Source organism: Stenella coeruleoalba, assembly GCF_951394435.1.
Source record: "Stenella coeruleoalba genome assembly, chromosome: 4".
NCBI lineage: Eukaryota > Metazoa > Chordata > Mammalia > Artiodactyla > Delphinidae > Stenella > Stenella coeruleoalba.
Window position 1 is genome coordinate 77,783,622 of NC_137149.1, and position 576,716 is coordinate 78,360,337.

The 576,716-nt window shown below is 34.9% G+C and overlaps 1 protein-coding gene and 1 long non-coding RNA gene across 2 annotated transcripts; both read left to right on the forward strand.

Annotated features, from left to right (window-relative positions):
- Window positions 1-37,018: 37,018 nt before the first annotated feature.
- On the forward strand, window positions 37,019-339,679 carry LOC307185494 (uncharacterized protein; the record flags this gene model as incomplete). Its single annotated transcript, XM_079919811.1, has 5 exons — window positions 37,019-37,274; window positions 37,969-38,131; window positions 39,581-39,705; window positions 154,517-154,696; window positions 339,295-339,679. The coding sequence occupies 5 exons, from the start codon at window positions 37,019-37,021 to the stop codon at window positions 339,453-339,455; spliced, it is 885 nt and encodes a 294-aa protein (XP_079775937.1). The 3' UTR covers window positions 339,456-339,679.
- On the forward strand, window positions 100,847-126,050 carry LOC307185649. Its single transcript, XR_013828134.1, has 3 exons — window positions 100,847-101,258; window positions 118,033-118,124; window positions 125,939-126,050. It is a non-coding gene; the product is annotated as an uncharacterized lncRNA (long non-coding RNA).
- Window positions 339,680-576,716: the final 237,037 nt, after the last annotated feature.

Here is a 576,716-nt window from a genome sequence, read left to right on the forward strand (position 1 = left end):
GTGCCACATCTTCTTTATCCATTCAACCGATGATGGGCACTTAGGTTGTTTCCATCTCCGGGCTATTGTAAATAGAGCTGCAATGAATATTTTGGTACATGACTCTTTTTGAATTATGGTTTTCTCAGGGTATATGCCCAGTAGTGGGATTGCTGGGTCATATGGTAGTTCTATTTGTAGTTTTTTAAGGAACCTCCATACTGTTCTCCATAGTGGCTGTACCAATTCACATTCCCACCAGCAGTGCAAGAGTGTTCCCTTTTCTCCACACCCTGTCCAGCATTTATTGTTTCTAGATTTTTTGATGATGGCCATTCTGACTGGTGTGAGATGATATCTCATTGTAGTTTTGAGTTGCATTTCTCTAATGATTAATGATGTTGAGCATTCTTTCATGTGTTTGTTGGCAATCTGTAAATCTTCTTTGGAGAAATGTCTATTTAGGTCTTCTGCCCATTTTTGGATTGGGTTGTTTGTTTTTTTGTTATTGAGCTGCATGAGCTGCTTGTAAATTTTGGAAATTAATCCTTTGTCAGTTGCTTCATTTGCAAATATTTTCTCCCATTCTGAGGGTTGTCTTTTGGTCTTGTTTATGGTTTCCTTTGCTGTGCAAAAGCTTTGAAGTTTCATTAGGTCCCATTTGTTTATTTTTGTTTTTATTTCCATTTCTCTAGGAGGTGGGTCAAATGACATGTGGTTTTGAAGAAGGTGTAAAGAGATTTGGATTTGAGTATCCATCATTGTTCTATGGAAGGTGAGGACATTTTTCTTTTAAATTTTGATTTCTGTACCCTATACTATTTCAGTATACAAGAACACAAAATATATTCCAATATTCTGTTACTCTTAGTATCTAAGTTGGTTCAATTTATAGGGAATCATTTTTGAAAAATATAAAGAATATTAGACTTATAAGCTTTTATGGCCACATAGAAAAAATACTCAAGCTTAACTCTGCAGCAAAATCAGGTCCATATCCATAAAGTAAATCAACATATAGCAATTAGCACATGGTGTAATAAGGAAATCTTTTCAGAAAGTCGATTAGATTTCCAAAATATTTTAGCCATTTTCATATTCGTTGAAATAAGCAGAAGTAAGTCAATGTTTTGAAAGGGATATATTCTCCCTCAAAACAGATAGAGTGACTACAGAGATAATATTTTGAAAATAGAAAAATAAACTAATACACACCATAAAACATTTATGTGATTTAAACTATAGATGGCAAAGAGAAAAATCTACCATAGCAAAAATAAGCCGTCATCATTACTATGTTCTAGACAATGTGCTAAGAGAGTGCTTTTTTTGAATTATTACTCTAATTCTGTACAGCTACCATTTTTTGAGAATTGATGGTATGCAGTTAATTACGGCATAGCTTCAGTAGCAGCTCTTGGATTGTAGCTTATTTGTTGGATCACTTCTGTATTTCTAGAAGTAGTTTCGTATGACCCAGCCTAAAACCTACTCCCTAGAGCTCTTCTAACCATTTAAAGCATCTAATTTCTGTATTCAGTGTTTCTTGCTTTTACTACTACAGTTGTTTCTCTTTCCTGACTGAACTGGACCGGTAATTGCTAAGCTTTGCTTGGTCTTAGAAAGACCTAAGAGAAAGAAGGGACCAGTTATATGGTCTAACTGAGAGCCAGTAATGACATGGATGGTCCATCCTCTTAGTGATACTGAGAAATGGTTTGACTTAAGAGATGATGTATTTTGTTGTTGTGCTGAACTAGTTTGTCATGAGTTAAATATGTTGAAGTTGGAATAGGAAAAAAAAATAGAGCAAAAGGAACTAAAGTTAGCTGAGAATAACAATGTGTCTAACTCCATTTTTCATTTTTGACTACTGACAGATTTCAAGCTCAACCACTCCCCTTCTTTTTCCTGTCTCCCCCAAATCTGGCAAGCTGATAAGAAAGCCCAGGTTCTCCCTCCTTTGGTGCCAACAGAAGTTTAATCTGTGTAAGCTCCAGCCAGAGCAGGAACTCTCACTCCTGCCACATTCCCTAACCACCATTAAAAACCAAGCCATTCTCCTTTCCTAGCTGTCTCAAGCCTTTTCAGACCAGCTTGAGAGACAGCGCTATCCTCCCCAGAAAACCTCATTGTGTGAATAACAAAGTTTCTCATATTTTCTTGGTACAAATGTGGCATCATCAGTCTTGACATCCAAATCAAATTTAAGGTAGAGCTCATCTACAATATTGTGGTCACAACAATCAGCATAGTGAACATAGTAGCATCTAGATGATGGCCGCCACCACTGAGAGTCTTGCTGCTGCCTATTAATAACTTGCACTTTCAACTATGTTTCTCTGTGCTACAGTAGCTAAGTCCTACTGAGCCTCTGTTATAAATTTAACCTACTCAAGTCAGAAGTTTTGATAGTTGGTGAAGAGGGACAGGAGTATAAGAATGGAGCCCTGTAAAAAGTGGCTTTGATTGTGAGTCTTAACCCAGACATATATGTGCATCTCAGATTGAATTATATGTCTCAATTCTAGTGTAAATTGTGAAAAGCACTAATCTCAGGAAAAATACTCTTACCCTGTGTTGATTGGTAGTCTCAGACAGAAATTCATCCCCATTTTATAGAGTGCTCAGAGGAAAAGACCTATGCCCTGCAATATATATCCCCACCCTCCTAGATGATGTTTTTTTACCCCAGGCAGGGCATAAACTTTCTCTCCCCCTCTGTTCTACTGGACTGTCTTTCCTCCAAAGGGATTATAGTGAACAAAGTATTCTCTCTTGATAATGACCCAAAACAAATACGTATGGAGCTTGGCAAACATTCCTAATTTCTCATTTTACTTAATTTTCTCTAGCCTTCCCTCCCATCAGTATTCACCATGGTTGACAGTACAATCATACCAGTCAAGTTCTGGGAAAGGCTTTGGCTCTCCTATAATCCTTCAAGGCTAATAAACATTCCAATTCCAGCATTATAATCACAAAGATATTCCAATGAAAACCCTTTTTTCCATGGAGACTAAGAAGTTGGGTGGTTAATGGTAGTGTTCAGTGAGGGACTGTTCTTGACTACAACAGTGAGATAATTATAATCTGGTAGTTAGTAGTCACTGAGTATATAATTTATTCATTCGGCAAACATTTTTTTTTTTTGAGAAGTTACTATATGCAAGATACCCTTATAGTTGCTAAGGATGCAACAATGAGCAAAGCAGACAAAAATCCCTGACCACATAGACCTAGATAATGCTGCTCTATTAAATAACTCCCAGGTTGGCTGGGGGCTCTGCTCTATATGTCCTCACTCAGCAGCCAAGACTCATTATGTAGCTACTGTTATTTCTGCCAGTCACAGAGGGAAAAGGAAAGAGTACTATGAAGGGTCTCATACCAATGAGCAAATGCTCCAAAACAGAAATTATACATAGCAGTATTGCTAACACTTCATTAGACCTAGTCACAAGATCCCACTCAGAAACAAAAGGGCCAGAAAGTGTAATCCTCCCATGTACCCAGGAGTTGGAGAGCTGGATGTATTTTGTGAGCAGCACAAATTATTACTGCATGGACATTGGCATATGATAAGAAATCAAATAAATAAAATATAGATTATGTAGGTATTATAAAGTCAAATAAAACAGGAAAGTTAAATAGAAAGTTTAGGTTTGGGGGTACAATTTAAAATAGTAAATCAAGGAAGGTGTAACAGATGTCAACACTAAATGAAGACGTGAAGTAAGTAGAAGGTTGAGGCAGAGAGTCACCTGTGAGGAAGAGAATTCTAGAGAGGGAGTAGAGAAAACACAAAGGTCTGAAGGTAGAGATCTGTGTTGTGTGTTCCTGAAACAGCAAGGGAGCTAGTGTTACTGGAGGGAATTATGCTGGGGGAGTGTAGAAGGAATTAAATTGAAGATGTAACTATGCACCAGATCAGGTAAAGCCACTTCAGAGGTTTGAATAGAAAAGTAAAATGATCTTTCCTACAGAATAGCAGTATACTGCTTTTTCTGTGTTGACAGTAGACAATATAAGCGCAAGATACAAATGTGATGACCAGTGAGGATGCCTTCATCTGGGGCAAGAGACACTACAGGCTTGATCCATGTTGGTAACAATGAAGCAAGTGAGACACCTGGACTCTGATTGTATTTTAAAGATTGAACAAACGTAGTTTGCGGATGAATAGTTTGTGGGGAGAGTGAGAAAGGAAGAATTCAACGATTAGGGTGTTATCCCATGAAACTAAAGGGCTAGCATGTCCTATAAGCTCTTACCTTAAATATGTATATAATTACTTGCCCCTCTATTGCTGCCATGCCCACTGCTACCACCCTTATGCATGTAATCACCATCTTTCCAGAGCCATTGCAACAGTTTCAGACTGGTATAATTCTTTCCACTCTTTCACTGACAAGTCAAGTCTCCAGATACTAGCTCAAGTGATCTCTTTGAAAACAAAATATTGTCTATAACAGAGATCAAATTTCAAAGTCTTTGCTTTGAATTTCAAAGGTCCCACATGATGCAGCATTTGGCAACCCCCTGACCTCATAATCATTCTCCTTCTTTGCTCACTCAGCTCCAATCAGCCAGCATTTTTGAACTTTGAACACAGCAAATGCTTACCCTTTCAGGGTCTCTTCCTGCTATTTTCTGTGAGTGGAACAGTCTTTTCCCCAACTATTTGCTAAGATCCTCACTCACCTTATTCACGTTTCTCCTAGCAAGTCAGATCATCATAAAGGATGATTCTGGACACTCCCTCTATAATGCTTTCCCTCCCCCCACACATGCCTCTTTTCTGCTTTACTCCTCTTTATTTTCCTTGTAGCACTTGTGGCTGACATCATGAAATATATTTATTCAAGTATATATTCATTTTTGCATTGCTTCCTCCCACTAAATTTAAGAATTTATGAAGGCAGAGAATTATCTGACAGGTTAATACCTCTATCCCCAGTGCCTGAATTAGTGACTGGTACAGAGTGGACACTCAAGGTATATTGATGTTGAGCAAAAGAATAAGTAAGTAAATAAAATACAGGGGGGTCAAATTAGAGTCTTCTACAGGTACCTCACTTTTTGAAGTTTAAATAAGTTAAGCAGTAATATGGTGAACTGCCAGGAACTACAGATGTCATAATGTAGCCAGGACCATGAATGAAAGGGGAGATTCAATTATTGATACTGTTAATATCTTGACAAAAGCAATTCAGTTCCACTGACATTCTGAAACAATTTACCAAGTTCAAATATTGTCGTATCGAAAATAGAATAAGGGTAAAGATAAATCCACAGCATAAAGCTTGAAAATATTTATTTTCTGCATGGAAATATGTGCCTGGGCCATACTGTTAATTTCTAAAACAATGAATGTGGGAGTAAAATTTCTTCCAGAACATAATCCTAGGAGAAATTTTAATGAATAGTTCGGGAAGGAAAATTGAAACTTGTAGGCTCACTAATTGCAAACAGTATTTAAAACAGCATTTAAATTAAAAAATGGCACTTATAATTGAGTAGAATCCAAACCTGTACATGTAGTAGAATACTCAAAACTATGGCCTGGTATGCCAAAAATTCCCCCAAGGGCTCTGGTAGTTGTAGCCTTATCAGCTATGTACCTGTAGCCAGAAGGTTGAAAATATGGAACCTCGGTGACTTGATCCTTTGTCCTATGATAAGGAGAGAATTGAATTTTTAAGTGACTTTTTTTTGGTGTGGGGGCGGTACGCGGGCCTCTCAGTGTTGTGGCCTCTCCCGTTGCGGAGCACAGGCTCTGGACGCGCAGGCTCAGGGGCCATGGCTCACGGGCCCGGCCGCTCCGCGGCATGTGGGATCTTCCCAGACCGGGGCACGAACCCGTGTCCCCTGCATCGGCAGGCGGACTCTCAACCACTGTGCCACCAGGGAAGCCCCCACTAAGTGACTTTTTAAAAGTATATAAATTACTAAATAGTTTTTATCATATGCTGAAGAATGCTATAAGCTGTTAAATGTATTTATATTTTCATAAGTGCATTCCAAATTTTAATAAATTAGCTGAAATAAAAGTTGTAAACCTAGAGTAATCATTAGAACATTTTGGAAATGAGTATCTCGATAGTGATATGAGGAATAATTCCAGATGACAATTAAGAGTAAATAATATAGTTGACAAAAAGAGCAAATTTGACGTGATGTGCTTTAAAAAGTTCAGCATTGACCAGTGACTACCAAAATCAGAGCCATATGAGTAATCTTTAAGTTGGCTTCCTAATTTTATTACATCAAGTGTGATATTAAAATTCAACCTAGAAAATGGAACCTGATTTACCTTTGTTTTAGAGACAAGAGCACAAGAAGTCAAGGTAAGAACAAACAGTAGAACAAAGAATATATTTCTAGTTGGTGATTTAATACACTTTAAAGGGATACTTTCAAGGATGACAGGGCTCAAAATGAACCTACCCTGTAGGGCTTCCCTGGTGGCTCAGTGGTTGAGAGTCTGCCTGCCGAGGCGGAGGACGCGGGTTCATGCCCCGGTCCGGGAGGATCCCACGTGCCGCGGAGCGGCTGGGCCCGTGGGCCATGGCCGCTGAGCCTGTGCGTCCGGAGCCTGTGCGTCCGGAGCCTGTGCTCTGCAACGGGAGAGGCCACAACAGTGAGAGGCCCGCGTACCGAAAAAAAAAAAAGAACCTACCCTGTATATAAATGATTGTGTTTGGCTCCTTCAGTACTCAGGGCCCTAGGATTTGTAACTTAACAGACTCAGCTCAAAATATACTATCATTAGAGAGGCTTAGGTATCAAGCAGTTATGAGAAAAGTGTTTTTCCTGTGTTCAAGTAATGCATGTCTGTAATCGCTATGGAACTAAATGCACGGGGATGTTGAATGTCTGAGGAAGTTATGTGTTCTGTGTTCAAAGATGTTATAATCTAAAGTTATCTATATTCTATATCTGTATCTATGCCTGAGATATTTTATACTCTCAGTTTTCAATTTCAGAGCGGGATTAAATGTTTTGCTTGGGAACACCAATTTGGTCATTGGTTAATCTTGTTTGAACCCAAGCTTGTCTGATTCAAATGTCCATACTCTTTTCACTGTAAACACAGACTCTCAAAGCAGAGATTCAAATAACAAGCATTTTGGAGATAAGCTGACTAGGGAAACCATTTTCTTTTTTAACTGGTTGTCATTCACAATCCACCCATCCCAAACACACACACACACACACACACACACACACACACACACACACACACACACCCCACACCACAAAATACACATATGAAATATATAATTTCAAGGTTTTATTGAATGTTTCTATTTAGTGTTTTATTAAATGCTAAAAATTAAATGTTAAGAATGCTATAATACATGAGTTTTATAGGTATTTTGCAGATATACAATCATAAATTACTAGTATTATTAATTTAATTTGTATTCATAAATCCTAAGGACTTTCAAATATATACTTTATATGCAGTCTTTATATTTGTGCCCATGTTATTAATAAACAGTCCTATAGAAAATGTTAGTTCTAACATTTATATTAAGTTAAACCCATGATTGTTTGCATTTCATTCAATAAGAATAGACAAGAACTAAATACATTTGTGTTTCTTGTTTGTCCCTTGACATTGGAATTAGCTTGTATCATTTGGCATGTGTCTCCTTTCAAAATGAGGGCAGCATTTCAATTGCTATTTATATGTGCCAAATCCTGGCTAAACTGTTTAATTCACATGGACCTGAAGAGATTGTAGCTGTGGGCTTTGTTTGGGCTTTGTTCAGAGTCTAGACTACTTTGTTTGGTTTTTATTCCTGTAAATCACAGGACAAGACAGGTTTTAGGGCACTGTTTGAATCAGTCCCTCTGGTCTCCCTTAACAAATGGGTGTCACTCACAAATGCTGGTAATGATGACTTCCTGATTTCAGTTGCACTTTTAGAGGGCTGGTAAAGTGACCTATGGCCTTTTTACAGTCAGTCCCAGGAAGATGGGAAATAGTAATTATAGTGTAATAAAGCCCATGAGGACTCTGTTTAAATGGCAGAATTTGCATTTAAATGGAAAATTTTAAATGAAAACATGTAAAAGCTTGATAGGTGCAATATTTAGTATACAGCTCATGCCAGCAGTTAGAAGGACGCTTAATCACATGTCATGTGTGGATGTGCAGAGGTGGGCTTCTGTGCATGCCCGAAGGGCAGGGGTAGAGAATTTGAGTGAGATTGAAAAGGAAAAGGTAAAATTAGCCATAGATATGACACATTTCATCAAATTGAATTATAAGACTATTTTGATATTTTTAAAAGATTAAGGAATTAATTATTTGGGGACACTCCAATGTTATGACCTATAGCTAATGAAAATGCCTAATTGATTAACACTTAGGGACTGTAATGGAATTTAACTTTCTGACCTGCCCACAATAATTCTGCATTAATCCATTTACTGAAAGTGTTTATTTATATTCTGCATAGGAAATTAAGGTATACATAAGTTTGCATGCATTTGACAATTAGGAGGTATTTTGAAATTGACATGAAAATCTATCATGAAAGTGATTTCATTTTTTTAAATGACAGAGGTGCCCATGAAGATACCTTTCCAGGTTGTGAGAAGGCAAATAAAGTCACTTCAGTTAATGCAGCAAATAATGTGATGAGGAAAAACTAATGTTTGAAAACTGTATGTTAATTCAAATGTTTTCTCTTTTACTTAGGTAGTAATTTTATTGAATAATTCAACCAGTATAGCCTATCTGAAAGGAATGATAAAAAGATATGTTTTCAGAGATTCCCAATTTATAAAAAGTTCTGTCAGAATGATGGTTACTGCCCAACTATTCAATGAATAGCTATAGATTAATTAATTTTCTAATCACAAGATAAGGTAAAAATGTATACTCTAGTGTTTCAAATCTTGCCATATTAAAATCATATCTTTTGGCAGCTGAATGAGTAAAATATACCGGTAGCTTGTTTCTTAGGTTTTACGTATTTAAAGGCAGATATCAACTAGCAAAACAAAGTTTGAGTTCATCTATGTGAAAACAATTTCTAAAATGTAGAGTATTTTCTACTGAAGGCAGTTAAATCGGTATAGTAATCAATGCACACGAGTATTTCTTACCCTTTCATGTTTGCTCTCTGTATTTAACAGTGAAAGTGCAAGTGCCAATGTTATCACAGACTCACCTTATTATTTGTTTTTTTCTTTAGTATACCTATTTCCAGCATATAAAGCTGTTGGGAAGAAAAGAGATCAAACATACAGATACATTTCTGCTGTCTAAATGTGCTAGTGGACTCATACTTTTAATGCTTACATGTTATAAAACAGAAAAGGGCCATACCTGTGGTCCACTAGTCTCACCAGGTTTAGGATATACCTAATTATAGTGTAGGAGCTTTTGTAAATACAACAGTATCCATGTCAAAAAGTAACAAGGATTCTGATGAACTTTAGTTTGACACAAAATTTCAAGGATGAAGCTGTGTTTCTCTCAGAGTGATAAGCACATTTCTTCTTAGGATTTGAATCCCATTTATGAAAGAGCAGTAGGGGTTCTCAGATACCTGAAGATACTGCTCACACGCCTCAGTGACCTTTGGCATATTCCCTTCCATCTGCAATTATGTCTTTTAGTTTTAATTTCATTTTTAGTAACTCCCAAATTGGGCTTAGTATGTTTTTCTTGCCCTAATAGTGATGGAGGTTAATGAAAAATAGAGGAGGGCTCTGAAAACTTTCATTCATTCAACAATTATTTAGTGAACATTTACTATATTCCAGGTGCTTTTTGGTTAATGGACATAGAGCAGTATATAAAATAGTAAAATTCTTGCACTCAAATTATATTATATGATGCATATAACGTAATAGTAGGTAACAAAAGCATGTTAAACACATGTTAAGACACAAAAAGATGATGCAGTGTGAGAGAAGTGCTATTTTATATAAGGTTGTAGGGGACCCGAATAATTTTTAAAGAGTTAATTATGCTGGGGGCTTCCTGGGCAACATTTGTGTGGTTGGTACTAAGTGTTCAGAGTCTAGACTACTTAACTTGGTATTTTACGGAATATCACACCCAGGTCAAGCTTCAGGTTTTTTCTTAATATGTTTCTCACTTTCTTTTGAGTTCTTTTTCATCTCTCATGCATACTGTCCCTGGTTATTTTAGGTTCCTTGAGTCATACTGAAGTATCCTCATCTAACATATGCTGTAACATCCACCTGGCTTTTTGTTCAGTTGCCTGAAACCTCTGGTGGTGATAATGGACAATAATGAATTAGTTTTTGCCCAGATAAACTGAGCTTGTTAATATTACATTAGCTGGTAAATGTGTTATCACTCTCATGGAATGTAATTACATTAACCAATTAAAATGTCAGTCCTTGAAGAGCTAGCCTAAAACATATCTTTGGAGGGAGATATCTCTGTAATGTGTGCCAACTTTAATGAGCTATCTGTATTTAATTCTCTTTCATATTTCTGCCTTCTTACCTATACCTGAAACACTTGCTTTGATATACTCCCTATGACCTATAAGTATTGTAATTATTTTCCTAATTTTTTTTTTTTTTTTTTTTTGCGGTACGCGGGCCTCCCACTGTTGTGGCCTCTCCCGTTGCGGAGCAGAGTCTCCGGACGCACAGGCTCAGCGGCCATGGCTCACGGGCCCAGCCGCTTCACGGCATGTGGGATCTTCCCAGACCGGGGCACGAACCCGTGTCCCCTGCATCGGCAGGCGGACTCTCAACCACTACGCCACCAGGGAAGCCCTATTTTCCTAATTTTTAAGCCCTGTCACTGATCAAACTGTTGCTTCATCATCCTTATTCACCATATGTCTACCTGGTTGTCTGAAAATTTCTTGAGACTTATTTATTTAATAAATGTTGATAAGGTACAAACTGCATGCCACATTCCATTTCTATAAGGTCCTATGCTTGGCTCAATGATCTCTTATTCCATTTGCCTTCTGCAGTAATAATAATCCCGCTGTTGCTCTTCACTAAAGCAATCTGTTAAAAATACTACAAAGAAAATTCCTCATTCGTTAAATATCCAACCATTAAATATATGTAAACCATTAAATATATGGAACAGTCACTATTCCAAAATTTTCAAATATAAAAATGAATATGTTAATTTATTTTTTCATCCATTTACTTGTGATCCAGTTTTTGATGAGTCTTTTAGATCATCTTAGGAAGTTTGGCTTTTATTTTACAGATGATGAGGCCTCAGTGAGGGTTCTTTGGCAGTGAGGGTTATTTGGTTATTTTTGCTTTGCATTTCAGAAAAATATTACTCTACAGTGAAGTGCAGAATAAATTGAATTAGTGAAGAAATGGAGCCAGGGAACATAGTTAGCAAGCCATCCAATGATACAGGAAGAGATGAGGATGCTATGAACTAAGATGATGGCAGCTGGGCAACAGAGACGCGAAAGTATTTGAAATATATTAAAGAGATAAATAATAAATGTGGTCTTATTTCTTCCGCTTGATTTTCTAAATTAAAACACAATTCTTTCCATCCGTTTTTGTGCATATCTATATTAAGTGCAGAAATGAACTCCTCCAGTTGTTTGAGAATAATAATTGATTCTCTCATTGCTACAAGGAATCTAATAGAGTAAAGGGAAGTAGTTGTAGGAAAATATTGTCATCAAAATATTTATGGTGGTTGGGACTTCCCTGGTGGTGCAATGGTTAAGAATCCACCTGCCAATGCAGGAGACATGGGTTTGATCACTGCTCCGGAAAGATCCCACATGCTGCGGAGCAGCTAAACTCATATTCCACAACTACTGAGCCTGTGCTCTAGAGCCCATGCGCCACAACTACTGAAGCCTGCGCACCTAGAGCCCGTGCACCACAATGAAGCGTAGTCCCCGCTCGCCGCAAGTAGAGAAAGCCCACGCACAGCAACGAAGATTCAACACAGCCAAAAAATTAATTAATTAATTTTAAAAAAAGAAAAAAATAATAATTCCTTTAAAAATACTTGTGGTTATCTTAGGTACATAAAGTAATGTTTAAAATCTTATTAATAGCTTTTTCTATGGAATGAGGGAAAATGTTTTTTCTATTGTAGATAAAGACTATCACTTCTTCAACAAGGCCTTCACTAACTCCACCAGAGAAGGTTAGGCATCCTGATGTATATTCCAGTGGTATCTTGTATAATCCTAAATTAATGTTTTCATACTTCATTGAATAAGTTGTCTAATACCTTCTTTTTTTAAATTATTTTTTATTGGAGTGTAGTTGATTTACAATGTTGTGTTAGTTTCTGCTGTACAGCAAAGTGAATCATTATACATATATCCACTCTTTTTTAGATTCTTTTCCCACATAGGTCATTACAGAGAACAGATTAGAGTTCCCTGTGCTATTCAGCAAGTTCTTATTAGTTATCTACTTTATATACAGTAGTGTGTATATGTCAATCCTAATCTCCCAATTGATCCCTCCCCCCAGCCAATGACTTTCTTCTTCACTGGAAATAAGATCCGTGAATTCAAAAGCTGCTCAAAGACATTTTTGGGACTCTAGAACCTATGATATTCCTTGTAAAATAGATACTCAGAAGATATTTATGGAATAACTGAATGAATAAAAAGGAGGGAATATTATACATGTAATTTTCTCAAGACTGATAAAACATCTACCAAAATCAGAGGTACTTTTTGGATTAAATTTAATTATTTAAAGTCAAGTAATATGGTGCTATGAGTATGAGTGAGAGATATGTGGAGTGCTGATGGGATATCTGGTAAGTATTTAGTAATAAAAATCTATGGAGTTAGCAATTCTTAGGATCCTAATGTGGCTTAGCTTCATTCTTTTAGGACTCAGGACTGAAATCAGAGGTTGTGATGACAGCTTGGAGTAAATATTAGTAAAAATGAAATAAGATTGGATTTGACATAACAAATGAGTCTGAGCTCTTTTCCCAGTTTAATATTAAACCCTTTACTGTGGTCCTCATTTCACATTATTGGACATTATGCAAGTGGTATTGCTGGAAAGGTGTAGATTAGAAGAAAGACAAGTTAAGAAAGGAAATGCTGAAAATACTTTAATGGTTTAAACTCTATCACTTTTAGGGGAAAAAAAACTAAATAAATTCAAAGCATAAGTAACACTGGTAGTAAAGGTCTTCATACTTATAATTCTAAAATATCTTGATAAAAAAGGCATATGCATATTAAATCTAATTAGGCTTCCTCTTTTGCCTTTATATCAATAATGTGTAAAGTATATATAATAACATCTATCTTTTATAAAACCAGTCTCAGTTGTTAGTTGTTTAAAATTGATTGCATAAATATTCCTGATCTTAAATCACTTTAAAACAAGATTTCAATGAATTTTTTGACCATTTATGCAGAAATGGTAGTCCTATAGAGCTGTGCATCTTAATAAATAAACCATATTTTCACCTTTACCCTTTTGATTGTGTAAAGGCACAAAAAAGCCCAGAAATATCTCTTTCAGAATTACAAGAAAAGTATCTTCCATCCTAGCTCTGTTCTACTTTCCAGTGATTAATGGTTTTAGTTTCATAAACCATTGGTTTTGTTCAATCCGTAATTACACTTGTTTATTGACTAGTGTATTCTTTATTAAGGTACTATATTTGTTTTTATATGTATTATGCTTAAATTATATCTTAATTTCCTTGGCTTTTGATACCTTCTTCATATGTATGGGCTGATCAGTACTTACTTGAATGTTCTAGGAGTGTTAATATACTTTTAATGGAATGCATATGAATATCATATGTAAGTTTGCAAATAAAGTAGTATTTTTCACGGCTATACTAATAACACACTGTAAGCGCAAAATGGAATACCAGGGAATTCCATGTCCAATCAAGATGGAATAATTGACACTGGACTAATAGTCAGAAACAACTAAAAAACAGGGAAAAAAAAGCAAAAAAATAAAATAGTTCTCAAGACATTGGAATCAGGCAATGAAGGACAATGATACCTGGGATATGGGAAACATTAAATAAGGTGAACGTAATAATTGCTTCAGCCTACTTGCAGAGTGGAGATACCCAGTTGTAGCCCAAGAAGCTCTCTCACAGGAGGAGATGAATCTAGGAGTCTGGAGAGGTCGGTGAAGCTACAGTTAGCAGACCCAAGTATCAGAGAAGAGAGTTGCTCAGAGAAATAGCTCTGGAGATCTTCAGAGGATATTCTTTGAGTAATTGTCTGAGTACTAGTCATCCCATGGGTGTGAGGAAATGATCCAAGATTGAGTGAAAAATCATCCAAGAGGATAAACAGGAACAATATCTGAAGCTCCCATAGATTGAGCATATTTCCTTTTCCTACCAGACAGAGGCTAAACCCATATAATTTACAGAGCATCAGGTATCTTACTCAGAAGGGTCTTGCCTCAGTAGTAGAGGAGAATTAGACATAGAGTAAATCTTGCTCTTGTCTCAACTAACAAAGATATAAACAAAGTTAGAAAAGAATCAACTGTTTCTAAGTAACTTAAATGCATCCCAGAACAAAACTGAAGAATTTTTGTACAAATACAAAAATCCTGCAACCAACAAGGTAAATTTCACAATGCTTATCATCCAATCAAAAATGGCCAGGCATGGAAATAAGCAGAAAAATACAACCTATTATGAGGATAAAATCAATTAATCAAAACTGATGCAAATGACCAATATGGAAGAATTAGCATAAAAGAACATTAAAAAACAGTTACAGTTGTTTCCCATAGGTTCACAATGCTAGAGGGAAAATTAAGCACATAAATTAGACTTGGAAAATATAAAAAGGATCCAAGTCAACTTCTAAAGATGAAAACCACAATGACTGAGATGAAAACTACACTAGATAAGACTAATAATGGATGATTAGTTATTACAGCAGAAAATATTAGTGAACAGGAACACATGGTAATAAAAAGCATCCAAAAATGAAAGAGAGACAGAAAATAATGACTGGAAACAAACATACATGAAAAGTACAGAGTATAGCTGAGATGTAGGACATGTATATTAGCAACTATATATATATATATACATAAAGAAAAATGAAGTCCTTCAAGGAGAAGAAAAATAATACCAAATGGAAATCTGGATCTTTCCAAAGGAGTGAGGAGAAACAGAAAGAGTGATTACATGGGTGTATATATAAAAGACACACAAAAATTAAATCTCTTTAAAAGTTAATTTATTGTTTAAACATCACAACTATACACTGTGATGCTTCTGTAAAGGGGCAGAGAATAAATAGTTTAGTCTTTGAGGAATATATTTAGTCTTTATTGCATATTTTTTGTTTTGTTTTATTTGTAATTTTTTAAAAGGGCAAAAACAATTTTTTTATTGTTCTGAGGCTATACAAAAACAGTCTGTTGGTACATAGGATCTGGCAGAAAAAGAGGAAAATGTATGTGAAGAAGAGATGGGATGAATAGAAAACAAAGAGCAAGACTATTTATTTAAAATAAACTAATAATTTAACTGGTTTAAACATCCCAATTAAAAGATGGGAATTGTCAGGTGGGATAAAAATGCAAGACCCCTCTCACCATGTGTTGCCTGTAAGATACTCACTTTATATATACAGATACAAATAAATTAAAATAATGGAAATAAATATACCATGCTTATACTACTCAAAAGAAAACTGAATAGTTAATTGATTCTAGAGAAAAGAATATTACAAGAGGTAAAGAGGATCATTTCATAACAATATGGAGTCAAACCACCAAGAAGTCCTAATAATTTTGAACATGTATGCATCTAATATTAGAGCTTAAACATACATGTACCAAAATTTTGCTAAAACTACAAAGAAAAATAGAGAAAATTACAATTATAGTCAGTAATTTAGTGGAATGTACAGAATAAAATGTCAACTCAGAACTATTATGTGATTAATAAATGAGAAGGGCAACTATGTATTAGTTTCCTAGGGCTGCCGTAATAGAGTGCCACAAATGGATGGCTTAAAGTAAGAGAAATTTATTGCTTCAAGGTCTGGAGGCTAGAAGTGCAGATTTAAGGTACTGTCAGGGTCATGCTCTTTCTGAAGCCTCTAGGGGAGAATCCTTCTTTGTCTCTTCCTGGCTTCTGATGGTGGCCCTCAATCCCTGGTATTCCTGGTCTTGCAGCTTCATCATTTCAGTCTCTGCCTCTGTCATCACATGACATTATCCCTGTGTGTTTATCTTTCTTCTTCTTATAAGGACACTAGTCATAATGGAATAGGGCTCATCCTACTCAAGTATGACCTCATCTTAATTAACTATATCTACAGTGACTCACTTTCCAAAGAAGGTCACATTCTAATGTACTAGAGGTTAGGACCTTAACATATTTATGGGGACACAATTCAACCCATAATAGCAATAATTAAAATTTCTCTAATGGAGGCTATAAATTTAGAGTAAAATGAATTTCAGTTGCATAGATAATTGTTGACTATGACAGAAAAAGAGAAGACCTAAAAGTGACTGCAAGCTTAAAGATACAGAACCAATAGCAGGAGAGAATAAGGTAGATAACGTATTCTAATTTGAATTTGAATACAAATACAATAATAGGTCTTTTTTTTTTTTTTTTTTTTGCTGTACGCGGGCCTCTCACTGTTGTGGCCTCTCCCATTGCGGAGCACAGTCTCCGGACGCGCAGGCTCAGCGGCTATTGCTCACGGGCCCAGCCGCTCCGCGGCACGTGGGATCTTTCCAGACTGGGGCACGATGTGTCCCCTGCATCGGCAGGCGGACTCTCAACCACTATGCCACCAGGGAAGCCCAATAGGTCATTATTTACCATTTTTGTTGATTGATTTTCCTCCTGCAGGAAAAGAAAGAAGGGGGGGGGGGAAGAAGATGATATAGACAAAGACTTTGAAAGTCATTCACATCTGCAACTTACTTTCTTAAGGGCAGCAAAGCACCAGTCTTTTCTACACTAAATCACTCTATGACACTGTTTACTGGACTCTAATCCTTTGCATAGGTGTGACAGATGAAGTTATTGGATGCTATACAATACACAAGAGAAAGAACTTGTTAAACAAAATGTAGAGTACTATGTCTATACCTTGGTGGATGTTGCATAGACTTAGGGATGCAGAGGAGGAAAAAATAGTGATATAGTGAGAGATAAGGATAATCATAGCTACAGGGGGAGAGATAGACTTAAACAATCACATAGATACAATATTGGGAATACAGATTATCAAGATGAGCTGTTGCTTAGCACGATGACAAGAAAACACACACACAACTCAAAAATGTTTCATGTGATTTTGGGGACATAATTGATGATCTTGAAGAAAGTAGTTTTAATAAATTGTTAAGATTGAAACAAGGTTATTAGGAAGTAAAAAAGAAAATTAGATGTTGATCTTAATATTAAATCATTTTGTATTCAAAGCAAAGAGATGATGGTAACATGAAGACGTATAGGTAGTGGGAGGTTTTGTTTTGCTCTTAACAAGGCAAAAGTTCTTACAAAACATATCTTATGAGAAGATGGGGCTACATGAATAAAGAGGCTGACAGTACAAGAAAGAGAGAAGATCACATACTGGATTATAGGATATTTGCAAAAATCACATGCCCCTGGTCACTATATTGGCTTTTCCTTCTGTCATGAATCCATTCCACTCCCTCCATTGCAATTAATGCAGTCATTTATTAAATGAAAGATATGCAAATATCCTATAATACAGTATGTTTGGGTGTTCTATAATCTGTGTAGTAATACAATATTAACAGATTAAAATGTGTTAATATAATTTTAAGAAGTATATTTACTTTAGAATGGTCTCAAAAATCTTGTCTTTTGGTGTCTGTCCTTTTTACTTTTTAATCATTTTATATTTGATACTTATTATCCATTATTAACAAGTTACATTAATATTATCATTTACAAAAGTTTTGGTAATTCATGCTTAAATATAGTTACAGCAAATATCGACTCATTTAGTCATTATTATAATTATATTGGTCAGATTCATTCCCATTTATATTTGAGGAAACAGATGCATAGAAAAGCTAAGTTATATTCCCAAGGCCACATGTTTTATAAAAAGTGAAGTTGGAATGGGAGCTAAGCAATCTGGTGTCTAGAGTCCTTATTCATATTTGCTATAGTATGCAGCCTAATATTAGAGCTTGTTCAGTTTACACATCTTCTTGTGATTTCCAAGGAATAATTTTGTAGTAGTATTTCCTTCCTCTTTATTTTCTTTCTATGAACTTTAAGCATAGACAATATAACAAGAACATAACATAAGGGAACTAAATATATCGTGTGTGTGAGAGAGAGGGTTTGCTTGTGCTCTTCTTTGCCCCTCCAATGAACCTCAATTTCAGGCATTAATTCCAGAAATAAAAATTGTCTTGCACTTTAACGTTCTCAGTTAACTGAACTGTGAACTCTCTGAAATAATCGAGATATTACAAGAGAGACATAAAAGGACATGCCAGCCAATTCTTGACATATATAATGTTAGAGACCTTAGTACAACCGTGTCTCAGTAGTAGCTGAAAGGTTAATGGAATTGGAATTTGAGTAGACATGACTGATTTTCCTCCTGCAGAAAGGAAAGGAGGGGGAGGAAAGAAGCTGATTTGGACAAAGACCTTTAAGGTCATTCACATCTGCATCTTCCTTTCTTAAGGGTAGCAAAGCACCAGTCTCTTCTACACTACATCACTCTAATCTCTTAGAAGAACCGAAAGCTTGTCAGAGAAAACATTGTTCATCTAAGAATAAGCTGAGAGACTAGACAAAATAGTCAGTGTGCGAAGAGCAAAAACCAACACTGTGAATCAAGCAAGTCTGAGTAGCATTTCCATTGTTAAGTCAGTGTCTTCCTGGTGGAAAACTTAATATTTGAGGGTATGGCTTCTGACTTTTGAATATTACATTAGGATGATGTTTAGAGTATGCCTCTGCCATCATTTCCCTCTAAAATGCAGTTAAAACTTTGTTTTAAAATAGTATCAAGATGACACCCTAAGTCATCTTGAAGGACGTTACTTCAACGTCCACCCTGAAGGACGTTACTTCTTTTGCCCTTATACACTCAAGAAAGAATATAATTTTTTTTAAATTTTGCTTTAAGAAAACTTTGTTTTGCCTTTTGGCTCTTTGTTGGGGTGTAGCTGTTACCTCATGGTATGACATCCTGACAGGGCAATGTGACCTCAGCTGTCAGATCTAATCAAGGATTTCAGACCATTCATTCAGCACAACACTTTTTTAAAAACAGTTTTAGGATCATATATATAATGTAAAGTTTGGGGAAATTATATTAATATGTTCCCCTACATAATTTAAGATGTTACCAGAGATTAGGTTCTCGTCTCGTCACAGAAAGAATTCAGAAGGAGACAGGGAGGTCAAGAAAGCAAAGCAAGGATTTATTAAGCGATAGTACACTCTCAAGGGGAAAGTGGGCAGGCAGACTCAGGTGAATAGCTGCCCTGAGTTTCTTTGGCAGGCTGGTTATATTTGGCATGAAAATGAATGGGTGGAATATTCTTCGAGGTGCCTTTTCCCACCTTTATTTGTCTGCCTCCAGGACCTTTGTCACCCCAAAACTGTGTGGTTTTCTGTCAGTCTGGAGGTTCCTGCTTTTCTTTATCTGCCCAAGGACCCCTGTTGTTTACACCAGGTTTCCTGCCATTTAGCCTGTTCCCCCATTTCTCTGCTCATATCTAGCTATCTGCCTGCTCAAACAAGTTTATGAGTGATTTTATTGCCTTTTGAAGTTGAAAGCCAGATGTGCAAAGGAGGGAAAAGGTTGAAAAACAAGTTTGGTTCCATATTTTCATTCTCATGAACTTCAAGATTCCTTTATTTACCAATATTTTATGTAGAATTCTTCTAAGTGTTCCTTCGATTTTTCACTGGTCAACTTCATTAGTTGGTATTTAGTGTATACAACACCTCACTTCTTAGAAACAGGCTTGCCAAAAATAATTTATAAAATATTATAATTTCTTAAAAAGCTAAAATATATTACATATGATGAACAAGGATAATTTCTGTAAAGATTGAAATAAAATAAGCAGATATTGAGTTCCATCTTAATTGCAGTATGTTTTGCCAAAGATGTTTAAATAAATAAACAAACAAAAAAAACGAAAACCAAAACAAACAAAAAACCTGTAGTTCTGCTAATATGTCCCACATTTTGACTTCTTATCATCACCTGAGAGCTCTTCCTTACCTTTCTATGAAGAATGAAAACTAAAACTAGAGACAGAAAATATTGATTCTTCATTCTGTTGCAATTAATAATTGCCTCTTGAGGTTACCATATTTATTTAATGTGTTCATACTAGAAGAGAGAAAAGCAGAAAAATAAATTTATACTATCGACATGAATGCTAATGCAGTCTGGATCTATAGAGTCAGACGCAGCTAAACTAATGAACATAAGATAAAGAAACATGAGACGGCAGAGACTTTAGAGTTCACATAGTCCAACCCGTTCAGGTACTCATAAGAGAGGGGCCTGGGCCAGTGTCTTAAATCAGGGATCAGCAAAGATTTTCTGCAAAGGGCCAGATAGTATTTTGATGATACAATTTCTGTTGCAACTACTCAGCTCTGCTGTTGTAGCTCAGAAACAGTCATAGAGAATATGAAAACAAATAAAGGTGGATTTTTTTTCTAATAAAACTTTATTTATGGGCAGTGAACCAAATTTGACCCATCGGCCATAGTTTTCTTCTGCCCCAAACTATTAAAGTATTAAGCTATTAAAGCAAGGGACAAGTACTCAGAAGTTGGCTCCAAGAGTTGTACATTGTCTATTCTGAGACATTACTCTTTTAAATTGAATTTGCAGTAGACATTGAATACATGGGAAAGCAATCCTTTCAGAGAATGATCCTAAAGATGATGAAATGTTTATTGATGTGTAGAAAAGAATGAAACTCCTTAGGTATGCAGAGACTGGATATCAGGATTATTAGAGAATCTTGGAAGATTATTAGATTTGCTGACCAATAAGCAATCTGTAGGTTGCATTCCAACTTGATGGGTGTGATTCAAGCTGATGCCTCAAAACAAATGTAAATGTTCTTTACATTTTCAGAGTCATTAATGAATGATGACAATTGCGAGAGTTAAATCTATGAAATTCACTGGAGTTTTCTTGGAGAAAGGAAACAATGACGACTTGTTGCCTCTGGAGATACAATGCAATGACATAATACACTTGAGTATGCTAGGCTAATTTTTCTGAGATATTTGTTTGTTTGTTTTCCTTTCTAGACACAAAATATACAATTAAAAATTTGTCCTTAAGTACTGTTGGTGTCCAGTTATGGCTACTTGAACGAATAAAAAGTTTAAAACAAGCACAGAATACTGAAAGCTCAATAATACATAACATGCAATATCATAAAAAAATTATGGCTTTCCTCTATTAAACACTATTTAGTAAGGAGTAGTATTATGAATAAATAATTATTACAATCACATGAATCTACTTTTTAATGACTAGAATACAAAATATGATATTATGAAATGTCACATCCATTTATGATAAAACAGTGCTATTATTCATTAAATTGACTAATATTTTATGAGAACATACTATGAGTTAGGCAGTAGGCTAATTGCTGAAAAATCAGTGAGATATTAGGCAGACAATGTTTCTTCACCCATAAACCTTTAACTGGAAAAAAACTCCTTTAATTGTCATATTTATAGAAGATTATAAATTGTGATAAATGCTATGAAGGTTAAAAACAAATAGTGTTTGAGAATAATTTTTCTGATTAAGAGAACTTAATATTGAAAGATATAATGATTATAGCCATTCCAAGAGTTGAGGCAAAAATAATTAGAGACAAAGAAAGTAGAATATACAGAATCCCTGAGAAAACATTTGTCACATTTAAGAGACAAAATGAAGAGAGCTCTGCCTGAAGAATTGTGGAAAGAAAATGAATTTGGAGAGCTAGCTAGTGATTAGATAAATCATTCTGAGTCTTATAAGTCATGTTAAGGGACACTTTAGGTTCATATGTGCTATGATAGAAGAAATGAACTGTGGGTATGGGGGCAAGAAGGAATCATAAGAAATATTTAATAGCAGCTTGCAAGAGATGCATAGACAGGAGTTATGTATTTGGAGACAGAATCAACAGGACTTGCTGATGAATTGAATGTGAGAGTTAATGTAGAGAGGAATCAGGATTGTCAGGTTTTAGATTTGAGAGGTGAACCCCATTGACTGGGTTAAAGGTAAATGGAAGATAAAAGAGTCTTGTCAAGCACTTCAAGAGATGTAATTTGGAGATATCAAGCAAGTTCAGAGCTCAGAAAAGAGGTATGATGCTGGAGATTTGAGAATCATCAGTGTTGTGCTTGATGTGAATTGATGTGAAAGAAGAGAATAGGGAGTAGAGTACTTCTTAAAGAACATTTAGACATTATTTAGAGTACAAGGAGTCAGCAAGGAAATTGAAAACTAGTCACGTAAGTCAAGTATATATTTTAAGAGAGAAAAAGTAGTCAGTTGTGCTAAATATTGCCAGAAGTTTGAGGAAACTGGGTTTAAAGAAGTGTCCAGTGGATTTGGCAACAAATAGTTTATTGGTGATCAAAAAAATCATTGTTAGTAGTGTTAACAAAAACCAGAATAAAGTAAACAGAAGAGAAATTGGACATTCTATGTTAAACATAACAAATTGAATACACACATTATTTTGACCCTTCCTGGAAACATCACTCTATGGGAGTAATGGATTTAAAAAGCCATCAACCTCAAATGACAAAATGAATAAGAGATTAAAAAGCAATAGAATAAAATGTTATAAATAAAAACAGATAAACAAGTGATAATTGTGTTAAAATACTGGATACTACTGAAACTTATTAGATGAAAACTTTAGATTCTTTTTTAAAAATATGTTTCTTTTACTCTTTAGTACTTGATTAAGCTTCATTTCCATAATTTAAATTCCCAGATTTCAAGATTAATACAGCACATATGAATTCCCATGAAAATGTCTAATTGTCAGATTATGAATGAGAACATTTTATTAGCTGATTTGTCTTCTGAGTTTAGGCCATGTAAACTATAGAATTTGGGGTAAGTATGTAGGATCCAAGCAGGTCATAGGATTTTGGTGAATTGGGTCACCCTCCTCTTCTATTTAGAGCTGCCAGGCACATTTGTATGCCCAATGTTGCCAAGTCTTCCTACTTTTAGGAGAAACATGTTTATTTAGCACATGTTATTGATGAATGAGTCAAGTTCCCAATATATGTCTTTGCTATTTTACTTTTACTTATTAAAGTAAATGAATATATCAAACAATATTCATATCAGAACAATTTTTTGTGAATCACAACCATAAGTTTGATACAGAAAAAAGAATTTTGCAAAAATCAATTGAATACTCCAAAAAAGATGTTAAAAAAAATCAATTGAAAGCATCCTATGAGAATCAATTGCTATGTAGGATTCAAAATTAAGAATATTTTATATTTTATTATTTGTAAGTTTCATACTACACATCCTCTATATCAGTAAAAGTTATATCAAACATGCATACTCATCTACATGCATACATTTTGCCACAGAGCTAGTTATTGAATATTTACCAGCATGAAACTATTTGTAATGAAAAGATTTCTTAAAAACTCTACAAAACAGAGAGTAAGGGGAAGGTGGAAGAAAAAGATATGAAAATGTCTCAGAAAATATAAGAAAAATCAGTGCTCAGTCCTGGAGTTCAAATATCTATTCGTGGGACTTCTGGAAAGAGAGAAAGGCAAAGAGCAGATTATTAAAAACTAACAGAAAACTATTTCTCAGAATTGAATGGACCTACTTAGAACCCAATAAAATGAAATTTAAAAGATACATACCAAAGTGCATAACTAAGAAACATCACAGCACCAGGATAAAAAGTAATTTCTGAGAACTTCCATAGAGAGTAAAGAATAACTAAAAGATCACAATATGAAGGAATAAAGATCAAAATCATATTAACTTCTTAAGAGAAATACTGGAAATGAGAATTAAAATATAATGCCTTTAAAATTCTGATGAAATTTAGAATTGTACACTAGCTAAATTACCTATTAAATGTAAAGAAAAAGTAAAGATATACTAGATGTATATAGCATTTTAAAAGCTTCCTCCTATGTACCCTTTCCCCAGAAGTTCCCAGAAGTATGTTCCATGAAACTGAAGCACAATTGAGAAATAGGAAGGTGATACATACAGGAGACAGTGAATCCAATAGAAAAGAGGGCAAAGGGATTTGCTTGAATAACAGAAAAACAAAACCCCAGACAGACATCTGTGGCACAGACCTGCAGCCCACTAATATTGTTTAGAGCAGGAGGATGGATAACTTTAGAATGCCTATTACTGGGAAAAAACCAAACAACCAAAAAAAAAAAAAAGAATCAGACGGATGTGTTTGACTGTGTTGAGAAAAATTTTATGACTGTTGGAGAGGAGGGTGGGAAAAAACCTACTTGGCACACATACAACACTAACTGAAAATAAATTATGTCTTTATGAATACTAGAAAAAAATACAAAGGAATACAAGAAAGGAAATGTAATCAAAATATACTGTGTGGTTGAGGTTAAAATTAAAATTTATAGTAATGATATGATTTAACCAAAGCAGGATATATCCATGCCCACACTGAAGAGTACAGTGTGGACATGTACTATTTTCCTCTGACATTTTCCCATTTTAATTTTAGAGCCTCACTTTTCATTGTGTCTCATCTATAATCACATTTCTTTTTATTAATTAATCCCTTCCTCTGTTTTTCAATTCAAACTCTTAATCACATTTCTTTTTATTAATCAATCTCTTCCTCTGTTTTTCAATTCAGGCAAGAGTGTGTGCAAGCATGCACAAATGAAACACTTTAGCATGAATGTGTTTAAATTTTTCAGAGACAAATTATCCTTGCTGGCCCTTCTAGAAACTGCTTACAATGTAGTATAATTGTTCTTGATTACCTTAGCAAGTTTCCAAAATCACTGTAAGCTAGCCTTTGCTACAGGTCATATTTTTAAATTTAATGTGACCAGCCTATCATTTCTCTAAATAGTTTGAGCAGAACAATTTTAAATATCTAATGTACAGAGTTTATCTGCAAGAATCATCCTGCCTATTACTTATTGAAATGTATGTAGAAATGAAAAATAAACGTTGGCATTGTGGTTCACTGTGACCTAACATGAAGATAGTAGACACAGCTATTTTTGTTTCAGGATGATTTATTCAAAAGCTATATTGTCAAATATAAATCTGTATAACTACTTAAGAAAAAAGTGTCTATTATGCTCACAAAAACATGCCTGCATAACTTTTGGCTAATATATTTCTAAAATACTCAGTCTCAGGTTGCTAATTTACATGCATTTGTTACATTATTTCATTTGTCCTCCATTTATCTACATGAAATAATCAAATTGTTTCCCTCCTATACACAGAAAGAAAAAATGGAAACCAAAACACTTGTCATTTTGTTCCAGTTTGTTAGGTTTTCCTTCAAATGTAAATTCCTGAAAGTGTTTGTGAAGCATAAAGCCTTTAAATACAGATTCCAAAAGGAAATCTTTTTTGTTTTTAAAATCAGAACAAGGAGTCCTTGGTGTATCTTTTGCTTATCAGTACATGGTAACTTATTTGTTTCTAAATTATCTAATAAAAAACCATTTTCCCAATCAGAATTAGTCATAATTAGTTCAGCTGCTTTGATGCTTGTTTCATTACGCCTTTTGATTACTAATGATGTTGCATTTGGAAAAAAATAATCTCTTCACATGCGTTCATGCTTTAAATTGTTCACTTTTGTTAAAAGCAGCTATCAATCTCTGGTAGTGTTTCCTATTGACTTTGATTGTTTTTTATTGAAAGGTTCTTCTTTTCCTTCAATACTTAGAATGCTTTTTTATATCTCTCCCATTGTTTTCTTTTCCCCAGACCCATTATTTTCTCAGTCTTATTCCTCTGATCACTTAATTAATTTGAGGTTTTACATGGCAAATCTCTTTCCCAGAACCTTTTAAAATGTTGATCTTTGATATATAAGGATTTTACTTCCTTTTTTCATAATTTAACACAGAAACACTGTTAAAAAGAGTTGAAATTGTTTGGAAAACGTGTTTGGGATAGTGGTAATACTCAAATTTAGAATCTATACAAGAGTGGAAGTGACTTTCTTACACTGCATACTAAAAAGAGAGCCCAGATGGTGGGTCTAGATCAAGGGTCTTATCAGTGAAGTGGACCTGATTGATTACCAAGAATCTGGCTAAGAGTTATACAGTTTCCATGAGGCCTAGTAATTTGCAAGAAAATGTCCTGGTATATCAGTCAGGATATATCAGTATGGCCAGAAACAGATGGTACATCAAAGATGGGTAATTTGAAGATATATTTTTTAAGGGGCTGTGTACAAAAGCTGTGGACAAATTGTGAGAAAACCTCAAAGGATAGTGCAGTGATATTGGGCCTGGAACAGCAGCTCAAGATTAAAACTCTTCAGCCTCAAGGTAAGAAGAGGAAGAGGGAGATGTGTGGAGAAGGCTGTTTGGAGAGGAGCTGTGGCTTTTCAACCAGGGATGCAGCCTGCAGAGGAAACACTGAAGGGTACCTTCAACTCCATTCTCCTCCTTTTACTGATCTCCACTGGGTTGTTCCCATTGGACAGACATGTCAGCATCTCAGAACGCAGGACAGGGTGGATCTAGATCTGAAGGGCAAGGAAGGTACTCAGCACACCAGGCATAATTATTATTAATCTGTTCTACTCTGTCCTCCTTTGTTACAAGTTGCATTAAGCAAATTATTATACTTTAATAACGGACATACCGTTTAATAAATATTCCTTAAGAAATAGGGTTGGTGAAATTTACAAAGTAAACAATTTATGAAAAGTTTAAAAATAAAAAACCTTTGTACAAATGATAAAAGCACATATCAATATGTTAAAATAATTAAAAATTGATGGAAATCAAGGAGAAGGTGAAAAAGGAACAGTAGAGGTGAGATTCAGTATTCAAAATTTCAATAATAAAATGAGTGAAGGCAATTATAAAGCAGCAATAACAATAATAATACATCATTTAAAATTCATACTTTATGTAGTATGCAGCTTGCTCTAGAACTTTTATAAAAAGGTATCACATACGTGGTTATGAAACAGTTCAATATATTATAAAAAGTAGAAATCATACAACATAATTTCTAAATTGCAGTAAAACTTTAATCACAGAGTTAATAAAATATTCATTTGGAAAAATTTTGAAACAATAATAGTGAACCTGAAGGAAAAAGAAAAATCAAAATTATAATTATATTTCTTAGAGAATAATGATCATTGCATCAAAATAACATCTTTTTCTTCACTTACTAACAGGAGTGTATTAAGGTGAAAAATTATATGTTTCCCTCAAGAGATTAAAATGTGAACATTAAAGCAAACTTGAGCTATATGGGAAAAGGTAATAATGAAATGAAGGTAAAAATAATGAATTTGAAAAGAAAAAATTGGTAGAATTATTGTTTTCCAAGAGATAATGCGAAAAAATGTAATAGCTAGAATCAATCGAACTAGAATATATGTATGATTATATAAATATCTGTATATAAATATGTATATCTGTATATGTATATACAGATATTTATGTATCATATAGCTTTGCTATAAGAAAAATATGTTATGCAGTTGTCCCTTGGTATCCACAGGAGATTGGTTCCAGGATCCCCCACAGATACCAAAATGAACAGATGCTCAAGTCCCTATATAAAATGGCATACTACAATACATACAGTAGGTTCTCTGTATCCCTAGGTGTGAAATCCATGGATACGGAGGGCCAACTGTAGGCACATACAATGATTAAAATCCTGAAAGAATGTATGTACTACTTTTTGTTAGTAGTTTTAAAATCTTGACAAAAATGTAATTATGATCAAAAAATATAAAGCATAGAAAATAATTGCATAAGTAGAAAACCTCATAAAGGGCCCTTACCAAAAAAAAAAATAAATAACAGAAAAAAAAAGTTGAGAAAGGGCATCTCAAAAAAATACATCAATTCCATCTAGATTAATGTATAATTTAAAGTAAATGTTACCAAAATGGATATCTCTCATGATAAGTAAATTTTGTATGTATGCAAGGATGGCAATTTAAATTTTGGATCAACTATGCTAAATATGATTTCAAACTTCCAAAATTTTTTAGGATATGATCAATACTTATCATTAATGTATATAGCATTAGTGTTTGAAAACATTGTTTAAACTTGAATAACCTTCTGTTTTTTCTATCAATTACTAAGAGATGTGTGTAAATATTTGGCTCTATTGTTATGTATTTATCTGTTTCTTTTTGTATTATTAATTTTTGCCTTATGTATTGTATGTCCTCCCAAAATTCAAATCTACCTGCAACTTCAGAATATGATTTTATTTGGAAATAGTCTTTGCAGATGTAGTTAGTTAAATTAAGATGAGGTCATAATGGATTAGGGTAGGTCCTAACGCAATGACCAGTGTCTTTATAAACAGAGAAAACAGAGATAGAAACACATACAAAGGGATGATAGCAACCACAATAAGCTTGGAGAGAGGTATGGGATGGGTTGTCCTTCAGAACCTCCAGAAGAAACCAACCTTGCCAACACCTTAATTTTGGACCTCAGGCCTCCAGAAATTTTAGAACTTAAAACTTGTATTAAGCCACACAGTTTGTGGTACTTTGTTATAGCATCCCTGGGAAACTAATATGTGTATATTGAGGCTATGCCTGTAGACATATACAAATTTAAAATTATTATATCTGCTTGATGTATGGAATGCTTATCATTATGAATTGATATCTTTATTGCTAATAATGCAATCTGACTTAAATTTCTTTTTTTTCCTGCTATTAATATGGTAATATCAATTTTTTTCTTCTCTTAGTTTTTCAATGGCTTGTATTTTTTCTGCATTTTACTTTCAGCCTTTCATTATCCTTGTGTTTTACATATTTCTCATTTCTACAACATATTGATAGATTTTTCCCAAGTAGCTACTCTTTATATTTTCACTAACATTTAGTCGACTTCATTTTTATTATTATCGATATGCTTGTTTAAATGGAAAATTTCATTTTATGCTTTCTCTTTGTCCCACTTATCTATAGTTTGCTTCTTTTTCCCTACCTTCTTACCTTACCTTTCAATCTTATTATTTTTTTGTGATTCCATTGCTTTCTCTTTACTTGTTCTGAAGTTATGAAAGCTATTTCTATTATTTTAATAATTACTCTAGAAATCACAGCATGCTTTTTAAATGATCAAAGTTGTAGTTAAACGGCACTTTTATCTTCCACCTGAACAAGAAAAGATATTAAGGAATTTAATTCCTATTGCTTTCCTCTCAATTTGTACATAAGTTCTCTAATGCATTTTAACATACAACACTATTTTAAACTCCAAACATATATCTCCATTGATAAATTTACTTTCATGTTTACCAGATTTTTGTTCTTCATTCCTTTTCGCATCCCATGACTTCCATCTGAGACCACTTTAATTCTTTCCTAAGTTTCATCACTCTGTGATTATCTTCCTTCTATCTAAATATTCACTATAAGTTTTCATAGTAATTATTTGTTCATAATAAGCTCAGTTTCTGGTCTGAAAATATCATCATTTATTTTTATTGTATCCTCAAACATTTCCTCTGTCCTATTCTCTCTCTCTCAACATTTACAATATTAAAAATAAAAACATATATAGATTTTATGTTCCATATTTGTTAACATTTTTTTCCATGTTTTACTTCTAATTATCTCTCTCTGATATCTGGATAATTGCTTCTGACGTGTCTTCCACTTTTCCAATTTTTTCCTTAGCTAAGTCTATACTGTTATTAAAACCTGGACATTTTGTTTTAACTTCCATTAGTCTTTTAAATGTCCTAAAAAATCAGTTTGATTCTTTTCCTCATTTATGAGCTAATCTTTAATAATATCCAATTTCTTGAAAGTCTACTTTTGTTTAAGTACAGTGTTCAATTTTTAAAAATTAATCTGTGACTAATAATCCACATCTCTGAATAATATATCACACTGCTTCTGTTACCTGTGGTTACTGCTGATCTTTGTTATGGTGTCATGTTTACATACATTCATGGATTTTTTTTTTTTTATCATAGGCTGCTAAAAATATTTGTAGGGATTTCAGGGGGTCCAGAATAAAGGTGTTTGTTTTTCCAGAGAGAATGCACTCTCTGTGCCAAGTAAATAGGGGCACCATCCAGTCCCATATCAATTTAACTTCAGCATATGACTTGAAGGTTTAATTGGAGGCTCTAAGTATAATACATTGGGACTGCAAAGGCCAGGTTTTGGTTCCAGTTTCTCTGGAACATATTTTCCTTGGCTCTGTTCAACAATAAAAAATTGTCTTTCCAGTCTCTTGGGGTGTATATTTTGAAAGAATAGTGGATAGTCAAGAGTTCAAGGCTGTTTCTTCTGTACCGCACAAGATTTATCAAAACTGATATTGTTGTCTTATCTTTAATCTCACTTTATCTTAGTTTATATCATTATAATTATTTCCTACATTTGCACCTGTTCTATGCATTTAAGAATTTTTTTTTAATCCTGCATTTTAAGTTGCTATCAGCAGGAGGATTGGTTCCAATAGCCTGCTATATTTCCTGAACTATATATTACACCTTCCACAATATTTATCTGGATTGGAAATTTCCTAGAATTTCTTCTACCTCCAGTCTTGTTTTCATCTCTATTTATTGGGCTATAAGTTGCTGAGACTTTGTTTCTCAACTGCTGTATAATTTATAAATATAATTATTCATAGTACCTTTTAATACTATATTGTTGTCCTCTGCATGCTTTAGTACACATTTCCCTGATTCTGCTTCCCTCCAAACCAAACCAAATAAAGTCATACTTTCAATTTTATTCTTAACCTCATATATGTAAAGATTTCACTCAATATTCACAATCACTTTCACTTCACTCTGCATAGCCTTGAAAGAAAATCACATAAACTTTTATAAATAGGAGCATTCCCAGTAAAGAACACTGAGACCTACTTTCCAACTTCAGCCTTCTTATATCCAAAGATCTCATATTGTTTGATAATATTTTGTCACCCAATGTTGAAAATATTATGAATTTTTGCATTAATAATTTTTGAGTATTTTTAAATAGGATTATAGAGAAGCAACAGCTGAAGAGACATTGATTCTATGTGGTATCATCTAATACCTTGAATTATTATTTATGAATGTATAAATATATCAGAATTTTAAATTATCAAGGCACGCATTATTTAATAGATAATGATTCTCTTTCAAAAAAAGTTGTTTTACTAAATAAATTATATTTACTTGGTGCTCATTAGAAATAAGAGTGCATACTACAGGTTGTAGAATACTGTCATTTTGTGAACACGTTTTTAATAACATGGTCAAGTATGGATACATATTCTTCTGTCCTGGAAATGTTAGATTGTATGGGTGAATTTTGGTGCTCTGTTACTTACTTTTGGACACTGAACAGCTAAAATTGAATGCTTTATTTTGGTCATGATGATTATTATTAAAGGGTGTGACATGGTTTGAATATATCTAACAACTAAGTCATTTAGTTAGATGTTTTTGGAAATTAAAATTAATATATAATGATTCTCAGTTCTAAATGACAGTACAAATCATACACATTTACCTTGCTTCTCTCCTAGATTGTCAGTGAACTGAGAAAAATCCCCCATTAGCCAAATGTTGGACAACAGGAATATCAGAAAAGTTAAGCACAAAAATGAATCATAAACAACAGTAAAGAAAAAATAAATCAATGCAACTATACAAATACTAATATACATTAATTAATAATAAAAAAATTAAAGATGAGAGCAAAATAGGTAGACAGATGGTGGAGAAGGAAGGGCTCTAGCTGGGGAAATATTTCAGCAAAGACTGTGTATTTGCTTGGTTTTATAAACTAAGTATAAGCAAATATCTAGTGAAGAAATCACATGAGACTGTGCCTATATGAACAGAATCAATACCACCAATTAGGGGTAAATGAATATCATGTGTGAAAGATGACATCCTGAGAACACAATATCACTTATGTAGAATTTTGCCCAGGAATATGTAACCTGAATCTAATAATAGAAAACATCAAACAAACCCCAAATAATGAAATTTCTATTTAAAAAAAAAAAAAAGGTTTTCCTTAAAACTGCCATTGGAAAAATACAAAAAGCTCTTGCTATGTTCCAGTTTAAATGATGCTGAAGAGCGTGGCAACTGCTGGAAAATCAGATCCCCTGCACCAGAATAAAAGAAATGAGACTAAGCACATGATTGGTTCAATTGGGAAAAAATCAGAATATGGACACTAGATTAGATAAAAGTATAATATCAAAATCTTCTTTGATAACTGTATCTTGATTATGTAATAATCTATCCCTATTCTTAGGAAATGCATGGTGATCTATCATTTAGGGTTAAAGTACCATGATATATGAAACTCAATCTTAAATTATTAAAAAGAAAATTAAATGCATGTGTGCATACACACACACACACAAAGTAAAAAAGCAAATGTAGTAAAATAAGGTAAAATATTGACTATAGGTAAATCTGTGTAAATGATATATGGGAGTTCTTTAATATATCCTTTTTCATGCTATCTTTTCTATAAATTTGATTCTTTTTTTTCCCAAAAACATATGTATGCATAGATACATCATTTTAATAGATATAAAATTATGTATCAGAAAAGAGAAGAAGTGTATTTTGGTCAGAAGTCCTTTGTATATTTGCAAAGCTTGGCCTTTCATTAACATATGTATACATATCTTTATGCAAATTAAGTAACTAAACGATAAATATCATATATATATATGGAAGAATTGAAAAAAAACCCAGATACATATACACACATATACACATAAATTTTCCCCAAATCAAAACAAAATAATATTAGAGCAATGGAGGAATTAAATTATAAAAATAGCATGAATACAAATTATAAAACAATATAATATAGAAGTGTTTTAATCTGAATCTAAATAAAATGAATGATTTTCTATAAAAAAAATTTCAAGTATAATCTCAGAAAAATTAGGGGTTGAATATAGCAATGATGTAAAAGTAAATTTAAATATAGTCACAGGAAGGAGCTTGAAGATGGTGGAAGAGTAAGAAGTGGAGATCACATTTCTCCCCAAAATACATCAGAAATACATCTACATGTGGAACAACTGCTACAGAATACCTACTGAATGCTGGCTGAAGACCTCAGAGCTCCCAAAGGGCAAGAAACTCCCCAAGTACCTGGGTAGGGCTAAAGAAAAAAGAAAAAACAGACAAAAGAATAGGGATGGGACCTGCACCAGTGAGAGGGAACTGTGAAGGAGGAAACGTTTCCACACACTAGGAAGCCCCTTAGTGTGTGGAGACTGCGGGTGGCAGAGGGAGGAAGCTTCAGAGCCATGGAGGAGAGCACAGCAACAGGGGTGCGGAGGGCAAAGTGGAGAAATTCCTGCACAGAGGATCGGTGCCGACCGGCACTCACCAGCCCGAGAGGCTTGTCTGCTTACGCGCCGGGACAGGCGAGGGCTGGGAGCTGAGGCTACAGCTTCGGAGGTCGGATCCCAGGGAGGGACTGGGGTTGGCTGCGTGAACACGGCCTGAAGGGGACTAGTGCACCACAGCTAGCAGGGAAGAAGTCTGGGAAAAGTCTGGAACTGCAGAAGAGGTAAGAGACTTTTCCTTGCCTCTTTGTTTCGCAGTGCAGGGGATTCAGAGAGCCACCTAAAAGAGCTCCAGAGACAGGCATGAGCCATGGCTATCAACACAGACTCCAGAGATGGGCATGAGACGCTAAGGCTGCTGCTGCAGCCACCAAGAAGCCTGAGTGCAAGCACTGGTCACTATCCACACCTCCCCTCCCAGGGACCTGTGCAGCCCGCCACTGCCAGTGTCCCGTGATCCAGGGACAACTTCCCTGGGAGAACACACGGCGCGCCTCAGGCTGGTGCACCATCACGCCGGCCTCTGCCACCTCAGGCTCACCCCGCATTCCGTACCCTTCCCTCCCCCTGACCTGAGTGAGCCAGATCCCCCAAATCAGCTGCTCCTTTAACCTTGTCCTGTCTGAGCGAAGAACAGATGCCCTTAGGTGACATACACATACAGTAGTTTCATAGCGTTGTGGTCGGAAAAGATACTTGATACAATTTCAATTTTCTTAAATTTACCAAGGCTTGATTTATGACTCAAGATATGATCTATCCTGGAGAATGTTCCATGAGCACTTGAGAAAAATGTGTATTCTGTTGTTTTTGGATGGAATGTCCTATAAATATCAATTAAGTCCATCTTGTTTAATGTATCATTTAAAGCTTGTGTTTCCTTATTTATTTTCATTTTGTATGATCTGTCCATGGGTGAAAGTGGGGTGTTAAAGTCCCCTACTATGAATGTGTTACTGTCGATTTCCCCTTTTATGGCTGTTAGTATTTGCCTTATGTATTGAGGTGCTCCTATGTTGGGTGCATAAATATTTACAATTGTTATATCTTCTTGGATCGATCCCTTGATCATTATGTAGTGTCCTTCTTTGTCTCTTCTAATAGCCTTTATTTTAAAGTCTATTTTGTCTGATGTGAGAATTGCTACTCCAGCTTTCTTTTGGTTTCCATTTGCATGGAATATTTTTTGCATCCCCTTACTTTCAGTCTGTATGTGTCTCTAGGTCTGAAGTGGGTCTCCTGTAGACAGCATATATATGGGTCTTGTTTTTGTATCCATTCAGCCAATCTGTGTCTTTTGGTGGGAGCATTTAGTCCATTTACATTTAAGGTAATCATCGATATGTATGTTCCTATTCCCATTTTCTTAATTGTTTTGGGTTCGTTATTGTAGGTCTTTTCCTTCTTTTGTGTTTCTTGCCTAGAGAAGTTCCTTTAGCGTTTCTTGTAAAGCTGGTTTGGTCGTGGTGAACTCTCTCAGCTTTTGCTTGTCTGTAAAGGTTTTAATTTCTCCATCACAGCTGAATGAGATCCTTGCTGGGTAGAGCAATCTTGGTTGCAGGTTTTTCTCCTTCATCACTTTAAATATGTCCTGCCAGTCCCTTCTAGCTTGCAGAGGTTCTGCTGAAAGATTAGCTGTTAACCTTATGGGGATTCCCTTGTGTGTTATTTTTCCCTTGCTGCTTTTAATATGTTTTCTTTGTATTTAATTTTTGACAGTTTGATTAATATGTGTCTTGGTGTCTTTCTCCTTGGATTTATCCTGTATGGGACTCTCTGTTCTTCTTGGACTTGATTAACTATTTCCTTTCCCATATTATGGAAGTTTACAACTATAATCTCTTCAAATATTTTCTCAGTCCCTTTCTTGTTCTCTTCTTCTTCTGGAACCCCTATAATTCGAATGTTGGTGCATTTAATGTTGTCCCAGAGGTCTCTGAGACTGTCCTCAGTTCTTTCCATTCTTTTTTCTTTATTCTGCTCTGCAGTAGTTATTTCCACTATTTTATCTTCCAGGTCACTTATCCGTTCTTCTGCCTCAGTTATTCTGCTATTGATCCCATCTAGAGTATTTTTTCATTTCATTTATTGTGTTGTTCATCGTTGTTTGTTTCATCTTTAGCTCTTCTGGTCCTTGTTAAATGTTTCTTGCATTTTGTCTATTCTATTTCCACGATTTTGGATCATCTTCACTATCATTCTGAATTCTTTTTCAGGTAGACTGCCTATTTCCTCTTCATTTGTTAGGTCTGGCGGGTTTTTATCTTGCTCCTTCATCTGCTGTGTTTTTCTGTCTTCTCATTTTGCTTATCTTACTGTGTTTGGGGTCTTCTTTTTGCAGGTTGCAGGTTCGTAGTTCCCTTTGTTTTTGGTGTCTGTCCGCAGTGGCTAAGGTCGGTTCAGTGGGTTGTGTAGGCTTCCTGGTGGAGGGGACTAGTGCCTGTGTTCTGGTGGATGAGGCTGGATCTTGTCTTTCTGGTGGGCAGGTCCACGTCTGATGGTGTGTTTTGGGGTGTCTGTGGACTTATTATGATCTTAGGCAGCCTCTCTGCTAATGGGTGGGGTTGTGTTCATGTCTTGCTAGTTGTTTGGCATAGGTTGTCCAGCACTGTAGCTTGCTGGTCGTTGAGTGAAGCTGGGTGCTGGTGTTGAGATGGAGATCTCTGGGAGATTTTTGCCATTTGATATTACATGGAGCTGGGAGTTCTCTTGTGGACCAGTGTCCTGAAGTTGGCTCTCCCACCTCAGAGGCACAGCAGTGACTCCTGGCTGCCGCACCAAGAGCCTTTCATCCACACAGCTCAGAATAAACAGGAGAAAAAGTAGAAAGCAAGAATTAGTACAAGTAGAAAGAAAGAAAGAAAGGAGGGAGGGAGGAAGGAAGGAAGGAGGGAAGGAAGGAAAAAAGAAAGAAGATAAAGTAAAATAAAATAAAGTATGATAAAATATAGTAAAGTTATTAAAATAATTAAGAAAAATTTTTTTAAAAAAAACGAACAGATAGAACCCTAGGACAAATGGTGGAAGCAAAGCTATACAGACAAAATCTCACACAGAAGCATACACATACACACTCACAAAAAGAGGAAAAGGGGAAAAAATAAGAAATCTTGGTCTCAAAGTCCACCTCCTCAATTTGGGATGATTCGTTTTCTATTCATACATTCCACAGATGTAGGGTACATCAAGTTGATTGTGGAACTTTAATCCGCTGCTTCTGAGGCACCTGGGAGAGATTTCCCTTTCTCTTCTTTGTTCTCACAGCTCCCAGGGGCTCAGCTTTGGATTTGGCCCCGCCTCTGCGTGTAGGTCGCTGGAGGGCGTCTGTTCTTCGCTCAGACAGGACGGGGTTAAAGGAGCCCCTGATACGGAGGCTCTGGCTCACTCAGGCCGGGGGGGGGGGGGGGGGGGGGGGGGGGGGAGGGAGGGGCACGGAGTGCGGGGCGGGCCTGCGCCGCCATGACGTTCCACCAGCCTGAGGCGCAGCGTGTGTTCTCCCGGGGGAGTTGTCCCTGTGTCACGGGACCCTGTCAGTGGCGGGCTGCACAGGCTCCCCGGAATGGGGGTGTGGATAGTGACCTGTGCTCACACACAGGCTTTTTGGTTGCGGCAGCAGCAGCCTTAGCGTCTCCTGCCCGTCTCGCGTGCGCGCTTTTAGCCGCGGCTCGCACCCGTCTCTGGAGCTCCTTTAAGCAGTGCTCTGAATCCCCTCCAGGTACGTGGGGGTTTTCTTGCCTTTGGGGAGGTCTGAGGTCTTCTGCCAGCGTTCAGTAGGTGTTCTGTAGGAGTTGTTCCGCGTGTAGATGTATTTCTGGTGTATCTGTGGGGAGGAAGGGTATCTCCGCGTCTTACTCTTCCGCCATCTTACCCTCGTCCCCCTCAGGTGAGCCTTTTTACCAACCTTCAAGAAATACATTGTTTGTTTGCTGTTATAAGTGTTGTAAAGAATAAAACAGGTAGAACTTCCAGTAAAAATGCTACGATGAGTTCGTACTTCTATAATCCTCTCTAAACACATAACCATGGCAGGCAAAATATAAAATGGAGAAAAACAAAACAGACAAGGTAAAATAGTTAATATTTCTTCGTGTAAAAACTGGAACAGGAAGTCAATATGGTAAGCTCTGTGTGTGGAATTATGCTTGGGAGGCAAGCAACTCTATTTTTTAGAAAATGGAAAAGGTTAAAAATTGCCAAACAAGAAACAAAGAGCTGGATCCGTCTTTCCTATTTAAAGACAGAGCTTGTGTACCCCTGTCCCCCACCTTTCTGACCTCTGTGTACCCCCATGCTACCTGATAATGTGGTGTCAAGTCACAGTACTTAATACAGACAGTAACATTATTGTGATAACCCCAAATCACCTCAAAGCAGTAATTCTAAAAAGCTTTTTTTTTTTTTTTCTCTAGTACGCGGGCCTCTCACTGTTGCAGCGCACAGGCCGGACGCGCAGGCTCAGCGGCCATGGCTCACGGGCCCAGCCGCTCCGCGGCATGTGGGATCTTCCTGGACTGGGGCACAAACCCGTGTTCCCTGCATCGGCAGGCGGACTCTCAACCACTGCACCACCAGGTATGCCCCTCTAGTGTTGTTTTGAAACCTTTACAAGAATGGTACATATTGTTTTCTTGTCATGGTTGTAGAGCCTCTCTAAGCGGTTGTGTAATTTTGTTAGAAGATTTGTTTCTTTCTACTTATTAAGGATACTTCTATAATATCAAATTTTGATTTTATCTATTATGCTAAAAATGGTTGGGGATAGAAAACCCAGTCCAGCAACATATAAAACAATAATATGTGGGGTGGTTCAAATAATTGAGAGGTAGACAACCTACAATGCCTCATCTACCCAAAAGTCAAATATTGGGTTTCCACAACAAAGTTAGCTCAATGATTACATAAAACCACTTTTAAAACACTACGTTACATACTTTAAATATATTCCAATAGTTGTTTTTCTTTTCTTTTTTGATAGTAGATGTTACTGTACACACCTTTTCATTAGCTTGATATTCTTCATTAAATAAATCCATCTAACTTGCATTGCATAATTCCCTTTAGACTAGCTATAACTAATATTCAATGATATTATTTTAGAGAGTATTAGTTCATTGTTCTATGACAGTGATTGTCTTATAGTATGTTGAGACTCTTCTAGTCACAATTGGCTTTGGAACCTTGAAGAATTGTGTTTTTCAGTTGAGGTTTTCATGCTCTCTTGACTAAATTCTTTGTCCTGTGATTAGCATGCCTAACACAACTCTTTTCTCCATTCAGAACTGAGCTAGGCTCATAATCCACATGATAGAGTTTTAGGATTCTAAAGAAAATAAACTATAAAAAATGAAGGCGAATGCAATGTAAAAGAGGTTTAGAATTCTGTGCAAAATAGACTTAAAGGGAAAAGTATTTGAAACAGCAAGAGCAAGATATCAAAAGCAAAAAAGAGGTAAAAGACAGAGGGGAGGGAGAGGGAGAGGGAGAGAGAGAGAGAGATTAGGACCAGATACCTCTGGTAGGGGGGTGAAGATTTGGTTTCTGTGTTAGTAACACCCTAGTGCTACTTTAAGAGAGTTAGTTGTTTGTACCGGTAAATATGACTTACAACCGAATAGTTTTTTTTTTTTTCCTTTACCTGTTCTTGCCTCATTTCTGCAGAAAGCCTGATCTTTTTCTTGTCATTTTTACCTCAAGTTCTTCAGGCAGTCTCAAGTAATGCTTATATGTTCTACCATTATCTATCTTGCACTACTCTATTTACTCTGGATACTATAAATATTGTTTATTCAAGAATTTTATAGATTCGTCTTTACGATCTCATATCTTCAAGTTGATTACTAGCTTAGTATCATTTTTCTTTAAGCACAAATGCAGTTGATCCTTAACTGTCCAAAATTCCTCAGAAACTAAGCTAGTGCTTCATAAAGTTAAGATACTTTAGAAATATAGCATGGAAAGGAAATTAGAGAATCATTTCCAGTGATTATGTTTGTATTCATAAATTTTAAAATCTATCTCCAGGGTGCCTTACTTTCCTAATGAAGAACTTCCAGAGCCTTCATATTGCACTAAAGAGCCTTTCAGTACCAGAAAGCAGGTCCTTCCTATCATTCACCTAAATCCAAGACCCAACGATATGGAGAAAGGTAATTTTTTTTAAGATAAATACTCCAGCAACAAGGGGAAAACTCCACCTTCCTTGTCACACAGGGAGATTTTTTTATGTTTGGGTTATTTATTCTTAAATAACACTTTGGATAACAGTGTTTTTAACATTCTTCATTAGCACAAACTGATATGTGTCTGTCTATCTTGCTATAATTTATACTTATAAGTAATAAGCCAATATCCAACATTTAGATTCAGAGCTGCATTTACTTAACCAGGAACAAAAGAAAGCATTTGCTTTATTTTTGTAAAACTGAAGTGCCCTTTCTGGCAAATTTCTTAAATAAAGTCTTTTTTTTTTTTTTTTTGTAATGGTTATGGACTCTCTAATTCCAGAAACTAAACTTCCAAGACTCTCAAAAAAATAGTTACCTAGCTATTGTCTCTTGTATTAGTTAGAATACAGGTTTCATTGTTGCAACAAAGACCCAACAGAAACAATGGTAGACAAGATAGAAGATTATTTCTCTCTTCTATAACGAAGTGTGAACAGTTCAGGGTAGACATGGCATCTCCAGGGTGTTAGGGAAAGGTGCTGTCTTGTTTTTTTTTTTGCTTGCGGAATCTTAACACCTGGCATGCCTCTTTCTTTTTGAAAGTATAACCTGAAAATTGCACGCATCATTTTATATCATTGATCAGAACTATATCACATGGCTAAATCTTGCTGCAAAAAAGGCGAGCAGTGTAGATTTTACTAAAAATAAAAAATGTACAGTGTATGTTGGGAGTAATCAGAATCTCTGCTATCCTAGACAGAGCTTATATTGTATTAATGTCTGGACATCAGGTTACTGAGAAAGGACAAATACTAGTTTCAGAGGTGCTTTGAAATAAGTGATTTGGTAAAATAACAAATTTAAAATTATTTCTGTCTGTATTGAAAATTTTTATAATCCTCAAGTTGTCGTGCAAAAATATGTTCCTATATTTTTGTTGTTCATACATTTTGAGTTAATTTTTGCATATGGAGTGAGGTAAGGGTCCAGCTTCATTCTTTTGTATGTGGTTATCCAGTTGTCTCAGTACCATTTGTTGAAGATTTGTAATTTTTGACTGAATAGACTTTTTTCCAATTTATGGTTATTATTTAGATTTATAATGAAGTAGGGATTTAAAATGAATAAGAATACTTTGATTTAGGAGGTTTCACAGCTTCTAGCATAATACAAAACCTGTTTATAAAGATAGCTATGACAAGAATATAAGTAAAATTATTTCATCAGTGAATTGATAATCAATTAATAAAAAGACTAAAAATAGCCACTGGGACCAAAATCAAGACTGCAATTACTGGCAAGTCAATTTAATCAAATGAGATGCTAGCCACTTACTATGAATGTTCTTATTCTCATTAACTACTATTTCTAACATATACTAGTAGGCAGGTGTCTGAAAAGATGATTGAATAAATATGTAAAACTTTGAAACAGCCAGAACTCAGATGACAAGCCTTCTAATCCAAATTTATGCTTATTGTTTCGCTTCCCAGTCTTATTATTTTAAACATTTTATATTTAATATTTTTACATTACAATATTTAAAAATATGTATGTGTGTGTGTTTAGAAAGTAAAGGACATGATTTCAGACAAGATTTCTTTAAAAAAAATTTTAGAGTGACCCAAAGGATTTTACTATTATTTTAAAATTCAAGTGTCAAAATATTTTAATAAGACAGTTCAATCTCAACTCCCAAATAAAAATATAATACCTAAAAAAATGATTTGATGTATATATTCTATTAAAGACTGAACTGAATAAAACGGAAAGCAATGGTGTGAAAAAAATGATCACTTTCTTTAAGTTCATAACTTTATGAGGAGTCACCATTTTCATTATGCCACTTTATTAATAATGAACAGTTCAAATGCATAAAACTCCAGAAACTCTCTCCTCCAGGCCTTAGCTCTTGCTGTTCTATGTGCCTGGATGGCAGATAGCTGAATATAGGTGGATTGTTCTTTCTCTTCTTTTGTCATCGTCATCATTGTCAACTTCTTGCGGAGGGCTTTTGTGGCTAAGCATTCCATTCCCTGGCACTCTCTTTAGTTTTACTTAACTCTACAACAATTGCTGTATATATATGGCATATATATGTATATGTATATATATATATATATATATATATATATATATATACACACACATATATATGAATCATACATAATCCACTTAAACTTATTTTGGAATAATATGTACAGAAAAGTTGCAAAAATAGTAGAAATTTTACCCAGCTTCCTCTAATGCTAGCATCATTCATAACAAAGTTTCATTTGTCAAAATTACAAGTCTAACTTTGGTACAATACTATTAACTAAACAACAGATTTATTCATATTTCTCTAGTTTTTCCACTAATATCTTTCTTTCTGTTCCAGGATCCAATCCAGGATCCCATGACCCTTTTAAATACCATGTCTCCTTAGTCCTTCTCATCTCTAATTGTTATCTTAGTCTTCCCTTGTTTTTCATGACCTTCACTCTTTGGAAGAGATTTGGTCAGGTATTTTTTAGAATGCCCTTCAGTTTGAGTTTGTATGATGCTTTCTCATAATCAGACTAGGGTTATGGATTTGGGGGAAGAATACGACAGAGTGACAGGCATCATATCAGAGATACATGGTATCAGTGTGACTCACCACTGATGATGTTAACCTTGAACACTTGGTTTCTCACATATGTCTTCATTGTAATGGCACTACTTTTCCCTTTTTATACTCTATCCAAGTTTCTACATTCTGCTCAAACTCAAGGGGAGGGAAATTAAACTCCAGCTCCTGAAAGGGAGATTATCTATATGTAGATTTTCAAATTATTTTGAAAGGAAAATGTGTCTTTTCTCCTCCATTTATTTATTTATTCAGTCATTTATTTACATTGTTAAGGCCTATTTATTTTATTCTTTGGGTAAGATACTATCATTATTTATCTTATTGCTCAAATTTTTCCACCTTTGGAGCTGACCCCTGTGTCCTTTTGACATACACACTCCTATCAATCTGTGGGTTTATTTTTGTTTGTTTCTTTGCCTGTTGGTTTGTTTAGCACTTGCTTACATTCTGATAATATAAGACACTACAAGCTCATCTTGAAATTTCCCTGCCCCAGGTCTGGAATCAACTGTTTATCTAAAGACCCTAGCTCCTTATGTATCTGTTTTACTTGTTCTTTACATTGAAGTGTAGATTCAGTATGAGTAAAATTTTTGTTTGTTTTGTTACCTGCTATATCCTCAGTGCTGAATATAATACCTGGTGCGCAGTTAGCATTCAGTCATAATGTAAAATAAGTGAATAAACAAAAAGAAAATTAAGTTCACCTATACTTACTTATCATAATCACAATTTTAAAATGCTTTTTATCATTTACCCACAGAAAATTCCCTCACAAAATTCTGAACATAATGAAAATTACCTTCCTTACAGGATTTTTATTAAAACTATTTTTAAAAAATGTGGGTAATGCTGCTAGGGTGACCCCTGGCATTTGTGGAATGTGGGATCTTCGCGGACCGGGGCACGAACCCATGTCCCACTGCGCCACCAGGGAAGCCCAACCTCTGGCATTTTTAAAAATAGGTGTTCTTCCTCTTCCTCCTCCTCCTCCTTCTCCCCATCATCATCATCTAATTGAGCTTTGAGCATGGCCACAGCAACAGAGGAATTCTACTCTACTATTTTTTATGAAATAAACAGACTTTTTTTTTTTTTTAAAGGGCTTCAAATGCTTGGCTTTTTAAATTATTTATTTATTTATTTATTTATTTATTTTTGGCTGTGTTGGGTCTTCGTTTCTGTATGAGGGCTTTCTCTAGTTGTGGCAAGTGGGGGCCACTCTTCATCGCGGTGCGTGGGCCTCTCACCATCGTGGCCTCTCTTGTGGCGGAGCACAGGCTCCAGACACACAGGCTCAGTAGTTGTGGCTCACGGGCCTAGTTGTTCCACGGCATGTGGGATCCTCCCAGACCAGGGCTCGAACCTGTGTCCCCTGAATTACCAGGCAGATCTCAACCACTGGGCCACCAGGGAAGCCCTAAACAGACTTTTTTAATATTTCTCTATGACTGATATGATATTTTCTTGATCTATCATAATTTTTATTGCTTTGATGAAACAAAAGAGAGCATAATGGAATGCATTACTGCATAGCTGTTTAAGTCAAATGTCTGAACTCATTTTTCAACATCAAAAGAAATCAGGAAGAAAACAAAAGGAGAGAAAGAAAGAGGAAAAGGGAGGCAGGCAAAACCACTTGACCTTAAATCCAGTGAAAGTTTACTTTGTAACTTGCCAGTGTTGACAATGGTTCTAGGCTATTAACCTTGAACATTCTGACCGTTTTTCTTCAAATGTTTGGGAACCACACACATTGAAAAATATGTCACAGTATCACAGTTCTTTTCTTTCCTCGGAAACGCTAAAGTTCTAATTCAATGTCTTTCAAAGTCATATCAGCCAATGCAGTTTAATCTTTCTAGATTATGCAACAGTAAGTTTACCGTCAGAAACAGAGATAAAAAATAACTGTAAAAATGGAGAAGTCACTAAAATGGAAAACTTATTTATCAATGCAATTTTGTTATTCCAGCACAAATTTCTTGATTGTATCAGGTACTGTCATGCCTCAGAGGGGTTTGTTTTCAATGGTGGAGATGATATATATGGCAGAAATTGATACAAAGAAATGTACTACCATACCAGAGTATGCTGATTCCGAAACTGCTTTTCAATCACAATTTTCACCCTCTATACATAATCTCAGTATGTAATAGTGCCTTAGTCATTTGTGGTTTGATTTCTGCTGGTAAATGCTTGCATTGCTCATAAAGCACAAGAATTTTGTCAATATTTTAGACTCAGGTTATGATGTATGGGGATACATAATTGACTAACATTAAGAGAATTGTAATCAACTCTAAAGGGTAATCTGAATTTTTAAAATTTCAAAATTTACCCTAAAAAAGGATTTATTTTTCATATCCTGACTTACAAATGGCATAACCTCTGGTTAGAAAATGCACTAGAAGAATCAGAACTGAAAAGAGACTCATTAAATGTATAAAGCTTCTCTCTTCTAAGTAAAGTATTGATGTTGTTTGCTAAGAAAACTGCTTTTTCTCCTTCTTCCTGTATTAACTTTAACAAGATATGGGATTAATTGATTCCAAATCACAAATGCAAAGTCAGTCACTGATAGAGTTTGTGAGAAGAATTCACCAGTGTTGTGTATCAAATGAATCACTCATTGTGTGTAGTGGACAGTTTATCTATATAAGACTTAAATTATTACATATGTAAATAGACATTCTTTCTTTTTTTCTTTCTGAAAATGTGGATATTCTTGTTTGTGCCCCTGCCACACTCTACACAGAGTATAGCTGTATTTCTTGTCTACTTTCGTGAAGGGTGCTACACTGAAAATATCTGTATAACCCAAATTAAAATTCTTGAAGTAAAGGTAAATATTCATTTGTATTTGAAATAATAAGCTGGTTTTACTTTGGTTTCTGATTCATTCCTGAACAGTAGAGTGACATTTATATTTGCTATGAGATTTGTTGCCATTATTTCTTCAGTATAGTCTTTGCTCAGTATAATTTTGGTTGTTTTTGTTGATGTATCTATGTGTGGGAGTGTTTATAAGAGTGTTTAATGAGATTCATTTTCTTACCCCATATGATTTTTTGGTAACATCATTGCTGATTTTGGAAAAAAAAGATAAGGATTTCTTAGCTGTAAATATTTAGAACTCATTAAATACTTGTCATGTAATGTTATTAAAGCTAAATTAGATTACGAGAAGTTTTAAGTTTTATCTAAAAAGAAAGATTATAACATATGAAGCCTCTTAAACATAACTATGCAATAAAATGGAAGAAAAAGTCACAAAGAATCTTATATATAATATTCTTATTGTATTAAGAAAATCTTAAAATGTTAATTTTATAGCCAAGATTTTAAAATTTTAAAGTTAAAAGGAAATTTACTGTACAATGTAAAACAAGATGATATGAAAGGGAAGTGTCAGTATTATTATTGATACATATCTGAAAATTTAACACAAATATGGAAAACAAATTTTTGCATTTAAATACAGTAATAACATAGCCTAGAGAGTCTAAATATTATGAAGTAGTTAGAAGAAACTAAAAATATTTAAAAGAAGAAAAGTCTTTCTATATATTTTTCCATACAGAGTAAAGATACTTTTGAGGGATACATTTAAAGATTAATAACTTTCTCTATCACACGTACTGCCCTTCTTCTCTATAAAGCGAAAAGGCCAAGGTAGTGACTATATACCAATAATATAGTGAGTGAATACTTGCCTAAACACAAATGTTAATAGATTGGCTTCTTCGTACATTATTTTCTCACCAATTGATTCATGTCAGTCTTTTATAATTCTTTCAGAATTCAATGTAATGTTATTGATTCATATCTTGGTATAGTTTGCTCTATATGTCTCTCTACTATATTCTAAACTTGTGAAAGAAGGAAAAAAGATTATATTTACATTAAATAGAGGCTACCTACTGTCTTACTTGGTATAGAGAAGTTCTCAAATATTTGTTCAGTATTTCCATTCATGGTGATACTTTTGATAAAGGCACAGGACTTTAAAAATAAGTTAAAATTAATCAAAGGAAAATAACATAAAGAGATAGAAGTAGGGAAGTAGGAAAAGGAGGAGGAAGAAATGTAGGAAGAGGATTCTTGCAGAGAGGAGTCAATATAATTTTTCAACACCTTCTTAGTGTGATTTTATTTTTTTTCAGATTTTAAATTTAACTAGTAGATACTGTATGACTAATTTTTTACCAAGGTGAAGTAGGTAGGTATTTTTGTTGATATATCTGGAAAAGTCCTTTAAAAGAAAGAAAGTCACCAAGTAAGGGTCCTTTTGCACTTTCCCATTCTTCTTGCTTGTCTGACTTGATCTCATCCTATAATTATTTTCTAAGTGTGAGATATGAGCTGTTAAATGTTCTAAGTCTAAATTCCTTTGACTATTCAAAATTTGTTTTTGTTTCTGCCAATCACATAAATTTTTTAAGACTCAGTTTCCACATATAAAAAATGAGAGGGTTCAAACATAATTTTTAGGATGTATTTTTGTATTTTAGTTGTAACTAAGGGATGTTATCAATGCAAGGAAACTTTCTTTTTAGCAGAGTCCTTCAGATGAAGTCTAGCTTGCGTGTACTATTATATTCAAACAACGTTGCAATGATATCAGATCATTTCAGTCAATAAGTAGTAATTCTTACGGATGACCATATCAGTTAGTGTTCAGTTACAGATAACGGAAACCATTCTATGTATTTAAATCAGAGTGGATTTTACCATTTCAAATGAGATGCTTTACAAAATTGTTTAAAAGGTTGGAAGAACAAATTCTGTGTGGGCTTTCTGTCATATCATGACAGAACTGGCCAAATGAGAGAACTGTAATGAGGAAGCTCTTCCAACCACAGCTGTCCAAGCACAACTGTTGGCTCTACAAATACATCTTAGGTAAAATGTGAAGATCAGGAATTAGTCCTCAGAACTGTGAGTCCTAGAGTCATTCCTTGTCTGCTAGAGTCACAAAAGTAAAATGGATGCCCCTTTGGTGCTATCCTCCCCAGTGAATTCTGGTCTGAATTCAAGTCTTAGGTAAATATCTTCTAAATGAATTCCAGAGATTTAGCTGAAAAAAAGACAAGGAAGTGCAATTTTTGGTTCTCTTAGGACTGCAGTCCAACAAGGTACTAGAAGAAGTTTCAACAAATATTAAGCAAGCTAATTTACCATATCTACCACAGCCAATTAAGTCTTTGACTTAATAGAGCATTTAATAAAATAATGTTAATGATATTCATTTTAAAATAAAGAGATCTGATTTTATCTTCTGTCCGCACCAAAACTAAAAATCCCATCTATCAAAAATAATTCTCTCTCTGTTTGCCCCAATTTTCTATGCTAAAATATTGTACTTTTGCATGATATAAATATATATGAATATTATTTATCTCCCAGCCATGACTAGAAGTCTCTCTGGGCGATCTTTTGTAAAAATAAAAAAAAGTTTCTAAAAAACTACACACCAGTTAGAACAGGTTTTCATGTCAGTCTACTCTTTTTAAGGCATTTAGGGTACGCTCGAACCCTGTTAGGTAAAAGAAAAACAGAAGAATCAATAAAATAAAGACATTAAAATCATAATAAAATAAAATACAAGAAATTATAATTCATAAATAGAATTTTTTAAAAAAATAAGAGGAAATTATTAACCCAAGATGAAAGAAAAAACTAGCTGAATGATGAAGTCAAAAAGAATTTTAAAAAGATTAGATGGCCATATTCAAGTATAAGAAAGTAATAAATTAGGAGAGAATCTGTAGTGATGTAAGAAAGTCATTTTCCTGATCACTGGTATGAAAAATGAAGGACAAAGCTATCCACAATATCCAATGTATTCTGGACAAACATGCATTTTTTTTTTTTTTTTTTTTTTTGCGGTACGCGGGCCTTTCACTCTTGTGGCCTCTCCCATTGCGGAGCACAGGCTCCGGACGCGCAGGCTCAGCGGCCATGGCTCACAGGCCCAGCCGCTCCGAGGCATGTGGGATCTTCCCGGACCGGGGCACGAAACAGTGTCCCCTGCATCGGCAGGCGGACTCTCAACCACTGCACCACCAGGGAAACCCAAACATGCATTTTTAACAGTATGACAGTCTACAGAAGGAAGGTCTCTGCTGTGATTTATGCATTTGAAAAAAATGTGCTTTTAAGTTCTTATTGAAATACTTAAGCTAAACAGGTGACAGAGTACCCTGTTGACAGCATTCCTACAATATTGCTTTTATTCTCATGCACCTCAGCATGAAATGTTTAAATCAAAGAATGTGATTCACTTACTTAAAATAGAGATGTGTAGTAAGCTTTTGTGAGGGATGAGGTAGGCAAGAATTGTATTCAGTTTGGCTTTGCTTAGTGAGGAAACTGTTGCCTTCTATATTAACATGAAATAATGAATGGAAAACTGTAAGGAACCAGGACTTCTATTAGAAAGGAGTCTTAAAATAATAGTCCCAGGCCTCAAAGCTTAGTATCTTTTGCCCCTTGATGTACAGAGACAACCGAACCCACAAAACGTTTTTCAGTAGAATTTTATCTCCACTTGTGTAACAAAACCCTTTCTCACATATTAGGGAGAACATATTTAAAACACGTGAAAGAAAGGAGAAGCTTGTGGACCATTTATTTATGTATTTAACCACAAAAAATGTTTATAAGTTAGAATTGGAAGACAGACTTATGTGGGAGAGTGAAAAGCCTCCTGACAAACCTAGGGTTGATTAACCTGTTTGTTTGTTCCCTTCTATGGGGGGTATATACTCTTTGAAATCAGGAAAGAGGATAAACGTGCTAAAGGGAATAGGAAGAGCCTTCAGATACTCAAAAATTCTTCTTTTATATGAAATAATTTAAAATATACAAACTAAGTTATTTGAAGTCTTTTTTTGGCCTATCAGACAGTAATACTTTATATATTAAAATAGGCAGCATAACTTATGCTTACATTATGCCAGGCACATCACACTTACAAATTCATTTAATGCTTCTGAGAACCCTATGAGAAAATTGGATGAGTTTTCTCCAGTCTACGGATGCAAAGTTGAGGGAAATGGAGGTCAAATGCTCAGGGAAGCATCCATAGTAAGTGACAGAGCCAGGATTTGGGATCCTTGCCTTCTGATCACTTGGGCAGTGCTCTTAGCCTTTGTACCATATTGCTTCTGGAATATTGATCTCTAGTGATCTTTCGTGTTACTACCCACAGCGGGTAGAAAAGACTGAAATTGAAATTTATTTTTGACTTCTTGGGAACATATGTATCACTGGCTTTAAATTATGCCTAAACCATTCTTTTGAACTTCTATTCTAACTTAATTCTCTTAATTTGCAATATGATTCTTTACAGAGATGTGGAGGTCTTTTCTTTCCCTTCATACATTTTGCCATCTTCAAAGAGGCAAAATGTTAAAAGATATTAGGAATTAAAATAAATGATTTGGAGAGGTCTCAAAACTGTTATTTGAGAGTGATAAACATGAGATAAAATTTGCAAGGACATTACTAATGAACCATAAACAAACAACAATAATATATATATATTTGTATATATATATGGTAATATTTAAGATTCTCTTCATTGAAAACATAAAGAGTTTTTTTTCTTTAATTATAGAATTAGAATCTCTGAAAGGGAAGTAGATAATCTTCATTTTTAAAAATGAGTACCTGGGCTTCCCTGGTGAGTGGTTGAGAGTCCACCTGCCGATGCAGGGGACGTGGGTTCGTGCCCCAGTCTGGGAAGATCCCACATGCCGCGGAGCGGCTGGGCCCGTGAGCCATGGCCGCTGAGCCTGTGCATCCAGAGCCTGTGCTCCACAACGGGAGAGGCCACAACAGTGAGAGGCCCTAGTACTGCAAAAAAAAAAAAAAAAAATATATATATATATATATCTTCTCCTTATTGAAACATACTGTACTGATATTTAAGAGTGTAGCTATGAATAAAGTAGACAGGTCCCTACTCTCTTGGAGTTTACAAAGTAGCAGATAAGACATGCTTAAAAATAGCAAATAATTAATGTAAAAGTTATGAGTAACAATTGGCATAAAGGAGAAATTGATGGTGCTATGAGATTATATTATGAGGCCATCCAACATAATCTGGTAGGGAGGGTCAGGAGTAATGTCCTTTATAACTGAAATTTCAGCTGATGTTTAAATGGTGAAGAGGTAAAGAGCAGAATCCCCAGTGTGGGATTCTACCAGTTGCTGAGTATGTCTATTCCAGTTATGCATTCTATAACTGGGAAAATAATTGTGTGACGGGTTCAGGGAACCACTGTACCCACTGTGAGATGGATCTGAGCGAAAACTCCATTGATCACCTGACTTTCATATGACTTTGACTGGTGGACCACAGTGATGTTTTGGGTCTCCTGGAATTAGTGCTAGTTCAGAGCCGATGTTCAGCAATAATAAAAAGGTCTGATTATTTTCTTTTCCCCATTGTACAGTCACTCCAGTTAAAGGTCTTAAGTCCCTCTGGGGAAGGCTGGGAGAAAGTTTAACAATGTACATCTTTGGCAGTATAGTGGGGTCCTTCCTCAAGGGAGCTCCATTCCCTCTTCTTTCAAGGGATTCTGAGTCTGTTACCTGGTTCAAGTTTGGGAACTGTTTGAGGGGTTGTGAAAGTCAGTTTTTTTTTTGTTTTTTTTTGCGGTACGCGGGCGTCTCACTGCTGTGGCCTCTCCCCGCTGCGGAGCACAGGCTCCGGAAGCGCAGGCTCAGCGGCCATGACTCACGGGCCCAGCCGCAACGCGGCATGTGGGATCCTCCCGGACCGGGGCATGAACCCACGTCCCCTGCATTGGCAGGCGGACTCTCAACCACTGCGCCACCAGGGAAGCCCCTAAAAGTCAGTTTTTATGGTTCAAGTTAGACTTTTGTTCCGTTTTTCTTTGCCTCTTGTTTCCTTCTTATCTGACTTGACGTTATTTCCTATTTCCACAACTCTTTTCAAAGTTCCAAACTCTTTTCAAATGACCTCTGTTAGATTTAATTTTAGTCATCTTACCTGATCCCTTAGCAGCGCCCTACACAGTGGACCTCACTTTGCTTCTTAAAACATCCCACTGTATTTCACTGAAAACAAAGTGGGTTTTAATAAAGTGTACATTTGATTGTGAAATTCCATTATTGAAGACCCTTTGATAGCTTCCTATACCCTTAGGATAATATTCTAAATTCTTAGAAGTATCTTTACATGGTCATCTTTTATCATTCTAATTATATTTTCTTTAGCTGTTGAAAAAAGTATGTGCATAAAATATGACCTATTTCAATATAACAAGCTATAAAAATAGCAAAGTTTTAATCTCCAAAATAAAGTTGAAATATATGAAATTTTATTTTACATTAAAGTGAAAATGTAGAAACATTAATCAAAATCTGACATGGCTCATTGACAGTACTTAATGAATAAGAAAAACAGTTTAGAATAAAACAAGGGCAGCAAAACCAGAAGATAATTGATGAATGGAGGAGATTATAAAGCCATAGATTCTTAAAGAGAAGGCTTTAGATTTCTGAATTAGAGTCAGAAACCCCCAGATCTATGGGAAAGGGGAAAATAATGACTGGAGGGAAAAAATATTGGGAATCAATTCTGTCACAAGATTATGCTGAATCAGTCCCACTTGAGGCTTCACTAAGAAATAAAGTCTTCTCCCCATTAAAACCATCACTACCCCTCAATTAAGAATTCCTATGAAAAATTTTAAATATCCAGCAACAGTATTCAGATACCACAACCACAGTCAAGAAATAGTTCATTAGTGGCTCCTTATTGTGAAAAAGAAAATATCAAAGGAAGGAAGGAAATTAACAGTGTTGGGGGAGAAGGATTATTTTTTATGTTATGGAAATTAATGCATAATTGAATGAAGAAGATATGGATCCAGTAGACAATAGATATTGATGATGATAGAAATAGAAAAAAATAAAGGTGAAAACAAGAGACAGGAAAGCTTTACTAACATCACCTGGCCAAGTCATTTTGTCCATGTGGTTTTTCAGTGCCTCATTATGGTGTATGCTTTCTAATAGGCTTTAACATGTACTCAAAAATCTTCCTACTATGCACCCACTCTTAAATATATATCTACATACTTGTAGCTATACATCTTGCCTCTAGTTGTATTGATTTTCTATTGCTGCTATAACAAATTACTATAAACTCAGTGGTGTAAAACAACACAAATTTATTTTCCTATAGTTTTGTAGGTTGGAAGCCCAACACTGGTCTCACTGGGCTAAAATCAAGGTCTTGGAAAGGCTGCATTCCTCTCTGGAAGCTCTAGGGAAGTGTCTGTTTCCTTGTCTTTTCCAGTTTCTAGAGGTCTCCACATTCCCTGACCTGTAACCCTCTTCTTCCATCTTCAAAGCCAGCAAAGTTACATCCCTCTAACTAGTAATCCCTTGTAACTAGTCTTCCTTCATTACAACTCCCGCTCAACACACCCAGGGAAGGTTCTTTCCTTTTAAGAATTTATGTGCTTAGATAGGGCCCACCCAAATAATACAGGGTAATCTTCCCATCTCAAGGTCCTTAACCTTAATCACATCTGCAATGTCCTTTTTGACATGTATGGTAACATATTTTCAGGTTCCAGGAATTAGGACAAGGACATCTTTGAGGGAAAGGAGGTATTATTCTTCAGATCACAGTTAGAAAGGAATAGATATCAGGGTTCAGGAAAAAGGACAAAATATCACTCACTTAACACAAAGTAGTATTTTACCTTTATGAAAATAAATTGCGAGGGATGAATTTTAGTTTTTTCTATTGTCAATCAGTGGGGAAAAGGCATTCCTGTGATTTCTTTGTAAGTATGATGTCTTTGTAATACTGAAATTATGTAGTCTTACTATTGTAGTAGTAGCTGTTATATAAAATAGCTGGTGTGTTTATATGTGTATAAGCAGAATGGTGCCCTGCTCAGGAGGAAGTTTTCTCCTCTTGACATCTTCAGTCCATTTCATCTAACACCTGCCAGCACCACTATTGGCAGTCACATTGTCACTTGCTTTCTCTAGGCATTTAGGGATGTCATTAGGCCTTAGGCTTTTTGTAGCAAGAAAGGATATATGCTTTGTACTTTTTCTCTTGTCATATTTGGCAGCCTTTCTTTGAAATTACTGCAGTGTTCCATCTGCCAGATGTCAATAAAATTTGAAGGAAAGGGACAAGCGCTATAGATACTTCAGTGGAATATGGTTTTAAGGCTGATGAAGGAGATACAAACCTACAGATGTAACAATTGCTTTTAAAGTGCTTTCCTTGCCATTAAAATATAGAAATATGGAAAGGGAAAAGCTAGTATCAAAGATAAGTTCATATATATATATATATATATACACATATATATATGCATATGGACAGAAGTAAAATGAAGTAAAAGAAGAATGCACAATACAAATAAAACTTTGCAGAAGGAGAAAACAAACAAATCTGTAAAAAGGAAGGAGAAAAAGTAGTGAATCATGAGTAAACAGGAAAGGTATATCACGCAGTCTTGAGGGCCTCTTGATTTTCTACCTGAGAAAAATTAATCCACCTATTTAATCATTTTATTTTGATTTTATTTTAATATATATGTATCTATATAAAATTAGTTCAGGCAATATCAGAATTTTTAGAAATGAATTATTAACTAATTAATATATTAGAACTAATTTTTGATGGTACAACAAAAGAGAGCCCTGAAGTAATAAAATTAATTCCCTTGATTTATAAAGTTATTTATAAATTGTATTAGCATACATCATTTTATCTAATTATACTGTCAATCCTGGAAAATACAGAGGGCAAGTGCCGTATATTACAGATGAGAGAACTGAGACCTAAGACAAAGCACATATAAGCAATGGAAATGGGACTAGAAAACTGGTTTTCTTCCTCCCATCTAACTCTTTTACTGTTTTCTCAATACAACTCCAACTACATTAGGAAAGGCAGATTTGGGTGTGAGGAAGAATGGAATAAACAAACAAAGAAGCAAACAAAACTAAAGTATGAGATTAAAAACATATGGATATAATCCAGAACCATCACAGTGACACTTCTGAATATTTAAAACAAAGAAGATGTAAACAATAGAAAGGGTATGTAAAACATGAAAAAGGGAGAGTGGGCAATAGGTGTGATACTACAGCTCAATTATACATCACAATTCGGCTTGGTAAGGTAAGCTATAGAATATTCCTTTACAAAGTCTATTTTAAGGGTGTGTAACTCAGAGTTCTCCAGAGAAACAGAAATATATATATTTAGTTAGTTATTTATATTTGAGAGGTTGATTTATTATATTATCATAAAGAATTGGCTCACATGATTATGGAGACTGGCTAGTCTAAAATCTGCAGTGTGAGCTGTCAGGCCAGAGACTCAGGAGAGCCAATGGCCAAAGTCCTAACCCAAAGTCTGCCATATTAGAGACCCAGGATAGAAGATGGAGTATGATAGTATAGAAGATGAAGTCTGAAGGCAGTTTGCTGGAGAATTCTCTCTTGCTTAGGGGAGGCCTGTCTTTCCATTCTAATCAGGCTTTCAACTGATTGGGTAAGGCCCGCCCACATTATGGTGGGCATTCTGCTTTATCCCAAGTTCATCATTTAAATGTTAATCTCATCCAAAATTACCCTCCAAGTTGACACATAAAATCAGCCATCACAAAAAATATATCCTCAATAGGAAGCTAAACATCCAGAGTTAAAAATTATAACTTACTCTATAATTTTCACCTTGCTTTTAAAAAAATAATAATTTAATAAATATTTACTAAATATCTACTGAGTGTTATGCTATATTCTAGGCTAATGATGAAGTGGTGATACTTATAGACAAGCCCCTGACCCTCATGCTTTTTATATGACCATTATCACCAATAATTTAATTCTGTGGAAGTGACATTGGAATCACTTAGGTAGTTAAAGCAAAAGGCCTCTTTCTCCAATGTACACATAAGACCTTCTTCCTCATGGGCAGATTCTTCCTTTGACATCCTAAGTAATATAAATTCATTGGCTATTAGGGGCAGATAGAAGCATTTAACAATGGTTAGTGAAACATATATCTCTAACCACCTACTCTGGGAGAAAACAGAATTAAATATTTTAAAGAGCTTTCTATACTTTCTGTTAAGTTGTATTAAGATCATGTTTACCAAAGGACCTTACAGGGAGCTATAATTTCTTTAAAGTGTTACCTATAGTATATTAAGCCTGCCAGTATTGGAAACAGCTTAAAGAGAGAATATTACATGTATATGTACGTTGTACTTTGTAACATATGTTTGCTCCAAAAGTAAACAAAACGCTTACTATAAACCAAAAATTTCAGTTTGATTGTTTTGTGGGGTTTTGTACCTATTAAATTATTTAGTATTAATAATTTTTTTTTTTTTTTTTTGCGGTATGCGGGCCTCTCACTGTTGTGGCATCTCCCGTCGCGGAGCACAGGCTCTGGACGCGCAGGCTCAGCGGCCATGGCTCATGGGCCCAGCCGCTCCGCGGCACGTAGGATCCTCCCGGACTGGGGCACAATCCCGTGTCCCCTGCACCAGCAGGCAGACTCTCAACCACTGTGCCACCACGGAAGCCCTAGTATTAATAAATTTTAAATGAGGTTGATGATACTCCTGAAGAATTATATATATACACACACACACACATACACACATACATATATATTTATATACAGGAATGCTTACTTATTGAAATATATACCCTCTGCATTAATTTCCTTAAGCTGCTGTAACAAATTATCACAAACTTGATGGCTTTAAACAACAGAAATAATTCTTCCACATTTCTGGAGGCCAGAAATCTTAACTCAGTAGCACTGGGCTAAAATCAAAGTGTCAGCAGAGTCATATTCACAGAAGTTCTAGGGGAGAATCCATTCTTTGCCTTTTTCTGGTTTCTGTTGGTTGCTGGGATTCCTTGGATTGTGGTCACATTATTCCAATTGTTCAGGCCTTCAAATCTTTCTTTGTTCCACTTTCATATTGATTTCTTCTCTGTGTGTCTGTGTAAAATCACCTTCTGCCTTTATCTTATAAAACTTCTTCTGATTGTATTTAGAGCCCACCTGGATAATCAAGGGTAGTCTTATCTCTCAATAACCTTAATTTAATCACATTAGAAAAGATGTTTTTCACTCATGAGATAACACTTTTAGGTTCTGGGTCTTAGGACCTGAAATATTTGGGAGTCCATTAGCCAGGGTACAACACCCTCCTTGCATCACATGATTCATTTTCATTTTCACTGGATCTGCCAAGATACATTCAGTTATGGTACTGTAAAAAACAACCCCAATTGGGCTTCCCTGGTGGCAGTGGTTGAGAGTATGCCTGCCACTGCAGGGGACACGGGTTCGTGCCCCTGGTCCGGGAAGATCCCACATGCCGTGGAGCTGCTAGGCCCGTGAGCCATGGCCGCTGAGCCTACGCATCTGGAGCCTGTGCTCCGCAACGGGAGAGGCCACAACAGTGAGAGGCCCACGTACCGCAAAAAGAAAAAAAAAAAAAACCCAAATATTGGTGTCTTAAAACAACAGATGTTTATCTGTCTCTCATGTTACATATCCATCACAGTGTCCTTAAACAGGGACTACGCTGAATGAGCCTTTACTCTTGAGAATATGGCCTATCACAAAAGGAAGGGACTGTGTGAATTGTGCATCACCAACTTTTTTAAAAATTCCAATATGACATAGAGAAAATTGATTTTGGGTAAAAGTTAAGTATAAACTGAACTTATTTAGAATGACATGGTTTACCACCAGCATCAAGATTTTAACTGGAGATTCTGCTTTAAGATTTTAAATAGAAATTTAGAAAATGCCATATTATTTTAATATATTATCTATTAAATAATAGGCTACCTTAAAATATATTGGTTACTACTCAGAACACTGGGACTATTTTCTCTCAGTGGTATTGATTCAGATTTTGAAGAATAACTGAACTAGATACTGCTATGTGGATGGGCCTAAACATATTTCCTTGGGGTGATAGGGGAAGAGGTGATATTGTCTCATACAACAGTATGAATAACAGGAGCTTTGGAAAGACTTTGATGTTTGTCTTTTGAGTTGCTTTTTCAGCAGAAAGTGGATAGAGAATATAGTTTATTTTTTTATGTAGGGTCAAACAAAGGGCAGTGGCCAATGAAAGTGAAGATGAATTATTGAAGTGTTCTGAAGCTAAGAAGAACTTGAAATCAGTTTTAGATATTTGCAGCAAGGCCAAGTTCCTAAGGGAAAGCTTGCAAAGCTGCTTTTGGTTGGATAGCATTTGCTGAAAATGTATCCTCAGCATTAGGCGAAGACACTTATTTGATCATCTTGACAGAGTGGCTGTAGGAAATGAATCTTTGTGATATAAAGGAAAATGGTGACATGATTTACATGAAAGCATGTTATAAACTGGAAAAGATGACACAAACATAGATTTCTTTATCCCTGAATTTTCATGTGTTAATTCATTGGAATGTCTCAGAATTTACAGCTCAAATACATACAAAGGATATACGTTTTACGGGTGATTTGATATTACCTTAAAATTTCCCAACATTAGAACCCTGAATTACAATGTAGGACAGCAAATTGCAGAGAAATGAAATTAAGAGGCTCTCTCTAAATCATCAGCCAGGACAAACATGTTTAGAGCAGGTAGAATGAAATAAGCAAAAGAAGTGGTGACCTCTGGAGAGCTTGGAAGTGAAGAGGAAACCAGGAAGTGAAGAGGAAGCCAATAAGTGAATAGATGCAGGTAATGGAGAAGGATAAACATCGTCATAAAATTTTAGGGAATTTGTTTTGTGATCTACCATGTGACGTATTCTAAACAGCATTCCATGTGCACTTGAAAAAATGTGTATTCTGTATTTTTTAATCGATGTCTGTGGATATCTATTAAGTCCAACTGATCTACTGTGTCTTTTAATACCACTGTTTCCTTATTAATTTTTTGTCTGGATAATCTGTCCATTGATGTAAGTGGGGTGTTAAAATCCCCTACTATTATTGTATTATTGTCATTTTCTCCATTTATGTCTGTTTCTATTTGCTTTATATATTTATGTGCACCCATATTGGGTGTGTATATGTTAATAAGTGTAATATCCACTTCTTTTATTGATCAATTTTCATTATATAATGCCCTGAATTGTCTTTTGTTACTGACTTTGCTTTAAAGTCTACTTTATCTGATATGAGTAATGCTATCCCAGCTTTCTTGTAGTTTCCATTTGCATACAATATCTTTTTCTATCCCCTCACTTTTACTCTGTTTGACTCAGCTCTAAGGTGAATCTATGGAAGTAGCATATATATGGATCTTGTTTTCTTATCCAATCAATCACCCTATGTCTTTCAATTGGAACATTTAATCCATTGACATTTAAAGTGCGTATTGATAAGTATGTACTTATTACCATCTTGTTACTTATTTTCTGGTTGTTTTTGTAGTTCTCTGTTCTTTTCTTCTTTTAGTTTCTTTTTTCATTTTCTTCCCTGTAATTTGATGATTTTCTTTAGTAGTAAGCTTGTGTTCCTTCCTTTCTAGTTTTTGTGTATGCTGATGGCTTTATAGGGGTTCCCTTTTATGTGACTTTCTGTTGACTATATCTTTAATTTTGCCATTTTAATTGTGATATGTCTACGTGTGGGTTTCTTTGGGTTCATCTTTTTTGGACCTTTCTGTGATTCCTGTAACTAGATATCTGTTTCCTTCTTCAGGTTCAGAAAGTTTTTCCTTTTTTTTTTTTTCTTTTGCGGTACGCGGCCCTCTCACTGTTGTGGCCTCTCCCGTTGCGGAGCACAGGCCCCGGACGCACAGGCTCAGCGGCCATGGCTCATGGGCCCAGCCAGTCCGCAGCATGTGGGATCTTCCCAGACTGGGACATGAACCCGTGTCCCCTGCATCGGGGGCAGACCGTCAACCACTGCGTCACTAGGGAAGCCCAGAAAGTTTTCAGCCATAATTTCATCAAATGCTTTTCAACCGCCCTTTCTCCTTCTTCTCTCTCTGGGATCCCTATAACACAAATGTTAGTACACTTGATATTATTCCAGAGGTCCCTTAAACTGTCCTGTTTTTTGAAAATTTGTTTTTCTTTTTTGCTGTTCTGATTTCTATTATTCTGTCTTCCAGATCACTTATTCATCCTTCTGTATCACCTAGTTTGCTGTTAATTCCTTAATTGTGTTTTTCATTTTAGTTATTTTATTCTTCAACTCTAAGTGATTCTTTTCTATATTTTCTAGTTCCTTGTTATAATTCTCACTGTGTTTGTGTATTCTTTGCTCAAGTTCAGTTAGTATTCTTATTACTAATGCTCTGAAGTCTTTATCTGTTAAATCTATTTCTATTTCATTAGTTATTTTTCAGGGTTTTTTTCTTGTTCTTGGGTTTGAAACAAATTCCTCTGTTTTCTCATTTAATTTCTCTGGCTCTACAAAATTAGGTGAAGCAGTTACCTATCCCAGTCTTGAATTGGTGTCCTTGTATAGGAGCATCCCTTTGTAGTCTGAGTGTGCCGATTGACATTCGTGGGGGAGCTGGATCTGAAATGAGCATGGTTTACATCTTTCCCCATGTGTGTTGGCAGCTATCACCTTGGTAGGAAGCGTGGCTGAATATAGAGGGGTTAGAGTCAGAGCTGGTTGTGATCCAGGGCTGCTTCTATGTTCAGTGGCTGTCACTACCCTAGTAGGGGCAGGGTCTGGTCCCAACATGTTTGAGCAGAAGTCCTGAATGTCAGAGCTGAGCTGGTTCTGAGCCCTCTAAGTGTGTACTCACCCTCTCCCAGCAACAGCAACTTTGCCCCAGAGGGGAGCAGTGCTGGAACAAGAGGGGCCCTAGCAGGCACTCAGTACAAGCCAGGACACATGCTGGGATAGTTTTGGCACAGGAGTCCAAGCTCCAGGCACCTCCTTATTTGAAGGAAGCAATGACTTCCCTCACACCCTTCAGATGCGCTGCTGGGTGTGAGGTGATTGTGTCCCCCTAAAGTGTGAAGTCCCCTCAGCAATGGCAACTTTCACTGTATTGTGGAGCTACACTGGAGCTAGAGGAAATGGAGCCAGGTGCTCATTGTGAGTCGTAACACATGCTAGGGCAGTCACATGAAAGTAATCAGTACCCTGGGCAGTTTCAGTCTACTTCCTCTGCCTTGTTCCTGGGAGTAAGCAAGCATACATGCACATTCTTCACGAGCAGAGTGTCAGTTTCTTACAGCCCTCCTGTGAGTCCCACTGGTTTGCAAACCAGCTAAACGAAGTCATCTTCCTAATGTCAGACCCTTGGGCTGGCCTGCCCAATATGTAGTTTGAACTGTTCACTCCTCAGGGAAGATCTCCAAGCCTGTGACCCAACCCTCTCCCCTTCTGTGTCTCCTTACAGGGGTACGAGTTCTGAACTGATCACTTCTCTTCCCTTCATATCCAACTCTGTGGATCTTCCTTTATAGCCTCGGTTGTAGAGGAGTCTTTCTGCCAATCTCCAGTTTGTTTTCAGTGAGAATTTCTCCACATGTAGATGTATTTTTGATGTATTCGTGGAGGGAGGTGAGCTCAGCATTCTCCTACTCTGCTATCTTGATCTCCTCCCCAAAAGATCTATTTTATATGCAAGTTTGGGAATAGCTCCTCCATAGCTCTTGGGTCTTTCTTTGTGAAGGAAAACATAGAAGACCAGTGTTAGTGGTCATTCTATAGCTCTGGTCATTGCATTTGGTTTTATGGTTGCAACTGTACTCATCCTTTCTCTACTATTTCATCGATGCTAAATTTCACTTATCATCAACTGTCACCTCAGAATGTCCTGACGGCTTATCAAGTAATGTGACCCAAATTTTCATTCTCAAGGGGTCATTGTGTTTTCAGGATGCATTTGCTGCTGCAGCAACTAACATTGTCAATTCATCATTATGATAGGGCAAGAGAATATCAGAAGGCATCCGTGTTTATCAGCTTGGCTACACACATCCTCATTCTCCATTGCAAAAAAGCAGCCCTACATCCTTCTGTTGATCAGGGTCAGTTACCCCTGCCAGTATAGTGATTCCTCCTTCTCTCCTGTTGGCCCCTGAACATAAATATTCCTAAAAACCCTGGTGTAACCTCTAGTTTGTAGTCCAATGGAACACTTCCTGTGTCTCCTTACCCGAGGGTGACCCCTTTGTGAACTAAGATCTCCAATCTTGAAGAGCCCAGGGATGTAGGGAGAGGAAGCAGGCATTTGCTAATGGGTCATTAGAAATAATAATTAGTGTAGCCCTACCTACTTCTCCACATTGGTTCTGGGACCTATGTAATCTTTCTACTGGGGACACAACACCATATATATCCTCAGAATTAATATATTTACTTTATTCTGAAGTATGGCGTCCCATTATTTCATATTGTTGTCTTTGAGATAGTAATTCAGCTCTGCATTTAAAAAGCTATTACAGATTGTTATGGGACCAACTGCTTCTAGATGGTGCACTGTGTGACATAATCCTTCAGTGTGAAGTGAGTACCATGGTCATTTCCCATGGTCATTTCCTATGTCAGATTCCATGCCTGTATATCAGGTATTCTATAAGATACTGTATAGTGGTTTTGGCTTACTCTTTGAAAGGAGAAAAGGTAAATGCATAGTCAGAAATGTATCTCTTTCTGAGAAGATGGATTTCTGAGTCCAAACTAGATTGAGCCCAATATTTTCTAGTTGCCATCAAGTCGCTGGTTGATTCCACTGAGAAATATTGCCATATTGTGTATTCAGCTTTGGTGTTTTACTGAACTTTTGGACTTTCAGACATAGCAATAGCTAGTAAGGATCTATGCTGCTGGGTTCCTAGATAGCCTCTGTCTCTGCCATGTTCACACTTTTCATGCCTAGATAGTAAATTCTAGAATGGTCAGTGAAAAATGTTGGCTAACATCAACTGGCCAAGTCATTTTGTCTATGTGATTGGTCAGTACCTTATTGTGGTATGTGTTTTTTAATAGACTTTAACATGTACTGTGAGAATCTTCCTACTATGCACCCACTCATCTACCTATCTATCTATCTATCTGTCTGTCTACCTACCTACCTACCTGTGTCTCCATATGCTTGTATCACACATATTCTTGTCTCTAGTTACATTAATTTTCTATTGATTCTATAACAAATTACCACAAATTCAATAGTGTAAAGCAATTTTATTTTTATTTAGTTCTGTAGGTTAGAAGTTCAACACTAGTCTCACTAGGTTAAAATCAAGGTCTTGGCAAGCTGCATTCTTCTCTGGAAGCACTAGGGGAGTGTCTGTTTTCTTGCCTTTTCCAATTTCTAGAGGTTTCCACATTCCTTGACTTGTGGCCTTCTTCCTTCATCTTCAAAGCCAGCAAGTTTACATCTCTTTTACTATTCTTCCATAGTCAGAACTCCTCAATATAGCCAGGCCCCGCCCAAATAATACAAAGTAATCTTTCCATCTTAAGGACCTTAACCCTAATCACATCTGCAAAGCTCCTTTGGACATGTAAGGTAACATATTCTCATTTTCTAGGAATTAGGACATAGACACCTTTGGGGGACAGGGGGATTATTCTTCTTACCATACCAGTTTTCTAGTTCTTTTCATTCCAGACCACTGACTGCATAAACAGACCATTCTTGGTCACTGTCTAGGACTGTATTCTTTATCTCTTTAGGACACCTTTTCTGCACCCAATATGGATGACTAGGTACACTACTGTAGTTAAGTTCACTGGGAAGATTTTTCATCTCCACTCTCTTCTAAGACCACCCTTGGATGTGGCTGTAAGTCAGCTGCCATTCATTTTTTGTTTCCACCCTAAGAATCTATCTGTAAACCAGCCTCAGATTATTTTTTTCCCTCCTTCAGCTGGTAATAAGGGCTCATCCTTACAATATGACCACAAGCTCACTGTAGGTACCTGATCATGTAGTTTATTCATACATTCTCATCCTGTTTAGGGTCAAAGCAGGACAAAATATTTTTATCTTAAAATGACCTGCAGCTACACTCATCTGAATTTTTACATATAGTGCTTACAACATAACACAGCTCTAATAGTCCAGACTTCTTTGAACTATATTGTGACGGAGAGTGGGAGAGTTAATATAAATCTGAAGCAAAACTGTACGTGAATATTATCGTTCATCTCACGTGAATGCAAACTATTTATCATCATCTTATCTAATGGGATTTGAAAAAAATAGTATTTGCCAAGTCAATGATCACATTAAATCCACACGAGACTTTAATAATGTGCTCTATCAGAAATACAATGACCAGCAAAGCAGCTGTGATTGGGACTACTTGGCTAAGCCTGCCGTATTCCACAGATATCTCTAGTAATCATCTGATTTCTGCAGGAATCAGACTGGCAAATGAGGTAGAGATATGATAGAGACAACCAGTCATGCATCTTTTAGTTCTTTATTGATGGCACTAATCTATTTTTATCTTATCTTGTAGTCTGAGGACTCAGTGTGGGAGTTACTCTAATGCTAAATATATCCATTCCAATTACATGCTTGAAGTTTGGGAAAATGATTACTTGGTGGGGTCATGGGCCTTGTGGGGCCCACCAGGAGCCAGCATCTTAGCTAGAACTTCATTTATTACTTGGTCCCTGTAAGTTCCCACTTATTACAGGGGAGCCATCATAGCTTTTTCGGTCTCTTAATTCCAGTGTCAATTCAGATATTGAGTGCAATAGTCCTGAAACTCAGTATTCCCCTTTCTCCAAGACTGGGACAATCACCACAGTATATACTTTTTTTGGTGTTGAAAAGTCTCTCCTCATCATGGCATAGCCACTTCTTAAGCTGACTCTGGATCTACATTCTGGCTGACATTTGGGACTGAACAGGGCATTTTGCCTTTGGGCTGCTGTGAATGCCTTCAACCTCCTGCAGGTTTGTATACAAATGGCTACACCCTAAAGTTAATAAAGTTATTTTCCATGGACCAACACTGAGAATCTGTGGCAGAGTCACAGACTGTATTACTTAACTACAGGTTGGGTAGAGAAATATATAAAATGTATACAGTGATTTACTTCTCACTGGGGTAGGAGCCAACCATTTTCTTTTAATGGAATCCAACCAGCTCAATTTGTCTATGTAATTGTTTCTATGGTAACCATTAGACTGTAAAGTGCAGACTTTTTTGTGCAAATATAGTATGGGGGGTGAACAGTGTGGTGTGAAAGGAAGGTTACAGATAGGTCAATGTTTCTGTAGCGTACATTAACAGGAAGGAAATAGAAATTGTAGATGTCAGAGCATGTCTTTAGGAAAGTGACCAGAGCCTAAAGACCTGAAATCTAGGGCACATTAAGCACTGATGGAAGGGCATTAAGCACTTTGCATGAAAAAGAGAAGATTTAGAAAGTACATGACAGTTGTCTTCCATTGTCTACAAGTTTGCTGTGTGTGATGTTTGCACAGGGATTTTCAGCTTACTTCAAAGTGATCCACAAGAATTTGCAGGTTACTATATACCTTTATTGTAGTAGAATTATATCAAAAAAAAGCCTTTCAGGTGCTTCTATAACTCTTCAGTTGTGAAAAGTAACATCTATGAAATTAAATTCAAATTTATGAAAAGCCTTGGGATTTTTAGAGAAAAGCCATGGCATAAATGCCAGGAAATTAATATGTACATATATGTATATATTTTGGTAAAATCTGAAACTATTATAAAACTTGTTTTCATATTCAGTTTCATCCAAGAATCACAAAATACTTTATGAATTAATTAGCTCAATTGCTTTCAGTATATGAATAAATGTAAGTCCCAGAGAGTCAAATAATTCACTTTCAGTACTATAGGGAAAAGATTGCCATGTTGATTCAAAGTGTATCTGAACTTCCAAATTTGTCTCATGTTACATTAAGTCCATTTGTAGAATTATGTTAATAACTAAATAATTTTTATTAGTAGTAAAATCATTTACATTTACCTTTTATCCTGCAAAATATATTACAATGTAAAAGAATATCTGTAAAAATAAAAGGGCATGTGTTATTATACATAGTTTATACTGAGGAAACAGAGGCAGAGAAATGGTAGGTGAATTCCTTAAAGTTTCCTGGCTAGTAAGTAATGGGGCCAAGCATAGAAAGATCATCTACCTTGTAGTGGAGATCTCTTTATACAATTTTAGCATTTGCATAACTCAATTCATGTGGTATTTCGAAGATTAAAGATAGCTTTTGGTCATTATATCTCCCATAGCAGTCTATAAGTAGTTAGAAATCAATTAATGTTTGTTGAATTGAAATAATGTGATAATAAGATATAAAATTAGAAACATGTCTTTTTTTAATGAAGTTATATAAAATGGCTCTGAAGTCAGATTGTTCCTCCCTTTATTAATTGTGTGAACTCAGGCATGTTTCCTAAACTCTCTAGATATCAATTTTCTCATCTGTAAACTGGAAGTAATAATAACACCTACTTCATAGAGTTGCCATGTGAATTAATCAAATTAATATATGTAGAGTACCTAAAACATTGCCTGGCACAAATAAGATCTCAGTAAATATTATTATTATTCTGGGATATTTCCACTACAGAAATACAGCTTTTGTCTTCTTTCAAGAAAATGAAACTTCCCAAAACTTCTCTGGAGGTCATTTAAATCACATATAATTTTAGAGACACAAAAATTACTTATGGAAGCCATTGTAATTTACATATGAAGAAAATAAGACCCAGGAAAATTACAGGCCTTTCCAAAGATAGCTCTTGGTGATGGCATGTGGTCCAATAATCTTGTATTCTTATAAAGTGTTATTTGGAATTAATTGTACTTGGATTAAGACAATATAGAAGTTTTTGCATTTATACATTTTTTATGAAAGTATTTAACTTAAAAAATTTTGCTGCTTAAAATTGTAAGATTTTACTTCTTTAAAATTTTTTCCAGGTGATTTTGTATAAATGAGGTGCAATTGTACTTTTCAGTTTCAAACATAATCATAGGTAATTATCTTAATTCAGTAAGCACCAATAGTATAATTCATGGGAAAGTGTGTATAATGTTGAATACAGATCTTCTGATCCTTTTAGTGACTCCCTATTAATATATTAAGCACTCTTGAAAAGATGTATACTCTCTAAAGTATAAGAAAACTTAGAATTAGGCATGATTTAAGGAACCATAGGAGACAAAGAACCATTATTATATTTATTATCGATTTAATAATAATTGAAGATAGTTTCAGAGATTTAAGTGTGTCTTTTTTTAACTGACTCCTTGATTTACAATGAAATTTGATTTGGTTAATAAGGGTTTAAAAATGATTTTATTACCCAATACTGGTAATGTGAATAATGGTGAATTGAATATGTGAATTTAGTTTTAAATCTATATTATCTGCACATTATGTGAATATAGAAAACTATTAGATTTATCTTTTAAATGAAATGGGTGTAGAATTATGGAATTACACAAATGAATGTACATATTATCCATTTAAAAATTTAATTACTCTTTATAATATGCTTAAATGGCTAAATATATATCTTTTCTTCAGGCTTCCATACATTTATACAGTTTAAAATATTTTTTCGATTCTTTAAAAATGAACCATGAAAATTAATTATGTCAATTTACAGTATATACAAAAGTTTACTTCTATCACATATAGAATCATTTGATTTGTGCATTCTTAAAAATACACAATATGCAAGAATTCATCCTAACAGGGCTAAAAGAGTGAACGCTTAAATCACAACTTCATGTTATTCAACAATGGGAAATTTCAATTCAAATATAAGAACAATCACCTTGACTTATATTTCAGATATCAATGCCTGCTTGCCAATGAAAATAATTGCATGTACTTAGATTTGCTTATCTTTTAAGTTCTTCTCTTTAGATGGTCACAGCCGTTTGGTTGAATGCAAATTAGGCTTTCAGGATCAGAAAACTTATAAGTAAACAGCATATTTCATGATAAATTTAAACAGTTTCCACATTCTTTCACAGTACTGGACAAAGGAAATTGCCATAAATAAGCAAGCTTTTATATGAAAGGGCACACCTACTGCAGCTCTGCTATATCAGAAACAGTTCTTTCAACTTCCTTGAATTACAGATATTAGAATATCTTATATGTAAAGCTTGATGTTGTGATTGCCAGTAAAGATTTTAAAATGTGCAGTTCCTGTGGGTCAAGAGATATAACCTCTGAAAGTTAGAGGAAAAGACTTGCTCTTGATTTTCCTGTTTTTTGTCCATCGTAAGTGAGCTGGATGCTGGTTTGATATAATTCTGACAGGTGCTCTAGCCTGTGAACTGTTCTCAGTTGTAACTAGATTGTTATTTGGACTAGTGGGAAAATGTTTTGTTAGCAGGACATTGCAAGTAAAAAGAAAGTGTGGAGGTTGTCAAATATTTTTGCTTAAATTGAAAATGGAAACAAAGCTCCAAAATACATTATAGAAAGCTAGAACTTACCAGCTTCTCATACAACAGATGTAATAGTGTTGTTCTGTATCTACAGTACCTGGCACTATTAAATGGAATTGGTTTTCTTTTAAACAATAAACCTAATGAGTTTTTAAGCAATCCCTGTTTACAGATTCTACCCTTAACTCTCAATAGAAATTTTTTAACAGATTACAATGTATATGAATTTTGCACACTATCTTTCCCCAACCAGTTCACTTCCCCCAAAAGAAATACATGAAAACTAGACTCTGGTACTGGGACTATAATTGTTTATATTTATCTGGTACAGTTGCTACGGAAACCCACAGCATTTTCGGGGGGCTTCCCTTAGCATATATTTCATTCTGACTTTTACCATTACATATTCCTAATAATAGATATTTCCTCAACTAGATTTTAAGTCTTTCACCTACTCCTACCTTCACTTCCATTGAAACAAAAGAAAATGTTTTTTCCCCCAAAGTACACACTTAGTAATTACCAAAGTTTGTTTATTTTCCTAATTTTTGTATTGTAATTTCATGCTAATTTAAATACACACATGAACACATATACATCACATATTGGGATGTGTGTGTGTGTGTGTGTGTGTGTGTGTGTGTGTGTGTGTGTGTGTGTGTTAGATTCTCTGCATCAGCATTTTATAGTCAATTAAAATCATGCTATTGTAGTATCTTCTTTGCCTTTTATTTATAGTTACCTTGGCTATGATGATAGTTTAACTCCAAAAGTTATTGTCAAAATAAGAGACAGACTCAATATTTTATGACTCAATATTTTGTGTCAACTAAAGGTCATATGATGCCATGACTACAGTGACAAGTGCACTCCAGTAGTCTGGGTTAGGAAATGAAAGATGTGAGTTATTTTGAGGCACGTAGTTCTAGAGATGTGCTGAATTTTTAAAAATGCTATGGCATACCATATAATATTTATTTCATAAGTGATTCCATTCATGAGCATCATATCTTAATTTAAATATTATTGTTTAAGTGCTTTTTCATGTTTCATTATAAAAATTAGTACTTATTTTTTATCTCTACATGAGCTATGGATTGATACCTAATTTTGTTATTTTACACATTTAATTAGAATTATATTAAAAGTAATCTAAGCAGTCAGGAATTCATGAAAATCATTTTCCCCATTCAAATGAGGTTTTTCTATTATTCAAGTTTGAACAATATTTTTCTGTGGATTAGTATGTTTACTGGGAAAGTAAAGATATTGTAACTTCCCCTGAACAATAAGATTTCTCATTGTCATTTGAGATAATCTCTCTGTTCAACTCACTTTTAAAATATTTCTTTGCTTCTGAGCAGCTAAATTGTACTTTTCGTACAACAACTTCAGTTTTGTGGAAGTAACAGGAAGAAAACATATTTCAGTGTGAGTTGCCCAGGTTTCCTTTGCCTAATACTGAATATTCATACTATTCACATAAGCCTCTGGCATAGGTGACAGAATGGTTAATGTTATCAGAAGACTTTGTGTTTCTTTAAGTCAGTTGGATAACCTCTTTGGGAGGTTTATATTTCTCATATGAAGTAAGTTGTTTTGGTGTGCTCGTTACTGGCATAATAAATTCAGTAGTAAAGGCAGTATCCCCAGATAGTCTTCTTTATTGTCTGTCCCAGTTTTCATTTTAGCACATGGAGAACATCGTCATCCTGTACATTCTGAATCCTCAATGCTACTTAAAGCATAGGAGCTTCCTATTACTTTATATGCTTTGGTATTGCTTGTTCAAATGTTTCTGTGCCTTGCTTGATGCCAAGGCAACAAACCAAGTGGTTTGTGATTTCTCTTTAGCCAGTTTGTTAAGGGGAAACATCTATATATTGCTCTATGCCACAAACTATATAATGCAAATTTCTCCTAGTATTTACTTTGGTATACATGTAGTAACCAGCCTCTGAGTAAGCCAACCATGTTCCTTTCTTCTTGGTATTCATATGCTCATGTAGTTCCCTCTCACAATGAATTGGGCTGATTTAGATGACTGTCTTAGTCAGTTTAGGATGTTATAATAAAATAGCATAGACTGAGTAGCTTAGACAACAAACATTTATTTTCTCACAATTTTGGAGGCTTGAACAGTCCAAGATAAAAGTGCTGACAGAGTTCTGGTGAGAGTTTCTTCTCCTGCTTTGCAGATTGCCAGCTTCTTGCTGTATATTCACATGTCAGAGAGAAAAGGGTCTTGTCTTTTCCTTTTCTCATAAGAGCACTAATCTTATCATGAGGACTCCATCCTCATGATTTCAGCTGAACCTAATTACCTCCCAAAGGTCCCACCTTCAAATACCATCACATTGGGATCAGAACTTCAGCGTATGAAGTTTCGAGAGACATAAACATTTAGTCCATAGCAATAACCAATAAGACATTTCAGAAATTACGTGCATGACTTCTGAAGGTAGGTCATAAAAGATATGGCAACTTCCATCTTGTACTTTGAGACCATTTTCTCTGGGAAAAGCAAACTGCCATGTTATGGGATACCCGAGCAGTCTTCTGGCAGGCCCATATGGTGAGAAACTGAGACAGTCTGTCAACAGCAGGTATGTGAGTCATTTTGGAAGCAGATCTTCTAACCCTAGTCAAGCCTTCCCATTACTGTGGCCTCAACCCACATCTTGACTGCAATGTCATAAAAGACCCCGAGCCTTAATCACCTACCTATCACATTTCTAAATTCCCAACCCACAGAAACCGAGATAAAGAATGTTTGTTGTTTTAAGATGCTAAATTCCAGGGTTTCTTGTTACACAGCAATAGGTAACTAACATACGTGGACCACTGAGATATATTCTGTTATTTTTTTGTTTGGGTTTGAGAAAGAAACGAGGCTTCCTCTGATACCAGGAAAATGGTGTGACATAAATATCTAGGCCTTGGTTTTGTTAGAAGTTTACCTGGCACCCACAGCTAGGCTGTAGTGTTCTCCGTTTGAACATGAGCAAGTTCATAGAGCAAGAAAATAAAAAAAGGCACTGTGTCTTTTTTGAAAAGTGATGAAATCAATGAGAAAACAAGGCCACTCTGTAGTCTTGTCTTAGCACAAACAAAAACAAGTTCACCATATAAAGTGCAAAATTAGGAAACTTTCCCTCTTCTTGGTTAGTAGGAGTGACTGCTGCTTCTTTACTAATTGTAGACTTAGCTTTATAAAATTTCTCCTGTCTTATAGAAGATATATATTAAGATATCAAATCATGGAATTTCCTCTACTTCCTGACAGCATCTCGTTCAGAGTAAGGCCACATACCCAAATGGCCTATCAGAATCACCTGTCATAGTGCTAAAACCTGTAACAGTCTTCCTAATGCCCTCAAATTGAGATGATCCATGGTCCACATAATTTATGGTCTCCCTCACTGAAGCAAGTAATAAACCCAACTTTGTTTGATTACAGGTGTATACCTAGTGATCTTTTTCCTGGAGACCATTGACAAGATCTTAAAAACAGCCATATATTCAATAATAATTAGCATTTGTCTTTACTAATTACATTGATGGATAATATGGACTCTTAAGTCCAGAAGTGAATATTCTGTTAATAAATCATTAGTGATACTTTTTTGAACAATGTGTATAGGGTTTTCCTTTTCCTTTTTTAAAATACGTTTTTTTGAGAACCAGGGAAAAAACATCTTGGTATAAAAAGTACAACAAAATTTATATAAAGAACTATTAAATATCCAAGTTAGAAAGGAGATTGAGAGACCTACTTTCCTGCTCTCAATTAAATACTTTATTACTTCTAACTCTCTTCAAAAATATTTTCTTATAAAGAAATCTTCAACAAAATATTGTCATTTTAGCCTTTTAAAAATCCTTAGCCATTGACTAATCCATCCTTTTCACTACTATTTAGTATTCAACATTAATCTTCTCTCCTTTTTTGTTAATAAAACTACTTTGCTAATAATTATTTTTAATAATATTCATTGATCATGACTGTGTGCTATGCACCATTTTAAATGCTAACTTAATCATCTCAGAGATCTTATGAAGTATTATTATTTCTGTTTCACAGTTGATTAAACTGAGGCATAGAATATTTGAGCACATTGTCCAAGTACATGCAGGTATAAGAGTCAGAGTTTAAACCCATGCAAGCTGATGTTAGGGTGCACACTTTAATCATTGTACCCTACACAGCTTCTTTCTGGCTCTTAGGTTTCCTAAGAATTAAGCATTGCACCTCTGCCTTGTAATTCATTTTGATTTGTTGACTATTCTTTCTTTAGATAGCTCTAAACTACTTTTATTTTAAACTTTTTATTTTAAATTGGAATATAGCTGATTAACAATTAAGCTACTTTTTAAAGATTTACATATAATGTGTTTTTATCTATCTACAATTATTCAAACATTCAATGTCTGGCTAAAGGATTAGTAAATTTTACAACCTTCTATCAACGGAAAAGTAATTCATCACTTATTTCTGATGTTTTAAATGTATCAAGTAGACCAAAATAGAGGTTATGAAAGTTAAAAGATTGTCTTATATAGGTAATACTTTAAAATTTTAAAAATTATAACCTGTTCAAAAGTCACCCATTTAGTTTATAAATTAGAAAGGATATCTCTACCTCTAAAAAATGTGTTTTTGGCATATTTTTGTTTTATTATTTTTACTATGGAAAGTCTGCCTGAAACATGTTTACCTTGGGTAGATTAGTAATTTAGTACTCTTTCAAACTATTAAACTTGTAAATATTTTTAGAGGATGTGTAAGTGTGTGTGTTTGAGATACTGATATTGAAAACAGGAAGTGACCTCAGAAAACTGTTGGTGTCATCATCCAGAAACATTTCAATACTTTGAATATTTCAGGAATGGCCTCAAAATTTTGTAGTCCATTCAACACAGATGTTTTGCATTTAACTACAATTTAATTTAGATACTAGTGAGGGGAGAGTCTACCCCTTGTTACCAAAATTTACTAGAGAGCTCCACAGAATACAGTATCAAATCACTATTTGGGAGAAAAAAACAAACAAAATTAGAAACTTTCTTTCACTCATTCTTACCTTTCTTATCCAAGAACCTATAGTAGCTGAAGGTTTAGCATTTGTAAGAATGGACATGGATTTCTTTTTTATAGATTTTTTCTTCCCTAACCTTCCTGTTCATTTTTTTGCTTGTTTGTTTTTCTCACTGTCTTTCAACCACTTGACTGCAGAAGTTAAAAGGATCGGTTTGGGGGCTTCCCTGGTGGCGCGGTGGTTGGGAGTCTGCCTGCCGATGCAGGGGGCGCGGGTTCATGCCCCAGTCTGGGAGGATCCCGCGTGCCGCGGAGCGGCTAGGCCCGTGGGCCTTGGCTGCTGGGCCTGCACGTCCGGAGCCTGTGCTCCGCGGCGGGAGAGGCCACGGCAGTGAGAGGCCAGTGTACCGCCAAAAAAAAAAAAAAAAAGAAAAGATGGGTTTGGGAGTTAGACACACCTTCCTTGACTCCTGCTTATACTCCACCAACTAGTTTGTGGCCTTGGGCCAATTATTTTACCTCTCCACGTCTCTGATTCCTCATTTTTAAAATTGTGACAGAGTAAGTCTTTACTTAAATAATTACTATGTGCATTAAACATAATAATTCATATGAAACCCTTATCATAAGAATTTGGTAAATACTTAATGAAAACTCTTACATAATTTGTCGTCTTTCCCATTTTATTGTGATGGCCTAAAGAATGAACCTCACAGCCCTCCAACTATAGGAAAGATTATGGACCAAGGGCCCCAGCTGCTGTGTTCTGAAATCCACAGCCATGCTAGCAATGAAGGCATGTGTCCCCCTAGGCTGCACCCAGCCAAGGACTGAGTGTAGGCAATTTACTAAGGTAAACTCCTATGGGAGACATAGGACTCTCTTGAAAGCTGACCTTGGTTTGAAGGCTTCTGAAGGCCTTACCAGACCTTCCTTAGGCTGCATGGCAGTCTAGCATATACTTCTACCAGCTTTACCTCCCTCTCTTCTTCCCTCAGAGTCAGACTTGCAGTGTGGTCTGGTTTCTCTCTCAGATTCCCCATATTTTTCACACAGTTACCCAATTAAAATCTTTGCAGCTCTTGTCTCAACTTGGTGTCTGATTCTCAGAGAACCCAGACTTTACCCAACAATTATATTTATTTATATTTATTTATTTATTTAGAGTTAGTGTTGGCTGTGTTGCGTCTTCATTGCTGTGCGCAGGCTTTCTCTTGTTGTGACGAGTGGGGGTTGCTCTTCATTGCAGTGTGCGAGCTTCTCATTGTGGTGGCTTCTCTTGCTGTGGAGCATGGGCTCTAGGAGCACGGGCTCTAGGCGCATGAGTTTCAGTAGTTGTGGCGCACATGCTTAGTTGCTCCGCAGCATGTGGGATCTTCCTGGACCAGGGATCGAACCTGTGTCCCCTGCATTGGTAGGGGGATTCCTAACCACTGCACCACCAGGGAAGTCCTGCCAACAGTTATCTTTAGAAGACTGAGCTCTTTGCATCAACTTTCCTTGGACTGCCAGCATATATGCAACCTATACTTAACCCTACTTAGATTTTGCTGCCTCATTTCCATCACCTGCTGTATCTTGCGAGTAAAGCCTTGGAATCAATAAATAGGATGGACCAAGGGCAAATCTATGCAATTTAAGGTATGCATTTCAAGAACTAAATCAGACTGCCCAACTTTGCCCTTAGGGGTACATCCTGAAAATATCAAACTCATAATAAATGGATAACTTAGCCTAGTTTAATCTTTATTAGAGAATGAATAAAATTCCTCTTGATCATTTTTGCAGAGAAATGGAATGAAATATGTGCCAAATCCACTGGTTGTCAATCAGTTAAGAAGCTGTAAGTGCATTTCACCAAAATGTAATTCAGATTATAGCAATTATCACAAATTTCCTTGTACTGTCTTTACACGTCTATGGGTGTAAGAATATTTGCCTCAGTTTTTGTAACAAGACTTAGCATTTTGTGCCTTAAACATAGAGGATGAATCTCTAGGTGGGAAGGAACATATCATTAATTAATCTAGTACTTCTCAGAGTGAATCATCTCTCTTTGGAGTTCTCGTACTTCGATACCGTGTACTCCAACATTAAGGTACCCCACTTTCACTCAATAGTTTTTACTTTATAAATTTGTACCCTAATTCTACTCTTAGTTCAACTTTAGCTCAGCAAGAGTAACCTATAAATGTAAATAAACAAACAAACAAATACATACTTCAATAAATATTAAGAAAGCGGGAAAGGAATCAAAGGGGGTGCAAGAATATAAATATAGACTGACTTTAAAAACACAAAGTGTACTGTATCACCACAGAAAGATTCTTCTCAAGGCTGAAAGGCTCTGCTCCATTTCTTATTGAGACACAGTAAGTTTGTTGGTGCTTCAAAGAGCTGACACAAACTTGTAGGTGTCTTTTAAGATTTCTTTTGCCTCGATTCTGTCCCATCTCTTTACCGTCTTCTTCCTTGATGCTTTTGTGATAGAAATCCAAAGAGTGAGATTACCTGAATGCAGCCCAACTAGACACTCCCACTAAAAGACACTCAGTTTCTTTTCCAGGTAACTGATACACAGTGAATGTTCTCACCACTTCAGGTGCGACCCTGTTGTTACACCAAGTGGTATAACTTGAACTCCATTTTAAGTCAGAACTTTCATCTCTAATATAATACATCAATGCATTCATTTAATGGATATCAAGAAATAAAGAAACACTAGATTGTGAATCCCTGAAGAAAGCAGAGCATTACACCCCTCACAGTGCCTTCAATTTATTTGAAGCTCAATGTAATATTGAGAATGAAATGTTTAAACTGTTTCTAACTTTCCGGACACTGGATGCCCGAAAGTTTCAATAGTGCCCTGTGTCTTCTCTGAACTGCTGGCCCTGGTGTTAATTGGCAAAGTTACTCAGTACCAGCCTCAGTTCTGTATCTAAACATGCAGTGCAGGGACCTTTTCAAGTCTTCATCTCTGCATGCCCTAATATGAAAGAACCATGCAGTAAGAGAAACCAGTAAATCAAATTAGAAATACAAAAGACATACAGTGGTCTCAGCTCTCAGTCTGAAACCAGCTTCTCAATGTGACTCCAGCTCAAATGTAAAAGTAGTAAGAACTAAGACAAACATTGCAAGAAATAAATCATCTAAGAAAAACACACAAAAAGGAAATTCACAAATGAGTAAACTTACAAGATGTATTCCATTAAAGTAGTAAGCAAAACATAAAAATAAAATGAAATGCCCATTTCCTCCTAAACAAATGACACTTTTTGAAGACTGAAACTATCTACTGTAGTCCAAGGATTAGGAAACGAGGAATTCTCATCTGTAGCCAATGGGGTTATAAATAGGTGTATATTTTTCTGGAGGCAACTTACTAATATAAAAGCCCTATCCCTGAGCCCTTTCTTCTGTCTTCCCATATCCCTTAGATGATGCCAGTGGAGGTGGCAGCTAGCTGTTATCTAGCCTCATCTTGTCCTCAGACACCTCATAAAGTCTCAAATCATAAATAGAACTAAAAAGTCTGTTCACCATAAATCACAATGATATGAGAAAACAAACAAAACTAACCAGAAAAAAATTTTGTGCAGGTAATATGTAGAGGAGATTTAAGAGATTACACAACCCAATCAAATAATATGACGAGTCAAATCTTATTGTAGAGAAATTGCACAGATATTTCTCCTAAAAACCAAAAAGTAGTCATAAAAAGACCAACCCATCTCTCTCTTAAGATTTGATTATGGCCTCCTGCCATCTCACTGGGATTCTTCTTTATGTCTTTGGATGTAGAATATCTTTTTTGGTAAGTTCCAGTCTTTTTTATCGATGGTGGTTCAGCAGTTAGTTGTGATTTTGGTGTTCTTGTGAGAGGAGGTGAACTCCAAGGCCCTTCTACTCTACCATCTTGTCTCCTTTCTCCCCACCCCTCTCTCAGGATCACCAATTCAAATACCAGTCTGCAGAGACAAGAAAATAAATAGATAACTCCCTTGTGCTTCTAAATTGTTAAAAAAAGAAAAACTAGAAAAATTCAAAAGCCATTCATTCTGTTCAATGAATAAGTCATAGTCATCACATATGAGTTTTTAATATTATGAAATTGAAAACAGCCAAAATCTCCAAATATAAAAACTTGGTTGAATTTATTCATTCATACCACAGTTATTAATTAAGTGCCTCTAATGTTGCAGGGACTTTTGATATTCACATCAGGGAACATGACAAACAAAAATTCCTTAATTTGTGTTAAATTTTATTGGGGATAGTCCATAGGGAATACTGGACATGGAGATATTAAATTGTATTTTAAAAGAAAATGTTAATGAAATAGAATTCACAATTTAAAAAATAATATGTTTATACATGTATAAAATAAAAATTACGCCATTACATTTATGATTGATTCACAGGTGATATTTTAAAATTGACTATTTTCTGTCTTGCTCAGGGTAAGTTCTATTACTTTAAATGAGATTTTGCTTTCTCCCTATACATTGAATTTCTCACAATAAATAAATTATCTTTTTTTTTTTTTTTTTTTTTGCGGTACGCGAGCCTCTCACTGTTGTGGCCTCTCCCGTTGCAGAGCACAGGTTCCGGACGCGCAGGCTCAGTGGCCATGGCTCACGGGCCCAGCCGCTCTGCGGCATGTGGGATCTTCCCAGACCGGGGCACGAACCCGTGTCCCCTGCATCGGCAGGTGGACTCTCAACCACTGCGCCACCAGGGAAGCCCTAAATTATCTATTTTTAATATTTTCAACAGTGTAGGATAGAAAGGAAACACTGTGTTTGAATAAAAGAAACATGCAAACACACACACAAACAATTATACCATCACATTTAACTATAGATTTAAATGTGATTTTTTTTTTTCTTTTTGCTTTCGCTTTACACCAAAAAATGTGGAGCAATCCAAAAAGGAACAATAAAATATCCACGGTACTCCTGTGTTTAAAGTTTATAAAATGTTCAAGTGTGAGAAATTGACATAGCTGAAATAGGAATCAGAATGCATGGTTAATTGATTGATTGCAAGGAATTTGTCAGTCGCATGTCTTTGTATCCTGATTCTACCATTTCTTGGTTGTGAAACATTGCAGTCTTAATCATTCTATGCTCACCTGTGTCCCATAGATGCAGGGATCATAAGACAGGCCACTGAAATATTTTTAGGTACTAAATAAGATATTTTAATGTTTATCAATGTATTTGGCACATATTGTGTTCAATAAGTGATAGCTATTATTATTACTAAATTAGAGGTATATAACATTACAAAAAGAGTGAATTGAATTTTTATTAGAACAAGAATAAAAGGTAATCTAAAGCGTTGCATAATAAGTTGAGCAGAAATTGCAATAATGTATATGAATTAGAACTTCAGTAACTTAATGCACCAGTCAATTACTTATATCAGACTCTGTGTAGAGTGTTGAAGAATGTTATTTATGGGGAAATACTGGTATATATTTGCTTTCCATCTATTCAGCTTCACAATTAAGTTGGACAGGGAAAAAGTGATATGTTTTTTTCCTACTCTTTTCAAGTCTTTCTTGTTCTAATGACATAAGAAAAATTAAAACTTAGTTCAGTAAACACACATATGTATGAATAATTTGTAATTCTTAAATTAAACATTAGTGTTAAATCAGTACAAAAATTGTACTCTTGTGGCCCTTATGATTTTTCATGTTACCTCCTCTTATTAGAATTCTCACATTTTATTTAAATAGTTTTATTCTAGTGGATTTTACACTTATATGTAATGTTCATGAAAGTCCGATAAATTGTTTGTGAGGGCCAACAATTTATTTGAATACATGCCTAAAGACCAAACCTCCAACTACCTTTGTATCTCTGCCTTGCACATTACCTTTCTCTTGCTGTTATGGTAAAAACAAATAGGGAGGATAATATTATATGCTAATCATTTTGTGGTTTCTCAGGAGACAAAGCAGCAGCAATAGAATTCAAATTTTTAGAGAAATATTTTGTTGATCATGCCAGCCCCCCTCCCAATAAATCTCATATCTAGAAGGATCAATTGGATCTGCAGTAATAAGGTTAATACAAGAAGGGTATTTAATTCACGTTCTCAAATTGTTCTTAGTGCTACAATGTATTCCTGCCACGTCTTAAACTCTCTGTTGTGAGTCTTTCACAGTGAATGACTATCAGTGTGTGAGAATAGAGAACATCTCAGTTTTCCAGACAAGGCTGACTTGGGTTCAAGTGACTTGAATTCTGGAGGCTAGTTAGTGTTCCAAGCCTAGCTGCAGGTGTGAGTGGCTTCATGGATAGTAGAGAAAAAGGAAACCAGAGTCACAGTAGAATGTGTTTCCCCTAACAGTGTTCCAGCCTACGTTATGTAGAGCTCAAACAGTTCAAATGCTCAGATTCGTGGATTCAAAATGAATTTTTGAGCTTGGGAATGGAGGAAGGCAAGAACCATTCAATATCATATATTTCCTTCTCCAAATTCAGTTTATTTATTTATTTTTTTATAAGGATTGGGGAATGTTGAAAATTTGAATGCTGGGTATGTTTTGATTGGAATATTTGAAGTAAAAAAATTACATTTTAAGGATTTTGCTAATTAATGACAGGACAATGGGAATTGATAAAAGTTTAGTGATTTAGCTCATGTTTTTTGCTGTTAATAATGTTACAGAAGGTAATTGAGCAATGGGTCCTAAATCTAACTAATTATATGAATTACCTGGAGATCTTTTTTTTTACAAGATTTACCAAACCCACTCCTGGCCTGTATCAGGATCCCCGATGTCTCTTTTAACAATAGTCCATGGGGGATTCTAATTAACAGTCAGGAAATCACTGCTCTAGAAGAAGACTTTATTGTGCTGTCCATTGATTTCTAAGGATATGTAGTATAATGTTGAAGCTATGAATTCTGATTGCTTTTGATAATTCTGTTTTTAACTAATCAATTTTATCCTTCATTAACTTAGTTTTTAAAAAAATTACCTCTATACATTTATTTATTTTTATTTATCTATTTATTTATTTATTTAATTTTTGGCTGCATTGGGTCTTTGCTGCTGTGCGCAGGCTTTTCTCTAGCTGCAGCGAGTGGAGGCTACTCTTTGTTATGGTGCACAAGCTTCTCATTGCAGTGGCTTCTCTTGTTGCAGAGCATGGGCTCTAGGCATGTGGGCTTCAGTAGCTGTGGCACGCAGGCTCAGTAGTTGTGGCTCGCAGGCTCTAGAACATAGGCTCAGTAGTTGTAGTACACGGGCTTAGTTGCTCTGTGGCATGTGGAATCTTCCTGGACCAAGGCTCGAACCCATGTCCCCTGCATTGGCAGGTGGATTCTTAACCACTGCACCAGGGATGTCCAACCTCAATACATTTAAATGTGTTAAATCATGGCCTTAAGAGTTTAGAATCTATATGGTATACCTCACCAGAAATAGGGGTCTCTTTTAAAGAAAACTTGTCTAGTGATTTATGTATTACAGACACCTTACTCATTTATTTTTATTGGAATCAATTTCTAAGGAAATTTAAAGTTGTATATTACTTAGATCCATTTGGACTAACACTGGCTCCTTTCTGTAAACTCCTTGTTCCTCAAGGAATGTTAGGAAATCCTAAACATAAACAAGCCCTCTATAAATTTATTGAGTGAACAAATGCAAAAGTCTATTAACTTCCCACAGTTAATGATGGAAAATGTACTGAATCCTAACTGATGTGCCTAGCACTGCTAATAACTCTTATAATGTAGGCCAAAAGAAAGATACATCACATTTGTTTTAGGAGGTTAACAGATGGAATGGACAGGTTTTTTGTTTGCTTTATTTTTGTTTATTTTTTTAGATTTCTTTCTTTTCTTACTTCTTTCTCACCTTCATTCCTTTCTTCCTTCCTTCCTCTTCTTTTGCTTTGTTCATTTTGTTTGTTCCCTTGTAATTTCTTATTTGGCCCTCATAAATTTATAACCCCTATTCCAGACTTGGAAGTATTGAGGTATGATAACCTAGTAGGGGATTACAATTTAATCATATTCCAGAACTTCTATTTATTACTCATGTTTTTGCATGCCTGGGCATATTTGGTCTATAACTGACTAAATGTTATCTTTTGGAGGACTCAGGAGACCTAAGAGGAAAAAAAAACCTCAAGCACACAAACACACACAAATAAGTGAATGAAGACATTCAATTTTTTTACATTGCTAGAGTTCAGACATATCTTGAAATCTAGATAACTGTTGGGGTAAAAGGACAAATATCTGTTTTCCAAGGGGATTGGTCTCCTGAGAAATAACTCATTATAAGAGACATAATGAGCCTGACTTAGTAACAAAGCCTTGTTTATTGATGAGGAATCAAGATTTTGAATACAAGGATTGACTGCTATTCAAATCTTAATCTTACCTCTTGGCCTTAGCTCTGGGATGAAATGAGAGAGGGGACTAAAATTAAAAAAAAAAAGGGCAATAACTAATAAGAATGAATGAAAAATGTTAGCATATTCGGACTGACATGAAAATAGCTCAATGACAATGATTGTCATGATGATGCTGATAAACATTGTTTTTATATAGTTACTTAATTTTATAGAATGCCCAAAGTTAGGTGATATGCCCTGCTATTTCACTGTAATGAACTGTGATTGAAGTATTCTCTCCAGATTTGGTCATTCACGTATTCAACAGATATTTTCAGAGTTATGCAATGCACCAGGCTCTGAGATGTTACGGTACTAAAGTTACAACAATATAAAGGATGTAATGAAGAGTTAAACAATCAACAGAATTTCCATTCAACACAGCAAACACTGAGATACCCAAGATACAATTATGGGGCCAGAAGAGGCCCTTCTCACAACAATGAAATTACTTCTATGTCAGACCCTGAGGTCAAATTAATATCCAGTTGTGAAAAAGAATGTGGAGGAACAGAGTGGGTACTGAAGAGGTATATTTCTGGCAAAAATTATATAAATATCTACTAAGACCCTAAAGAAGAGAAAGAATGTGACCAAGAACAAAATTTGAAGATGTAATTGTGATTGCAAAGGGTTGAGGGTCACACACACACACACAACCGTGTTACACGTTTATGAATGTATGAGCTAAACATTGATGTAACTGCACATGAAGCAGAACTTGATGTAACTAAGTGAGCAATAGATTTTCAGGAGTTCAGTTTTCTATTTACTGCTGTTAAATTTAGTGATAGATCTTTGTGCTCAATATTATGGATATACTTTACCTAAGAAGAGACTTCTTAGATTTATAAAACTAGTGGAAAGAAGGAAGTGAGGGAGGGAAGGAGGGAGGAAGAAAAGAAGGGAGGGAGAGAGGAAGGAAGGAAGGAAGGAAGGGAGGGAGGGAGGGAGGGAGGAACCTACTGCATTTTTCCTTTTTCTTCCCATTGAATATTTTCTACTTTAGCATGGCTCGTGGGTACTGATGGAGTATATAGACAGAAGGTCTCAAACATTCTACAGTAAACATCTCTTTAAGTTTCAGCTCAGAGCAGATCCATTTCTCATTGCTTTGTATGCCTATGTATATACTTCTTGATTCTGCCCCCTAAGCACAGTATATTTAACCAGGTGTGGACACGGGACTCATTCTAGGCCAGTCAGATTCTTTATCCTGAGAATTTGGATTCAGAGATATCAATCAGGTTACTATCTTTTCATCTCTCAAAATGAAACTTGCGGGCTTCCCTGGTGACGCAGTGGTTGAGAGTCCGCCTGCCAATGCAGGGGACACGGGTTCGTGCCCAGGTCTGGGAGGATCCCGCAAAAAAAAAAAAAAAGAAAAGAAACTTGTATTTTGTGAATCCTTATGCACTAAAGAAAAAGAGTTATATTTAAGAAATATTTATTTTTATTTTAGCAAACACTTATATTGTGCTTATTATATGCCAGTCAGTATTCTAAATAAGCATGTGGAGAATGAAGAGATAGGAAACCATACCAGTTCAGAGAAAAAGAGATAAATGACATGGATTGCTGTTCGGGTTCATAAAATGTTTCAATTTCAGCGTCTAATTTCTCCTGGGCCCTGAATTCACCAAATACATTTTCTGCCATTGTTTTCAGTGAGATATCCTTTATGATTATAATAAACCTCCCTGATACACATCTTATTTAATTATTTATTTACTTTACTTTAGCAGGTTTACTTTACAATGTCTAAAATTGACCCTAAATGTCTAAAATTGACCCTAAAATGGGGTGGGCAGATGGTACAGCTCTCTCCTTAGAAGCTGTTCATTATTTTTTGGAATTAAAAAATATGTGAACAGTTACTATATAAGTAGTGAGATGTACTTCTTTAATAACTCAATTGTTTCACAAAATTATTAAAGCAGAATTTGCACATAATTCAATATTTACTTAGCAAGCTGAATTTCCTCAACCTAATTAAAAAAAAATAATTTTAAGAAAGTGCTACTTTAAGAAAGCGCTAGTGAACTAGCATTTAGGAATTGTAAGTATTATTGTTAATAACATTTCAGGTGACCTTCCTTATGCCTCGACATCCGTAAAAGTGCCACTTTTCTGTCTAGGAAAAGTAATTTATAATTACTACTTTACCACATGGTCATTTTATAATAACAAAAAGTTGAATTTAAATGAATTTATATTTTGGAAATTGCTCTTCTTTAGGAAAGTTGGTGAAAGATGTAATGACTAAATGACTAAATGTCATACTTCGGTATGGGGACTTTTTAAATTTAGTTTCCACTTGACAATTTTTCTCTTATATACTGGAAGTTTTTCACATATTGTTTGAAATCTTCAAAATTTTCTTCACTGTACAGGAGAGGAAACTAAAGTTAACAAAGACTCAGTAATTTACTCAAATCCATATAGAACCAAATTCAAGTCATTCTGATTTCATAGTACAAAATTTCTTCATGATGTCTTCCTGGCTTATATGGAATCATAGCTGTATTCCAGAGAAAAAAATATTTAATAAGAAAAAGCCCTTTAATTTATATAACTATTTATAGTTTAAAGAAATATCATTACAACATTTTCTTGTTTAAAATAATTTCAATAAACTTGTTGCTTGAATATGAGTTTTTCTGCTCTGCTGGAACGTGTAATTTCTAAAGATAAGTAGGATTTAAGCACATATATTACTTCCTAACCACAGCCCCAGATCCCGAAAACCTAGCAAGCAAACCTACTATAGGCAAGCAAAATCTTCTGAAAGGCAGACCTTGAAGAAAGGGCCATGAAAACTAAGTTGACCATTTGACAGATACTGGTTTGCTATTAAGAAAGGAGGTAGAAGGAAGCTCTTGTGAATATGTTGTTTGTTTTTTTACAGATTGGAAATATTTTGGAGGTAGTGGAAGAAAAACACTCAATGTAAGATTACAGAGACTTAATATAGCATTATTAATTTTTAGTAGCCAAACACCAAGAAAACCATGACAACAACACAGATAAGTATTTTAAGTTGTACTGACTTTAGCTGGAAATATGCCTTCAACAATTAAAAATCGTAGACTGAAAAGTTACATTTCATACTTCCATATGAAGTCCTCTTTGGCATTCTCTTTGGCAGTCTACATACACTCTGATACTCTCATTACATAGGCACAGCTTCTATGTCACAAACCACAGAGAAAGTTGGAAGTCCTGAATATTGTGATCAACACACATGATTGAACTCATCCTAAACTGTTTGATCAGATTCATTATTCCCATATGCTGTTTGATGGATTTATCTTTATCCCATCTGGTTAGAATCTACCAGTACCTCCCTTTAAAACACTCTTAAGTGTTTTAAGGTTTTACTTTATTACAGGCTTTTCTATTTTTAATCATTACATGTTTTCAACATTTCACTTTTCTGCTCCATTGTATTCCATTTATATTTCATTATGATTCCCATCTGTCTACCATATCTAAGTCATGTATACTGTTTTCTATAATAGTTTCCTTCTGCCCTTTATTGAAGTGTCAATAAATGGCCTTGGTATATAAAAATTTTGTCATTTATTACAACAAACTCTGATTGCACATAACTATTTTTCTAGATGTCAGCCCTCTATCAATGTTCCAGAATGCATCTTATTTTACATCTGTTCAGACAATTTTAAATGTAATAATATGTCTGTCTTCCTACAAAATACCAACAATCAGCATATTTTAAATGTTTTTTCCCCAAAATTAAAAAGTTTGAATAAATTTCTGAAGTATCTCTAGAGTAGAAAATGCATGTTACAAAATAATCTGGTTTAAGAAAGTATTTTCAAGGAAATATATTTCTTTATGAAAAAAATATTACATTGAGTCAAATAATGCAATCATTTATAGCACTTGGGGGAATTACTGTATTAGTAATGAGTTAAAATATTAGCTATACATTAATTATATAGAGTCTATTTTATTCCTTGTCTGAAACATTTTAAAGTGTTTGGATGAATTCAATATTTTCTAATGCTATAATTGATTATGTTTTTATGGAGTTCAGTACAAAAGTGGCAATCAAAAATTTTAAACTATGTGTCATTCTCTTCTTTCATTTTCTTTCTTATTACTATCCCTTTCAATGTTAAACTGTATCTACCATTAGTTATTCATAAAATATAATACCTAAATAAACTACATAAGCTAAAATGGATCCCTTGAGGTCTACCATGTCACTCTTTGAGAATTCATGATATTGACATTGATAACCTTCACAACGCTGACAAAAATCTATAATCCTTCCAAATAAAGGTTTTTCTCCCCTCAATTTCTGATAAAACTAATACTCATACATGGAATCTGGGAATAATAGAGAGTATGGTCACTTAGTACCAGAGGGACCTGAATATGAAGTATGGAACATTCTCAACTAGCCATGTGACCTGGGTCATGTTACATGATTTTTATGAACATCCGTTTTTTCATCTACAAACTAGTTTTATCTATAAACTAATATCCTGCCTCACAGGGTATTTGTGAATTAATTTCACACATAATTCACAAATAATGGAGATAACATTTGCACATGCTTAACATAGAACTTAGCACATGATAAGCTCTCATTAAATCATTCTTGCTTTTGTTGTTCTTACAATTAACAAAATGGAAGGAGATCCAGGGTGGTAGTGGGGAGAACAGAGCAATGAAATGCTTTCCTTCCAAAGCCCAGCTTCGTCACCAGCTGGAAAAGTCACAGAAAGAATAGAAAAGAATCTTGAATGCTGCTCCAGTTACTAGCGGGCGTTAAAAGGAAAGAAGATGAATTTTAGTCATTCTCTCCTCTATTCAAGTGCACATAGAGTGACTTTAATAATAGAAACATGAGGTGATGATGTAGGATATTTTTGATGTTTCCATGAGGTGATAATGTAGGATAGTTTTGATGCTCCCATGTTCAACTGATTATGAAATTTTAAATTATCTCTAAAAATTCTGTAGACAACTAAAAATGAAATAATGTTAAAAATGACATTGTATTTTGTTGAAATGTAGGATCTCTCTCATAATCAAATCAAACTTGAATCAAAATGTAATTTTTTGAGAATAAATTTGAGACAATAGCCTAGTTAGGTACAGATAGGTTAAGTGTTGAATCTACATTACTCAAATGTTGATCAATGCTCCATACTACTCAAATAAAACTAAGTCAAGGGTACACAACTCTCTGTTTTTATAGTTCAGTTGTCTGGATTGCTCTACATGGATTCAGCACATTTGGGAAAACTGAAGGCTTTATGATTTAAGGTATTTTGGAGTATTTATACAATCCACTTTTATTCATGCAAAAAAATTAGATTTAAAAAGTTTAGATTTAACGGAAAGGAGGAAAGAAAATATTTTCATCTGAATTTTGTTGCTCTTTTTCAATGTGGATAGCAATTTGGATAAAGATTAAACTTTAGTTTAAAAACAAATTATTGTTACAATGGCATTAAATTTTTGAAAATTTGGAAAACACTTATTGAAACAAAATTATGAATTAGATGTCAAGTATATCTCAGTAAAGCTAAACTTTTAAAATTATGAATTAGATAATACTTAAAAGATAATCACAATATTGTGGAGAAATATTAAAACTTTTTACCACCTAATTTTTCAAGTCAGAAACTTTGGAAGGCCCTTAACTGTCCTCTTCCTATATCTGATAAATCACCAAGTCCTAGATTCTACTTCAAAATATCTTCTCAATCCAGTTTTCCATTAAGCTGACGCTCGTGTTTGCAGCTTCCAGGTAAATATTTATTGTGGGGTCCCTATTTATACAAGCAATTTGATTTAAAAATTATTCATCAGGTGATGACCAGTATATTGATTTATCAGTGAAGATATAGAATAATTGGTAGAGAAGATGTATTTACATATTTACTAATTTTCTTATCAGCTCATGGAAACATTTTTCATAGTAAGGGACTATATCTTCCTGTTCTGGTTCAGGAACCATCTCTTCATTTCTTTCTCTATTGGCAAATGTGTCATTCCTGGCTAATGTCTTATCTCTCCCTGTGAAGAATAACTAGCAAGCCCATGGCTACAATGGCTCTTTAGAGGATGTTTGTACTAAAACGAGATGGATCTTCTTGTCTTTCCAGTTTCCTCATACCAATTACAGTTGACCCTTTAATAACAGAGGCTTGAACTGCATGGATCCACTTGTAGGTGTTTTTTTTTTTTTCAATCAATATACAGTTGGTCCTCTGTATTCAGGAATTTCACATCTGTGGATATGGAGGGCTGACTCTATTCATTGTACTATCCCTTTTTGCATAAGGGACTTGACTACTGTATTTGATGCTAGTTACATTATTACTCATGATGCTGCATGATCCATTGAACCCTGCCCCCCTCCCAATCCTGGCTTTCAGTGATTTTCTTAAAGGTTAGTACTCTTTTGGTGATGACCATGAACGCAAACCTTACCCAGAGTATACAGGAGAATGTGAGCTCTTATTCATTTTCTGGATATGTTAATTTACCACTTAACATTTTAAGATAAATATAAAACAATGTATCTTTCAACTATGTCTTTTCTTCAGTGCGTTAGGCTGTAATCGTTGCATTCCTAGAAGGTGATGTCTTTCAATATTAATTGTACCACTCTTCACACACAGTAGGCAAGAGGTCTGTAGGAAGAAGGAGAATAGTAGTCCCATTTGCACAGGAACATCTGCCCTTTATCTGACATGGCTTAAGACTGACAATGTCACCACGTTGACTGGAAGAATCCATTAGCATTGCAGAGCAATGGTACTGAAAGCTCTCAGATGAGATAAATGTAGCTATAACCAAGTACCGACTGGCATGGTGCATGGAACCTGTAGAGCACGTAGGGTAACTGGGTGCCATGGGCGAGTGCCAGGGTAAAGGATTCTTGTCACTATCTCAGCTGAGATGCTGTAGTATAGTGGTTCCCAACTAGGGTTGATTTTCTTGGCCAAGTGATACTTGTAATGTCTGAACACATCATTTAAGGTTATCACAACCGGGGTAAAGGAGCCAGATTAATGCTGGTGCCTAGTGGGAAGAGGCCATGATGCTACTTAACATCCCACAATGCACAGACTGTCCTGCTGCCTCCCCCAAACAAGGAATTATTCAGCTTGAAACGTCAATCGTGCCAAGGTTAAGAGACTGCTGTAGACCCATGGCTGCATTGAGGTAGAAACTTAGATGGGCGAAGACTGAGGAAATTGTTCACATACACTTATTAAACATAAAATCAGTGGTCTGTTAGTGTCTGAGACTCCTGAACTTTCTCTGTGTCCCATGTGAGTGTCATCCCAAATCAGTATGTCTGTATCATACTTGGGCCCAATCTAATATGATCCTGAAGGAAAAATTGGTCAGTGTTAGCAATCCACTCACCAGACTGTTCCCCTTAAACAGGAGACTAGCCTCTGGACCCTTGGACACCATCGTAGTACAAGTTCTAGAGCTTCTTGAAAAATCTGGTCCACCCTATTCATGTAGAGAATCAAGAATTGAAGGAAGGGACTTCCCTGGTGGCGCAGTGGTTAAGAATCCACCTGCCAATGGAGAGGACATAGGTTCAATCCCTGGTCCAAAAGATCCCACATGCTGCGAAGCAGCTAAGCCCATGCACAACAACTCCTGAGCCTGTGCTCTATAGTGCACAAGCCACAACTACTGAGCCTGCGTGCCACAACTACTGAAGCCACACGCCCTAGAGTCCGTGCTCCACAACAAGAGAAGCAACCGCAAAGAGAAGCCCATGCACCACAATGAAGAGTAGTCCCTGCTCACCGCAACTAGAGAAAGCCTGCACGCGGCAACGAAGACCCAGCACAGCCAAAAATAAATAAAAAATTAAAGGGCTTCCCTGGTGGCGTAGTGGTTGAGAGTCCACCTGCCGATGCAGGGGACACAGGTTCGTGCCCCAGTCCGGGAAGATCCCACATGCCGCGGAGCGGCTGGGCCAGTGAGCCATGGCCGCTGAGCCTGCGCTCTGCAATGGGAGAGACCACAACAGTGAGAGGCCTGCATGCCGGAAAAAATAAGCAAAAAAACCAAAATAAAACAACGTATTTAAAAATAGGAAATGAAAATCAAACCACTATGAAATATTACCTTGACACCCACTTAGAAAGCTGTGATCAAAAAGACAGACAATAGCAAGTGTTGGTGAGGATGTGGGAAATTGAAACCCTCATTCATTGTTGGTTGGAATGTAAAATGGTGCAGCCACTTGGAAAAAAGTTTGACAGTTCCTAAAAATGTTAAACATACAGTTAGCAAGTAACCCAGGAATTCTACACCTTGGTGTATACCCAAGAAAAATGAAAACATATATCTGTACAAAAGCTTGTAGATGAGTTTTCCTGGCAGCATTTTTCATAATAGCCCAAATGTAGAACTACCCAAGGGTCCATCACTGGATGAATGGCTAAACAAAAGTGCTATAACCATGCAATGAAATATTATTCAGCCATGAAAAGTAATGAAGTGCTGATACATTCTACAATATGGATGGACCTTGAAAACATTATTCTATGTGAAAGAAACCAATCACAAAAGATCACATATTATATGATTTCATTTATGTGAAGCATCCAGAAAAGGCAGATCTACAGAGACAAAAGGAAGTTAGTATTGTTTGGGAGAGCGGTAATAGGGAGTAACCAGTAATGATTATCAGGGTTACTTGTGGGGGTGAAAAAATTGTTCTAAAATTAAATAGCAGTGATGATTGCCAGGTTTTGTGAATATACTAAAAATATTATTTAATTGTACATTTTAAATAGGTGAATTTTCTGACATCTGAATTATATCTTAATAAAGCTGTTTAAAAAAGGAAAAATGTAAGGATGGGAGGAGGAAGAAAAGAAAGTAAGAAAAGAAAATTGTTTCTTGAGCACATGCTGTGGACCAGATACTATGCTGGACTTTTCACACTCATTGATTTTTGTAATGCTCATGACGAACAAGATAGGTTTTGCTATCTTTCAGTTTGTACAAAAGTAAATTGAATCTTAGAGAACTTAAATAACTTTCTAAAGGCTATCAGATAGAATATGATAAAACTGTGATTCACACCAAAGTCCAATTGACAACAAAACCCATGATCTTTCAACACACGGCTGCATGAATTATGCTACCAAGATAAACAGAATATAAAGAAACTCATTTTTCTTCCCAATCATTAGAATTATTATTTTTTTATCTCTTACATGTTAGAACGTGTTTGATTCACTGAAGTTGTAATAAGATAAAAATTTGGGGAGATGAGAGAACTATTGGATCAGCCCATTAAGGTAGACATATATTTTTAAGCAGTACTTTGATTTTCAGAATGCACAATGATCATTTTGTCTGGGTTATCATGAATGAAAAACAGCCAAATGGTTTTCTGGGATTGCTTGAACTCTTGTTGATTCTAAGAACTATAGTTATCAAGAAACATCCATTTCAAGTTCAGAAACATGCTGATGGTGAACAGACAACCTTGCTTGAACCAGGCAAGCTTTTGAAAATATTATTCTAATTTTATTTTTGTAAGAAGATTAAAAATACAGAATATTGGTCATTTAAAATTTTCTGTCTCAAAATTAATTCCTAATTTATTCTGTGAAAATTAATATACTGTTTTTTAAAAAGCTTAGTAAGGCTTACAAAACATATGAATGAAAATTGATACTATCATTAACATACCAGGTGTTAAATAATTATACACTGAATTCAATTTATGTTATCTTAAGATAAATTTTGAGTATATCTTTCATTGACTCTGTCTTCAAAATTACTTTTCTTAATTCACTTTTTATGCTACTATATCCTCTATTACTTATTGAAGATATAGTTAAAAAGAAATATTTAAATCACTTTGTCAGCATAATTTATAACTTAACTGTAGTATTTTTCCTTTACTAAAACATAGAAATCTTTGAAATACAGGTGCTATGACTTGACTAGATTAACAAGGAGTTAATTTAAGGGAACATCTGGTCGTAACTGCCTAGGGTGGGAAAAAAGGGATCCAGATGCTTATATAATTGATCCCTCCATTTCTCCCTAGTTTAAAATAGAAAATATCTTTGCAGTTGATATAGTAAGCAAAAATTCAGTGCTGTTTGGGTTCACATATGCCTAACAGAAATGTATGTATACATGTTTTTCTAAATTTCTCAAATTGGGGGTGTGCACAAACTTACTCTATATGTGTATATATATATGAATTCTTATTACAACTCTGAAAAATATTTATTACAGCTACTTTGACCACTACAGGAGAGATACATGTGGTAGGCAGAATTCCAAGATGGGACCCAAGGTCTCCACACTCTGGTGTGGCTTCTCCAGTTGATCCTCTGACAACACTGGGTTTGAACTGTGTGGGTCCACCTATATACAGATGTTTTTCAATAAATATGTAGCTGGCTCTCCATATCTGCAAGTTCTGCATCTGAGGATTTAAGCAACCACAGATGGCAAACTTAATACATGATCCAGGGTTGGTTGAATTGGACAATGTGGAATTTGAGGATAGGGAAGGCCAACTATGGGACTTGAACATCTATGGAGATTGACATCCTTGGTGAGTCCTGGAACCAATTCCCCACGGGTACCAAGGGATGATTGTAATCCCCTCCCCTTGAGTGTGGATGTGAACTGTGAATATGATAGATGCCACTCCTATGATAAGTTACGTTATATGGCAGATGTGAAGGAATTTGGTAGATATATGGTTAATCGGCTAACTTTAATTTAATCAAAGGAAATTATCCCTAGTGGGCCTGACCTAATCAGCTGAGCCCTTTATAAAAACTCAAAGCAGGAGAGGAAGCTATCCTACTAGCCTTAAAGAAGAAAGGTGTCAGAAGGTATACAGCTCCAAGAAAATTGATTCTGCTTATAATGATGAAAGCTGGGTAAAGGACCCTGGGCAGCAGATGAGACCTGGTGACACCTTGGTTGCAGCCAGTTAGATCCTAAGCAGAAGACACAACTAAGCTGTGCTCTGACTCCTGTTCCATGGTAACTGCAGAATAATACATTTGTGCTGTTTCAAGCTGCTAAGTCTGTGGAAGTTTGTTGCTTAGCAGTGGAAAAATAATCCAGTACATATATCACAAAGCCTTGAATTTGGTAGTGCATTCATTAATGCTCCTATCATGAATTTTAGCATTAAAAAAATAGAGCTAATTTCAAAAAAACCTTCCATAATATCAAGAATTATCTTCTGTCCTGACATTAGCAAGAAGTTCATTAGTAGAAAATTTTTTTTTTTTTTCCCGGTACGCAGGCCTCTCACTGTTGTGGCCTCTCCAGTTGCGGAGCACAGGCTCAGTGGCCATGGCTCACGGGCCCAGCTGCTCTGCGGCATGTGGGATCTTCCCGGACCGGGTCACGAATCCGTGTCCCCTGCATCGGCAGGAGGACTCTCAACCACTGCGCCACCAGGGAAGGCCCGTAGAAAATTTTTTTAAGTGTGGCAGCACAGGTAAATCTCAAGCATACATGTTCCCAGCTAAAATTGATTAAAGGTATATCCTTGAATATAAAAGATGCTCTTCTATAAACAGACTAAGAAAGAGGATTGTAATACATTGAAAAATAAAAGAGATTTACGGCATAACCAATTGAAGTTTAACTGTTAATTCTAGGAATATTTTCCAAGTTGACTGGGTTTGTGAGGCTGGGGTGAGAAGTGACTTACAAAATAAAAAGGATTTCCTTTTCAGGACACAAAATTGCAGAGGGAAATCTAGCAGGAGGCACTGTGAAAGGATGTATTCTTTCATAAGCATTATCTAGTTTTGCAATAATACTTGAGAAATTCAGAAACTGTTTTCTAAAGGAAGAATAGAAGAAGCAAAAGAAGCTTTATTTCAATTTTTTCCTTGCTTTTTCTTCTTAGAAATAGAATAGTGAGCAAGAATTCTTTTTGATCATTAATAGAAAACTTGCCATAGTGCATTTAATCAAGTTAGAAACATAGGAATGTATCTAACAACATTTAGCATCTTTGCACAAAAAGAATCATGGTCACAGAAATGTCAAGTACTCAGAAGACCAATTACAGAAGAAATGAGGTACAGAATATGTTATCTGAGAGCAGCTTAGAAGCATCCATGCCCCGTGGTGAAATAAAGGGCAAGATATAGGCAAGGCAGTCATCACTTTTATATAATTTGGAAACAAATAGAGGAGTCATGTTATTGTGAATACCCATTAGCTATTACAAATTGTATCAGAACATTTAAGAAGTGCAGTGAATAACCAATGAGTTTATTATATTCATCATTGCCAGAGTGAGTTCTTTAATAATACAAATTTTATGAAATAGAGTTTGCATTTTATTTACCAAAGTCTCAATATTTGTGATTTTGTCTGAACCTTGATGAAGAGTTGGACTTTATCTATGCCCTTGCTTGTAATTACCAACATTTCATTTTTTCTATCCCTCTTCCTCATTAATATATTTTCTAGTATCCAAAGTGATGAACCTCAAATGTTATATTATTAATTTACTTAATCAAAATCACTGATTAGACAAAAGATAAGATAAACTCACACAGGAAACTATAAAATTTAACATCACAGTCTGTTAATTTGTTTGTTAGATTTTCTTACTAGGAGTTAACAATGTAAAATCCTGTGCTTTGTAACATTTTTTTGTTAGGAATTTCAAGTCAGCCTTAAGACTCTAAGTGCAGAAATTATACATTTTCAGAAAAGCCCTTCTTGGTTCGCTGCTAATGTTTCTTTATTCTTATGCCCTCCCTTAGTCTTAGTTCTACAAATTTTGTGTGCGATTCCCTGAGGATAAAGGCAATACTTACATACTACCCTTCAATAATATTCCTCCTTGAACCTCACCCAGTTACTCTTTGACTATTTTACATCAATCTTTCTGAATTGTTCTTCTCAAATATGTCCAACTTTTGGGACTATTTCTTCTATCTGTCTTGATTCCTAAGGGTTAGTTCGCACCTGTTACAACCTGGACACCTGATCTGCCGTTTGAAGAAAACACTGCTTCCTCCCACCAAGATACTGGTTCCCTTTGATGTTAGTTTATAAGCCAGCTCTCTGACATCTTAGTCATATTTTATTAGGTGTTTTGCATTCTGTTTTCCCGTTCTGTTCCAGTAACAACAAAAATATCTCTCCTTTCCTAATAGGTTAAGATCAGTTAGAAACCAGAGACTTTACTGATTTATTGCATTTTAGTTCCATTTTATCTTAAAGAAATAGTTCTTTCCCTCATGTTTTATCAGCGTACATTTCTTCAGTTTCTTTTAATTCTTCTAGTGTTTCTGTGCTTGAAATAATTTTGAAGTGTTTATGTTTTTAAAGTATTTTTAAAATAAGGCATACAGACCAAATGTTTTGCCCAAGGCCCTGAAAATTTTCTTCAACTTTAGTTGTGCTCATTTTATTTGCTAGTTTTTCTACATCCACCTATGTTTATGATTTATTCCCTTTAAAACAATGGCCCCATTTCTCTTTATTTGTTTGTTTGTTTCTGATAAAATATATCACACTCTTTGTGTAAAGCCACAACTTGAGTTTCTGATATCAGAAATAGTAATCAGAACTCATGTGATTAATGAAGCCAGGTCCTGACATCGTTCAGTGAAAGGAATGAGAGTTGGGAATTTGAATATGGTGTAGCCCATCTAGTCTGCCTACTTTACCATTGGAAGACTATCTCTGTAGTCTCAAGTCCTGGTCCATAATCTAAGTAGATAAACATACCAAAGATGACCAAAAAAGGAAAAAAATGTTTTTCTTCACCTAGTGCAAACAATGGTTTTTCTCTGTTCAAGTTTTTACCTTAGTTGGCCTAACAACCCATATAGCATGGTGGCCTGCATGTCTTTGTTAAAGCCTAGCATGGTTCGCCCATTATTTGTACAGCATGGCCTGCCTCTTGTTTGCGAAGACCCAGTCCTATAGTCTGCCTATGTAAGTTGCAAAAGCCTCCACACACAGAAGTTTCCGGTGCTTAGTATAATTCTCTTCTGTCACTATCTAGAAAGTTTTAATACTTTTTAACAAAGGGCTCATATTTTAATTTTGTACTGGGTACCACAATTCATGTAGTTGGTTTGGGTGGCCAAGGATGCCTTTTGCTACAGTTAACTTCCAAGGTCACAATTCCATGTGACTGATTTTAAAGTCATCCAGAACACATCACTTAAAAATAAATGTTTAACTATAAAAATAAACAAATGAAAACAGCAAAAAGAAGTTATTATAATCTGATAAGCTGACATGTTCAAGAAATCCTAATACTCATGTTTACTATAGTACCATGAAATCTTACAGCCACTACTTCTGGATGCTCTAGGTGTATCTGTCACTCCTTGTATATTGCCTCATTTAATATTAACCCCTGTCTGTTCTCCATGTTCTAAGCCAAATGGACTTGGAGATTAGAGGGACACAATAAGCTGGACTCTTCTATTTTATTGAGATTCAGAAACCCTTAAAAGATAGACAAGAATCAAATTTTCAGAGATCAAAGTATCAGTTGTTTTTTTTTTAACATTTTATTTATTTATTTAGTTTTTGGCTGCGCTGTGTGTTAGTTGCGGCACGTGGGATCTTCGCTGAGGCATGCAGGATCTTTCACTGCAGCTTGCAGTCTCTTTGTTGCAGTGTGTGGGCTTCTCTCTAGTTGTGGAGTGTGAGTCTTCTCCCTCTAGTTGTGGCGTGGGGGCTCCAGAGCACGTGGCTCTGTAGTTTGCAGCATGTGTGCTCTCTAGTTGAAGCACGCAAGCTCAGTAGTTGTGGCCCAAGGGCTTAGTTGCCCCGAGGCATGTGGGATCTTAGTTCCCCGACCAGGGATTGAACCCATGTCCCCTGCATTGGAAGGCAGATTCTTTATCATTGGACCACCAGGGAAGTCCCAAATTATCAGTTTTATTTCTGATAAAGTGACATGGGAAAGTTTGGCCAATTTTGTTCAAATGTCCTGTTAACGCTCTCCTAGCTGAAATATTCCCGCAAGCTACAGGCTTCCCACATAGATCTTGCCCCACTAAGCCTAGTACAAAACTGAAAAAAGGTAGGATTGCCAAACTAAGAGTTGATAGGATTGCCAGCTGCTTCCCCTTTTCCCCACTAAAAAGAGGAGAGCAGAGCTACACATGCCCCATTACTTCTCCCAAATTTATCAATCAAATAACTCAACTCTCCTCCCTTAAGGAAGAGTGAATGAGGAGATGTGTCTATAAATCTTGAACTGAATTCACACAGATTACTGAAAGCAGGGAAAAAGGAGGTTCTTTTAATGGGGGGGGGGTGTTTTAAGGCAAGGTAATATAACTTACTAAGATATACCTCTGGTCCATCTAAGGGAAGGATTTAGGGTTGAAAATTGTTGAAGAAATCCAAAGGCCCTTCTCTACAAGAACTTATCCAAAGGATAAATAAGCAACACAAATTTTAGAGTAAAACCTAAATATTTTAACGTACATGCAAGAAAATTGAGAATAAAAGTAAACCAGTGATTCTATTTGTGAAGTAATAGGAATTTAAGGCTAAACACCCTTTTTTCAGATTCACCATTTTTAAAGATGATGACTTTTAATTTGCTACTATAGTTTAATTTATACTATGGACTATAAATTCAAGTTTCTTCCTGATATTTCATTTGATTTTGAACAGTGACATCCAGATGCACAGTGTAATGTCCACTATGGCACACTGTACACAGTTATATTCTCATATTCCCCATTTCCTCTATTAAGAAAATAGAAATATATTCTAGTGGGTACCTAGGAGTATTCCTCTTTCCTCCATAATATCCCAAGACTACACTGGGATGACTGAAGAGGAGTCATTAAGCTCACCTGGTGTCTGATGCCACAAAAACAATCCAAGGACCAATTATGTACGGATTTAATTTAAGGATGTTACAGTGTTCCATTTTGCCTGCGTTTGTTACCATATGTTCCAGATATTTTCCATATCCACTCTCCACTCTGCTCTCTGCCCTGGGACAATGACCCACAAGGATTACATAAACAAGTACCATGCCTTCTGGCTTCAGGTTAGGGTAAGCCAATGGTGAGCCCAGGCAGAACTGCAAGGAGAGAGAATGGTAAGATCAGGTAATTAATTGTTGCCCGAGTTCCCACACTGAGGCGATGTCTGGGTATCTCTCCTCTGAAAGTCACTGCTCCTCTCAAGTCTCTTTTCTCCACAGGACCCTCTCCTTCCAGTTTCTAGGAACCACCCGTCTGGTGTTCCCTGCCTCAGATTGCTGTACTATTTCTTGTGGTTCCCTCATACCCAACCATACTTTCCTAAATAGTTCCTTTTTAAACATGCCAAGGATTATCCTAATTTTAATGTGCCGTCTATTTTATACAGACACCCAGAAATACCCTACAGTGGGAAGGTCTATCTAAAAACATGTAAATCACTTGGTGTATACTAAAACAAGAGTATTTTCTGGTTTTAGGAAATGAAACAAAATTAGTGGCATGTTGGTAGGGAAAAGTCCTTAGCTATTTTGTTTAGATCAATTGCATTTATATAAAAGTGGCTTTTAGCATGTGCATACAATCTTACTGGTCCCTGAGTTACTGAAGCTCTCCTCATGGATAAATATTTAACAAACTCCAAGAGGGGATGTTTCCTTATCCATCTCCATACCTCCCAAGGAAAGGCCTGTTCCTGAGAGCATTATGATTACCTACGAGATGTTGTCTGATCAATATATTTCTACTTAAGGATGCCAGATACTTAGAGTGATGATCTTCCAGACTATACAATATTAGAATCCATTCCAGAGTCCTTGTGCCATTTAAATAAAGAAAATCATTTACAAAACAACTTAAAGTGTAGGTTTAAAAAAAAGAAGAAATAAAAAGATGCTGAATTAGTCAACCAGTATATGGCAGTCACACTGCTCTCCTGAAAAGTAAAATCTAATTGTACTTCTCAACCCTGATACTCACCCAGTACTCATAGACTATGCCATTTTAAAATTTTGTAGCTTCCCACAGATGAATACCAAATCACATACCAGGAAAACATTGAAAAAAATAATGTCTTAAAAGTGAAATAACTAAATTCAACATAAATTTTTTTAATATCTACTGGCAGTTTCCCCCCCCCTTTTTTTTTTCTTCCTTTTTTTTAAAACCAAATAAATTCTCTTCAGGGAGCATTTGTAGAAGCCATGCATTTTGAAATACAAGTGAAATAATATGCCCTTTATACAAAGATCTCCCCATAATGTGCACATGCATGCAACCTGTTTGTCTTCTTGCTCTCCTTAATTTGTTCTGTCCTCCTTAAGAAACTTCTGATAATAACCATTGGAGGCAGTCATACTACTCTCTTAAATCTCACTATCTCTAGATTACTAAAAATAGATTAAGCTGTGAACAATCATAGTATTTCCTGAGCTTCTCTTCAGAGCAAAATATTGCTCTAGATTACTAAGAAAATAAAAAGGAATGCTGGTATGTTTTTGTCCCTCTAGGAATCTGGTTTCAACCCATAGCCCTTGATTAATAAGCCACTAGGAAAAACCATCCTAAGAAAAGAAACTTACAAGCTTAGGTTTAAAGACACAATCTTTGGCCTCATGTTTTTTCCTTGTTGGGCAACAAAACTTATCAAAGGACATAAAGAAGCCTTTTTGTGAAAGTCGGTTTGAAAATAACTGATAGATTCTTTATCCTCCTGAAAATTCATTAAATAAATACGTGTCTAATTATAAAAATAACTAGAATAAAAATGGGAAATGTCACGTACATGAGTCAACAGTTTGAAATGGATTATTAATTAAATAAATTTCAAACCATCTGGTTTTCCAGTCTTGATTAAATTGGAGTGTAATCCATATGAATGGATCAGCTGTGGAACACACAGCACTGTTCCATATAAATGAGTCATGTATAATAATTTTCTGTATATTTAAAATGAGAACTTTATGTACTGAACCACTAGAAAATATACAGATAATCAGATCTCTTTTCCCTCAGTTCTTCAATGCAAGTTATCATTAGGAATATCTCATCACTTTACATTTGTAGGAATCTGTTTGCTTTTATTTTTTCGTGATCAAATACTTGTTAATGCATTTTTAATTTCTACTCTTTACTCAGTGAGAGACAAAGACAAAAGAATGAGTTAGAGACCTAGCTGTCAAATAACTTGTAAACCTACTGGGGAAGAATATAGCTGGACATGGAACACCAATGAACACTGCAAAGCAATTCCAAACACATACTAGGAATTTGGTAATGATTAATGCCCTATCTAATTTACAGAGTTAAATGACCATTCATGCACAACATTTGTAAAAGGTGTGTGCAGAATTGCCATTTTCTGTGAATCCTTGAAGCTACACAGGTATGGCTCTAGACAAAAGTCAGGTTTACTTATTTTTAATCTTAATGTCAGCATCTAGAAAGTGTGTGGCAAGTTATAGGTGTTCAATCAATATTTATTAAATGAAAAAATAAGGGAGTGTGAATCCCTCCTAACTAAGAAGACATTCTCCCATCCATCAAAGCTCTCCGAGTTCTGTAGGCATCTGGAGTTACGTTTCCTAGTTGCCATGGTTGCTTATCGCTTAAACTGCAGTATTGTTAACACTTTAAGCATTAATAGCAATAGTGTTTTTTTTACAGTTGCTGTCGATCTCCCTTGTCAGAAGCCACGAACATCTCACTGGTAGAGTGGCAATGAGAGGGCTACCCAGAGAAACAGTCCGGGAAATGGTGTTCTACCCAACATTCTGCTTCTGTCTGTGCTCCAGGAAATGTGTTTCTGCCTTATCTTTCCTGGAGCACCTCTCCATCTACTCTGCCTCTTGTTTAGCTTGTTTTCCTTACTGGACCAGTGCCTAGGGTTGCTCTGGCTATCTGAACCCTGTTCAGGTCCTGGAATCCTACCTTTGGAATACTCTCTCTTGTCCTCTGCTTGGTGCCGTGCATTGAACCATTTTTTGACTCTTTCTTCTTTTTCTTTACTTAACCTTAATAATTGGCTGTGTTTTTTTTTGTTTTTTTGGGTTTTTTTTGCGGTACGCGGGCCTCTCACCGCTGTGGCCTCTCCCGCTGCCGAGCACAGGCTCCGGACGCGCAGGCCCAGCGGCCATGGCTCACGGGCCCAGCCGCTCCGCGGCATGTGGGATCTTCCCGGACCGGGGCACGAACCCGTGTCCCCTGCATCGGCAGGCGGACTCTCAACCACTGCGCCATCAGGGAAGCCCTTGGCTGTGTTTTTAACTGACTTTACATGAACTGTTTTTAATCTGGGCCGCCTCCTCAATATATATTTGTGGACTCCAAACATGCCTCAAGCAAGTCCTTAGCTGGACTAAAACTCCCTATAATCATAACAAACAGATGGGTATGAAGGCAAAGAAACAGACAGAAGATCTCTAACTTAATTTAAATGTAGGAACCTAGGTGTTCTTCATGGAGCGGAGCATTCCTTAAGGAATGACAAGTCACAAGGATTAAGATTAAAGGAGTTCTGTGCAATTAATACAAGAAGTTAGCAGATAATAACCCAGTTTCCTAGGATCATACTGGGACCAGGAAAATGCAAACCTCATTTTTTTCTCTTGCCATCACTATCATCTATTCAATAGCAAAGTGATTCCCTATACTCATGACATAAAAATATAGGTATAAATATGTACCTGCTAATGACCTACAATATAAATGTTTTACTTTCTTTTTAAAATTTTAGGACTTTCATATGCCACCTACTTTCACTAAACATCTCTTTCCTCAGATGTGAAATGGGCTGTAGATGGAAAAACACCAGCATCAAAACCTGCATCATGAGTGTCAGTGGCTTATAAAGGAATCCCAGAGAGAGCAGCGGGACACTCTTTGAGAAATGCTAGGCTGGTGATAGAATGGAATTAAATACTATGCAAGAAAACATGAGCAATGATGACTGTACCAAACATTGAATCAGAAGTCAGATGAAAATAGATTTTAGGTATGGCTTAATCAATTACACATTTATTTCCTTTTAAATGTATATTCAATAATGATATCTGATTAAAATATAGATCTAAATAAGTCTAAAAGAGTTCATAAAAATAAAGTGAAAATTAGGTAATTACCATTGATTGATTTATAATATATATGTGTATATATGTAACAAATAATATATATTTATATGGGATATAATACATATACTACTATACATATTATAATTAATTTATAAATACATATATAACTTATAAATACAAAGATTTATAAAAATGTATGAATGTCTCTTCCCCCCTTGGAGGATAGCTTATCAGCTTTGCAGAATATCATTTAAACTGGAGCTTTGGTTGCACCTTAACGAGGCCATCCCACATCCCATCACTCTATAAGGCCTGAAGCTTCTGAAGGATAAGTTATACAGTAGGATCGTTGGATCTCATGCCATACCTCTGTGTCTTTTAGGTGGGTTCCTTAGTTCAATCAGATGTTATGCAAGATCCCATGTTGGTGCATCATACACCAACATGGATAGTGGTTCTGACTGAGGCTCAAAGATAGATATAAACCTACTTTCAAAATACATGTCAATCCTATTTATGATAAATTGCTTTCCTTTCAAGGATGGAAGGTGTCCAATTTAATCTACTTGCCACCCAGTGGCTTACTGATCTCCTTGAGGTTTAGTGTCATATGAAGTTCTCAGCTTCTGTATCTGTTGGTGGCAAGTTAGACAGTATACACTTGCTGTAAAGATACAGGGTCCCTCCTCCTGAGAATCTAGGCTCTTCTTGCTTTAGTGGGTCTCAAGTCGAAAAACTGGCTTAAATCCAGAATTTGGATTAGGGATTGTGACTTTTTACTGGGGTCATTTTATCAGTTTTCTGATTATACAGTCCTTGTTATTTTGATTTTATGGATTGAATAATATCCTTATTTTCTGCTCATTTCTCTTGCCCCTATTGATGATTATTCTCTTTATCATTCTCACCATTATCTCCAGATCAAGCTCTCCTAGCTGCCAGGCCATCTTTCTTACCCTTTATAACCATTCCTGCCTTTTTCTGACACTTAGGCTCTGCTATTTGACTTCTATTATATCAGGATTCTGTTATCGCCCCTTTAGCCTGACCTACAAGAGTGCAACCATCATTGAGCTTCACAAAGATACCCACAATGTAACTTTCACCAACATGTGCTTTATAAACACTTTATGAAATGGGATGTCTTCTGGGCTCCTCTGTGGAGCATAATCAGTTGATGCGTTTTCTAGTCTCACATAGTATAGCTACTCTAACATGCCTGCCTCTCTAAGCCTTCTGGCCCCCTTTTCTCCACTGTCTGTCAAAGTAATCAGTGGCATATCTGCTGCACTTACTATGGTACATTGCTTTCTTCAAGATTCCAACAGGTCTTTTGGCAGTGTTAGCATCAGTAGGTCTTTTCCAGTGTGTTAAATCCTGTATACTGGAAGAACACTCCCAAATCAATCAGCTTTCCCTTTTCCATCCTTATTTTCCACCTCCCTTACTATAGCTTTTTGGAATCTGGTATTATATATACTTTTAGAGCTTCTTCCAAAATATGTGGACTAGTTCCTGCAGCTTCTTTGGAATATAGATCCTTTCCTCCCTCAGGAGGCCCAGCACTTCCCCTATCTTAACTGCATTGTAATGTGACCATAGTGATGAATCTGGTGATCAGAAAAGAAAATGGGGTTAGATCCTGAAGTCTTTGCATCATCTCCAAGCAAAGGAGGAATGCTAGTCTCTAAAAGAAAAGAGGGAACTACCTCTGCATGTTTAGTAGGTTAAGGGAGATATGGAGTTTCAAGGTTTCCAAGAAGACTAAGTCAGATGTCCATATCTCAGTCCAAGTATCAGTGTCCCACTTCTCAACCTGACCTTGGCAGAGCAGACTGGCCGGGGTGGAGAACTCATCTTTCTCTGGAGCTCTGCTACCCCTATGATCTTCCTCTGACTGTGGGAGATAAGTCTCTCTTTGCATGCTGCCAAGGAGTCACTTTGATTCTAGCCAGTATAGCTAAAGCAGTTATAATTGATGATTAATCACCCACAGCCTTTCATTTTCTTCCTCCAAGGCATGAGTGGCACTCAACATAGCTGTCTGATTCCATTATTCTTATAATTAGAATATCCTAAACCTCTTAAAGTCTTGAGATATTGCAACAACCAGTACAATATATTTCGCTTGTGTCCTATATCCATTTTCCATGTTTATTAATGTTGTAATAATCTTACTGCTACGGCATGCCAGGGGTTACTAGGGCTCCACCTACTACCAGTGATGAAGCCCTGATTGCCAGCCAGTCTTGAAAATATTCTGAGACTGATTCATCAGACAATTCTTGGCACCAAATATATTATATTATATTTTCCAAGTTCCTTGGAAAACAGATGGAGATATGCATGCAGGACTATTATAGGGAGAAGTAGTGTTGGGGATTGCCCTTAGCCTCAATCCTTAGTAGATGAGTAAAGAAATAGATTTGGGCGGAGGGAGGAGTTGAACTGTGATACAGTCACAAAGGCCTTAGCCAACCCCATGGGGAGTTGAGATGTCCTTTTAGATTGACCTACCTTGAGGCAAGGTTGTCACTGTCTTCTCACTGGCATTTTGCTTCCAAGAACCATCCTACTTTCCTAGCAGTCTTAAGATGTGGGTTCCCCTTGAGGAGGGGGCATGATCTGAATGACTGGATCCTCTTAGCCTGAGAGTTATGCCTCTAGAGGCGCTCAGCTGAGGGCCATCAGCCACTAAACATGGGGCAGGTAGGTGATGCAGGGCTCAATCCACTAAACTCCCTAAGACTTTTTATTTCCATTTTCCTTTTCCTTGGTGTTTGCCTGGTTTGGTATCGCAATGCTGTCCTTAGTGCTACTCTCTTTCTCCCAAGTGACTTTCCATTTTGCCCGCAGCAATAATCACCACTCACATACCCACCCCCTCTCGTCTTGCTCGTGGATGGCAGAGTACTGTTGCAGCAGATGTAAAACTATGCAGACCTGTCCCAGTACAAATTCATGCTGTGCAGCTGCAGTTACATTTTCACAATTATAAGCACAAACATATGAAATCACCTCAGGCAATGCTTTGACAGCTCCCTAGGGTATTGCTCAATTCTGAAGAACACTATGAAATAGCTTAAAAAAATATGCTTGACTACCCAGTAGCAGAATACACAGACAGAAATAAGCCAGGCCTCAAGCAAAGTAAATTCCTTCTCCAACCACTTGACAATGTTATGAAATGATAATGAAAGTTATGCATAACGAACAAGTTAAAATTCATACCTATTGAAATTTCCCAGTGTAAAAACTAGTGTTAAATTCATCGTGTAAAACTATAATACATGAACAAAGAAAAGCCATCCTTTATATTTCTGTCTCGCTTTAGCTTTGCAAATACTTCAGAAGAGAAGAATATGAGAAGATATTTTAGTCACGAAATACTATTAAACAACTACTCTGTGCCAGGCACTATTATAGGAATTGGAAGCATAGGAGTGAAAAGTAGTAACAGTAAGAAAACTCCTGAATCTTGTTGAAGTTGCAGCATTTTCCAATTACTGCTCCTCTGTTGTTCCCTTTTCTCTTCCATCTCTTCGCCCCTGCACATGCCACTCTGTCATTGCCGCATTGTCCTCCTTCTATAGAAATTACACCTTTTTCATATTTCTTCTTTTTCTTCTCCTCTGGCTTTTTCTCCACCTCTACTTTAGACTGGTTTTTGAGTTCCTCAATGACGGGAACAACCATATTATTCTTTGTATCTCAACAGTGTGACACAGTACATTTTGACATATATATCTTGAATATGTGAAAGAATTCATACATGTTGATAGCCTATAAGGAGGAGAATATAATATGCTAATAATTATAGTTGTGTATCAGTTTTTGTTTGATAATTTCTCAAGAGGAAAGAAAATTGATCCATCTACAATAAGAATATAAAATACATTTTATCGCACTTGCCTTTCAATAAATTCGTAATGATTTTCTGGAGTACTGACTTGAGAAAATATCAGAGCTGTGCTCAGGCCCAGAGGCAAGTGTTATCATGACCCATTATCTAAGCCTGCTATGAGCTCTTGAGAAGGGAGGTTGCCATTTCTACTCTCTCTCTCTCTGTCTCTCTCTTTCTCTTCCTTTATCTCTTTCATGCTCATTTACTTTCCAGCATTTTTCTGTGGATTACAGTAGTAAAAGAGAAAAAAGAACACAACGTTTTTATGATGTAGTTTTCCTTCATTCAACTGAGACAAAAGGAAAAAGAACATTGTGGTACAAAGTTTTAAAAGAAATTTATCTTGCACAACTTTATATAATGGACATAAAGTCATGCAGTCACAATTAACCATGATTTTGTAGAAGGCATAGGCATTTTCGTCAGTTGACTCTCCTTGGTCTTCTTTTCTATGACATATTTCCCCTTCACTTTATTTCAGAATCCCCTACACACAGCCATGCTCTATCACTAAGAAGAGCTTTATCCACCAATTCATAACTTGGATGACCTCAGGCCACAGCCTCCTATCCATCCAATGTGCTCACTCTTAGATTCTTTCTAAAACTGCTGGTTTTAGTTCTGTTCTACTTCAAAAGTCTGCTACCCTTTTCTGACTTTATTTTCCTTCTTATTCCACATGGAAACCATAACTTCATAGACACACTGGTCCCTGTCCTACATTTAATAAAGTCACATAACTTTGCAAATCCTCTACGTTAGAAATGTATGGACACCCAAGAAATATGGTCCAGTTGGTTGAAAGCAATTTAATTCATAGCCTTTCTTTCTCATTTCACATGTAACGTGATAGTAAATAAACAATCTATGGCAGGAGAAAAGTATATAGAAAATTTTTGTGGAATAAAGAAAGAAAAATCTTGTAGAGTTTTCATCAAGTATCACATGGCATTAATTAACATGACTCACAGTATATTTTTATTTTAATATTTCAGGTCTTCTTAAATATGGAGTGTTTTTCATACTCAACAATATGCCATATTTAGCTTTTTTATCTTAATATTTAACCACCAATACCCCTCACTCTGTTTTCAACAAGGTGAAAGATGTAGCATAGATGAGTGACTCAGTGCAGCTGATAACTTCCATTTTAACTGTAAAAATGATAGTTTAGGAGCAGACATGATATTCATTCTACAAATTCAGGTAATAAAAATTTAACCTAGTTTTTCTAAAATTGAACTTAATCTCACTATCAAACCCTCATTTTGTCATAAAAACTTGAGTTTGGGCAAGAATTTCTCCCAACCCTCACCTTTTATTTTAGGCCACATCTAAAAATGAGGGCCTAACATCATGCAGCAGTCAGTGGTAGAGGGGGTCTGAGAATCCTATTGTTGGACCTTCTGTGCTGTCAGTTGTTGAGCAGCATTTCACCTGATTCTCAAGTGCTGTTTTTTACAACAGGGTGTCACATTCTCCCTTGTTCAAAAACACGTCTTTCCAGGCTTGTATCTTACTCAGTGTTTTCTTACCTTCTTAGATACAAAAGAGAACCTATATTACTCCTAATCTACTTGGGAACTGAAGGAAAGAGTGAAGTTATATAAAGCTCTTCATTAACTTTATGTTCATCTTACCAGCAATGCTATACATTTCACTGGTATTTATTAATGCATCACACAGGGATATGAATGAGCTCTATGACAAGATTTTTTAACCCTGGCACTATTGACACTCTGGGCTAGCTAATTCTTTGTGGTCCCATGCACTATAGGGAGATTAGCAGTATCCCTGGCCTGTACCCACTAGAGTCCATCCTCTCCCCTACACAGGTCTTTACAATTAAAAAGTCTCCAGATATTGGTAGTCATACCCAGTTGAGAACCACTGCACTCTGAGGATGCATTTGACTCTCCTGCCTCCATTAATTCTCTATGGCTCCCCACCGGTTCAGTGACAGAATTCTCTGGAACCTTGTCAACAACCTGAAGTCTTCTCTGGGAATTGGGAGTATAAATCTTCTCTCATCATTGACCCTCAGATCTCTCCTTTACCCGACTCTGTATTTGGCTTGGTGTAGGGCCTGAGGTTCACAGAAATTAGTCCCTAAGGCCCAGTAGATATGCCAGGATCTAACTTTTCAATTCAACTCCCTCTTTTTCCTCCCTTTCCCTTTTCTTTCTTTCTTTCTTTCTTTCTTTCTTTCTTTCTTTCTTTCTTTCTTTCTTCCTTTTCTTTCCTTCTTTCCTTCTTTCCTCTCTTCTATTCTTATATATCATATATTCTCAATTATTTACCTTATGTGTATAACTTGGGGTTTGAATACTAGAGATCAAGAATTTGACTCTTCTGTTTCCCAAGAAAAATGAATACTGTGGCTCAAACTGCCCAGTGATGGAAAGAGTTAAAGAAACACAGAATACCAGTGAAGGAAGTATCCATTATTATCTCATAATGTAATACCACTGCTGCCTCTGCAGCTTAATCACCAGCAGGTCTGACATATATTTTCAGTTCTGATTTTATTTAAAAACTAAAAAACATGTGAGTGCACAGAGATCAATTTCAGCACATGCATATAGTGTGGTATTAACTGCCAATTGAAAGGGGAGATATTGGCCTGAAAATCACTTTTTATCATGCTGAGAGTAATCATACTGCCTTCACATGGGCTCTTGTCAGTATTCCTTAGTTATGTTGCCAGCAAGAGACCCAAAATGAACATTAAAAAAACATTAATCCAAAATTGGTATATGTGTGTACATACATATAATGGTATTAATCCTTTATTTCTCTATTTTGAGAAACACAAATACATATATTAATTTGGTTATCTATTGCTGAATAACAAACTACCCCAAAACTTTATAGCTTAGACTCACAGATATAGAGAATAAACTAGTGGTTGCCAGTAGTGTGAGGAAGGCAATGTAGGGGTGGGGAAGTAAGAGGTACAAATATTGGGGTGTAAGATAGGCTCAAGGCTGTATTGTACAACATGGGGAATATAGCCAATATTTTGTGGAATAACGATAAATGGAAAGTAACCTTTAAATTGTATATATGTATGTGTGTGTGTGTGTGTGTGTGTATATATATATATATAAAAATATATAAAACTACAGTTAAAAAAAAAGTAATAGCTTAAAGCAAGAATCAGTTCTTATCCTCCATGATTCTGTAGGCCTGCTGGCTTTGGCTCAGTGATTTTTATGACGTAAGTGAAGTCAGCCGAGCTTCACTTACCTGGGTGCTCAACTGGACTAGGCAGTCCAAAGTGGCTCATTCATATGGCTCATATGGCTGTTGGCTGGGAGCTCACCTAGAGCTGTTGAATATAGTGCTTTGGTTATACTCCATGTGGCCTCTTCATTTGGCTTGGCTTCTCAGAGCATGCAGGCTGGATCTGAAGAGACAAGAGGCAGAAGTTGCTAGTCCTCTTAAGGCCTGGGCTTGGGAGTTCCAAAATGTTACTTTCACTGCATCCTATTAATCGAATCCATTTGCAGATTCTAAAAGAGTTATGAATTTCCGGGGCCATCTTTGGAGAATTAACAACCACATATTTTAATAACACATGCATTGAAGAGTGGTTGTATTCATAAAAATTAAGCTCTATAACATTTTATTTTTAAAATAATTTTTTATTTTCCCAAAAGTCATATAATATTGCTTGAATGCATCATTTTAATGCATTTATGCCTATTCTATAATGGTGTAAATGTTTGAAGTTAGATATGAAGACATGATTTCTGATTACAAGTTAAGATTTGTAATGTTTCGTACACTCTGGGAGATGTTGATTCATTTATAATGGAAATATGGCCTCCCTCTGCTTCCCTCCAATTCAAAAGATATTTCAATTGTTTCCAGTTTTAAGGTATCATACATAAATTCTCATACATTGCTATTGGGTGTGTGATTTTATAAAACCATCCAGGAAAAATGGTTGGCAATATCTATCATAGCTAAACATAAGTCTGTCCTATGACCCAGAATTCCACTCCTGGATATACTCAACAGAAGTAGGATGATTTTTTTTCTTTTTCTTCAAATTTTAAACAGTGAAAAACAAGTCAAAGTATCATCTTTGGCCTATGAGCTATCAATTTAAGGAAATCTTAGTAAAATACTAAAAAGGCTTTTATAAAGGGCACATTAAATGCTTCCATCATTTTACATTCTGTTCTTCTCTTTGGGAGATTAATACCTTTTTTGTCACAAACATAGTATATCTCTGCTTTATATTAAAGGAAAGAATAGAGATTTAGTCATGACAATGTCAATAACTATGACGTTAATTGTACCTGTACACTACTTGCAAGGTCACAATTTAGCCTTCTACAGTTTCATGGATGCTGGCAGAGGTCAAAGACTCCTGGGTCAAAGACAAAAAGAGTTGATTACTAGTGGCGCATTGAGCATTCTGAACTTTATGATTGCATTTGTCCCCCTTGACCTCCAAGTCTAGTGGACTGAGATGAAGAGGCCCAGGTGGGTGCATACAGTAGATTTGTATCATAGCTGAAGAGCCCTGAACTGAGGAAACCCAAATCTTTTATAATGGACTTAAAGAAAAACTGCCCAATCTTTGTTCCAGGGGAGACATCATCTTTAGTATACAGGATAATCAATAAACTTGTCATCTGCTCCAGTCTGAGACTATGCAAATAACCCTAAAAGAAAAGCCCCAAGACCATCAGTGCTTTTGCTTGCAAAGTATTCAGAAAGAAAGGGATTCATGGAAAATTATGTACCAACAGATAGATCATTATTTTCCTTCTCCCATTGTTCTATAGTTATTGAATTTTTGATTAATAACTGTCTTTATTTAGTTATAGGTCCAAATAGTTTATAAGAGCCTTTGGAAGAATTTGTTGTCAATTCTTTTTTTACTAAGTTTAATGGGATTATTTTATTTACTGAATAAGCTCATTGATTAATACCCTCTAGAGTCATATGCAGAATTGACAAGGTATTCTTGCAGTGTATGGCAAGTAGTACCCTGACAAAAGAACTGTGTTAGTCACAGCAAAAATATTGAATATACTTTCAGGCTTATAAACAAGAGCATAAATATTTTTATTAGTTTGACTTAGAGTGTTCTAGAAAGTATTTAAAACAAAGGTAGATAGCTGCTAAATAAGAAGTCAGACAATATGTTTTTGGAAAAATGTTTCTACCACTAAAAAAGTGATTTTGCCTTAGGTATATGACTATTCTTATCCTTATACTTATTTTGCAAAATAGAGGGGGCGTAACAGTAAGAACCCCATGTGTAGGCTCTGGAGTAGAATTTGATTCAGTCACAACTGTTAATGATTTGGCTTAGATAAGATTCTTAGTCTCATTTTTGTATTATTTTTCACCTTGTTAAAATGGCACAATGTCTGTTAAAAAATACACCCTTAATAAGTGTCAGTTTACTGATATTTGAAATGATAATTACAGACCTACAAGACTTATTTTAAATGAATTAAATTAGGGGAAAGGTGGAGAATATTTTGTTTTGCTTTTAAATTTATTGAAGTATAGTTGATTTTCAATGTGTTAATTTCTTCTGTACGGCTAAGTGATTCAGTTATAAATATGTTTTTCATATTTTTTCATTATGGTTTATCACAGGATATTGAATAAGTTCCATGTGCTATACAATAGGACCTTGTTGTTTATCCATCCTATATATAATATATATATAATTGCATCCGCTAATCCCAAACTCCCAATCCTTCCTTCCCCTATCCCACCTCCCCCTTGGCAGCCGCAAGTCTGTTCTCTATGCCTGTGAATCTGTTTCTGTTTCATACATATGTTCTCCTGTGTCGTATTTTAGATTCCACATATAAGTGATATCATATGATATTTGTCTTTCTCTCTCTGACTTACTTTGCTCAGTATGAAAACCTCTAGGTCCACCCATGTTGCTGCAAATGGCATTATATCATTCTTTTTTTTTTTTTTAACATCATTAGTGGAGTATAATTGCTTTACAATGTTGTGTAGTTTCTGCTGTATAACAAAGTGAATCGGCTATATGTATACATATATCCCCATATCCCCTCCCTCTTTTGTCTCCCTCACACCCTCCCAGTCCCACACCTCTAGGTGGTCACAGAGCACTGGGCTGATCTCCCCATGTGATGCAGCTGCTTCCCGCTAGCTAGCTGTTTTACATTTAGTAGTGTATATATGTCAATGCTACTCTCTCACTTCGTCCAGACTTACAATTCCCCCCTCCCCTTGTCCTCAACTCCATTCTCTATGTCTGTGCCTTATTCCTGTCCTGCCCCTAGGATCACCAGAACCATTTTTTCTTTTCTCTTTTTTTTATATTTCATATATATGTGTTAGCATACGGTATCTCTTTTTTCTCCTTCTGACTTACTTCACTCTATATGGCAGACTCTAGGTCCATCCACCTCATTACAAGTAACTCAATTTCGTTTCTTTTTGTGGCTAAGTAATATTCCATTGTATATATGTGCCACATCTTCTTTATCCATTCATCTGTTGATGGACGCTTAGGTTGCTTCCATGGCCTGGTGACTGTAAATAGTGCTGCAAAGAACATTGTGGTATATGACTCTTTTTGAATTATGGTTTTCTCATGGTACATGCCCAGTAGTGGGATTGCTGGGTCAGATGGTAGTTCCATTTTTAGTTTTTTAAGGAACTCCATACTGTTCTCCATAGTGGCTATATCGATTTAAATTCCCACCAACAGTGCAAGAGGGTTCCCTTTTCTCCACACCCTCTCCAGCATTTATTGTTTGTAGATTTTCTGATGATGCCCATTCTTACCAGTGTGAGGTGATACCACATTGTGGTTTTGATTTGCATTTCTCTAATGATGAGTGATGTTGGGCATCCTTTCATGTGTTTGTTGGCAATCTGTATATCATATTTGGAGAAATGTCTATTTAGGTCTTACGCCCATTTTTGGATAGGGTTGTTTGTTTTTTTTGATATTGAGCTGCATGAGCTGCTTGTATATTTTGGAGATTAATCCTTTATCAGTTCCTTCGTTTGCAAATATTTTCTCCCATTCTGAGGGTTGACTTTCGTCTTGTTTATGGTGTCCTTTGCTGTGCAAAAGCTTTTAAATTTCATTAGGTCCCATTTGTTTATTTTTGTTTTTATTTCCATTTCTCTAAGAGGTGGGTCAAAAAGGATCTTGCTGTGATTTATGTCAAAGAGTGTTCTTCCTGTTTTCCTCTAAGAGTTTTATAGTGTCTGCCCTTACATTTAGGTCATTAATCCATTTTGAATTTATTTTTGTGTATGGTGTTAGGGAGTGTCCTAATTTCATTCTTTTACATGTAGCTGTCCAGTTTTCCCAGCACCACTTATTGAAGAGGCTGTCTTTTCTCCATTGTGTATTCTTGCCTCCTTTATCAAAAATAAGGTGGCCATATGTGCATGGGTTTATCCCTGGTCTTTCTATCCTGTTCCATTGATCTATCTTTCTGTTTTTGTGCCAATACCATATTGTCTTGATTACTGTAGCTTTGTAGTATACTCTGAAGTCAGGGAGCCTGATTCCTCCAGCTCCATTTTTCTTTTCTTTTCTTTTATTTTTTTTTTTGCTGTACACGGGCCTCTCACTGTTGTGACCTCTCCCGTTGCGGAGCACAGGCTCCGGATGTGCAGGTTCAGCAGCCATGGCTCACAGGCGCAGCTGTTCCACGGCATGTGGGATCCTCCCGGACCGTGGCACAAACCTGTGTCCCCTGTCATTGGCAGGTGGACTCTCAACCACTGCGCCACCAGGGAAGCCCCAGCTTCATTTTTCTTACTCAAGATTGCTTTGGCTATTCGGGATCTCTTGTGTTTCTATACAAATTGTGAAATTCTTTTGTTCTAGTTCTGTGAAAAATGCCATTGGTAGTTTGATATGGATTGCATTGCATCTATAGATAGCTTTGGGTACTATAGCCATTTTCATAATATTGATTCTTCCAATCCAAGAATATGGTATATCGCTCCATCTGTTTTGTATCCTCTTTAATTTCTTTCATCCTTGTCTTACAGTTTTGTGCATACAGGTCTTTTGTCTAGTTAAGTAGGTTTATTCCTAGGCATTTTATTCTTTTTGTTGCAATGATAAATGGCAGTGTTTTTTTAATTTCTCTTCCAGATTTTTCATCATTAGAGTATAGGAATGCAAGAGATTTCTGTGCATTAATTTTGTATCCTGCTACTTTACCAACATTCATTGATTAACTCTAGTAGCTTTCTGGTAGCATCTTTAGGATTCTCTATGTATAGTATCATGTCATCTGAAAACAGTGACAGCTTTACTTCTTCTTTTCTGATTGGATTCACTTTATTTCTTTTTCTTTTCTGACTGCTGTGGCTAAAACTTCCAAAACTATGTTGAATAACAGTGGTGAGAGTGGGCAACCTTGTCTTGTTCCTGATCTTAATGGAAATGATTTCAGTTTTTCACTATTGAGAATGATGTTGGCTCTGGGTTTGTCATATATGGCCTTTATTATGTTAAGTTCCCTCTACGCCTACTTTCTGGAGAGTTTTTATCATAAATGGGTGTTGAATTTTGTCAAAAGCTTTTTCTGCATCTGTTGAGATTATTATATGTTTTGTATCCTTCAGTTTGTTAATATGGTGTATCACGTTGATTGATTTGCATATACGGAAGAATCATCGCATTCCTGCGATAAACCCCACTTGATCATAGTTTATGATCCTTTTAATGTGCTGTGGATTCTGTTTGCTATTATTTTGTTGAGGAATTTTGCATTTATGTTCATCAGTGATATTGGTCTATAGTTTCCTTTTTTTGTGACATCTTTTTCTGGTTTTGGTACCAGGGTGATGGTGGCTTCGTAGAATGAGTTTGGGAGTGTTCCTCCCTCTGCTATATTTTGGAAGAACTTGTCAAGGATGGGTGTTATCTCTTCTCTAAATGTTGAATAGAATTCATCTGTGAAGCCATCTGGTCCTGGGCTTTTGTGTGTTGGAAGATTTTTTATCACAGCCTGAATTTCAGTGCTTGTGATTGGTCTGTTTATATTTTCTATTTCTTCCTGGTTCAGTCGTGGAAGGGTGTGCTTTTCTTAAGAAATTGTCCATTTCTTCCAGGGTGTCCATTTTATTGGCATATAGTTGCTTGGAGTAATCCCTCATGAGTCTTTGTATTTCTGCAATGTCAGTTGCTACTTTTCCTTTTTCATTTCTAATTCTGTCGATTTGAGTATTCTCACTTTTTTTCTTGATGAGTCTGGCTAGTAGTTTATCAATTTTGTTTATCTTCTCAAAGAACCCGCTTTTAGTTTTATTGATCTTTGCTATTGTTTCCTTCATTTCTTTCTCATTTATTTCTGTTCTGATCTTTATGATTTCTTTCCTTCTGCTAAATTTGGGGGGTTTTTGTCCTTCTTTCTCTAATTGATTTTGGTTTAAAGTTTGGTTGTTTATTTGAGATGTTTCTTGTTTCTTGAGGTAGGCTTCTATTGCTATAAACTTCTCTCTTAGAACTGCTTTCTGCATCCCATAGGTTTTGGGTTGTTGTGTTTTCATTGCCATTTGTGTCTAGGTAATTTCTGACTTCCTCTTTGATTTCCTCTGTGATCTCTTGTTTATTTAGTAGTGTATTGTTTAGCCTGCATGTGTTTGTATTTTTTACAGTTTTTCTCCTGTAATCGATATTTAGTCTCCTAGAGTTGTGGTCAGAAAAGATACTTGATATGATTTCAATTTTCTTAAATTTACCAAGGCTTGATTTGTGACCCAAGATATGATCTCTCCTGCAGAATGTGCCATAAGCCCTTGAGATTAAGTGTATTCTGTTGTTTTTGGATGGAATGTCCTATAAATATCAATTAAGTCCATCTTGTTTAATGTGTTATTTAAAGCTTGTGTTTCCTTATTTATTTTCATTTTGAATGATCTGTCCATTGGTGAAAATGAGGTGTTAACGTCCCCTAGTATTATTGTGTTACCATCGATTTCCACTTTTATGGTTGTTAGCATTATTGAGGTGCTCCTATATTGGGTGCATAAATATTTACAATTGTTATACCTTCTTCTTGGATTGATCCCTTGATCATTATGTAGTGTCCTTCTTTGTCTCTTGTAATAGTCTTTATTTTAAAGTCCATTTTGTCTGATATGAGAATTGCTACTCCAGCTTTCCTTTGATTTTCATTTGCGTGCATATCTTTTTCCATCCCCTCACTTTCAGTCTGTATGTGTCCCTAGTTCTGAAGTGGGTCTCTTGTAGACAGCATATATATGGGTCCTATTTTTGTGTCCATTTAGCCAGTCTTTGTCTTTAGGTTGGAGCATTTAATCCATTTACATTTAAGTTTATTATCAATATGTATGTCCCTATTACCATTTTCTTAATTGTTTGTGTTTGTTATTGTAGGTCTTTTCCTTCTCTTGTGTGCCTGCCTAGAGAAGTTCCTTTAGCATTTGTTGTAAAGCTGGTTTGATGTGATAAATGCTCTTAACTTTTGCTTGTCTGTAATTGTTTTAATATCTCTGTCAAGTCCTTATGAGATCCTTGCTGGGTAGAGCAATCTTGGCTGTAGGTTTTTCCCTTCCATCACTTTAAATATGTCCTGCCACTCCCTTCTGTCTTGCAGAGTTTCTCCTGAAAGATCAGCTGTTAACCTTTTGGGGATTCCCTTGTATGTTATTTGCTGTTTTTCCCTTACTGCTTTTAATATTTTTTCTTTGTATTGAATTTTTGATAGTTTGATTAATATGTGTCTTGGTATGTTTCTCCTTGGATTTATCCTGTGTGGGACTCTCTGCACTTCCTGGATTTGATTGACTACATCCTCTCCCATATTAGGGAAGTTTTCAAGTATAATCTCTTCAAATATTTTCTCAGTCCCTTTCTTTCTCTCTTCTTTTTCTGGGACCCCCTATAATTCGAATATTGGTGCATTTAATGTTGTCCCAGAGGTTTCTGTGACTGTCCTCGATTCTTTTCATTCTTTTCTCTTTATTTTGCTCTGCAGTAGTTATTTTCACTATTTTGTCTTCCAGGTTACTTATCCATTCTTCTGCATCAGTTATTCTGCTATTGATTCCTTGTAGAGAAATTTTAATTTCATTTATTGTGTTCTTCACCATTGTTTGTTTGCTCTTTAGTTCTTCTAGGTCCTTGTTAAATGTTTCTTGTATTTTCTCCATTCTATTTCCAAGATTTTGGATCATCTTTACTGTCATTATTCTGAATTCTTTTTCAGGTAGACTGCCTATTTCCTCTTCATTTTTTTGGTCAGGTTGGTTTTTACCTTGCTCCTTCATCTGCTGCATATATCTCTGTCTTCTCATTTTACCTAATTTACTGTGTTTGGCGTACTCTTTTCACGGGCTGCAGGTTTGTATTTCCCGTTGTTTTTGGTTTCTGTTCCCAGTGGGTAAGGTTGGTTCAGTAGCTTGTGTAGGCTTCCTGGTGGCGGGGACCGGTGCCTGTGTTCTGGTGGGTGGGGCTGGATCTTGTCCTTCTGGTGTGCAGGGCTGCATCTGGTGGTGTGTTTTGGGCTGTCTGTGAACTTACTATGATTTTAGGCAGCCTCTCTGCTAATGGATGGGGTTGTGTTCCTGTCTTGCTAGTTGTTTGGCATGTGGCGTCCAGCAGTGGAGCTTGCTGGCTGTTGGGTGGAGCTGGATCTTAGCATTGAGATGGAGATCTTGGGAGAGCTCTTGCCAATTGATATTACATGGGGCTGGGAGGTCTCTGTTGGTCCAGTGTCCTGAACTCGGCTCTCCCACCTCAGAGGCTCAGGCCTGACACCAGGCCAGAGCACCAAGACCCTGTTAACCATACGGCTGCCTTGAATCACATGTACTGTGTTCGGATGGTCTCAACACCACAGTGCTCTTTAAGTACTGCCTCCTTGGAGTAGCTCCCACTGTGTAAACTCTATCTCATTTTTTTTGTGGCTGAGTAATATTCCATTGTATATCTGTATCACATCTGTTTCTATCCATCTGTTGATGGACAATTAGGTTTTTTCCATGTCTTGGCTATTGTAAATAGTGCTTCTATGAACATAGGGTTTCATGTATCTTTTTGGATTATAATTTTGTCTGGGTATATGCCCAGGAATGGCATAGCTCGATCATATGGCAACTTTATTTTCAGTTTTTTAAGGAACTTGTATACTGTTCTCCATAGTGGCTGCACAAATTTTCATTCCCACCAACAGTGTAGAGGGTTTCCTCTTCTCCACATCCACTCCAGCATTTATTATTTGTAGAATTTTTAGTGATGGCCATTCTGACAGGTGTGAGGTGGTAACTCATTGTAGTTTTGATTCACATTTTTCTAATAATAGCAATGATGAGCATCTTTTCATGTGCCTGTTGGCCATCTGTATGTCTTCTTTGGAGAAATGTCTATTTAGGTCTTCTGTCCATTTTTCAATTGGGTTTTTTTTTGTTGTTGTTTTGTTATTGACTTGTATGAGCTGTTTGTATATTTTTTAAATTAATCCCTTGTTGGCCGCATCATTTGCAAACATTTTTTCACCATCCTTAGGTTATCTTTTCATTTTGTTTATGGCTTCATTTGCTGTGCCAAAATTTATAAGTTTGGTTAGATCCCGTTTGTTTATTTTTGCTTTTATTTCTATTGCCTTGGGAGACTGACCTAAGAAAATATTGGTACAATTTATGTCTGATCATGTGTTGCCTGTGTTCTTCTAGGAACTTTATGTTGTCATGTCTTATATTTAAGTGTTTAAGCCATTTTGAGTTTATTTTTGTGTATGGTGTTAAGGAGTGTTCTAACTTCATTGATTTACATGCAGCTGTCCAGTTTTCCCAACACCACTTGCTGAAGAGACTGTGTTTTCTCCATTGTATATTCTTGCCTCCTTTCTTGAAGGTTAGTCAACCATAGGTATGTGGATTTGTTTCTGGGCTCTCTATTCTGTTCCATTGATCCATATGTCTGTTTTTGAGAATATTTTAGATTACACAGCAAGTACATAATAAAATTTGATCAATTCATCTTTCTGGATTAACAGCCTCTCAGAATTATATATATAATGAAATAAAAGTATATAATCAAGTATAATCTGTTTTGGTAATCTTCTTATGCTGTCTTTTATATTTGTGCAATCTTAAAACTAGAAGAGCAAGTTTTATGAATTTACACTATCACTCTCCATTCTAAAATATCTGAACCCATTCATAAAGCTATTTGAGATGTTTTCAAGAAACTGTCATACATCATTAATGTATTATATTATGCATTTAAAACTGAAAGTGACATGTGTAATGACAGTGCTATGTTGCCTTAATTTACTTTGAAATGTTTCAGTATACAGAATTCAACATAAATTTGTACGTGCTGACTTTAATCTACACTTCTCAGAGAGCTTTTTTAATACATGCAGAAATGCATACTCCAAAAATGGTTACTTGTTATTTGAGCAGTTCTTATTTGGACTCCATGCTTTTACTTAGTCTCATTTATTCAATGCTGGAAGGTTGGTGAGAAGTAAGAGGGAGTGAAGGAAGAGTAGTGGAGGCTGGGGCTGCAGAGAGGACCACCTTTACCTTTTCTCTTTTGCTTTGTTTTAACACTCTTAGAGGCTAGGAATTGTGGTAATAGCAATAGCCCAGAACAAAGAAGCAGAATGGAATGGGGAGTAAAATTAGAGAGGAAGAATCACAATGACAGCCAAAAAGATTTTAAGAGAGGGAAACTGAAGTTTCTGCTGCACAGTGTCCAAGGTCCAAGTGCCTAAGTTTGAAGATCCTAGTTTATCAATAACAGTTGAAGCACTTCCCACAAGTTTGGGAGAGTGATTTGCAGAGAAGGAAATTTGCCTTTTTCCCACCCATCCTTACTTTTATAAACTACATTTTTCTGCTGATGAAGTAAAAAAACAAAACGGAAAGAATGAAAAACTGTAAAGATGTCGTCACAGTATCTGTCAGTGAAATTGAAGATGATGATGGCACGGACCTTTGGTGAGACCCTCCTTCTTCACCAGTCTGGGACAAGAGCAAGAGAAGGGGAAACCTTAGCAAGAAACCCCTTTAGTCACCTAGGATTGGTTGCAGGAGCACTAATAAAGAGTTTATCCCTAAAAGCAAGAAAAAATTTACTGTATCAGCACATCTACCTATGTTAGAGGGTGGTAATTGGTTTATCAATGGTTCATTGTGTTCTACTCTGACATGCTAAATAAGGAGAGCAAAGATCCAAATCAGTTCACAGTCTTCTGCCTAGGAGCTGACAATGATGAAACTAGCCCTGTGGACTTAGCAATGGTATCAACAACTTCATGCTTGCTCTAGATCATTGCATTCTTACCCAGCTTGACACAGCTGCCACTATCTCCTAAACTGTTTGCCTTTGGGCTCATCCATCAGTGATCTGCCACCTCTTTGTGACTGGTGAAAGTGACTGCCTTGTGAGATGTGCCTTTCCCACTTTGTCAGTCCACTGATGTGAAACAAAACACAGAAATGCAATGGATACAGGCTATCAACATTGCAGTCACTTCCCTCTCATGTCCCCAGAGGTCACATGTGAATTTGGACAGAGTGTTAATACACTGAGTGGGCTTTTAAGACTGTACCCTCCCACATTGAATCTCAACCATGATTTTATTGGATTTCAGCGTCTTAATGGACGTTGTATACAAAAAGGCTACAAATGATTTAGGCAAAACTTAACCTTTTCTCAAGCAAAATGATTATCAATAATATTGTCATGATTGCTGGGTTAATGGCAAGAGACTAATTGTAGCAGCATAAAAAATGTTGGAAATATTTTGCTTTTTCTTTTCTAGATATGTGATTTGGCTCTAAATATTGTTCAAAAACATTTGCCCTTGTATGAACAAAAATGTAGCAATCTTGCGTTGGTGCTCTATGCATAGGACATTCATCTGATTCTTTTTTTTTTGCCACATAATGGTGACTTCTGTAATAAGATTCTAACTGAAGGTTAGCTGGCTTCTGCTGCTAAAATATCATTGCATGAGCCTTGAATCAATCATACAAAGTGCTTAGGAGTGTCTGCAACTTTGCTGAGCCCACAAGAATAAGTTGTGTGCCTTAATTTTTGCCTGCTTGTTGGTACAGAATTCATTCACAGACTTGCTCTCATCTGGTAACAAGATTGTAAGAGAGTTGACTTAGAGCCCTCATGTCTGATTTCTGAAGCCTATGAATAGGTACCAAAATAGCCTAATATAGTAAATGGCCAAATTGACTTAGTGTAGTTCACAAAAGCTTAGTGTCATGAAGGAATATGACTGACTGAGAGACTTAATAGATTGTCAGTCTCGCAGTGCACCTATCAACATGGATAATTTCTTATGAAATTAACCATGTTCCAGGAATTTGACTTGAACCTTCTAAGCACAAAAATATTATTTTTTCCTCTCTTTCTTTCCAAAAATTAAAATTGTAAAATATTCTCAGGGGGAGAAATCATATTACCCAGTTTCACATAGAATGATATTATAATCCAGACTGAATTATAATCCAATAAGTTGCAATGAGAATTGGGCATCAACTGCCCAGGACACTAAAAATATTTGAATAATGAGATCAGTACATTGTCTACCCAAAGGAAATCTTCATGATAAGACACAATATAATCAGAAGTTGAAAATAGAAATAGAGCAACAGAAGTTAATAGGCTAAGCCTATGTAGACACTACTAATACCATAACCCACATAAGGACCAACGCATTCATATTTTCAGTCTAGGTCACTTGTCTTTTGAAAATACATGAATGAGCACAAGGAAATCTCTGGGTGGTTGGATTATCCTTTTCTATGAGACCATGTAACCAACTCCTGGCATAGTATTTCCCTAAACAGGGTCAATATTAATGATTAAATTTTTGATAATTATAATCACTCTGAAGTACAATAATTACTTTAAATTATAATTCCAGGTAATAGTTCCATATAGCCTGGCTCTTGTGCCTGGTATTTATTTATAAATGTCTCAGGGAGACACTTAGGCTAAATTGTTTTATTCCCACTGGTTGCTTGTAACTGAATGAATAAATAAATTCGACCAGATTCAGTCTTAAAAACTACTTTAGTTCCTGCATTTTTCACATTCTTAGGGTACTCCACACTATCCTATACAGCTAATGACACTGGTTTATTGTGCACAAGTAGATGATCAATTTTATATTCTGATTCAGTTCTTCTCTAGGGCTCAGTTTCTTCATTCTCATGTTTGAATCTTCTTCTATCCATTTTCTTTTCTTCTTCTTATGGTTTCTCCAGAAAGCTTTTGAAGGTAAGACAGGAATGTACTAAGTGGCATAAAAAATCATATAATTTATAGAATACAAAAAGAAGAAGAAAAACAGATTGTCATTATTTCCCTTTCTGTGATTCTTCTGGAAAGAATAACAGTAGACTCAGTTTTTATCTATGACTAATTTTAAATACATTACCCATTTTGGTCATTATATATTTTCACAAATCATTTATACAATGATATGACCATATCTGGAGCTACGAAATCAGTGGACGGTTCTCATCTTGATCCTCTCGGAATGCCACAGACAGCTCAGAGTTTACCACAGTATTGCTTTCAGTCCTCATGCTGCCAAGAATGTTTTTAATGTTTTATTAAAATGTAGGAGCCTTCTGATTAATCAATCTGCATTAGGGTAGAGTCTGATAGCACTATGGAGTATGTCACAAATGATGGCAGACCCAGTAATATTCACAGCAATATGGCAGCTGCCAGAGGGAAGCAAATAATAAGCTCTAAAAATGCCAATTTTATCTTAGTAATTCTCACAAGGTAAGAACCCTGTCTCACCACAGAATTTTCCTAACAAAATGCTGAGGAGTATGGATTCCTATGCCCGTGAAACTGACTCTGAATAAGTCTGTTTTAGAAACAAAGATTATTTAAAACCCTCTTTTGTTTTGGCCTCTAAGCTCTAATCAGACAGAAAGCGACACATTTTGAAGAAGTGGTTTGCTTTTGAACCAATTACCAATATCAAGCCTTTAGGGAACTGACCTTTGCAAAGAAATTTTCAAACAACACATAAAGGTGTCTCGTGGTAATCCCTTGCCAGACAGAACCTTAGTACAGTACAGGATGTTTAGAATTTTCATGTCTCACATAAAAGAATATCATAATGCTATGGATGACTCTGCAAACTGGAGCTTATTAATTCTGATCATAAATATATTTCAAAATCCTTAAAGCTCAAAGTGACTACAAAAAATGTAACCAGTTTCATAGACAAATCTCCCATGTTGCACAGAGTATTAACTATTTTGCCAAATGTTTCAAATCGTATATGTTTTCTATGCGCCTATCATTTTAATAAATGTTTCATTTTTATTCAGTTTTTCAAAGAGACTATACAAATCCATTTTTAAAGTATATGTATGGGCATTTCCTTTAGACAGTGTTCCTAGTTGTAATTAGATTTGCTAATGAATCTGTAACAGTCAATGTTAACAAACACTGCAGCAAAATATTCCTTTTATACTTAGATACTGTTGTTATTTCTGCTGTTCCTCTTCAGTAAGATCTCTTCTTCTTCCCGGTTTCATTTTTAGATAATAGTACAATGCAACTGTGCTTAAGAATATAGTCCCTGGAGTCCAGTTGTCTGGCTTTGAACCCTGTTTCATCACTTACATTTTAGGCAACTTTGAGAAAGTTACATATTCAGATCCACAGTTTTCTCAGCTGTAAGCTGAAGGTAATAACGATTTTCATCTTCATGTGCTAATTATGAAAATTAAATGAGGTTGTATGTAAAGCATCCAGGTGAATGTCTGGCATATAGTAGAAGTTCATTATTTTCAGGGTCTGGAAATTAAATTTTTGGCAATACTGAAATATATTTTGTAACTTTAATGTGAAAAAAATTTAGATTTATCGTATCTCTATTTAGTCATTTTTTTCCTTAGCATTAATCTCTGTAAGTTTAGAGTGAGCTTTACTACTAATGTATATTGACCACCCATGCTCACAACACCATAGACATTGCCAACACCAAGAATTGCACTGTTTCATAATAATAAATTCAGCCACTCCACTGTCTGACTTCAACTTAAGTTCTTTCCAGCCACTTCCTCCTTAATTCCACTGAAATTGCTCCTCAGACTCATAGGAGAAACAGTCCCTTGACTTCTTCTGTCAGGTCTTGAGTCTTGGTTTCCTCTTTTTTTGGCATTCTGGCTGCCAGCTTTATTACTCTTCTGTTATACATGTGTGCATAAACCATAAGCAGCTTTCATTGGACTTTGTACATACTACTATAGGAAAAAAAAAGAATACAAATACAAAAAAAAAGGATATAAGATTAACATACAGAAATCTGTTGCATTTCTTTACACTAATAATGAAATATCTGAAAGAGAAAGTAAAAAAAAAAATCCCTTTTAAAATTGCGTCAAAAAGAATAAATAATAAAATACCTAGGAATAAATCTGACAAAGGAGGTGAAAGACTTATATCCTGAGAACTATAAAACATTGATAAAGGAAACTGAAGTTGATTCAAAGAAATGGAAAGATATCCCATGCTCTTGGAGGAAGAATTAATATTGTTAAAATGGACATACTACCCAAAGCAATCTACAGGTTTAATCTACATATCAAATTACCCATGACATTTTTCACAGAACTAGAAAATATCCTAAAATTTATATGGAAACACACAAAAGACCCAGAATTTCCAAGACAATTCTGAGGAAAAAGAACAAAGCTGGAGGCATAACCCTCCCAAACTTCAGAGAATACTACAAAGCTACAGTAATCAAAACAATGTGGTATTGGCACAAAAACAGACATATGGCTCAATGGAACAGAATAGAGAGTTCAGAAATAAACTGACACACCTATGGTTAATTAATCTTTGACAAAGGAGGGAAGCTTATACAATGAAGAAAAGACTTCAGCAAGTGGTATTGGGAAAGCTGGGCAGCCACATGTAAACCAAAGAAGTTAGAACACTCCCTCACTCACCACACATAAAAATAAACTCAAAATGACTTAAAGACTTAAATATAAGATATGACACCATAAAACTCCTAGAAGAGAACATAGGCAAAACATTGGCTGAATAAATTATAGCAAAGTTTTCTTAGATCAGTCTCTCAAGTCAAAAGAAATAAAAGCAAAAATAAATGGGACGGAATCAAACTTATAAACTGTTGCACAGCAAAGGAAACTATACACAAAATGAAAAGACAACCTACAGAATGGGAGAAAATCTTTGCAAGTGATGTGACCGACAAGGGATTAATTTCAAAAATATACAAACAGCTCATACAACTCAATAACAAAAAAAACCAAACAACCCAATCGAAAAATGGGCAGAAGGCCTAAATAGACATTTTTCCAAAGAAGACGTACAGATGGCCAACAGGCACATGAAAAGATGCTCAACACCCCTAATTATTAGAGAAATGCAAATCAAAACTACAATGAGGTATCACCTCACACCAGTCAGAATGGCCATCATTAAACAGTCTACAAATAATAAATGCTGGACAGGGTGTGGAGAAAAAGGAACCCTCCTACATTGTTGGTGTGAATATAAATTGGTGCAGCCACTATGGAGAACAGTATGGAGGTTCCTTAAAAAACTGAAAATAGGGCTTACCTGGTGGCGCAGTGGTTGAGAGTCTGCCTGCTGATGCAGGGGACACGGGTTCGTGCCCCGGTCTGGGAAGATCCCACATGCCGCGGAGCGGCTGGGCCCGTGAGCCATGGCCGCTGAGCCTGCACGTCCAGAGCCTGTGCTCTGCAACGGGAGAGGCCACAACAGTGAGAGGCCCGCATACCGCAAAAAAAAAAAAAAAAACCTGAAAATAGAGTTACCATGTGATCCTGCAATCCTTGCAATCCCACTCCTGGGCATATATCTGGAAAAGATGAAAACTCTAATTCGAAAAGATACATGCACCCCAATATTTATAGCCACACTATTTACAATAGCCAAGACATGGAAGCACCCTAAATGTCCATCAATAGATAAATGGATAAAGATGATGTGGTATATATATATACAATGGAATATTACTGAGCCATAAAAAGAATGAAATAATGCCATTTGCAGCAACATGGATGGACCTAGAGATTATTACACTAAGGGAAGTAAGACAGAGAAAGACAAATATCATGATATCACTTATATTGGAATCTAAAAAAAATGATACAAATGAATTTATTTACAAAACAGAAACAGACTCACAGACATAGGAAACAAACTTATGGTTACCAAAGGGGAAGGCGGAGGCGGGATAAATTAGGAGTTTGGGATTAATAGATACAAACTACTGTATATAAAATAGATAAACAACAAGGACCTACTGTATAGCACAGCATACTACATTCAGTATCTTCTAATAATATATAATGGAAAAGAATCAGTTATATATAAGTATAACTGAATCACTTTGCTGTATACCTGAAACTAACACAACATTGCAAATGAACTATACTTTAATAAAAAATAATAAAAATATATATACCATTGAAAATAAATATATATATATATTTTTATATATACCAGTTTGTAAATGGGCCAACAAAGTTAATAAAAGCTGCCAAAAAGAACATCTTACTTAAACACTGTTTAAAATCTTTTTAATATTAGAAAGCTCTCACAACTTCATTTATTTCTTTTTTTGTTGTTATTTAAATAAGACATTGTATTTTAACTTATTCTTTTTTTCTTTGGTCCAGTTTCATTTTAAAATGATTATTGGCTGAATGGAATAATTAATGCAGGCATGAATGCATTTTGGGTCAAGTCATAGTCATCTGGGCCACTTGAAAGATGATCTAGTTCCATAGAAACCAGGTAATTTTCATTTTATGTCACGTTCAAGAAAATATTCTAGTATATCGGAGCTTTAATATTTAAAACAAAGATAACTTGGATGAAGATAGATATAGATAGATTTTCTGTTTTGGAGTATATTTAACAGTGTTCTCATAAAGTAGTCTAGGATTGACTCAGTATATGATTTTGATGTAGGTAAAATTAAATTCTTTTAAACAACTTCTTTATTATAGGAAAAGATCTAAATTCAGTAATTCTGTGAATTTGAGTCTGTATGTTATCTCTATTTAATAATTTTTTGCACTGATTATCTCATAACAATTTGTCTGCTTCATCTTAAAAAAAAATTCAAGCATTAACAGGGAAAATAATTCTCCAAAACCCTTACACTCTTCTAGTATAGTGTGTTAAGGGAAAATGGACTGTGGAATCAATACAACTGAACAGTAAGCATGTTAGATAACCATTTTGATAATTTGTACATCTGATACATACCTAACATGTAAGTTGTTGAGAGGTATACTTGGTGGCACTGTATTCTGATTTTTTTGGCATTGGTAAGATGAAGGGTGCTTATTTACATTAGATTCCAAATACCTTTTGTTTCGTCTTTCCATTCCTGGAAACATTTCTTCTCTGTGTCTAAACTGCTTTATTTCTATAAGTATTTCTCACTTCTTAATTATTAATTACTAATTGCTACTTATTAACTACTGACTGCAAACTTATTTCTTCAATGTTGGAGATTTTCAGAATTATTAAATTTTTTATATTAACTGTGGAAAACTATGAAGACATGTGCCTTAGTGAGAATTAATGATTTTTTGAACAATTCATGTAGAAGCAAGATCTTCAGTATTCTGTTTTTAAAATAATTCTACTTGACATTCATTGTTCAAGACAAAATAGATAAATAATAACAGTTTTCCATCAGTCAGATAACTATGGAATAAAACTGAGAGGATGGATATTGGCATGTTGGTACTGTGCTCAATTTGAGTTTGAATTCAACTCAAAATTTTACTATACTACTCATTTAAGATGTCTCATGACTCCTTTGTGTACTGGTTTAAAACAAAAAGCAACACAAAAAATGTGTTGGATTTTTGCTCTTATAAGATTGATCCTTAATTTTTTAAGTTCTACAAGTTACAGTTTTAAAAATTAATATTAGCACTTCATATAGACTCATGTAAATAAAATGTGTTTCTTCATTCCAACCCACCACACCCACCTGTAGACTGATCTCTAAATAATTGGTTTCTCTTCTTGCCAGTATTTTCTTTTCAATCAATGTCTTAAAATTGTCATGTAGAGTGTGCTTTTGCTTTTCTTGTTGGAATTCAACATTTTTCCTTTTCTTTCTCCAGAAATCAATTGAATGTTAAGCCTTTTCCTTTGGAATTGGTAATTTTTGGAAAATGTGTCTGAGATGAGTAAAAAGAAAAGCAGAAAAGAGTTTTGATACAGCAAAATTTTGAAGGAATAACAAAGCATATAGTCAAAGCTAGACAGCAACCATAATTTAGTGCTGCTATTTATAAAATTTTCCTATCATGATCATTAAAGCGTAGACACATGACATCTCTTTTTTTTTTTTTTTTTTTTTTTGCCATATGCGGGCCTCTCACTGGTGTGGCCTCTCCCGTTGTGGAGCACAGGCTCCGGACGTGCAGGCTCAGCGGCCATGGCTCACGGGCCCAGCCGCTCCGCAGCATGTGGGATCTTCCTGGACTGGGGCGCGAACCCGTGTCCCCTGCATCGGCAGGTGGACTCTCAACCACTGAGCCACCAGGGAAGCCTGACATCTCTTATTTTTAATCCTCCATTACTTTCCTTGTTCTGACTAATCTTAGAATCTCTAGTATAAGCATATTGATATTATACTTCCTGAACAAATAAAACATGCGAGGGTCTTTGCTCATTTTACCTTCTCTACCTGGAATCCTCTTTCATCTTTTTATTAATCTTGAAGTGCTTTGGTTTTAAGCAACAAAATTCTAATTAGAACCAGCCAAGAAAAATGTAAATTCAAAAAATTAAACCAGTGAAAGTTCAGGAATTAAACTAGATTTTAGGGATGAACAGAATCTTGTAAAAATATCATTTTGTCTCTCTCTGCTGAATATCTGTTTCTCTCTTCATGTCCCTTTTATTTTTTCAGAATGGCTTCCTGCCTGCATTTGTAAATAAATCTCTCAACTTTTGATGAATTCCTGTCAGCCTTGTAATTAAAGGAAACTCAGTATTGTTATCATTAATTCCAAATTTAGGGTTCCTATGAAAGAGGTTCAAATTTGGTTAGGTGTCCAGCCTAAAACTAATCCATTGTGACAAAAGGGTATGGTATATAAGCCAATCTGCAGGCCTTACAGTGAGGCTAGGAAAGCATAGTTTAAAAAAAAAATTGGAAAAAGCTTTGAGGTTGTCATAAGCATTAAGTTGTTGGAATGAGAGCATGCCCATTAACTGGAAAGGAGAGAAGAGTGTTGAGCATTAAATTCTTTAAGGTCTAGCATGTAAACCATTTTGTTCATCAGACTTTTCAAACCTCCACTAATTACTACTTGCTTCATGTTCCAAATAGAACTTCATTCATACTCATTTTATGCCATTATCGAAATTGCCATATAGCATTATACGATCTTGCATACCTGTCTTCTCACAACATGAGCTATGAGAGTTTTTGCCATGTTTTATTCATCCAGTGTATCTACTCAGTACACATTTTTGAATAAGTAAATTAGCTATTATACACATTGTTTGATATAAGTACAATTTATGCATCCTTCCTTTCTTCTTTTTTTCTCCCCTTCTTCTTTCCTTCTATCATATTATCGTGTTAAGCCAACTTTTTCCATAACAAATCCCTACACATACTCTCTATTAATCTGCATTATTTTCTTCAGAATGCTGCTCACTCTCCTAAATTATCTTATTTTTATTCACATCATTTTCACAATATTTTTATTCACATTCTTGTTTAATATCTCCTCCTATTAAAGGATGAAGACTTTATGATATCAGGGGTCTTGTCGTATTTATCTCTTTATTTATTTATTCATTTTGTGCGGTACGCAGGCCTCTCACTGTTGTGGCCTCTCCCGTTGCGGAGCACAGGCTCCGGACGCGCAGGCTCAGCGGCCATGGCTCACAGGCCCAGCCGCTCCACGGCATGTGGGATCCTCCCAGACAGGGGCACGAACCCGTGTCCCCTGCATCGGCAGGCGGACTCTCAACCACTGCATCACCAGGGAAGCCCATCTCTTTATTCTTAATACCAAGAAGAGTATCAGATATTTAGCAGGGTTTTTGTATATAAATAAATAATACATGGAAAATCCAGTATAAATCCTGGTCTTCAGAGATTATTTTTTTACACTGGGTAATAGGATAGGCACGCAAAATTACTGTGAGAACTAAAATGTGCATAAAAATATTTCTTGGTGGTGAACTTGAAAAATTTTGTTGCAGTTAACATCAGAATGCATCTGGGAAGATATAATGAATTTGTCTAGGCGGAGCTAAGGGTGAAAGAGAATACCAAACAGAAATATCAACATGAATATGTGGTCGAAGTGTGTCAGGCAGGCATAAGTATTTAAAGCATTTACAGCAAAACAGGATGCTGGCAGGTGAGCAATGAATGAGACTGGGTATAAGTTGAGGCAAGGCCTTGGAGAATTTGAATTGCAACCAAGGAAACAGTACTTATTCTTTAAATGCTGAAGAAGTGTTGGTAATTTTTGATCAGATGATAATGAAGTCATTGGAGACTTGGTAGAAGGCAACTGTTAAAATCAAAATGAAAAGTAATGTAGTGTGAACTATGAGAGAGGGAATGGGAATAATATGAGGGAGTGTGTGAAGATATTGTTGAGGAAAGATAAAATATAATTGGCAACACACTGTAGTGTCAAACAAGGAAGACACTGAGGTTTTGAGTCTTTGTGACTGGGCAAATGCTGAAATAGGCAAATATGAAACTAAGGAAGTTTGAGATGAAAAAAGCTTCATATTTTATAAAATCATAGGATATCTGAAGCTATCTAGAAGCAGGGACTGAAAATTTAGGACTGGAAAATGGATAAAGGAAGGCTAAGAACAAAGATTTGGCAGTCATGCACACAGAGGTAAAAATTAAATTCAGATCTGTTGTGATGGTTCAGATTAAACCTATAGAGAGAGAAAAGAAAGAGGGTCTAGAAAAGAACAATGAGGAATTTCTATTTACTACTGTTCTTTGTAGAATAATATCTAGTAAGTTAAGGCAAATATATTTGAAGAAAATAAATGTTTTTAATTGAGATATAATTGACATAAAATATTATGTTAGTTTTAGGTTTACTGCATAATGATTAGATATTTGCATACATTATGAAATGATCACAATAAGTTTATTAAAATGTATCCCATACAAGATTATTATAATATTATTGATAATTTTCCTCATACTGTATATTATATCCATGTGACTTATTATTTATGTAAATGGAGGTTTGTACCTATTAATCCTCTTTACCTATTTGCCCATCTCTCCAACACCCCCTTTTAGTAATCATCTGCTTGTTCTCTGTATCTATGAATCTGTTTATGTTTTATTTGTTTTGTTTTTTAGATTGCACATATAAGCGAAATCATGTGGTATTTGTCTTTCTCTGTCTGACTTAGTTAGCATAATACCATCTAGATCTACCCGTGTTGTCACAAAATGGCAAGATGTGTGTGTGTGTGTGTGTGTGGCTGAGTAATATTCCATTGTATATAACTATGCCACATCTTTATATATTTTTCTATCGATGGATACTTAGGTTGTTTCCATATCTCTGCTATTGTAAATAATACTGCAATTAACATTAGAGTACATATATCTTTTAGAATTAATATTTTTATTTCCTTCAAGTAAATACCCAGAAGTAAAATTGCTGGATCATACAGCAATTCTATTTTTAATTTTTTGAGGGACTTCCATACTGTTTTCCAGAGTAGCTGTCCCAATTAGAATCCTACCAGCAGTGTACAAGGGTTCCTTTTGCAATACATCTTATCTAACACTTGCTATTTATTGTCTTTTTGATGATAGCCATTCTGACAAGTATGAGGTGGTATCTGATTGTGGTTTTGATTTGCATTTGGTTTTGATTTGCATTTCCCTGATGATTAGCGATGTCGCGCTTTTCTTTCACATTCTGTTGGCCATAGGTATGTCTTCTTTGGGAAAATGTCTGTTCAGGTCATCTGCCCATTTTTTCAATCAGATTGTTCATTATTTTGATGTTGAGTTGTATGAGTTCTTTATATATTTTGGATATTAACCCCTTATAGGATGTATCATTTGCAAATATCTTCTCCCACTTAGTAAGCTGCCTTTTCATTTCACTGATAGTAATCTGCCTTTTCATTTCATTGATAGTGTCCTTTGCTGTGCAGAAGCTTTTTAGTTGGATATAGTCCCATTTGTTTATTTTTGTTTTTGTTTTCCTTGCCTGAGGAGAGAGCCCAAAATAATATTGCTAAGAATGATGTCAAAGAGCATACTGTTTATGTATTCTAGAGTTTTTATGGGTTCAAGTCTTGCATTTAAGTCTTTAATCTATTTTGGATTAATTTTTGTTTTTTTGTTAATTTTTGGTTTTTTGTTAATTTTGTTTAATTTTTTGTTTAAATTTTGGTTTTTTGTTACAATATTGCTTCCGTTTTCTGTTTTGGTTTTTTGGCTGCAAGTCATGTGGGATCTTAGCTCCCCAACCAGGGATCAAACCCACACCCCCTACATTGGAAGGTGAAGTCTTAACCACTGGACCCCCAGGGAAGTCCTTGGGTTAATTTTTGTATGTAGTGTGAGAAACTAGTCTGGTTTGATTCTTTTGAATGCAACTGTCACGGTTTCCTGACACCATTTTTGGAAAAGGCTGCCTCTTCTCCATTATCATAATTAATTGACCATATAAGTGTGCGTTTATTCTGGGCTGCCTATTCTATTCCACTGATCTAAATGTCTGTTTTCATGCCAGTACCATACTGTTTTTTTTTTGTTTTTTTTGTTTTAATTTTTTTTTATTTTATTTTTTTTTGGTATGCGGGCCTCTCACTGTTGTGGCCTCTCCCGTTGCGGAGCACAGGCTCTGGACGCGCAGGCCCAGTGGCCATGGCTCATGGGCCCAGCCACTCCGCGGCATGTGGGATCTTCCCGGACCGGGGCACGAACCCACGTCCCCTGCATCGACAGGCAGACTCTCAACCACTGCGCCACCAGGGAAGCCCTACCATACTGTTTTGATTACTACTGCTTTGTAGTATAGTTCAAAATCAGGAAACATGAAAACTCCAGCTTTATTCTTTCTCAAGATTATTTGGCTATTCAGGGTTTTGCATTTCTATGCAAATTTTAGAATTATTTGCTCTATTCTGTGAAAATGCCTTTGGTATTTTGATAAGGATTGCATTGAATCTGTAGATTGCCTTGGATTGTATGGTCATTTTGATAATATTAATTCTTCCAATCTGTGAGCATTGTGTATCCTCCCATCTGTTTGTGTCATGTTCAGTTTCTTTCAATGGTGTCATAGTTTTCCAAGTGCAGGTCTTTTATTTCCTCAATTAGATTTGTTCCTAGGTATTTTATTCTTTTTGATGCAATCATTAATAGGATTGTTTTTTAAATTTCTCTTTCTGATAATTTGTTGTTATTATATAGAAATGCAATAGATTTTTCTATATTAATGTTGTATCTTGAAACTTTTCTGAACTCAATGATGAGTTCTAATAGATTTTTGGATCATCTTTAGGATTTCCTGTATAAAATATCACGTCATCTTCAAAGAATGATGTGGGCATTCTTGTCTAATTGTTAACCTTAGGGGGAATGCTTTCAGCTTTTCACTGTTGAGTATGATATTGGCTATGGGCTTGGCATGTATGGCCTTTATTATGTTGAGTTATGTTCCCTCTAGACTCACTTTGTTGAGCGTATTTATCATATCATAAATGGATTTTGACTTTTGTCAAACGATTTTTTTTCTGCATCTTTTGAGATGATAATATGATTTCTATTTTTCAATTTCTTAATGTGGTGTATCACATTGATTGCTTTGCAGATATTGAAACTTCCTTGCATCCCTAAGATAAATCCCACTTGATCATGGTGTATGATCTTGTTAATATATTGCTGAATTTTGTTTGCTAATACTCTGTTGAGGATTTTCACATCTATGCTTACCAGGGATATTGGCTTGTTATTTTAATTTTTAGTGGTATCTTTGTGTAGTTTTGGTATCAGGATGATGCTAGCCTTGTAGAATGTATTTAGAAGGGATTACTTTCTCAAATTTTTGGAATAGTTTGAAAAGTTTAAATGTTTGGTAGAATTCCCATTTGAATCTATCTTGTCTTGGACTTCTGTTTGTTGAGGGTTTTTTTAAATTACTGATCCAGTTTTATTACTGATAATTGGTCTGTTCATATTCTCTATTTCTTCCTGACTCAATCTTAGGAGATTTTACATTGCTAGGAATTTATCCATGTCTTCTAGGTTACCCATTTTATTGGCATATAACTGTCTGTAGTAATCTCTTATGATCCTTTGTATCTCTGTAGTATCAGTTGCTCATCTGTAAAAATTTTTATCTCTTTCAAATCTGAATGATAGCGTTGCCAATGAGTATTCCTTTTTTTCTTAATGTTTATTTATTTTCTTATTAGTCATCCATTTTATACACATCAGTGTATACATGTCAATCCCAATGTCCCAATTCATCACACCCCCACCCCCTGCTGCTTTCCCCCCTTGATGTCCATACATTTGTTCTGTACCTCTGTGTCTCAATCTCTGCTCTGCAAACCAGTTCATCTCTACCATTTTCTAGGTTCCACATATATATGTTATAATATGATATTTGTTTTTCCCGTTCTGACTTCACTCTGTATGACAGTCACTAGATGCATCCACCTCTCTACAAATAACCCAATTTCGTTCTTTTTTATGTCTGAGTAATATTCGATTGTATATATGTACCACATCTTCTTTATCCATTCATCTGTCAATGGACATTTAGGTTGCTTCCATGACCTGGCTATTGTAAATAGTGCTGCAGTGAACATTGGGGTGCATGTGTCCTTTTGAATTATGGTTTTCTCTGCATATATACCCAGTAGTGGGATTGCTGGGTCATATGGTAATTCTGTTTTTAGTTCTTAAAGGAACTTCCGTACTGTTCTCCTTAGTAGCTGTATCAATTTACATTCCCACCAACAGAGCAAGAGGGTTCCCTTTTCTCCACATCCTCTCCAGCATTTGTTGTTTGTAGATTTTCTGATGATGCCCATTCTAACTGGTGAGAGGTGATACCTCATTGTAGTTTTGATTTGCATTTCTCTAATAATTAGTGATGTTGAGCAGCTTTTCATGTGCTTCTTGGCCATCTGTATGTCTCCTTTGAAGAAATGTCTATTTAGGTCTTCTGCCCATTTTTGGATTGGGTTGTTTGTTTTTTAATATTGAGCTGCATGAGCTGTTTATATATTTTGGAGATTAATCCTTTGTCTGAAGATTCCTTTACAAATATGTTCTCCCATTCTGATGGTTATCTTTCCGTCTTCTTTATGGTTTCCTTTGCTGTGCAAAAGCTTTTAAGTTTCATTAGGCCCCATTTGTTTATTTTTGTTTTTATTTCCATTACTCTAGGAGATGGCTCAAAAAAGATACTGCTGTGATTTATGTCAAAGAGTTTTATAGTGCCAGGTCTTACATTGAGGTGTCTAATCCATTTTGAGTTTATTTTTGTGTATGGTGTTAGGGAGTGTTCTAATTTCATTCTTTTACATGTAGCTGTCCAGTTTTCCCAAAACCACTTATTGAAGAGACTGTCTTTTCTCCATTGTATATCCTTACCTCCTTTGTCATAGATTACTTGACCATAGGTGCGTCGGTTTATCTCTGGGCTTTCTATCCTGTTTCATCGATCTATATTTCTGTTTCTGTGCCAGTACCATATTGTCTTGATTACTGTAGCTCTGTAGTGTAGTCTGAAGTCAGGGAGTATGATTCCTCCAACTCTGTTTGTTTTCCCTCAAGACTGCTTTGGCTATTCGGGGTATTTTTTGTATCCAAACAAATTTTAAGATTTTTTGTTCTAGTTCTGTAAAAAATGCCATTGGTAATTTGATAGGGATGGCATTGTATCTGTAGATTGCTTTGGGTAGTATAGTCATTTTCACAATATTGATTCTTCCAATCCAAGAACATGGTATATCTCTCCATCTGTTGGTATCATCTCTAATTTCTTTCATCAGTGTCTTATAGTTTTCTGCATACAAGTCTTTTGTCTCCCTAGGTCGGTTTATTCCTAGGTACTTTATTCTTTTTGTTGCAGTGGTAAATGGGAGCATTTCCTTAATTTCTCTTTCAGATTTTTCATCATTAGTGTATAGGAATGCAAGAGATTTCTGTGCATTTCTGTGCATTTATGAAATTCATTGATTAGCTCTAGTAGTTTCTGGTGGCATCTTTAGGATTCTCTATGTATAGTATTATGTCATCTGCAAACAGTGACAGCTTTACTTCCTCTTTTCCGATTTGTATTCTTTTACTTCTTTTTCTTCTCTAATTGCTGTGGCTAGGACTTCCAAAACTATGTTGAATAATAGTGGTGAGAGTGAACATCCATGTCTTGTTCCTGATCTTACAGGAAATGCTTTCAGTTTTTCATCATTGAAAATGATGTTGGCTCTGGGTTTGTCATATATGGCCTTTATTATGTTGAGGTAGGTTCCCTCTATGCCCACTTTCTGGAGAGTTTTTATCATAAATGGGTGTTGAATTTTGTCACGCTTTTTCTGTATCTGTTGAGATGATCATATGATTTTTATTCTTCAGTTTGTTAATACGGTGTATCACATTGATTGATTTGCGTATATTGGAAAATCCTTGCATCTCTGGGATGAAACCCACTTGATCATGGTGTATGATCCTTTTAATGTGTTGTTGGATTCTGCTTGCTAGTATTTTGTTGAGGATTTTTGCATCTATATTCATCAGTGATATTGGTCTGTAATTTTCTTTTTTTGTAGTATCTTTGTATGGTTTTGGTATCAGGTTGATGGTGGCCTCATAGAATGAGTTTGGAAGTTTTCCTTCCTCTGCAATTTTTTGGAACAGTTTGAGAAGGATGGGTGTTAGCTCTTCTCTAAATGTTTGATATAATTCACTTGTGAAGCCTTCTGGTCCTGGACTTTTGTTTGTTGGAAGATTTTTAATTTCAATTTCATTTTCATTCACAGTTTCAATTTCATTACTTGTGATTGGTCTGTTCATATTTTCTATTTCTTCCTGGTTCAGTCTTGGAAGATTATACCTTTCTAATAATTTGTCCATTTCTTCCAGGTTGTCCCTATTATTGGCATAGTGTTTCTTGTAGTAGTCTCTTAGGATGCTTTGTATTTCTGTGGTGTCTGCTGTAACTTCTCCCTTTTCATTTCTAATATTATTGATTTGAGTCCTCTCCCACTTTTTCTTGATGAGTCTGGCTAATGGTTTATCAATTTTTTTTTATCTTTTCAAAGAACCAGCTTTTAGTTTTATTGATCTTTGCTATTGTTTTCTTTGTTTCTATTTCATTTTTTTCTGCTTTGTTCTTTATGATTTCTTTCTTCTAACTTTGGGTTTCGTTTGTTCTTCTTTTTCTAGTTCTTTCAGGTGTAACGTTACATTCTTTATTTGAGAATTTTCTTGTTTCTTGAGGTAGGCTTGTATAGCTATAAACTTCCCTCTTAGAACTGCTTTTGCTGCATCCCATTGATTTTGGACCGTTGTGTTTTCATTGTCATTTGTCTGTAGGTATTTTTTTGATTTTCTTTTTGATTTCTTTAGTGATCTCTTGGTTTTTTAGTAACATATTGTTTAGCTTCCATGTGTTTGTGTTTTTTACATTTTTTTCCCTGTAACTGATTTCTAATCTCATAGCGTTGTGGTCAGAAAAGATGCTTGATGTGATTTCAATTTTCTTATATTTACTGAGGCTTGATTTGTGACCCAAGTTGTGATCTATCCTGAAGAATGTTCTGTGCACACTTGAGAAGTAAGTGTAATCTGCTGGTTTTGGATGGAATCTCTTACAAATATCAATTAAATCTATCTTGTCTATTTTGTCATTTTAAATCTTCTGTTTCCTTATTTATTTTCATTTTGGATGATCTGTCCATTGGTGTAAGTGAGGTGTTACAGTCTCCCACTATTATTCTGTTACTGTCAGTTTCCTCTTTTATAGCTGTTAGCAGTTGCCTTATATATTGAGGTGCTCCTACGTTGGGTGCATATATATTTATAATTGTTATATCTCCTTCTTGGATTGATCCCTTGATGATTACGTAGTGTCTTCCTTGTCTCTTGTAACATTCTTTATTTTAAAATTTATTTTGTCTGAAGTGAGAATTGCTACTCCAGGTTTCTTATGATTTCCATTTGCACGGAATATTGCATGGAATCTTTTTCCATCCCCTCACTTTCAGTCTGTATGTGTCCCTAGGTCTCAAGTGGGTCTCTTGTAGGCAGCATATATATGGGTCTTGTTTTTGTATCCATTCAGCAAGCCTGTGTCTTTTGGTTGGAGCATTTAATCCATTCACATTTAAGGTATTTATCAATATGTATGTTCCTATTACCATTTTCTTAATTTTGGGGGGTTTGTTTTTGTAGGTCCTTTTCTTCTCTTGTGTTTCCCACTTAGAGAATTTTCTTTAGCATTTGTTGTAGAGCTGGTTTGGTGGTGCTGAATTCTCTTGGCTTTTGCTTGTCTGTAAAGCTTTTGATTTCTCCATCGAATCGGAATGAGATCCTTGCTGGGTAGAGTTATCTTGGTTGTAGGTTCTTCCCTTTCATCACTTTAAGTATATCATGCCACTCCGTTCTGGCTTGTAGAGTTTCTGTTGAGAAATCAGCTGTTAACCTTATGGGAGTTCCCTTGTATGTTATTTGTCGTTTTTCCCTTGCTGCTTTCAATAATTTTTCTTTCAATTAATTTCTTTCAATTAATTTGTCTTTAATTTTTGCCAATTTGATTACTATGTGTCTTGGCTTGTTTCTCCTTGTGTTTATCCTGTATGGGACACTCTGTGCTTCCTGGACTTGAGTGGCTATTTCCTTTCCCATGTTAGGGAAGGTTTCGACTATAATCTCTTGAAATATTTTCTCAGGTCCTTTCTCTCTCTCTTCTCCTTCTGGGACCCCTATAATGCGAATGTTGTTGCGTTTAATGTTGTCCCAGAAGTCTCTTAGGCTGTCTTCATTTCTTTTCATTCTTTTTTCTTTATTCTGATCCACAGCAGTGAATTCTACCATTCTGTCTTCCAGGTAACTTATCCTTTCTTGTGCCTCAGTTATTCTGCTATTGATTCCTTCTAGTGTATTTTTCATTTCATTTATTGTATTGTTCATCTCTGTTTGTTTGTTCTTTAATTCTTCTAGATCTTTGTTAAACATTTCTTGCATGGTATTGATCTTTGCCTCCATTCTTTTTGCAAGGTCCTGGACCATCTTCACTATCATTATTCTGAATTCTTTTTCTGGAAGATTCCCTATCTCCATTTCATTTAGTTGTTTTTCTGAGGTTTTATCTTGTTCCTTCATCTCGTACATAGCCCTCTGCCTTTTCATCTTGCCTATCTTTCTGTGAAATCAATTAGAGTAGTCTTTTTTTTTTTTTTTTTTGCAGTACATGGGCCTCTCACTTTTGTGGCCTCTCCCGTTGTGGAGCACAGGCTCTGTACGCGCAGGCTCAGCAGCCATGGCTCACAGGCCCCAGCCACTCTGCAGCATGTGGGATCTTCCCGGACCGGGGCACGAACCCGTGTCCCCTGCATCAGCAGGCAGACTCTCAACCACTGAGCCATCAGGGAAGCCCTCAATTAGAGTATTCTTGTTTGTAGTTTTACTTTTATCCTTTCATCACTTTGACTATATCTTGGCACTGCTTTCTAGCCTACAAAGTTTCTGCTGAAAGGTCAGCTCAGAATCTTATAGATATTCCCTTGTATGTAACTGTTTGCTTTTCTCTTGTTGCTTTTAAGATTTTTTATCTTTTTTTTTTTGCCATTTTAATTATAGTGTGTCTTGGTGTGAACCCCTTTGTGTTCATCTTATTTGGAATTCTCTGTAGTCATGAATCTGAATTTCTGTTTTCTTTCCTGGGTTAGGGAAGTTTGTAGTTATTATATTTCCAAATAAATTATCTGCCCCATTTTTCTCTCTCTTCCCCTTCTGGGACCTCTATAATGCAAATGTTAGTATACTTGATGTTGTCCCAGAGGTGTCTTATACTCTCATTTCTTTAAATCTTTTTTTGTTTTGTTTTGTTTAGCTTGGGTGATTTCCGGTACTATGTCTTCCAGTTTGCTGTTCGATTCCTCCATATCATCTAATCTACGGTTTATTACTTGTAGGTTTTTTTTCATTTTCTTTGTTTTGTTTTGTTTTTTAATTTCAGTTAATGTGTTCCTCTGCTCTGTTTGGTTCTTCTTTATGTTTTTTCTTTATTAAATTTCTCACAGTGTTGATCCATCCTTCTCCTGAGTCCATTAAGTATCTTTGTAAACATTACCTTGAACTCTTTATTAGGTAGATTGCCTCTCTCCATTTTGCTTAGTTCTTCTTTTGGAGTTTTGTCTTGTTTCTTCATTTAGAACGTATTCAACTGTATCCTTGTTTTGCCTAGTTCTCTGACTTTTGTTTTGCTTTGGTTTAATTTTATTTTGGTTTTCCTCTATGCATTAGGTAGGTCAGATACATTTCTGGGAGAAGTGGCTTTATGGAGGGATCCAGCACACTCCCCTCTGGCCACCAGAGCTATATGCTGTATAGTAGCCCCCTAAATGGGCTGCATGGGCCCTCTGTTATGGCAGGGCCGACTACTGTGGGCACGCTTGTAGGCGAGGCTGGTTCCAACGTAGTTGGTTGCCAGCCCCTGCCTTGTGTAGTGGCTGCAGCCTGCTCTTGATTTGATTTTCAACCTGCGGTGACTGGCTGTGTGGTTCTGGGGATCCTGGGGCTTGTGCCTGTCCCTGGTGAGCACATCAGCCCCTGATGCTGATATGCTAAAGGAGGACTCCAAAATTGTATTTGTTACCATCATTTTCCTCATGGTGAAATGAACTCCCTAAAACAGCTGCTACCAGTGTCTATAACCCTAGGGGGAGTCCCAGTTGTCCTATCTCCCCAAGATGCTCTCCAAGATGAGCAAGTCCATCTGACCCAGGTTCCTTTCAAATTATTGCCACTCTGCTGGGATTTGGAACATGTAAATTTTGTGTCCTGCCCTGTAAGAGCAGCATCTCTGTTTCCTACAGCTCTCCAGCTCTCCCATGTGCAAGTCCTGCTGCCCTTCAAAGCTAGATGTTCTGGGGCTCATCTTTCTGGCACAGGATCCCTATATTGGAGAGTCTCATGTGAGGCTCAGACCTCTCACTTGTGGAGAACTTCTGAATTACGATTATCCTCTTATTTTCAGATCACTGACCTGGGAGTATGTCTTGACTGCATAGCATCCCCCCCACCCCCCCACATCCATCTCATTGTGGTTTCCTCCTTATATCTTTAGTTGTGGGAAGTCTTTTCTGCTAGTCTTCAGGTCATTCTCATCAATAATTGCTCTGTAATAGTTGTAATTTTGGTGTACCCCTGGGTGGAGATGAGCTCAGGGTCATTCTACTCTGCCATCTTTGTCACACGATAAAAAAGGTAATATAATCAGAAAATGATTGTATTATTTAATAACCCAATATAACATAGTGGTAGATAAAAGATTTGATTTTATATTCTTTCTTCCAAAGTAACTTGCCTTCTGAAAAGTTGGCAAAAATTTCTTTGTTATCATAAATTCTTTATTCAGCCAGAGAAAGCCAGATGGCCCCCTTCTGGGTGCACTGTACTAGGTTTGGCAATTATCTCCCCCCACAACCATGCTCCATGATTAAGATAACTTGCTGAACTGATTACCAGGCTTCCAAAGGAAGATGCTGGAATTGGATCTTAGAATGCAATGCAATTCACACTTTGAGCTTTCCTTAATTTGCTATGGAAAATGCATTTATTTGTTCATTTAGCAAACAAGTAATGATTACTTATTGTGTGCTTTACTCATTGATTGTAGTTTATTTGCTTACTAGACTAGACTCTTGCCAATTAGATGACACATACACAGTTTATTCTAAGGCACTAAGATTTTTTCAAGGTTAATAAAGTAATTCTTAAAGAAAACTAGCCACTGTAATTTGTGGGAAATTGTAAAAGTTGTTTAGAAGGTACTAATGCTGAGTAATTTAGCATAAGATTGTGACACTAATATGAAAAATTTGTAAAGAAGCTTTAGAGGAAGAAATTTCTATTTTCTACTTACTCAAAATATTGCTACCAAAAAATGTGAAGGCTTACAGAAATATAAATTGAAATGTTTGGCAGGGTGTAAAGATAATACTCAGCTTCGTTCATATGCAATCATTTTTATATTTAAAAACATTTTATGCCTGTCTTTCCCCACTTTCCTCCCTTCTGTCTTCTGACAATCAAAAGCCTTTGACTTCTGGTTTCAAAGTTTTCATTTAAAATATTCATTTTATTTCAGTGAGCTGCTTTCAGGATAATACAGTTCATTGTTTTATTATACATAGCCCTTTAAGTCGTATTGTGTTAAAGAAATGCAAGCATTGGTAAAAAAAATTAAAAACTATTTATGAGGTACAACAAAGTCTACAGTGAAACTAGCAGTACTTTGCATTACCCTTCTCCAACCCCTACTCCCACAAACCAGAGCTAACCATTTTCAAATATTAACATTATTCATGGTATTTACTTTCATATTTATCAACAGTACCCTATATTAGTAATTTGATGTAACAACATTTTATACTAGTTATCAACTTCCTGTTAAGGAAGGTGCATTTTTATTACACCACTACTCCCTCAACTTCTAGTCCCTATATATTACAATGTACAGTTATATAAGTATTTTTGTTTAAATATACAGCTATGTTTTTTATTATATTGACCATATATTTAACTTTTTATCTCTGCACCAATATTAAAGCATATTTGGGTTTCTTTGATATAAAACTTACTGTTTTTTCTGGAATTAGTGACTAGCTTGTGTTTGACTTGTTCTTTTCTTTGTACTTTAATCTCATTGCTTCTACATGCTCCGTCAGATATGATAGATACTTACCAATGTCATTTTAAAGATGTCTAAACATGTGAGATAATGAATCAGACGTTTTTTGTTTTTTCCTTCTGGAAACTCCCTTATTCCTGCTACAATAAGTTCTGGCTGTTCTTATAGCTGATAGCACAGCTATTATGTTAATATTTTCCTTACCTAATTCTAGATCATCCTTTGCTTCTTTTTGGCATTGAATTTCCTATTTTCTGGACTTTACATTTTAGAGTAGCTCCATATCAAAGAAAGTATGGAAAGTAAATATATATCAGGAATATTACTTTAGAGAAAATGTCTTCTTTTCTACCCTTACTCTTGACTGATAATTGGTTTGGCATATAGTTTTGAGCTAAAAATTATTTTTCCTCAGAAATTTTAGCCATGTTGCTAATGAGAAACCTGATGTAATTTGAATTTCTCTTTATTTGCAATATGACTTTTCTCTCTGGTGGTTTCTTTATTCCTTGTATTGCTACACTTCATGGTCAGGTTCCTTAGGTAGAGTATGTCCCATGTATCATTTTATGCATTGTGTTGGGCAGTTAGGTACACAGTAGAATATATCTTTGTATATGGGGATTTCTTTGACTGGCAAATTGAAAATATTATCTCTTATAACAATTTATCTGTTTGTTATTTGTTCTTACTTTGTTAAACTTCTCTGTCATGAATTAAAACTTCTAAGTTGATTCTTTAAATTTCTTAGTTTGTCTTTTATTTCATTTTGTTTGATTTTAGTTTATATTCTCTCAGATTCTTTATACATTATTTTCTGATTCTATTGTTGAATAGTTTTTATGCTATTAAAATTTTAATCCCCAAGTTCTCATTATTCTTTAGTGATTGGTCATTTTCATGTATTCCTAATATTGCTTTATAAATATGATATTTTGTTTCACTTTTCCCTAGATATAATTTGTAGATTTTTCCTTTATACATTACCTTTATTTCATTTGGGGTAGAGCCCATCCCCTATGTTTGATCACTGTGTTTTGAGTTGGAGACTTTACTTTTATGACTGGCATTTATTGATGGTCCATTCATCACTAAGAGTGAGATACTAATGATGGATTGACAGCTCTTCATGTCTAAGTAGAGAAAATTGACATTATAGTGGACTACACTATAATATGAGAAAATGGTAATCCACCTTTTTATTATGGACTCTAAATGTCAGTGTTCTAAAGATTTTACTCTGAGACTTAATTTCTTTCAACAAAGAGTTCTCCAGTCCTGCCTAGGAGACATAGCCCTGGCTGCAGGCATTTCTGAGACAAGACAAGGAAATAGGGTTAAAGTTGGTCTAGTCTTAAAACTGTGGGCTTCTACCTATTCCTCTGGTTGTCAGTGTGCTCATCACTTCCTCTCTTATGGGCAGTATTAGTTATTTGGAGTCCCTCATAGTCCTGTTTGATTATGAAGTAGGGAGCTGAGGGCAGTCATCTGACTGAGAATAGGAAATAGAATTTGGGGACTCCCACTGATTTATATATAAAGCTTATTCTCACCTCAGTACCTTTACAAGTTCTAGTCCCACTATATGGGAAGCTCCTCCTTCAAATATGTATACTGTTTTCTCCTTTCCCTTTTTCATCTCCCTGTTCAAATATCACCCTCTCGATGAGAACTTCACTTCACCACCACATTTAGAATTGCCTCTGCCCTCCAATTATCTGCCTATGCATATTCTCCAACTTATTTTCCTTAAAAAATACTTATATTCTTGATATTTGTTTTTGTCCTTTCCTTTTGGATACAATTTCCATGGGCATGGGGATTAATTGCTAAAACTCCGGGTGAACAGGGTGTTAAACATAGAAGCTAGTCCACAAATAATTGTTGAATAAAAATGTTTTTATTTTAATAATCTTTGAGGTTTCTATATGGACAATCACATTGTTTGTGATTAAAGACACTTTTATTTCCTCCTTTCCAAACTGTATGCCTTTTATTTATTTATTTCCTTGCCTTATTGCACTGCCTAGAACTTCCAGTACTATGCTGATGAAGAGTGGTTAGAGTGGATACTGTTATTCTTGCAATTAGGGGGAAACCATTCAATCTTTAGCATAAAAGTGTCATGTTAGCTGTAGACTGTTTTTTTCAGAAGTTCTGTTTTTTTGTTTGTTTATTTGTTTTGTTTTGTCTTTTTCTAGAAGCTCAACCTGAGGAAACTCTTACTCATTTCTGATTTACTTAGGCTTTTGGTTATACATGGATAAATATTAACAAAATATATGGCTTTATGTAGTGAAATTATTCTAAGATTATTTTCTTTATCTGTTGATATTTTGATTGATTTTTTTGTATTGATCAAGACTTTATTCTTTAGATAAACACCACTTTCCAATGTTGAATTATCTTTTTATATATTGCTGGATTGTATTTGCTCATATTTTCTTGAGAATTTTGTTCATTATAGATAACTGTTTATACATCTCTTTAAAAAAGTGTCTTTTTTAAAATAAATTTATTTGTTTATTTATTTTTGGATGCATTGGGTCTTCATTGCTGCGTACAGGTTTTCTCTAGTTGCGGTGAGCGGGGGCTACTCTTTGTTGCAGTGCACGGGCATCTCATTGTGGTGGCTTCTCTTGTTGCAGAGCACGGGTTCTAGGCATGTGGGCTTCGGTAGTTGTAGCACGTGGGATCAGTAGTTGTGGCTCATGGGCTCTAGAGTGCAGACTCAGTAGCTGTGGTACACGGGCTTAGTTGCTCCGCTGCATATGGGATCTTCCTGGGCCAGAGATTGAACCCGTGTCCCCTGCATTGGCAGGCAGTTTCTTAACCACTGCACTACCAGGGAAGTCCCTAAAAAATAGTCTTTGTTTGGTTTTAGAATCAAGATAATGAGGCCTTATAAAATGAATCAATGATTACTTCCTTCTCCGATATTTCCTGGAAGAGTGTGTAATGAATTGGTATTACTTCTTTCCTAAAGTGATTGAATTTACCAGTGAAGCCATCTTGGCTCAAATAAATGCACTAAACTTACATCTTTAAAGCAAACAAACAAACAACAACAAAAAACTAGAGAAAAGAGCAAGTTAAAACCAAAACAAATAGAAAAAAAAATGCTTAAGAACAAAAATCAATGGCATTATAAACAGAAAATAAAAGATGAATAAAATGAATAAACTCCTAGCAATACTTATCAAGAAAAGAAGACATACATTACCAATATAAGAAATGTAAGGGAGGACATTACAATAGACCCTACAGACATTAAAATGATAATTATATATTAAAAACTTATATCCACAAATTCAATAAAATAAATTAAATGGGACAATTACTTGAAAAACTCAAACCAAGTTTACCCAGTAAGACATAGATAACCAGAATAGTCTTACATTTCTTAAATAAATTGAATTTGTAATTAAAACCATTCCAAAAGAATTTCACTCTGAATACATAATATCTACACTGTATCTTTAAAGACACTAAAAAAAAGAAAGAAAAGAAATGATATGCCAGGTAGAGGGAACAGAAAGTTGGTATGATCCTTAAGACAGACAAGAGCATTGTGCTTTTGAGGATACAGGAAAAGGTCACTGTAGCTGAAAACGAGGGAGCAATGAAGGTAGAGTCAGATGTTGAGGTTGCAAAGACAGGCAGGCCAGGCCATATCCTTGGGGTTTTGGAGGCCATGGTGAAAATGTAGCCTTTATTCCACCTGCAATGTGAAGCTGTCTTCTCACTTCAGTAAATGGATGTTCTGTTTTCCAGTTGTAGGGATCTTTTTTGTGTTTTGTTCACTTGTGTATCCTGAGTGCCAAAAATAGTACACAGGGTGTTTAATAAAAATTTGTAGCTAAATAAATGAATTTGAAATTTTGCTTTGTGCAGGAACTACTGTCCAAATCCATTCATATTTATCTTTCTTTTGAATTAGCATTGTATTCCTTTATCTGTACTTTACTTAATGCAATCTGACAGTTGTCCAGTTGTTGCTTTGTTTTACCATTTTATTCAGATTTTATTTTAAAGACTGCATAGAGCTCTTTGGTTGAGGGGATTAAATTTTGAGATGTACGTAGGTTTGAGTTGCAAACTTATCATGTAACTTTGGTCAATTTGCTTAACATTTCTGAGTCTTAGTTTTTATTTTAGCTATAAAATAGGAAATTATTTTTATCAGATAATTTTGTGATGAATTAATAAGAAAATATGTGCCAAGTTACTAATATCAAGTATATTCAATAAATTGAATGTATTATTATAATTAACAGTAGAATTATTATACTTTTTATTGAAATATAGTTGATGTACAATACTATATGTTACAGGTATACAGTATAGTGGTTCACAATTTTTAAAGTTTATACTTCATTTATAGCTATTATAAAATATTGGCCATATTCCCTATATTATACAATATATCCTTGTAGCTTATTTTATATATAATAGTTTGTACCTCTGAATCCTATATCCCTATATTGTCCCTCCTCCCTTTTCTCTCCCCATTAGTTTGTTATCTATATCTGTGTGTTTCTTTTTTGTTATATTCACTAGTTTGTTGTATTTTTTAAGGTCCATGTATAAGTGATATCACACGGTATTTGTCTTTCTCTGTCTGACTTATTTCACTTAGCATAATACTCTCCAAGTTTATCCATGTCATCAAATTCACCTCTTTAATAAAAAACATAATATTGATACTTTAGAAATCTCATCAAAATCTTAAGAGTGTTGCATAAATTATGTAGAATACATCTGGAATTATTTAGGAGTGCTCTTAAAGACCAGGGGTTGTGACTGCAAAATTAAGAAAAAAACATCTAATATAATATGTTAACAGCATTTTGATATTATTCATTCTGCTGAAAAATTTCAGGGAATTTACTATTAAAATTTTTCATTGTTGATATTTGATTCTTTTGCTTTACACTACAGGGGTATTTTCTTAATTAAAATAATGTAATCCAAATTACTGTAGAAATTACATCATAGCTCATTTATATCCTTTTGCCAAATCCGTCCCTGTCACTTAGTTGTCTTTCACATCACATGACTTTATAACTATTATCTAACCACAATTCAAATGGGGAAATTTTAAAAGTTGCTCTGTTGGATCTCAGTTTTAATTGTCAATTGTGAATTATTGTCTCAGAGCATTTTTTTTTTTTTTTTTTTACTTTCAGCTGATTGAGCTCACTTACTGTTGACAAAAGACTGGCAGTCTTGATACTTGATTGTTTGTGAAATCTCAGAAACTCCTCTAGCCTGAAAGTACTTTTTTCGTTGATAAGCTGTTTTCATTCAAAGAGGCCATTCTGATTAAATATAACCTGTCTGCAGGGAAGAATTCATTCACTATCTATCCCACTGGCAGAAGAGTTTTGCTGTCAGTATGAAAAAATGAGTTGCAGAAATGTGGATAGAAGGTTAAAAACTTTTGAAGGAGACAGAGGTGAATTAATAAATTGAGGGAATTACACCTTAAAGAAAAACACTTAAATCAAGGTACCATCATTGCATCCCTAACTAGATAGACCAACCATCAAATTCTTCTCTATTAGGAATAAGAAATCTGAGCTTCTTGACCTTTACTAGCTAAGGGAACTTAAGTTGCAGTTTTCCAAGTTTAATTTTCTTATTTATGCTATACTCTCTTCAACTCATAGAGCTAATTGTAAGTTATGATTATTAATCACTTAGTTAAGGACTTTTTGTTATTCCAGTATTCCATTACTCTGTTCTACTTTAAAGGGCTAAAATATCACTGTTTGTTGTTGTTGTAACATCAATTTAGGTACCGCAGAGATTTCTTCAATCTCCCTTGCTCTCTCACCAGTCCTTCCCCTCTTCCAATTCTGTCCTTCCTCTGCCCATCATTGAGACTCTCATGACTAACCTCTCATTTGCATATTACTACTAAACTTTACCAATTTTCCTGCCCCATTTTAAGGTCCTTCCTTCACTGAAGAGGAGGATTTTTGCTGTTCTTTTTTTAGAAGGGGAATCTTTGAGTAGATCTGCTGGTCAGAGCAGAGAAACACCGCTGAAAAGATCATCCTAAAATCACCATACAGCAGAGCTAAATTTGGCAGAATAAGTGCTTAAGCCAAATGGGTCCAGTTGTTCAGAGGACCAAAGGGCAAAGTGGCTTGAAGCCAAAAGAAGTAGCAGAGTCATCAGTGGTTAATCATTTACATTAAAATTTTACAGTATACTAAATATATATCATAAATCAATTTTAAGTTCTGCATAATGTAATTAATGAGTTTATATTTTTGTTTCAAATATATTAAACATTAACTTCATTGTTTTCCTATTAATTGTGAACTCTTTTAAAATGAAATATTGGCATTTATAATAATGTTTAATATTACATGTGATATTGATATATACCAAAGCATCCACATTGTCATTTGATCACACAGTAGTTTTTTGATTAGATATGTGTAAATTTGTCTTATTACTTTTTAAATTATAACATCTTATATAGATGCAATATTTACTTTCTACTCAGTTGTCTGATTTCAGATATGTTTTATGAATACAAATATTTAGATTAATTCAGACTGAAGTGCAAAAGTTTGCTTCTTTTATGAATATTTGAACTTTAAATAAGGTTATTTCCAAACGTCAAGGTTAATTGTCTATACTAATGACATCTTACAAATTGTATTATATGTGATTGGTCAAGCATTTTTAATGAATGAAAAACTCCTCATTTTTCATTAAGTTAAATTTTGTAGGAAATAGCTGCTGATGTGTTTGTACTTAAAGATGATCTTACATTTTGTTCAATAAATGAAATAATATTTTATCAAAGATCATTTTTGATACTCAGTAAATTAGGATTAATTTTACTTCATTAGACACATCCTGATTACTTCTGAGGAGCCCCCTTCACATTATACCCCTAAAGTGAGAAGCACAAGGTCTTAGGATTCTTTTCATGATAATCAAATACTATGCATTCTATAAGTATAATTTTCAAATAAGGAGAATTTATTCTTTGTTTTAGTTTTCAAGTAGCTATAATGCTACCTCCTCCACCCTTTCTAATCCCTCTTATCATCCAGATAGACAATTGCCTCAAATTCATGAAAAGCTATTTCCCATTAAAGAGACTAATGGAAAGATCTACATGTACTTTACAAACATACAACTTCTGTTGGCTGATACTATAGAAAGAAAGTGTACACCTGCGTTTAAAAAATGAACTTGAAACCTGCAGAAGTTTATAAACAGATAGCTGGTGAATTGGCCTCAGGATAAAGGACTCTGAAATTGTTTTTAGGGAATTCTTTCCCAGAATAGTTAGACTTTTACTTTCATCTGAGATGCAGTTGGTCATAACAAAGGTAATTGCAGCCAAGCCTCTGGGGTTCCCTTTTTCTGTCGTCACAATTGGCACCCTGCTGAATGAAATATCAAGGCACTGAACCATGTCAGGGCAATGAGCATAATGATAGTGACTCAGTGGTATAAATGAGGTTAATAACTTGTGAGAAAGCAGAACTTTGTTCCCAGATCCTTTGCATTTTTTTCTCTGTGCACTGTAGCTTTTTAGAAATATTGCCTATCAGTGGAGAGCTAATGGCTATCGTCATAAAGCTAATCCACTGTGCTTCAGTAGTCTTGGAACTCATTTCTGAAGTCACACTAATCTGCCTTTCTTCTGCTATGGTTTGCTTTTGCTCCTGAAAGGTTTTCTTATTCCCCAAGACTTCAAGCTGAGCATAAAGCTTTTCTGTTGCTTCTTATGTCATTGCTAATCAGGGGTGACACTTTTGTTTTCAGACTTTTTTTTTGTAATTTCAATTTTTTAATACACAAGGAAGCATTTTGTGAAGGAAATAAAGAGAATTTTGAAAATGTCACGGCCCCCCTTTAACACCGCCTCTGTGTCATCCACATGCACCCTTCCTTCTCTTCTTTTCTCTCCCCATTTCCCTGTATTCCACATCTCAGAGGGAAGCTTGCCACTGCTCTTGCTTACTCCCTGCATTCTGTCTATCTCACAAGCTATTTTGGGGATACTGAGTATCATAATAGACTAAGAAAACCATATAAATTCACACATTTCTTTTTAGTTGCCAGGGACTACCTAAGGGAATTGGATCCATTTGATTGTTTTCTGTACCAGTATGTCCCCTGTAATAGGATTTGATTATTATTTTTTGTTTGTGCCCATTCTTTGGCTTTCCTCCCCTACTCTTACATGCTGCCGCAAGCATTTACATAATGAAACTAAGGAATTGTGAAGGGAAATCAAATCACAGAAGATGAGAAAAAAATGTACTTCTAACATTCATTACGTTGACTGAAACAGGATCAGCCATGTGTTTGTACTCTTCCCTTTTGGTAGCCTTTTCCTTTTCAGTACTTTTGCTTCTTAAAATACTTGTAGTAATACTAAAGTAATAGTTTAAAAGGTTATATAGTGCTACCTATGTGTCAGGCACTGCTGTTACATATAATATTAACTCCTGAAAAGTATATAGTACTGTTAGCCTCTGTCTACAAAAGAGAGCAGTCAGATAATCTGCTCTGTGTAAATTGTTGAAGTGGTTCAACAATTTACACAGAGAGATCAAGTAATTTGCTCAAGGTTGCACAGCTAACAAGTGGCAGACCTGGGGTTGTTCACCAAGAGAATCTAGCTCTAGAGATCACCTTCCCAGGCACCACACCATCTACAGTGAAACGTTCTTATGTAGAATTTGGGAACAGAAGTAAGAGCGTCAATTATGGTCAGTTAAATCTGATTGGAAGCACAGTTCTCCTACTTAATAGAATTTAAGATGGTGGGCATAGTAATTCCCTTTTTGAATCTCAGCTTAATTCTTGGTAAAATGAAACTAGTAACCTTATTCTTTTTTTTTTTTTTTTTTTTTTTTTTTTTTGCGGTACGCGGTCCTCTCACTGTTGTGGCCTCTCCGGACGCACAGGTTCAGCGGCCGTGGCTCACGGGCTCAGCTGCTTCGCGGCATGCGGGATCTTCCCGGACCAGGGCACGAACCCGTGTCCCCTGCATCGGCAGGCGGACTCTCAACCACTGCGCCACCAGGGAAGCCCCCTAATCTTATTCTTATTGTGATTTGTTGACGATTAAATACAAAAATATATAGATACCATCCCTAATTTTCTGATGAGAAAAACAGTACACGCAGAGATAAAACGGCACGTATGGATATAGAGTATGGAAAGAGTGAAGCTAGTGCTTGAATGGTATTTTTCCTATGTCCATGCCTTCCATGCCTTTGACCAATAAAGTTATCCTCTCTAGGTATCCTCATTCCTTGCCCCTCCACCTAGTGTCTGCTCTGCTCTTGGGATCCATTGATTTGAGATCCAATGATTCTATCATTCCCATCAGTATTGAAACTTGCTACTGTATTCCATAGGGACTGCACCATTTTATATTCCCATCGATGGTTTATACGTGTTCCCAAACTACACTGGTATTACTCTGTATCCTTGCCAACCCCATGTTATCTTTATTTTTTCTTGATAAGAGCCACCCTAAGAAGTATGAAGTGATATGTCATTGTGGTTTTGAATTTCCCAATTAGTGATATTGAGCATCTTTTCATATACCTGTTGATCATTTATGTATCTTTGTTGGAGAAATGTCTATGTCCTTAGACCATTTATAGTCAAGTTATTTAGTTGTTTCTTTGCCATTGAGTTGTAGGAGTTACTTTTATATATTAAATATTAATCCCCTATCAGATATATGGTTTGCAAATATTTCCTCCCATTCCATAGATTGCATTTTTACTCTGTTGATTGTTTGCTGTGCAGAAGCTTTTTAGTTTGATGTAGTCCCACCTGTCTGTTTTTGCTTTTGTTGCATGTGACTTTTGAGTCACTATCCAAGAAAATATTGCCAAGACCAACGTCATGCAGTTTTTCCTCTGTTTTATTCTGAGTTTTATAGTTTCAGTTCTTATTTTTAACTTTTAGACCATTTTGAGGTTTTTCTTGGTGTGCTGTAAGAGTCCAGTCTCATTCTTTTGCATGTGTATATCCAGTTTTCCCAACGCCATTTATTGAAGAGACTATCCTTTCCCCATAGTGTATTCTTGGCATCCTTGTCAAAAATCAGCTGGCCATATATGTGTTGATTTGTTTCTGGCCTCTCTAAGCTGTTCATTGATTTATATGACTGTTTTTATGCCAGTACCATACTGTTTTGATCACTATAGCTTTGTAATATAGCTTGAAATCAGGAAGTGTGATGCCTCCCACTTTGTTCTTTCTCAAGATTGCTTTGGCTATGTGAGGTCTATTGTAGTTCCATATGAGTTTTAGGATTTTTGTTTCTTTTCAGTAAAAATGCTATTGGGATTTTGATAGGGGGTTTAATTGAACTTGTAATTGCTTTAGATAGTGGAGACATTTTAACAATATCAATTATTCCAGCCTGTTAATATTGGAGGCTTTATTTTTTGTGTGTCTTTAATTTATTTCATTGGTGTTTTGCAGATTTCGGTTTACAAGTTTTTCTTCTTCTTGGTTAAGATTTTTTGAGTATTTTATTATTTTTGATGCTATTATAAATGAGACTTTTATTAATTTTATTTTCAGATAGTTCATTATTAATATATGGAAACTCAGCTGAATTGAATGCTGATTTGGTTCTATTAAAAATAGAACTACCATATTATCCAGAAATCCTACTTCTGGGTATATAGGTAAAAGAATTGAAGTTAGGATCTCAAATATCTGTACTTCCATGTTCATTGAAGCACTGTTTATTAACCCAATATGTGGAAACAACAAACATGTCCATCAATGAATGATGGATAAAGAAAATGTGGTATATACATACAATGGAATTATTATTATTCGGTCTTAAAAAGGAAGGAAATCCTGTCATATGAGATAACATTTATCAACCTGGATGACATTATGCTTAGTGAAATAAGCCAGCCACAAAAGGACAAATACTGCATGATTCAACCTATGTGAGGTATCTAAAATAGTCAAATTCATAGATATAGAGAGTAGAATGATGGTTACCAGGGGCTGGAGGAAGGTGACAATCGGGAGGTGCTGTTCAATGGGTACATACTTTGAGTTATGCAAGAAGAATAATTTCTATGGATCTGCTGTACAACAGTAAGTTTATAGTTAACAGTAAGTTTATAGTTAACAATATTATATTGTGTTCTTAAAAATTTGTTGAGGATAGATCTCATGTAAAGTTTTTTCATCACAATAAAAAAGAATAAAGAAACTTGCTACTGTATATCTAGCACCCTAAGGATCAGCTTGCTTGTTTTCATACCCAAGTTAATCTAAGCATTAAAGATTTGCTGAAAGTGAGGAATGTAAAGGACTACAGGACTTCCTAGATAATTATGAATTTTAATAGCATTTAATGACAATGTCATTGATATCTGGTCCCATGATGTAGAAGTAATAAGAACCTTGACCTGGCAAGGACAACACGGTGTGCCAGAAAAAACTTACTACACTTGTCACTGCACAGTGTATTAATTGCCTCTTGCCTTGCCTACGTGAAGTGCCCAGTACTGACCTCCAACAATAGTTTGAAAATGAGCATTAAAGAAATAAATTGGTCAGCCTGTTATGTTCCTTTCTCAAAGAACTTTTAGAGATTTGGCTCAATTTATAAACCTGATGACCAGACATTCAGGAAATAACTACTTTCTTAAGTTCTCCTGATACAGGGCCACTTTCATGTTCTCTTTAAGTTTTATAATTCAGAATCATCAACATGTTTGTCATTCCTCTTTATTGTTTCCCATTCATGTCCCACATAGAGCTTTAAAAATGCAAAAAAAAAAAAAAAAAAAGAAAAAGAAAGAAAAAAACCAACAACAAAGAATGTTCTGGATCTACTTGCTAGTTACCAGACCAACTGCACATTTTCCTGGTTCTTTCTAATCTGTAGAGTATCACTGTGTAAATTCAGTATATCCCTGGTTATACTTTGAGATTCACTTTCAAGCAAGAAGTCCCGTAAATAGATTTATTTCATCCTTGTCTTTGTTCCACTTGCACTTTTTAAGTCCCTGAATTACACAGTTTTTTATGTCATATTGTGACTTTGTTTTTAATTAATCTATTTGAGATTATATGACAATACAATATTTAATAAGAACTTACTTGGCCCCCACACACAATATTCAGTTTGGTGGGCAATATGCAGTCTGAAATAGCCCAAATCCCAAACGTGGGGCAAGAGGTTATCATAAGATAGTATACTAAACTAAATATAACTGACTAGTACAAGCTACCAAACCCAACATGCTGTCAGTAATTTCTTTGGGAACTTCTCTGTCATTTCAGAAATGATGAAGATCAGGAAAATATATGAGTTTCTAAAATATTGGGAGATTTTTTTAAATTTTCTTCATAAGATGCCACGCCAGGCATGGATTATCTGGAGAGAAGTCAAGATTCCTGGTTTGATGGAGTTTACTGTGAAGCAAGGATGGCAGACTGACAAACAGAAAGCACTTTCTCATGGTAAGTGCAATAGTAAATATATACAAAGTAGTCTGGGAGCAGAAAGGAAGGAAATCTGGTCTTCCTGGGGTTAGTAGTTCAGAAAGAACATCCTCACAAAGATAATTGCATGGTAGACAGAGACAGCAGCTTGAGCAAAGGCACATAGGTGAAATATCATGAAGTTTCCTTTGAGCTGCGAGAAAATTCCCATAACTGGAGTATAAAGGGCATATATAAAGTATATATAAAGTATAAAGACTAGCATGACAAGAGATAAAGCTGGGAATGTATAATGGGAGAAATTTCTGCACAGAATAAATATGGTAGTCCTGCATTCTGTCAAACTGGACCTTGCATATAAGGGCAGGTCAAGTAGGAGACTCTCTAAATCACGGACACTCACAGAAAGAAATATTGTTGGTAATTTTGTGATCACTTATAAGCTATGGAAATAACCCATATATTTACCCAATATGATCTATCATAAAGCCCTGTGTCTTTTCCTCCTAAGTACATTAAAATCTTCACTTTCCTACCTACTTCCCCTGATTAATGTGGGAAGAAGAATGGCAGAAGAAGGAAATGGAAGCACCCTTAAAATCTGGACATTTTCCTTTGTACTTTCATCAGCATGATTTTTCCTTGAGTGTTGAGACTAACTTTTGGTGAATAATGAACTTTTAGGAGAAATCTCTTACATTAGAGCTGCAAATTAGGAGAATGCTATGGCTTCAGCTGATGGTCAAATATTTATTAATTGCTAAATAACTGTGGATAGAATATCAGAAAATTTATTTTTCATATTCTGGGTTACTACATAAATTGCCTTTTTGCTATAAACCAAAATATTTCATTTTGCAGTTTTTCATAATTCTTATTTCTCAGTTTTGGTTATATTTGTAAATTAATATCTTTATATCCATGACTTGTTACTAAATACAAGTTTCATAATACACATTACAAAGTTTACAGTGTTATTGGTTACACATTTAAAGAAACAATAGCAAAACTCATATCAACTTTATTTAGTCAGCAGATGGCAGTGTTTCTGAGTTGGTGAGTACAGCTTCCTGTTATCTATCAAATTTGAAGTTTTGGCTTTGAAATATAGGTTTCTTATATTCAGAATTTGAATACTGTAGAGTTGTATTGAGAAATGTATTAATATTTTTGGAAAGATTAGAAGCAATGAATCTGGGAAACATTTTCCTCTTGATTCTGATCTATACTTGTTCCTTCCAGTTTTCTTTCCCTTCCTCTTCCTTCCCTTCCTTTATTCTTCTTTCCCTACCTCCCTCCTTCCTTCCTTTCTTCCTGTTTTCCTTTATCCCTTCTTCACTTTCTCATTCCCTGACTCTTCCTATATTTTTCCCACCATCTTTCATTATTTCTCCTTTCCTGTTTTAAACCATTTTTATTTTTAAAAAAAATCTTATTTGCCAAGTTAAAAATGGATATAAGTAAAAAGCATTTAATTTAAAAATCAGTCTTGCAAAAGAGAGAAGTTTTAGTAGAAGCCACAGGCTGGGAGTGTGTATGGAAAAATATTTTTACACTGAGAAAAATGCTTTTAAATGTCAGACTGATAAGTTGTTTGCTGACTTATTTAAACAGACCAAATTATCTCATTTTTAGTGTGTGAAAAATAGACTATTTTTGAAATTCACATGACAATTTTAACTATTTTAATGCATAAAGTGTTAAAGCTTTGAAGATGCTTGGAATTATCTGTATTTTTGGGAGTTGGTGAGTGGACTTAAAGAGGATGAGAAGTAATTTTGAGTTGTTTGGAAGGTATTTGTTTTTTCTGATGTCAGACTATTTTATTTGCATGTCTAAAAGAAAATCGATTTAAAAGATTTTTTTTTTTACTTTAGATTCTGCAGGACTTGCTTTTAAAGCAAAATCCTCTTGTACTATTGAGCAGTTGAAGTTTGTCATGGGTATTTTAGAGCTAATGATTGAATGATGGATCATGTTTGAAGCAAGAAAAAATGTGAATTATATGATGAATAAATGCTCTATTTTCATTCTGAAAGCTTACTGCTTTATGTGAGGAAAGGGGCATCTCTTAATTAAGGCCATCAATAGCTATCGAACAATGAACTTTTAGCATGTGTGTGCATCTTTTTAGGAACCTAAACTCAATGAACATGTTTCCTTATACAGATGTAGCAGGTTATAAATCCTCAGTCTATTGTTCATACAAAAGTTGATGCTAGGAGTGGGGATTTTCTATCACCTGCAAACAAGGCATCCATCCATGAAAGCTTCGGTTATGTTTGAGGGAAAGTAACATCCTGTCTGGGTCAAGTCTTTGCCTACTGTATGTTCAACATTTTTCTGAGTAATACCTCTTCTCTGAAGTGCCCAAGGAGGCCCCTGAAAATATGTCTGGATGTGTTCCAAGGTTGTAGGGAATTCTAATTCTAGTACTTTAGAGAGAGCCTGAGCAAACCACAAATACCTGGGCAGAAAAATATAGAGGAGCCCAACAAAATTTACAATTTAAGACAAAGCTCATTATCATTGTTCTTGTCCAAATTTAAACTCTAACATAAAATATATGTTGCTATTTTAAATGTACATAATTACCATACCTCACCCTTGTTGAATACTTACTATAGCTCAGGAACTCTAAGCACTAAATGTTCTGATGCTCTCATTATTATTATGACATAGCTGAGGAAATTGAGACTTAGAAAGCGCACTCAGCCAGATATTTGTTTACTCTCTAGGGAACAGGGACACATTGAAAGTCTTTAAAAAGCAACCAACCAACAAAAACACGGACACACAAGGGATAGTATGATTAAAGATGGATTGTAGATAAGTACCTCTGAGGGCATTGTAGATGAATCTTGGTGGAAAGAAAGCACAGTCTCTTGGGTTTGCCAAACAAGAGGAGGTAATTAAGATCAGAACAGTGGTAGTAGTATGGAAAATTGAGAAAAAAGTGCAAATACTAAATCTAAGCTTGACATAATTCATTTTTGTTTTGAGAGCAAAAGAAAATGGAGTCCACTTACCTCTATAATAAACTCTCTGAAGTTCTTTTCTGTTTACTCTGACTTCTACTCAAAGGGTCAGGGAACTCAATACATAAATATATTGACATGCAGGTGCTTTTTACATTTTGAAATTTTAATGGATTTTTTTCCCCTAAGATAGAGCTAAAATTAACAAATGTGGGTTGATTTAATTTGAAATGGATAACATTATTTGCCTCCTTCATACCTCCCTAGAGGAACAAAATCAAAATTCATGAAAGCAGGCATTGGAGGAATGAAGTAAGCGCTATTTTTCTTCTTTGGCTCTGAGGCAAAAAATTGAGAAGGGTAATGTTAGTGGTTTGGTAATAAAAGGTAACTCACATTGGAGTAATCAAAAATTAATATGATTTTTAAAAATAAGAATGCTCTGAATAAAATAAGGAAAAAAAGTGAAAAAGTATACCATGGACACAAACCATTTATCAACCTCAAAGTAAACCAAAAAAAATTGTATGATTTTCTTTTTTTTAATAATGAAAAGACTTGAATTGAAAACTTTCTTAGTATGGTCTACTACCTATAAAAGCTCTTTCTTCTCTTCAGCTTGGTGTGCACTTTTGGACAGCTTCAGTCATGTCAGAGAGTTCACTCAAATGGCAAATTTTGGACAAGAGACCTGGGGAGAGAAAAAATATTTCTTTCTGTGTCAAATAAGAAATCTTTTCTAAGAAAATTAGGCCTTATTAGAAGATGGAAAGTTAGTCCTATTGGAATATATATTTTCCATAGTTTACTAGAATTTTGTACATTAAAAAAAGAGAAACACAGGCAGGTGAAACAAAAGATGATACACTAAATTCTTACTGTGTACCACATACTTTATATTTTCTCCTCTCTGTGGCCTTATTATTATCCTCATGTTACAGATGAGAAAATTGAGAATGAAAGAAGTTAAATAACATGCACAAGAACAAACTCCAAACACTCTGCCTTCATACCCTACATTTATAATTACTTTACTGTCACCTTGGATATTTCCTAATAAATGCTAAATTAAAATACTAATATTTCATTTTTAATGTTTAGCGTATATTCTCTGAGGGCAATATTTTTCTTGATTAAAAAACTGTTATGACATTATTAAAATATCTAAAAGTATGTTCGTACACTTCAGAGTGATTACAAAGGGGAAAAATTGAAACATTAGCATTATAGAAGACAGATTATTCTCTACCTGCATCTGTGTTTTGCTGTGTATAGTGTTTTAAATAGTGTTGCTTGTTAATGAAAAAATTAAAATGCAAATAAATTCCCAGAACATCATTGATATTTACAAGTCTCTAGACATTCATTATACTTTAAATGGTAGTAAGATAATTAGTTTTGAAAATATAAATGGCAGGCTGAAAATTAGTGTAATATATATATTATAGGCCAAGTGAGAATACCTGCCCTACTGCTTTATGACTGATCTGGCTCTATTTTGGTGGATAGATAAAGCCTCATATATGCAGGTTAAATAATTTAAGATTTAAATAAAATTTCAGACTTTTCTGTTGTTAAAAAATACATAAATTTTATTTTACTTTAAAAATTCATATAAATTTTTATATAATTTATATTTTGGAATATTTTGGAATAATTTTAAAATGGCATCAAGATTGCAGAAAATTTGTAACTATAAAAATGTTGCAATGGAACTTTCACATAGCCTTTACCCAGATTCCCCAGTTGGTGATATCTTACTACGTTTGCTCAATCACCACTTTTTTACTAACTGCATATAAATGTCAAGAATTATGAAGGGCCTGAGATTTTATCCTGCTTGTAAGCTAACAAGTTACCTTGACAAAGTACCATAGATGCTGGCAGAAGTCAAGAGACTTTTGGGTCAGAGACTTTATTATTCCTCATTAAGACTTTATTACTCTAGACACAGCAGGGAGCATTAGCTCCATTTTCCCATTGGTTCCTTTTGCCCAATACTATGGGGATGAAGGTACGGATAATGAAAAGGCAGATGGATGATGCACACACAGTGGGTCTTTATTACAACTGAGTAATTGTAAACTTAAAAAAGCCTTCATCTTATATGGGGGCTGCTCTATACCTGTCCAACCTTTACCTCAGAGGGAAACATTAAGTTTATTATCCTGATCATAAAATAAACCTTCTCTCTGCCTAGTGAAAAGAGATATTACCTCTGTCTTTCACAGCTATATAAGCATCCTGACAAAGATGGTAGAGGATAAAACCTTTCTCAAGATATGTAGAAAGGCAAAGAGCCATGGAGAATTAGCCCCTACAAGGAATACCTATTATATCATTTTTCCCATTTGAACTGTTAAAAATAGTATCAAACATGATGCCCCACCAGTCTTTATACTACAGTGCATATTCTACAAAAACAAGACATTCTCCTAAAAAACATAGCACAACCATGCAAATCTGAAAATCAATATTAATACAATATTACCAAGCAATCCACAAATTCTATTCAAACTTTGCTAACAGTCCAACAATGTCTCTTTTCTTTTTCCTTTTTTGTCAAATATCTAAACTAGGGTCATGTAATTCATTTTCATGTCTCTATTTTTCTTCAATCTGGAACATTTCCCCAGTCTTACACTATGTTTCATGACCTAGACGTTTTTAAGGAATGTAAGGTTTTCTATCCAGAGGATTTCCCTCAATTTATTTCTGTTGAATGTTTCCTTATATATAGAATCAGCTTGTGACTTTCCAAGAACCATACCACAAAATGATGCTATGGCTTTTGGTGCATCACATCGTGAGAACAGGACATTTTCCCACCCCTAATAGAAGCTTTAACTTTGATCAGCTGGCTGAGTTGCAAAATTGTCTGCATATTTTCTTTACTGAAAAGTCTTGATTTTTCCTTGTGTAACTTTTAAACATTTGGGAGAAATTACTGTAAATCTACCTTAATATTCTGTCATCAAACTTCCACATGCCAATTTTACAATTGATGTTCCCTGCCTAAATCAACATCAACTATAATGGTTTATTTTCTATTCCTCTTATTCTTCCTATATGTATTGTACTTCTAACATAAGAATGAGATTTCCCTTTAGCACCATACAATTATCCATTGGCTTATTTATTTATATCTGTGTGGAGTCATTAATTATGATATTATCTAATGTAATATAAGCCATTACTATTGGTAGTTTTGATGCATAAATTTTCCTAAATTTAATAAGTAGGAGCCCCTTCAAACTTTTGTCTGCTTTTGACATGTCTCTATACTTCTATGAGAACTTTAATTTCTGTCACAAAAGATGTGCACCTGTTTTATCTGGTACTTTCCTTGTTTGAAATCAGGCATTAAGTCATTTCTTGAAGGACACTTTATTTCTTTTAGTAGAGGATGGTATTTACATATCAAGATCTATGCACTTGCTGCTCTCATTACTACAGAGGTATCATAGAATCCAGGCCCTCTAAATGAAAAAACTAAAAATATGACTAATATTATATATACCTACATACATTTATTTCTATATGTGAATTGTGGAGATCTATTCACAATAATGATACCACATCCAATTTAACACCTTCTCCCTTTTCATATTTGTAAATCCCTTCTCTGATAGTGAGAATCCTAGTTCCTAATATCTCAATATATTTACTTAGTTTCTCAGTCTCCCTAGATACACATCCACTCTCCTGACTGCCAGTCACTTCCTCAACTGATGGCCTCACTGCAATCTCCCTGGCTTTGCTGCCAGTCCCAACGTCAACCTCTTGGCACTCCACTTTTTCAGCCTCTCTATTTCCTTGGCTTTATTGCAATCTACTCTTCCATACTGACTGCTTGGCCCCTTCAAGGGAATAGAAGTAGAAGAAAAGGAGTAAATTACTTTCAATTGTTATTTTTAAAATAATGTTTAATTTTTACATTTCACTGGGTACATTTTTTGTAGTTAGAAAATTTGGCACTTATAACATAGGCTAGAATCAATAAAATTTGGGGGATATATCATGCCACCCTACCTTGCCTAAAATTGTCTTAATGTGATTGTATGAAGATTTTACTATTAAGATATCATTTTTTGAACTGTGGCTAATGCCCAACTATTTTAGTCTTCTAGTTTTGTTACATTATAATGACATTCTACTAAATCAATGAAGTGTTTTTCAATATACTCCCAGTGGTATGGAGTTTCTGAGAAAAGGCAGAAAGCAGTGACTTATCAGAAATAGTGTCTTTGAAACATGACAGGCCATCATATACCTTCAGCAGAACTGGGACAGTTGGGTCCCAAGAGTTGTAGATAAAACTCTGAGTAACTTAGATGCTATAAAAAGGAAGTGTTGGAAGTGTCTTGCTATCTCATCAGGATTCCAATATAATTTTCTAAAGATCTGTGCACTAAAAAGGAAGGCTGTGTCACTTCTGAAATAAATGTGAAACTTTTATCAAACCTAATGCAATGTGAATTGAAGCCTTAAAAAAAGAGGGTATTCATAGAACACTGTGTTATTTAAAAGTATTAATAGAGTACTAGTGAAATGCTTTGTGATTCAAATAACCTTTCAAGGAATGAGCCATGTTCATGCTATATTTTGAGTAAAAGTATGTCAAAGTAAAATTTAAACTCAATGAAAAAAATCAGAGGCAATTTGTAAATTGTTTGAACTATCACCCTAAGGCTTCTGGGATGAGTGTGGCTAGTTAGTACAGCTGGAGTGAAGTTCTAAACCTCTGTAGGTGGAGAATGTTTCTGAACCAACAAATGTTTAGGGACATATACCAATCTTATACTAAAATGACACTGATAAATATCAGGCGCTCCAAAAATGTTAGCTATTATCAGTTCATGATATGGACATTGAAAAATGTGTTTTTGAGAGAAGAGGTGTTCATTTTCTCTACTACAGTACATAGTAGATCTAGATTATGCACTAATCTGACAAGGTGACCAACATGAAACTTCCTTTAATCAGTCAAAGCCATATTAGAAACCAAGATTCTGGCATATACGTCAAGGTTAACGTTCAAATAAGAAGTTCGTGTAGGAGGAGGATTTAGGATGTCAGTGTAGGAAGACCCTGAACTCACTTCCTCCTTGGGACAAAACAAATATAAAACTATATATGGAATAATTCCCTCTGAAAGGGACCTGAACACTAGATGAACAGAGTTTCCACAACAAAGGATAAAAGAACAGCACTGAGATGGGTAGGAGGAACAGAGATACAGTCACACTAAAGTAAAAAACCACACCCCAGCTGTGGCAATCCGCAGTATAATTACTTTCCCTGAGGAGCAAGGGACTTGAGCTCCATGTCAGGCACTCCAACCCTTAAACCCTGCAAGGGAGAGAGGAGCCTACAAAACACGTGTCTTTGAAAACCAATGGGGAATATTTCCAGGAAAGCTATAGAGTTACAGGGAATGGAAAAGCCTCTCTTAAAATGCTCACATGCAGACTCGCTCAACTAGCTCAAAAACATCAGGTTGAAAAGCACAGGGACCATAGGTGAAGTGGACTGATTTATCAAACTTGGAGCATCTGCCAGAGAGTCAAAAACCATTTGGGATCCTCTTCAGGGACTGAGACACTTGTGTGAGTCATTTTTGCAATCTCAGTCTATCTTACTAATATCAACACTGGTGGGAACCATTTGGGAAATCTCCATTTATCCTGATAGTCCCAGTGGATGTGCCCTGCCTAGAGCCTCACCAATCCCTGAGCATCAGCCAGGTCTCACAATAGGCCAAGTGATAATCCCTCCCATCAGTGCCCAGCAGTTGATATGGCCAGGCTCTGCAGCCATATCAGGGGGAGCCCAACATGCAAGAGACCAGGACCCACTGCAGGTGGGCTCAACAACCATTCCAGAGGCCAGCCCCACCCTCCAGCATGCCACAACTGCTGCGCCTAGCCCTGAAGCCATTCCAGGAGCCATCCCTCCCCACCAGTGTGCTGCAGCAAAGGCTGCAGCCCTGCTACAACAGGAGAGCGTATTCAGCCCACATAGAAGACACCCCTTGAGCACCTGGTTCTGGTGGCCAAGTGGAATTGCACTTATGAGCCCCAGGAAATCTTCCACACAAGGCCACTCCCTCAAGGATGGGAGAAGTATCTGATTTACATAACACATAGAGACAAACACAGAGAATTAGGCAAAATGAGGAAACAAGAGTATGTTCCAATTGAGAGAATAAGACAAAACCTCAGAGAGAAGCAATCTACCTGATAAAGGGTTCAAAATAACGGTTATGAAGATGCTCACTGAACTCTGGAGAAGAATGGACAAACACAATGATAACTTAAACAAAGACATAAAATATAAGAAATTACCAAACAGAAATTATAACTGAACTGAAAAATACATTGAAGGGGTCCAACAGCAGATAGGATGAGGCAGAAGAACAAATCAGCAAGTTAAAAGACAAAGCAATGGAACTCGCCCAGACAGAGCAATAAAATGAAAAACGAATTTTAAAAAGTGAAGATAACTTAAGGGACCTTTGGGACCACATCAGGTGGAATAACATTCACATTATGTGGGTCCCAGAAGAAGATTGAGAGAGACACGGCCAGAAAACTTACTTGAAGAAATAGTGGCTGAAATCTTACTTATTCTGAGGAAGAAAACAGACATCCAAGTCCAGGAAGCCTAGAGATTTCCAAATAAGATGAACCCAAAGAAAGACACACCAAGACACATCAAACTGATATACCTGACAGATATCGTTGGTTCCATTCCAGACCACCACAATAAAGCAAATATTGCAGTGAAGTGAGTCACGGATTTTTTTTTTTGGTTTCCCAGTACATATAAAAGTTATGTTTACACCATACTGTAGTCTATTAAGTGTAAAATAGCATTATGTCTAAAAAAGCAATGTATATAACTTAATTAAAAAATACTCCATTGATAAAAAATGCTAACCATCATCTGAGTTTTCACAAATCATAATCTTTTTGTTGGTGAAGTGTCTTGCCTCAGTGTTAATGGTTGCTGACTGATTAAGATGGTGGTTCCTGAATGTTTGGGTGGCTTCCCTAAAGTAAGACAATAATAAGGTTTGCCATATTGATTGACTCTTCCTTTCAATTGAAATCTTAGAGGCCATTGTAGGTTTCTTAAATGGACTAATTTCACTATTGTTGTGTCTTTACATAGGCTTGAGGAGAGAGAAATATGGGGAAACAGCCAGTCCATGGAGCATCCAAAACACATACAACATTTATTCATTAAGTTTGCTGTCATATATGGGTGCAATTCATGGTGCCCCCCCAAATTACAATAGTAACATCAAAGATCACTGATCATAGATCACTAAAACAAATATAACAATGAAAAAGTTTCAAATATTTCAGCAATTACCAATATGTGAGAGACATGAAAAGAGCAAATGCTGTTAAAAAATGGCCCTGGATAGCCTTGCCCAAGGCAGGGTTGCCACAAACCTTCAATTTTTAAAAACACAATGTCTGCAAAGCACAATATAGTGAAGCACAATAAACCAAGGTATGCCTGTAATTTAAATGGTAGAAGTAAAGGATAAAGAGAGAATCCTAAAAGCAGCAAGAGAAAAACAGCTTGTTATGTACAAGGAAAATCCCATAAAGCTATGAGCAGATTTTTCAGCAGAAACGTTATAAGTCAGAATGGAGTGGCATGACATATTCAAAGTGCTGGAAGAAAAATAAGTTCCAACCAAGAGTTTTCTAACTGACCATTTCCTTCAAATTTGAAGGGGAGATTAAAAGTTTCCCAGATAAGAAAAAGCTGACAAAGTTCATCACCATTAAACCAACCCTACTAGAAATAATAAAAGGGGCCTCTTTAAGCTGAAAAGAAAGGCAGTAATGAATAATAAGAAAACATACAAAAGTAAAAAATCTCCCTGGAAAAGGTAAATATATAGTAAAGGTAGTAGATCAATCACTTATAAAGCAAGCATGAAATTAAAAGACAAAAGTAATAAAATAACTAAAATTATAATAATTAGTTAAGGGAATAAAATAAAAGATGTAAAATATGTCATCAAAATAAAAGTATACAATGGTGGGGGAGGGGAAGATAAAGCTTTGGAATGTGTTCAAATTTTAAGTTGCTACCAACTTAAAATAAGCTACTACTTACATAAGATGTCATATGTGAATCTCATAGTAACCACAAAGGAAAAACTTATAGTAAATACAGAAAAGAAAGTGAGAAAAGAATCTAACATAATGCTAAAGAAAACCACCAAAACACAAGGGGAGAGAGAAACAGAAGAAGAAAGGCACACAGAGGAACTACAAAAACAGGCAGAAAACAATTAACAAAATGGAATAAATACATAATAATAATTAATTTAAATATAAACACTCTGAATTCACCTATTGAAAGACATAGAGTAGCTCAATGGATTAAAAAAAAGAGACAACCATATGCTGCCTAGAAGAGACTTTAAAAGAAAGGACACACAGAGACTGAAAGTGAGGGGATAGAAAAAGATATTCCATGGAAATGGAAATGAGGAGAAAGATGGAATAGCTATAATCATATCAGACAAAATAGACTTTGAAACAAAGACTGTAATAAAAGACAAAGGAGGGCATTATATAATGATAAAGGGGTCAGTCCAGCAAGAAGATATATTTATAAATGTATATGCACCCAACATAGGAGCATCAACATATATAAAGCAAATATTATTGGGCATAAAGGGAGAAACTGAAAGCAATACAAAAATAGTAGGGGAAACTAATACCCCACTTACATCAATGAATAGAGCATCCAGACAAAAAATTAATAAGAGGAAATACTGGCCTTAAATGACACATTAGGCAGATTGACTTAATAGATATGTACAGAACACTGCACCCAAAAGTAGCAGAATACACATTCTTCTCGAGCACTTGGAATATTCTCCAGGATATATCACATGTTAGGTTATAAAGCAAGATTCAATAAATTCAAGGAGATTGAAATCATATCAAGCATCTTCTCCACCACAATTGTATGAAACTAGAAATCAGTCACAGGAATAAAATGGAAAAAAACCCATAGAGTAAACAACACAGTACTGAATAACCAATGGGTCATCAAAAACATCAAAGGATAAATTAAAAACTACCTAGAGACATATGAGAACAGAATTACAACATACCAAAATCAATGGGATGCAGCAAAAATGGTTCTGAGAGGAAAGTTTATAGGACTGCAGGCTTAACTCAAGAAATAAGAAAAATCCCAAATAAACAATTTAACTTTACATCTAAAAGAACTACAAAAAGAACAAATGAGGCCCAAAATTAATAAAAGGAAGGAAACAATAAAGATCAGAACAGAAATAAATGAGAATAAAAAAATAATAGGAAAGAACAATGATCTTTTGATTTCTAAGATCTGGTTCTTTGAAAAGATAAACAAAATTGACAAGCCAATAGCTAGAATAACCAAGAACAAAAGAGAGAGGGTCCAAATCAATAAAATCAGAAATGGAAGAAGAGAAGTTACAACTGGTACCACAGAAATACAAAAGATAATAAAAGACTACTCTAAACAACAAATTAGACAACCTAGAAGAAATAAATTTCTAGAAAAATACAATCTTCCAAGACTAAATAGTGAAAACAAGGAAAATCTGAATAAACCAATTACTAATAAGGAGATTTAAACAGTAATCATAAAGCTCCCAAACACCAAAAGCCCAGGATTAGACAGCTTCAAAAGTGAATTCTACAAAACATTCAAAGAAGATTTAAAACCTATATTTCTCAAACTCTTCCAAAAAATTAAAGAGGAGGGAAACCTTCCAAACACATTTTACAAAACCAGTATTACCCTATACCAAAACCATACAAGGATACCACATAGAAAGAAAACTCTAAAGACTCCATCAAAAAAATTGTTAGAGCTAATAAATTAATTTAGTAAAGTGTCAGGATACAAAATTGATATACAGAAATCTGTGACATTTCTATACACTAATAACAAACTAGCAGAAAGAGAAATAAAGCAAACAGTCCGTTTTATAATTGCATCAAAAATAACAAAATACTTAGGAATAAATTCTACCAAGGAGGTGAAAGATTTGTACACTGAGGAAAGAAACTGAAGAGGATACCAAAAAATGGAAAAATATTCCATGTTCATGGATTGGAAGAATTAATATTGTTAAAATGTCCATACTACCCAAAGCAGTCTACATGTTCAATGCAACCACTATCAAAATTCCAATAGCATTTTTTTACAGAAATAGAACAAGTAATTCTAAAATTTGTACTGAGCCACAAAAGACCCCAAATAGCCAAAACAATCTTGAGAGAGAGCAAAGCTGGAGGTATCATGCTCCCTGATTTCAAACTATCCTACAAAGCTACACTAATTAAAGCAGCATAATAGTGGCAAAAAGCAGCACACAGATCAGGATTGAGATCCCAGAAACAAACCCACACATATATGGACAATTAATAACAAGGGAGCAAATAACAAACAATAGAGAAAGGACAGTCTCTTAATAAATGGTGTTGGGAAAACTGGACAGTCACATGAAAAAGAATAAAACTAGACCACTGTCTTACACTAAATACAAATTAACTCAAAATGGATTAAGGACTTGAATTTAAGACCTGAAACCATAAAATTTTTAGAGCAAAATTTAAGTGGTAACATTATTGATATTGGTCGTAGTGATGTATTTGTGGATCTGACTCCAAAGGCAAGGGAAGCAAAAGCAAAAATAAACAAATGGGACTGCATCAATCTAAAAAGCTCCACACAGTAAAGGAAGCCATCATCAAAGCAAAAAGACAAACTACTGAATGGGATAAGATATTTGTAAATCATACATTGGACAAGGGGTTAATATCCAAGACATATAAAGAACTCATAAAACTCAACAACAACAAAAACAAGAACCAACCCAACTAAAAATGGGCAGAGGACCTAAATAGATGTTTTTCCAAAGAAAACATACAGATGGCCAACAGGTACATCAAAAGATGTTCAACATCTTTTGGGAAATTACAGGGAAATGCAAATCAAAACCACAGTGAGGGCTTCCCTGGTGGCGCAGTGGTTGAGAGTCCACCTGCTGATGCAGGGGACACGGGTTCATGCCCCGGTCCAGGAGGATCCCACATGCCACGGAGCAGCTGCGCCTGTGAGCCATGGCCGCTGAGTCTGCGTGTCCAGAGCCTGTGCTCCGCAACAGGAGAGGCCACAACAGTGAGAGGCCTGCGTACCACAAAAAAAAAAAAAAAAAAACCACGATGAGATATTATCTCACACCTGTTAGAATGGCTATTATCAAAAAGACAACAAATAAGTGTTGGAGAAGATGTACAGAAAATGGAACTCTTGAATAGTGTTGGTGGGAATGTAATTTGCTGTAGCGACTACAGAAAACAGTACAGAGATTCCTAAAAAAATGAAGAATAGAACTATTGTATGACCCACCTACTCCATTTCTGGGTATTTATCTGAAGAAAATGAAAACTCTAATTTAAAAAGATATATGCATCCATATATTTATTGCAGCATTATGTAAAATAGCCAAGATAGAGAAGCAACCTGAGTGTCCATCCATGGATGAATGTATGAAGACTATTTGAGATATATATCCATACATATACACACAGAATAGGATTCTACTCAACCACAAAACAAAATTTGTGACAACATGAATGGACCTGGAAGGTATTATGCTAAGTGGGATAAGTCAGACAGAGAAAGACAAATACTGTGATTTCAATCATATGTAGAATCTAAACCAAACAAACCCCAAACCAACACACAAACAAAATAAAACAAAAACAAATTCATGGCTACAGGGACCAGATTAATGGTTACCAGAAGGGAAGCAGTTTAGGGGGTTAAAATATGTGAAGTGGGTCAACTATGTTGATGGATGGTAACTAGACTTGCAGTGGTGATCACTCTGTAGTTTATACAGATGTCGAACTATAATGCTGTAGGCCTGAAACATATAATAAAAAAAAAATCTTCAAAAATGTATAGCAGTTCCCTTTTATATAATTAGGTAAATATTTTAACTTCTTTATTCCTTTAGGGAGCTGTCATTTAAATTAAAATGATAATATAAATAAGTCAACATTTTAGATTTTAATCCTGGGACTTCTGCTAGCTCATGTCATAACTCTCTTCTAAACTCGCTGGTTGTCATTTTCCTTTATCTCTTTTTCACTGAATATTTTGGCCATGTGACTCATTCCACCTTCATCTTCACTTTTTTTCCCCCAACATAACCTGCTTTGCCATTGTCTCTTGTTCATTTATTTTTTTCTCATATACCTAAGGAACTTGTCATTTTTTCAAATGATTTACATGAGGAAATGTTTCATTGATTTATACTCATCTGATTTAGTTCTCTTGTATCCACGTTCTTGTCCTGTATGTGTGGTTTTTGATCAGAGGGACTCAATCCTCACAGGAAGGAATCCCTGGTTGATATATTGGAATAAAGTAAGACCAAGAAATGAATGGTAAACAACAATAGTTAGTTGACATAATTTTATTACACAGAATGAATCAAGACTTGGTAGATGAAGAAAATTCTCTTAAAATATTGTCATTTATGCAGAATAATAGTTAGCTTGTATCTTTGACTCTTGATTTTGTGTTAATATATAGACACGTACTAGAGAACATAAAGTAGACTATGCAAGAATGGCATTAAATATAGGAAATGTATTCTGAGAAATTATGAAATTAAGTACAAGGCAAACATTCTTCTGAATGGAAAATTGAGAACTGGCTAAGGAATAAACGGGAAAGTTAGGGGTCTGGTCCATCTCTAGATTATGCAGTAGTATAAAATAGTTGCTGGTAAAGTTGGCCTAGCATGCCAAAACTTTCCTTCAAACATGCAGCCACCATCAGTATAGAATTGAAGTGGGTTATTGCAGTCAAATTGACCTTGTAGCAGTATGTCCTGGGTGGAAACAAACTGTACTGAACACGATTTCTTGGTACATACTATAATTTAGATTTTCTTCATCATTATCTCTGGCACTTTTTATTGCTCTCCCTGAGAAAAACAGTTTTTACTTTGTGTGTGGTTTAGAAAGATTGGTCTACTATCAACACAGAATGAGAGATAAAACAAGACAATAGTGGCTTACTAATAATAAAAAACTTCATATCATATTAATTAATCATATGTGATTATTATTAGAACTCAGGCTTAAGTGACAGATTATAATGGACTTAAGAAATTGTTCTTTGTTTACTGAGGAATTTAGACATATAAAAATAAAAAATTAGAAATTCTCTGAGATGAAGAAATGCCTAAATAATAAGCTCCTCTTCTTTTTGCTTTTATCTAGTTGTTCAAAAAACTATCCAGGTTAAAGCAGTATTCAAGAACTCTTTGGATGTTATTTCTAGTAAATTAATATTTTCAAATGTACTTAAGTTTAGTTATACAGTGATTCTTATTCCTCTGATCCATTAGTATTCCCATACACTAGTTTGTCTCTAAATTCTGAAAGGTATTAAGTTGGTTTTGTTCATAGCACTCCAAATGTTTAAAAATGGCATCTCTGAAGTCATACAGAGTAGGTTTGTATTCTCTCTCTCACTTACTAGACATTGAAAGTAAGTAAACTTTTGTCCAAATAACTGCATGTTTTTGAGCCCCAATTTTGCTCTCTGTTAAAATTTATAAGATTAAATGAGCTAAGTTCTGCAATATATTAAGCTAATATAAAATGATCAATAATTGGGAGTTCTTTTAAATGTCATCATCATATATAAATATCCTTCATAAGTATTCATTGAGAGGCACATGACATCTTGCTTAAAAAAATCTTTACAAACCTGTTTCTACCAGAATTAGATTCTAATGTTAGGATTTTGTTTTTGTTTCTGTTTTTGGCGGTAATGTTAGGATTTTATATTAATCTAAATTCATTCTGTATTGTCAAATATGTGTGCAATTGACCTTCATTTCCTGACCTAAGATGCTCTGAGTAACCACGTTCATCAATAAAAAGTCATTATACAGGACAAGAATGGTGGGTGGAAAGTCTCAAAATAGTTTGTATATTATGTTTTCATCCATCAAGATGAAAATGGAAAACTGAAAAACACATTTTATTACCTGACAAGCACCATGAAGTGTTTACCTTTACTGTATATAAAAATCACATTTTATTAACACAGGTTAACAGAAGGGAGTAATATTTGCAGTATGGTTTGAATTTGTAAGTGTGTAGTCTCTCTTTGTGCATATATCCATAATCTCAATTTAAAACTCTTAGAGAGACTATGGAAAAATCTATTGTATTTACTTATAAATGGTTTATACATATCCATTAGTGCAGAAAATGCTTATTGAGAATCAATTATATATCAAGCAAGTAATTAGATCCTGGGTATCCACAAGAAAGTATACATTTGATTGATCTCCAAAAGCCCACAAGCTAAGGAGAAAGATCATTATAAAAATAACTATATCAGCTCTAGCTAGATCACATTCATAGCCTGTTTAATGCAATTATACTCATGGGCCAAAAACCCCCTGTGCCTTTGTTTATGTGTCTGTGTGTCTGTTGGGGGATGGTGTGGTGGTGGTAGCAGGGTTTAGGAGAAGGAAATACAGAAAACTTCAATGAAGTATATGTCATAGTGAAAAATATATTCACAAATACATTAATAGGTGTGTTTTATAAAGGACTTTTATATTTCATTATTCTGCAGAGATTTAATATGAAGAAATAACCAGCAAGGAATGTGGAAAATTCTTTAATTTCAACCTCAGCTGTTTGAACTTTATTTTTCAGTTGTGTAAAGTGATAGAAGGATTTCTGAATATTCATTCATTCATTCACTCATTTATCCATAGTTATTCATTAAAAAGGTACTTCCTGTATACCTAATAAGTTCCAAGCACTCTCTAAATGCTGGGAATACAGTGTTAAACAAACATACACACATTTGTTGTACTTGCAGAGTTTATAATCTAACAGAGGAATTAGATATGAATTAAATATTCATGTTGATGTATACATGTATATATATATATATATACATATATATATATACATAAATATATAATTTAAAAAGAAGTTAGTACTCTGAAGGAAAGGAATAAAGTTCTGTGACAACATATATCAGAACAAATAAATGGTAGAAGAAATCAGGGAAGGTTTCTTGAAGAAGTGAGTATTAAACTTAGATTTTAAGATAATTAAAATTTACCTAGAGAAAGGGGGTGAGGGTGAGTAGAAACATTGTTTCAGGCAGAATAATGTGTTTATGTAGTCAGATTGTGCATAACAGGTTTGAGAAATTATAGAAGGCCCAGTATGGCTGGAGCAAAGGCCAAGAGGAACAGAGGCAGTTTGGCGCACAAATGTTAAGGCTGCATAACTAATATCAAGTGTATGTTTTTCTCTTAAGACAAATTAATATCAAATAACCTGATAAAGATTTACATAGGTAGTGAGGGAAAGAACAATGCCCAGGTTTACTTTGTAGTTTCTGGCTAATGGCAAAGACTTCATGGTGTCATCATTCCCTGAGAAACACACTAGAAAATGACCAAATTTGGAAGGAAATGGAATGATATTTTAGAATAATAATTCTGATAATAGTGTAGACAATGATCAGATATGGGAAAACAGGGGTTTGGGAAAGGATGATATATCCAATAATAAGATTGTTTAAATTTTCTTTACTATGTAACAAATTCTATCCTCATTTAGTGACTTAAAATTGAAGTTCTTCAGGAAGAAGTAATATGTTATAGGTCAAAACTTGTATCTAAAAAAGAAATGAAGAGTGTTGAAAATGGGATAAATGAAGGTACAGTATAATTTGTTGTATTTAATTGCTTTAAAAATTGCTGATGGCTTAAAGCAATAAAAGTAAAATCATATTGTGTGTTTATAGTGTATGTCAAAGTGAAATATTTAACAATACTGGTAAAATGGATGGAGGGTGGGATTAGAAATATACTGTTCTAAGATTCTACAACTATTTGAGACACAATGTAGTTTTTAAAGACAGACTCAAGCTATTTTTTTTATTTTTATTTTTATTTTTTTAACATCTTTATTGGGGTATAATTGCTTTACAATGGTATGTTAGTTTCTGCTTTATAACAAAGTGAATCAGTCATACATAAACATATGTTCCCATATGTCTTCCCTCTTGCATCTCCCTCCCTCCCACCCTCCCTATCCCACCCCTCCAGGCTGTCACAAAGCACCGAGCCAATATCCCTGTGCCATGCGGCTGCTTCCCACTAACTATCTACCTTACTACGTTTGTTAGTGTGTATATGCCCATGACTCTCTCTCGCCCTGTCACAGCTCACCCTTCCCCCTCCCCATAACCTCAAGTCCGTTCTCTAGAAGGTCTGCGTCTTTATTCCTGCCTTACCCCTACGTTCTTCATGACATTTTTTTTTCTTAAATTCCATATATATGTGTTAGCATACGGTATTTGTCTTTCTCTTTCTGACTTACTTCACTCTGCATGACAGACTCTAGGTCTATCCACCTCATTACAAATAGCTCAATTTCGTTTCTTTTTATGGCTGAGTAATATTCCATTGTATATATGTGCCACATCTTCTTTATCCATTCATCCGATGATGGGCACTTAGGTTGTTTCCATCTCCGGGCTATTATAAATAGAGCTGCAATGAATATTTTGGTACATGACTCTTTTTGAATTTTGGTTTTCTCAGGGTATATGCCCAGTAGTGGGATTGCTGGGTCATATGGTAGTTCTATTTGTAGTTTTTTAAGGAACCTCCATACTGTTCTCCATAGTGGCTGTACCAATTCACATTCCCACCAGCAGTGCAAGAGGGTTCCCTTTTCTCCACACCCTCTCCAGCATTTATTGTTTCTAGATTTTTTGATGATGGCCATTCTGACTGGTGTGAGATGTATCTCATTGTAGTTTTGATTTGCATTTCTCTAATGATTAATGATGTTGAGCATTTCTTTGTTGGCAGTCTGTATATCTTCTTTGGAGAAATGTCTATTTAGGTCTTCTGCCCATTTTTGGATTGGGTTGTTTATTTTTTTGTTATTGAGCTGCATGAGCTGCTTGTAAATTTTGGAGATTAATCCTTTGTCGGTTGCTTCATTTGCAAATATTTTCTCCCATTCTGAGGGTTGTCTTTTGGTCTTGTTTATGGTTTCCTTTGCTGTGCAAAAGCTTTGAAGTTTCATTAGGTCCCATTTGTTTATTTTTGTTTTTATTTCCATTACTCTAGGAGGTGGGTCAGAAAGGATCTTGCTGTGATTTATGTCATAGAGTGTTCTGCCTATGTTTTCCTCTAAGAGTTTGATAGGTTCTGGCCTTACATTTAGGTCTTTAATCCATTTTGAGCTTATTTTTGTGTATGGTGTTAGGGAGTGATCTAATCTCATACTTTTACATGTACCTGTCCAGTTTTCCCAGCACCACTTATTGAAGAGGCTGTCCTTTCTCCACTGTACATTACTGCCACCTTTATCAAAGATAAGGTGTCCATATGTGCATGGGTTTATCTCTGGGCTTTCTATCCTGTTCCATTGATCTATCTTTCTGTTTTTGTGCCAGTACCATACCGTCTTGATAACTGTAGCTTGTAGTAGAGTCTGAAGTCAGGGAGCCTGATTCCTCCAGTTCCTTCTTTCGTTCTCAAGATTGCTTTGGCTATTCGGGGTCTTTTGTGTTTCCATACAAATTGCAAAATTTTTTGTTCTAGTTCTGTGAAAAATGCCAGTGGTAGTTTGATAGGGATTGCATTGAATCTATAGATTGCTTTGAGTAGTAGAGTCATTTTCACAATGTTGATTCTTCCAATCCAAGAACATGGTATATCTCTCCATCTATTTGTATCATCTGCAATTTCTTTCATCAGTGTCTTATAATTTTCTGCATACAGGTCTTTTGTCTCCTTAGGTAGGTTTATTCCTAGATATTTTATTCTTTTGTTGCAATGGTAAATGGGAGTGTTTTCTTGATTTCACTTTCAGATTTTTCATCATTAGTATATAGGAATGTCAGAGATTTCTGTGCATTAATTTTGTATCCTGCCACTTTACCAAATTCATTGTTAACTTTAGTAGTTTTCTGGTAGCATCTTTAGGATTCTCTATGTATAGGATCATGTCATCTGCAAACAGTGACAGCTTTACTTCTTTTCCGATTTGGATTCCTTTTATTTCCTTTTCTTCTCTGATTGCTGTGGCTAAAACTTCCAAAACTATGTTGAATAAGAGTGGTGAGGGTGGGCAACCTTGTCTTGTTCCTGATCTTAGTGGAAGTGCTTTCAGTTTTTCACCATTGAGGATGATGTTGGCTGTGGGCTTGTCATATATGGCCTTTATTATGTTGAGGAAAGTTTCCTCTATGCCTACTTTCTGCAGGGTTTTTATCATAAATGGGTGTTGAATTTTGTCAGAAGCTTTTTGTGCATCTATTGAGATGATCATATGGTTTTTCTCCTTCAATTTGTTAATATGGTTTATCACATTGATAGATTTGCGTCTTTTGAAGAATCCTTGCATTCCTGGAATAAACCCCACTTGATCATGGTGTATGATCCTTTTAATGTGCTGTTGGATTCTGTTTGCTAGTATTTTGTTGAGGATTTTTGCATCTATGTTCATCAGAGATATTGGCCTGTAGTTTTCTTTCTTTGTGACATCCTACTGGTTTTGGTATCAAGGTGATGGTGGCCTCGTAGAAGGAGTTTGGGAGTGTTCCTCCCTCTGCTATATTTTGGAAGAATTTGAGAAGGATAGGTGTTAGCTCTTCTCTAAATGATTGATAGAATTCGCCTGTGAAGCCATCTGGTCCTGGGCTTTTCTTTGTTGGAAGATTTTTAATCACAGTTTCAATTTCAGTGCTTGTGATTGGTCTGTTCATATTTTCTATTTCTTCCTGATTCAGTCTTGGCAGGTTGTGCATTTCTAAGAATTTGTCCATTTCTTCCAGATTGTCCATTTTATTGGCATAGAGTTGCTTGTAGTAATCTCTCATGATCTCTTTTATCTCTGCAGTGTCAGTTGTTACCTCTCCTTTTTCATTTCTAATTCTATTGATTTGAGTCTTCTCCCTTTTTTTCTTGATGACTCTGGCTAGTGGTTTATCTATTTTGTTTATCTTCTCAAAGAACCAGCTTTTAGTTTTATTGATCTTTGCTATTGTTTCCTTCATTTCTTTTTCATTTATTTCTGATCTGATTTTTATGATTTCTTTCCTTCTACTAGCTTTGGGGTTTTTTTGTTCTTCTTTCTCTAATTGCTTGAGGTGCAAGATTAGGTTGTTTATTCAAGATGTTTCCTGTTTCTTAAGGTGGGCTTGTATTGCTATAAACTTCCCCCTTAGAACTGCTTTTGCTGCATCCCACATGTTTTGGGTCGTTGTGTCTCCATTGTCATTTGTTTCTAGGTATTTTTTGATTTCCTCTTTGATTTCTTCAGTGATCACTTCGTTATTAAGTAGTGTATTGTTTAGCCTCCATGTGTTTGTATTTTTTACAGATCTTTTCCTGTCATTGATATCTAGTCTCATGGCATTGTGGTCAGAAAAGATACTTGATACAATTTCAATTTTCTTAAATTTACCAAGGCTTGATTTGTGACCTAAGATATGATCTATCCTGGAGAATGTTCCATGAGCACTTGAGAAAAATGTGTATTCTGTTGTTTTTGGATGGAGTGTCCTATAAATATCAATTAAGTCCATCTTGTTTAATGTATCATTTAAAGCTTGTGTTTCCTTATTTATTTTCATTTTGGATGATCTGTCCTTTGGTGAAAGTCTGGTGTTTAAGTCCCCTACTATGAATGTGTTACTGTCGCTTTCCCCTTTTATGGCTGTTAGTATTTGCCTTATGTATTGAGGTGCTCCTATGTTGGGTGCATAAATATTTACAATTGTTATATCTTCTTCTTGGATCGATCCCTTGATCATTATGTAGTGTCCTTCTTTGTCTCTTTTAATAGTCCTTATTTTAAAGTCTATTTTGTCTGATATGAGAATTGCTACTCCAGCTTTCTTTTGATTTCCATTTGCGTGGAATATCTTTTTCCATCCCCTTACTTTCAGTCTGTATGTGTCTCTAGGTCTGAAGTGGGTCTCTTGTAGAGAGCATATATAAGGGTCTTGTTTTTGTATCCATTCAGCTAATCCGTGTCTTTTGGTGGGAGCATTTAGTCCATTTACATTTAAGGTAATTATCGATATGTATGTTCCTATTCCCATTTTCTAAATTGTTTTGGGTTCGTTATTATAGGTCTTTTCCTTCTCTTGTGTTTCTTGCCTAGAGAAGATCCTTTAGCATTTGTTGTAAAGCTGGTTTGGTGGTGCTGAACTCTCTCAGCTTTTGCTTGTCTGTAAAGGTTTTAATTTCTCCATCAAATCTGAATGAGATCCTTGCTGGGTAGAGTAGTCTTGGCTGCAGGTTTTTCTCCTTCATCACTTTCAGTATGTCCTGCCACTCCCTTCTGGCTTGTAGGGTTTCTGCTGAGAGATCAGCTGTTAACCTTATGGGGATTCCCTTGTGTGTTATTTGTTGTTTTTCCCTTGCTGCTTTTAATATGTTTTCTTTGTATTTAATTTTTGACAGTTTGATTAATATGTGTCTTGGTGTCTTTCTCCTCGGATTTATCCTGTATGGGACTCTCTGTGCTTCCTGGACTTGATTAACTATTTCCTTTCCCATATTAGGGAAGTTTTCAACTATAATCTCTTCAAATATTTTCTCAGTCCCTTTCTTTTTCTCTTCTTCTTCTGGAACCCCTATAATTCGAATGTTGGTGCGTTTAATGTTGTCCCAGAGGTCTCTGAGACTGTCCTCAGTTCTTTTCGTTCTTTTTTCTTTATTCTGCTCTGCAGTAGTTATTTCCACTATTTTATCTTCCAGGTCACTTATCCGTTCTTCTGCCTCAGTTATTCTGCTATTGATCCCATCTAGAGTACTTTTAATTTCATTTATTGTGTTGTTCATCATTGCTTGTTTCATCTTTATTTCTTCTAGGTCCTTGTTAACTGTTTCTTGCATTTTGTCCATTCTATTTCCAAGATTTTGGATCATCCTTACTATCATTATTCTGAATTCTTTTTAAGGTAGACTGGCTATTTCCTCTTCATTTGTTAGGTCTGGTGCATTTTTATCTTGCTCCTTTATCTGCTGTGTGTTTTTCTGTCTTCTCATTTTGCTTATCTTACTGTGTTTGGGGTCTCCTTTTTGCAGACTGCAGGTTCGTAGTTCCCGCTGTTTTTGATGTCTGACTCCAGTGGCTAAGGTTGGTTCAGTGGGTTGTGTAGGCTTCCTGGTGGAGGGGACTAGTGCCTGTGTTGTGGTGGATGAGGCTGGATCTTTTCTCTCTAGTGGGCAGGTTCATGTCTGGTGGTGTGTTTTGGGGTGTCTGTGGCCTTATTATGATTTTAGGCAGCCTCTCTGCTAATGGGTGGGGTTGTGTTCCTGTTTTGCTAGTTGTTTGGCATAGGTTGTCCAGCACTGTGGCTTGCTGGTCGTTGAGTGAAGCTGGGTGCTGGTGTTAAGATGGAGGTCTCTGGGAGATTTTCGTCGTTTGATATTATGTGGAGCTGGGAGGTCTCTTGTGGACCAGTGTCCTGAAGTTGGCTCTCCTACCTCAGAGGCAGAGCCCTGACTCCTGGCTGGAGCACCAAGAGCCTTTCATCCACACGGCTCAGAATAAAAGGGAGAAAAAGTAGAGGGAATTAGTAGAAGTATGAGGAAAGAAAGAAGGAAAGGAGGGAAGGAAGGAAGAAAGAAAGAAAGAGGCAAAGAAGGCAAGAAGGAAAGAAAGGAGGGAGGGAGGGAGGAAGGAAGGAAGGAGGGAAAGAAGGAAAAAGACAGAAAGAAAGAAGATACAGTAAAAATAAAATAAAGTATAATAAAGTTATTGAATTAAAAAATTCTTATTTAGAAAAAAAAAAAGGGACGGATAGAACCTTAGGACAAATGTTGGAAGCAAAGCTATACAGACAAAATCTTACACAGAAGCATACACATACACCCTCACTAAAAGAGGTAAAGGGGGAAAAATCATAAATCTTGCTATCAGAGACCACCTCCTCAATTTGGTATGATTCTTTGTCTAAAGGAGGGAAGGAAGGAAGGAAGGAAAGAAAGAAAGAACGAAGGTAAAGTATAATAACGTTATTAAAATTAAAATTGATTATTAAGAAATTTTAAGAAAAAACCATGGACGGATAGAACCCTAGGACAAATGGTGGAAGCAAGACTATACAGACAAGATCTCACACAGAAGCATACACATACACACTCACAAAAAGAGGAATAGGGAAAAAAATCATAGATCTTGCTCCTAAAGTCCACTTCCTTAATTTGGGATGATTGGTTGTCTATTCAGGTATTCCACAGATGCAGGATACATCAAGTTGATTGTGGAGCTTTAATCCGCTGCTTCTGAGGCTGCTGGGAGAGATCTCCCTTTCTCTTCTTTGTTCACACAGCTAGCTCACAGGGGCTCAGCTTTGGATTTGGCCCTGCCTCTGCGTGTAGGTCACTGGAGGGCGTCTGTTTTTTGCTCAGACAGGACGGGGTTAAAGGAGCCGCTGATTCAGGAGCTCTGGCGCACTCAGGCCGGCGGGGAGGGAGGGGCACGGAGTGCGGGGCGGGCCTTTGGCGGCAAAGTCCGGCTTGACTTTGCACCAGCCTGAGGCCCGCCGTGCGCGTTCTCTCGGGGAAGTTGTTCCTGGATCCCGGGAACCTGGCAGTGGTGGGCTGCACAGGCTCCGCGGAAGAGGGCTGTGGAGAGTGACCTGTGCTCGCACACAGGCCCCTTGGTGGCGGCAGCAGCAGCCTTAACGTCTCCCGCCCGCCTCTGGGATCCGCGCTTTCAGCCGCGGGCTCGCGCCCGTGTCTGGGGTCCGCGCTTTCAGCCGAGGCTCGCGCCCGTCTCTGGGGTCCGCGCTTTCAGCCGCGGCTCGCGCCCGTCTCTGGAGTTCCTTTAAGCAGTGTTCTTAAACCCCTCCCCTCACGCACCAGGAAACAAAAAGGGAAGAAAAAGTCTCTTGCCTCTTCGGCAGGTGCAGACTTTACCCGGACTCCCTCCCGGCTAGCCGTGGTTCACTAACCCCTTCAGGCTATGTTCAAGCCGCCAACCCCAGTCCTCTCCCTGCGCTCCGTCCGAAACCGAAACCTCAAGCTATTTTAAACGTGTATTATAATCAGCTCCAGGGTACCACCAAGAAAGAACACCTATATAATAAAGCTAAAATTGCTGTTCTCACTGTAATAAGAGTTCTGTACATTTTGGATTAGTAATCTAATTTAGTAAATGATTGTATCTTTCTCTTCCTTTTCTCTTTTCAACTTAAACATGAGGGAGCTTTTTTTTTTTAAAGTCTTTCGAGTAGGAACTGATCAGAGAATCTGTTGTTTCCCTGGTAACCTTCTATGTAGAGTCCTGGGCTTGGAGAGCCTTTATTTTCTGCTAAGACCACAGATTTTTGGAGAAACAATCTGAGGGACACATGCGAAAGCAGATTGTTTAGGTATTTCTTTTATTTAATCAAAAATAAAATGCTTAGGGCTTCCCTGGTGGCGCAGTGGTTGAGAGTCCGCCTGCCGATGCAGGGGACGCGGGTTCGTGCCCCAGTCCGGGGGGATCCCGCATGCCCGGCTGGGCCCGTGAGCCATGGCCGCTGAGCCTGCGCGTCCGGAGCCTGTGCTCCGCAGCGGGAGAGGCCACAACAGTAAGAGGCCCGTGTACCGCAAAAAAAAAAAAACAAAAACAAAAAAGTGCTCAAATCACCTGCTATTAAAGACAATAGAACACAAAATGCAATAAGCACAATAAACTCTAATTAATATATATATAAAATAAAGGTATATTGTAAACTCCATGGAAGTAATTTTAAATGTTAATAACATAGAAGAGTAAGTAATAAGTCAAAAGAAAACATAAAATGGAAACATAAAAATGCTCAATTAACCCTCAGAAGGCAGAAAAATGTTTAAAAAGAAACAACTAATTGTTGATATCAACCTAGTTATGTTAACAATACATTAAAAGTAAAGCAGCCATATGGAAAAAATTTTGGTGGAACTTCAAAAAATTAAACATACAATTACCATATGACCCAGCAATTCCACTTGAAGGCATATATTCCCAATTTTTGAAAATAGGAATTGAAACAGATATTTGTCGCCAATGTAAGCATTATTTCCCTTAACCCAACGGTGGAAACAACCCAAGGGTTCATCGACAGATTAATGAATAAAGAAAATGTGATATATTCATACAATGGAATATTATTAAGTTATAAAAAGAATGAAGTTTTGATAGATGCTACAACATGGATAAGCATTGAAAATGTTAAACTAAATAAGCCATACACAAGAAGATGAATATTGTGTGATTCCACTTGTGCAAAATATCTAGAATTGGCAAATTTATAGGGACAGAAAGTAGATTAGAGGTTACAAAGGACAGGGAAGGCAAGCAATGGGAAGCTATTACTTAATGAACAGGTACAGAGTTTCTATTTGTGTGATGAAAAAGCTTTGGAAATAGTGATAATGGTTGTACAATGTAATTATGGTTTTGACACCAATTACAATGTGTGGGGTTTTTCACCACAGCAAGCAATTCTCTTATACCAGCTGGGTGTCTTTTGATTCAACTCAGTTCTGACACTATCTACCTAGATAGTGTCAGATCTCTTAGTTTAAAGGCTTAGTCCTACAAGGTTACACCTTCCCCCACTTCCACCAATTGCAGGTTCAGGCGGTTGCTTGTGTTTTTAGCCAACTAGTTGTAGATCAGGGGTTCCAATGACCCCCTTCTTGGGTTCAATTTATTTGCTAGAGAGGCTCACAAAACTCAGAGAAACGTTTTATTTACTAGATTACCATTTTATTATAAAAGGTTTATATAAATCAGGAACAACCAGATGGAAGAGAAGCATAGAGTAAGGTAGAGAGAAAGGGCAAGGAGCTTTCATGCCCTCTCCACATGTGCCACTCTCCCAGCACCTCCACATATTCACCAACTTGGAAGCCTCTCTGAACGCCGTCTTCCTGGGGTTTCATGGAGGCTTCATTACATAGGCATGATTGATTAAAATCATTGGCCATTGGTGATTGAACTCAATCTCTAGTCCCTCTTCTGGCCCTGGAGGTTAGGGGGTAGGAATGAAAATTCCAAACCTCTAACAAAAATTGGTTCCCCTGGCAACAGCCAGGTAACCTAGGAGCTTTCCTAAAGTCACCTTATTAACATGATAAAAGACACTCTTATTGCTCTCACCAGGAAAGAAATACAAGGGTTTTAGGAGCTCTGTGCCAGAGAAAGGACAAAGACCAAATATATGTTTCTTATTATAAATCACAACATTGTAGTTATTAATGCAACTGAATTATATACTTAAAATGGTTAAAATGTTATATTTTATATTTCATATATTTTCTGACAAAATGAGTCTGGAGCATCTTACAGTGCCTGAAACTAAAGATGCTAAAGAACAAGGGCGTGTCAAAGGGACACAGGAGCCAAGTTAAAGGAATTCCCAATAGTCAAATCTAGAATAATCTGAGGAAATAATAATGATGATGATGATAAAGATATTAGTAATAGTTTATAACCCAAGTATTAAAATAACTATCCATGCATCCATACTGACACATAAATTATTTAAAAAATTGAAAATGAGGAAAAAGGGATAAATCGTTCCTATCAAGTATTTCAAATAATAGGTAGGTAAATAGATAAATAACCCCTCTTCTAGGTAGAGCTTAATTCTCATCCCCTTGAGTGTAGGCTGAACTTAGTGACTCTCTTCCCAGAAATAGAATGTGGACTGATAGAAAATGGTAACTTTAAAGTGGAGAAAATTGTCAGACACCACCTTAGCCAAGTAATTGACATTAATATCACCAGTAATAAACAATGTTGATATATATCCTTTATAATAGTCTTTCCCCAAATTCATAACCCCAGTATGATCATGAATGACTTTCTAAAAAAATACCTGACCAAATCTCTTCTAAAATGTCAAGACCATGAAAAACAAGGAAAGACTAAGAAACTGTCACAGACAGGAGTAGACTAATTGGAGATAATTATTGAATACCATGTTGTATCCTGGATTGTATCTCTAAAAAGAAAAAAAAATGACCATAATAGAAAAACTGCTGAAATAAGAAAAATCCGTAGCTTTATTACCAGTATAATACTAATATTAATTTATACTTTTGATTAAATATACCATGATTATACAAGATGTTAATATTAGTGTAATCAAGTTGAAGCTTATGTGATAGCTCTCTGTTATGTCTTTGCAACTTTTCTACAAATCTAAATTTCTCCAAAATAAAAGTGCGGTAAAAAAAACTTAGCATGCTTATGGTATAATAAGTTTACCTTATATTCCTCCTGTTGACTTAAAAAAATTGCACAATGTGAGAGTTGTGAGTTAAGTTTTATTTGGAGCAAAATGAGGACTGTAGCCCGGGAGACAGCATTTCAGATTGCTCTGAAAAACTGCTCCAAAGAGGTAGTGGGGAAGGTCAGTATATATGTGATTTTGGTGGAGGGGGAGTACATGCAATCGAGCACATATTTGCAGAAGATTTCTGCTGGTCTTGTGAAGGTTACTGCTAGTCACAAGGAGCAGACGTCACCATGATGGATTTTAGTGCTTTTCTAGATATGAGGAGATACAAGAATTGGGTTCATAAAATAGGCCCCTGAAAATATCTTATCTGAAGACCCTTTCTGCCAGTTTTTTCCCAGAGCACAGAGTGCTTCATCTCTGCTCTCCACCCTGAACTCCTTTCAGGGGGTGTTGAAAATCAACAGCTGCAGCAGCACATGATTTAATCCTTGCAGAGATAGATGGTAAGTGCCAATGGCAAGTGCCAATTTGTAGTTGACACTCTTGTTGTGATGAAATAAAACACAGCATAATCTGTACAATATTCTTACCAAATAGTCTCATCTCAATTATAAGAGAATAACAGTAATCACCTCAAATCATGAGAAAACAATAGAGTAAAAGTAGACTTGACACATTCTACTAGACAACAGTTATGGGTTTGAAAAAAAAGTCAATACCATGCAGTATGTCATAAAAATTTTAAAAGATTGGGGAGTATGTTAGTGTCCCAGGGCTGCCCCAACAAATTACCATAAATTTGGTGGTTTAAAACGTCATAATTTTTTCTTTCACAGTTCTGTAAGCCAGAAGTCAAAAATGAAAGTGTTATCGGAGCCATGCTGCCTTTGTAAGCCCTGGGGAGAATCCTTCCTTGCTGCCTCCAGCATCTGGTGTCTCCAACTATTCTTTTGCTTGTGGCTGCATCACTCACATCTTTTGACTCTTCCTTCACAGAGCCTTTCCCTTCACATGTCTTCTCCTCTACTTGTGTCTTCTAGGGACACTTGTTACTGGATTTATGACACACTGGAATAATTCAAAATAATCTCTAAATCCTCAATTTAATTACATCTGAAAACACCTTTTTTTTTTTCCAAGTAAGGTCACATTTACATTTACATGATTTATGTGTTCTGGGACACCAACATATCTTTTAGGAGTCAACATTTATCCCACTATAGGTGGAAACTAAGGACAATGGGTATTCAGTAGATATGAGAATTACATGCAGTGAGTTATACTTGTTTTGATTATGGAACATTATGGACATTAATGGAACAGTTGGGACATTTTTATATGGACTGTACCTTTTTGATATTATTTATTATATTATTATGTTTATTAACTATGATGATGACACTTTTGTTATACAGATGAATCTATGGGTTCTTAGTGGTTACATGCACATATATATGAAATTGAATTGTTTGCAACTTACGTTCAAATAGCAAAGAAATATTGTAGGAGTGTCTGTGTATAAAATAGAGATGTAAGTAATGAGAGAGAATAATGAGAGAATATGTTAAAATGTTAACGATTTAGGAAATCTAATTAAAGAACACACTGGTTTTCATTATATTCCTCTTACAATATTTTGTAGGTTGAAATTATTTTTAAAGAAACACTAAAAAAAACAAAACTATGATGCATTGGTGATTTTCTGTTGCTTTAGGTCTTAGGGAATAGAACTGTGTGACTCAAGATTTAGAGGTCAAATACTTCATCCTCTACTACTAAAACTTATGGCTCTAACAATCTTAGGAATTAAGACTACCTGTAAAAGCTGACTTTTACCCACTAAACTAGATATTGTTAAAATTTATGTAAAACATAACATATTCCTTTATCAAGCAAATCACATTTTGATGGTGACTGAATAATTATGTGGGAAGATTTACATATCTAAGCAAATAACAATTTTAAATGCAAAATACTTAGGATTAGGTATTAACAGATAATCATACACAAGATATTGAATTTATCAATAAATGTTCATCTCCTTTTGCCTTTGCTAATAATGTATCAGACTTATTTATAATAATAATTGAGAATCTAGAAAATTATAAAATAAGGCTGATTTTTCAAAATAGAAAAATAAAAGGCTGCAGGGAACCCCTGGATAGGTAGATCAATGTTTTTCACACCCTGGATGTTTATAACTGTCTCCTCTCTTGGATACTAGGCTGCCTATCCAGTGAACAGTTAGAGGATTGTTATTATATCACTTGACTGTGTCATTTTTTCATATTCAAGGAATTTGCTGAATATTATTTCAGTGCATGTCTGCAGGTAATTACCTGACATGGGACTGTAAGGCAATGATAGATGAAGTGTTGTATGTAGGGTTTGCAGGTGTGTGTGTGTGTGTGTGTGTGTATGTGTGTAAAGTATAGTTAGAATTTCTGGAACAGTTTGTTTTTCATTTATGAAGGTCACTAGTGAGTATATAGATCAAAATTTGACTTGTTTTCGATAAGGGTCTCGATTAGTCAGTCAATAGCATAGTGCTTTTCAGAGTGCAATTCTAAAGGTCCTTCTAGACACTCTCTTTGGTGGTATGAGTCAGAAACATACTACCCTAACCACAGAACAATTTTTGTAAAGAACGCCAAGGTCTGCTTTCTAAAAGAGTACAGAGAATAATGAATTTTTTTTCCAAAAAGTGCCTGAATTATTAAATGAAAGTAATATTTACTTCTGTCAAAAGAGCTTACTATTATTGTCTTTGGTATTCTATACCTTTTTATTCGGTCTAATAAAAAAATTGGAATTATTTGATTTTATTCTACTTAACAAATATACTAGAGCATATATACCCAAATTAATGTTATCTAAGATACTAGGAAATTTATACATGTCACTCATTCATTTATTCCTCTATTGTTTAAATCACTGTGATGGAACACGGTGATCCAGAGCACAGATCCCCTTTCAGGGAAGGACTTTTTGCCCCTACTTCTGGGAGGGTCATCTGTAGACTTTCTTCAGCTATTTCCCAAATAGAAATTGCCTCTGTCATTTCACCACAAAGCAGAACAACTGTAATGGACTGCTTAGCTCTTTTTTTTTTTTTTAACATCTTTATTGGGGTATAATTGCTTTACAATGGTGTGTTAGTTTCTGCTTTATAACAAAGTGAATCAGTTATACATATACATATGTTCCCATATCTCTTCCCTCTTGCGTCTCCCTCCCTCCCACCCTCCCTATCCCACCCCTCCAGGCAGTCACAAAGCACCGAGCTGATATCCCTGTGCCATGCGGCCACTTCCCACCAGCTATCTACTGAACGTTTGTTAGTGTATATATGCCCATGCCTCTCTCTCGCCCTGTCACAGCTCACCCCTCCCTCTCCCCATATCCTCAAGTCCGTTCTCCAGTAGGTCTGTGTCTTTATTCCTGTCTTACCCCTTGGTTCTTCGTGACATTTTTTCCCCTTAAATTCCATATATATGTGTTAGCATACGGTATTTATCTTTCTCTTTCTGACTTACTTCACTCTGTATGACAGACTCTAGGTCTATCCACCTCATTACAAATAGCTCAATTTTGTTTCTTTTTATGGCTGAATAGTATTCCATTGTATATATGAGCCACATCTTCTTTATCCATTCATCCGATGATGGGCACTTAGGTTGTTTCCATCTCCAGGCTATTGTAAATAGAGCTGCAATGAACATTTTGGTACATGACTCTTTTTGAATTATGGTTTTCTCAGGGTATATGCCCAGTAGTGGGATTGCTGGGTCATATGGTAGTTCTATTTGTAGTTTTTTATGGAACCTCCATACTGTTCTCCATAGTGGCTGTACCAATTCACATTCCCACCAGCAGTGCAAGAGGGTTCCCTTTTCTCCACACCCTCTCCAGCATTTATTGTTTCTAGATTTTTTGATGATGGCCATTCTGACTGGTGTGAGATGATATCTTATTGTAGTTTTGATTTGCATTTCTCTAATGATTAATGATGTTGAGCATTCTTTCATGTGTTTGTTGGCAGTCTGTATATCTTCTTTGGAGAAATGTCTATTTAGGTCTTTGCCCATTTTTGGATTGGGTTGTTTATTTTTTTGTTATTGAGCTGCATGAGCTGTTTGTAAATTTTGGAGATTAATCTTTTGTCAGTTGCTTCATGTGTAAGTATTTTCTCCCATTCTGAGGGTTGTCTGTTGGTCTTGTTTATGGTTTCCTTTGCTGTGCAAAAGCTTTGAAGTTTCATTAGGTCCCATTTGTTTATTTTCGTTTTTATTTCCATTTCTCTAGGAGGTGGGTCAAAAAGGATCTTGCTGTGATTTATGTCCTAGTGTGTTCTGCCTATGTTTTCCTCTAAGAGTTTGATAGGTTCTGGCCTTACATTTAGGTCTTTAATCCATTTTGAGCTTATTTTTGTGTATGGTGTTAGGGAGTGATCTAATCTCATACTTTACATGTACCTGTCCAGTTTTCCCAGCACCACTTATTGAAAAGACTGTCCTTTCTCCACTGTACATTCCTGCCTCCTTTATCAAAGATAAGGTGACCATATGTGCATGGGTTTATCTCTGGGCTTTCTATCCTGTTCCATTCTATCTTTCTGTTTTTGTGCCAGTACCATACTATCTTGATTACTGTAGCTTTGTAGTAGAGTCTGAAGTCAGGGAGCCTGATTCCTCCAGCTCCATTTTTTATTCTCAAGATTGCTTTGGCTATTCGGGGTCTTTTGTGTTTCCATACAAATTGCAAAATTTTTTGTTCTAGTTCTGTGAAAAATGCCAGTGGTAGTTTGATAGGGATTGCATTGAATCTATAGATTGCTTTGGATAGTAGAGTCATTTTCACAATGTTGATTCTTCCAATCCAAGAACATGGTATATCTCTCCATCTATTTGTATCATCTGTAATTTCTTTCATCAGTGTCTTATAATTTTCTGCATACAGGTCTTTTGTCTCCTTAGGTAGGTTTATTCCTAGATATTTTATTCTTTTTGTTACAATGGTAAATGGGAGTGTTTTCTTGATTTCACTTTCAGATTTTTCATCATTAGTGTATAGGAATGCCAGAGATTTCTGTGCATTAATTTTGTATCCTGCTACTTTACCAAATTCTTTGATTAGCTCTAGTAGTTTTCTGGCAGCATCTTTAGGATTCTCTATGTATAGTATCAGGTCATCTGCAAACAGTGACAGCTTTACTTCTTTTCCGATTTGGATTCGTTATATTTCCTTTTCTTCTCTGATTGCTGTGGCTAAAACGTCCAAAACTATGTTGAATAAGAGTGGTGAGAGTAGGCAACCTTGTCTTGTTCCTGATCTTAGTGGAAATGCTTTCAGTTTTTCACCATTGAGGATGATGTTGGCTGTGGGCTTGTCATATATGGCCTTTATTATGTTGAGGAAAGTTCCCTCTATGCCTACTTTCTGCAGGGTTTTTATCATAAATGGGTGTTGAATTTTGTCAAAAGCTTTCTCTGGATTTATTGAGATGATCATATGGTTTTTCTCCTTCAATTTGTTAATATGATTTTTCACATTGATAGATTTGCATATATTGAAGAATTCTTGCATTCCTGGAATAAACCCCACTTGATCATGGAGTATGATCCTTTTAATGTGCTGTTGGATTCTGTTTGCTAGTATTTTGTTGAGGATTTTTACATCTATGTTCATCAGTGATATTGGCCTGTAGTCTTCTTTCTTTGTGACATCCTTGTCTGGTTTTGGTAAAAGGTGGTGGTGCCCTCGTAGAAGGAATTTGGGAGTGTTCCTCCCTCTGCTATATTTTGGAAAAGTTTGAGAAGGATAGGTGTTAGCTCTTCTCTAAATGTTTTATAGAATTCGCCTGTGAAGCCCTCTGGTCCTGGGGTTTTGTTTGTTGGAAGATTTTTAATCACAGTTTCAATTTCAGTGCTTGTGATTGGTCTGCTCATATTTTCTCTTTATCCCTGATTCAGTCTTGGCAGGTTGTGCATTTCTAAGAATTTGTCCATTTCTTCCAGGTTGTCCATTTTATTGGCATAGAGTTGCTTGTAGTAATCTCTCATGATCTTTTGTATTTCTGCAGTGTCAGTTGTTACTTCTCCTTTTTCATTTCTAATTCTATTGATTTGAGTCTTCTCCCTTTTATTCATGATGAGTCTGGCTAATGGTTTATCTATTTTGTTTATCTTCTCAAAGAACCAGCTTTTAGTTTTATTAATCTTTGCTATTGTTTCCTTCATTTCTTTTTCATTTATTTCTCATCTGATCTTTATGATTTCTTTCCTTCTGCTAACTTTCGGGTTTTTTTGTTCTTCTTTCTCTAATTGCTTGAGGTGAAAGATGAGGTTGTTTATGCAAGATGTTTCCTGTTTCTTAAGGTGGGCTTGTATTGCTATAAACTTCCCTCTTAGAACTGCTTTTGCTGCATCCCATAGGTTTTGGGTCGTCGTGTCTCCATTGTCATTTGTTTCTAGGTATTTTTTGATTTCCTCTTTGATTTCTTCAGTGATCACTTCGTTATTAAGTAGTGTATTGTTTAGCCTCCATGTGTTTGTATTTTTTACAGATCTTTTCCTGTCATTGATATCTAGTCTCATGGCATTGTGGTCAGAAAAGATACTTGATACAATTTCAATTTTCTTAAATTTACCAAGGCTTGATTTGTGACCCAAGATATGATCTATCCTGGAGTATGTTCCATGAGCACTTGAGAAAAATGTGTATTCTGTTGTTTTTGGATGGAATGTCCTATAAATATCAATTAAGTCCATCTTGTTTAATGTATCATTTAAAGCTTGTGTTTCCTTATTGATTTTCATTTTGGATGATCTGTCCATGGGTGAAAGTGGGGTGTTAAAGTCCCCTACTATGAATGTGTTACTGTCGATTTCCCCTTTTATGGCTGTTATTATTTGCCTTATGTATTGAGGTGCTCCTATGTTGGGTGCATAAATATTTACAATTGTTATATCTTCTTCTTGGATCGATCCCTTGACCATTATGTAGTGTCCTTCTTTGTCTCTTCTAATAGTCTTTATTTTTAAGTCTATTTTGTCTGATATGAGAATTGCTACTCCAGCTTTCTTTTGGTTTCCATTTGCATGGAATATCTTTTTCCATCCCTTTACTTTCAGTCTGTATGTGTCTCTAGGTCTGAAGTGGGTCTCTTGTAGAGAGCATATTTATGGGTCTTGGTTTTGTATCCATTCAGCCAATCTGTGTGTTTTGGTGGGAGCATTTAGTCCATTTACATTTAAGGTAATTATCGATATGCATGTTCCTATTCCCATTTTCTAAATTGTTTTGTGTTTGTTATTATAGGTCTTTTCCTCCTCTTGTGTTTCTTGCCTAGAGAAGTTCCTTTAGCATTTGTTGTAAAGCTGTTTTGGTGGTGCTGAACTCTCTCAGCTTTTGCTTGACTGTAAAGGTTTTAATTTCTCCATCAAATCTGAATGAGATCCTTGCTGGGTAGAGTAATCTTGGTTGCAGGTTTTTCTCCTTCATCACTTTCAGTATGTCCTGCCACTCCCTTCTGGCTTGCAGAGTTTCTGGTGAGAGATCAGCTGTTAACCTTATGGGGATTCCTTTGTGTGTTATTAGTTGTTTTTCCCTTGCTGCTTTTAATATGTTTTCTTTGTATTTAATTTTTGACAGTTTGATTAATATGTGTCTTGGCGTATTTCTCCTTGGATTTTTCCTGTATGGGACTCTCTGTGCTTCCTGGACTTGATTAACTATTTCCTTTCCCATATTAGGGAAGTTTTCAACTATAATCTCTTCACATTTTTCTCAGTCCCTTTCTTTTTCTCTTCTTCTTCTGGAACCCCTATAATTCGAATGTTGGTGCGTTTAATGTTGTCCCAGAGGTCTCTGAGACTGTCCTCAGTTCTTTTCGTTCTTTTTTCTTTATTCTGCTCTGCAGTAGTTATTTCCACTATTTTATCTTCCAGGTCACTTATCCGTTCTTCTGCCTCAGTTATTCTGCTATTGATCCCATCTAGAGTACTTTTAATTTCATTTATTGTGTTGTTCATCATTGTTTGTTTCATCTTTAGTTCTTCTAGGTCCTTGTTAAATGTTACTTGCATTTTGTCCATTCTATTTCCAAGATTTTGTATCATCTTTGCTATCATTATTCTGAATTCTTTTTCAGGTAGACTGCCTATTTCCTCTTCATTTGTTAGGTCTGGTGGGTTTTTATCTTGCTCCTTCATCTGCTGTGTGTTTTTCTGTCTTCTCATTTTGCTTATCTTACTGTGTTTGGGGTCTCCTTTTTGCAGGCTGCAGGTTCGTAGTTCCCGTTGTTTTTGATGTCTGTCCCCAGTGGCTAAGGTTCGTTCAGTGGGTTGTGTAGGCTTCCTGCTGGAGGAGACTAGTGCCTGTGTTCTGGTGGATGGGGCTGGATCTTGTCTCTCTAGTAAGCAGGTCCACTTCTGGTGGTGTGTTTTGCAGTGTCTGTGGACTTATTATGATTTTAGGCAGCCTCTCTGCTAATGGGTGGTGTTGTGTTCCTGTTTTTCTAGTTGTTTGGCATAGGTTGTCCAGCACTGTAGCTTGCTGGTCGTTGAGTGAAGCTGGGTGCTGGTGTTGAGATGGAGATCTCTGGTAGATTTTCGCCATTTGATATTATGTGGAGCTTGGAGGTCTCTTGTTGACCAGTGTCCTGAAGTTGGCTCTCCCACCTCAGAGGCACAGCAGTGACTCCTGGCTGCAGCACCACGAGCCTTTCATCCACACGGCTCAGAGTAAAAGGGAGAAAAAGTAGAGAGAAATAATTAGTAGAAGTAGGAAGAAAGAAAGAAAGAAGGGAAGGAAGGAAGGAAGAAAGAAAGCAAGAAGAAAAGAAGGAAAGAAGGAAGGAAGGAGGGAGGGAGGGAGGAAGGAAGGAAGGAGTGAAGGAAGGAAAAAAGAAAGAAGATACAGTAGAATAAAAGTATAAGAAAGTTATTAAATTAAAAAATAATTATTTAGAAAAAAAAAGGGACGGATAGAACCTTAGGACAAATGGTGGAAGCAAAGCTATACAGACAAAATCTTACACAGAAGTATACACATACACCCTCACAAAAAGAAGTAAAGGGGAAAATAATCATAAATCTTGCTCTCAAAGTCGACCTCCTCAATTTGGGATGATTCGTGTCTAAAGGAGGGAGGGAGGGAGGAAGGAAGGAAGGTAAGAAAGAAAGAAGGAAGGAAGGGAAGAAAGAAAGAAGGTAAAGTGTAATAAAATTATTAAAATTAAAATTAATTATTAAGAAAAAAATTAAAAAACAAAAAAACGGACAGATAGAACCCTAGGACAAATGGTGGAAGCAAAGCTATACAGACAAAATTTCACACAGAAGCATACACATACACTCTCACAAAAAGAGGAAAAGGGGAAAAAATCATAGATCTTGCTCTTGAAGCCCCACCTCCTCAATTTGGGATGATTCGTTGTCTATTCATGTATTCCACGGATGCAGCGTACAACAAGTTGATTGTGGAGCTTTAATCCGCTGCTTCTGAGGCTGCTGGGAGAGATCTCCCTTTCTCTTCTTTGTTCTCACAGCTCACAGGGTCTCAGCTTTGGATTTGGCCCCGCCTCTGCGTGTAGGTCGCTGGAGGGCATCTGTTTTTTGCTCAGACAGGACGGGGTTAAAGGAGCCGCTGATTGGGGGCTCTGGTGCACTCAGGCCGGGGGCGGGGGGAGGGAGGGGCACGGCGTGCGGGGCGGGCCTGCAGCGGTAGAGGCCGGTGTGACATTGCACCAGCCTGAGGCCTGCCGTGCGTTCTGCCGCGGAAGTTGTCCCTGGATCCCGGGAACCTGGCAGTGGCGGGCTGCACAGGCTTCCCGGAAGAGGGGTGTGGAGAGTGACCTGTGGTAGCACACAGGCCTCTTGGTGGCGGCAGCAGCAGCCTTAGCGTCTCCCGCCCGTCTCTGGGGTCCGTGCTTTTAGCCGCGGCTCGCGCCTGTCTCTGGGGTCCGCGCTTTTAGCCGCGGCTCGCGCCCATGTCTGGGGTCCGTGTTTTTAGCTGCGGCTCACGCCCGTCTCTGGAGTTCCTTCAGGCAGCGCTCTTAAACCCCTCTCCTCGCGTGGACTGGTTAGCTCTTGAGTTCTCCGTAGAGCTAGCCAAGGATTTAATGGGGCTTCTTTTGCCTCTCAACTTTTCCCTCTGCTCAACCCTGCTCCCCAACATCTCCAAACATACAGGTATTGATTGCATGGGCACTCTTAATAAACATCTTATGTGCTGAACTGTGTTCCTGAGTCTACTTGTTGGAGAACTCAATGTGCGACAGTCAGACATGTTTAAAACATGTTTAAAAATTTTGAAATGACTGAGTCTCAATACTCAAGAAAAGTTATTCTGGTGTTTTATAATACACTTGAGTTTTAATTTTAAAATTGCCTTTAACCCTAAATCATATTATTTTAAACTATTTCACGTGTGGTAATTTTTAATCCTCTCAGGATATGAGCTCTTATTGCTGAATCAGGCTTTGCAATGCCAGATCTGGTATAACTTCATAGTGTTATCTCAACACATCTATGGACTTCTACATACCACCAAAATGGGATAACAAGACCTGGACTTAACTTCCTGACTAAAACAACCATAAAACAAAAGAAAACAAAACAAACATATAAAATTGAAGTCAGTGGTTCTTGAGACATTGGACATCAGGCATTGAAGGAAAATGATTCCTGAAAAATGGGAAACAACAGAGCTATCCTTACCATTGCTTAAATTTACTGCCTTGAGGGAGTTCCCAGGCTATAGTGCAAGAAGGAAGAATCCAGGTTAACCAAACAGACACTTAAAAGAAAGAAAACAGACAAAAAGAAACTCCATATGCACATCTCAGTAGACTTAAAGTCATTGTTTGACAAAATCCAACATCATTTTCTGTAAAAATTTTCAGCCAACTAGGGATAGAGGGGAAATTCCTCAGCCTGGTAAGTGCATGGAGGAAAAATGTATGGCTCACATTACACCTAATGATGTAATTCTGAACCATACCCCCCAAGATCAGGAATAATACAAGAATGTCTATTTACCACTTCTGTTTGACATTGTACTGGAGGTTCTATTCAGTGAAATAAAAAAAGAAATAAAATTCATCCATATTGGAAAGGAAGAAGTAAAACTATCATTATTTGCAGACCACATGGTCACTACATAGAAAATCAAATGGGGTCTACAAAAGCTACTAGAATTAATTAATGAGTAAATTTAGGAAGCTTCCTGGGTGCAAAACTAATCTTTTAAAAATTGTGTTTCTGTATACCAGCAGTGAACAATCAGAAACTAAAAGGTTAAAAAATTCCTTTTACAATATCATCAAGAAACATGGAGCACTTAGGAATAAATTGGATAAAACATATGAAAGACCTTTACACTGACAAATTACTAAATTATTCTGTAAAAAAGTATCAAACTGATTCTAAAATTTATATGGCCATTCAAAGGAGCTAGAATATCCAAAACAGCTTTGAAAAAGGAGTAAGTTTAGAGGATTTATACTCTCTGATTTCTAAACTTACTCTAAGCCTACTCTAATCAAGACAATATGGAAGTGGTATAAAAATAGGCAAATAGATCAATGGAATTGAATTGCAAGCCAAAATATACCCATATAGATCTGCATAGCTTATTTTTATCCAAAGTACAAAGGTAATTTCAACAAATGGTGCTAAAACAATTGGATACTCATATGAAAAAAACAAAGAAACCCCAAACCATACCTCACATTTAATACTGAAATTAACTAAAAATGGGTTGTCACCTAAAGGTAAGAGCTATACTATAAAATTTCTAGAAGAAAATATTGGAGAAAACCTTTATTACCTTTGTGTAGGCAAATATTTCTCAGACACAACACTAGAAGTATCATCCATAAAAGAACACATTGATAAATTGAACTTTATCAAAACTAAAACTTTCTGCTTTTCCAAAAACTCTGGTAAGAGTTTGAAAACACAAGTCATAGACTGGGAGGAAATATGGAAACTAAATATTTGATAAAGAACATTCAGAACATTCAAAGAACAATAGACACTCAATAATAAGAAAATAAAACAACCCAATAAGAAATAGTCAATAAATTTGAAAAGATTCATTTATTGTGAAGTGAGAGTTACTTGATTCCACATAATGCTGTATGGAATACCATGACAGTGGATAAGGCATTTTGAAAGTCCACAGATGGTAGTTTTGGCAGAGGCATTGTGTGCAGAGGTGGGAAATGCATATCCAGAGTGAATGTTTTAGTAAGGACGAAATGCTGACCTTTTCATGATGGAAGCTATCCAATGTTATCAACTCACCACCAGATTTGTGGCTGATAACTTTAGAGTATAGGGCCATATCAGGGTGTCAGGGGTGGTTAGGCACTTGTCAGCAACCATGGTAAGGTCAGTCTTGCTGAGTAGAGGTCCATGTTGCGGAGACCGTGTAAAACCTCCGTTTGTACCACCATGGCCACTTTGTTCATGAGCCTTTTGGGCAATGACAGACATGGCTGGGGAGAGAGGCTGACTGGTATTTAGAGAATGCATCATGCTACCCACTTGATTATAAAAATCTTCTTCAGCTGAGGACACCCTTTGGTGAGCATTCACATGGGACACAAATATCTTTATGTTTTCTGCCCATTCAGAGAGGTCTATCCACATACTTTTCCACATTTCTGAGTCACCAGATTTCCAGTTATGTTCCATCCATGCACCTGATCATCCAACCAAACCATGGGCCATAGCCCTTGAAGCAGTATGTAATTGAACATCTAGCCAATTATGTTTGAAGGAAAGTGCACAATCAGGTGAACTGTTCAAAATATTCCCACTGGGAATATTTTCCTTCACCACTATCCTTCAAGAATGTCCCAGAAAAGGAGTTGTAGTATTACAGGCATTCACTTTTGGGTGGTGCATGCATATTGTGCAGGAGCTACTGTAAAGCAGGCCCAAGTCTCATATTCCTCTGACAAATGATCACAGGGAATTCTTCATGAGACCATAGGTGCAGGCTTGGAGAGAGAAGGTAATGGAGCAGGCACGGGGACTTTGTTCATTTGGGCAACTTCTTCACATAACTTACTTGTGCCTTCAGTCTGCTTGGGCCTGATCATGTATTTACCACTTCCATTTGATGATGGAGTGCTACTGTGCATGACCAAGTTTATGGATTGATGAGACAGATAACACAGAGCTTATGATGGACAGGTTCAGGTCCTGTAATAACTTCGTGGCCCATGGTTATGTACTAGTCTCTACTAAAGTCCAGTAGAAGGTCAAGGGCTGTTTCTCAAAAGGAGGTTAGTAATCTGCAGAGGATGGAAGGACTCTGGCCAAAATCCTAAGGGTCTGTGCTGCAAGTAACCTATACAGGCCTGTCGTAGGCTCTTTAGGCTGCTCTAAAGCTTGAGAATTAAAAACAGTAGAACAAAGAAAGAAAGGGAAAAAAACTAAACACAAGTCAATGTTTCTATGTCTCTTCTAGCTTTTTAGTCTTTCATACTTTGATCTGTTTTCATTGTTACTCCTATTTTCAGCTTTATTGAGATATAATTAACAAATTAAATTGTACATATATGTGTGTGTGTATATATATATATATACACACACACAACATGATGATGATTTGATCTACGTATACTGTGTGAAAGTATTACCAGTCAGGTTAATTTATGTATTTATCACTGTGACTTCAGATAGTCACATTGTGTGTGTGTGTGTATGGTGAAAATCCTTAGGGTTTACTCTTAAAAAAGTTCAAGTACACAGCAAGTTATTATTAACTACAGTCACCATGCTGTTCGTTATTAGATCCCAAGAACTTATTCATCTTATAACTAGAGGCTTTTAACTAGCATCTCCCAATCTCCCCCAGCCCCTCATAACCACTATTTGTCTGTTTCTATGAGTTCAAGATATTTTTAGAGTCTACATGTAAGTAATATTATACAGCATCTGTCTCTGTCTGGCTAATTTAAATTAGCATAATGTCTTTTAGATTTATCCATGTTATTGTAAATAACAGGATTTCCTTTTTTCTAATGGCTGAATAATATTCCATTGGGGGGATATATCAATATAAATAAATCACATCTTTATCCTGTCATCCATTAACAAACACTTAAGTTGTTCTATATCTTGGCTATTGTGAATATTACTGCAATGAATATTGGAGTGCAGATATCTCTTAGATACTGATTGTGTTTCCTTCAGGTATATAGCCAGAAGTGGGATTACAGGTTCATATGGTAGTTCAATTTTTAATTCCTTGAAGAACCTTCATATTGTCTTCCTAATGGCTGTTTCAACTTAGATTCCCACCAGCCTTGAGCAAGGGTTTCTTTTCTCCACATCCTTGGCACTACTTGTTATTAGTTGTTTTTTTGGTAAGAATAATACTAACAGGTGTGAGGTGATATCTCACTGTGGTTTTGATTTGCATTTCTCTGATGATTAGCGATCTTGAGTACATTTTCATGTACCTGTTGACCATTTGAACGTCTTCTTTGGAAAAATGCCTGTTCAGGTCCTCTGCTCCCTTTTTAATTTGATTATTTAGATTTTTGCTATTGAGTTGTATAATTATTTCTTTTGGATATTAACACCTTATCTGATAAATGCTTTGCAAATATTTTCTGTTCCACAGGTTGCCTTTCATCATATTGATTACTCTCTTTGCTGTGCATATGTTTTTACTTTGATGTAGTTCTATTTGTTAATTTTTAAAATTTTCTTGCCTTTGCTTTGGGTGTCATACCCAAAAAATCATTGTCAAGATCAATGTCAAGGAGCTTTATCTCTATGTTTTCTTCTAGGAGTTTTATGGTTACAGGGTTTACATTTAAGACTTTAGTCCATTTTGAATTAAATTTTAGAATGATGTAAGATAGAGGTCCACTTTCAGTCTTTTACATGTGAATATCCAGTTTTCCCAACTCCATTTATTGAAGAGACTATCCTTTCCCCCCGTGTGTTCTTTGCTCCCCTGTCAAATATTAGTTGCATGAGTTTATATCTGGGCTCTCTGTTCTGTTCCATTGAACTATATGTCTTTTTTTATGCCAGTACTACATTGTTATGATTACTGTATCTTTGTAATATAGTTTGAAATCAGGAAGTGTAATGCCTACAGCTTTGTTTTTCTTTCTTGAGATTGCTTCACCTATTCGAGGTTGTTTGTGGTGCCATGAATTTTAGGATTGTATTTTCTATTTTATATTTCTGTGAAAATACCAATGAAATTTTGATAGGAATTGCATTGAATCTGTAGACCTCTTTAGGTAGTATTCACATTTAAAAATATTAATTTTCCAATCCATTAACACAAGATCTTTTTCATTTATTTGTTTCTTCCTTAATTTCTTTTATTAATGTCTTATAGTTTCCAATGAACAGGTCACTCACTTCCCTGGTTAAATTTGCTATTGTAAATAAATGGGATTGTTATCTTTATTTCTCTTTCAGATTGTTCATTGTTGGTGTATAGAGATTCAATTGATTTTTGTTTATTGATTTTGTATCCTGTGACTTTACTGAATTTATTTATTAATTCTAACAGATTTTTGATGGCATCTTTAAGGGTTTTTTTTTTTGTGGTACGCGGGCCTCTCACTGCTGTGGCCTCTCCCATTGCGGAGCACAGGCTCTGGACGCACAGCCTCAGCAGCCATGGCTCATGGGCCCAGCCGCTCCGCGGCATGTGGGATCTTCCCGGACCGAGGCACGAACCCATGTCCCCTGCATTGGCAGGCAGACTCTCAACCACTGCGCCACCAGGGAAGCCCTAAGGTTTTTTTTTATGTATAGTATCATGTCATCTGCAAACAGTAACAGGTTTACTCTTTCCTTTCTCATTTGTATGACTTTTATTTCTTTTTCTTGCCTAATTGCTCTGAGACTTCCAGTACTATGCTGAACAGAAATAGCAAGAGTGGGCAACCTTGTCTTGTTCCTGATCTTCCTGAGAGACCTTTCAAATTTTCATCATTGATTATGATGCTAGCTGTGGGCTTGTTATATATGGCCTTATATTATTTTGAAGTATGTTCCCTCTATATCCACTTTGTTGAGAGTTTGTATCATAAATTAATGTTGAATTTGTGAAATGCTTTTTCTGCATCTATTGAGCTGATTATATGATTTTTATCCTTTGTTTTGTTAATGTGTATCACATTGCTTGATTTGCAAATGTTGAACCATCCTTGCATCCCCAGAATAAAACCCACTTGATCATGATGTATGATCCTTTATTTTTGTTGAATTTGGTTTGCTAATATTTTGTTGAGGGTTTTTTGCATCTGTGCTCATCAGGGATATTGGCCTGTTATTTTATTTTTTGTAGTGTCTCTTGTTTTGGTATCAAGGTAATGCTGGCCTCATAAGCCTAGTTTGGAATTTTCCCTTCCCCTCTATTTTCTGTAAGAATTTGAGAAGGGCTGGTATAGATTCTTCTTTCTCGTTTATTTCTGAGGGACTGTTTTGCCAGGTAAAGTATTTTGGGGGGAAATTCTCTCAATTCTGCCAGAGCCCCACCAGTTACTGACAGCCTCCTCTTTGCTTTCCATAGGGTAGTGCCGAATGCTCAAGTTTGTGTGCTTTTTCCCAGTTCCACACAGTCAGGCCAGCTTTCTGTTCATGCTCGTTAGCCATCTGCAAAGGCTCACACCTACTGCCCTTAGGAGTGCACACAGGGAGACAGGCATATTGTGGGAGTGTGTGTGGGTAAGATGCAAAAAGCATTAGGGGTGCCCATGCTACAGTTGAGGGGCCACCAGCAGGTGTCCCAGTGTGCTTTCTAATGGAGTCCATCAAACAATTAGTATGAACTGAGTCCATTTGATGCCCTTAGAGAGTCATGGCTGCTGTTCTGTCAGCTCCTCCACACCACCAGTTACACAGCACACTTTAGTATTCTGGATGGGGTGTAAAAGAATTGGATCTCTTAGACAGCATGCCACATGTGTAGCTTGGGAATCTCGGGCTCTTACTCTCAACTGTGGGAGAAATTGCCAGCTGAAAAGGTTTTTCTTGGCACTGAGCCGTGCTGCCTTGAGGGAGGGGTGACAGAGGTACAGTGAAACAATTTCTTTTACCCAGTGTGTCCATCTCAGATTTTTCTTTGCTCAAGGGTGTGTTAGAACTTCTCCACCAGACTCCTGGCCTTCCCCAAAGGGATTCTTATCCATTGGTGGTTGTCAAAATCGATGTTCTTTGTGGGGAAGATAATGGAAAACTCCTATTTCACTACTTTTCTGACGTCACTCTTGTTTACATATTTAAATCTTGGTATTTATGAGTTATTGCAAATTCCTTTTCATTTAGTTTTAAATTATTTCAATTTTTAATAAATATTTTAATAGTAGCATATTTTTCTTCTGTAAATTAATCTATATATCCTTAGATATTCACTCATTTTTGCCATCTAGATTGTTGCTATTTATTGTTCTCTAAATTGCATCCCTATAAAAGATGCTTTAAAGGACAATATTAGCATATTAGCAACAGTTGATCAGAAAATATACTCTGTCTTGTCATATGAGTGCTATGAAATTAAAAACAAACAAAAGTCATGAATTTGAAATGATTAGGAGCAGATTATGTCCTCCTCAGAAGAGAAACACTTAGATGAAGAAATAATAACTAATAGGTCCACTAGTACAATCTGAAAGAAAAACTGGTAACTCACCTTAAATTATTTATATAGATATATTTTTTTCTCATGTCTAAGTCAATATGCACTAAATCTTAGCAGTGTTTTCCAGTATGTGTTTCCCCCCATTACATTATTAAGTTGAGAGAAAAATTGCAATTAATCGATTACATGAATGATTCAAAGTATAAGAAATGATAGGTGAATCAAACAATAAGATTTCTAATAGATTTGACATTTCACTTATCCATAACAGTTCTTTCAGGGATATACAACCATCATTCTAATGGAATAGAATGGAATGGAACACTTCTCACTTAGAATCCACTGTATAGTAAGCCAGGAGCCAATTCCACTTCCCTAGAAGCATCACAGGACCTTCTCTGAGTCAACAATGTACTTCTTTAGAAAATCCTCCTCTACAGTCATAACCAACAAATTTTCTTTCAAATTATTATGCTTCCCTTCTCAGTGAACAAGTAGTTGCTGATAAACTTTAAGCATGTTCTCTTGTAAACTTTTCTGAGAGTATTGGTTATTTGGCAACATACTCAGAATAATCACAATAAAGGTCGTCCTAGGTTAATAAATATGACTTGTGTTTCCATTGGTATTCATTTAAATGATTTTTGAAGCTTTAGCCTATCACCTTAATTCTAGCCTCACTGTGATATTGTGCTTGGGACCTGAGACAGCATACATAGTGATATGATAACTACTGTCAAAATCATACAGGCATTAAAAAATGCTGAGTAGGAGATCTTATAATTCAAACATTTAGGGCCGTATAAACATATATTTTAAACTAATCACCCACTGAATAAAAGACTTAATTTTGCATTTCTAATGAAAGTGATATAAATTGATATACTATTTGATGTGACATTATTTAGCTTTACTGCCTTTTTCTAAAAAAACTTGCATTTCAGTCAGTTGCTTAAAAGGTCATGTTTAATGTCACATTAGCACTTTCCCAGAAAGATTTATTTTTGTTTAGATTTAGTATGATAAGATAAAAATTTTCTGAGTGTTTATTCCAAATGGAACTTTCCAAAAGTTCCATTCAGGATTTTAGCATAGCTTCATTAAGGTGTCCATATTTAGTCCATGATATCCAACTGCTATAAAACTTTGTAACATAAATAGTGCACAGTGATATTTATTCAATGAGTCTTTCTCTTTTTGCTCTTTACATTTAATACCTAAATAGAAAAATAGATAATAGTATAGATATCTATATCATAATTATGCAATGATTCTAAGTGCAAATCATTTTTCATAATTTTTTCCTAAATAAGATTAAAATTAAGAAAACCACATGAATCAATGAATCTTTAAAAAATTTTTGACCATCTATGTAACTCATCCCTTGACCCACTTTCTCCTTACACTGGCCAATAACATCTTCAAGCATAACAGAAAGCATTATTACCCAACAGCTTGAGTCTTATTGAGCATACCTGTATATAATAACCACTTCTCTTGTGTGCTGTGCCATCCAGGACTTTGGTGAATCAGACAAACATGTATCATTGCAATGTTCCCTGCTGTTTTTGACAGTCTGGTGTCATTTCTTCTTTATTATTGTTCAGAAAATTTCAATTTGGCACTGGTGAATGGCTTATCATTTACTAAGCAATTCATGTAATTCAAGCCCAGTAGAAATTAAAACTTGGTGTGTGAAAATCTGTACTTCCTATCTCCTTGACCACGCTAATTAGTTCAGGGTGCAAGAGACCTAAGGAGCATTTTCTGATGGTTTCAGCGGGAAAAATATTCCCTGATCTTTTAAGATGGGAGAAATAGTTCCTCTTACTGGTTGACATAAAAAATGGAAACACATGGATTCCAAAGCTACCGGAGTACTTTTGGAGGTGTTAGCTTTAAGTTGAAGTAAATACAATGGAAGACATAGAGGAGGGAAGGAATAAAACTTCTCTTTTTATTGAGTTTCTGTATGCTACTAGATGCATTTTCAGTTATAGGTGCAAAAAACATCTCTTTTTTTTTTTTTTTTTTTTTTTTTGCGGTACACAGGCCTCTCACTGTTGTGGCCTCTCCCGTTGCGGAGCACAGGCTCCGGACGCGCAGGCTCAGCGGCCATGGCTCACGGGCCTAGCCGCTCCGCGGCATGTGGGATCTTCCCGGACCGGGGCACGAACCCGTGTCCCCTGCATCGGCAGGCGGACTCTCAACCACTGCATCACCAGGGAAGCCCCATCTCTTTATTTTTTAGGCCAAATATTCCTTGCCTATAAATCACCGACCTCATAACCAATAAAGCCTCCGTTCTCAAAATCAAAATACAAGTACAATTATGAAATTCTGCATTTGTCCCTACATTTTTACAGATCTTTTAGCTCTGCATCCATGATGTATAATTTGGTGATGGAATATAAATAACTGTTTTCTGAACTGATAATACTTTGTAAATGATTTCATATCTAATAGTAAACTACATAATATTGGTACTTAATATTTTTACATAAATCTATAAGATATGAAGAATGGATGTTTCTTATCTTTTATATCCTCCACAGTACATGGAAAAGCACTATACATCTTGATAGGAAAAGAGGAAGAATTATTGAATGCTTTAGTTGATGACTGTCACTATATTTTTTCATGTATAAAGTTAAGAGCATATTAATTAGATTATATTATACATGCTGCTTTATAATAAAAATGATGGAACTGTTAAAATAGTGTGCTTTAATTTGTTATTTAATATAGGAGAAGAAAACTGGTGAGATGAAAGGAATTGCTATACTTTATATGCATATTTCACCACCCAAGAGATATTAATTCCTATAATTTCAAAGGTTAAAAAATCCATTTTTAAAACATTAAGAATTTAGAGACTGCATTTTAAAAATATTTTAGACAGTTACAATTTTTTTCTACGCTATGAATACAAGTTATTAGCATCCACAAATCACAAACTGCCATCTATCTCTTTTTTTTCCGTAATGTTAAGCAAAATATTATTACTACCTAGCACTAGTAACCTTTTCTGAAACCATGGTCTTGTATCAGTATTTTTACTGCAAGCTCTCTACCATATGTTTATATTTTTATCTATCTTTAACCAATCAAATTGTTCTGTTTGTTTTCCAAAGGAAGGGTCATAGATCAAAATGTGTGTTAGCTTTTCATTAAAATGACATAATGGCTGGATATAACTAACAGTCAAAGGTAACACTCCATTATTTCCTGATTGACTATTACCATGTTGAATTCTGAGGCTGTATGATTTTTTTCCTCATGTTTGTAATTTTTTTTCTATTTATATCCCTGGGAAACTGGGAGACTCAGTGACTAAGCAAGATATGTCTTTATCACTATCATTATGTTTCAAAGTTCCTTATCATAACATATGTCTCTTCCACTTGTAGATCTTGTCCATTCATCTTTATCTGAGCCACTGTCCTCCAACTTCTCTTTTCATATGCTTATCTAGCTCAGTTTTTCACTTCTTATCCTCTCCACATCTTTTTAATATGGCCTCTAAAAACTGTTAGTTCCAATATCCACAAATTTATCTCTTAAAATTTCCTTTTCTCTCTCCCCCTTACTCTTTTTTTTAAACTAAACTTAAACCTGCCTATCCACTTAGGATAGTATCTGTCTCAAAGTTTTCTGAAGTGGTGAATCTTTCCCCCTCAAATCCTGGGCTCTTCTTGGCTTGGAAGAGAGCTAAGTGTTCTACTTGTTTGTAATTGTAATTTTCAGTTTTTTCCTCCTTTTTCCTTCAAAACATCCACATCCTTGAAGTTTGTGTCATTAGACACAAAATCCTCAAAACTGAAAAGTGAAGAGAACAAAGACTAAAAAACAAAATATCCAAGTGCTGTGGCACAACTACAAAAGGTATAACGTGTGTAATGGAATACCAAAGGAGAAGAAAGAAAGGAACAGAAGAAATATTTAAAACAGTAATGACTGAGGATCTCTACAAGTAAAAAAAAAAAAAATGGAGAAATGTTCCATGCTCATGAATGTGGATATAAAGACTCAGTATTGTCAAGATGTCAGTTATTCCCAACTTGATCTTTAGATTCAATGAAAACCCAATAAAAATCACAAAAAGTTATTTTATGGATATTGACAAACTGATTCTAAAGTGTTAGAGAGAGGCAAAAGATCCAGTATAGCCAAAACAATGTTGAAGGAGAAGAAAACTCAACAATAAGAAAACAAACAACCCAATTAAAAAATGAGCAAAGACCTTAACAGATCTCACCAAAGAAGATACACAGATGGCAAATGAGCATATGAAAAGGTGGTCCATATCATATGTCATCAGGGAAATGCAAACTAAATAAAAATGCGATACTTCTACATGCCTATCAGAATAGCCAAAATCCAAAACACCGACAACACAAAATGCTGCTGAGATGTGGAGCATAAGGAATTCTCATTCATGGCTGGTGGGAATTCAAAACGCTACAGCCATTTTGGTGGCTACAGTCAATTTTGTGGTCTCTTATAAAACTAAACACATCATCACCATATGATCCAGCATTTGCATTCCTTGATGTTTACCCAAAGGAGCTGAAAACGTATGTCCACACAGAAAACAGCACATGGATGTTTACAGCAGCTTTATTTATAATTGCCAAAACTTGGAAGCCACCAAAATGTCTATCAGTAGGTGAATAGATAAATAAACTGTGGTACTTCCAAACAATGGAATATTATTCAGTGCTGAAAAGAAATGAGCTATCAAAATATAAAAGACACAGAGGAATCTTAAATGCATATTACTAAGCGAAAGAAACCAATCTGAAAAGGCTACATATCGTATGATTCTAACTATATGGCATTCTGGGAAGGACAAGACTATGGAAACTAATATAAAAAATCAGTGAATTCCCAGGGTGTGGGAGATGGGAGAGATGAATAGACAGAGCACAGAGGATTTTTAGTAATGAAAATACTCTGTATGATACTGTGATGATATATGCATGTCATTATACCTTTTTCCAAACTCATAGAATGTACAACACCAAGAGTGAATCATGATGTAAACTATTAACTTTGGGTGATTATGATGGGTCACTGTAGGTTCATCAGTTGTTACAAATGCACCATTCTGGCGGAAGATGTTGATAAGAGGAGATGTTAGGCATGTGTGGGGGTGGGGGTATATGGGAAATCTCTGTACCTTCTTCTCAATTTTACTATTAACCTTAGACTGCTCTAAAAATGTCTTAATAAAAAAAAATACCATAGCTTATTAATTTCTGAGCTTGCTTGCAAACCCAGGTCTATACCTCTTAAAAGCCATTCTCTTTTTATCACCACATGATATTTTCAGTTTAAAAAGTGTCATTTGTTCATGTTTTTAAGAAAATGAAGTGAAAGAAAAAAATTTTTTTCCTCATTCATTTTTTACTATTTCATCTATTTTTATTATTTCTTAGGTTTAACCTCCCAGTTTATTTTTATTTACTTCCACCTTTTGAAAATTATTAATATATTATTCTCCTAGTTATTTCCCCTAACATTTGTATTTCTTTTGTAACTTAGCTAATATTTCCTTTCTCTGTGCATTAGACTACATACAGTCTACTATCTTAACCCTTAAAATGCAAGTTACAGTTTGCTACATAGATTTCACTCACATTTTAGTATTCCTGTTCTAAATACACATTCAGTTTATGTATTTTATTCTTAGAGTGCCTATTTATAAGTTAAAGTGCCATCTCTTTGAAGATAGCATGCCAACAGTTCAGCTCATTCATGAGAAAATAATTAGCTAATTTCAGGGTAATTATTTTTAATATAATTTCTCTTTAATATTCAAATGCAATTATTCTAGATGTCATAGATTGAGTTATCCAAACTCATAAAATATTAGAAAAAATAGAACATATTACAGAAAAGATATATTGCTATAAGTATCAGAGCCTGCCTCAAATTGATGCTGCATTTCTGTATTTATAACATTGTCTAATACTAAAAAGAATTTTTAAAGTATAATCAATAAGCATTTATTGAGGAGTAAAATACCAAAAAAAGTAAGACTGTGTTGGAAATGATATCATGCAGACAGTGTTAATTTTTGAGATTTATTTTTCAGGAAATTCTTGAATATCTTGTAACAATAACTATTTCTTATACAGATCTATGACATTTCAAATTAAAGATAGAAGTTAAACTTATTCATTCTTTCAGATATATCCAGAACTTAAATGAAATCCCCAGATGACTGACTAATTTTTTGGTTTTTCAACCAGATGGTTTATGTCATGAGGATACAAGCATAGAGATGAAATGCCTTATAAAGCCCATCAAATTTATTGAAATATTACGCAATGGTTATTAGATTTTGGCACCATTTTCTGTCTGAATATTTTGAGATGACACTTTTAAAACAATGTTTAAATTCTATATTGTGCTTAAATTGGGGAACCAAGGAATTGAATTTTCATGTGAAACTACAACATTTGTATAAACGTACACAAAAAATGATTGTTAAAACATGAGCTCAGTAAGGCATCAAGAAGACGTCTGATTATACTTCAATATAGACAATTTAAAAATAACTAAATAGTAAAATGTCTCTGAAAACACAGCTCACTTCCTGACATATATGCTGTGTAAAAATATAAATTTATAGTTAATTTATAAAAATAGAATTTCTAAATTTTCTCTCCATTTTTAGACTGGGAATACTCTTAAGAGAAAAACTGTCACAGAGTACTGAGGAAAATAGTTTTCAAAAGCTATTGGTTAAGATTATGGCCTGATTTTGGCACATACATATTAAGTGTACAATTTATCTTATTTATAAGATATTATTTGAAAATGCACCATTGATTTAATATCTGGAGATAGGATTAACCATAATATTCTTCATGACAGTATCATTTTGTTCTAGGAATCCTACCCACATAATATGTTAATATTTTATTTTTTAAATTGTGCCTTGCCTTTAAAATATTATTACATTTATAATGTATATAATGCATTTATGTAATTACTTAATCTTGCTGTTGGAATTAATGAGGGAAGTAACCCATATTGTAGGGATATCTCACCGGATGCTTCTATTTTTCCTTGCTTATTTAAAACAAAATTTCCCTGTATGTTCACAAATAATCAGGGTTTTCAACTTACATATTTTGACTGAAAAACCTATTATAAATAAAAGATAACTGTGGTAGTTGAAATGTTTCAGAGAGAAACAAGGAACAAGGCAGAGAAAGTTTAGTATTAGGTACATGTCTCAAAGAAAAATAAACTAATTGAACTAATAATAGTTGGACAATCTGCCCTTCCCTGCTCCATCTTCCAGTCTTAGAATGAAATGCAACAATGAGAAATAAGATGTGATTGAAAAGGAGTGGAGACACAAAAATCTGGGTTTCTATTATAAGGTTTTCTTGCTGTGATTGCCCTATAATCATTCTGTTTTGAAAACACCCTGATACCATAATCTATTCTTTCATTTCCTTTTGGGGCAATAACTTTCAGAGGAGATCCCTTGTCTAGGAACAGTCATTAACATGGAAAGCCAGATATACTCAAAGAGAAGTAATGGTTGATCCCATGATAACCTTCTATCTTGGGACAAGAGACATAAAATCATCAAGAGGTGATGGGAAAATTTACGGTTTTTTCTAGCTTTTTTGTTAATACACTGAATACATACAGGGTTCTTTTCATTTTGTTTTTAAAAATATATTGCTGATACAGTGCTTAATTTAAAATATTGAGGAGTAACATCGGCAAAAAGGCAGACTACAAATCTCCAAGCTCTCATTTTCCCACAGAAACATAAAAAAGTCAGCCATAACCTATAGGAGCTCTAGAAAGCAATCAAAGGTGGTAGCAATGAAGCAAGGATCAATCAAGAGAAAGGTATCTTCAAAATGGTAGGATGTTTTTGGTGTTTTTACTCACCTTTGCACCCTGCCTGCTGCAGTGATGGTCTTTATTCTTAAATGGTGGCAACCTGGTTCCACTTCCCCTCTTCAAACTAGAGGAAGCAGAGCAGACCTTATTTGCAAGTTATCATGTATATCTCTTCCAACCTGTTTGGAGGGTATCTGAAAGACTCACTTGCTCATCTATTTCTCACATAACTAGAAGCACACTTGTAAAAAGCAACAGGCACTGTCACAAATTACCCAAAAGTCATCAACAGATGAATGGATAAACAATGTGTGTGTGTGTGTGTGTGTGTGTGTGTGTGTATGAAATTCTGACACATGCTGCAACATGGATAAACCATGGAAACATTATGCTAAGTTAAATAAGCCAGACCCAAAAGGACAAATATTATATGATTCCTCTTATATGCGGTACCGTGAATAAGCAAATTCATAGATACAGAAAGTCTAGAGGAAGATAACAGGAACTAGGAGAGTTAATTTTTAACTAAGAATTAAAAGCATCAGGTGCTTTTTTGAAGATTACATTTTTGTTTTAAAGAAATAACTCTCAGTTGAAGGATTCACTGTCCACACGTCTACATGAAGAACTCCACAGATCTCTTCCCTAGTGAAATGATAAAAATTACTTTTTAAAAAACTTTATAAAATCTCTGAAAATGTTTCTAAGGACATACAATAAAAGAAGAAATATTTACTAAACAAAATCTACTAAAACTTGGTTAGAATAGTAAAAGTCTGTGGCATCTGAACCACAACCCAGTTCTTCCTACATCAACATGACAGAAACTCTATTCCAGATGTGTGCAGCCAAGAACCCCAAATTGTGCTCCAATTATCAATCAACTGTTTTAAAATTTTCTTTTTGAGCTCTTTCTAAGCCAAACCAACTGAAGTCCAGAGAGGTACTCAATTTAATCAGCCTATATACCTATATGTAATGTTTTATTTATTGGCTCTGTCTATTCAACCAGCTCCAGGTTATAATTTGGGCCACTTAACTTCCAAATCTGGTATGCAAGTAAAACATGATTTACCTCCCTATGGTCTCATACTTAAGTTTCCTAAATGCCTAAATAATAACTTATCAAGGTATGAGGCTCTTCTTAACTTATCAGCTTATCATCTTATCATTATCATCTCGTTTTTCACTTCGATTTTCTCAAATCATTGTATTTATGGTTCTCTATTCAATGCTTTCATTTTTGTAAATATTTTTCCTAAATACAAATTATTTGAGAAGTTCATATAGTTGGCACTCTTCTTAGAGGCTCATGTTATACTATTATGTTGCCTTTTCTGTGTATGACTTTCCTTCAAATTATTAATGTACATTTAAAATATAAGAAAATATTACTGGAGAGCTTCATGAATAGACACATTGCTTTTTTTAGACACATACATTCCATTGTAGCTGAGGATAATTCGTAATAATTTCATTTGATAATTTATATTGTAATAACAAACCCAGAGTTTTATATCATTTCTACAAAGTCTTTAAAAATCTTCCTTACTGAATTTATGGTGCCCAACATATGATACTCATCTTCCTCCTCCATAGCCAGTGTTAGATACAGAAGTAATGGTTATTTGTTTCTCATGATTCCATCACTACCTCCTTTTCTGTGCAGTACAGCTTAGGACATTTAAGGAGCTCTGCTTAGGCCCATAGGATGTATTTGATAATCAAGCTGCGTAACAAGTACACTCTTCCAAATTAACTGTGAATTTTCTTAATCCATTCCGACTTTACTTCCTCAGTCTTTTTTGTTTTGAGTCTACTGGTTTCACATCCTCTCAGTTTTTCTTCTATGTCCATTCTTCCATCATTTAGTCCATTCCTAAGCAATATCCAGTTTTCTTAACTGATCATTATTCAATTAGTAATAATAATAATAACAAAAGTTACTGGCTTATATTGTGTCAGATCTTGTGAGAAAAAATTTATATACATTATCACTCTTTTTACAACATGATTATTAAATACATTGGTTAATATACTCCTGGGTTTCTCAGATTCTGAGGGCCTTCCACCATTAAAATGCCTGTGCAATTCTGTCTCACTCGAAAATAAACATTTATGTAATCAGGGCCATGACATCATCAATTAAGAAATTCTTGGTATTAAGAATCAGATCCAGAAAAGGGAACAGCTGTCTTCATCATTTTTTATTCCCTAAGATACAAGATTAGTCTTTTAGAATTCATTTTTCACATGCCCACATCAAATTTCTACCAAATATTCTGAAACAGTCTTTTATTCATGGGAAAAAATGAGTTTGTTTAAAACGTAATGATAGTTGTTATATTTTAGTTACTTTAGTCCCTCAAATGAACCCAGTGAAGAAAGTTTAGGTGTAATATTATAAAAATAGATTTTCAGTTGGCTTTTCAGGATTAAAAACAGATGCAGTGAAGCAATTGGTTCTTCCGCTGGAGGTTTCTGAATTAGATGCCAGTGCAGAAATTAACATTTTACCTGCTTCTGTCTCCTGTTCACAAAGTTTTTATACCCTTCCAGATAGTGATGCACATACTCTACTATGTTGCTGAAATTTCTTTTGTCCCAAAGGTGAATGAACAGAAGTGATTTTGCATGTGGTATCATTAACCTTGCTCAAAATTGTTTTGTTTCTCACATCTTCTAAAAGAATCAAAAAAAAACTTTAAAAGTATTTTTATGAACCCAGGCAATGTTAAATCATTTCACTGTTCTTCTATTTATCCTTATCAGAATTGGGTAATACTCATGTTCCCTAGTTGTTTTGGTTGTGAAAAATTTATTTAACCACCCTAAGACTTAGTTTCCTTGTCTTTAAAATGGGAATAATGATAATAGTCTTATTGGGCAGCTATGAGGATAAAATTAGGTAAATGCAAACTATTTGACAAGTCTCATGTTCTAGTATAAGGTAATTACTCAACCTAGGCCCTGATAATTATTAATTGATGTCGTTATTGTTCAAAACTATATATCAATTAGCTATTTCCAATAACATATCCTTTATAGTTATAAGTAAAAACATTAGAGAAGAAGCTCAAATCTATTTAAATCTTCATGTCACACTAGGAGCATAGCAAAATAGCATATTGCAAGGAAGCCCTAATATTTTTCTTTTTTTTTAGTTCCCCATTGAACCGATAATAAATGTTTGAATTGCTCACCTAGAAAGATTTTCTTTGAGGAGAAAGTGCTGGGGTCATTTGAAAAGTTACTTGGTACTATGCTAGAAAGAGAATAGCTTTACTCTTGGGTTGGCTCTCAATAGATGAAATAGCGTTTTCTCTCTCCTTAGCTCATCCCCACCCCCATCAGTCATGCCCTTTATAATATTTGACAAAAGCATTGCTCAACTGCATCTTGTCTGACAGTGAAGGTACATGAAATGCCCATTTTGTTTAAATGGCAGTAACCTTTTTGCTACACTACCACTGCATCAGAGGAAACAGCATGGGCTCTGCTTGCATCACTTTTCTTCAGCTCATGGTGTCTTACAGGTGATATAAATCACAATCCCCTTTCATCTGCTAATCATTTAACATGAGACCCCTGTGCTGTATTCAAGTAGGTTCTTTACTTGTTTGATATACCTGTTTCAAAAGTTGTACACTCACTAACATTGATAAAAACACATTTTCTTAAACAAAAATGGCCAATAGCATAGTCTCAAATCCTGCAATGCTCTCCCTGTCTTTAGAAACAGTCTCAATGACTATTTATTCTTTTACCTTATGGCATTCATTTATAAAATATTTATTAATTTTTATTAAGTACTAGTCTCATGTTAAGAGCTGGGGATTGAACAGTGAGCAAAAAATTATCACCTGCATTAGCTGACCTATCACTTTTGTTCTTCATTTCCTCTAGGTTATAAATAACTCATATCTATGTAGGTATTTTATATAATATACAGTAAAATATATTTTACTATTTTTGAACTAGTAGAAAAATTAATCAACAAATCATATAAATGCTTCTTCCTAGAAAATTCACTATTTCATTGCTAAATGACATACACACTCAATACGTACAAAGTGGCCAGGGGCAATATTTAAATATCAAAACTAACAGTACAAGAAAATGTGAGATGATTTAGACAAATTAACCAATTCATGACATGAAGGATCATACCGAAAATGATCAAATCTCATGAAATCATACAATCACCGGTTTAAAGCCTATTTTATTTTGGATTTACCCAGAAGCATATCCTGAGACAAGTATTACAGTGCAAAGAGTTTATTTGGGAGGGTCCCAGGAAATACATGTAGGGGGATGTGGAGATGAGACAGGAAGGAGCAGACAGACAATAAAGTGTTAATTAACAGTTAAGCAAATGGCTACTTGGATTAAAAAAAAAAAAAAAGCTCAGTCTGATGGGGAACTCAACTCTCCATCTACATCTAATGTAGAACATCTGACTCAGAATTATCTCACCTGAGGGGCGAGGGAGCCGAGGGTATAAAAACTTCTACTTGTTAGTTGTTGAGAGCTGCTTCACAGGGATGTTAACTCCTTGGTACTTCCAGCTTACTGTCATGGTGGGAAAGATGCCTCCAAAATCCAGAGGAACTCTTCACCCAGAGAAATGTAGCTACTGGCAATTGGAGGTCTGCCCAGCATGTACCGAGAAGGTAAGGTGGAAGAGACATAGGTAAGGTACCTAAAATCTCTGATACCAAATCATTATTCAGTAATCAGTTAAATAGATAAAATAGTGTGGAACAGCAGCAACAAATATTAAAGAAAGCAATTTACGTGAGTGACACATTACTGAATTACTGTCCCACAAATACTGAGAGGTTATCGTTATTCCTACCCTCCCTTAATCCCCAGATTAATTTGGTGCTCATTCTGTGAACTCCCATAGCACTTTATACTTTCTCAATCATAATTTATTAACCTTTATTTTTATTATCTTTACGTACCTAATTGTCTACATCCTTTTGCAAAAAATAACTCTATGGACATAGGGATGATATGCATCTTTCTTAAGGTCATATCCTAGTAATTAACAGAATACCTACCTCATAGGAGGTTCTTTGTAAATACCTGATGAATAATGGGTCAGTAATACTAAATATATTTTGCAATGCCATTCTAAAAAAGAAGAAACTATATTTTTTAATAATGAAATATAAATGAAGGAACTGCATTTAAAATGATTTAAATAATATTCATATCTTGTAATGAACCAACAGAATGGTATGTTGTACTTTTTTCGCATATGTAGCCCATTAGTCACTTGGTGGAAATAATTGTAGGGCTTTATAATTTGTTAAATTATTTTCAGTTTAATCAATTCACTGGTAGTTTCAGAAAGTTACTAATAGTTTATCAGGGTGAGTTTGGTATTTAATTGGTATTATGGTGTGATAACATTTTCTTTTGATCTAAATTTCTTTTCAAACTCGGATAACAATGTTTCTGAACTGGCAATAACAAAAGTATTGTACTAAATAGCAAAGGTATTATGATGTTCAGGTGATGCTACTTTGAAGAAAGAAACCCTCAGGAAAAATAAAGGGAATCAGCAGAGCACTTAATTAACACTTAGCCAAACCTTTCTAAAAGAACATTCAATAGCTCATATAATATGTAACCGATTCTTTTCTAACATTTTTGAAAATGATTTGATTTGGTAAAATATCTAAATAAATGCTTTCAGGTTTAGGAAGAAAAGAATTGTCCTCTCTGGGTGATTCTGTATACAGAAATTTTTTACATGCTAGCATTTTGGAGTTGTGAAAAGCAGTGAATTCATTTTCTTAGTTGTAAGAGGGAATATATATATGGAAGGGAGAAGAAAATTCAGGGATAGATTGATAGATAGATACAGAACATTTCTATTGAAAAGCTTTACAATTTACCTTCTTGGAGAAAGTGAAGTTTCATAGAGGTTTCTTAACTAAATTTGACCAACAGATAGCTATTGAAAGTGATAGGAAGGAAGTTTCTTATCGTATACTCTAAAAAGCTGACATTTTAGAAAGCATTTTTGTTTTTCCATAGTTCTAGAGATTTTTATCTGTTTATTAAATGGAGAATTATGATGTAAGGTAATGTTTAATGTCATAAGACAATATAGTTAATGGCAGGGCAGTTTCAAAACGTGTTTACCACTCTTTCCTATGGCCTTGTAATATGAATAATTTGTGCCTTTACATGAGCTAAAATCTATACTAAACTTTGCTGAAATTTAAACTTGGAAGATCTATTACATGAATTTGAAAAATTTACCCTATACTTGTTTGTTCAACGTTTTCATTTTAATGTCTCAGTGGCAGCTGAACATATCCAATAATGAACTCACGATTCCTGTTAAAACCTAATTTTCTTGTTATGTTCACTGTCTTACTTAAAGGTACCACCATCTAGACAGTTGTGCCAAAACTAAGCTGAGGGGATACAATGACATTTCTCTCCTCATCCCATGTTCAATCCGGTACTCATTTCTATTGCTTGTCTGTCTTATATTTCTCCTGAATATGACCACTTTCTCCATCCTAATGGCTATCCACCAAAATAAGCCAAATAACTTAGAGAACTGTGCCTCAGGAAGAGCCGCATATGAAGGAAAACTGGATATTTTGTGAATTTTGGTGATTTTCCCATATTGTCCCACAATCATTTTTATTATCACCAAATCATCTTAAAAATCTAACATTATAGTTTTATAAAAGCTATATATATAGTATATTTAGATACATTTCTATTTTTATATATATATAGTTTTACATACATATATATTTACAAATAAGTATAGTGTTATTCAACTCTACTTTTTTAATGAAAATGCACTACTCCAATAATAATTCAGAATTGAGAAATTATACAATTTATGGAATTCCCATAGCACCCCAAATAAAACTTGTCAGTATTATGAGATCATTGTGTAAAATGTACCTTTGGATGGACAGCAAATAAACGACAGGTTAAACCCCTTTGGCTCCCTCATTGGCCATTTAATTGCTTACCTCTGTAGCTGCCGTACAGCATTGATTAGGAAGGAATAAACTCATTGCTAACTCTGGAATATCAAACTCTACAAACACACAAAGATTGTCAGAAGACCAATGCCTTTTCCTGGACTATTAGGGATGGACTTACTTCGAATGATTAAATTGGTGACTTTAGGGAAAAGAAGTAGGATGTGATTAAATACATTCAGCATGGTGTTACTAAAATCTCAATGAGAATCAACAGCTCTGTCAAAGCTGAAACATATTAGCTTTCAAATGTCTAAGTCAGCTGACTCATGACCATCCTTACTTATCATAGATCGGTTATTTCAATAGCCACTCAATTAGCACTGACGATTATGGCAGAGTAAATCCTGTAATTATAGATTAGTGTCATACACTACTGCAGCAAAGGGAAATTACAATTTACACTTTGCTTTAAAAATAAGATAATAAAAATTAAATGGTTTTTATGTTACATTTCAAAAGTTTTACTTTCACTTTTTCATAAAAATACTGACAAATTTAATGGTTAAGTTTAGTAGTTGGATCAGCATCAGTGTTATTCAGATGCACACATCTGTTTGTAGCTTTTACATGAGCACATGCTTTTTATTTCTGTAAATGTACTAATAGCTTATAATGTTATTTTTAACAAAAATATAAATATTGATAAATATTCATTCTCACATGTATTACATAAACACCTGTATTTAGGAGAAAAGTATGTATATACATATGGTGGATAATATTTTTTGTTTCAAATGTATGAATATAACTTAGTCATTAGTATTTTTAATAACTCAATAAAAATTCTTAGCTTATTTTCCTATAGCACAAAAGAAAGCTTTTTATATTTTTCTTGAATTAAAAATTCATTCCTGGGCTTCCCTGGTGGCGCAGTGGTTGAGAGTCCGCCTGCCGATGCAGGGGACACGGGTTCGTGCCCCGGTCAGGGAAGATCGCACATGCAGAGCGGCTGGGCCCGTGAGCCATGGCCGCTGAGCCTGCGAGTCCGAAGCCTGTTCTCTGCAATGGGAGAGGCCACAACAGTGAGAGGCCTGCGTACCGCAAAAAAAAAAAAAAAAAAAAAATTCATTCCTTTACTTTAGAAGCTAAGGTTCTTTTCTTTACCTGTTTATATTAGAATTTGTTTATTCTTTTCTAAAGTTATTAGAAATTCTTATCTCAGATACCACTTTTTACACCCTGATTTAAAAAAAAAATCAAAGATGGAGCATAATTTCAACTGGCAAGGGACACATCCTTATTATATACTTGCATTTTCTTCCATATGTTACTTTCCTCTAAGATTCTTGTAAAGAAATCCTAATGGAAAATGGAAGAGAAATGTCAAACGGAATATCTTTTTTTTTTTTAACTTTTAAATTGACTTTATTTGATTTTTGAACAGGAAACAATTCACATGACATAAAATTCAATAGGTATATAAGAATATATTAGTGAAAGTCTTCCTCCATACCTTGTCCTCAGTCTCAGTTCTCTCTCTCCCTGAGATCTATGCATGCACAAGCCAATATGCATATGTTCTCCCCCTCTCTTTTATAATGGGAACATGATATGCACACAGTTCTGACCTTCCTTTCTTCACCTACAATACATCCTGGAACTGTGCTGTCCAATTTGGTAACCACTAGCCACATGTAGCTATTTAAATTTCAATTAAATTAAAATTTCAGTTCCAGACTATAGCTAACAATACTGTACAGTAAGTCCCCCACATACACGAATGAATTCCGTTCCGAGAGCACATTTGTAAGTCCAATTTGACAAACAGAATATCTTGATCTCATCTGGCTTTGGCAAACTTTAAAAAAAATCATAGGTTAAAGTATGTTTTGCTCCCACTTTAGCTTTATGCTTGAGTCATTTTACTCCATGTGTATATAACCTTTTGCTTAACAAATGCTCCATCACACCCACAGGCAGTTCTTTATGATAACAACATGTAGGCTTAGTTCTGAGAAGAATTTAAGTGGTTAATGAGGTTACAGATGTAACACTTCTATAATCCAGGCATTTAAAAAAATAGTCAAATCATTTGAGGGAGGACCTAAATATAAGAAGTAAAATACAACTAGTCAATTTTAAGATCGTAGACTCTCATGCAGTAATAGAAAATTATCATCAGAAATATAAATTTATCATACCTGCAGAAAGTTTTGAAATTCTTAACCCATTCATTGCCTATATAGTTACTATTTATTAGACCCTGTTCTAAGCTTGGGAGGTGTAATGGTGACTTTACAAGACTGTTCTTTTCCTGGTAAAGTTTATAGTGTATTCAATGTAGAAAAATAGGTGAGAATAATACAGTTTTAGAAAGGCCATAGTCTTAATTTATAATAATAATAATAATAGTCACTGAACAACTATATGGATAGTTATATGACAAGTTGAAGCAATCAGGTTTCTTCCCTGAGATATTTCTAATTGAAGTTATTTTGGGGAAAATTCTTTTTTGCCTTGCTGGTCATGCAGCTTAAATATTTGTCCCAGATCTGTCACTGGTCATGTTCTTCACATGAAAGAATAAAGAAGGCATCCAGAGAGATCCACAAGGTTGCTAGAGCATCTGATTCTTTTTAACTCTTTTTGATTTGAAACTTTAAATAAATAATTCCTCACCATCAAGCTTATTTACATTTTTCCAGGGTCAATATGACTAATGACTATGACTATGATTATTAGTCAATAATGACTAATTTGCCTACATAGTTACTCCTACAGGAGTGTCAATATTATAAAATGAGGTGACTTTTCTCCAGAAGTGCTTACATAGATGTTTAGACGGCAGTCATTTGGATTAATCTCATATTGGAATTTTGGCAGGTGGGGATGGGAGTGAAAGAAAATAATGAAATCAAGTTAAAGGTATTAGCAAAAGAATGAGAGACTATAGTAGACCACATATTTATGTGTGATTCTTTGGTACTAAAATATATACCTAATGCTCCCATATCTCCAATTGAACCATTAGGCTATCCAGCACTTCTACAATAGGGTTAACAATTTTCCAATCTCCTTAATTTTCCAATATTTCCTTGTCCCAACAAAACCTAGGTCTGTCTGCTGAATACAACTTCCCCTAAAGCGTTTTCATGTAGGTATTGATCATTGTCTAAAAAGAAAGGAGGAGATGTCATCTATTACTTTCATCACCATGTATAAAATTACCACAACCAGAACCAAAAATACATAATTTTGATGGAGTGCTTTATTAATGCTAGGCACTGTTCTAAATTCATTTCATGTATTATCTCATTTAAAACTAAAAGCAATCCTTGAGATAGGGTGTGTTTTATTTTTATTTTATAAATGATAAAATGTGGCCCCTATGTGGTTATTTAACTTAATCAAAGTGACACAAATAGAACAGCTTTTCACAAATCATTGATTTTTTGCATACAGAATTCCTGTGAATATAGTTTAAAATGTTGATTTGTGAGAGATCCCATCCCTGATCTGCTTTCTAAGACTCTCTGGGGTTGTGGGACTTGTCGACCTAAATAAAAAAGTTAAACTCAGGCAAGATCAAATTACCAGACGTTGAGGTTATTCCAGAACAGCAGAGGAATTGCAATTTGGGAAACATGCTGTAGCAAGCTACTGGTGAGTTCATTGAGGGTATTTCTGTGAAAAATGACATTGATATTTTGATAGGGATTGCATTCAATCTGTTGATTTCTTTGGGTAGTATGATCATTTTAAAAATATTGATTCTTCCAATCTATGAGCAGGTATACTTTTCTGTTTAAGTCCTTTTCAATTCTTTCATGAGCATCATAGAGTTTTCAGAGTACAGGTCTTTTATCTCTTTAATTTTATTCCTAGGTACTTTATTCTTTTTGATGTGATTATAAATGGAGTTCCTTCCTTGATTTCTCTTACAGTTTGTGTATAGAAATGCAACAGATTTCTGCATATTAATTTTTTAATTAATTAATTTATTTTTGGCTGTGTTGGGTTTTTGTTGCTGTTTGCAGGCTTTCTCTAGTTGCGGTGAGCAGAGGCTACTCTTCCTTGCAGTGCATGGGCTTCTCGTGATGGCTTCTCTTTATTGCAGAGCGTGGGCTCTAGGCATGTGGGCTTCAGTAGTTGTGGCACATGGGCTTAGTTGCTCTGCAACATGTGGGATCTTCCCGGACCAGGGATCAAACCCGTGTCCCCTGCATTGGCAGATGGATTCTTAACCACTGCATCACCAGGGAAGTCCCTCTGCATATTAATTTTGTATCCTGCAACTTTACTGAATTCATTCATGAGTTTTAGTAGTCTTTTGGTGGCATCTTTAGATTTTTCCATGTATAGTAGCATGTCATTTGGAAACAGTGACAGTTTTACTTTTTCCTTGCCAATTTCAATTCCTTTTATTTCTCTTGTCTGATTGTTGTGGCTAGAACTTTCACTATTATGTTGAATAAAAGTGGTGAGTGTGGGCACCCTTGTCATGTTCCAGACCTTGTAGGAAATACTTTCAGCTTTTCATCATTGAGTATGATGTTAGCTGTGGGCATGTCATATATGGTCTTTATTATGTTGAGGTACGTTCCCTCCATACCCACTTCGTTGATAGTTTTTATCATAAATGGATGTTGAATTTTGTTATGTTTTCTCTGCATCTATTGAGATGACCCTCTGATTTATATTCAGTTTGTTAATGGATTGTATCACATCAGTTTTTGTGGATATTAACTCATCCTTGCATCCCTAGACTATATCCCACTTGATTATGGTATATGGTCTTTATAATACATTGTTGAATTCAGTTTGCTAAAATTTTTGTCACCCACCCAATGTTCAGTGATATTGACCTGTAATTTTCTTCTTCTGTGGTATATATTTCTGGTTTTGGTATTAGGGTGATTCTAGCCTCATAGAATGCAGTCAGAAGTATTCCTTCCTCTGAAATATTTTGGACTAGTTTGAGAAGGATGGATGTTAACTCTTTAAATGTTTAGTAGAATTTACCTATGACACCATCTGCTCCTGAACTTTTGTTTGTTGAGAGGTTTCTTTTTTTTTTTTTCAATTTCATTATTGGCAATTGGTCTATTCATATTTTCTATTTCTTCCTGGTTTAGTCTTGGGAGATTATACATTTCTAGGCACTTGTCCATTCCTCCTAGGTTGACAATTTTATTGGCATACATTTGTTTATAGTGATCTCTTAGTATCTCCCTTGTATTTCTGTCATCTCAGTTGTAACTTCTGTTTTATTGCTGATTTTATTGATTTGGGCCTTCTCTGTGTTTTTCGTCATGAATCTGGCTAAAGTTTTATCAATCTTGTTTATCTTTTCAGAGAACCAGCCCTTAGTTTCACTACTCTTTCTTATTTTTTAGTCTCTATTTCATTTATTTCTGCTCTGATCTATATTTGTTTCCTTCTATTAACTTTGGGTTTTGTTTGTTCTTCTCTTCTAGTTACTTTACATGTAAGGTTAGGTTGTTTATTTAAGACTTCTGTGGTAGGCTTGTAAGAGCTATAAACTTCCCACTTAGAATTGCTCTTGCTCTGTCATGTAAGTTTTGCATTATTGTGTTTTCATTTTCATTTGTCTCCAGGTATATTTTTATTTCTTCTTTGATGTATTCAGTGATTCATTCATTGTTTAGTAGCATATTGTTTATCCTGCACGTGTTTGTGGGGGTTTTTTATAGTACTTTTTCTTATAGTTGATTTCTAGTTTCATAGTTTTATCATTAGAAAAGATGTTTGATATGATTTCATTGTTCTTCAATGCACTGAGGTTGTTTTGTGGCCTAGTATGTGATCTATCCTGGTAAATGTTCCATGTGTACATGAAAAGAATGTGTATTATGCTGTTTTTGTTGGAATGTTCTACATATATCTATTAAGGTCATTTTGTCTAATGTGTTGTTAAGGCCTGTGTTTCTGTATTGATTTTTCTGTCTGGATGATCTGTCCATTGATGCAAGTGGGTATTAATGTCCCTTACTATTATTGTGTTACTGTCAATTTCTCCCTTATTTTCTCTTAATATTTTCTTTATGTATTTAGGTGCTACAATATTGGGTGCATGTATTCTTAAATCATATTATCTTCTTGTTGAATGGATCCCTTGACCATTATGTAATGTCCTCCTTTGTCTCTTATTACAATCTTTGTTTTAAAGTCTAATTTTTCTGATATAAGTATTGCTACACCTTTTTAAAAATTTGTTTGTATGGAATAACTTTTCATCCCCTCACTTTCAGTCTGTGTATGTCTTTAAACCTGTGTCTTTAAACCTGAAGGGAGGCTCTTATAGGCAACATATATATGTGTTGTTTTTGTATACATTTAGCCACTCTCTTTTCATATTAAGCATTTAGTCCATTTAAAGTAATTATTGGTAGGTGTGTACTTCTTGCCATTTTAATTGTTTTTTGATTGTTTTGCACTTCTTTTTTTTTTATCCATCTTTCTTCTTTTGCTTCCTTGTGATTTGATGACTATCCTGTGTTATGTTTTGATTCTTTGTGTGTATTTCTGTTATAGATTATATAAATATAATTTTTAAGTTGCTGACCTCTTAATTTCAAATATATTATAACAGCATGCTTTTTACTCTCCCCCCAAATGTTTACTATTTCTGACATCAAACTTTACATTTTCTTGTTTTTTGTATCCCTTAACTACTTATTGTGGATATAGATGATTTTACTACTCTTGCCTTCTCACGTTTCTACTAGTTTTATACATGTTTGACTTATTACCTTTACTCTATATTTGCCTTTACTAATGAGATTTTTCTTTTCATAATCTTCATATTTCTAGTTGAGACTTTCTGCTTAGTAGGTCCATTTAACATTTCTTGTAAACCTTGTTTGGTAGTGCTGAACTCTTTTAGCTTTTTCTTGTCTGTAAAACTTTTGATGTCTCCATCAAATCTGGATGAAAGCCTTGATGGGTAGAGAATTGTCACTTGTAGTTTTTCCCTTTCATCACTTTAAATATATCATGGCACTCCCTTCTGGCCTGCAGAGTTTCTGCTGAGAGGTCAGTTTATAGCCTATGGGAGTTCCCTTGCTGCTTTTAATATCCTCTTTATCTTTTATTTTTTGCCATCTTAATTACAGTGTGTCTTGGAGTGGTCTTCTTGGGGTTTCTCCTGTTTGGGAATCCTTGTGCTTCCTGGACCTGGATATCTGTTTCCTTTCCCTAATTAGGGAAGTTTTCAGCTATTGCATCTTCAAATATGTTCTCTGCCCCTTCCTCTCTTCTATTCTGGGACTTCTATCATGCAAATGTTAGTATGCATGATATTGTCCCAGAGGTCTCTTAAACTATCTTCATTTCTCTTCCTTCTTTTTTGTTTTTGCTTTTCAGCTTCAGCAATTTCCACTATTCTGTCTTCCAGCTTGCTGATCCATTCCTTTTTATCATCTAATCTACTGTTGATTCCTTGTAATGTATTTTTCATTTCATTTGTGTATTCTTCATCTCTGGCTGTTTTTATATTTTCTAACTCTTGGTAAAAACTTCTAACTTATCACTCTGTTCATTCAACCTTTTCCTGAGTTATTTGAGCATCTTTTTTTTATGATCATTACCTTGAACTCCTTATTGGGTAAATTGCTCATCTCCACTTCACTTAGTTCTTCTTCTGGGGTTTTATCTTGTTTCTTTATCTGTAACATACTCCTCTGTCACCTCATTTTGCCTAATTTGCTGTTTTTATTTCCATGTATTTGGTAGGTATGTTATGTTTCCTGACCTTGGAGAAATGGCCTTTTGTAGGAGACCTTCTATGAGTCCCAGCAGTGTACTCCCCTCTGGTCACCAGAGCTGTATGCTCTAGGGGCACCCCCTATGTGGGCTGTATGAGTCCTTCTGTTGTGGCAGGCTGACTACTGTGCGTGGTCTGGTATACATGACTAGCCCCTGGTCTCATTGGTTGCTGGACCCTGCCTTTTTGGGAGGCTGTGGGCTGCTGGTGGTTGGGTCAAAGCATGAGGAGGCTGGCTGCAGGGTCCCAGGGCTAGCACTGGCCTACTGGTGGGTGGAGCCAATGTTTATGTTGGGTATTTCCTGGGTCTGTGGTCCCAGATCTAGTGTCTGTTTGCTAGTATGTGGGGCTGTTTTCTCACACAGTTGGTTGTGGTGTCTGAGGTGTACCAAAGCTTGAGTTAGTCTGCAGGTAGGAAGATCTGTGGTCTGTGTTCCAGGGTCTCCGGTTGCAGGGCTCCAGGGTGAGCTCTAGTTGCCTCCTGCCTCTCCAGAAGGCTCTCCAATATCAGCAAGGAGGTCTGACCCAGGCTTCTTTCAAATGATGTGAGATTTTATGTGTGTCCTTTAAGAGTAGAGTCTCTATTTCCCAAAGCCCTCTGGCTCTCCTGAAAGTAAGCCCCACTGGCCTTCAAAGCCTAACATTCTGGGGGCTTGTCTTCTTGGTGCAGGACCCCCAAGCTGTGGAGCCCAATGTGGGTCTCATATCCCTTGCTCCTTTCTGAAAACCTCTATAATTGTAATTTTCTTCCCATTTGTAGCTCACCCACCCAGGAGTATGGATCTTGACTATACCATGTCTCTATAACTCCTACATGTCTCATTGTAGCTCCTTCCTTGTATCTTTAGTTGTAGAAAATACTTTCTTCTAGTCTTATAGACTTTCTCCTCACTAGTTACTCTGTAAATAATTTTAATTTTGGTGTGCTTGTGGGAGGAGATGAGCTCAGGCTCTTCCTACTCTGCCATCTTAGCCACTCCCTGAGGAGATAAGTCTTAATGTTTTGTAAGTCAGACATTTACAGGAAATCAGTCTCTCAGTTCCTAAGTCGAAATCTTGAGGGAGCATGCATGAGAGTCTCAATTTCCTATCCTTGGGTTCCATTTTAGATTGAAATCTCTTCACAGAGTTAAGAGTATGAATTTCCAAAAAAATTCTCCAAGTGATACTAATGCATCCTGAAGTTTGAGACCCAGTGAGCTTAGTATGTACAAAAGATAGGATTTTAACCCAAGTACTCAAATCTGAAATCAGGCATCCTTACCACTACTGTAGTACAAAATAATATAATTTAATATTTGAGAGTCATGGGGTTGGAGTGACTGGGTCTCAAGGGACTTAACTCAGGTATTTTTTAATATATCTTTTTAATGTTAAAGATATTTGAACTAACCAAAAACATACATTATGGCATGTGTAATGTTTTTTTAATTTGTTTTACTTCCAAAGTTACCTTTAGATTCCTGGCTATTTGATATATATTCTTTCTTAACAATATTTAATGTCAAACTTTCTTAAACATTATTAAAATTAAGTAAAAATCTGAAAATGTTACAAATTGAACATAATATTGATTTTATGCATAGAGATGACTTATTATTGAAGTATTTAAATTGTATATTTTCAATAGTGTCCTGAAATGTCTCATTTGCTCCCACAATAGATGAATTTTGAATGTTCACATTATTTAACTGTTAATGCTTAATAGCTAGATATTGAATATTTTTGCAATTGTATATGGTTCAATTTAGGTTGCAGAAATTATATTTGACTATACTCAATTTTGTCCCAAAATTCATTTTGTGAATTTTTCATATAACATGAGCTTATATTTAAGCATAATTTCTGTTTTCACACCATGCTGATAAAAATGTATTTTAAAATGAAGGACTGTTTTTTTGTTTTTCTGATTCACAGTCATTTTGATGAGCATAAATAATTACTTTGAGCTATGTGACTTCATAATTTCCTAGAGCTATTGCAGTGACCAGGACAAGAGCAATGCCCCATCTAATTTGTTCCTTTTAAACTCATAGAAAGAGTAACCAGAAAACCAATTTTCTTACAACTGTGTCTAAAATAACAAAAAAGATCAAAGCAAGGACCTCTCCTGTAAATTTTGTTAATGAATCCAGGACAAACAGTTGGTTAGAGACCTCTGATTTTCTTTTTGATATATTAGTTTGCTTCTTTGTTATTTGTCAATTCTTGTCTATATTTAGTAGATGAGATAGTAAATCAGTTAAGTGTTAGAATAATAACAAAATATTAACAAGCTTAAAAAAGGAAGCCCTTGCTTTTAAAGATGAGAGCTTTCTTACGGAGCATAATTTGTTATAAATTTATGATTCACTCTATTTCATCTTAGCCTCCAACCAGCACAGGCATCTGTTTCACCCTTTCTCTTATGCCAAAACAAGAGCATTGAAACATCCATACCAACCATTCCTCACAGGCTTAAAGTCTTTTCTTATTCTCTAGTGAGTGCTGATGCCAAACTATCAGGAGCTCTAGAGAAATTATCCCAGGTGGTAGCTCTGACAAGAACAAGGAACATTGCTCCTAAATAGTGGATTGATTCTGAATGAATTCCTTGTATTAGATGATCCCCAGTCTCAGCAGGATTTTCAAAACAGATTATTGACTTGCTGCCCCAATGTCTCAGGCCCAAAACCTGTAAATCATATGACAGAGACCACGACGAAAAGTTTATTTCTTTGCACAGAAAGAAGAATTCAGATTCCCTTAAAGAAGATTGAAACTCCAATTATTGATTTTTGAGAGAGACAAAGTTAATAGAGGTTTCTTGCCTTCTACCCAGGCAAATCTCAACTTCAGCTAGCTAAAAATTTTCCTACCTTTAACTCTTTTTACGCGGGCCTCTCACTGTTGTGGCCTCTCCCCTTGCGGAGCACAGGCTCTGGATGCGCAGGCTCAGCGGCCATGGCTCACGGGCCCAGCCGCTCCGTGGCATGTGGGGTCTTCCCGGACCGGGGCACGAACCCGTGTCCCCTGCATCAGCAGGCGGACTCTCAACCACTGCACCACCAGGGAAGCCCCTTTCCTACCTTTAAAATACAAAATGTAGCACAAAATCTGCTGTTAGTTTTCACTTCCCCAAAATTAAACCTGGATATGTTTTTATCAATTTGATTTTGATCATTATTACTTGTTATTTTAAGATACTGCAATTTTTACTTGTGGATACATTCAGAGACATTTTACTAGTATTTTCCTGAAATCCAAATCTGTTTTATTTAAACTTATTTTTACTGGGCTCAGTACTCCAGTTGACTTCTGAGATGCCATTCATAACTGAAAGAGATTTGTACATATTATGCTATGTTATTGGGTGATTTGAGAGTCTACTGGCTAATTTTGAATTGTTTGTGGTAGGTAAATACAATTATAAATATGACAAGTACTCATTTATATCATGGCTGCCTGCCTCTCCCAATTTGAGACTATACCCCTCAAAATCCTCTTATTATTCTATGTACCTTGACTCCCATTTTCTAGCATTAATGCCTAAGTATCAATAAACTAGGAGTTACTAACAAATAAGTCTCCTGATATCACAGATTGTAAAGAGATCAGTTATGAACCTAGAAAAGTCTCACTGTAAATCCTTTTGCCATTTGCACCTGTGAAAATGAAAAGGAAATCCAGAAGTAGAATTTGTAGTTAGGTTGCATGTACTCAACAAAGCATGTGACTCCTCTGTGCTTCCACAATATGCATGCCCTGTCTTTTCAATATCCAGTGACTTCATCAAAATTTTTTTCTATTTCCTCTTCTTCTTCCTCCTCTCCCATTTCTTAAATCTTTAATCCTTTACCTTAGCTATCAAAATATGGTTTATATATGCTATTTAAATCAATACTACTTAATATCATCTGATATATATAAAATTGAATTTTATAAATGCCACATTAAACATGTATTATTTGAGTGGTCTTCTACTTGCTTATTTTGACAAAATATAAACAAAATAACAAGCAACCTTTTCCCTAAACTTTATTGTTTTGTATATTATTACTCCTATTTTTCACCTTCCTAAAGAAAAAAGTAGTAATGAAACATTGCTAATAAAAGCAGTTAAATTCATGATCTACTAGACTGATAATGCCTGATGCATTCTATTTTAGAACGTTTACCAAAGAACCCTATTCATTTTTTCTATTGCTTTATAGAATCCAAAGTATTGTATAATCACAAATCAGACTATATTTTTTCTATACACACGTACATACACACTTAATATTCAAATATGTAGTTCAGTTGTACAAAATCCTTTTATCAGAACTCCCAGTACAATGTTAAACTGAATTAATTGCTAACGTTTAAAACTTAGCTGACTTTTATGTAAAACTTATATTTCACTTTGTCTCAAAATGTGAGAAAATCTAAGTAATCTAGGTTCGCATTTTGGCATGGTATTAGTTTCCTTGTGCTGAATGTTGAGTGCTCTCTTTGGTTCACTGTTATCACTTTCTGATGAAACACCTTCATTTCTATTGCCTTCCTGATCTGTAAGCATTTCCATTTTAGACCCAGGTTTATTCATCTTATCTCTTTCCGAATTCCTTCCTAGAGTATACAAAAATTTTAGTGAAAATATTTCATTTCCTTATAATGTCATTTCTTTCATTGTTTGACAATTTTAATTAGAGGTATGACTTTCATTAAACCCGTGCCCTCTCTGAATAAAAATTTAGTTGTACAATGGTAATGTCAAACATGTGAAAGAGTATCATATGAAATAAAGACTAATTATATCTTTTGGAGTTCCAGAACTGAGAACACAGAAGAATGGGTACAGAGGCTTTCTAAATGTAAGAAGGCTTTTATTTGTATGTTTTAGTTACTTTTAGCAATGTAACAAATTACCCCAAACTTTAGTGGCTTAAAACAATAACCTTTCAGTGGGTTGGCTGTGTAATTCTGATCCAAGCCTACTCAGCATACTTCTATTGGGATCATTCATGCAGCCTTGATCACTTATCAGGTGGTTAGTAGGCTCTTGGCCAGAATGCCAGGGGTGACTTTGTTACCTGTCTTTCTTCATCCAGCAGTCCCCTCCACATGCTGGTTGAAAAATTCCAAAATAAGATGGGAAGCTGCAACATCTCTTGAAACTTGGTACAATGTCACAAAGCAATTTCTAAGACCAGATTCAAGAGAGAAAAATGGATTTGTCCCTTGATGGGAAGCAAGTTAAAAATTATTGTGGTTATTTTGGAATCTACCAAATAGCCATGAATAGTTCTTTATTTACCAAAAGAAGTGGTTCTCAACAGCAGAACTGGGAATTTTTTTCCTCAGATAAATTCACCTGCATGTATGGTTAGCAACTTCTACTTTGCTTAGTAGCATAAACTTCTTTCCATTTTCATAACTGTCTCCCAGAATTTTAACCAACTCTCCAAATCATTGCTTTTACTTTGAAAAATCCTATCAAGTCTACTATTCCTAGTAATACAATATAATTATGGAAATAATATAAATACATAGGTTCTATCCACCATTATTGCGTACCACCAGCCTTTTCTATCTTCTCTTCTGAGTCTCTTTCCTATTTAACTCAAGTTTTTATAACAAAAGATTTATTTTAAGTTTTGCCACTGATGCTTTTTCCCTTTCCACGCACCATTTCAAGTTGCATACAAGTTGGCAGGAAAACACCACACACAGGCCACACATCCCTCATTTATTTTGCCCAGAACACATAAACTTAACAGAAGCTAAGTATGTACATAGAATAGGAGCAGATGAAGAAAGTTGTGACATGTGTTTTTCATGGCCCCTTAATATTAAAAATATGTACAGCTACTGGTTATAGTCGCTGCATAGGAATAATTCTGGCAAATTTGAGAAAATATACTATTGCAAGCTATTGTCTTTATACTCAGTTTTATATCAAATTCCCGGAAACTTTTAAATCTATGCCCTTTGTTTAAAGGAAACGATTCTGAAGATCCTGTGCCCCCGATTCTGATCCAATATATTTTTTCTTAATTATAACAAATATTGGTTTAATTTAAGAATATGACCTCAAATCTATTCCCCTATATTCCCCTTTGACAAATTTAAGACTTGCAAATTAATAGCTTAGTTTTGAGCACCTTTATTAGTAGTAGCAGGTGCCCAAGTCATTGCACAGCATTTCCACTTTGGCATAACTACCTTATACAACCAGTATTAACTAATTTATCTTCCCTACAACTTCTTTTTTTGTATTATTTTCCATAAGTTTCTTTTATCACCATCTTCCTAACCACATAGGTCCAAAACTTAATTTTACTTCTTTCTTGTTATAGTTTCACATCCAAGTAATTTCTGAATCCTGTTATTCCAATACTTAAATCTGCCTCTCCATCCTGTTTTCTATTTCCTCTGCCCAACAGGTGACCCATCTGGTCTCCAAACTCATCTTCGGTCAAATTCCACCAAGTCCAAATAAAATATGTATACCTGTAATTCTGATTTTATTAAAGCAAAATTCTGATATGTCTATTCTCATGCTTTAAAGAAGGGAAAATAATGTCCAGATTCATTAGACAAATAGAAAAGATTCTTGCAGCCAAAATTCAATTTTACTTGCCTAATATTTCCCATTGTGCTCTTCAACACATGCACAGTGCATCCCATAATTTCTTTTGTTTACTTTTTGTTTCCTTTCCTAGAATTTATTTCCCTCCCTTTCATCATAGCAAAGTCATAGGCATTATTCATGGTCTACTTGCAAATGCTGTCTTCTACATGAACTTCTTTATTTCTCCAACGCACTCATCTACTTCATCTATGATTCACCATTACTGATCACTTTTAATATGGTTATAACCCTTTTGGGCTAAATGACTCATTTCCCGCGTTAGCTGTCTGGTTCAACTTAACTTCTTCACAATAGAAAGTGTATCTAGTAGGCAGTCAGGTATAGATTTATTCAGTGAGTAAGCGATAGAATTAATTGAATCAAGATCCTACAGTAGCCAACTTACTTTTCCCTGTATCCAGTCTATGGTATACTCTCTTTAAAGACAAAAACTATGTTTTTAAATTTTGTGTGTATGACATCCACTGCATAGCATGTTGTCTGCTTTCTAGTAGATGCTCAATGCATGTCTGTGTAATTACTAAAATACTCCAATCTCTCAACTGTCTTATAATGAAATATAACAAGCTGAACCCTCCATTATTGATATGTTTTTACTAGGATTAGATCATGTGAGATGAGTACTTCTCTCTACTGAGAAATTAGGAAATTATTCCTGTCAATTAGGATAAGATTTCATTAGAATTTTGGTTGTCACATACTTTAATTTATATTTAAATTATAAACAACTAAAATAGGTGTGTGTGTGTGTGTGTGTGTGTGTGTGTGTGTGTGTGTGTGTAAATAGCTATTAAAGAAGATGGGCCCATCCTTTTTCAAAGCATTACTGCTTTCAAACTAAGAGTGGGATTCCACAGGTAACCCAATTTATTTTAATTTTTATTCCATCCTATTGAAAACTTTGTGATTCTGATGTTTTTCACAACTGTTTGTTTCAGTTTATCATAATTAGATTTGAAAAGCATACATTTTTAACTCTTAATGCAAGAGAAATAGAACGGACATGTTCTATGACAGTTACTAGACAGAATAAGCCAGGCTGACATAGAAGTATGATTACTATTTGAGAGTCATAACTCACTATACCCAGTTTGCTTAACTATACTAACAACTAAAAATGATCACTTGCTTGACTTACCCAATGTTATAATGATCACCAGAAAAATCAGGCAAACCAAACATCAGGCAGTTGTTTTTGAAAATTCCTAACATGTGCAGTTTTATGCTAATACGTCTGCAAATTGATCAATTAATTACTATAGAAACTAGATTAGACATTTTAGATATATGGTACATATAACCAAATATTTTCAGTGGTATTATTTTTATATGAGAATATTTTCTCCTTTGTTAAATTAACACACACACACACACACACACACACACACACACACACAGTGTATTACAAGATGACCAAGAAGAGAATAGAAAAAAATTAACAGAAAATATCTCTCAAACAACTATGCACGCCTTATAAAATTTATTTAGGTGAATATCTGAAAGGGAAAAATTGAGTTTAGCTTTCATATCTTGACATAATAACCATATCTAGATGCTATATTCTACTTAGCATCACTGACATGCAAAGCAATATGGATTTTTTTGGAATTAAATCATCAAATGTTATTTCAAAAGGGAGCACAAAAATATAGATGAAATTACTTTTTAAATGAAATGTATTTTCCATTTAAAGTGATTGCAAAATTCACTTGCCATCTCAGCCCTAAGGGAAGATTATGCTTTTTAGATGTTCATTTGTTATTGCATGGAAATGAAACAGTAAAAGTAGTTAAAAAGATATATCTGTCTTAAACAATCTTACACTTTATTTTTCTTTGCATGACAAATGAAACACTTTTATCATCTTTAATAGCATTATCTAAACTGCTGAATTAGGGGAAATTCCAAGTCTTGCTTTCTCAATTTGTATGCCCCATTAATGTGCTCAGATGTTTTTGTTCTTCATATGAAACTCTGCAAAAGGAAGACTGAGCAAAAAGGAAGTTCACCATATACATACAACTAAATTAATGGAAAAAATTCTAGAGTCTTTTAACAAAACATTATCTGTATCATCAATAATTGAGTTTCTTTTAGGAAGTGATTTGTTCACAAGAAATGAGGATAGACTGTACTTTGAAAATAGAGTTTTCTGAAGTTTCTAAAAAGCTATCCAATGTTCCACATATAATCTGAATTTGAGAGAGAGGGAAGAAGAGGGGAAAACAAACACATTCTAGGACCATGATTTGCATTTTTTAATGTAAATGCCAAGAAACCTTTGCATACTTGAACACTCACTCCAGTTTTTGGAATTAACTGTCTTAACTCTGAAACTTCATATAAAACTGCTCTTGTAGGGTCAGCAAAAGTGATCTTTAAACAAAATCACTTTTTCTTAGAGAAAATAATATTCCAAAGAAACCATGTGATTTCTTCCAGTGTCCAGTACATTTGATTTTTGAAGCACTGACATAATTTAGGTTTCATTTGTCTCTATTTCTGCTTTATTATTCTTCAAGGACTTTTTGTTTACCTCTTAATTCACTATCTATAATTATGTTTTGATTTTTGTATTTGCAGCATTTTGGCTGCCATTTTAATTTTATTTTATGTTTTCTTATTCAGATACAGGCACATGATCTTTCCTTTTCTGATATGTTTGGAAATACTGGATGACACGTAGAACTTAATGGTATTCACATAATATTGAAAACATCAGATTTCCAAATAACAAAATTATTATTGCCTATGTTTACTAAGCAAACATATGCTTATGTTTTCCCTTTCATGTTTTGAAAGGGAAAATAGCATGGTAAATCTACTAAAAAATGAAATATACATGCACACTAAAGACAAATAATTCAAATATGAGATTTGAACATAAGTTCGGAGAAAAGGAATAAAGAAAAAACTCAGAATGTTTTGAATAGAACTTGTTCTAGGTAGAGTGAAAAACATTTAGAGTAAAATTTTAAAAACCACATTAGGTTCCATTGTTCTTTCACAATTCTCACTTTTCAATTATGATTTCCTCTCTGAAATCTGTATTTTGAAGTTTCTTTTTTAATATTCAAATGTGTGGATCTTTCCTAAGTATCTTTTATAATTGTATATAAACTTTATTGAATTGATCAGGTAATGTGTTCTGAATATTATCAATTTTAAAAATTTTAATCTAGTTTTATGTCCTACAATGTACTTAATTTTCCTAACTGTTCAATAAATGCTTTGGAAAAATTGTTTCCACATTTATTTGCTATTCTGTGCCCAGTAATCAAGCTTACTTATACCCTTTTACTTTCTTCTACTTGTATGAGTTTTGTGTTTATCTCCTTGATCTATCAATTACCAAAATAGTAGTTTTAAAAACTCACTCAATTGTAGTCAGTTTAAAAAAATGTTAACATATTAATGTTACTTTATGTATTTTGAGACTATGTGTTGCAATAAATGTGATTATTCTATTTTCCCAGGGAAGTAAACATTTTATCTTTAAGCAATGATGAATATATTTTTTACAGTTAGGAGATGAGAGATATTTTCTCTTGGAATATTAAGAATATCATTCCATTCATTTTTTATGGCTGAGTAGTATTCCATTGTATATATGTGCCACATCTTCTTTATGCATTCATCCGTTGATGGACACTTAGGTTGCTTCCATGTCCTGGCTATTGTAAATAGAGCTGCAATGAACATTTTGGTACATGACTCTTTTTGAATTATGGTTTTTTCAGGGTATATGCCCAGTAGTGGGATTGCTGGGTCGTATGGTAGTTCTATTTTTAGTTTTTTAAGGAACCTCCATACTGTTCTCCACAGTGGCTGTATCAATTTACATTCCTACCAACAGTGAAAGAGTGTTCCCTTTTCTCCACACCCTCTCCAGCATTTATTGTTTGTAGATTTTTTGATGATGGCCATTCTGACTAGTGTGAGATGATATCTCATTGTAGTTTTGATTTGCATTTCTCTAATGAATGTTGAGCATTCTTTCATGTATTTGTTGGCCATCTGTATATCTTCTTTAGAGAAATGTCTATTTAGGTCTTCTGCCCATTTTTGGATTGGGTTGTTTTTTTGATATTGAGCTTTGTGCTATATTGTTGCCATTCTCTTGTAGGTGATCTGTTGGGGTTGTTTTGGTTTTGTTTCATTTTGTTTTTCTCTTGGTTTGGCTCTATTATGTTTTTCTATGTTTGGTCCTATATATTTCCTCTAGATACACTTAGGTGATTCTTAAAATCACTCTTGGGACTTGTTAGAATTCTTGGATCTTATGACTGAGGTCCTGAAGAATTGTCAGTCGTAATTTCTTTGATTATTGACACTCTTCTCACTCATCTTCTTCTTGGTCCCTTACTTGAGTAGTTGATAGTCTCACTCCATCTTTCACATCTCTTATCTTGTTTTTGCCTTCATTTTGCCTCTCTAGGCTGCATTCTGGTTGTTGAAGACAGCAACACCCACTGAATATCTGCAACCAGATAACTAAATTTATTATTTAAGTTAGAGCAAGCTACAATGGAAAAGCGAAGTCTCATTGAGGAAAGCAAAGTGTTGAGGTTTTGGAAAGCATTTGGGGGAAAGCTATGTTGGTTATAGGATGGTAGTAGGTTGGTTGTCATCAGCTTAGAAACATGCTCACTGGACTAAATCCCTTGTAGACTTTCTGACCCTTCTGTGGCTGTCATTGATTTGTTAACTTTCAGAAGCATGATCACTGAAACAAATTGACACTGATTGATTTTTGACTGGTTTAAAATCAATTCTGGAATTTACCTGATACTATGACTATAAACAGTCTTTTCCTGGGAGTATGAGGACATGAAAACAATCACAGATAATTACTTCTGACATATCTCCTATGGTTCACTAATCCTCTCTTTAACTCTATCTAATTGATTGATTTGTACATTGACTTTGTAATTATTACAACTATATTTTTTATATCCATAAGTTATATTTGCTCCTTTTTCACATTTGCTTTTTACCTGCTCATCTTTAAGATTTAATTTTATTCTTTGCATATATTATACGCAGATATTTTTATTTTATGTGAAATAATTCCATTAGCTGAATCTTTCACAAGTCTGTTTACTTTCTGATTTTTGACAAGCTTCTTGTTTTCCTTGAAATTTTGTCTGAGATAATACTTTGAAGCATGTTTTAAAGTAAAGTTTCTGCCAGGGGGTTTTATTTAACTTCTGAAAAGTAGCCTGAAGATGACCCTGACTCAAATCATTTTAAATCCAATTTCTTATCTGAGATATTTTAATTACAGGAGAAACATCAATTAAGAATGCAAATGTGACAGTGAAAAGTTGGGGTTATAAATTCTCAGGAGACATTTTTCCTTTTTCTTAACACAGTTACAGATTTCAGATAAATTTACTTGTTTTCCTTCTGGGAACAGTGGGGTTTATTTCTTATACTCCCATGAGTAGCCGTGTAAACTTCTCAATTCCCATCATTACTTGGGGGTCCTATAACATTTCCCAGCTTTAACAAACGTTGGCTTTATTTAGTACTTTCCTAGCCTAATGCAGCTGCCCAGAGTTCAGTAGAAACTCAGTGTTTATGTTGGTTTTGATACTTTCTACCATCCAGGAATCACAGTTTTACTTATTTTAGATTCTTGGCAGATTCTTTTCATTTACCACAGCTTGACAATGGGTATAATTGTATCTATACCTTTTTCTATATAACCTATGTATAGACATATCAATATAGATATAGCTAGATATGTATATTTACATAAAAGAAAATATATAGCAATATCTATTTTAAAATATATTTATATTTAAAATTGTCTTCATTTTCAGCTGTTGTATCTCTTCCTTGTCTTTTAATATTTACTAATACTACAGCACCTGAAATTAGTGACTGCCTAATATATTCTTGCTTGATGCTAAGCCTTTAAATGCAGTATCTCATTCAATACTCAAAGCAATTCTTTGCAGAGGATGCTATTATGATTTCTATTTTTATATGAGGGAACTAAAGTTTTAGTACATTGAAAAACCTGCAAGATCCCATATCATATAATTTTCAGAGCTGAAATTTAAACTCAGTGTATCATCCACTAAAGCTCTATTAACCAAGCATGGTATGTATAAATTTTTAATAATTGCTATTTTAATAATTAGATCAATAAAGGATTTTCAAATAGCTGGATAAGAAACAAGGACCTTGTGTCCTGTTGACAGAATTCCTTATGTTTTAGGATATGATTTGGAATGAATCTCCCTACCACAGTGGTTTTAACTGTAAACGAGGAAGCAAATATGTGTACATTCTTCATAGGAAAATTGGGGATTTATTTGTTAATTGGCTTTGAGATCCTAGGATTAAAGGTTTAAGTTCTGTCTTTATTAAAGATAAAAACTAATTAAAGTTTTAATCTCAAATAATCTTAGGCTTAAAGGATACATCTTAAATTTATATAATGGTTAATTGAGATAAACTGCTCCTTTACAGTCATATGCCTCTCTTCTTCCACCTTTCCCCTTCTATGGTTTTCATTCTAATTTCTGTCATTGGTCAGTGGCAGTAATCTTTTTCTTATTCTTTTGATGAAAAATTAATGTTTCCAATATTTGGATCAAGAATGACTGCAGTTTACTTTCAATGGGGACAATTTCCCTATGTCATAAGTATTCCCCAAGTAAGACTCAAATCATAGTCTAATGAATAGTCAAATTTTGAAGGAAAAAGCATTTGAACACTCTCATTAAAATGATTTCTAAACACACCTAGGACGTTATCACTGATACAGGGAAATCAAAACAATTTGCAACATGGTTCCAGATATTATCTGGTCTCTCATTATACTGCTGTTTATTCCATGTGAGTTTGGATGATGACACAGATTTAGGACTAGTCTTGTTTTACATGCAGAAATTAAAAATTTCTACATACTAGGCTTTTCCCTTTTCCCAAAGTAATTCAACTGACAATGGAAAAACACCTGTTTTCTACACAGGGAATATTTTAGTTTGGGTATTACACAGTTGCAGAAGTCTAAATTAAGTCATGTCTTCTTGGTGTACTTTTATTAAATAAGATAATTAGTAAAGCATGCATTATAGATATTACTAAAAGGGAATACCCACTCTATATACATATATGCACATTTATCCCAGTTTCATTGTAGCAAAAAAGAGCATTTAAGTAATCAATTTTGTTTCCATGCTTCTGAATAAAAATGGAATTCTAAAATCAAAACATGTAACAAACATTTTTGAAAGACTAACTATGACCAGGTACCTATATTTTATAATATTATAGAAACAAAATAATGACCCCCACTTCCAGTGTTTTATCATTTAATTTGGGAAAGTGTGAAATAAATAAACTCTTAAACAAAAGAGTTTTTTTTTTTGAAGACTGTGATAATGTAACCGGAGCTTTGGAACTTGGAGAACAGAAACATTTCAGTCTGCAGATACACTATCTGTAGAAAAAGGGAATTTGAGCTTGAGATTTTAAGAATGGTTAGGATGTTGGATACTACTCCATTCTAGTCCTGAATGAAAGCCTCCTCTTAGAAATTAGTTTTTCCAATGGATTCCTAATATTTCATCAGTGTGTCCTGTATTGTAGGCCGCTTCAGTTCTAGTAGGTGTTCTACCTCCTATGTTGTGCCTTTAATATGTATGTTTTTTGAATGTTTGGTTTTTACCAGTGTTTTCATATTTATTTGCACACTTTCTCTGAATTAGACTTTGTGGTGTTTATGTCCTATCTCTGGAAGCCAATGCCTTCAAATTCTCATTTATACTCAGAATACAGATGTATGGGTCTAACTGGCTATTGGATCTTTTTATTGGATTATTTCACACACATCAAATTCAGCATATTAAAAGAAAACCTGAAACTTTTTTGGAAGAACTAAAATCCTTCAGTGTTTTTCCTTATTTTTCATTGGCATTACTGTCATCCACCTTCTTTCCCATGTGAGAAACTGAGTCTACTCTGTCCTCAGCACTCCACCTCCATTCTCCATGTCCAGTTGATCTCCAAGTTTTATTAAATACCTTTTATAGTTCTAAATACATGCCACATTCATTCCTGCATCTACTGTCATACCTCAGAACCTTGATATTTTTGCCTGTACTGTTGCAGCTTATTGCCTTTGTTTTTTGTTGGAGTCTCTTTCCCAGCCCAACATATAACTCTCCTCAGTGCTTTTGCTCATGTGATGCTTCTAATACAAAGGTTGGTTTATATTATCCCCCTGTGTAAAATTCTTCAATAACACTCCAACACCTATGGGCTTTGCATGATTTATTTCCAACTGTTATAGTTTACCCTATGATTTTTAATTTATGGTAACACTTTAGTTTCTTGATTGCATCCATTTGCACTATAGCACTATCTGTGCCTTTCCTTATAGTTTTTACTTCTGCCTTACATATATTCCCCATAACCCCAACCCTTGAAAAATCATAATTTATTCTTTATTTCTCAGGTTAAGCATGCATCCCACTATGAGTTCCTCTCAACCTTTTTGGTTAGACTTCAGTTTCCAACTGAACCTTAGATATGATGGGATTATAGAATTTATCTATATGCATGTCCTTCAGTACTGTACTTGGGGCACTAAGAATATGCCCTTTTTTTAATGCCAAACGTGTAGCAAAAGTGTCTGGAGCAATGTCGGTATTATCTACTTACTGAATTAATTCATTAATTGATGATACAGCAAGTTGACTGCATTAAATAGTGCATAGATTAGAGACCAATACAGGTAAATGTTACAGGTAAAAGAGAAAGTTTGGTTGGGGGTGAGACAAACCCCAGATGTTAGAGAAGCTGAACCAGTTGCTAAAGGTGCTCTGAAAATGCTTTAGACATTATGCAAAGTTATTAGGAATAATAAGATAAAACAATTTTGTGGAAGTTATATCTTGTTTAATAATCCATGTTTATCATGCCCAACCTCTAGCTGGGTGTTGAATAATGTAGCTAGGGCTGATCGCAGTAAGCTATTACCACATAGCCACACAAGTAGATGAAATTTAGGAAGGCTGTCTTGGCGCTGGACTGGGAAAACTTATGGTGTGTATGTGGGTGCTGGTTGTGGGGGCAGAGGGAGCAGTGTATATTTTAGGAGATTAGAGTTTTGAAATGAGCTAAAAAAGAATAAAGGTGACCTCAACTTACAGATTTCAAACACACACACACACACACACACACACAGGTCTCACTCCTGGGTGTTCCAATTACGAAGAGACTCTATTAGGCACCGGATAGTAAATAGGAAAAGACTAGGTATATTCTTTTAGCCATATACCTTCTGTCAAGTTGGAAAAGATAGTCAATAATACATTAACATACGTTGGTATAGTTTTGATTCCAAATGATTATAATTAAAGATTGGAAAAATACCATTCTATTATGAGAAATAATAACAAAGTTGTCTAATTAATATGGAAGATCAAGAAGGTCTCTAAGAAAGGAACATTTATGCTGAAATCTAATGATAAATTACCCAGATGAAAGATGTTTGGGAGAGAGGGGTGGCAGTGAATAGAACAGATGGTGTCCTGAGGTGTGTTTTTAAAAAAAAAACCTTGGAATGTCTAAGGAATTGCCAGAAATTTGGTGCAAATGGAGTGTTGAAAGACATGGAGTGGGTGGCATTAGGTGTGGCTAGAAGGGTAGGCAGGTGTCAGTGATGCATGGCCCCATATTATAAGCCATGCCACAAGCTACGCAACTTTCTTCCTTACATACTTTTTTTCTCAAAACCTCAAATCAATGAAAGATTTTCTATTTACAAATTCTTTGACTAAATATGTTACACAGAAGGTATGAACTGCTGGGACTTCTGGCCAACATGCTAGTAGATGGAGAAAGGGCCAGGGGTAAGGGAATAAAGCAAAAAAATGTGAACTAAGTTCCGTAATGGATGAGGTCATTGTAACACACAAAAACACAGGGAGAAGTAGGGGAAGGTATCTTGTGCCTCTCAGTTTTCTTATGCCTTATCCCTAATCAGATATTTAGAAATATGAATATGTAAACACCTGCATGTATGTTTTTAATCTTTTATTTGAAATGAATTTAATGGAACTGTAGTCTTCCCTTTAAGCCTAAGCATTAAAACTAAGGATTCCTTAAACTTATCTTTTTCTAAATCTTGGACAAATCCTCCTTAATTGGAATAGTGCCTAGACCTTGTCCACACCCCTTAAACAATAAAATTAATGAAAAATTCTTACAGGGTTTCTAGTCTAATTCACAGGAAAAGAAACTGAAACCTCAAACTAATATTTGCAAGTGCCTTGGAAAGCAAATATCAGGCTAAACACAGATTTCCAATTTTTAAAATGAATAAAATTTTCTGGGAGTACAAGAAATAAAAGTAAAAGCAAAGATACACTATGATAAAAACTCTAAAGTCACAAAATTTTTTCTTCCCATTGTACCATACATTGTGGGATAAAGTCTTGTTTTCTGTTGGGCCAGGTTGAAGTTTATCTTGAGTTTGGAGAATTATCTTAGATTTTATTATATATACCTTGATTGAGCTCCTAAATCATAATCTTTTTTCTTACTACCAATGAACTTGAGTTTTTCTTTTCATCTGGATTACAGGGGCCTTGATTAATAGCTGCATTTATAATGTAGCTGGAATTTACCTAGTGAGTTAAATAGGATGATAACTTGACCACTAATTTATAGAAACTTTGTTAATAAACAATGAAATTTTTACTGCTAATTGCTAGAAACAATTGCTAGAAACTATCAAAATTTTCTTACACCTCTGTGATGAATTTTTCTGCATGCAGTTATGACAATTTACAGTCAAATGCTGAACATCTCAAACTAATGGTGCCATTTATTACAGAAAGTTATTTAATGAGTATATGTTAGCTATATGCCTGACACAAAGCACAAGAAACTGAAGCAATTTTTGCCCAATAACATGGCCCTATCCAAATTAAGGTGCCTGCTTGAATTATTATTTTGCTGATGAGTAAAATTTCTACATTATCTAATATGTAAAACACTATACATGCATTGTCTTATAGCGAAGTCTAGAAATATTCTATTTCTCTCACGTATCACAATGTGTTTATTAAAGTGGCTTTTGAGTGAATATGCAGAAGCATTTTGCACATGGTGTACCAAAGCAGGAGTAGTCATTATTTAAAGCACTATGACAATGAACATTATAATTCTAGAAGTTCTGGATTTGTTTTAAAGTGTACTACGACAGATACACATGCACATTAAAATATGGTTTTCTTAAGTAAGCTGCAATGAACTGTCATTAAGAAATTAAACATCATCATACAGCAAAAGACTGTATATAAACCCAGCTTCAACGTATGCACTCTTGACTCTGTTTAGCTCATAAGGATACCTGTTCTTAGAAGTTGCTGTAATAATATTGGTGTTACAGAAATATAATAAATAGAGCATATTATATGAATTAAATACTGTTTTCCGAAAACAAAACAACAACACTAATGTTTTGGGGTACATGGTAAAATGAAAAGGTAGGTAGATAGACAGATAGTCTCCTAATACAACCCACAAAAGATTGCTTTGTTCAGCTATCCAAAAGTTAAAATCATCTTCTGCATTCCATATGTGAATAGTTATTATGGTATTTCTCTGTTATCTGCTGACTCTTGCAAGGGAACCCCATTGTCCCATATTCCTTGCCCACCTGAATTGTAAGGGACCACTTTATTAACCCAGTTTTTATAATTAGAGAATATATTGTGCTCTAACTTCTTAAAGTCCAGGCTTTAAGTACAAACAATTGCTACATAAGAATCTATAGCTACATTTTTTCTCTGAGGTACCAAAAACTAGTGTCAGGTTGTGATTATAGGAAGTTCACCACTCTTCGAGCAAATTCTTTCATAGTCCGTTACACCAAGGCTTGCTTCCTTTCTTCTTCTTTGGGCTGAAATCCGTATTGTGATGTTAATGGAATATTTACATCAAGGAACAACTATAATATTCAATATGTATAATGTGGAATAGATTTCCTGATAGGCAGAAGTGACTTGTGGTTCATATTATCCAATATTCTTCTTTAAGGTTACAGACTGAGATTTTTTTTTGTTTAATATTGTAGTTGGAGATGAACTAAAAATATAACATCTGCATCTTTAGTAGATTAAACCAGACCCCTCAAAGCACTATTTTGTATGCTGCCACTGTTTTTGTTTTTGTTTTTTGGCTTCTATGCCAGTTAAGCATAGAATGGAATATTCGGTCCTCTCTTGCCTTCTCTCCAACAGATTTATTGTTCCTATAAATATAGCTCAGTGAATATTTATTCTCTAAGATTTAGGGTCCTGACATTCCAGAATCTTGAACTACTAGGATAGCTAATGACATCTTCTCTAGAAGATATAAGCAGAAAAATATTGCTTTCTATACCTAGACTATAATAAAAGAGGTGATAATAATTTCTGAGCTATTACAGCAGATGCCAAATTGAGTTCCTTGAGTATTATAACACCTCTACTATCAGTTTCAAACATTAATGTACATATGAAAAAGTTATTGCTTCTATCACAGCTTAATCCTTCTCAGAAGCATTACTGATTCTCATTGCTTGCCAAGGACATTTAGAAGTCCTTAGTTTATCAGTCAAGGCACCTCCAGCAGTGCAATCTTAGTGAATATCATATAGCATGATATTTATACAATCTTCACAGAAGCATGTTTATGTCCAGTGATATGAACCAAGTGGGTACTACCTGATGGAACACTGAAAAAGTGTGTTTAATGAGCTCTGTGAAGGTCAAGATTTCTAGAGAGGAAATAATTAAAAAGTAGACTAGAATGGCAAAAGAAGTCAGGAGGAAGAGATTGACTAAAGAGTTAGAATAAAGTCCACGGACTGAAGATTAAAATGAGAAATACTCAATATTTCAATAGAAGAGAGATGCATAAAGATAAAAACAAGATTCTGTGGTTAGAGAAGGCAAATCAGAAGCTAATGATTTCAACATGTCATTTCCTAATGGAGACTTAATACATGGTACAACTTTCTTCGTGGCTAAATGGAAATGGAGATAAATTTGAGTTCGAATTGTCAAGTAACTGTGAAGTAAGGATGTTGTAATGATCCTCAAAGAAAATATAGACATTACTAATTTGAAGAGATGTGGTTCAGATTTAATGTGTTAAATATGAATAACGCGAATGAAACCCTAGGTGCTAAGTTCATAGAAGCAGTGAGGTAGAGATGAGAAATAAGAGCTCTGTGCAATCTAATTTTGACTTCCCATCTGAAAGTTCAGTTTTGTTGACCTGAGGTCACATCTCAGTCAACACTTAAGTTCTACTTAATCAACTATGTAAACATTAGAAATCATACACCTTAATTCATCCTTTTACAAAAAGCAAATTGCAGCTTGACTTTAATTTCTCCATGGAACCTTTTTGAAAGAAATTACTATAGTTGTGACTATTCTCTGGGAAATTATTGAATATATACTAATCTTCAGTTTCCTATCTGAAGAGTGACAAGCATTACTATAATCTCTGAAATTGAAGAGATAACAAAGGATGTGGTATGTGCATATATGTCTTAGAAGAGTAAACAACCGAAATGAATTGAAGTAGACAATTAGAGTGAGAAAATGACAATTTAATAACCTATGCTATGCATTTGCACACAACTTATAAAGTATTTTTGAAGAAAATTATATTTATAAATCCCAAAACAAGAACAATAGTATTCATACTAAAAATTATGGATGGTTGTAGGTGAATATTCCTGTATTTTGCCACAAAAAACTAAAAAGAAAATAAATTGGCATAAAGAAGTAAAATAAGAAAAAGTCAAGCATAGGTTTTTGCAGCATTTCTATAGACAGTAGTTTTTGGCTAACAATTCAGGTAAAAGAAGCTTGATGTACGACTGACCATTACTTCTTACCAATATTCTAAGACCCTTGCTTAATGGAGAGTTTCTTTTTCTAGAGTCCTTGAACATACCTGGATGATACTCAGCATACCGATAAAGTCAGATGAGAAAAATAGATCTACATTTTTACTGTCCTTGTACTAAAATTCAGCATTTCCATCAATTATGCGTGTGTACGATAATATAATATACCTGGAATGTAACATAGCACTACCTGAAATTTTGCCAACAATAAAATTTACAGACCTTTTTCTGAGCATATTATAGTTGATGAAACTTGGAAATAAATTTAGGCTCATAATTATTTAAAAAACTTTAGTAGTTACTAAATACTTTCCTAGATTATTTTGTTAAATGCATTAATAGCATAACAGGTTAGTTATTAATAATGAGTTAATCTATGTGTCAGATTGGATTCTGCTGGAGGCAGATATCAAAAGAGAATTAAAAGTACAGAAAATTATTGAGAGAAATGCCTGTAAAGGGTAAGAAGCAGAGGGAGAAAGAATAGTCAGTGTTAGACTGTGATGCTGATCCAAACCCTGTGAAAGGAGACAGGGAAGGAAGAAGGGATGGTAGAAAGATCCTCAGACTGCCAGGCACCTCTGAAAAAGTCTTGACCATGAGAAGATCCATGAGAAGCCACAGTGTAAGGATTGTTTTTGGAGGAATCCAGTGCTGGGTGGGATTGTCCCAAACTGTCAACTCTGCTGTGCTCAGTCATTGCATGGGAGGAGCCTGTGGATCCTGAAGGTGAGACAAATGGAGACTGTAAGCCCATTGTGCTTCTCACAGCAGGTTTTCTCCTGAATGATGAGATCTAAGTGGTGTACTATGATGGCTTCCACAATAAATATATCGCTGATTTCCCCCATATTTTGATAACTATTTAAATACATTTGTTTCCCTTATAGTCCCTTTGTAACACTATTAGTACCTTTAAAAACGGTATTCTGAGATTTCAATAGGTTTTCTCTGATAGATGCCAAAGGGTCCATGATCGGAAAAACGTTATGAACCTTTGACCTAGAAAAGACATAAATGGAGAGGATATTGAGCCAACCTTCATATTGGAATGTCAAGTTTTCCTAAACATTTACTCATGTACCAATCTGCTGGACAATTCATTAGGCTGAATTGAATAATCTGCTTGAATTGTTTGACTTGAAGAATTTCCACAAACTTCTGTCTGCTTGTAACTGTGGCCAGGATACATTACAAAATGCTTTCTATGAAATTTCAAGAAAATCTGTATTAAGGCTCCAGAGAAAATTATTTCAAATAAGACTATTTCTACACTTTCAACTCTTTTCTTAGTCGGTTAGCAGAAAGAAAAGAGGAAAAAAAAGTTTCAAAACCTTAGGAGGATGAAATCTTTTTGATTTATAACTAAATCAGATTATTGATTGTATGAGGGAAATATATATGAAATATATATATTTTTTTGCTTGCTCTCTGAAGTTTCAGTTCAGCATTTAATTCAATGCATGCTTCACTGAGAAGATTAAGATTTTAGTCTCTAAACAGGAAAACTAGAAAATCTGTTAAATCTGAGACAAAAACCTTCCTTTCTGTGGCTAGTGGAAAATAAAAACTCCTTCCAGAGTCAGCCATAGTTTTTATTATCTAAAAGTCTTTATACTTTCCCTCCTATATTTGTATGTTCTAATTCCAATATCATTATGTTTGTATTCCAAATAATTTACACCAGAATATGCTTTTCTAGAGAACCACATCTTTGTTGCTTATCTCTATAAATTGTCTATTAACATAGGTTGTGGCTTATCATATTCAGTAGGTCACTCGGTACAAACCCATTTTTCGAATCCTTTTTGTGATGTTTAGTTCTATGTGTTAACTTGGCTGGGCCACAGTTACCCAGGTATTTGATTAAACATTATTTTGTGTATGTCTGTGAGGTTTTTTTCTGGATGAGATTAACATTTGAATTAGTAGACTGCATATATCAAATTGCTCTCCCCAATGTGGTGTGCCTCAACCAATTTGTTGAAGGCCCAAATAGCGTAAAAAGGTAGAAGAAATGAGAATTTTCTCTCTGGCTGTCTTTGAGCTGGGACATTTGTCTTCTCGTACTTTATAGACGTGGAACTTACACCATCAGCTCTCCTGCTTCTCAGCCTTTCACACTCAGACTAGAACTATACCATTGGGTCTCCTGGGTCTCCTGCTTGCTGATTGCAGATCTAGGGACTACTCAGCCTCCCTAATCATGTGAACCAATTTCCTGTAATAAATTTCTCCCTCTATCCGTATATAAATGGTTGTAAGTGAATATATATAGCCTTTCTCTCTCTCTCATCTATATCATAAATATATATATATATATACACACACACACACACTATACACTATATATAGAGAGAGATCTATATCTGTCTATATCTATATCTATCTATCTGGAGATGTTAGCGCAAGTTTGTGTGCCTGACACACAGTGGGGTCAAACAAACTGAAATGTCAGAGTTTGGAGCAGAGAAATGTTTATTGCAGGGCCATGCAAGGAGGTTCAGGCCCCCCAAAATCCCTGAACTCCCCAAAGACTTTCAACAAAGCAGTTTTAAAAAGCCAGGTGAGGGAGGAGAGGTCACAGGGTCTGTGATCAGCGATCAGCTCATGCACAATTCTCTGACTGGCTGATAACCTTATCAGTCCTTAGGCTCATGGTCATCAAGTAGTTAACATCTTCCATTTGGTGGGGTGGTTTTTCACATTTGTAAAACAACTCAGGAAATGTTCATCAGATACTGTTATCTAGGTACTTCAGAGAGGAGCTAAAGCAGAGGATATGGGGGAAGGGTCTATCCTGGGAAGGCCCCATAGGGTCCTGCTCAGTTACAGAGAGACAGATTGAGACAGGGAGAGTGTGAGAGTCTCCTGGTTCTGTTTCTCTGCAGAGCCCTGACTAATACACTTTCTTTCAGTCACTGAGTAATAACGTTTGGTGGAAAGTTCTCTTTTTAGACTTAGTAAAGAGTTCATTAAATGATAGACTTGATAAAAAGCTAGGAGGGCATAATGCTATCAAAAATGAGGAAAGAAGTCAGATTTCTCATCAACCATGATTCATGCATTTTGGCCTGTGGAGTTAAAAGGACTAAAAGGACTCAAAACTTGATCTTTGTTTAAAACAGATCAGTGTTTTCTGATTTACTGACCCAATTTTCAGTGTATTCCAGCAACATTTATTTTGTCACTATGGAAGAAAAAAGGCTTCATTGCTGAGAAGTTTTCCACTAAGGAAGTGATGAATGGAATACTCAAAGTCTAGTTCTGTCACCAACAAAACAGATTTCTTTACAAACTGTGATATTTGGGATTTGGGTTTTCATAGGGTAAAATTTGTTGATGAATAGAAATTCTCATTTTCAACATCGATTTTTCAGCTGTTTTTTTTCCGGGAGAATGTACAAAACATTTCACAGAAGTTGGAGAGTAATCATTTAACATACTATGAGGTTAAAGACTGAACTAAAGAAAACATAAAGATAAAAACATAACCTGAAAATTCTGCTTGTATGAGTATCTTTGAGATCTTTTCTTATGATGTTTAAAGGCATGTAAGAAGGAAGGATATTGAATAAGTAAGATTTTGTAAGTGATGCTTGGAAACGCCTAGGCAGTTGATAGTCATTAGAATAAGACCTAGACCCTTAACTTGAGCCACTGGACTATGGAAGCCAGCATGCTTGTTATCACATGCTTGTTATCACAACCTTGAAATGGAATGGAGAGTACTCTGTCTTAGTTTGGCAAAGTCTCTATGAAAGTACTTCTGGGGAGATTTGGAAAGAAGAATGTTGAACATGGGTATAATCTATCATTTTATTATCTACTTATTAATTTATTCATCACTTTTCTAGTATCTGGAGATATCAAGAAACAAGTACTCCTCCATTGTAGAACTTTCTTCAGGGACACAAGCTAAAAGTAAATAGTTGTATAAAGAAGGAAAACAATTAGAGGTATAGATAAGTGCTATGAAGAAAATGCATGGGTAATGAAATAGACAATAAATTAGATTAGAAATTTCTAGTTCGGGTAGTCAAGAATAGCTTAAATGATACAATCTTGGAAGAAATATGAGGGATAAAAAAGTGACAGCTATAAAAAAAGTGGAACAAATTATTTCAGGTAAATAAATATTGGCCTGTTTTGAGAAACAGAAAATAAGTCAGTATTGCCAGAGTATATTGAGTGACGAGAAGAATATTAAGAATAGTAACATGTTGGAGAGATTTGCAGACTTCAGAACATTCAGAATTATACAAGATTGTAAATATTTTGGATGTTTTTCTAAAAGCAATGCGAAGTCACTGAGGGATTTTAGGTAGTGAAGTAACTAGAGCAAGTTAATTTTAAAAGATTATTCTGATTCTGCATGAAATCAAGGAGATTAGCAAAATTTTATGGTATTTAACACTAACAAGTTCAATATATATTTATTGAATGAATAAATTTGTTTATGAATAAATTAAATGACATAATATTAAAGGGTTGGGATAGAACATTGAGCTTTCTTAGGAATAATGTCATAGTTACATTTTGATCATATTATTTTGTCAATATGCCTCAAGCACTTTCTACATACCCTACATTGAGAATTCCATGGCACCTTAAAGATAGACACAGGGGAAGAAGTGAAAGTCAGCTGGCCAGGAAATACTTCCAATAAGTTTTATTATTCTGCTTCATTGCCTTGAAAACCATTCCAAAACTGGACAAATAGGAACACCTCTAACTTCTGAAGCAGTAAGAGGAACAGTCTCTGTGTTTGTGCCCAACCTGATGTTTATTTTCATCTCCCATCACAATCTGGTAGTGTGTGGATACAAGAAGCACATGTGCATACAGAGGCATCAAGAATAAGTTGGAACAAACACAAGTGAAGCAGAGGATTTGGAAAATGAAAGCAGAACAAAAATGTGAGCTGAGAAGAATAAAATCAATTCTCTTTGCAGAAACTAAGAGTTTTTATCATTTTCCCTGTAAGAAAGAACAAAAAAAATCATATCAGAATTCCACTCCTTAATCTTACATCAATGTCAACTGTATAATAAAATTGAGTAGTATTTTTTCTTTTTTTGTGTGTCCTTATCAAATATATATATATATATATATATATATATATATATAAACAGATCTTTAATGGAGTATAATTGCTTCACAATACTGTGTTGGTTTCTGTTGTACTGTACAACAAACTGAATCAACCATATGCATACATATCTCCCCATATCCCCTCCCTCTTGAGGGGATATCATCCTCCCTATCCCACCCCTCTAGATCATCGCAAAGCACTGAGCTGATCTCCCTGTGCTATGCTGCTGCTTCCCACTAACTATTTTACATTCAGTAGTGTATATATGTCGATGCTACTCTCACTTCGTTCCAGCTTCCCCCTCCCACCCCGTGTCCTCCAGTCCATTCTCTATATCTACATCTTTATTCCTGCCCTGCAACTAGGTTAATCAGAACCTTTTTTTTTTTTTTTTTAGATTCTCTATATATACATTAGCATATGGTATTTGTTTTTCTCTTTCTGACTTACTTCACTCTGTATGACAGATTCTAGGTCCATCCGCCTCAGTACAAATAACTCAATTTCATTTCTTTTTATGACTGAGTAATATTCCATTGTATATATGTGGAACATCTTTATCCATTCATCTGTCGATGGTCATTTAGGTTGGTTCCATGTTCTGGCTATTGTAAATAGTGCTGCAGTGAACACTATGGTAAATGTCTCTTTTTGAATTATGGTTTTCTCAGGGTATATTCCCAGTAGAGGGATTGCTGGGTCATATGGTAGTTCTATTTTTAGTTTATTAAGGAACCTCCATACTGTTTTCCATAGTGGTTGTATCAATTTACATTCCCACCAACAGTGCAGGAGGGTTCCCTTTTCACCACACCCTTTCCAGCATTTATTGTTTCTAGATATTTTGATAATAGCCATTCTGACTGGCATGAGGTTATACCTCATTGTAGTTTTGATTTGCATTTCTCTAATAATTAGGGATGTGGAGTACCTTTTCATGTGCCTCTTGGCCATCTATATGTCTTCCTTGGTGAAATGTCTGTTTAGGTCTTCTGCCCATTTTTTAACTGGATTGTTTATTTTTTTGATACTGAGCTCCATGAACTCTTTGTGTATGTTGGAGATTAATGCTTTGTCTGTTGTTTCATTTGCAAATATTTTCTCCCATTCTGAGGGTTGTTTTTTGGTCTTGTTTGTGGTTTCCTTTGCTGTGCAAAAGCTTTTAAGTTTAATTAAGTCCCATTTGTTTATTTTTGGTTTTATTTCCTTTACTCTAGGAGGTGGGTCAAAAAAGATCTTGCTGTGGTTTATGTCAAAGAGTGTTTTTCCCATGTCTTCCTCTAAGAGTTTCATAGTGTCTGGTCTTACATTTAGGTCTTTAATCCATTTGTACTACATGTAGCTGTCCAGTTTTCCCAGCACCACTTATTGAAGAGGTTGTCTTTTCTCCATTGTATGTTCTTGCCTCCTTTGTCAAAAATTAGGTGCCCGTATGTGCATGGGTTTATATCTGAGCATTGTATCCTGTACCATTGATCTGTATTTCTGTTTTTGTGCCAGTACCATACTGTCTTGATTACTGTGTCTTTGTGGTATAATTTGAAGTCAGGGAGCCTGATTCCTGCAACTCCATTTTTCTTTCTCAAGACTGCTTTGGCTATTCAGTGTCTTCTGTGTTTCCACACGAATTGTAAAATTTTTGTTCTAATTCTGTGAAGAATACCACTGGTAGTTTGATAGGGATTGCCTTGCATCTGTTGATTGCTTTGGGTAGTATAGTCATTTTTACAATATTGATTCTTCCAATCTAAGAACATTGTATATCTCTCCAACTGTTTATGTCATCTTTGATTTCTTTCATCAGTGTTTTATAGTTTTCTGAGTAGAATTCTTTTGCCTCCTCAGGCAGGTTTATTCCTAGGTATTTTATTCTTTTTGTTGCAATGGTAAATGGGATTGTTTCCTTAATTTCACTTTCTGATTTTTCAGTGTTGGTGTATAAGAATGCCAGAGATTTCTGTGCATTAACTTTGTATCCTGCAGCCTTACCAAATTCATTCATTAGTTCTAGTAGTTTTCTGGTGGTATGTTTAGAATTTTCTGTGTATAGTATCCTGTCATCTGCAAACAGTGACAGTTTTACTACTTCTTTTCCAATTTGGTTTCCTTTTATTCCTTTTTATTCTCTGATTGCTATGGCTAGGACTTCCAAAACTATGCTGAATAACAGTGGTGAGAGTGGACATCCTTGTCTTTTTCCTGATCTTAGTGGAAATGCTTTCAGTTTTTCACCATTGAGAATGATGATTGCTGTGGGTTTGTTATTTATAGCCTTTATTATGTTGAGGTAAGTTCCCTCTATGCCCATTTTCTGGAGAGTTTTTATCATAAATTGGTGTTGAAATTTGTCAAAAGCTTTTTCTGCATCTATTGAGATGATCATATGGTTTTTATTCCTTAATTTGTTAATGTGGTGTATCACATTGATTTGCATATACTAAAGAATCCTTGCATCCCTGGAATAAATCCCACTTGATCATGGTGTATGATTGTTTTAATGTCAGTATTTTTTCTCATGTCATAATTTGAATTTGCCAATCTCAACAATTTATTCTTTTAAATTTCAGAGTTAAAAACCCCAAATGTTCATGTTCTCATTGCTTCATTTGTCCATTACATAAACACTTGTAGAGTGTAGCATATGCCAAACAGTGTTAGTAGATGAGGTAAACTAGTGAATAATTGTAGATGTTACCTCTGCCATAAACAGACTTCACAATCTAAGGGTTTATACACTATGCAATTTCAATATAGTGTGATCGACATATGATGGAATAAATATAGACTTATGCCTTTGTAGGGAAGTGTTTTATGTCAAACATGTAGAACCAAATTCTTCTTCCCAGTGGAAATGACATCTAAGCTAAACCCCAAAAGTTGAGGATTTAGCCAATTGAAGATAAAGGGGTGAGCACTATTGACATAAATAACTTGCAGAAAAGTACATTATGAACAAAATACTTAGGAAAACATGGAAATCAGTGTCTCATAAGAATGGATAATTATGTCTGGATGGAAAACAGTATGCAATATGTGGTATGTCATTGTGGTAGATGGGGTTGTGTGGGTAGGCCTAAAGGATAATTGAAGTAAAGAGAAAAGAAGCTTGGATAATAGGAAAAGTCCTGGTTTTCTCAGGACTGTAAACCATACTAGCATCCTTGTCCTTTTCTTAAGTGTGTTTTAAAGCCACAGAAAGGTTTTAATCAGAAGCACTGCATAATCAAATACAGTTTTAAAAATATTACTCTGGTTGCAATGTGGAGAATTTATTGAAGAATGATAAAGTGAGGAAAAAGGGTATAGATGTTTGGATTCAGTGATCTCTTTTGACTATTCCAGGTGAAAGTATCCAATTGAGAGGACACATTCAAATAAATGGTACAGCACCCGATAAAAACATCACTTGAACAAACGTAGGACTCCATTTTATGTATACAAAATACAAAAAGTTTGCATCAGTTTTAAATCACTAAATGCTATTCAAGACTGGATAATACACCTACTTAAATGGAGGGCAATTTGAATATTCATAAAGCACATTTCATGGGGTATTTGTAAGTTTACCATATATAATTGTCATACACAGATATTCTCTTTCCAAAATGTAGCTTCCTATTGAATTATTTTCAACAAGTGAAATTATTCTTCTATACCATTCAGAGAGGAATTCACATTACAATAGCAATTTACCGAGAAGCAAAAGAAAACTTCAAAATAATTCACTGAGAAAAAAAAAGAAGAAATCACAGGCACTCTAATCACTGTAAGGAGCCAAGAAATGACTCAGTGCATATTTGTAATGATGTGTGTAAATGTCAAGGAAAGTTTTATGAAGAAGGCTCAAGACCTCAAAATTGTGTAAAATGGAAAGAAATATTCTCCTGTCTTTGCTATCCACATGGTAGGTTCTGTGATTTTCTTGCACTTATGCACATGTGAGATGAACTGAAAAGAACCTCTGACTTTCCCTTTATGACATTACCTTTATCTGGTCCCTGCATCATCTATTTTAAAAAACATTGTACTATACATTTTCTTTGGAGCTCATGTTAATTTGGTTTCAGAGTACCATAAATAATTCATTTAGAAAGCGACTTTTCATTATATTTTGTGGGTCTTTATAGTAGCTGTACACTTGACCCAGTATTTCCATTTCTAGGAGATTTTCCTAAATGGAAAAAAAAAAGTTTTGTCAGTATATGCAATGATGTTTGTTTCAAATTTATCAATAAAAGACAAGGGAAAGTGAAATAAATATTCTACAGCAAGGAATCATTAAATATATTACCATGGATCTATATGACTGACTACAGGGAAGTTTTCAAAAGTGAAGATTTAAAGCAATTTTAATGAAATCAAATATTATGGTATTAACTAAAAAAGCAAAACAAAAGCTGTGTATGCATTTAATCTCAATTTATAAATGTATATTCTGTTTTAAAAGTCCAATGAATATTTAAACACATTTGTGTATAAAAATATCACACACACATACACACCCACATTCACTGAATTTGGATCCTAATCTGCTAAACATCCTAATGATTTCTGAGCTCTACAGATTAATCCAAACACTGTTTTCAGCCTGCTTTGTTAGTGTTCCCACATATAGTTTAAGATATAATACCTAGAAAGTTATTGTAGATATATGATGCTTTACTCGTGTATTGATTTATTTTGAAAAAGTATAAGAACATCTTCATTCTACTTTCCATGCCTACATAGGTCAATGATTATTAAAACTTTCCATTACCCAATTTTAAATTTTTTCTTTTCTGCTCTATGCATTCCTCTTGTCTCCCTTATGAATACCTATTGCTTTTTCAATTGTCTCAAGCCATTTTTTCTATGTCTACTATTACTTATACTCCCCCAGTATATTCATTTTTTAAAAATATTTTAGCATTTTTATTTATGACATGTGGAAGAGGTAATAGTTTTTTTTAGTTTTTATTTTATATTAGACTATAGTTGATTAACAATATTGTTAGTTTCACGTGTACAGCAAAGTGATTCAGTTATACATATACATGTATCTAATCTTTTTCGAATTCTTTTCCCATGTAGGTAATTACAGAATATTGAGTAGAGCTGCCTGTGCTATACAGAGGTCCTTGTTAGTTATCTATTTTAAATATAGCAGTGTGTACATGTCAATCCCAAACTCCCAATCTGTCCTGCACCTCCATCCTTCCCCATGGTAACCATAAGTTCATTCTCTAAATCTATGAGTCAGTTTCTATTTTGTAAATAAGTTCATTTGTATAATTTTTTTTTAGATTCTGCATATAAGTGATGTCATATAACATGTGTCTTTCTCTGTCTGACTTATGTCACTTACTATGATAATCTCCAGGTCCAACCGTGGTGCTGAAAATGGCATTATTTCATTCTTTTTAATGGCTGAGTATATTCCATTGTATATATGTACCACATTTTCTTTATCTATTCATCTGTTGATGGACATTTAGGTTGCTTCCACATCTTAGCTATTGTAAACAGTGCTGCAATGAACATTGGGGTGCATGTATCCTTTTGAACTAAGCTATTCTCTGGATATATGCCCAGGAGTGGGATTGCTGGATCATATGGTATCTATTTTTAGTTTTTTAAGAAACCTCCATACTGTTCTCCATAGTGACTGTACCAATTTACATTCCCACCAAGAGTGTAGAAGAGTTCCCTTTTCTTCACACCATCTCCAGCATTTATAGTTTGCAGATTTTTTGATGATAGCCATTCTGACTGGTGTATGTAGTATTGCATTGTAGTTTTGATTTGCATTTCTCTAATAATTAGCGATATTGAACATTTTTTCATGTGCCTCTTGGCCATCTATATGTCTTCTTTGGAGAAATGTGTATTTAGGTCTTCTGCCTATTTTTTGATTGCACTGTTTGTTTTTATGGTATTCAGCCATTTGTAAACTTTGGAGACTAATCCCTTGTCAGTTGTATCATTTGCAAATATTTTTTCCCATTCTCTGGGTTGTCTTTTCATTTTGTTTATGGTTTCCTTTGCTGTGCAAAAAGCTTTTGAGTTTAATTAGGTACCATTTGTTTACATTTGTTTTTATTTCCATTACTCTGGGAGATGGATTGAAAAAGATATTGCTGCGATTTATGTCAGAGAGTGTTCTGCCTATGTTTTCCTCTAAGAGTTTTATAGTATCCAGTCTTACATTTAGGCCTTTAATCCACTTTGAGTTTATATTTGTGAGTGGTGTTAAAGAGTGTTCTGATTTCATTTTTTACATGTAGCTGTAACTGTCCAGTTTTCCCAGCAAGAATTATTGAAGAGACTGTCTTTTCTCCACTGCATAGTCTTGTCTCCTTTGTCATAAATTAATTGACCATAGGTGTGTGGGTTCATTTCTGGGCTTTCTGTCCTGTTCCATTGATCTATATTTCTCTTTTTGTGCCAGCACCATACTGGTTTTCTTTGTTGATAACTCTTTGATGTTTATTAAATCTGGTCTAAACAACATTAAGGTAGTTGTTATTCAAGTCATTTAACATTGAAGATATACAAAAAAAGGATTCCAGTATAAGGTGAAATCTGATTCCACTAAATAGAAATCTATAAAAATTTATGTAAGACTTATTCTCAAAGTTACCTTAATACTACATGAGATGAAAGGGTTTACTAAGTAAATTAAAAACATAAATAAGATAATAAGAGAAATATTTTAACGTTTGAGGAAAACATTGGTTCAGTCGTGAACAGTGTATCATGTATGGGGAACTAAATGATGCTCTCAAAAAATTCTTATGTCTTATTAAAACCAGCTGGTTACAAACCTCTAATCAAAAATGCTTTTTTAATAGTACCATACTGTTTTGATGACTGTAGATTTATAGTATAGTTTGAAGCCAGGGAGCCTGATTCCTACAGCTCCGTTTTTCTTTCTCAAGATTGCTTTGGCTTTTCAGGGTCTCTTTGTGTCTCCAAACAAATTTTAAGATTTTTCTAGTTCTGTGGGAAATGCCACTGGTAATTTGATAGGGATTGGATTGAATCTGTACATTGTCCTGGATAGTATAATCATTTTGACAATATTGATTCTGCCACTCCAAGAACCTGATATCTTTCCGTCTGTTTGTGTCATCTTTATTTCTTTCATCAGTGTCTTACAGTTTTTGGAGTATAGGTCTTTTGTCTCCTTAGATAGGATTATACCTATTTTAGTCTTTTTGATGTGATGGTAAATGGGATTGTTTCTATAAATTCTCTTTCTGATCTTCTGCTGTTAGAGTACAGAAATACAAAAGATTTTTGTGTATTAATTTTGTATCCTGCCACTCTACCAAATTCATTGATGAGCTCTAGTAGTTTTCCAGTAGCATCTTTGGGATTTTCTGTGTATAGTATTATGGTGTCTACAAATAGTGACAGTTTTACTTCTTGTTTTCCAATTTGTATTCCTTTTATTTAATTTTCTTCTCTGATACCATGGCTAGGACTTCCAAAACAATGTTGAATAAAAGTGGCAAGAGCAGACATCCTTGTCTTGTTGCTGATCTTAGAGGAAATGCTTTCAGTTTTTCCCTATTGAGTATGATGTTAGCTGTATGTTTGTCATGTATGGCCTTTATTATGTTGAGGTATATTCTTTTTATGCCCATTTTCTGGACAGTTTTTATCATAAATGGTTGTTGAATTTTGTCAAAACTTTTTCTGCATCTTTGGAAATGACTATCGTTTTTATTCAATTTGTTGATGTGGTGTATCACACTGATTTGTGGATATTGAAAGATCCTTGCATCCCTGGGATAAATCCCACTTGATCATGGTGTATGATCCTTTTAATGTACTGTTAGATTTGCTAGTATTTTGTTGAGGATTTTTGCATCTACGTTCATCAGTGATATTGGCCTGTAATTTTCTTTTTTTGTGGTATCTTTCTCTGGTTTTGGTATCAGGGTGATGATAGAATGAGTTTGGGAGTATTCCTTCCTCTGCAATTTTCTGAAATAGTTTAAGAAATTTAGGTGTTAACTCTTCTCTAAATGTTTGATAGAATTCTCATGTGAAGCCATCTGGTCCTGGACTTTTGTTTGTTGGGGACTTTTAAATCATACTTTCAATACAGGACTTGTGATTGGTATGTTCATATTTTCTGTTTCTTCCTTGTTCAACTTGGGTGATTGTACCTTTAAAAATTTGTCCGTTTCTTCCAGATTGTTCATTTTATTGGCATATAGTTGCTTGTGGTAGTCTCTTATGAATCTTTGTACTATTTGTGGAGTCTGTTGTAACTTCCCCTTTTCATTTCTAATTTTATTGATTTGAGCCTGCTCCCTTTTTTTCTTGATGAGTCTAGCTAAAGGTTTATCAATTTTGTTCATCTTTTCAAAAAACCAGGTTTTAGTTTCATTGATCTTTGCTATTTTTTCTATTTCTATTTCATTTATTTCCACTCTGATCTTTATGATTTCTTCAGTTCTGCTAACTTTGGCTTTTGTTAGTTCTTCTTTCCCTAGTTGCTTTAGATGTAAGTTTAGGTTGTTTATTTGAGCTTTTTTTTTTCTTTCATTTCTTGACGTAAGATTGTAGTGCTATAAACTTCCCTCTTAGAACTGCTTTTGCTGCATCCCATAGGTTTTGGATCATAGTGTTTTTGTTTTCATTTTTCTCTAGGTATTTTTTGATTTCCTCTTTGATTTCTTCAGTGATCCATTGGTTGTTTAGTAGCATATTTTCAAGCCTCCATGTGTTTGTGTTTTTTAGAGTTTTTCTCTTGTAGTTGATTGCTAATCTCATAGTGTTGTGGTCAGAAATAATGCTTAATATGATTTCAATTTTCTTAAATTTACCAGGCTCACTTTGTGGCCCAGCATGTGGCCAATCCTGGAGAATGCTCCATGTGCACTTGAGAAGAATGTGTATTCTGCTGCTTTTGGATGGAATGGTCTATAACTATCAGTTATATCCATCTGGTATAATGTGTTATTTAAGGCCTGTGTTTCCTTATTGATTTTCTGTCTGGTTCCTTATTGATTTTCATCTACTGATGAAAGTGGGGTGTTAAAGTCTTGCACTATTATTTTGTTACTGTTGATTTTCCCTTTATGGCTGTTAGCAGCACCTCAATATATAAGGCAAATACTATGTTGGGTGCATATATATTTACAATTGTTATATCTTCTTCTTGGATTGATCCCTTGATCATTATGTAGTGTCCTTCTTTGTCTCTTGTAACATTCTTTATTTTAAAGTCTATTTTTTCTGATATGAGTATTGCTACTCCAGCTTTCTATTGATTTCCATTTGCATGGTATACCTTTTTCCACCTCCTCACTTTCATTCGTTATGCATCCCTAGATCTGAAGTGGGTCTTTTGTGGACAGCATATATATGGGTCTAGTTTTTGTATCCATTCATCCAGTCTGTGTCTTGTGGTCAGAGCATTTAATCCATTTACATTTAAGGTAATTATCGATATGTATATTCTTATTGCCATTTTTTTAATTATTTGGGGTTTGTTTTTGCAGGTTTTTCTTTCCTTACTCTTTTGTTCTCTTGTGCTTTGCTCACTAACTTTAGTCTTGTGTTTTGATTCCTTTTTCTTTTGTGTTTGTGTATCTATTGTAGATTTTCAGTTTGTGGTTACCATGAGGTTTTGATACAGCATTCTATATATAAACAAGATTGTTTTAAGTTGCTGGTCTTTTAATTTTGAATGCATTTCCAATATCCTGCATTTGTGTTCTCCCCTTCTCATGATTGCTGATTTTTATATCGTATTTGTATGTGGATGGTTTCTTACCTTTACTGTGTGTTTGCCTTTACCTCAGGGGTCCCCAACCCCTGGGCCATGGGCTGGTACCACTCTGTGGCCTGTTAGGAATCGGACCGCACCACAGGAGGTGAGTGGTGGGTGAACAAGCGAAGCTTCATCTGCATTTACAGATGCTCCCTATCACTCATGTTACCACCTGAGCTCTGTCTCCTGTCAGATCAGAGGTGGCATTAGATTCTCATAGGAGCATGAACCCTATTGTGAACTGCACATGTGAGGGATCTATGTTGCACACTCCTTATGAGAGTTTAATGCCTGATGATCTGAGGTGGAGCTGAGGCGGTGATGCTAGCACTGGGAAGCAGCTGCAAATACAGATTATCATTAGCAGAGAGGTCTGACTGAACAGAGATCATAATAAATCAATTGCTTACAGACTCATATCAAAACCCTATCAATGAGTGGCAATTGACAATTAAGCTGCATCTGGTGGCAGGGTTTATAGTGGCAAGTGAGTTGATGTACTTCAGTTGTAAAGCTGCATCTGGAGAAACTGACACTTATTTTAGTATGCGCATGGCCCTTCCATTATTTTATTTACCACTTCTCTCCAACCCTCTTTCCCATACTGCACAATTTTCTCAGTCACAGTTTTGGTAAGCCCACAAGCTAACCCTAGCCAAAATGAGTAAAAAACAAACATTGCTGAAGAGCTTCTTTGAAAAGGGAGAAAGACCCAATGATGAGACAGCAGAAGACTCTAAGACTGCCAACAAAAAGAAAGATACATTGAAAAGAAAATAAAAAGAGCCCTACTTATGTTATGGGTTCATTGCAACAGGTGATTCACATTCTCCAAGCCTGCTTTGTATAATATGTGGCGACCGGCTATCCAATGAAGCCATAAAACCTTCAAAACTGCTTCTCCATGTGGAGACCAAGCACTCTGCATAAAAAGACAAGCCTCTGGAGATTTTCAAAAGAAAAAAAAGAAAAGTGAACACAAAGAACAGAAGCAATTATTGAAGGCCACCACTTCATCAAATGTGTCTGCACTGAGAACCTCATTCTTAGTGGCTAACCACATTGCTAAAGCTAAGAAGCCCTTTACTATTGGTGAAGAGTTGATCCTGCCTGCTGCTAAGGACATATGTCATGAACTTTTAGGAGAAGCTGCAGTTCAAAAGGTGGCAAGTGTTCGTCTTTTGGCTAGCACCATAACTAGATAAATTGATGAAGTAGCAGAGGATATTGAGGCACAATTGTTAGAGAGGATTAATGAGTCACAGTGGTATGCAATCCAGGTTGATGAGTCTACTGATGTTGACAACAAGGCAACAGTGCTTGTTTTTGTGCGATATATTTTTCAGGAGGATATGCTATGTGCACTTTTGTTGCCAACCAACACTACAGCTGCAGAACTATTCAAGTCTTTGAATGATTACATATCAGGAAAACTGAATTGGTCATTTTGTGTCTGTATATGCATGGATGGAGTGGCTGCTACTACTGGACAGCTTTCTGGTTTCACTATTCGGGTCAAAGAGGTCGCTTCTGGATGTGAGTCTACACACTGTGTTATCCATAGAGAAATGCTGGCTAGTCAAAAATGTCACCTGAACTTTACAAGTTTTGCAGGATGTGATTAAAATGATCAACCACATTAAAGTACATGCCCTTAACTCACATCTGTTCGTGCAGCTCTGTAAGGAAATGGACACAGAACACACACATCTTCTCTTATACACAGAAGTGAGATGGCTTTCTAAAGGTAGATCACTGGCCAGAGTTTTTGAATTTCATGAGCCACTCCAGATATTTCTTTAGAAAAACAGTCACCACTGGCAGCACACTTCAGTGACACAGAATGGGTTGCAAAACTTGCTTACTTGTGTGACATATTCAACCTGCTCCGTGAACTCAATCTGTCACTTCAGGAGAGAATGCCAACTGTGTTCAAGTTGGCAGATAAAGTGGCTGCATTTAAAGCCAAACTGGAATTATGGGAGCAATGAGTGACCATTGGGATTTTTGACGTTTCAAACATTAGCAGAGATTTTGAAAGAGACTGAGCCAGGACCTTCTTTCTCCCAGCTGGTGCATGATCACCTATCTCAGCGTTCATAAGAGTTTGAGCATTACTTCCCAACCACAAAAGATCCCCAAACTGGGAAGGAATGGATCTGCAACCCATCTGTAAATAAGCCAGGTGAATCGACTTTGTGCTAGAAGAGGATCAACTGCTTGAGACTGCAAATGACGGTGGCCTTAAAAGTATGTTTGAGACAAATTCAAATCTCCATACATTCTGAATTAAAATCAAGGTGGAATATCCTGAGATTGCCACAAAAGTATTGAAAGGCCTGCTTCCATTTCCAACATCCTATCTTTGTGAATCAGGGTTTTCTACAGTGACAGCAACCAAAATGAGATTATGGAGTAGACTGAACATAAGCAACACACTTCGGGTGTCACTGTCTCCCATCACCCCCAGATGGGACCATCTAGTTGCAGGAGAACAAGCTCAGGGCTCCCACTGATTCTGCATTATGCTGAGTTGTATAATTATTTCATTACATATTACAATGTAATAATAATAGAAATAAAGTGCACAGTAAATGTAATGCTCTTGAGTCATCCTGAAACCATCCCCCACCCCAGTCTGTGGAAAAGTTTTCTTCCACGAAACTGGTCCCTGGTGCCAAAAAGGTTGGGGACTGCTGTGTTACCTGTGAGCTTTTCCATTTGTAATTTTCTTTTTTCTAGTTGTGGCCTTTTCTTTTCCACTTAGAGAAGTTCCTTTAGCATTTGTTTTGGTGGTGCTGAATTCTCTTAGCTATTGCTTGTCTGTAAAGCTTTTGATTTCTCCCTCGAATCTGAATGAGATCCTTGCTGGGTAGAGTAATCTTGGTTGTAGGTTCTTCCCTTAATCATTTTAAATATATCATGCCACTCCCTTCTTGCCTGCAGAGCTTCTGCTGAGAAATCAGCTGATAACCTTAGGGAGTTCCCTTGTATGTTGTCATTTTTCCCTTGCTGCTTTTAATATTTTATCTTTGTCTCTAATTTTTGTTAATTTGATTACTATGTGTCTCAGTGTGTTCCTCTGTGCTTATCCTGCCTGAGACTCTGCACTTCCTGGGCTTCAGTGACTGTTTCCTTTCCCATGTTAGGGAAGTTTTCAGCTATTATCTCTTCAAATATTTTCTTAGGTCCTTTCTCTCTTCTCCTTCTGGAATCTCTATAATGTGAATGTTGTTGCATTTAATGTTGTCCCAGAGGTCTTTGAGGCTGTCTTCATTTCTTTTCATTCTCTTTATTCTCTTCCATGGCAGTGATTTCCACCATTCTGTCTTCCAGGTCACTTATCCATTCTTCTGCCTCAGTTATTCTGCTATTGATTCTTCTAGTGTATTTTTCACTTCAGATATTGTATTGTTCATCTGTTTGTTTGTTCTTTAGTTCTTCTACGTCTTTGTTAAACATTTCTCCTTCTTCTTGATCCTTACCTCCATTCTTTTTCTGATATCCTGGATCATCTTCACTATCATTATTCTGAGTTCTTTTTCCAGATGGTTGCCTATCTCCACTTCACTTAGTTCTTCTGGGGTTTTATCTTGTTCCTTCATCTGGGACATTTTCCTCTGCTGTTTCATTTTGTTTAACTTTCTCTGATTGAGGTTTCCATTCTGTAGGCTGGAGGATTGTAGTTCTTCTTGCTTCTGCAGTCTGCATTCTGGTTGATGAGGTTATCTGAGAAGTTTGTGCAGGTTTCCTGATGGGAACAACTGGTGGTGGGTGGAGCTGGGTCTTGTCCCTCTGGTGGGCAGGGCTGTGCTCTGTAAGACTTTAAGCTGCTTGTCTGTTGATGGGTGAGGTTTTGTTGGTTATTTGGCCTAAAGCTTCCCAACCTTGGAGTCTACAGACTGTATGTTGGGGCTCATGGCAGCTTCCTGGAGGTCTCATGCCAGTGTGTACTCCCCAGCACCACTGCTGCCAGTGTCTTTGTCCCTGCAGTGAGCCACTGCCACCCACCCACCTCCATGCAAGACCCTCCAATACCAGCAGGTAGGTCTGGCCCAGTCTCTTATGGGAGTCACTGCTTTGTTCCCTTGGGTCCTGGTGTGCACGGGTCCTTGTATGCGTCCTCCAAGGGTGAAGTTTCTGTTTCTCCCAGTCCTGTGTAATTCCTTCAATCAACCCCTGCTGACCTTCAAAGTCAGATTCTCTGTGTGCTCTTCTTCCCATTGTTAGACTCCCAGGCTGGGAGTGGGGCTCAGAGCTATCACTCCAGTGGGAAAACTTCTGTGGTATAATTGTTTTCCAGTTTTTGGGTTGCCAACCCAGCAGGTATAGGATTTGATTTTATCATGATTGCACCCCCTCCTACCATCTTGTTGCGGCTTCTTCTTTGTCTTTGGCTGTAGGATATATTTTTTGATAGGTTTCTGTGTTTTTTGTTGATGGTTGTTCAGCAGTTAGTTTTGATTTTGGTGTTCTTATAAGAAGTGGTGAACGCACATCCTTATGCTCTGCTGTCTTGAGTCCCTGCCTCAAAATCCAGGTCAGTTACACACAGTACACTGGGCAGTTGTCCATTGTTGGGCATGTACAGCCTTCCAAGTGTTCAAGTTAAGTCATTAAAAATTCGGGGGCAACAACAGCTGGACAGTCACAGACCTCCCCCACAGGGCCCTGTTCTTATACAACTAGCTGCTCAGAGGGGCAAGCAGAATGCCTTCACTCTGCCCACAGGTGGATTCCAAAAAGAGATGCCCAGCTTCACCTCTCAAAGCCTCTAGATAGTCATTCCCTCATCTTGGAGAGGAATGATTGAAGGAGAAGTATAATCATTCTTAAAATAAATTTTACTATGGTTTAGAATTACAGTCAGATCCAGAAATCACATTTATCCAAGCAATATGAAACCAAAGTTTAAGAAGAATCATTATATTACATTATTGTGACATATAAATTGATAACATTTAGATCTAAATGATTCTACTGACACTGTAGGAATGTTATCTAACCCCACGGCTGTGTTGCTCTTCTTGACTTCTGAGTTCTACTGAGCTAATATACAGAGAAACATTACTTGAGAAGATAATTTTTTTTTTTGAAGCAGACTACCAACATCTAATCAAATTTTGGCTGTCACTAAATTCTCATCATGTGAAGCAATTCAGTCACAACATTCAGGCATACTGACACCTAAAGTTTATCTTCACATTTATTGGTACAATAAGTACTTGAAAATTAGATGAACTGGAAGCATGCTCCTGAAACTTAAAACTTGTATTTCCTCTGAACTCTTTGACTTAAAAAGACATTTCACTATCTATCTTCCCAAATACATTTGAAATTCTAAATCACTCTGTGAACTTTGTACCAAGCACTTAAAATATAAAAATGTAAGTTACACATCTTAAGAAACGAATGTCTAGTTGGGACAACTTAGTCTCTGTTTTTGTTGTGTACTCCCAGATATAGTCCATGTCCTAATTTTAATATGAGCTAAATTTGTTAGGTTTTCAAATTGTAGTATAATTTGCAAAAACAGGTATGCATGAGTACATGTGAGAGAAAGCCTCCATGCATTTTTAAAAAGAACATTGTGCATATTGAAGTTAATTTCATATATGCAAACACACTTATAAAGTAGCCATACCCAATCATTTGCATGTCCCTCACACATCTCTAGAAGTGAAGGCATTAATACTGTATTATTGCCTTTTTAAAAAAAAATTCTAAACTGTAAGAAACTTGGAGACATTTCATGTCTGTTCCATCTTTGAAAACTTAATTGTACCCTGTGTATTTATTTCTTCAAACATTTCTCTTTTTTTCTCCTGGTATTCTGATAATGCAAAATTACAACTTTTATATTGTCCCAAATTTCTTGGATACGTTATTCCATATTTAATTTTTGGTTTTTTGTGTGTTTTAATTTGGAACATTGGTATTGTGCTGTCTTAAAATTCACTGATTTTTTTCCTCATGTCTACTGATGAAACTGTCAAAGATATTCTTCATTTCTGTTACTTTAGTTTTTACTTCTAGTCATTCTTTTTGATTCTTTCTTGTAAGTTTTCATCTCTAGGTTGACATTACCCATCTGATTTTGCATGTTGTCTACTTTTTTCCATTAAAGCCTGTGGCCAGATCCCTAAGATCTTCTCATATTTGATGATTTACTAGAAGGGCTCACAGAACCTAGAAAAAGTCATGTACGTGTGGTTACTATTTATTACAGTGAAAGAATACAGATTAATATTAGCAAAGGAAAAGGGAACATGGGGAAAAGTCCAGGAAAAAGAAACCAGGCACAAGATTCCTGGTGGAGTTGCACAGACATGCTTAATTCTTCTGTAATGTTATGTAATACATACATAGTATTGTTAATCACAGAGCTCGCCCAATCATTGGTGCCCAGGGTTATTTATTGGGGATCAGTCACATAGACATGTAGCACCTGTGTGACTGACCTCAGTTATTCAGACTCTAGCCTTTGTGAACAAAAACAGGCATTAACCCTATTACCTATTTGATCAAACTGATACCACTTGGTTCAAGGCCTCAGGCATCCAAAAATGCTCTAATCAGGCAGAATAGTCCACAGACACAAGGCTCATCAGGGAGCCAGTCAAGGGCCATTTCTAAACAGGCCTTTCTTGGGAATATGCAATGTGAGCAACCAGGCCTGATGAGTTAATACTTTCCTACACAGAGTGTTTAACATATTATTTATAGTTGTTTTAAATGAATGTCTAATAATTCCAACATCTGGGTCATATCTAAATCTGGTTCTATGGATTGCTTTGTCTTTTTAGTCTGTGTTTTCTCTTACCTTTTGCTATGCTTTGTAATTTTTATATCTCTTTGGATATGCCTGTCTCACCACATTTTGGGGATATCAGTTTGCCCCAAATCTTCAGTTCTCTGATGGGTTCAAAAATGTCATTGATATTCAGTTACTACATATTTTTCTTGCTTTAAGGACAGGAATATCAACTTCCAAGATCTTACATTTCATAAATAAAACCAGAAGTCTCTTCATTTATTTCTCATAGACTAAATAACAGTGTCAGTCCCCAAAACACACAAGGTAGTTTACTTAGAATTGTAAGTAGAAAGTAGTGATGAAAGGAGAATTATAAATGCCAATAATGTTAGCATTTATAGAAGTAGACATGAAATATTGAAAATGGAATAATTCTTTTTTTGGGGGGTTTAATAATTTTTATTGGAGTATAGTTGTTTTACAATGTTGTGTTAGTTTCTACTGTACAGCAAAATGACTCAGCTATACATATACATATATCCCCTCTTTTATGGATTTCCTTCCCATTTAGGTCACCACAGAGCACTAATTCTTCTATTATAGTAATATTTAAAGATTGGATGATTTGGTTGAAACAGAAAATTCAAGTTAGAAAATAGCAGGCTTCATAATTTCAATGTTTAGAGCAGATTTAGGATTGTTACTATTCGGCTGTTGAGTCCTTCAGGAACCAACTAACTGCAGTGATATTTGTATAAAGTGTAAATGTATGAAAATCTGTTTTTATAAGTTAAGTTTTGACCCATTGTGTTTTTATTCTTATTGTTTTTTATTGAGGTGTTTTTATAAGTTAAGTTTTGACCCATTGTATTTTTATTCTTGTTGTTTTTTATTGAGGTGTAGTTGAGTTACAATATTGTGTTAATTACTGCTGTACAGCAAACTGATTAAGTTATACATATATTCTTTTTTTTAATATTCTTTTCCATTATTGTTATCATGGGATATTGAATATAGTTCTCTGTGCTGTACAGTAGGACCTTGTTGTTTGTCTGTTCTATATATAAAAGCTTACATCTGCTAACCCCAACCTCCCACTCCATCCCTCCCCCAACCCCCTTCCCCTTGGCAACCATAAGTCTGTGCTCTATGTCCGTGATTCTGTTTCATAGATAGGTTCATTTGTGTCATATTTTAGATGACACATATAAGTGATATCATATGGTATTTGTCTTTCTCTTTCTGACTTACTAAGATAATCTTTAGTTGCTTCCATGTTGCTGCAAATGGCATTATTTCATTCTTTTTTTATGGCTGGGTAGTATTCCATTGTATATATGTGCCACATCTACTTTATCCATTCATCTGTCGATGGACATTTAGGTTTTTTCCATGTCTTGGCTATTGTGAATAGTGCTGCTATGAACATAGGGGTGCATGTATCTTTTCTTTTTTAATTTTTATTGGAGTATAGTTGATTTACAATGTTCTGTTGGTTTCAGGTGTATGGCAAAGTTATTCAATTATACATATGTATGTATCCACTCTTCTTTTTCGATTCTTTTCCCATATAGGCTATTATAGACTACTGAGTAGAGTTTCCCATGCTATACAGTAGTTTCTTACTAGTTATCTGTTTTATATATGGTAGTGTGTATATGTCAATACCAATGACCCATTTTTCACTTCTACGCACTCTAAATTTTAACATCGTGTTAAATCTACTTAAAAGTATGACTTAAGGAGAAAGGGAAGAATCAGTTATTCATCTGTACCCACCAGTGTTGAGTAGCAAAGGTGACAGTATTGTGGTGAGGGTTGGAAAACGGCTCTGCCATTTTTTAAAACTCTTCACTGGAGTAGACAGATGTCTATTTACATTTTATTTTGTGGTTCTAGAAACATCTATGTTTGCACTGGGAAGTACACTGAGGTTTCTTGCATCTGTGGCTTCCTAGACAAGATTAAGAATTGTTACAATGCTTTCTCCTCAAGCAACTTTGTTTTGAGCACTCCTGAGAATGGTTAAGGACTGGATTTTTCATAAAAGAATCAGTATTTATTCACATGAAATAAAATGTCAGAGTTGAAATTATCAATAGTTGAGAGATAAGAAATATGTCTTTTAAATTTATCCAGATCACTTATGTTATTGATTGAAGTGTTTACCATATTGACTAGTTTGGGATGAGTATAATCATGAATATACTCAGTCTCCTAAATATTTACAATATAGTAATGTTTATTACATATGAATAATAATTTTATCTATATAAAAAGATTATTAGGAACTTAAATGCAGCTAATAAGCATCTAATATGCATATGTGAGCAAGAAAGACAAAACAAGAAAAGATATCTTTATTACTTTGCTGATTGATGAAGGTCTGGTAAAGACAGTTATCATATATTTGATCTTTCCTTGGGTGACAGTGAGCATATTCCAGAAAATGTAGAATGTACTGTAACAATGTAGCTGAAGAGACTCAAGGAAACTTTTTGACGTGTGTGTACGAGTGTGTATGCATGTGCATGCAGATACAGAAATGGCCTATGGGGAATTATAATTCCTTCTGTTAATAAATAATGTTTAAAATAAAATAAAATTTAATTAATGTGTGCATTTTAAGGAATGTTGACAATGTGTGAGCCCTTATTTAGTGGTGTGCTAAAACTGATTTTTACTGGCTCACAATATCTGATTATAAATTTTCAAGAATTTTCAAGCAGTTCTTAAACTGTTGATAGCTTGAAATTGGCCATGGTGGGAGGACTTACACCACAGAAATCAGCAAATATTGTAAATTAGAACTCTTCTTCTTCCCCTCTCGAAAGAGATGGCTTAGCAGTACACCACTACCCATTCTCTTCCTTTGCTTCTTTGGTTGACGACTCAGGTAGTTACTGAGAAAGCCTCTGTACCCCTTATTAAAGGTGAAGACAAGAGCTCAGTTCAATGGTCATAATGCAACTTCCACATAGACCCAAATGCACCCTTCAAGTCTCATGGGTAGCACTGGAATAAAACTCAAGCAAGTGAATTATGCAAAGAATCCAGACTTTTCATGCTCTTTTAAGCATAATTTGTATTCTCCTACCCATGTACAGAATTGACATTTTAAATATGTCAGATAACTGGAAAGGTTTATATTCATAAGTCACAATAGTCACTATTATAATGTATAAAAGGTAATATGAAGGTTATTAGCTTAAAAAATAAAATATATGTGTAGTTAAGCAGATGAATCTCAAAGAACCAATTTATAAAACATCATTAGAAATGAGACAGGAGTAAAACAAACCAATCAATAGCATGCCCTTCCTATGTGTATACAAGGCATCAGGAATAAGTTGTCGTTTTACACATAGTAATATCAAGTCAAAACTAAAGGTAAAGCTTAGGCTCCTCGACAATAGCTAGAATTTTAAAATTCTGACATTTTCATGTCAGAATCTATAAGCTTCAGCTTATAAAAATTTTTTCTATAGTTGTAATTTTGAATATGTGGGGTGTCCAAATACATTTTTATAATGTTCCATGTTGTTAAATGCACAGGACATTATTTAAATGTCTCCAGAAGGCATTTGTTCTGGAATTGTCAAATTGTTTCAATTCATGGAATCAAAGATTTTAAACTCTGTTAATTACACCCATTTGGAAACCGTAGTGGTGAAGCCTTTTTTCTTCTTTTCTCCCTTTTTTTTTTTTTTTTGTTAAGTTGGACTACAGAATGATCCATTTTTCAGAAATGAGTGCTATATGTCAAAACTTGATTGGGTCCTGCAGTTGAGGAAAAGGAAAAAATTAGTGATAAGCTTCTAAAGTTATTACCTTAGAAAATCAATTATCTACTGTGAGGTAACAACAGTGAACAGCTTTCTGGAAAGATGAGAGAGAAAAGCAGTGAGAGGATTAATGGAGCAGTTAGCACAGTATTGATTAGACCTCAAACTAGCAAATTTAAGTCTGGATCTTGCTAAGAAGGAGTAAAAGTCAATTTGCCCAAATAATAGTTTAATAACTATAGGTGAGAAAAACTTTGAGACATTGCATCATATTATGTGGTACAGAACCACATAAGCTGGATAAATCAGACACACAAGGACATACACATATACACTGACAAAGAATATAAATGAGAGACCTCCCAATGGCTTCATAACTTATTTTTCAGTTTTTTAATCTTTTTTATAATATGCAAAATATCAGGTGAAATATTAACAACTCATAATATTCAGTTTTAGGAGCTTAATCAGGGAAACCAGGGACAAATTGATTGTTGTACAAACTTTAAAATAGTGAGATTTTGAGACCTATGCTAGAAAGTTTACTTAAGCTTAAAAAACAGAGAAAATTTGATTTAACTGAACATTTTACTCTACTTTAAAAATTTGACAGTCCTCCTACATTTGGGGAGTTATATGTACTTAGGGTTTAAATTGATTCTCATTAGTCAAAACATTAAGAATGATACTATTAACTAAACAAAACCCTGTTATTCTGATTCTTCTGTAAGTCCCTAAAATGCTAAAATTAAAAGCAAATGATTCAGGGGCTTCCCTGGTGGCGCAGTGGTTGGGAGTCCGCCTGCCGATGCAGGGGACACGGGTTCGTGCCCCGGTCCAGGAAGATCCCACATGCCGCGGAGCGGCTGGGCCCGTGAGCCATGGCCACTGAGCCTGCACGTCCAGAGCCTGTGCTCCGCAACGGGAGAGGCCACAACAGTGAGAGGCCCGCGTACGGCAAAAAAAAAAAAAAAAAGATTCAAAGAAATTGTTGTGCATGTGTCTGTCAGTGTGTGTTTGTGGGGATGCTATCTGCAATATATGTGATAGATGAGAATCATATAGTGAACATCATAAAATCATTTGAAAAAATAAAATATATACACACACAGAAGTCTCGAGAAACCGTCACAGTAAAATTTATGGAGAGGGCCTAGGGTTTATGTTTTGCTATTTTACTTTTAGGTACAACTTGAAACTTTTCAATCTTACATGTTTTCCATTTTAGTTTTTTTTTTTTTTTTTTCATTTTAGTTTTTAAATGTTAATAAGGATAAAATGTGAATTAGGATTTTAGTCCATCTTGGTTTTCATATGTGCATACATAATGGTTTTCAAGGTTTTAAAAAATTTCTTTGAATCCATGGAATAAAACAATCTACCTATTCCTTTTCTTTTTAACCTTAAGGTTCTTTTCCTCAAGCTTCACTTACAAAATAGTAATCCCATGATTTGAAGGTAGAAACAAACAAAAATAATTGTCAAGTTTGACTGGAAGCAAATAGTTACATTTCACATTACACTAATGTAGTGGCTGGCTACATAGAGTATTTATTTTAAAATAATATACCTATAGTTTTGTTTCAGTGTGATCAATGAGTTGTATAGGGTATCTCATGCCTTCCAGCATTCTACTTTGACTTGTTTTAGTTTGGGATTTCTTTCCCAATCAGTTTTCACTCTAGCATTTTAGTTTACACATTATTAAATAAAAAACTAAAGGCTTATGGATAGATATACTGCAAGGAATTAGTATTACAGTCACATTTATGTTTGTCCAACTTAGAGGCAAATTCCTGTCTAACAAGTGAACTGTGACCTCTTCACTGATAAAATGGTAAGGCTAGGACTATGATAAATAGTCACACCACAAATATTAGCTGTTTAGCAGTTGTTTTTCAAATAAACCATCTGGCTACATGCTCTACAAGTGTCCTGAGAGAAGAATAGTCACACAATAACATCAAGAAATGAATAAAGAGTTATAAGGAGTATATTTCGTGTGCTTATAAATACATATCTGCAAAATTTCAGTTTTACCTTGAAACTTTACATTTTGTCTAAGCATTAAATTGATATGACCAAAGGCATGCTATTTAAAAATTCTTAAATCATTACTGAGTAGGATAAAAATCAAAATTTATTGGCAGTATTTATACTAAGTAGCTACAAGTGTTCAAATGAATAAATGAATCAGCTTGTCCACACTTAATTCAACTGCTTAATAAAAATAGATTTGTACTTCTCCTTGGTCATGTGACCACTAATTACAGTAGAATTTCCTGTGCTTGGATTATTTAACTTAAAAGTTTACCTAGTGTCAAGATGGATTGAATAGATAAGTGAAATACAGAATGTAAGAAAAAATAATAATAAAATAATTTTCAGTATAAGGTATTGGCCACTCTAGTTTTCTGAAAGGAATAAAATCAAGAATGCCTAATGAAATTACAAAGTAACTCAAGGGTTGTATCATACTATCGGAATAAGACAATTCAGGCTACTTTTATGTGTCCCTGATTATATCTTTTCAATGTGATTGCTGAGAAATCTCAAGATTTATTTTCAGTAATGCTCAGGTCTCAATGACAAGCCAAATTCTCTTTTGTTTTATCTTGTTTTCCTCTTTTATGTTTGTTCATTTATCAACAATTATGTATTGGGCAGAACCTGTATTGAGATATTGTCTTAAGGTTTTATTATATGTATATTTTTTTTCAAGAAAAAGAAATGCCACCTGATCACCAAAGTTTATAATCTCAATATGAATTTTATTCACCAGAAATGAAACAATGTTCCTTTAGTAGTGTTCATTTAGGAGGTAACCAAAAAAGGATACAATGATTTTAAATCATATCTCCCAGTCTTCAAACTTTGATGTTTTAAATAGAAGAATGAATAGAAAGATAGTACATTTGGATGGAGAGGGCCTGATATAAAATAAAAACGTAATGACCTCAAGGTGATGGTAAAACAATCAAATAGAAATAGTACAAAAGAAATGAAATGAAACTTTTTTTAAAAAAAAGTATTTCCTTTTTGAAGATTGAATGCTATATGTTATATAAGCAAATATTTGTTTTTTAGTATTGGGATGGACTGGAAATTTATAAGTTTAGAACTGGAAAGATCCTTTTCAGTTTAATATATCTGTTTTATTATGTCTCTATCAAACAGATAATAAACAAAACTATTCTTGTTAATGGACGTTTGGGCCTGTATTCCCATGTACTTAATTTCATCACTCCTTCATGCAGTTGCATCTGGGTATTTGTAAAATAGGGCTAAATGTATCCTATTAAGACAGACGGCTGGCCAAGATAATCTAATGAGTTTCCTATATTTGCAGCAATTTCTTCTTGTCAGCAACAAAATGAATGTATAGAAAAGATTTATTTCCTATTAGGACTTCACTAGTTTTTGTTTTTTTGTTTGTTTGTTTGTTTTGTTTTGTTTTTTTTTGCTGTACACGGGCTTCTCACTGCTGTGGCCTCTCCTGCTGCGGAGCACAGGCTCCAGACATGCAGGCTCAGGGGCCATGGCTCACGGGCCCAGCCATTCCGCGGCATGTGGGATCTTCCCAGACCGGGGCAAGAACCCATGTCCCCTGCATTGGCAGGCGGAGGACTTCAGTAGTTTTTACTAAGTACAACATTTAAGGAAAGAATAAGAGTTAAACCTGACATACTTAAGTGGAAAATTACATCCTCTTCTCAATGCAAATAATCTAGAGTAACAATCGAATTTGACAAATAATTCATGTGTTAAATTATAATTGGACCCATCACAGAAGCTATATCAGTGGACCATCTACTAAAAACAGGCTTTTCAAATTTTGAGAGCATGAAATAAAATATACACATAATATGCAATTCAGTGTCTCAAAGTGTCAAAACAAAGTTTCATATTTAAGTCATCTGAGAGTACCACAAACTGCTAACTTTCAGGATTTTAATTAGAGATGCAAAGTAGACATATCTTTTATTATTTCATAGCAACCATTAGTATATTTAGAATTGGGAAATAGAGAGGCTATAAATTAAGTTGAATGACAGACAAGTATATGTTTACGAAGGTAAGAATAGATGTCAAATAATGCATTTCTATAGCATATTTACAGCTCAAACCTCATCACACAAATGAGTCCCAAGAATAATAGTCCGACAGATTAAAAACTAACAATTTTAGCAACCAAGTGCTGATTAGTGCTTTTTAAAATGTTGAGCAATTTTGATAAATATTAGTTAAATAAAATTGAATTCTTCTCTTTCTGAAATGTTAACACTTTGTATTCAAAAGCATAAAAAGTAATATTTTAAAATTATTTTTTATTAAGTATCTTTGATTTGATTTGTTCAGCCAAAATAAAGGGGTTATTAATTTTTCATATTAAAACTTTCTAATACTAATGCTTATGATTCACTTTCATATGGAAGCTCAACGTGTCCTCTTAGAAGATTCCAGGAATTATGTTTGAACACATTCAAAGTTTTATTATTACTTGAGTTTAGACATTTTGTAAACAGTTGCTTAATCACAACATGCATGTGATTTTAGTGGTACTCTGCTGTATTGAGAAGGTAAATGTGTGTTATTCAATATTTAACAGCTAAGAAATGAACTATTCTTTCTATGATAATTTTTAACTTTGTAAAAATAAAACAAAACAATGTCTGGCATTGTTGAAAGGAAGTAAGCATTTACCAGTAGGGCTTTGACTCAAATGAATTGATACTTGTAATATTTAAGTAGGACAAAAGGTCTACTTGGGAATATTCATAAGAGCTGTGTGAAATATTTTGCCGTGCAAAGTATTCAGAGGAGAATGCTTATATTCATAGGAAGGGAAATGCCAAGAAAGGCAAACAGAATTATAGTCATGAGGGAATTGGAATTGCAAAGGGCAAAATGTGAACCAAGGGAAAAAACAAGCTGCTATCAGGGATGAGGTGAAGCAGGCATCAAGAAGGTATAAAGCCAATAATTTCAGGAGACAATAGAGCAAAACTACATTTTAAGGACAGTGAATCAATACTGTGAACCACCTCTCTTTTGTTAAAGTGATTGTATATCTCCGGTTTTGCCTCAGCAGTCATTTGGCACAATGTCCTTTCATTGTTTGGCTGAATGATTCAATGGAAACTTCTCAGCCTCTTGCTTATGTACACATTAATTATATGTCACACATGTATCTTATGGTAGGACTGTGGCCATCAAAGTCTGAGATTTTAGGCAGGCCTGTAATGTGACCAGAGAGTCTCAACATTAGGAAATAGAAACATATTACTTGGTAATAGATTTTTAAGTGCTGAATATTCATAAATGAATAGAGGGGTAGTTTTATTATCTCAGTGGAAGGAATCAGTGGCTTATATAATAACGACCATGTAGACTGTTGGAGTCGATTGGAAATTGCTGAGTAAGGGGGTTGGATCCAATTTATAGTGGGGTTTATTTTAGGGTTATTGTTTAAGTGCTTTGGAAGGAGGGATTTTGGTGAGTTGGGAAACTTGTGCTTCTAAGACAGAACTTCACCCTGCTTGTTTTGAAGTCCAGGGTGCATAAATAACAATAGAAAGAAAAAACAAAGACCGTCATACCTACATTTTCCTAAATGTATATGCCATTATATATACTCCAGATAGATCTCTCATAAAGTGGAGTTCAGTACCTAGAATATATTTTGTTCCTGGTAATAAAGTTGAAATCAATTGTAATCAATTTCTATAAGAAGAAATACAAAAGCGTAGATGAATAGATTTAGGCCAAGGGGAAACAAGATTCCCTATGTTATAATGAAGTGTGTTGGTTGTATGTACAAGACACTGGGGTAGGCTACACACAGTTTGGGTTGATGAAATATTTCTTCCCCTGAGGGTTGCATGTGAAGAATGGATTTTATTTAATAATGTAAGAAGAGAATAAGCAAGACCTATCAGAAATATAAACCCCTACTGAAAAAACAAGTATCTGGAAACTTTGAGGTTTACCGGTTACATTTCTCTTTAAATTTGAGATAACTTGAAATATCACAATACATATAGAGAAGGAGACAATCAAAGAATTTCTGGCTATATTTACATTTTGGTGGGATTTAAACATAAAGTTGTCAGGAGTATGGTAAGAATAAGTGCATTTGACTTTATACACTGATGATGTTCTTCTTATAGATGAAGTTATCTGCTGTGGTCTTAGATTTTCAATCCTAAATTTAGGTAATAAAAAAATCAGATCCCTACACCTTTGAAACATGATGGGCTACTGTGAGTCTAAAGGAATATGAAAAAATACATTTAGTTCCTATAAGCTCCAGTAATATGCAATTTTTCCCTTACCTTCTTAACAGCTCAAAAATCAACACAGTGACCATTATTCTCTTATAAGCTCTAATTTATTAATAGAGAATTCCCTGGAAGAGGTAGTACAGTTATCAAATATTAGAGTAATGGAATAGTTGAGAGACCTGTTGGTCACTAAAGACCTGGCATATTCCATTTACCTATTTATTTATTTTGTGTGTATATGAATATGAGTACACATTTATTTGTGGTATATAACTATTCACTTAAAACCAAACTTTATTTTTCAGTTTCACAAGGGCTTCTTTCTTCCTTTTTTTTTTTTTGACATTTAATTGGCATTCAATATTACATTAGTTTCAGTTATACAACATAATGATTTGGTATTTGTATATAATATGAAATGATCACTAGAATAAGTCTAATGTTCATCACAATGTACAGTTACAGAGTTTTTTCTTGTGATAATTTTAAAGATCTACTTTCTTAGCAACTTTCAAATACGGAATACAGTAGTATTAACTATAGTTGCCATGTTATATATTATATCCACATGACTTATTTTATAACTGGAAGTTTGTATCTGTTGACTCCACTTATCCATTTCACCACAGCCCTCTCCCCTGCTCTGGCAACCACCAATGTGTTCTCTGTAACTATGAGCTTGGTTTATTTTTTTAGATTCTATGTATAAATGAGATCATACAGTATTTCTCTTTCTCTGTCTGACTTATTGCACTTAGCATAATGCCCTCAAGGTTCATCTGTGTTGTTACAAATGGCAAGATTTCATTCTTTTTCACAGCTGAGTAATATTCCTGTGTGTGTGTGTGTGTGTGTGTGTGTGTGTACACACTACATTTCTTTTTTCATACCTTGGCTATTGTAAATAATGCTGCAATGAACATGAGAGCGTATATATATTCTTTCAAGTTACCAGTGTTGTTTTTTTTAGATATATACCCAGAAGTGGAATTGCTGGATCATATGGTAGTTCTATTTTTTTTTAACATCTTTACCGGAGTATAATTGCTTTACAATGGTGTGTTAGTTTCTGCTTTTTCATTTACAAAGTGAATCAGCTATATATATATATATATATATATATACACATACCCATATCTCCTCACTCTTGTGTCTCCCTCCCACCCTCCCTATGCCACCCCTCTAGGTGGTCACAAAGCACCGAGCTGATCTCTCTGTGCTATGCGGCTGCTTCCCACTAGCTATCTGTTTTACATTTGGTAGTGTATATACGTGCATGCCACTCTCTCACTTCATCCCAGGTTACCCTTCCCACCGTGTGTCCTCAAGAACATTCTCTACGTCTGCATCTTTATTCCTGTCCTGCCCCTAGGTTCTTCAGAACCTAGTTTTGGTTTTTTTTTTAGATTCCATATATGTGTGTTAGCATGCGGTATTTGTTTTTCTCTTTCTGACTTACTTCACTCTGTATGACAGACTTTAGGTCCATCCACCTCACTACAAATAACTCAATTTCGTTTCTTTTTATGGCTGAGTAATATTCCATTGTATATATATGCTACATCTTCTTTATCCATTCATCTGTCAATGGACACCTAGGTTGCTTCCATATCCTGGCTATTGTAAATAGTTCTGCAATGAACATTGTGGTGCATGTATCCTTTTGAAATATGGTTTTCTCAGGCTATATGCCCAATAGTGGGATTGCTGGGTCATACAGTAGTTCTATTTTTAGTTTTTTAAGGAACCTCCATACTGTTCTCCATAGTGGCTGTATCAATTTACATTCCCACCAACAGTGCAAGAGGGTTCCTTTTTCTCCTCAACCTCTCCAGAATTTATTGTTTGTAGATTTTTTGATGATGGCTATTCTTACTGGTGTGAGGTGATACCTCATTGTAGTTTTGATTTGCATTTCTCTAATGATGAGTGATGTTGAGAATCCTTTCATATGTTTGTTGGCAATCTGTATATCTTCTTTGGAGAAATGTCTATTTAGGTCTTCTGCCCATTTTTGGATTGGGTTGTTTTTGTGATATTGAGCTGCATGAGCTGCTTGTAAATTTTGGAGATTAATCTTTTGTCAGTTTGCAAATATTTTCTCCCGTTCTGAGGGTTGTCTTTTCATCTTGTTTATCATTTCCTTTGCTGTGCAAACTTCTAAGTTTCATTAGGCCCCATTTGTTTATTTTTTTTTTAATTTCCATTTCTCTAGGAGGTAGGTCAAAAAGAATCTTGCTGTGATTTATGTCATAGCGTGTTCTGCCTATGTTTTTCTCTAAGATTTTCTCTAAGAGTTTTATAGTGTCTGGCCTTACATTTAGGTCTTTAATCCCTTTTGAGTTTATTTTTGTGTATGGTGTTAGGGAGTGTTCTAATTTCATTCTTTTACATGTAGCTGTCCAGTTTTCCCAGCACCACTTATTGAAAAGGCTGTCTTTTCTCCATTGTATATTCTTGCCTCCTATATCAAAGATAAGGTGACCATATGTACGTGGGTTTATCTCTGGGCTTTCTATCCTGTTCCACTGATCTATATATCTGGTTTTGTGCCAGTACCATACTGTCTTGATGACTATAGGTTTGTAGTATAGTCTAAAGTAAGGAAGCCTGAGTCCTCCAGCTCTGTATTTCTTTCTCAAGATTGCTTTGGCTATTTGGGGTCTTTTGTGTTTCCATAAAATTGTGAAATTTTTTGTTCTAGTTCTGTGGAAAGTGCTTTTGGTAGTTTGATAGGGATTGCATTGAATCTGTAGATTGCTTTGGGTAGTATAGTCATTTTCACAATGTTGATTCTTCCAATCCAAGAACATGGTATATCTCTCCATCTGTTGGTATCATCTTTAATTTCTTTCATCAGTGTCTTATAGTTTTCTGCATACAGGTATTTTGTCTCCTTAGGTAGGTTTATTCCTAGATATTTTATTCTTTTTGTTGCAATGGTAAATGGGAGTGTTTCCTTAATTTCTCTTTCACATTTTTCATCATTAGAGTATAGGAATGCAAGAGATTTCTGTCATTAATTTTGTATCCTGCTACTTAACCAAATTCACTGATTAGCTTTAGTAGCTTTCTGGTAGCATCTTTAGACTTCTCTACATATAGTATCATGTCATCTGCAAACAGTAACAATTTTAGTTCTTCTTTTCCAATTTTGATTCCTTTTATTTCCTTTTCTTCTCTGATCACTGTGGCTAAAACTTCCAAAACTGTGTTGAATAATAGTGGTGAGAATGGGCAACCTTGTTTTGTTCCTGATCTTAGTGGAAATGGTTTCAGTTTTTCACTGTATAGATTATGTTGGCTGTGAGTTTGTCATATATGGCCTTTATTATGTTGTGGTAAGCTCCCTCTATGCCTACTTTCTGGGGCAGTTTTATCATAAATCAGTGTTGAATTTTGTTGAAAGCTTTTTCTGCATCTATTGGGATGATCTTATGTTTTTTCTCCTTCACTTTGCTAATACAGTTCATCACATTGATTGATTTGTGTATATTGAAAAATCCTTGCATTCCTGGAATAAACCCCACTTGAACATGGTGTGTGATCCTTTTAATGTGCTGTTGGATTCTGTTTGCTAGTATTTTGTTGAAGAGTTTTGTATCTCTGTTCATTAGTGGTATTGGCCTGCAGTTTTCTTTTTTTGTCAGGGTGATGGTGACCTCGTAGAATGAGTTTGGGAGTGTTCCTCCCTCTGCTATATTTTGGAAGAGTTTGAGAAGACTAGTTGTTAGCTCTTCTCTAAATGTTTGATAGAATTCGCCTGTGAATCTATCTGCTCCTGGGCATTTGTTTGTTGGAAGATTTTTAATAACAGTTTCAATTTTAGGACTTGTGATTGGTGTGTTTTAATTTTCTATTTCTTCCTGGTGCAGTCTCAGATGGTTGTTCTTTTCTAAGATTTTTTCCATTTTTCCAGGTTTTCTATTTTATTGGCATATAATTGCTTGTAGTAATCTCTCATGATCCTTTGTATTTCTGCTGTGTCAGTTGTTACTTCTCCTTTTTCTTTAACACTGACTTTCACCCATGGACATATCATCCAAAATGAAAATAAATAAGGAAATACAAGCTTCAAATGACATTAAACAAGATGGACTTAATTGATATTTATAGGACATTCCATCACAAAACAACAGAATACACTTTCTTCTCAAGTGCTTTGGCACATTCTCCAGGATAGATCATATCTTGGTTCACAAATCAAGCCTTGGTTAATTTAAGAAAATTGAAATTGTATCAGGTATCTTTTCCAACCACAACACTATGAGACTAGATATCAATTACAGGAAAATATCTGCACAAAATACAAACACATGGAGGCTAAACAATACATTATTAAATAACCAAGAGATCACTGAAGAAATCAAAGAGGAAATAGAAAAATACCTAGAAACAAATGACAATGAAAACACGATGAACCAAAATCTATGGGATTCAGCAAAAGTAGTTCCAAGAGGGAAGTTTATAGCAATAAAATCCTACCTCAAGAAACAAGAAAATTCTCAAATAAACAACCTAACCTTACACCTAAAGCAATTAGAGAAAGAAGAATCAAAAAAACCCAAAGTTAGCAGAAGGAAAGAAATCATGAAGATCAGATCAGAAGTAAATGAAGAAGAAATGAAGGAAACAATAGCAAAGATCAAGAAATCTAAAAGCTTGTTCTTTGAGAAGATAAAAAACACTGATAAACCGTTAGCCAGACTCATCAAGAAAAAAAGAGAGAAGACTCAAATTAATAGAATTAGACATGAAAAAGGTAGTTTTATTTTTAAGATTTTAAGGAACCTGCATACTGTTTTACATAGTGGCTGTGCCAATTTACATTCCCACCAACAGCGCACAAGGGTTCCCTTTTCGTCACATCTTGGACAGCACTTGTTATTTCTTGTCTTTTTTGACAATAGCCGTTCTGATGAGTATGAGGTGATATCTCATTGTAGTTTTGATTTGCATTTCCCTGATGATTAGTGTTTTTGAGCACATTTTTATGTACCTGTTGGCTATCTGCATGTCTTCTTTGGAAATATGTCTATTGAGACCTTCTGCCCACTTTTCTTTTTCGATTTTTAATACATTTATTTATTTTTTATTTATTTTTATTTTTGGCTGCATTGGGTTTTTGTTGCTGTTTGCGGGCTGTCTCTAGTTGAGGTGAGGAAAAGTGTAAGCTTTTCACCATTGAGTATGATGTTAGATCTGGGTTTGTCACATATGACCTTTATTAGATACAGTTCTTTTATTATAAAATTTTATCATAAATCACTGTTGAGTTTTGTCAAATGCTTTTTTTTCTGTATCTGTTGACATGATCATGTAATTTTTATTCATTTTGTTAATGTGGTGTATCACATTTTTGTGGATTTCTGAACCATCCTTGAATCCCTGGAATAAATCCCATTTAATCATGATGTGTGATCCTTTTAATGTATTGTTGAATTACGTTTGCTAATATTTTGTGGAAGATTTTTGCATCTATGTTTTTCAGGGATATTGGTCTGTAATTTTCTTTACTTGTGGCATCATTGTCTGGTTTTAGTATCGGAGTAATACTGTTTTTGTGAAATGTGTTTGGAAGTATATATTTGTTTGTTGGGAGGTTTTTCAATCTCCTTACTATTGATCAGTCAAGATATTCAATTTCTTTGTGATTCCATCTTGTAGATTATGTTTCTAGGATTTCATCCATTTCTTCCAGTTTGTCAAAGTTATTAGTGTATAATTGTTCATAGTAGTCTCTTATGTCCTTTGTGAATCTGGTAATCAGTTGTAATTATCTATATCTGATTTCAATTATCTGACTCCTCTTTCTTTTTCTTGGTTGGTCTAGTTAAAGTTTTATAAATTTTGTTTATCTTGTCAAAGACCCTTCTCTTAGTTTCATTGATATTTCTATTGTCTTTTTAGCCTCTATATTGCATTTATGTTCACTCTGATCATTATTTCCTACCTTCTACTCACCTGGGGCTTTGCTGTTCTTTTTCTAGTTCCTTGAGACATAAGTCAGTTTGTTTATTTTCAAATATTTCTATTTCTTGATGGAGGCATTTTCCACCATGACCTTCCTTCTCAGAACTGCTTTTGCTGCATCTCCCAAGTTTTGTTACGTTATATTTCCATTTTCATTTCTCTCAAGGTATTTTTTTAAATTTCTCTTGATTTCTTCATTGACTTATTGGTTGTTCAATAACATGTTGTTTAATCTCAACATATTTGTGAATTTTCCAGTTTTCTTCTTGTAATTGATCTCTAGTTGCATACCACTGTGGTTGGAAAAGATACTTGATATGTTTTCAGTCTTCTTCAGTTTATCAAGACTTGTTTTGTGGCCTAACAAATGACCTATCTTCCTGAATGTTCCATGTACACTTGAAAACAATGAGTATTCTTTTACTTTTGCATGGAACGTTCTATTATACAGTTGACCCTTGGATGACACAAGTTTGAACTTGGCAGGTATACTTACACATAGGGTTTTTTCAACAAATACTTCAGTACTACATGATCTACAGTTGGTTGAACCACAGATGTGGAACTGCAGAAATGGAGGGATGGCTGTAAATTTTATAACAGATTTTCAACTGTGTGTGTGGGGTCAGCATCCCTAATCCTCACATTGTTCAATTGTCAACTCTATATCTGTTAAGTGTTGTTTAAAGCTGATGTTTCCTTATTGATTTTCTGTCTGAATAATCTATCCAATGATGTACATGGGTTATTAAAGTCCTCTATTATTATTGTATTGCTATTTCTCCCTTTACGTCCATTAATATTTGCTTCATGTATGTTGGTGCTCCTATGTTTGGTGCACATACATTTATAAATATATCTTCTTGCTGGATTGACCCCTTTATTATTATATAATGCCCTTCTTTGTTCTCTATTACAGTCTTTGTTTTAAAGTCTCTTTGGCCTGATGTAAGTATAGCTACTCCAGCTTTCTTCTGGTTTCCATTTACATAGAACATCTTTTACCATTCCTCACTTTCAGCCTGTGTGTGTCCTTATAACTTTCTTTAGTGGTATGCTTTCATTTTCTTTTGTACATAGATACTAACATGTCTACTACAAACATATATACTACATGTTTTCCTCTTTGGTTACCACAAGGTGTATATATAAAAACTTATATTTATTAATTTCTTTTAACATCTTTATTGGGGTATAATTGCTTTACAATGGTGTGTTAGTTTCTGCTTTATAACAAAGTGAATCAGTTATACATATACATATGTTTCCATATCTCTTCCCTATTGCGTCTCCCTCCCTCCCACCCTCCCTATCCCACCCATCCAGGCGGTCACAAAGCACCGAGCCGATATCCCTGTGCCATGCAGCTGCTTCCCAGTAGCTATCTACCTTACCTTTGTTAGTGTATACATGTCCATGCCTCTCTCTCGCCCTGTCACAGCTCACCCTTCCCCCCTCCCCATATCCTCAAGTCCATTCTCCAGTAAGTCTGTGTCTTTATTTCTGTCTTACCCCTAGGTTCTTCATGACATTTTTTTTCTTAAATTCCATATATATGTGTTAGCATCCAGTATTTGTCTTTTTCTTTCTGACTTACTTCACTCTGTATGACAGACTCTAGGTCTATCCACTTCATTACAAATAGCTCAATTTCGTTTCTTTTTATGGCTGAGTAATATTCCATTGTATATATGTGCCACATCTTCTTTATCCATTCAACCGATGATGGGCACTTAGGTTGTTTCCATCTCTGGGCTATTGTAAATAGAGCTGCAATGAACATTTTGGTACATGACTCTTTTTGAATTTTGGTTTTCTCAGGGTATATGCCCAGTAGTGGGATTGCTGGGTCATATGGTAGTTCTATTTATAGTTTTTTAAGGAACCTCCATACTGTTCTCCATAGTGGCTGAACCAATTCACATTCCCACCAGCAGTGCAAGAGTGTTCCCTTTTCTCCACACCCTCTCCAGCATTTATTGTTTCTAGATTTTTTGATGATGGCCATTCTGACTGGTGTGAGATGATATCTCATGGTAGTTTTGATTTGCATTTCTCTAATGATTAATGATGTTGAGCATTCTTTCATGTGTTTGTTGGCAGTCTGTATATCTTCTTTGGAGAAATGTCTATTTAGGTCTTCTGCCCATTTTTGGATTGGGTTGTTTGTTTTTTTGTTATTGAGCTGCATGAGTTGCTTGTATGTTTTGGAGATTAATCCTTTGTCAGTTGCTTCATTTGCAAATATTTTCTCCCATTCTGAGGGTTGTCTTTTGGTCTTGTTTATGGTTTCCTTTGCTGTGCAAAAGCTTTAGTTGTGATGAACACCTTTATTTTTTGCTTGTCCATAAAACTCTTTATAACTCATTCAATTCTGAATGATAACTTTGCCAGTTGGATAGAGTATTCTTGGTTAGAAGTTTGTTTTTTTCCCTAGTATATTGTGTTTTTTTTTTTGTTTGTTTTTGTTGTTTTTGTGCTACTCTCTTTTGGCCTGAAAAGTTTGTGTTGAAAAAAAAATCTGAGAGTCTTTTTGGGGTCCCCTTGTATATAACAAGTTGTCTCTTGCTGCTTTTAAGATTCTCTTCTTATCTTTAAATTTTGATAATTTAATTATAATGTGTCTTGTTTGGGCCTCTTTGAGTTCATCTTGTTTGGAACTCTCTGAACTTCCTGGATCTGGATGTCTATTTCTTTCCCCAAATTTGGGAAGTTTTTAGCCATTATTTCTTCAAATAAGATTTCTGTCTCTTCCTCTCTCTTTTCTTCTTCTGGGGGCCTTGTGATGCAAATGTTCATCTGCTTGATGTCTTCCCATAGTCCCTTAAGCTATCTTCACTTTTTTCATTCCTTTTTTTCTTTTTGCTGCTCTGGTTTGGTGAGTTCCAGTGCCCTGTTTTTGAGTTCATTTATCTTTTAGTCTACTTCAACTAGTCTGCTGTTGAACTCCTGTAGTGTGTTTTTTCAGTTGTTATTGTATTCTTCAGCTTGATGATTTCTATTTAGTACTTTCTTATATTTTTAATGTCTCTGTTGAAGTTCTACTGTGTTCATCTATTCTCCCCAATTCAGGGAGCATCTTTATGACCATTACTTTGAACTCTTTATCAGTTGAATTACTCTTCTCCATTACATTAAGGTTTTTTTTTTCCCTTACATTTTATCTTGGAGACTTATTTGGAACATATTTCTCTGTTTATTCATTTTGCTTGACTCTCTGTGTTGGTTTCTATACATTAGATAGAACAGTCAACTCTCCCAGTCTTGAAGTAGGAGATGAAATTTATTGTTCCACCTGTCCTGGCTCTTGGTTGTCTCAAACTTTTGTGATTTTCAAAGCAGCCCATTTTATTTTTAATGGCCCCCAATGGTTGAGGGTGTGCTAAGACCCATCAGTGTCCCAAAGGAAGGATCTCACTTAACACTAGATTCAGGCTGACTGGAAGCCACATCATCAGGCAGCTACTTTTATAGCATATAAATACATATAGTCCTATGAGACTGTAAGGATAAAACTTGCTGGCTACCAGTGCCAGGCGATCTAGGTGTGTCCTCTGTATGAAGTAGCAAAAATTGGGGCCCCAGATGAGTATATAAGCTCCTTTCTAGGAGATACCAGTGAGTGCTAATGAGGCAGAGGGAGAGTGCAAATATGGTAAGTTTGGCTTACCTTCCTTCAGAGCACATTTGTAGGCTACTAGATGTGTGCCAGTCCTGAAGTCTGCCCCTCAGACCGAAGTTCTAGGATGAACAAAATCCTCTTTCACAGAAAGAGATGGGAGTTTGTTTCAGTCTTCTTTCTGTGCAGTGTCTTAAGGATATAACCTGCCAAAAATTCTCTCTAATTGCTACAGTTCTCTGAAACCCAGGAAATCAAACTCTCCTGACCACAGCCAGGCAATCATGGGACACTCTCTGGGCAACAGGCACAGAGACCAGGATATTAGAAGTAAAAACCAGGGCACCAAATGTGTGTAAAAGCTCCCCTCCAAGAGGTACTGGTGCTATGAAGTGTGGCATAGGGAAAATGCAATGATAGCCTCTGATGAGGAAAAAGAAAGAGTAAAACAGAAAAGATGGTGCTCACCAGCTTTAGCAATGTATAAGGACAGTGCAAAAATGGTGCCTGCCAGCACTTCTGTCCCTTGAGAGTATCCCAACAGGCCACTGTCCCTCCAACTGATGCTTTATGATTAGCAAATGAATCTCTTTCACATAAAGTCTTAGTGCTTTTTAAATAGCTGCTTCTGCCTTGGGCCTTGGGCTTGGTGTGTCTGCATGCCCTTTAAGAGGCATTTCTTAGTTTGCTACAACCCTTTGGGTCTTGGTAATGCGGGTTTCATTGGTTTTAAAAGCCAGATGTTTTGAGGGCTCATCTCTGGACCCTATATAGTGAATTTTAAGGGATACAACTCTTGTCCCTTGATGAATAACAGTATACGAGTTACCAATAGAAACCAAACTGGTTTATAGTCACATGTGTACACAAATACTGAATAGATACAAGATCTATTTCATATTCCTGAGCCCATAGGAAATGAGAGTGAAAAGGGAGAGTTTAGAAGTTTTTGTGCTTCATAAAATGGATGAGCATGTCATTGAGAGATTAACTATCCTTAGAAATTAGATGAAATGTTAGCATGAGGTAGAATGGCAAGTACTTTCACTATCTTTTTTATTATCATGGTTTCACACTCTTTTCTCATAGTTAGGGCTGGGAAGTTAATTATTTAATGGTTGACTGAATAAGGGAAGACCCATATACTAATTTAAGGAGAAATTCCATCTGTAGTAAAAGAGCCAAGTATTCACAGCACAGGACTGGGAAGATAAGAATTGGGATTCTTGCCAAGCAATTGATATCAATGAGATCTGAATGGGTAAAAATCTAGCAGATTTCCAGAGTGTAATGATGGAGTGCTGGGAACAGGTTTTATATATAGAGATCTGGATAGCTCTGCAGACATCATAAATGTCTTACAAGGTTTAGATCATTCAGCAAATGGCAATTTATAATAAAGTTAGAATCAGAATTTAAATTTGCTAGAGGCTTTGTGAGTATAGTTGATGGAGTAAGAAAGGGCCAGCTTTGCCACTTTCTGTCAGTGCAACTCTGGATACGTTGTTACTTTTTTTATTATTCTGCAAAATAACATTAATAAAATACTTCACAGTAACATGAAAGTTAAATAAAATAACATATCAATTAAAACAATGCTAGAAAATATAGGATGTTTATTAGAGACTTATTAGAAGAAAGAAGAGGAAGAGAAGCAAGAGAATAAAACCAAGCTGGGAGTCAGTGATGTTGGAATTGAATACTAGACAGATTATCACTACAACAATTTAGATTCAGAACCAACAAAAGGATCCAAACAATTAAGGTAGCAGGTGTAATCTTGTTCACAAGAGTAGGACAGAAGCTCATATATTAGAGTGGGGTCAAGATATCAGAGCTGGAAATACCATGAATTTTGACTTGGTTCTGAGTCACCTAAACATTAAGGTATATATAAATGCCTCTGGATTTTTCTAAATTGGAAAAAAAAAGCTCTAGCAAACACCAGCTGTTGGTACTGAGGATCCCAACAGTACAGATCCTGGCAAATTATATGATCAAAGATAAGAACTACTGTGAAAGACATGTCTATTTTAGTTTCTCCAGGTAATCCCCTTGTGAAAATTATGTTGGGCATGCTAATAACTAAGGTGGCAGCAGAGCTTTTAACAGAGTTAGAACTCAAGGCAGATTTTATAAACAAAAGCTGATTCCAAACACAAGTTCATGGCCCATTGTCATAGTCAGAATATCATGAGTGTAATCTGTGCTATCCAAGGAACTCCCCTGATCTTTATAGCATGGGCTTTTGTGAGTGTTTATTATAGTCTGTAAACTTTGCCTTCAGTGACGGCTTTGCAAATTTATTTGTATTTGATATCTATATTTAAAATTGTCATACATTTTCTATTTTTAATGCTTTGTTTAGATATGTCTCCTCTCAAATCTTCTGTTACACACACAAGGCTATTTGCAGGCACATAAAGTGATTCAGTAATTGACCATTCATTAACAGGAGATCAGTCATATTTATTATGCTGGATGCTGTTTCTACTTAAGTGGGATGCAATTTTGGCCACTCATGGAAAAGGAATTATATGTGTTCTTCGATTCGTCTGCTTCTTCAAGCTTCTCTGCATTAGTGATCACATTTAGATCACTGATGCAGAAAGTATTCCTTTTGTGAATTTACCATATAAATATATTTAAATACTCATATAATTATTAACTGTATATATTATAATATAGACATTATAAAGTAAGAGATAATAACATGGATATTGAAGCCATGTTGATTTGTGTAACGATCTTGGCTTGGCTGCCTGTTAGTCCAGAGATCAATTTTTTTCATGTTTAAAATTAACAATGCTCAATTTAAGACTGATATGAAAAGTGAATATAATAAAGCCTATACAATTTTTAGTTTAGTGCCTATTCAATAAAATGCAGTAAATAAATAGTATATATATGTATATGTATCTTCATTAGAATTGGGGTAGTAAAATGGACTTCTGAGTTAAGCATCAGACAACTACTATAGGATTAAGTAAAATAAGACTTTTCATACTACACTTGATTATCTATTGGTACACCAGAGTTGAGCTTCATCCCTGATATTTAGACAACATCTATCACTCAATGTTAGATTAATTTTGCCCTTTGAAATTCTAAATAGACAAATGTGTATGTCAGTCACATTTATGGAAATATTGTGTGTGGTCAGTTATAAGATGGTCACACAGGTAAGCCCTATTAATTAGTGTAATCTCAGTACTATGAAGAAGATAGTTTATTTGGATTATAGAAAATATTTTAATATTAAATTTAAAACATTTTCATATTCTATAATTTGTATTGAAAAATCTTTATATGCTTTACATATTCAACTTTGATCCTCAGTTTGTATATGCATGTATAAATAAACATACATGTATATATTGCATATAAATAATGTTAATTGTTAAAATTTATTTTATGTGTATTCCAATATAGAAATATCAAATATTTTTAAAATAGAGAAATAGATTGATAAAATTATCATTCAAAGCATGTTATTAACCACATATGTCTATAAGAAAAATATCATGGAGTCCATAAATCTCTTTGATTTTTAACTTAATATCAAGCTTGATAACAGTAGTTACAATATAGTATAACTAATTTTGTATAATTGTTTGGGACATCAGCATTCATAACATCAAAATAACTCTTCAACACAATTCTTTAAATTAGATATTTCCATGTCAGCTATAAGTATTTCAGGAAATACCTTATTTGGAAATTCTTCACATCATATAATAATATTAACTCTTCAATATATTCATGAGTTGAAAAATCTCCAGTATCATCTACAATATCAATCACACAGATATAAAAATAACAATAATAAGAAAAAAGTTTTAGAAGAAAATGTCCCCCGATACACATTTAATTCTCACTAATTAAACTTTAAAAAAACTTTTCAAATGCTTAAAATGTTTCTTTATAATTTGAGATCTTGGAAGCTCAAAATTCGAATAAAAATTATTAAGTAATTTACTAGAAGCTGCCAACCATTTTCAACAGTTAAAGAAGAAAAACTTTCATTATTTGTGGATGATATAGTCCCTAGGGAAGTTCCTTTTAAAAAACATGTTACTAGAACATTTCCTTTAATTACTTGTTGCTATGCCCAAAGGGTTACCGAAATCATTAAACGTCTTATTTTTTGCTTTATTCATAAGACATCTAGATATAGAGAAACCACCAGAATTCTATTTTAGGTCTGACTGCATGTTGAGTCATTTCTCTCATTTTAGTTGCTTGCCACAAGATATCTGGGAATAATACAGCAAAATCATGATGAATCTCTTTGAATATATATTTATGAGAAGAGAAATCAGTGAAGATAATGTTCATGCAAGTGTCAATTGCAATGGACCATACATGGTGGTAGTTTAAAATTTATTAAGTAATCATAAGGATACATTTTCCCTTAATACACTTGAATTGAAAATTAGGATTGGAATTATAGCAGAGTATTATGTAACAAAATTATTGGCTGTATGTAAAAATAGTGGATCACTTTCATCATTTTTCTTCACTAATTTTGAAGTTCTTTATCAAGTACATTTACAGGTTATTTTAAAAAGATGGAGAAACAACTAATAAATGTATAAAAGAATGCTTGCATCAGTCTATATTTATAGCATAATGTGAGGCAATCAGTACTAAATAGCAATATTTTACCAATAATTAATCCTCTAAATTATTGTTAATGACTACCAAGTTTTTCAGTAGTTAGAGGGACTCTTAAGATAACCCAAATAGTTTATTTGTGAGAAGCTCTGGAAGAGACAGTTGAAGTGCTGGACCTTGAAAATAAAAATGATTCTTACTTGCTAATTGCTATAAAAATCCCCTCTCATTCTCCTATTGGAAGTTGATGCAGATAAAGCTTCAGAGATTATTTTATTACTTTGAATATTAATTACATTGTTCCACTGCCACATTTCTAGATCCAAAGTTTAACAGCATGTCTTTGTTTTGAAGTGATTATGTAAAGAAATGAGTGTATGTAAAAATATGATAAAAAAAAATTTGGTCAGCTTCAGAAATAGTCAAATTTGTATTCTTCTATCATTGCATAAATCTTCAGTTTGTATTAAAGGAACTTGAATATCATCATCATCATCATCCTTATCAAATTTTCAAGTCCAGGGATTGAAAAATAGTCTTTATCTTAGCTTTTACTAGGGAAGATAAACGTACTAACTTGTTACCAGAATTCTTTCAACAAAATCTTTTACATGATAAAATAAGCCAAACTATGCCTTGCTCTTTTACCAACAGAAAATGAACATTAACAACTGTTTATAGCACAGATGTACAATGAAATGACCACTGACAGAATCAAGCAGATTGCTGCACTGAAAGACTACTGTTCATGTACAACACGTTCAAATTTTAAAAAATCTGTCTACCAAAGCTTTAGTAATAAAATTGTAATATTATTATCTCAAATTAAATTTTAGATGTATGTTTGTATCTCACTAATTTAATCTACTCTGTTGATATAAAGACAATGATAGGTAATTGACTTTAACCCTTAAACACATAAAATCCGGCCAAAATATATATATTTGGTATCCTTCTACAAGTGCAGCATCTTATTAAAGCCTCCACTATTTTTTTCCTAAAGTACTACATCTCTCCTCTGCTGATACACAAAATCTGTATAATTTTGGCTATTAGGCTGATTTATTCATAATGGGAAAGTGGAAATGACCAAGTATGAAAATATCTAGAAAAGTCGTGATCCTGCTGTGCTTTAAGGAAAAATACCACAACATACTCAGAACTCACAAAAGATAGATATGTGTTCTTTCAGATCTTAAGCCAAAGGTGAAGCAAAGCATACACTGGCAACCTGATCGCTTTCAAAGGTGCTAAAGGCTTAAGAACACGTATAATTATTTTACCACTTAGCTACAAATTATGAGGTCTATACCACGTAACCTTGAAAATCATCTTGGATTGTTTTGATCAAAGTAATTGTTCATGAATAAAACTGAGAACAATTTAAGTTGGATTTGTTTATTTTATGTTTTAACTTTCTCACTAGTATTCAGAAAGAATAATTATAAAATGTATTAACAATTAACATTGCTGATCTGCTCTATATACAAATGGCTGTATTCAATTTTGGATTGAAAGTTACCTTGAATTTGATAAGCCCAAAGAATATATAATAGAGGAATTATTCATACTTTTCATCCATCTGTAAACTGAATGGTACTTATTGGATGTCCTAGCATGGAAAAGGCTACGTGGCTTATTATATAATTCACAATGGTGAATTAAATTATTAATATCTCAATATTTACTAAGAATGAAGGGTGTTCTTTCTGGGAAAGAAAAATTTAGTATTAAAATACTTTTATCAGTCAAAACAACTAACAAAAATTACCAAATATTTTTATTTACATATAGATTTTACTCAAGCTTATTTCATGTTCAATATGAGTCTACTCAAGTTCTTTTCTGACCTATCATCATCTGTTTAGACAACATTTGCTTCTTTGCCATGTGTTGTTTGCATTGTCTATAGTGATTACACACACACGTGATAACTGTCATGTTCAGAGGATTTTTTAAAAAGCAAACCATCCCTACTTTAAGACATTCCTCATTATTATTATAGTAGCAGTAGATTCATTATTCCAAGTAAAATTAAGTAGGATAAATCAGAAATAAGTAAGAAGGAACTGAAAAGAGAAGATAGAGCTAAAACTAAGTTTATGATACGAGTGGGATATAGTTTTCAGTTACTTTTTATATTTTTAATAATGCAACTTTGAATAATTATAGAAGCATATATAAAGCACACTAAGTTCTTGGAATCTTTATCTTGTTCAAGGAGACAAATCTTGAAAGATCAAAGAAAGGATCTATGTATTTGATATATATGGATTTTGCTTATACTGTCCATTGTGTTCTAAAATAGAGTTAACTGGATAATTCAGGTGATGGAGCTAAACTTCTCTAATCTTAATTATCAGGAGAAATGTTAATTCTTGTGCATATGTGAAAGTAGAAGGAGTAATTATACCAGTATCCTAATAATGGAAGTAAGTTATTTATGGTTATATCTTTAATATCCAAGTTATTTTGCATCTGTGGGAACAGAACTATATGAATTGGAGATGATAATACTAAAAAACTCCACAATAGGTTCCACAGATTATAAGACATATAGAATACATACCCATACTTCAGGACCTTAGGGATTTTTTTCCTTGCAAAGGAGAGTAAATAGTATTTAGGGTTTGATATTGACATTCTTAATTACAAATTGTCTTCTGTTGTCCATTATAGGATATCTCATCTTGCTTTAAATATATTATTCAATTTTGTACTCCTTAGATGAAAAACTTTCAATCCACAATCTACATACTAACCTCTTCTCTAATTTACTCATCTCAGAAATTGGTACCACTATCTAACCAGTTGCTCAAATAAAACATTGAGTCATTTTTTGATTTACAAATTAGTGTCTCCAAATCTGACCTTTTTTCTGAACTCTAAACCAGTGCTGTCCAATTGAAACTTCTGTAGTGGCAGACTTATTCTATATCTGTACTATCCAATATGGTAGCTAACTACTCATGTTCCTATTTAGCTCTTTAAAATGCAGCTAGTGTAAATGAGGAACTGAATTTTTAATTTTATTTAATTAAAATTAATCTAAATTTAAATATCCATATCTGGCTAGTAGTGACCATATTGGATAGTGTAGCTCTAGACATTTAAACCAACTACCTAATTTATGTCTTCTTTTGGATATGCTATAAGAATCTCAAATTTAATATGCACAGGATTCAGGGCTCTGATTTTTTTAGGCCTACACACCGACTTGATCTCTCTCACTTTTCCATGTAAAATTTGTCATTGTCACTCTTTATCTCTTCATTTACATTACTAAAATTTGATGGCACTATCACTCCACTATTTTATACTCTACTCTTTAGTAGGTTATGTATCTTTGCTCTGTTTCCTTAATTATAATGTAAGAAACATGAAGAAGGGATTTTACCCATCTTTATCACCACTCTATCCACAGAGTATAGAATAGTGTTATATAGTAATCCTTCAATATCTCATGAATGAATGAAAAACATGCATTTTAAAAGGAAGAATCACAATACTAGAGTCATAGACCAACAATGCTGAGATTAAAAAGCAAGAGCTTTGTAGCTAGACGTTAATTATTATTGGGTCTGCCTTTTATCAGTAATCTATCCTCAAGAAAGTGACTGATTTAGCCTCAGTTCCTTCTTATGTATACATAGATTATAAGAATACCTACTTTAGAAAGTTATTACAGTGCCAGAATGATACAAAACTTGTGTATGGCATATAGTCAATGTGTTGGCTATAATAAGAATAGAAATAATAATTGTTATTTCAGTGTTAACTTTGATGTGATAGATATACTTAGCCAAGTTTCTTACAGTTTCTGGGATCTGTTTAGGCATCTGCTCCATGAGCAGTTGAATATTTTGATACCCATTTTTAGAACAAGCAAATCTCCACAATTCTGAAGATGAATTCATTCTCTAGTGAGCATTTCAAATGAACTAAAAGTGTGCTAAATATGAACATAAAATAAAACACATGCTTTTCTTCCCCCTATTCAGTATCTTTATTATATATCAGTATTATAGGGAATCGACATCTCTCTACCTCCTCAGTTCAAAATGCCTCAAGGAATCACAATACTGACCATTTAAAGTAACTTATTACTGTATATGTTCACTTCACTGTGTTCAAATTTCAGACTATTGGCATTATCCAGTTTTCCTTAAGATTTTATCATATTTTGCCTTTTGAAAATTTTGTCTTCTTGAGAGATTTAACTTACAAAAGAAAAAGAAAGGAAGACATAATGGTGTATAAGTTCAATCTGGAAGAAACTTTAATGTTATTTAATGATTTTAATCGGCATTTTTATAAGCAGCACAACAGTGCCAATAGATCATGAAATTCTGATGCACAATACGTGTTACATTCAGAAAACAGTGAAAGGAAAGTACACTTGGAGGAAAAAAGATAGTGGCTTCACTTTGGACTGAGCAGTAGAAACCGTAACCACTGCACATGTCCATTAATCATCAAGTTACAGGAGCAGGACCTGGCAGTTGGGTAGAATGGACAATTTGCATTAAAAACCTGTCAATTTAAAATGCAATAAAACCAAAGAAAATCAATAATAATACATTTAAATTCAAACAGTCATCACAGCCCTGCAATAGCAATCAGTCATATTTACCAAAAGGCCTCGTATATAATAATCCTCCTGATTCCTATATAATTACTAGCTTTGCCTCTTGAATTATCAACAGCTCTCATGGCTTATTGCTTCATACTTGCTTAATAAGCACCTGCAATCAATAATCTTGCCACAGAGTTAGAGGCAACCAGCCAGCCAGGCCCAGGGTGTAAATGCTGCAGAGGTGATCATTACATCGGTGTGAATGACAAGGAGGTGGCTGTGCTAATGGGAGAGGCATGCAGTAAAGAGGTAATTTAGAAAATCTGCTTTGTGGGTCTTACCAGGCTGGTGTTGTCTTAGCTATAGGGAACAGTCACCCTTGAAAACATATCTTCAAATGCCTCCCAAGATGTGCTTTCACAGTGATCATCATCTCCAGCAGCTGCTTCTGTATCTTGCTATCAACATAACACATTCAATTTGCCTGAAATGCTTTTAATATGACTGAAAAAGCAAACAGTTATGTTCTTTATTCACATGGTATATGATGGAGAACAGGAATTTATATGCAGATTTGAGTATTAGGGACACTTTGATGAGAAGAGTTTAAGGACCAAGTGTAGCTGTCAAAAATGTTTGAAAACCCCTATTAATGTCACTCACATGAAAAGTAAAATTGAAGATACCAATGGAGAAAGTATATTGTATGGATAACAACATTATATTGCTTGTTTTATTGTCTGTTGAGTTCTAAAGATGCCCATGTTTTTGCAAAAGGAACAATTGGAAACACCATCATCAGGACAACATCATTTAAGGTTTAACCTTGTAAATATTAACTATGCTCATTGTTGCTATTATTTAAAATTCATCATTTATCCATAACTTAGGAGACTTTACAAAATACATAAAAAATTAGTGCTTTTGCTCCCACAGTATTTGTGTAATATTAAATGGATAATACAGAAAAGTAATCACTTAAAAAATACGGCTCGGAAGTGCTTATTTATATACTTATTTAGAAGTGAAATTATAGATCCACTGAGTTATATTTTAAATGAATTTTAGCATAGTTCAATACTGTAAAATGTGTTGCCTAGTATGTTATGAGAAAGTACCCCAGGTATTAGGTGGGGTTTCTTTCAGGGCTCATTATCCATCAGAGAGGAGTGATATCTTACAGGCCTGCTCCAAAGATCTCCTCAAGCCCCTACTGGAGCCTTTACCAAAGAAGGACTGAGTGTGATAACCTTTACAGGGGGCAGAGAATTGAAGAGTGGGGGAGGGTTGCCATTAGAACATTCTGTGAGAACTTTGACTCATCCAGATCCATTGTTTTTCTAACACATCAGGTATATTTCCTGCTTTTACATCTCTACTCACTGCTTACTCCCTTGACCGGAATTTTCCTGTTTCCATCCTCACTGATTTTACCTGACTGTGTATCTCAACTAACTGAACCTCTCTCCACCCCTGACTTATTGTAATATGCAATCTTTTGAAAATCTTGACACATTTTAATTTACTTATTCATATATAAATATATCATACATATATCACGTAGCACTCATATATAGATAATATATCGTGTGTATATATATCCCATATCATTATATATACTTCTTCCAGATTCCCCCCAAATCTATAAGCTCCTCAAAGATGACTGCAGAGCACAATACCTTGTAAATAGAGGGTATAACATAAATATTTTTTAATGCACATAGAATAAGAAATCTAATTAGTGGGTTAGTACATGCCAAATCTCTATTATAGAAGTATATGTATAACCATATAAAGGGGGGAGACATATTTTTTGGGCTGTGAGGAGAACACTTCAAAGCAAAGTTTATCATTCACTTCATCTCCTTACATAACATATTATTCAGTCCCTATGCAGTGAAGGATCTGTTCTTTACAAAGGATTAATATATACACATGGCTTTTTTTGTCTGCTTTCACGTAGCACAATGCTTTCAAAGTTCATCCATGTTGTGGCATGTATTGGTATTTGATTCCCTTTTTAGGGCTGAATAATGAATAATATCTCACTGTATGGATAGACCAAATTTCATTTACCCAGTTATCATTTGATGGGCATTTGAGTTATCTCCACTTTTGGGTATTATGAATAATGCTTTTATGAACATTTATGGAGAAGTTTTTTGAATGCACATATGTTTTAAATCTTTTGGACACACAATTAAGAGCAGAATTGTTGGGTCACATAGAACTCTATTTAAATTTTTGAGGAAAGGCCAGAAAGTTTTCCCAGTTGCTGCTCCATTTTACATTTCAATAAGCAATGTGTGAGAGTTCCATTCACTCTGCATCCCAGCCAACATTTGTTATTGCCCATGTTTTTTATTATAGCCATTCTAGTGGGTATAAAGTGGTATCTCTTTATGGGATCTCTTTTAGAGACTTACATTTCTCTAAAGCTAATGATGTTCAACACCTTTTCATCTGCTTTTTGGTCATCTTCCTTGGATAAATGTAGAAATACATTATTTTTAGTTAGGTTGTCTTTTAATTGCTGAGTTATAAGAATTCTTTAAATGGTCCTGGATACTAAATCTTTATTAGATATATAATTTACAAAATTATATGGAATCCTGTGTATTGTCTTTTCACTTTCTTGATAGTGTCATTTGAAAGACAAAATCACATTTATCTCTTTTTCTTTGTGCTTTTTCTGTCATGTCTGAGAAACCATTGCTTAATCAAAAGTTACAAAGATTTACACTTAATTTTTTCTTTTAAGAGCTTTATAATTTTAGCCCTTACATTTATGGCTTTCATCCACACTGAGTTAAAATTTGTATATGGTGTAAAGCAGGCACTCAGATTGCTTCTTTTGAATGTGGATATCCAGTTCTCCAGCACCATTTCTTTAAGAAGACTATTCTTATTGAATTGTCTTAGCAATTTTGTTGAAAATCGATTGACCATAGATGCACGACTTTATTTTTAAATTCTCAATTCAATTTAATTGAACTATGTTTATCTTTATTCCAGTAGAATAAAGTCATCATTACTATGGCTTGGTAGTAAGTTTTGAAATAAAGAAGGCTTAATCCTCAAGCTTTGTTCTTTTCCAAGTTTGTTTAGCTACTGGGTGTTTCTTGCATTTTCACATGAATTTTTGAATCACCTTGTCAATTTTTACAAAAAGACCACCTGAAATTCTGATAGAGTGCAATGAATTTGTAGATCAATTTAGGGGTATGATCCTCTTAACAATAGTAACTCTTCCAATCAGTGAACATGGGATGTCTTCCCATTCATTTAGATCTTTAATTTTTTTCAGTGTTGTTTTATAGTTTTCAGTATACAAATCTTATACATTTTGGTTAAATTTATCCTAAGTAATTTATTGCTTTTGATGCTAATGTAAAATGTGTTGTTTTTCTAATTTCATTTTATGATTGTTTGTTGCTAATGTATAAAAATACAATTAACTTTTAAATTTTGATCTTGTATCCTTCAAACCTAAAGAACTCATTTACTAGCTCTAAGTTTGTATGTGTGTGTAAGTTTGCATGTTTGTGTTGTATATGAATTTCTTAGGAATTTCAATACATAATATCACATAATCTGCAAAAAAAATAATTTTACTTCTTTCTTTTTAATCTAGATGCCTTTTTTTTCCCCTTCCCAATTTTCCTGGCAAGAATCTTAGTATAATGTTGAATACAATTAGTGACAGCAGATATTTTTGTCTCATCCTTAATTTTATAAGAAAAGCTTTCAGTTGTTCATCATTAATTATGTTGTTAACTGTGGTGTTTTTTGGTAGATGACCTCTGTCAGGTTGAGGATGTTGCCTTGTATATGTAGTTTGATGAGTGTGTGTTTTAATCATCAAAGAGTGCTAGATTTTGTCAATTGCTTTTTCTTTAACAATACAGATGGTCATGTTGTCTTTTATTATATTAATATGTATAGTACCTTTTTAGAAGAATTTTTACTGGAATATAGATGAATTACAATGTTGTGTTAGTTTCAGGTCTACAGCAGAGTGAATCAGTTATACATATACATATAATCACTTTTTTAGATTCTTTTTTTTCTTTATTTTTTTGGCTGCATTGGTCTTAGTTGCAGCATACAGGATCTTTCGTTGTGGTGCAGTCTCTTTGTTGCAGTGCTTGGGCTTCTCTCTACTTGTGGCATACAGGTTTTCTCTCTCTAGTTGTGGTGTGTGGGCTCCAGGGTGTGCAGGCTTTGTGGTTGTGGAACACAGGCTCCAGAGCGCGTGGGCTCTCTAGTTTGTAGCAAGTGGGCTCTCTTGTTGAAGCATGTGAGCTCAGTAGTTGGGGCACAAGGGCTTAGTTGCCCTGTGCCTTGTGGGATCTTAGTTCCCCGATCAGGGATCGAACTTGCATCCCCTGCATTGGAAGGTGGATTCTTTACCACTGGACCACCAGGGAAGTCCCCTAGATTCTATAGGCCATTACAGAGTATTGAGTAGTAGTGTGTTTATGTCAATCCCAATCTCCCAATTTATTCCTCCACCTCCTTATCCCCTGGTAATCATAAGTTTGTTTTCTATATCTGTGACTCTACTTCTGTTTTGTTACCAAATTCATTTGTACCCTTTTTATAGATTTCACATATAAGTGATATCATATGATATTGGTCTTTCTGTGTCTGACTTACTTCACTTAGTATGACCATCTCTAGGTCCATCCATGTTGCTGCAAATGGCATTATTTCGTTCTTTTTTTATGACTGAGTAATATTGTATATATGTATGACATCTTCTTTATCCATTCCTCTGTTGATGAAGATTTAGGTTGCTTCCATGTGTTGGCTATTGTAAATAGTGCTGTGGCAAACATTGGGGTGCATGTATCTTTTCAACTTTTGTTTTTCTCATGATATATGCCCAGAAGTGGGATTACTGGGTCATATATTCATTATATTTTTAGTGTTTTAAGGAACCTCCATACTGTTCTCCATAGTGGCTGTACCAATTTACATTCCTACCAACAGTGTGGGAGGGTTCCCTTTTCTTCACACCTTCTCCAGCATTTATTGTTTGTAGATTTTTTTTGATGACGGCCATTCTGAGTGGTGTGAGGTGATATCGCATTGTAATTTCGATTTGCATTTCTCTAATAATTAGTGATGTTGAGCACCTTTTCATGTGCTATTTGGCCACCTGTATGACTTCTCTGGAGAAATGTCTATTTAGATCTTCTGCCCAGTTTTTGATTGGGTTGTTTGTTTTTGTTGTTGAACTGCATGAGCTGCTTGTATATTTTGGGGATTAATCCCTTGCTGGTTGCTTCATTTTCAAATATTTTCTCCCATTCTGAGGATATTTGTTTTGTTTTGGTTATGGTTTCCTTTGCTGTGCAAAAGCTTTTAAGTTTAATTAGATACCATCTGTTAATTTTTGTTTTTATTTTCATTATTCTAGTAGGTGGAACAAAAAAGATATTTCTGCTATTTATGTCAAAGAGTGTTCTGAATGTTTTCCTCTAAGAGTTTTATAGTGTCTGGCCTTACATTTAAGTCTTTAGTCCATTTTGAGTCTATTTTTGTGTATGGTGTTAAAAATCTTCTAATTTCATTCTTTTACATATAGCTGTCCAGTTTTCCCAGCACCATTTATTGAAGAGGCTATCTTTGCTCCACTGTATAGTCTTGCCTCCTTTGTCATACATTAATTGATCATAGATGTATACATTTATTTCTGGGCTTTCTATCTTGTTCCATTGATCTATATTTCTGTTTTTGTGCCAGTACCATACCATTTTGATTACTGTAGTTTTGTAGTACAGTCTGAAGTCATAGAACCTGATTACTCCAGTTCCATTTTTCTTTTTCAAGATTGCTTTGTCTATTGGGAGTCTTTTGTTTCTCCATACAAATTGTAAAATTTTTGTTCTAATTCTGTGAAAAATGCCATTGGTAATTTGATAGAGATTGCATTGAATCTGTTGATTGCTTTCTGTAGTATAGTCATTTTCACAATACTGATTCTTCCAATCCAAGAACATGGTATATCTCTTGATCAGTTTGTGTCACCTTTTATTTTTCTCATCAGTATCTTATAGTTTTCAGAGTACAGGTCTTTTACCTCCTTAGGTCGGTTTATTCTCAGGTATTTTATTCGTTTTGTTGCTATGGTAAATCGGATTGTTTTTTAATTTCTCTCTCTGATTTTTGTTGTTAATATATAGGAATGCAAGAGATTTCTGTGTATTAATTTTGTATTCTGCAACTTTACCAAGTTCATTGATGAGCTCTAGTAGTTTTCTGGTAACATCTTTAGTACTTTCTCTGTATAGTATCGTGTCATCTGCATACAGTGACAGTTGTACTTCTTCTTTTCCAGTTTGCATTCTTTTATTTCTTTTTCTTCTCTGATAGCCATGGCTAGGACTTCCAAAACAATGTTGAATAATAGTGGTGAGAATGGACATCTGTGTCTTGTTCCTGATCTTAGAGGAAATGTTTTCAGTTTTTCACCATTGAGAATTATGTTTGCTGCAGGTTTGTCATATATGGCCTTTATTATGTTGCATTAGGTTCCCTCTGTGCCTACTTTCTGGAGAGCTATTATCATATGTTGAATTTTGTCAAGAACTTTTTCTGCATCTATTGAGATGATCATATAGTTTTTATCTTTCAATTTGTTAATATGGTGTATCACATTGTTTGATTTGTGTATATTGAAAAACCCTTGCATCCCTGGGATAAATCCCACTTGATTGTGGTGTATGATCCTTTTAAGGTATTGTTGGATTCAGTTTGGTAATATTTTGTTGAGGAATTCTGTGTCTGTGTTCATCAGTGATATTGGCCTTTCATTTTCTTTTTTTGTGATATCTTTGTCTGGTTTTGCTATTAGGGTGACAGTGGCCTCATAGAATGATCTTGGGAGTGTTCCTTCCTCTGCAATTTTTTGGAAGAGTTTCAGAAGGATAAGTGTTAGTTCTTCTCTAAATGTGTGATAGAATTTGCCTGTGAAGCCATATGGTCTTGGTCTTTAGTTTGTTGGAAGATTTTTAAGCGCAGTTTCAATTTCATTACTTGTGATTGGTCTGTTCATATTTTCTATTTCTTCCTTGTTCAGACTTGGGAGACTGTACCTTTCTAAGAATTTGTCCATGTCTTCTAGATTATCCATTTTATTGGCATGTATTTGCTTGTAGTAGTCTCTTATTATCCTTTGTATTTCTGTGGTGTTAGTTGTAATTTCTCCTTTTTCATTTCTAATTTTATTGATTTGAGTCCTCTCCCTTTTTTTCCTGATGAGTCTGGCTAAAAGTTTATCAGTTTTATTTATCTTTTCAAAGAACTAGCTTTTAGTCTCATTGATATTTGCTATTCTTGGTTCTATTTCATTTATTTCTGCTCTGATCTTTATGATTACTTCTACGAACTTTGGGTTTTGTTAGTTCTTCTTTCTCTAGTTGCTTTACGTATAAGGTTAGGTTGTTTATTAGAGGTTTTTCTTATTTCTTGAGGTAAGATAGTATTGCTATAAACTTTCCTGTTAGAACTGCTTTTGCTGCACATTGATTATTTTTGTGTGTTGCATTCTGGGATAAATCCCACTAAGACATGTTGCATACCATTTATAGGTAGCTGGATTTGCTTTGCTACTTTGAGGATTTTTGTGTTTATATTCATAAGAGATATTGGTCTGCAATTTTCTTTTCTTGTGATATTTTTAACTGATTTTAGTACCAGGGTAATAATTACATCATGGAATGAATTATCTTTATTTTATAAAAGATTTTGTGAAGGATTAGTATTAATTATTCTTAAATATTTGGTAGAACTTACTAGAGTAGAAATCTGGTCATGAGATTTTCTTTGTAGGAAGTATTTTGATTATTAATTCAATTTCTGTACTTCCCATAGTTCTATTTAAATTTTCTTTCTTCTTAGTGTGTTTTAGTAGTTTCTGTCTTTATAAGAATTCATCCATTCCATTTAGGTAATATAATGTGTTATATATAATTGTTCATAACATTTTCTAATAATACTTTTTATTTCTCTAATGTCCTCTATTTCATTCCTAACGTTAGGAAATTGTGTCTTCTCATTTTTTTGCTTGGTTTGTCAATTTGTTGATTTTTTTAGAGAACCAGCTTTGGGATTTTTTGCTATTCTTTATTGTTATTTCTATTCTTTAATTCATTTATTTCTGCTCCAATATTCGTTATTTCATTCTTTCTACTATCTTGGGTTTAGTTTGCTCTTTTTATTTTTCTAGTTTTTTATATGGAAGGTAGGGTATTAATTTGAAATATTTCTTATTAATATATGTGTTTACAACTATATTTTTTCTATAAGCACTAGTTTAGCTGCATCCCATAAGTTTTGGTATATTTGGTACTCATTCACCCAGAACTATTTTCTAATTTTTCTTATCTTTTATTCTTTGACCCACTGGTTATTTAGGAGTGTGTTGCTTAAATTCCACATTATTTTGAATTTTCCAAATTTTCTTCCAATATCATTTTATTGTGGTCAGAGAACTTATTCTGTATGATTTACATCCTTATAAATTTATTGAGATTTTTTTTATGGATTAATATAATGTCTATCCTGGAGAATGTTCAATGTGTACTTGAAAAGAATATGTATTTTGCTGTTCTTTTATAGTGTGCCAATCTGTCTTTTTTGTTTGTTTAGTTTTTCTTTATTTTTATTAAGGTTTTCTAAAATTAATTAATCTTTTACCATAGATCCTTGTTGATTATCTATTGTCAATATAGCAGTGTGTACATGTCAATCTGAAACTCCCAATCTATCCCCCACCCCACCCCCTTGGTAACCATATGTTAATTCTTGAAGTCTGTGAATCCGTTTGCTTGTAAATAAGTTCATTTGTATCATTTTTCTTTAGATTCTGAATATAAGCAACATCATATTTGTCTTTGTCAGAATTACTCCATATAGTATGATAAACTCCAGGTACACCCATTTTGCTGCAAAAGGCAATATTTCATTCTTTTGATAGCTGAGTAATATTCCTTTGTATATGTACCACATTTTCTTTATCCATTCATTTGTCAATGGACATTTAGGTTGCTTCCATGTCTTGGCTACTGTAAACAGCACTGCAATGAACACTGAGGTGCATGTATCCTTTCAAACCACGTTTTTGTCTGGATATATGCCCGGGAGTAGGATTGATGGATTATATGGTAGCTCTACTTTTAGTTTTTTAAGGAACCCATGCACTGTTCTCCAAAATGGTTGTTCCAACTTGCATTCCCACCAACAGTGTAGGAAGGTTTCCTTTTCTCCATGCCCTCGCCAGCATTTATTGTTTGTAGATTTTCTGATGATGCCCACTGTAACTGGTGTGAGTTGATACCTCACTGTAGTTTTGATTTGCATTTCTCTAATAATTAGTGATGTTGAGTATCTTTTCATGGGCTTCTTGGCCATCTGTATGTCTTCTTTGGAGAAATGTTTATTAGGTCTTCTGCCCACTTTAGGAATGGGTTGTTTGTTTGTTTTTTAACATTTTTTATTGGAGTATGTTTTTTTGATATTGAGCTACATGATCTGTTTGTAAATTTTGGAGTTTAATCCCTTGTCAGTCACATTGTTTGCAAATATATTCTCCCATTCTGTGAATTGTCTCTTCATTTTGTTTATGGTTTCCTTTCCTGTGCAAAAGTTTTTGAGTTTAATTAGGTCCCATTGGTTTATTTTTGTTTTTATTTCCATTACTCTATGTGTCAGATTGAAAAAGATATTGCTGCAATTTATATCAGAGTGTTCTGCCTATGTTTTCTTCTAAGAGTTTTATAGTATCAGGTCTTACATTTAGGTCTTTAATCCATTTTGAGTCTATTTTTGTGTATGGTGTTAAAAATGTGCTAATTTTATTCTTTTACATGTCGCTGCCCAGTTGTCCCAGCACCATTTATTGAAGAGAATGTCTTTTCTCCACTGTATAGTCTTGCCTCCTTTGTCATAGATTAGGTGACCATAGGTGCATTGGTTTATTTCTGGGCTTTCTATCTTGTTCCATTGATCTATATGTCTGTTTTTGTGCTAGTACCATACTGTTTTAATTACTGTAGCTTTGTAGTACAGTCTGAAGTCAGGGAGCCTGATTCCTCCAGCTCCATTTTTCTTTCCCAAGATTGCTTTGTCTATTTGTGGTCTTTTATGTCTCCATACAAATTTTAAGATTTTTTTTGTTTTAGTTGTGTGAAAAATGCCTTTGTTAATATGATAGGCATTGCATTGTATCAGTAGATTGCCTTGGGTTGTAGAGTCCTTTTGATAATATTAATTATTCCAATCCAAGAACATGGTACATCTCTCCATGTGTTTGTGTCATCTTTTATTTCTTTCATCAGGTTCTTATAGTTTTCAGAGTACAGGTCTTTGCCACCTTAGGTAGGTTTATTTCTAGGTATTTTCTTCTTCTTGATGCAATGGTAAATGGAATTGTCTCTTTAATTTCTCTTTCTGATCTTTTGTTGTTAGTGTATAGAAATGCAACAGATTCCTGTGTATTAATTTTGTATCCTGCAACTTTACCAAATTATTTGATGAGCTCTAGTAGTTTTCTGGTAGCATCTTTAGGATTTTCTATGTATAGTATCATGTCATCTGCAAACAGAGGCAGATTTTTTTTCTTTTCCAGTTTGTATTCCTTTTATTTCTTTTTCTTCTCTGATTGTTGTGGCTAGGTCTTCCAAAACTGTGTTGAATAAAAGTGGTGAGAATGGACATCCTTGTATTGTTCCTGATCTGAGAGGGAATGCTTTCAGCTTTTCACCATTGATTATGATGTTAGCTGTAGGTTTGTCATATATGGCCTTTGTTATGTTGAGGTATGTTCCCTCTATGCCCACTTTCTGGAGAGTTTTTTCATCATAAATGGGTGTTGAAATTTGTCAAAGCATTTGTGCATCTACTAAGACAATCATATCGTTTTTGTTCTTCAATTTGTTGATGCAGTGTATCACAATGGTTGATTTGTGGATATTGAAAAATCCTTGCATCCCTTGGATAAATCACAGTTGATCATGGTGTGTGATCCTTTTAATGTATTGTTGGATTCAGTTTGGTAGTATCTTGTTGAGGAATTTTGTGTCTATGTTCATCAGTGATATTGGCCTGTCATTTTCTTTTTATGTGATATCTTTGTCTGGTTTTGGTATTAGGGTGACAGTGGCCTCATAGATTTAGCTTGGGAGTGTTCCTTCCTCTGTAAATTTTGGGAATAGTTTGAGAAGGATAGGTGTTAACTCTTCTCAAAATGTTTGTTAACATTTGCTTGTGAAGCCAGCTGGTCCTGGACTTTTGTTTTTTGGGAATTTTAGAATCATAGTTTCAATTTCAGTACTTGTGATCGGTCTGCTCATATTTTCTATTTCTTCCTGGTTCAATCTTGGGAGATTGTACCTTTCTAAGAATTTCTTCCAGGTTGTCCATTTTATTGGCATATAGTTGCTTGTAGTAGTCTCTTATGATCCTTTGTATTTCTGTGGTATTCATCGTAGCTTATCCTTTTTAATTTGAAATAAAGAAAATTCTTGATTTGAGCCCTCTCTATTTTTTTCTTGAAGGGTCTGGGCTAAAAGTTTATCAGTTTTGTTTATCTTTTCAAAGAGCCAGATTTTAGTTTTATTGATCTTTTCTATTGTTTTCTTCATTGCTATTTCATTTATTTTGCTTTTATCTTTATGAGTTTTTCCTTCTGCTACCTTTCATTTTTGTTTGTTCTTCTTTCTCTAGTTGCTTTAGGTGTAAGTTTTGGTTGTTTGAGATTTTTCTTGTTTCCTGAGGTAAAATTGTATTGCTATAAATTTCCTTCTTAGAATTGCTTTTGCTGCATCCCATAGGTTTGGGTCACCATACTTTTGTTTTCATTTGTCTCTAGATATTTTTTATTTACTCTTTGATTTCTTCAGTGATCCATTTGTTGTTTAGTAGCATATTGTTTAGCCTCCACGTGTGTTTTTTTTTTGTTGTTGTTATTTTTTTACATTTTTTTTCTTGTAGTAGGTTTCTAATTTCATAGTGTTGTGGTCAGAAAAGATGCTTGATGTGATTTCAGTTTTCTAAAATATACCAAGGCTTGTTTTGTGGCCCAGCATATGATCAATACTAGAGAACATTCCATGTGCACTTGAGAAGAATGTTTATTCTGCTGCTTTTGGTTGGAATGCTCTATAAATATCAATGAAGTCCATCTGGTCTAACATGTCAGTTAGACCTGTGTTTCCTTATTGACTTTCTGTCTGAATCATCTGTCCATCGATGAAAGTTGGTTGTTAAAGTCCTCCACTATTATTGCAAGGCCTGTGTTTCCTTATTGATTTTCTGTCTGAATCATCTGTCCATTGATGAAAGTTGGTTGTTAAAGTCCTCCACTATTATTGCATTACCATCAATTTCTCTTTTTATAGCTGTTTGTATTTGCCTTATATTTTGATGTGCTCCTATGTTGGGTGCATAAATATTTACAATTGTTATATCTTCTTCTTTGATTGATCCTTTGATCATTTTGTAGGGTCTGTCCTTGTCTCTTGTAAGAGTCTTTATTTTAAAGTCTATTTTGTCTATTATGAGTATTGCTACTCTAGCTTTCTTTTGATTTCCCTTTGAATCACATACCTTTTTCCACCCCCTCACTTTCAGTCTGTATGTGTCCCTAGGTCTGAAGTGGGTCTCTTGTAGACAGCATATATAAGTGTCTTGTTTTTGTATCCATCCAGCCAGTCTGTGCCTTTTGGTTGGAGAATTTAATTCGTGTACATTTAAGGTAATTATCGATATATATATATTCTTATTGCCATTTTGTTAATTGTTTGGCTTTTTTTTTTGTAGGTTCTCTTTCTTTGCTTCCTCTTTTGTTCTCGTGATTTGCTCACTAACCTTAGTGTTGTGTTCCAATTCCTTTTTTGTGTGTGTGTTTGTGTTTCTATTGCAGATTTTCAGTTTGTAGTTACCATGAGGTTTTGATATAGTATTCTATATATAAACAAGATTGTTTTGAGTTGCTGGTTTTTTAATTTCAAATGCATTCCCAGTATCCTGCATTTGTACTCTCCTCTTCTCAAGATTGCTGGTTTTGATATCATATTTGTGTGTGAATGATTTCCTCCCTTTATTGTATGTTTACCTTTACTAGTGAGCTTTTCCATTCATAAGTTTCTTGTTTCTAGTTGTGGACTTTTCTTTTCTGCCTAGAGAAATTCCTTTAGCATTTTGTGCAAAGCTGGTCTGGTTGTGCTGAATTCTTTTAGATTTTGCTTGTCTGTAAACATTTTGATTTCTCCATTTAATCTGGATGAGAGCCTTGCTGGGTAGAGTATTCTTGGTTGTAGGTTCTTCCTTTAATCACTTTAAAATATCATGCCATTCCCTTCTGGCTTGCAGATTTTGTGCTGAAACATCAGCTGATAACCTTATGGGAATTCCCTTGTATGTTATTTGTTGCTTTTCCCTTGTTGCTTTTAATATTTTTTCTTTGTCTTTAAATTTTTTCAATTTTATTACTATGTGTATTGGTGTGTTCTTCCTTGGGTTTTTCCTGCCTCGGACTCTCTGTGCTTCCTGGACTTGGGTGATTGTTTCCTTTCCCATGTTAGGGAAGTTTTCAGCTATTATCTCTTCAAATATTTTCTCATGTCCTATCTCTCTGTCTTCTACTTCAGGGACCCCTATTATGTGAATGTTGGTGCATTTAATGTTGTCCCAGAGGTCTCCGAGAATGTCTTCATTTCTTTTCTTTTTTCTTTATTCTGTTCTGTGACAGTGATTTCCACCCTTCTGTCATCCAGGTCACTTATCCATTCTTCTGCCTCATTTATTCTGCTATTGATTACTTCTTGTGTATTTTTCATTTCAGTTATTGTATTGTTAATCTCTGTTTTTTTGTTCTGTAGTACTTCTAGGTGTTTAAACATTTCTTGAATCTTCTTGATCTGTGCCTCCACTATTTTTCTGAGATCTTGAACATCTTTACTATTATTTCTCTGAATTCTTTTTTGGGATGATTGGCTATTTACATTTCACTTATTCGTTCCTCTGGAATTTTATCTTATTCCTTCATTTGGGACATATCCCTCTGCATCTCATTTTGTCTAACTTTCTCTGAAGGCATTTCCATTCCATAGTCTGCAGGTTTGTAGTTCTCACTTCTGCTGTCTGTGCCTTGGTAGCTGGGGCTGTTTAAGAGGCTTGTGCAGGCTTTCTGGTTGGAGGGCCTGGTTCTTGCCCACTGGTGAGGGGAGCTGGGTCTTGTTCCTCTGGTGGGCAGGGTCATGTCAAGTGGTGTGTTTAGTGGGCAGCTGTGTTCTCAGGAAGACTTTAAGCAGCCTGTCTGCTGATAAGTGGAGCTGTGTTCCCACTCTGTTGGTTGTTTGGCCTGAGGCATCCCAGCACCAGAGCCTACAGGCTGTTGGGTTGGGCTGGGTCTCAGTGAGAAAATGGCAACCTCCAAGAGGGCTCACGCCAATGAGTACTCACTAGAACTACTGTTACCAGTGCCTCTGTCCCTGCAGTGAGCCACAGATGACCCACCTCCTCAGGATACCTTCCAATACCAGCAGGTACATCTGGCCCATGTTCTTATGAGGTCACTGCTTTTTTCCCTGGGTCCTGATGTACATGAGAAACTGTGTGCACCCTCCAAGAGTGGAATTTCTTTTTCCCAAAGTCCTGTGAAATTCCTGTGATCAAACCCCTCTGGCCTTCAAGCCAGATTCTCTGGGTGCTACTCTTCCCATTGCCAGCCCCCCAGGCTGGGATGCCTGACCTAGTGCTCAGAACTTTCATTCCTGTGGAAGAAATTCTGTGATATATTTATTTTCCAGTTTGTGGGTAGCCAGCTGGCGGGTATGGGATTTGATTTTATCACAATTGTGCCCTTCCTAACATCTAATTGTGGCTTCTTTGTCTTTGGATGTAGGATATCTTTTTTGGTAGGTTCCATTCTTTTTTTTGATGGTTGTTCAGCAGTTAGTTGTGATTTTGGTGTTTTTGTAAGAAGTGGTGAGCTCACGTCTTTCTCCTTCACCAGCTTGTCCTGTCCTGTCATTTCTTTTTCTATATATTTTGTTTTCTTCCTTGTGATTGCTTGAATTATTATAATCTAATTCAGATTACTAACAGCTAAATTTCAAGACTGTACAAAACCTATTCCAATACAGCTGCATTCCCTTTTCTTTGTGCTTTTATGTTCATACACATTATATATCTATACATTGTTTCCATAAGCACATTTGATAATTGCTTTATGCAGTTTTCTTTTAAATCAGATAAGAGAAAAAAGCAGTTAGAAACCAAAAAAAAAAAATCAGTGATACTGTCATTTCTATTTACCTACTGAGCTACCATTACCCATGTCTTTATTTCTTCAGGTGGATTTGAGATACTGTGTAGTGTCCTCTTGTTTCAGCCTAACAGGGACCCTATCCTATGTCTTATACAGAAGCTTTGATAGGAACTATTTTTCCCAGTTTTTGTTTTTCTTTACATGTCAATTTCTAATTTTTAAAAATATATATATGTTTGAGTATAGAATTCTTAGTTGACAGTCTTATTTGATTTATTTTAACATTGTGAATGTCATCTCTCTGCCTTTGGCTTCCATAATTTCTGCTGAGAAAACAGTTATTAATCTTATTGAGCACCTGAATGTCATGAATCATTTTTCTCTATGCTTTCAAGATTCTCTCCATGTCATACATTTTGACAGTTTATGATGTACCTGGGTGTGGATCTCTTTGAATTTATCCAATCTGTAGGTCATTGAGCTACATCAATGTGTAGATTAACATTTTTCACCAGATTTTGGAACTTTTCAACTATTTTTTTTTTTCTGTTCTTTTCTATTTTTTCCTTTTGGGACTCCCATTGCATACCTATCTGTAGACTTAATTTTCACATTTCTCTAGGATTCTGTTTTTTTTTAAATTGTTTCTTCAGACCAGTTAATCTCACTTGACCTCTCTCTTCAAATTTGCTAATTCATTCTTCTACCTATTCAAAACTGCTGCTGTGCCTTCTAGTGAATTTTAAAATTTCAGTTATTGTAGCTTTCAACTTCAGAATTTCTTTCTGTTTCTTTTTTATAGTTTCTATTTCTTATGACATTGTCTATTTGCTGAAACCTCATTCCCATATCTTCCTTTAGGTCTTAAGACAGTTTCCTTCTGTTCTTTGGATATAATTAAAATAACTGATTTAAATCTTTGTCTAGTAATTCCAATGTTTGAGCTTCCTGGAAGACAGATTTTATTGACTGCTTTTTTTATTTTCTGTGTATGGGACATAATTTCCTGTTTCTTTGAATAACTTTTAATTTTCTGTTGAAAATGAGATTCAGTAGTTTCCTTTGAATAAGTAAGCCTCAGACTGATGCAAGCCTTTGGTTAAGGTCTAGAGTTCTGAAAAAGTTAATTCTGACAAATTTCTTTCCAATGTTCTTGTTACTTTTACAGATGACAAGAATTTTTGTGGTTCTTACTCTTCTCTATTCACTGACATCATTCCCAAAATAGTATAATTGAATTCAAATTCCTTTAGTCGGGTTTTACAAGTGAAATTTCCACTATTCCTAATTGCCCCATGACTGGCATTTACTCATACTATCTGCCCAGCCTATGAGGACTTTGACTGTGTAGCCCTTTGTGTCAATTCATGAATGTTAAATTTCTAGGTAAAATGTGAAAGTATTATTCAGGTAATTTATAACCCAAAGAATTATTAGCATGTCCACCTAACTACACATGTCCTAAAATTCACTATTATTTTTACATCTTCGTTAATTTGAGACTTTAAGAATGCTCTCATGCTTGCTTAAATTTGCATTTGTTACAAGAAAAATTGACTTTAACATGTTGATTTGTAATGTTTCTGCTTCTGTTAATTGCTTGATCATATAGTTTGCTTCATTTTTCACAGTCTTTTAATTTTTAGTTTTATTCTATTGAATTATGAGGTTCAAATTACACACTATGTTAGTTAAATGTGATTTATTGAATGATTGATTACTCAGAGAAATGTTTGAGAAGCTTCAAACTAAACTTCTTGGAAACTTGAATTTATACAATATTTGGCACATTATGGAAGACATTTAGAGATGAAAGCAGGTCTAATGCTCCAGCAATACATCTAGTAGATTGCTCTGTTCATGACCTAATTCTTCCACTATTTAACACTACATCCATATTTTTTCTTTTTCCTATTCTGTTTTTCATTGACTCTCTCTGGCACTCTTTTCTACTTCAAGGCTTCTGCTTCCTCATGGATTCTATTGCTGTTTCTGTTTGATATCCTTTCATTTTGTGTCATTCTCAGCAGCTGTTCGTGAATTCCATTTAGTTGATATTCAAACTCACTGAGAGACATTTTAACTGGATAAGACTATAACAACCCATTATGGATCCTGTCTGTTGCATAAAGTTTTCATACTTGTGCAGCTCATAAGTTACTGGCCATTATAGACAGCTGGATTTGTTTGTGTCCAAACCAGCTAGTTTTTGTTAAGTCCCTATGGTAAAGTTAGGTTGCAAAAGCAAAATGAAATTGTCAAATGCAGGTAATAAGCAAACTGATAAAATAAGATTTTTTTCATAAAACTGCATCTTTCATAGCACATCTAGTGTAATAATTATTTGCTTGAGAATGTACACATGCACACAAATCAATACCCCTATTTATTGTATTCATATTATTTTGGTGAATAACAAATTACCACAGTGGCATAAAACAGCAACCATTTGTAATCTCACAGTGTCTGTAGGTCAAGAGTCTGGGAACGAATTAGCTGTGTCCTCTGCTAAGGATCTCACCAGTCTGTGATCAAAATGTTGGTTGAGGCTATAATTTCATCTCAGATTTGAGATCTTCCAAGCTCACTAAATGTTGGTAGAATTTTTTTTATGTAGTTTTGCTATTGAAGTCCCTATATTCTCATGAGATGCTGGCAAAGGACCACCCTCTCTTTGCCACATGCCCCCTCCCCATAGGTCCTCTAATAACAGCTTACATCTGCAAGCCCAGCAAGATAACTTTTTCTAACTCTGCTATGATTGGTTGATCTGCTATGATTGGTAGAGTCTTATATATCATAACATAATTATAAAAGTGTCCCATCACCTTTGTCAAATAATGTAACTTAATTAAGGGAGTGAATATACCTATAAATTCACAGGGCCACCCATACTCCAGGAGAAGTGGTAATACAGAGCATATACACCAGAAGACAGGAATTTTGAGGGAGTATCTTAGACTTCCACCTACCAAATCTATATTATTATTTTTCAAAAGTTGTAACTTTATATACAAGTTTAGGGCATTCCTCACCATCACTACAGTCGTCATTATGTCTCTCACAATATGGATGATCCCCATACTACTCCTCTTGCTTGAGCTATAAAGTTGTTCTTTATTCCTTGATTTGTCCAAAGTTTCTTCATCCTGTTTAGAATGCCAAACACAACTAGACCTACATGCTCTATGTCATCTAAACTGGTACAAACTCCAAAGAATGCTTTCAATCTGATCTTAAGTGCAGCACTTAAAGTACTATTTCAAATATGTACATTTAGACTGACAGGTTCTCCCAGGGTTAAAAAAAAATTGTGGGAGAGTTCTAAAGAGTGAGATATTTAGTATCATTACTTTCTGTCTTCTCCCTGATAATATGAAAGTTTTTAAATTGTTATGAAGTAAAACAAATATGTGTGAGTACATAAGCCACATGTATGGGACTAAGTCAGTCTTCACAAAGAGAACACATATATATATATAACCACCAACAACGTCAAGAATATAATCCAGAAATAGGTACCTTGGAAACTTCTTTTGAGACCCATCCTATTACTATATTATCCAGTGGTAGACATTATTCTGAATTCAAAACTCTCAGTTTATTTATCTTTATACTTCATGAAAATGAAATAATTATATGCTCCTTCATGCTTGGTTTCTTATGTTCAACATTATGTTTGTGAGATTCTTCCATGAAGTAGTGTGCTCTTCTATTTGTCATTGTTATAAAAGAAAGTGTTTCTTTGAATGAATACATCACAATTTGTTTACTAGTAAACATTTTTTTCTCTGGCTGCTTTTGAAGATTTTTTGTTTATGATTTTTGGCAGCTTTACTGATAAATGACTTTCTTTCCTCCTTTATTCCTTTTTTACTCTTTTTCTTGATTTCCTTCTCTCTCTCTCCCTCCCTCTCTCTATTTGGAGGTTTCATAATTTGAACCTCTGGGCCAATACCACCCTTTATTACTTTTTGAAAGTCATTAACTCTTTCTTCATGTATTGTTTCCCTTCCACCCTCTCTCCTCTCCATATATGACTCCAGCTATACATATGATAAACTTTTACATTGTGTTCTGCTTACATTCTTTCCTATGTTTGTAATCATTTTTTTCTTTCTGGAGAAGTTGAGCCTGTCTATCTTCTACTGGAAAAATTTTCTTGCATATTTGTGTTCCTCTTCTGTCACAGAAGTATTCTTCCTGTATTTGTTATTCAAACTATATTAGTTAGCTTGGCAATTGGGGTTGTGGGGAGAAGTCTCTGTTGTTTCGATTATGCCTCAAACTTAGGCATTTATCTTGTCCTTGTTCTCTTTGAACTTACTTAAATCAGGCTTTTGCAGCCACTACCATGCCCCAAAACAGCTCTTAGCAAATAGGTCCATTTATTAACTCTAGTCAATTGCCAGTCCTAATCTTGCTTGAAATATAAGCTACACTGAACATAGTTTAATGTTCCCTTAATGCTCTCTTATCAAAACATATCCTGCACATGGCTTCCAGGATGTTACTTTTGGCTTCCAGGATGTTACTTTTGCATCATTTCTTCTTTTAAATACAAAGATTATGTTAAATGGAACAAAGAACATTTTATTACTAATTAAAATTCACCTCCAAAAATTTCTGGGATTGGTATATAAAGTTTCTAGGGAGTAATGAAATAGAACTTTTATTTGTTTACATTTTATTCTTTAGTTCCAGATCTCCAGTCTGGATTTTAGCCTACAGAGCATTCTGTTGTGTGTTTTGTGCCAGGCGGAAGTAAGCAGTATTAGGACAACTGTTTTCTACATGATATCTTAATATATAATCTGGGAGGAAATGGTGGCAGAATAAATTAAGGACTTATGTGTTTGTTTGTCCTTAACCCACTAAACCCTACTCGTGACCATTACTACATCAGAGAGATACAAGGTGTCTTCCCACATAGAAAAGCCGTTAACTTTATTAATTAAAATGAATGATGTATCATTTTCTAAAGAGAATGTTCTCTTGTTAAGGGTAAAGATTGAAAAAAATATACAAATTATTTCAACCGTCAAATTTATGTCAAGCCCTTCAATGCTCTTTTCTTAGAAATAGATTTTGCCCAGAAAATCAATTATACTGGTTTTAAAAAATATATTTCTCCCTTCGTATCAAAACAGGAATAGTTAATATCTTGTTACTTTTTCTCAAAAAGGAATTTTACTTATTACCCCTTGTAAATTTCATCACTGGTAAATACACCTTCTCTGGAGCCTTAGAGATGGATAGTTGCTATGTATGTTAAAGGAAAGACATGTTACATATAATCTATTATTTCTGCACTTCCCTAGCGAGTTGAACATTCCCTAGCTTGACTGTAATATAAACAAATCCAAAGGATCCAGAATAGTTAGATTTCTCTTCAGTCTCTAATATTATAGAGGACATTATCTTTTTCTGATACTTTCAAAGGTAAGTCATTAGCAAACCTAGTCAGCCCTGACATGCTATTCAGTGTTTAGAAAAGCAAACACAATGCAGTAGTGAAGAAGTTTGGTGGCTGAGAGATACTGGCTTACTAGAATGTCAGTATCCAGTTTTACAGACATTTAAAACTGTTTCTGAAAAAAAGCTTCACCAAGTTTGGAAAATATATCATGTTTTCCAACAAACAGAGATTTGGTTTAAGATCTTTATCAGGTTGTTCTCTGGGAGATTGGATGAATCAGAACTCATGAGTTACTATGCAGTAGGGGCAGATAAGGAGAGTATGGAAAAAATCCAAGATAACCAACAAAAAAGCCCTTGAATAATTACATCAGAATTCCTGCTCTTGTTCTCCAATGTAGTTGCTAAAGCTAATAAATATTCTCATTTTAGGTGCAATAAAACAAGGAGGCTGCTTTCTTTTCAAGAAATCCCAATAGTCAAATTCTCTTAACCCAAGGGATACATCAGCATGTTAAGTAGAAAGTTTTCAAGTGACTATCCTATTGTAAAAATGTCCCAGAAGTATTTTTCATATAACCCTTTTAAATGTAGACTATATTACTTCACATTTCTTTCAGATTTTAAAACTTCTATTCCAACCATAACCGTTATTATCATTAATGTACAACTTTTATGAGACCACTGTGTGTAAAGTATTATAGTCTACAGAGTCATTTGACTTCAGAGACAAAAAAGTTACATTTTAAAACAAGTCATGTGTCTTCAACTTTCATTTCACTTTCCAGGCAGTTCCATATCACACTGTATCTACTTAGAACTTGCAATGCCTTCCCTATTACCTCTTCATTATATAACAGTTTCTCATGTATTATAGTTCCATGGAAATGTTTCATATTTTATTCTAGCCTCTGTCATGTGCTTGATACAGCATTTATAAATCAAAAGTATACTGCATATTAGTATTTTTCTGAGTTTTGGCCTTTTGGTTGAGACAATTCTTCTTTATATAGGAATGCCCCTTTTATTATAAAAGAATTACTGCTCCTGACCCTACCCACAAAATTTTATTATATAAACCTACAAGCACAACATCCAAAAAGGGCTTCCATTTTCCCAAAAGCCCTTTAGGAGAGTGATGGCATCCATGCTTAACAAACACTGCATCTAAACATAAACTAAATCATAAGCCAAGTTGTAATCTTACACTGAAGCAGTACACATTGCAAAATTCATATTTTCTCCTGGGCCTGTTAACTAGATATATACTTCTACTAACATATAAAAATGCCTGTTTGCAATAATCAGACATATTGTCTGATTGGATTCTGACTCAGTTGACTTCCCCAAATTGAAAAATATTGCTTCACATCTGCAACTTGAAATAGCTAAACACTAAGATTGCTTTCCCTTGAGAATACTGGTTTAATGAAATAAGGTCACCAAAATTGAGAAGGCATATTAAGTTAATTTGACAAATTTAACTTTTAGATAGATTAATTTTCAACTTTTTAATCTAAAAAAAATCATAGAAGTTGAAGATGGAAAGGCTATGCTGAAATGCATAGTTTGGTTGGTTTTATTTATTTAGAAAAAAAATCTGGTTTGGATTTCTTCTGCCTTTTCTCTTTTACAATATCTGGGTAATTTGAAAGATTTCTATTTTTAAAGTATATTCTCTTCACTTTATGCTGTTAAAGTTTTTGCAAATCAGCATTGGGCACTAACAAATTGAAGGGGAAATAGAATTATTGATAAATTAGTTTCTTCAAAATTCCAAACAATTTTTAATTATTACTTGTTCTTATTTTTAAATAATAAATGGAATACATAGTAGTAGAGGAACATACAGATTGTACCGTAAGCACAGCATTGGCTTGCATTCAAAGGCATTTTCGAGTAAGGAGAATGCCAGGTTTGTATTTTGCTAGTTATTTGGGGTTACAGTTTTATATCTACAGGAGAATAGCCTTATTATTCTAGAAGTATTTACATAGACATTTATGGGGTTAAAATGTTTTAGAAGACCTCTAAATTATCAATCAAGAAGAAGATAAAGAGCAACTTCATAATTAATCTACAATTTATTGAACACTACTATGTCCTAGGCATTATCTACTATATCTTAATTTCCATTTCTATCACATTTTAAAATTTCTAATTTAATCCTTCTTACAAAATTGAAGGTATCTCTTATGTCTCCATGAACAAAAAAATAAGGCTTAGAAAATTAATTTTCTAAATATCACCCATATTATAAGCTACAAATATTTGTATGTAGAGCTATACATTTCTAAGTAATTTCTTTTAAACTATTATTAAGGTTATGTATACAATTAAACAAAATAAATACATAATTGTACCAAATTGGAGTTCTAAAAAACACAGATTGGCACCACTTGCCTGGCATAGTTATTTCATGTTGATAATTATGAAAAATTTTGCTTCTATGCTTGCTTTCTTCTTTGTGGTCTCCCTGTTTAAACAACCTCAGAATTTCCTGTGTCACTGAAACTGATGAAAGGACTATTCTTACATAAGAAATTAATTTTAATGATTTTTATTATAATGTATATATTTTTTTTGTGGTTAACTTAGAAAAGATAGGTTTTTTAAAAGCATAAGGTCAAAATCACCTACTGTCATTTAGCTATAATACCTGTGTATATGTTGCTTATACATTTACAGAAAAGAGCTGGGTTACAGAATGAATCTAGGGCCTTTGACAGGGTACGGGGAACTGCCTTTTGTTTGTTTGTTTTTGATAAAAAGTTTTCACAACATCAAAGAATTAAGGTGTTTGATATATTCACATCATAGTGAACTATACTAAACATGGTGTGGTTTTAAGGCATGTGAGTACTAAAGTTTTTATGTGTACAGTTTAAACTTATTTCCTGACCTTACCAAACATGGTAAATTAAAGATTATCTCAATAGCCAACTACAGAGAATTTGAATTAACGAGTGCCTGTATCCGTGTCATGAAAACCATTTTTAAGCACTTTGAAATTTTTGCTGATATTATAGAGAATCCTGACATTTCAAAAGTCAAAAATACTGTACAGAAGTATCTCAGTAATCATTTATTCCAGCTTTTACTCAATTAATTATGCATAGCTCCTTAAGCCAGAAGAAAATTATTTTTTCCTATTTTCTTTACAAATGTTTCATGTAACAACTTTTGTAATAACCTTGTGGTAGGCTTAGAGTGTATTTCATATTTTAGTTTGTTCTCACTTAATTGAAGAGACATGAATTTAAGAATAAGGAATGTATAATTATGAAAATACTCACCAATTATACTTTTCTAATACTTCTTAATGTACTGAAATGATTATTAAACTGTAAATTATTTTATATAATGATATTTTGTGATGTTCATTAACTTATTTATATTTTCTTTTGTAGTAAACTTGTACTTAAGTTTATTTGATATTAAAGGAGCTTTATAACTACAAATATGCGTAACTGAACTACTTTACATCTTTAACGATTTTGCCTATGTCTTATCCTCCCAATTAATTATATACATGAAATAACTCTATGCTCTTTGTCATCCAAGTTAAATTTTCATTCTACAAAAGACATTTTGGCCTAGACAAATGTTGTTGAATATAAAGGCTACATGAGAAAAAGAAATGTCCATATTGTATTGAAAATGGATTCATTAAAGCCTCCATGATGCAATGATAATATGATAGATCATTATATAAGTTTCTATATATTAATATTATTATAAAATTATTTATAAAATATAATAATTGATCTTTACTATCTGATTTTCAGGGTTTTTATATTGATGACATATGCTTATGCATCCAAATATATTTTTTTCAGATTATCTGTATATACATGGTTGTAAGATTGGTTCCTTATTAATAATCTTTATAAGAATTCGCCTATATATAAAATTTGAAATAAAAATATGGTAGCATTTAGAAAGTTTTCTTTAAAAAAGCTTTTTAAATAATGTCACTTATCCTAGTTAGTAGGGCTTAAATATTAGAAACTAAAATTCTCATCAAAAATAAAATTTTTGCTGTCTTCAATAAGATTAATTTTAACATCATGTTAGTTTTTTTTAACTCTTAGTAGAATTGAACCAGAGAATTCAAAATGAAAGAATATGACAAGATATATAACACTAATTATGAAATAGTTTAAAATCAATTGTTAGTATCTATATGAATTAATATACAAAGTCTTGGCACAGTGTTATTTTTTCCCTGAGGCTTAGAATATTATTTATCAAGCATAAAGGGTGGAGCCAGGGCAGCAGCAGGCAGAAATGTATCCTCCATGGAGGCCAGAGAGGAACTGCTGCTGCCAGCCAAACTCCAGCCCAGGTGACCCCAAAAATTTAAAAACAAAAAAGTTAAAGAAACAAAACATATAAAACAGCATTCCCTTTAATCAATTCCTCAAAAACAGATACTTTGGGAATATAGATTAAATTTGAAGGGAGACCAGAAATTTGAAAATTATGTCACTGATAAATTCTGATTTTGATGATTTTACTGAGGTCATAAAAGAGGATGTCTTTGTAAAAAAAAAAAAAATGCTCAATGAAATATTTCGGGATAAACACAGTATTCTTACTCTCAAATTGTTTAAAAGAGTTTGATAAACAATCAACTGGGATAAAATGTAAACAATTTTTGAATCTGGAAAAAGGAGATAAAGTAGTTCCTTTTAGTATTACATTTAAAAATATTTTTTCTTGAAGTACAGTTGATTTACAATATTGTGTTAGTTTCAGGTGTATAGCAAAGTGATTCAGTTATGCATATATATTCATATATCTATTCTTTTTCAGATTCTTTTATTTTATTAATTTTTATTGGAGTATGGTTGCTTTACAAAGTTGTGTTACTCTCCACTGCACAACAAAATGAATCAGGCATAAACATACAGATATCCTCTCCCTTTTGGACTTCCTTCCCATTTAGGCTACCACAATGCATTAGGTAGAGTTCCCTGTGCTATACAGTATGTTTTCATCAGTTGTCTATTTTATACATAGTGTCAATAATGTATGTGTCAATCCTACTCTCCTAATTCCTCCCACCCCACCCTTTTCCCCCTTGGTATCCATAAATTTGTTCTCTATATCTGTGTCTCTATTTCTGCTTTGCAAATAAGATCATCTATACCATTTTTCTAGATTCCACATATATGTGTTATTATACGATATTTGCTTTTCTCTTTCTGACTTACTTCACTCTCTGTATGACACAATCTGGGTCCATCGACATCTCCACAAATGACCCAATTTCATTCCTTTTTATGGCTGAGTAATATTCCACAGATTATTTTCCCTTATAGATTATTAAAAGATATTGAGTATAGTTCCCTGTGCTATGCAGTAGGTCCTTGTTGTTTATCTATTTTATACATAGTACTGTGTATCTGTTAATCTCAAACTCCTAATTTATTCCCCCCTTTCCCCTTTGGTAACCATAAGTAATTTTTTCTATGTCTATTTCTGTTTTAAATAGGTTCATTTGTATAATTTTTTAAGATTCCACATATAAGTGATATCATATGATATTTGCATTTCCTCTAAGATCAGGAATAAGACAAGGATGCCCACTCTCACCAAAGAAATATAAATAAAAAGAACACAGATTGGAAAAGAAGCAGTAAAACTGTCACTGTTTGCAGATGACATGATACTATACATAGAAAATCCTAAAGATTCTACCAGAAAATTACTAGATCTCCTCAATGGATTTGGTAGTTTCAGAATACAAAATTAATACACAGAAATCTGTTGCATTTCTATACACTAACAATGAAATATCAGAAAGAGAAATTAAGGAAATGATTACATTTTGCATCACATCAAAAAGAATAAAATACCTAGAAATAAACCTACCTAAGGAGGCAAAAGACCTGTACTCTGTAAAATATAAGATGCTGATGAAAGAAATTGAAGACGACATAATCAGATGGAAAAATATACCATGTTCTTGGGTTGGATCAATATTGTTAAAATGACTATACTACCCAAGGCAAGCTACAGATTTGATGTAATCCGTATCAAATTACCAAGAGCATTTTTCACAGAATTAGAACAAAAAGTTTTACAATTTGTATGGAAACACAAAGACCCTGAATAGCCAAAGCAATCTTGAGAAAAAAGAAATATTGAGCTGGAGGAATCAGGCTCCCTGGCTTCAGACTGTACTACAAAGGTACAGTAAGCAAACAGTATGGTACTGGCACAAAAACAGACATATATATCCATGGAACAGAATAGAAAGCCCAGAGATAAACCCACACACATATGGTCACCTTATCTTTGATAAAGGAGGCAAGAATATACAACGGAGAAAGACAGCCTCTTCAATAAATGGTGCTGGGAAAACTGGAGAGCTACATGTAAAAGAATGAAATTAGAACACTCCCTAACACCATACACAAAAATAAACTCAAAATGGATTAGAGACCTAAATGTAAGATCAGATACTATAAAACTCCTGGAAGAAAACCTAGGTAGAGCACTCTGACATAAATCACTGTAATATTTTTTGAAACCATCTCCAGAGTAATGGAAATAAAAACAGAAGTAAACAAATGGGAGCTATTTAAACTTAAAAGCTTTTGCACAGTGAAGGAAACCATAAAAAAAAAAATGAAAAAACATCCTTCAGAATTGGAGGAAATATTCACAAATGATGTGATCAAAAAGGGATTAATTTCCAAAATATACAAACAGCTCATATAGGTCAATATCCAAAAACAACCCAATAAAAAAACTGACCCAGCCAACCCACTACTGGGAATAGACCCTGGGAAAACCGTAATTCAAAAAGAGTCATGTACCACAATGTTCATTGCAGTTCTATTTACCATAGCCTGGACATGGAAGCAACCTAAGTGTCCATTGACAGATGAATGGATAAAGAAGATGTGGCACATATATACAATGGAATATTAGCCATAAAAAGAAACAAAACTGAGTTATTTGCAGTGAGGTGGATGGGCCTAGAGTCTGTCATACAGAGTGAAGTTAAGTCAGAAAGAGAAAAACAAATACCGTGTGCTAACACATATATATAGAATCTAAAAAAAAAAAAAAAAAAAAAGGATACTGATGAACCTAGTGGCAGGGCAGGAATAAAGATGTAGACATAGAGAATGGACTTGAAGACATGGTGGGGAGAGGAGGAAGGTGGGGAGAAGTGAGAGTAGCATTGACATATATACACTACCAAATGTAAAATAGCCAGTGGGAAGCAGCAGCATAGCACAGGGAGATCAGCTCCAGGCTTTGCAATGACTTAAAGGGGTGGGATAGGGAGGGTAGGAGGGAGCCTCAAGAGGGAGGGGTTATGGGTATAAATGTATGCATATGGCTGATTCACTTTGTTGTACAACAGAAACTAAACACAGTATTGTGAAGCAATTATACTCCAATAAAGATCTATTTAAAAAAAAAGAAAAAGAGTTAAATAGACATTTCTCCAAAAAGACAAACAGATTGCCAACAGGCACATCAAAAAAATGCTCAACACTGCTAATTATTAGAGAAATGCAAATCAAAACTACAGTGAGATATCACCTCACTCTGGTCAGAATGACCATCATCAAAATGTCTACTAATAATAAATGCTGGAGAGGATATGTGTTAAAAGGAACCCTCCTACATTGTTGGAGGGAATGTAAATTTTTGCAGTCACTATGGAGAACAATATGGAGGTTCATTAAAAAACTAAAAACAGAGTTGCCATTTGATTCAGCGATCCCACTCCTGGGCATATATCTGGAGAAAACTAATTTTAATAGATACATGCATCCCAATGTTCATGGTTCAATGCAGCACTATTTATAATAGCCAAGACATGGAAGCAACTTAAATGTCCATTGACAAATGAATTAGGAACATGTGGTGTTTTGTGTGTGTGTTTACACATACACAGTGGAATATTACTCAGCCATAAAAAAGAATGAAATAATGCCATTTGCAGCGTGGATGGACCTAGAGATTATCTTACTAAGTGAAGTAAGCCAGATAGTATTGTACTCTTTTGGCAATTATTCTTTATGTTTGAAAGAATAGCCTCCCCTCAAAAAAAAGTTTAAGTCTAGTTAGAGATGAAGAAAAACAAATAGCTTAGTAATCTAGGAACAATGCTTTTTCAATAGGGGATTGTCCCTGCAGTTTCAGGTACTCCTTTAGCCATTTAACAGATTTTTATTGTATTTTTTAACAGTAACAAGCTCTCTATGGAATTTACTGCAGATACAGCAATAACGTATTTATTAGCAAGGAGCAGTTAAAGGCTTTTGAAGAAGAGTTAACCAAATAATATTTTACAGGCTTATTATAATAGATGATACTATACAGATAGGAAAATACCGCCAACTTTTGTGTACAGTAAGATGTGCTAAACCATTTTATTAGAGATTGGTGTCTAAAAACATAAATTGTGGGATTAAACTACCTGGGTTTTAACACGTTTGGCTCATAGAAGCTCTGTGCCCATAGGCAAATTACTTAATCCCTCTTCTTTCAGTTCCTAAATCTGTAAAGTGGGTACAATAAAAAACAAACAAATGAAAAAAACTAGCCCTTTGGTTGTTATGAGGATTAAGTGAATTCATATATGTAAAATATTTAGAAGATAGATATCATACAGGTCACACATTATAGTAGTTATTATTAAAGTTGTATAACTTGAATATTTTCTTCAATGGATATTTTATAGAGATCACCTGCACCCTCCGCCATATCAAGTCTTTCTCTTTGCTATTTTGTAGCATTCACTTCCTAAGAAAATATTTGTATTTTGGTCAGAGATCATTTTATGTAGGTAACTTACTCATTCAATAAATGAATGAATAGCTGAGTGAATAAATAATCTAGTATTTTGCCTGTCTGGGATAGAAAATCCACACATAGAAATACCCCAAATGGAAGACATTATGGATAAATTCTACATGTGTTTCAGCAAAGAAAATTTGAGGATTTTGGGTGAGAGGTCTTGGGAAGTTATTGGAGAAAACCTAACATAGAGGATATTTAAGGTGTGGTTTGAAGGGTAGGGGTTCATAAATTGAGAAGAGATAGAAAAGCATTCCAAAAAGAGCTATCCAGCTGAGAACATGCTGACCAGATTATCAAAACCATAAAAGCATTAAAATATATACATATTTTAAGCTATAGTTGATACCATCTTTCTTTTACAGTCTCCTTAAAAGATTCTGCTGCCCTTTAGATCTGTTTTGGCTTTCATTGAGAGTACTGGACTTTAAAAAATATAGATCTCAAGATTAATTAAGTTTGTCAGTATGGGAACTCATTCAATGTAGGGGAGGGGGCTGAAGGCCAGAAGACCAGTGAAAGGTGATGCAAGTTATGAGATATAACCATCTAGCAGGAAGGATACCAATAGTAAACAATAGAAAAGAGCTTGGCTATAGGAACCATAAGATGCCACAGGATAGATTTAACAAGGGACATGACTAAGAAACATGACCTCTATAAAGAATGCTATGAAAATTTATTAAGTGATGTAAAAGAAGATTTGAATAAATGGAGTGTTACCTCATATCTTTGGGTAGGAAGAGTGCATAATGCAAAGATGGCTGACTCCTAAATGTAATGCATTTTAGTCCAAACCCCATAGGATTTTATCTCTAAGATTCTCCAAAATTATTCCAAAGTGCATCTAGAAAAGATAGAGCTACTATTTGAACAATAAATTGTTTTGAGTATTTCTATCAGATACAAATATTTAAATTCAGCTAAAATAAAAGTATAGTATTTAGACATGAGTAAACAGATAACACACACACAAGGAAATAAATACTATGATTTCTATGAGTTTAGGAAAGCATAAACCTATAAATAATATCAGGGTAAATTCACAAAGGGAATAAGGTAAGTGCTGTGTCACACTATGTGTATATATATATATATATATATACTTTATCTAAAGAATAGACTATGAATGATATTAGAAAATTAAACTATTGCCTAATTCTATAGAGGGATAACAGTCTAAGATAAAAATTATTATATTTGCACAGAAACTATTCATAAATATAATTACATAATAATTTTACCTTAGTATATATCAAGAGTATACAAGGGACTGAGAAAATATAAATATTTAATGTATTCTCATATAAGCAGTTCATGTTTTTAAAATCAATACCATAGTAAGCAAAGAAAAATATAAACTCAAAAATAAACAACTGATATATATCATTCTATTGCCTACTAAATTAACCACATTTAAAAACTTAGAATAACCAATGTTGGTGAAGATTTACTGAAGCTGTTACTTTCAAAAGGGTTGGCACTGTAAGGAGAAAATATGTTCATACCTTTTAAAATACTCTTCTCACTTTTTGGAACCTATTAAAAGTAGTAGAACTTACTGAACTCACACTGGTCAGAATGGCCATCATCAAAAAAATCTACAAACAATAAATGCTGGAGAGGGTGTGGAGAAAAGGGAACCCTCTTGCACTATTGGTGGGAATGCAAATTAATATAGCCACTGTGGAGAACAGTACAGAGGTTCCTTAAAAAATTAAAAATAGAACTACCATATGACCCAGCAATCCTACTACTGGGCATATACCCTGAGAAAGCCATAATTCAAAAGGACACATGTATCCCAATGTTCACTGCAACACTATTTACGATAGCCAGGATATGGAAACAACCTAAATGTCCATCGACAGATGAATGGATATAGAAGATATGGTACATATATACAATGGAATATTACTCAGCCGTAAAAAGGATAGAAATTGGGTCATTTGTAGAGAGTGGATAGACCTAGAGTCTGTCATATAGAATGAAGTAAGTCAGAAAGAGAAAAGCAAATATCATATATTAACACATATATGTAGAATCTAGAAAAATGGTACAGATGAACCTATTTGCAGGGCAGGAATAGAGATGCAGACATAAAGAATGGACGTGTGGACACAGGGGGGAAGGTGGGTGGGATGAATTGGGAGACTGGGTTTGACATATATGCACTATCATGTGTAAAAGAGATAGCTAGTGGGAACCTGTTGTATAGCACATAGAGCTTAGCTTGGTGCTCTGTGGTGACCTAGATGGGTGGGAGGGAGGGTGGGAAGGAGTTCTAAGAGGGAAGGGACATATGTACACATATAGCTGATTCACTTCGTTGAACAGCAGAGACTAACACAACATTGTTAAGCAACTGTACCCCAATTTAAAAAAAAAGAGGTACTACTAAAATGTAATATAAATAGTATTGTGAAAATAATCATTCTAATATCATATATAACATCCTTATAAAGATCTATAGTGTAGATATAAAAAAATAAGGTTTGGTCCTTTGATGAAAATATGTGATCAGTCAAAAATGAGAATTACAAAAAGCAATGAGACATCAATGTTTATGAAAGATACTTTGCATGTATGTGGGAGGGAAGGTACTTACAGATACTAATCTCAAAAATGTGATAAAAGTTATTTTATTCCTCTGAACCTTAGCGTCTTTGCCTATTCAAAAACATAACAAGATTTTTGTGAGCAGAAAAGAAAAAAAATTTTGACAGTGGTGTGCTATATAATACATGTAAAACACATATAAAGCATACAGCAGTCTACACCCAATTTTAAAACATTACTTTCCTTCACCTACCTTTTTATTAGCAATCTTATATCCTATACTTTTACACAACACTTTAGATTCAAATAGGGTTTAATATTTTAAGCACTATTCTGAATTGAATAATGCCTATAGTGTTAAATTCACAGTTATACACTTCACTTGAATCAACCAAGAAAATATATCTCTTTAATTTTTAGATAACTGATCACACCTTCCTCATCTGTTGTATAACAGAAAACTTAAACTTGCCACTAAGCAGTGTATCAATCATTTCAGGATTGATCTGCCTGTTGTGTTTTAAAATGTGTTTTTAGTTAGTAGACAAAACAGTATCTCACTGTAATAAATGAACACCGAACAAGGGAATTATCTAATCTGTTAGATATATATGGTACTTGATTATTACTTTTTAGAATAATAAGAGGTGACCAAATGTGCCTCAGTACAGGGAAAAGATTTACAAGACCATCATGTCTTTTTTCCGGATTTCTGCTCAGTAAGCAACCTTCTGACAAAAACTTGATTTTCGAAGTACCTAAATACTGAGAAAGGATTACACTATGGGATATAAGCTGGTATTTAAAATAGTGAAAATATGTAGGTCCATTCATAAATGTGTTCATTTCCAATTTAATTTTTCACTCAGAGTCTTGTAATTTTGAGTAACAATCAATTCCTAAAGCCTAATAGAGTTGAATCTTCCAGTCTGAAAATTTGAGAACCGTAGCCTGGTCTCAATGTCAGTACCACTTTAGTGACCTGAAGGCATTGGAAGGGAAAACATTGCCACCCTCCACCAAACACCAATTTTTAGTATAGGCAAACGATATTTTCTGACTATTTGGAAAAAGCTACATAAATGAGCTTGAAGTTTCCTACCTCCACCCTCCAAGGTCTCCAAACCCTTCATTTGAGGAAACCCCTGAATCCGTTATGTCCCAGACCAGTGTTCCATCTCTCTCACCTTCTAGGGTCAGAGAGAGGACATATTTTTGAAATGTACAAGTTATTCCTAATTCCTAGGAACTGATGGTGAATGTGAGCTTCTCCACAAATGCTTCCTAAGACTTTTGTCTTTAGAACCAAAAAGTGAAGTTATGACTGGTCAGGGGAGTCTTGTTTCATTACAGAGAGTTATTAAGAATGAAAATTCTATCTATTTAATGCATGTACCAATGACTGTTCTATTCAAGATCTATTTGAACAATATAAATCAGAAATCAGTATAGACAGGTCTATTATCAATCCCAGGTCTTGATGTCCACAATGAATTACAGTAAATAGAATACAAAGAGTTGCTTTGTTTATATCACTTCCTTTCCCATTAAAATGTTACTACAAGGTAGCAGGATAGCTATTTTTATTTTGCTGACCAACTCTTTTTCTCTCCCTCAATCAATACCATTGGTAGTTAAATTATATAAAAGTTTATTCATATTAGATTCCACGGTGTTTATAAAGTTATATGTATTTCAAATATATAGAGAGTCATACCTAAGATTAAGTGTTCAAGAAATGGAAGCAACTCTTACAGCAGATTTCAGGTGAAAAAATAGCTTCACAAATTCTATTTTGGGAAAATAAAAGAGAAAACTATCTTAAATTCATGGAGATAAACTATCAATAAATTGAATGTGCTGAATAGCTGACAAAAATCTTGAGAGATTAGTTCACCAGGTTTATAAAAATACATTTTTTTCAATTAAGTTCTTTTCAATTAAGTAAACATTGCTTCATTTAAATGGCACAATATTATTTTCACATAATTTTCAAGCTACTGTTTTTATTTTTAAAAAATACTAATGAAAAGAATTACAGTATATAAGATACAAAAATATTTTAATAAAAATAATGCAATGAGGGGCTTCCCTGGTGGCGCAGTGGTTGAGAATCCGCCTGCCAATGCAAGGGACACGGGTTCGTGCCCCGGTCCGGGAGGATCCCACGTGCTGCAGAGTGGCTGGGCCCGTGAACCATGGCCGCTGAGCCTGCACATCTGGAGCCTGTGCTCCGCAACAGGAGAGGCCACAACAGTGAGAGGCCCGCGTACCGCAAAAAAAAAAAAAAGCAATGAAATCTATAATTTATTCCACATCATATCATCTATTAGGATTTCTATTCATAAAACATCTCAAAGAATCTTCAGTTTGCTTCTCAGAACTTTTTCTATATACAATTTGAGTTTGTCTTAGACATGAGTGGAGTAGTTCAAGGTCACCAAGTTATAACACTCATAAAGTGAAGGACCATAAAAGTGCATGTTAGAATATTTGTCAATCTCAGTAAATGAGTAAATTAATAAAGAAACTGACATATCAATCATAAATGTAAAGAGAAAGGAAATGCAATAACCTAATTAATAATCCAATTGAAATATTCATCATTATGAAAGAAATAAAATAATTATTGGTTCTGCACTGGATCCAGACACTTTTTAAAATTTGACAATTTTACTAACATTAAAACAGTCATTACTTACTGTAAACAAATTTATATGTGTCTGTAGTAAGCTTTATAATTCCTGTGAAGATGTTGTACCTGTGCATGTCTGTTGGACAACCTTCAGATCTGCAGTAGCTAATTATTTCATAGCCTAGGCGGTGCTTTTCTGGACAAATCTTCGGGATGTGCAATATTATATATCAACCTATAAATAACTGACAAAAATCTCTAGAAATTATGGAAATAGACATGTTTGGGGGCATAGAAATTGAAATCATCTTGTCCATCCTGAGACAGCATGGGCATTTGACTTTCTATTAGCTACTTAAATGTATTTTCATAAGAAAAAAGGAAAGAATGAAGCCAAAATAAAGATTATGTTTGCAAAGCTGAAAGAGTATTACCATATTAGATTTAATTAAAATTGAAAAGCCAAACTAAAAGACCTTAATAAAATGTTGCCTCTTTTCTCTAATATTCATTTGATAATCCATGAGACACAAGCACATTTCCATAATTTTATAAGACAGTGTTGTACCATATGTGTGTATGTATATATACAGACATATATATTTTTCAGAAAAACAATTATTTTGTTTTTGCCTTGTTTTGAATTTTCCTCTACCTCTTTTTCTCATTCCAACCCTAACAGGCACTGCTCTCTACCCCTGGTCATTGATGTTGATGACTTTTTATAACCATTTCCATATTTTTTCATGCTCATGTATTTTTATTAAAATAACTGAGAGAACACTTATGAACCTGTATGTTTTTTGTTTTCTGTATCTTGTTTTTATCCCACTCAACAATATCTCTGAAAATCATGCAAAACAACAGATATAATAATAGTATATTTATTATTGTGTTTAACATACTTTATGGTATGGGGGACCATGATATGATATGGTCCACCATTTTCCTATGATAGCATTCACTCAGATTACAGGTTTTAGCACTATAAAACCCCAAAAATATCCTTGTACATGTTTAATTTTTTTTTTTTTTTTTTATGCTTAGAGGGTAGATTTTCAAGGAATGGAATTACTGGGTTTAGAGAGTAAAAGTACCCATGTATTTAAAGAAGTTACCAGTTTGATTTTACCAGCAATGTATGACTCTAGCTTTTGCTCACTCTCTAAGCCAGTAGCAGGTGCTAGAGTTTGTTTTGTTTTGGCCTTACAGTTTAATGTAATATATTGTTTTTACTTGATTTGCATTTCACTGGCTACTGGCAATGTGGGCAGTTTTAAATATGAATTGTTACTTAGATTTGATCTTTAAAAATAATCTCCTCCTGATATTACTTACATTTGTATTAGATGTTTTCTTATGATTTTGTAAAAGCTCACTGCTTATTATAAACACTTTATTTTCTACATTGCTATTTTTTTTTTCAAAATCTACTGGCTGTTTTTGATGTTACTTATGATATCTTATATGTTAGAGCAAGTTAATTCAGTGACACTTTAATGCTAAAGTATAGCATTTAATGTTAAAGTATAAGCCACCACATGTGACATCTACATAACTAATTTTGACTAAAAATTTCTCCTCTGCTCCTACATTTTCTTATAGTATATTTACTCTATTTATTCACATATGTTTTTAGACCATCAGGAATATATTTTTGCATATGATCAGAGATAGAAGTTGTATTTTATATTCTTCCAGATGCATAGATATTTGTGCGATCACCATTTATTTTTATTTATTTATTTATCTTTACGGTACGCAGGCCTCTCACTGCTGTGGCCTCTCCCGTTGCAGAGCACAGGCTCTGGAGGCGTAGGCTCAGCAGCCATGGCTCACAGGCCTAGCCACTCCACAGCATGTGGTATCTTCCCGGACCAGGGCACGACCCCGTGTCCCTGCATCGGCAGGCAGACTCTCAACCACTGCGCCACCAGGGAAGCCCCACCATTTATTAAATAACTTATCTTTCCTCCACTGCGTTTTACTTTTTCCATTTAAGATATTAATATTTCATTTATACTGAGATCTGTTTCCAAGTTGTTTCTGCCACTGATCTATTTATCAATTTCTATAACAATGCTATATTAACTTATATTGGTGGCCTTGTAATATGTCTGTATTATATTTTGCAACATGTCCTTCACTATTGTTTTTCATACTTGCTTTGACAATTCTTAAGCTAAGTAAGTGTAGAAGATGATAGGCATAATCTAAAAGCGAGGGACAACTGTTTTTCCCCCATATAAGATTTGAGGTTGTTTATTTGATTTAAATTAAAATTTTCCATGGGATTCTAATTTCAAATTAATATTATATCAATTTTTAGAATTGGTTTTTATGCTATTATCTCTTCCTATTACAATGACAGGATATATTTCTATTTTAATTTCATGGTATTGAATAAGATTTGGATGTTTTCTTTATCCATATTCATATTTAATTTTTTCTTAATTATTTTGCAATTTTTCCCTATAGAGCAAGTAATATATATATATATTTTGCGGTACACGGGCCTCTCCCACTGCGGAGCACAGGTTCCGGACACGCAGGCTCAGCGGCCATGGCTCATGGGCCCAGCCGCTCCATGGGATGTGGTATCTTCCTGGACCGGGGCACGAACCCGTGTCCCCTGCATCGGCAGGCAGACTCTCAACCACTGCGCCACCAGGGAAGCCCTAGAGCAAGTAATATTTTATCTAATTCCACTAAATGGCACTTACTGCTGGATTAGGAATAAAAAGAAGCTTTATATATATATATATAATATTCCATCTAAAGAAATGTTTGACTTTTTATATATTATAGTTTAGTGAGTATCAATTTTTTTCCTCCAAGTTGTTGATTTCATGAATTAGGCTAACAATTTTTTTTTAAGTAATTCATTTTCCATAATCTGAATAAAGTTGGCTTTATCAGTATCCCATGCTCATGTGATTTTGCTGGATCATCTTAATATTTTATGTGGAAACACTTTTTCAGTTAGGAAAATGTCATTTTTATATTATCTGTATAAGCTTTTAGTGTTGTGTTGTATTGACTTACTAGAATGATTCAGATAATTTTGTTATATCTTTGGTCTTGAATAACTTACGTAAACTTGAAATTATTTGTTCTTTAAAAACGCTCTGACAAATTCAGCAAGGTAGAATGATACAAGAATAACATACAGAAATCAGTTGCATTTCTTTACACTAACAATGAAATATCAGAAAGGGGATATAAAAAAAAAACCCTTCAAAATCATACCCCCAAAAATAAAATACTCAGGAAGAAACCTAACCAAGGAGGTGAAAGACTTATACACTGTGAACTATAAAACATTAATAAAGGAGATTGAAGATGATTCATGCTCTTAGATTGAAAGAATTAATATTGTTAAAATGGCCATACTACCCAAAGCAATCTACAGATTTACTGAGCTCTGTAGAGTGCTCAGATTTAATTTAATGTCAAATTACCTTGACATATTTCACAGAACTAGAACAAATAATCCTAAAATTTATATGGAACCATAAAAGACCCAGAATTGCCAAAGCAATCCTGAAGAAAATGCACAAAGCAGGAGGCATAACCCTCCCAGACTTCAGATAGTACTACAAAGCTACACTAATCAAAACAGCATGATATTGGCACAAAAATCAATAGATCAATGGAACAGAATAGGAAGCCCAGAAATAAACCCACATGCCTACAGTCAATTAATCTTTGACAAAGGAGGCAAAAATATAAAATGGGAAAAAGACAGTCTCTTCAGCAAGTGGTGTTGGGCAAGTTGGACAGCCACATATAAATCAATGAAGTTAGAATGGACCCTCTAACCATAAACAAAAATAAACTCAGAGTGGCTTAAAAACTTAAACATAAGACATGACACCATAAAACTCTTGAAAGAGATCATAGGTAAAACATTCTCTGACATAAATTGTACAATGTTTTCTTAGGACAGTCTCCCAAGGCAATAGAAATAAAAATAAACAAATGGGACCTAATCAAAATTCCAAGCTTTTGCACAGCAAAGGAAACCATAAACAAAATGACAGCCTACAGAATGGGAGAAAATATTTGCAAATGATGTGACTGACAAGGGATTAATTTCCAAAATATACAAACAGCTCATACAACTCAACAACAAAAAAACAAACAACACAATTGAAAAATGGACAGAAGACCTAAATAGACATTTATGCAAAGAAGAAATACACTACACAGTTACCCACACCCATGAAGCCAGGTCAGCTGCCTATCAGGGCTCTGGAAAAAATCCCCTGGACAGAGCTGTTCAGGTGTGTAATAGTATGATAAGTTGTTTTTTCACTTGAGGAAGGGGTGCTTTTTAAGAATCTTCCCAAACGACTGTGGGCTAAGTATGACCATCCCTATATGGATCTGTGTTCATGTACTTGCTGAGTACTTACTTGTGTTCTTTGGGACCTCAGATACTTATACTTTCTAGACCTCATCTTTGTTACCTGTGAAATGGGCATGAATACTGTTCCCTGTGACATAGGTTTGTGAGCATTAAGTGAGGTGAGTATATGATGCTTTTACCATAGAGCTGACACAGTGTACTTGCTCAATAAATAATATCTGTTATTATTACTAAAAAAAAAAGAAGAAATACAAATGGCCAATAGGCACATGAAAAGATGTTCATCATTGCTAATTATTAGAGAAATGCAAATCAAAACTACAATGAGGTACCATCTCACACCTGTCAGAATGGCCATCACTAAAAACTCTACAAATAACAAATACTGGAGAGGATGTGGACAAAATGGGAACCCTCCTATACTGTTGATGGGAATGTAAACTGGTACAGCCACTATGGAAAACAGTATGGAGATTCTTCAGAAAACTAAAAATAGAACTACCATATGATCCAGCAATCCCACTCCTGAGCATATATCCAGACAAACTCTAATCCAAAAAGATACATACACCCCTTTGTTCATAGCAGCACTATTAGCAATAGCCAAGGCATAGAAACAGCCTAAATGTCCATCAACAGATGAATGGATAAAGAAGATGTGGTACATATATACAATGGAATATTACTCAGCCATTAAAAAGAATGAAATAATGCCATTTTCAGCAACATGGATGCAGCTAAAGATTATCATACTAAGTAAGTTGGAAAGAGAAAGACAAATACCATATGATATCACTTATAGGTGAAATATAAAATATGAAAAAAGTAAACCTATCTACAAAACAGAAACAGACTCAGGGACACAGAGAACAGACTGCTGGTTGCCAAGGGGGAGGGGCTTAGGGGAGGGATGAAGTGGGAAGTTGGGGTTAGCAGATGTAAGCTATTATATATGGAATGAATAAATAACAAGGTTCTACTGTATGGTACAGAGAACTATAGTCAGTATCCTATGATAAACTGTAATGGAAAAGAATATTTAAAAAATGAATGTATATATACAGTTGTGTATATATATATATATATATAGTTGAATCACTTTGCTGTACAGCAGAAATGATCATGACATTATAAATCAACTATACTCCAATAATAATAAAAAAATTTTTTACATGCTCTGAAACTCAGAGGTAACCTTCTAGTTTGGATCCTATTTACAATGGTAGATCTTAATCCTCAAATCTCTTCTAGAAACTGGGCTAGTTGCAATTTCTATGAATTCTTTTGTTAATTTTAGATACTTAAAATTTTACTAAGAAACATGTTTCCTTTAGGTTTTCAATAATTTGCCACAGTGTTATATGTAGTATTCTTTTCATTTTCATTTTAACTGTATTTCTAATTATGTTTTCTTGTTCTTAACTCTTGTAAATTCTGTCTCAGTCTTTTTTTTTTTTTTTTTTTTTTTTTTGTGGTACGCGAGCTTGTCACTGTTGTGGCCTCTTCCGTTGCGGAGCACAGGCTCCAGACGTGCAGGCTCAGCGGCCATGGCTCATGGGCCTAGCCACTCCGCAGCATGTGGGATCTTCCCGGACCGGGGCATGAACCATGTCCCCTGCATTGGCAGGGGGACTCTCAACCACTGCGCCACCAGGGAAGCCCTATTTAATTTTTATTTCTGTTTATCATTTACTTTGATTATTTTTTTCTAACTTCCTAAGGTTAATAATGAAGGCATATAAAGGTAATATTTCCCCTTGAATCCAGTTTTTACTGGACTGTTGTTTTGTTGAATCATTCTTTTATTGCTTGCTTTTTGTCTATTTGCTTTTTGGTATGATCTTATTTCTACCTTTGCTTTATTTTGTTATACAAAGGTTGTCTAAACATACATTTATTAATTTCACAATTTTTGTTGATACTTTGGTCACATTTATATTTGGATCAGAGAACATGGCTTGTAAAATATCGACTTTTTGGAGTATTTAGTGATTTTTCTTTTTGCCTGCCAGTACACACTTAACTTCATAATTTTTTTCACCACATATATCCAAATAAATGTGGCATAAGGTGTTAAGACTATTGGAGAATTAAATCATACCTATTTTTTTCTGTTAATTTGGTTCACTTCTGTATGCATGATATTTAATCCCCTTTATAAGTATATGTTTAGCAAATTATGATTGTATTTCTACTAATTTTTATCTTCTTTATGTTCATTATGGTGTTCATTTTATTTTTGCAAGATGAGCCTTTTATAATGTCACTTACTATATAGCTTCACAATTTTAACATTAAATTACAACTTACATGCCATAAATATTACAATTTCTGCTTCCTTTTCTTGGTCAATCTTTAATTTTCTCCTTTCTTTTCGAATTTTGCCCTTGCAAACTGAATCTAGTTGTTTTGTTTTTATTGTTTATTTTTCTTTTAATAATCTATTATTATTCTTGCTTCATTTGTCAGGTTTTAGTATTGCTATAAGAACTCATGTGACAGTCTCATTTATCTTTTCCTTAGAATTCAGGAATTCTATAAAAATATGTTCAAGCATTTTCTAGTTTCAACTCAGTAAATGTTTTAATAGAGAGGATCAGTTCTCTTACAATTCATACAAAATGTCTCTGGCTGTTTATGTCATAGTGAGCACTGTGTCTTTCCTCTGGAACTTCTATATTACAGGTAGAGCCAATTGTATCTATGTTTCAAGTTTCTTTTTTTGCTTTAGTGTTTTGATCTTTTTATATTGTTGTTTGTGTTACGAAAGAATTCTTGTGTTTTGTCACCCAGTTCATTTTAAAAGGATGAAAAATAAACTAAAAAATCTTCTTGGAGGTTCACAATTTTTAGGTCCAGAAAATCTATAAACTATGGTTAATGTCAATATACACTTTCAAGCACTTAAAAGGCAAGAAAACTTTAAAACACATACTCTTTGAAAAAGGATTAGGGAATTTTAATTCTGGTTGTGCTTTAATTCTTTCCAGTGGCTTGCCAAGTAAAATAAGAGAAAAATAAAACAAACACAAATATAAAAATGGAATGTGAAAAATACCAGAAAACATATAAATTCCTATCAAAATTTGTTCTCTAAGCTTTAAGAAGAAAATTCACTTTTTTTCTTACTAGTATCCTAAATGTAAACTATTAATTTAATATTAAAGGAATCAAGGTTATGTTGTATAATTTGGTATAAAGAATAGGCAAATATCACAACACATTATTGATATTATTTGAAGAATGTGAAGGGAATCCAAAGTTTCATGATATAAGCAAAGCACAAGATGTGCATTGTAAGCTTGATTTTTAAGATTTAGTAAAATAATTTGTCAACCTAATTGGAAATTTATATATATATAAATTTATATATGAGAGAGAGAGAGAGAGAAGGGGAGGGAGACAGAGAGAGAGGTTTTGAAAATTACATACTTGAAAAATTAAGGTCTAAGTGGTTTAGTCCAATTTAATCTTCTAAAGAGTCAACCAAAATGTTCAATTAATTTAACATTAAATAACTATACTTAATAATTTAATACAAATAATTTAATTTACTCAAATTGCTAACTCATTTCAACCAAAAATTTACTATATACACATAGAAAATTGAAATTATTTTAAAATGAAAAATGTTAACAATGTTCAATTTTATGCTGGAGTAATCATTTTGTCAGTCACTAAATTATTTTCTACTCATTCAGAAATATTTGACAGTTTATGATAAAACCAATGTGGAGTCATTTAAATCATTTAGCTGACAGTATTTTTAAAAGTGAGTCATTTTTTTATCCATGCAATTCTCATTCAGTTTATAATTATATTTTATTCTCAAATCTCCAGTGAATTTTTTAGACTAATTGATTCTTCATCAGTGCAATCTGAAATTTGTGTTTTTAGTAATGATTTTGCTTAACTTTTAAAAAACATAAATTATACCTGACCTATGTAATTTTTCTGAGTACTCCAAATCGTTTTACATTACTTCACAGTAAGATTGTAAATAGTATTCATGAACGTAAAGTGTGTGTGTGGTGTGTTCATGTGTGTATACGTGTATACAAATTTGTATTTGTATATACACATATATATACAAATTAACAAATACAAATATATGTATATAGAAAGAAAGAAGAGAGGAACTGCATAGAATTGTATTCATGTGAAGCATATTAGTATAATCTTTGAATTTCCTTCATATTGTTTCATATGTGGTTTTGAAAAAGTATATATATTTTACATATATCTTGATATGCTGATAATTGTAAAGGAAATAATGTTGGAACTTTTATGTAAATTTTATTTACATAAAGTTTTTTTGTTTTCCAAAGAAATGATTCACATTTTAAATAGGTAAGGAGGGCTTCCCTGGTGGCGCACTGGTTGAGAGACCGCCTGCTGATTCAGGGGACACGGGTTCGTGCCCCGGTCCGGGAAGATCCCACATGCCGCGGAGCGGCTGGGCCTGTGAGCCATGGCCACTGAGCCTGCGCGTCCAGAGCCTGTGCTCCGCAACGGGAGAGGCCACAACAGTGAGAGACCCACGTAACACAAAAAATAAATAAATAAATAGCTAAGGAAAATAAAGTTCTCATTGGTGAGAGATAAAACTGAATATAGATGATTTTGAGGAAAGTTTATAAAGTAAGATATATAATTCTAGAGAAAATAATCCCAACTAATGGAGTAATCATCTACAACATAATAGTAGAAATGTATAAAAGATGCTACTTCTATTTATTCTGAAGTGTTTGTTATTATACATATTACATATTTAAGAGTACACCATATATTTTAAATACTTTAACCTTATTTAAAATGTATATTTATTGTAAATGTTATGTTTTCTTTCCAAGTTATCCAGTGATTGTTTTATATCTGTATTTTTCAGGAATCTCAGTTGGCTATGATAGCATACCAAGGGTGAAAATATCCCAGAAGGATTGTGAATACACATTGTTAAGCTTTATGAAACCCAGAAATGCTGATTTTAACCTTGGAATGGATAAAATATTTTGGTTTGAACAAATGGTGCAAATGGAAAAATCTTAACTGCTCTGTTTTCTAAACTCAGGGCTTACTTCTGTGCTGGCTATTGTATATTCTCAACAAATACTTGTTTAATAAAACAATTAATACTTTAAAACATTAGCAAATTTTGAGGCTGATAGACCTAATTTCAAATCCCAGTTTTGTTATTTTCCATGTATGTACTTTAATGAGTATTCAATCTCAATAACTGTCATTCATTGTATGCAATGGGCATTAGAAAAATAACACCAAGCTACAAGATTTTTTTAAAAACTAAATGACTAATGTGTATAAAAATAGATGCACGATGTATTGTACCTTGTATTAGTACTGTACTTTTATATTTGAAATTGAGGTCAAATTTTAAGTTAGTGATAGTGACTAATCTCAGTATAGCTATGCAAATATTCTTCTACTTTAACTTGGAAAATGTAGAGCATAACATAATTCTGAAATAAAAAATAGGAAAAAGAGTTCTCCCTCTCTTGCTTTCTCATCATCAGCAAATATTTACTCCTTTCCCACTATGTATATCACTCATTAGTTTGAGATAGAAGTATGCTTTTCCTCCCAAGATTTCCTTTCCTCTTATGACAAGGCACTACAAAGAGAGCCCAGATGAAAACATAGGTTTTCTTTAGTTAGCACTGCCATTTTTTTTTAAATATTAGGATGTGTGCTTTACAAAGTCACTACAAATCCCTTAAATTTGTTTACAGTCTCAGCAAGATCGTTCTAAAATAATTTTACCTTAAGTAAATCTTGTAAGTTTTCTTTTCAGATTATAACAGTAAAGCATGTTTGTTAAAAACAGTAACAATATAAAGGCAGAGCTATTATTTTCCTCATCACTACCTGCCTCCCATAATATGAGGTTGTCAGTTTGGTCAGCTTTCTGTGTATCCTACAATATACTGCTGTATCTTTTTGTGTATTGATACATATTTATACAGAAATTCATACAATACACAAATACACCCACTTATTTGTTTATTTTGATCAAATTGCAAGTATATTCTAAGTCACATATTTGCAAATTGCTTTAACAGCTTTATATATTACATTTATATATGTAGTGCACAGTTATTTTTCAGTTTTTTTGTGTTTATTAATATTTTGGGTTTTGACCTATAACTGTCATAATTTTATATAAATTTAATTCCTGGATTTTTGTATTCTTACAATTATGATTTTTAACCATAGCTTCTCCAGATGCTTATTGTAATAATCAAGAAAATCTACTGGCATTTTGTTTATTTATATTACATTCAGCCACCCTAACAGATTATCTTAATAATTGCCATTTTTAATCTAGAATGTCTTCAATTTTTCAAAAGTCAAACTATCACTGAAACAATATACTTTTTCTTCTTGTTGTTTCTTGGAAAGATTTTATAAAAATAATGGTAATAGACATTTCTATGTGTCCCTGGCTTTAAATGAAATTTTAATTTTCTCTATATTAGATTAAGATTTTCTATTCCTTTTTCATAAATGCTTTTATCATATTTATTTAAGAAATTTCTATTTATATATTTTTACATGTTTAAAATTAGGAGTGCCTGATTTTTTTCAAATAATTTTTATACTTTTCAATATGACTAAAGGTTTCTTCATTAATTTCTTTATACAAAAGTATTTTATCTTAGGAATGCAAAAATTCTACAGAATCAAGGAAGATTAATAAAGTTGGCCTAGCTATAATTTTACAAAGCTTCTGTTAGCTCTATGTGTATGGCTTTGTCTAAACTTAATTTTTTGTTTCTTATTATTTTTTTGTTTAAGCCAAAGAATGGTGTCCTTGGTATTTTTATCAAATACTGTGTCCTAAAAATTAAATATTTCTTTCTGGAAAACTAAGTTGATCCTTTAAAAGTTAATATGGCTTCTTATATTACTCAAAAGTTCTAGGCTTCTTCACAATCTAGAGATCAGTTACTCTTAAATACAACATTGAGGAAGTCAACCCTGTTGAATAAAGGAAGCTGTATATATATTAAATCACAAATTCTTCTCTTCAAGAGAATTTGGGAGTCCCAGAAAAAATAAAAAGTCCATGAACCAATAATTGGAATATAGAGTAAAAAAGAAAACACCAATAAGCTAAAGGAAACATATGAAAAAGAAAATACGAAAACAACAAAACTAAGAAATAAAAACAAAGTTAAACATAAAAGAACATGTCCATATCTTTTGTAATATTTAATGCCAGACCATGATGGAGGAATCTCTAGAATATGATGAAGAGAACACCATAATCAATAAAAGTGGATGAAATCACCATAAATTATAATTGATGTATTATAAAGTAGAAGATTGAAAACTACGGAGTACAGAAATCATTACAGGAAAATGAACTAATGGACCAAAAAAATTGAATATAGATGTGAAATTTCAGAAATAGATCACTATTTATATAAAAGTATAGCATATAGTCATATAGCACAGTGATTTAAAATGTGGCTCTAACGTCAACTTCCTAGTTAATACTTGGTTCTGCCACCTTCCTAGTTAATACTTGGTTCTGCCACCTATCAACTCTGAAAATTTATAAATTGTTTAATATCCCTTTTCCTCATAATAATGGTAACTACACCATACATCTGTGAGACTACTGGACTTGCCTAGCTTATAACACAAGTTATCACTAAATAAGAATTTTATAAGTTAGCCATGATTCCTGGCAACATAATAGGAATTCAGTACTTGCAGTCTTTATAAATATCTTCTTGTGCATACAACAAGTCCAGTGGGTAAGACTCCGCGGTCCCAATGCAGGGGGCCCAGGTTCAATTCCTGGTCGGGGAACTGGATCCCAAATGCATATCGCAACTAAGAGTCTGCATGCCGCAACTAAGAAGTCTGCATGATGCAACTAAAAGAAAAAAAAGATCCCCCAAGCTGCAGTGAAGATGCTGCATGCCACAACTAAGACTTTGGTGCAGCCTAAATAAATAAATAAATACCAAATGAAGCCCAAAGTTAGTACAAGAAAGGAAATATCAGAGCAGAAATAGAGACTAAAAAGAAAATAGGACAGATCAATGAAACTAAAACTAGTTCTCTGAGAAGATAAAATTGACAAACCTTTGGTAGTCTTACCAGGAAAAAAGAGAAAGGACTCTAATAAAATTAAAAAGAAAAAGGAAATGTTATAACTGATACCACAAAAATATAAAGAATCAAAAGAGACCATTATGAACAATTATGTGCCAACAAATTGAACCTAAAAAAAAAAATGAATAAATTCCTAGAAACATACAGCCTATCAAGACTGAATTACGAACAGAAAATCTGAACAATTACTAGTAGGATATTGAATCAGTAATCAAAACCTCTCAGTGATGTCAGCATCACAGCAGTTCTGAATCATTCCTTTAATCTCCCCCCTTCTATTCACAACTAATCAGACATCCATAACTGAACAAAAGTACCTCTTCACAGGACCCCAGAGGTCCATCCGTCCATGCATCCAAAAGTGGGTGGACTGGACCTCAGAGGAGACTATGGTGCCAAAGGAGTTGTGGCAGCAGGGCAGAAATGATGACCTCTCTAACGGAGGAAGCGGGAAGTGAAAGTGGTAAGTGAAAGTCTTCCAGGCCACAGCCCACACAGCCTGCAGCTAGAGGGGGCCTGTTGCTCTTTCTGAGGAGGTACCTTGGTGACTGCGGGGAAGGAAATGAGAGGGCAGAAGGCAGACAAAGAAAACTTAAGGAAGACATTTCCTTCTGCCTGCCCTGGAATTTCAGCAAGAGATTCACACCAGGACCTCTGGGACTCCCCACACAAGGACCCACCTACTGGATTGTGGGCACACCCAAAGCCCCAGGTACAAAGCCTTCATCTCTCCCCACTCTGCTTTTTTTTTTTTAATACCAGCATTTTAATGCACACCAAAACAACCCTGAGAAAAAAAGAACAAATCCAGAGGTACCATGCTTCCTGATTTCAAACTGAAAACCATAGTAATAAAAACAAATGATAGGGCTTCCCTGGTGGCGCAGTGGTTGAGAGTCCGCCTGCCGATGCAGGGGGTGCGGGTTCGTGCCCCTGTCCGGGAAGATCCCACATGCCGCGGAGCAGCTAGGCCCGTGAACCATGGCTGCTGAGCCTGCGCGTCGGAGCCTGTGCTCCGCAACGGGAGAGGCCACAACAGTGAGAGGCCTGCGTAATGCAAAAACAAAAAAACAAATGATAGGGCTTCCCTGGTGGCGCAGTGGTTGAGAGTCCGCCTGCCGATGCAGGGGGCGCAGGTTCATGCCCCGGTCCGGGAAGATCCCACATGCCACGGAGCGGCTGGGCCCGTAAGCCATGACTGCCGAGCCTGCGTGTCCGGAGCCTGTGCTCCGCAACGGGAGAGTCCACAACAGTGAGAGGCCCACGTACCAAAAAAAAAAAAAAAAAAAAAAAAGATATTAAAACAAAAATAAACACATAAACTAACAGAACAGAACAGAGAGCCCAGAATTAAATCTCAGCATAAACGGTAAACTAATATTCAACAAAGGAGCCAAGAACACGCAATGACAAAAGGACAGGCCCTTCAACAAATGATGATGGGAAAATTGAAGAAACAAATGCAGAAAAATGAATTGGACCCCTATCTCATACCACTCAAAAATATTAACTCAAAATGGATCAAAGATCTAAACATAAGAGTTGGTACCATAAAGCTCCTAGAAGAAAATATAGGGAAGAAGCTCCTCAACCGTGATCTTGGCAATGGTTTTTTTTGGATGTGACACCAAAACACAAACTACAAAGCAAAAAATCAACAAGTGGGGTTATATCAAACTAACAAAATGAGAAGACGTCTTCTAGAGTGGAAGAAAATGTTTGCAAACCGTATATCAGTTAACAGTTGAATAGACATTTTTCCCAGGAGGACATCAAAATAATCAAAAGGCACATGAAAAGATGCTCAACATTACTAATCAACAGGGAAATGCAAATCGAACCCACAATGAGATAATACCTCACACATGTTAATATGGCTATCATTAAAAAGACAAGAGTCAATAGGTGCCAGAAAAGATGTGGTAAAAAGGGAACCCATATATTGATACATTGCTGGTGGGAATGTAAATTGCTCCAGCCATTATGGAAAACAATATGGGGGGCTCATTAAAAGATTAAAACTAGATCTACTATATGATTCAGCAATTCCACTTCTGGGTATATGTCCAAAGGAAATGAAAACAGGATTTTGAACAGATATACAAACTCCCATGTTTGTTGAGCATTATTTATAAAACCCAAGATATTGAAGCAACCTTAACGCCCATCAACAGGTGAATGTGGAAAAAAAAGATGTGGATATTATTCAGCCATGAGAAAAGAGAATATCTGGCCATTTGTGACAACATGGATGGATCTTGAGCACCTTTATGCTAAATGAGATAAGTAAAGACAAGTACTGTGTAATATCACTAATATGTGGAGTATACAAAAGTCAAACTTGTAAAACACAAGTGGAGTGAGGGGATAAGACTGATGTTGTTTAAAGGCAAAAAGTTGCAACAAGTAGTAAATAAGCCATAGATATATATGCACAGTATAATGAATAGAGACAACAATATTGTACTGTAATCATCAAATTTGCTAAGAAACTAAAATTTATTCTAACCTCTAAAAAGAAAGGATAATTATGTAATGTGATAGAGATACTAAATATCACTATAATGGCAAGCATATTACCATATATAAGTGCATCAAATTAATGCACTGGACACCTTTAATTTACACAAAGTTATATGTCAAATATATTCAATAAAAAAACCTCCCAAACAAAAGACAAAAGTTCATGATAAGATGACCTTACTACTGAATTCTATCAAACATTTAAAAAAATAATTAATACCAATCCTTCTCAAACTGTTTAAAAAAATGGACAGAGATTTCCAAACTCATTTTTTGAGGCCAGGATTACTCTGATACCAAAACCAGACAAGAATGCCAAAAGAAAAGTACAGGCCAGTCTGCCTGATGAACACAGATGCAAAAATCCTCAATAAAATATTAGCAAACAAAATTCCACAACACATTAAAAGGATCATGCAACATGGTCAAATGGGATTTATTAGAGATGCAAGGATGAATCAAAGTTCAAAAATCGATCAATGATATACCACATTAAATGAAGGTTAAAAATCACATGATCATCTCAGATGCAAAAAAGCATCTGAAAAATTCAACATACAATTATAACAAAAACTCTTAAAGTGAGTATAGAGGGAACATACCTCAACATAATAAAGACCACATATGACAAGCCCACTAACATTATACTCAATGGTGAAAAGCTGGAAGATTTTCCTCTCAGATCAGAAACAAGGAAAGGATGCTCACTCTTGCCACTTTGATTCAAACACCAACTTGAATTCAAAGATATATGCACCCCTATGTTCACTGCAGCTTTATTTACAATAGCCAAGATATAGAAGCAACCTAAGTATCTGTCTATAGATGAATGGATAAAGAAAATGTGGTACAGATATTCAATAGAATATTATTCAGCCATAAAAGAAATAATGAAATATTCCCATGTGCAACAACATGGATGGATCTTAAGAGCATTATGCTAAGTGAAATAAATCAAACAGATAAAGACAAATACCCTATGATCTCACTTCTATGTGAAGTCTAAAAACAAATAAGCAACCAAAAACCCAAACGCATAAATACAAAGAACAGACTGGTGGTTGCCAGAGGCGAGGAGGGGTGATGGGAAAAATGGCTAAAAGGGCTGAAAAAGTACAAACACTCAGGGACTTCTGTAATGGTCCAGTAGTTAAGACTCTGCCCTTCCACTGTAGGGGGTGTTGGTTTGAACCCTGGCCGGGGAGCTAAGATCCCATCAGCTGCACAGTGGGACCAAAAAAATAAATGTCATGGGGATGTAATGTAAAGCATGGTGACTATAGTTAATAATACTGTATTGTATATTAGAAAGTTACTAAGAGTAAATCTTAAAAGTTTTTTTCACAAGAAAAAAGATTGTAACAGTGGTGGATATTAACTAGACTTACTGTGGTAATTATTTCACAATATACATTTCACAAATATTGAATCATTATGTTGTATACCTGAAACTAATGTTATATGTCAATTATATCTAAATAAAAATTCTTCATGTGTATTAATGAAATAGAATAGAAAATAAAGTCTGCTCTTATTTTTTCCCTTTGTTTTGTTTGTTTTTCTGAGTGGTCTGAATCTTACGGAGCTCGTGTTTTATATAACTAAACTGAAATGATATTTCATTCATAAGACCAACAATGGTCAGATTTCATAGTTTTTTGTTTTGGTTTGAAAGGAATGATCTTTCAGAGGTAAATCTGTGAAATGTCCCTAATTGATATGATGAGTAGATATATAGATAAATAGATGTAACAATTGGCTTCAACCAGTAAAGTTAAAGCACTGTATTTAATTACTTTTAAATACCATGATGATTCCATTTATTCAGTAATTTCAAAAGCTGTGAATTTTGAAGGCTGAGAAAATAATAATTACCACAAATTAAATAAATGAGCTATCTCATTTATAAATAGAACACAAAATATATATCATACATTTTGCATACATTATTTCATTACCAACTCTCAAAATCCACTAATAAGACATTATTCACAGATTAAAATACAAACATATACTCATGCAAACCTATACCATCTTGATAAATATGGTCACATAGCTAATGAGATTCTACTACAACTAATAAAAAATATCTTGAACAATTAAGATACTCTAGGGATTGTGCTAAGCTTTTCTACATGTACTTTCTCAACAAATATTAATAAAAAAATAAAATAGCAAAAAAGCATTATAAACCAAGGGTTTTCTGATTCTGGAGTTCATGGCCTCAGGAACTATGCTGCTATATACCAGAGATGGAATTAGAACCCTACTCCTCTGACTGCAGAGCCCATACTTTCTTCAGAAAATGGAATGCTATGAACATCCCTTCCCTGATCTCACACAGCTGGGTAAGATATTATGAAAATTTCATGTTCTATGTTCATTTATATACAACAATTATTTTTAAAATATCTGTATCAAGAAGGTATTCACACTAATAATGATTGAGAACTATATGTCAACTCTGGTCTAAATGAATTAGATTATCAACTGTATGTTTCTCATTTAAAATTTGTTTGGGGGAAAATCCTCATGCTTTGTTTCATATATATTTATTTTTGAGGGTTTTTTCAGGTTGAATAATACTAATGGGATAAAAATGAACTTTGCTAGTGAAAAATTCTATTGTTTTACTTTAAGTGAAAATTTCACAAACAACTCTGCTTAGGATAATGAAATTAATCATTACTATACTTATCTGGAAATTTAAGATCTTCACAGGAGTGTAAAAATTTTAGAGCTCATGAAAAAGCTCGAAACTTGTTTAATTTTACTTTTTCTTTAAAAAAATCAATTTATTTTAATTGCTATTCAAGTTAACATTATTGTAAGTTTCCTTAACTCACAATGAGATATTTATCTTTTTTCAAATTTCTCTGCCCTTTTAAAAAAGTTGGTTTATAATATGACAGACTTTTTTTTTTTTTAACACTTTAACAAGAAAACCTGAAAATGTTGCTCGAGTAGACTTCTTTGAATATTTCTTGAATGTTTATTTGAGTATGAGGATGTGCTCTTTGTTAGTAACTCTCTTTTATCTGTGCCAACTGGTTGTCAATTTAGAATTCAGACTGCTTTTTGTGGTGAAAAATCATCTGGCAAAATATAGATTCACCATTTAAAACACAAAAGAACAAAGTTGCATGCTTTTCTTGGAAAATACAATTTTCACAACTGAAATCATAATTCAACTCATCTTGGCAATTTGTCAAAGATATGAGGAAGGAGAAAGAACACTCAAAGCACTACTTGAACACTGTACATAAATTTGAGGAAAAAGACACTAGACATATCTGTACCAACACTGTGGGTTTACCATCTTACTAGTAAGGATATCCAAAAGGCAGCTGGAAATATGGAAAGGAAATAATACAAGGAAAGACAAAGGAAGCATGTTTTTTCAATTGGAAAATCTCTCTATATATAAATATTGAAGTTCTCATAAATGAAAAGTATTAAGTTAGGTATAAAGGCATCTCTGTATATGCCCTGAAATTTAGCCCATGTAATTTCACAGTCTAGAATTATGGAGAAAATGCTTAGCTTCTTTGCTGATCCCTATTTCTTTTTTCTTTTTTTCCCCCATAAACAGTCCTACTATGAAATAAGGCATTCTAGTGAAAAGGGCACTGAGATTAGAGTGTGTGGGCTTGAATTATATCCTTACAAATCTGAGATATGATTATATGTACACATAAAAGAGAAATATTAGTCTCTTTGTTTCTATTTCCCCACTTCTCTCAAACCACCCTTGTTCCAGGCTTTCTTACAGCTAAAATAACATCAAAATGAATTGGACATTTTACAAAGTGGTATTGGTATATATAAAAATTTGTTATAATGAAGGAACTTCAGCCTGGTTCCTACTGTCTGCTTAGTAGTGACTAACATTTTGGGCTCTGAATAAAATATGTCATGCCATTTTACCTTTAGGCATCTCACATTTTCCATTTCTGAAATTAGGGATTTGGAGTAAATTTTTCTTTTTTTCTTTTTTTTTTTTTTTTGCGGTACGTGGGCCTCTCACTGTTGTGGCCTTTCCCGTTGCGGAGCACAGGCTCCGGACGCGCAGGCTCAGTGGCCATGGCTCACGGGCCCAGCCGCTCTGTGGCATGTGAGATCTTCCTGGACCGGGACACGAACCCGTGTCCCCTACATAGGCAGGCGAACTCTCAATCACTGTGCCACCAGGGAAGCCCTGGAGTAAATTTTGATGCTTAACCAAGAATGAGAAATCACAGTTTTTCAAAATGTTGTCTCCACCCGTGCCCCTCCATACTTACAGAGGTTATTTTAATTAATTTGGACTGGATGGGTTTCAGATATATGAGCTTTGAAAAATTTCCCCAGATGACCGAGATATATCCACTGGGATACAGACTGTCAACATTTGGAAGGTCCATTCCAATTCCCCATAGTCTATAATGCTATGACATTATATAACCTTTATATAACCTGCTTCTTTTATTTTTTTGCCATGTTTGTTTTCCTTATTATTTATTTAACATCTTGATTGGAGTATAATTGCTTTATAATGTTGTGTTAGTTTCTGCTGTATAACAAAGTGAATCAGCTATACATATACATATATCCCCATACCTCCTCCCTATCCCACCCCTCTAGGTGGTCACAAAGCACCAAGCTGATCTCCCTGTGCTATGCGGCTGCTTCCCACTAGCTATCTTACATTTGGTAGTATAACCTGCTTCTTTTAAATAACATGAAGTTGTCTATAATTTTTTATCACTTTCTATAGTATACAAAATATATGTAATATTTAGGGCTTCCCTGGTGGCGCAGTAGTTGAGAGTCCGCCTGCCGATGCAGGGAACAAGGGTTCGTGCCCCGGTCCGGGAAGATCCCACATGCCGCGGAGCGGCTGGGCCCGTGAGCCATGGCCGCTGAGCCTGCGCGTCCGGAGCCTGTGCTCTGCAACAGGAAAGGCCACAACAGTGAGAGGCCCGCATATCACAAAAAAAAAAAAAAAAAAAAAAAAAAAAATATATGTAATATTTAACATTATATACAATATGCAATATACTAAGAACATAAATTTTATATATATAAAAGAAGAGATAGAGAAACAGAAATTTCTACTATAGAAAGGCTATATTACTTACTATTTTCACATTTAGACTCAGGATTTTACAAGGGCTTAATATTGCCAGTTGTATCACAAGTCCAAATTCCTCCCCTTAGCTTTTAAATTCTTCTGTAACATGAATTTTTATGTATTTGTACTGTGCTATAAACCTGTGTCCAAAATTCATGGTAGTTCCATATATTGAAGAATCATTGCATCCCTAGGATAAATCCCACTTGATCATGGTGTCTGATCCTTTTAATGTGTTGTTGGATTTTTTTGCTAGTATTCTGTTGAGGATTTTTGCATCTATGTTCATCAGTGATATTAGCCTGCAATTTTCTTTTCTGTGGTATCTTTGTCTGGTTTTGGTATCAGGGTGACAAAGGTCACAGGAATATGGAGAAACTATAGTCCCTTCAATAAGTGTTGCTGGGAAAACTGGACAGCTACATGTAAAAGAATGAAATTAGAACATTCCCTAACACCATACACAAAAATAAACTCAAAATGGATTAAAGACCTAAATGTAAGCCTGGATACTATAAAACTCTTAGAGGAAAACATAGGTAAAATACTCTCTGAAATAAATTGCAGCAATATCTTTTTTGATCCACCACCTAGAGTAACAATAATAAAAACAAAAATAAACCAGTGGGACCTAATTAAACTTAAAAGCTTTTATACTGCAAAGGAAACCATAAACAAAAGAAAAAGACAACCCTCAGAATGGGAAAAAATTATTTGCAAATGAAGTGACTCACAGTGATTAATCTCCAAAATATACAAACAGCTCATTCAGCTCAATAACAAAAAAACAACCCAATTAAAAAATGAGCAGAAGATCTAAATAGACATTTCTCCAAAGAAGACATACAGATTTCCAACAGGCACATGAAGAAAATGCTCAACATCACTAATTATTAGAGAAATGCAAATCAAAACTATGATGAGGCAACACCTCACACCACTCAGAATGGCCATCATCAAAAAATCTACAAACAATAAATGCTAGAGAGGGTGTGGAGTAAAGGGTACCCTCTTACAATGTTGGTGAGAATATAAAATGGTACAGCCACTACAGAGAATAGTATGTTGGTTCCTTCAGAAACTAAAAATAGAGCCATCATGTGATCCAGCAAGCCTACTCCTGGGCATATACTTGGAGAAAACCATAATTTGAAAAGATACATGCACTCCAGTGTTCACTGCAGCACTATTTACAATAGCCAGGACATGGAAGTAACCAAAATGTCCATTGAGAGAGGAATGGATAAAAAGGATGTGATATATATATACAAAGGAATATTACTTAGCCATAAAAAAGAATGAAATAATGCCATTTGCAGCAACATGGATGGACCTAGAGATTGCCATACTAAGTGAAGTAAGTCAGAGAACAAATGATATCTGTTATATTTGGAATCTAAAAAAATGGTACAAATTAACTTATCTACAAAACAGAAATAGAGTCACAGATGTAGAAAACAATCTTATGGTTACCAGGGGGGATAGTGGGGTGAGGGATAAATTGGGAGATTGAGGTTGACGTATATAATATATAATATACACACTATTATATATAAAATAGATAACTAATAAGGACCTAATGTATAGCACAGGGAACTCTACTTAATACTCTAATGACCTATATGTGAAAAGAATTTTTAAAAATGTTGATATATGTATATGTATAACTGATTCACATTGCTGTACAACAGAAAGTAACACACCATGTAAATCAACTATACTCCAATAAGAAATTAAAAAAATAAAGTTATAACTTGAGTTAGCAAAAAAAAATCTTTGTAGTTCCAGTTTAGCTGTGGCCACAGGAGATATTTTGTGGGTAATTTGGAAGATTGAAATAATTGAAATAAGATTCAAACTTAGATGCATATTATTACTTATTTACTGCCGTCTTGGTTGGTATGGGCAGCAGTTGAGACCACACCTCTTTCCATTTCCCAGGATTTTCTTTCAGCTTCTTTAACAACTAGACCATGTGAATATTTAACTCCATAATAAAGGGTGCTGGCTTCTCCAACACAACCACTCATAATACAAGTTGGAGGCTTGGAGGCATTGAAAGATCATCCTCTCAGGTTCAGAGTCAGCCTTGCAGTGTCTGGAGTATCCTCACTTTCTCTAGTTCCTCTGTATCTTCCCTTCTCAAATGCCTGCTCTGAGGACTAGTACTAGACAGAAACAACAGCTTCACAGAGACTGTTTGACTAGTTATTCTGTTTCTCTGATTGAAACCTAAAAGATACACCAAGTTATTGTACATCATCCCTTTAGATAACATATCTGCTCCAGTGATCAAGCTATAAAGGATATTCTACATTCATTACATTAAGGATATTCTACATCCATTACATTAAGTTTGCCCTTACAGCACTCACAGGCTGGACTGTTTACAGGGAATCAGCTCATTCCCTTTCATGTGAAGGAATCAACCTAGTTTTTCAAACAACAAATTAACCCTCCTCCTTGAAACTGTATTATAACAGCAATTGTTTTATTTTTCTATATAATAAAACTGATATTCAGTTTTAACTATTCAAGATGATTTAAACAACTTTATATAGTTCATCTTGTTTTCCAAATGTGGTTGAAAGATGGGGAAAAAAAACTTTTATAATTATTTTATTCCTGCAACACTGCTAGACACATAGTATGTAAGTCAAACTCTTTTGAGGATCAACATTTAAGACATGCATTTCTTGGAACTTAAGAAAAAAATTCCATTTCCTATTCCAAAAAAACTATAAAAACAACATGGGATTATTTATATAGGAACGGCCACACACCAGAATCTGGGAGGGGAAAGAGTGAGGGATGATCTTGATATTATGGAGAAAATACAACATTTGAAGAAAAACACAGATTTCTGACAATTCTTTTGAAAAATTTTTCAAATTTTACTATATAAAATATGTAGGGCTGAGTATGAAATTTTACTGAGTATGAAACTTTACTATATAAAATATGTAGGGCTGTTATTATTTAACAACTAATTTTAAACTCAAAGAATTTGAGTTTGCCTCTATTCTGTTTGCCACTATGCATATTATTTTCTACAGGCAAATAACTGTGGCAAAGTAGACATCCATATCTAACACAAAATAGAAATCAATTTTATATTTTCTTTAAAGATATGCATACTTAAATTCTAAAAGTTAACGAAGAAAAATTTAGTACTCCTTAATAGTAGATTTCATATTAATTCAACCAGGTCTTCTTTCTTTACAAAAAGATTTAAACAAATTTCTACATTCTGGTCGAATCATGCATTGAGAGCCTGAGAATAAGAAACATTTTCAGACAGTCTTATGTATATAATGCATCACACAGTTCTCTGAAAATATCTGATATATTTATTTATTCATTTATCATTAATTTACGAAAAGTAACACAAAATAATGGATATGCCTTGAGAGTAAAGGAAAAAGAAGACACAGAATTCAGTACAGGATAATAAGAATTTAAAAATAGAAATTTAGAGATTATACATGAGCTGAAACATAAAAATAAATGTAATGTCACTGGCACTTAACTCTTCTATGCCTGAAATATCTTAACTACTCATATATTTTTCATTTTAGGTGTTGAATTCAGATTTATGTTATTGGATTGATTGTTAAATGGAATCAACATTGTCTTTCAAATCATACAGCTGGCAGAAACTCAAACCAACAGTTTATACGTTAGTTAATGTCTTCATTTTAATGTATCCTTCAAACTCACTTCCCTAGACCAGAGTTAGAAATTAAATACTTTTGTCCATAAATTCAAATTGATGACAGCATTAAGCTTAAAACAAATTAACAAATAATTGACAGGTTAGTTTCTTATTTTAAGTCAACTTAAGGTAAATACCTAAAAGACTAAATGCCTGAAAGGAGCTAAATTAGAAAAATGAAACAAGTGAATAAAAAGAACTTTTTAAAATATGGTGTTAAAAGATAAAAATAAACTAAAATGATCATAAGATGTCATCCCTAGTCTATGGCAACCACCTCCTAATTAATTCTCTTAAATCTACTCTTGCCTTTAAAACAAAAAATCAATTCATACACTAATTTTTAATGCAAATGTAATGATGCCACTGTCTTGCTTAAAATCATTCAATGGCTTGCCTTTGTTCTTGGGATAAATTCCCAAATACTTAATGTGGGTGGTAAGTCCCTGAATCTCTAGGCCCTCTTATTCCTCATCACTCTTCCTTCAATTACAATCTGTTCTTATGATTATTAAACTTTTCCCTGCCTTAGAGTCTGCACAAAGGATTTCTGCTGTAGACTGTTCCCACCATCTTCTCTTCCAGCTATGTAGAAAACATTTTCCTTAGCTCCAGCTTAAACCTCACCTCAGAGGAAGCCTTCTCTACTTCTCAGACTTCATTAGAACCCTGGTTATATGCCCTCAAGTCATGCTGGTTATTTTTCTTTAAAATAATATTTTCTTTTCCACTATAACCAATATCTATATTAATTTTTACCATTACATTTCTAATGTTTAATATAGAGCATGTAACAGAGCATGATCAATAAATATGTACTGAATTCATAAATGATATTAAAAACTATTTGCTATTCATTATAAAATTTATGTTCTACTTTAAGTTATGATAAGCATTTCTTTACAAATGCCTAGTAAAATACTCTTTATCTGAAGCCATTATTAATCACAGGTAGAAGGCTATATGAAGCTATTTTTTAGATATGGTCGAAACATATTATAAAGATTACCAACACACTTATACCTTGAACCAGGGCACAATATATTTCCTCTGTGGCTGACTAGTACTTTGTATTAATTATCAGGCAGAATTCTGAAACAACTCACTGTCTACAAACTTCTATTAGCCATTGGCAGATGATTGATTATCTTCCCAAATCTCCAGTTTTTCTCTGGTAATTTCTCAGTGTCCCATCTCAGGTGATGATCTCGATCTCTCTCTCTCTCTCTCTCTCTCTCTCTCTCTCTCTCTCTCTCTCTCTCTCTCTCTTTCTGCTTCTCTCTCTGCCTCTCATCTATCTATCTATCATCTATCTACCTATCTATCATCTATCCAAACCAACCAACCATCAGCCAGTAGCTAGCAACCTTCATCAGCTAAGCTTTTTCAAATTTATTCTGTCTTGGCCCTTGCTGCATTCCCTGACAGCCAGCTTCTGAGATCTAGGTCCTTTGGTCTGGTGCTTGCACTGGCTCTTGTCATTGTCTAAATCAATGTTCATTTGGACACAACCTAGCAGAGGGTGGGGTTCAGACAATTTATAGAAAATCCCCAGGTGGTCATTCACAGAGATGACATTCACAGAAAGAACAGATTGGGTTAGGAATAAGACATAGGGATACAAGGTACAAGGTAAAATTACCAATGAGATGTGGGAGTCCAAACTGAATATTTATCCTGGGACTGGAGAAGAAAGAGTGACAAAAAGAGAGATGAAAATGGGGTAAACATGTTCATTGACAGAGTAAAGATGTGTGAAGGATTTAAGAAGAATCTGCAGTTTATTCACAAGGGCAGTTTAATTGTCAAAATACCATGGGGGAATATAAGGAAGATAGAGCTGAGAAGAGAAAAATGGTGACTGCATAGATAATGTAAAAATTATAAACATAGAAAATACATTCACGCTTACTAATAAGACATGGGAAATGCACATTAAAACAAATATGAGAGCTTCTGGTTTCAGATTGTGACATAAAAGGATCCTGAACTCATCTCCTCACATGAACACACCCAAATCTACAGCTACATATGGAACAACTTCCTCTGAAAAAAACTAAAAGTGGCTAAGTGACTCCTACACATCAGGAGAATGAGAGAAGTTCCACATCAAAAGAGGTAGGAGAGGCTGAGACACAATCTTGCCATAAACTCCATCCCCAGTGTGGTGATCCACAGTCAGGAGGAAACTCAAGACCCAGAGCTTCTCCCTGAGGAGCACATTGGGCAGACCCAGTGTTTAAGAGCTGAATCTGAGACATGAGCCCCCAAAACATCTAACTTTGAAAAACCAATGAGGCTTGTGTCCACAAGAGTATAGTGATCTGAAAAATAGCTCTTAAGCAGCTTGAGTGCTTAGATTCATCCACCCAGGGGCCTGGTGGAGAAGAGGAGAGTTTACACGCATCTGGTGCCTTAGTTTTTACTTCTGATACCCTGATCCTGCTGTTGCTGCCCAGGCAATGCTTCCTGGTCCTTTGGCTCTGTGCCCATGGGGACTAGCATTCCTGGGTACCATAGGAATGTAACAATTAGAGAGATAGTTATTGGCAGGTTACCACCCCAAGGGCACTGCATGGACAGTAGACTAAAACACACCTACACTCTTTCTGTGAAAGAGGTCTATTTTCTTGTCCTTTCTTGGCCTAATGGGCAGGCTTCAGGTTTGGCCCACAACCAGTGCTCTACAAATGTGTTCTCAGGGAATGTAGGCTGGTGTACTCCACCTTTGTGTTCTCCATCTGCCTCCGTATAACTTGAGAATATCTCACAAATAGGAGCTTATATATTTATCTGGAGCCCCAATTTTTGCTACTGTACCCAGGGGACCCACCTATATAGCCTGGCACTGGTGGCCAGTTAGGCTTACGCTTGCAGTCCCATAGGACTGTATGTATTTACATACATTAAAAGCTGCTGCCTGAGGGTCTGGATTCCAATCAGCCTGAATCTAGATGTTGACTGAGATCCCCTGCTTTGGGACACTGACAGGTCTTGGAAAACCTAAAACTACAGGGAGCTATTAAAAATAAAATAGGCTGTTTGGACAGTCACAAAGATTTGAAAGACAACTAACAGCTAGGGCAGGGGTGAACAATAAGATACATTACCTACACAGGGCTACTCCTTCAAGACTGGGAAAGGGCTGTTTTATCTACTGCATAGAAACCAACACAGAGAGTCAAGCAAAATGAAGAAACAGAAATATGTTTCAAATGAAAGGACAAGATAAAACATCAAAAAAATCATAATAAAACAGGGATAAGTAATTTACCTGATAAGGAGTTCAAGGTAATGGTCATAAAGATGCTTACAGAACTAAGGAGAAGAATGGATGAACAAAGTGGGAAATTCAAACTGAAATAGAAAATATAAGAAAGGACCAAAGAGAAATCAATAAGGTGAAAACTACAATAACTAAAACAAAAAACCCAAAATACTCTGGAAGTGTTTAATAGCAGACTAGATGAAGCAGAAATCTCAGTGAACTCAAAGTCGGGTCAGTGAAACTAACACAATCAGAGAAGTAAAAAGACTTTTTAAAAAAGAGAATATAGCTTAAGGGACTTAAGGGATAACATCAAGTGGGCTAATATTCACATTATAGGAGACCCAGAAGAGAGAAAGATATGGGTAGAAAACTTATTTGAAGAAATAATGATTGAAAAGTTTCCTAACCTGGGGAAGGGAAGAGACACTCAGGTCTAGGAAGCCCAGAGACTTCCAAACAAGATGAACCCAAAGAGATCCATATAAGACACATTATAATTAAAATGTCAACAGTTAAAGACAAGGAGAGAATCTTAAAATCAGCAAGAGAAAAATGACTTGTTATTTATAAGAGAACTCCCATAATACTATTAGTAGACTTTTCTACAGAATCTTTGCAGACCAGAGGAAGTGGTACAATATATTCAAAGAACTGAAAGAAAAAAAAGCTTCCAACCAAGGATATTCTACCTAGCAAAGTTATTGTTCCAAATTGAAGGAGAGATAAACATTTTCCCAGACAAGCAAAAGGTAAAGATGTTCATCACCACTAAACTGGTCACAAAAAATTTTAAAAGGACTTTTTTAGGCTAAAAAGAAAGGGCATTTATTGGAAAAAACAAAAAAATATGCAAGTATTGATATAATTCTCACTGGTAAAGTTTAATATATAGTAAAGGTAGTGGATAAATTACTTATAAAGCCACTATGAAGGTTAAAGACAAAGTAGCAAAAATAACTACAACAATAATCATTAGTTAAGGGATACACAAGATAAAAAGGTGTAAAATGTGACATCAAAAACATAAAATGTGGGGTGAGAGTAAAAATGTAGAGCCTTAGAATGCATTCAAACTTTAGTGGTTATCAATTTAGAATAGGCTATTATATAAATAGGTTGTTGTATGTAAGCATCACAGTAACTACAAAAGGAAAAACCTATAGTAGATAGAGATAAAGAGAAAGATAAAGGAATCCAAGCTTACTACTAAAGAAGTTCATGAAAAACTAAGGAAAAGAGCACCCAAAGCGGTAAGGAACAGAAGGGAACTACAAAAGAGCAGGAAGACAAAAATTGGCCATAATTACATATTTATCAATAATTACTTACACTGTAAACAGACTAAATTCTCTGATCAAAAGATTAGAATGTCTGAAAGGATGAAAAACTAAGACCTATCTATATGCTGCCTATAAGAGATTCACTTCAGATATAAAGACACACACAGACTGAAAGTGAAGGGATGGAAAAAGATATTCCATAGAAAGGGGGAAACAAACAAACAAAACAGCTAGGCAGCTATACTTATATCAGGCAAAATAGAGTTTAAAACAAAGCCTGTAACAAGAGACAATGAAGGTCTCTTTATAATGATAAAGAGGTCCATCCAGTAAGAGTTATAACATTTATAAATATTTATCCCCCCAATATATAAGCACTTAAATATATGAAGCAAATATTGACAGACCTAAAGGGAGAAATAGATAGCAATATAACAATAGTAAGGGACTTTAATATCCCACTCACATCAATGGATAGATCATCCAGACAGAAATTAGTAAGGAAACATAGGCTTTAAATGACACATTTGACCATATGCATTTAACAGATATATACAAAATATTCCATCCAAAAACAACAGATATACATTCTTTTCAAGTGCACATGGAACATTCAGCAGGATGTGTTAGGCCACAACATAAGTCTTAATAAACTTAAGGTTGAAATCATATCAAACATCTTTTCCAACCACAATGGTATGAAACTAGGAATCAATTACAAGAAGAAAAATGGAAAAATTCACAAATATGTGGAAATTAAACAAAATGCTACTGAACAACCAAAGGGTCAAAGAAGAATTACAAGAGAAATCAAAAAATACCTTGAGACAAATGAAAATGGAAATACAATATATCAAAACTTAAAACAGCTTTTGCTGCATCCCTTAAGAGAGAAGTTCAACACAATTAATGTCTACCTCAAGAAACAAGAAAAAATCTAAAATAAACTGAACTTTACACTTCAAGTAACTAGAAGAAGAACAAATGAAGCCCAGTATTAGTAGAAGGAAGGATACAACAAAGATAAGAGTGGAAATAAATAAAATAGAGATGGAAATAATCAATGAAACTAAGAGCTGTCTCTTTGAAACAAAATTGACAAACCTTTAGTTAGATGCACGAAGAAAAAGAGTACTCAAAGTCAGAAGTGAAAGAGATGTTACAATAAATGCCACAGAAATACAATGGATTATAAAAGACTACTATAAACAATTACATGCCAACAAAGATGACAACCTAAAAGGAATGAATAAATTCTAAGAAACATATGACCTACAAGAAATAGAAAATCTGAGCAGACCAATTACTTGTAAGGATATTGATCAGTAATCAAAAACTTCAAGAAACTAAAGTCCAAGACCAGGTAGCTTCAGGGTGAATTCTACCAAACATTAAAAAGAATTAATACCAATCCTTCTCACACTGTCACAACAGAAAATGAAGGAACACCTCTAAACACATCTTACAAGTCCAGCATTATCCTAATACCAAAACCAGATAAGAATGCCAAAAGAAAAATAAAATTACCAGCCAATTTCCCTGTTGAACATAGATGCCAATATCTTTAATAATGTATTAGCAAACAAACTCAATAATACATTAAAAGGATCCCACAACATGGTCCAGTGGGATTTATTCCATGGATGCAAGAATGGATCAATAACTGCAAAAAAATCAATGTGATACACCTTAAGATAAAAACTCTCAATAAGGAGGGTATGGAAGGAATGTATCTTAACTTAATAAAGGCCATATATGACAAGACCACAGCTAACATACTCAATGATGAAAAGCTGAAAGCTTTCCTTCTATGATCTGGAACAAGACACTCTCGCCACTTTTATTAAACATAGTATTGAAAGTCCTAGCTGGAGCAATTAAACAAGAAAAAGGAAGTAAAAGGCAACCATATTGGCAAGGAAGAAGTAAAATTGTCACTATTTGCAGATGACATGGTATAATATATAGAAAACCCTAACAACTCCACTAAAAGAACTGTTAGAACTAATCAATAAAGTCAGCAAAGTTGAACGATATGGAATCAATACACAAAAGTCCGTTGCATTTCTATACCCTAATAATGAACTATCAGAAAGAGAAATTAAGAAAACAGCCCCATTTACAATTGATTCAAGAACAATAAAATACCTAGGAATAAATTTAACTAAACAGTGAGGTGAAAGGCCTGTGTATAGAAAATTACAAGACATTAATGAAAACTTAAAGAATACACAAATAAATGGAAAGATATTGCATGCTCATGGATTGGAAGAATCAATATTGTTAAAATGTCCATACTACCCAAAGCAATATACAAGTTCAATGCAATCCCTATCAAAATTCCAAAGGCATTTTTCACAGAAATAGAACAAACAATCCTAAAATTTATACAAAAACACAAAAAACCTTGACTAACCAAAGCCATCTTGAGGAAAAAAAACAAAACAAAACAAAACATAGCTGGAGACATCATACGCCCTGATTTGAAACGATATTACAAAGCTATGTTAATTTTAAAAGTGTGGTATTGACATAAAAATAGATAAATAGATCAATGAAAAGAATAGAGAGCCCAAAAATAAACTCACACATATACAGTCAACTAATTTAAGAAAAAGGAGCCAAGAATATGCAGTGGGGAAAAGACAGTCCCTTCTATAAATGGTGTTTGGAAAACTTGACAGCCACATGCAAAGTAATGAAATTGGACCATTATCTTACACAAAAATTAACACATAATGGATTAAAGGCTTGAATGTAAGACATGAAACCATAAAACTCCTAGAACATAGATGAAACACTTTTTGAAATAAATCATATCAGTATTTTCTTGGATCTGTCCCTCAAGGCAAAAGAAATAAAAGCAAAAATAAACAAATGGAACCTAATTAAACTTAAGAGCTTTTGCACAGCAAATGAAACCATCAACAAAATGAAAAAAACAACTTGTGGAATAGGAGAAAATTTTGCAAATAATGCAGTCAACAAGAGGTTAATAACCAAAAAATACAAACAGCTCATACAACTCAATATCAGAAAACAACAATCAAAAAATGGGCAGAATGTTTGAATAAACATTTTTCCAAAGAAAACATACAGATGGCTAATGGGCACATGAGAAGATGCTTAGCATCACTGATTATTAAAGAAATGAAAATCAAAACCACAATGAGGTATCAGCTCACACCTGTCAGAATGGCCATCAGAAAGTCTACAAACATGGCTTCCCTGGTGGCACAGTGGTTGACAGTCTGCCTGCCGATGCAGGGGACGCGGGTTCGTGCCCCAGTCTGGGAGGATCCCACATGCCGCGGAGTGGCTGGGCCCATGAGCCATGGCCGCTGGGCCTGTGCGTCCAGAGCCTGTGCTCTGCAGCGGGAGAGGCCACAACAGTGAGAGGCCCGTGTACTGCAAAAAAAAAAAAAAAAAAAGTCTACAAACAACAAATGTTGGAGAAGTTGTAAAAAAAAGGGAAACCTGGTACACTGTTTATGGGAATGTAAACTGGTGCATCCACTATGGAAAACAGTACAAAAAAAAAAAAAAAAGTAAAAAAACCCAACAAAAACTAATAATGGAACCACCATATGATCCAGAAATTCCACTCCTACATATCTAGAAAAATAAAAACTCTAATTCACAAAGAAACATGCACCCTAATATTAATAACAGCACTATTTATAATAGCCAAGGCATGGAAGCAATCCAAGTGCTCATCAACAGACAATTGGATTAAGATGTGGTGTACACACACACACACACACACACACACACACACACACACACACAATGGGATATTACTCAGCCACAAAAAAGAATGAAGTACTACCATTTGCAGCAACATAGATGGACCTAGAGAATATTTTGCTTTGTGAAATAAATCAAAGACAAGTACCATATATCACTTATATGTGGGATCTAAAAAATAATACAAATGAATGTATATACAAAACAGAAACAGATTCACAGAGATAGAAAACAAACTTGTGGTTACCAAGTTTGTTGAAGAAAGGAGAAAGGGAAGGGGGAGGGACTAATCGGGGTAAGAGATTAACAGATACAAACTACTATATATAAAATAGATAAGCAATAAAGCTGTACTATATAGCACAGGGAACTATGTCCATTATCTTGAAATAACGTATACTTGAATATAATCTGCAAAAATACTGAGTCACTATGCTGTACATCTGAAACTAACACAATATTGTAAAGCAACTATACTTCAATTGAAAAAAGAAGTTTAATTAATAGAAACTCCTCTATTTGTATTCCTGTCACTATTGGGGGGACATCTGAAGATTTTCTTATGCAGCTTAACTAGTAAATACTCCCTAAATATAATACTTAAAGGGATGTAGATGTCAATGATAATAGGTACTTTTATTTGTTTGCAACCAAGAGAATGGTCAAGGTTGGCTTAAATTTAAAAAAAAATATTGATATGTACCAATTAATAGATTTGTAATAAAGGAAATGTTTTAATACACAATGGATTTTATTTAAGAAAATTGAGCATAATGAGTTAGAGGCAAAAATAAATAAGTAGAGTTTTCCTTAAAATATATTTCTTTATCTCTTATTGTCTTAGCACAACATCTAGATAAGTCATATTTTTCCAATTATTTAAATTAATACAATAAATATTGAATGAGTCTTGTTATCTAAATCTACATTTCTAATAAGCAGTATTTCCATCATATAATGTAAACTTATAACTCTATTCATTTAACACAAAGTAAATTTGGTTTCTGTCCATGACATTTAATATAAATCTTTGCTTCCAGAACTTGATGATTTTGTCCGTAAAATACAAAGCACTGCCGGATATTATCACCACACTTTCCACAACAGAGTAGAATCTTTCTCTTCTTCCTTCAACTAAGCAATAATTATCTCAGAGAAACACTATTTTCCCTCTGCCTCTTTTTCCTATTTATTCCACATTTGATCCAAAATATTGCTATTGATACTATTTCCTTTTCCTAAGATGTTACTTAATTCATTAAAATCTAAAAACTAACCTTAGAGCACGTAAGATTCAAACTGTAGTATTACTTTAAAAGCATGGAGGAAGCATTTATGAAGCTATGGCAAGAAGGAAAGGTTTTTATCTTTTGTGTGGAACTGGCTTCATTTAACTTTTATTCCCAGAAATTTTAGTTATTTTCTCCATAAAATAACTTGGAAAAACAAATATCATATATTAACACATGTATGTGGAACCTAGAAAAATGGTACAGATGAACGGGTTTGCAGGGCAGAAGTTGAGACACAGATGTAGAGAACAAACGTATGGACACCAAGGGGGGAAAACTGCGGTGGGGTGGGGATGGTGGTGTGCTGAATTGGGCGATTGGGATTGACATGTATACACTGATGTGTATAAAATTGATGACTAATAAGAACCTGCAGTATAAAAAAACAAACAACAAAAAAACAGCTAATACTAAACTTTCTTTGGGTTATTTGTATGGAAATATGTTAATATAAATGTTTCAGACATTACATGAAATTTCTAAAAATCTTATATGTTTTGCTATAATGTTATAAGTCATAATTCTAGTTATTACCGTAAAATGTATAACTCAGAAATAACTAAATTTCCTTGTCAATTGCATTATTATGAAATTTCATCAAATCTTTAACCGTGGTCATTTTTAAGTCTTTTGTCATTTACAGACAGTTCTGGGTGTACTCTGATGCTTTTGCAAAAATGTTCCTATAAAAGTGTTTCATCTTCAAGGAATTCGTGGAAAAGACTCTGACAAGTACAGGTTTCTGGTAACTGACTATACTGCTGAACTGAATGAATAAGCATTTTCAGAACTCTAATGGAAAACTGATGAATTCATAAAAGTGCTAACAAAAGATCAAGATGAAAAAATAAAATTAATTACATGGGACTGAGTGAACTGATGAGGATGATTATAATTTTTCTGACTTTCTGTTTAAATAAAAAAAAAATCCCACAAGGACTCAGAGGCAAAAAATATACAAATCAATTTTCTCTGCAAAGTAAAGGAGCTGTTACAGTGGAGGATTACTGGATTGAATGTCAATATTATGACATAGTATGAGTGTGTTTCGTGTTTGGTAATTGCAATCACTGTTGCTTCTGTTGAGGTCATCCATTTACAATGTTTGGTGTCAGTTTATTTATCTCTTGCAAAAATAAAACACAGTGTGTGTGTGTGTGTGTGTGTGTGTGTGTGTGTGTGTAAAAATAAAAAAAGTACATGAGTATCATCAGTTTACAGATTAGCAGTCATTGCCTTTAAACTACATGGCATTTTCCCACTACTTCTGGTAAAGTCTTTTTATGTCTGTATATGATTTCACCGTTTTTAGTTATACCAGTCTTAAAGGCTGGCCATTATGTTCTTTGGACATGAATTACTCCCCCAAAGGGGGAAGCATATAAACAACACAAATGCTTAAGTTTGTTTTTTGTGAAAATAGCTACATTTAAAGACCATTTTTATATTGTTCTTTCTAAAATGTCAATTACTAGATAGTAAAAAGTTAAATTCAGCTGAATGTAATAGAGAAAAGAGAAAAATATATGAATATGATTTAATAATTTCCTAACTTCTGTTTTCTTCATATGTGGCAGAGAAACTTACTTAAATTCCTAAGATTCTAGTTGAATAAGAATTCTTATTATTTAAAAAAGAAACATAGCATCATTGTAATTGTACTCCCGAGGTAAATGTCTGGTTTTCTTTTGCTTTTATTTTATTATGACTTCAAAGGGTTGTTTCATAATGAGTTTCTGTCCATAATCAGTAAATAATAAGAAGAAAATAGTGAGGAGAGGGCAGAATTGCAGCCTCTGCTTCCTATTCTAATCCATTAGTGATAACACATATATCATGAATGTCCTTAATTCTTGATTAAAAATCTTGATTAAGAAAAAGAAAACAAACAAAAATACTGGGCTTGAGTCTACTTCCTGAGGATGATATAGTCCATTATACATATTTTGGAAAATGTTCTCATACGATTTTCCTTTCACTGGCTTCAGGCGTAAGCTATGCAGTAAGGCATATGTCTGTACTAAATCACAGGACTTTTTTTTTTTTTGTCTCAGGTAAATATAAGATGGGTTATAGCTAGGAAACCCAGAAGAAGTGCAAAGAAAGGATTCTCTCCTTTATGTATTAGGAGATTTTATATATATATATGTGTATGTATATATATATATAAAACCTGTGTATGCATATATATATATAAAACGTATGTTATATATACATAACGTGTGTATGCATATGTATACACATAAACCCACATACACACTATATTTAGTCATGTGCTTTCTCTCTTATCTATTTTTGAATATTTCCAGGAATATAGGAATGAAATAAGCAATTGTTTGTTGTGTTTTGTTGAAAGCTTGTCATACTCTTTTCAATCATATAGACTTTCCTTCAACTTCGACATACCCAGAAAATAAATTCATCTTAGAGTCGCAGTCTTGCTGAAAACTGGCCTAACAGTTTAAGTTTCTCTGGTTTTTGAGTGGTTACTGAAAAGCTAATATTGTTCTATTCCATTTTACTGATTATTTTTTTCATTTTTAGAGCACTCAATACATCAGAAATTGGTTTGACTTTTCCATAACTGCTAAGTAATTTATATTTGACTTTCTTGGGACTCATATGCTTCTAAAATTTAATGAATCATGTTACTCATCAGTAGATGAAACCAGAAGTATTTGTACTAATCTTTCATCTTATTGTGGACTCTTTCACTGTGACTATGGCTTTTCAAAAACAGTCATAATAGTTACTAGTCATTATTTGACCTTATAATCAAATATGCAGTATCTCTCAGAAATCTTTCAGTACTCTAGTGAAATAGGTCAAAGCAATTGCAGTCAATTAATTTATCTTTCAAATGATAAAATTGGTTGAAGAGTTTGGCTCCTGGTTAAAAACCTGTATGTAATTTTTCAGACCTGATATAACAGCCAATTACAAAGGCTTTATGTGACAGGCCTCACGGGGGAAATCTGCCCTCCCCACACCAGGCTCAGGCACAGCCAATGCACTGCAGGCTCTGAGGGCAGTTGCAGTCAAGGTCTCAGGCTCCAGTGGCTGGTCATACTCTTTGCCATATTTACATTTTTAGCCTGGGTACTTTCATTCCTAGGTCTCTATCTGAGGCCCTTAGCCAAGTTCCTCTTCAGCTGCCTCTGCCAAGGATTCCTCAAGGAAGGCATGAGGGTACTTTTCCCCATTCTGACTCAGTACCCAGTACTTTTCCACACCTAACCATACTCCTTTGCACCCCTGCCCCCGCCACCCCAGAGTTCAGTACCCCAGAGTCCATAAAACTACCAGAGCCTTTTGTCAGGGGAGCCCTCATCAGTGAAATGTCCCACATCTGTGCTGATCCACCAGGGCCTCCACCGGCAAATCTTTCCTTGGGGGAAAATGCATCAGGGAGAGTCGGCCATTCTTTCGGTTTTAGACGCTTGCTTATATCACCTCAATAAGTGACTAAACACATAACTCTTTTGTTCTCGGTTTGTTGCTTTAATTGCTACTCCCACACCTGGCAACTCAGCTCTCTCTCTCAGCTCGGCTCAGCTCCTGACACTGGCGTATAAGGATGAGCTCTAACTTCCTGGGATAGGCCTAAGACAAGAGTAATTCGAACAACTCAGATATTTCTTAGAGGAAGTGAATTTAACTTCTCAGCCTTGTTAATTTGGCATTGTTAACAGTAGACTATATATAGAGCTTCTACTAACAAAGGGGGTAATAGAATTTTCACCTCTAATGCAGGATACCGCTTCATGAAAGCACAACAGAGTCTTAGTCCCCTCAGAATACCATGAATATAACAAAAATGCCATAGATTGAGTGGCTTAAAAACAACAGAAACTTATTTCTCACGGTTTGGGAGGATGGGAACTCCAAAATCAGGGTGCCAGCACGATAGGGTTCTGGTGAGAGCCGTCTTCAGGTTTCAGTGTTTCAGACTGCTGACTGCTAGTATCCTCACAAGGCAAGAGAGACAGGAAGCAAAGGCTCACCTGACTCTTATAAGGGCAGTAATCCCATTCACGAGGGCTCCACCCTCACAACGTAATTAATCCCATTTACCTGCCAAAGACCCCGCCTCCTAACATCATCACACTTGGGGTCATAGTTTTGACTTGTGAATTTTAGGGGAACACAAACATTCAGTTCATAACAGAGACTAATAAAATTCCCTCTAAAGAAATTCACTCAGCCTAATGCATCTTCCCCACCCCACCACTCCCCTACACACTTATCTTTGTTCCCTATTTTTTAGGAAGGAAGAAAGCAAAGCAAATACCTTGAAGAGTTTGGTTCCTGGTTAAAAACCTGTATGTAATTTTTCAGACCTGATATAACAGCCAATTACAAAGGCTTTATGTGACAGGCCTCACGGGGGAAATCTGCCCTCCCCACACCAGGCTCAGGCACAGCCAATTTTATCAATTTTATTTATCTATTTATCTAGGGGGTAAAATTCTATTTATCTAGGGGGTAAAATTCTATTACCCCCTTTGTTATCAATTTTATTTATCTTTCTTAATACTGCACTGCAAAAGTATGTACTTTGGCTAAAAGTACATTTTATTCCTCTTTCTTAATGTCTAAATCTTTCTCTTTTTCTCTAGCACAATTTGCCAGTGAGGAGTCATTCAAAATTAGAAACTATAACAACTGATATATGGATTAGCCTTCTTTCCAGTAAGTTCCTTCCAGTATGTCCCACTGACTCCATGACAGATTTTATTATTTAGAACTAAACATCTGTATTGATTTTTGACTCTTCTCAAGAGCCTTAAAAACATTTGGGACCAAACCAAAGGTAGTGTTTTTAGTAGAAATAGAAAGATATTCAATTTGTGAAGACTTAAGTTAGGACTCAAAGAATGAAACTGCTTACCTAAGGTTGGAAATCCTTTCACAGAATCAGTCATTCATGTATTAATGTTTTGCTTGTATCCATAGCATTAAAGGGCTTATCTAAGGCACATTGCAGCTGGAACTTTCTTGCCTTGGGATGCTCAGATCCTTAATTCAGATATGTTATGTCTATAAACATTTTGCAAACTTAAACTCTCCTGAAGCTTTGAGGTTGGGAAATGTATCATTATCTCATGAATTCATCATTCTATCATCCCACTTTAGTTCTCCTTTGGCACTGTTTTGTTCAACTCTATGAGGAATTTTAGGATATTCAGCTTTTGTTCAGTCAAAAGCTGGCCCCACATGCACACCCCCAGACCACTCCACACACATGTAATTTTGGAACTAGACCATTAGAACGGTGTTGTAAAATCTTCCTTTCTTTGAATTATTAGATATTTTTAATGTTATAAATTTCATCTGCTATCAGTGTGGCACTAGAAGTTTGAGGGCAAAAGAAAACATCTCATGTGTGGCTACTTAAAATAGGTTACACTCAAGTGATTTAAATGAGAAGGAAAAACAAAGCAAAGGATGTGACTAATTCCTGATTGATTCCATACTTAATGAAATCCAAAGACTCCTAATATTTTAACACTTTAAAAGAAGGTTTGGGGGAAGGCAAGAGAGGAGGGTAAATATATCAACAGTGTCACGTATCCAGATTGTAGTTAAAATTAGTTTCATTTTATAATGCAATTTATGCTCTGTTTAGGGAATACTAATTTGCTCTAGGGACTGGTAAAAAGTGAAAACTTTTGTCTTTTGAGTAGAAAATTTGAATACAACTTAACATGACTTTCAACTTTAAAAAATACGTAGCTTACGGCTTCCCTGGTGGCGCGGTGGTTGAGAGTCAGCCTGCCGATGCAGGGTACACGGGTTCGTGCCCCGGTCCGGGAGGATCCCACATGCCGCGGAGCGGCTGGGCCCGTGAGCCATGGCCGCTGGGCCTGCGCGTCCGGAGCCTGTGCTCCGCGGCGGGGGAGGCCGCAACAGTGAGAGGCCCGCGTACAGCAAAAAAAAAAAAAAAAAAAAAAAAAAAAAAATACGTAGCTTAAAAATCTATGGAATGAAAAATCCTTAAGCTAAAACCCCTATGGTACCTTTGCTTAGTCTAGTATTTTTCACCTGGTTCGGTGAAATTACTACTTACGCTAAGACATGGTTCATCAGCTTCCACAGGTCCCAAAGTGCTTTTTTAAAAGTTGTTTTGGAAATTATTGCAATTTTACACAGCTATTTCCTATGGTTGCTTAGCTTGGAAAATCCAGAGGCAGGTGTTATACTGGATTCATCTTTCAAACATGCATAATACAGTCCATTTTTTTATGACTCATTTTGTACTTCTTCAAGACACTGGATTTTTTTTTCCTTATTCAACTTACAGTATGTATTATTTTGTTTATAATTTATACTGCTTATATTATTTGAATTCTGTCTCAGGTCACTTCTTGCATTACTGATCTTTGTGGTTATTTGTATTTAAACATATGTATCTCTTAGGGAGTCAACTCTGTTATTAGCCACTAGAGGAAGAATCAGTCCTGTCTCTATTGGTTACACACAGTGCTATGAGGAAACACACAGTGCTGAGAGATGATGATTGGTAGCTGTGTATAAAATGAATAAAAAAGTAATTCTGTTTGGAGATAATTTTTCCAAATAAAGCACTTCATTAACATGACTCGATGGTCAATATTTTTCCAGGTATACTAAAAAATGTCATGAGATATATTCTTTCTCTCTCTGTTACAAATTGCTTTAATAAAGCAATATGTACCTATATCCCAAAAGAAAAATCAAAGTAGTAAAGTCTAGAAAAAATATGATTCCCTTATTTGCACTTATTGTAGATTACGATCTTTACTTGTATATTTTGTAAGGAAACAATATAATTTTTTCCAGACCTTATTACTTCTCTTTTTCTTTAAAAAATAGGTAAACATTGACATGTATTTCCATACTTACATTCCTAACATTCATATAACAAGAAGTGTTTGACAGAACTCATTTCCCACTGCTGTGAACTGAATGTTTGCATCCTCCCAAAACTCATGTTGAGACCTAATACCCAATGTAATCCTATTAGGAAGTGGGGTCATTGAGAAGGACTAGGTCATAAGTGTGGAACTCTCCTGAATGAGACTAGTGTTCTTATAAAAGAGATCCCACAGAGCTCCCTAGCCTCTTCTGCATGTGAGGTTACAGTAAGAAAAAAGCCAAAATGCAGAAGCAGGCTCTCATAAGACATGGGATCTGCTGCTGCCACAATCTTGGACTCCCTGGCTTCCAGGACTGTGAGATATAAATATTAGCTCTTTGTAAGTCTCCTATACATGGTATTTTTGTTATAGTAGCTAGAATGAACTGACACCTACATCTTCAAAAAAAAAAAGTACATTGTTGTTCATTTTAATCTTTACCAATCTGAAAAATCAAAATATTTCATTGCTATTTAAATTGTATTACTTTGATTTCATAGATATTTGAGGAGTTTTTCACATTTTTACATATTTCTTTTTTCTGAATTTATGTCTTTTTTACAATTTTCTGTCAGGGAATTAATCTTAGCTGATTTATAATAAGCTTTATTTAGGCAAATATTGACATTTTTACCTTCCAAGTGGAAAATTTCCAAATTGTTCACTTCCTTCTATTTTTTATGCTTTATTTTGATATACTGTTTATTATTTAATTTTATACTTTAAGGTTTATAGCTTTGGGGTTGTGTTTGAAATTTCAGACCTCCATTATAATCTTACTCTATTTTAAATGTGTATAAAGTTCACTTAAAATTGAATGGTACATTAACCATCCATTTCATTTCAATTCTTTAATCTCTTTCCAGTTCTTTGGAGTTAAATTTTGTCTCATCCCTGCACCTCATCCTGCCTCTTTCATTATTTTTAATAAATCTCATTCTGTTTATAGTCTATACCAATAACTATTTTTCCTATTGGAGAATACCAACCTATCCTTTTTTAACCATTCTTCTCTTAGTTTCTTGCCTAATATTTTTAAAGGAACAATTGTATTAATTTCCAGTTGTTGAAACAGTTTATGGAAAAGTAAAATACTCACTGTGTATCAGGTCCTATACTAGGAGTTGAACACATAGAGAGTTGCAAGCTTAGCAAACATGTTCCTGTGCCATGGAGCACCTCTTTGACACATTGTTCTTCATTTTATCAATTTCACAAATATTATTAATATCTCTTCCCCAGAGTATGTTCCATGCTGAGTTTATTAAAAGAGATAATTTAGTTACCTCAGATTGCTTTTTAATGTAACATAAAAATGCAGTCCATAAAAGTGTTTCTTAATATCTTTTAAAATCATTAAGGGCATACAAAGACTGAGCTTATTGTAAAATATGGCAAAGTAAAATGTGTTATGTACAATATCAATGCATATATGGGAAAATGTAACTCAATATTTATATTGGAAAGTATTGCCTCCTTTTATATTTTAGGAGTTAGGGTAGAAATAGTATTGTGTATTTGGATCTTTTTATTCTTACTAGATTTTTTCCACTTATTTTTCTTTCAGTCACTGAGAGAAGGGGTTGAAATCTATAACTATAATTGTGAATTTGCTATTTCCCCCTACAATTTGTCAGGTTTATTTTAATTCTTATACTTTGATTTTCCATTAATGAGTATATACACACAACATTTGTATGTCTTCTTGATGAATGTTTCCTTTATCATCATAAAATTATCTCTCTGTTCATACCCTTTTCCCTCAGGTCAACTTTCTCTAATATCAATATATCTACTCTGACTTTCTCATGATTAGTGTTTGTATGGCATAATTTTTCAATTTTTGAAAAACTCTTTGCAACCTTATGTTATATGCATCTTTTGTAAGAGCATGAAGTTGGGTCTTGCTTTTTAATCCAGCATGATAATTACTAGTTTTAAGGAGAGTATTTACTCCTTTTACATTTATAGTCATTATTGATATGGATAGAATTAATTTTACCTTCATAATCTTTATTTTATTACTTATCCATTCTGTTCTTTCCCCCTCTCCCTTCTATTTCATTTGGATCAATTGTTTACGTTTTAGTATTCCACTGTATCTCCTCCATTGATTTAGCATCTATATTTTTAATAAATGTATATATGGCTACTCTAGAGTTTATAAAATCTTTAGCTTATCACTGTTTACCTTCAGAAAATATTATTACACTTCACATATAACATAAGAAGCTGACAAAAGAGAGTTTACACAGATCAATGAAGGTCTCTCAAGTAGTTTGGGAAGTGATGAAGAATAAAACTCAAAATTTATGACCTCCACCTTTGTCTTTTTACATGATGCCATTACTTAGGCCACATCTAGTCAAAAAAAATAAAGCACTCACAGGTGACCAGGACTCTATTATATAGATGATCGACCTACCTAGGATAAGAAACATGCAAAACGTTGGGGAACATTCTTTGTTTTACGGCACGCCTGGTTTCAAAACTTGACTATGATAATTGCTTCTTATTAACAATTAACTTGTAAAGTTTATCTCTGAATTTCATTTTCCCCACCAAGAATCAGAGACAAACAAACCTACTTCATATAAAAATTAATTAAAGAAGAAATATTATGAACAATATGGAGGTGCATAATAAGTATTCATTCCATTCCTAGATTTGTGATTCTTTTCTGCCAGAGGATTTAAAATAGAAAAGAAAAGAAGGAAAAGCAATTGTGTGATTTTGGGGTTTTTTTATATATTTATTTGTAACCTGTTTTGGGGAAGATTTTATAAAAACAAGACTTAAACCGTCTTCCTGAAAGGTGGAAGTTAACTTGTATATACATTATGAATATATCTTTGCATGATAAATAATTAAAAATTTACTATTGTTAGAAGTAGGTATCTAATCTAGGTTGATTTATATTTAGCATTATAATATTAAGATAAACAGATATTGAATTAGACTGCCTCTATTCCATTGAAATGCTTGTGAATATTTTAAAATAGCAGAAAAACCAATAACAAATCCATATATTTTTAGTCAGAAACTCTACAATATGACCAGTAACTAACACCAGCTATGTGTTTTGTTTTGTTTTGTTTTATGAATAATTTTATATTTTCTCTTTAAATTTCATTAGACCAAAGCATTCTCAAAGAAGTTAAGCTCTAGCCAGTCACTTAGTTAATTGTTTATCAACTCCATCAATCTTTTGAACATCTATATTTTTCACCTGAATTAAAAGTAGAGATTCTTTGAATCATTTTATGGATTTTCTGGCAATGAGCTAACAGAGTATATATTAACTAATTGACTCTGCTTAATATTACTTTGTGCATGTTGTTGTCTGCTTTTCATTCCAAATGGCTAATTTTGTCACCAGACAAGGTCCAGTCTATGGAAATGTCCAATTATCTAGCACTCAACCTTAGAAATATGTGCATCTGGAGAGGATGTGGAGAAAAGGGAACCCTCCTACATTGTTGATGTGAATGTAAATTGGTGCAGCCACTGTGGAAAACTGTATGGTGGTTCCTCAGAAAACTAAAAATAGAACTACCATATGATACAGCAATCCCACTCCTGGGCATATATCCAGACAAAACTAATTCAAAAAATACACTCACCCCTATGTTCATAGCAGCACTATTCACAATAACAAAGACATGGAAACAACTTAAATGTCCATCAACAAATGAATGGATAAAGAAGATGTGGTACATGTGTACAATGGAATACTACTCAGCCATAAAAAAGAATGAAATAATGCCATTTGCAGCAACATGGATGCAACTAGAGATTAGCATACTAAGTGAATTAGAAAGGGAAAGACAAATACCATATGATATCACTTATATGTAGAATCTAAAATATGACACAAATGAACCTATCTATGAAACAGAAACAGAGTCATGGACATAGAGAACAGACTAGTGGTTGCCAAGGGGGAGAGGGTTGGGGAGGGATGGAGTGGGAGGTTGGAGTTAGCAGAGGTAAGATTTTATATATAGAATGGATAAACAACAAGGTCGTACTGTATAACACTCCTATGATAAACCATAATGGAAAAGAATATAAAAAAAAGAATGTATATATATGTATAACTGAATAACTTTGCTGTACAGCAGTAATTAACACAACATTGTGAATCAACTATAAGTCAATAAAGATACTAAAAAAAGAAAATTTTAATGGTTTAGTATGTAATGTTAATTCTATTAGAAGCTTTATTCGAATGCTACAGAAATGTTAGAGGATTAAAGATACTTCATATTGTTTCTGAAACATTTTGTGATACATTTTTCTTTGAATTACTAAACAATCTGTTCATTTGCTAAATAGTTTAAAAGTAGTTCTTTTAGTTACAAATATAAAATTCAATACTTAAAAGAGAAAAAAAGAAATATGTGCATCTACAAATATCCTATATGGAAACCAAAAGTTACTGGAAGTGTCTCTTCTTAATTCACCTTAGCTCATTAAGGCTACCAGGTCAGCAGCTCTGTATACTGCTCCAGGCATTTTTGACATTTTTAAGTGCTTAAATTGATAATTTTGAAAAGTATTTTTTGTCTTTTCCAAATCCCACAGAAAGTTGCTGCATCAAAACTTCAAATATGTTTGGCACAAACTGTTGGAATGTGTTTGGTACAAAGAGTTGGAAAAATATTTTCTGGAGGAATGATTGTGGGATCCTAAGTTTACTTTTATTTTTATGTGATCTTTAAGGCCTCTTCTCATTATTTAAATGACCTGTGTGTTGTTTGTATCTTTTCTTTTGTCTTCAGAAAAGAAAGTTTCCTCTTTAAACTCTGAAGGCATGTGGGGAGTACTGTAGAAATTTACACAATGAAGGTCTTTACCAGAACCTTTTCCCACTTCCATACAAAGAGATGTGAGTCACTTGAGAGATACTCTCTTATTAGCATAGCCGCTGTTTGGCATAAATGCCAACATTTTAGCTTATACTCTTTTCTTTTCTCTCTTTGGAAAGTATAGTGCAATACAAATGACTGAAATATTTGGAGATGGAAGTGGCAGACTGCAACAAGTGGTAAAGAGTTCACAAATATATTCTAGGCTCTAGATTCTTTGTGTCTCTCCATTCAAAAGAGTTATAGAAATAAGTTTTTTTTGGATGAAAAATACATATTCAGCAGAGTTTAAAGTGCTTTGTGAAATAATAGTAAATAATCATAACACCACTAATATCATAACTCATTACATATCTATAGAAAGTCTTATATTTTTAAAGAGCTGTTATATACATCCTCCTTTCTGAGTAAATGCAGGAGGAGTGAAATTGTGGGTGATTTGACATTGTCTTGATATCTACACTGGCATTACATATGTTCTTACCTTTTTTTTTACCCCCTGACATGTGATATAAAGAAAGTTTTACAAAACAAATTGATTGCCTTTCAATGAACTGAAGTTTTACCCTGCTTTAGTCTTATCAAGTCTCTACCTGCAATTAGACCAATTCGGAAAGAAAGGCAAAGTTACAAGGAGTAGTTTTATTGCAGAATATTGTTTGCAGTGAATTGCTGCAGTGATACTTCCATTTTTCACTCATAAAACAAATAGACAAGTATTTTGCATTTAATGATACCCCAGGGATCAGGGTTAATGCATGCGTTCAACCTAGGCAGTCAGTCATGCAACACCATTTATTCTGAGTAAATAAATTGAGTTCCCTGGTTAAAAGAGAGAGTCAAGTGTGATGTGGGGTGAAGAGAATGATTCTCCGGGGAAAAAGTGAGAAGTTAATTTCCCTCAAATATAATAGGCAGAGACAAAGTAAATGAGATCAATTAATACGGAAGCAAAATAAATTACTTCAAAAGAAAAAGTAAATCTAAAGATTGAGGAAGTAGCCCTTTATATGAAATATTTATTGAATACAAAGAGCGATAAAACTGTAGAATGACAGATTCTACTTTTATTTTACAATAGGTTTACTTTTGCTTGTATTTTGAAATCTGTTTTTATTTTTGTATTTTTATTTATTTATTTATTTATTTATTTATTTATTTATTTATTTATTTATTTTTTGCGGCACGTGGGCCTCTCACTGTTGCGGCCTCTCCCGTTGCGGAGCACAGGCTCCAGACGTGCAGGCTCAGCGGTCATGGCTCACGGGCCTAGCCGCTCCGCGGCATGTGGGATCTTCCCGGACTGGGGCATGAACCCGTGTCCCCTGCGTCGGCAGGCGGGCTCTCAACCACTGCCGCACCACGGAAGCCCTATTTTTGTATTTTTAATATTTAGGCACTCACATTGATATAAACCCTATACTTTTATAAGATGTAAAATGGATAGTATGGAAATATACCTAACAAACTTCTTAGTATACAGGCATTTGGTTAAGATGAGGATTTGGCTAGATTCTTCTTTAGGGTGAATTAAAGCTGAATTTTTATCTTAAATACTTATAACTCACACCTCTTCTCTTGGTACTTAATGTCATTTTAATAAATGTATTAATACTTTTGTCATTTTCTTTTTACTTATAAGGACTTCATATAATTTTAAATTTATTATTTGACACTATATGCTTATAATTTCTCAGAAGCTCCAGACTTACAAATATTTCTCTACAAAAATATCTATAATATGGAAATGAGACGAGCAAGAAATACATGAAAATACTTTTTGAATTTTTATTTCACCACCTGAGGACTCATAAAGAGAATATTTTCTAACATTTCATACATGCATTCCTCTACTTTTCTTGACTTCATTGTCTGGTTCCAAAAAAAAAAAAAAAGACTAGAGTATTACTTGATTACATAAAGACAGCACATACAAATCTGGATCAAATCACAAGACTGCTGTAACAATTGTTTGAGCAATTGTTGAAAATATTATAATTTTTTTAATATGATAGAAGTATGTTTCTACTTCACTATGACATTTTCATTTTGGCAGCTATCAAAAATTTAGATGAAATGGATATATATTTTCAATGTAAGTATACAAATTACATTAACCTGATAAGTTTTAAAGATCTTAAGAAAAAATTCTGACATTAAATATGATTATAGATTTAGAGCCCAGAAGATGAAAGCATTCATATTTCAGGGAGTATATTTAAATTTAAGGTTCAAGTTGGAAGTTGGAGTTTCTACACTTATTCTTTTTTGTTTTTTTCCACAACTAAACATTGAATACTGGGAAATCATGTCAGCCAGGACTAAAATTTCATGTAATATATCTGAAAATAAAATAAAATCTATTTTCTCAATATATGAGGATGAATATATATGAAGTATGGATGAATATGAAGCCAACTATTAAATTTTTGCCTTTGCCTGTTTGACTCTATGGCACATGGAGCCAATTTAGCCTGTTTTTGTAAATAAAGTTTTATTGAAAGACAGCCATATTCGTTCATTGACATATTGTCAATGGCTTTTTTTCACTATTAACAGGAGAGTTTAGTAGTTACTCTATATAGTTACAGATTGTATGGCCTGCAAAGTCAAATTTACTATCTGTCTCTTAAGGGAAAGTATGTAGACTGAATAGGTCTTGAATTGTTTTGTCTTGTTTTAAATTAAGTAGTTGACTCCATGCTTAGTATTACTATTATAAATAATTAAATATAATAATACAATACACTGGGGACCAAATGTGGATTAAAAAGCATAAGCGTTCATCAGAGATTTTTCAGATGAAGAAAACCCAACTGTTTTTATGAGTTCATGTTTAAGTGGTATTGCATTAAAAATAAGTATCTCACAGATTACATTGGGTTGGCTATTTGAAAAGACTTACTAGACTCCGTAGTATAAACTTATGTAAGTCTTTAATAAAGTTAAGAGTTACAGTAAGGGAAAGAAAGCCCTGGCAGCCATGGGAACCCACCAGATTTCTAGGTGAATTCCTTAAGATCTTTACTTGTTTACCAAGCACGTGCCTGTTGGAAAGAATTTGATAATTTAGAGAAGAAACTTAATGCTTCCTTTCAGATGAACGAAGGATAAAGTAATAGCTTCTTCCAAACACCTAAAGAAAGTATATCTATAAGAAATTTTCATTATAAAAATCATTTAAAGCTCCACAGATCAGAAGTCACAGCTGCAAGTTCACTACGTGGCACAAAATACTTTCAATTCTTAAAAAAAAAAAAAAATTCAGGGCAATATAAGGCTCTGGGCTGCTTATTCTTGGCAAAAATCCAGTAGCAGTTTAAGCAGTGATGGTAATACATAGAGTTGGAACCTAGAAGAATGAATTGATTTAAATCATCTAAGAATTTCATAATCTCTATGAAAGCCGTAAAGGCTCTTCTAGTTTTGGAAGTTAGTTTGATCTTAAAAAAAAAAAAAAAAAAATAGAGTACTCATTTTTACATGTGTGAGTGTGTGTGTGTTTAAAGAAGCATTATTATTTTTTTAAATGCCCATCTGTGAGGGTTATCTATTAATTGCCCCCTTGGTGCTTTATTGTTGCTAGTTCTTGATGATGATTAAAATTTGAGTCTTTTCATGGAAACAAGCAATATCTACAATGGGTCTCTCAAAAACACACTACAGAAACATTATAGTACTGTTTTGGGACACTATATTAGGTGTAAAAGATTATTGGCTTCATGCTCTTACCAGTAAGTGTTTCCCCCTATGAATGTTTTAAAAGTCTAGTATAGATCAATTCAGCAGAATCAGGGTAATCAAAAAACAAATCCAGGACTAATTATTTTTTTCTCCTTCACTTTACTATTAACATCATTTTTGTTGGTATTATCTCATGGCAACAATCATTCCCAAATACATGGAGTGGCATGTTTGCTTTCCTTGAAACATGAATCAGAGATATCTGAGTTCCTTATTTTTGTTATGCTTTACCACATCCGTTCTCTAAATCCAAGTTAAATCCAAAAAGTACCTATGACAACTTACAGAGAGGAAAGATACGCACATTTGTGAGAACTCTGTTTATTGAGCATATCCTATTCCTTGCTTTCTGATATGATGGGAAAAAGACAACGCTATATTGCAAAAATACTTACTTTTTCTATGTTTATAGACATTATTTTAATTGATAATTCTCCAGGACAAATCAATTGTTTCATAATACCAGATATCTTTCCATTTAGTGGACACTTTCAAAATGATTACCTTGTTCCCATACCTTTGATTCAGGTAAAATTTACTATGCATTTGAGTATGACATATCTTTAATAGCCATTCTTTCGATCTCCATGGTTTGAAAAATAAATATAATTTGCTATATAAAGTGAATATAATTTTTAGAAGTCCCCCGCTCTCTTTTGAAATGATTGCGAAGTTCTATAGGGAAACAAACTAATTTCATATGTCGTTCATAATTTAACATTTATTTTTTATTTTTTATTTTTTTGCAGTACGCAGGCCTCTCACTGCTGTGGCCTCTCCAGCTGCGGAGCACAGGCTCCGGACGCGCAGGCTCAGCGGCCATGGCTCACGGGCCCAGCTGCTCCGCGGCATGTGGGATCTTCCCGGACCGGGGCACGAACGCGTGTCCCCTGCATCGGCAGGCGGACTCTCAACCACTGCGCCACCAGGGAAGCCCTAACATTTATTTTTTATATTGCCTAAGCAAAAGTTTTGACTTAGTAAATAGATACTATATGTTAAGGTAAGAATACAAGAATGATCATCAATATTTCTGCCTTGAGGAAAATTTCCTATTTTCATATGGGACAGCTTTTTTCTTTTTTAACATCTTTATTGGAGTATATTTGCTTTACAATGGTGTTAGTTTATGCTTTATAACAAAGTGAATCAGCTAAACATATACATATATCCCCATATCTCCTCCCCCTTGCATCTCCCTACCACCCTCCCTATCCCACCCCTCTAGGTGGTCAAAAAGCACCTAGCTGATCTCCCTGTGCTATGCGGCTGCTTTCCACTAGCTATCTATTTTACATTTGGTAGTGTATATATGTCCATGCCAGTCTCTCACTTAGACCCAGATTACCCTTCCCTCTCCCCATGACCTCAATTCCATTTTCTATGTCTGCGTCTTTATTCCTGTCCTGCCCCTAGGTTCTTCAAAACCATTTTTTATTTCAGATTCCATATACATGTGTTAGTATATGGTATTTGGTTTTCTCTTTCAAACTTACTTCACTCAGCATGACAGATTCTAGGTCCATCCACCCAACTACAAATAACTCAAATTTGTTTCTTTTTTTGGCTGAGTAATATTCCATTGTATATATGTGCCACATCTTCTTTATCCATTCATCTGTTGATGGATACTTAGGTTGCTTCCATGTCCTGGCTATTGTAAATAGAGCTGCAATGAACATTTTGGTACATGACTCTTTTTGAATTATGGTTTTCTCAGGGTATATGCCCAGTAGTGGGATTGCTGGGTCATATGGTAGTTCTATTTTTAATTTTTTAAGGAACCTCTGTACAGTTCTCCATAGTGGCTGTATCAATTTATATTCCCACCAACAGTGCAAGAGGGTTCTCTTTTCACTACACCCTCTCCAGCATATATTGCTTGCAGATTTTTTGATGATGACCATTCTGACTGGTGTGAGGTGATACATCATTGTAGTTTTGATTTGCATTTCTCTAATAATTAGTGGTGTTGAGCGTCCTTTCATGTTTGTTGGCAATCTGTGTATCTTCTTTGGAGAAATGTCTGTTTAGGTCTTCTGTCCATTTTTGGATTGGGTTGTTTGTTTTTGATATTGAGCTGCATGAGCTGCTTGTAAATTAAGGAGATTAATCCTTTGTCAGTTGCTTCGTTTGCAAATATTTTCTCCCATTCTAAGGGTTGCCTTTTCGTCTGGTTTATGGTTTCCTTTGCTGTGCAAAAGTTTTAAGTTTCATTAGGTCCTATTTGTTTATTTTTATTTTTATTTCCATTTCTCTAGGATGTGGGTCAAAAAGGATCTTGCTGTGATTTATGTCAGAGTGTTCTGCCTATGTTTTCCTCTAAGAGTTTGATAGTGTCTGGCCTTACATTTAGGTCTTTAATCCATTTTGAGTTTATTTTTGTGTATGGTGTTAGGGAGTTTTCTAATTTCATTATTTTACATGTAGCTGCCCAGTTTTCCCAGCACCACTTATTGAAGAGGCTGTCTTTTCTCCACTGTATATTCTAGCCTCCTTTATCAAAAATAACGTGACCATATGTGCGTGGGTTTATCTCTGGGCTTTCTATCCTGTTCCATTGATCTATATTTCTGTTTTTGTGCCAGTACCATACTGTCTTGATTACTGTATCTTTGTGGTATAATCTGAAGTCAGGGAGCCTGATTCCTCCAACTCCGTTTTTTTTCCTCAAGATGGCTTTGGCTATTCGGGGTCTTTTGTGTTTCCATACAAATTGTGAAATTTTTTGTTCTAGTTCTGTGAAAAATGCCATTAGTAGTTTTATAGGGATTGCATTGAATCTGTAGATTGCTTTGGGTAGTATAGCCATTTTCACAATGTTGATACTTCCAATCCAAGAACATGGTATATTACTTCATCTCTTTGTATCATCTTTAATTTCTTTCATCAGTGTCTTATACTTTTCTGCATACCAGTCTTTTGTCTCCTTACATAGGTTTATTCCTAGTATTTTATTCTTTTTGTTGCAATGGTAAATGACGGTGTTTCCTTAATTTCTCCTTCAGATTTTTCATCATTAGTGTATAGGAATGAAAGAGATTTCTATGCATTAATTTTGTATCCTGTTACTTTTCCAAATTCACTAGCTCTACTAGTTTTCTGGTAGCATCTTCAGGGTTCTCTATGCATAGTATCATGTAATCTGCAAACAGTGACCATTTTACTTCTTCTTTTCCAATTTGTATTCCTTTTATTTCTTTTTCTTCTCTGATTGCTGTGGTTAAAACTTCCAAAAGTATGTTGAATAATGGTGAGAGTGAACAAGCTTGTCTTCTTGCTGATCTTAGAGGAAATGGTTTCAGTTTTTCACCATTGAGAACAATGTTGGCTCTGGGCTTGTCATATATGGCCTTTATTATGTTGAGGTAATTTCCCTCTATGCCTACTTTCTAGAGGGATTTTTCATAAATGTGTGTTGAATTTTTTCGAAAACTTTTTCTACTACTATTGAGATGATCATATAGGTTTTTTCCTTCAATTTGTTAATTTGGTGTATCACATTGATTGATTTGTGTATATTGCAGAATCCTTGCATTCCTGGGATGAACCCCACTTGATCATGGTGTATGATCCTTTTAATGTGCCGTTGGATTCTGTTTGCTAGTGTTTTATTGAGGATTTTTGCATCTATATTCATCAGTGATATTGGCCTGCAGTTTTCTTTCTTTGTGACCTCTTTTTCTGCTTTTAGTATCAGTGTGATGGTGACCTCATAGAATGAGTTTAGGAGTGTACCTCCCTCTGCTATATTTTGAAGGAGTTTGAGAAGGATAGGTGTTAGCTCTTCCCTAAATGTTTGATAGAATTCGCCTGTGAAGCCATCTGGTCCTGGGCTTTTGTTTGTTGGAAGATTTTTAATCACAGTCTCAATTTCAGTGCTTGTGATTGGTCTGTTTATATTTTCTATTTCTTCCTGGTTCAGTCTCAGAAGGTTGTGCTTTTCTAAGAATTTGTCGGTTTCTTTCAGGTTGTCCATTTTATGGGCATATAGTTGCTTGTAGTAATCTCTCATGATCCTTTGTATTTCTGCAGTGTCAGTTGTTACTTTTCTGTTTTCATTTCTAATTCTATTGGTTTGAGTTTTCACCCTTTTTTTCTTGATGTGCTAGCTAATGGTTTATCAATTATTTTTATCTTCTCAAAGAACCAGCTTTTAGTTTTATTGATCTTTGCTCTTGTTTCCTTCACTTCTTTTTCATTTATTTCTGATCTGATATTTATGATTTCTTTCCTTCTTCTAACTTTGGGGTTATTTTGTTCTTCTTTCTCTAATTGCTTTAGGTGTAAGGTTAGGTTGTTGTTTTGAGATGTTTCTTGTTTCTTGAGATAGGATTGTATTGTTATAAACTTCCTTCTTAGAACTGCTTTCTTCTGCATCCTGTAGTTTTTGGGTCGTCATGTTTTCATTGTCATTTGATTCTAGGTATTTTTTTATTTCCTTTTTTGATTTCTTCAGTGATCTCTTGGTTATTTAGTAGTGTATTGTTTAGCCTCCATGTGTTTATAATTTTTACAGATTTTTTTCCTGTAGATAATACCTAGTCTCATAGCATTATAGTAGGAAAAGATGCTTGATATGATTTCAATTTTCTTAAATTCACCAAGGCTTGATATGTGACCCAAGATGTGATTTATCCTGGAGAATGTTCCGTGCACACTTGAGAGAAAGTGTAATCTGCAGTTTTTGGATGGAATGTCCTATAAATATCAATTAAGTCCATTTTGTTTAATGTATCATTTAAAGCTTGTGTTTCCTTACTTATTTTAATTTTGGATGATCTGTCCATTGGTGAAAGTGGGGTGTTAAAGTCCCCTACTATGAATGTGTTACTGTCGATTTCCCCTTTTATGGCTGTTAGTATTTGCCTTATGTATTGAGGTGCTCCTATATTGGGTGCATAAATATTTACAATTGTTATATCTTCTTCTTGGATCGATCCCTTGATCATTATGTAGTGTCCTTCTTTTTCTCTTGTAATAGTCTCTATTTATAAAGTCTATTTTGTCTGAAACAAGAATAACTACTCCAGCTTTCTTTTGATTTCCATTTGCATGTAGTATCTTTTTTCATCCTCTCTCTTTCAGTCTGTATGTGGGACAGTTTTTAAAATGATCTTGAGAGCTACTTTTTAATATGGCTCGTAGTTACAGAATCAAATTTATTATGTGAAAATATTTATAAAAGTTATTGCAATTCAAATAGTAAGGCACATTATTATGCCTGAATATCATTTTGTTATTTCTTTGTCAACAATCATCTATGTAAATTCTTTAAGTAGTTTGTTTCTACATAACTCTCTTATTATCATTTTTATTATTATTTTTTCTCTGTAAGAGTTGTTATTTGAACTGCATTATCTGAAGTCTGATACTTAAAAATCAGGATTAACATACTCTAAGACCCTGCTTACTTTAAGAAAACCATGAATTTAAGTTACTTTGCTTTTAAGACTCTGTAAAGAGATTCCTTTCATGTTCTTCCCTTATCAGTTTCAAAAATTTTACTCTCAGTAATATGTCCTAGAAGCTCTAGCTAAAATTTATGCATTTCTGCCAGTTGAATGTTTACTGAATAACCCTCTTCTTATAATGAATAGTTCATGGCATTTAAAAAAAAAGTGATGAATCAAATATAAGACCGAATTATCCCTTTGTACCTCTCTAACCTACCTTTTTGGAGAATTCTGAAGAACTTGTAAAGAAACATCTTTTAGGAAGAAGAAAAATGCAGAGCTTGCTCTCATAAGAGAAAAAGACAATATTAATTCAAATAAACAGGAAATGAATATTTACTTCCCACACACACATACTTCTACTTTATCAAAATTTCTAGTGATTTAGCTTATTTTGTCAGTAAATTGTGATAATTTCACATTAGTGTTTCCCTGATATCTTTGACTTTATTTACATTTTGCAATGATTTCAAGATTGACTCAAAATATAGCTTAGAAACAAATTATTTCATGTTATAACTGCCTTGGTAAATTTAATCTTATGATTTTTAACAGATGAACATGTGATCAATATGACTGTGTATCTGTTACTATGCTACTTGGTGGAATTGAAATGTTTTATTATATGTGTTTTATATATATATATATAGTTTATAGTTTATAACATATAAAATGAAATGTTTCAATTCTGCCAAGTAACGTAGTTATATATAATTTATATAAAATATACTTAGGAATAATATATATCCCTAAAATTACTTGTGCACTGATAGGATGTATCATATTTAAGATTGTTTTCATTGTCATTTCCTCCTAACTAGCACTCCTTCAATTGAAAATAACAAAAACCACATCAACAATAATTCTGACTCAAATTGACTCATGATGAAGGTCATACATTATTACATACATCTCACATAATTAGGACTTCTAAAGATAGGTCAGATTTGAGCGCTGGTTGATTTGGTGGTTCGATGATAATAACATCAACCTCAAATTTCCTTGCATCTCTTCTGTCTGTTATCCTAAATGAGTTATATTGTCCTCAGCCTAGATCTTTTCAAGTCTCTTATTATGGTTGAGGAAGAACTTTTTCACACACAAATATGTCAGAGGCAGAAAAAGAGTAGGGAATCATAAACATGTGTTCCCTCCACCTGCCAACAGTAAGCCAAATACCAACATATTTAATAACTCAGAGTTGGGTCAGCTCCTTTTTAACTAGTTATAAGCAAGGCAAATTAAAGCACATATAACTGGATTTTACCTAGTAAACCCAACTTGTTGAACTTGGGAGACGCTCTCATGATCTAAAGGTATATAGGACAGAGGTTGACATCACAATGAAATAATCACTCTATGTCTAAACTAAGGAAGTAGACGAAAATGAATGTTGGGTAGAACACAATAAAATTTTCTTTAACAGTTCGTAATAATATTTCACATTAAAAGCATAAGCGTGCCTAAGATTTATCCAATGTAGATGATCTATGTATGAGTTGTCTACCAAATTAAAGGTACCACACATTTAGGAAAATTACTGTCTAAAGAAATCCAAAGTAAAGAATTGGGCAACAATCTCATTTTATTTCTTCTAATCTGATGTGATCTATGGTAACTCTAATCCCTTTTCTATAATTTAGCACTACAAAATTCTTTGAGGGCTTAACATATCTGTACCAATCTTGTCTATTTGGGGCCAAACATGTCTTCTTTGAAAATCTTCAGCTCACTGTATTTATAGATCCTCTTACCGTCCTGGTTATTATCTTACTATTACACTTAGAAACAGACACAGAGCTCCATTTTCCAGCTAAGTATATCCTCCAGTAGAAATATATTCTCCCTTAACCAAAAATGTAATTAATAACTGGCTTTACATTAGCTTTTTTTTAGCACTAATGTAACATTCTCTTTCAAATCAAACTTGTACTAAATAAATTCTAATCATTTTGTACATACACAAAAATGAAATTAAGTAATTTTAGATTATTTTTCTCATAGCCTAGTTTTTTCATTTACTTTACTGACCTAAATAAAATTTCTTAGTAAATAATGTATTTTACTAGGAAATTTAACCATTATTAATACTGCCCATGGGGGTACACTTTAAATAACGCTCTGAAGATTTATTTTTTATCTAATTCACAGAAGAGGAAAATAAGTTTTGGAGATATTAATCACCGTGCCCAAATTTACACAGCTAGCAACTGGTGTATCTAGACCTCCAAACCACAACTATTTGACATCAAAGCCCATGCTGTTTCACATGTATCTTTAATGGGAGGGGATATTAATAAAAGTCCAATAGCTAAAAAGTGGTGAAACAGCATAGATTAAAGTGTCTCATGGTGTATTCCTTGAGATATTAATAACTGCTAACATGATGATAAGATGGGTCAGTGATCAAATTATTTGGGAATGGTGGGCTAAAGCATGTTAAATTATGTTATGTCAGAATTTGTCAAAAAGTTTGATATATTTATGTGTATTATAGCTTTTGAACCTCCAAGACAAGAATATAGGATTACAGTTAGCAAGATGATTTTATCATAGAATTGTTGGATGTTCATTTCTTTTTGGTTCTTGTACATCTTAATCCCTTAAGAAATAGAATATATGTAATATTATCTGCCAAACTTTAAAAAACTATGTATTATAGGAAATTTCAAACCTATATAATTGCTGATAAAATTGTTTCTTCAATCTATGTCTATCCAGCATTAAAAATTATTGATTCATGATAGACCCCCAAATTCTCCCTCAACTTATTTTTGTAGAAAATACCAGAATTCTATTATCACTTCCATAATTATTTCAGAATAAATTTTGAAAAAATGAAATATTTTATAGCAACCATAATATAATTATTAAATTAAATAACTAATCTCTGGCCATTAATATCTAGTCAGTATTTATTCAGTTTACAAATTTCTAATTTTTTCATAAATGTCATGTTTTAACCATATCAATTCTAAAACCTATGGAATAAACATTAAATGTAAGACCCTCCCAAAGTCCCAAAGTCTCATATATAGTACGTATGTATTAATATTAGTAGCATAAAACTAACAAGCATTTACTAGATGTATTAGCCATCTACTAGTTGCAGACAATAAAAGAAACCTGAAATTTGCCTTTGCCCTTAAGGAAGATTAGAGAGAGTATCAAATGTTTGGTAATGCAGTGGGCATTCAGAAGTTGAAATAAGAGCTGCAGTACCCAGCAACTCGTACCAGCTAGTGCACTTTCTTGGAGAAAGTAGACTTTATTTGGATTATGTGACAAAAAATTATTCTCACTGATGTCTGTGTCCAAAGTATACTGCTTTTAACTCCAAAATATAATAAGCCAGTGCAATTTTATCTTGTCCATGTTACTACCATTTTTCACCTCAAATAGGAAATAATATCCTTTAATATCTGTCTGACAATGATCATATTAAAGTCAAATAAACATTTTTAAAAGGTGAATTTCATCAAGTCACACTCCCACATAAATAGTCTATTATTATTTAAAGAACTTTAAATCATAATTTTTAAAAGTTCTTCCCTTCTTCATTATTCAATGTAGGTCCAGATTTTTATATATTATTTCCCTTCTGCCTGAAGAATTCTTCTGAAATTACTTGAAGTAAAGGTCTGCTGGTGATGAATTGTTTCAGGTTTCATATGTCTGAAAAAGTCTTTCCTTCACCTTAGTTTTTTAGTCTTTTTTTTTTCTTCTGAATGTTTCATTTTGGATAGGTTCTATTGTTATACCTTCAAGCTCACTAATCTTCACTTGTGCAATATCCAAACTTCTGTTAACCACATCCAGTGGATTTTTCATTTTAGATATTTTGATGTATTTAGATGTTTAATCTGGCTATTTTTATTTCTTTCTTCCTCTTCTTTGCATGATCAATCTTTCCTCTAGCATCTTGAGCATATAAATATAGTTATGATAACTATTTTAGTATCATTTTCTAATAATTCTATTATTTAGGTCATCCCTGTGTCAATTTTGATTGATTTTCTGCTCATGATGAGTTCTATTTTCCTCTATTTTCACATGCCTGGAAATTTTTTACTAACTGACAGACATTGTGAATTTTACCTTGTTGTAGACTGGATATTTTTGTTGTTGTTGTTCCTATGAATATTCTTGAGCTTGTTTTGAAATGCAGTTAAGTTACTTGGAAATTGTATGATACTTTTAGTTTTTACTTTTAAGCTTTGTTACGTAAGACCCAAGCTGTGTTTTGTCCAAAAATAATTTGTTCCTCATTATTCAGGCAGTACCCTTCTGGGTACTATAATTCTCCATTAGTTATGAGTTTTTCCACTTGAATTGACAGGAAAAGACCTATTCCTTGCCCTCTGCAAACTCTTAAGGTTGTTCCTTCTGCTCTTTTGTGTGATTTTTTTCCTGGCCATTTGTGGTTTCCTGACAGGTATGCCCCCTGCTGAAGACTTGAGGGAAACTCTCTGCAGATCCCCCAGTTTCTCTTTCTGTGCAGCTCTCATCTCTCCCATCCTCTGTCTTTCCTCTGGATCCTCAGTTCCATCCCTTCAATCAATGAGAAAACATGCTTTGCCTGAGTTTCTCTTCCCTGTCTGTTGACCAGAAGCTCCCTCTAGGAATTGAAGTAGCAAAATCATAGGTCCTACCTTATTCATTGCATGTTCCCCAGCAATCACTAATCATTGTTCCTCGTTTCTTGATATCCAAGGTATTGAAAACATATGTCTTATATATTTTCTTTAGTTTTTAAATTATTTCAGGCAGGGCATTAAATTTAGTCCTGGTTATTGCATCTTTACTGAAAGAATAAATAGACACACATTTCTTGTGCCCCCAAAGATAACTGAGGGCATTCTGAAAGTAGGTTAGCAGGACCTTGAAGGTATTGATAACATTTGACACAATAATTCTTCTAATTCCCTATTGTGAAGTCAAAGATAAAATTATTGATGAGTGAAAGGTGTAACTGAAGAATGCTCTTTAAAATAGTATTTATAAAATGAATATTATAATAATTTAATGTCACACAAATACTTCCATTTTAAAAATAATATGCAATCAGTTACAAAGCATATTTTTTTAAAATGTTAATTATTTGAGAATATGCAGAAAAATATGAATTTAAAAGAAAAATTTGAGGTCTTCCCTGGTGGCGCAGTGGTTGAGAGTCCGCCTGCTGATGCAGGGTACACAGGTCCGTGCCCCGGTCCGGGAAGATCCCACATGCCGCGGAGCGGCTGGGCCCGTGAGCCGTGGCCGCTGAGCCTGCGCGTCCGGAGCCTGTGCTCCGCAGCGGGAGAGGTCACAACAGTGAGGCGCCCGCGTACCACAAAAAAAAAAAAAAAGAAAAAAAAATTTGAAAAGTTACCAAAATAGAATATATATGTACATGCAGCTATCACTCTCTCTCCCATTTCTCTCCCTTCCTCCCTCCTTCCATCTCTATGTCTTACTTACTTTGCAGTGGCCTCCCCTGCACCTCACCACACATATACACATATGCATACACACACACACACACACACAATATGCACATTTTCATAGATTGGAATGAAGTGAAATATACCAAAACATTAACTGTTTTTATTTTCAGATAGTGAATTAAGGGTGATTTTTGTTTTCTGTATTATCAGCAAAATAATATTACTTGTAAAAAGACTCATTCTGTTGACATAAATTCACTACCTTATTTTTTTAAGTAAGGTAGAAACTTAATATGAGGGTAAAAGGAAGTAGGTACTGGCTGGATTCATGCCCTTCTGGCTGAGACCTCATAGTTCATCATATCAAATACTCTCGCTGTGATGTCCTCAATCCCCTTGCCTCTTGTATCTCTGGCACACATGCTTCTGTAAAACTATCTCTAGACTTAGACCAGAATCAATATGCAGTAACCTTTTTCTACCTATGAATACCGATATCCCCAACCTTTGCTAGTCTCAGTAATCCTCTTTAGCCCACAACTTTTATCCTTAGTTTTAACAGATGTCTTTGGTTCTCAATTGACAAACCCCAAATTTTCTTCAGGAAAACTGTTGCTTACAGGACCGCAGGAAATCTCTCTAATGTCCTAATAAATGAATTTTGCAACCATAGCAATAGCCATGAGTTTTCCTAAAATACCCTATGATTTTTAGACAATTTCAATATGAAGGCTGAACAAAAGTTGGATTATAATTTGCTCTCTAGGATTGGATTCTCTAACATAAAAGTAAACATTTTTCTATCAAATAAAAAAACAAATATATATAAAAAAACACATAAATCAAATACCCAGTTTCTCTCTTAATTAAAGAATATAGGATGACTATATTTAATAATTCAAGTAAGCACCTGCAGCATTATTCACAATAGACAAAAAGTGGAAACAATGGAAACATTCATCAATTGATGAAAGGATAAACAAAATGTGGTATATCTGTACAACGGAATATTTTTCAACCAATAAAATGGATTGAAATGCTGTTATATGCTCTACCATGCACAGATGTGAAAATATGCTTAGTGAAAGAGGCCAGACACACAGGTCACATATTGTGTCTTTCCATTCACATGGAATGTCTAGAATAGGTAATTCTATAGATTAGTGGTTGCCAGGAAATCAGGGAAGGGGGAAAAGTAAAATAACTGCTTATAGGTACCAATTTCTTTTGGGGATGATGAGAATGTTGTGAAATTAGTGGTGATGTTTCCACAACTTTGTAAATACTGAAAACCACTGAATTTTACACTTTGAAATGCTAAGTTTTCTGGTGTATGGACTATATCTCAAATCCTCAAATTGGAAAACAAAGAAAAGACCTATTTTTATAAGCATGCATTTGCTTATATAGATCTTTTTAAAACTCTCTTAAAGTGTATGATATACAGTTTTTCATACATAATATCCTGAAATCAAATGTTAGCAAAGGAAATAAAAATTATAAACATAGAATGGTATCGTATCTCTCTATCATCTATCTAACTGTCCATCTGACTACCATCTAATCTATCAATATATCATCTATCTCTATCTATCATCTACCATGAATAAAATATGAGAAACCTCAATCACACTCAATAACTTTGAGAATCCATGATCTAGGTATTTTCACATTTATACTCCACTTGATTACTTGTAAATGTGCTTTAGCTTTCTGCTTTGTTCATCTCTAGCTACTCCTTGTTCCCATATTTTAGAATTGTGCAGTCTGCAAAGATGTGGTGTCCTAATATCTTGTCAGTAGAAAAATAAGATTTGTGCAGATGAAAGTTCATGGGATTTGTCTTTAGGGATCCATTCCTGTAAATTATATAAAATATAGACTTCAGGTAAAATGGCATTTAGAAATACGTGAATATCTGTTTCAACTAATAAGTCAAGTTTTACTTATGTAATGTATTCCAGTCACATGGAAGTCGTAAAAGTAAGTGTGATCTCAGAAATGAGTGCTATTACAATAAAATATTCTGCAATAAAACAATACACAGTAAAAATATAAAAGCATAAAAAAGGATTGTGCTCTTGATGCCTAATTTACCAACATTTCAGGGCAGTGAAATTTTTGAAGATTCATTCTTCTTTTAAGTCTTCTTTTTAACAAATACTACTTAGAATACATTTGACCAAAATGATATACTATTCCCTGCATGGTCATAGATTGAGTCAAATAGAGGAAAGGATATACTGAAAAATGAAAAAAATGATCTTCAACACAGTTTAACAGGAACTTATATATGTGTTTTTACTGTAAACATACTGTAGCACCCATACCCATACTACCTTTCTCAGATAAGTAATCTTGTGGAATATTCTCTTCTATAATTTTTTTCTAATATGAAAATATAAAAGAGGAAAATAGAATTGAACTACCAAGCCTGTGATCCATTTGTTCTCTGCATCAGGGGGACATTCCAGGCAAAAGAAAGAAGGCAAGTCATGAGATTTAATTTTCCTGTCTGTGTGGTAAGTGGACATCTGACCAAATAGATTATTTTTGGCTAGAAAGAGAGTACTTATTAATTGAATATTCATAACAAGATTGTCCTTGCTAAGAATTGCTTTTAGAAAATAAACCCTGAAGCTAAGTATTTATAGGCATGGCTCTCTGGGAAATGTCATGTAAGTTGAAATATAAATAGAAAGGTTTCATAAGGTAAATGTTCCCTGATATCTGGGGCACTAACCCATGTGCCTCTCATAGAGACCTCTTTTATTCTGGGGCAGAGTTTATGTCTAAGGCAGGAAGGAAGGACATGGAAAGCTGCCCTAAATGTCCAGATCTCTCTCTGCTTTGTCTGTTCCACATAACTGACTGAATCCTTGAAGTTATTAATGTATATTGATATCACCTGAGATCTCTGAGTTGTATAAGTCTGAACCGACAACCTAATCCTTAGTGTAAACTCAAAATGAAATATGTATAATTAGTGTTGAATGCAAACACTCCCCACTAGTTAGTCAGTTCCATAAGGACAGGCTCAAGGTTAGACTTGTTCAAATATTGTCATCCTTTATAAAAAACCAATAATAAAAACCCAGTAACTATTTAAACTGATGAATATAACAGACATACATAAAATGTATTAAAAGTGCAACAAAGTATCATTACCAACTGTAAATATTTACTCTGCAACTGAGTAAATTAGCCAGAAAAAATGCTTACAAACATTTTGTAATTTTTTTCAATTGTCTTGTTTTGTTTTGATTATCATTTTAAGCTTATAAAAAAGTAGAACACAATGGCTCTCCAATGTACAGTTTCCCTAAAGTCAGGCCTAATGTATGATAGACTTTTTAAATTAAAGTAGAGTTGATTCACAATACTATATTAGTTTCTGGTGTGCAGCATAGTGATTCAGTAATTTTACAGATTATACTTACTCCATTTAAAATTACTATAAAATATTGACTATATTCCCTATGCTGCATAATATATCCTTCTGGTTTATTTATTTTATACGTAGTAGTTTGTACCCCTAACCCTCCTCCCTTCCTCTTCCCACTGGTAACAACTAGTTTGTTCTCTGTGAGACTATTTCGGTTTTGTTATAGTCATTCCTTTGTTTTATTTTTTAGATTCCACATATAAATCATAACATAGAGCATTTGTCTTTCTCTGACATACCTTAAACATGCTCAGAACACTTATACTATCCTACAGTTGGGCAAAATCATCTAGCACAAAGTCTATTTTATAATAAAGTATTGAATATATCATGTAATTCATTGAATACTGTACTGAAAGTGAAAACCAAACTGGTTGTATGGTTATAGAATGGTTGTAGGTGTACCAGTTGTTTACCCTTGTGATCACCTGACTGACTGGGAGCTGTGGCTGTCGCTGCCGAGCATCATGAGAGAGTATTGAACCACATATGGCTAACCCAGGAAAAGATCAAAATTCAAAATTTGAAGATTCATTTATACTGAATGAGTATTGTATCATACCATTGTAATGTGGAAAAATCTTAGGTCAAACCATCCTATTTCAGGGACCATCTATATGTCATTTACAAATATTTTGTTCCAGTCTGTGAGTTGTCTTTTCTCTTTCTTAAAGGTATCCTTTAAAGTACACAAGTTTTAATTTTGATGAAAAACAATTTATTTTTTTCTTTTGTCAATTATACTTTTAGGTTCTATCTAAAAATCCATCCCCAATTTCAAAGTAATAAAGATTTGCTCTTATGATGGCTCATAAGAATTTTGTAGATTTAGCTCTTACATTTATGTCTATCATTCACTTTGAATTAATTTTTTTTATGTATTGTGAGATAGGGATCCAAATTCATTCCTTTGTATGTGAATATCCAGTTGTCAATGACCATTTGTTGAAAAGACTGTTTTTCCCCATTATGTATATTGTCTTGGTACCTTTGCCAAAAATCAATTGAACATAAATATAAAGGTTTTTGCTTCTGGATTTTAAATTTCATTCTACTGATTTATCTTTCTGTGCTTGTGCCAATACCATACATTCTTGATTACTGTAACTGTGCAATAATTTTGAAATAAAAAATATGTGAGCCCTCAAATTTTGTTCTTGTTCCAGATTCCTTTGGCTAATCTGAGCCCCTTGCATTTTCATATGAGTTTTAGTGTCAGCTTGTCTGTTTCTGGAAATAGGGTGCTGGAATTTTGATGGGGATAGTGTTGATTCTATAGGTAATTATGAGAAGGATTGCCATCTTAATTTTTATGTCTTCTGATGCATGAACATGAAATGTTATTGCATTGATTTAGATCCTTAAATTCTTTTAATGATGTTGTGTAGTGTTCAGTGTATGTTTTTCACCTTTTTTAAATCATTCTATTAACTGTATTGTAAATGGGGCTGTTTTCTGAATTTCATTTTCATACTGTTCACTGGAATTGTAAAGACATACAATTGATTTAGTTTATTAACGTATCTTGCAAAACTGCTAAACTGGTTTGTAAGTTCTAGTAGTGTTTTTGTAGATTCCTTAAAATGTTCTATATATAAAATAATGTTACCTGCAAATAGAAATATTTTACCTTTTCCTTTCTAATCTAGAATCATGCCTACTTGCTCTACCTAGAATTTCCAGTACAGTGCTGAATTAAAGTGGCAAGAGAAACCACCTTTTTTTTTTTTTTTTTTTTTTTTATGATCATAGGGTATAAGCAATCAGTCTTTCACCCTTAAGAATAATGGTAGCTGTGGGTTTTTCATAGATCTTTTTCATCAATTTAAATAAGTTCCCTTGTATTGCTAATTTGTCATGTGTTTTTGTTATAAAGGGTATTATACTTTGTAAAATGGTCTTTCCATGTCTACTGAAATTGTTGTATGTTTTTTCTCAGATGTTAAACCAACCTTGCATTCCTGGGGTATATCCCACTTAGTCATGGTGTATACTCCTTTTACATATGTTGCTGGATTTGGTTTGCTGGTATTCAACTGAGGACATTTTGTATCTATAGTCTTAAGATGTATTGGTATGTGTTTTTCTCTTCTTTTGATGAATTTGTGTTATCAGGGTAATACTGGCTTCATAGAATCATTTAGGAAGTATTGATATTTCCTTTTTCTATATTTTGGGAAAATTTGTGAACAATTGGTATTAATTCCTCTTTAAACATTTGGTAGAATTTACCAGGGAAGTCATCTGGTCATGATTTTCCTTTGTGGTAAGGTTTTTTGATGGCTAACTCAATCACTTTACTTGTTATAGGTCTATTTAATTTTTCTTTTTCTTCTGCAGTGAGTTCTTGTAATTTGTGTTTTTCTAGGAATTTATTCATTTAGTCTATCTAGTTTTGGCACAAAGTTGTTTGTGGTATTCCCTTATATGGTAAGCTGAATGATGACCCACAAAGATATCTATTTCCTAATTCCTGTAACCTGTGAATATTATGGTTTTATTAGTCTACTCTTTACCCCACCAGTGAGGGAGAGATTCCCACCCTAAGGTTATGGGGCTGGCAGAAAAAACAATACCTGGCACTGGTCAAATGAGACCAACAGCAGTTTATTAGTCATATTTACTCCCAGCCTGGAGGAGGAGGACACTGCTTCACACAGGGTCACAGAGGAGCTAGACTTGGAAACCAAGTGAACAAGCAGGAGCTGTGGGAAGCAGGCTTCATAGTAACAAGAGAATAAGGGAATTCCTGGTTCCCTCGGGAGAATATAATTGAATTGTTTGAGTAATTCCACAGGCTAGCAGAAAACTGAGTACATATAGAGCTTGCCTATTGTGTCCAAGTTTTTTATTTCCTTGTTGATCTTCCTAGATATTCTATCCATTATTGAAAATGGGGTTTTGTATCTCTAAATATTATTGAATTATCTATTTCTCTCACTAATTGTGACCCTTTTTTCTTACTTCATATATTTTGGGGCTCTGTTATTAGATATATATATTTCATATATTACATAGTTATTATATCTTTCTGATGAATTAAAACATTTATCACTATAAAATGTCCTATTCTGTCTCCATAAACAATTTTTTAAATTCACTTTTTCATATATTTTCAAAGCCACTCCAATTATCTTTTGGTTAATGGCTTGCATTGCATGGTAAGCAGACTAATGCCCACCTTCCCTCCCTCCAAGGTTGTAATCCCTGGAACTTGTAAATAATACCTCACAAAGAAAAGGAGTCCTTGCAGATGTGGTTAAGGATCTTGAGATGGAGAGGTTATCCTGGATTATCTGGGTGAGCTGTAAGTGCATTCACAAGTGTCCTTAAAAGAGAAAGGCAGAGAAGACTTTCTTATACACACAGAAGAGAAGGTAATATAAATAGGGAGCAGAAACACTTTTGAATATGCTTGTCTTGAAGATTGTAGTAATGCACCCACAAGCAAAGGAATATCAGCAGCCACCAGAAACTGGAAGAAAGGCAGTAACTAAATTTACCATTGGAGCATCTTGAGGGAGTGCAGCCCTGCAGACTCTTTGATTTCATCCACTAATAATGATTATAGACTTCTGAGCTCCAGAATGGTGAGAGTATGAATTCCTGCTCTTTTAAGTCACCAAGTTTGTGGTGGTTTCTTATAGTAGATACAGGAAACTAATGCATGTGTTATATAGTTTTCATTGTTTTACTTTCAGCTTATTTTTGTCTTTGAATCTAATTATGATTTGGATTATGATTTTATCCATCTTTTCAATCACTGCCTTTGATTGGAATTTTTAATACATTTACATTTAATGTAATTATTAGTAAGGCAGGACTTACATCTCCCATATTGCTTTTTTTAAAAAAAAGTCATATATTTTTTTCTCTGTATTCTTCAATTAATGACTTCTTTTGTGTTAAGTAGATATTTTATAGTATACCCTTTTAATTCCACTTCTTCCTGTATATTTTGGGGGTTATTTATTTTTGGTTACTGCTATGGAATGAATGTTTGCATCTCCCTTCCCTCTCCAATTCATGTGTTGAAACCTAATGTGATGGTATTTGGAGATGGAGCTTTTGGAAAGTGCATGTGTCATGAAGGTGGAACACTCATCAATGAGATATAAAGAGCTCCTTATAAAAGAGGCCTCAGATACCCCTTACCCCTTAAACCATGTGAGGATACAGCAAGAAGACAGCCATCTATGAACATGGATACAGGCTCTCACCAGACATTAAATCTGATGGAACCTTGATCTTGGACTTCCCATCCTCAGAACTATAAGAAATAAATTTCTGTTGTTTGTGAGCCACATGATCTTTATAGCATTTTTGTTATAGAAGCTGAAGCAGACTAAGACAGTTACTCTAAAGATTATGATTAGCATATAAACTTGAATCAATTTAGCTTGTAATACTAACCTAATTCCAGTGATGTACCAAGACTTTGTTCCAATATACCTTTGTTCTTTCCTGCTCTCTTCTATTACTGTCATACAAATTATATCTTCTTACATTACCAACATGATTTTATGATTATCGCTGTAAGTAGTTGCATTTCAAACCAGATAGAACACCAGATTAACAAATAAAAACATGTGTATTCTGTCCATTATATTTACCTATGTAATTACCTTTACTGGTATTCTGATCTTTATTTCTTCACTTGGATTCTAGTTACTGTGGATGCTGTAATTTTGCCAGCAGATTGCTATCGTTTTTGGCAATGCCTTGGAATAGAGCTTTCTTTTTCACTGAACTGATTGCTGAGTCAATTCAAATAGCCACAACACCATGGGAATGGAGATTTTCCAGGTTGTTGCTAGTTTGGACAAAATATTCACTGTGATCCAGAGATGATGTTTTTAATGGAGCTCTGAAAGAGATGAATACTCTCTTTGGCTGTGAATCTACTGGTTTTCATGGCTACTGTGATAATGAGCTAAAGAGGGAGGGTATGGAGAGTTGGCACACAAGTTGGAAGTCCACAGACACTGCTATCTTATCAAGGTTCAGTAGTTTCTCTTTGATGAACATCTATTAGTTTATTCCATGGAGTTTGTTAATTTCCAGAGTTCTGAAATTGTTGGTAGTATCTGTTTTGCCAGTAGTTTTGTTGCTTTTTTGGGAGAGTAGTTCACCAAGAGCCTCATTTGGCCATTCTGGAAGCCAGCTTTCATGTATAGATGTTTACATTTTTTTATTCAAGTAACTGCTAATGTTGTCTCTTTTTTTGTAATTTTAAGAAATGTTGATCTGTTAATTTACTAGAGGTGGCAAAATGATACTATTTTAATTATCCCATTCCTTTATCAGTTATAATCTGGGATACAGAGCTAGAGATAGAAATAGAATATACAGTTGACCGTTAACCCTTAACACTCAAACCCTTGCTGTTCAAGGGTCAACTGTATATACATATCTATTGTTATTTGCCAGTTTCTAAAATAATGAGCTGTTTTCTTAGCACTCACCAAATATGATCAATGAGGGGCTTTATTTATTTTGTTTTGTTTGCTTCCTGTGTTTTTGTTTTTCAGTACATTATGGATTCTTGAATTAAACATATTTGTTATGTTTTAACCAAATATCCTTAAATGTTTACATTGTTTCATCATTAACAGTGGGGGAGGGGGACCATCAAGTTGGTTCCTGAGACATTTTGACATGATGACACTGTTTTTGTTAGCTACTTTTTTTTTTTGGTACTTGCCTTGGTATATGCTACTTCTCCAAGGGTCTCTTTGTTCATTTTTTAATGAAATTTATATTTAGAGATTACAATTTGCATATTAGGATTACTTACTGCTACTAAACTGGACATTGTTTCCAAGCATTTTAGAGATAGGAAATAAAAATTTTGAAATGAATTTGTGTGTGTGTGTGTGTTGCCAAATAAAAGTTGTAAAAGTTAAACAGGAAGAAAGACTTTACTGAGAACTATTGCAATAGGGGAAAGAGATTGAATACAACGCCCTTGAAATAAAAGGCAACAGTGTTTATAATTGCTGGGGTGAGTTAGTGGAAAGGAGTGGAGGACATTCCCAAAGTTGGTCAATGTCACTAGGACATCTGTGTTTGCTCATTGGCGCTTATCAAAGTCATGCCCCTCCCCTCTCCAGAGACAGAGATAGAGGGGCTCTTTCTTGATGATTATATTTCAAATAGATGGCTCCCAGTTCCATGAGAAAGATGCCTCTGGGTTGTAAAACTGGCAAGAGGCTGGCAGATTTACATCTCGAAGGGGCAGACAAAGAATTTACAACAAAGTTTTCTAAGGTAAACACTCTAAGAAAAGGGAGGTCTGGGCATATAGTCAGGAAGAAACCTGTTTAAGTACAGTCAAGCTGAGGGGGCATTAAGGACATCTTGATCAATATGCATATACATGCAAGTATATACATACATGATAATATATGTGTGTGATATAATACAAAAGACAAAATATGTCATGAGTACATCCTAATATTTCCAGGGCAAATTCAGGACTATAGAGATTTTACATAGTCTCACTGATCTTATAACTGTTATTTACTTTTTCCTTCAATAAAAATCCTAGTTAGCAATAATATCACTATAACTAACAATTTATTTTTCTCAAATGCACATACAGCTGTCTCAGAATAATAACTACAGAATTATCACTAAATGAAATTAATTCTGAAGACATATTAAGTTATATTTGCAATTTTTTTGTCCTTAATTCATACACAGTTAAATTACGGTATTTCAAAATCACTTGAAAGACTTTTTCTCTGCATTGTACCAATTCAATATAAAGTTGATTTGTTGTAGTTTACTTTTTATTTTTGAAATAACCTTCTTAATGCAAAGTCTTTCCTTGGCTCCAAAATCAAAACTATAAAAATAGTATATTCAGAAAAGTCTAGCTTCTATCCCTGCTCCTCTCCACATTATTCTCTCCCTTTTTATAGATATCCACCCCCTCCTATGTTACAATTTATTGTTCCGTTGTTTCTTTTTAATCATATAAGTAAATATGCATTACTATGTGTACTTACATATACATGTGTATGTACATAATATATATGTGTATATATATATATATACACACATTTTATATTTGTAGTTCCCTCCCTGCTACAGACTGAATATTTGTATCTTCTCAGAATTCATATGTTAAAACCTAATCCCTAATATGATGATATTAGAAGGTAGACCTTTTGGGAGGTACTTAGCTCACTAGTGCGGAGGCTTCATGAATGTTTTCTTAAGAGACCTCACAGAGATCCCTCTTCCTTTTGCCATATGAGATTACAGGCAGAAGACAGCTATCAGTGAGGGAGCAAGCTCTCTCCAGACACCAAATCTGCAGGTATCATGATCTTAGATTTCCCAGTCTCCAGAACTGTGAGAAATAAATGTTTGTTGTTTATAAGCCACCTGGCCTATAGTATTTTTGTTATAGCAGACCTAATGAACTAAGACATGTCCCTTTTATACATTATGTTAGCTGGTTTTTTGTTAGTTGAATACTATATACATAGTACTATGTGAATATAATAAAGTATATTCAGTCAATCCTCCTGATGATGAATATTTGGGCATTTTTATGTGAGACTGCATTGTTCAGGACCAGATGCACACCAGAGAGGGAAAATTCCCTCCCCATTTTATGTGCTATTCTCAAATTGGCTTGTTGAGGTTTCCACTGAGTAGCTTATGGCGTTTGGGGTTTCTCTGGACCTTTGAATAGTCACTTTCCTTTCCTCTGAAGTTGTTTTTTTTTTTTTAATAATTGTAAGACTTACAAAGTCAAATTTCCACTGCATACATGTAATTTTTCTGTGACTATGATAATAACTTCATTGGTATAACATTTAGTATTATACGTAATAAGCATGCTCCACATCATCATGGCTAAATTTCTGGTAGGTTGGGGACAAAGTAGTCTATCAATCTGATATAGTTTCCCTAAGTTTTAGAGACTTAGGAAAATAGCCCATGAATATCTTAAACCAGTAATATTCATTATCTCAAATTACAGCTCCAAGAAACTCAAAAGAGTATGTGAGTGACAAAGCAAGTCACTATCACAATTGAGAAGAGATGATGGACTAAGCCTCCTGTCTCCCAATCTATAACCCATACCCTAATTAAATGGAAAACATTCTCTGAAGGAAACACATGAGTTCTTTGCTGTTACACCTCACTTATTAAAACATTGCTTTTTTTTTAAATGAAAAAGTCAGTTGCCTTTAGGAAAGACTGCCTTTCTGAATTTCAAAATACCCCTTCCTTCACCCTTTACTATCTGACATAATATATTGAGAATAAAAATATATGAAGCTCACTCGCTCATTCATTAGTTTGCAGCAATACTTAAGGAAAAGTAATTACACTACTCCTTGGCAGGTTCTGTGTAAGATGGTTATCCAAATTTTCTCACCATTAGAAAACCATGGATTTTTATGAGACCCTTTCAGTATTCTGATGCTTTATCGTTTAACCTCTGATCCTAGATCACTGAATTGTGAGCCAGAAGGCAGCATTTTCAAATGTAAGAAAAATGCACAGAAAATAAAAATAAAGTTATATAACTATAATTTGGTAAAATTTGGGGTTATGTGTGTATCAACGAACCAATTATATTGAAAGACCATGTGCTGGGTGACATGGCACAACTCCTAAAATATATTCCCATATCAGTAGCAATTGCAACTGTAGCAGTCTTGGTCCAATCAAGAGATAGAAATCACAAAGGGGGTTAAATGGTAAACGTTTAAAATAAGAATTAGCTATAATAAAAGAATAAGTATGATATAAGGCAACTTTATATGGTACCCTAAGACTAAGGAACAGTACTCAAGGAAGGATGAGCTTAGGGGTTCTGACCTTGTTGAGGAAGATGTAGTACATTTGGAGCTGAGAAGTGAGAAATATAATTTGATCACTAATACAGTAACTATGTCAATTGCTAGGTCACATAAATAACAAATGACAAGATGATCAAGCCATAACGGGATGGAAAATCTTTTAAATAGGTTAACGACAATTATTGTGTCTTTGTGATCCTCTTCTTATGTAATATGCAAATTGCTTAATACATTTTTCAAAGTTTTTCATATTCTAAATTATTTTCCACCATGGCCCAGCCATTTCCCCAATACTAAATGTTATATGGATAATTAAATAATGAATAATTAATGACTAATTAAATTAAATTCAGATGAGGTATTAGCAGATATATACATGAGGACTCAGATATATGACATTGACTTAATTTAGTTTATCTGGGGTAAAAGAACATATTAGTTAAGAGTTAGGCTCTGGAACCATACTTTCTAAGTGAAATTCCTAAATTTCCACTAATAGCATTGTGTTTTGGTCAAGTTAACTAAGTTCTTTTTTCCTCAGTTTATTAACTTAAAATGAGGATGATAATAATAATATACATCTTACAGAGTGGGATGTAACCAATTTAATTGACTATAAGTACATAGAACAAAGCGAGGAAAATAATAAATACTCAACAAACATGTCTATGATCACAACTATCAGTATTATAGATTGATCAGGGAGAACTTTATGATCTTATAGTGTGTTGATAAAAAGAGTGACTAGAATAGTCTTGTAACAGTAATATATAACCTTTAGATTTTTCTTAACATTAGATATTAAAATTTAGCTGTCCCGACAAGATAAAGTATTCTAATTAATAATGTTGAATCACATTTTATTTTCTGGATGACACTGAGGAGAAAGTAAATCTCTAGATAGAATCATGAGTAGGGAGCCAGTTCTGAGGACAAGAGGACACACTATACAGTAAAGCCCTGAGCCCTTGACATAGGGTGGGCCATTGGAGCATATATTCATCAACATCAGATGATACTTTAATAGTCAATTTGGTTATTAAGTGAAACAAAAGACACAGAGTACACAAAAACAAATTCAAATAATATTCAATATAATAATATATGTCACAATAAGATATCACTTCACATCTCTTAGGATAGTTATTATAAAAATGAAATGAAATAAAATAAAATGAAATGAAAAAAAGTGTCGGTGAGAATGTGGAGAAATTGGAACCTTAATGCATTGCTGGTAGGAGTATAAAATGGTATAACTACTGTTGAAAAGTGTATGCTGTTTCCTCAAAAATTAAGCATAGAATCATCATAAGGTCCAGCAATTCCATGTTTAGGTATATACACAAAAGAGTTGAAAGTAGGAGCTTGAAAAGTATGTGTACACCAACATTCATAGTAGCATTATATACAATAGCCAAAAGGTGGAAACACCACAAATGTCCATAGACATATGGATGGATAAACAAAACACATTGTGTTTGCTCTCATTCAATTGATCTACAATTTACCTGGATCCTACTTTTGTCATTGCTGCCTATTGCAAAAGGAATAGGTTCTAATCCAAATGTAAATCTTTGACATCTATATTAAGAGTAAGAAACAATCTATGAAACATAGAAAAAGAAAAGAGGAAAATAGAAGGCATTAGTGACATCTTGATATTTCTATCTGGAAATTTTCCAAGCATACATAAGGAACAAGATTGTCAGCAACCAAAACAGCTGTGTATTAGTCTTTTAAATGAACAGGGTTTATTAGAATTCCATTATTTCTCATTATGGCTAATATTGTATTCCCCAGCTGGAATGTTCCCAAGAGGTTTGGAATTTACTAAAAATTAGTCATGAGAAAATTGTCAGAAGATCCATAATTGAAATATAAAGCACTTTTCTGGGTAAGTACACTTTGTCTTCTTAGAGAGACTTGGTACGTCATGGTACTTTAAATTGGTCACAGGAGAAATGGGAAAGTTTCTCTGTACAAGTTGATACTGTGCATAAGAGAAAAGAAGTTGCTAAAGATTTTATGATGAGTATTAAACATATCAAATGGACTAGCTCTTCTAAAAAATAAAATAATCCTCTGTGGATAGAAATGGACAGAAAAGAAAGAAGTGGTGGAGGCTAAAAAAGCAGACATACTAGATACCAAAACCTCAAACACATGATGGGATTTTGGATAAGGGGCCAATCACTCTATTCTTGTTAGAGAAATCAAGTCAAAATTGTCATGAAACACTGCACTAACTTTTCCTGCCCCCAACACCCATTATGTTTTTATTTTCTTTTATTGAGGTAGAGTTGACTTACAATATTATATTAATTTCAGGTGTACAACACAGTGATTTGATATTTTTATAGATTGTACTCCATATAAAGTTATTATAAAATACTGGCTATATTCCCTGTGCTGTACATTACATCTGTGTAACTTATTTATTTTACACCTAGTAGCTTATACCTCTTAATCACCTTCACCTATCTTTCCCTACCCACTCTGGTAACCACTAGTTTGTTCTCTGTATCTGTGAGTCAGTTTCTGTTTATTTATATATTTAAAAATTTTTTTTAGATTCCACATATAAGTGAAAAAATACACTTGTATTTGTCTTTCTCTGTCTGACTTATTTCACTTAGCATAACATCCTCCAGGTCCACCCATGTTGTCACAAATAGCACAATTTCATTATTTTTTATGACAGTAATATTCCATTGCATATATGATATATATATATATATATATATATATCATATCCACAAAGACAATCTTTTAAAAAAAGAGGGAAAGTAAGGCTAAAAATATCAATACTATTTGAGAAAGTAGTATAGTACCTACATGCTTTTTGAAGTAGCAATAGAGAAGGAGATAGCCCCCAGAAATGAGAAATATAGATCTTTGGAATAGAGTTATTGAGCAATAACTCTAATACTTACACTGGAGACTCAAGTTAAGCTGATGAAGGTAAATCCACAGAATAGATAACCTCAGAAAAGGAAACACTGAACACCACACACACACGATTTACAAAGAAAACTAATATTTTAAAAGTTAGTTAACAAAGGATAGCATATACTGAATCATATTTAAGTCACGATCATTCCCCACTGAGCAATACTGACTCTTGCAAATGCTCTAGCTAAGCCAAATCAAATCTGAAAATGGCAACTGCCTCCCAGCCTTACAGAATGGCAGAGGAAATATCTCTGACACACTGTTAAGAATCAGAAGTATGATAATATATGTGCTCTTTTCAACTGGGTGCCCACTTCACAAATCATTTAACTACTCAAACCTACTGTCACCCCTATGTGTTAACTGTTATAGGATTTAGATCAGTGTTAATAGAAATACAATGCACACCTCAAATATGAGCCACTATGTAAGTTTCAGGTTTTTTCCAGCAACATTAAACAAATTAAAATTGATTATATATTGTGTTAAATCTATCTGAAATGTTATCACTTCAACATGTGATCACTATGAAACTTATTAATGAAATATTACATATTTCTTTGTTAGTATTAAGTCTTTGAAACTGAATATCTTAAACTTTAGCACATCTCAAATTGGACAAGCCACCTGCCCAGTGCTCATAAGCCACAGGCGGTTACTGGCCATGGAAAGTGATGATTTAGATTTTATTTTTAATGCTGATATATTTGTGCCATTGTTTAGCCATGAGGAAAAAAGAGACATTTATGAAAAATGGTTTTCTATTGCTCTTGAGATTAAATCCTCTATTGTTAATATGCTTGTCCAGACATTCATGACCTAGCTCCCTTACATATTCCTACTCACTCTCCATCTTTTTCCTTATCTTTCAGCCGCACCTATCTTACAGGTTTTAAACTTCCAATTTAACCTACACATCCACAGGAAAGCTCTCTGAACCCAAGATAATATTAAGGCTCTCATTTTATATTTTAAAACAACTTACAAGTTTTCTTTATAATATCCAGAAACACTAGTGATATTTTTAAATTTTACATGGTTATGCCACCCATAATCATTAAAGCCTACAGTAACCTCCCATCATTCTCAGAATAAAATCCAAATGCCTTACCTTGTCTCCAAGATTTTATAATCTGTTATCTGTCTACCTCTCAAAACTCAATCTGTTTGCACTTGCTTCCTTCATTTCAGCTACCTTGATGTTTTTTCTTCTGTAGAAATATGATAGGCCTATTGCAGTAGCTTTGCATTGCTGTTCTCCATGCCCTAAAAGTTCTTGCTCTAGACCTGGTTACACAGGTCACATTTCAGATGCTCAGCTGCCACATGTGGCTACATCTAACAGGACAGTGTGGAAAGCATTTCTCTCATTCTTGGTTCAATTGGACAGCACTGCTCCAGACCAGGATGGCCAGCCTTTCCCCATAAAGGCAGATGGTAATATTTTGCAGTATGTGAGCCATACAGTCCCTGTCATAATTTTTCAGCTCTGCAATTGTAGCAGTAAAGCAGCTATATACAGGGTAAACAAGTGGACAAAACTGTGTTTCAGCAAAACTTTGTTTATGGAAAAAGGAGACAGGTTGGATCTGGCCCATGGCCTATAGTTTGCACTTCTCTGTTCTACACATTTCTGTGGCTAGCTCCTTAATGTTATACCCTTTAGAGTCAAAATTTACTTCACTACTGAAACCTTTACAGAGCACGCAGTCAAAATTATCCTTCCAACCTTCAACTTCCCCTCAGTTACTCTTTCCCATCTCATTCTATTTAACCTTCGTCATAATACTTGTCATTACCTTAATTTACCTTAATCATTTAAAAAATGGTATTATTTGCCTCCTTTGCTAGACAAAAGCTCTATCAAAGGGGGTACAGTCTGTCTTTTTCATCATTCTGTCCCTAGGACTTAGAATACAACTTGGCATGTTGTGGACAATCAATTTTTTGAAGAATGGATACTTAATACAATTATATTTAATTTTATGTTATTATATTTAGATTGTTGCTTAATGGCTTTTTTTCCCCTGTAAGAGTGTAAGTATAACAAAGACAGATTAAAATTTTGCATTTACCACTAAGGTCCAGATTTTAACAAAGGGCTTCATATGAATACTGTATTTCTTCAATACTAAAACAATGAAATATGATTTATCATCAGTTAATTATACCTAATAAAACTAGGACACTAATATGTTAAATGCATATATAATTATAAGTTGCATTATCTTTCAGCAACATTAAATATGAAAAATATGAGTCTTAATGTAGAATAAAAAAGTAAACCATGTATTGGCTATGTATGTATGTGGTAGGTAACTGTTTTTTTAATACTTTAATCTTTTTTTGGTTTTATTTTGTTATTTTTTTAACATCTTTATTGGAGTATAATTGCTTTACAATGGTGTGTTAGTTTCTGCTTTATAACAAAGTGAATCAGTTATACATATACATATGTTCCCATATCTCTTCCCTCTTGTGTCCATTAAGGATGCTTGTAGACAGAAAATGTTCAAATGTCTTAAATAAAGGTAGTAGGTAACTTTATTTAAGACATTTGAACATTTTCTGTCTACAAGCACCCTTAATGGAGCCTGTTGTTTGCCTCTTTAATACCGTTACATGACATAGGTAAACTGTGTTTAATTTCACATAGTTGACCTTAATGAATATGCATGGAAACTCCTGGTTTCATTTAAGATTCCCTGCTGTTTATATCCATAAGCATAACAGAAAGCACAAAAGAAGACTGTCCCAGTCTATAGAAATTACATTCTTTTTTTTTTTTTTTTTTTTTTTTTGCGGTACGCGGGCCTCTCACTGTTGTGGCCTCTCCCGCTGCAGAGCACAGGCTCCGGACGCGCAGGCTCGGTGGCCATGGCTCACGGGCCCAGCTGCTCCGCGGCATATGGGATCTTCCCGGACCGGGGCACGAACCCGTGTCCCCTGCATCGGCAGGCGGACTCTCAACCACTGGGCCACCAGGGAAGCCCTATAAATTACATTCTTTTAACATATTCTTCCTCTCCTAGTTTTTAATGGCAATTACAATGGCTTTTATGAAACATACTTTCCTTTTATTTAGACTATCAGTGATCAGATGAAATAAACAGAGGAAGAAAGAGACACCAATCTCTTCTATATCTACCTGATCAAATGGTCAAAAAAATATCTTGCCATCACTTTGATAGATCAGATATCAGGTTATTCTTCTGCTTTCAAGCAGATGTTGGGGATCTCCTGTCTTATATAACACAGAGAAGATACTATCTTTGAGTGAAATAGAACTTGAGGGATATTTCAATTTTTTTGTTTTGTATTTTAATAAATTTATTTATTATATTTACTTATTATTTTTGGCTGTGTTGGGTCTTTGTTGCTGTGCGCGGGCTTTCTCTAGTTGCACTGAGTGGGGGTACTCTTTGTTGCAGTGTGTGGGCTTTTCATTGCAGTGGCTTCTCTTGTTGTGGAGCATGGGCTGTAGGTGCACAGGCTCAGTAGTTGTGGCTCACGGGCTCTAGAGCACAGGCTCAGTACTTATGGCACATGGACTTCAGTAGTTGTGGCACTCAGGCTCAGTAGTTGTGGCTCGTGGGCTCTAGAGCATAGGCTCAGTAGTTGTGGTGTACAGGCTTAGCTGCTCCATAGCATGTGGGATCTTCCTGGACCAGGGTTCAAACCCGTGTCGCCTGCATTGACAGGCAGATTCTTAACCACTGTGCCACCAGGGAAGCCTGATATTTCCATTTTTCATGTGCTATTTCTCCACTCTTTCAAGCTTATGCCAAATAATCCTTCCTGTTCTGAAAATTAATTATGCTTTGTGGGTTTTTTCCTTCTAACCTGTAGATAGGGTGTCACTAAGGATTCTCTTCTTACCATTTGGTTCGGTCACACTGTATCTTTTTAAATTTCTCAAAAGCATTTATAATACTCTTTTCTGTTCTTGACTCCTGGCTTATTTTAACTTAGTGTTTCGGCTCAATTTGCTTATCATATTCTCTGGAAATCTTCCCTGTCCCTCCTCTGCTTATTCTCTTCTTTCACTATTGTCTTTATGTTGACTAACATGTTGGGGAGAATTTTCCTCTACTCTTCTATTTTCTTCTGGCTGTTCTAAGAATTAATTGACATGAGAAAGATTAACAGGAGAAAATCAAATTTAATTTCATAAGTAAAGGAACCCCACATACATGAAAGGTTCAAAGACTGAAAGGTAAAATGAGGTATATGTGACATCCTGAGCTAAGGAACGAGGTTGGGGCCTGGGACTTCCAAGGACAGGTGGGTCATTCACAGAACAATAAGAAGAGCAGAAGTTTGCCCTGCCATACAGATGGAACCACTTAGATAAAATTTATCTTTGGTAATACCTCTTTTTCTGGGAAGTATTTCTAGGTAGTTAATTGAGGGGCAGTAGTTTCTCTTGAGCCTATAGGGTCTCCATTGCCTTCAGCTCAAAATAATCTACATGCCGAGATCACACATCTTGGGGACGTCTGTTCTGAACACCCACATTTACAATCATACTTCTACAGGGAAAAAAGTATGTAAAAATCATGTCCTTTGGCTAAAACTATTGGCTGAAAAAAAATTGCACAGTGTGAGAAATGTGAGTTAAGTTTTATTTGGAGCCAAATGAGAACTATAGTCTGGAAGACAGTCTCTCAGCTCTGTGCAACTGCTCCAAAGAGACAGTGGGGAAGGTCAGTATGTATGCGATTTTAATGAAGGGGGATACTTGCAATCAAGCACACATTTTGGCAAAAGACTGCTGCTAGTCATGAGGCACAGATATCTCCATTGATGTTAGTGCCTTTCTAGATATGAGAAGATGCAAGAAATTGGCCTCAGAAAATCTGAAGTAAATGCCCTAAGAAAAGGGAATTCAGGGGCCTACAGTCAGAAAGACACCTATCTAAAGTTTAACTAAGCTGAGCAGAATGTGAAGGCCTTGGTCACCCTTTTGTAACCAAGCAGCCACTTCACTCCAGGCCCTTGGAAATAACTCAAGGTTATTTTCTGCCTTGACAGGTTTGCAGTTGCAAGAATGTCATACAATGAAATCACATAGTCTAGAGTCTTTTGAGTCTTGCTTATTAAGCTCTGTATACTGTGTTTTAAATTCATCCATGTTATTGGGTCTATCAGTAGTTCATTCCTTTTTATTTTGGGGTAGAATTTCATTGCTTGGATTTACTGCACTGTGTTTTGCTATTCCCCATTTGAGGGATATTTGGGTTGTTTCCAGATGTAAGCAATTATAAATGAAGCTGCTTTAAGTAGTCATGTACATGTTTTTATGAGAACATAGATTTTCATTTTAATTGGGTAAATATCTACTGTGGGATTGCTAGATCATATGTTTAGTTTATATTTAACTTTAGATGATCAAACTGTTTTCCAAAATGTGTTTTGTATTCATACCATCAATCTCTCAGAGTTTGAGTTACTATACATACTTGCTAGAACACTGTATTGTCAGCTTTTTAGTTTATTTAATTAGTTAATTTATTTGTCAATTTAATAAGTGTATAGTGATAAATCATTGTGGTATAAATTTGCAATTCTCTAATGATTAATGATGCTCAGTATCTTTTTACTTTTTTTAAAATTAATTAATATTATTTTTTTTGGCTGTGTTCGGTCTTTGTTGCTGCATGCGCACTTTCTCTAGCTGCGGTGACTGGGGGCTACTCTTCGTTGTGGTGCGTGGGCTTCTCATTTCAGTGGCTTCTTTTGTTGTGGAGCATGGGCTCTAGGCACGCGGGCTTAAGTAGCTGTGGCACACTGTGGCACGTGGGCTCAGTAGTTTTGGCTCGCGGCTCTAGAGTGCAGGCTCAGTAGTTGTGGCACACGGGCTTAGTTGCTCTGCGGCATGTGGGATTTTCCTGGACTAGGGCTCGAACCTGTGTCCCCTGCATTGGCAGATGGATTCTTAACCACTGTGCCACCAGGGAAGTCCCCCTTTTTATTTGTTTAATAACCACCTGTACATCTTCTTTTGTGAAGTATGTTGAAATATGTTGTCGATTTATTGGTTTGTTTGTTTTCTTACTATTGATTTTTGAGAATTTTTTATGTAATACAGAAAAAATTCTTTGGCAGACATGTGATTTGAAAATATTTTCTCTCAGATTGTTGCCTGTGTTTTCATTTTCTTAAGTATGTCTTTCAATGACTAGAGTCTTTCAATTAGCTGAACTCTTCTTACTGGTGTTTGATGTCATCTGCCATAATTGAACAAATGCTCACTTACTTGTATGTGCCTACCTTTGTTTAGACTTACGTTAGTTGGTTGCTTTGCAATTATCTGATGGGTTAGAATGAATTTGTGTATTTTCAAATTTCTCCGGGATTTTTTGTTGTTACTGGTGTAAATGTGAGAGTGATGCTCTATTCAGGCTTCGACACTGTTAGCAGAATCCGGAGTCTCATGATCACAGGTTTTTGAGTCAAACACCTCAAGAAGATTTCACTATATTATTAGCTATTTTTTGGGGGGCAAGCTATTTAATTTTCTGTGCCTCAATTTCTTCAGTGAGCAGAGAAAACATAACAAGAACTATGTTCAAATATTATATTTATATGGCACTTGATATAAAGATGGAACCAGGGACATGAGATCAGATCAGAGTTTTAGTTTGGATCTTCCACTCTCTTTTCCCACTATGTTCTCTAAGAATCCATTCCCTTATCTGCAGAATGAGAACATTCAACTAAATTGTATTCCTGGTGCTTCTCTATCATGATCTGAAACTATTATAAATCATAGTTTCATCTTAGAACATACAATATTTTTATTCAGTAAATCGTACTTATCTACCTCCTGCAGATACTGTGCTTATTTGTGCATCAATATGATTGTGTGAACTACTGCTGATGTTTGAATGTTAATATTTGGAGCATTTAATAACATAGTTATACAGTTTATGAACTAGGTTTCTTCTTTTAATGATATGTCATGACATCTTATTCTGAAAAATACTATGTTGTTATCTAGAATTAAAATGAGAGTGTGAAGTCTGAACAGTTTTTTGAAAGATAACAAATTTATGTTTATTAACAAAATTATATATTATAACAAATTTATATTTATTGGGGTACCATTAAACTTATTTAATGCAAAGTATATTTCTTAAAATAAGTTAATTCATCTCAGCAATAGTTAGTCAAGAAATTTGTATAGTCTGCTATTTGTTCTTTCTATACAGTATGCATACATGTGTTGTGTGTCCAGTGGGCATGGTTTCCCACTCACCAAGAAGACAAAGTTTCTGAAATTCCTATTATTTTACAAAGGACTAATAGAGATTAACTTTTAAGGAACCATTTACATTAAGCGGGACAATTTTTAAGATATTATCTTTCTAGATAATAATGTAAAAAGGAAATTAAGAATCCATTATTGAGTTTCAGAAACAGAAGGAAAAAACAACTTGAAATGAAAACAATACAAACTATTAACTCATGACATTTCTTCTATCTGCTAAAATGTCACTGCACACTTCAAAACTCAATCTTTGTCTTGTGGATCACTCAGATATCTCATTATAAAGTCTTATCCCATTTTTATGATCAACAAGAAATTATTTAGAGAAGTACTAAAAATATTTAAAAGTAGAATAGTTGGTGTGAGGGTGTTCCATTGGCAGTGCTTTTCTGTCCTTCTGAGCTATATTTTGCAGTAATTTAAAAACTGAAGATATTCATAAAATTAAAATACTGCTGACTCCAGCAGGTTTGAGAACTGAAGGCTTAATATATTTGTTAAAAGCAGTGCATCATTTGACATTGCAGAAAATCCCACAGATAGTCCCCAATTCCTCTCTCCAGTGAAGCAGGAGGCATAATCTAGACATGAAAAAGAATAAAGATAGCTACTGCTGATCAGCCCAGTCTTATAATACAGGAAAATTCACTTTCTCCAAGATTAAACATCCACTGGTATGGTCCAGTGATTATATTTCCGCAAGAATATATTTCCTTTTGGGAGAACATATAAAGTTGCTGAGTAGAGATACTTAAATGATCTGCAATTTCAAGAATCAGCAGTGACTAGGGTATGCTACATCAAACAAATGCAAGAGTAAAAATTTAACGTTTTAAAACCAACACTTTATTCGTTGATCAGCAATTGGAATTCCTTATGAAGTGATAAATTACTTAGGCTATGTTTAACATATGACAATTTGAGTCAATTTTCCAGTCACTCCTTAATAACAAAATCTTAATTGTTTATTTCTTGCTGGTTTCATGAGATCATTTGAATTATTGATTCTTCCCTTTAATATTGAACTGCCATGTGCTTAAGGTATTTAAAGGATATGGGAAAATATGGGAAAAGTGCCAAAAAATGTTAATTTAAAATATAAATTCTCTTTTGATTTTCACATTAGCCATCTAATTACAATTTTGGATGCAGGGCTGAAGAGGAAGAGGAAAGCATGCTTGCTACTTACTACCTTAAGCAAAGTCCTGTCTTATATGTCTTCACATAAACTGATCATGGCAATGATAATCTTCAAGTAAATAATTCCAGATCATATACTAGAGAATATGAAGCATCAGCTCTAGATAACTGTGGTGGACTATTCTGAATAATTTTTAAAAATCTGATTATTTTCAAAAGGCTTTAGGCAAATGTCTAAAGACATTCTAGATAATGCCTAAGCTAAGCAATATTAATTAATAAATTAATTCAGAAACCTACGATTACATTTGCCATGGCAATGCTAATGACTTACTTCACATTTGTGACTATTAGTAAGAGATAATGCACTGGAATTTTACAGACATATGAATTATTTCATACTAAAATTCTAAGCATTTAAATTCTTTTACATATTGATATTTAAACATATACACATATATATATACCAATCACTACTTAAATCTATAAATGGTTATCTTTCACTGTAAATAGGATACAGTCATTTAAACTATCAAGTATTCTTCTTAAGTGTAAAGTTCACCTGTTTGTGATCATAGAATGGAAAAAAAGACCAGTATTAAATTATAAATGTACAGCAACAGCTACATTTATTAAAGAACACTTCTGAGCAGGGCCTCAGCCCAATATGACTCCTAAAACTGAGCTATAAAATCCTGCATAACAATGCTTTACTTATATTAACTTTAAAAGAAGAAATAGTGGAATATTTTTCCCATTTAAAAGACACGTTAATGAAGGCCATTCCCTCCAGGCTCTTTCTTTATCCAGTGTGAGAGAGAAGAAAGGAATGGCCACCAATCCAGTTAGTTTAGTCATTCAAAAATTAGATTTGCACCTCCTCTTTATAATCCCCACAGGATCTGTTATAAACGTGGTTTAAATGCCCAAAAGCTTAACTGAATTTGAGTTAGCATTGTGGTGTCTTCATTTGTCAAATTAATGGACCACCAACTCAGCAATCAGTAGATGGCCTGAAGGAAAGAGAACCCAGAAGAAACAAGTTTTCCTTAGTGGGAAGGAATGGAAATTCTGAAACAAGGAGACAGTTCTGGTTTTGGAAGAACACTGGAGTAATGGTGCCTGAGAAGTCGGTAGTAAGGTGACTTTTCTACATGGGAGGAAAGCACCATGGCGGAAATAGACTCCATGATGAGTACATTTTGCCTTGGGCCATGCCTAATACCTAATTTTTTTTTTTTTTTTTTTTTTTTTTTTTTTGCGGTACGCGGGCCTCTCACTGCCGTGGTCTCTCCCGCTGCGGAGCACAGGCTCCGGACGCGCAGGCCCTGCGGCCATGGCTCACGGGCCCAGCCGCTCCGAGGCATGTGGGATCTTCCCGGACCGGGGCACAAACCCGTGTCCCCTGCATCGGCAGGCAGACTCGCAACCACTGCGCCACCAGGGAAGCCCCTAATACCTACTTTTATAGGAACTGTTTACTCTGCTTCTCCCAGACGTCTTCAATAACCTCTACCACTTGCCTAATCCACACTCATCTAAACGCCTATAGAACCAATTACATGGTTGCATCACAGAATGAGCTAAAAAATTACACTCAGTCTTACTCTCAGGAAACTTGAAAATGTATATGTGATGACAACATTTTCCTGGTCTAAGTATCCCCTTCATGCTCTAGAGTGCTAGACTTTGGAATTTTAATCTTGAGCAGTAACAATCATTTTCCTTTGGAAAATCCTGATCTTGCCTTCAGAATTTCTGCTCTCTGATTTGTATAGTAAGGAAACCTAGTTCCCAATTATGGCAAGAATATTAGTCATACCCTGTAAATGATTTGCAAATTTAATTTTTAATCAAAACACAGTCTAGTATGGGACAGTGATATCTAAAACAGTTGAAAAGTGATTAACTTTAAATGTATATATGTTAGTGATAATTTTTTAAATGAGTAAATTAAAAGTAAACTTCTGGCAGAAGTTTCAGGCTGAACTCAGGGTTCTTTCCGTTCAGTTTTTCCCAACCACAGCCCCACACATTTCAGTGACTAATGAGATCTGTAGATTATAGGTCTTCTCTCAAATGGTGACCTGGAAACAATAATCTTGAATCTTCACTTATTTAACTTCAGCCAAACAACTTAGTTGAAACATTTGTTATTTCAAAGGGTTACCTAAGGTATTGGTCAACCTTTCACTATTTCATATACTCAGGATAAATGAGGCAGTTAGCCGTCTTCATAGCGTCACCCAACTATCCGAGTGTGCTCTAGGACAGACCTATCAACCAGTACACATGGCACACTGAGGGAGCTCCATGGGTTTAAGGTAGGGTAAGCAAAAATTTACAGTTCAATCTGGGACCTATTCAAGAATGAAAAGAATACTAAAATTATTGAAATTTATCACTGTTGAAATATATATTGATACAATATTTTATTTTATTGGATATAGATTTTCAAAATAAAAATTTTTGAAAATAAAAATATGTTGCTATGCATATTAAAGCAAGAAAATATTTTTGTATTGATTATTGGAAAAATAAAAATAATGATTCATGTATTTTAGTCAATTTTTAGGTCATATATTTTTAATAACATTTTTATAGTATTTTTTAAAATTTATTTTTCCATATGTTATCAGTATTTTATTTTTTATTTACCTGTAGTATCTATTAGAGTTGCATTTTCTGGTTTATATATATATGTGTGTATATACACACACACACACATATATATATACACACACACACATATATATATAAATGACCACTTGCACAATTTTTTTCACTAGTGTACAATATTTTAATTTGAAAAACAAAACACTAAATATTCCTTTTACTAGTTCTGATATATCTTGTAAGCTTAGATAAAAATATGTTGAATGGAGACCATTTTCAGTTATAATTGTTTTCATGTGTGAAAGTTTTAGCCCAAATGTCTTTCCTCATTCCTGAAGTTTTTGAGAATTCTTTGGTACAATTTGTGTTGTTTCTCCATTCTCCTCATTAGTAGCTTAAAAGGCTCTCTCAGGTCTATTTCATCTATCTACCTGCCAGATAACAAAATCCTGTAATCAGTATCTCTTGCTCTGTTCTCTCCAAACTTGCTGGTCTAAGTCCTTTTAATTTTAAAATAATCCCATTACTAAAATTTTAATGGGTTTTTGGAGGAACAAAAATCTTAGTGCCAGCAATACATGGAGAGGCTTAAATTAGTATAAACATGCTCACAAATTTCAGTTTTTTTAAAAAAATAAAGTTATGCATACTAGTTAAAGACAGTTATGTGATATTATTTCCATCAAGGAAATAGAAAGAGTTAAATATGTTCACCTTCTCTCATCCCTAAAAAAATCCTAGGTTGTGTTCCGATCCAACATATGGGTGATAGAAGAAAAGTAGTATTTAACAAAGAGAAATGTGAGACTTTTCTATACTACAGTTCTTAAGTGTGGTATTTTTAAAAGTCACTCACTAGATCTGTCCAGTTAGAAATTCTCTGCATCGCCAATCCTGTATGCTAGCCACATGGAGCACTTGAATTTGCCTAGTGTGTCTGAGCAAATAAATTTTAATGGGATTTAATTTATTATTTTTAGTTTAAATGCACATAACCACATAACTCATGGCTAACATTTTGAGCACTGCAGCTCTATTTAAAGAATCATGTCATATATACTTCTTATAATACATTTAAAAATTATATATGTTTATAGAACTTTAGTCTAAGTATTTATCTTTCCTTAATTGAAGGCTGAGATATACTTTTCTTTTATTTCATAAAAATTGAAATCACATTGAAAATCACAAGAGGAAAAATAAAATAGTGCTAACTTCATCAAGCCTATTATCTTTTCCTGCATTTTTTCTTTCCTGAAATTTTTACTTTTTTAGGCTAATTTAAGCATTTTCTTAAGGAAATGAGAAATAAGCCTAGTGGCAATAAAACTGGCACAAATGTCTCAGCATTGAAAGCAAAGCAAAACAAAACAGAGATTTTTATCTCGTAAATAAGCCTCACAAGCATAAATATCTCACCACAAAGCTGTGTTTTTGAGATCTGTTGTGGATTTCGTGATATAAGTTCATAAAAATGTAAAAATAGTCCTTTTCTTTTCTTGAAACCACTGGTAAGTCTTGAACTACTGGTAAATTTTGTTGTTCTCATCACAGTGAAAATAAGAGTACATCTTGAATTATTTTAATATAAGATTGTCTTTGTTTTTACACATTTTATTTTCTCAAGATTGTCCTTTAGCATTCAACTTTAATAGTCCAGCTTTTCTTTAACTAGATATCAGTTTTTAGGCTCCATTCCCATCTCAATGTAAAATAAACTAACCAAACAATCAACCAATAAAAATGACAAAAACTCTGTTTTAAAATAAGGTTGTTAATGCCTCCGGTGTATATTCCTCTGGGCATGGCAATTTATTTTAATTAATCACCAATTAAATAGTCAGTGTCAGATATATATTGAATAGCTATGAACTGATATACCCTGTCAAATAAGTCCCCCAAGAGATAGTAAAATAAACCACCTTTTTCATTTTGAGTTGATGGCCAATTCAGTAGTCACACAATTAAATTTATGTGTAGAGGCAGAATCTGATCTTATTATCTGACTTTTTTCATTTCAGTCATGGCTAAAACTATAGGTATTGGCATCATGTAAAGGCAATTATAGGCAAATATCAAGCATCAATCATATACCTCAGTCTTCCAAATTTTAATTTAGGTAAAGTTATGTAAGTTTAATTTTAACTGGTCTAATTCTTAATATTAAAAATGAATTCTAATGAACTTTTTATTTCAATTGTTCCCCAAATTAAGAGTGGATACAAACATATAAGTAATTATGCAAACAGATAGTTGAACCTAAAAATCTTATATCATTTTTAGCCTAAAATTTAGCAATAAGTGTAAGCCATTATAAAGTTAACATCACTACGTAGTAATATGGAGATAAATCCTAAAATGCCTTGAAAAGAATCACATGCATTTAGGATTGCAGAATGGTTCAGTCGTCTAACACATACCGTCTCATTCATAAATGAGTGTTCCTCAAATTGGTGGTTGCCAAGGGAGAAGGGATGGAGTGGGAGGTTGGGGTTAGCAGATGTAAGCTTTTATATACAGAATGGATAAATGATAAGGTCCTACTATACAGCACAGAGAACTGTATTCAATATCCTGTGATAAACCATAATGGAAAAGAATATTTAAAAAAAGAATGTGTGTATATATATGTATAACTGAATCACTTTGCTGTACAGCAATAATTAACACAACATTGTAAATCAACTATACTTCAATTAAAAAAATATTCTATGGCAAGAGAAGCCATTGCAAAAGCAAAATAAATAAATAAATAAATGAGTGTTCTGTTTCTGGTCTAAAGCTAGTGAGGGATTATCATTTTTAAAAATAACTGAGATTTTAAAAAATTAATATATTTACATTCTCTTTCACAGATACTCTTTTGGTCAATAATATGACTACTGAATTGATTGTCCATAAAGTTAAGGTATTTGCTATTCAATTCTTGATTCTAATGATTTTCCAAGTAGCTTTTAGAACTGCTTACCAAATTATATTATCCAAAAAAGATGCTAACAATTTTAATCCACAGCCAGTAGTTTCCTTTCTGTTGCATATTCAGTGAGCAACACAGATCTAGCTGATCAGAAATGGGTTTGATAGCTCAGTGAAGTGTATTTAATTGTCACAATTTTTTACAGCAATTTTACCCCAAATCCAAGTCTGTTTGTTAGACTAATAACAACATACCAACTGACTGAGTTAAGTAGTCCAGACAAGAAGAATATTCTGGCCAATGTCAACAGATGAGTATATGAATGTTATGAGTGTTTGTGTACCCCCAAAACTCATGTGTTGAATCCTAACCCTTAAGGTGATGGTAGTAGAAGGTGGGGCCTTTGGGAGCTGGGTAGGTCATGAGGAAGGAGCCTTCATGAATGAAATTAGTGCCCTTATAAAACAGGCTTGGGCTTTCCTGGTGGCGCAGTGGTTGAGGGTCCGCCTGCCGATGCAGGGGACTCGGGTTCGTGCCGCGGTCCGGGAGGATCCCACATGCCGCGGAGCGGCTGGGCCAGTGAGCCATGGCCGCTGGGCCTGCGCGTCCGGAGCCTGTGCTCCGCAAGGGGAGAGGCCACAGCAGTGAGAGGCCTGCGTACCGCAAAAAAAAAAAAAAAAAAAAAAAAAAAACAGGCTTAAGAGAGATCTCACAATTCCTTCCACCACTTAAAGACACAGTGAGAAGTTGGCAGTTTGCCACCCAGAAAAGGTCTTCAGTAAGACCCAATCATGTTGGCATCCTGTTCTTAAACTTCTAGACTAACTTTGAGAAATACATTTTTAATGTGTATAAGCCACCTAGTCTATGGAATTTTGTTATAGCAGCCTGAATGGGCTAAGAAAATACATAAATAAATAAATTCAATAACATTGTTTATTTTTTAATATAAAATTTGTGAAAATAAACTGAGATATACAAGAGAAGACTGTAAAATAAATACTGAGATAAATATTATAATGATGATTTGAGAAAAAAGGGAGATTTATAAATGACAGAAATTAATCCAAAATGGTTCAAGTCATTCTTTAGTGATTTTTCATCTACTATGCATGATTGCTAGTTTTTTGTTTTCACTTGTATATATATATGTGTGTGTATATTTTAATTGGGGTATACTTGCTTCACAATATTGTTCTAGTTTCTGCTGTACAGCAAAGTGAATCAGACATATACATACACATATCCCCTCCCTTCTGGATTTCCCTCCCATCTAGGTCACCACAGAGCATCAAGTAGAATTCCCCATGCTATACAGCAGGCTCTCACTAGTTATCTATTACATACATAGCAGTGTATACATGTCAATCCCAATCTCCCAATTCATCCCACCCATCCTTTCCCCTCTTGGTGTCCGTACATTTGTTCTCTATGTCTGTGTCTATTTCTGCTTTGCAAACAGGTTCATCTGTACCATTTTTCTAGATTCCACATATATGTGTTAATATACGATATTTTTCTCTTTCTGACTTACTTTGGTCTGTATGACAGTCTCCAAGTCCATCCACATCTCTACAAATGACCCAATTTCTTTCCTTTTAATGGATGAGTAATACTCCGTTGTGTATATGTACCACATCTTCTTTACCCATTTGTATATTTTCTTAAAAGTAATTTGGTGTTTACTGAAAATTTAAGTACCTGGGGATAACCTGCTTTTATGAAGAAATGCTCATTTTGTATCCTGGCATTTTATACCATCTAGTTAAAGAGTAGGATAGATAAAAATGTTTGTGCTTATATCAGACATATCAATGATGTTAGATTCTTAATTACCAACTGCTAACATCTAGTTAAACTTCTTTGTCCCACTACTGGACATATATCTAGAGAAAAACATGGTCCAAAAGGATACATGCACCCCAATGTTCACTGAAGCATTGTTTACAATATCCAAGACATGGAAGCAACCTAGATGTCCATTGACACTGCAATGGATAAAGAAGATGTGGTACATATATACAATGGAATATTACTCAGTCATCAAAGAGAATGAAATAATGCCATTTGCATCAACATGGATGGACCTAGAGAATGTCATACTGAGTGAAATAAGTCAGAGAGAGAGAGAGAGAGAGAGAAATATCGTATGGTATCACTTATATGAAGAATCTAAAAAGAAATGATACAAATGAACTTATTTACAAAACAGAAACAGATTCACAGACTAAGAGAACAAACTTATGGTTACTAGGGGGGAAGGGTGGGAGGAAGGGATAGGAAGTTTGAGACTGACATGTACACACTGCCATATTTAAATGGATAACCAAGGGCCTACTATATGGCACAGGGGCTCAATGTTATGTGGTAGCTTGGATGGAAGGGGAGTTTGAAGGGAGAATGGATACATGTATATGTATGGCTGAGTCACTTTTCTGTGCACCTGAAACTATCATAACATTGTTAATCAGCTATATTCCAATATAAAATAAAAAGTGTGATTAAAAAAATTTCCTTGTTCACTATAAATATTGGCAAGTTAGTATCAGAGTTATCCAGTGTTGTATTTTCACTAGTGATTTTTCTATCACCTTGAAATCTCTTCCAGCTTTCAGGCTTGAAAAATCTACTCATCTATATCAACCTAAACTTATTTTCTACTATTCTTTGAGATATATACTATATTTAATAAGCAAACATAAATTATTTGGTTGATCTAAATTCCAACACAACCATTTTACTGAGACAAATATTTCTCAGTCTTACAGCTCCTCCCCTGCTCAGATTAACTTAGTGCTAATGGATCTTGCTTTCTTCCACATCGCTATGGTATGAGGGAATATTTCATTTATGCATGTGTGTATCTCCTTAGATACACTCATTTATGCATGTGTGTATCTCTTAGCAACTGCTCCACAAATAAATGTGCTAAAACAAGGGTGTATTTCCTTATTTATGCATGTGTATATCTCCTTAGCAACTGCTCCACAAATAAGTGTGCTCCAAAAATAAGGGTGTATACAGACACACTCACACACAAACACACTTTATAAATTATATCAAATAGAACTGATTGTTATAAGTTATATGGTTTCTATGCATAATAACAATAAAGTTAGCATTTTCTGTATAGCAGCAACGTAAAGTAATTTTACATAAACTTTCAGTTCAATTGATTTTTTAAAATATACTGAAGGGGAATATTTTTGACTAAACAAATAGAAGTACTCTTCATATTTTTTCTAAATCTGTCATAGTCTATCTGAGGAAGTCTTCAGGAAGTTTATGTTCAGAATGTGCTCAGCAGAAAGATTATTGTGAAAATTATTTTTATTTAATATAAGGATAAAATACTCACAAACATATGGTTAGTCTGTTACAGGTGAAATGCCTGGCAGTGACAAGTATTAAAATTGAAAATGTGAACTCTAGTAACAACAAAAATTGTGCCAACTAGAAAATAAGTATGCTTAATGGAAAAGTAAAAGTGCAAAAAATCAGATTAGATACTCGTTCCCATGTCTCAAAAAGGAAAAAAATAAAGTGACTGGGATATATAGCTTTTTTAAAAATGGGTGCTGAAATTATTGACAGACCTTAAATTAGTAGCTGTAGTGCAATATATGTTTTTTCATTCCTTTGATTTTGGTTTTCTGCTAAAAATTTAAATCCCAGACAAATAATTTAATTAATATATTCTTTCTAATAAGTAAGAATAGTGAAAACATTTGCCCTTTATTTATGAAACTTCTTGACACAAATTATTTAATAATTAGATACTTTTATTTTTAAACTTGGTAACAGTGCTTAGGGGAAATAAATAAATATCTTTTGAAATTTGGGGTTAGCTAATCTCAGTTCCTTTACCAACATACTGGTGATAATTTCAGCATTAATAGCTTCTAATTGCTGATTGGTCTTCTTTCTCCTTAATATTTTTCTTAGTTTTTGATGAGGCTTTTAATATATACAACCAGGAGGTATTTCATCATAATGATTGCAGGCCCAATTGTGACAATTTCAGAAATTACAATACTTTCAATAAAATGAACGAGCAAGTCAGTGGAAGAAAATAATTTGATGGTACGTGACAAATTCACATGAAAAGTCAACCAGCTGTCATTTGGTTACTCTGATTTTCCAAAATAGAAACTCATATTCTGATAGAAAGCCCATGTTGAGGATTATTATGAAGATTATGTAAAATCTAGATGAAATGGACTCTTCTTTTGTTTTTGTTTGTGGTGAGAAAAATACAGTTGTAACTGAATCTTAAACATAAAGGTGTTAAAATTTTATTTTATTTTCTAACTTATTTCCCAAAGCCTGCTTTAGAAAATGCATGGCTAGTATTTTCCTGCATAGAGAATATTACATCGGTTATTTTGAGTTAATAAAAAAACAGAGTCTAACAAAACACAATACAGATGATGGAGCCATCACAAACGTAATTTAAATTATTTGTAAGTAAATTGCCTTTAAAATAACCAACTCCTTTTAATCTATTTAAACAGCTGAGAGGAGCTTCAAGATTACGGAAGAGCAAGATGCAGAGATCACCTTCCTCCCCACGAATATATCAGAAATACATCTACATGAGGAACAGCTCCTATAGAACCCCTACTGAACGCTGGCAGAAGACCTCAGACCTCCCAAAAAGCAAGAAACTCCCCACGTACCTGGGTAGGGCAAAAGAAAAAACAGAGACAAAAGAATACAGATGGGACCTACCCCACCGGGAGGGAGCTGTGAAGGAGGAAAGGTTTCCACACACTAGGAGGCCCCTTTGCGGTCGGAGACTGCAGGTGGCACAGGGGGGAAGATTTGGGGTCATGGAGGAGAGCACAGCAACAGGGGTGCGGAGGGCAAAGCAGAGAGATTCCCGCACTGAGGATCGGTGCCGACCAGCACTCACAGGCCCAAGAGGCTTGTCTGCTCACCCGCCGAGGTGGGCGGGGCTGGGAGCTGAGGCTCGGGCTTTGGTTGGACCGCAGGCAGAGGACTGGGGTTGGCGGAGTGAACACAGCCTGAACGGGGCGAGTGCGCTGCAGCTAGCCGGGAGGGAGTCCAGGAAAAGGTCTGGAGCTGCCAAAGAGACAAGAGACTTTTTCTTACTTCTTTGTTTCCTGGTGCGCGAGGAGAGGGGATTAAGAGCACAGATTAGGGGAGCTCCAGAGACAGGCAGGAGCCGCGGCTATCAGTGCAGACCCCAGAGACGGGCATGAGACGCTAAGGCTGCTGCTGCCACCACCAAAAAGCCTGTGTGCAAGCACAGGTCACTGTCCACACCTCCCCTCCCGGGAGCCTGTGCAGCCTGCCACTATCAGGGTCCCGTGATCCAGGGACAACTTCCCCGGAAGAACGCACGGTGCACCTCAGGCTGTTGCAACGTCATGCTGGCCTCTGCCGCCGCAGGCTCGCCCCGCATCCTTACTCCTCCCTCCCCCCGACCTAAGTGAGCCAGAGCCCCTGAATCAGCTGCTCCTTTAACCCCGTCCTGTCTGAGTGAAGAACTGACGCCCTCAGGTGACCTACACGCAGAGGCAGGTCCAAATCCAAAGCACCAGGAGGTGTGCAAACAAAGAAGAGAAAGGGAAATTTCTCTCAGCATCCTCGAGAGCAGCGGATTAAATCTCCACAATCAACTTGATGTACCCTGCATCTGTGGAATGCCTGAATAGACAACGAATCATCTCAAATTGAGAAGGTGGACTTTGGGAGCAAATATATATATATATATATATATATTTTTTTTTCCCTTTTTCTCTTTCTGTGAGTGTGTATGTGTATGCTTCTGTGTGTGACTTTGTCTGTATAGCTTTGCTTTTACCATTTGTCCTAGGGTTCTGTCCATCAGATTCTTTTTCTTTTTAAAATTTATTTCTTAATAATTATTTTCTATTTTAATAACTTTGTTTTATTTTATCTTCTTTCTTTCTTTTTTCTTTCTTTCGTTCCCTTTCTTTCTTCCTCTCTCCCTCCCTCCCTCTCTCTCTCTCTCTCTCTTCTCTTTCTCTCTTTCTTTCTTTCTATTTTTTCTCCCTTTTATTCTGAGCTGCGTGGATGAAAGACTCTTGTTTCTCCAGCCAGGCATCAGGGCTGTGCCTCTGAGGTGGGAGAGCCAACTTCAGGACACTGGTCCACAAGAGACCTCTCAGCTCCACGTAATATCAAATGGCGAAAATCTCCCAGAGATCTCCATCTCAATGCCAAAACCCAGCTTCACTCAATGACCAGCCAACTACAGTGCTGGACACCCTATGCCAAAACACTAGCAACACAGGAACACAACCCCACCCATTAGCAGAGAGGAGGGCTAAAATCATAATAAGGCCACAGACACCCCAAAACACACCACCAGACGTGGACCTGCCCACCAGAAAGACAAGATCCAGCCTCATCCACCAGAAAACAGGCACTAGTCCCCTCCACCAGGAAGCCTACACAACCCACTGAACAAACTACAGCCACTGAGGACAGACACCAAAAACAGCGGGAACTAAGAACCTTCAGCCTGTGTAAAGGAGACTCCAAACACAATAAGTTAAGCAAAATGAGAAGACACAGAAACACACAGCAGATGAAGGAGCAAAGCAAAAACCCATCACACCTAATAAATGCAGAGGAAATAGGCAATCTACCTGAAAAAGAATTCAGCAAAATGATAGTAAAGATGACCCAAAATCTTGGATATAGAATGGAGAAAATACAAGAATGTTTAACAAGGACCTAGAAGAACTAAAGAGCAAACAAACAATAATGAACAACACAATAAATGAAATTAAAAATTCTCTAGAAGGGATCAATAGCAGAATAACTGAGGCAGAAGAATGGATAAGTGACCTGGAAGATAAAATAGTGGAAATAATTACTGCAGAGCAGAATAAAGAGAAAAGAATGAAAAGAACTGAAGACAGTCTCAGAGACCTCTGGGAAAACATTAAACACACCAACATTCGAATTATAGGAGTCCCAGAAGGGACTGAGAAAATATTTGAAGAGATTATAGTTGAAAATTTCCCTAATATGGGAAAGGAAATACTTAAGTCCAGGAAGCACAGAGAGTCCCATACAGGATAAATCCAAAGAGAAACATGCCAAGACACATATTAGTCAAACTATCAATAATTAAATACAAAGAAAAAATATTAAAAGTAGCAAGGGAAAAAAAAACAAATAACATACAAAGGAATCCCCATAAGGTTAACAGCTGAACTTTCAGCACAAACTCTGAAAGCCAGAAGGCAGTGGCAGGACATATTTAAAGTGATGAAGAAGAAAAACCTACAATGAAGATTACTCAACCCAGCAAGGATCTCATTCAGATTGGATGAAGAAATTAAAACCTTTACAGACAAGCAAAAGCTGAGAGAATTCAGCATCACCAAACCAGCTTTACAACAAATGCCAAAGGAACTTCTCTAGGCAGGAAACACAAGAGAAGGAAAAGACCTACAAAAACAAACCCAAAACAATTAAGAAAATGGTAATAGGAACATACATATAGATAATTACCTTAAATGTAAATGGATTAAATACTCCAAACAAAAGGCATAGACTGGTTGAATGGACACAAAAACAAGACCCGTATATATGCTGTCTACAAGAGACCTACTTCAGACCTAGGGACACATACAGACTGAAAGTGAGGGGATGGAAAAAGATATTCCATGCAAATGGAAATCAAAAGAAAGCTGGAGTAGCAATTCTCATATCAGACAAATAGACTTTAAAATAAAGACTATTACAAGAGACAAAGAAGGACACTACATAATGATCAAGGGATCGATCCAAGAAGAAGATATCAGAATTGTAAATATTGATGCACCCAACATAAGAGAACCTCAATGCATGAGGCAAATACTAACAGCCATAAAAGGGGAAATTGACAGTAACACAATCATAGTAAGGGACTTTAACACACCACTTTAACCAATGGACAGATCATCCAAAATGAAAATAAAAAGGAAACACAAGCTTTAAATGATACATTAAACATGAGGGACTTAATTGATATTTATAGGACATTCCATCCGAAAACAACAGAATACACATTCTTCTCAAGTGCTCATGGAACACTCTCCAGGATAGATCATATCTTGTGTCACAAATCAAGCCTTGGTAAATTTAAGAAAATTGAAATTGCATCAAGTATCTTTTCTGACAACAATGCTTTGAGACCAAATATCAATTCCAGTAAAAAATCTATAAAAAATACAAACACATGGAGGCTAAACAATACACTACTTAATAACCAAGAGATCACTGAAGAAGTCAAAGAGGAAATTAAAAAAAACCTAGAAAAAGATGACAGAGAAAACATGATGACCCAAAATCTATGAGGTGCTGCAAAAACAGTTCTTAGACAGAAGTTTTCAGCAATAAAAACGTACCTTAGGAAACAAGAAACATCTCAAATAAACAACCTCACCTTACACCTAAAGAAATTAGAGAAAGAAGAATAAAGTAACCCCAAAGTTAGCAGAAGGAAAGAAATCATAAACATCAGATAAGAAATAAATCAAAAAGAATGAAGGAAACAATAGTAAACATCAATAAAACTAAAAGCTGGTTCTTTGACAAGATAAACAAAATTGATAAACCATTAGCCAGACTCATCAAAAAGAAAAAGGGAGAAGACTCAAATCAATAGAATTAGAAATGAAAAAGGAGTAGTAACAACTAAAACTGCAGAAATACAAAAGATCATAAGAGATTACTACAAGCAACTATATGCCAATAAAATGGACAACCTGGAAGAAATGGACAAATTCTTAGAAATGCACAACCTTCCGAGACTGAACCAGGAAGAAATAGAAAATATGAACAGACCAATCACAAGCACTGAAATTGAAACTGTGATTAAAAAGCTTCCAAATAACAAAAGCCTAGGACTAGATGGCTTCACAGGAGAATTCTACAAAACATTTAGAAAAGAGCTCACACCTATCCTTCTCAAACTTCTGCAAAATATAGCAGAGGGAGGAACATTCCCAAACTCATTCTACGAGGCCACCATCACCCTGATATGAAAACCAGACAAAGATGTCACAAAGAAAGAAAACTACAGGCCAATACTACTTATGAACATAGATGCAAAAATCCTAAACAAAATACTAGCAAACAGAATCCAACAGCACATTAAAAGGATCATAAACCATGATCAAGTGGGGTTTATCCCAGGAATGCAAGGATTCTTCAATATACGCAAATCAATCAATGTGATACAGCATATTAACAAATTGAAGGAGAAAAACCATACGATCATCTCAATGGATGCAGAGAACGATTCTGACAAAATTCAACACCCATTTATGATAAAAACCCTTCAGAAAGTAGGCATAGAGGGAACTTTCCTCAACATAATAAAGGCCATATATGACAAACCCACAGCCAACAATATCCTCTATGGTGAAAAACTGAAATCATTTCCACTAAGATCAGGAAAAAGACAAGGTTGTGCACTCTGACCACTATGATGCAACACAGTTTTTGAAGTTTTAGCCACAGTGATCAGAGAAGAAAAATAAATAAAAGGAATCCAAATAGGAAAAGAAGAAATAAAGCTGTCACTGTTTGCAGATGACATGATACTATACATAGAGAATTCTAAAGATGCTACCAGAAAACTACTAGAACTAATCAATGAATTTGGTAAAGTAGCAGGATACAAAATTAATGCATAGAAATCTCTAGCATTCCTATACACTAATGATGAAAAATCTGAAAGTGAAATTAAGAAAACACTCCCATTTACCATTGCAACAAAAAGAATAAAATATCTACCAATAAACCTATCTAAGGAGAAAAAAGACCTGTATGCAGAAAATTATAAGACATTGATGGAAGAAATGAAAGATGATACGAATAGGTGGAGAGATATACCATGTTCTTGGATTGGAAGAATCAACATTGTGAAAATGACTCTACTACCCAAAGCAATCTACATATTCAACACAATCCCTATCAAACTACCACTGGCATTTTTCACAGAACTAGAACAAAAAATTTCACAATTTGTATGGAAACACAAAAGACCCCGAGTACCAAAGCAATCTTGAGAAAGAAAAATGGAGCTGGAAGAATCAGGCTCCCTGACTTCAGACTATACTACAAAGCTACAGTAATCAAGACAGTATGGTACTGGCAGAAAAACAGAAATAGAGATCAATGGAACAGGATAGAAAGTCTAGAGATAAACCCACACACCTATGGTCAACTAATCTATGACAAAGGAGGCAAAGCTATGCAATGGAGAAAAGACAGCCTCTTCAATAATTTGTGCTGGGAAAACTGGGCAGCTACATGTAAATGAATGAATTTAGAAAACTCGCTAACACCATACACAGAAATAAACTCAAAATGGATTAAAGACTTAAATGTAAGGCCAGACACCATCAAACTCTTAGAGGAAAACATAGGCAGAACACTATGACAGAAATCACAGCAAGATCCTTTTTGACCCACCTCCTAGAGAAATGGAAATAAAAACAAAAATAAACAAATGGGACCTAATGAAACTTAAAAGCTTTTGCAGAGCAAAGGAAACCATAAATAAGACGAAAATACCACCCTCAGAATGGGAGAAAATATTTGCAAATGAAGCAACTGACAAAGGATTAATCTCCAAAATTTACAAGCAGCTCATGCAGCTCAATATCAAAAAAACAAACAACCCAATCCAAAAATGGGCAGAAGACCTATATAAACATTTCTCTAAAGAAGGTATACAGATTGCCAACAAACACATGAAAGAATGCTCAACATCACTAATCATTAGAGAAATGCAAATCAAAACTACAATGAAATAATCATCTCACACCGGTGAGAAGGGCCATCATCAAAATATCTACAGACAATAAATGCTGGAGAGGGTGTGGAGAAAAGGGAACACTCTTGCACTGTTGGTGGGAATGTAAATTGATACAGCCACTATGGGGAACAGTATGGAGGTTCCTTAAAAAACTACAAATAGAACTAACATACGACCCAGCAATCCCAGTACTGGGCATATACCCTGAGACAACCATAATTCAAAAAGAGTCATGTACCAAAATGTTCATTGCAGCTCTATTTACAATAGCCAAGACATGGAAGCAACCTAAGTGTCCATCAACAGATGAATGGATAAAGAAGATGTGGCACATATATACAATGGAATATTACTCAGCCATAAAAAGAAACGAAATTAAGTTATTTGTAGTGAGCTAATTGGACTTAGAGTCTGTCATACAGAATGAAGTAAGTCTGAAAGAGAAAAACTAATACCGTATGCTAACACATATATATGGAATCTAAGAAAGAAAAAAAAAAGGTCATCAAGAACCTAGGGGCAAGAAGGGAATAAAGACACAGACTTACTAGAGAATGAACTTGAGGATATGGGGAGGGGGAATGGTAAGCTGTGACAAAGTGGCATGGACATATATACACTACCAAACTTAAAATAGGTAGCTAGTGGGAAGCAGCCACATAGCACAGGGAGATCAGCTCGGTGCTTTGTGACCAACTAAGGCGGTGGGATAGGGAGGGTGGGAGGGAGGGAGACGCAAGAGGGAAGAGATATGGGAACATATGTATATGTATAACGGATTCACTTTGTTATAAAGCAGAAACTAACACACCATTGTAAAGCAATTATACTCCAATAAAGATGTAAATAAATAAATAAATAGTTGAGTACAAGATCTTAGATTAAAAAAAAAATATCACAAACCCTGGCAACAGTTTTATTAGTAGGAAAAAATACTTTCATTCAAACCGAAACCTGAGACAATGTAACCTATGTTTTATCTAGATGTTATAAATGTCCCTCATCTGTTTCAAAAAAAGAGAAAAGGAGGCAATTTTAATATTTGAATATTAAAAGACCTTACAAACATTTTTAATAGTATCTTTTAGAATATATCACGTCTTCATATTAGTGAACTCTGCATTTTGACCTATTCCATTTTCATCAAATTTGCCTGCTTTAATATAACAAATTTAAAACATGTTAAATTTTCCCCTCAAATTAGAGTATTGAAAAATCTGTTCCACCTGTTTTTCTTTACAATTTACAATTCCTGGTGAAAATTTAATACCTTATAGTTATCTGTGAAAAACAAATCATACAATTTAGTTTCTTTGCAAGGAATATTAAGTAAAACAACTGAAATAAAACAACTCATGCAGTGTTTGGCACAAAACATAAATTTAATAAATGCATAATATTTCTAAAGTGAAATTTATAAATAATAGATAAATTTTCCATAAAAAGTATAAAAGTATAAAACCACCTGATTACTGTTTCATGCTAAAATTGTTTTTCTTATTTTATATTTCAAAGTTCCTGAAATAGTCATCACAAACAATTATGCAGAAAGAAAAATAATTATTTCTCTTTAAAATGGTATATTAGGGAATTTTTGAAAATTCTCTAATTTTTTTAATTTTACTAGATTTTAAATGCTCTATTTTTTTTTTCGGTCCTTTTTGTCTTTTAAATACAAAGTCTTAGCTGTCCCAGTGCCCAAAGTCTTCCCTTCCACTAAGGTCCAGTAGAGTCTGAATCTTCATTCAGAACCTCTGTGGTAGCAGCGAGTATATCCGAGTTCATGACCAGTCCTTCAGCACCTCCACTGCTGCCACTTCGCACAAAGATTTTCCCATCATCCATCAGGCTCACCGGTTCCTTTCCACTACAGTATGACATTGACAGCCCTTCAGCTAGCTTCTAGCAGGAGGCGCTCTCCAGAGGTGGAGTTTCCCAAGGGCTCAGGAAGAAGAGGAAGACCCTGACCATCTGCAGGTTGTGTCAGGGACTCTGGATTAGTGTCCAAGATATCTGTGCTGGTGATGAGGGTGCCTGCATTGGCAGCCAGAGCTTCAGCAATCAGCACCTCAGGGTGGGTTTTTGTTTTGTGAGCCACTATGCTGTCCTTCTCATTTTTTTTTTTTTTTGCCACAGATATTGCAAGAAAACTGGTAGAAGGACTCTGCATCATGATTCTTCATGTGCCAATTAAGGGATGCCTTTTGCCGACAAGTAAATCCACAGATCTCGCATTGTAATGGCTCCTCGCCAGTGTGAATCATCCGGTGCACTGCCAGATTGTGGGAACTCTTGAAGGCCCGAGCACAGTATTCACAGATACAATCTCTTTTATCTGTATGATGTTTGGCATGTCACAGAAGTTGCTTCTTGAGGCTGAAAAGTGGCCCACAGGAGGCATGGGGACATAAGTGTTCCTTCTTCAGCAAACACTGATATTTAATGTGGTGCTGCAAATAGCTAGGTTGAGCAAGAAGGCCCAAAATTCCACCCTATATCATGCTAATCACCTCCATTTTTAAATGTGCAGAAGCCTGCAGCTTAATTATTATTATTTTTTAACATCTTTATTATAGTTGCTTTAAAATGGCGTGTCAGTTTCTGCTTTGTAACAAAGTGAATCAGTTATACATATATGTATGTCCCCATATCTCTTCCCTCTTGCATATCCTTCCCTCAAACCCTCCCTATCCCATCCCTGTAGGTGGTCACATAGCACTGAGCTGATCTCACTGTGCTATGTGGCTGTTTCCCACTAGCTATCTATTTTACGTTTGGTACTGTATATATGTCCATGCCACTCTCTCACTTTCTCACAGCTTCACTACAAATAACTCAATTTGTACAAATAATTACAAATAACTCAATTTCGTTTCTTTTTATGGCTGAGTAATATTCCATTATATATATGTGCCACATCTTCTTTATCCATTCATCTGTTGATGGACACTTAGGCTGCTTCCACGTCCTGGCTATTATAAGTAGAGCTGCAATGAACATTGTGGTACCTGACTCTTTTAGAATTATGGTTTTCTCAGGGAATATGCCCAGTAGTTGGATTGCTGGGTCATATGGTAGTTCCATTTTTAGTTTTTTAAGGAGCCTCCATACTGTTCTCCATAGTGGCTGTATCAATTTACATTCCCACTAACAGTGCAAGATGGTTCCCTTTTCTCCACACCCTCTCCAGCATTTATTGTTTCTAGATTTTTTGATGATGGCCATTCTGACTGGTGGGAGATGATATCTCATTGTAGTTTTGATTTGTATTTCTCTAATGATTAATTATGTTGAGCATTCTTTCATGTGTTTGTTGGCAATCTGTATATCTTCTTTGGAGAAATGTCTATTTAGGTCTTCTGCCCATTTTTGGATTGGGTTGTTTGTGTTTTTTTTTTTTTGTTATTGAGCTGCATGAGCTGCTTGTAAATTTTGGAGATTAATCCTTTGTCAGTTGCTTCATTTGCAAATATTTTCTCCCATTCTGAGGGTGGTCTTTTCGTCTTGTTTATGGTCTCCTTTGCTCTGCAAAAGCTTTTAAGTTTCATTAGGTCCCATTTGTTTATTTTTATTCCCATTTCTCTAGGAGGTGGGTCAAAAATGATCTTGCTGTGATTTCTGTCATAGAATGTACTGCCTATGTTTTCCTCTAAGAGTTTGATGGTGTCTGGCCTTACATTTAAGTCTTTAATACATTTTGAGTTTATTTTTGTGTATGGTGTTAAGGAGCGTTCTAATTTCACTCTTTTACAGGTAGCTGCCCAGTTATCCCAGCACCACTTATTGAAGTGGCTGTCTTTTCTCCACGGCATATTCTTGCCTCCTTTATCAAAGATAAGGTGACCATATGTGTGTGGGTTTATCTCTGGGCTTTGTATGCTGTTCCACTGATCTCTATTTCTGTTTTTCGGCCAGTACCATACTGTCTTGATTACTGTAGCTTTATAGTATAGTCTGAAGTCAGGGAGCCTGATTCCTCCAGCTCCATTTTTCTTTCTCAAGATTGCTTTGGTATTCGGGGTCTTTTGTGTTTCCATACAAATTGTGAAATTTTTTGTTCTAGTTCTGTGAAAAATGCCAGTGGTAGTTTGATAGGGATTGTGTTGAATATGTAGATTGCTTTGGGTAGTAGAGTCATTTTCACAATGTTGATTCTTCCAATCCAAGAACATGGTATATCTCTCCACCTATTCGTATCATCTTTCATTTCTTCCATCAATGTCTTATAATTTTCTGCATACAGGTCTTTTTTCTCCTTAGATAGGTTTATTGGTAGATATTTTATTCTTTTTGTTGCAATGGTAAATGGGAGTGTTTTCTTAATTTCATTTTCAGATTTTTCATCATTAGTGTATAGGAATGCTAGAGATTTCTGTGCATTAATTTTGTATCCTGCTACTTTACCAAATTCATTGATTAGTTCTAGTAGTTTTCTGGTAGCATCTTTAGAATTCTCTATGTATAGTATCATGTCATCTGCAAACAGTGACAGCTTTATTTCTTCTTTTCTGATTTGGATTCCTTTTATTTCTTTTTCTTCTCTGATTGCTGTGGCTAAAACTTCAAAAACTATGTTGAATCATAGTGGTTAGAGTGGGCAATCTTGTATTTTTCCTGATCTTAGTGGAAATGGTTTCAGTTTTTCACCATTGAGGATGATATTGGCTGTGGGTTTGTCATATATGGCCTTTATTATGTTGAGGAAAGTTCCCTCTATGCCTACTTTCTGGAGGGTTTTTATCATAAATGGGTGTTGAATTTTTCGGAAGCTTTCTCTGCATCTATTGAGTTGATCATATGGTTTTTCTCCTTCAATTTGATAATATGATGTATCACGTTGTTTGATTTGCGTATATTGAAGAATCCTTGCATTCCTGGGATAAACCCCACTTGATCATAGTGTATGATCCTTTTAATGTGCTGTTGGATTCTGTTTGCTAGTATTTTGTTGAGGATTTTTGCATCCATGTTCATCAGTGGTATTGGCCTGTAGTTTTCTTTCTTTTTGACATCTTTGTCTGGTTTTGGTATCAGGGTGAGGTGGCCTCGTAAATGAGTTTGGGAGTGTTTCTTCCTCTGCTATATTTTGCAAGAGTTTGAGAAGGATTGGTATGAGCTCTTTTCTAAATGTTTGATAGAATTTGCCTGCGAAGCCATCTGGGCCTGTGCTTTTTGTTGTTGGAAGATGTTTAATCACAGTTTCAATTTCAGTGTTTGTGATTAGTCTGTTCATATTTTCTATTTCTTCCTGGTTCAGTCTCGGAAGGTTGTGCATTTCTAAGAATTTGTCCATTTCTTCCAGGTTGTCCATTTTATTGGCATATAGTTGCTTGTAGTGATCTCTCATGATCCTTTGTATTTCTGCAGTGTCAGTTGTTACTTCTCCTTTTTCATTTCTAATTCTATTGATTTGAGTCTTCTCCCTTTTTTTCTTGATGAATCTGGCTCATGGTTTATCAATTTTGTTTATCTTGTCAGAGAACCAGCTTTTAGTTTTATTGAACTCCTGTAGCTTAATTATGCCTGCGAAGATTACTGAACCTTTTTCCAATCACCTTTCCCCACCCTCCCCAAGCTCCCCATACCTCAGAACACCCTGCTTCTTTATTCTTTATCCTGCAAACCTCCGAAGGTTCTCACCCTCGAGGTGGAGATTTGGAGAATTGTTCTCCCTTCTCATTTGTTGCCCTGGAAATAAATAATCTGCTGCACACCTCAGCTTCTCAGCGGTTTGGCTTGATGTGTGTCAGGTCTTCTAATATATACGACTTGAAGAACAAGTTTATGGCTAAACTGGAGTTTGAAAACTTAGACCAATGTGGGGCATTGGTCTTCTCCTGCCCTTGGACTCAGACTCATATTGGAACTTACACCATTGGCATCTGCTCTAGACTTAGACTGGAAAAGCCATCTGTTCTTCTGGGTCTTCATCTTGAAAACTCCATATCTTTGGACATCTCAGTTTCTCAGCCTCCATAACCACTTGAGCCAATTCCTTACATTAAAAAAAAAAAGTTTCCTGAGTGATCCCTTTTCCATCTGTAAGCAGATAGTAAATCAGTATTCAAAATTTTTCCTGGGGCTGTTTTTCTTTACTAAATAGTAAACTTTAGGTAACTAAAGTTTGTGTCTTCAAAAAAAGTGTTCTTCCTAAGGTAACATACACTCTTTTGGAAAAGTTTTTAACAATGCAGCATTACTAATTTTAATTACCTGCAGTCTATACTTTCAGAATGTACTTTCTTGAGGTATATATGTCTTATTTTGCTGTTATGTAATCCATCTGGGTAGTTGGTAGTCTGATTTAAAATCAACGAATTGATCTTATTTCCTATGTGCAGAATTAAGAGATAGAGATCACTGGGGAAATCTTTTGTATTAGGAAGGGTTTTTCCTTGAGTTTGTTTCTAACTTATAGCTTAATTTTCCACTCCAAACACAATCATGCTTTTAATCATGGTTTTGCCAGTCTCCTACTAGAAAAATTATATATACATATATCTGAGTATATATATAATATATTTAAACTAGTAAATGTATTTTTTTAAAAATCTATTTTTTACATAATAAAAAGCATGCTTCTGAGTTGTTTCCTATGATGATCTATACTATGGTTGAGTTTGATAATTTTACAGAGTTAACTTTGGGGTGAATAGTCATTTTTTCCCCTAGTATCAGAACATAAAATGTAAAGGGATTGCCATGTCAGAAATTTTTAGGAAAGCACATGGTACAAGAGGTATAGGCCTTGGGTGAATGAGTGAATATCAAGATAAATGAGGATAATATATTTGCTGTTAAAAAATAAGTAAAAGTCCAAACATAATTCCATGTAATTCTATGTGTTCTTCTCATTTTGCGAGTATCAACATCTGAAAACATAATATGAAACAAAAATTAAATGTTTGTTATATTACATTGTCATTATGTATGTGTATATGGGTGTGTGTGGTGGGAGAGAGAGAGGGAGAGAGAGAGAGAAAGAGGCTATAATATGATATCATATGAGTGTCATAACCTACGTTTCAAGGTCTGCTTAGTAGAGGTCTAGAAAAGTCTGAAGTAAAAGGAATAACAGAACAGGACAAATACTGGGACAGCAGGGAGCAATTCTTTCAGACAAGCAAAATATATACCAAACTGTGATGGTCAAAATAATTATGGGTTCACTGATCTCAGGAAACAAAAGAATGTAGAAATGGGGATTTGGGATAGTAGCAAGGCTGAAATACATGTAAATATGTGATCTTACTAGGAAATTGCTTTCAGTACAAAAAAAGGAGTCTGATATTGAGTCCTTCTACCACGAACATGGTGACAGACTCGAGGCAAAATGATTAGATCCCTTAACAGACATGTTATTGCTGGATGTGAGGAAAGCCAAAGCAAGAATACTGGTCCAAATCAGGTCTTCATCTGATAGATAAAACTATTCTCATAGTGTTAGGGCTTGTGTGTGAGTGTGGGTGTGCATGTGTGCACATATTTGTAAAGATGAGATTCTTTACGTATGTTAATACAAGTCATTTTCAACACTCTTCCATCAATAAAAGCTTCTGTGATGTATATAGGAAAGGCATAAACACTTAAAAGAGAAAATCCCTGAGCAGCTGTCTATAGGAGTGAAGCTGAGTGAGCTGACCTGACTTATCTGAAAAAATAACACTGTCAAATATTTCTGCCTTTTTTTAAAAAAAAAAGATATGTCCTCATTCTCAGGAAAGTCTTTGCCTTTTTCTTACTAAGGACTTTAGGGTATCAACCATGATTAAATAAACAAAACACTCCAGTAGTTTTCCTGGGGCTCATCAAAAAATGACAAGCCTACATTACCAATATTCCTGATTTAAAAGTATTGTTTTGTTAGAGTGACTTTTTCAAAGTGAAGAAGAATTTACAAATTCTTCTTTTAACAACAAATTAAGTGAAAAAATATGTTGAATACAGTAAAATCAATATTGGAATATTCTCATAATTAAATGATTTAAACTCAAAATTGATATCTATGACCCAAAATTGCTTAGAACAGGGTAAAATAAGCAGAGCCAATCTATTAATGTAGTGCTTATCTTGTGGTAAACATACATATTATCTAATTATTTTCAACAAAGTGTTGTGAGGTAGGCATCGTTTTTATTCTCATTTTACACAGGAAAAAACATCTGGCCCTTAGATGGGTGGGATGGGGGTGAAGGAGGTCCAAGAGGGAAGGGATATATGTGTATACACATAGCTGATTCACTTCACTGTACAGCAGAAACTAACAAAACATTGTAAAGCAAATATATCCTGATTAAAAAAAAATAGAAGTATTAAGCAAGAAACTCTGAAAAGTAAGATATATATTCCAGACTTTGATGCAAATATGTTCTATATAAACAGAAAGGATGTTCTAACAAACATTTATCAACAATATTATGTGCTTGGAAGATTTTAGATGAAACAGATTTGATATCTTTTTTGATAGAGCCTATGGTCTAATGGCTTGCTTCAATTTCAGTGAAAACAGAATTCAATATATAAGGACTACAGTAGAGAGAACATGTATTTAATTTTATCTCATGGAAATGGAATGTACTTTGGAGGATGGGGATCCTACATTTGGTTTTAGAATAATGAGTAGAAATAACCAGTCGAAAATGTTTAACAGCATAAAATCTGAAACCAGACTCTCTAGATTTATATTCCAGCTCCCAGTTCACTAGCTAAGTATGTTAATTAGGATAAATGTGCCTCAGTTCCCTTACATATAAAATGAGATAATAATAGTACATAGATCTTTTGTTAGATTTAAGTGCATTTATATATGCATATTGCTTACAACAGGGCTTGTTTTAGAGAAAAACTATGGAAGTGATTACTATTATTATTATCACTATCACTATTATTACTCCAGACATGACATGCACTAAACACACAGTGTACACACACCCGTAGACATTTAAGTGAAGTCAAGGAGGCAAAAAACAGCATGGTATGTTTATGGAGCCACAAGAAATTTGGTGAATGAGGCATGAAGTAGTAAGAGGGGTTAAGGAGAAGGAGCATAGGGCCAAATCATAGAATGACTTAAATGTTATATTAAAAGACTTCAACTTCATAACAGGGAACAATTGAACGATCTCAAGCTCTGACATTGGCAGATGTGTTTTTATGTACCACTCCGGGGGGAAACAATTGATTTGAGTGCAGCAGAAGCAGGGGTACCTAGAGGGCTACTGTAATGGTTGAGATGAGAAGTGATGAGGACTTAAGTTGATACAATAATATTAGATACGAATAAAAAGGGGCAAGCACATTTTAGAAACATAAACAGAAGTGTTTGAGTGATTTGATGAGGGTAAAGAAGAGAATTGAAAATTCCTTTAAGATTTTGGTAACACTGAAGTCAATCGTGTTAAAAAAAATACAAAGGGTACAAAATAAGCAAATTCAGTTTAGCACATCATGCGTGGGCAGGCTTGAGATGCCTGCCTGGCAAGAATGAGGATGCCCAGTATAAAGTAATATACACTACCCTGGATCTATATTTGTTTTTAACCATCCATAGGACTCTAGATATTTGTTTCATAGTTTCTTAAATTTATAAATGTAGAATATGGCCTGCCACAAGAGAAATTTCTCAGGCAGTACAAGTTCTATTGTAATTTTTTTTTTGTTATTGTCAGTGTGATTGTTGTCAAACTCTATATTATGAAAACTCTTGATTTTTAATGAAAATAAATTGAAAATATGCAAATGCTGCTTCAGAATAAACATTTTTGTTAGATGTTTCAGTGAACTTTTAGGAAATGTGTGTTTACTCACTTTGGGGACAGATGAAACACAGAAACAAAGAAATTATCTGAGCTTGCTCCTAGAAGAATTCTTTCTCCAACTGAAAATTCCTCTAACTCCCCATTGCAATTTAGTAAAATATACATCCACCTCTTCTGGTACTAAGCATTTTTTAATCTTTTTAAATTTTTTCCACTACTAATCAAAATGGAAACTTTAGGTCTTACACTTTGGTTACTAATTACCTGCTACACTTTATATTACGTGACCATTTTATGATTCAAATTGAATTCAAATAATGAATATAAAATGAGTAGGGCCAGCTTTTCTACAATAGCTCTTTGTATTTTTATTGCCTTTATGTTATTTTTTCTCCTTTGCAATCAAATTTCACTTACAGAATTGGCAAGAGCTAAAAGCTCTGTACTGTGTTCTTTTGACCTTTTATTTATTAAAATGCTTTGGGTACAGATTAATTTACTTTGCAAATATTTATTGTTGTTTCACCTGACTTGAGAAGGGAGCTGTAGGCACTTTGATAAATGAATTGAGAGGTTGTCTGGCTTCTCCATACCTTCTGGAATTACTTTTATCCCTTACTGAAATGATATCTTGCAATTTTCTGCTAGTGTGTCCCTAGGGAAACCGCAGCGGATATTTCTATGAATTCTATTGCTGCAGCAATAGCTCTATTTTCCTTTGCTCTCTGTTAGTGGAGATACATTGTTATAAAAAAAATGTAACCCTCTGAAGCACTGGGTTTCTGTATGTCAAGCCTTTTAGTTATGCATTACAGATAGAAATAAATGAGGTTGAGTTGTAAATAGTCAGGAGAATGGGTCTTTAATCAGTGGGATGTTGTCACAGGATAATTCTTGGTATGCATTATGGTTCTAGCAACTTCTTATCAGACACTCCATTTATCATAGCACTTCCTTAGTTGTGTATGACTCTGACAGTTACCTGGTCCTGTTTTTCTGTAAAGATGCTGGTCTTAGATATAAAGCTCTCTCTTTTATCAGTATAAAAATAAAAGATTTAGTTCAGCTTCAAATTGTACTTGAAAAAAATACAAATGCAATGGATTCCACATGTCACTGTTAAGTCAGGTGAAAAAATAATAGGTGGACTCTTCTATGGGATAACACAGAACCAAGTTAAAGGTGAAATTTCTAGTTGACTGGGTAAAGTCATGAATTTTTCTCACAAACCCACCCAATCCACTGGTTGCCTTCAATATCAAGGGAGGCTTTGTCCAACAACTTCCTGCTTCTTTCCATTAGAAATTCTATGACATTATTTTATTCATTTATTCAACAGATTTGTATTGAAGCCCCACAAATCATTAGATACTGTTCTAAGCTATGAAGATCAGCAGTGAATGTGAATATAGAAAGTCACGGCCCTCATGGGGATTACCCTTTAATGGAACAAAAGACAATGATGAACAATGAATTAAATGCATGAGTGCTAAGAAGGAAATAAATAAATCAGCCTAAGCGGGCAGAAAGTGACTGAAAAGTTTTATTTTAAACATAGTAGTCAGGGAATGTCTCTCTGACTGGGTGACATTTTGGGCAGAAACATAATGAAGTAAGGGAACAAGCCCTATAAGATATCTGGGAGAAGAATATTCCATGCAGAGGTAAAAACAATGGCAAAGGCTTGAAGGCAGAATTTCAGGAATAGTTGGTGTGTTCCAGAAATAGCAAGAAAAGCACAAATGGCTGGAGTTAATGAAGCTAGGAGGAGAGACTAAGTCAGAAAAGGAGAAAAAAGCATGCAATGCTTGAAGGCCAAGAGGAAGACTCTGGCTTTCACTGAAGGAAGTTGGAATCTATTGGCTTTCAGCAAAGTGACATGATAAGACTTTAGTTTTTAAAAGATCACTCTAGCTACTGTAACAAGTAGTGAGACCACATGTTTTGATTTTTACCTGGAGTATTGCCAGGCACAGCAAAATACCAACATATCACCAGGTCCACCATGCTGAGGCTGATGGATTTTTTTTTTCATTTATTTTGTCCATTAGAATTTTAATTTTCAGAGTTAGGTTTTTAGTTTAAGATCTTAAACGGGAGTGATTACATGAGAGACATTAATTAGATCTTCATGGACTAAAATATCTGTGTATTTACATAGCAGATCATTTCTCAGGTCAGGATGTCTACCTTTCTTGGTCTGGGGTATCAGAGACCCTTGGTAAATCTACAACATTTTTCCATGGCCTCTTGACAATCACATGTATTACACTTCCCTTTAGTTCATTGATTATATTAAAACTGTTATTTTTGATTCTTATATGTAAACAATTGGTACAATAAAATCAATGAACACCAGAGGGGGAGATCAGAAAATATTTGAAAAGTCCCTTAAAATTTTTCTATAATTCTAAGTCATCTTTATGTGTTATATTCCTGAAAAATAACAGAAGAAAACAGAGTCCAAAATGAGTTTAAAAGTTTATGCACATGTTACTATGGCTCAGAATCTCTGTCCCTGAGATAGATCATAGAAAAGGATCAAAGTCACAGCCCCTCCTTCCCAACTCAAACAGCACCATTTCCCCTCAGCTGAAATGAACAGTAAATATTTCCACAATGGCTTGGTTCTGAGCTGTTGGCAAAACCTCAAGGTGTCATCTAATTATCTAGTAAAACAGGCCAGCTCCTGAGTGTCAGAGACTTTGAACTATCAAGGAAAACCACCTTCAAAACAATGTGAAAATTGTTACGGGAGAAACTGCTAGGTTTTACACAATATATGTCTCCCCATTTTTCTGTAGAGAATAGAAATTGTAGCTTGGCACAAGGAGCTGACTAGAAGACTACATTGTTCGGCCTTCCTTGCAACTAAGTGTGGTCACATTAAGTGTTGACCCAGGAATATGAGAAGTATGGATGAGTAGAAATTTCAGGTCTTATTCCTAAGAGAAGATTTCCACCATCATTTCCCTTCCTCCTGCATCTTTCTAATAAGAGTACAAGTATGGCAACAAGTAACCTTGGACCTTGTACGTGAGGGTTATGTCACAGAGATGGCAGAACCACAAAATACATGGGCCTGTGTCTATGACACCATGATGCTGATCCATTATCTTGGATCAATTACTCTCCCATCATTACTTTTGAGAAAAATCAACTTGCTTCTTATTTGAGTCACCTTTACTTTGGGTCTTTGTTATAGCACCATATGTGTAATCTCTTAAAAATAAAAATTAGTGGGGTTTCTAATAAATACATCCATCCTTTCAATAAAAACACGACCACCATAGACAAGCCAACTCTATGTCTCTGAAGCTGAGAACACTATTCTAACTTTAAAATCCAGATTAAGAAAACTTTACTACCTTCTTATTTATATAAGATCACCTTCACAAGGTGAAAGGCCTTTTCTGTTTTCTAAGGTGTAGCTACATTCTGTACTTTAAAAAAATTTTTAGATGAATATACTGCCATTATGTATAAACTGATTCCAACAAATCATATATTTTTCCTCACTGAGCTGTATTTAGAACTTGTAATTGTGTCAGAGACCTGACTTTGGTTTGATACAAAAGTGTTTCTAAAAAGTTTGTCTGGGGGCTTCCCTGGTCACGCAGTGGTTGAGAATCTGCCTGCTAATGAAGGGGACACGGGTTCGAGTCCTGGTCTGGGAGGATCCCACATGCCATGGAGCAACTAGGCCCATGAGCCACAACTACTGAGCCTGCGCGTCTGGAGGCTGTGCTCTGCAACAAGAGAGGCTGCGATAGTGAGAGGTCTTTGCACCACGATGAAGAGTGCCCCCCCCTTGCCACAACTAGAGAAAGCCCTGGCACAGAAATGATGACCCAACATAGCAAAAATAAATTAATTAATTAAAAACAAAAAGTTTGTCTGATCAAAAGTCTTTGATCAAGGAAGAGTTTATTTTTGCTGTTTTTTTCTCCCCCTTTAATCTTTTAAGTATGGTTCTAAGTTTTAGCAGGGTTGAAAGAACTTAAAAAATATTTTTAGAGATTAGTTCAAGATGGCAGAGTAGAAGGACCCACTCCCTCTTGCAAGAGTAGTGCGCTCACTCCCTCTTGACAGAGCACCAGAATCACAACTAACTGCTGAACAATCAACGACAGGAAGACACTGCAACTCACCAAATAAGATACTTCACATTCAAAGACAAAGGAGAAGCCGCAATGAGATGGTAGGAGGGGCACAATCACAATAAAATCAAATTCCATAACCGCTGGATGGGCGACTCACAAACTGGAGAACACTTATACCACGGAAGTCCACCCACTGGACTGAAGGTTCTGAGCCCCTTATCAGGCTTCCCAACCTGGGGGTCTGGCAATGGGAGGAGGAATTCCCAGAGAATCAGACTTTGAAGCCTGGCAGGATTTGATTGCAGAACTTTGACAGGACTGGGGAAAACAGAGACTCCACTCTTGGAGGGCACACAGAAAATAGTGTGCACATCGGGACCTAAGGGGAAGGAGCAGTGATGCCATAGAGACTGAACCAGACCTACCTGCTAGTGCTGGAGGGTCTCCTGCAGAGGCAGGGCTGGGAGGTGGCTGTGGCTCATTGTGGGGACAAGGGCACTGGCAGCAGAAGTTCTGGGAAGTACTCCTTGGCATGAGTCATCTGGTCTGCCATTAGCCCCACCAAAGAGCCTGTAGCCTCCAGTGCTGGGTCACATTCAGCTAAACAACAGACAGGGAGGGAACTCAACCCTACCCATCAGCAAACAAGTGGATTAAAGTTTTACTAAGCTCTTCCCAACAGAGCAATGCCCAGCTCTACACACCACCAGTCCCTCCCATCAGAAAGTTTGCACAAGCCTCTTAGATAGCTTCATCTACCAGAAAGCAGACAGCAGAAGCAAGAAGAACTACAATCCTGCAGCCTGTGGAACGAAAACCACAGTCACAGAAAGATAGACAAAATGAAAAGGTAGAGGACTATGTACCAGATGAAGGAACAAGATAAAACCCCAGAAAAACAACTAAATGAAGTGGAGAAAGGCAACTTCACTCCACTATTCAAAAGAATTCAGAATAATGATACTGAAGATGATCCAGGACCTCAGAAAAGAATGGAGGCAAAGATTGAGAAGTTACAAGAAATGTTTAACAAAGACCTAAAAGAATTAAAGGACAAACAAACAGTGATGAATAATACAATAACTGAAATGAAAAATGCACTAGAAGGAATCAATAGCAGAATAACTGAGGCAGAAAAGCGGACAAGTGACCTGGAAGACAGAATGGTGCAAATCACTGCCGTGAAACAGAATAAAGAAAAAAGAATGAAAAGAAATGAAGACAGACTAAGAGACCTCTGGGACAATATGAAACACACCAACATTTACATTATAGGGGTCCTAGAAGGAGAAGAGAGACAGAAAGGACCTGAGAAAATATTTGAAGAGATTATAGTTGAAAACTTCCCTAATATGGGAAAGGAAATAGCCACCCAAGTCCAAGAAGCACAGAGACTCCTAGGCAGGATAAACCCAAGGAGAAACATGCCAAGACATACGGTAATCAAATTGACAAAAATTAAAGACAAAGAAAAATTATTAAAAGCAACAAGGGAAAAATGACAACATACAATAAAACTCCCATAAGGTTAACAGCTGATTTCTCAGCAGAAACTCTACAAGCCAGAAGGGAGTGGCATGATTTATGTTAAGTGATGAAAGGGATGAGCCTACAACCAAGATCACTCTACATGGCAAGGATCTCATTCAGATTTGACAGAGAAATTAAAACTTTACAGACAAGCAAAAGCTAAGAGAATTCAGCACCACCAAACCAGCTCTACAACAAATGCTAAAAGAAATTCTCTAAGTGGGAAACACAGAGTAGAAAAGGACCTACAAAACAAACCCAAAACAATTAAGAAAATGGTAATAGGAACATACAGATTGATAATTACCTTAAATGTGAATGGATTAAATGCACCAACCAAAAGACACAGGTTCGCTGAATGAATACAAAAACAAGACCTGAATATATGCTGTCTAAAAGAGACACACTTCAGACCTAGGAACACATACACTGAAAGAGAGGGAATGGAAAAAGATATTCCATGCAAAAGGAAATCAAAGAAAGATGGAGTAGCAATGCTCATATCAGAAAAAATAGACTTTAAAATAAAGACTGTTACAAGAGACAAAGAAGGACACTACATAATGATCAAGGGATCAATCCAAGAAGAAGATATAATAATTATAAATATATATGCACCCAACATAGGAGCACCTCAATACGTAAGGCAAATGCTAACAACTATAAAAGAGGAAATCAACAGTAACACAATCTTAGTGGGGGACTTTAACACCTCACTTACAACAAAGGACAGATCAAGCAGACAGAAAATTAATAAGGAAACACAAGCTTTAAATGATACAATAGACAAGATAGTTTGTGTGTGTGTGTGTGTGTGTGTGTTTTTGCGGTACACGGGCCTCTCACTGTTGTGGCCTCTCCCATTTCGGAACACAGGCTCCAGACGCGCAGGCTCAGCGGCCATTGCTCACGGACCCAGCCGCTCCGCGGCATGTGGGATCTTCCCGGATCGGGGCACGAACCCGTGTCCCCTGCATCGGCAGGCGGACTCTCAGCCACTGCGCCACCAGGGAAGCCCGACAAGATAGTTTTAATTGATATTTATTGGACTTTCCATCCAAAAACAGCAGATTACACTTTCTTCTCAAGTGTACACAGAATATTCTCCAGGATACATCACATCTTGAGTCACAAATCAAGCCTTGGTAAATTTAAGAAAATTGAGGTCATATCAAACATCTTTTCTGACCACAATGCTATGAGACTAGAAATAAATTACAGGGGAAAAAAAAGTAAAAAACACAAACACATGGAGGCTAAACAATATGTTACTAAATAACCAATAGATCACTGACAAAATCAAACAGGAAATCAAAAAATTCCTAGAGACAAATGACAACAAAAACACAGCGATCCAAAACCAATGGGATACTTCTAAGAGGGAAGTTTATAGCAATATGATCCTACCTCAAGAAACAAGAAAAATCTCAAATAAACAATCTAACCTTACATGTAAAGGAACTAGAGAAAGAAGAACAAACAAAACCCAAAGTTAGTAGAAGCAAAGAAATCATAAAGATCAGAGCAGAAATAAATGAAGTAGAAACAAAGAAAACAATATCAAAAATCAATAAAACTAGAATCTTTAGCCAGACTCATCAAGAAAAAGAGGGAGAGGACTCAAATCAATAAAATCAGAAATGAAAAAGGAGAAGTTTAAATGGACACGACAGAAATAGAAAGACTCATAAGAGATTACTACAAGCAACTCTATGCCAATAAAATGAACAGCTTGGAATAAATGGACAAATTCTTACAAAGGTACAACCTTCCAAGACTAAACCAGGAAGAAACAGAAAATATGAACAGACTAATCACAAGTAATGAAATTGAAACTGTGATTACAAATCTTCCAAAAAACAAAAGTCCAGGACCAGATGGCTTCACAGGTGAATCCTATCAGTCATTTAGAGAAGAGTTAACACCCATCCTTCTCAAACTCTTCCAAAAATTGCAGAGGAAGGAACACTCTCAAACTCATTCTACCAATCACCCTGATACCAAAATCAGAAAAAGATACTACAAAAAAAAGAAAATTAGAGACCACTATTGCCGATGAATATAGATACAAAAATCTGCAACAAATACTAGCAAACAGAATCCAACAACATATTAAAAGGATCATACACTATGATCAAGTGGCATTTATCCCAGTGATAAAAGGATTCTTCAATATATGCAAATCAATCACTGTGATATACCATATTAACAGATTGAAGAATCAAAAAAAACATATGATCAACTCAGTAGAGGCAGGAGAATCTTCTGACAAAATTCAACACCCATTTATGATAAAAACTCTCCAGAAGGTGGGCACAGAGGGAACCTACCTCAACATACTAAAAGCCATATATGACAAACTCACAACAAATATCATTCTCAATAGTAAAAAACTGAAAACACTTCCTCTAAGATCAGGAATAAGACAAGGATGTCCACTCTGTCCATGATTATTCAACATAGATTTGGAAGTCTTAGCCACAGCAGTCAGAGAAGAAAAAGAAATAAAAGGAATACAAATTGCAAAAGAATAAGTAAATCTGTCACTGTTTGCAGATGACAGAATACTATACATAGATAATCCTAAAGGTGCCACCAGAATATTATTAGAGCTAATCAATGAATTTGGTAAATTTGAAGGTACAAAATTAATGCACAGAAATCTCTTGCATTCCTATACACTAGCAGTGAAAGATCAGAAAGGGAAATTAAGGAAACAATCCCATTCACCATTGCAACAAAAAAGAATAAAATACCTAGGAATAAACCTACAAGGAGGTAAAAGACCTGTACTCAGAAAAGTATAAGAAAACACTGATGAAAGAAATCAAAGATGATACAAACAGATGGAGAGATATACCATGTTCTTGGACTGGAAGAACCAAAGTTGTGAAAATGACTATACTACCCAGATCAATCTACAGATTCAGTGCCATCCCTATCAAATTACCAGTGGCATTTTTTATAGAACTAGAACAAAAAAAACTTAAAATTTTTATGGAGGTACAAAAGACCCTGAAGAGCCAAAGCAATCTTGAGGGCAAAAAAACAGAACTGGAGGAATAAGGCTCCCTGAATTCGGACTATACTACAAAGCTACAGTAATCAAGACAGTATGGTACTGTCACAAAAACAGAAATATAGATCAATGGAACAGGATAGAAAGCCCAGAGATAAACCCATGCACCTGTGGTGAACTAATATATGACAAAGGAGGCAAGTAGATACAATGGAGAAAAGACAGCCTCTTCAATAAGTGGTGCTGGGAAAACTGGACAGCTACGTGTAAAAGAATGAAATTAGAACTCTCCCTAACACCATACACAAAAATAAACTCAAAATGGATTAAAGACCTAAATATAAGACTAGACACCATAAAACTGTTAGAGGAAAACATAGGAAGAACACTCTGATATAAATCACAGCAAGATCTTTTTTTGACCCACCTCCTACAGCAATGGAAATAAAAACAAAAATAAACAAATGGGACCTAATGAAACTTAAAACCTTTTGTGCAGCAAAGGAAACTATAAACAATATGTAAAGACAACCCTCGGAATGGGAGAATATATTTGCAGACAAATCAATGGACAAAGGATTAATCTCCAACATATATAAACAGCTCATGCAGCTCAATATTAAAAAGACAAACAACCCAATCAAAAAATGGGCAGAAGACCTAAATAGACATTTCTCCAAAGACATACAGATAGCCAAGAGATACATGAAAAGCTGCTTAACATCACTAATTATTAGAGAAATGCAAATCAAAACTACAACAAGGTATCACTTCACACTGGTTAGAATGTGCATCATCAGAAAATCTACAAACAACAAATGCTGGAGAGGATATGGAGAAAATGGAACCCTTGTATGCTGTTGGTGGGAATGTAAATTGATACAGTCACTATAGGGAACAGTACGGAGTTTCCTTAACAAAGTAAAAACAGAATTACTATATGAACCAGCAATCCCACTGCTGGGCATATACCCAGAGAAAACCATAATTCAAAAAGACACATGCGCCCCAATGTTCATTGCAGCACTATTTACAATAGCCATGTCATGGAAGCAACCTACATGCCCAATGACAGACGAATGGATAAAGAAGATGTGGTACCTATAAACAATAGAATATTACTCAGCCATAAACAGGAATGAAATTGGGCCATTTTCAGAGATGTGGATGGATCTAGAGATTGTCACACAGAATGAAGTAATTCAGAAAGAGGAAAACAAGTATCGTATATTAACGCATACATGTGGAATCTAGAAAAATGGTACAGCTGAACCGGTTTGCAAGGCAGAATAGAGACACAGATGTAGAGAACAAATGCATGGACACCAAGGGGGGAAAGCGGGGTGGGGGTTGTGGGTTGAATTGGGAGATTGGGATTGACATATATACACTACTATGTATAAAATAGATAACTAATAATAAAAAAAAGTGTTTTTAAACTTTCTAATGCTATTATTACAGTTTACTGGACATGATTCTACTCCCCTGTGGTTGTTGTCAGTGAAAATCTTATGTAGTGTGCCTCATTGGTTTCTATTTCATCTTCAGTTATTTGGACCTGTCAGCAATTTATAACCTCAAGTTTTCTTTGTTTTCTTAATCAACACCTCCAAACACACACACAGACACACACAGACACACACACACACAGACACACACACACACACACACACTTATCTCACTCTGCTTTGTCTAGTATGTGTATGTGGGTATGCAATTGCAACTGTGAGTACCTGGAGAGTAGGTACTGTGTTTTGGTCTTATTTATTTACTTCCTGCATAGTTTCTACAGTACTTGACAGAGTAAATTCCAATAAATATTTATTAAATTTAATTAGAATGGGAAGAATTCACTAAAAAAAAAAAAATCACCAAACTATTGTGACTGAATTTTGAAGTGACGCTCAAGGAGATGAAATTCATTTATGTATCAAACTTCTCTCTTTTGGAAACTAACTAAAGCTCAAGTTATTCATATATGAACACGCTATCATCTAGAATCATTTTCTTGAATTAATTATCTTACAAAACATGGGTTTCTCAGGTGCAAACAAATACTAAGTGTGCCAAAGTATACTCTAAGTAAAGTGAAACTTACTCTTAACTCTACTGTAATTATTTTGAGTTTCACTGCTGATTTACAAGTATTCACCATAGAAAATGCATATTATATATATTATATATTACATAATCTGATATAGAGTAAGGAGAATTTTCATAGCTTAATTTATTGAAAAAAATTAAAATTACTTTTTTTGCTCATATTACATAAACATAATACAATGGCATCATCATAGAATTTGTGATTTAGGGGGAAGCAATGAAATTCATACTTTCAATCATATAATGAGGAAATTAGGACTTAGAAAGGAGTATTGATTGTCCAGAAGCAAGTATACATGCAGGATGAGAGTCAAGAGTTTTAAAAAACTAGCTATTATTTATTGAGCAGATAGTATATTCCATCATATTAGATATGTTCTAGGGAGACAGATTATTGTTGTGGTATTATGTTATTGATTATTAAAGGAAGCCTCTGGAGCAAAATTGTTTAAGTCTTAATCCTGGCTCTTCAATCTAGTAACAGTGTTATCTTAGGCAAGTTCCCTACCCTCTTTATGTCTTATTTTCCTCCTCTGTAAAATAGGGTATATACTAGTACCTTACTAACTGAGTTACTGTGGGGATTAAGGAAGTGAATACATGTGATACACATAGTTTTACATAGTGTCATTCATATAATAAGTTTTAGATGATTATTAGCTATTTTTATTATATAGATCATATTTAATGTTCAAAACAATTGAACTTATCTCCATATTTTATATAAGACTACTGAGGCTCTGAAAAGGTAACTTACTTAAAACCACAGAATGTGTATGTGCTTCACTTGGAATTCAAATATTCTTTTGACACAAAAGCTCTTTTTTAAAAAAAATATATTAAAGGTATGATTTCCTGTACTCTAAACAATTTTCACTGAAAGTATCATTTGACCTGCATTATGCAGTTAATAGCTTTTGTTTTATGGCAATAGTTTAAATACAATAGTCAAACATGGAATAAAATGGGATGCTAGACACCTGACGGTTTCAAATTGCTGAAAATAATCTTACCCATCAGATACTTTGTTTTCCTTGATTAGAGCAAAATATCACACAAAAGATTTTGGTTTGTTTATAATTACTCTGGGGTTTTCTTTATGTTGTTATTGCTAATACAGAGAAATTTTGCTGTTAGAATTAATATAATGTTAACTGGAATGTTTTTCTGGTAAAATCAACTGGCCTATGATTTCTGATTTCCCAACATTTGGTTCAGTAATTTTTCTTACATCAACCAAACTTTGAAGCTTTGAGAAACATTTATTGCCTAAATTATGTTACAGCAAATTATGTCTTTTTGATTACTATTGTATATACCTGCATGAAAACAAAATAAAAAATCAATATATGATGTGTATTAACAAAGAAATAAAGTTCTTAAAAATACATCCCCCTTGTGGATCAGTGTGGTAGATGTTGCTAAGTTTTGGTGATTGTTAAATAAAGGGTCTCATGAATTATTTAGTACAAAGAACAAGTAATATATTGCTGGTATAATCTTAAGTTGAATACATTTCATCATGTTCTCTATAATTATATTTGAACCTAACTATATCTAAACACATGTATTATTTAAAGATACCACCTCATAAATGAAGGCAAGCAGCTTACTGGCAAATCAAGACTGCATTTCACAGATCAGTTTTTCTGAGTCAAAGAAGTATTGAACCCTCTCTGGGATTTTGCCATTCAAAGAGGCAATAAAAGGTTACTGCTTCAGTCTTTTCTTTCACACCTGTAGAGAAAACTATGGTCATGCTGGAGTAATAGCATAGGACAAAATGAAAAAAAAAAAAACCAGTGTCTTCCTTTCTCAAATTCACCTTTATTTTAATTTTCAATTAAAAAGATCAATGCAGTGTTTATATTTAAATTTCTGTGGTCAGCTTGAAACATGTGTTTTTTCTCTTTTCCAGTTCATTATGTTATTAGCAATGAGAGCAGACAATAACTAATCATTTTTCAAATCTTTAAAGGTTTTTTCTTTAGCAGCATTTGAGAGGTGATAAATTAGAAGTGTTAACATACTGAAAATTAAGCATGGTGATCATATCATTGATACATATTCTTGAAAATTTCATAGCGGTTATTGAGTGAATCCTTACCATATTACTTGAATATAAAGTTTTACAAAGGATCAGCATCACCGTAAGATTATGTGTTTTTCAAAATCATTAATATTCAAAGTGTTTTTATAATAAAGTATTCAAATAAAAATATCTTGGGGAAATTTGAAGAACGATGTGTTATTGTAAAACGTAACTTCTGGACAAAATAGACTGGAAGATCATATGTTACCAAGTATAAATTTTTCTGGGTTTTAGGATCATTTATAAAACAACCGCAATTTCTTACCCTGTTTTATTGCTTCTCCTTCCTCAGGAAACCTCCTTCAGCTGCCCATTAGCTCAGCCTCATTGCTCTCTCTCAAAGCTGCCGTGTGGTGGGAGGCTGAATAATGGTCCCCAGACCCTGGGGATTAGATTCCTAATCCTTGGAATGTCTAAATGTTACCTTATAAGAACAAAAGATCTTTGCAGGTGTGATTAAATCAAGGAGTTCAGGATCTTGAGATGAAGAGGTTATCTTGGACTATCTGTGTGCACCCTAGATATAATCACAAGCATCTGTTTAGGAGGAAGCCAGAGGGAGATTTAACAGAAACAGAAGTGAATGTGACCATGAAGGCAGAGATAGCAGTGATTTGGCCACAAGCACCAAGGATGCCAGTAGCATCAGAAGCTACAAGAGGCAAGAAATGTATTGTACCTTAGAGTAGCCAGGGGGGAGGACAGCTCTGCTAACACCTTTTGGTTCAGTGATACTAATTTTGGACTGCCGGCCACAAGTTGTTTTAGGCCATCCAGTTCATAGTAATTTGTTATAGCAGCAACAAGAAATAAATATACACGCTCACTACTGTTCCTGTTTTCCCTCACTTAGAACTTCACTCCATTTCTCCTTGACCTAGTAAATTTTATTTTTTCTGCAAGTATCATTCATCACGGTACTTGATAACATCTACCCTAAACTTTCTCCTGCTATATCAGCCCTCACTTATCTCCTCATCCCCTCATTTTTTTTAACACTTTTGCCACACAAATTCACCCTTAGTTCACAGTCTTGTAATTGATTTTTCAATTCAATTGATATTTAATAATTATTTTCTTAAATTTTATTGCACTTGCCTTCAGCTTACAATATATCTATTACTTCTATAGAGCTCATGGTTCCTACAATGTTGATCACTCCTAAGGTATTCAATATATTTCACATCAATCAAAAGCTTTCCAACTTTGCTCTGTTCTTTTGCCATTCTAATCTCTCCATGTGTCTATTTTTCTACTCATCATTGTGATTCTCTTTGTCTTATCCTCTGATCTTCTATTTAAATGGCAATCTTGGTTTTCATTTTTGATGAAAAATCATTTTGTGGGTTTTAAATGTCATGTTTGAATCCAAATTCTCAACACCGGCAAACTCTTCAGCAATGAAGAGGCTATACATATTCAAGAGAATAGAAATTTGGATAGCTACCCACTCTGTTTTGATTGCCAACATATACTTGGCATTTAGGAGATTGTCTAAAGCTGTGGCCACATAACAATATTATCTGTAAGTGAACTACAGGCTTTATTCCCAGTTGGCTCTTTTGTGTACAAAGACATAGCTGGAGACAAAAGGATTGGTTTGAGCATGGCCCCATATGCATGTTCTCACTGGTTAAACCATGAAGGAATCAGTCATACTAACTACTTTGATGCCTCAGTTTCTAAGATAAATAGACTGAAGGAAATTAAGTGTGGGTGTTTGTGAAGTTTAATGATTCCAGACAAAGGAAGCTAATGCTGTTCTAAGGGGGGAAAATGTACTAATTAATCAGATCCTTGAGACAGAAGAATAGAGCCCTTTGAATAAATTTAATTGTCCCAATAGGCTAAATGAACAGAGAAGAAAAATATTGATTTGACTGATGACCTCATTTTGACAAGTGACAGAAATTTGGTTTCTGAATATTATATAGCTAGCTTATTTGGCAGATTATCTCTATATCTTATAGTTTAATATCATATAGATGTAATCATAGACTGAGCACACAAACACATGCTTTAATCATACATGACACACACATATGACAAAACACACAGCTTGTAAAGAAATGATCAACAATATGAAACTTAATAATTGCTCTATAGGTAGGGGAAAAGTGTTTTACCTCTCTCTTCCATAAAAATCTCCCATTGTTCAATCTTGATTGAAAAGCATTTAGTAGCATAGTAAAAAGGAAAGGAAGAGAAGGCTGTAAAACTTGTAGGGGAGACAGGGACAGCAAGTAGACAGAGGCTCTTGTTGCAGTGGGGCACTTCATGAAGCATACAAATAAAATTCTTGAGAGAAAGAGTCTCACTGTTTCAAGACTTTGCACTTACCATAGAGAAAATGGTGTGCATGGCAACATCATGGTGAATGGAAAAAGTCCAAGATTTAGAAAGAAATATTGTCAAACACTGCAAGCGTGAATGATACACATGCTGAAAAATTGTTTCTCTCCACAAAAGTTATTTTGATGTCTCCCTACCAAAACCCTTCCACCCTATTTTTGTCAGATTTTTAGAATTTCTCATCTGTTCTTTTCCATTTCTGAATCTTTGCAATTTTCTGCTACAATAGCTTTATCTGCAATGTTAAAAAGTAAAATACATTGACTGAAAATTTTATATATAAGTGTACACCAGAACTACTGATTTAGAATTCATTATGCAGCAACCAGAAAGATTATTTAGCACAGTATGGTGTCCTGTCTTCAGAAATAATTTTCCTCCTATTAGCTTCTCTATCGTTTCCTATTTGTTTTCATCATAGCTGCAAATGCATATAAACTTCTTGTTTATTTGGTTCAGAAGTTGGGTGGTTCTGGTTGTCAATAGCTGACCCATCGCTTCCACTTTTGTAAATGAGCACCTCAGCCCCAAGCCTGCTCATATCATCAGCTATGCTTCATTGAACACACTGGTGAGTCTCACAGTCCCTGGGTTCTTTCTTTTAGAGATAGGCTGCTTTTGCTAAGCAATATATGTATGTTATCTCTCATTTCAAACCCCTTCCTTCCGCATATCAAGGCCTAGCATTCATCTTATCAGAAGAGTCAACAAAGAAGTGGAAAATATAGTTTAGAGAGTAGGGAAAACACAATTTTCACTTTTTATATGAAATGTATGAGGTTGGTCTGGCTGGTCATGAAAATTTAAAATATCCCTTTACTTGTGTTAGATATCCCCAAGGTAGATACCTCCAGTAAAATTTGGCTTTCATGGATTCCCTAAATAGGAAGAGAATTTTGGAGTCTTATATGAGGTGTAGAAAGTTATGATAATGACACCCCCCTCTTAAGATTAAGTCATCATTTCATTTTCTTGGATTTTCAGATGGTTAACTGAAGCCACAAAGAAGAAAGGGTTTCAAGCTGTCACTAATCTTTTGTTCTGGTGAAGCCAGGGTGCAATTGAAAATCTTCCCTTTATGGAACATTGATCACTTTTCTAGCTTTGTGTAGGAACTTTATATATGAACAGAAAATGAGAGTCTGAGACCTGTAAGGTTAAGGTATTCAAGTACTTCACCCTATTGTTTATTGGGACATCAAGGATATTCATAAGTGTGTTTTATCTTCCTGTGGGAAACCCTGTTCTGGGTCATTTGAGGTTACAGACATATGTCAGAGATATTGTAGGTTCAGTTCCAGACCACTGCAATAAACCAAATATTGCAATAAAGCAAGTCACATGAATTTTTTGGTTTTCTGAGGTGCGTAAAAGTTATGTTTATGCTATGTGTAGTCCATTAGATGTGCAATAGCATTGTGTCTAAAAAGAAATGTTCATACCTTAATTAAAAATACTTTATGGCTAAAAAATTCTTATCATCATCTGAGCCAGTGAGTCATATAACATCAAAGATCACTGACCACAGATCAAACAAATATAATAATGAAAAAGTTTGAAAGATTGTGAGAATTACCAAAATGGGACACAGAGATAGGAAGTCAGTAAATGCTATTGGAAAAATATCACCGATAGACTTGCTTGACACAAGGTTGCCACAGACCTTCAATTTGTAAACTACACCACATCTGTGAAGCACAGTAAAACAAGGTATGCTTGTACAGTGTTCATAAATTTTAGAATAGATGTTCTCTGTTTACTCACCAAAAATAAAATATTAAATGGGTTACTGTTTTGTTTCAGCTCCTCCACAACTCCTCTAGCGTCCACAGCCACACCAAGTTGAAAGAGTGAGGAGAAGGAGAAGGGCATCAGGCGATTTCCCAACGAAGCTCAACCTCTCATCATATTCCTGGAGGGAAGCCTGAGCAGAGAATTTCACTGCCTGGGGTTTCAGCCTAAATTTCCTTATCAGATATCCCTTTCTGAGTTTCAATTCTCAGATGCTCATCTATCTGGACAGTCTTCTCAACCACTCTCCAGGTCATTCTGTAAACCTCAGACCACATTCTAGGTTCCAGTAAGTTTTGTTGTTTTTTTTTTTCTCTCCCTTTATTTGCACAGTTATTTTTCTGTGGTCAGATATTTCTGTTTTTCCAATTCTCGGTTGTTACCTAATTTTGTTTTTAATGATGCAGAGTTTTGTCCTCATGACTTCTCTATCTTCCAGATATTATTAGGAGGTATTATTCACATTAATAGGGGTGTCACTTTGTTGTTATTGTCATCATTGTTGTTTTATCACAGTCAATCATAGTTGGTGAGAGGGAAGGGAAACAGAATAGAAACGAAATAGAACTAATGTTTCTTTTAATGTGACCTGGGGGAAAAGAAAATGAGTCAAGGTTCACTGAGACTTTAGCGTTTCATTCTTTCTGGTAGGAATAAAGCACTTCAGTTGCAAGATAGAAAAGTTAACAGAGGTAAAGTTATACAGTGTTTGTATTGTGGGGGAAGTTGGCAAAACAGCTCTAGTGAATGCTGAGTTTTCCAGTTAACAAAACGTTGCTGAGTATTTTTTATAAAGGAATTTGAAGTTGTTCTCATTAAAATCATTTAAAATATGTAAGTACCTGCCAGGTTGGAAGGAACTGAAATCTGAGACAGGTAAATGTGTGACAGTGTTACTCAGTGTGGACAGTCACTGAGTTAGTCAGTCACTCAGTAAGCATGGAGTAAATAAGTCTTCCCTAAGATAATGCATCATAAAGCTACTATTGGGTATTCTAACTTTAGAGAATTATGTAATTCTAATCATCTCTTTCTACTCATTATAGTATCGACAGTTAAATATATATATTTTCATCCTCTTTTCAAGTTGATAATTTAGTTTTATTCATTTACTATTCATGCTTATGAAAAATTTTTAAATTAACTCTTTATATTCGTATCAGAAAAACATTGGCCATAGATATGGCTCAGATCTAAGCTGGGCTAAATGGACTTTAATTTGGACATATCATGTTTCACTGTCAGAGGATCTCCTGTCATTGGATCATATTGTTGAAGATTCCACAAATTATTAAATTTAACGTTTCTGCTATTGAATGGTTACAAAATACACCATATGCAAATTATCTGACTATGTATTATGCCATATGAGTGTGTACACACACAGCCAAGCACACTTTCCATGCTCTGTAGCAATATGGAATAAGTTACTAACTAAATTTAAAAGTATTTATGTTTAAAAATCCCAAATGAGTCTGTTAATACAAAGCATTTAAGATAGTGCTCTTAAAATCTTTCATTTAGAATGAGAACGATAAAAATATCTAGATTAAAAATGCAAAAAAACCCCAAATCTAGAACTGAGATTTCCCAAGTTTCTTTGAAACAGAAGTAAAAGCTATCTTCCTATCAATATAGAGTTATTGTTTATCTACTCCAAATCTTTAAAAGTGTCTTTTTATGAAATTCTGAAAGGGAGATTTTAAGAAAGTCTCTTTTTTTGCCGTACGCGAAAAACACTGTTGTGGCCACTCCTGTTGCGGAGCACAGGCTCCAGACGCGCAGGCTCAGGGGCCATGGCTCATGGGCTCAGCCGCTCCGCGGCATGTGGGATCTTCCCAGACCGGGGCACAAACCTGTGTCTCTGCATCGGCAGGCGGATTCTCAACCACTGCGCCACCAGGGAAGCCCAGGAGAACCTCTTGGACAGAAAGAAAGGCTGGAGAAGCCTATTCCACTCGTGAGGGGAGCACGTGTGCTGGTTTGCCAACAGTTAGGGTGGAGAGAGTTTGAACTGGCAGCCGCTGCCTCCCCGCACTCCCCAATCCAAATGGTGTGAATAACTTGGCCCTGCTCACTCCACACCACAGCCTAGCACACAACCTGGACCAGTTGGGCCCTGGAAAAAGACTCAGTCTAGCCATGCAGAGACAGACCGGCGGGCCTGGGCTATGATCCAGGTGGGGTGGAGATGGCCATTGTCAGCACTCACTGGGGCAGCACTACAGGAGCACCGCTGCGGTCTCCCAGCCCAGCAAGAGTGCTCCAGCCCCACGCACTCCACTTTAATATCCCAGTAAATTTTTCCATGATATATGGAAATTATCCATCTATAAATGGATAAATTATCAGTGATGAGCATTATACATTCATGCAAATTCTGGACATATTTTTTAAGATTTGGAAGTAATAAGTTCTGAGAGCCATCCTTAATAAACATTCTGCCTTATATATTATGTTTATGCACATTTAAAACATTAAGAATTTTTCAATGAACCTAGCTTAGCAATTTAGGGCATTCAAATGTTTTGTTGTTTCATTTTATTTATTCTATCAGTCCTAACCAAGCACTATTGCTTTGTGGTGGGAGACAGGGGCTTAGAGATGTTTTAAGTGTGTTTGTTTATGAAATCGACTATGTGTCTGGGATACTTGTCTGTTCTTTAATGCAAACTTCACATGATCATAGAAATCAAAAAAATTAGAAAACTAGCAGCATCTTTAGGGTATATGACTTCTGTACCAAATAATAAGTCCCTGTCATTTCTATTCTGTGGTTTTATTACACACGTGATTACAAAATGAGACAGGGGTTAGGTGTGTGCTCTTTTGTGCTATTATCAAAGGCATGTTACCTCATGGATTCCAATATTTTTCAAAAAAATAATACAATTATTTGGTTACCTTACTCTGTCTCTCTCAATTCAAGAAAAATCCATTTTGGAAAGTATATAAGTAGACACCCTTCTATCAAACAGTAAGCAGCGCCATCAATTAATTGACCTTTTAACGACCTGCTATGTGATGGTCACTGAAATAGGAAATGGTGGACAAAACTGCCACAATCTCTGCTTGTAAATTTTTAACTGGGAAACTCAGATTTAAAAAATAATTATTATAATTATTTAAATAATTACTTATGTGCCTGTGCTCTAAAGGGATATGTACAGGACTTTCTATAAGCCTAAATACAGGAGAACTAACTTAGCCTTGGGACATAGGAGTCAATGGAAAAAAGTTTCCTTAAGGAAACTATTTTTGTATTCGCATCTTTATTGGAGTATAATTGCTTCACAGGAAATGATTCTGAGAGTAGACCTGAATGTTAAGGGACTAGACCTTATCATTCAGGTCTAGTGTCTCACTGAGGTGAGAGAAAGCATGATGGGTTTTAGATGCTGAAGTATGATGTTTTAGGTATTGTAAGAAGTTTAAATTAGCTTGAGAAAAGAATATAAAGGACTTACTTAAATAGGTAAGTTTGGAAACATAAGCAAAACTCAGATCATGTTAGAATTCCTAGGATCTATTAAGTATTTTCACTTAAATCAACACTGGATATCTATTGAAGAGTATTAAACTGAGGCACGGCATGAAGAGGCTTACATTTTAAGAAGTCCTCATTGGATTGGGGTGGAGAAGTGAGTGGCTATATGAAGACCAATTATAATACTACTGCTATAGCCTGGTCTAAAGTGGTATGGTAGTAATGAACTTTCACAGAGATTCTTTAGCTGAGAATATTCAATTTTTGTTCATCTCAAATTGAAGCAATATTTCTTCAAGAGCTAGTACACAGCTAAACAAATTTACTAGGTTCCTTGGCAGTGAGGTAAAGCCATACAACTGTGTGTCAGCCAAGGAAATACGTGTGAAAGTGATTGGCACCTATTCCAGTCTTGGCTCGTGAAACTATCACACCTGTGTTCCTCTGTACTTCTTCACAGGAGTTGTAGCAAACAAACTGTTGAATATGCCAGAGCCTACATCAAGTTGGATCACTGCCAACTTTTTCTCCTGTCCGGTATTATCAGAAGAGCAAAAATATAGCACATTTGGGGACTACTTACTACATCAGTTAGGCTATGCTAACTAATATACAACCTTGGATTTAATTTTAAAAAATAAGTTGTTATAAGAAACAATTCACCAATGCTGTTTGCATATATTGTTTGCAATATATCCTTATGTTATTTTTCAAAAGGCAGCTTTACAGGGGTAAAATATACTATTTTAGCTTCCTACGACTCCTATAGCAAATTATTACAAACTGGGTGGCTTATAGAACTTTATTCTCTCACAGTCTGGAAGCTAGAAGTTTGAAATCAAGATGTCAGTAAGGTTGGTTCCTTCTTGAGGCTCTGAGGATAAAACTTTTTTATGATTCTCTCCTAGCTTCTGGTAACTGCCAGCAATCTTTGACACTTCTTGGTTTACAGCTCTATCACTCTTGTCTCTGAGTGGCATTCTCTCTGACTGTCTCTGTACCTGTGCCTTCACATGGCCTCTTGTAAGGACATTGGTCATTAGATTTAGGGAATACCTTAATCCAGTATGATCTCATTTTAACTTGATTACATCTGCAGACAAAGACCCTATGGCCAAATAATGCCAAATTCACAGATACCAGGGGCTGGGACTTCAACATCTCCTTTAGGGGAACACAATCCAACTGATGACATATACATACAACAAAATTCAGCCATCATGAAAATATAATTCTTTGGCATTTACTATAGAAAACATAGTATGTAAACAACATCATACTCATAATATACAATACTTTCATCACCCCCAACAGCTTTCTTCTGACACTTTTCAGTCAATACACCACTGATGTCAGTACCTAGCAATCACTAATCTGCTTTCTCTCACTATAGTTTTGTCTATTCTAGTATTGTCTATTCTAGTATGTCAGATTAATGAATCATAGATTATAAAATACTTTGTGCCTGGCTTCCATCACTTAGAACAATGCCATTAAGATTCATCTATGTTATTGTGTATATCTGAAATATGTGCTTTTTTGTTGCTGTGTAGGTTTCTGTTGTATGAATCTGCACAATTTATTTATCTTTTCCTGTGTGGATATGAAATTCCCAGCATCCATGTCAGTGTGCTTCAACATTATCCTCATGGGACTTAGGGGGCAAGGGAAACTGACAAGGATATGAAACTCATATGAAACTTGCTGAGCTGTGAAAAACAAAGTCCTTTTCCTCTGTGCCAGAACCCTCATGTCTTCTACCAGTAAATGTGAAACCATGACAGGCTATTGTAATAAATAGCTTGCAAGTAGAATAAAAACTAGTTTCTTTATAATTTCCTTTGCTGATGCTTATTGCAATTACTATTTCAAACTGGTATGCCATAAGTTTAATTTTTGACCCTATTGTTTTTCTCATTCTATTTTTTATATACATTTATCTAAATTATATAAAATGTTTCAATAGATATTTTTATATAAATAATTTCCAAATATTAACATGCAGTTGAGATATCCTTCATTAACTCTAAATGGGTATGGCCTACCACATATATCCTATCACTGAATATCCTATCACATACCTGGGCATCCCCTCCTGTTATCAAATGATCATAACAAATGAACTATATCTACCATTTATTAATTATTCTACATAGCATGTTTCTGATACTAAATATACAATTAAACACCACTTCCTTCATTCATTCACTTACACAGGCTTTTCCATTACTGAACTCAATCCTAATTATTAAATCCTACATCTTCTGTATCAGCAATTTCTCTTCATTCTGATGTTATTTTCCAGTCCCCCCTCATTATTGAAGTAATTATCAAAGTTATTGTGGTAGAAAGAAAAGGAAAGTGGAAGGAGAATTTAGATATTTTGATAATAAATTGACTGACTTTTATCATATTGAAGTAGAGAAGAAAGAAAGGAAAGAGAGAGAGAAAATGAAGATGATGGCAAGTTTGATATGAGATAGATTAGAAAAGAAATTGAGAGAAGAAATTTAATACATAAGGAAAATCCATTTCAGATTCTATTAACCAGCATTTTCTCATTTACCTCTGCTAATAAAACCATAAAGTAACTATCAATATCAGTCTTTTCCATCATCTGAGCAGCCAAGTTACTTATCTCTACACTTAGGGTCATTTTGAGTAGGATTAAGCTATTTGAAATAAATAGAACTAAACCAACAAGAATTTATCTTTCCACAGTAGCTTTCAATGTTTTTCATTATAAAATGTAGCACAGAGAAAATGTACAGCTCAGTGATCTAAAGAAAAAAGAATATTGCTACCTCCCCCAAAGATATTTCATTATCACTCTTGATTTCTACATCCTTCCTCCTCTCCCCCAGAGATAAATATTATCTTAATTTTATGGCAATAACTTCCTCGCACACCTAAGTACCACACTAAAAACTATAGCTTAATTTGGCCAGCATTTTGGAGCTAATATAAACATAATCATCCATCATGTATTATTTTCTATCTGGCTTCTTTTGCTCACTAAATATGTATTAACTGTTAATGCTTATAATTCTTTTGTTTTTATTGCTGTATAGTATTCCACTGTATTCATTTATAGCAATCTATCTAATCAACCTTTGGTAGATATTTGAGTTGTTTTCAGTTTCTGGTCTATTATAGCATTCCCATGAATATTCAGCTCTAAGAATCTTGGAGTGCATACACATGAATGTCAGTTGGGTATGTACCTAGAAGTGGAATTGCTGTCTCATGGAGTATTTGCAGGTTCAATGTTAGTAGATAATGCCAAATAATTTTTGACAGGAAATTTTAACAATTTATATTCCTTCAAGTAGTATATGGGGGCTCCCACTGTTCTATATTTTCTCCATTAGTTTGTTAGAATTTTTCTTTTCTTTCTTTTCTTCTTTTTTTTTTTAATATTGACCATTCAGTTGAGTACATGTCGGCATTTCTGTGATTACACAAGAATTGAGGACCTTTCCATATTTATAAGCTAATTAGAATCATTTAGTTATGAACTGATTCTTGATGTCTCCAACCTTCTTAAAATTGGGTTCTTGATTTTTTATTTCTTTAATACTTCATATAAGTTAGATATAGGACTTTTATAGGTTATATGAGTTGAAAATACCTTCTACAATTGAGAAACTTGCATTTTCACTCTCTTAATTATGTATATAGATGACAATTCTCAAATTTAGGAAGTGAATTTATTAATATTTTAAATGATTAGTGATTATGTTTACTACCCTTTTTATATAACCCTAGATGTGTTGCTAATATAGTGTTTAGGATTTTTGCATCTATGCTCATGAATGATATTGGTGTACAATTTTCTTATAATATCTTATGGTATCAAGGTTATGTGAGCCTCATTAAATGAGCTGTGGAATGTTCTGATTTTTTATCCCTAGGAGATGTTTGTAAGATTAGCAGAATTTATCACTTAAACATTTGTTAAAATTTATGGGTGAAACCACATAGATGTAGAGGTTCATTAGTGGAAAGATTTTAAAATTACAGACTCAGATTCTAAAATTGATATATAACTAGTCAAATTCCTCTTGTATCATTTTTGTTCTGGCATTTTCCTAGGAATGTGCCCATTTCACCAAGTATTTAAAATATATTGGCATGACTTCCCTGGTGGCACAGTAAGAATCCGCTTGCCAATGCAGGGGACACATCTTCAAGCCCTGGTCCAGGAAGATCCCACATGCTGCGGAGCAGCTAAGCCTGTGTGCCACAACTACTGAGCCTGCGTGTTGCAACTACTGAAACCTGCGTGACTAGAGCCCATATTCCGCAACAAGAGAAGCCACCATAATGAGAAGCCCCCGCACTGCAATGAAGAGTAGCCCCTGCTCACTGCAACTAGAGAAAGCCCACGCGCAACAACGAAGACCCAACACAGCCAAAAATAAAATAAATAAATTTAAAATATATTGGCAAATAATTGTTCATAATTATCATTTTTACTTCCAGCTCTTTCATTCCATTACTCCTCTAACCCTATTCTTAAACCTCATGCAACTAGTTTCCAGTGTTGCTATGTTGAACCACCTTCACATTTTTTAGATTTGACTAATTTTGCATCCCTAGAATTTGTACCCTCTTTGCTACTCCCAGTAGAACTTAACATTCTCTCTAGTTTGGATGCCTATAGGACTGTCATAACTTTTTTGGCTTTATTTTTGTTACCTTCAAATGCATCCTTCACACTGCCACTAGAATGGTAAAAGTAAAGCATCTATATGATTGCTATTTTGAAAAGGATAAGGTTTCCCAACTGTCTACATCATAAATTCTACTAAACATTTCATGGGATATTCTTTTCACTGCATTTTTACCTATGTAACTCATATGCTTATTTCGGTTCAGTATATAGGCACACTAACCTCATCCAGAAAGCATTTGCTGACTATTATCCTACCTATCAAACGGGTTAACAGAAAGCTTTTGGTGGCTTTTTATTCTTATATGTAGTTATACTCATCATTGCACTAACTGCATTTTATTATAAGTTTCTTATAGGCCCTCTCTATGACTAATTATCCACTTAGTTCTTTTTATTTATTTATTGGAGTATAGTTGCTTTATTCTGCTGTGCCAGTTTCTGCTGTACGCCAAAGTGAATCTACCATACGTATACATATATCCCCTCTTTTCTGGGTTTCCTTCCCATTTAGGTCACCACAGAGCACCGAGTAGAGTTTCCTGTGCTATACAGCAGGTTCTCATTAGTTATCTATTTTATACGCAGTATCCACTTAGTTATTTGTCTTCATATCCCTGATTCCTAGCTCAGTAACTCACATCACTAAAACCCTCAAGAAATATTCATTAATGTAATAATTGAATAGATGAATGAATAAAATATTTAATCAAAGTCATTCTGAAAATTAATATAGTGGCTAAGGGCAGAACAAGGAACTTTGCTTACTGCTGGTCATGCAAAAATAATGACAGTGAAGGGAATAAAGACAAGATATTCCTGACTTTATATTGATTACTTTGTAATAGTCACTATTATCATGTAATAGTTTGAAAGCTAATGAGCCTGCCACATATCTTAAAAGTTTCCTGAGGAATTAAAGGTAAATATTAAGTGATTCTGAAAACTTTAAGTTTTCTACATGTTTAAAGTTAGGTTTGGGAATGTATTAATCCTGTTAGTCATTGAAACGTTATATACTGGCATTTCTCTTTCAAGCAGTTAACAGAGGAACAGACGTATATAGAACAGATAGATAACACTTCTGGAAAGTTAATTTCCATTAGACATTTGTTGCTATAGCTAAGCATTGAATAAGGTAACCAAAGATTGCACCTGATTTTTATATTTAATTGTTCTTTGTTATTTTATTTATTTTTATAGATAATCTTCATGCATTTTCTTAGAAAAAAACATCTTCATATAAAGCACCTGTGAATGAATTTCAAAGACTAGAGATTTTTTTTAAACATCTTTATTGAAGTGTAATTGCTTTACAATGGTGTGTTAGTTTCTGCTTTATAACAAAGTGAATCAGCTATACATATACACATATCCCCATATCTCCTCCCTCTTGAGACTTTAGGGATTCTAATGTTTAACAACTGGTTTCTTATTTGCAAATTCTCCCTACACCTCATTTCTTACCACTGCTTCTTAAATACTAGTGTCGTTTATAAAGTCCAACATGAATTTTGCCTTCCTCCGTGACATCCTTCACCCTGCTATCAAAGTGCATATTTCTTCACTTCATTCTTGTGCTTCAAAGAATTCAGTGCCTCTCCATCATCTTCAAATTAAGATGCAGACTCCTGAGCATAGCACACAAACTCATTTATATCTCAGCCCTTTAAAACCCTTGCAGCCTCATCTCTTTTGAATCCTCTCTGATCTGTATCACAGACACACTGGAGAAGCCATATCCCAAGGACATTCATTGTTTCTTGGTTACATACCTTTGCATGTGCTTTCTCTCTGCTTTGAACTAACTCTCCATTTCTAACTAACTCCAACATATCCTTGAAAGGTTAAACTCCTGGTGAGATGGATATCTCTTCTAACCCACTGATTGGCATCAAACGTTCTTTCTATGGCTTCCCAGGACACCACTGAATGCCACTTAGAGTATATAAACAATATCACAATGATCAGTATTCCTTCCAAAATCTTATTCCATTCTGTACCCCTACAACCAAGCACCGCACCAGGAAGCCCAATCATTTTGTTAAATGAATGGATGACTATATCATTTTTTGGACATGCACTTACATAGGGCTCTTACTGTTCTGTCAGGTAATGAGTTTCCCTGCTCTTTCTCTTCTCACTCTTCTCATTATACCACAGTTACCATCCTGTGGATGCATGTTTCATTCATGTGCCTGTCGTCCCTAGCAGACTTCTGCAGTTCACCCTCAGTGCTCCTTAGCATCTGCTAGCTTCCCTTCAGCTCTTAGTTTAAATAATGTTCCATATGCATTCTTCAAGGTTTATTGATTCTGTTCTCTAGAGGGTGCCCTATACTTCAAGTGAAGAATCTGAAAATATGAGGATCATTAAAATAAATTCCTGTGTTTTGGCCAAAGTTCAGTATGGTGCTATAGTAGTTTGCAGATTTCATCTTGGAAGCAAAGTTATATATAATACAAGAAATTGAACACAAGCATCTGAACAACAGATTAATAAAAGAATTTTCTGGGTCTTAATTTTAATCAGTTTATTTGCCACAGGAGAATAGTGTTTGAAGTCAAGGTTTAAAATTCAAATACATATTAATGAAATTCATTATTGTAAAGCATAGAAGTTATAAATAAAAGCTATATTACAGGTAAAATAAATCCAGAATGTGAAGAGAGACTTGGATTCTCACCAATATTATGGTAAAAATGTATTTACTTCTTTCATAAATACTACTGACTTTGTAAAATGTATCCAGTAAGTTTCAGAAAGTTCACATATTATTATGTCTCAGAACCTTAGATAATTAGTGTAAATATGACTTCAAAATCTCTATCTCTGGCTCAGAACTTTACCCTGAGGATGCAATCCTGTTTTAAAAAAATTGATCTGAAAATATCCACATGATTGTCCCACAAGCATCTCAAACTCATCATGCCTAGAACTGAATTTGTGTCAGCACTCTCTGCAAATCTTCTCCTCTTGCCACTTTAATTATCTTAATTATTGGAAACTTCATCAACTGAGGACCCCACGTATAAATCACCTCCCTCTCTGTGCTACACACTTCACCCTTCTGTCATCAAATCTGACCAGTTCTACAGCAAATCTTTAGTGTATCTCTAGCCTCACTATTAGAGATTTTTGTATAATGCTCTCATTTTTCCCTGGGTAATTAAAATACACTTCCATCTTCCTTGTTTTTCAGGTTTAACTCTTAGAAATCTCTCTTTTTTCCTATGATTTCCACAACCCACATCTAATCTTTCAATAAATCCCATTAGGCTTTACTTCCAAATGTATTCCTGATTTGACCACATTTAGTCATTGTTGTTGAAAGTCAAAGTCATTCTTCTCTGTTATTAAGACTGCTGCAAAAACTTTCATATTGGTCACCTTATCTTTACTCCTGCCCAGTCACTTTTGTATACCAGTCTGAAACATTGTTTTAAAAGAAAAATTCGATCATAATTGCTCTTACTTGCAATGTTTGTCTAAAATGTCTCCCATGTTGAAATGCTTGATAAAATATGTGTAAAAATTGTTTTAAATATATAGCTGAGACTTTAAGAAAGTTAAGTAAATACCCAAAGGTCAAAACATAAAGAGTAAGTGTGAAACTAGACAGGTAAGCTTGTATTGATACTCAGCTTCCCCGGGGGGGCATTTATCAATCCTTGTAACCAAGAAACTTACATCGAAAGGTCTGGGGAAAAGGAAGGCGCATCTTGGTACTGAAAAATTATACAGAGAACTGAGAACCTGGCTTAAATATAAAATTCTGAAAAGATTCCATCTTTTGTTAGAAATTGTAGAATAGAATAAAACATATTTATCATGGCAAGTGGCAAGGATACATCTATGTCTCATTCAATGCTTTACGTGGAAAAATAGTCACTCATGAAAATCATCAGCACAAACACTGCTAGGACGGGATATAAATTTATGGTACAAGAAATGTAGGCTCCGTAATTGCAAGAAATGCCTCCATTAGAGCGTGTGTCGGAAGGAACGCAGATCGCTACCGAGGGGGCATGCTTTCGAGGTGAGATTGCAGATCATTTCTACCAGTAAAGCACTACCTGAGACTGCTATTTAAAAAAAGCACAACCATAGAAACGAAACAAAGGATCATAAGCAATAATAAGTGGAAAGGACATACAGCAGAAATAGATCACCCCAAAACTTTGTGAAATTAATATAATAGCTCTCATTTGATGAGTGGGCACTGTGTCACAGAGTTCTTCACACGTGCTAATATTTAATTATCAAAAGAATGCAAACAGATGTTGGCTATGTTCCCATTTTCCATAGGAGAAAAATGAAATAGACAAGTTTATGGAATATTTCTTTCTTTCACATATGAAATAAAAGCTACATATTCAAGTTCTGGCATTCTTGCTTTTAATCACCATGCTGTGTTGCTTTTTATTAGGTAAAATCTTAAATATTGGGAGAATGGTGTCAGACTAGCTTCCTCATTTTCCTTTTGCGAAAAACGGGGATATTATAAATATTACCATGTGGACTTCTGAGAGGTAAATGAGACAATTCATATTAAACACTTAACTAAATACATGGCTCCTAACACTCAACATTTATGAAAACTTTAGATTTCTTGTTTAAAGAAATCCACTGTGGAGATATTTACTATATGATATCTATTAATTTATGTTGTCTGAATTGCCACAGATTCAAAATTTATTGATTTGTAGTAGCAACATATTTATTACTTGAATATATATGTACTATAGTTCAGTACAATTGAGTTTGTTTTCTATTGAGGCCTGAGTTTCCACATGTATGTATTATCTACAAGCGTTAGCAACTTTATAAATTTTTAACCATCCTTTTGTCTATATTTCATTTAAAATAAAAAATTATTAGTAATATGAGGAGGTTGTATGCTAGTCTCAACTTTTCTAGGATTAAAGATTGGCATTGAGTAAAATTGAGTATTTCAAATTATGAAAATATTTGTGCACTTCATATGATTTTTCTATTTAGTGGTATCTAACAATCTCCAAACACATAGAACATAAAGTGCCATCTATTATTTAGTTTATAATATTAGCAGGGTAATTTATTTAATTCCTTACAAGCATTTTAATGACATGAATGACTATTTCTTTCTTTTATGCACACATATACATATACATGAGAAACTAAGATTATAAAATTAAACAAAATATTATAATTTGTAGACAAAAATAAATTTACGGAAATTATAGAAAAAATGTGTCCAGTGTATATGCCTTGAAGAACTGAGTAATATATTTAAAAAAAATTATCATCTATTAGTGGTAAAAATATTAAAATGGCAACAACATCAGTTTGTAATAAGGATGGTAAAAATTCACATGTCGATCTCAGAAATATTTTATGTTCAACATGAATTGACTCTTCAAATGTTAGTCTTCAAAGAACTGTGCAACATGGATGATACAAGACTTAGTGATTGTCTGAGGATATCTTTATTAGAAGAAGATCATATGTTTGGGAAAAACACAGGAATTTTAGGATATGACATACAATTAGAGAGGAAAGGACCTATAAACCACATCAATACAAAACTTGGGTGTATATCCCATTATGTGTTGTTAATACTAATGTTGGGTTTATACTACCTCTTTTCAGGTCCTGAGATAACTCACCATGACACTTGAATTTTAATCTGCCTTGTCTCTGCTAATGAGTTCCACGAATTATAAACTTTTTGAAAAAAGTCAAGTATGAACAACTCATTTAGGATAAGTTTTAGTGATACTGAAGATGACAATAAACATTTTTTGAACACTTTTCTATTCACTATTACTTATTGTTAATCATCACTTATGAATTAATGTTACACTTATAGTACAGTATCATTTTTTTGGCATTGACTTTTGCCTCAAACTCTTAATATTATATCAACAAATGAAGAAAATTGGGAGAATGCCTTACATGTTTACTGCTCAGAATACATTCACATTATATTTAAGAACATTTTGTAAGAATGTGTTCTCAAAATGTTACATAATATATTTAATGAAAAAATACAGAGAAGAATCTCGCTACATTAGAAAGAATGCTTATTGGGGGAATTTTAAAAATTCTATTTAAAAATAGAAAAACAACTCAAAAGAATTTCCATCTGACAATCTTTCAGAATTTAAATACATCCTTTGAATATTTCTTTCTTCATGGGCATAGATATGTGCCTGAAAAAACTTGTTTTTCTGTCCTTCCTTTAAGGTACAATTTAAACTTGAGACTTTCATATAAATTACAAAGATGTGCCAACAGTGAGGGTTTTGCTATGCATCTTATTAATTTAACCAGGAACCAGGTTGGGATCCTTCTAGCTTGTCTAAGCATTCAGGAAATAAATAATAGTCTGTCCATTGCTACCATGTAGCATTTCCTTACTGTTTATCTTTCTATATTACACTGTTGCTGGCCTAATATAGTCATTTAAGGAACATCTTGGTACACATTCATATCTCATTGGAGGTTTTATTGTCTAAATGAATCAATTTGTACAAATTTAGAAAGACAGCTTATTTTGTTGCAAATGTGTATGTGAAAATACTTGCAATTATGTAAAAATGTCAGTGCAGCATTACAACTTGTCCATGCATGTCAATAATAGAAATCTTATATTGATTTTAAATATTTAATTAAAAATTTTTGATTCCTAATACTTGATTAAGTATTAATATCAACATTTTATTAAATAAAAAGGGAGTATTAATTTGATTAAGTTAATCAAATTTAACTTTTGAGTTAGTATTTCTGTTTTATATATTTCTGTATGTAAGTATTAAAAAGCACAAATTTTGAGGATAATTATCAGTATTACTGAAAACTACTCCTGTAAATGTCATAGTATAGATATTCTGGAACATAAAGTCAATAAAAATATATGTGTTAGATAAATTATAGCAAACATTTTGAACTCACAAAAAATAAGAAAGTTAACTAAAAATAACAAAACAGAATAAACAAGACAGGAGTTAAACTAGAGTGGTATTGAATACAGAAGGCATAATTTTCTCATTTCTTAATAATTCTAGAAACATAAGTATGTAGAGATGAATAACTCCACAGAGAATAGGATTCTGGTTCTTGGACCCTTATAGGAAGGCATCTCTCTACACAGATGCCCAGTAATACATATAGATTAAATACCAATAAATCTGAGTTTATAATAAAACACAGTAACAAGTGCCATGAGAAGACTATCTACCATAAACATGAGTTAGCCAGAACAGTACACAATAAATTTATATCCAAATAGTCCAAGATTGGAGGTATTATATGCAGATTATAAAATAATTATGTAGGAGGTTTTTAAAAAAATGCATGCATACAAAATTTTTAAATGAGTGAGAAAAAGAGGTTCCAAAAATTTAGAATATTACTGCACACTTAGATTTAGAAGTAAACTGAATAAACTCTGGTAATTAAAGGTATTGCCACCCAAAAGAAAAAAAAAACAAAATAAAATACAATCTTAGGATAGTTTAAAAAGCAGATTAGAAACAAGTGTAGAAACACTTACTGGATTGGTCTTAAATTATGATTCAGCCGAAAGGAAGATAAAAATAGGAAACTGAGATAAGATGCATAGTCAGTAATATAAGAAGGTGTATGAGACATCTGATCTGAGTTCCAGAAAAGAATAAAGAAAACAATGGATAGGTTATATTTTAAAATGCAGTGAGAATTTTCCAATATTGATAAAAATATAAGTCCTCCATTTCATGAAGGACATCATATTCCAAGCAGGACAAAGAAATTCATTTCTAAAGAACATCAGAGACAAAGACAAGATCTAAAAGCATTCACATAGGAAAGACAGATTGTATACGAAGAATTAGACAGAACTTTTTTAACAACAAAGAAAATATTACTTTGATAACATCAAAGTGACAAGAGAAAATATTTGTCAATATAAAATCATGTACTTAGGAAAACTATCAATATTAAAAGGAAAACAAACACATTTTCAGGTTAACTTAAAACCATTTACTAGCAATAGATCTTTTCTAAGCCTTCTTAACAAATGTGTTCCCACAAGAAGGTTCAGTTTTGAATTTTTCAATATTGTTATTGTACCATTCCCTGCTACTGTCATAGACTACATAGCATCAAGAACATTGGATCTACAGAATATATAAAATGTTCTATGTACAACCTTTTAAGTCTGAGCTTAATAGGATGTAACAAATGTTTCTTTCAGTTCTGTTAACTTGCTGGATAATTGGCTCTATCATTTACTTGGACACTAGTAATAGTTTAGAAACAGTATTAGAACAACAGGTAATTGTTAAGAGGCAAGAGAATTTCTGGTAGTCTGAAGAAAAGGTCCTGCCTCCCAGGCCATATTTCCAACCACAATTGTTTGCTTTGAAAACTATTAATTTACCAGCTTATTTCTTACCTGAGGTGTTTATATCCTTAGAGTTATGCAGCATAAGGCATGCTAGCAACATTGAAGGTCACAAAATAAGAATGCTGTATTAATTGCTGTATTAACTTTACTAGATCATGTTTACATTAAAAGGTATAATATGGAGTGAAAGATAAAATATGCATGATGTTAAAACAAACTACTGCAGGAAAAGTATATTAAAGGTAAATTCATAGCATGGAATGAATATATTAGAGAAAAAGACAGATTTCAAATCAATAATCTAAGTGTCTACCTTAGGAAACTAGACAAAGAGGAACAAATTGAATCCAAAGTGAAAAGAAAAAAAGAAATAATAATTAGAGCAATAATCAATTAATTTGAAAATGGTAAATCAATAGAGAAAATCAACAAATGCAAAAGCTGATTCCTTGAAAACTGCAATGATACTGATAAGCCTCTAGCCAGGCTATCTAAGAAAAAGAGAGGATACAAATTACTAATATCAGAAATGAAAGAGTGAACATTACAACAGAGCCTATGGGCATTAAAAGACTAATAAAAGAATACTATGAACAACTCTATACCCACACATTTAAGAACCTAGGTGAAATGGACTAATTATTTGGAAGACCCAAGCTTCACAGGACACAAACTAACACAAGAAGAAAATACAATAAAATAAGTCTATATCTATAAAAGAAATTGAATCAATACTGATAACCTTCCAAAACAGAAACACCAGGCCCAGATGTGTCCATTGGTAAATTCTATAAAACATTTAAGAAAAAAAAAATTCACCACAATGTTTTTCAGAGGATAAAAGCAGAGGGAATATTTCTTAATTCATTCTATGAGGCCAGCATTATCCTAATACCAAAACCTGACAAAGACATTACAAGAAAAGAAAACTACAGACCGATATCTCTCATGAACATAGATGTAAAAATGCTCAAAAAAATATTAGCAAATCAAATCCAACAATATATAAAAAGAATTATATACCACAACCAAGTGTGATTTATCCTATAAGCAAGGCTGGTTCAAATTTCAAAAATCAACTAATGTAATCCATCATATAAAGATACTAAAAAAAAATCAAATGATCTTATCCATAGATACAATAAGAAAAGCATTTGAGAAAATTCAACACATGTTTATGATAAAAACTCTCAGTAGACTACGAATAGATGAGAACTTCCTCAACTTGAATAATACCTACAGAAACCTACAGCTAATTTCATACTTAGTGGTGAAAACCTTGAAGCTTTCCCACTGAATTATGAAAAAAGCAAGGATGTCCTCTCTCACTACTCGTTTTCAACACTGTACTGGAATTTCCAGCTAATGCAATAAGACAAGAAAAGAAAACAAGAAGTATACAGATTGGGAAGAAATGAAACTGTCTTTGTTCACAGATGACATGATCACCTACTTAGAAAATCCAAAAGAATCAATGAAAACCTTCCTAGAACTAATAAGGGATTACAGCAAGTTTGCAGGATACAAGGCTAATATACCAAAGCCAATCACACTTCCATATACCAGCAATTAGAAAATGAAATATGAAAAAACCCCGCAATGTCATTTAAATTAGCACCCCCCCAAAATGAAAAACTTAGGTATAAATCTAAAAAAGGTATGTACAATACCTCTATGAGAAAAACTATACAACTCTTATGAAAATTAAATGAATGGAAAGATAATCCATGTTCATGGTTAAAAAGACTCAATATTGTTAAGATGTCAGTTCCTCTCCACTTGATCCACAAATTCAATGCAATCTCAACCAAAATCCAAGGAAATTATTTTGTGATACCTACAAACTAATTCTAAAATTTGTATGCAGCAGTAAAAGACCCAGAATACTCAACTCAATATTGAAGAATACACAAATAAATGGAAAGATAGTCTATGCTCATGGATCAGAAAAAATAATAGTATTATAATGTTCATATTACTCAAAGCAATCTAAAGATTCAATGCAATCTCTACCAAAATTTCAATGGCATTTTTCACAGAAATTAAACAAACAGTCCTAAAATTTGTATGGAACCACAAACAAACCCAAATATCTAAAGGTATCTGAAGAAAGAAGAACAAAGCTGGAGGCATTACACTCCCTGATTTCAAAATATATAAGAAAGTTATACTAATTAAAACACTATGGTATCGGCATAAAAGCAGACACATAGATCAATGGAACAGAATAGAGAGCCCAGAAATAAACCTAACATATATGGTCAACTTATTTATGACAAGAGAGCCAAGAATATACAATGAGGAAAAGACAGTCTCTTCAATAAATGGTGCTAGAAAAACTGGACAGTCACATGAAAAAGAAAGAATTATAACACTATATTACAAAGTACACAACAATTTAACTCAAAATGGATTAAAGACTTAAATATAAAACCTGAAACTATAAAACGCCTAGAAGAAAACATAGGCAGTAACTTCCTTGACATTGGTCTTCATGAACAATTTTGGATGTTACACCAAAAACAAAGGCAACAGAAGAAAAGTAAACAAGTGGGACTATATCAAACTTAAAATCTTCTGCATTTTATTTCATTTCATCATTTTATTTCATTAATAAAATGAAAATGTAACTTAATGAATAGGAGAAAATATTGGCAATATATATATCTGATAAGGGATTAATGTCCAATATATATAAAGAACTTATACAACTCAACAGCAGAAAAACAATCCAATTAAAAAATGGGCAGAAGGTCTAAACTGATCTTCTATTTAGGTACATTTAAATAGACATTTTTCCAAAGAAGACATACAGATGACCAACAGGTATGTAAAAAGGTGCTCAGTGTCACTAATCTTCAGAGAAATGCAAATTAAAACTGCAATGAGCTATCAACTTACACCTGTTAGAATAACTATTATCAAAAAGACAAGTAATAACAAATGTTGGCAAAGATGTAGAGAAAAGGGAACCCTTATGCACTGTTGGTGGAAATATAAATTGGTGTAGCCACTGTGGAAAACAGTATGGAATTTGTTCAAGAAATTAAAAACAGAATTACCATATGATCCAGAAATTCCACTTCTGGGTATTTAGCCAAAGAAAAGGAAAACACTAACTCACACAGATATATGCACCCCCATGTTCGTTGCAACATTATTTATAATAGTCAAGATAAAGAAACAATGTAATTATCCATCTGTCCCTCAATGGATGAATGGATAAAGAAATCGTGAGATTTTACATATGTGTGTGTGTGTGTGTGTGTGTATATATATATATATATATATATATATATATATATATTCAACCATAAAAGATAATGAAATCTTGCCATTTGCAACAACTACCCAAATGGAACTTGAGAGCATTATGCTCAGAGAAATAAGTCACACAGAAAAAGACAAATACTGTATGATCTAACTTATATGTGGAATCCAAAAGTAAAAAAAAAACAAGCTCACAGATGCAGAGAATAGACTGGTGGTTGCCAGAGGTGGGTGGTGGGAGTTGGGCAAAAATGGGTGAGGGAAGTCAAACAATATAAACTTCCAGTTATAAAATAAATAAATCATGGGGATGTAACATACAGCATGGAAACTATAGTTAATAATAGTTAATAGTGAATAATACTGTAAAAAAGAATAACGTTTATGAAAATATAAAAAATATTGAAGGAGAAGAACAAAGCTGGAAGATTGAAGCAACTCTACTTCAAAACATACAATAAAGCTACAGTAATTAAGATAGTATGGTATTGGCAAAAAAATGAACATGAAGATCAATAGAACAGAAGAGAGCCCAGAACTACATTCACACAAATATAGTTTTTGATCTTTGACAATGGAGTCAAAGCAACACTATGGAACAAAAACAGATTTTCAACAAATAGTACTGGAACAACTGGGCATCCACATGCAAAAGAACTAATTTAGAGACAGTTCTTACACCCTTCAAAAAAATTAACACAAAATGGATTATAGACCTAAATTTAAAATGCAAAAATGTAGAACTCCTAGGAGATAACATAGGAGAAAACCTAGAGTATGATGGTGACATTTTATATACAACACCAAAGGCATGATCCAAGAAAGAAGTAATTGATAAGCTGGGCCTCATTAAAATTAAAGATTTCTACTCTTTCAAAGACAATGCCAAGAGAATGAGAAAAGCCACAGACTGGTAGAAAACACTTAAAAAAGACGCATCCGATAAACGACTGTTACCAAATATACAAAGAAATCTCACAACTCAACAAGAAGAAAACAAACAACCTGATTTAAAAATGGGCCAAAATTCTTAACGGATACTTCAGTAAAGGAGATACACAAATGGAAAATAAGCATATGAAAAGATGCTCCACACCATATATCATTAGGGAAATGTAAATTAAAATAACGAGATACATGTAAACACTTATTAGAATGGCCAAAATCTGGAACACTGACAACACCAAATGTTGTTACGTTGAGCAACAGGAATTTTAGTTCATTGCTGGTGGGAATACAAAATAGCACAGGCACATCGAAAGACAGCACATTTGGCAGACTCCTTCAAAACTAAAGATACTCTTACCATACGATACATCATTAGTGCTTCCTGTTTTTTTACCCAAAGGAGTTGAAAACTTATATCTACACAAAAGTCTGTACACACATTTATAGCAGCTTTATTTGTGATTGCCAAAACCTGGAGGAAACCAAGATTTCCTTCAGTAGGTGACTGGATAAATAAACTGTGGTATATCCAGACAATGGAATATTATTTAGTGCTAAAAGGAAATGAGCTCTCAAACCATGAAAAGACATGGAGGAACCTAAATGAATATTACTAAGTGAAAGAACCCAATTTGAAAAGTTTGTATGATTCCAATTAGATGACATTCAAGAAAAGGCAAAATTATGAAGACAGTAAAAAGTCAGTGGTTTCTGGGATTTGGAAGGGAGAGGTATGAATGGGTGGGGCCCAGAGGGTTTTAGGAGAGTGAAAGTACTCTGTTATGTTACTATAATAATGGATACATGTTATTATATATATAAATATCCAAACTCATAGTATGTACCACACCAAGAGTGAACCGTAATGTAAACTATGGACTTTGTGTGTTATGATCCATCAATGAAGGTTCATAAATTATAACATATATATCACCCTGGAGGTTAAAGGTTGTAATGTTGTTAATGGGGGAAGCTATGCATGTGTGAGGGTAGGGAGTGTATAAGAAATACCTGTAACTTCCTCTTAATTTTTCTGTGAACGTAAAAGTAAAATTAAAGTCTTAAAAAAAACCCATAAACTTTGGCATATTAAATGAATTTTTCACGTGTGAGGCTCTACTTCCCCTGCCTCAACTCTAGAGGTACAGATACTATCCAGAAACAGTCCAGAGGCTCCATGAGATCACATGGGCCCAGTACAGTCAGTTTAAGAAAAATTTAAGAATCCTCATTTTAAATAAAACCTAACACTTCAATGTTGATGACTAATTTCAAAATGTAAATACGTGCTGAAGGTTCAACATGGTTAAAAATGGTTTGAAAGTCAAAAACAAACAAAATATGCAATCAGACTCTATTTTGCAGACTATCCCTTCATTGTGTTTGCTGTAAAATCTCCCCATAATCTTACATGCAACCCATACAGTTGGCAAGTTTACCCAAATTGAATATATTTTACCACTTCAGATAACTCTAAAGTGAGGCTCATGGTAAAAAGCTTATAATGCAAAAGAGTGTAACTTCCATAAAGGCAGAGATATGTCCTGGCCTGTGTCATTTGTCACTCCACAGTGCCCCTAGTGACTACAAAATTACCTGGCATATAGTAACTACTGAACATTAGTTTTATATATATGTATATATATATATATATATATATATATATATATATATAAAACATTCCATCATTTATTCATAAACTATATACATAATGTATATAATTTATATACATATAAATACATATATACATAATTTGTATACATATGTATATATAATTTATATACATTTATGTATATAATTTATATTCATTAATTATATACATATATAATTTATGAATAAATGATAGAATGAAGTAGACCAAATGATATATATAAGCCCTGTAGCCCACATTCTAATTTCTGTCCTTCAGTCTTACTATTAGGATGTTTTCCTCACAGCCTCTAAGTTAGTAATAAATTAAATTTTATTAGAGTGCCTGTGGTAAATTTCTTATTACTGTGTAGTTACTTTAGAAAGCTATTCGAGGAGCTATAGTCTGAAATTAGGGGCTGGAGCCATCTCCTCCTTATCCATCTACACCATCAGAACTAACAAAAGGTATAAAATGCAGCTTTTTTTTTTCTTTTTGCTATATAAATTATAGGATTTTTTGTGAGATATTACAAGGCCTGAAGCAAATATTTCCTCAATGTCCATAATATGATATTGATCCACTGTCATTCAGTTAATTTTTGTCTAATTATGTTATATTTTAAGATGAACATAATTAAACCATCTTGTAGTTTATGACATCAACATTTTATAATCTGAAATCTGCTTTAACTCTAAAACTTTATGTTTTTCTCTGGCTATGTTTAGTCTGTTCTAGTCCACTGCCCTTACCATCCAGGCTGCCTGAAATGCTCTTCCAATTTCCCTTTTACTAGCTCCATGAATCTATGACATTGCAGGCTGTGAGAAGGGTCCTTTATATGATAGGTTATTTGTTTACCTGCTTAAATTGCCCATTAGACTTTTTGTTTCTTGAGGACATGACTATGTCTTGTGCCCTGTTGCATTTATAGCCCTTACTCAACTGAGTGTCCCATTTTTTATGTTCAATAAATATTTGATAAATGAGTGAATAAATGACTTTCACTGGACTCCTTAAGAGAGTGGCTGATATAACCGTGGTTTTGAAATTTCAGTGCTTAGCACTGGAAAATGTAGCTATTTCCTTTACTTTTCTTTCATCCAATATTATAGTCAACAAAACTCTATTAACTAGAATTCAGCATTTATTTAGAATGATGATAATGTGAACACCTTGATGCTATCTTACGCATTGTCTATTAATTTCTTTTTAGCATGATTTTAACAACACTTTTAATATGCTGTTGGATTGAAAAAGAAACATGATATGCACAATAGCATTAATACAAACATTTGATTAACTATAATACCACATTTCCCTGTCATTAAAGATAACAGATAATTTATTATTCTTGTTGTAATGATATTAATATTCTAGCTAAATGAGACTATTTAAGTCTAACATTAAACTCTCACTCTGGCTGATGCATATATACCAATAATTTCTTATGCTGATTTAATATGTTTTAATGTACTATGTATTTTGTCAAAATGCAAAGACTATTTTCTTTTGGATATATTTATGAAATGAAAATAATATCTGAAGAATCAGTAACCAATAATCATCTCCACTCTATACTTTTTTCTTGGGAGTATATCTTGCACATAATAGAACCTTAGAGTTTTCTGTGAGATATTTAGTACTATGGAGCCCTGAGGATGCATTTTAACAACAGCAAATATTTCCCTTTGGGGAGAAAGGATGTTCCAGTGATATAGTGTGTAATAAGGCGTTGTGCTTCTAATCTTCGAGGTTTATGGGTAATGAGGAGATAAAAACAAATAAAATAACTGGAAGCAGTTTTCTCAATGTTGAATGCAATAAAGAAGTAGTCTGAACCCTGAGTGCTGGCTAGCATGGAGACAAGCATGACTAGAGGACTTTCTATGTTATAGACCAATCAGCCTTGGCCACTGAATTATTAAGTAATCAGATGCCAACAGTGGGAAGAGCCCATGATTGGTGCTTTGTTTTTTTCATTTCTTTTAGAAGTAGTTGGTTCTTCTTAGTGAACTGTAAGCTGAAAGTAATGGCCAAATAAAATAATATACAAACTTGAGTCATCCTGCAGACATAGCACTGCCATCATGGAAGCAAACAGTGGTAAAATTCTGCTCTAAAATGTGTTGTCTAATTATAATTGATGTTCTACCTCTGCGAGTCATGTCATAATACAACAGACAGAAGATGAAATTCTAGTGCTTTCAAGTGCTCCAGGACAAGATGGCCTTTTTTGAGAATGTCAGGAAAATGTTATAGCTCCAGGTAATATTAACACACCATTTCACCATTTACAACAGTGTGTACTTAACTTTGCAGTTGAGGAAATTTTTTAAAATTCAGAAAATGAAGACTTATAAAGAAGGACACCACTATTTTAATCAATACATTTGTTCAAAAAGGAGTTTTTAGGTCTAAAATTTCTCCTTTTCTTTCTTTCCTTAGCTTCATCTTCTTTTCTGCCTCCTACGGTGATTAGTCATAATCCCTGAATTAATCATTTTATTTTATATATTAATTCTATTTAATTTCACAATTAGTTGTATTGTTAAAAACATGAATTTGTCCAGTTCAGCAGCTGGGGCAAGGCTGGTGGGAGGAATATACAAACTGGCCCTGAAGATAGAAATTTGAGTTCTGTTTGTTCCAATTACCATTGAAGTATCTGGATGGTGAGATTGAACAAAGCATTTTCTCACAAGATGTTTGGTAAGGAGGCCTTAATCCTAAATTGTATTTCTCAGTTCCTTTCTTTGCTTTAAAGTAATACTAAAATGAGGGCCAAGTAGTGTAACCTTTACAATATTGATTTCCTTCAGAATAACCAAAGCCAGTATAGAAGGCTGTGAAGCCAGCTGTTGGTTGGAGGTTCTCCAAAGAGACAAACAAACAAAACAGAGCTTGTAAAAGGCACCAGAGACCCTTCCAAAGAGCTTTAAGTTTGCTTAACAATAACTCCAAGGAAGAAAGCTGTGTAATATTTTATGATTAAACAGTACAAACACAAAATAGGAACAGTGATGATTTGTTAAACTTCAAATATATTAAAATGAATAATATTTAAAGCTGAATGAATATGATCATTATTGAGTATTTCCTCTAAGTTTATAAAAAGAAAAATGTTAGTTGTTCATGTGATTTTTTAATTGATATACTTAAAGAAAAATGTGACATGGAAAACAAACTTATGGTTACCAAAGGGGAAAAGAGGGGAGGGATAAATTTGGAATTTGAGATTAACAGATATAGACTACTATATAAAAAACAGATAAACTACAAGTACCTACTGTATAGCACAGGGAACTCTACTCAATATTCTGTAATAACCTATAATGGAAAAGAATCTGAAAAAGAATATATATATATGGTTTGGAGAGATGCCTATGTCTGCTACATTGCCTAGTGTCACACCATTAGATCAAAGGATTAAAAACATTTTTTTGTGAATAAGATTATTATGTAAGTTTCCTGTGATATCCTTGTTACACTGTTTTCTGGCTTTCCCATTCATACAGTAGCTTTGGTTCCCCCACCCGGCCCCGCCACTTTTTAAGAGTCAGTAGTAAGACAAAATTTCTGCTAATTTTACCTGTGTTGGAAAAGCTATTTCTCCCCTCTCTTAATCACAAACTTTCCGATACTTAAGAAATCAAAATGAGCCTATCTTAAGGCGAGTATGTTTGCCATGCATATGAAATAAAGAAGTCTCTTATATTTTGCTTTACTAAATCCTGCTTTGAGCCATGACAATGATTATTGTGGAATTTGAACTGTCATTCTTTGTGGGGTTTCTTAGTTCCCAAAGTTCTTCATGGCTATATGTTCAGTCCTAAAAACATAATTCCAAGTCATTTTAGTTCAAATCAAAGAGATAAGGCCTTATATTATAATTTTTCCTCCATGTATAAATATTGTCAAAATAGTAATTCACATGGTTGTCCTATATGATGTATAATCAGTATATTTTACCATTAATTTTCTAAATTATGAAATGAAGATGTATGTATAAATTTGATCATATATTGGTTATAAAAAGTATTATATATTATTAGAAAGTTTAACAAAATGAAACACATTAGAAAATTAAAATTTCTCATCATTTCTCTTTCTAGAGATAACTACTATTTACCATCTGTGTTAATTTTCTAGGACTGCCATAATAAAGTACCACAAACTGTGTAGATTAAACAACACAAATCTATTGTCTCAGAGTTCTAGAGGCTTGAAATCTGAAATTAAGGTGTAAGCAGAGTTTCTCCTTGTGAGGGCTGTGAGGGAGAAATAAATTCTAAACCTCTCTCCTAGCTTCTAGTGTTTTGCTGGCAAGGTTGTTGTTCCTTAGTTTCTGCTGCATCATCCAAACCCTCACTGTCATAGGGCATTCTCCCTGTTTGTGTGTCTGTCTCTAAATTTCTCCTCTGAATAAGGACAACAGTCATATTGGATTAGGGATCCACTCTATTCCAGTATGACCTCATCTTAACCAATTACATCTGCAATTACTCGATGTCCAAATAAAGTCACATTCTGAGGCTCTGGGGGTTAAGACGTCAAATATGAATTTGGGGGGAATACAATTCAACTCATAACACCATCTCCTTATATATCCTTTGTGTTTTCTGTGTTTGTGTAGCTATAAAAAATTACCATATTTTACTAAACTCAGAATCTGTCTCAATAGCTATACAAACCAAGTCAATAATTTATCTCATTTTATATGATAATATACCAAAGAAATTTACTAATATCACCATTTTACCTTTGAAGAAAAACTTAGGCATAGGGAAAATAAGTAATTTTCCTAATGTCACATAGCCAAATACAAATCCATGCTACCTGAACCTTGGCTATTTGTAGGGGATTCATGCTGTACATTCCGTTTTATAACCTGAACTCTAAAAGTCTTTCTGTGTTATATAGGCCATTAGTGATGTAAACATTCTGAACTTAATATATGATAGAAAATTGAAATGAGTTCACATTTTACAAAAAACTCTATCCAGAACTATCTGACAAAGGCACTATGACTTGTATTTTTAAGTTTGGATTTTCAGATACTAGACCCACAACTTAGTAGTTGTGTCAGATGGGGAAAAAATAAATCCTCCAATAATGAATGATATAATTGTTTTGCTTCAATATAAAATTGCAAATAAATGTCTAGATTTTTATGGTAAAAATTTAAAACATTCTATCACACTTACTATTTCCTATTTTGTCAATATCCAGGACCACTGGATGGAATTTCAAATGACAGAAATTGTTTAAAAGAATAAATATAATTAAATCTAAAATAATATTTAAGAAATTCTAATACTGAACTGAATAGAAGAGGATACTAAAGCAAGAACATAATTAACTATTAATTAAATGTTTTATTTAATCCTCACAACAGGACTTTGAGATTGGTACTATTGTTTTCATTTCATAAATGAGGAAAATTGGGCACAGAGAGTATAAACTCTAATCATCCACACATTCAGGGCCAGGTCCAGGACTGGAACCTACATATCCCTCACTAGAGAGTCAGGGCTCTTGTTCCTAATCACTTTGTTATACTGTGTTTAATAAAACTCTTTTTTCATACTTCAGTCATTTGAATGCTAGTTATCTGCCTCTTAAATATGTAATAGCCCTTATGCCTTGGTCTCCCTCAGGAACATAAGTAATCCAAAGAAATATCCCCTATTATTTAAGTGACTAGTTGTTCTTCACAGTTATTTTCAATTCATCGATAGGACAGAATTCATATTTATTAAGTACATAGAAATAAATGTAGATGCATGTATTTATTTTTATAGATAATTTAATATTATAATAGTTATAGTTATAAAACTTATAAGAAACAAATCAAACCAACATGTTGTTTCAAAAATATACTAATCTTCATAGATATTTCTTTTTCTAAGCACACACACAAAAGAAATTAGAATTTAAGCAAGATTTGTATATAATTAAACAGAGTAGGAAAACAAATGAATTTCTGACTTAAGGCAGAGCTATGAGCTATGAAATGCAACAATTCTAGTAAAATGAAGAGAGCTTTAGACTCATAAGAGTTTTCCTCATTACCAGTTTCAGAATTTAAATGAGGCTTATGTTAGAATGTGTCTCTGTTGGCAATATAATTTTTTGTTTCCCAATATTAAAATATAACTCAATTGAATGTATTATCTAATTATTTTCCTATATCACATAATTAAACTTTGTACAATACCTATAGAAGTCACATACTCAAACACTCACAAATTAAGAAAATAAAAATCAAGGTGGGTCACTTTCTTCCTATCATTTGTCATTTTTGAGTGATATGTGTATAGTAGAATATTTCTGTATCATAAGAAAAACAACAGGGCAAAGGTGATGATGTAATGCAACATACCATCAGCCTTGGTCATTAGAGCTACAGTAAGGTCTGGTATGGACTGTGGAAAATCAGAAAGTCTATGGCTTTGTGTAAATTAGGCAGGTACTAACCAGCTCCTGTTGTTGATGCTAGATCTAATGTTACCAGAGTGTCTGACATTTCAAGATAATCTGGAAAACCATATTTTATATGAATTCTCCCAATTTTTAAATGTTGGCTCAAAATAGTTATGTGCCAAACAAAATAAATCTACAGGCTAAATCTGTCATTTAGATCACCAGCACACAACTTCTGAAATATTGGCTTTGGTTTCAAACAGTCTGTCAGCTGTTTTTCAGAATAGAAAATTTTGAAGTGGCATCAATCAAAATCCTATTTGTGACTTAGCTGTCAAAGCTAGTCATTTATTTGTTTAATCTTAGATGTTGGTTAAAGGATAAAAACTTACAGTTAAAGATGAATATGTTCCGGGGATCTAATAAACAACATTATGATTCTAGTTAATAATACTGTATTATATATTTAAAAATTGCTAAGAAACAAGATCTTAAAGGTTCTCACCACAAAAAATAAATGATAATTATGGGACATGATGGAGGTGTTAGCTAATACTATGGTGGTAATCATATTGCAATATATAAATGTACCAAACCAATATGTTGTACACCTTAATCTTATACAAATTTACATGTCTATTATATCTCAACTTTTAAAATTTATATACTCTGCTATGATACCCAAACCATCTTCAGCTTTGCCTGTTCTTCACAGAGAAGCCACAATGATCCCATCTAGGTATAAGCCAAGTATTGTCAATCTTCTGCCCAAAATTACTAATGACTTTCCATTTATAGTAAAAGTCAAAACCTTGTAAGTTCCCAGATGACTTGTCCCCATTAACTATCCAATCATGATCAGGCCTCCTATGACTCCCACTTCCTTTCTCTCAATTTTACCTCCAATTCACTTGCTTCCTCGAAGTTTCTCCAACACTCCAGAAGGCTCTTCCTTGAGGGCATTTATTATTTTCTTTGCCTGGATTTCTCTTTTCACTTACATCCACTTGGCCAGTTCTCTCACTTCTCCAGGTTTTCATTTAAATGTCACTCTTAAAATAAGGCCTTTCCTGGCACCTCCACCTTAAATTTCAACCCCCATCCCTGGTTCATCATAGTATTCTTATCTGTTATATCTATCTTTTTTCCCCTTCCACAACCTAACTTATACACCTACAGCGTGAGATTGTGGTGTTTATCCCCATCCTGGTCTGCTTAAACAGCTTTTAATTATAATTATGCAAAAAACCTCACAAATTTTATTCAAATGGACAATTTTTCTATATCCTTAATAAAACTAAGAGTGTAGCACTATGTTCTGAATTGGTAAAAACATTTCAAGGGGTAGTATAAATCAATTCAATATTTTCTGGTGACTTATTTTATTAAAGTGATAGAGATTAGTGAGCCAAGGATAACTGCTATTTAAAATAGGATGTCTCTTGCAAATATTTTGTATCCAGGAAGTCTTGGCAATTGATTAAAATATGTGATGAGTTACTCAAGTGTTTAATTTAATGAAAAAAGGCAAGTTAAATGCTGGGGTTAACTGACCAAAGGATTTTTATATTATGAAGTTGTAAATACATCATCTACAAGTATGTTTAAATATTACCTATTGAGTAACCAATGTGATACTTTTGTAGCATAAAGCAGATTATGTCATGCCTCTCTTTCAAAATCCACTAATGCCTTTTTATAACATTTAGAATAAAATGAAAAATTACTACAATTGCTTGCTTAGTCACATCCTTCAGACTGTTATGTAAATGTCATCTTTTGGTTTGCAATCCTGGTGATACTATTTAAAGTTGCAGTACTTCCAGCCTTCTATTCCCCTCTTCATTGTTTGATTTTACCATATATTTACTTATTTCTTTATGTCTTCCTCCACTACAAATGTAAGCTATACAAGGACAGATATTTTCATCTGAATTTTTCACTAATTTATCCTCTGTGTCTATAATATCACCAAATATATCAATTAATTCAGGTATAAATTCCCATAATCTATACACAATATAAATGCACACACACAGTCACTCAAACTAAATAATTATATGAACTAAATAGAAGTATAGAAAATAATTTTTAAATTATCAATATTCTTCCTAATTTACAAGTATAATAATATAAAATAAACTTAAATTTAAAATATTCAACAATTCAATAAAAAGATCCTGCACCATGACTAAGTAGAATTAATTCCAAGAATGCAAGGATGGTTTGACATCTGCAAATCAGTAAATGTGATATACCACATTGACAAAATGAAGAATAAAAATCATAAGATCATTTCAATAGATGCATAAAATACATCTGGCAAAATTCAATATCCATTTATAGTAAAAAACTCTCAACAAAGTGGGTATAGAGGGAACATACCTAACGTAATAAAAGCAATATATGACAAGCCCACAACTAACATCATACTCAACAGTGAAATATGAAAGTATTTCCTCTAATATCAAGAACAAGATAAGGATTCCCACTCTCACCACTTTTATTCAACATAGCATTGGATATCCCAGCCAGAACAACTAAGCAAAAGAGAGAAATAAAGGCATCCAAATTGGAAAGGAAGAAGTAAATCTGTCACTATTTGCATATGACATAATATTATATATAAAAAAGCCTAAAGACCCCATCAGTAAACTGTTAGAACTAATCAACAAATTCAGTAAAGGTGCAAGATACAAAATCAATATACAACAATCTGCTGCATTTCTATATAATAATAATGAACTCTCAGAAGGAAAATTGAAAAAAATAATCCCATTTACACTTGCGTAAAAAAGAAAAAATAGGGCTTACCTGGTGGTGCAGTGGTTGAGAGTCTGCCTGCCGATGCTGGGGACACGGGTTCGTGTCCTGGTCTGGGAGGATCCCACATGCCGTGGAGCGGCTGGGCCCATGAGCCATGGCCTCTGGGCCTGCGCATCCGGAGCCTCTGCTCCGCAACGGGAGAGGCTGCAATGGTGAGAGGCCTGTGTACCACCAAAAAAAGAAAAAAAAGAAAGAAAAAATATCTAGGAATAAATTTAACAAATGAGGTGAAAGAGCTGTATATAGAAAACTAAAAGACATTAATGAAAGAAATTGAAAAAAACACAAATAAATGGAAAGATATTCCATGCTCATTGAATAGCAGAATCAATATTGTTAAAATGGTCACACTGCTTAAGGCAATATACAGATCCAGTGTAATGTAATCCCTATCAAAATTCCAATGTCATTTTTCACAGAAAAAGAACAAGTAGTACTAAATTACATGGAACCATAAAAGACTCTGACTAGCCAAATCAATCTAGAGAAATAGAAGCAAAACTGGAGGCATCATGCTCTCTAATTTAAAACTGAATTAAAAAGATATAGTAATTAAAACAGTGTGGTATTGGCATAAAACAGATACATAGATCAGTGGAATAGAATAGAGAGTTCATAAGTAAACCCACACATATATGGTCAACTAATTTACAACAAAGGAGCCAAGAGTATCCAATGTGGAAAGGATAGCCTCTTCAATAAATGGTGCTGGAAAAACTGAAGAGACACATGCCAAAGAATGAAACTGGACCATTATATTAATTTACTCAGATTGGTAATGCCCACCAAGAGCATGAGACAGAGGAAGATGACTAAGGATCTGTCTGGAAAAAGAATGCAGGGGTTGATTAGCAATGTCTACTTGGAATTGGAAGGGGATATTGCTGCAGCCCAAACCTTGAAAAAGGATGGTCCAGATGATAAGGCAAATTCTGATTTGATGGCGGAGTAGAAGGATGTGCGCCCACTCCCTCTTGCGAGAACACCGGAATCACAGGTAACGGCTGAACAATCATTGACAGGAAGACACTGGAACTCACCAAAAAAGATACCCCACATCCAAAGACAAAGGGGAAGCCAAAATGAGATGGTAGGAGGGGCACAATCACAGTAAAATCAAATCCCATAACTGCTGGGTTGGTGACTCACAGACTGGAGAACACTTACACCACAGAAGTCCACCCACTGGAGTAAAGGTTCTGAGCCCCAAGTCAGCCTTCTGAACCTGGAGATTTGGTGACGGGAGGAGGAATTCCTAGAGAATCAGACTTTGAAGCCTAGTGGGATTTGACGGCAGGACTTCGACAGGACTGGGGAAACAGAGACTCCACTCTTGGAGGGCACACACAAAGTAGTGTGTGCATTGTGACACAGGGGAAGGAACAGTGACCTCACAGGAGACTGAACCAGACCTACCTGCTAGTGTTGGACACCCTACCAGGCAGGGTGTCCTGTGTCTCACTGTGAGGACAAGGACACTGGCAGCAGACGTTCTGGGAAGTACCCTTTGTCATGAGTCCTCCCAGAGTCCGCCATTAGCCCCACCAAAGAGCCCAGGTAGGCTCCAGTGTTGGGCCACCTCAGGCCAAAGAACCAACAGGGAGGGAACCCAGCCCCACCCATCAGCAGACAAGCGGATTAAACTTTTACTGAGGTCTGCCCACCAGAGCAACAGCTAGTTCTACCCACCACCAGTCCCTCGCATCAGGAAACTTGCACAAGTCTCTTAGAAAGCCTCAAGCAGAGGGCAGACAGCAGAAGAAAGAAGAACTACAATCCTGCAGCCTGTGGAACAAAAACCACATTCACAGAAAGACAGACAAAATTAAAAGGCAGAGGGCTATGTACCAGATGAAGGAATAAGATAAAACCCCAGAAAAACAACTAAATGAAGTGGAGATAGGCAACCTTACAGAAAAATAATTCAGAATAATGATACTGAAGATGATCCAGGACCTCAGAAAAAGAATGGAGGCAAAGATCGAGAAGATACAAGAAATGTTTCACAAAGATCTAGAAGAATTAAAGAACAAACAGAGATGAACAATACAATAAGAGAAATAAAATATACACTAGAAGGAGTCAATAGCAGAATAACTGAGGCAGAAGAATGGATAAGTGACCTGCAAGACAGAATGGTGGAATTCACTGCTGCAGAACAGAATAAAGAAAAAAGACTGAAAAGAAATAAAGACAGCCTAAGAGACCTCTGGGACACATTAAACACAACAACATTCGCATTATAGGAGACCTCTGGGACACATTAAACACAACAACATTTGCATTATAGGAGTCCCAGAAGGATAAGAGAGAGAGAAAGGACCTGAGAAAATATTTGAGGAGATTATAGTCGAAAACTTCCCTAACATGGGAAAGGAAATAACCACCCAAGTCCAGGAAGGACAGAGAGTCCCATACAGGATAAACCCAAGGAGAAACACTCTGAGACACACAGTATTCAAATTGGTAAAAATTAAAGAAAAAGAAAAATTAGTGAAAGCAGCAAGGGAAAAATGACAAATAATATACAAGGGAACTCCCATAAGGTTAACAGCTGATTTCTCAGCAGAAATTCTACAAGCCAGAAGAGAGTGTAATGATATACTTAAAGTGATGAGAGGGAAGAACCTACAACCAAGATTACTCTACTCAGCGAGGACCTCATTCAGATTCGATGGAGAAATCAAAAGCTTTACAGGCAAGCAAAAGCTAAGAGAATTCAGCATCACCAAACCAGCTCTACAACAAATGTTAAAGGAATTTCTCTAAATGGGAAACACAAGAGAAGAAAAGGACCTACAAAAACAAACCCAAAACAATTAAGAAAATGGTAATAGGAACATACATATTGATAATTACCTTAAACGTGAATGGATTAAATACTCCAACCAAAAGACACAGGCTTGCTGAATGGATACAAAAACAAGACCCATATATACATTGTCTACAAGAGACCCACTTCAGACCTAGGGACACATACAGACTGAAAGTGAGGGGATGGAAAAAGTTATTCCATGCAAAAGGAAATCAAAATAAAGCTGGAGTAGCAATACTCACATCAGATTGAAAACACTTTAAAATAAAGAAAGTTACAAGAGGCAAGGAAGAACACTACATAATGATCAAGGGATCAATCCAAGAAGAAGATATAACAATTATAAATATATATGCACCCAACATAGGAGCAAATCAATATATAAGGAAAATGCTAACAGTTATAAAAGAGGAAATTGACAGTAGCACAATAATAGTGGGGGACTTTAACATCTCACTTACACCAATGGACAGAAAATCCAGACAGAAAATTAAGAATGAAACACAAGCTTTAAATGACACAATAGACGAGGTAGATTTAACTGATATTTATAGGACATTCCATTCAAAAACAGCAGATTACACTTTCTTCTCAAGTGCACACAGAACATTCTCTAGGATAGCTTACATCTTGGATCACAAATCAAGGCTCAGTTAATTTAAGAAAATTGAAATCATATCAAGCATCTTTTCTGACCACAACTCTATGAGATTAGAAATCAATTACGGGAAAAAAATGTAAAAAACACAAACACATGGAGGCTAAACAATACGTTACTAAATAACCAAGAGATCACTGAAGAAATCAAAGAGGATATCAAAAAATACCTAGAGACAAATGACAATGAAACACGATGATCCAAAACCAATGGGATGCAGCAAAAGCAGTTCTAAGAGGGAAGTTGATAGCATTATGATCCTACCTCAAGAAACAAGAATAATCTCAAATAAACAATCTAACCTTTCACCTAAAGGAAATAGAGAAAGAAGAACAAACAAAACCCAAAGTTAGCAGAAGGAAAGAAATCATAAAGATCAGAGCTGAAATAAATGAAGTAGAAACAAAGAAAACAATAGCAAAGATCAATAAAACTAAAAGCTGTTTCTTTGATAAGATAAACAAAATTGATAAACCATTAGCCAGACTCATCAAGAAAAAGAGGGAGAGGATTCAAATCAATCCTCTGAAAAAGGAGACATTACAACAGACACTGCAGAAATACAAAGCAACCTAAGAGACTACTACAAGCAACTCTATGCCAATAAAATGGACAACCTGGAAGAGATGGACACATTCTTAGAAAGGTATAACCTTGCAAGACTGAACCAGGAAGAAATAGGAAATATGAACAGACTAATGACAAGTAATGAAATTGAAACTGTGATTAAAAATCTTCCAACAGGGCTTCCCTGGTGGTGCAGTGGTTGAGAGTCCGCCTGCTGATGCAGGGGACATGGGTTCATGCCCCGGTCTGCAAGGATCCCACATGCCATGGAGCGGCTGGGCCTGTGAGCCATGGCCACTGAGCCTGTGCGTCTGGAGCCTGTGCTCCGCAATGGGAGAGGCCACAACAGTGAGAGGCCCACGTACCGCAAAAAAAAAAATCTTCCAACAAACAAAAGTCCATGACCAGATGGCTTCACAGGTGAATTCTGGCAAACATTTAGAGATCGCTAACACCCATCCTTCTCAAACTGTTCCAAAAAATTGCAGAGGAGGGAACACTCGCAAACTCATTCTATGAGGCCACCATCACCCTGACACCAAAACCAGACAAAGATACTACAAAAAAAGAAAATTAGAGACCAATATCATTGATGAATATAGATGCAAAAATCCGCAACAAAATACTGGCAGACAGAATCCAACAACAGCTGGAGGAATTCCTGAGCTGGAGGAATCAGACTCCCTGACTTCAGACTACACTACAAAGCTACAGTAATCAAGACAATATGCTACTGGCACAAATACAGAAATATAGATAAATGGAACACGAAAGAAAGCCCAGAGATAAAGCCACACACCTATGGTCACCTAATCTATGATAAAGGAGGCAAGGATATACAATGGAGAAAAGACAGCCTCTTCAATAAGTGGTGCTGGGAATACTGGACAGCTACATGTAAAAGAATGGAATTAGTACATTCCCTAATACCATACACAAAAATAAACTCAGAATGGATTAGAGACCTAAATATAAGACCAGACACTAAAACTCTTAGAGGAAAACATAGAAAGAACACTCTTTGACATAAATCACAGCAAGATCTTTTTTTGATCCACCTCCTAGAGTAATGGAAATCAAAACAAAAATAAACAAATGGGACCTAATGAAACTTCAAAGCTTTTGCACAGCAAAGGAAACCATAAACAAGATGAAAAGACAACCCTCAGAATGGGAGAAAATATTTGCAAATGAATCAACAGACAAAAGATTAATCTCTAAAATATATAAACAGCTCATGCAGCTCAATATCAAAAAAAACAAACAACCCAATCCAAAAATGGGCAGAAGACCTAAATAGACATTTCTCCAAAGAAGACATACAGATGGCCAAGAAGCACATGAAAAGCCACTCAGCATCACTAATTAGTAGAGAAATGCAAATCAAAACCACAATGTGGTATCACCTCACACCAGTTAGAATGGGCATCATCAGAAAATCTACAAACAACAAATGCTGGAGAGGATATGGAGAAAAGCGTACCCTCTTGCACTGTTGGTGCGAATGTAAATTGATACAGGCACTATGGAGAACAGTACGGAGGTTCCTTAAAAAACTAAACATAGAATTACCATAAGACCCAGCAATCCCACTACTGGGCATATACCCAGAGAAAACCATAATTCAAAAAGACACATGCACCCTAATGTTCATTGCAGCACTATTTACAATATCCAGGTCATGGAAGCAACCTAAATGCCCAACGACAGACGAATGGATAAAGAAGAAGTGGTATATATATACAATGGAATATTGCTCAGCCAGAAAAAGGAACGAAACTGGGTCATTTGTAGAGACGTGGATGAATCTACAGACTGTCATACAGAGTGAAGTATGTCAGAAAGAGAAAAACAAATATCGTTTATTAATGCATGTATGTGGACCCTAAAAAAAAGGTACAGATGAACCTGTTTGCAGGGCAGAAATAGAGACACAGATGTAGAGAACAAACATATGGACATCAAGGGGGTAAGCGGCCAGGGGTGGGGGTGGGGGAGAGATGAACTGGGCGATTGGGATTGACATGTATACACTGATGTGTATAAAATTGATGACTAATAAGAACCTGCTGTATAAAAAAATAAATAAGATAAAATTCAAAAATTAAAAAAGGAAAATTAACCCAAAATGAATTAAAGATTTGAACGTAAGGCCTGAAACCATTAAACTCCTAGAAGAAAACTCAGGTGGTACGCTTTTTGACATAGGTCTTGGCAGTAATATTTTGAATCTGACACCAAAAGCAAGGGCAATGAAAGCAAAAATAAACAAGTGGGACTGCATCAAACTAAAAAGCTGCACAGCAAAGGAAACCAGCAACAGAATAAAAAAGCAACCTAGTAAATGGGAGAAAATATTTGCAAATCATATATCTGATAAAGGGTTAATATCCTAAATACATAAATAACTTATCCAACTCAATAGCAGAACAACAATCTGATTAAAATATTGGCAGAGGGTCTGAGGAATAGACATTTTTCCAAATAAGGCATATGAATGGCCAAAAGGTACATGAAAAGATGCTCAACATCACCAATCATCAGGGAAAAACAAATCAAAACCACAACGATATGTCATCTCACATTTGTTAGTGTGGCTGTTATAAAAAAGACAAGCAATAACAAATGCTGGCAAGGATGTGGAGAAAAGAGAATCCTTGTGCACTGTTGCTTGAAATGTAAATTTGTGCAGTCACTAATTAAAACACTATGAAAGTTTCTCAAAAATCTGAAAATAGAAGTACCTTATTATCCAGCAGTTCCACTTCCGGGTATTTATCTGAAAAAGATGAAAACACTAATTTAAAAAGATATATGCACTCTTATGTTCATTGCAACATTATTTACAATAGCCAAGATATGGAAACAACCCAAGTATCTTTCAATGGATTAATAGATAAAGAAATTGTGGTGTATATATGTATACAATGGAATATCATTCGGCTATAAAAAAATAAATCTTATTTAGCCATAAAAGATAATGAAACCTTGCCATTTATGACAACATGGATGGATCTTGAGGGGATTATGCTAAGTCAGACAGAGAAATATAAATACTGCATAACCTCTCTTGTATGTGGAATTATTTATATATATCTATATCATATATTTATATATATCTATATCATATATATGATATAGATATATATCAAGCACATAAGATACAGAGAACAAATTGGTGGTTGCCAGCGGCAAGGGGTTGAGAAAAATGGTTGCATTTTTTTTTTTAGCTTAAATAAATTTTTATGAAAGGCAAGAAGACGACATTGAGTCATCAGAGAGAAACTATTTGAGTTAGACCTTGTAGGACAGGGAAGGTGAGTCAAACAGAATATAAGGCATAAGCAAATGCACACAGGCTGTAATGTAGAGAAGGTATGAAGAAGGGCAAAGAGATTCATTTGACTGAACACAGGGAAAAGAAGAGAGAATAAGATCTCAAAAGATTGGACATATATTTCATGAAAAATCTGAAATACCAGGATTGGAATGTTAGGTATTAGGTAGATACGGGTCATGGCACTAAGAAGTTTTTTTTGAACATAATCATAGCTCTGAGGGGCTATCCCAGGTCAGGGAGCACACAGTGCCTTGTTTTGGGAGGCAAGACAGGTTTTCAGGCTGGTAGGATTTGCACCGCATGCCCTGAGATTCTCTATCTGATAAGTCGGTTCTTTCCTAAAACATCCTAAACAAAAGAAACAAACAAACAAAAAACAAGCAAAAAACACAACACAAATTTACTCCTGGAGATACAGGTTTGCAATCTGGAAACAAGAAGAGATTTAATTTTTTTTAGATGTCTATCAACGCAGAGATAGCAGAGAAGTCACTATAAGAATGTCTGGGGAAGCAGTAAAAGTCTGGCTAGACAATAAATCTGCAAACATCACTGGTTTCAGAACCTGTTCCCTGGGCTCAGAGTGAACTTTGCTCTGGTTTTGTCACTGGTTCTGAGGTCGCCTCATTTGAAGGCTTAAACTGGTGCTGTTCCCCTACTCTTTTTTATTAAGTGCCTGTACTTCCAAAGAAGTGGAGTCCAGCCCTGTAAGAGCACAGGGGACAAAGGCAGCCTATGCTCTGATTTCTGCGACCCTGAGGCCTCACCATGAGCAACCTCTCTCTCACAGAGGATTCAGCTGGCTCTTTGTACCTTGTGGTTCAGTTTGTCAGCAAAAAGCGTCTTATAAATAAAGGGTTTCATTAATGTCATAGGAGGACATTTCAAAAACTAAAACAATATTGAAAAACCCAGTTCTTTCCCCTTCGGACACTGGACAAAATGCATAATGAGTATACCCACCTACATGAAGATTGTTTGGAGTCTCTATTCACTGGTAGGTTTAGCTGCATCAAATATTTAAAGGGATTTCTTTCCCCAATTTTTCTGCTCTATTAAAACTGTCTTCTAACTGAATAACTCCAATTTAAAAATGAAAAATTTAAAAATTGTAAAAAGAAAATTAAAATTTTGAAATTTGCAAATAGACTTTAATTACTAGCAAATATGATTCTGGTATATTACAGAAGTAATTAAACAAAATGCATTTTAAAAACAGTTTGAAACTTTGACAAATACATGAGTTTCTGAATCATTAGGAAGGATTCTTAACATAAATAGAGGTACCAGTCATTTTATAAAAATGAAATTCAGTTACAAACCATAATTTCTGAATTGTCTAGGAATTTTATGTTGTAACATTGTAACCAAAAATCATTCACGAATTCAACTGTGCATTGTATCAGTCAGGTTAAGTTAGGTGGTGTGGTTTCAAACAAATAAAATTCCTATCTGCTAAACATGTTTTAAAAAATTATTTATTATTATTTTTATTTATTTATTTATTATTATTCTTTTTTGCTGTGCCACACAGCTTGCAGGATCTTAGTTCTCTGACCAGGGATCAAACCCATGCCCCCTGCGGAAGCCAGGAATCCTAACCACTGGGCTGCCAGGGAATTCCCCAGCTGCTAAACATGTTAACAGTTATTTTTATTTATGCTGCATATATAAAGTGCTGCCCCTCATCATTGTAGTTCATCTGGGTTGTGGAGTAAGAGAGGGTCCATTTCAATACATGCTTTCAATATCTACTAGACAGGAGGAAGAGAAGGTGGCAAAGTATGATTAATTTTTGCAGTTTCTTTGCAGAATTGATACTCATAGTTCATTAACCATAGCAAGTAATAGGGACATGCCTAACTTCAAATGCAATGGTATTCTATGCTTTGATGGAGGAGGACAAGGAAAAGGAAGGCAGAAATATGTGAATAGGTATGAATGACACTAATGATTATGCAAGCGTATTTAATGTGATATAAAACTTTGGTGGTAGATAACTACAATGAAAATATAGCTGTGTGGGGCTTCCCTGGTGGCGCAGTGGTTGGGAGTCCACCTGCCAATGCAGGGGACACGGGTTTGTGCCCCAGTCCGGGAAGATCCCACATGCTGCGGAGCGGCTAGGCCCGTGAGCCATGGCCGCTGAGCCTGCGCGTCCAGAGCCTGTGCTCTGCAACGGGAGAGGCCACAACAGTGAGAGGCCCACGTACCGCAAAAAAAAAAAAAAAATTTAAGTCAAAAATTATTCTTCCCAATTCCATTTTTCTGTTGAATTCTAAGTTCCTTCTCAAAGCTTATTTTCTTTCTGCAATTGCAGCCTATGCTGTTTTGTTTGGTAATTGGTAAAGTTTCTACAGAGTCACTGAATTTTATTGGTTCAACATTAAGTCTGTAATGTGTCCATATTTTTAAAATTCCAAGTGTACAACTTAGTGCATTTTTCAAATGTGCACAGCCATGTAACCACCACAGCAATCATGATATATAACATTTTTATCACTTCAAAAATCTCCTTTGTAGCACTTTTCAGTTAACCCCTGGACCCTGGCAACCACCCAACTGCTTTCTATCATTAGACTTACCAGAATTTTATATGAATGAAATTATAAGTTATGTAGACCTTGTGTCTGTTTTATTCCCCTTTTAAGATGCACACATGTTGTTTCTTGTTTTTAGCAATACATATACACAATATCCACCAACTGGTCAGTAGATAAACAAATTATCATACATTGACACAATGGAATCATTCATGGTTTAAAGAGAGTAAAAGAGTAAGCAACAAGATCATCAAAGCACTGGCCATATAACCACTAAATTTGGGAAACAAATTCATCCTGATCCTATACACTCCAGGACCCAGTATACAGGATCACTAAAGTCCAAGATTGAGTTTTATTCATATACAAGTGAAGGAGCAAGTACAGAAATGTACTTTTTGGTTTTAGCCCAAAACCAGGAATGCCAGGGAGTCTGGAACACCAAGAAGTCTGTGCCAGTTGTCTGGAATCCATGATGGATTCATTAACATTCATTAACATCAATTAGGAAATGTCCTAACAAGAACTTAATTTTGTCACGACACATTTACCACATCTAGAAGCCAGGCATTCTAGGAAATCTGCCTTCTAGGCAAGGTCCCCACATTTGTTTCAGCTGGAGAATCATACTCAGCGGATTTCCGAACTGAAACTGCTATGTTGCTGAAGCCTAGGCCACAGGCTAGTGGGCAGGAATTGGGGGTGGGGTAGACTGGTATGAACCAAACTTCAGTTATGTGCTCCTCAAAATACTTTTTTCCTCTATTTTCAATTCTATAAATTGCTCAGTAATACTCCCTCTGGGCACAGGGTATCTGCATACCCACTTACTATAATGCTCTCACCTTAAACTACACTGTAATATTTTCATAGAGTATTTTTCATTCTTGAACTTGTGGACAAGTCTCTGTATCCCTCCACAGAATCCTCTATGGCCCTGAATGCAGAATGGAATTCGATTCAGTGTATTTAGTCATGTCTACATAAGCCTAGCTCTAACAATTTAAAGCTGGAAATTCCCCTGTGCTCTATATAACAAGCATACTCAGATGCCTTGCATTTTAACTGTGGTACAAATTGTTCCACACATAAATGCTTAAAAAGACTGAAAATATCCATTTTCTTACAATCAATTCTTTGCTTCAGCCAAACAGTCTTAGGAGATCCTGCACCTGTATTGCAAACTAGCAACAGCCTGCAAATTGACACTGCCTGAGCCTGTATAAGTGGCCTTGGAATTGTGACTACTATCTTGGCCACCTATAGGGCTAGTGTTGGAGATGTCACCCATGACCTCTGCTGCTGTTATAATTGAATTATCCCTTCATTTGTGCCCACTTATTTTGGTTCCTGTACCCTGTGGCATATTTGAGATGTTTTTTCAGCCCCCATAGTAGCCACTCATCCTTCTTTCCTTTCGTATTTGCTTATGCTCACATAAACGCATTTACTTTTACATATTTGCCTTTGACATTCCTGAGGAACTCAACACCTTCCCAAGATTCAAGTACCTTTCCCTATTTCTTTGCTTTTATAAACATGGCCATTAAACTGTGAACAAAACCTCCATAAACAGGACTCACCACCAAATTCAAAATACCACATAGCTCAAGGCTTAAAGCTTGTTGTCCAGATGCCACTAGAAATCATTAAAGTCAAAACTCTACTCAAATCCTAAACTGTAAGGCCCAAAGCCACATAGCTAGGCTCCACAAAAAGCCACTTCTCCTGTATGTTTTGTGTTTTTCTACTCTACAATGTCTTCAGTCATGCAAAACATATTGGTGTCTCCAACAGGGCATTTCACAGACAGTTATACCTTCCCTGGAGAGGTTCTAAAAAATATATTTAAAAATTTAAAAAGAATAGCTGATTAGGTGAAGAATAAAATATGATCATTATTTTTGATAGCAATTGGATTAGAGACCGCAGGTAGCATGGAGTTCAAATGGGCCTTATAACTGAATTCAAGGAGTTAAGGAATTACATTTACTGAATTACTAACAATATCAGGCATAGGAATTGGTCTCTATGTAGGTAGTCTGGCTTAGTCACATTTGTAGTATGGAGAAGTAGAAGACAGCCTATGATTTCTATTGATGAAAAGATCATAAGAGAAAGAGGACAGACTGAGCTATGAATGCCCAGTTTATTCTTCCCATGGAGAGGATTGGTTAATGAGAAAAGTAATGACAAGAATCTTAGTTCTTGAAACTCTATGCATGTAAGAGAATATATCATGACTAGAGATAATTCCTTCCAACAGGTTTAAACAAATTTATCTTACAATAACTCCTTCTCTTGGAAATATAGATTTGTTGTATCTTAGCTGTAGTAGCAAAAGTTCTGGGAAACTTGAAACATCAAAATTCTATATATTTTTGTTTTAAGATGATCAAAATTAGGCTATTAGGTATTTTACAATTATAACCATACTTAAAAGTTTAAAAATAATAAAGAACTCCCTTCCTTTTTGAATGTAAAAATCTGGGGAAAAAATCACACTCGTTAAATGAGAAACAGCTAGAAAAACTATAAAGTTAGAGAGACAGATGCCTCCAAGGAGAGGGGAGGGAAGCCAGGGACTGGCTCATGTGTGGCAGAACACAGGAGGAAGACATGGCTGACATTAAGTGAATAAGAATAAATAGACCTAATGTTTTAAAGAAAAGAATGTGTATGATCTAGAGTGACAGTATGGGACCCCTTGGAGCTCCAGAAAGTAGGGAACGTCACACTCAGTTGCAGGTATTTTTTTGCACAGATCTTCATTAGATGCTTACAAGAAAAACTGGGGTAGTAGATGAGTCCAAAGAGAACCTCTGTCTTTCAGTGCCTGTAGGAAGGGATTACTGTTGCTGTTGTAAAGGTTCTAAACTCTACCCTCTTCTTGGATTCATCTCTCATACTGAGAAAAAGCCTTAACCAGAGAGAACAGCAACAAACTCTGCTGTTGCCAGATGCAAGTAAAGTCTGATTGTGAGTTGAAGAAGGATGAAAGAAAACACTTTAAAAATTTAGGGGAGTAACAAGAAATATTTCAGAGCTCAGGATCCTATATCAAAATGATTAGAGATCTCCTTTTTCTAAGGGGACAAACTTTCTCCCACATAAGACCTACCAGAGATTCAAAAATTGACTCTCATGGGGAAGAGGGGAGGGAACACTGAGAAAACCCTACCCGTGAGGAAAGGATACTCTCTCCAAAACCATACTGGTAAGCACTAAGTAACAAAAAGCAATAGCTTAACACTGAGGGAGGGGCAAGATAATGGAGAAGATACCCTCTGTGGCACAAAGTTATAGGCATGGCTGAACATCACTAGTAATACATATTGACAACATATACCTCTGATACAAATCACCAAGAAGGGCACATCACTTTTGTGGTATTCTTGCCAAAAATGCATTAACTCAAAATGGTCATGAGAAACATCAGACAAATCCAATTTAGGGATAGTCTATAAAATAACAGACCAAAACTTTACAAATGTGCCAAGGTCATGAAAAACAAAGATTGAGAAACAAAGATTGCCATAGATGGAAGGAGACCAAGGAGACATGACAGCTAAATACCAAGTGAGATTATGGATTAGATCCTGGAATAGAAAAAGATGCATCTAAATATAGTTAACATTTTAGTTAATAGTATTTTTCCAATGTCAATTTCTTAATTTTGATAATCATGCTATGGTTATATAAAATGTTAACTTTAGGGGAAGATAGCTGAACAGTATACAGGAACTCTCCTGTAACTTTTCTATAAATCTAACATTACTTCAAAATTTAAAAAAATAAAGAAATAAATTACTAATATTAGGAGTAAAATTCAGGGCATCACTAAACATTTTACAGATATTAAAAGAAAACTAAGGGGAGATTAAAAACAAATGTAGGGACTTCTCTGGTGGCGCAGTTGTTAAGAATCCGCCTGCCAATGCAGGGAACACCATTCGAGCCCTGGTCCAGGAAGAGCCCACATGCTGCAGAGCAACTAAGCCTGTGTGTCACAATTACTGAGCCTGTGTTCTAGAGCCCATGAGACACACAACTAAGCCTGTGTGTCACAATTACTGAGCCTGTGTGCCACAACTACTGAAATGTGTCCACCTAGAGCCCATGCTCCACGACGAGAAGCCACCACAATGAAGAGTAGCTCCCGTCCACAACTAGAGAAAGCCCACACACAGCAATGAAGACCCAACACAACCAAAAATAAATAAATAAATAAAATTGATTCTCTAAAAAAAAAAGTATGCCAATATGTTTGACAATGTGTATGAATGTATAAATTGCTTGAATTATAAAATGTATGAATACAAATTCAAGAAGAAATAATTGAAATTGTATTATTGTTAAATAATTAAATTTATATTTAAAAATCTTCCCATAAAGAAAGTCCTAAGCCTGGATAATCTTGCTCATTATTTCTACTTACTATTTAAGAAAGAAATAATTCCAATTTTACATTATCTCTTCTGGAAGATAGAGGAGGTGAGAATACATCCCTCAACTGATTTCTTTGAGGTAAGGATTATCCTGATTTCAAACCAAACAAAGGAATTACAATAAAAACTGTAGAATAATCTTCATGAACATAAATGCAAAAATCTTCCATAAAAAATTAGTAAATCAAATACAGATAAATATAAATCTTGATGTTTTTCTTCAGAAAGGCTGTACTGAGGATATGCAGGGCACTAGGGAAAAAAGCTGATACTATATGATGATAAGGTGGAGTTTATCCTAGAAATTTAAGGTTGTTCAACATCTGAAAGTCAATCAATGTACTTCAAACCACAGACTGGAGAAGAAAACAATATGATTATCTCAACTGACGCAGAAAAAGCATTTGACAAAATTCAACATCAATTTATCATTTAAAAAAATCTATAGAGTAGGAATTAATGTGAAACTTTCCAATCTGATAAAGAGCATTGTTGAAGAACCTATAATTAACATGACCCCTGTGGTGAAACACTGAATATGTTCCCTTTAATATTAGGAGCAGGGTAACAATATCAATCTTTATAAACATTATACTGAAAGTTCTAACCAGTGCAATAAGATAAGAAAATTTTAGGGCTTCCCTGGTGGCGCAGTGGTTGAGAATCTGCCTGCTAATGCAGGGGACATGGGTTCGAGCCCTGGTCTGGGAAGATCCCACATGCCACGGAGCAACGAGGCCCGTGAGCCACAACTACTGAGTCTGTGCATCTGGAGCCTGCGCTCCACAACAAGAGAGGCTGCGATAGTGAGAGGCACGCACACCGTGATGAAGAGTGGCCCCTGCTTGCCACAACTAGAGAAAGCCATCACACAGAAACGAAGACCCAACACAGCCAAAAATAAATAAATAAGACCCCAAGATCACTATTTAAAAAAAAAAAAAAGAAAATTTTAATAAAATAAATATAGAATAAAAAGCGAGAGGAAAATTACTTTCATTTACAAGTGACATGATTTTCTATGTAAAACATTATAAAGAATCTACAAAAAATCTATTACCAAATGTTACATTATCAAGGATAATAGATATAAGATTAATTTACAGAATTCAATTACTCTTCTTTATATTAACAAAGAACAACTGAAAATTAAAAATTTAAAAAAATACAGTAATATTGCAAAAAACATGAAACAGTAATCATACTTTTTACTGAAACTATAAAACATTTATATGGTAAATTAAAGAGGACCTAAATAAGTGGAACAGTATTCTTTGTTCATGGATCAGATTGCTCAATATTGTAAAGATGTCAATTCTCCTCTAATCAAGCTATAAATTAAATGCAATGAATTTAATTCTATAATAAATGCAATTGCAGTAAAATACTAGCAGACTTTTAAAATTGTAATCAATAATATTTTAATAGAAATTATCAACCTGAATCTAAAGTTTTTGTGGAGAAGTGAAGGAAGTAGAATAGCAAAAACAGTTTTAAAAAAGAAGAAAAGAGTTGGAGTACATGTACATATAATTTAAGGACCTACTAAAAACTTATAGTAATAAAGACAGTATAGTATTGATGAAAGGATAAATTCATAGATCAGTGAAATAGAATAGAGACAAGAAATAGACCTACTTGCTTATGTTCAACTGACTTTCAACAAAGGTAATTCAATGGAAAATTGATAGACTTTTCAACCAATAGCGTTGGAACAATTAGATTGGCACAGGTAAAAACATTAGTCTTGAATTATATATTGTACAAAGTGTATATCTGCAGTGTATATCTGCACTGAAGAAAGGAAAACACAATTTTTTTTTTTTTTTTTGGTCAGGACCTCTGTCTGCATAAACAACTTGAAACAGCCCAAATAAGGATGTCAGCAACACCCTGGCAGATCATTCATAGCCAAAACTGTGAAAGAAATACTTTGCGAGTCATAGAGAGTAATCCACTCATTAAGCTGACCTCTGGAACCAAGCCTAATCTATTGAGGGCCCAGGATCACCACATATTCATAAATCCCAGAGCTCCTCAGGACATCTGGTTGACCCAATCAATGTGTTAAGGTGTTGGACAGTACCTCTAAGGGGAGAAATACTGACTCAGACTCATGTGGATTGTTTCAGGCACCTAAGGGGTAATTTGAACATTTTGAAGAAAGCCCTAAAAAGTGGAAAGAGAAGGTACTGTGGGAGACAGCCCCCAAGTGGAACAAGTACCCCATTTGCCCAGGTCTAAGAAGAGTACTGTCTTGAACCATATACTGAACTCAATTCGGAACAGATCACAAATCTAATTTAATATCTAAAACTATAAAATTTATGAATAATAATGTCAGAAAATGTTTGCAATGTTGGGTTAGTCAAAGATATATTTTTAGATTATACAAATAAAGCAGAAAAAAATGGAGAAAAATATAAATTTGACTCTGTCAAAATCTAAAACTTAGAATGAAAAGAACAGGCACAGAGTAGGAGAAAAATTTTACACAGCACCTATACACAGAGCACACATAAATGACAAATATTCTGCACATAAAGAATTATCAACACTCAATTATATGAAACTGATATTAAATCTGATTTAAAAATGGGTGATGAAAATGGTAATAGGAACATGCATATCGATAATTATCTTAAATGTGAATCGATTAAATGCTGCAACCAAAAGACACAGGCTCGCTGAATGGATACAAAAGAAGACCCATATATATGCTGTCTACAAGAGGCCCACTTCAGACCTAGGGACACAAACAGACTGAAAGTGAGGGGATAGAAAAAGGTATTCCATGTAAATGAAAATCAAAAGAAAGCTGGAGTAGCAATACTCATATCAAATAAAATAGACTTTAAAATAAAGAATGTTACAAGACACAAGGAAGGACACTACACAATGATCAAGGAATCAATCCAAAAGTAAGATATAACAAATATAAATATGCATGCAACCAACATAGGAGCACCTCAATATATAAGGCAAATGCTAACAGCTATAAAAGAGGAAATCGACAGGAACACAATAATAGTAGGGGACTTTCACATCTCATTTAAACCAATGGACAGATCATCCAGACAGAAAATTAATAAGAAAACACAAGCTTTAAATGACACAATAGACCAGACAGATTTAATTGATATTTATAGGACATTCCAACTGAAAACAGCAGATTACACTTTCTTCTCAAGTGCACGTGGAACATTCACCACGACAGATCACATCCTGGGTCATAAATCAAGCCTAGGTAAATTTAAGAAAATTGAAATCATATCAAACATCTTTTCTGACCACAATTCTATGAGATAAGAAATAAATTACAGGGGAAAAAAACATAAAAAACACAAACATATGTAGGCTAAACAATATGTTACTAAATAACAGAGGGATCACAGAAGAAATCAGAGAGGAAATCAAAACATAACTGAAGACAAATGACAACAACAACACGATGCTCCAAAACCTATGTGATGCAGCAAAAGCAGTTCTAAGAGGAAAGTTTACAGCAATAAAATCCTACCTCAAGAAAAAACTCAAACAATCTAGGCTTACACCTAAAGGCACTAGAGAAAGAAGAACAAACAAAACCCAAAGTTAGTAGAAGGAAAGAAATCATCAAGATCAGAGCAGAAATAAATAAAATAGAAACAAAGAAAACAATAGCAAAGATCAATAAAACTAAAAGCTGGTTCTTTGAGAAGATAAACAAAATTGATAAACCATTAGCCAGACACATCAAGAAAAAGAGGGAGAGGACTCAAATCAATAAAATTAGAAATGAAAAAAGAGAAGTTACAACAGACACCAAAGAAAAACAAGGCATCCTAAGAGACTACTATAAGCAATTCTATGCCAATAAAATGGACAACCTGGAAGAAATGGACAAATTCTTAGAAAGGTATAACCTTCCAAAACTGAACCAGGTAGAAGTAGAAAATATGAACAGACAAATCACTAGTAATGAAATTGAAATTGTGATTAAAAATCTTCCAACAAACAAAAGTCCAGGATCAGATGGCTTCAGAGTTGAATTCTATCAAACATTTAGAGAAGAGCTAACACCCATCCTTCTCAAACTCTTCCAAAAAATTGCAGAGGAAGGAACACTCCAAAACTCATTCTTGAGACCACCATCACCCTAATACCAAAACCACACAAAGATACTACGAAAAAAGAAAATTACAGACCAATATCACTGATGAATATAGATGCAAAAATCTTCAACAAAATACTAGCAATCAGAATCCAACAACACCTAAAAAGGATCATACACTATGATCAAGTGGGATTTATCCCAGGGATACAAGGATTCTCCAATATATGTAAATCAATCAATGTAATACACCATATTAACAAACTGAAGAATAAAAACCATATGATCATCTCAATAGATGAAGAAGATCTTTTGACAAAAGTCAATACCCATTCATGATAAAAACTCTCCAGAAAGTGGGCATAGAGGGAACCTACCTCAACATAATAAAGGCCATATACGACAAACCTACAGAAAACATCATTCTCAATGGTGAAAAAGCATTTCCTCTAAGATCAGGAACAAGACAAGGATGTCCACTCTCACCACTATTATTCAACATAGTTTTGGAAGTCCTAACCACGACAATCAGAGAAGAAAAAGAAATAGAAGGAATCCAAATTGGAAAAGAAGTAAAACTGTCACTGTTTGCAGAGGACATGATACTATACATAGAAAATCCTAAAGATGCCACCAGAAAACCACTAAAGCTAATCAATGAGTTTGGTAAAGTTGCAGGATACAGAATTAACACACAGAAATCTCTTGCATTCCTACACATTGACAACAAAAGATCAGAAAGAGAAATTAAGGAAACAATCCCATTCACCACTGCAACAAAAAGAACAACATACATAGGAATAAACCTACCTAAGGAGGTAAAAGACCTGTACTCAGAAAACTATAAGACATTGATGAGGGCTTCCCTGGTGGTGCAGTGGTTGAGAATCTGCCTGCCAATGCAGGGGACACGGGTTCGAGCCCTGGTCTGGGAGGATCCCACATGCCACGGAGCAACTAGGCCTGTGAGCCACAACTACTGAGCCTGCACATCTGGAGCCTGTGCTCCGCAGTGAGAGAGGCCACAACAGTGAGAGGCCCGCGCACTGTCGATGAAGAGTGGCCCGCACTTGCCACAACTAGAGAAAGCCCTCGCACAGAAACAAAGACCCAACACAGCAAAAATAAATAAATAAATTAATAAACTCCTACCCCCAACATCTTCTTAAAAAAAAAAAAGACATTGATGAAATAAATCAAAGATGATACAAACAGATGGAGAGATATCCTATGTTCTTGGATTGGAAGAATCAATCTTGTGAAAAAGACTACACTACCCAAAGCAATCTACAGATTCAGTGCAATCCCTATCAAATTACCAATGGCATTTTTTCTTTTCTTTTCTTTTTTTTTTTTTTACAGAACTAGAGCAAAAAATCTTACAATTTACAAGGAGACACCAAGGCACCGAATAGCCAAAGCAGTCTTGAGGTAAAAAAAAGAGCTGGAGGAATCAGACTCCCTGACTTCAGACTATATTACAAAGCTACAGTAATCAAGACAATATGGTACTGACACAAAAACAGAAATATAGATCAGTGGAACAGGACAGAAAGGCCAGAGATAAACTCATGTACCTATGGTCAACTAATCTATGACAAAAGAAGCAAGGATACACAACGGAGGAAAGACAGTCTCTTCAATAAATGTTTCTGGGAAAACTGGACAGCTACATGTAAAAAGAATGAAATTAGAACACTCCATGATACCATACACAAAAATAAACTGAAAACAGATTAAAGACCTAAATGTGAGACTGGACAATATAAAACTCTTAGAGGAAAACATAGGCAAAACACTCCATGACATAAATCACAGTAAGATCTTTTCTGACCCACCTCTTAGAGTAATGGAAAAAAACCAAAAATAAACAAATTGGACCTAATGAGACCTAAAAGATTTGCACAGCAAAAAAAAAAAAAAAAAAAAAAAAAAAAAAAAACCAAAAAAAAAAAAAAAAAACTATGAACAAGACAAAAGGACAGCCCTCAGAATGGGAGAAAATATTTGCAAACAAATCAACAGACAAAGGACTAATCTCCAAAATATATAAACAGCTCATGCAGCTCAATATTTAGAAAACAAAGAACCCAATCAAAAAATGGGCAGAAGATCTAAATAGACATTTCTCCAAAGAAGACATACAGATAGCCAAGAGGCACATGAAAAGCTGTTCAACATCACTAATTATTAGAGAAATGCAAATCAAAACTACAACAAGCAATCACCTCACACCGGTTAGCATGGGCATCATCAGAAAATCTAAAAACAATAAATGCTGGAGAGGGTGTCGAGAAAAGGGAACCCACTTGCACTGTTGGTGGAATGTAAATTGATACATCCACTATGGAGAACAGTATGGAGGTTCCTTAAAAAACTAAAATTAGAATTACCATATGACCCAGCAATCCCACTACTGAGCATATACCCAAAGAAAACCATAATTCAAAAAGACACAGGCACCTCAATGTTCATTGCAGCACTATTTACAATAGTCAGGTCATGGAAGCAACCTAAATGCCCATTGACAGATGAATGGATAAAGAAGATGTGGTACATATACACAATGGAATATTACTCAGCCACAAAAAGGAACAAAATTGGGTCATTTGTTGAGATGTGGATGGATGTAGAGACTGTCATACAGAGTGAAGTAAGTCAGAAAGTGAAAAACAAATATTGTATATTAACACATATATGTGGAATCTAGAAAAATGGTACAGATGTACCGGTTTGCAAGTCAGAGTAGAGACACAGATGTGGAGAGCAAACACATGGACACCAAGGGGGAAAAGCGGGGCAGGGGGGCATTTGGTGGGATGAATTGGGCGATTGGGATTGACCTATATACACTAATATGCATAAAATAGATAACTAAGAATAATCTGCTGTATAAAAAACATAGATAAAATAAAATTCAAAAAAATAATAGGTGGAGAGGTGAATAGACGTATCACCAAAGAAATGTTGATGGCAAATAAGCACATGAAAAGATGCTTAGTATCATCTTAGTCATTAGGGAATGCTTAGTCATTAGGGAAATGGAACTTAAAACCACAATGAGTTATAATATGTTTATTAAAGTGGCTTAATAAAGTATACAAATAGCTGAAAATTTTAAGAGTTGGGGTTTGAAAGGACCAGCTGGAATACTCGTGTTGTTGGTGAGAATTCAAATTGATAAAGCTACTTTGCAGAAGAGGTTGACAATTTCTTAAACAGTAAAACACATTTTTACCTTATGACTCAGCAACCTTGCTACTAGGTATTCACCCAGTAGTAATGAAATAATCTGTCTAAACAAAAACTTGTATGTGAATATTTATATCAGATTCACTTACAGTCACCAAAAACATGAAACAACCAAGTTGTTCAGCAAACTGTAAATGGGGTGAGGGGGAAGCTCTACATCCATACAATGGAATACTACTGAGCAACAAAAAGGAATGAACTACCTATGCATAAAGCAATGAGGATAAATCTTAAATGCATTATGCTAAATGAACAAAGCCAGGCTCAGAAGATCACATAATCTCTGATTGCATTTCAGTGATGTTCTAGAAAGCACACACATATTGGGACGGTAAACAGTGCTTTCCAGTTTGGGAACAGAGGCAAAGAGGTAACTTTTATGAGTGATGAAATGTTCTGTATTTTGATTGTGATGTTGATTACATGATGATACTTTTGTCAAAATTCACAGAAGAGTACACCAAAAACAGGAACATTTTTCTCAACTATATTGCAACCTAACTTTAATAAAAGAGGCAATAAAAAGACTACATTAACTGTATACTTGAAAAATCTTCCTTTATCTGACACCATCTTCCACAATCATCCACATTATCATTTAGTACAAATTTTGTTTTTGTAATATTAAATATTGTGTTCATATAAGTATATGGCTAAACTTTTATTATTGGTTACATATATATAACATATTAAGATGATCTCTATATATCATTAATAGTATGTGTACACACAGATATATCTTTTCTATATTCTTACTTATTTTTAAACATTTTAGTTTTCAGGATCACAAGAAGTTACAAAAATAGTACAAGTGTTCACTTATACCCTTCACCCAGATTTCCTCAATGGTAACATCTTACAGTACATTATAAAAATCAGGTAACTGACATTAGTACAATAGTATTAAAATATAGATGTTACCTGGATTTTACCAGTTTTTACATACACTCTGTTATTGTTGTTATTTGTTTGTGTGCAGAGACTGGGTTACAAGCTCTGTGAAAATTTCTTCCAAGTACTAAAAATTAGGGGTCAGTTAGGGAGTTGGTAAAGGATTATGAAGAGGAGTGAAGTGTTCTGAACACACTGCTGAGTGACCCATGTATGGAACTAACCACAGCAAATATAACAAATATTTGAATGTTGGAATAGAATACTGCCCAGGTTTCAAATTGGCTCTGGTTAGCACACAGTGGGACAAGATTTTGAAAACTAAATTTACATGTACACATCACCCACAAACCTAAATATGTGGCATTTTGTACCTGAAGAGGTTGACAGCCTGCCTTGCTAGAAGAGTTAAATATGAACCGGAGTCTCATAACAATAGTTAAACTGCCAGGATACAATCCAAAATTAATCATCATAACCAAGAAAATCTCAATTTAAATGAGAACAGATAATCAACAGATGTCAATGCCAAGATGGCATAGCTGTTGGAATTATTAAACTAGTATTTTAAAGCCACATTATTTTAAATGCTCCAACAAGCAATTATTAACACTCAGATTAAAAAAAAAACTCAGCCAAGAGATAGAAAAATATATATATATATACTAATTAAATCTTTAAAAGAACTGCAACGACATTTTAGAACATGAAAATACAAAAAAAAAAACCTCATTGGAGGAGCTCGTTAGCATAATGGTGATGACAAAAGAAAAAAATCAATGAACTTGAAGATCAATAAAAATTGTCCAATCTGAACTGTAAAGGTAGATGAAAAAAGAGATTAGTTAAACATGTTCCACATGTCTTGTAGAATGACAAAAACAAAAGATCTAACATTTGTGTCATCAGTGATCCAGGAAAAGAAAAAGGAAAAGTGATCAGGTGAAAAAAATTGAAGAAAGAATGGTTGAAAACTTCCTAGATTTGTTAAAGTCCTAAGTCTACAGTTACAAGAAGCTAAGTACAAGAAAGATAAATCCAAAGAAATCAATAACCAGAGACATGAGAATCAAATTTCCTAAAACCAAAGATAAAGAAAAATCTTGAAAGCAGCCAGAGAGAAAAGATACATAATCTATAGGGTAGAAACAACTTCAATAACAGAGGATTTCTCATCAGAAATCAGGAGGTTGGAAGGAAATAACATTTTTCAAATGCTGAAAGAAAAGGATGGGCAACCATAATTCTCTATTTAGTGAAAATATCCTTTAGATATGAAGGAAAAAGACATTGTCATATGAAGAAAAACTAAGAAAATTTCTTGTCACCAGAATTGCTTTAAAATAATTTCGAATGGAAGCTCTTCAGTAATAAAGGAAATAGTATAAAATGTGGGATATTTACATGTTTTCTAATGACATAAAACTTGATTTACTTATTTATATTAATTAGATGCTATCAACTGTTTCTTGTTTAGCTATGAAACTATTAGCAGTTAGTTGATTCTCCAGATGTTCTGGACTTTATCCAATCCATGAAATGAACAAACCTGTATTAAGTGTCTGGACATCTATAAATGCTATTAGCTTTGTAAGTCACAGGATTAATTTCTACTTATCCTTCAGGTCTCAAATGAAAAAGCTTTCCCTGGGTTAATTTCCTGAAGTCTCCAAGATAGCTTATATGTTTCTATATATGTCACTGCTACATGGCATTTCTCCTATCATAACACTTAACACTCTTTAAGTTACTGATTTATTGTAAGCTCTCTTAGGAAGGACTGTGACTATCTTTCAACATTTTACTCCCACCATCTAGCAGACCACCTGACCCATAATAAGCAATGAAAATAATTGAAGAATACGTATAATGGGTACTTTCTCACTATATCTTTATTTAAAATACACAAATAGGTAATTTTAGGAAAGTATAAGTTTTTCTTATCACATTAAATACCAGCTTTTTAATTTTATTGTTCTGAAATTCTCAGATCACCAATTTTAACTGAAAATAAAATATAGAGTATTTATTTAGCATTTAATGTTATAAAGACTATCTCATTGAATTCTCACATTTATGAAGTTGGCACTATTACTTTTTCTAATTTTACAAAGGAGAAAATTGAGCCACAGAAAGGTTAATCCACTCTCCTTAGTCATAATTGGTAAGTGACTGGGCAGGATTTGAATAAATGAAATTTTAAGAGGTAGTTAAACAATTCGTTATTTTACAATTCCTATTTTTTATTACATTTAAAAGAAGAGATTACTTCCAAAGAAAATTATTCCTCATGACATTTTCACAATTGGTTATTTTCCAAATTGTCTATTTTTCCTAGGTAATATGATACATTGCTATAGATAAGTCTAGAATAGTGGCCATGCGTATGTGATGCTTCACCACATTTTTAAACTTTAACAAAAGTATGCAATCAGATGATGACATTCAAATGTACTTTTGTACGTGTCAAGATTAGACTGCAAGTGTGACCTTAAATAATCTTTATTCTCAGCGCATATTCAAATCTTTGTAAAATGGTTCACTTTGAAATAACCAAAGTGTATAAAAATAACATTTATTCCTCACTATGTATTACATACTTTTCTGAGCAATATATGTAATAAAATTAAGCCTTTATAATTCCTGTATGTAAGATACTGTTAGTTTCCATGTTTAGTAGAGGAGGAACTGAGGGCCAGGGAAGCAACTTAACTAGTTCAAGAACACAGGTAATTATTATTTGCAAATATTTTATAAATTTGTACATTTGAAAGCACTTACCAAACTCAACAGAGCATATGCACAATAAGGTTTTTATTTAAATGTACAGAATGAGAGCGTGCAGGCAAGCATTGAGGATATGAGAGACATCCAGGCAAAATCTCACCAAGGTTTTTATGCACAAATGGGCATGCTTTGTCTCTGCATTAAACCACCAAGATCTGTGTCCTGAATCCTGGCTTCAGAATAGCTCAGGGCAGAAGTTACAATGGGGTCTCTTCATGCCCCTCTGATCAGCTAGTCAAGCCAGGAAGTCTAATTGCTTAGGTCGGGTGAAAACCATCAATAAACAAACCAGCTCTGGGTGTCACCAAGGGAGTTTTCCACTTTAAATAGCACATCATAAATTTCACTGCCCGTATATTAGCCAATAGTCAAAGTCAGATATGCTGGAATCCCCAGAGGGCTAGAGCTGTCCAGGTCTAGCTGTAAATGAAGGAGCGCTAGCCTACACTGCGTTGGAACCTGCATTTTAATCCTGGCATTCTGTCCCCAGAGACCATGCTCTTAAGACTACATTATTGGTACAACAGGGGAAATTTACTATTCATTTGGCCTAATATTCCTTTTTAAAGATGAAAAACCAGGTCTCAAAGTGGTAAATCGATGTACTAATATTAATATATCCTTTGATCACTATTTTAATAGCTGACATTTATATCAACAGTATGAAGTAGGTAATTTTATAAGCATTCCCATTTTACAGGCAAGGGAACTGAGGCTTAGAGAGGGTATATATGTTAGATAGCTGTTTTTGGATGAGCCATTCATCCATCCATTCATTCACCATTCTACTGCATTTGGGACAAGTTTAAAATCGGAAGTTAGGCTGCTTAGATTATAGCCCTGGCTCAGCTCCCAACTAGCTGTGTTTTTGAAGGCATTTCTTTACTATTTTGTGCAACAGTGTCCCTATTTCTAAAGGGAATAATGATGATACATACATGCGATGTAATCTGCATTTGAGGATTGAATGAATTGACATATGTATGGCTCTGAGAACAGTGTCAGGCACACGATTAATGCTACATCAGCATTAGCTATTATTACTCATTCAATATATGTTTACTGAGTGTTTATAAGATCTATTCTAGACAGTGTGGATAGAGTCATGAATAAAAGGGACAGTGTCAATGCTTTCAAGGAGTTTACATTCTAGTGGAAGAAGACAGACAATGCCTAAACAAGTAAATATGTACTACATCAAGTAAACATAAGTACCATCAAAAAAATTAAGCAGATAAATGTTTTAGAAGGTGATGGATGGCTGGGCCTGCTGTTTATTATAGATAAGACTTGAGGCAAAACCTAATAGAAATGAGGAGAGATGCAGCCATCTGGGAAAGAACATTAAAAAAATTGTAAAAGCGCTGCAGCAGGCATATGTTTGAATGGTGTAAGGAACAGCAGAGGAGGACAGTATGGCAGATACAGTGAGAGACATTAAAAAAATAAAAAAGAGTATTAGGAGACGAGATCGTTGAGGTGTGGAGGCAGGGTGGAGTAGGAGGGCAGATTATGTAGAGTTGGTACACCATGAGGACTTTGGGATTTATTATGAGTGTTTAAGAAAGATGAATAACAAAATCTAAGTTACATTTTAAAATATTCTGTTAGCTCTTATGTGGAAAGCAGATAGCGTATGTGAAAAGTGGCAAGGATGGGAGGGTACTCTTTGAGAAGAACTGAAAATTGCTCAGACAAAAGCAGTAGGTTGACATACAGATAAGTGGTATAAAAATGAGTATACTGAAATGGTAAAACTAGGATTTAATCTGGGCCTGCTTAATTTCAAATCCCATAAGTCTATAACCAGACATGGGACAAATAGCTTTATCTCCTAACTCCCAGGATTCCATGGTATAACTAAACCACACCTCTGCTTCTCCAGCTTAGGAAGGGCCCTGGTGACGCTGATCCCTTTTTCCACAGTGCCTTATGTTCACTCCCGGGGTTTCGAATCATTCTGCATTCTTTTTCTGGGAAAGCTCACTTCTGTTCCCTTAATTATCATCTATACACAGACTAATTGCAAATATATAACTCCATCTAAAATCTAACATTCCCTAAGACTGTTTATAATTTTCTATGGAAAATAAAACAAAACCTCAGACAAACCAAACAAAACCACCTACTCCTTTATCCTTCAGGCATAGCAAACTCAAAACTAAACTCAATATCTAGCACTCTCACTCTAACATAAGTCTGCTTATTATCCAACAGACAAACCTAAATTTATGCTTCCTCTATTCTGGTTGCTATCTCAGTGAATGGCAACAATGTTTTAAAAACAGATAGCAAGGCACATTGACAACCAGAGATGAAAAGAACTTTTCAAGTTATACATCTACTTTAAACAATCAGTAATAGCTGGCTGGATTAGAAAATGAGAAAGCACAATTAGCTTACTTCTTACATATCTTTCACACACACAAAATTGGGAGTTTAATGTAATTATTTCTTTATTATGCAAAGGTTCCTTTAAGCAAAGTGAAAATACATTGAAGGTTGGGAGGGTATCTGAGTAGATGATTTTTATTCTAAAATTTGAGTAAAATCCCACATAGCATGTTATATTACAATATAGGGTAATATTTTTAAAAATTTGTAATCAGTCATATGTTTAATTAGAGGAATATCTATTTGTTTGAGAGACAGTAAGTACCTTGGATCAGAGTGGATCTTAGGATCTCTGACTTAGAGGTTAAACTTAAGAATATCTCAGCCAGTGTAGGACTCTCCTCTAAAGCTACCATTGACAGACTTCCAGACTCTGCATGAACATGTTCAACAGTGTAGTAATCATGAATTCTTGTGGTGGCTAAGGCATTTTAAAAACTCTAATTATCAGACCATTCTTTATTGCTTTTTAAAGAAGGAGTTATGGAGATACTTGAGCAGAGAAATGTAATGAAATCCAAAATACCTAGGCTGTTGAAACATTTTTACAAACTAAATCCAAATAGCTGGTCTGCCTGCTTCATTGTTTACCCTTTAAATGAACCTAGCATCCCTTCACAAGAGTAACCATGGTTAATACCTCTAAGCCAACTTCACATTAGTTATTTCTCTCTCTACCTGAATATGAACAAATTTTATCCTCACTCTACCTCAGTATCTGTATCTGTAAACAAAAAATTGGTAATAACAAGGTCCATCTCTTAAATATGCAGAGAGAATTAAATGAATTAATATACAGTGCCTAGGACAGTGCCTAGAACAAGTAATCAATTTATGCTCAGTACTATTATTGTTATCATTGTTATTTTCTTATTAATATAATAATTTCTTACTTTCCCTAATTCCCTATTTCTAATTCTAGTCCATTCCTTTGACTCTTGTTGGCCATATATTCCCTTGGACTGGACTCATCTTCAGCATTTACCATCTGATTTGATTTTTGGCGTATCCCTGACTGTGACTCCTGGTTTTGCCCTTGAGTTTCACATGCAAAGAAAGCACTTGTGAACTGCGCAGGCTGGACCATGCCTCATTCTGCCACAAGCTGGCAGGCAAAGTGAGAAAAGAACATTCCTGGAGTCAAAAATGCTCTAGGGCTTCCAACTAGTGCAGGTTTACATGCAAAATCTGAGGTCACATTTCTAACCAGAGAATTTTTTCACTTCTAAAATTCACATCACCTATTGATCCTTGGTACAGAATGCAAGCTGTGCAATTCTAACCTCCCATCTCCTATCTTCGTAGGATACTATCATCTCGACTCCTGCTTGGTAAGCTTTGCAGTGTCCTTTGAGACTGTTGCTTTCGTTAAAATCTCTTTAACAAACAATGAAGATGTAAATTTTCAAGACATTCTAAGAAATGTGCAACTTTATTGTCTAGCAACAAAATCAGTGCTTCCTTTCCTGCTACCTCCTGTCCATTCTGCAGGGGCTCCTTGGGCTTGAGGGTAGTATGGATCACTAAGAATTTTACAATAGTATCTTTTTCCCCTTAGAGGCCAGTGTTTTGGTGATCCTCAAATCTACTGATGTTTTTGCTGCTTTTTCCAAACCCAAGTAAAGTTGATTGAATATTCTGGATTTATTGCTTTATGCTTCTTTTGGTATTTAGGCAAAAGTATGAATCTCAGGCTTCCCTGGTGGCGCAGTGGTTGAGAGTCCGCCTGCTGATGCAGGGGACACGTGTTCGTGTCCCGGTCCGGGAAGATCCCACATGCCGCGGAGCGGCTGGGCCCGTGAGCCATGGACGCGGCTCTGCCCGTGAGCCATGGCCGCTGAGCCTGTGCACCGCAACGGGAGAGGCCACAGCAGCGAGAGGCCCGTGTATCGCGAAAAAAAAAAAAAGTATGAATCTCTCCTTACAGATGCTATACATGGCCCTTTAGGAGGGAGATCAACAGAGAACTTCCTGTGTAACTCAGCAGTTTCTTTAGATACTCACCCTTTTGACCTTTATTCAAAATAGCTTTTGAATATATTTTAAGATATTTATTTCTCCAGCTTTTCATTACTCTTATCTTCCTTTGCAGTTATTTGTAATAAATATCAAATACAACTCATACCCTCCATTCTTACTTGCTTTTTACAACTAAATCTGTGCATGAACCAATATTAACACCTCAATCTTATCCTAGTCCTTGAGGCAGCCCTATAGTCAAGGGTCCTATCCAGGTGTAACTTTAAAAATATATAAATATATTCTGCAAATAACTTTTAAAAAATTTGTGCCAGAGTCTAGGATATTGCTTCGCAAACGATCCATTAAAAAAAGCCAGATTTTTTCAACCAGTCTTTCATGGATTGTTCTTCTATAAAGCACACTAGCAAACTAACAACTAGAAAATAAAATTTCAAAAAATGTACTCAAAGTATAAACCCTAATTTTTACTATTAAAATTACATTTCAATAAATACAATACAATCGTATAATAAAAATGTATATTAAAAATAAACACATAGGCAATATAGAAAATGGTTTTATATTCACAACTATATGATCTTCTGCAATGTAAATAAATAATATACCATAAGCGAAATGAAATTATCCATATGTAAGGTGTATCTGCACACTTTGAACATTATGCATTTCGATATATAAAGTTTTAAGCTATGAGTTTGCTTCTTATTTGTTAATTTATCTAAGTTGGATTGATGGCAATGATACAGCCACTGACACTCCATAGTGAAACAATTTCTATGTTTTATTTTATCATCACTCACAGGAGAAACCAATCTAACAAAGTATATGAACGAGAACAAAAGATAAAAATCTGAAGCAATTTCAGCAACCTCAGGATATTCCTTTTAAACTTTTACTGAAAATGGAGCAACAGTTGGGTTGATGTACTTTTTAAAATTTATCTTCAATTCTTTATCAATAGCCAGTCCCAACAATTTATCTTACACATTTTTATAGCTAAATTAAATAATAATTTTATGAAAAGAATAAGTTATGGATTTTATATTACTCTATTTTTCTTCTGGATTAAGAAAATTGCCTAATGTTATTTTTTTGATTACTTAATTTTCCTCTGTTCTCTCAAAATGTCAGGTTAATTTTTTGTGTGCCATATAACATAACTTAATCATGGAAGTGATATCCCATCATATTCAGAGGTCCTGATTACAAAAAATTTAAGAGTTATTCAATAGTTTTGGCCATTGGGGGTCATCCTAGAATTCTGTATTATTTTCCTTTGCAAAGCCAATGCCCTACATACATAGTTGGCAAGTAACATATACTTATAAAAAACATTTTAAAATTAGACTATAAATGTTACATTATTTTATGTAAGAATTAGCAAATTAATTTTGGTGATAATTAAGAAACAGACAGAAAATAACAAAATTCATGCCTAAGCCTCAGTATGGCCAACAAAATACTGATGATCTGAACACTGACTAGACGTTTCTAAACAACTAGCTTGATTTAATGAAGGGAGATAATGTTTGGCTTTCACAGCAGTTTAGCTAAAATACCAGATATAATATAACCTTTTATTTTAATGTAAGTAATTTCATTTTTCCTGATCCATATTGGTATAAATATTTTGTCTATTACTTTCCCAATGGCATAAACAAAGCTTAAAAATTTTATATCTTAAAAATAAATGTAATCTTTAAACAGATCTATGAAAAACACATGTGGAGAATCACCTGGTAATACTGTAATAGCTTCACATGTTTCTTAGAAAGATTTCACACTCTACAGTAAACTTCTCCTTTTTAAATAATTTATCAGCATCTCTGTATTCATATATTGAATCCTGTCCCTGGGAATGAACCTTAATTCTTGCCATCTGTGCCTTGGCCAGGAATGTCCATATTCCTTTAATGCATAAATACATCCCGGATATTTCTCATTCTGTTAGTAAGAGCTGTGAAGCACAGAAAATAATGTTTCAAAGAGGAACCACAAGGGATCATTTATTGCTCCAGCACTTTGAAAAATCTATGAAATTCCTTTATGGCTTCTTCATTATATTTTCAATGGAACAATTAGTTTGAGTGGCTACAAACATAGAATTTTCATGACCACATTAGCCTTTGAAGCCAATTTATTGAATGCATTATTCTCTATGCAAAATATAGTGGGATGTGGCGAATTTGCGATTAAAACGCTTAAGTTGCCTCCAACTGGAAAACTAGTTGAGAGTTAATTTCCTAACAGTCTATCTAGTCACACTTTAAAACCCACTCAGTTTGCATAATTCAGTAATTTGTTCCAAGGATATATTTTACAAGTCTTGAGAGTAGTAACTCTGGCTTTTTTAATATTTAGTAAAGCTCTTGCAATGAGCAGTAACATCTCAAATACACAAGTAGTCCCCTGAAAACCTTGGTTGCAGTTTCTAAAGGTAATAAGACATTCTTATGCCTATTTCATTCAAGCACACACTATGATTACGTCAGAATTACAGACAGCAAAAATTTAACACCAACTGAAGTAATTTCCTATTGCTTGCCAGAGTGAAACATGATGAAAATGTCTTCAAATATTATAACTTTACTTCTCTTGGACCTTATCTGTTTCATATTTTTAAATTCTAGGAAGCACAGGTAATACATGGAGGTTTTGATTCTAGACCAAGGATTGGCAAACATTTTCTGTAAATAAAAATATAGTAAATATGTTAGGCTTTGGGTCATTCAGTCTGTGTGACAACTACTGGACTCTGCCTTTGCAGCATGAAAGCAGCTGTGGACAATGCTTAAGCAAATGGCTTCTCCAATAAAACTTTACTTACAAAAGAGCTGGCTAAAGGGATTCAATCCTCAAGACCTAGTTTACCAATGCTTGCTCAAAACAATAGAATAAGACCCATGCCTCCCATTTTCTCAAGTTACAACTACTTTCCTGGTTGAAGAGGTAGTCATAAAAAGAAATAAATATCAACATATTGTGTCTTTTGGAAATACATTCTATATTTGTTATAGTAATTCTACTTCATTCAGTGGCCTTGTGGTGGTTAATTTTATGTATCAACTTGACAAGCCCACTGTGCCTGATATTTTGTCAATCACTGGTCTGGATGTTGCTATGAAGGTAATTTTTGAATGAGATTAACATTTAAATCAGAGTTGGAGTAAAGCAGATTATCCTACATAAAGTATGTGGGCTTCATCTAATTAGGTATTTAAGTCATCATCTTTGAACATACTGTTATCAAGTGCAATTATAGAAGTTAGGTTCATATGTATCTCTATGAAACATGACTTTTCACTTAAATAACTATTCTCCTGCAGTAATCTTGCTTATTTATTTGTACATGCTTTAAGTGATTAAATAGATGTTAATTGGTAGGTTTCATTACAGCAGCAGAAGTCTATAAAGAACTTATATATAGTTGACATTATATTCTTCAAATAGAAAATCAGCTGAATTCATTCCAACAATGATTAAGTTTTTTCATCTAATTCATGGAATCAATTAGTAAGCCTTTTGGAAGTTCACTCTGGTTAAACATGAAACATCTGCTATCCTTGGGATTATTAATATAAATTCAGTTGGAAAGCTCAACATTCAAGACAAATTGCTTTCATAATAACACAAGTATAAATTTTGGTATAGCACGTGATCTTGACAAACACATCACTTAGTAAATGAGAAAAATATGGAGTAAATATATTTGCTATTGTTTATTAGGAGCATAAAATTAAAACTTGCATCTGAATAAGTTATAATATTAAAGTAAAAAATGTCAAAAATTTAAAATATTTTATATGTACAGTATACTTGTTATATAAAAATGTTGAAATAAAATATAAATTTCTGCATGTTACAATACATTTTCTCTCTGGTGACTGCTATCAATTAGATTTTGGACATGTTTGAAGAAATACTCTGTAAATTAACCTAACTCTGCTACAATGACATTACATTTTTTGTGAGTACTGTAAATTTTGGTTGCAATTTGTTTAAAATTAGTTGAAAATTTGCAATCAAGTAAATAAAGGATGGAGTCAAAATAACTTCAAGATTTTTGTTAACTAAAATTGATGTAAAGAAAGCTCCCAACCTGATACAGATATTTCTACAAAATAATGAAAGAATCAAACAAATTAAACAGTAAGATTTCAAATAGTAGGATTTTGAAATTCTATCTTTGGGCTTTGTTCTAGTTCAGCCTTCCTAGGAAAATATAGAGCTCTTTTCTACCATTTAAAGAAAAGTGTGTACCCTTTAGTGGCATTAAGTACACTCACATTATTGAACAAACATCACCACCATCTCCTAAACATCTTTCATTTTCCAAAACTGAAATTTTGTACCCATTAAACAATAGCTCCTCAGTCCTCCGCTCCACTTCCTGACCACCACTGAGACAAAGGTGTCTGCAAGACACCCTTAAACACACTCCTGTACTACTGATGGTGGTCTACATTTGCATAGCTTTTTGATGATTATTTACAATGATTTAAAGTAGGGGACCACTTGACCTAATATTCCAATCTTTCTGACCTGCCTTAAAGAATCACTTACATATGTGCACAAGGCAGCTTATGAAAAATTCTCATTTCAACACTGTGTATATTGCCTATGAATTGGAAACATATTAGATATTAATCACTAGGTACTTGATAAAATACAATGAAACACCAAATATCCACCTAAAAGAATAGGATAGTTGTGTATGCATTGATATGGAAACATCTCCAACCTATATTAATGGAAAATGCATGATGTTGATGTATACTATATTCCAGAGTCTTTCACAATAGTTTTCTCATGTATCCCCATGACACCCCTATGAGTTAGGTAGTGAAACAGAGCAGGACCCTTTAGTCCTTGCCCCCCCACCAATGTCCTCAGCCTGTCTTTTGTCTGTGGAAAAACTTTAGCCAAAGAATAAGTTTAAGCAGAGAAGTGAGAAAATGCAGAAACAAAGGAAAACAGTCAAAGGAGACCAAATAATAATAGTTTAGTCATTAAGCATAGTCAGGGCTTTTAGTTCCTCCTCAAGGGCTACAGATAATATTCTGAGCCATATCCTGTGAGCTGTCTTATAGATACTGAAACCCCTGCCAGGTGGAAGACGTTAACTACATGATGAACAGCCTGTAGCCATGACACAAGTTGCCACAATTCCAAGAACTGGCCTCAGAGAAACGGAAACAAACCGACCCTAAAACAATCAAGATGATGCTGGTCAGACCACCAATGACCAGTTTCAAGATGACTGTCAGAGCTGACTGTGCTGCTCTGCATGTAGCCCCCTCCCTCTGCCTATAAAAGCTCTTGCCTACCGATTGTCAGTGGAGGGAGTTGAGCTTTGGACAGGAGTCCCCCCACCCCCACCCTTCCATTGCAGGCCTCCAAAATAAAGCAAACTTACTTTCCTTTCCACCAACCTTGTCTCTTTACTATCTTTAGAGTGGAGAGCAGGCAGACACCACTTTCCGTAATACTATTTTTTAAAATTGAGAAAGACTATGAAACTATGATATTATAGCAACTAAATTTGCCAAAATTCAAAAGAATTATAGAAACAGCTTAAGTGCCACACTTTTCCTAGCAAAATTATTCATGTATAATCTCTTTTCTTTGGTCCTCTTTATATACCTCAATCACCAGAGGTCCCCACTTCAGTGTAGCATGGGGTGGAAAGGGAGTTGAAGGATGTGCACGCCCTTTTGAGGTTCATGTAAAAGGAAATAATGTATTACCTATGCTTCATCTGAGATTCTCAAAAATTTGGATTAATATATTTTGAAGTACAGAGGAAAGAAACACCTATCTTCAAGGCCTGGGGTAAAATTTCATATGAATCCGATTTTCTATCAAAATAGTTTTACATATTCATTTACTTATTATCATTAAAATATCATGCACAATATGTCTAATAGTAGATATTACTCATAATACATATATCATTTCCAATTTTAGGGTAAATGAGAGATTCCAGAGAGATGTGTCAGTTTATCCCATGTTCATGGTACCCCTATCCTTCTGCCTTGTGTTCACAGGGATAATCCCTACAGAGCAGCCAAACAACTTTTTAAGATTCTTTAAAAATGAAGAGAGACAGTGTAATGGGAAACAATATAAAACCAGCTATTCTCATGGTCCCCTACACCAAGCTTGCTTTGCTACTTAGTGATCTTTCAGGCACTTAGGAAATTGATCACATTTCTGTGACATGAATAATTGTGTTCAGACATAACAGATTACAGACAGAAGATTTTTTGTATCCTCTGTAGTCAAACAGCTAGGCTTTATGTAAATGAATGGAAATAGAAAAAAAAAGTGCTGACAGTAATAATGAGGAAAATAAATTTTATCACCAAAATGTTAACAATGAGTCAGGAATTTGCAAATCTCTGAGAACCTTTAGCAGATTGTCAGTAACACTGACACACTAGAAAATCCGTGGTCTTATTATGCCCCAGTAATGTTAAATTAACTGTAAATTATTTATTGAAAATTATTAATGGGAATAAATATTATATTGTTTTTATCCTTTCATTTTTCCTATTTTTTAAATTCTTCCATTGAAATGTATCTATTCATAAGTTCATATATAACAGAAGTGTTAAAGATGAAGTCAAAAATTCTTGATTACCCAAGAATTCTTGATTACCCAACTTAATAATTTTAAAAGAAAAGTCCTTTGATGTTAGATTATAATTTCATTCCTTGTATTTGTACCATCTAGGTCTCTTATCTGACTTAATGCAAATCAAGTTACTACTGCTTTAGTAAATAAGATTAGTTGGTCTGACTTACAATGCATTACAGAAGCAATTTCTATCTTATAATAATAGGTGAGCTGTATATTATCCTTTATTTTCTCTTACTGTTGGTATGGTAATTGAATCCTTTGATTCTTCAAATTTACTAGCAGCATTTTCTTCCGTGATCAAAAAGACAATGAGAAAATATACCTACCTAACTATATGACTGAACTCAGATTAGGAAAAGTGTAGTTCTACAGCTATTCAGAATTATCACCTGGGATAGAAACTACTGTTATTACAGTATATATCTATATACACTGTTATTACTCTATATCTTATTATGGAACATTTGAAATGAATAAAAGGTAACACCAATGCTCCCTTTCTTTTTTCTTTGTTTTACCGGTGGTGTTTATAATCTGGGAACTTGGTATAGCTTCTCTACCTTCTCCTATCTCAAACTACAACATTTTATTCCCAGGAAATACTGAACAAAGTGAAATACTGAGCAAAATTCTCTAAGAAGAAAAAATACCCCCCCCCTCCATTAAATAGAAGTAAAAGAGACAATGAATGTAGTCATTTGAGAATTTAAAATTGCAATTGTTTCTTTAAAAGGAGCATTTTAAGGTGTTCCTTCTAAGAAGACACAATTACATTTGATAATTTTCTTCCTACTTGGTCAATAATAATAATAATTTAAGAATTGGAAAAATAAAACTCAAGTAGAAAGTAAAAGCAACTACTAGAGAATGTAAATTGCTGAGAACTTTCATTCTTTTTTAAAGACAGATATTATTTATCATTCTTATATAACCTGTAATTACCTGAAGTGGCTAGAATAATTCCTGTTGCTAAGAGATAGAGAGCTTGCCTAAATTTCATTTTCTGGTTTGTTACTTTTCAAACTCATATATTAGAGAAGCCTGTGGAGAGTAGTGGAAAACAGTCTATAGAGACAGAAGAAGACTTTATTACCTGACATGGGTTAAAAGCTTAAGCTATAAGATGCATGATTTGAGCCAATGGTTTAAAATCTCTAGACATTTATATGGGTGAGTACATACACACTATTCATAGAACATTTACTCTGAGCCAGGCACTGTGGTAGGCATTTTATATATCTTTTCTCAAATAAGTCTCATGACAACGTTATGAATTAAGCATATATATCCTTACCTTATAGATAAAGTGGGATTATTTTAGAGGAAACAGTAATTTTCTCAAGATCAAATAACATGCAAGTAGCAAAGTCAGGATTTGAAATGAATAGTTCTAGCACCTATGAACATGTAAAAATTATGTTAAATTGCATTAATTTATTAAAAATGATCTGCTTATAAGTAAAAGTACCCTTGGATTGTGCTCAGTAAGCTTTAACAATTACTATGCATTACTCTATGAAGAATTCCAAGGATCAAAGTTTCAGCAACAGAAGTTCTCTAGCATTTATTTAAAAACAATTTTTTCCTCAGTGTGTTTCCCACCAGCTATCCCCTAATGTAACCCTTTAATGTCAGATTACAACCATGAGAATATTTTACATAATGGGTGCAGGAAAGGTACATTATCCTTTATTACAAGAATTATATAGTTCACTAAATAGAGCTTAGTCTTAGGAATCAGTTTTAGGCTATCTTAGGGATCAGCTTATTTCTACTTTGGACTTTGTACAGAAGCAAGAACAAGTTCATTTTTCAGGTTATCTGACAAGAAATAGATAAGAGAATGCAGGCTGCCTTGTGATGCTGTTACATAAAATAACAGAGATTACTTTAAAAAAAACAAGTCCATAGTGGATATGGCAGAAAGCTGATTTCCAGGTTTATTGAATATACAAGCTAGATAGGTTTTTATGGTTAAAATTCAAACCCTAATTGATAAGATTTGATTACTAGTATCCTTACATTCTCTCTCCCTCTCCTCCCTCCTTCTTTGACTAATTAGATCAGTTTAATTTCCATCCAAAAATCCTAACAAAGCATCCAATAATTATTAATTTCTTTCATCTCATACAACTCAATATTTTAAAAAATACACATTTTACTACTTATATAATATCATTTTAAAATTTATCATTATAAATATATTCTTTTAAACGTGAATAATCATGTACCCCAAGTTAGATTTCAGTTTCTTCCTTATGTTATTTATTCACGTGTTCATATCTTTATTCAATCACTCACTATCCAGGCACTGGGACGTCTACAAAGAACAAGACACAGCTCGTGAACTAGAGGAACAGTCTGCTGGGAAGGCTGCCTGGCAAACGGATAACTGTAATACTGGGAGAAAAGCTAACACAGTTGCACAGAATTTCAGAGAAAGGAGAAACTAACTATAGAAAAGGCAGACTATATAACCGATTACTTAGGCTTTAGCCCTCAAATAGAGTTTGTGTTAGATTAATGACATTCATTTATATATTTCTTAATCATCTATGTTTTGTGACACAACCAGCCTTCAGATCGCCAGTTAAATGAATTGTTATTTCAGTTGTAACAAAATAATTCTGGATTATATCTTGAAAAGTACTTTTTTTATTCACTTTGTGGGAAGTGAACTAGAGGTAGATGCATATAATAGGTTATTAACCAAATCCTGTTTAAAAAGTCAAAAAGCAGAAAGTGTTAAAACAATAAAAATTTCATATTTTCTTTGCTCAGTGTTCAGATACTCTCTGTAGGAAGGCCTTGCTCACATCTATGTAATAAAGACAATGAAAATCTGAAGAGAGAAAGCGGACACCATGTATTCATCTAGGAAATCACAGTAGCAAAAACAAATGAACAAACAAATAATCAAATAAATAGTGTCATGGTGAGTAAAGAGCTCGATGTTGATATGTTTTCTCCAACAGAATGCCACCTCTTTTACTGCAAACGTAACTATAAACATATTAAAAAAGAAAACACAGTTCAAGTACTTCCATTTTGTGGCTGCAAAAGTCAGCTTACACAGAAAAGTCTCTCATGGCATCTGTTTACTCCTTCATTTTTAAGAGTCATTAAGGAGACATAAGATGATTTTAAATCTTGGATATTGAAAGAAACCTGAAAATTTACATAAAGTTTCAAGATTTCGATTTTCTTAAACATATTTTAGTTTTCTTGACACATCTGTTGGTAGTCTTAAAATATGATACAAAATTATATTGTTTCCATTTCTTTAAAGAAAAACAAAACAAATTCTCCCTTTGTTTGGGAAAAGATGTTTTCCACGTTACTAATTTTTAATGTATTGTTAGACCCAGAAACTTCTTTTGACATAATATAAATTGATAGAAAAATATGGCTTACACTAGCCATCAGATTTTTATTCAACATTTCAAAAATATTTCTAATTTTTTAAAGTCACTCCCATGTAACTTTCACCAGCTCTAATGTCATTACCAGATATATCTCTAACATATTATTTTATAGATATAGAAAACTGATTTTTTAAGGTTGACAGCTATTAAATCAAGGCTTAAAGCAATGAAGAAGTCAGAAGCCTTTGTCCTAAAGACCTAACTTTAATTAATCAGGTCACCTATCACCTTGACAAGTGAAAAGGGCTTTCACAGTAAAGACCCAGACTTTATAATTTTATAGAGTGATTATGAGCATGATTGTGACCTGGTGACATTTACATGGCCTAAGTTACAAGATAAAGACTATCTTTCTAAAACTGACTAGAGTTAATTTATGGGATTTAAAAGATGATTAATTATGCTGTGACAGGAAACAAGAAAGAGAGAAAATGTTTCCTGGAACTCCTTTCTCCTGTTCTCCAAGATAGGGTCAAAGGAGTGATTTGCCCAGGTGCAATCCTGCACAAATCAGTGCTATTCTGTTTATGTCTCTCCCGTCATCTGTTCCCTCTTCTGAGTTAACTATTCCTTTACGGGAAGAAATGTTTTCAATGATGGTGAGATAAACAACATAGTCTTCTGAATTTGTCTCTACCCACTGTGGAAAGGCATGATAATCTTTTAATTTGTTTTATTTGGGGAGAGCAAAAACACAGTAAAGTGGAATTACACTAATGAGACAAAATGCATAAACACATCTAATTTTGTAAATCAAGATATTAAGAGGTTTTAGGGCAGTGAAACTACTCTTTGTGATATTATAATGGTGGATACGTGCCATATCCAAACCCAGAGAATATACAACACTAAGAGTGATCCCTAATATAAGCTACAGACTTCGAGTGATAATGATGTGTCAATATAGGGTCATCAATTGTAACAAAAGAACCACTCTGGTGGAGGATGTTGACTATGGAGGAGGCTATGCATGAGCTGGAACAAGGAATGGACAAGAAATTTCTGTAACTTCTGCTCAATTTAGCTGTGAACCTAAAACTTCTCTAAAATGGTCTATTAAAAATATTAAGAGGTGCTTTATAAAAAGTTTACTCTAAGAAAATAGTATATTCTACACTATTTAATGCATTTAATGCCATTATTTTTAAAATACCAATTTATGCCAAGTTGAATAAAGCAATATATTTATAAAGAATGGGTAAATTAAAACAATAAAATCAAAGTAAATACCAAGTGATTCTGTATAAGTAAAAGAAATGAATGTATAACTGTATCGATAAAAATAAACCATTTGTTTTAACATATATTCCACATCTGAATAAAACTGATTTGGTTTTGATACTAACCTGTGATTTATAGATAAAATATGTGGAACACATTGTAGGGAGACTACTTCTCTGAACCTACCCATCACCTGACTGCTCTAACTATAACTCATCTGTCCCCAGAGGCCAATGACTCCCCAGCAGATCTCTTAGCAGTGACTTTTTTCCTCACAAATTACACACCACAACACCCACCAGGAGATGTTAAGTCACCCTCTTAGTCCTTATTGCTACAATCTCCAGGAAAGCAGCATGGCCTCTATCACTGTCTCTGGAATACTATTCCTCAAGTGTAGTTATTTCAGAGTTCTTTGCCACGATATGATGCTTAGATAAACATATTTTGCATTCCTGTTCATAACAGGCTTTAGATCCCCTTCATTCTTCTGTCCTTAAGACATTTGTTGATGCTAAATGACTTCTGTGCTGGCTTTTTGTCTATGACTCTGCTCTCAGTTGAATCATTAGTTTCTTCAAGTTTATCTGCATTATATAAGTATTCCAATGATTTTGTATATTCATGTCTTAGCTCTGGCTGTTATCTCAAAATACCACAGATTGGGTGGCTTAAACAGTAGAAATTTATTTCTCATAGTTCTGGAGGCTAGGGAGTCTAAAACCAACATGCTGGCAATTTGGTTCCAGGTGAGGGCTCTTTTGCAGGCTTGCAGATGGCTGGCTTCTTGATGTATATTTGAGAGAGAGAGAGAACAAGCTCTCTAATCTCGTTTTATAAGGGCACTAATTCTATCATCAGGCCTCCACCTTCATGATTTAATCTAAATCTAATTATCTCCTCAAAGTTCCATCTCCAAATGCCATCGCATTTGGGGTTAGGGATTCAACTTATGGATTTTGGAAAGGACAGAAACATTCAGTCCATAATCATTTATTAATCTATAACTCTACAATGTTAATTTTAGAAAGGCAATCTACTACCTCATGTCTAGCAAACCCTAGCTTTATCCTACACTCTCCAGAAAAATGAACCTGCTTATAGTTCCTCTAGGCAATATTGGCTATTTGTCACTTGTGTCCTTCATAATTTTGCTCTTGCCATTCCTCTTCACCTGTCCTTCACATGGATGGTATTTACTCTGCTTTAAAACTCAGACCCCTTGTACTGAAAACCATTTTTTTGTTGTTTATTATATCTTGCCTTCCAGATTAGGTAACGTGAATCTGCTACTAAGCTCTGTTTCATAACAAGGTTTATATTTGCAGTGTCCAGCACACAAACTCCATTGGTGTTTAATGAAACAATGCATGAAAGCCCATGAGATAATTTTTGTTAATCCCAAGTTACAAAGAGAGCCAGGGAGAAAAAAGGTAAAACAATAATGGGTCAGATAATGTGGCTTAGTTACCCTTTAACAAAGGCCCACTTTTTCCTGTCTCTTTTTCATTTGGGAGTGGCAATGTTCCATGTGCCAGGGGATGAGTCATATTTGCTCTATGTCAGTTGTGGTATTTCATTCCCACTTGCCAGTAATTAACTTAAGAGTGAGCGTATGACACATTCCTGGCATTTAATTATGAGAAGTAGAGTGAGGGTCTTCCAGGCATAGTTTTCCTCTCTGAGCAAAACAGATAAACAGTCCTTGCCCCTTCCTATTCAAGTCACTGTAATTCAGAAATGATGCGGAGAGGCTACTGCAGTTTTCTTATAACCAAAAGGAGTAAACCAAGAATATACCAGAGAAGTGAACCTGGAGTCCTGATTTGTTCAACTGCTATGTCAGGTCTGGAATTTCCCACTGTGGACTACTTGTTACATAGAAATGTAAATTTCTATTATTTAACATACTTCAAGTAAGGTATCTGTTTCTTGCAATGAAATGGATCCTACGTGACTCAAAAGCTGATGACCACGAGTGATAGATCTTCACCTGTTAAGAAACACAATCTGGGTAGAGACATTCCCTCATGTTAGGTCCCCTCTTATCTGCCTTTCAGAAGCAACATATTGGAATTGGAGGCTTTAGGTACATATTTTCCAGGATGTTGCCTGCTTTATTTAGGCTATATAGGGGCTCTGGTCTTTTCTCCCAGCAAATACTATATTTTAATAATAATAATAATAGTAAGTTTTATTGCTCACTAAGGAACTTCTTCCCTTTGCCTTCTTACAACAGAAGCTCATTTCTCTGAGAAAGTGATACAGGGCAAGTCCCTGCATTCATAGATAAACTGATAGAAGAGGCATGGCCAGTGGACTAGATAACACAGCAATTGAACCACTGTATTAAGGCCTATAGCATTTTAAAAGCTTATTATTTCTCTTCAGAAGAGGTTAACTATCCTAATATCTATGGCGAAGGACAACTTCCTTCCTTTGAAGGAATTCTATTTTTCTTACTGAGCGTCAAGCATAAATAGGAAGTACTTCTTCACTCTCCTTCCACTCACATCATGAAGCCCTCATGTTCCATAACAAATTTCCCTGCTAAAGAACTTAGTTCCCTGCAAAAGGGGCAGCTTTCTCAGCATAAGACATGCAAAACACCTCCATCAACATGTACAAAGTACTTGAAAATGAGTGCATTGGCAGGTGATTGTGTGTGAATTTATTATGAATATGACATATTTAGCTGTCATAGAATGACTATATATACTCACAAACCCAGAAAATTGCATGGAGTAATTGTTATATTTTTTTAACATCTTTATTGGAGTATAATTGCTTTACAATGGTGTGTAAGTTTCTGCTTTATAACAAAGTAAATCAGCTATACATATACATATGTTCCCATATCTCTTCCCTTTGCATCTCCCTCCCTCCCACCCTCCCTATCCCACCCCTCTAGGTGGTCACAAAGCACCGAGTTGATCTCCCTGTGCTATGCGGCTGCTTCCCACTAGCTATCTATTTTACGTTTGGTAGTGTATATATGTCCATGCCATGCTCTCACTTTGTCACAGCTTACCCTTCCCCCTCCCCATATCCTCAAGTCCATTCTCTAGTACATCTGTGCCTTTATTCCCGTTTTACCCCTAGGTTCTTCATGACCTTTTAAACTTTTTTTCTTAGATTCCATATATATGTGTTAGCATATGGTATTTGTTTTTCTCTTTCTGACTTACTTCACTCTGTATGACAGACTCTAAGTCCATCCACCTCACTACAAATAACTCAATTTCGTTTCCTTTTATGGCTGAGTAATATTCCATGGTATAAATGTGCCACATCTTCTTTATCCATTCAACTGTTGATGGACACTTAGGTTGCTTCCATGTCCTGGCTATTGTAAATAGAGCTGCAATGAACATTTTGGTACATGACTCTTTTTGAATTATGGTTTTCTCAGGGTATATGCCCAGAAGTGGGATTGCCGGGTTGTATGATAATTCTATTTTTATTTTTTAAGGAACCTCCATACTGTTCTCCATAGTGGCTATATCAATTTACATTCCCACCAACAATGCAAGAGTGTTCCCTTTTCTCCACACCCTCTCCAGCATTTATTGTTTCTAGATTTTTTGATGATGGCCATTCTGGCCGGTGTGAGATGTTATCTCATTGTAGTTTTGATTTGCATTTCTCTAATGATTAATGATGTTGAGCATCCTTTCATGGGTTTGTTGGCAATCTGTATATCATCTTTGGAGAAATGTCTATTTAGGTGTTCTGCCCAATTTTGGATTGGGTTGTTTGGTTTTTTGTTATTGAGCTGCATGAGCTGCTTGTAAATTTTGGAGATTAATCCTTTGTCAGTTAGTTCATTTGCAAATATTTTCTCCCATTCTGAGGGTTGTCTTTTCATCTCGTTTATGGTTTCCTTTGCTCTGCAAAACCTTTTAAGTTTCATTAGGTCCCATTTGATTATTTTTGTTTTTATTTCCATTTCCCTAGGAGGTGGGTCAAAAAGAATCTTGCTGTGATTTATGTTATAGAGTGTTCTATGTTTTCCTCTAAGATTTTGATAGTGTCTGGCCTTACATTTAGGTCTTTAATCCATTTTGAGTTTATTTCTGTGTATGGTGTTAGGGAGTGTTCTAATTTCATACTTTTACATGTGGCTACTCAGTTTTCCCAGCACCACTTATTGAAGAGGCTGTCTTTTCTCCACTGTATATTCTTGCCTCCTTTATCAAAGATAAGGTGACCATATATGCGTGGGTTTATATCTGGGCTTTCTATCCTGTTCCATTGATCTCTATTTCTGTTTTTGTGCCAGTACGATATTGTCTTGATTACTGTAGGCTTGTAGTATAGTCTGAAGTCAGGGAGCCTGATTCCTCCAGCTCCATTTTTCGTTCTCAAGATTGCTTTGGCTATTTGGGGTCTTTTGTGTTTCCAAACAAATTGTGAAAGTTTTTGATCTAGTTCTGTGGAAAATGCCAGTGGTAGTTTGATAGGGATTGCATTGAATCTGTAGATTACTTTGGGTAGTAGAGTCATTTTCACAATGTTGATTCTTCCAGTCCAAGAACATGGTATCTCTCTCCATCTATTTGTATTGTCTTTAATTTCTTTCATCAGTGTCTTATAATGTTCTCCATACAGGTCTTTTGTCTCCTTAGGTAGGTTTATTCCTAGATATTTTATTCTTTTTGTTGCAGTGGTAAATGGGAGTGTTTTCTTAATTTCACTTTCAGATTTTTCATCATTAGTGTATAGGAATGCAAGAGGTTTCTGTGCATTAATTTTGTATCCTGCTACTTTACCAAATTCATTGATTAGCTCTAGTAGTTTTCTGGCAGCATCTTTAGAATTCTTTATGTATAGTATCATGTCATCTGCAAACAGTGACAGTGTACTTCTTCTTTTCCGATTTGGATTCCTTTTATTTCTTTTTGTTCTCTGATGGCTGTGGCTAAAACTTCCAAAACTATATTGAGTAATAGTGGTGAGAGTGGGCAACCTTGTATTTTTCCTGATCTTAGTGGAAATGGTTTCAGCTTTTCACCATTGTGGACAATGTTGGCTGTGTGTTTGTTATATATGGCCTTTATTATATTGAGGAAAGTTCCCTCTATGCCTACTTTCTGCAGGGTTTTTATCATAAATGGGTATTGAATTTTGTCGAAAGCTTTCTCTGCATCTATTGAAATGATCATATGGTTTTTCTCCTTCAATTTGTTAATATGGTGTATCACATTGATTGATTTGCATATATTGAAGAATTCTTGCATTCCTGGAATAAACCCCTACTTGATCATGGTGTATGATCCTTTTAATGTGCTGTTGGATTCTGTTTGCTGATATTTTGTTGAGGATTTCTGCATCTATGTTCATCAGTGATATTGGCCTTTAGTTTTCTTTCTTTGTGACATCTTTGTCTGGTTTGGTATCAGGGTGATGGTGGCTCCGTAGAATGAATTTGGGAGTGCTCCTCCCTCTGCTATATTTTGGAAAAATTTGAGAAGGATATGTGTTAGCTCTTCTCTAAGTATTTGATAGAATTTGCCTGAAGCCATCTGGTCCTGGGCTTTTGTTTGTTGGAAGATTTTAAATCACAGTTTCAATTTCATTGCTTGTGATTGGTCTGTTCATATTCTTTATTTTTTCCTGGTCCATTCTTGGCAGGTTGTGCATTTCTAAGAATTTGTCCATTTCTTCCAAGTTGTCCATTTTATTGGCATAGAGTTGCTTGTAGTAATCTCTCATGATCCTTTGTATTTCTGCAGTGTCAGTTGTTACTTCTTTTTCATTTCTAATTCTATTGATTTGAGTCTTCTCCCTTTTTCTCTTGATGAGTCTGGCCAACGGTTTATCAATTTTGTTTATCTTCTGCAAGAACCAGCTTTCAGTTTTATTGATTTTTGTTATCGTTTCCTTCATTTCTTTTTCATTTATTTCTGATCTGATATTTATGATTTCTTTCCCTCTGCTAAATTTGGGGTTTTTGTGTTCTTCTTTCTCTAATTGCTTTAGGTGCAAGGTCTGGTTGTTTATTTGAGGTTTCCTGTTTAAGGTACGATTGTATTGCTATAAACTTTCCTCTTAGAACTGATTTTGCTGCATCCCATAGGTTTTGGGTCGTCAGGTTTTCATCGTCATTTTTTTCTAGGGATTTTTTGATTTCCTCTTTGATTTCTTCAATGATCTGTTGGTTATTAAGTAGTGTACTGTGTACCCTCCATGTGTTTGTATTTTTTACAGATCTTTTCCTGTAATTGATATCTACTCTCACAGCACTGTGGTCAGAGAAGATACTTGATACAATTTCAATTTTCTTATGTTTATCAAGGCTTCATCTGTGACCCAAGATATGATCTATCCTGGAGAATGTTCCATGAGCACTTGAGAAAAATGTGCATTCTGTTGTTTTTGGATGGAATGTCCTATAAATATCAATTAAGTCCATCTTAATGTATCTTTAATGTATCATGTAAAGCTTGTGTTTCCTTATTTATTTTCATTTTGGATGATCGGTCCATTGGTGAAAGTGGGGTGTGAAACTCCCCTACTATGATTGTGTTACAGTCGATTTCTCCTTTTATGGCTGTTAGTATTTGCCTTATGTATTGAGGTGCACCTTTGTTGGGTGCATAAATATTTACAATTGTTATATCTTCTTCTTGGATCAATCCCTTGATCATTATGTAGTGTCCTTCTTGGTGTCTTGTAATAATCTTTATTTAGAAGTCTATTTTGTCTGATATGAGAATTGCTACTCCAGCTTTCTTTTGATTTCCATTTGCATGGAATATCTTTTTCCATCCCCTCACTTTCAGTCTGTATGTGTCCCTAGGTCTGAAGTGGGTCTCTTGTAGACAGCACGTATACGGGTCTTGTTTTTGTATCCATTCAGCCAGTCTGTGTCTTTTGATGGAAGCATTTAATCCATTTACATTTAAGTTAATTATCGATATGTATTTTCCTATTCCCATTTTCTTAATTGTTTTGGGTTTGTTATTGTAGGTCTTTTCCTTCCCTTGTGTTTCTTGCCTAGAGAATTTTCTTTAGCATTTGTTGTAAAGCTGGTTTGGTGGTGCTGAATTCTCTCAGCTTTTGCTTATCTGTAAAGGTTTTAATTTCTCTGTCAAATCTGAATGAGATCCTTGCTGGGTAGAGTAATCTTGGTTGTAGGTTTTTCTCCTTCATCACTTTAAATATGTCCTGTCACTCCCTTCTGGCCTGCATAGTTTCTGCTGAAAGATCAGCTGTTAACCTTATGGGGATTACCTTGTGTGTTATTTGTTGTTTTTCCCTTGCTGCTTTTAATATGTTTTCTTTGTATTTAATTTTTGATAGTTTGATTAATATGTGTCTTGGCGTGTTTCTCCAAGGATTTATCCTGTATGGGACTCTGTGCTTCCTGGACTTGATTAACGATTTCCTTTCCCATATTAGGGAAGTTTTCAACTATAATCTCTTCAAATATTTTCTCAGTCCCTTTCTTTTTCTCTTCTTCTTCTGGGACCCCTATAATTCGAATGTTGGTGCATTTAATGTTGTCCCAGAAGTCTCTGAGATTGTCCTCCTCTCTTTTCATTCTTTTTCTTTATTCTGCTCTGCAGTAGTTATTTCCACTATTTTATCTTCCAGGTCACTTATCTTTTTTGTTCTGCCTCAGTTATTCTGCTATTGATCCCTTCTAGAGTATTTTTAATTTCATTTATTGTGTTGTTCATCATTGCTTGTTTCCTCTTTAGTTCTCCTAGGTCCTTGTTAAATGTTTCTTGCATTTTCTCTATTCTATTTCCAAGATTTTGGAGCATCTTTACTATCATTATTCTGAATTCTTTTTCAGGTAGACTGCCTATTTTCTCTTCATTTGTGAGGTCTGGTGGGTTTTTACCTTGCTCCTTCATCTGCTGTGTGTATTTCTGTCTTCTCATTTTGCTTATCTTACTGTGTTTGGTGTCTCCTTTTCGCAGGCTGCAGGTTCATAGTTCCCGTTGTTTTTGGTGTCTGTCCCCAGTGGTAAGGTTGTTTCAGTGGGTTGTGTAGGCTTCCTGGTGGAGGGGACTAGTGCCTGTGTTCTGGTGGATGAGGCTGGATCTTATCTTTCTGGTGTGCAGGTCCACGTCTGGTGGTGTGTTTTGGGGTATCTGTGGCCTTATTATGATTTTAGGCAGCCTCTCTGCTAATGGATGGGGCTGTGTTCCTCTCTTGCTAGTTGTTTGAAATAGGGTGTCCCGCACTGTAGCTTGCTGATCATTGAGTGAAGCTTGGTCTTAGTGTTGAGATGGAGATCTCTGGGAGATTTTCGCCATTTGATATTATGTGGAGCTGGGAGGTCTCTTGTGGACCAGTGTCCTGAAGTTGGCTCTCCCACCTCAGAGGCACAGCACTGACTCCTGGCTAGAGCACCAAGAGCCTTTCATCCACATGGCTCAGTATAAAAGGGAGAAAGAAGAAAGAAAAGAAAGATAGAAAAGAAAGGATAAAATAAAATCAAATATAGTAAGGTAAAATAAAATAAAATTATTAAAATAAAAAATACTTATGAAAAACATTGTAAAAAGGAAAAAGAAAAAAGAACAAAGGGACAGAATCCTAGGACAAATGGTGAAAGCAAAGCTATACAGACAAAATCTCACACAGAAGCATACACATATACACTCACAAAAAGAGGAAAAGGGGAAAAAATAATATATCTTGCTCCCAAAGTCCACCTCCTCAATTTGGGATGTTTCGTTGTCTATTCAGGTTTTCCACAGATGCAGGGTACATCAAGTTGATTTTGGAGATTTAATCCGCTGCTTCTGAGGCTGCTGGGAGAGGCTTCCCTTTGTCTTCTTTTTTCGCACAGCTCCAGGGGTTCAGCTTTGGATTTGGCCCCGCCTCTCCGTGTAGGTTGCCTGAGGGCATCTGTTCTTTGCTCAGACAGGAAGGGGTTAAAGGAGCAGCTGATTTGGGGACTTTGGCTCACTCAGGCCGGGGGGAGGAGGGGTATAGAACTCAGGGCGAGCCTGCGGCGGCAGAGGCCTGCGTGACATTGCACCAGCCTGAGGCGCGCCGTGCGTTCTTCCGGGGAAGTTGTCCCTGGATCACGGGACCCCGGCAGTGGCAGGCTGCACAGGCTCCCGGGAGGAGGGGTGTGGACAGTGACCTCTGCTTGCACACAGGCTTCTTGGTGGCTGCAGCAGCACCCTTAGTGTCTCGCGCCCATCTCTGGGGTCCCCACTGATCACCGTGGCTTGCACCCGTCTCTGGAGGTCCTTTAAGCAGCACTCTGAATCCCCTCTCCTTGCACACCAGGAAACAAAGAGGGAAGAAAAAGTCTCTTGCCTCTTCGGCAAGTCCAGACTTTTTCCCGGACTCCCTGCCGCTAGCCATGGTGCACGAGCCCCCTTCAGGCTGTGTTCACGACGCCAACCCCAGTCCTCTCCTTGGGATCCAACCGAAGCCCGAGCCTCAGGTCCCAGTCCTGCCCGCCCCGGCGCGTGAGCAGACAAGCCTCTCAGGCTGGTGAGTGCTGGTGGGCACCGATCCTCTGTGCGGGAATCTCTCCGCTTTGCCCTCCGCACCCCTGTTGCTGTGCTCTCCTCCGTGGCATCGAAGCTTCCCCCCCTCGGCCACCCGCAGTCTCCACCACTGAAGGGTCTTCCTAGTGTGTGGAAACTTTTTCTCCTTCACAGCTCCCTCCCACTGGTGCAGGTCCCGTCCCTAGTCTTTTGTCTCTGTTTTTTCTTTTTTCTTTTGCCCTACCCAGGCACATGGGGAGTTTCTTGCCTTTTGGGAGGTCTGAGCTCTTCTGCCAGCGTTCAGTGGGTGTTCTATAGGAGCAGTTCCACGTGTAGATGTATTTCTGATGTATCTGTGGGAAGGAAGGTGATCTCCACGTCTTACTCTTCTGCCATCTTCTCCAAAGTTATTTGAATTTATATTTAATTTCCGGTCGAAAAGGTGGCCCAGTTGAGAGTCTCAGGAGTGTATCAATGAGACTTTAAAATTCCTGTGCCTTAATTACTCCATTTATAAAATTGAAATAAAAACTGCTTTAACATGGTGAAAATTGAAAGTGTATTACCTTCAAAGTAGAATTCCTTACTGTTAGATGGCATGCAATATGTAACCTAAGATACAGGTAAATTCAAGAAATATAACTCAGATGTGGGAAAAGTGGGAAACTGGTACTGAATGTCCAATTCATCACTGGAAAACCTCACACTCAGGAAAAAAGAAAAATCAAGTGCATTTTTATCAGGAGATCAAGAGTCAACACCAGAAACCTCATTTCTAAATTACTAATTATATTATTCATTATATAATTCAACAGATTTTAATTTACTCTGTGCCCTTCAAGTATTCCAAAAAAGACTTTATCATGGCAAATTTCTTTCCACACCCTGAAGATTAACAATGGTTAACAAAAAATGGTTAAATCAGTAGATACATTTTTGCCATATTACATCTTTTATCTTTCAAATCATAGTTTATTTGCCTCTTATAAGCCATAGCTTTTCAATGGTTGAAATTACTATAGAAAAGCATCTTTGTGTAAATTTGCATTACCGACATATTTAAGCTATAAAATCTTAGAGAACGACATCAGTCGTATTTACCTTTTAGATTAAAGGAACACTGTCAGATATAGCAGAATTTTGGTTAAATGTGTGCCATTTGAGAAAATACATGATGTTCTCCAGATAAAAATCTCATCTATCAGCTATCAATGAATCCTTTGGAGTGTCTGTGACAGAGTTAGCCAATTACTCGCAATGGGGGGAAGAAGAATATGCTTTTTAAATTGTCATACCGTCTGTATTCTGAATGAAAGTTTATTATTAAGAATCAAAAAAAGATTTGATTTTATCACTTTACATTACTTACATAAAAAGGAAGGAAGGAAGGAAGGGGGAGGGAGAGAGAAAGGAAGGAAAAGAAAGTTGTGTCTGAACAGACATAAAACATGAGTTTAAATAATAGGTATTAAGAATATCTCTTTTTGTCTGAGATACAATTCCTGATTTAAGAGATAGAAGCAATCATTCACTAGATGTTGAGCATAACACACAATCAGAGGGTGGGTGGGTAAAAGGTTTTTATCATTAAAGAGATAAATATTAACAATAAAATGTAATATTAATGTCTTATCTTTAAAGTATAAAATATATTTATCAGTGAATATTGCTAAATATACTGCAATTACAGAAGTCAGCCCCTTGTGTAGGATACATTTTCTATTTTGAAAACAGACTACCTGGCTCCTACTATGGATGACTTTTTATATTTTTTAGATATTGCTTCATTAGAACACAAAGAATATGGTTTCTTTAAAAATCAACTGTTTTTGCAAATCCTTTTATACCTTGCTGATGCTTTATGTCTGCCTTCAGAGAATTTTTTTTTTTTTTTGCATTACGCGGGCCTCTCACTGTTGTGGCCTCTCCCATCGTGGAGCACAGGCTCCGGACGCGCAGGCTCAGCGGCCATGGCTCACGGGCCCAGCCGCTCCGCGGCATGTGGGATCTTCCCGGACCGGGGCACGAACCCGTGTCCCCTGCATCGGCAGGCGGACTCTCAACCACTAAGCCACCAGGGAAGTTCTGCCTTCAGAGAATTTTAAAGGCAGACTATATGTTGTTAATTATTGGTTTTTACTCAGGCAGAAGACCTGAAAGACTTTTTCAGAGTGACTGGACCACAGAGCTTACAGAATATACACTGTTTCAAAATACTTTAAAATACATATTTAAAACATAGATGTATATTTTTGTTTCTTTCTACTATAAATGACTGATAGTTAAAAATAATTATATATCAATGATCTAAAGAGCATTTATCAAAGATGAAAAGTATGCATTTAAAACAAATTTTGAATTTAAAAAATTATGCTTTACTAATATTTAATATTTACACTGGCTCTGGCCTCTTCTATAAGGCCACATCTATCAGAAGGTCATGGGTGATGTACAGAATAGGATATATCCTTAAGGACGAGTAAAGTTCCATGAGGCAGTTTATGAAAATGGCACTCTCAATAGCTTCTTTTCTTTCAATGCGTTTTGACAAAGTACAGTGTACATATGCCAGATTAATGTGATTTATGGCTTATAATGGCTAGTTTAAATAAATCTCAAAAATGGATAATGACCTTAAAATATTCCTGTAAGAAAACAGCTTATTAAAAATAGCACCAATGACTCAAACACAATGAGAAAAGGTGGATATGATATTTAACATATCCCAGTTAAAGCTTTTCATCTGTTATATCAGAAGACAAAACAATGATGATTTTAATAATATCTGATAAAAAGTTGGCAACAGATGGGAAATATCAGATTATTGGAAAAAGGGATTTACACCCACTATATTTAAAAATAAACAGTACTCTATCTTGTGGTTTAATTTATGAGTTAAGAATATGCTGAAGTTCTTGTGATTAGAAATATAGTTACAAAAATTTATTTCATCTTTATTTCCTTTTAAAGACATATTGTGAGTACTCTGATTATGTTTATAAAACTTGTAACATATGAGGATAGTCACTCCTATATGCAATTTATTTTAAAATATTTATATTTTGGAATAGTGGTTAATATTTAGTAAGCAAGGTTTGTAATTATTTTTGAAAGTTTGAATACCACTACTCTAGGAGATAAGACATTTAATGAGAATGTGGATTCAGTTTAATCTATTTTTAATTGACTAATAAGGACTTCAACCTAAATCTAGTGTAGTCTATAAATTTCACAATTTTTAAAGTAAAACATTTTAATTATATAATCTGCAAGTTGGGGTTATTTACATTTATTATGTAATTCCCATGAAATTAATATCTGACAAAACTGATTATCATCTGTTATATTGTGAAAAAAACCTGTTCCTGAGGCCATGATTGCAATGTTATTTACATAAATAAATATGTTTTGATTTCCAGATAATGTACCTTATTTTGAGATTCCTTAACTACAAACTGTTGTAATGCCACTCTGTGTTAATCTGGGCTCCCTGTCTATCTTTCCTGTGGATATAATGCAAAAAACAAAGTGAAATATTTCCATTTTATAATTGAAATTTGGTCAAGATTATCTTCATAGGCATACTACTCATCTTTGAATTACTTAAAAGAATCCAATTTATCTAATAATCTGTAACATAAGTTTCCCAAGATCTATCATAAGAGAGAAAATAAAGTTACATCAAAGACCCCAAACACTCTCTTGTTGTGCTATCTCTTCTGTGCTAACCACATTCCTGCCGACTTCTAAAGTTTCCAACTCATTCTGGGATTCCCTGGAAATCTCTAATGTGTTCCTTTAATTATACACTCTGTCAGCATAGCTTAGTGTTTAAAAGCACAGATTTTGAGTTTGAATTTTGGCTAGGCATATATTATGTGCAGCTTTGAACAAGAGGGCCAAGGTCACAGGATTTTGTCAATCAAAACATGTAAGCCCTCGGAAACAGTGTGGCACAGAAAGACCCCAAACATCCTTTGTATGATCATCATAAACGAAAACTTCTGGTGTTACAGAGAGTTAACGCCAGTTGTTTGGCCACAGGTTCCACCAAATTTACTGCCATTGCACTGAGTCCCAATAATACCCAGAGGTATCTTTGTTAGGAAAGATGCCAAGTCCTGATGCTGTGAGCACCGATGTGTGCTCTGAGTACCTGCTTACTCTTGGCACTGCCTCCATCCCTGCAGTGGCTGCTGGCTCTGAGGCTGCTGATGCTGTGGCACCCTCCCTGTCCCACAGAGACCTTAGTCAAACAGCTCATCTTTCTACTTGCTGTTTTACTGTATAGTGCGCTAGCATTCTCCTGGAGCAAACACAGTGGCCAACTGATGGTCCATTAACCAAATCTTTATGTCCAGAATAGAGATTATAAACTCGTATTGGTGGTGGGCAGTATTTCTTGTTTATTAGTATAATTTTTATGTCTTTAAGTTGGGTCTCTAATTTCAACTGACTACAGACTTATTGTTAATTATTACCTTCCATCCTAATATGTTTCCCTGTTTGGTTCCTGAAGACATTTTTCTTGGGGTTTAGTCTCTTTTTATCTTGTAGAGTAAATTGATTTCCTGCAGGCTCTTTGGTACTCCATCTGTATAAACCCTGCAATCCACCTCATTAGTTCTCCAAATGTTTAAGAATTAAGATTGGTGTGGTCTGGGCTTGATATGGAGGTTTTACTACAAATATAATGTGATAAGAAAAACTTAATTTTATAAAATGTTTTTGGTCTTGATTTGATACAAAATATCATAAAAGCCCCTAATAGTTTAATAAATTGACAAGTTAATGATTTTATAAACATGCTTAAGACATGTTCTTGCACAGATTTATATTAACACTTTGGAGTTTCTTCATGCATATTTTTCTTTCATATAATCAAATTTGTAAATGGAGCCTAATATCTAACTGAGCTACTTTGAGGTATATTAAAAGATATGCTAAGGATAAAGAATGAAATTGAAGAAACTCTTTTTGAAACCTAACTGGTATTAAAAGTAAACATTTTATTATACAGAAGGAATTAAAGTTTCTGAAAATCTATACCAAGAAAACCAAAGCCATTCTGGGCACAAGGAGACATTTCTACAGTCAAAACTACCTTTCACTTTTCAGAAATTTGACTGAAAACAAGTGGTTAAATGTGCTGGAAACAGGCACTGCAAAGTCGTTCTGTCTGTTGTGGCAGCTGAACAATGTGAGTTACAGAACCACTGCCCTAATAGTGACTGAAGCAGATGAGGGAAGATGGCAGCTCAAAACCAGAACACTTAAACTCAGTCCAGGAGTCCATCTATGATCCAGTTTTGTTCATTCTGACAAATCAGTCTGATCCACCATGATTAGCCTTCTTCAGAAGTCCCTAAAACGGGATCTGATTTCTTTCTCTTTACGTTCTGTGTTAGAAGATGCTGATTGCCTCAATATCCAGACTCCCCTTCTTCCATTGTAAGTAAATCCTCTATTTCTAGTGAGATAATCTGACTATGCAGAGTTCAGACTACATTTTTCCAGCCTCTCTTTCAAATATCTGTGATCCATATGTTCAAGTTATGGCCAATGGTGTCAAGATAATATGAAGTATCAGGCTAACAATCAGAATCAGTGGTCTTACTCTGTATCAAACTGTGCTAATACTTTAAAGGATGCAGGTCATGGTGAAACCCGAGTGAAATGTGGAGACACCTGGGCTACTGAAACCAATCTCCAGGTCCCAGTTTTTCATGTTAGGATGATTCTTGGCCCAGATTTAACATAGGAGGTCCCTGAGTGATGTGTGTTACTCAAAAGGAAGCTATTTTGGCCATGAAATAGTTTTATCTTATACTCCAATAGTTATATAGTTTAAGTGACATCTTCCATGGAGCCACTCCAACTAGTAAATGTCATTAGTGAGTTTGCTAAGGAATTTCCATGATTACAATAAGATTTGACGTGCTACTTAATTTTTACTAATCAAATATGTAAGCCAAAAATTCATGTCTTACTTCCAGGATTCCTTCTTATCATGTTACACTGAACAATTTCCAGCAACTCAACTGCATTTTGCATTGACCAACATTGAGTCTAGATGTTGGTCAACCAACCAAGAGTTAGCACCTTTGATACAGAATTATTAATACACCCATATTGATAAAGCCATCTTGATTTAAAGCCAACTTCTCTCATATAGCACTCTCTGGATCCATTTCTACACATCGTCTCAAGATTTACACTGACATAAAATCTTGAAATTCTTTTGGTTTATAAGGCTTTTCCTTTTGAGTTAAAAATTGTATACAATCCCCTGTGAAAGCTAGGATCTGATCTAGTTATAAATTGAGAGGTAATTGTAGAATTATGAGAGGAATGGGACATGAGGAAAATGGCAATGTAAATCATACAAGTGATGTTATTACATGTTTTTCAGAGCATAAACTACTTCATTGAACTTGTAAGGAGGTGGCTTGTGCTGTCAGAAGAAGCTCATGAAGTTAGGGAGTTTGGGTTATAAAGATCTACTTAAATCCACCAAAATGTCTCAATTACAATATTGGGATCTCTGTTTACCAATCAATACATTACTTTTCATAAAAGAGACCTGGTAAGTCTGTGGCTTAAACCATTCCTGTGTTAGTTAGTGGTTTTCAGCAGTGGTACGTTGACTCAAAAATGGTGTGCTTTCACCAAATAGGTAAGTGCTCTATATCTGCATTCATTCTATCAGTTATTCATTCTTTAATGATAATAGTCTTTTTGCTGCCTTCTACCTCAAACATGTTAGATAACCATCCTCAATTCCCATTTCCTTTAGAGTCTGTTTTGTCACCTGCATTCTCTTTTGGTAAGAATTACTAAACAAAACCTAATAAGCTACAAGTAACAAAATTATTTCTACCTACTTTAAGTAGAATTAGATTTATCAGTAGATTGAACTCAAAGTATCTTTTACAATACTAAACTGACACCCTCGAACCTGAATTTCCAGGAATTATTTTCAAAACTAAACCATGGGCCTGCAGACCAAAGTATGTGCTGCCTCTGTCTCTATTAGTTGATTGGGATTGAAGAGAGAAAAACAAAATTAAAAAAGAATAATAAATATATTAAGGCTTTCTAGTGTCATGAATTCTCAGAGTATGCTATTTGAAAGTGCTGAACTTTATCAAAAATCTACGAAAGTTGATGCATGCCCTATAACATTTTAGAAACTTAATACTTAAGAAATACCTTATATTTCTTCATATTAAAAGAGAAAAACACAGTTTTTAAAAAAAATAAGCAAAATTATTCATATGTCTCTGAAATACTAAAAGAACTTATGGAATCTATACATTTTTGAAGAAAAAATTCCCTAGGAATTTACAATATGGATAATTTATTTTTTTAATGCAACTTAAAGTTATTCACAGAGAAGCAATGGCTCAGAAAAGTTACCCTTCCTATATCTTCAAAAAATTATTTGCTACTATACTCAAGTCAATTATGAAATTAGTATAGGTGATAAAGCATCATCAAGTAGGAAGGAAATCATAGTGCAAATATATTAACATAATTTTTTTTTACTTAAATTGTCATTTGAGATGAGACGTGAATGACAGGGAGCCAGCCATTCAAGTATCTGACAGAAGTAGAACAGGATGGCTTAATTCATGAGCATTATGAGATGAGAGCAAAGATTCAGGCAGGTGCCCTACAAGCCAGAGTAAGAGATAGAAATTCTAATCTCTTTGCAATGGTAAGCCATTGAAAGATTTTGAGCAGAGGAGTTACTTGACATGGTTTACATTTGGAAAGATTCCCCCACCCCCCGAGCTGCAGTGCAAATGAGAGATTTCTGGGTAGAGGTAGAAACAAGAAGGCCAGACAGGTGCTATTAGAAGAGTCTACATGAGATGTGGTTGGGGCTTAGACTAGAATACAGAGAAGCTGGAGAGAGTGGAAATATGTAGAATATGTTTTGGAGAAAAACTGATAAGATATGATGTGGAGTGAAGGTCAACAGTGAGAAAACTAGAGAAACCAAGGATGACCTTTTGGATTTGACTTTAGCAGCTGGGTGAAGGGTGGAGCCCCACCCTGAGATGGCAGATGCTATCTAAGAAATATGTTTATAGGGTAAAAGAAATAGGGATCTGTTTTTAAAATATTTAATTTTAAATACTTAATAGATGTGAAGCAGCAGTGATGGTTGAATATCTGTTAGGCATTGGGATTATAGCTAATGCTTTGGTGAGATAAGAGCAGTACCAAGTGACATCACTGAAAACATCAGACCAAGGGAGGAAGATACATGCTCTCTGACTTAGCCTAGGAATTCAACTCAAGGGATGCTAGACAGTACCCTGGAATTATCAGGAATATCTCCATGAATTATCTGAGATATTTGACTTAGGGAATAGAAAAGGAAAACATTCTAGAGAGGGAGTGATTGTAAAGCCAGATAATTTGGATTTTGCAACTGTTATTTTGGACTCCTTTTTTTTTTGTTTTAATCTAGTGCAACTTCAGGCACAGTTGTGTGTTATTAGGTAAGATGAATGCTTTGAAAGATTTGATGTGAAATGTGTATGTATGTCCCAATAATCAATCCTGAATAAATATTGATTAGGAAATTGAAGTTACTCCATTTAAAGCACTGCATTATATCTATAGGAAAGATGGGTAGGGAGCTCAAGTTTATGTTAAGACTAAAAACATACAGAAGTTTTATAAGTTCATATATATTTTCTGAAAGTCCAATATTATTTCCATTTTGCTATAACAAACATTTATTACTTTCATTTTTTAATAAAAATCAGGCAAACATTTAAGTTTTCACTTCTGAAAGAATTTAAATTTCTGTTACTTTTTTGGAAATTGAGTTTACTGTGTAAATTTGCATTCAGCAATTTCCTCGTATGAGGTTTATATGCAAGGAAATGCAAACAATCATTTAGGCACAAAGATATTCATGACAACACTATGCACAATGGTGAAAAATTGGAAACAAATTAAATCCCCAGTACAAAGGAGATTTAAAATAAAAAAGATGCATCTCAATAATAGACAATAATGGGATAACTAAAATTAAGCTTCTTGGGCATCTTATGAGCAAAGAAAATGTTTATAACATGTTTGTTTATTGATTCACCAATATACAAATTATATTTTTGGCATAATCACAAATGTTTAAAATAGTCATTAAGAACCCAATATACTATGACAGCATATTAGCTATAGTTACTTCTGGGTGTTGGATTAATCTATTGTATTTCTTCTATTTTATTCTTTTATATTTTACTATGTTTATTATATTTCTTTTCTTTTATTCTTATTAAATTTCCAGTAATGTATTTTAGCTTTGTAATTAGATAAAAACAAAACAAGGTAACAAGATTTTTGGGGAGAAATTTGAGTTATGTTTTCAATTTCCAGAATCCCATCAGACAATTGTGGCCTTAGAGAAATAATAAATAACATTTATCTCTCCCGCCTAAAGTTTGAACTAAATGAGAACTATGACAAAAATAACACAGAAAATGTGAGATCAAAATACATCTTGTTACAAATAAAGCTAGTATCTGCAGGTTAGTTGATTTTTTTAATACTGAACTTCAAAATTTGATATCCCCCCTCCCAGTCATAGGTAATGTTTGATCACTTCTAATATGCCTGTTCTTGTAAAACTCATCACATGGAGTTAGAAAAGTATGGCTGTTTCTGTGGACAGTTTAGCTCCTATGAGAAAAGAGAAGAAATAACAAGCCATATACGCATATCAGGTCCTGCTCTTAAACTCAGTAGCTAAATAAGTCACTAATCTTTGAAAAAGGAATGAGTTGCAGGAGGTGGGGAGCAGAGGCTAGTAATGTTGTGCCTTTGAAACTCCCTCCACGTGGAAGGAAACACCAAAAGTTAGAAAATATGGCACATTAATCATGTCACACGTAGGGACAAACTCATTTTTTAAAATTAAATTTATTCTTTTCTGTATATGAATTTATACTTCAGTTACTAATTCTTCCTAAGTAATCAAACCAAATTTAGAAAAAAAAATTATAGAGCATTTATCAAAAGTCATTTTGACATAGTTGATATAACAAACGTTCTAAATACAGCTATAATTTTGATATTGCTGTTAGGATATATATTCTAAAAGAGAAATATAAAACTATTCTTCTGTTTCTTAAATGAAAAATTACAATTGATGGTTAATTACTTTAACAGAAATTAAATGATGCCATATGATTCTAATATATATGTCATTTAACAATATACCTTGGACATCCTTCTATGGCAGCTTATAGAGAACAATTTATTTCTTTTTTACAAATGCAAAGCAGTCCATTAAATGGCATATTTTTATTTCATTACCTAATTTTCCCTTGGTAAACAATTAAATTGAGAGGCATTAAAAATCCAGCAAATAAATACCTTTTTTCACTTATCAGATTATTTTCTAAACTCTTAGAATCAAAATGTCTAGGTAAAGAAATGCACAGCTAAACTTTTCTTATAAATTCCAGAATTGGCACCCATAAAAATCTTAATTGAAAAACATTTCCATCAAAAGTAATTATTACTTTGGATAGATTTCCAGCTCATTAAAATTACTGTGTACTTCATTTTCACTGTATTTGAATACAAAAAAGGATTTAAAAATATTTAATTAGTTATGTTATTCTAGATTTTTGTAGTCTATCAAAATGTATGAATGCAATATTTAAGGATTCATAATTGTACAATATTTCAGGAGAAAATTAGTAAAATATAATGAATTTGTGCTTGTCCCAAGGTATAGTTTTAATGTGTTTCCAATTAAGACATTTAATGAGTAAAAGAATAACTGACATATTTTATTTAGGAATATCTTTAAAAGTTTGTCCAGCCAGAGCCTGAACAAAGAGAAATATTTTCCTTCTAGACTATGTATTCTAGAAGCAACACTCATTCTTTAGGCATGTTTAGAGGCTTCATTATGTCACAAGTTCTAACCTACAATGTTTATGGAAATAGCTCATTCATTCATCCATCTATGAACAACATATTCTATAACCTCCAAGGCTTCAGTTACAGGGGTGAGTACTAAGAATACATAGCTGTGTCAGACATGACCTCTGCCTCCTAGGATTTAATAGAAGCTGGATCATAAAAAAAAAAGATTAACTGTAGCATAGTCTACATCACCTAAGACAGGCATTGTAGAATCAGGCAATTTAAATAATACAATCTACATACTTATATCATCATAGGATTTATGCCTTGAGTGAATGTGTGAATTACATATTCTCTGATTACTAATGTGAGGTATGCACAATGCTTATTCAAGCATTTAGGCAAAATGATGTATTCAAATATGTCCTCAAAAACCCCCCATTTTAGCATTTAAAGTTTAATGTTTATGGCATATATTCTACCCATCCATCTCTCTGCTCCCATAGAGAAGCAATATTTTCATGACCATCAGATTATTTATCTATCTATATGTAGAAATGTCAATCTGTCATCCCTAGTAGCACATTATATTTTTTTATCATATTCTTGGCCTTTTTCCTATCCAGGTTTCTATCACCAAAACACTGTCTGTTACTTATCTGTTATATCAGAGTCTTACTCTTAGGTAAGTAATTAGTGACCTACTGATAGAGATTTAAAAACATTCATTCACTTGTATACATGACGCTCATTTTATCTCATTGTATTTTGCCCACAGTTTGCTGTGAACTACTTTTTTAAGATAGTAAACACACATAACTTTCATATCATGCCCATTGTACATTTAAAACATTCTCCACCAGAAGCCTGAAAAATATGCATAGAAATCTTAACAATTCCACATAAAAATAAAGTGTTCTATTTATGTATGATGGGCAAGATGAGTATAAACTGGATACATATTTGCCACTTGAACTGTGGCAGCATGTGAATCATTATTATCTGGGAATTCGCTTAAAACGGATAATCTCCAGCCTTACTCTGAATATGCACTTCAAAAGATCTTTAGGTGTCGATATTAATGGTATAATAACATTAAGAAGCACTGCTCGGGGCTTCCCTGGTGGCGCAGTGGTTGAGAATCTGCCTGCTAATGCAGGGGACACAGGTTCGAGCCCTGGTCTGGGAGGATCCCACATGCCACGGAGCAACTAGGCCCGTGAGCCACAACTACTGAGCCTGTGCGTCTGGAGCCTGTGCTCCGCAACAAAAGAGGCCACGATAGTGAGAGGCCCACGCATCGTGATGAAGAGTGGCCCCCGCTTGCCACAACTAGAGAAAGCCCTCGCATAGAAACGAAGACACAACACAGCAAAAATAAATAAACTAATTAATAAACTCCTACCCCCAACATCTTAAAATAGCAAGAGGAGTTAGAATGAGAAATTGCTTTAAAAAAAAAAAAAAAGAAGCACTGCTCTATATAATTTTGTGGGGATTGAAACAGAATGAGAAGGTTGAAATGAGAGGTAAAGTGCTAAAAGGAATGGCAGGTTAAAAAGGAGATAGACTTGAATAGTCAGCACAGCAGTGGTGGAGGATGGATTGAAATGGCAGGACAGATGTGCTGCTTTGATTGCTCTTTGGCTTGTTGTCTTTAGAATAGATACATGATGATCCTGGATCACTCTCAGATGTTCATGATAGGCTCCTCAACTCAGGCAAAATAAATTTACACATTCTGCAGCTACAGTCACTTGACCTAGATGGAATCTTTAGTAAGTTGAATGTGTTAAGGTATTTTTGAACAATTATCAACTGGATTTAAAATTTTTTTTCTGTTATACATTCTCAGCAATGAGTGAATGACAAAGCCACTAGGCATCTAAAAATCTACTCTTTCATGAACCTTGGAGGGATGTCCTCAGTCAACATTTTAGGTAGACTTGGTAACTTCTTAATTTGTGCTATTGTAGAACTTACTTCCTGCCTTATGGGTCATGTGTCTGTCTCCTCATAAGACATGATCCATGAAAACAGAGACCAGCTCTCTGTTTCTGTAGCTTTAATCCATGGCACTGTGCCTATACACAGCAGGTTCTCTGTTCCTGCTTAATTAGGGAAGAACTGATTGGCTAAATGACAGAATGAATGATGGACTGATGGACTAAATAGTTTAAGTAAAAAAGATTTTACTTGTCATCACAGTCTAACAAGGAGAGAAGGGAAACCTATGTCCTCAGCAGTTGCATGGAGAGAGACATTAAGCTACAGGGGCCCATGCCTTGATTTTTCAAGTGGCAGCTACTCCATTCACTCAGCAGGTAATGCCAGCTACTCCATCACTGATAGCCCCAGGGAAGGCCACTTACAGGGTAACTGCCACTTAAGGGGGGGTTTCATATTTGCAGAGATAGGGGGCTATCAAGTCTATTTCCTGTATATGTTCCACACAACTTCTGAACACAAACGAGAACATATAAAAAAATTATATTGAATCCCGTTGTCCTCTCTGCCACCATATAAAAAAAATTATATTGAATCCCGTTGTCCTCTCTGCCACAGCCAGGGTCATTGGGTAGTGTAGATGCACATTACAGAGTTAAAGGAGTTCGTTTGAAAACAGAAAGAAGAGAGCTACAAGGCAATGTAAGTAAAATCATAAAATGAATTTTATGTATCATTAATTCTGATAACTAATTTTATTGCTTTGGAAAATTATTATGGAAGTCTGCTACAAAATACTTAACCTAATTTAAATTTCAGAAACCGTTTTTGGCAAATCACTAGAAGCAATATTTTTAATCAATGAAGTGGATCTAATTTGGATTTCAGATGCACAGAAAGAGAAAGAAAAAAAGAAGTTTCCTAAGGTAAGCACTTTGTATTTCACAGCTGTTTTAAATGTTGTTACAAGGAGTAAAATTAAATAATGGCTTTTAATTTCTATACAGAAAACCCACAAAAGATCAAAGTCTAAACTATTTCCTTGCTGGCATATTTTAATTGATATTTTTATACTGTTATTATGGCTCCAGGAAATATTTTATGACCACTGTGCACAATAGTTTTGCCAAGAACCGGATGATGTTTAGGGGTTCTACTAAAATACTTAGCAAAGGAATTAGGATGCTAAAATTGTTATCACTTTACTCTAACCAACAAATAACCCCTAGCAAAGGAATTAGGATGCTAAAATTGTTATCACTTTACTCTAACCAACAAATAACCCCTAACAAGTTATTCTGATTCTCAAAAGTTTAAACCAGGAAAGACAGGACTGCACTGTTTCCTAAGGTTTAATTTTTCCAGTCAGTTCAGATTTGTTTGATGGCATCACCTTTTTTCAAAAGGTTTGGCTGCACCAAACGTTAATGCTATAAATATAGGTTTCATACAGTGGAAAAAGAATCTCTGCATTCCCATTTGCTCACTACTAAATGTTGTTACATGTGAGAAAAGGCAATGTTCATATCAGTTGGTTGACTACCTGCTGTGAATTGTAGGCAGCATTCACAGAATCCTGGCTTTGTTTTATTATTCTTAGAGCAATCACCCCTGATACCAGCAGATAAAGCTATCCACTGCACTTAACCTAAAACCTAGATAAGGTCACTGGCTGTTAGCGTGGAATGAGAGCCAACAGTGTATAAACTGGTCCCTCCTCTAGACATTGCTGAGGAATGCAAATATTTTTTTTAAATGATTCATGTGTGATGATAGGAAGAAAAGTGAATTAACTCTGCTTCTTGAAGGGAGATCAGAGAGTTTAAAGTGATTTTAAAATCACTGGGCCAAGTTCTGTTTTTATTTATGTGTCTATCATTCCTGATGAAGTCAAGATATACATAAATGAAAGCAGAAGGAGGCCCAACTCATTCTAGGTACCAGTATGTTTTAGCTTTGTTTTAAAATGTTCTTATATGTTCTATGAAAAAGAAAGGCATGCACATAGCACCTATTTTTACCACTTGTGATTGACAACCCATTTTTCTATTGACATACCTTTCTTTAGGATGTACAGAAGTAGGTGAGAAGACTTAGCTCCACTCAAATGAATTAACATGATTTGGTGAGAAAAGTAAGGTATTTACAAAATGATGTCAGGAACCAATTTGCTAGGTGGTCCTCAGACAAAGAATAGGCCACCTGAATCTCCTGGGGGGAAGTTATCCTCTAAAGAAATGAAAATTCTGATCCTCTTAGCAGAACACACTATTGAACAGATAACTGAATCAAAGAACTTTTGAATAGAACATGACAAGCTGCATTTTTCACAAAACAAGTTCAAAATGTTCAATCTTTGTCATGTAGAGCAATGGATTTTTTTCCAGGAAATCCAGTATGCCATCATCATGGGGGAAGTAAGATTATCAGGAAATTATATTAGGCTATTGGTGATTTAATCTTATTCCTAACAGACCGCTTTTGGAAAGGTACAATGCCAGGCAACAACTGCAGCTAGAGAGGATGATACTCTGACAAATACCCTATATTTAGGTGATATTATTTGAAATACCATAATCTCATCTTCAAAATTTCAGAGGACATAGAGGAAATGCATTTGAGTGTCTTCAGAATGTGGTGGCACAGTATGGTTCATACAAAAAGGATTCTTTGTTTAAAGATAATGGATTGAAATACACAGAATAATTCCAAAATAATGTATGAATACTGTACATACTCATACGCATTAAAGGAAAATAACCAGAAGGAAATAGCAAAATACAGAATGCCTGTCACAGGAAAATTCAGAAAGATTCTCTTCATTATTCTTATACTTTAGATATTTTATAATAAAATAATATGCTTAAATATTAGATTGAAGTATAATTATTTAAAGAACTGCTGTCTTTTAAATATTTGTGCAATGAAACCACAGTACACATAACCATCTGATTTATAGGCTAAATCAAAGAATGCCTTATGTGTAACATAAAGTGAAATTTCTGGTTATTTTAATCAGGTAGATCATTTTTCTACATGAGTGCATTTGAATGGAACATTTAGATCGTTTCAATATGTACTTACTGAATGCCGGTCCTATCCTGAATAATAGGATAACAAGAGCTTTTTGAACTCTATTAATAATTTACAAATTATGTTAAAATAAACCATTTCACCTTTACAACTCTGTAAACTTTTATTTTTAGTAAATGTGAAGTTGAAGAAACAAAGGATTCAGTCACACACAGTTAGAAAGAGGGAGAGGGAGAGATTAAAACCACAGCTTCCCCTGCCAGGCTTAGTTTTCTTTCTACTTTACAATTGCCTCCCAGTAATTGAAATAAAAGATTCAGTCTTTTTGATTCACCATAGCCTAAATGTATTATTTGTGGAAAGGTTGAGATAAAGAAACTAACCTAATTCCTTGGAGGACAATAATGACCAGTGACAAATTGATTCCACAAAGCAAGCTTGCTTCCTGCTCTATATGGATGTACCAGAGAGGGTGGACCACGTTGGATAACAGAACACTGCGTGACACATTTTGTAGAACAAAAAGAAGACCAGTGCAAACGATGCATAGGGAAGGAGAGACAAAATGGAGTGAGATGAACCTAGAGAAACAGGCAGAAGCACACAGCATCAGACCACGAAGGCAATGTCAAGAACTTTAGTCTTCACCACACAAGACTAGGAATCTCAAATATTTTAAGAATAGATGGAGCATAATCAGATTCTAATTTAAAAATATGGCTGCAATATGGAGCATTGTAAGAGAAATAGAGAGGAAAGGAAGTGATTAGAAGCTTTTGTAGTATAAAAACCGTATATAATGGTGATGAATATGTGAATTATGATGATGGTTTTGATTATGCCTTAATTAAACCAGGAAGGGTCAGCCTCTGAGTGATCAGCAAGATGATTATGATTTACAACTATTTATTAGCCAACCAAAATGGCCACACAAGTCATTGAGGAAGAAATCCATTGGTCTCTATTATAAAATTATCCTCAAAGCTGGACCACAGTAGTTAATGGCTATCCACTACTGCTATGGATTATAGACCAAAAGAAATATATGATCCATTAACTCCAGAAGTTTATATATATTTTTTTTAATGGAAATGTGTGTTTTAACTAGAGTATGAGAGATTTCTAAGAAAAAAATGGGTTGTTACAGTGTTTATTCATGTAAATAAGTATCACTAAGAACTATTTGATATTTGACCTCAGTCAGGTATGTGCACAGCTGCAGATTCAATTGTTTTGCTAAAGGACCTATGTGATTTTCTACTCAGCAGTACCAACATTTTATAACAATAAATGTTTTCTTACTATTGTATATAGTCATGAATAGGCTTTTGATCAAAATATTTGAAGCAGTTGTACTGATTAAACATGTCAAAAGCTGAACTCCACTTCACCATTGAGGCTTACTTAAATTACTATATACCCGTGGGTCAATATGCTAATTTTTCTTCCGAAGGACCTCATAAATTGCTGCACCTGAGAATGCTTAATTTTAAGAACTTAATATCTATTGTGCATTGAGAGACTCTGTGGCAGACTGGAAAATGCCCCACTTAGATGCCCTGCATAATTGGCTGAGGAATCCATCTGCTGTCCCTCTAGATTCCCACCACATTCACTCCCAGGGAATGCCTGTGGTGGACTGCTTCCAGCCAATACATGAGCACCCTAGGGGTGCAAATGAAGACCATTGCTTTGACATGCAGGACTTCTCTGATGAGAGACTTTGGCTCTACAACTCCCAGTTGACCTTGCCAAATCTTTCTTGAATGCGCACTGCAAAGTCTGAGACTATTCCTTTTCAAACCTCCTACTTTTCCCTGCTCTTTTTCAGCATCTTTACAGCTAAAGGCTCTCTGCACCTTCTTCATTTCCCTCCTTTTTATTTTTAACCTGCATTTCCTGCAATTATTCACTCACATATCTAATTCTGTCTTGGCATATGTTTCTCAGAGGAACCCTACAAACAGAAGCATTGCCAGTAGTGATCTGAGAAAACAGGCAGGATAACAAAAAGTTGGCAAGGCCCCCGCTGGTGATGTTCTAATTACTAAGGATTTCGCTGTTGGTAACCTGCAAAGATATTCCAAGGATATCCAAGGATACCCAAGGGAAATTGCCTTGTAGTTACAATGATGCCAGATTTAAAAGATATGGGGGTAAATGGGTTCTGACCCCAGTTTCCAATGTGTGCAGATGTGGGGGATTTCGCCACACCACCAAGCAATTCTCTGCCATCAACCTGGTGTCCCACAATTCAATTCTGACACTATCTACCTGGAAATAGTGTCACATTCCACAGGTTAAGGGCTCAGTCCCACAAGACTGCCTGCACTTCAGATGCCAGTCCTAAGCAGGTGTTTCTTGTAAGGCCAACTGGCCCGAGGCAGGGGAACGCAATCAGATTCACAGGTTGCATCAGACCGAAAATTTCCGGACCACCCAGTTCCAGAAACTGACCTGGAGACTTTCCGGACCACCCAGTTCCAGGAACTGACCTGGGGACTTTCCACCCGGCCCAGCCTTCCCGCCTTTCGAGGGGCGGGACTAACGGTCCCAAGACTGATGCAACCGGCACCAGATATTGCCACGATACCCGAAGAGACCACCAAATAAGGAATAACCTGCGCCCTCCTGGATTCACCACACCCCTTTCCCTTCTTCCCCTATAAATTCTGCCCAAACCCTCGCCCGGGCGCGACTTCTCTGGCCCCTTTCTCTCGGACCAGTGAACCTCGCCCGGGAGCGTTCCCAAATAAAGCTTGTTTAAGCTCTCCTCCGTTTCTTGGTGCCGTTCCTTACATTTCTGACTGTTTAGCTATAAATTGGGGGGTTCTCCCAACCCCCTGCTTGATTTGATTAAATTGCTAGAGCAGCTCACAGAACACAGAAAAACATTTTACTTACTGGATAACAGCCAGATGGAAGAGGTGCATAGGGCAGGGTATGGGAAAAGGCCTCGGAGCTTCCATGCCCTCTCTCTCCAAGTGCATGACTCTCCCCAAGTCGTTACATGTTCACCAACCCGGAAGCTCAACAAAACCCATCCTTCTGGGTTTTTATGGAGGCTTAATTACGTAGGTGTGGCTGATTAAATCATTGACCGCTGCTGAGGTGTGGCTGATTAAATCATTGACCACCGCTGATCGAATTCAATTGCCAGCCCTTCTCCCCTTTCTGGAGGTCAAGGGGTTGGTACTGAAAGTTCCAGTCCTCTAATCATGTGGTTGGCTCCTCTGGCAAACTGTCCACATCCTTAGATGGAGCTCAAAAGTCACCTCATTAACATAACAAAGATACCTCCATAGTTCTCAGCACTTAGGGAATTCCAGTGGTTTTAGGAACTCTGCTAGAAACTGGGATGAAGACCAAATATATATTTCTTATTATTAATCACAATATCACAAGGGGGAACAATGCCTATAGGGATAGTAGTTATCTCAGGGTTACAGATAAGTTGTGATAACACGTTGCAGAGGAATAACGAGAAACTGAGGGTCATTAACAAGCTGTTAAAGGCTATGTATGAAAGTCATAGGGGTCTCATTAGTAACTTACAAAGAGGCACTTTTCTCCCCAACTGGATAAGTAGACACAGCTGAGCAGCAGACTGAGGCCCAGATAGAATCACAGAGCTCATGTGACAATTTCCAACCGAAGTATGTCATTATGCTAAAGTCAGACCCTTAGTGTTAAAACCTGGGCCCTAGTAATACTGGATGAGACACTCTAGGAGAAAGAGACTTTTAAATCCACAGGCTCACAGACATGGCCTTCCCACTTCTTCCAGCATTACACCCATCCTGCAAGAAACTACAGAAGACTCTCTCCAAGAGTCACCAAGCACTCAGCTCAGGAGTCGTCTCCATCTCCTCTCTTGGTTTCCAGGCTGACTAAGGCTAAATCCCAGGAAAAATCAGCTGTGGACTTGCAGGGCCTGATAACAGAAGGAAGAAATTATATACCAAAAGAGCTCCTTATGACTAAATAAGGAGCCAAGAGTATCCCTGAGACTGATTTAGTGTATACTGGATTTCCTAGACTAGAATATAAGACTGGATACACAAGAAGTCATTGATTGGAAGGCATTTTCTTGGGATACCAGACTTCAACAGATAAGAACTCCAATAAGTAGGGCAAAGTCGCTGCTGGAGTGGCCCATAGAAGTGTGGAGAAAGTGATGGGCAATACTGAATGAAGTAGAAGCCCCTGAGTTGTCATGGCAGGTGGTAGAGTAATAAATAAAGAACTGAGTGTAGTAGAAATGCTGAGATAGATGTAGACTATGAGGCCAGAAGACTCACAGAAGATAATCTTTCACAGGAGATCCCAGAGGACAATCTATTCATCAAGACTACAAGAATCCACGGATTAGTGGAGTACTAGCATCACTCAGAAGTGCAATGGTGACTATGCAAACTAATCCTGAGGTTAAGAGAGCAGCCAGAGAACCCTCATGATATTGATAGGGATTAATATAGCCCTAAAGGAATAGAAGCCAGGGGGCAGAATTGATAGTTCTAAATTGTCAAAACCAGGATTCTGTATTTACCTTAAATATCAGCATGGTAGGGCTTCCCTGGTGGCGAATGGTTGAGAGTCCACCTGCCGATGCAGGGGACACGGGTTCGTACCCCGGTCCGGGAAGATCCCACATGCCGCGGAGCGGCTAGGCCCATGAGCCATGGCCGCTGAGCCTGCGCATCCGGAGCCTGTGCTCCGCAACGGGAGAGGCCACAACAGTGAGAGGCCCGCGTACCAAAAAAAAAAAACAAAAAACAAACAGCATGATAGAGGGATATTCAAAGAAGCTTGATACACAGTGAATTGTGGAAATGGAAAATAGAGCATGGTGTCAGTGGGGACAAAATAGATGGCCAGCGAGCAAGTGTGGAGTTTAACATCTACAACCAGAAAAATGCACGAATAGAATTTCAGGAGGATGAAGGCAGTTCTGTCAATGAAAAGTCATAATCCCTTGCTAAGTACCTAGACCAGGCCCATTTTTATGTCAAAAACTCTGACTGAAGAAGTATCTGGGCCCCTACGAGGACAGGCCCTGCAACACAACTGCAAGTAAATAGTAAAATAATCCCTCTAGTCTCCCCCAAAGGGACCTATAGTCATTTACCCAGGTGACTTTACAGCGGGCAAAAGAGAATACCCAGGCATTACAAACACTAAGGGACAGAGGGTATGACACCTGAAGACCCAAAACATCAAATTATGCTCCTATTGAAATGGCATATTAACTAAATTTCTACTCACAGGAAAAAAGCCAATAATTTTTGAGAGCCTACAATTTGTTATGCACCAATGATCTCATTTAATAAAATTTCTTAAATTTATTGCATTCCCAATTAGATGTACAATTGGCAGGCACCTTGACATGATATAAAAAACATGGTGTTTAGGCCTGCTGCATCCAGGGACCCACCTAATGGATATTTCTCCAGTCTTTAGTGAATAATTGGAATTGATACACTTGGCAGTTGGAGTAAGTAACCTCCTTGGTTCTTGGACTATGGGTAAAAGCTGTCATAGCAGGTAAACCCACATAGAAACCTCTGAAACTGTACCCCCTCACACATTGGCTGAGATAGCAAATCCAAAACAGTGAAGTATCCTGGAAGGAGAAAGATTGTGGAGTTTACTGCTGTGACTAAAGATGTCAATGATACACAGATACTAAAACTTATCATACCTACATTTATTTTTCAACTTGGTCTCTGTAGAGGTGGAGAGATCTGGAGAATAAGTGTGGACTACTGCAGTTAGTAGTATCTCAGTATAAACAGCCAAAGGAGAGGGAAATGAACAAAACTGGTTACAGATGGTGTAGCTTGCCATGTGGGTGCAAATTTAAAAAAGAATAGTACCCTTGAAAGATAATGGAGGGACTTCTCTGGTGGTGTAGTGGTTGGGAATCCGCCTGCCAATGCAGGGGACACGGGTTTGATCCCTGGTCTGGGAATATCCCACATGCCGCAGAGCAACTAAGCGCATATGCCACAACTACTGAGCCTGCGCTATAGAGCCCGCAAGCCACGACTACTGAAGCCCGCATGCCTAGAGCCCGTGCTCTGCAACAAGAGAAGCCACTACAATGAGAAGCCTGAGCACTGCAGAGAAGAGTAGCCCCCGTTCACCACAACTGGAGAAAGCCCTCATGCAGCAACGAACACCCAGTGCAGCAAAACATTAATTAATTTTAAAAAAAGATAATGGAGAATGGTAATCTTCCCAGTAGGTGGAGCTGCAAGCATTGCATTGTTCATTTACTTTATGTAGAATGGGAAGTAGTACAATGAGAGGACATGATAGATAAAGATGATATAGATATAGATTCTTGGGCAATGGTCAATGGCTTGGTTGTCAGATCAGGGCCTGAAAGTAAAAAACATGGAATACTGACAACAAGGATATCTAGGACTGAAGTATATAGATGGACATTAGCATTGGGCACAAAGAGTAAAAATTTTTGTCATACGTTGATGGCCACCAGGAATCACTCAGAAAAGAAGAGGCATTGAATAATGAAGTTAGCAAAACGACTTGATTCATAAATACTAACAAGCCATCACCATTTTTTACTCTGGACTGGCACAATGAGCACATGAGCAAAGTGGTCATGGTGGCAGAAAATAGGGCTATTGTAGGACACATTCTGTACTAAGAGGGCCAAGAGTTAATACACAGAGAATAGATGACTATTCTATTGAATGCCTTTCCCTTTCCTGCCCACAGATCCTTAACCAGCAGCACTGTTTGTGGTCTTATGAGATGTCTGCTCCACAGGATGTAATGAACAAAACATAGCATCTGGTCAGATAATACTTCATGCTGAAGAAGGTGAGTGCAGCCGTGACCATGGGATCATGGGATCTATCAGTAGAATAAAATATTGTACCACCCAGAAATGGTTGGCTTTACAGAGAACCAGAATGGCACAGCTAAAGTGACAACTCAGAGACAACTTTCTGAAAAAATGGGATGACATACTTCAGGATACAGTGTGATGCATTAACTTAGAGACTTTCCTATGATGATATCCACAAAGAACAAATACGTGGGTCCAGCAACCAATGAGTGTAAGCAGAAGTGGCTCCACTTACCATCACTCATAATGACCTACTGAGGGGTGTGTACTTCTTGCTCTCAAATTTACATGGTTGAAGGTCCTGGTCCCCAGAAGAATGTACTTTTGCCAGGGAACAAAGCAAATGCTCTAGTAGACTGCAATCTATAGCTGTTGCTAAAACACTTTAGAGTCCTTGTGTCCAGGGACAAGTAGGAAGAGTTTCCATCATGACAAGTGTAATGGACCTCGATCACAAGGAGAAGGTGTGAATAATTTTACACAATGGGGACAAGAAAGAATAAATATGGAACCCATGTGATTCCCATGGGTACCTCTAAATATTGCCTTACCCAACTGGAACTGTGACAAGACATGTGCAGCAACATTGGCTTGAAAAAGACATATTTCCAACAGCTCAGACACTTCAGTAATGAAGGTTTGAGTCACAGGACCGTGTAAGCCACCAAGTTCTGCCAAGGAGATAGCTAAGGGTTAATATGTGAAAGATTTAGAAATAGATAATGAAGGAGAGATAAATGAGTACCAGTTGGGGCCTTGTGACCAACTTTAGAAAAGAGAGGAGTATTTTGTCCTACAGACCTTAGTCTTCTAGGCTTCTCCTTCAAAAGAGAAGCTCATGGGAACCATAGAGAAGCAACTCCATAAACTTGTGGAGTAAATTAAATCTATGTGGTGCAAGGAATGGATAGTGACAGCCATGAAAATAGTAATTCAAATCTCCTGTTGTAGATAGCATGCTTGACTGACGTCCAAGCTCCTGCTTCTCTGGATTCACCATCATGTTTGTGTTAAGACCACAGCTACTGTGAAGGTGCTAATGCAAGTCTATTCCTGAAAGTCATGGACTCCTCTATGGGGAAACATTGGCTCCAGGACTACCATCAATCTGGCTGAATGTTTCTTGGAACTGCATTGTAGTCTGAGAGTCTTTCTACTCAGTTCTCCTTTTTTCCCTTTCTCCTGCATATGTGTTAGACATCATAGTCTGCAGTCTCTCTCTGTCTTTATTATCTCTCTCCCCTTTATCATTCACCAATGTCTTCCTCCATACATTTCTTGTAAGTCATATCCCACTTTGGTGTCTGTATTTTGGAGATCTCAAATTAACCCAGTCTGGAATGGGCTGCACACATCAGACATTCTCTGTCATGTTAACAATAGTCATATAAGGTAAATGTCATCACCATCATGTCCATGAGAAAATTGGTGCTCCAGAGGTTAGCACATTTGTCTAGGGTAAAAGAGCTAGAAAATCGTGGATCAAAGTCTATCTGAATCTAAGACCAATTCACCTTCCACTACACCTAGGAATGATCCTTGGCTTTTAGCCCCCAGTTCAATTATTACCAAGTCTTTGGAATCCAATCACTTTTCCATTGTAACCATTTTCAACTTAGCTTAAGCTCCAAAATAACCATTTTCAACTTAGCTTAAGCTCCAAAATCCCTTTTGCTCTCTACCCTCCACCCACAATGTTTTTTTCCATTTTTTTTAAATTCATAGTATTTCTTTCTGCAACAGGGTCCAAGAAAATCTTTCTCCCACCTTCTTTCTCTGGTTAATTTCTCATCATACACTAGATACTAACAAATATTTCTTCAGGAGGTCTCTTCTGGCCTCCATTCCACTGCATTCAATACTGTGTGGTTATTTGATTAATTCCAACCTTTCCCTCACTCATGTAGTCCATTAGTGACAAAGATAACATCTGATTTCTTCACATCTTTGTTTTGTCAGCATCTTACAATATAGTTACTAGAATAGATACTTGCTAATATATTGTTGAAGACTGAAGAAAGGACTTAACGAATACATCATGCTTTTTAACACGTGGTTTTTAGAACATATGTTGTATTTGTTTCAAAATCCATTTTAATTGCAAAGGATGATTAGAAATAGTTGACATACATTTCGTGCTTGTCATACTTGCTAATAAATTTCAGTCACCATGTAGTAACTACTAAAGCAGAAGTTGAGAGAATGAGAATTTAGTAAATGAGGTGGCTACAAATGGCAGCACAATTAAATTTTGTTTACAACTTGGAGTGACTTGACAAGCATGACGTCATCAATTTCTTATTTTTTCTCTTAATAATATCACACAAATTCAACTGTAGAAAATAAGAAAGGTATAGTTTGTCAATTAAGAGGAATAAAATCAATGATATTCATCATTATTCAGCTTCCCTCTGCTTCTGTGTACATAAAGGATTCAACTTCCCCACCTTTTGAATTTGGTTGTGGCCATCTAGAAAGTTATGGCCATGAAGTGTGACTGTGAGAACTTTTCCAGTCCTCACTCCCCCTTCTGTATGGACACCTCAGGCACAATTTGAGATGTCAGAGCATTTTTGCCAGGATCCACGAGTGTGTAGTGCAGACTTCTAAGCCATCTAGCAAGAGCAGGAAGAAAATATGTACTTGAAGCCACTGATATTTGGAGGTTATGCTTCCACACATTAGAACATATTCCATCTGGACTCTTAAACTACGGTTAAGTGTAGAAGTTTTGTGTAGGAATGAGTATCTACCCAAAGATGTACTTTTAATTTCTTAGGTAGTTGAAATGGAGGGCAAACAACTACACATATGGGGAAATAACTGAGCATACAAACCTCCACAGTTATTTGGGTCTTAGATACCATGAGTGATATTTACTTAACATTTAATGATCACAAAGTCATGAACTGTATTAGCGAAGAAATATTTCTTAAAAGTTCACAATGTAATTGGGCTTTTTCGAGTCCTTTTTAAGAGTAGTTATGAAAATTACCTGGAAAGTAATTAATATAAAAGCTCATAAATTCCCAGAACGAAGATAGTCTCTGAAATTGAAAACAAAAATAAGAGCTATTAATATTTTATGTTTTCTGCAATACTCCACTGGGATATTTCAGGAGCATGAAGATTTTTTGTTTGTGTGTGTGTGTTCGTTTTTATTTTGCAACAACATAAACATATGTAATACTATTTTTCTTATGGAAAAAATACTATGTATGCTATTTCATTCCTTTAAAGTATGGTTTTATTGATGCTTTCCACATAAAAGACTAAAGGTTATAAGAAAAATGGAATAAAAATTTTAGACTATAACTGAAATATATATTTTCACATGTATAGTGTTCAATAACATAAGTATCATTAAAAATCTCAGCACCTTAACTAGCCTCCTCAACTTCTCTTCCATTCAAATGGCAGAAGCAAGAAAATGTTTCTCTATTCCTTTTGTCTCTCCCACCTTGTTTTGATGGATTAGGTAACATAAGGAATGCTGCCTTCCAGCAATTGATAAGTGTATATTCTCACAAGGTGGGTATGGAAAGTTTACAAAATATTGCTCCTTATGATGTGTAAACGTCTATCAACAACATTTTTTTTTTAATTTTTATTTATTTATTTATGGCTGTGTTGGGTCTTCGTTTCTGTGTGTGGACTTTCTCTAGTTGTGGCAAGCGGGGGCCACTCTTCATCGCAGTGCACGGGGCTCTCACTATAGCGGCCTCTGTTGTTGTGGAGCACAGGCTCCAGACGTGCAGGCTCAGTAATTGCGGCTCACGGGCCCAGTTGCTCCGCGGCATGTGGGATCTTCCCAGACCGGGGCTCAAACCCGTGTCCCCTGCATTGGCAGGCAGATTCTCAACCACTGCACCACCAGGGAAGCCCAACAACTTTTAAGGAAAGGAAATTTTTCTCATAATTGTCATGATTCCTGCCAAAATAGCACATTTTTTAACCTATAAACTTGCATAGTTAATAAACGTGTTTGAGTTAGTGTCATAGTCATATAGTAGACATCCAGCCCATTAATAAATACCTGAACAAACCATAACTTACTATATACAATCACCATTTTTAAAAGTTGTCTTACTGTAGTCCTTATTTTACCAAAATCCAATTTAATCTTCACTGTACAAAAACTTGTGTAAAAGTAATTAAATAGTCATAGCAGCATTTGTCATAATAGAAAAAAAAAAAATCCAAATGGTGAATGGATATCTATACAAGGAAATACTATTCAGCAATAAAAATAAATGGAATAGTCATACATGTTGCCACATGGACAAAGGGCAAACCTCTGAGATATTATACCAAATGAAAGAAGTCAGACATGAAATAACATATATTGTATAATTAAATTCATATGAAATGTCTGGAAAAGGCAAATCTAAAGAGACAGATAATGGTTGTCTGGAGTGGGAAAGGCCAGGCAAGATTCATTGTAAACAAGCATTTGGGGTGTTGAAATGTTCTAAAACTGAATGTTGGTGATGGCTGCACAACTTGCTAAATTTACTAAAAATCATTTAATTGTACACTTAAATGGATGAATTTTACAGTATATACTTTTTATATTAAGTTGTTTAAAAATAACAATATCATTGAGGAAACTACATATGAAATACCACAAGGCAAAAACAAAAATAATAACCAAAAGAAGAGAGCCATATATATAAATATATATGGGACAGTAAAATATCACTGGTGGACAGGGGTTGGGGGGAGGGAAGGGAAGTGGAACACTAAATTTTTAGGACAGTGCAACTATTCTGTAAGGTAAGATAATGGTAGATACATACCATTGCATTTAGCAAAACCCACAGAACCGTACAACAAAATGAGTGAACAGTAATGTAAACTGTGGACTCAATAATAATGCATCAATATTGGTTCCTCAGCTATGACAAATGTACCACACCAATGCAAGATGTTAAAAATAGGGGAAACTGTTAGTAAGGCAGGAACTATATTAGAACTTTGTGTTTTCTGTTCAAGTTTCATGTAAACCTAAAATCTAAGAAGTAAAGTCTATTAATTATTTTTTTTAAAAGTTTAATAATTTCTGAGGGTAGGTACAATAAAATGATATCATCTTATTTTTATTTATAAATTATCAAAAATTAAAATTCATGATAAATCAATGATAAACCCAAGTCTGGGAGTTATATGAAACATACACACATATATTCCTTTTGACATCTGAACGAGTAAAACTCTTCTAAAAAACAGTGTGGTAATGTATCTCAGGCTTCTTAAAAATATTATTATTTGACATAATAATCACAGTCTTATAAATTTGTGTAAGGCAATAATATAAAGAAATGAAAAATAAATATATTAATTATTATTTTAATAAGTACAATGTATTATTAATAGTGATAATAAAATAAAATTAATGGTTAACATTCACTGAGTTTTTTTGTCTCCTACACTATGGTAATCTCATTACAAATATATAAAACCTGAATTTCAAACAATGATGAAATAATTTGACTGTATTATACTGGGTGAAACGTTATATCCATTAAACACAGGTATGGATATTAGGAGGAAATATAGAAAATGCTTATAATATAATGTTAAGTTATATAACTATAAAGCTTTAGATTGTAATACTATCAAAATTCTCCATGATGTAAACAAGAACTTGAAAAACATGAAAAAGTAGAAATATCTCATTTTGTTGGAATATTGAAATTGTGGATATTTATGTTCTTTTTTATTTCCATTATTGGTAAAATTTTGTCTGTGCATTACATAGAACTCTTGGCATTATGGTGTAGCATAATAATAGCATAAAATCTTACAATGTGTTTACCATAGGACAGGAACCTCCTTAAATTTAGAAATCTATTCTACACATCTAACACTATTATTTATCTGATTTTATAGATGAAGAAATGAAAAGGACAGGCATTTTCAATAACTTTCCAAGATTACACAGCTAATGGCAGAGCCAGTACCAATTAAGTAACTTGGGCAATACATGTACAATGAACTCATGTTATCAAATTATCCAATATCCAAGGCTTCAAATTATATTATAGTGAATATTTAAAAGTGGAAAGCATTGTTTTCCACTGGTATATTGAAAAACTAAACCTATCAATACTATTCAATAAGAAGTAAGCTTTAGACTATTCTACAGTAGTTATTTAATCTTTTATTTGTAGAGATTCTCATAATAAAAAGGTGTGACTCGCAGCCTCTTGTAATATTGACAGTAAATTCTCTGAGATAGGTAGAGTAGGAAGCATCACTTTTTGATAAAAACAAAACAAAACTAAACAAACAAAAAAAAAACTGCCCTGAGGTTCAGGAAAGTCAAATCCTTTTCATGGTCATACCTCCAGGAAGTAGGGAGGATGGAATCAGAACCTTTCCTATCACAGTCTGCACTCTGGCTGTTCTGCTTTACAGAGGTATCTCCTGGATTGGCCTTTTGCTCTGTATGCTCCTTTGGGTTTCCTTATCTGAGCAATATTGTGTTTAATTTCCCCAGAGAATTAAGGTCTCTGAATTCTGCTCTAAGAAGTTTTCAGGTGGGAGAAAAGCAGAAATTTAAGAGCATAAGAAGCTTATTTTTCTCTTTCATCACAACAAACACACAGTAATTCAGGCATAAGAGATGGACAGAATTGTTAGCCTTAAACTCAAGGATGAATACAGTTTTTCCTTTTTCTTCAGAAATGTAGCTCATTAGAAAAACTTGACTTTTTTTTTTAATTACCCAGCACAGATAAAAATTCCTTCTTTCATAGTCTTGTATTTTTCCAGTAGTAACCATAATCTAGTGTCTGAAAAGAGAAAATGGACTCATGTTGCCATGCTGACCAGATGTATTTGTCAAGTCATCAAGTTCCTTTAAAGGCAGTGACATCCTTGAAATCAGTGTCAGTTTTATGACATAATAATTTTATAAACCATATACTCTATGTTAATTCTATTTTAGATGATAAATTTGATTAATTTTTAGCTATACCAACCTTCTTAAGATTACTATTATTTTGTAAATAATTGAATCAATAAATGTTTTAGATATTAATTTTAAAATATCTAATAAAAGTAATAATTGCTACTTTTTAGTTTTGAGGCCTATTGAATGTTTGGGGTACACTTTAAAAATAATACATTTTAATTCAAAATCAGGTATAGAATATTGAAAGGAACCCCAGCAAATAAAGATCCTGAAACTCAAGTTATATTAGCTTCTTGGTAAATCAACTTTTACTGATATATATTGAATGCTTTTCCAATAGGCTTTATGGAAAATGCTTTTAATGCATTATTTCATTTTTTTTTCCATATAGTGACCACAACTGATGCATAAGGATGCTGAGGCAGAGAAAATTTAAGATACTCTTAGCAAATGGTGGAGCTAGAATCAAACCTAGAAGCCTTTCCTAGATTCCTGAAAATATTAATTTTTTTAAGTGATGATAAATAAAAACAGAAAAGCCCTTTACCATTTTGCCCAATAGCTTTATCGTAAACAAAGAACTCTAAGATCTGAGAAGTTAAGTGACTTACCCAAGGTTATGTAGCTGTGTCATAAAGTTAAAACTGAAATTTAAGTGACATGTGACTTTTATCTCAGTTACTTTTCCTCTCAAAATTTCTACTGGATTTTAAAAGACAATGGAAAATCACCAGGACACTCAGACATGTTAACTGTTTTGTTTTAAAATGATTTGCTTTCCAGCAATTCCAAGCTCAGCCATTTTATTTTTCACTCAGATTTTATATATATATATTTATATCTTTTGATATTTCCAGTCACAGACATCTAGGCCATAGAAAGTCATAATGTCAGATTCCATTTGTTCTTCTGCCCATTTCAATTTTGTTTCTACAAAGCTTTCGATTCTACTTATTTTTATCCTAGCTTTGGAGTTAGTTACTTACTTCACTGTCTGTCTAATTTAGATACTTTCTCTCTTGTCCCACTTGTCCCATATTCAGTGACATATCATTCTAAACTGTTTTGTCAGTCTTGCAAATTTGAATTCAACATCATTCACATTTTGCTTAGTTTTATAGAGATCCTTATGCATATCTTTGACAAGAGAATATCTCACTGATTTGTGGAAATGTGTGCTGTATATGGACAAGCATATAAACACAATCATTATTTCCATGGCTTACTCCAGTCCGGTTTTCCTATCCAAAACAAGTTTTTATGTTATCAGGTAGATTACAATGAAACATGTACCTGACTGTCATTTGTAACTAACTCCTTGAAAAACATTAAAAATACAGTATTAATTTTACTGGGAAACAGAAAAAGTATTTTATGTACTGTGAAACTTGATCCCATACATTTTCAAATGATCAGAGGGAAAAATGGGATATGAGATATACTAAAATATAGAAAACACATAACAAGAAATTTTACCTCACCAATATTATATAGCCTGAAAGACAAACACATCCCAGGAATTCAGTATTTTTGGTTTAACTTGTTAGGTTTTATTCCAAAAGATATAGATAAAAAGAAGTGGAAAACACTATAATTTTTTGAGGAAATAGTTAATATGTGATAATATTGGATATATTACAGTTTTGTGGTATATAAGCTTTGAAAGTTAGATTGGAATACATGTATTATTGTTCAAAGTGAATATTAAAAATTTGGATCAGATCAGTGGTTTAAAAAAACACACTTTCTTTTAGATAAAATCTAAGAATATCTGATGTTCAAGACACTACACTGAAGCTGCTCCATTTCAAAATGTGATTGGATATCTGACAGCCCTGCTTATTCCCACCACTGGCACTCCCCTCCATGGCCTCAGAGTGGGTGTCTGGGGCTCTAGAGGTTCTGCAGAGAATAGTAAGAAAAATTCTGGCTTCAAATGTGTTTTTAAATTTACAGAATTGTAAAGGTCTTTCGACACATTCTTGTCCTTTCAATTCCTATCTCCTCCACTTGTGGAAACAGTTCTCTGGTAAGACATAATAAATCAACATACACTTTTTAGTAATGGGTCATTGACATTCTGCTATGAATGGAAAGACGTTTTCTGCTCAACATCCGGGTAAATTTTGCTGTGAAGCTTGTGTTAACTGTGGAGGTAAAATTCCCTGACATGCATGACATCACGATTACGAAAGTTTTCACCTGTATTTACTTGGGATGAGATAAACTTGAAAGGAAAGGGATTGAGAGATCAAGAGGACTTTACATTTGCTTGGTGTGGGAGTGAGCAATGTTATCTAGAATTGCTCCTTTCTTCATAGTAAAACTGACATGATATGGAAACCCTGGAAGTATACAAAGATTATCAACACTAACACAAATTAGAACATGCATGGATGGCAATCAACAGAGCATCGTGATTCAATTTCCTCATCTGGCATCTTCAAGAAAAAAAAAAAATGAAAGAAAAGCCAGAGAAATGAATCATAGTGAATAATGTGTAAACATATTCATGTAGTGGCACCAATTATAGTCATTTTGTAACAATAACAGTATTGTTATTAAAACTAATCTATACAAACTTTGGCACTTGGCATGAGGCTATTTATACATAGAAAACTTTCTTCTCAATCCTCATTAGTAGAGGTGATTGAAAGCACTGTGCAGTTACATGGCAAGAAAAGCAGTGTAACAAATATCTAGGTTAACTCTCCTGCTATCTGTAATTATATGGTCCTGAACCTCTTGTCATTCAGCAGAACATTATGGTGACCCATATTATTAATGAATAGTACCAACTAGACATGTGAGCAGAAAGTGGCAAATTCCATAGACTTCCTAGGAAGACATAGGTATGACAGGAGGTACAAAAAAAAATTACAGGAAAAAGAAGGGCCTGTGAACGTTTTTGGAACTTAGGGGTCTAGGATATACTACCTTATCCCCTTTAAGGTACAAGACAAGTGACTGCACCTTGCATCTCCTGTCACTAAGAAAGAGGCACAGCACTCGGGATTTTATTATACTCTTTCACCTCGTTTTTTGGGTGACTTCAACAGTTGTCCAGTTTCAAATAAGGCCCAGTACACGACAACTCTTAAGAATGTTCAGGCTGTAGGAAAGCTGCTATCTCACTTGGGACTTAAGATTTAATAGATTCAGTCTTGTTAGATGTATCCATGATGAATAACAATGGTCTGTGGAGTCAGGAATGCCACCAAATAGACCCCTGGGGTTCTGAAACAAGGTGATATCCTCCTCAGAAGAGAATTCTTTTCTTTTCTACAAAGAGCTATTGGTATCCATGTAGAGCTCTAATGATCCCTTGATAATAGTACACTAATTGATGAGGTGGCCATGGCTGGCCATCATGAGCTATGTGCCATTCAATTCCCAGGGCATAATGTTAGGCAGGCACAGTAGGAATCCATTGCATGATGGTAGTGGAACAATCAGAAATGAGCCTGATCAGGTGCAGAAGACATGAAAAAGCAGTTGTCTCATAATCATAAACTGCTCATATTCATAGTTCTCATACCACCAATGTCTTTTGCAACAATGCCACACATACAGCTTCATGGGAAGATCCCAACAATCAACTGATGGAAGAAGAAAGGATATGAGTCTTTACAAAGGGATTGACATGAAATGTGAGAATAAGCTGGACAAAGATATCTGCTACATTGCTGTCCCTACGTAAGTTTGTCATGAGAATAAAGCTGAAGGTAAATACTTTCAATCACCAGAGCTGCTAGTAGAACATTTGTGTGTTCATATAACATGAAGAGAGATGGAAACTAAGGTACAGATATTCTGTGATGCTGGGGAAATGAAAAATAAACTTGGCTGGTTGATCTAAGGTCTGGCACTTGGGCAAGAATTATGTGAATGAACATATGGAACTGAACATGCAGATTGTTATGTTTCTCATGTAATGCCAATAAGAGGTCATCCAGCACAGAAGAGGCTCTCAAAAACCAAATGGACAGGATTACTCAACCTGGGGGTGTTGTCACCTTCTCTCTTCAGCTTAACCTGGAGTGGACATGGACCCACAAACAGAGTGGAAATGGTGGCAGGGTTGGGGTCATGATTGTTGTCAACAGCACAGGTTATCTCACTACAGCTAGTCCAGCTCTTGACATGGTCAATATGCTAGTAGTAGAGGCTGATGCTGGGCTCTTGAGACAACATTATATTTTGGAGAGACCAGCCATGTACTAGTCATAGTTAGTTAAAATTTCATACTTTCCACTTACAAGGAGAGTTGATTTATTCTTAACAGAATCAACATGTGACCTGGATATCAGTATAAATTCTCTGTCCACAGTGACTTTACCTATGTATTTTGTCAGTGGTGTTCAACATATGAACTTGAACCAAGAGACACATTTATAGGACAGAAGAGGATCAGTGGGCTCAGAACTATAGGATTATTGTAAATAGAGCTGCAATGAACATTGGGGTACATGTGTCCTTTTGAATTATGGTGTTCTCAGGGTATATGCCCAGTAGTGGAATTGCTGGGTCATATAGTAGTTCTATAGAGTCTGTCATACAGAGTGAAGTAAGCCAGAAAGAGAAAAACAAATATCATATGTTAAAGCATATGTGTGGAATATAGAAAAATGGTACAGATGAACCTGTTTGTAGGGCAGGAATAGAGATGTGGAGTGGAAGGGGAGGGGAGGACGAACTGAGAGATTAGGTTTTACATAAATACACTACTGTGTGTAAAGTAGCTAGCTAGTGGGAACCTGCTGTATAGCACAGGGAGCTCAGCTCAGTGCTCTGTGATGACCTAGACGGGTGGGATGGGGGGTGGAGGGAGGTCCAAGAGGGAGGGGATATAGGTATGCATATAGCTGATTCACTTCATTGTACAGCAGAAACTAACACAAAATTATAAGCAATTTTACTCCAATTTTTAAAAAAAAAAGAACTTTAGGATTATGTCATATAACACGTATGTCTTAACCTGGAAGTGGCTGGATTTAATAGAGCATTGGAAGGGCCTATACTAAAGGCAAACCTCAGCTGAATCTGCAGCTTGGACAGATCACAATGAAAGGTTAGGATAATGTCAAAATGGACCATGTAGCATAGTATCTCCCTTATAATGAAAACTTACAGGTTTAGGAATAAGGGATGAAATAGAGTGGACTCGTCTTATTCTCACTCTCACTATTCTCTCATTTGTGGAATTTGTGCCTCCCATCTCTGCAAATGTATATCTGCTAGATTTGAAGTCCATGTTACAAAGAGTTCAACACTTCTATCAGAGTATCCTCTCAGGTTTCACTGAACTGAAGACTGTATGTACCACCTGTCCACTTTGGACTCCTCCTGCCAACAGGCCAGGTGGCAGAAAAAGAATTTCTCTATTGGCTGTTGTAATCAACCTTGATAACTATGAGAAGACATAGTTGTGAATACATAATTTAGAAAGTGAGGAATGTTTGCAACACAGAGTTCATTACCTTATCTCCTAGAGCATCTCTGCCCAGTGATAACTGTGAATGGGCAACTGAAGCAACATGCACAAGGCAAATAAGTGCTCATATATCTCATGATGAAGATCTGGGTCATAGTAGTACAATTTAGAATGGGTATTGAAGGAGATTGATGATGAATATTAAATATTTTCCTAGGACCAGCTGCAGAAGCAGTGACAGTAGTGGGTTTAGCTAACCCTCTCTAAATTTTTAAGGCAACTACAAGCGATCATATCTTGAAGTTTAGACTCCCTCTGAGGTCAAATCAAAGCTTAAGAAAGAATTGCATTACAGCTATTGTAGCAGGAGCCACACCAACTTCAGCACCCAGGTCAGATACCATGAGAAAACAGAAGCTTTGGCTTTCCCAGATGTAAGCCACATCCTGATTGTGTGGTTGAGTAAATGTTCTGTTGGGTGATCTTTGATCAATGAAAGGGAAAATGAAGAAGTTAGCATATAAATTGGTTGCTTTTTCTTCCCCACATAGACTGTTTTGAGATGCAGGAAATGTATTTACCTTATCTGAAGATATACAGTATGATTGAGTGACCAGCTGTGTTTTCTGTGACCATAAAGTCAGTTTGATAAGAAACAACCTTTGATTTTCTTTCTCCCTTCCCTTTCTCATATTCCTTCTTCCCTCATTCTGGGTCTTTTGAGATTGCTTACCTTAAATAAGTATAATACGTCAACTTTGTCTCAGCATCTGTTTTCTAAGAACCCTGGGTTAAATGTGGAGTTACAGTCAAAGAGGAAGAGTCCTCTTTGACACAGCTTTTTACTTCCCAGTGTGAATGGCTGCTCCAGGTAAAGACAGAAGGTACAAAACTGTGGTGCTCCATCCCAGTGCTCAGTATCTAATGTTGAGTCTATCTTACACAGCAACATTATCCTTCTGATTTTCTCTCAAAAATTCCTCTTTACTATCTTATACTAACAAGTTAACCTGTCTGTTATCAATACACATACGGGTCTCAAGTAAAGTTGTTGACCTGGCACAATTTTTCCCAATTGTACACCTGGGCCCAAACATATGAAAGACATGTCTCATGAAATAGAACATGACTGTTAAGGAAACAGTTGTGTTTTTGCATGAGAAATAAATGTTGTTAAATACCTTGAAACTTGTTTTAAAAGTTTAGCATATAGGGTCATGGACTAAACTAAGTGGTTTCCTTGAAAAAGGTTTGCACAACCATTTTAATGCTTGGTTCTTCCTAAAAGGTCCAGATCTGAAAATGTTAATAAAAACTTGCATCTCCAATTTCAAGTTAGTTCCACCTTTATCATTCCAAAACTCACTTCGAGTCCTTTAAGAAAGGGAAAGAACGTGACGATAGGTAAAGGAAAATGACAAGACATCTGGAGGTCCTCCTACCAGTGCTGAATCCATGACAGTGACATTCTTGTTCTTTCAGATCAGGCCACTATGGTAACCAACTGAGGACTATATCACTGCCAGACTGCCTCACCCTCTCTAAAAGCTGGGAGGTGTTTATATTTCTTTATAAAAAACGTCTTTTAAAATTTATGTGAGATGAGTAACTGGAGTCTTACCTAACTTAATTCTGTCTATTTGTAGTCAAATTTTATTAGCCTTGTCCTAGGAGTCCAATATTCTGGGACACAAGACATGAATGTTCTTTCAAATGGAACTACATATTTGTAAAAGTAATAAGCTCACTAAGTTTTCTAGACAATAAAAACTGTGCTTTTGGGCTTCCCTGGTGGCGCAGTGGTTGGGAGTCTGCCTGCCGATGCAGGGGACATGGGTTCGTGCCCCGGTCCGGGAGGATCCCACATGCTGCAGAGCGGCTGGGCCCGTGAGCCATGGCCGCTGGGCCTGCGCGTCCAGAGCCTGTGCTCCGCAACGGGAGAGGCCGCAGCAGTGAGAGGCCCGTATACCGCAAAAACAAAAAACAAAAAATAAAACTATGCTTTTGAAAATATACATATATATGTGTATATGTGAATAATACATGCAAGTAAGTATAAATATATGTTTAATATATATTTAAGTAAATATTTAAATATACAAATAAATGTATAAATAAGTATATATATGTGCTAGTATATGTGGGTACACCTGTGTGTAAGGAATGAGGGAATGAATGTCAACACAGGGAATGTTAACATTCCAACAAATTACAATCTTTCCCATAGTTTCCAATAATGCATCCTATACATACTGTACATAGACACAGAAACACAGATATGCACCCAAGTTGACACTGACTGGTTATAAATTCCTAGGATTGGACATCTGCCCTGTCTTTGTAATCTGAATAATGGGCCCTAACACCTGGAGCAAAGAATTATGAAGGCAGTATCTTAACAGATATTGTATAATACATACCAAGTTCTATTTTTGTAGACTTCCTCATTTTAACTTCCTGTGTCTATATTAGCTTATGAACGGAACAATCAATGGTTAAGAAGATGTTTGGAAAATAGTAGCCATTCAATATAAAACAATATTGAAATTGAATTTCTATACAAAAACACAAATGTCATATTTTGTCTTATGCCTAACATATAGTTTATAGCTAACTTCACTGCTGTCTCTTTGCTTCCTACAGTGAGTGCTGAAAAGACTGTATTATCTTCTAGGAAGACCACATAAATATGTAGCTAGTATCTTTTCAAATGTCTGTCTTTCATTTTTTCAAAGATGTTAAAACTGATCCAAATAAAGAGGCAGCAGCTACCACATTTAGAAACTGTAGGTTTGGACATTAATTTACTATGAGTAGTGCACCCTGG